Raw genomic sequence first — 484640 nt, 5'->3', positions numbered from 1 at the left:
AGGCCTTTGCTTCATGATAAACAAGACTGCATCAGAGAATACAGACTAATCAAAACATTTGGGGGCTCCATTCCAAAAGAGGCAGCTAGAGCCAACCTAGAAGGGAAGCAGATTCCCATTATCTTAGTGTCCAATATTTATATATGAAAGTGCTTTGAAAATGTTGTACACCAGTTATTTCTATTAGAGTGTTTTACAAAGCTTTACCAAACTCAAATAATCAGGCTGACCCAAATAATCAGGTTGACCCTACTTCACATGTGCAGGGTTTGAGACAAGTGCACAGAGGTCCACATACTATATCTCTAAATCTTGAAAATTAAAAAATTAACTTTAGAATGTTCTATCCTTCTACCTTGACAATACATCATCATGAAGGAGACAGGCTCAATAAAGAATTCTCAGGCTTTCTGGAATTCTGTACTGGAATGTGGCAGTATAGAGAAAGCCCTCAGCCCACAACCTTTCTGTTCTCATCTGAGTCTCCATCCTGCACCACGAGGGACTTTGTATATGAGTTTAGACACCCAACCCAAAAGTCCAAGCTCTAGCTACCCACTGTCCTGTTAATAGTCACCTCTTGACAGACCCAAGGAGAGGATAGGCCCATGGAAGATTCCCAGTCAGATGTGGGAACAGGCTTGGGCTTGTATGGCAGGTAATTCAGAGTTCTGGGCACCAGGGCATGGTTAGCTGGGGTACTAAAACACCCGAGCCCCATGGACTCCACACACCTTGTATAGAGTGCAGCTAAGGTGCACAGTCCAGAGCAGGGACTGTAACTGTAAACAACGTGTTGAATTTGCTTAATGTATTAAAATGATCCCTGATTCCCAGCATTTCTGGATACTGCTTTAAGTCTCTACATGCCCTTTAAAGCTGCTTGATGCAGCCAGAGCTATGAAGGGCAGAATATGGTATTGAATATACTTGTGAAGAAACTACTATTCCCAATTACAGCTCTGATAATCACCCAGGCATTGTAAAACACACATAACGACATAGGTACACAAAATCTGGTTGCTTAAGAAGAAAAGTTGGCCCTTGCTACTTTATTGTAGTTGTAACATAACATTTTAAGAAGATAATCCAGACTGTGGTGATGATTGTATGACTATATGAATTTACTAAAAAAAAAGTGAACCATAGTTCCATCCCCCTATCCCATATAATCGACAGCCCCTTCCAACATGAAAAAACTAGAATGGGCATAGCCCAAATACCCCTAAAGAGTGGGAGAAAGATCAAAGGTGATGGTAGAGTTATACAGAGAAAGTAGGGTTTAACAAATGAGTATGACTGCTGAATCCTTATATTGATAGTTCTTTTAGTGTCCAGTGTTTTGAAGCAGCTAGAAGTAAAAACCTAAAATTGGGGCAGGCCATGGTGGCTCAGCAGGCAGAGTTCTCACCTGCCATGCTCGAGACCTGAGTTTGATTCCCAGTGCCTGCCCATGCAAAAAAACCCCTAAAACTGTGTAACTAAACCCATACCAAACTCCGAAATCTGTTCTACAACTAATTGCTATGATGTGCTTTGAAATTTATTGCTTTTTTTATATGGTATTTTTCACAAAAAAGAAAAAAGTCAATTGTAATGATAAATGCACAGCTATTTGATGATACTGTGAACCACTGACCGACCGTACACTTTGGATAATTACATGGTATGTGAATATATAATATATATAAATAAGAAAAACAAAACCAAAAAAAAACCCAATGAACCGTACTCTTAAAACATGTGAGTTTTATGATTATAAATTATACTCCACTAAATCTGTTTTTTTAAGAGAAGAGAATCCAGCTTTATGCTCAGAGTAATGGTCTGGGGTCCCTGTTACAACAATTTAGCCCTGATGCACAGTGATACTGAGTCTAGGTCTTTAGAAACCACCTGTAGGAATTATGGCCCTGTCACTAAACAAGGCCATGAGTTGCTAAGTGAATGTGAAAGGCATTATGAAGTTTTGGCATTTCTGACTAGAGTGGATTTTCCTTAAGAAAAAAATATCATAAGGAGAAGACTCCTCAACATTTCTGCTACAGAACCAGAGCACCTCTGCTCACTGGCTCTATTTGAATGCTGTTGCTTTTTCCCCTCTTGTTCACTAGGTTCCTAACAAAAAGAATACTTTAAAAACTAAATTTTATTCTACTTCTTTGCCAGTGAGCTATATGTGCTCATGGAGAGAAAATGCCTAATTGATTGTTCTAAATAGATGCATGAATGGTCCTGGGCCTCTTGCCTTCCTCACTACAGTCTTTGCAAAAGCATGCCCGCTTACATACGTTCTCAATAAATTTTCTGCAAAAAAAAATCTGGGATTAAGCATTTGAAAATATACTCCTTAAGGAAATTTGTTTTTCAATTATTTTTGAATAACTTATTTTTCCTTATTACAAAAGTACTACATATATACTATGAAAATTTTAGAAGATGCTGAGGATTAAAATGAAAAATGTAAATTACCTATACATTCACAACTAGGAGACAACACTGTTCTAATTTGCTAGCTGTCAGAATGCAATATACCAGAAACAAAATGGCTTTTAAAAGGAAGAATTTATTAAGTTGCAAATTTATAGTTCTAAGGCCATGAAAATATCTCAATTAAAGCAAGTCTATATAAATGTCCAAATTAAGGCACCAGCAAGAGGTTACCTTCACTCAAGAAAGATGGATGACGCTCGGGGGCTTCTCTCTCAACTGGAAAGGCACATGGCAAGCATGGCGACATCTGCTGACTTTCTCTCCAGGCTTTTTGTTTCATGAAGTTCCCCAGGGGCATTTTCCTTCTTCATCTTCAAAGGTCTCTGGCTGCGTGGGCTCTTGTGGCTCTCAAGCTTTTTTCCAAAAATGCTTCCTCTTTTTAAAGGATTCCAGTAAACTAATCAAGATCCTTGGAAGGGGTGGAGTCACATCTCCCTCTAATAAAAGGTTAATACCCACAATTGGGCGTATACCCACAATTGGGCATGCCACATCTCTGTGGAGATAATCTAATCAAGTTTCCGGCCTACAGTACTGAACAGGGATTAAAAGAAATCTTCTTACATAAATGGATCAGGATTAAAACATGACTTTTCTAGGGTATATAATCCTTTCAAATCAACAGAAACTCCAATGAACATTTTGGTGTTTTATAAAGCGATTTAACAAATATTGACGGATAATATAGTCATAGCTGAACTACCACTATGTTGGCAGATGTAGCTGATAAGAAATCTCTATATATGGGTACTCATCGTTGAAGCTAAATGAAGAGTAATGGGGTACCTGATATCATTCTTTCTATTTTTTAATAGAAATTTTCCATGATAAAAACTTTGAAAGCCTATATGTTTGAAAGTTCTCTAAGTCTTTTTTATCACCAAATTTTCAACTTACAGGCATTAAAGACATGACTGTCAATATTTATTTTAATATAAAAGGTAATTAGCATCTATACCAGTAAAAGGAACTAGCTTTGTCTATGTGAGGATACTGAGAAAAATTATTTTCAACCTCTGACTGCTAAAATGCAGTTATTTATTTGCTGGGAAGATAACTTAGAAAGCAGAAAGCAATATAAACATAATAAAATGTAAACAGGAAAAACATTAGGCATTCCAATCTGGTGAGCACAGAAAGGAGGAACATTCTGAGTCAGCCAGCCACTGCAGGGCAGGATCTAGGTACAGCCAAAGACACTCCATGCCCCAACCCGCCATGTCCGGCCCCGCTGCAGCTGCTTTAGCAAGGCCTGGAAGTGATAGGGGGTTAGGCTCTTTGGAGTCAGAGATCTTGATTTGAATCCTGCCTTGGTCGCTTCCTACATGTTGACCTCGAGCAGGTTACCTAAACTCTCTGAGTTTCAGTTTTCTCCTTTGTAAACAGAGGTAATAAAACCCACCTCAATGAGTTGCTGTAAGACTTACTGATATACTTTTTTATGTGTGCAAGTCAGTATAACTTAGTAGTTAAGCCTGCAGGCTCTGGAGATAAATTGCCTGAGTTCAGTTCTTGACGCCACCACTTACTTCAGCTGTGTGACCTAGGTAAGTCCCTTAACCTCTCTGTGCCTCCATTTCTCACCCGTAAAGCAAAAGTGATAACAATAGTACTCGCCTCCTAGGTACATTGGTCATGAAAACAAATGTTATACAAGAGAGCAGTTAAAATAAGGCTAGGTTCCTGGTGCCTGTCCATGCAAAAAAAAAAAAAAAATGGCTAGGCACATTGTCTAGTGCTATTATATGTGTTGCAGTTTTCATATTATTTTTTATTGAGGTTTTTGAGAAGTTGAGATAATATACATACCATAAAATTCATCATTTTAAATTGTACATTTCAATGGTTTTTAGTATATTTGCAAGATTGTGCAATTATCACCACTATCTGATTTGAGAACATTTTTATCCCCCCAAAAAGACAGAAACCCTGAACCTATTAGCAGTCATTCCCCATTCCCCCCTCCTCCCAGCCCCTAGGAACCACTAATCTGCATTCTGTCCCTATGGATTTGCATATTTTGGACATTTCATAGGAATGGGATTGTACAATAAGTGGCTTTTTGTGTCTGGATGCTTTCACGTAGCATGTTTTTTAAGATTTGTTCACATTGTAACATGTCAGAACTTCATCCCTTTTTATGGCTGAATAATATTCCATTGTGTGGATATACCATATTGTGTTTGTCTTCATATTATTTCAAGTGCTTAGTGCATAGTAAATGCTTAGGGCACGGAAGTCTTGTAAGCATCTTGCTCCAGTTCATTGGGATTAGCCGAAGCCATGAAAGGCCACCCAGATTTAGCCTGTGTCTCTCCTGACCTGATATGTGCAGTCCTGCTTTTACTTTCCATACACTAATCTCAAGAGATTTCAGGTTACATGTTCTCTCTCTCCAGCCAACACAACCTGGTAACCTATAGTAATTCCCATTCACTCTTAATCTGTAATCAATTCCTTTTGGCCCCCTCTGGACCTATCCAGTATTCTATAGTCCACATTACTTTGCTTTCTGGACCTCAGTTATATTATATTAGTTATCTATTGCCACATAACAAAATTACCCCCAAACTTACTGGCTTATATGTGCACACAAAAACTTGTACATGAATGTTCACAGCAATATTATTCATAAATCCAAAAAGGTGGAAACAATCCAAGGCCATCTACTAAGTCCATTAGTAAAAGAATGGATAAACAAAATGTGATATATCCATACAATGCAGTATTATTTAGCTATAAAAAGGAATGAAGTCCTGATATATGCTACTCCGTGGATGCACCTTTAAAAACACCGTGCTAAGTGAGATCATACATATTGTATGATTCCATCTGTATGAAATGTCCAGAATAGGCAAATCTATAGAGACATACAGTAGATAACTGATTGCAGTTGCTGAGGTAGAGGACATCGAGGACTGAGGGAAGGGGGTGACAGCTAAAGGATAGAAGATTTCTCTTTGGGGTGATGAAAATGTTCTGAAATTTGATAGTGGTTGATAGTTGCAAAGCTATGAATATAATAAAAACCATTGAATTGTACACTTTAAGTGGGTGAATTGCCTGTTATGTGAATTGTATCTCAAAAAAGTGATAATAACCCACAATTTCTGGCTTAAAGAACTCAACATTATCATCTTCCACAATTTCTGTGGAGTGGCTTAGCTGCATGGTTCTACTCTCCGGTGGTTGCAGTTAAACTGTTGGTTGGGGCTGCAGTGATTCAGAAGGCTTGGCTAGGGGCTGGAGGATCCACTTCCAACATGGCTCACCCACATGCCTGGCAAATTAGCACTGGCTGTTGGCAAGAGGTCTTAGTTACTTGCCACGTGGACTTCTCCATAGGGCTGCTTGAGTGTTCCTCCCAGCATAACAGTAGGCTTCCTCAGAGTGAACAATGTAAGAGTAGACAAAGAGGAAGCTGCCATTGCTTTATGACCTAGCTTTGTAAGCCACACACATTTCTGTAATATCCTATTGATTACACAGGTCTGATCTATTTATTGTGAGAAGGGACAACACAGGATGTAAATATCAGGAGGCAAGACTCACTGGAGGCCATAAGGCTACCATATCAGCTATCTTCACCAAACTGATCCCTCCTCTGTTTTACTCCATGTCCATTGCCTCTGCTCTCAGACCAGTGTTATTGGAAGGTTTGTGGTCTGAAGTTCATTTGAGCACCATCAAAGCAATGTCTATAAATTTATCCACGAAGAAGGATATGCCCCTTCTCTACACTAAAGATTACTCCTTCACCTACACCTGCAAGTCCATCCTTTACCAATTCAGTTCCTCCTAGGGAAACTTGCTTGTTGTATAGATTCCATTTAGGGAAAACTCCTGTAACCACTCCCTAACCTCTGCCTTCCTTTTACTGTTTGACCATTTGACTAATGCCACTTTTGATTCCCATAGCTCCTGTGGAATACACATAGTTGCTATGGACTTTATGCATTCCATCTGACTCACCTTCTGATGTTTATACAGTTTTAATTACTAGACTTAGCACAGGTGACCTAACTGCCTTGTGTAGGCTTTGCTTTCCTCTCTGATAGGTGGTGCCAAATCATATAGCCTGATAGCATACTAACGTACCCTTTCGCTTCAGGTTTGCATGCTCCCCTGATTTATTTCTTTAAAACCTTCACATATGGCAGGATCTTCCAGTGAAACAACAAAAATCAACAAGGAACAAACAATCAAAATTCTCTGTCTAGTACCTAGATAATTTTTTCCTTTTTTTCCTTACCCTTTCCTTTCTCCCCCCTCCCTTTTCTTTTCTGTCAATGTTCTAAAATTAGTGATTGTCTTAGTTTCCTAGGGCTAGCATAACAAAGTATTACAAACGTGGTGACTTAAAACTACGGAAATTTATTCTCTTACAGTTCTGAAGGCTAGAGGTCCAAAGGCAAGTCTGTGTCACGCTCTCTCCAATGGTTCTATGGAAGAATCCTTCTTTGCCTCTTTGTAGCTTCATGTGGTGCCCAGAAATCCTTTATGTTCCATGGCTTGTAGCTGTATAACTTAAGTTTCTACCTTGTCTTCGTCCTGTCTGTCTCTGTTTCTTCTCCTCTTATAAGTACACCATCAAAATGGATTAGAGGCCTACCTTATTCCAATATGAACTCATCTTAACATAACTAATCACATTTGCAATAACTGTATTTCCAAATAAGGACACATTTTGAGATACCTGGGGTTAGGACTTCAACATATATGTATATATATTTTGGATGCTGTATGGTGTGGGTCATATTTCATTCTTTTTCCATATGACTATCCATTATTGCAGCACCATTTGTTGAATTATTTGTTTATTTAGGGAAGTTGCATGAGCCGGGAGCTGAACCCGGATCTCCTGCATGGCAGGCAAGAATTCTACCACTGAACTACCCTTGCATCCATAGAAAGGATCATTTTATTTCTTTACTATGGATTCTGAATTCCAACCTTATCATTCTAAGAAAACTGCTGGTTTATCAAGTGAGCTGGAATCTAAGACTGAGAAAGGAGACTTTATTGACTTAGGGACGCTCCCTCATGATACAAGATTTAACATTCTGACAAGGATGAAGGGATGGTGCAAATCTTGGAAAAGTGATGGTTCATAAGGAGTGAAGTTGGAATGCCGTAGTTGCCATGGCAGACAGTAGAGGAAAGGATTAAAAGACTCAGAAAAGTGGACATGATGGAATATCATGTTAGGCCAGAAGACCCAACAGAGGATTGATACTGATAGCGTCAATCCTGAAGCATCTTCATGGCTCCCCTGTTAAAGTGGGGCAAGTGAAGTCTTGACCAAGGTCCAGTGGGATCCACCAGACATATCCACTTACTTCATCTCTCCAGAAGCTACTGGATAAATTGTTGGAGTGGCTTGTGTCTTAGCTTGCTAAGTTGCTGGAATGCAATATACCAGAAATGGAATGGCTTTTAAGAAGTGAATTTAGCAAGTCACCAGTTTACAGTTCTAATGCTGAAAAATGTCCAAACTAAAGCATCCAGAGAAAAATACCTTGCTTAATAGGAAGGATGATCTGGGAAGGCATGTAGGTGGCATCTGCGGGTCCTTGTTCCCGGTTCTGTTACTTCCAGCTTCTGATGCCAGTGATGTCCTCTCTAAACATCTATAGGCCTTCACATAGCTGCTCCGGGACAAAACTCTAAGGGTTTCAGCACTTAGCTTAACGTCTTCTGGGGTTGGAGATTTCATCTCTTCAGGTTCTAGCTATTTTGGTGAGTCCTTGCTTAGCACGTGGGCCATTTTTGTCTCAATCTCCAAATGTCTACATTTGCTCAGCTCTGAGGTATCTTCAAAATGTTGCCCCTTTTAAAGGACTCCAGTAAACTAATTAAGACCAACCTTGAATGGGCGGAGTTATATCTCCATCTAATCAAAATGTCACACCCACAGTTGGGACCATCACAGCTCCATGGAGATAATCTAATCAAAAGTTTCCACCCTACAGTATTGAATTAAGATTAAAAGAAACGGCTGTCCCCACAAGATTGGATCAGGATTAAAACATGGCTTTTCTGGGGTACATAATAGCTTCAAATAGCATGGCCTGTTAAAGATGAAGCTGAAGCGCGAGCTGGAGGCAATATACTGCAATGATGACATGTTCTCCAGGCTTTGGTATATGCATTAAATCAGAGAACTTAATATGGTGCTGCAGCCCCAGTGGGTTTGGAAACAGAGTAGAAGCAAGAGTAGCTCCACTTTCCATCATTCCCAGTGACACAGTGGGTTTCCTGATGCCTACAATCTGGGCTCTGCAGGTTTAGAGGTTCTGGTCCCCAAAAGGGACATACTCTTGCCTGGGGACAGAGCAAACGTCCCATTCGCCTACAAGCTCTGGCTGCCATCAGGCACTTTGGACTCTGATGTTAGAGACTAGCAGGTAAGAAAAGGAATGGCCATCTTATTACCAACAAATGCATAATTTTCTGCCTGATATACACAAATGACAATTCCTGAGACAATGGGTTTCAAAGGGAGAAAAAGTTTATTGCCAAGAGTGAAACAAGAACAGATGGCTTATGGGCTTAAAATCTGTCTCCCCAAACTGTAGTAACTGAGAATTCTATAATATCAAAAGATGGGCAGGTTTTAGGATATTGAGTATAATGCCTTGAGAAGATGAAGTTAGAGATGATCTAATTATTGAGCATGCACAGGTTGATTAAATGCCTAGTTACAGAACATATGTAATAAATTGGCGGCTTTAACAGGATGATGATGGGCGTGATTTTTAGTATTATAATGAGGTATAGGTCACTTACAGGTTAAGGTTCAGGCTACTACATGTCAGGAAGGCCAATTTTGGTTAGATCTAGCTTTGTCTAGTAAGACAGCTTAGGAATTGGGGTGGGTCAGTTATGGGCTGACTCATGTTCCTTCATTAATAAACATTAAGGTGCTGTCTAGGGATCACAAGACGTTAAAAGTTGTAAAACAGGATTAGGGGATACAAACTGGGCCAGTCATGCGTTTGCACAGGATTTTTGCAATCATAAGGTAAAGATATAATCATTATTATCTGGGTTATAGTTCAGTGAGTTTCAGAAAGTTCAGGTATTTACTTTCGGTTATTCTACAATACACTAGAAAGGAAAAGGGCATCTATATAATGCTTCAGTAATCATAATCATTTGTTAACTCTTAATTGCTTGGTGACAATTTTATCAGAGGTAATTGACCCTCATCAGGAGTTGGAAGTGGGGCTGCTCTTACTCAATGGGGCAGGTGTTTCCTGGTACTCTTTTGCCCAACTGTGACTGTCAATGGACAAGAGCACCAGTCCTGGCCGGTGAAGGGAATAAGTACCGAGAATAAGCACCAGGTGCGCAGACCCCGCAGGAATGAGGATTTGATGGACCCAACCAGTTAAGCCACTGAGACCAGGTGAGGTGGTAGCCAAGGGTGAGGATTAGAATGGCTAGCGGAGGAGAGATAGAATGAGAACCTACTATGGCCTTGAGGCCAACAGCGGTGACAGGGGTTACAGTTCATTCATCTTCTAAGTTTCCTTTTATGAAGAGAGGCCCATCCGAGTTCCCTGAACATGGATGGAGAAATAGTTCCACATGCTACAAAAAGTGGACTATACAGACAAGATGTGTCACTCAGTTCTCCCTAGAAGACAGGATTTGCTGTCCAGTTGTGAGGAACGTATTTAACATTTAACTGAAAGCCTCCAGCTTTAACTCTTTCAGGATCTGCCCCAAAAATCAAGCTAAAGTCACATACTTTTTCTGGTGGCCCCTGCCAATGCCTGGTACAAAGGCCTAGCCAATTCTGTTCCAGAGCTTCCCCTCGCTCTGGCAGAGACTTTGTCAGGTCTGCAAAGCAGTCTGACAGCTCCCACGGACCAATCCTGCTCCTTCTCTTGTCTTTCACTGGACAGAATATCTTTTGCACTCCTACCTCTGGGTCAGTATCTGCTTTCTAGAGAATCCAATTGTGACAGCATTTGTTTTTAAACTTCCCCAAATATCTTTTTTTCCCTTTTCATACCCTTAAAGCATTTATGTCTCCAAACTGAGGGGAATGTTATCTCTCTATTCCCAACCACTCTAACCAAACTGGACTTATCATTTTCTAATCTCCTCAATAACCACTGCAACATTTAATCAATGCTTTTCTTATATTTTTAATGTTCTTTTCAAGCCTTCCCACACATAAGCTCCTTAAGTGAAGGGACTATTTCTTAAAGTTACACATTTTCAGAATGACTAACTAATGTAAGGGCCACATAAAAGATACTCAATAAATATGTTAAATTTAATTGATTTGGCAATGAAAGCCCAGTACCTGAGAACCTGTCAAACCACAATTATGGCCAAGTGGATGAAAGACAAGTGTGGAAGCAGTAGCCAGAAGGCACAGGAAATCAGATGGCACAGACCTGCAGTTCTGTGTGAATCCCACCATTGTTTTTTTTTTTTATCCCATTAGCGATTTCGAAGAATTTCTAATTTGGTAACCACATTCTATTTTTTTTTTTTAAAGATTTATTTCCTATCTGATAAATGCCCAATTTATTCTACCTGAAGGGGAAGGTCTTGTCGAAATATCTAAAAGGGGGACACAGATTTGAAATCTTGGGATGTGTACCTGTGATTTCTTGTGAAGAAGAAGCAATGTCTGGGGCATCTCTGTTAGTGATTATAGGCAGAAAAGAAGGGGTCTAAAAGAGTTTCTTCAAAAAGTTTGTGGGAAAACAAAAACGGAGAGTCATAATCGCTGTTCTTTAAGGGGTCATCGTGATGGAAGAAAAGTGCGCGTTGGTCCTGGATTCCGCGGACCTCGATCTGGTACACGGCGGCCAGATTTTGGGAACCTCGGGGGGCACCCGCATTCCAGCTTGGTAGTGGTGCACCTCTGCTCAAGTTACTTTCTCAATTACTGAGTGATGATGATAATATCGACTCCGTGGAGCCTTGTAAATTCCACGAAACTTAGAAAACTAAAATACACCAGGAGAGCGCCCAGCTCGGAGGAAGTACTCTAGGGTCGGTTCTTTCCAAGGATGGGTGAGGTAGGAGATTTCGAGAGGACTCCTCAAGAGGGCTCTCAAGACTCGCGTCACTTGCCACTTAGTCTGACTTATAAAAACGCTCCCAGAGCCCAGAGATAATTTTTAGTTTCTCTTCTTTCCGAAAAAGCCCCGCGGCGATTATCTGGGAAACCCCATCTTCGCCTAGTTTAGAACCAAGAGTTCTCCGCGCTTGTTCACTTTCCAGGTTTTCCCATCGGCGTTAGAGTTCAAATCTGACACAAGGACTAGAGGGTGATATCTGGCTTCTCCGTCTAAGAGCCGAGTTGGAAACCGAAACCGATGGGTTTAGCTAACGGAGGAAGAGAGCGCGCGCTCGCCCTGGGCGCGTCCAGCGGAGCACCGCCCGCTCCCGTCCCCGCCCCGCGGACACTTGTAAGTTTCGATTCTACGCAAGCTGAGTTCGTCGCACTCGGCTAGGCCAGGCAGCGCGCCATGGCGGACCCCGAGGTGTGCTGTTTCATCACCAAAATCCTGTGCGCTCATGGGGGTCGCATGGCCCTGGACAAGCTGCTTGAGGAAATCGCGCTGTCCGAGGCGCAACTCTGCGAGGTGCTGGAGGTGGCCGGGCCCGACCGCTTCGTGGTGTTGGAGACTGGCGGCAAGGCCGAGGTCAGCCGGTCGGTGGTGGCCACCACTCGAGCCCGGGTCTGCCGTCGTAAGTTCTGCAACAGACCCTGCGAAAACCTGCACCTCTGCAAGCTCAACCTGCTAGGCCGGTGCAGCTATTCTTATGTGGATCGGTGAGTGCACAGAAAAAGGGGAGGCACCCCCTCGGCTGTGGTGGGGAAAGATGGTCGGGGCTGCTGCTTCGGGAGGGGCGCCCCTCACCGGGTTCCCTCACCCGACAGCATCTTTCTCCAGCCTCTTATTTCTTTGCTCCCTTTGGAGAGCCCCTGCTTCTAACCCTGGCGGTCCCCATCCCCCTGGTGCCTCAAGATCTTTCCTCGAATATGGCTAACGCCACACTGCCCAAGCGGAGACTGCGTTTACCCATCCCCATAAGAATAAAGTGCTTTTTGGGCAAGCCGATCCTGGTGATGTTGAAGGCAGGTTTGGGAATGAAGAAAAATGCCTTTGTTCTCTGGATTCTTCAGTCCTTCTCTTTCCGCTACCTTCGATCCTAGAATTGTTGGCGGGGTTCCCGGCACCAAAGCCGCACTCGGGGTTCTCCATCGGACTCCATCGCAGCGAGCGGCTGGTCTCTGCTTGACCCTCCAATCTTGGTTGTCTCCGTACCTCCCAGTATCACTTCTCTACAGTCTGGCTCCAGTCCACACCATCTGACCCTCCTTTAGGTTACCTGTAATAAAGTCCCTGAGCACTTTCCCGCTTGTGTCTTTGCAGTGGCCCGCCCGGGACCACTGACTTAAAATGGTCGTTTAAAATGGTACAGCTTACTGCTTAGGAGCTACTTCTGTGTCTCCACTTGCTCTTTTCTGCTCTCTCAATATAGGTGCGCCCCAAGGTTTGGGTTGAGCCTTTTGATTAGATTATCTCGCAAGTTTCCCACTAAAAGAGCTCACTCGTTGGCTCAGCTACCTGAGCTACAAAGATGGCTTCCCAGCATACACCCCCTGCTCAGGCTTGCCTACTGAGTTCATATCTTCATATCTCAGTGTCTCGGGAACAGCAGTCTCCGAGTACACTTGGTTAAACTCATGGTCTTTCCCCCAGACAGGGTTTTTGACACTCCCTTCCACCTTTTCTTCATATTTTTCCCTCTTCGCAATTCATTCGCTCTTTCTGTGAAGTCTCACATACCTATCTCCTGTCCAGTTCCTCTTTTCCATCGCACTTCCCAGTGCATTCATTATTGAATTAAATTGACGGTCTCAGTAGCCACAGTGGTTTCCCCCATCTGTTCTGCCTCTGTTTACTTCTGTACATGGCATGTACCTGATATGGCATGTCTTACAGTATTGCCCTCCTTAAAGACCTTAAGTGGTGACTTGTCTAAAATGGTGGCCATCTAACTGATCCCATACTTCTTATTAGCAAAAAACTTTAGATCACTCACCTTCTGATATATGTGTAATATAAATGTAGAGAAGACACATGCTTTAAATGGATGAGACGGATAATATTTTTTAAAAAGGTATTTGTTTATAGCAAAAAACCTTTTTGCCCATTCTAAAATTTAAAAAAGGTGTTTGAATAAGAGTGCTTATTTTAAAAATATTTGTTTAGTACCTTGTGAGGTAACTATTTGAACGCCTCTTTCTGAGATCCTGAAGATACGTGTGACTTACAGAGGAAGTCATCTGAGTCGGGGGTGGAAGAAACCACTGAGGAAAGAAGGAAAGACTGGAGAATAGAAAAGGAAACACTATATATTCTAGCACTGTATTGAATAGCAGTGGGATTAGAAGATTATCTTTTTTCTGTTAAAGTGAATGATGAGAAATTCCTTACCAGCTAATGGTGGCTTTTACTTTTAAATACATATGCTTTTATCTTTTGACTATTTAGTATAGATATTTTCAATGTACACAAAAGTAGAGAAGAGAGTATGATGAACCCCCCAGCCATCCTTTGATTTCAAAAGTTTTCAAAATATGGCCGATCTTGTTTCATTTATTCTCTCTTCTCATCCCTGCTCTTCACTCCAATGAATTATTTTAAAGCAAATCCCAGGCATCATTGCATTCATAAATAATGAATACCTCTAAAAGTTACACGCTTTTATTAAAATAACTACTATCCAATTTTCATTTATAAGGTTACAATAATTCCTTAATGTCATCTAATATCCAGTTGGCATTAAAATTTCCCTGATTATTTTATAAATCAGACTTGCATTTTCAGGGAAAAAAACATAAGCAGGTACAGTCCTTAATTGTTGCAATATTACACACAATAATATATTTGGACAACTTAGTTTGGTTTTATGAATTTTATTATGGTGTTGTTTTTTGCCTGGTTTGAAACCTCAAAACCATTTTTAGCTCACAAATTGAGTTGTTAACCTGAAATTATAATTTTAAGATATATAATATAGGGACTGTTTGTGCAAATTTGAGTGCATACTCTAGAGATTCATTAAACTTTTTTTTTTGGTAGTGTGGTAAATAACTGGTCATATTTTTCATTTCATATTACATCAATTTTGAATTTAGATATTGCACCTTTTTTTTTTTTATCCATTACTGTATATGGTATTCTCATAATGAGAACTTCTGGGAAAATTTACTTGTTTGGTCCTCAAACCCTAGAAAATATGGTTTTTTCCCAAATATGTTTTAAAATATTTCCCCTTCTCAGCAATTTATGAAACTTCATCTCATAAAACTTGGCTTGTGGGGTGAGCCACAGTGGCTCAGCAGGTAAGAATGCTTGCCTGCCATGCCAGAGGACCCAGGTTTGATTCCCGGTGCCTGCCCATGTAAAAAAAAAAAGAAAGAAAGAAACAACACTTGGCATGTGTAACAAAAGGACTTTGTGGATTATTGGTTAATGTAATCTGTTGACCTGTTGATAATCAAGTTGAAATTGCCTTTTAGTTCAAGAAAACCTTCTCTGTGTACCTGGTGACAGTTTGCATCTTTTTTTGGACTTATAAAATTTCCTCTGTAGGGCTGTTATTTATAGGTGGGGTTTCTATTATCTGTCCTGCTTTTAGCTATACATTTTAATTGAGAATAGGACTTGATTCTGTGTTGGGTAATTATTTGTTTTGGTGGATAAATTCTGATATTTCTATTTGCTTTGCTGAAATGTATGCCCCCACACAGAATTCTAAGCCCAGTTCTGACATAAACAGTAACTCCCATTTATTGAACAAATAACTATGTACCAAGCACTATGATAAGCACTTCACAGACGGTATACAAGTAAGTCTTTACCCTAGCATCTGAGGTAGGTATCGTAAACTCCATTTTGAGGTAAAGAAATGCAGGCCCAGTGATGTTTAGAAATTTATCAAAGGTCACATACTTAGTTGCTGGCAGGATCAGAGTTTGAACCTAGATCTGGATAACTTCTTAACCAGTATTTGCCTTGTCAAGTAGCTGTATGAAGTGTGATATTTCATTAATTTAAGTTATTTTTTGCAAACGTGATTTCTTTTTAAGTTTTGAAAGCAGGCTTTCTGAGTGTTTTCATCTCGCTTTGTGGTTTCTGCCAATGTGGGTGTTCCCTCTGGGCTCTTTCCTGTTTGTATGCTTTTCCGTTTTGGTTAATTGAAACTTTGGGTGGGGGTGGGTAGGTGGGAAGCATTAACTTTTTCATAAATTGAAAGAAAAACCCACACCAAAAAGCCCAAAGAATAATATAACAGGCATCAGAGAACTCATCTCCCAGAATGAAAACGTATTTATAATGTTCATTTTTGTTTCTTGTCTTTTAAAATAAAACTAAAAAATCATAGCAAGCTTAAAGTGTGGTGTTTTCTTTTTCCTCTTTCCCAGACCCATTTCCTTCCTACTCGAGGAGCAGCTTCAGTCGTGCTTTTGTTGTGTATTCTGCCTATCCATGTTTTTATATCTTCCTTACATTTACATTTGTACCTATATAGAAAATGTAGTACTTTTTATGTGTTTCAGAATTTTTACTCAACATTGTGTTTTTGAGAACTATTCATGTGGATACTTAACCTTCTTAGTTCATTCATTTTAAGAGCTGTATAGTATTCTATCATAGGAGTTATGTAAAAACTTATTTATCTTTTCCCCCAATATTGTACATTTGGGTTATTTTCGTTTTTGCTACCATAAAACATGCTGCCTAGAATCAACATATCAGTGCTTAATGCTCCTGGCAAGAGCCTCTCTGGATAGATAATTAGAAGTGAAATTGCTGGTTTGGGTGATTGCACTGCTTCGACATTACCAGATTCTGACAAATTAGTCTTAATGGTGGCTATATTAATTTACACTTTTATATTTGAGTGTAAATTTCATTGATGCCCCACCCACACCTAGTGTTAGACTTGTGTATGCATAAACCAGCTGAAGAAATATAATGTTTCTCAGTTAAATCTTGAATTCACTTCCTCCATCATCACTCCCTTCCTAGAGACGGTAACTGGAGATAGTGTTCTGTATTTGGTGTTTACTTTTCCCATATATTTGTTTAGTATTTTACTACTTAAGTGTGTATTTTTAAACAATCTTTAGGATTGTTTTGCATGTTTGCAAACCTGCAGCTCTATCAGTGACCTTGATACTGAATATGTTCCACAGCTTGCTTTATTTGTTCACCAGGATGTTTCTGAGCTTCACCCCTAATATACAGACCTCTATTTCTATACCACCTTGAGATCTGGGAACGCGGGGATTTCTGCCCTGGGTCTCATGCTTTACAGGGCCTACTTCTGGTCCTCCTCCAGTTTTATCTGCATTCACTGACTGTAGAGTCTGTGGGGCCAAGGAAATGTGGCCATCTGGGGGTTCCATCCCACTTCTAGATCGTTTCTGGAATCCTGGGACCCTGGAACTCTTAAGCCCATTTTCAGGGCCCGTGCAAGTTTCTTTTCTGGGTCTTCCTAGGTGTGGAAGGAATTTGAATGTGCAGGTTGGCCCGGGCACTGCCTCTGTAGGAGGCCACTAGTAGCATAGGGCAGAGCCGGGGGTGGAAATAGAAGTGGTGGGCAAGGGTTGGGAGCCAGGGCTGCCTTTCTCCTGTGCCGTATTCTCTCATAGAATTCTGAGAAGTCCGAGAATTCTAAATTCAAACTTGGCCGTCCAGATGATTATGAAAGTTTATTTGCCAAGATAGGAGGGTAGAAATATTTTATTTAACTGTTTGTTGGCTTGATTTATGACTTTTAAGTATTTAGGCATATGGTGTTGCATTTTATAGTATTTGCCTGGGTTCTATGATTTCTTTTGTACGAATGCAGATGATTTATGTATCACTTTTCCTATTATTAAAAATTTATATTGTTCTTCATTTGTTGCTATTACAAACCATGATGTGCTAATGTTTTTGTATATGTCTCCTTTCGTACATTTCAGATGTTTCCCTGGGGTATCTAGTAGTGGAATTCCCATACTTAAGTTTTACAAGATAATACCAAATTGTTTTCCAAAGCGAGTATACCAAATTTTGCTCCTACGAGAAGAATATGAGTATTCTTTTGCTTCATATCTTTGCCAATTGGCATCATCAGACTTTTAAAATTCATGCCAATTCAAGGGATGTTAAAATCATTGTGATTTTAATTCTTTCTATATTTTGGGTCTCTCTCCCCTTTGTCATATTGCTTGTTGTTTCGATGGCCTTACTTGATGTCTAATTTTTATATATTTGTAATAGCTTTATAAAAAAACATTTCAATAATTTTGAAATATACAGCTCAGTGGCATTAAAGTACATTTACAATATTGTGCAACCATTGCCACTATCTAGTTTCAGAACATTTTCATCACCCCGAAAAGAAACCCACATGGATCAGCAGTCATTCTTCACTTGCCTCTTCCCCCAGCCCCTGGCAAGCAATAATCTGCTCTCTGTCTCCATGGATTTGCCTGTTGTCAACATTGCTTAGAAATGTAATCATACAATACGAAGCGTCTTGTGTCCTGCTTCTTTCACTTAGCATGATTACAAGGTTTGCATTTTACTTTTGCATGATACATTTTGTTTGTGTGGGTGTATTGTGTGGGTGAACTTCCTGGAAGTTCATTCTGTTACTAATTGTGTACTGTCCATTGCATCATGTCATCAGGCTGAAGGCCTTAGAAATGTTATTTTCTGTGACATCATAGCACAAAAGGGTGTGCCCTGTAAAAAACTGTTTGGGAGTTTTTCTTTCCTTTTCAAATTTGCTTCCTTTTAATTTCAACTTGAGCAGATTTGACTTTCAATTTCTATAGTGTTCTGCAGAAATTAGTAAAGCTAAAAACTTGATGTCATTATAAGTGATACTGTGAACCAGGATAAAATCTTAAATAGTGACAAATAGGCATCTGATAACAAAATATTTTCTACTTTTTACATTACCTAGAAACATGAAAATTAAATAGTCAAATAAATATAGATTTGTTTTCCTTCTATAAAATAGTTCTCATTTGCTTGCTGCGCCTTCTGCATGTATTTCCCAACAGGTGTCTGTGATCTTCACCTATAGGGTATATTAGAATACACTAGGTCCCAAGGTGCTGGAGGGAAGGAAGTAAAATAATTCAGAAGGACTTCACACATCAGGCCCAGTGAGAAATCAATTTACTGAAGTTGGAGCAGCAGAGCTATACTCAAGTTAGGAGTTGAGAATAGAAATCTGCCTCAAGATTTTTTAGATCTTTCTCCCACAGAGAACAGATTTTAATACATCTCATACCAATTCAAGGCATCAGATTGAGAGGTTGTCTAGGGTGGTGGTTTCCCTTGATTCCTCACACCTGTCAGGAGAAAACTTTTTTTTTTTTTTTTTTGCTTTTTAAAAGGGGAATTTAATTAGTTGCTAGTTTACAGTTCTAAGGCCGAGAAAATGTTCCAGTTACAAGTCTATAGAAATATCCAATCAAAGGCATCTGGGGAAGGATACCTTGGTTCAAGAAGGCCGATGAAGTTCAGGGTTTCTCTCTCAAGTGAGAAGGCACATGGCGAACATAGTCAGGGCTTCTCTCTCAGCTGGAAAAGCACATGGTGAACACAGTCAGGGTTCTTTTCTCGGCTGGAAGGGCACATGGCGAACATGGCATCATCGCTAGCTTCTTCTCCTGGCTTCTGGTTTCATGAAGCTCCCCAGGAGACATTTTCCTTCTTCATCTCCAAAGATTGCTGGCTGGTGGACTCTGCTTCTTGTGGTTATGTCGTTCTGCTCTGCTCTCTCTGAATCGCTCTCTTTCTCCAAAATGTTTCGTCTTTTATAGGACTTCAGAAACTAATCAAGACCCACCCGAATGAATGGAGACATGTCGTCACCTAATCCAGCTTAACAGTAGAAAACATTTTGAGCATATACTCCTAATATACATACTTATGTTTTATAGAGTACAACTCTAAATTTTATATTAAATATTGATATGGCCTTATATTTACTTGTTAGATTAAAACATAAATATAAAGAGAAATTCTAATATTTTTCCACAACCTAAGGGACCATCTTGGGCAGCCTCTGAGGTACAGGTACCCGAATTTGGAGCAATAGTTTTCAAACTTTGATGCACATTTGAATTAGGAGAGCTTATTAAAATACAGATTCCCAAGTCATACATCAGAAATTCTGGTTCTGAAGGTGTGGGTTAGGGTCTGGGAATTTACATTTTAAGGATTCATTTACAGGGATTCAGGAACCACACTTTCAGAAATAGTTGTTGAGGGTATGCCAAAGCAAGGTTTAAATGGCTTCAATTTGAGGAAGTTAAAGAAAAATGGAATCTTCAGTGCAGAGTGAACAAAAATATTTTTAAAAATAGTATTGGGCGGGCCGCGGTGGCTCAGCGGGCAAAGTGCTTGCCTGCCATGCCGGAGGACCTCGGTTCGATTCCCGGCCCCAGCCCATGTAAAAAACAAACAAACAAACAAAATACAATAAAAACAAGAAAATGTTTAAAGATGTTTCCCTTCCTTCCTTCCATCCTTCCTTCCTTCTCTCTGTCTTTCCTTCCCTTCCTCCCAAAAAAAAAAAAAAAAAAAATAGTATTGCTTCCCATATATCAGGGTGACATGCTGACAGACATTTATTGATCAAGTACTTGATGCAAACAGTAGACTATTTTAGAGGCTTCTACCCCTTCCTCTCTCCTAAAGCTTCCCTCAAATACTGTTTACCAGTTAATTCATCTTCATCTCTGATTCATGTCAATATTCTTCTTAACTTCTAAAGAGATTCCAGTTGGGAAGTATGACTGGGAGAGAAAGGTCATGTGAGAGGAGAGGAGGTTTGTGTGGCCTGCTTTGTCAGCAGCAGCGTGATTTTGGTGATACCTTCACTACCTCCTACCCTTTACTCTCTTTACTTCCTAGACTTTTCCTCAGCTCTGATATGGAGTTAAGACCCTGTTTTCCCAAATTTTGCTGCACATTGAAATCACTTGGGGAATTTCTTTACCGATGCCTGGCTCCTACCCCCAGACCTTCTGATTTCATTGATGTGGGGTGTGACTTGGGCATCGGGATATTTTTTTAAGTCACTAGGGGAGTCTAATGTGTAGCAAAGTTTGGGGAGCCCTACTAACCCCTACAAGGGGCTGGACTAGAGAAATAGGTCCAGAGTGGGGAGATGGTCTACAATAACAAAGAGATGATTTTCGGTGCTGATCACCCCACCCGTGGTACAACAGTAATATAAGTACAGAGCCTTGGCCTCCCCCTTCCCCATCCTCAACTGGCTGGGCTCATAATCTTGCCCTCTGCTGCCCAGAGTCTTGGAGCCTATTGGGGTATATTCCTCTCCCCAGGCTGAGGCCTGCAGACATCTGCAGCTGGGTCTCATCCATGTGTGGCAGTCAGCTGGGGTTCTCTGCTTTTTGCCTAGGGAGTTGTGGGTAAAGCAAGCCTGTTTTTTTTCAGCTCCACCCTTGCTCTTTCCTGGCATTGTCACTAACCTGCCCGTACGCTTTTACTGGTCTGTTCTTTCTCCCTCCTCATATTAGCGGTTCCACATTCACTGAGGCCCCCCCCACCCATTTCCACTCCCTAGAAACATAACTATTTAATCTTCAACATCAGAAGTACAACAGAGGATATGAGTCTTGTGGCTTAAAAAATAGTACGTTAATAAAGTTGTTTTTAATTGATGATGTTTTATTCCTTTTATCAGCATTCTCTAGATTTTATCTTTCACACATCTAGGTTTCTTTCTTACCTGACTTACAGCTTCTTGAGCTCATTCCTGTTTTCTATACAAGTCAATTTTTTCATTCGTTATTATCAACCCCATAAGGTGTTGGCTCACAGAGGATTGAGGGAAAGGATGGGGAAGGGTGTTTCTGTACAAATCACTGTCAAAAAACAAGATTTAGGACCTTCACAATCTCTTTCTTGCTGGTCTGACTGTTGAGCCAATGGCTGGCCTGAGTTTTCTGAGCAAAGACTTCAGGGGTGAGCATCTACCTCAGGAATCTAACCTTTAATGTAATCTGACCAGCACAATCACCATTTCTCAGCCCTGGCTGCACATTTGAATCACCTGAAGTCCCACCCCATCAAATTAAATCAGCTTGAGGGCGGGGCCTGGACGTAGGTCTTTATAAACACTCCCCAGTTGATTATTCTGTGTAGCCAGGCATGAGAACCACTGTGCAGGCAGCTCTTTAGATTTCACTAGTCATGGGGAAGAGAATTTGTTGCCAGCTTTGAAATAATATTTTATTTCAGAAAAGTGAAAAGGTCATTTGTTTTTAGGCTTTTGGTCTGGGATTCCCTAAAGAAAGTCAATTCTGCATCTTTCTGGAAGAGGTAGGCTTGAGGCTCACTTCTCCTAATGTATTTCTTGAACCAGCATCAAACCAGAACAGTGAATTATTTTCCTTTTGGCTTGGAAAAGTTTCAGATCTACCTGTTTTTGTTTGTTTTTCCACATTGGGTTTTTTTTTCTTTCTAGTTTTGGATTTAATTTTTGAATCTTCCTATTATCTGAGTCACCTTTCACTACTCACTTTATTGAGGCTCAGTTTCCGTAAGTGAAAAATAAACTGCTGTACAGTCGGGTAAATGAAATAACAGTGTGATTCCTGCCACTTAGTAAATACATAATAAATGTTCATCTTTGTACTTCCAGTCATACTTAGTCCCAAGCAGAAGGTGAGCAGAAACTACCCTTGTGGTTGATCAATATGCTGAAGAGAAAGATAAAGCCTTTAAGTAGTTGGTGAGAAGTCTAGGGAATGTGGGAAAACAGAGCTGAGCCCCCCAGAGACATAGAAGCTGCAGAATGAAGCTGGGTTCAAGGTGAGTATCATAGAATCCAGAGAAATATAGGTTGGGCAGAGCTCCCGGGTCATGCTTCTTGGGCTTAGGGAGTTTGACTGATGGCTGCTGAGAAGTTCGCCCGAGTATGGAGATGGGAAATTAGAAGTAAACCTGGATTCTCAGGCCGGCAGCGTCAAGGATCACAGCCAGCTCAGCGAATGCTGGTGGACTCTTCCCCAGGCATTCGTGCCTTGGATGGGCTTGGACACTCCCAGACAGAAGGAAGTTAGTCGTTCGAAGGAAGTGTTCACTCCAGGGGCCTTGGAAATGTCACATTCTTCCTTGACTAGGACATTCCTTGACTAGGACAGGTCAGCCATAACTAGTCTGCATCTTGCTGTAACTAGGAGAAGAGCTGCCTCCTCCTCTGCAGCCCTTATTTGGCCAGGGAAGAGGTGCCTCAGGGTTGAGTCTGGGTTTAGCATGGCTGGACTAGGGCTAAAGGTAAAGCAGAGATTATTCATTTCTTCCAGAAGCAGTCGTCTCATGTTACAGAACCAGAGGGCATAATCTCACCAACTGTGGGTTGTTTCAGTGAGGTCATTTTTTCAGCTTGATATCAAGAAAAACAGTAATAGCAATCACTGTCCACAATAATGGAAGAGGAGACCTTATGAGGTGGCAAGGCACACACATGGTAAAGTTATGTGGAGGGTATTTTTGCTTTGGGCTGTTGGCTGGAGATTACCTTTAGAAGGCCCTTCTGGCTGTAGGAGTCTATTCAGCACCCCTTCCTGTGAGGGTGAGGGGGTGATAAGGTGGTGTCCTAGGGGTTTGGGTGGTGGGAGCTGGTGGAGAGCAGTTATCTGAAACTGCAGTGCAGAACTCAAAGGCGGGCAAGAGAGCTGAGGTCAGCCTTATTAGTGAAGACTAGACACAGATACTAAAGGTCAGGGACACCCAGTGGACAAAGCAGGAGAGGGTCTGCCTGGGAAAGTAGCTCGGTTTAGGGCTATCACCAGGACCTAATCATTTGCCATTGACTTCTTGTTGAAGCACGGAATGTGGCAGGGCTGGCTAAGTTTCAAGGATTTGGGCATAGCTGACAGAGTCGTTGATTCTGTGATTTTTTTTTTTTAATTGAGGCACCACAACTAGATCTGCAGGCAATTCCAGAGAGTTTCAGAAATATTTCACACGCTGGCAGCAATGTTTAAATAAGTAGACTTTTTAAAGATTAATTCTTAGAGAATAATTTTTACCTGGGTGCTTATATTTTCTTAAAATTATTATCAGTTTCAATAAGATAATTTTGCAAGGGCATTTGCATTTCTTTTTACCAATGATGTACAACTTAAAAATAATAGTGATGATAGATAATATTTAAAATTTGGAAAATTAAAGAGAATTATTAAAATAAAGAAATTTAAATCTTAAAAGAAAAAATAGAACAAGACCTGAATAAATAGCTATTTCCTGTTCCAGAATCAGAAGATTGAATGTAGTTAAGAAGACATACTTAGTATCTAATCTAACTTATGGCATTAACATGAATTAAATTCCCAATATGATATTTTATGGAAATGGACAAGATACTAATAAAAATTCTATAGAGAATATAATAGTTCAGTACACTAAAAGGTCTTTTGAAAAGGAACAACCTTATAATATGGTAAATTACTCTGTTAATATTTAAAATCTGCGAAAATGACATTTAGATTATATGGTATTGGATTCAAATTAGAACGGTAGATTGATAAAACACAATAGGGATTCCAGTAGTTCTAAACTTGTTAAATGGCAAATATCCAACAGTCCAGGATAGCAAAATAATGAGAAAGGAATCATATTTAATAGTTGTTATTGAGAAGCGTTGACATAAAACACTTCAAACATTACATATCATAATAAGCTTCAGATATTTAAAAGAATTAAAGTAGAAAATATATCTGTTAAAAGTGAAACAAATTAGTATATTATAGTTATCTAGCTGTGGGGGAGGAATTAATTTTGCAAGCATTAAAACAATTGGCTAAATTAAGAATGGCTAATAAGAAGGATCTGCTCTTATTAAAAATTCAGCAACAACAGCCTAATTCAATCCTTCATAAAAATGGGAAAAAAAAAGTTAAAACAGTTGAAGTAAGCAAGACTAGTAAAAATTCATATTAAAAAATATAAAGAACAACTATAAATCTGTAGGTTACTTTTCACTGTCCATTAGATAAAAAGGTAAAGATATGAACAAACAGTATTAATGAAAGGAAACACAAGTATCACTCAACACTTGGGACTGTTTCAGTCTTGCTAATAATTATAGTGCAAAATGATAAAAGTCTATTTCATAGGCACTGAAAGGCACAAAAGTGATACAACTCAGTGTCAATGTGTTTGTGGGAAAACAGACACAGATTCCTGGTATGTTTTCTGGAGAACAGTAGATCAAAATGAAACCCAGGCTACCAAGAAAATTATTGTACCCTTTGAGGCAATACTTCCAAAAGTATAAACTTCAGGAATACAATATAAAAGAAGAAAGCTTATTTGGACAAAGTTCAAATGGAATGGTTGTAGCCATACCATTTGTAGAGAAAATCTGGCTATAACCTAAATGCCTGACAACTTGATACAATGGTTGTACAGACTATTGTGAAAACGTTATGTCCTATCCTATTAATAACTATTAAAACCATGAAGTTGAGGGGACTTTGACAACCTCCCCAGGGAGTGCTGTGCTACTGGTTCTCCCACCACACTTAGAATTAACAGAGATCTAAATCCGTTTTCCAATATGATGGCCGCTATTCATGCCTGTCTGTTTTTTTTTTTTTTCATAAGCTATTTTAGGAGATCCATAAACAAATTAAGATGCACATTGAGCATGCCTGTCTGTTTAAATTCAAACTAACTAAAATAAAACAACAAAATTCAGTTCCTAAGTCTCACTAGCTATAGTTAAAATGTTCAGTAGTTGTAGGTGGCTAGTGCCTTAACATATCAGAAAACAAAGATTACAGAACATTCCCATTCTCATAGAAAATTCTGTGGACAGCGTTGATCTAAATTATTAATGTGTTAAAGTGAAGGAGATTTTCATCTCTTTTTCTGTAGACAAACATAATACAATTAAAAGCTTATTATATTCTTTTGTAGTCCCTAATAATATAGGTGTACAGTAGTAGATAAACCATAGAGGAGATACAACAGTGAAATTTTCCACATAATTGAAATGTTTGATAAAGAGAATTATCTTTTCCCATTGACGTTTGTTGTCAGTTCACAGATGCGTTGTCCTAATTATCTTTTTTCTTAGTAGGTAGTTGTGCCAGTTTGAAGCTGTTATGTACCCCAGAAAACCATGTCATTTTACCTGATCCACTCTTGTGGGGGGCAGCCATGTTTCTTTTAATTCTGATTCAATATTGTGGGGGTGGAACTTTGATTGGATTGTTTCCATGGAGCTATGGCACATCCAGTTGGGGGTGGGACCCTTTGACCAGATTGTTTCCATGGAGACATGACATACTCAATTGTGGGTGTGGCCTCTTTTAAAAATTTATTTATTTTTTATTTATAATACATAACACATACAAACACAAACATTCTTATCATATGATCATTCCGTTCTGTTATATAATCAATAACTTACACTGTCATCACATAGTTGTGTATTCATCATCATGATCATTTCTTAGAACATCTGCATCAATTCAGAAAAAGCAATAAAAAGAAAACAAAAAAATTCATGCATACCATACCCCTTACCCCTCCCGTTCACCGATCATCAGCATTTCAATCTACTAATTTTTTTTTAACATTTGTTCCCCCTGTTATTTATTTATTTTTAATCCATATGTTTTACTTGTTGGTCGATAAGGTAGACAAAAAGAGCATCAGACACAAGGCTCTCACAACCACACAGTCACACTGCAACAGCCATATCATCATACAGTTATCTTCAAGAAACATGGCCACTGGAGCACAGCTCCACATTTTCAGGAAGTTTCCTCCAGCCTCTCCATTACACACTAACCAAACAGGTGATACCTATTTAATGCATAAGAATAACCTCCAGGATAACCTCTCGACTCTGTTTGGAATCTCTCAGTCATTGATACTTTATTTTGTCTCATTTCGCTCTTCCCACTTTGGGTTGAGATTTTCTCAATCCCTTGAAACTGAGTTCCAGCTCATTCTAGGATTTCTGTCCGACGTTTCCAGGAAGGTCCACACCCCTGGGAGCCATGTCCCACGTAGAGAAGGGGAGGGCAGTGAGTTTGCTTGCTGTGTCAGCCGAGAGAGAGGGGAGTGTGGCCTCTTGATTAGATGATGTGACTCTGCCTATTCAAGGCGGGTCTTGATTAGTTTACTGGAGTCCTTTAAAAGAAGAACCATTTTGGAGAAACCTCAGAAGTGACAGAACCAACAAGAGACCCAGAAGTTTGGAGATGCAAGAAGTATGTCCCCGGGGAAGCACTTTGAAAACAAAAGCCAAAGACCCCAGCAGACACTACCCATGTGCCTTCCCAGCCGAAGACGGAGGTATTCTGGACCCACTGACCTTTCTTAAATAAAGGTATCTTTCTCTGGACGCCTTAGTTTGGACATTTTTATGGCCTTAAAACTATAAACTGGTAACTTAATAAGTTCACTTTTTAAAAGCCATTCCAAAAAGAAAAAAAAAAAAAAAGAAAGAGTAGGCAGAGTATAACAGAGAAGATAAGATTTAACAAATGAGTACGACTGTTGAATCATTAAATTGGGATTTCTTTTCGTCTCCAGTGTCTCGGAGCAACTAGAAGAAAAAACAAAAAATTGTGGAACTGTAACCCGTAACAAACTTCAAAATCTGTTCTATAACAGATTAATGTTAAAATGGACTTGGAAATTTATTGCTTTTTTGTATACATGTTATATTTCACCATAAAACAAGCAGTAGCAGGAAAAAAAAAAGCCATTCCATCTCTGGTATATTGCATTCCAGCAGCATTCACAAACCAATACATTAGTCATTTCTAATAAATATGCCATTTTTTTCCTCTTCTCATTTTTCTGAGCTATACACAAAGTATAGCTTATATATACCAGGGGTGTACTGTTTGTAGAAGTACCCCAATAATTATTTAATAGGCAAATATGTCTGTGTGGCTATGTGTTTAATTTGTGAAGAAAATATTCATCCCCACCCCACCCCCCAGCTAGCTGTTCTGTAAGTTTAACTTTATATAGTGTATTTTTTCAGCAGGATCTGTCTGTGTCAGTCACCAAGGAGCTTGGCCATTGATCCTCTCTGACAAAGTTCCACAGGTGATTTCTTTTTCTATACTTCTGTGAAATGAAAACACTGACAGTTGTCATGTTTTCTTCCAGGCATTTATGCAAATATTCTCATGACTTTCTCTCAGAAGAGAACTTCAAAATCTTGAAAAATCACGAGCTCTCTGGACTTAATCGAGAGGAATTAGGTGTGCTTCTTGTCCAAAGTGACCCGTTTTTTATGCCTGAGGTAAGTTACGTTTCCCTGGTTAAAAAGGAAGGAGAATATTATTTCTGGTGTTGTCATGGATATGTTGGAAAAAAATGCAGGTTTTACCCATTCTCTGCAGGCAGCAGTCAAGGCTGTTTCTGAGTGACCTGAGAGATTCTAGCAATTTCTTTCCTATTTGAGATTTATAAGAATTTGAGTCTGGAATGCCTCTTCTGCTGGGCTGCTAGGGAACCCTGTGTGAGGAAGTATGATCTGAAGATGTAATAGCAGTAGGATTAACTGAGCTTTACACTGGGGGTGGGCTTCTGGAAGAGGGGGGCTTTGAGGCAAGGTTTGGAAGATGACAGGTTATATTGATGAGGGTACAAGCTAAGTTGTGGTAACAGAGAGACCCCGAAATAGAGTGATTCAAATAAAATTTAATTTTATGTCTCTCTCACTTGATAGTCTAGACCAGAGGTCGGTAAACTACAGCCCACAGGCCCAATCTGGCCTGCCACGTGTTTTTACAAATAAAGTTTTATTGTAACACAGCCACACCCATTTATTTACATATTGGCCTTGCTGCTTTCACACTACAGTGGTGAGTTGAGTAATTGCGACAGAGACCCAGTGGCCTGCAACACCTAAAATATTTACTCTCTGGCCCTTCACAAAAAAAGTTTGCTGACTCTTGGTCTAGCTGTAGGCAGGCAGGTGGCCTGGGTGGTCAGGCAGCTGGACACCATGATGTCATCCAGGAACTCAGGTCAGTAGGTCAGCTCTGTTATCTTCAACATGTGGTTTCCATTTTTAAGTACGTCGAGGCTATTCTCACTGTCACCATTTTCTAGCTAGCAGGAATGTAAAAAGGAAGTCTGTAGAAGGCAAGCAGGTTTTTTTCCCAAAAGATGTGACCTGTACATTGTATGCAACACACCTGCGCATATCCCATTGTCCAGAACTTATTACATGGTCACACACAGCTGGAAAGGAGGCTGGGAAACCTAGTTTCTGGCTGGGTAGCCATGTGTCCAGCTAAAATTTGGGAGCTTCTGTTTCTAAAAGAAAGATAGGGACAGTAGTGGATAATTAACAGTTTCATCCACACAGGATAAACACATGCTGTTTAAAGCGTGGTGACCGACCTGAGAAAAATCCTTGAGAAGGTAGCTTCACACTAAATGGAAACATAATGGAAGAGCCAGGTAGGTGGGTGGAAGGGATGGAGATAATGTAAAGTAGGTTGAAATTCAGGTGCACGTTTGTATATGAGAGTATAGCTGTTAGGGACCTCTGGAGGATTAAACTGTCCTTGACTCTGAGTTCAGTGTGAGAATTTAAGAGCTTATGTTCTGAAGGGTGATTTTGAGTTAGTCACTGAGCTTGCAGACTCTATAAGAACTTGGTAGGGGGAGAAAAATATATCCCATTTCCTACCCACACCCCCACCCTACCCCGTATTTTCTTCCATCGGTGTACTTGGATTTGTCTCTCTCTCTCTTGCTTGCTGTTTTCCAGGTTTAGAGTGTTTGTCTTTGGATTTCTGTGGCCCTTCACCTATGTCCCGGTCCAGTCCCAGGTGGCTGGCTACATGCATGGCAGAAACACCAACCTCATTAAAGTCCTATTGACAAACAGAGGCTTCTTAAGGGGTTAAACAGCATTCCATCTTTTTCCTTTGGTGTAAGGGAATGATTAGATCAAGACTTGTAATGAAACTTGAGAAGAGTGTTGACCCATTGTCCCTTGCTAGTCCAGTGTTAAACTCTGAGGCTTAGAAAGGGCACTCATTAGAGCTGTATTTCTGCTTTAGTTCTTCAGAATTACCAAGGACTTTTTATATGGTGACGGACATGAGTCATTTCTTTGTTGATTCCCCGGAGAAGTAGTGTATTTGTGCCTCTTTCCTTCTCTAGGGAGTATGTTGGCAATTATGACCCTAGGAGAAGGTGCTGTTGTGACGGGATCCCGGAAGAGCCCATTGGCAAAAGAGGGGCAGCGTCATCTGAGGTTCCCTCTCCCTTTTAAGAATTCGGTACCCATAAATTTACCACTTGTTAGGGTTCAGATCACAGACTGGGAGACTGAACTGTTTCCTGAACTAGTCATCTGAAGAGGTGGCTTGTAGTTTTGCAGTAGGAAAAATCAACCAGATCACCTTAACCCTTAGCATACATTTTTTATTCAAAATGCTCTGCTAGAGAAGTCTCTAAAGGAGTGCTCTAACCTGGGGGAGGAGAGCGTAATGTTTTCTTAGGGCTTTAGCTGGAGGAGGTCAGCCGGAATTCAACTAAGTTTCTGAAGAGTTGGTTAAGGATGGTTCTCTAAAGTGGGAGGAATTGTCCTTGCAGATTAGCAGCCATTGTGTGTGGTTTGGGATTTTATCAGTAGAGATGGGGAGGGAGCGTTCTAGGCTAAATCAAGTGCAAGAGAGAGTGGGGAGGAATGGCTGGGGGAGGGGAGGCCACAAGTATCTGGGAGGGTCACAGTAGAGTGTTCTCAGATCTTCCTGTCTCTCCCAGCCCAGACTCTGTAACTAACCATCTGTGTGACCTTGTACCAGGTATTTAACTCCTCTGGGTCTTACTCATTCATTTATTATTTTTTTTTCATTCATTCAATTAATATTTAAGAATGCCTACTAAGTGTTAGGTACTTTGTTAAATAATGGAGGCACCAGTAGACAAGATAACATTTCCTGTCCTCAAAACATGAAAATTTTTACACTTTTTCACAAGTTGCCTTGAACTGTGGGGACATAATCACATTGAGTAAACCTGATTTCTGGCTATATAAACTGATAACATTGAAATGTGCTCATTAAAGGAAGAAATGCTTTCATTTGTATATGTGCAGCCAAAGCAAGCGCTGCTTACATAAGTTCTGGCCCGATTAAAGCAGGGACATTTTTATTTAAACATCAGGATAGTAAAAAGAATGTTCATTTCTTTCTAAAGTACTAATTGCTTTTTTTTTTTTTTTACTAGAATCTCTAAAACAGTGGTTCTCAAACTTTAGGGTACAGCAGAATCACCCAGAGGGTTTATTCAAACACAGATTGTGGTACCCCACCTCTGGAGGTTCTGATACTGTAAATATGTTGTGGAGTCCGCGGATTTGCATTTCTGACAAGTTCCCGGGGACCACGCCTTGAAAACTGCTGGATAATCCACTCCATAGCAAGTGTATCAGTTTGAATCAGATTTTACAAATTCTGTAAATGGCTAAATCTTGTTAATGGGATTGCAATCCATTCTTTGCTGTTAGATAAATCCCTGTAAACCATGTTGACCTGGTTTGTTCAGTCTATTGGAGGGAGCACCTTATAAATGTTTTAATTTTTAAGATGTCTGAAATTCAGGTTTCTCACTAATTATATTGGCTCCCTTTAATGGTGTAAACATTTGCATTACACTTTATATTTTATACAACGCTTCCACATATTTCATTGTTTGATCTGCTCAAAAACTTGTGTTAGGTAGACAGAGCAAACATTTTCCTCCTGTTATAGCAAAGGAAACAGAGCCTGAGAGTGTGTAAGTGATGCACTGAGATCACACAGCTGGTTCCAGGGTCTCTGACTTTAAAACCAGCATCTTCCCTGTACCGCATCATACTGTCTGGACTTCAAGGACAGCAGTCCTTCTACTTTGTTTTCAGTAGGAGCTATGTCTCTGTAGAACTAGATGTTTATATGGAAATAGAAAAATTGTCTTCTTTAGTTGATCTCTTAAGAATCTTCCCCAAGTTCTGTCTAGCAGAGACTGGATTCTCGATTCCCAAACAGTTGCAGATAAGACCCACTTGTCCTTTTAACTGCAGAATGTGACCATCTCCAAAGGTGGGCCTTCCTCTTTTGGATTCCTTTGTAATGTAGACTCATTTTAGGTGCCACTTGTAGCTGGCCTTCTTACATGGGTTCTTCCTTTGAGTTAGCAAATTCATTTGCATCTTCTAGGTAGACTACATGCCTCCTCTGCCCAATATAAATCATCAGTTGAATGAAACCAGGCAAAGATTGTGGAATATGCATTAAAAAGAAATCTCTGATGTTTATCTGCATGAATCAGAAATTTTTGTATATTTAAACCTTCCTTAATGGATGTGTGGCAGATACAGCAAGGGATATTGTCTTTGGCTACTGTCACTCACCACCTGATTCTCCCTTCTATAGATATGCAAAAGTTATAAGGGAGAAGGTCGAAGACAGATTTGTAACCAGCAGCCATCCTGCGAAAGGCTCCACATCTGCGAACACTTTACCCGCGGGAATTGTAGTTACTCCAATTGTCTCAGGTCCCATAACCTGATGGACAGAAAGGTGCTGGCGATCATGAGGAAACATGGGTTGAGCACGGAAGTGGTTCAAAACATCCAAGACATCTGCAACAGCAAGCATGCCCGAGGGAGAAAGTACCCTCCTGGCTGGAGAGGTAAATGCTTTTTCATTTTTAAGTGTATAAACTTTCAAATAAACGGAAATCGCAAGGAAAGAAAAATTTTAATACACTCTCTACCTCATCACATAAAACTATTTTCATTTCAAACTACCTAGACCTTGTCTGTATGCATTACACACTTTTTACCTAATTATAATAGGGATTTTGCAATTTGATTTTCATGCAATATTTTTTCCCAGATTAAAGAAAAAATGTTTTTCATTTTTCTAAAAGCTAATGGATAAAGTCTTTTGGAGAAGAAAGAGGGAAGAAACCCGGTGTTTTGTTCTTTAAGATTCACCAGTGGTTAACATTTTGTCACAATTGGCTTTATCTCTTTCTCTCTCTTTGTGTACAGATACACATATAAATACACATAGGACATTTTTGTGGTTAATCCATCTGATAAATGCAGACATCATGACACTTCACATCTAAGTACTTCAACACCTATCTCTTAAGAGTGTGGCCTTTCTTTTATGTAACCACAATACAATTCACACACAGGAAAATTAATATTAATACAAAACTACATGCAGTTTAATTTACAGCCATCAGTACTGTTTCTTAAACAATTTTGCATTGTTTAGTGGTTTTGATACTTGCAGTTTTATGAAGTGGATGTAGATGAGGTGAATTGTATGACGTAGATAGGAATCATGATTCTAAGATTCTATGAAAGGTCGTAAACAATCCCCCCCTCCTTGTATTTGGGAAACGCATATATTTGGGCAAAATCTAAGTGATTTTTCACAAACCTTTCCTGCTTTGCTCTGCTCCTTCCTTTTTTTCTAACCTAGGAAATAGTGAACAGCCTCTCCTAAGAGTTTTCGGTTAGGGACTAGATCTGAGTCCTAGCAGAGAAACCACATTCCATCTCATCCTACAGGGTGGTATGATGTTCTCTGCTGTGCTATCAGAATGTCAGGATTCCCCAAACTCTGAAATCTGTTCTACAACCAATTGTTGTGCTGTGCTTTGAAATTTATTGTTTTTTGGAATATATGTTATTTTTCACAAGAAAGGAAAAGGCGATGATAAAAAATATATTTCTCTCTATATATACCTTCTAGCCTCCAACGTTCTGGAGCAGCTAGAAGGAAACATCTGAGATGATGGTATGGTAGCCCATGGCAAACTCTGGGATCTGTCCTGTTACTCCTTGTTGAAGTGTGCTTTGAAAACTATTGCTTTTTTTATTTCTTTACTTTGTATGTATGCTATATTATATAATAAAAAAAGAAGAAAAATGGGGGAAAATGTCAGGATTCCTTCATCTTCACAATCACCCTTCCTCAAGAATTTTTATACACTAGATTAAAAATGCAATTTTGATAGAAGTTGCATAGCAAATATGGAGAAACTGAGGGGAGGAGTGCTGGTAAGAACTCAGGCATGCTAACTTCGTTCTTCTGTTCTGTCTTGTTTTGTTTTCTTAGCTCCTTCCTCAAATCGTGGAGGTGTGGCAAATAGAGGTAGAAGCAAAAGTAGAGACAGATTATTTCAGGACAATCAAGAATTTCTTCCTTCAGCTTCAGCTTCTACTCCGAGGTCCTGCACCTCCAGTCCAGATAGCGTTGGCAGCGGGTCTCCCCTGGGTGACGTGAAGGAGCTCACTCACAAATTCCTCCACTTAGGGAGTCAGGATAGCTGTCAGCCTTCCTCTGTCTCATCCAAGGCTACCAATCTTGTAGGAACAGGTCAGGTGGGAGCAAGCAACGCGCGTTCAGAGAATGACAGCCAAAGGGGTCTCTTTTTTGGGAACCCTTATTCTCCTTCTGATTCAACATCAGTTTCCAACCGGAAGGGCGCCACCTCCTGGCCTAACGATCAAAGCGGTGGTGGAGACAGTTTGTTTTCTGCCAGTCAAGCTGCCTCCTTCTCAAGTTCTGTATCTGTACAAATACCTAAAACCATAACTTCCGCAAAGAGCACTTGCAGGCCTTCCTCAGACATGTCTTCCAAAATCGAGGGCAAAAGCGGGAGTCAAGATATCCAGCATTTCCCTTTTTTAAATAATATTGTAGATGGAACGGCCACAGGTACAACTTCTGTGAGCGCTTTAAATTATAAAACAACAGCCAAAAGAGAGAGAGAAAAATCATTATCTAGGAATCAGGACACCAGAACCACTCATGGCAATCTCCACATCATAGTTGCAGAAGACAGCCCAGGAGTGGCATCTGTTAATGATAAGTCTGGAGAGAAGACATATTGTGCTAGTAAATATGTCCAAAATGCACCACAAGACCTGAATGGAGTTACAAATAAATCTACAGGTGCAGATAAAACTGGTGCCACTGGTTTCAGAAGGCCTAAAGAAGTGTTACACTCTGGAAGTCAGAATCTGGGAATCCATGTTGGGAAAGCCACTGCATCTGCACACATCAGCAGTCTACCTAGGGTGTCACCTGCTGCTCCTTCCTCAAGCAAAAGATCTACTTCCGTTTGGACCCACAATGACAACCGTGGCATTTTTACCCCTGCCATGGTGCTTCCAAAAGAGAGGATCCAAGGCCCAGGTTTGAGTAAGTCTCTGAGAACAAAGTGGGGTGGCCTGTCATGTCTTGTTCCTGCAGTAAGGTGATTGTGGCTGCTTCTCCTTGGCCGGTCACCAGTGGTTATAAAGAATTTAGTTAGAGGGGTTTGTTTAAGGTGTATTGGTGAGGAAATTGACATAGGAAGAGGGGAGCATATGGAATAAGCTGCTACATTTTTTGAAAATAGGAATAGTTCAGCTACAATTTAAGAAGTAAGCATACCTCTCACATCCCCCTCATGTTCATATTTCCTTTTTTGGAGGGGATATTGAGACTCTTATGGGCAACACACAAATCTTGGGAATTTTCTTGAATGGGGCCACAGTTTCAGGTGTTCTTTCCTATTATGAGGACAGACGTATTGGGTTTTGGTGTAAACCATTAAACATTAGGATCAGCATACAAGTATCCTCTTTTGTTTTATAGATTCCGTACCTGACACCATCAATTACACATCTTCCGGGATAGATGACCATGGCTCAGAAGAAATTTGTCTTGACCATCTGTATAAGGGTTGTCAACTTAGTAGTGAGTAACTTTAGGACTTTTCTGTAAGCAGAAACTTTGACGATAATAATATGGCCAACTTTTACTGAGCATTTACTATATGCCAGGCACAGTGCTAAGAAAATTTCATGCATATTTTTTACCTCACATCAATGCTAGTGGTTTGTATGGTTGTTACTCTGTTTCACAGATGTGGAAACTGGGGTACAGAAAGATTAAGGCCTCACCTACCTCACCTGCAGTTTAGGTTTTGACCCTAAACTGCCAGCCAGCCTGTGTTCTTTACCACTGCATAATATTAGACTTTCTCCGTTGCCATTCAGTCTTAGGTGAAACATTTTACTTTTAATCAGGGACCCAACTTTTCATATGCTAAGAACAAAACAGACAAACAAATCCACCAAACAAACCCAGAATATTCTAGTGGACATCTTTTAAAGGTTCATTTCCTGTCATTATTTAGGCATAGTCTCTCTTCTGGCCCAGTGGGCTCTTTGAAGATGCTCTTCACACCTGTCCTGAAGAAACCTGTGTTCCACGGGTCTGGGTGTCATTTCGGTCAGGTTGCCACACCTGTTCACTATCCCCTCGCGCCAGGCCTCCTGGAGAAGTGTTTCCCATGGGACTGTGCATTGGATACATCGCTGTCCTCTCATTCTTATACCGCTTTTTGCTGTTGCTCTCTGTCCTGGGCGTAGACATTATCTCTGGTTTCATTTGTTTGTCTCTAGATTGCTCTCTTGGTGGTCTGTGACTCATTTGCCTTGTGTCTGACAGCAGGATTCTACCCCATGTTCTCTAAATCAGTTGAAAGTCTTCAACTTTTTCAGACAACATTTATATACATTATTAGTGTGGCTCATTTTTAATATTGAAAATTTAGGAATTCTATATATTACCAAACAAGATAACTTGAAAGTCACATAGAGATGATTTGCTAACAGTTTGGTGTATTTCCTTTCATTCTTTTTTCTCTGTATTTTTTTTTTGTGTGGGCAGGCATCAGAAATCGAACCTGGGTTTCCAGCCTGGCAGGCAAGAACTCTGCCTGCTGAGCCACGATGGCCCGCGCTTTCTCTATTTTTTTTTAATTGGAAACTTGAATATAAGTATGTACAGTTTTTACAGCCTGATATATTATTGTTATCCTGAGTATTTCTCTATGTTATTTAACATTCTTTGAAAACATTTTAATGGTCTACAAACTGTCATATGGATATGCCATTATTTATTTCCCTATTGCTCAGTTGTTATTGTGGCAGGATGGGACTGGCAGGGCTTCATGAAGAAAGTCAGCAGTGAACTTGACTGAATTAGTTAGAACTCCTTCCCAAGCGCAGGCCCTCAGACCTTCTCTCTGTCTTTGTAGGCACATGCAAGAAAATGCATTTCCATCTGCCCTATCGGTGGCAGATCTTAACTGCCGGCACCTGGATGGACCTTAAGCTCATGGAGATGGTTGAGGAAGCCTACTGTAACCCAAACAACTGCATGTAAGTTGGTGGCTGTACTTTGGCTTGCAAGATCCACCTAATGAAAGGAAAGCCCAGTGCTAGGCTTCTGGGAAAAATAAAACAATTTCCTTCAGAAACCCATTCAAGTTTGAGATGACTCTTGAGATCAGAATGTCACAAGTGCTGCTGAGTTACGTGCTGATTTGCAGAAGTACAGAGCCTGGCTTATCCCTGGGATTCTGGGAGTATTTGCTAACCCAATGGAAACAAACAGTAACATGATTGTTTAGTCAATATTTGTCAGTGTGTCTTTCAGAGACATGCAGAGCTGAAGCTGTTTGTATTCCTATCAGTTCATCAAAGAACTAAAAGTACCCAATGATTTAGGACTAAATAACCTTTGGCTTAATTCCATAATGTTAAAACATGGTTTGAATAATTTCTTGTAGTTCTTGGGCAGAATTCTGTGTGGAATACATTAGCATTTTCTGTCTTCCTCTATTTATTTATTTAAAAAAAATTTTTAAGAGAAATTCTGAGTTTATTTTTGCTAGTTTCTTTGTCCTGGACGTATCTTAAGAGGATACCTTACTCTGTCAGAGTTGATACTACTAATGACCATATTTAGCAGTGATGTGCAAGGGTATAAGATGTATCCCAGTTTTACAAGGAAATTCTTTGAGATTAAAAAACAAATGTTGTATATGAATTCAGTGAATTTTGGGTGGGGATTCTGCATTGCCGCATTCTGCCGCGAGGGGGTGACATCGGTTATTGTCTTGTTTCTAGGTCCCACTCTCCCCTCTCACCCCTCAGGTGAACTTAGAGCAGGGTTTCTGGACACTGTGGACATTTGGGGCCAGAAGTTCTTTGTTGTAGGGGTTTGTTCGGCAGCATCCCTGCTGTCTACCCATTAGATGCCAGGAAGCACCATCCCTCAGTTATGATAACCAAAAATGTCTTCAGTTTTGCCATATGTTTTCTGGGGAGCAAAACTGTTCCTCATTGAGAACCACTGTTCTAAGAAGTGTTTTTTAGAGCAGCAATTCTCAAACATTTTAATTTCAGGATCTCTCTACACTCTTTACGTGTGCTGAGAACTTCAAAGAGCTTTTGTCTGTGTGGATTATAGCTATCAATATTTGCTATCTTAAATTTAAAACTGAGAAAAAATAAGTATTTATTGATTCATTTAAAAAGCCCTATTACATGTTAACATAATGTATTTTTATGAAAAATGGGTGTATTTTTCCAAAATAAAATGAATTCGTTGAGAAGAGTGACATTATTTTGTATGTTTATAAATCTCTTTAGTATGTGGTATAATAAAAGACACTTGGATTCTCTTATCTGCTCTTGAATTCAATCAGTAGTGGAATCACACATCTAGCCTCTGGAAAATTACAGTGCCCTTGTGAGAGAATGAAAGTTTGAAGAAGGCAAATAATGTTCTTCATGTTGTTATGAAAATAATTTTGACTTTGTAAGTCTTGGACCACACTTTGATGCAAACGTCTTAGAGTTAACTCAATGCTTAAATAATTAAAAAATACTGACCTACTGTGAGTTATAGAGATGCAGCAAACACATTGTAACTTTCTAACATTGAGCCAATCCATTGTTTCATATTTTTGGCACCCAGCCCTCTCTCTACAAAGAAATATGTGGGCAGTTTTATTTTGGATACTTTTTGAGAGAATAATATTATTTTATGACACCATCAAATATGTGGCATAGACAAGTTACTTTACCTTTCTGTTTTTTTGTTTTTTCGTTTGTATGTGAGATCTAGAGTTTTAGAATAAAATCTTAAAATCCCTTTCAGTTCTAACATTTTAATTCTCTGCTTTCTTCGGAGAAGGCCAGATTGTAGAAAACAGAGGTCAATATAGCATTTTGCTAATTTTAGACTTTTCTCTCTCAGCTTGTCTATAAGAAATCATAACATCAATTTCCAGAAAATGACTTGTGATGCTAATCCCCTGCGACGTATCTCCACTCGTTCATCTGTGATAAAGCCGACCAATGCCATGTTTTCCACAGAATGGATATGGTATTGGAGGGATGAATCTAACAATTGGAACCAATATGGTGAAGATGTGAGTACCATTTTTGCTCATGGAAGGCTCTTGTTTAAACTTACCAACTTAGAAAGACAACTATTTTTAAAATGTCCGAGGCCTACCTGGCTACTCATGGAGAGAGGATGCATTCATTTTGGTGCCCTCACCCTTTCATCCAGCAGACGCTTTTGTTGGGGGAGAAGAAAAGAAGGTGAGTGTACCTAAAAGAATGTCCTTTAAAGGATTGTGAGCCACACCCCACCATTGGCTGCCAGCAAGGCTTTGCTGTCACTAGCTCCTCATTCTAGATCACCATTAAATGTTGGGAACCCCCACTATTAGGGGTCATCCAGTCTGCCCTGCTCGGCCACCCTTCCTAAGGGTGGGGACAGTGGAACTGTGGCCAAGCCTGTCTCTGAATAGAATCAACACTTCCCTTTTACCCACCCATTCTGATATTTGAACTTTCTCATATGCCCTGAGATGAGACATTATATATTGACTTTTTTTTGGTATTCCTTTCATCATAGCTCTGATCAGTGGCAAATTCAGGTGGTTTCTCAGTGTTGTTGACTGACAGGAGGCTTGGGCGATTTTATTTACTTACTCTGGTTCACAAGAAAGGAAAAAATAAGGTTATATATTTATATTTTATAAATATATATATATATGTGAATAGCAATATACCTGTTGGAGCTTAGATGAGAAACAGATGGTCCACTTTTGCTTGCTTTTGCTACTAAACTGTGTTTCTCCTCATGCAACTGGATAAAGGAACCCACGAGGATATACTTCATGCAGGAGTGAAGTGTTGTATTCTGTTACAGATGCATTTTTACTGGAGAAGGCATTCAAGTTGCTTTGTACACTTGACTTATATATATGGGAGGTGTAAACAGACGATTGCAAAAACCTTTCATTTTTAGGCAGCCATTGTACATATAGTCTGTTTCTTCAGCGTAGTCAGTGCCCTCCTAGACACTGTGATGGAAAGGACTGCAAAAGGCTGTGACGTGACTCTGACCTGGAAGCACTTCCGATCTGGTTTGGCTGGAAAGATGCACTCCTCCTGTTCAAATACTACGACTAAAATAAATTTTTTTTTTTAATTTCGGGAATTTATTTTATTATAATATTACTATAACTGCCTATAGTTTTTTTTAACCTTTTTTGTTGTTGTAAAATATAGCATAAATATATGTACAAAGAAAAGAAAGAAAAAAGCAATAATTTCAAGGCATACTGCAGCAAGCAGCAACATAAAATAAGTTTTGTAAGATAAGAGGTTTCTTCAAAGCCTGCCCTGAAGTCTTTACCTTTTTTTTTTAATTAGAAAAGTTCGAACATCAGCTCTTCATACCTGGAGTCTTGGTTTCTGTCCTGTCCAAGGGGAATTATATCATTTCACGTGGGTTCACAGAAGTACGAACTGAGTTTCCAAGGTAAGTTTTTGTGTTTGACAATGGTGAGTGTCTTTCAAGTCTGGCATGTGGTGTAGATATATGGGAGTCAGAGCCGAATGGCTGTGTGTGCTGTGCCAGAGTCAAGGCAGGCTGTTCGCCTTCTCCATGGTGATTTTTAGCAGTGAGCGGTCTAGTGGAAGCCAGGGGCTAGGACCCACACTTGCTGTGCTACCTTGGCCTCTTTAGACCTCACCTTCCAGTTTCCTCATCTATAGAGGCAAATAGACTAAGTGGTCTGCAGGGGTACTTCCACCTGTACCATCCAAGTCTCTGATTCTGAGTGGGCTGCTTCCAAGGTGAGAAAGAATTTTCAGATGCTGATGACCGCAGTAGAGGCCTTGGGCCTTTGGGTGTTGTGTCAGTTTGAAACTGCTGTGTACCCAGGAAAAGCCCGGTTCTTTAATCCTCATTCAGTTCTATTGGGTGGGATCTTTTGACTAAGTTGTTTCCATGGAGATGTGACTCACCCAATTGTGGGTTGCTTACCAGAATCCTTTTGATTAGGACCTTTTGATTAGGTGTGTCCACCCATTCAATGTGGGTCACTTACTAGAGTACCTTTAAGAGGAAACTATTTTGGAAAGCGCTTCAGAGCCCACACAGTCAGAGACCTTTGAAGATGCAGAAGGAAAATGCCCTAGGGAAGCCCTTTGAAGAAGCCAGGACAGAAGGCTAGTAGATGTTGCTATATGTCTTCCCTGCTGACAGAGGAACTCTGAATGTCATTGGCCCTTTCTTGAGTCAAGGTATCTATCCCTGGATGCCTTAGTTTGTACATTTTTTGTGGCCTTAAAATTGTGAACTTTCAACTTAATAAATTCCCTATAAAAGATGTTCCATTTCTGTTATATTGCATTCTGGCAGCTTTAACAAACCAAAACAGGTGCCTTCAGAGTTTTAAAATCTTGCTGTTTCTTTTAAGCTTCATCATCTGAGTTTAGTTTTAGGCTTCATCATCTGAGTTTAGTTATCACATTGACTAAAGCACTTTGCCTCCTATCATATTTATTTGAGCAGCCTTGGAAAGATCCCAAAGGCTCAGGTTAGCTTCTAACATTCTGTCTGCTATCTTCAGCCAAAAAGCAGAGCAGAACTGCTCACCCTCTGAATGTATTGTCTTATCAATCTAACCCTTGGAACATTCCCTGTATATAGTCAGATACATTCCCTTTTAGGACCAGCCCTGCTGCAAGTACTTTGATAAGAGATGGAAAAGGACCTTCTCAGGTCTTACCAGTCCCAGGTTGTATGTAAGATTTGAGTCCCATATTAATAAGTGGGTCTTAAGTAACATGGCTTTCAAAAACCGTTATATCAACTATTTTCATTTTGGAAAGTAGCCTGGCAATACATATCAAGGGTTTTAAAAATATGCCTGCTTTCTCATTCTCTCAGAAATTTTTCTAAGGAAATAATTCGCCAGAAGAAAAAAAACCTCATAGGCATGAAGATATTTACTGAAGGCTTATCTATAGTATTAAAAAATAGGAACAACTTGTGTACCAGTAGGTAGTGACCAAATATATTAGAGAATTGAAATTTCATTGGAAAATTGGGCAGTTGTTAAAACTATAATTATGAAAACTATTAGCAAATGCATAATATGCTATTGTTAAATGAAAAAGGTAGAACCTCAAACATTTTTTGTTTGTATGTTATATTTAAAATTAAAAGGGTTTAAGAAGCTTTTTTAATGTGCACTGTAATTTCAGTAATGCATGCATGTGGACCAAGCCTAGAAAGCAGTAAAGAAAAATAAAAATATTATATTGGGTGGTAGAATTAAAAATTTTACATTAAAGATTTTTCTCTTTGGTGGTATTAAATTACTTTTATAATTTAGAAGAAAGATGAGAAGTGATGCATCTTGTTCCTGAATTGAGAGCAGTTTGACAGTTCACTTGGTTCACAGAAACCAGTTCAGGGCATTTTGCAGGGTTCCAGAAAAATTTTTCTCTTTCTGATCTAGATGATAAATGTATCTTCTCATTCATTAAACTAATATCTGAGTGCCAGCTGTGTGCCAGGCACTAATCTAGAGGCTGGTGATAACAGTGGTGAACTTGTTCTCCAGATTCAGGAGGGTGGTAATAGACAATAAGCAAGTATGCAAATAAGGCAATTTCAGAAAGTGATAAGAGCTATGGAGGAAATAAAGCAATGTGATGAAGCAATGGGCGAAGGGAGGAATTGGCAGAGGAAGAACCCTTGAATTGAAGGGAGCCAGCTATGGACATGGGATGGAGACCACTCTAAGGAATAGCTAAACTTAAGGCTGTAAAATACAGACACACGAGGTCTCAAAGAAGAGTAAGAAGGTCTGTGGAGATGAGGGCAGAGACAGAAACGTGTAATTTATTAGATGGAAGTCATAGGAAGGTTTTTAGCAGAGTTGTGGCACACTTTGATTAATTCTTTGTTTTTTTTTGGGGGGGGGGGGGCAGTGCATGGTCTTGGAATCGAGCCCGAGTCTCTGTATGTAAGGCAAGCATTCTGCCACTGAACCACCTGTTGTTTTGTTTTAAATCAACTTTATTGAGGCATAATTTACTACAGTAAAATGCATCCATTCTAATTGAATGGATTGATGAGTGTTGGCAAATGCATGTAACCACTACCCTAATCAAGATATAAAACTTTCCCATCAATTCAAAAAGTTTCCTCATGCTCCTTTGCAATCAGTCTGTCCCTTTCCCGCCCACACCCACATCCTTCCTTAGCATTGCAGGCAATCACTGATTTACTTGCTGTTACTATAGATTAGTTTTACCTATTCTTGAATTACCTGTTGAATTATAAATAGACTTGCGCAGTATGTACTTTGCATGTGGCTGACTTCTTTCACTCAGAATAATATTTTTTTGAGTCATCTGTGTTGTTATATGTATAGTATTTCTTTTCTTTTTGTTGCTGAGTAATATTCCACATAAGAATATACCATAATTTGTTTATACACATTTACTTGTTGATGGACATGTGGGTTGTTTCCACTTTGGGGCCATTACAATAAAGCTGCTATGAACATTCATATACAGATCTTTGTGTGGGCATAAGGTTTCATTTGTCTTGAATAAATACATGGGGGTGGGATTGCTGGACTACAGAGTAAGTATATTTACCTTTATGAGAAACTGCCAAACTGTTTTCCATTTGGTTATACCATTTTATACTCTCACCAGCAATGTATGATGATTTACTTTTTAAACAGTTCGTTTTGATTGCAGTTTAAACTTGGGTCTACAACATGCACAAAATGAAATGACTTTTCACACTTGCCACTGGACAGAGTCAGGATATAGCTACCACATTCCAACCCATAATCACTGATTCTTGAATTTCAGGGGAGCTTAAATGGATGATCTCTTGCTATGTCCCTGTCCTAGCTCTCTCTTTTACCACCTGACTTTGATTTGAAGGTTAGATTAATTCCTGAATACTCATCTACCTCTTTGCCTTTTGAGTCTTATAACTAAGGCCACTGAAGGACACAATGGAAAATCACCATATAAAATTATTTTCTCTCTTCATACATATACAGTTCAGTCATGAATATTTGTGGCATTAGTAGCCCCTGAAAAATAACAAGAAGTCATTTTCTAGGAATAATTTTTGTTTATTTTATTTTTTCTGTCTCAAGGGATGATTCAGACAAACATAGGTTCCAAGACTCAAAAGGATGTCATCAGAAGGCCAAAATTTGTATCTGCTGAGGATGTGGAACAGATTAAAAAAAGGCCAGAGTAAGTGTTCTGATGCACCACTTGCTGGCAGATGTTGAGATGTTCAAGCACTGGTCTCATCAAATCACTTGTGAATCTGGACTCTGTTTTCTTGAAAAGTTTCTGCTTGTATTACATGACAATTTTCTTTTGTGTTATCTATGAAATTAGGAGTTTATTAAAGCAGCATGGTGAATTGAAAGCATACTAGACCAGGAAAACTGTCTTTCCCTCTAATTCAGCGGGGCTTGGGCTAATCTCTTAAAAATTCTGGCTCCTGCCTTCATCAGTTGTAAATGGCTGGATTAATTAATGGGGTATGCCTAAGAAAGAATAGAATGCATGGTTACTAGGTTTTTGTTTTGCTGTGGATACTTTTATATATCTTTAGTTTTTTTATTAGAGGAGTAAGTTTATACAAAAATCATGCAAAAAATACAGAGCTTCCATATTACGCCCCCCCATTATTAACATTTTGCATTAATGGGGTACCTTTGTTACAATTGATAAAAGAATGTTATAATTGTATTTCACTAGTCTATAGTTTACATTAGGACTTACTGTTTGTGCTGTACACTCCTATGGTTTTTAAAAATTTTTAATTTTGGTAACATATGCAACCTAAAATTTCGCCTTTTAACAACATTCAAATATATAATTCAGCGGTGTGTTAATTATATTCACAATGTTGTGCTACCTTCACTACCAATCATTATAAAACTTTTCCATCATCCCAAAAAGAAATTTTGTACCAATTAAGCAATAATTCTGCATTCTGTAGGTAGCCTGTATTCTAGTTTATGACCCTATGAATTTATTTATTCTAGTTATTTCGTATTAGTGAGATGATGTATCCTTTTGTGTCTGGCTTATTTTACTTAACATGATGTCTTCAAGGTTCATCCATGTTGTCACATGTAACAAAACTTCATTCCTTTTTATAGCTTGTGTCTTTAGTTTTGCTGAGTGGATTTATAGAGGAGGTGGAACAGGTGGTGACTGAAAAGGAGATATTGGAGAGAGAAGGTATGAGGTAGTTGTCTGAGCAAGGGCTTTGAGGAAGGATAAAGTTATGAAAGGGGAATTTTTAATAAGTTTTGCTGTGGGGGGTTCAATGTAATTCTCCTCTGTCTGCTCATGAAAACCTCAGTAAAACCTACATTGTTCACCAACATTTTTTGAGTTGGATTTTTTTTCCCTGGGTGATGTGTAGTTATATAAAACAGACCTCAAGGCAGATGTAAATTCAAGGTGTTCTCATTAGGCTCTTGGGGTTACAAGAATTCAAGGTATTTGATGAAAAGGGAAGTTACTAAATGGGTAATAAATACGGGGTAATAAGGAAAACAAGAATCCAAGTCTTGTCTCCCTCTCCCAATAATCCAAGAATGGGAACTGAAGTACATCAGGCCCTCCAGAATGGGAACTGATTCCAATTCTCCTTTAGAATGTGAGCAGCCTGGGTCACAGGCTCTTGTCTGTGACCAGATAAACAGACCAGGCTCTGGATCTAGATTGCCTGGGTTCACATTCTGCTGTGCTACTCATTGCTGGGTGGATTTGTCAGATGAATCACTCTGCAGCTCCTCGTCTATAGAATGGGCTTAACAATTCCACCTTCCTCAAGGCGATTGCACTTCATATTTGCAAAGCACCCAGAATAGTGGCTAGTACATCAGGATATTTGCTACTGCTGTTGTTATTTTAACTCCCCTCCTATTAGCAGACTTGGAAATCCTCTCTCTCTATGTAGGTGGTACTCTAACCACCTCCATCCATTGGGCATCGTGGATAATGTCCAAAATAAACACTCCATATCTCAGTAACATCACTTAGCTGTACAATCATCATCACAACTCTCAATTTCAGACCATTGTCACTGCTCCAACGATAAAAATAACAGATAAACACAACCTCACCAAAGAGAAAATCCCAAACTCCCCTTAACTCTTGTCCCTCCCCCACCCTTGTTTTCTTTACCCCTAGATTGGCTGTGGTCCTGGTGATGTCTTCCTGTTAACTATAGACCATTGTATGCAACAGTAGTCTCCCCCCTGAACCCCTCTATTATTGACTCTTTGTACAAGAGTCAAACTTTTGAGGTAGTTCATGAAAGAACTTATATTTGTACTGTTAATCGGTGAGATACATGGCTCTAACCCCTTTCAATCATATTCACCTTCAATATGACAATATTACTCATAAGCCTATTAATGAACTACCATCACTTGTATCCATTCCCTTACATTTCAGTTCAATCTCAGTAGGTAACTATTCACCCATCTCTAGCTTCTGTGTGTCTCTAGGTCCCCTGTATTCTACATTGTAAGACTTTCAGTTTACCTTATTAGCGAAAATCAGGGTCATATTAGCAAAATCCTACAGTATCTATCCTTTTGTGTTTGGCTTATGTCATTCAGCATTATGTCCTCAAGTTTCATCCATGTTGTCATGTGCTTCACGACCTCATTTTGTACCACATTTTGTTCATCCACTCATCTGTTGATGGGCACTTCCATTGTTTCCATTTTCTGCCAATTGTGAATAATGCCGCTATGAATATTGGTGTGTAAATGTCTGTTTGTGTCACTGTTTTCAGCTCTTCTGGCTAGATACCAGGTATTGATATTGCCAGGTCATGGAGCAACTCAATATTTAGTTTTCTGAGGAACTGCCAAACTGTCTTCCACATGGCTGTGCCATTATACATTCCGACCAACAGTGAATAAGTGTCGAAATTTTTCCACATCCTCTCCAACATTGATAGTTTCCTGTTTGTTTAATAGCAGCTATTCTTATAGGGTGAAATGATATCTCATTGTAGTTTTGATTTGCATTTCCCTTACAGCTAATGAAGATGAACATCTCTTCATGTGTTTTTTAGCCATTGGTATTTACACTTCAGAAAAATGTCTATTCATATCTTTTGCCCATTTTATAATTGGGTTGTTCTTTTGTTGTTGAGTTGTATGATTTCTTTATATATACTGGATATCAAGCTCTTATCTGATAATGTGGTTTCCAAATATTTTCTCCCCTTGAGTTAGCTTTCTCTTTACCTTTTTGACAGTCTTTTGAGACACAGAAGCATTTGATTTTTTTTTTTTGCATTTTCTGCAACTATTTTTTATTATGGAAAATTCCAAACATATAAAAGTAGAAAGATTAGTATGATGAACTCCAGATCTATCATCTTTTAGTTATATCTTTTTTATTTTTTAGTAATTGCCTTGCTGTAGCAAATACCTTCAGAAGCATTTGATTTTGGGGAATTCCTATTTATTTTTTTTCTTAAATTGTTTGTACTTTGGGTATACAGTTTAGGAATCTACCTCCTACTACTAAGTCTTGAAGATGTTTCCCTATATTTTCCCTATATTAGGAGTTTTATAGTACTGGCTCTTAATATTTAGGTCTTTGATCACTTAGAGTTAATTTTTGTATAGCGTGTAAGGTAGGGGTCCTCTTTCATTCTTTTGACTATTGATATCCAGTTCTTCCATGCCCATTTATTGAAAAGACTATTCTGTCCCCGTTCAGTGGATTTGGTGGCCATGTTGAAGATCAATTGACCATAGATTTGGTGGTCTATCTTCACACTCTCAATTCAGTTCCATCGATCAGTAAGTCTAACTTTATGGCAGTACCATGCTGTTTTGACCACTGTGGCTTTATAAAAAACTTTAAAATCAGGAAGTCTAAGTCCTCCTCCTTTGTTCTTCTGTTTTAGGATATTTTGGGCTATTTGAGGTCTATTTCCCTTCCAAAAAATTTGGTAACTAGCTGTTCCAAGTCTTTAAAGTATTTTGTTGGAATTTTTATTGGTATTACATTGAATCTGTAGATCAATTTGGGTATAATTGACATCTTAACAACATTTAACCTTCCTATTGATGAGCACGGAATGTCTTTTCACCTCCTTACTCTGCAAGTAAAATCATTACCCACCCCCCATGTGGGACATGATGTCCAGGTATGTGAGTCTCCCTGGCAATGTGGGGCATGACTCCCAGGGATGATGAGCCTGGTCCTGGCACTGTGTGAACGACAACAGCATCCTGATGAAAATGGAGAAAAGAAATGTAACAAAATAAGGTATCACCTGGACCATGCACCAAAATAAATAAAATAAGATATCAGTGGCTAAGAGAGTTGAAATAAAGTTGAGAGGCTATTCTCGAGGCTACTCTTAGGCAAGCAATTGCCATGGTTTGCCAAACTCCAACAAACAATTCCTGTTAACCTTAAAGAACACCTAGGGCTCTATCTTAGATCTGACAAAAGTTGTACAAACTCAGATTACTTTTCAGAAACCTACAACATCCACATGGTTCCAAGCCTGTTAAGTCCTGAAACACACAGGGGCCAACCCGTCTAAGAACATCAGCTAATTCCATTTCCCTATCCCATATTGTTGACATGCCTTTTCAACATGAAAAATTTAGAATGGGCATAGCCCAGATACTCCTAGGGGTTGGCAGAAGGATCAAAGGCAAAGGAGGAGCTATAACAGAGAAGATAGGATTTAGGACATGAGTATACTACTGAATCATTATATACATATTTCTTTTAGTCTGCAGTGTCTTGGAATAGCTAGAAGGAAGTACCTGAAATTGTGAAACTGTAACCCATACCAAACTCTGAAAACTGTTCTGTAACTACTTGTTAAAATGTGCTTTGAAATGTATTGCTTTTTTATGTATACATTTCACAGTAAAAATAAAATAAAAGAGAAAAGGAAGCTGAATTTTGTTTAATGCTTTTTCAGCATCAATCAAAATGATCATGTGATTTTTCCTTTTCAATTAATTAATGAATTAATGCGTTGAATTACACTGATTGATTTTTTTGTGTGTTGAACCACCAACCAGGTATAAGCCCCAGTTGGTCGTGGTGTATAATTCTTTTAATGTATTGTTGGACTCGATTTCCAAGTATTTTCTTGAGAATTTTTGCATCTGTATTCATTAGGGAGATTGGCTTGTAGTTTTCCTTTCTTGTAGCATCTTTATCCAGTTTTGGTATTAGAGTAATGTTAGTTTCATAAAACGAGTTTGAGAGTGTTCCTGTTTTCTCATATTTTTAGAAGAGTTTGAGCAGGATTGGTGGTGTTCTTTTTGGAATGTTTGGTAAAATTCCCCTGTGAAGCCATCTGGCCCAGTGATTTTTTTTCACTATAGGAAGATTTATGTTGACTGATTGAGTATCTTTACTTGTGATTGGTTTGTTGGGATCTTCTATTTTTTCTCAAGTGAGTTTAGGTTGTTCACATGTTTCTAGGAATTTGCCCATTTCATCTAAATTGTCTAGTTTGTTGGCATATGTTTGTTCATAGTATCCTCATGATTTTTTTTTTTATTCTTCAAGATCCATGGTAACAACCCCCCTCTCATTTCTGATTTTGTTTATTTGTATCCTCTCTCTTTTTTAATTTGTCAGCCTAGTTAGGGGTGCATTGATTTTCTCAAAGATCCAGCTTTTGGTTTTATTGATTCTATTTTTTTGTTCTCCAATTCGTTTATTTTTGCTTTAATCTTTGTTATTTTTTTCTTCTATTTGCTTTAGGAGTAGTATGCTGTTTTTTCTCTCCTTCCTCCAGCTGAGCAGTTAAATCTTGATTTTTGCTTTTTCTTATTTTTAATACAAGCATTTAAGGCAATAAATTTCCCTCTCAGCACTGCCTTTGCCACTTCCCATAAGTTCTGATAGATTATATTCTTATTTTCATTCATCTCCAGATATTACCAATTTCTTTTGCAATTTCCTCTTTGACCTACTGATTTGTGTAAGAATGTATTATTTAATCTCCATATATTTGTGAAAAATCTGGTTCTTTGGTTGTGTTGATTTCCAGTTTCATTCCACTGTGGTCAGAGAAAGTGCTTTGAATAATTCCAGTCTTTTAAAATTTATTAAGACTTGTTTTATGTCCCAGCATATGCTCTATCTTGGAGAACATTCCATGAGCACTATAGAAGATTGTATATCCTTGTGTTTTAGGGTATATCGATTTATAATGTCTGTTAGGTCTACGTTGTTCTATCTGTAGAGGAGAGCAGTTTATTGAAGTCTCCTACTATTATTGTTGAAATGTCTGTTGCTCCTTACATTTTTGCCTATGTTTGCCTCATGTACTTTGGAGCTCCTTGATTGGGAGCACACACATTTATGATTGTTATTTCCTGGTTTTTTTTTTTGCATGGGCAGGCACCGGGAATCAAACCTGGGTCTCCAGCATGGCAGTGAGAACTCTGCCTGCTGAGTCACCATGGCCCACCCTATTAGTTCCTCTTGATGAATTGTTCCTTTTATTAATGTGTAGTACCCTTCTTTGTCTCTTGTGATGTCTTTACATTCAAAGTCTATTTTATCTGGTATTACTATAGCTATTCCTGCTTTCTTTTGGTTAGAGCTTGGATAAAACATCTTTTTTCCATCCTTTCACATTCAGTCTATTAGTATCCTTGGCTCTAAGATAAGTCTCTTGTATGCAGTGTATAAATGGATATTTTTAAATCCATTTTGCCAATCTGCATCTTTTAATTCTTGAGTTTAGTCCATTAAACATTCTAAGTTATTACTGTAAGGGCAGTTCTTGAATCTACCATCTTATCCTTTGGTTTTTATTTGTCAGATCTATATATTCTATTCCCTTTCTCTCTTTATATCCTTTAAGTTACCCTCACTGATACTCTTCAATTCTGTGCCCTCCTCCAGACCATTCTCTCCTTTTTTTTTTCAGTCGACAGAACTCCCTTTAATATTTCTTGTAGAGTAGGTCTCTTGTTAACAGATTCTCTCAGCATTTACTTGTCTGTGAAAATCTTCTCTCTCCCTCATTTTTTGAAGGACAACTTTGCTGGATAAAGAATTCTTGGGTGGAAGTCTTTCTCTTTCATTATCTTAAATTTGTCATACCACTGCCTTCTGGCCTTCATTGTGCTTGTTGGGTAGTCTGAACTTAGTCTTATGTGGCTTCCTTTGTATGTGGTGAATTGCTTTTCTCTTGCTGCTTTCAGAACTTTCTGTTTCTTTTCAGCATTTGACAGTCTGATTAGTATGTGTCTTGAGTGGGTCTGTCTGGAGTTATTCTATTTGGGGGTCGTTGGGCTTCTTTGATTTGCATATTTATGTTTTTTATAAGGTTTGGGAAATTTCCCCCCATTATCTCTTCAATCAATCTTCCTAGCCCTTTACTCTTCTCTTCTCCTTCTGGGACACTGATGATTCTTATATTTTTGTGCCTTGTGTTGTCCATCATTTACCTGTGATCCAATTCCAAGTTTTCCACCTTTTTTACAATTCATTCTTTTGTGCTTTTGAATTCAGTTGTCCTGTCTTCCAATGTGCTTATTCTACCTCTTCAAACCTGCTGTTGTGTGTCTCTAGTATATTTTCAGTTTGTCTGCAATATCTTTCATCTCTGTGATACCTGCTATCATTCTATATATTCTTTCAAATGCTTCTTTATGCTCTTCTAGTGTTTTCTTGGTATTCATTATGTTATTAGAAAACCCATTGAATTTATTTAGATTTGTTTTAATGTCTTTGATAAGTTGTTCCAAATTCTGTGTCTCCTCTGGTGTTTTAATTTGGCCATTTGGCTGGGACATCTCTGCCTACATCTTCACGTGCTTTGTAATTTTCTGTTGACCTTGAGGTATTTGCTTATCTTGATAAAATTACTTTGAAAGTTGATTTCCCTCACTCATCTAAGGCTTTGTATTTGCTTGGGTTTGGCTGAAGGTCTCCCTTTGCTCTTGGTTTGTCAATTCCCCACCAAACCAAGGCCTGGACCTCCTGCAGGAGTTGTAATTCTACTTACCGATCTGTTGAAAGCTAGGCAGATGGGCGGTTTACTAGACTGCACTTTCTGTGTCCCAGCAGATGACGCTGTTCGGATGCCTCTTCCCTCAGGCCCATTTCTTCCAGACTGTGGCAGCCAGCTGAGCAGGATTGAGGCCTGGTGCAATTCCAGCCAAGGCCACTGGTCTTGGTGCATGCTGAAAGCTGCCAACCCTGGGGATGGGGGATAAGCAGTGTACCTGTTGGTGAGAATCTGTTTGTGGACCTGATAAGTCTAGTGGTCTACAGACTCCTGCTTAGAATCACCTTGCGCTGTAGGACTGAGCATTTCATCTGCCCCTGCCCTTAGCCAACCTGGAAGTCCCTGGCAATGCTGTGTAGCTTGGCTCACTTTCTTGGCTGTGCCTCTCCACCCATGCATGCCTAAGGGCTCCAGACCTCCATGGGAAAAGGGAAGTGGTAGCAGGACCCCACTAGTCTCTTTCACTGGCCAGTTGTCAGACCGGCTCCACTCTACATCGCCCCCCTCCTCCCAAAAAGAGGGCCCCCAATCTTTGCCAAAAAACAGGTGCCTACAGCGGCCTGCTTTAGGGGTCAGGGGCAGGCACTTTGCACTGGCTGGAAGGTCTCTGTGTGCAGACAAACCAAGTCTGCTGACTTCTTCCCATCGGAGCACCTGGCTGTGGAGCTGGAAGGGAAGATCTCCCAAGCCAGCTAAGGGGGCAGGCAGGAGTGTAGGAGCACCCTGTACCTTCGGGACCTGCCCTTCCCTGTGGACCACCTGCTTGCCCCAGGTGGAGTCATGACCCAGCACACTCACCCCATTTTTTGCATCTCAATTTCTCTGCTTTTTCATCCAAGAACTCTCTATATAATGTAGAAGGCCCTCCCTGGTCACTTATAGAACTGCTATCCCAGTCATTTTTCTGTCACCTCTCTAGGCATAGGCAGAGAGTGAACTCAGCCTATCCTATTCCCCATCTTCCCCGAAAGTCCTTAAAAAAGCATCACTTTTTAAGTGACTTCAGTGTTTTCAGGGACATACCACACTACAACAGTATGGTTTGGATTTTTTATTCCAGGTTCCCAGCTATGAGCCTTAGAAGACTTCCTTCAGCTTCTTCTTGTACACACTATCAGCAGTTTATCTGGTTGCCTTTGTGTCTTCTATGAACCTCGCTTTCCTCATCTCGAGGGCAGAGGGCACGCCCTCCTTGGCCACCAGCGTAGCCATGGTTCCTTCAGGCCTTTTTCCCGTCCCAGTGTGCCTCACTGTTGTCATTTTGCTAGGGCTGCCAGGTCTGGCAGGAACTGGCCTTGACTTTTTACTTCAGAACTTCCATTTTCAGCTTCACCTTCTGCTACTCACTAATTGCTAAATTTTGCCATTTTTTATTTCAAATTTCCAAGAACCAGTGTTAGAATCTGAAGACTTAGAATCTGATTGGCCTAGTTATCTAAGGTCCTTTCCAATCTTTTAATGTTCAGATTAATAAAGTAGAAAATATTGTAAGGTTTTGAGGAGGGAAGAATAAAGTTCATTCCCTCAGGGAGCTTAATTCTGGTGGATGAGAGACAATACAAGAGGCTGTTTCAGTTAGTAACAAGGGGGAGGAAAAAGTGGGGTAAGGATGGAGGGTGCTATTTGCATTCAAACTAGTAATATTGTCATAGCTGTCTTTTATTCAATAAAATTCTCTCTCTTATTCAATAAAATTCTGGCAGCATGTCTTGACAAAATTTTGTTTAAACTCTACTTCCTTAAAACAACAAAACTGAATTTTAAATATATGACCTGTAATTCTGACTTTTTAATTGAGATATTTTTTAGGTAGTTTCAACTAGAAAGACTACTTTGTTGCTTTTCCAGACAGCAGAACCATCAAGAATGCCTTCTTTGACTCCAAACAGGATGTTTTTTTTCTGTGCACATATATTTCCAAGAGAAGAAATTGGTTTGTGGCATTTACAAATATCTCATGTAGTCAGTACCTTTTCTGCCTCAATAATTTACTTATGTCACAGTTGCCTCATGCTTTTGCATTTGCTCTTCTCGTCTCTGGGGACACTCTTTCCCATCTCTCACATGGCTCCAGACATCTTTCATGACTCAGCTGGAATGCCATTTTTCCTATAATAACCTACTTGTGACTCCTCCTTTGCCCTCCATTAACACCTTGTACTTTCCTTATAGTACATATGGCATTTTATCTCATAATATAGTTATTTGTATTAATGTCTCTCCTAGCACCATTCCCCCACCCCCAGTTATCAGCCTCTTAAAGCTTTTGAAATATTATGCATAATGCATTGTACATAGTTGTGCTAAAAAGACTTAGGTCATGGTGGGTGACATAAAGAACCAGTTTTAATACTGTTGTCACTAGCCTAGAGGAGATACACTTGCTTTCTGGTAGAATAAGGACTGTGAATGCTATTTTGAATAGTCAGAGGAGAAATCATCTATAGCACGTCACTCTTCATGGGCATCTTCAAACACAGTAATTGAGCCTGCTCAACACTATGCAAATCCAATACCTTATATAGAAATGTGAGCTCAGAATACAGATAAATTGGGGGCAATCTTTCTCATTATAAAAAATATTTATTTTATAAAAGGGTCTTTAAAGAGTATTTTCCTTAAAACACTTTTAAATTTGATTTTTTAATAGAAAATTTCATCCATAAAAAAAGTAGGGGGCGGGCAACAGTGGCTTAGTGGCAGAATTCTCACCTGCCATGCCAGAGACCCGGGTTCATTTCCCGGAACCTGCTCATGTGAAAAAAAGAAAAAGTAGGGAGAATTGTATAATATACCTCTGTGTTCCCACCAGCCCATCACCTGACTTTGATTGTCCGTATTTTCCCATTCTTTCTTCATCTATCTTCACTATCACCTCTCAGTTTTTTTCCTTTTGCCAGAGCATTTTAAAGTAAATACCAGACATCATATCATTCCAATGTAAATACTTCAGGTGTGTTTCTAAAACTTAAAGAGTTTTAAAAAACATTATACAATACCATTAACCCACTCACCTAAATGAACAACAATTCCTTTATATCATCTGATACCCAGTTCATGTTCTTTTCTTACCGTTGCCTCAAAAATGACTTTTTATAGTTGGTGTGTTCCAGTCAGTGTTCAAACAGTAATTGCACATTGCATTTAGTTGATGTGTCTTGTTTGCCTCTTTTGATCTATTACGACTTACTTTCCTCTATTTTTTTCATGCCTTTTTCTTTTTAAGAAAGTAGGTGATTTGAGCTGCAGAATTTCCTCATTTCAAAATGTAGCTGATTGTATTCTTATGAGGTCTTTTGATGTGTAATTTCTGTAAATTGGTTGATTTAGATGATTGATTAGATTCAAATTTAGTTTTCTTTTAGTCATAAATACTATACAAGTGGCGCTTTGTACTTCCTATCACATCTTATTAGGAGGTACATAAGAACTAGCTGTCCTACTTCTAGTAATGCTAAGATTGAAGACTGGATTCAAATCATTTCAGCTTGATCCCTCCATTATAATACTCCTCATCTGATCCTTCACATAATGATTTTAACAGCCTTTGACAACTACTATTTAGATCCATTATTTCTTTGGGGACAAGGAGAGCTATTATTTCATTACTTCTCTCAATTTTTCTGCATTGATTAGCTGTCATTTGTTTATAAAGTAGAATTTTTTTCTCTTGTATGGTTATCCTGAAATACAATTAATACAGAAAAGGCAAGGCAAGATAAATGCTTGATTCTTTCTGTTGTATCCCTAATATGCTTAAATGTTTATTACTTAACAAAGAAATTGGAAGACTTACTTGTTTAATGATAACACATTGGGACCTTTGAATATTCAGTAGAAATATAAAAAGAACCAATGCTTTTATGTTTTGAATCAATGGGGAAAGTACAGTTAATTTACTAAATTTATGAATAGATATTGCGTATTTCAAAGCATTGTTACTGATACATCCATACCTGGAATTGCAGGGATGTGGTCCAAAGAAAAATACAGAGATAAACGTGTCCTGCATTTCTCCAGGAAACCTTGACTTAGTGGCTAGAAGTTAAGGGTAGAAAGTCATTAGGGCACATGGCACAGAGAACCAAGCAAGTTCTTACTCTTTCTTATTTGTAGCAGTCAGCCGGTGCAGATCCTGCCGGATCCTTTACCCTCGAAACTTCCTCCTCAGTGGGACTGCCCGCCCATAAATGAATATGAGGTACTTGGTTTTTACTTGTTTGTGGGAAAAAATACATTTTACAAAAGTGTGTATTTGAATGAATTAATTGCTTCTGCAAAACTCTTGGATCAAGATTCAAAGGCAGAAATCTAAATTGTGATCCCATGGCTACTCTCCTTTACCGGAGAACAGTTAACCTGTACGTGGTAACTCGTTTACCGAGTCCACACATGATCTCATCTGGGCAGATCCTGGCAACATCATTGCGAGACAGCTATTATTATCTCTATTTTAAGGACAAGAAAATGGGAGAGAGTAAAAGTAACTTTTCTATTAGTTGGAGTTATAAAGCAGGTTTCCATGGGAGTGAAACAAATTGGTCCTCACCTAGCATGATTGGAGCAAGAATATTCCTCGAACATAAAGTATCTCATGAGAAAAAAAAAGCAAAAACGAATATTCCTAACTGTTTAGGAATATCATGCTCAAGTCGTGAATGCAGGCAGTTCTGCTTGGGCTCCATGGCACCTTCAATTCCTTTGCCCCTACTCTGGTTTTGGAGTATTAAGTAAGGAATTTGCTACACACTGGAGATGGGGTGGGAGGCTCCCTTTGCCTTCTTTATGTATAATGCTTTGTTATCCTTAAACCAACCTGGATCCATCTAGTTGAATCCAGTGCCTATCTAGTTCATGATAGGAATGCCAGATGTGAAAACCCTAAACCAGCTTATCCCATCTAGGATCAGAGGCCTGGCAATAATACTCCATGGCAGAGGGGCCACACATGTGAACATTCCATACTTAACAAGTTTCCCATTTCACAGTAAATTTTAATTTTAATTTTATAGTTGTCAGAGATCAGTGAAAAAACACCAGAATATGCTGACATAAGTGAACATTTTAAAGCTTCCATGAAAAACTTCAAGATTGAAAAGATAAAGAAGATCCAGAATCCAAAGCTCTTGAATACTTTTGAGAGGTCGGTGGCCACATTATCTGGTTTCCTTACATCAAGTTAGAAAAAATTAGTTAAGATCTGTTCCTTCAGATTTATATTCACTGGTTTGTTTGAATGTTGATCAGTTTCTTCAATCTCTAGTGTTTTTTTTTTTCCCATTGTGTACACTTGGGCTTCCCTTTCAGCTTTACAGTTTTAAAACCCAGCAATTTCTTATGTCCACCATTTAACGTTTTTTATAAATTTGTTATAGCTGCTGCCTTAATGTTAGTAGCTGTATTCTGAAATCTGATAAAATAAAATTTTATGATTGGATTTTAGTATGATTAGTGGCTTTATTTATAACTTTTTTATTGTGTAGTATAACATAAACAAAGCAAAGAAATAAAAAGCAATGGTTTTCAGAACGCTCTTCAACATGAAGTGACAGGACAGATCCCAGAGTTTGTCATGGGCTACTGTACGTGTGATTAGTGTTATTAACAGAGTGGGAGAGATGTTCTCAGTGTTAAGTTTCACATTTCCTATATTAGGAAAAGATTGAAGATGAAGATGAGCAATGAGAAACTTCTGTTTTATGCAACACACCGCCACCACCTGAAGTATATCTGTGAAAATAATTTTGACTGGACTTATCATGGACCTTTTGAAACCAAATATGGAAGAGGTTTGTTCTAGAATAAATAAGCCTAATCGGTAGAGTCGTCAGATTCTATATTTGCTTCTATTATGAGGTATATGTAATTACTTTTTGTTAACCAGCATGTCCAGGCTTTTGCAGTCATAGGGAGAAAATAAACTCTCATTAAGTTTAAAAGCACACATGAGAGTGGTCCAGTTGACTCTTGACTTAATTGCTGGGCCTTAACTCTGCTCCTGTCTTGTGTTTTCTTTCCTGAGTATGTCCAAATCGTCTCACACGTATTCATAAACTTCTCCATCTGTTGACTATAATGTCTACGTTCACCTCCAGTTCTGGCTATAGCTCTTCCCGACCTATGTCCATGCCTGGTATGGCATGTGAAACCACTAGAAGTAGCCTCCTGTTGCTACAAAGGATTCTAATCAAAGACAGGGAAAACAGACCTCTTCCCATCTCATTCCTGCTGTGTCCTGTGGCCCGAGGTCTGCCCACACATAAAATCTTCAGCTTTTCCTCTTTGCTCCTAAACTCCTACATACACCACTTAAAACAGACAAAAGGCAGTAAACAAAGAACTCTTCCTCTTTAGGGAACAAAGTAATACTTCATCACAGTTTTAAAATGAACTTAATTCTTACATCCCCAAAAAGCAAGAAGTCTAATAGTCAACCGAACCTAGCACCAAACCGGAACATTTTGTATCTAAAGTCAAGTTGTTAGGGTCTTCAAGATTTTCCCCCAAGAACTCTGGATACTTTACATTTGTATAAGTAAAGAATCCATCCTAGTAATTTTTTCCTTATACAAAAAATTATTTACCCAATTGGTGACTTGAAAGCTCTCCCTGTAAAAGCAAAAGCCACTTGCTGGTAAACATCTCCCCCATCACTTCTGTTACATTCATTCATTAAATTTTTATCGAACCTTTACTTTATGCCAGACATTATTCTAGGTTCTGGGGATGCAAATTTTTCTGTATCCTGGTCTCATGGAATTGATATAATAAAGCTGTGGCCTCAATACAGTGTCCACTAGCCACATGAAGCTATTTAAGTGTAAATTAACTAAAATTCAATAAAATTAAAACTTTACTTCCTCAGTTGCACTACCCACATTTCAAGTGCTCAATAGCCACATGTGGTTAGTGGTTATGGTATTGGACAGTGCAGTTATAAAACATTTATTCAATCACAGAAGTTTTTATTAGACAACACTACTATAGAGGGTTATTTTAAGTGTTTCACAATTTTTAGGGTTGATGTTTTCTCCACAAGATCAATGACAAAGAGAAAAAAAGGAAGGACAGTTATTAAAAGGAACGTAAGACATAGAATAACCAAATGCAATGTGTGGGCCTTGTTTGGATCCTGACTGGAACAAACCAACTGTAAGAAGACATTTCTGAGACAATCAGGAAAATTTGAATATGGATGGCTTACTAGTAATATTAAGGAAAGAGTATTAATTCCATTTTGTATAATAATGACATGGAGATTATGTTAAAAAAGTCCTTATTGGTTAGAGATGCATGCTTATGTAGATAAAGATAAAATGACATGATATCTGAGAAATGCCTTTTAATACTCCAAGTTCCCCTTCCCCAAATTGGTGTGGTGAGAGAATAGAATATAAAAGATTAAAGCTGAGCAGTTCAAAAAAACGCAAGGTCTGGTCTCAACCAAAGCACCCCAAAACACAAAGAGTTAAGTCAGTCGACTCATATTTTTGTGTGCCTTCTTTGTGTTCAGTGTTCGGGACACAGTAATGAACAAGTTAGACATGGCCCCAAATAAATTATTTCACATAATTAATTAAATGATTGCAAATGTGCTGCTACTGTGGAGAAGTACAGGACCTGTGGCCACCTAACCTGGCTGAAGATGTGTTTCTGAGGAAAGATGTATAAGAAGATTTACCTGCATAGTAGTCATGTGTAGAGCATAAGAGACTAGTGGTGCAAGATATGGCTGTATAATATAGAATTTAAAATTTACCCTAAGAACATTAGAAGCTACTGAAGGATTTTAAGCTGGGAAATAGCTTGATGAGGCTTCCATAAGTTTATTAAGTTTAGATATATCACTAAAACTTACCTAGCAATGTTTGGAGAAAACAGGGTAAACATCTTGAGTGAAATAAAATGTATGAAATTTGAACCTGTCAGTTTCTCATGGGTCTATCTTATGTCAGAAACCAAATAATTATTTATTCTAAAAAATGAAATATGGTATATTTGCATTTCCAGTTTTTGTCCATAGCTGGTGTTGAGTGATGTATGTTGTTTAATCTGTTTCTCCCCTTTTAAAAACAGAAGTGTCCAGAAATCTTCTTAAATATGTTTTGATGGCTTGACAGTTTACTCACTTGCTATCATTTTTCATTTAGCTAGGTCACATGGGAGAGTTATTGATAGCCAGGAAAACACCTTTTTGCTGCAAGGAGGAAAGAGGCAAGGATGTGGCTTGCATTTCTTAGGACAGGCAAGGTATAGCTCATGGATATTTGCCCTTTTTTTTCCCCCACAGTACCCCTCCTTGTGAAGGCCAGAGAGTATGTATTTTACTTGACCGTCTCCTGTTATGTAGAACTAGGAGGTGTTTTGTTTTGTTTATATTTATTTTTAGTGTCAGCTTTCCATTCCTGTATCCTTGATGCTATTGATACCGTCTAGATAGACTAGTATGAACACCGTGCCCATAATCTTAAATATCATAGGGAATTATCCTAAAAGACGTCAAGTAGTAAATCTCAAAGATATCACTACTCTTTGGGGTGGGAAAAAGTTGTGCTGCCACCCCCACTCACACCCCCTTGAATGTATGAAACTACTATGTAAGCTGTTAACTTTAGTTTGTGACTCTGTTTAAGGGGTATCAGGAGGATAAGCAATGGTTCAAAGATAGTAAGTTCTGGCCTACACCATGTAAAACAGAGGTGGAACTCAGGCATCTAATGGGAGATGGAGGGCAAGGGTGGCAGACTGGTTAGTAAGAAACTGGTTAGTAAGAAGACTGATCAGAACTGCCTATCAATGTAGACCTAGGATAAGAATTGTAGCAATTAGGTAAAAGCAACAGCCAGAGGAGATCATAAAAGTTCAATTCACATTTGGATAAAAAGTAGAAGCACGGTGAAACGAGAGAGAGAAACACAGGTTTTGGGTAGAAGTAGCTGAGGGAAGTAGGGCCTGTCCTGGTACAAAGTGGATTCAAGGGGCTAGACAGAGGCATATGGAACCCGGGAATATTTAAGACCTAGGCATCACAATATCAATAAATTTTCCCAAGATTCTACAAGCCAGTTATCTCAAATGCTAAACAATTGACAAGGAGGAAACAAAATTATTATTTCGGGATATGGTATGAGTGTCTGTGTAGAAATCGTCTAAAAAATCTGTAAAGAATTAAAATGTTGATGCTCTACACAGGAAGTGGGACATGTACTTTCTCCTGCTATTGGCTTCCACCTGTTATCTCTGACTTTATGGCCACTTCATACCCCCTGGGCCACGGCCCAGGATGGTGGGGCCCAAGGTCCATGAATGACTGAGCCAGCCCTCTCCAGATCCCCATCCTTCCTCCCTGTGGTTTTACTCAGTCTCAAACGCAATGGGTTTCAAGATCCTATTTTGGTAATCAAAAACTGACAGTGATGGAGTGGCTAAAGGGAAGTACCTAAGCTGTTGAACTGTGTTGCAGTAGCCTAGATCCTTTTTTTTTTAAATTTTTATTAATAAAATCAATCAATGCACAATATGAACATTCTTTTTTTTCCATCACATAGTTGTATATTCATCATCATGATCATTTCTTAATATTTGCATCAATTCAAAAAAAGAAATAAAAGAAAACAAAAAAAATTCATCATACCTCTGACCCCTCTCTTTCATTTATCACTAGCATTTCAATCTACTAAATTTATTTTAACATTTGTTTCCCCTATTATTCATTTTTTATTAATTTAAAAAAATATATAACAAACGTAAACATTCTTAACTTATGATCATTCCGTTCTACATATATAATCAGTAATTCACAATATCATCATAGTTGCATATTCATCATCATGATCATTTCTTAGAACATTTGCATCAATTCAGAAAAAGAAAAAAAAAGACAACAGAAGAAAAGTCATACATACCATACACCTTACCCCTTACTTTCATTGATGACTAGCATTTCAATCTAAATTTATTCTAACATCTGTTCCCCCTATTATTTATTTTTATTCCATATGTTTTACTCATCTGGTGATAAGGTAGATAAAAGGAGCATCAGACATAAGGTTTTTACAGTCACACAGTCACATTGTGAAAGCTATATCATTATATAATCATCTTCAAGAAACATGGCTACTGGCACATAGCTCTACATTTTCAGGCAGTTCCCTCCAGCCTCTCCATTATATCTTGACTAACAAGATGATACCTATTTAATGCATAAGAATAACCTCCAGGATAACCTCCCGACTCTGTTTGGAATCTCTCAGCCATTGACACTTTATTTTGTCTCATTTTGCTCCTTCCCCTTTTGGTTGAGAAGGTTTTCTCAATCCCTTGATACTGAGTCTCAGCTCATTCTAGGATCTCTGTCTTATGTTGCCAGGAAGGTCCACACCCCTGGGAGTCATGTCCCATGTAGACAGGGGGAGGGTGGTGAGTTTGTTGTGTTGGCTGAAGAGAGGCCACATCTGAGCAACAAAAGAGGTTCTCTTGGTGGTGACTCTTAGGCCTAATTTTAAGTAGGCCTGACCTATCTTTTGTGGGGTTAAGTTTCATATGAACAAACCCCAAGATTGGGGGCTCAGCCTATTACTTTGTTTGTCCCACTGCTTGTGAGAATATCAAGAATTCAACTTGAAGAAGTTGAATTTCTCCCCTTTCTCACCATTCCCCAAAGGGGACTTTGCAAATACTTTTTTATTCACTGTTCAAATCACTCTGGGATTTATCGGGGCATCACTTTGGACAAACCAACAAAATCTCATGCCCTACTCAAGGTTCCATGTACTTATGATGTTCAATTAAGCTGTAGTAAACTAGATTCTTGAAGACAATTGTAGAAAGATAAAATGTTTATAATACGACTGTTTGATTATGAAAACCTTGTGTCTGATGCTCCTTTTATCCAGAGTATGGACAGATGAGTTACAATTAAAAAAAAAAAGGATAAAAAATAAATAATAGAGGAGATGATTTGGTTAGATTGAAAAACTGTAAGTCAGTGAGAGGGAGGGGCATGGGGTGTGGGATGTATGAGTTCTTTTTTTTTTTTTACATGAGCAGGCACTGGGAACCGAACCTGGGTCTCCACTATGGCAGGCGAGAACTCTGCCACTGAGTCACTGTGGCCCACCCTTTTTTCTTCTTTTTCTTTCTTTTTTTTTAGAGTGAGGCAAATGTTCTAAAAATATCATGGTGAAGAATACACAACTATGTGATATTGTGAGCTATTGATTGTATAATATGGTTGAACTGTATGTTTGTGGATATTTCTCGATAAAAATTTTTTTTGATAAAAATATTTTTTCAAAAAGTTGACAGTGATTCTTTTTTTCTCTTTATATTCCTTTCAGTGATTCTGTTTCTCCCTGAGGCAAAGAATGTCTGGCTAAGTAGAAGGATTTTGAAGAATTGTCAACAAAAGTACAATGTTTTTGACAATTTTATCCCACTGTAGCAGTTATATTTAATGAATTTTAAAAATGAATCTAAGTAGGTTGCAGAAAAGCAGTATATTGTGAAGTTTAAGTGAGACCTTTAGGACAAACAAACAAAAAAAAAGTTGGGAGAAGAATGTTTTATGAAAACAAGAGATTCACAAAGGCCTGGAGAGGCTTATGACTCTTAGACCTAATTGTAAGTAGGTTTAGCTTTGCCGTTGTAGAAATAAGTTTCATAAAGGCAAGCCTCAAGATTGAGGGGTTGGCTTATTTAATTGGAGTCCCTAATGCATGAGAAAATATCCCCAGGTGGGGAAGTATACTAGTTTCACATTTCTCTTAAGGGGACTTTGCAAATACTTCTTTATTTTCTGCCCAAAACACTCTAGCATGTATCTGGGTATTTCATAACCTGTACAGAATAGCAAGATCTCATTCCTTATTCTAGGTTCCATATAATTAGGATGTTTAAATAAACTGACCAGACCAGATAGTGTGCTACAGAAAATTTAAATTTTGGACAAAATAAACATCTCTTCCTTTGGTCTCACACTGAAGTTGAAGTTTTAAAATGAAGACAATATCATTCTTTATCCTGTATTCTGATTTACTTTATTCCTAATCAGATCAGTTTCATTCATGTCTCTAATTGAAGTCTAATCTTGTTTACAGCTTCTTTAACAGTTGCTGTGTGGAGTAATCCTGACTTTCAGAATTGCAGAACTCTAACTCTGAGTGTCAGGTGTCACACCTGAAGTTTCAAGGAACTACTAGGTTATATACAAAGAGCACAGCTACTCAGAATTTATAAATAACAGTTAAAACTCAGGAATAAATGTGACTGCTATAAATTTACAATCTAGGAACCTTTACGGGGAGTCTTATTGAATATTCTGTACTCCTTAATCATTGATTGCCCAATCTCTGACCCCTTTCTACCCCCTGATAACCTATGCTCATGAATTCAACTCTCAGGGTTTGCTCATTATAGTTAGTTTATATCAATGAAACCATACATTTGTCCTTTTGTTTCTGGCTTATTTCATTCAACATAATATCCTCAAGATTCATTCACCCAGTTGCATGCCTCATGATTTTATTCCTTTCTGTAGCCACTCAATTTTTCATCATGTGTATACAGCACAGTTTGCCCTTCACTTCATCATTTAATGTACCAAAGGGTACACCTCCATCCATTGGCAATCGTGAATAATGCCGCCATAAACTCCAGTGTGCAAATACCTATTAGTGTCCCTGCTTTCAGTTCTCCCAAGTCTATACTTAATAATGGGGTTGCAGGATATGGCGACCCTATAATTAGCCTCCTATGGAACCTCCACACTGTCCCCCGTAGAGGCTACACCATTCTACTTTCCTACCAACAGTGAATAGGTATGTCTCTCTCTCTGCATCTTCTCCAGCATATGTATCTTTCTGTTTAGTTTTTAAACAGTTATATTACATACCATGCAATATACTCTAAGTATTCAATCAATGGCTTCTGGTATAATCATATAGTTATGCATTCACCAGCACAGTTTGTATGAGAACATTTCCATTTCTTCTACAAAGAAAGAAGAAAAAGAAAAAAGAAAAAGGAGAGTCACCAGTCACAAAAACCCCATATCCTTCCTTTTTTACCCCATCTTATTGGCATTTAGCTTTGGTATATTGCCTTTACTATAATTATTTATAAATTTATTGCAATTAATGAAAAAATATTACAGTGTTACTGTTAGCCATAGACCCTACTTTGCATTAATTGCATTTTTTTCATATACCTTCCAAATTTTAATACCTTACAATGGTAACATCCCTCATGTAAAAACTTTCTTATATTTGTACATTTAATCCCCAGCATTGTTCACTCTAGGTTTCACTAAGTTACACAGTCCCAGTTTTTATCCTCTATCTTTTCTTCTTGTGTCAGATATCTGGAGATGCTTCCTCTTTCATGTAAAAATGTTCTTATATTTGTACATTTAATCCCCAGCATTGTTCACTCTAGGTTTCACTAAGTTACACAGTCCCAGTTTTTATCCTCTATCTTTTCTTCTGTGTCAGATATCTGGAGATGCTTGGAGTGCCTTCCTCTTTCAACCATACTCATACATCGCTTTGCTCATTATACTTATAACATTCAACTACCATCACACAATATTGTGCTATCCATTTCTGAATCTTTACAATCAATCTTGTTAAACATTTTGTACTCTTTTAGCTTCAAATGCCCAATCTGTACCTACTTTCTAGCCCTTGATAACCTGTATTCTTAACTTAAAAGTTTGCTCATTATAGTTACTTCATATTAGTGAGACTGTATAGTATTTGTTCTTTTGCTTTTGGCTTATTTCATTCAACATAATATCCTGCATGCATCATGACTTTATTCTGTCTTACAGCTGTATAATATTCTATTGACTGTTACATTAATTTGTTAATGCTACCAGAAATGCAAAATACCAGAGATGAGTTGGCTTTTTTTATAAAGGGAATTTATTAAGTTATAGGTTTACAGTTCTAAGGGCATGAAAATTCCAAACTAAGGCATCCATAGAAAAATACATTGATTCAAGAAAAGCTAATGTCTGTCACATGGGAAGGCACATGGCTGGTGTCTACTGGTCCTAGTTACTAGTTCCATTACTTCCAGCTTCTGATGCCAGTGGTTTCCTCTCTAAGCATCTATGGGCCTTCACTTAGCTCCTCTGGGACACAATTCTGAGCTCTGGCTTGCTTAGTATCTCATGGGAAAGCACATGGTGACATCTGCTCCTTCTATCAGCACTCCAAGCATCTCCAGATATCTGCATCTCTGTCGGCTCTGAAACAACTCCAAAATCTTTCCCTTTTTAAAGAACTCCAGTAAACCAATCAAGACCCACCTTTAATGGGCAGAGTCACATCTCCATCTAATCAAAAGGCCACATCTACAATTGGGTGTGCCACATCTCCATGAAAGTAATCTAATCAAAAGGTCACACCCACAATAGAGTGGGTCAGTCTCCATGGAAACAATCTAATCAAAGGTTTCCACCCTAAGCAATAGGTCTGCCCCCCAAAGACTGGATTAGGAAAAGGACATGGCTTTTCTGGGATACATAACAATTTCAAATTAGCACGTATATATATATATGTACCACATTTTGTTTAGCCACTCATCCGTTGATAGACATTTGGGCTGTTTCCATCTATTGGCAATAAACTAATCATGTTGCTTCAAGCATCATTGTGAAAATTTCTGTTCATTTCCCTGTTTTCAAGTCTTCTGAATATATATCTAATAGTGGGATTGTGGATCATACAGCAATTCCATATTTAGCCTCCTGAAGAACTACCAAACTGCCTTCTAGAGCGGTTGCACTGTTCTACATCACTACCAATAGTGAATAAGTGTTCCTATTTCTCCATATCCTCTTTAGTATTTGTAGTGCTTTTGTTTTTATAATGTTTGTTTTATAATGTTTTATAATGTCCATTCTAGTAAGTATGAGATGATATCTCATTGTGGTTTTGTTTTGCATTTCCCTAATAGCTAGTGAAGTTGAGCATGTTTTCATATGCTTTTGAGCCATTTGTATTTTCTCTTTGGAAAGTGCTATCCATGTCTTTTGCCCACTTTTTACTTTTTAGTTGGGCTATCTGCTTTTTCGTTATTGAGTTGTAGGATCTCTTTATATATTCTGTATATTAAATGTTTATTGTCTCCCATTGAGTAGGCTGCCTTTTTTTTTTTTTTACATGGGCAGGCACCAGGAATCGAACCCGGGTCCTCGGGCATGGCAGGCAAGCATTCTTACCTGCTGAGCCACCGTGGCCCGCCCAAGTAGGCTGCCTTTTGACTTAGCTGACAAAGTCCTTTGGCATGCAAAAGTATTCAATTTTGAGGAGATCCCATTTATCTATTTCTTTTTTTCATTGCTTATACTTTGGGTATAAGGTCTAGGAAACCACCTCCTATCACAAGATCTTTAAGATATTTCCCTACATTTTCTTCTAAATTTTTATATTTAGAAGTTTTATATTCTTTTTATATTTTTAGCTTTCTATTCTGTAGGTCTTTGAACCATTTTGGGTTAATTTTTATATAAGGTATGAGATAGGGTTCCTCCTTAATTCTTTTTTGTTTTTAAGTATGATATATATATATATATATATATTTTTTTTTTTTTTTTTACATGGGCAGGCACCAGTAATAGAACCCGGGTCCTCTGGCATGGCAGGCAAGCATTCTTGCCTGCTGAACCACCATGGCCTGCCCCCTCCTTAATTCTTATGGATATGGATATCCAGTTCTACAAGCACCATTTGTCAAAGAGACTGCTTTGTCTCAGTTGAGTGGACTTGGCCACCTTATCAAAAATCAATTGTCTGTAGATGAGAATGTCTATTTCTGCACATTCAATTATATTCCATTGGTCATTATATCTATCTTTATGCCATTACCATGCTGTTTTGACCATTGGAGCTTTGTAATATGCTTTAAAGTCAGGTAATGTCAGGTAGTGTGGGACCTCCTGTTTCATTTTTCCTTCTCAAGATATTTTTAGCTATTCAGGGCACCTGGCCCTTCCAAATAAATTTGATTATTGGTTTTTCTATTTTTGCAAAGTAAGTTATTGGGATTTTAATTGGTATTGCATTGAATTTATAAATCAATTTGGATACAGTCAACATTTTAACTGTATTTAGCCTTCCAATCAATGAACATGGTATATCCTTCCATTTATTTAGGTCTTCCTTGATTTCTTTTAACAATGTTTTGTAGTTTTCTGTATATCAGTCTTTTATGGCCTTGGTTAAATTTATTCTTAAATATTTGATACTTTTGGTTGCTATTGTAAATAGAATTTTCTTCTTCATTTCCTCCTCAGATTGTTCATAATAGTATATAGAAACACTGTTGATTTTTGTGTGTTGATCTTGTATCCTGTCACATTGCTATACTCATTTATTAGCTTTAGTGGCTTTGCTGTACATATTTCAGGATTTTCTACATGTTGGATCATCCTACTGTCTTTTGAATATAAGATTGTCTTGATTAAGTTACGTGTGAGTAAGAAAATGGCAAAGAATATGATAGAAGAAAGGATATGAACAAGCAGTTCAGAAATAAAGCATATCTGGTATGCCATTAAGCATATGAAAAGATGTTTGATGTCACTAGTTGTTCTAGTTTGCTAGCTACCAGAATGCAGTATACCTGGAAAAGAATGGCTTTTTAAAAAACGGAAATTTAATAAGTTGTAAGTTTACAGGTCTAAGGCCGCAAAAATGCCCCAATTAAAGCAAGGCTATAAAAACGTCCAATCTAAGGCATCAGGAAAAGATACTGTGTTTCAAGAAGGCTTATGAAAGTCAGGGTTTCTCTCAACTGGAAAGGCACATGGCGAATGTGGTGACAACTGCTAGCTTTCTCTCGTGGCTTCTTATTTCATGAAGCTCTCCTGGGGGGCATTTTCCTTCTGCATCTCCAAAGATCTCTGGCTGGTGGACTCTGTCTTGTGGATCTGCCATGGCTCTGGTAGTTCTTGTGGCTATCTTGTTGTTCTCCAGCTGTCTCTAAAATGCATCCTCTTTTAAAGGATTCCAGTAAAGTAATCAAGACGCACCTGGAATGGGTGGAATCACATCTCCCTCTATTCAAAAGTTAATAATACCCACAATTGGGTGAGTCACATCTCCATGGAGATAACCTAATCAAGCTTCCAATTTATAGTACTGAATAGGGATTAGAAGAAACAGTTGCTTCCACAAGATTGATTATAGATTAAAACATGGCTTTTCTAGGATACATAAATCCTTTCCAACTGGCACACTAGTATTTAGGGAAATACATAATAAAATCAGTTTGTTTTTTTTGCCCACTAGATTGACAAAAAGTAAAAGGATAGATAATATCCAGTATTGGTAAGAATGTGGGGAAACAGAAGTTTCTTCATTGTTGGTGATAAAATTGTTGGACCACTTTTAGAAGACAATTTGGCAATATCTTAAAATATAGTATTCTTGTATCTTTTGACCAATTACATTTTTGCAATCTGTTTTACAGAAATTCTTATTCAGGTACTCAAAGATGTATTTACGAGGCTGTTTTAGAAGCATTGATTTAAAAATGTTTGTAATAGCAAGAAAAAGTGAAACCTACCTACATTTTCATCAATATGGGATAGTTAAATTATGATACATCCATACAGTGGAATCTTATGCCATCATTAAAAAGAATGATGTGGGGAGAGATGAACTGACATGGCAGGATTTCTAGGACTAAGGTGGGGGGAAAAGTATGATCCTGTAATCCCATCACTGTGTTTTGGGAAGGAGAGTGGGATTGGAAGGAGTAAGTTTGTAGATATACTTTCGTTCTGTTTACTGTAAATACAATAGGCTATCATTTATGCAGATTATTCAGAATATGACCAACTTAGGATAAGCAATATTTCTGGATTCAAACCTCTTCACTATTAAAAAATTAATAAAGACAAACATAATAAATGGAAAATATATTAAATATTTGCCATCATTAGTACAATAAATTCATTTTACCTAATAATTTTTGCAGGGAAAATCAGAATTTGCAATATACACTCATTTCCTTTAAAATGGCTGATGATGGCAATGATAAAGATAGGAAATTTTAATTTACTCAGAAATCCTTTTTGATCTGCTGGTATGGAAATATTGGTGATTACTAGGTGTTGTTAAATGAGGACAATGCGTCAACTGCTTTGAAAAGTTCTGTCCAGAACAGTTGCTTGCTTATAACCTCACTGCTCCCTTCCACATTTTTTAGGACCTTCCCAATCAGTAGTAAATGTCCTTTGTTTCTTAAAATGTATATTTTCACCATATGAAGTGATCTCAGATGGAGTATTTTGTTTTAGAAGCTATAATTTAACTCTTCTGTGTGTATAGTGTGGATCAGGCCACTATGATATCACCATTTGAACATTGCACCCAGTGGCTCATACCTTCACTGGAAGCCCCACATTGTAGCAAATATTTCTCAAGTTATTTTAATGGTGTTACATACTGTATTCAAGTTTACTTGTGTAATAAACATTTTTTAAGTATAAAGGAAAGTTTACGGTTATCAGTAAGGTATTATTGATGCTCATCATCTGATTGTGTGTAAATATTCTTATAAACTGTATACTCTCTTTTATAATAGATTCTTAATCTTTCTCTTTTTCTGATTATTTCTAGGAAATTACTTCACAACAGATGCCATCTCGTCCCACAGAAATTGTGGGTATGAAACAAAAAACATAGCTATGTTTGTAGCCCGGGTCCTGGTTGGAGATTTTATTGAGGGAAATGTGAGGTACATAAGACCTCCTCTCAGACTTAATCAACAGCTAACACAGTATGACAGCTGTGTGGATAGCATGTGGAATCCTTCGGTTTTTGTCATCTTCCAGAAAGATCAGATTTACCCAGCATATGTGATTGAATATACTGAAAGAGAGAAATCCTGCGTGATTAGTTAGAAATGTTAATACAACATCAATAATAGATGATGTAACTATTCTGTTCATTTGTAGACCAAATTGCCCTGGATAATACCTGAATTTTTACATTTCCTTAAATCTGATGTCTTAGATCAAGCGCTTCCCAAACTTGATTGCACATTTGAGTCATCTGCAAAACTTAAACAAAAATTTTGATGCCCAAGCTGCACCCTATATCAATTACATCACTATTTCTGTGGGAAAGAGCCAGGCAACAGTATTTTTTTAAAGATCCCCTGATGATTCCAATGGATAGCAAAGTTGGGGAGCCATTATTTTAGAATAAACTGGTAAAGACTGATTTCTAAATTTTCTGTAATAGCAGCAACGTTTCTCTCACAACTACTCTTTCAGTTTATTATATTCATGGTTTTGTTTTTGTTAAATTGAATGAAAATTAATTTGAGAAAAATCTAGACATGCCTCCTGAAATAAGGACTCAAGAATTAACAGCCTTGGATGGAAGATTGTGAAAGGCTGAGAAAAAATGGTTAGGGGCATGCTGAAGAAAAACTGAATGTAATTTAAATCCTATTACAGATGTAATTGCATCTTTATATGATATCTTTGTGATGAAATTGGTTTAGGGCACAGGTATTCATCTCTGTGTTTATTTAGGGGATAGACTCCTATCAGAGTAACTCTGTAATGTAATAACAAGAACCACCAGGGTGCACGGGTGGTTCAGTGGTAGAATGCTTGCCTTCCATACGGGAGACCTGGGTTCGATTCCCAGACCATACACCACTACCCACCCCCCCGCAAAAAAGAACCACCAAATATGGCTCAGAGAAAAGCATTCAGTTAATTGCCCATTTAGACTCTTTGTACAATTATAGTAAAGTTGACATTTATCTTCAAATTAATATGAGTACAAAGAAGAAGGCTTTTTCAGGTTAGGCTTTCATGAAGTGTCTGTATTTTTGGGGGGTTGCCACATTCTCAGGTGTATAGCAAAATGATGAGCATTAAGGTCAGCAGGTTCGGCAGAAGACTGAGTTGCAGTAATCAGATTCACACAAGCATGACTGATAAATCCAAGTGCTATTTTAGTCATTCTCTGCTGTGGCAGATGAAGCTCACTTTTGAATTAGGACCAGGGCCACCCCTACTGAAGGATGGTCCTCTGGGTGGGGCCTTAAAAGTTTCTTGGTGAGCATGGAATCAGAACAAAGGGAAGAGTGCTTCAAGCAAGCTTTGTGCCTGCTAGGGACTTCTTTTTCTAAATATAACTGATTGTATGGAATTGTGGAACAATCAGTTTTTAGACTAGTTGAGGTACCTGGATCAATATTTCCTCCCTTACTCTCTCTAGTTTCTCCTTTCAGTTTTCCTTTTTCAACTTTCCATATTAGTTGCCAAAATTTCCTATTATAGTCCTTCCCAGCAGATTTTGCAAATAATTAATTAGAATTAGAGTTGATTTTATATTATGCAAATTTTAGATCAGCATTAAAATTCCCACAACTCTTTGATTTAGATGGACCTACCAGTAACAAATGTAAAGAGATGTTTTTAGGGTAGTGTTATTTTCTGGGAGGAAAACCACAGATGGTTATTCTTGTTTTTTTTTTTCATGGTAGGTTCTGTTTTGGAGTTTTCATTTCTTGAACTTGATTCTCATAGAGGTACAATTTATCCAAGTCTATCCAAGCTGCCATGTAGATATCTGTAGTTAGATATTTCAGACATCTTTAATTCAACATGTCCAAAATAGAACTCTCGGTCTTCCTCCCTCATACTAATTAGTTTCTCCTCGAGTGTTCTGTATATGAGTAAATGGTATCACCATCTTTATGTCTACTCTAGCAGAAATCCAGGATTCATCCTTGACCCCTTCTTCTCCCTCCCTCTATACATCTAAGCCATTCCCAAGTCCTGTTTTAGCTCTTAAATTTCTCTTTGTCCCTTTATAAGTTGTTCTCTATTTAGCAGCAAGCATGATCATATTTTTAAAAATGTGTTTATCAACGGTCTTTTAAAAACACAAATCTGACGATGTTTGTGATAAAGTTCAAAATCACTAAAATGGTCCTCCATAATCTTTCCCTCCCCTCCCCTCAATCATTTATTTTCTTCCATACAAGTCACTCTGGCTTTCTTTCAGTTCCTTGGTGTCCGTTTCTTCCCGTTTCATCAGTTTTCAACTAACCCTTCTTCCATTTATTTTTTTATGATAAATACTTTGTAATACCCCCCTTTAAGATCCTGAAATGCAATGTATAGGTAATATACTCTACCTATATTTAATTTCAGATATTACAAATTAAATAGTATTAATATAAAAGGGAAATAAGAGAAATGTAACTTCAGCATGACTATATTAGATGACAATGAAATACTCAAATGCTTACACTTCGGTAAATAAATTTGAACTTAAATGAAGATAGAGGATTAGAGGCTATTTTATACAAAGAAGTATGAGGAATCATGAAAAAGTAGGGATATTAGTGGACCTTAGAATAAAAACTAGTGATACAATAACCTACTTACATAATACTCATATGTATATTATGAGAGAGAACGACATAACCTTTTGAAATAAGGATAATAAGCAAGAGAATTTAAGATTGTCGATACGGAGACAATTCTTGCTGACGAGCTAGAATGTACAGTGAGACATTCAAAATTCGTAGAGGGTGCAGAGAAGTTCTTTACTGTGTGGAACTGTCCAGTGTGTTGCAAAGCATCCAGCATACTTGGCTCTCACACACTAAATGCCAGTAGCACCCCCCGCCCGCAGTCGTGGTGGTACCACAAACCCTATCAGACCTATTCACCCTGTTTAGAATAGGTATTTTATAACCTCCCCTTTGCCGTAGATATAATTCACAGATAAAATCTACTTGCACAGATGGCTTTTTAAAAATTCAACTTAATGCCCTCACTTCATTATAATGGAGAAATAGAAATTTGGAATGAAAACAATGTGACTTTTAATGTGTAAATGCTCAGGCATGACTACGCTATAAGACATCATGAAACAGACAGATGTTTACACCTACTTATAATGAATAGGTTGGGATTTAAAAGTCGAGCAGAGGCTACCATGTAAAGAAGTACGGAAAAGGGAAAGATTAGAGGTGTGTACGACAATGAAAACCAATATTAGGGTAAGTCAAAACAGTCCATATACCTTATCTGTATATGGTATGGGAAAGAGAAATGACCGTAACTGAAATAAGAATAATAGGGCAAGACAAATTATAATTGTCGAAGAGGAAAAAAATTGAATTATATTCTTTCAGACGAGCTGTAAGTCCCTACATAAATGTCCAGCAGGACACTAGTTAGAAAGTCGTAGAGGATACAGAACATTCTTTGTGTGAGACTAGCCCACACACTTCAAGGGCATCTGTTATCCCTGGCTACATCCATTCAACACCAGTAACAGACCCAAACAACAACCCCCTCAGTTTCCAAATGCCACAGGGGAGAACCACTGACTTACTTAATGTCTAGCATCCTTAGATTAGTTCAGCTCTTACTTCTTTAAAGACTCTTTCTATACAATAGATCAAGTCCTTGCCTCCCAAACCTCCAGTTTTTAAATACGGTTTGTTCAGTTTTAGCATTCTAAACGCAAAAATTAGCATTCTAAATACTAAGTTAGGCAATTCTAACTTGAAATTGTCTGCTTTCTGCTTTAGAATGTAAGCTTCATGAGGGCAGAGTCTAAATCTTTCTTGTTTATGGTTCCATGCCTAATGCCTAACCTGTATTGATGTATGATACACTGTTAAGCGCTGGATAGATTTTGCTGATTAAATTAAGCTCAACTGTTTCTCTGATTCTTCAAGCTTAATTTGAAACTATCTAATAAAAATAAATAAATATTGATTCTGCTAAGCTGCCTCTATTTGCTCTTTCTGGGTATTTCCAAAAAGATAATCCACTGTGGACACCAGTTTATTCAATGTGAAATAGAGGTGTGTTTTCCCCTTCCAGGCTTACCACTCCAGGGCTTGACCAAGGAGCAGCAGCCTTTAGTACACTGCCAGGGTTAGGCAGGGTGGGTGATGGAGAAACTGAGAGTTTGTGGGCATATCTTTTGTCTGTGTACTTAAAAGGGTGTATTAGCTAGGGTTCTGTAGAGAAATAGAATCAACAGGAGGTATCTGTAAATATAAAATTTATAAAAGTGTCTCATGTAGCCATGGGGATATAGAGTTCAAGGTCTGTAGGGCAGGCCGCAAGCTGGCAGCTCCAAAGAGGGTCCTCAACAAACTCTCAGGAGAGACTGGCTGGCTGAAGCAGGAAGAGTGACTGTTTCTTCTGAATCCTCCTTAAAAGCCTCCCAGTGATTAGATTAAGCATCACTTCATTGCAGAAGAAACTCCCCTTAGCTGATTAAAAATGCAGTCAGCTGTGAATGCAGCCAATGTGATCATGATTTAAGTCTATGAAATGTCCTCATAGCAACAGACAGGCCAGCACTTGTCCAACCAGACAACTGGGCACCACCACCTGGCCAAGTTAAACACATGAACATGACTATGACAAGGGGGAAGGGGCTGAAAGCTGCTAACACATCTTTCTCTGGTCACAGGGGTGGAAACAGGGCCAGAATAACAAGGTTATATCTACTTAATGCATAAGAATAACCTCCGGGATAACCTCTCGACTCTGTTTGGAATCTCTCAGCCATTGACACTTTGTCTCATTTCACTCTTCCCCCTTTTGGTCGAGAAGGTTTTCTCAATCCCTTGATGTTGGATCTCAGCTCATTCTAGAGTTTTTCTCAATCCCTTGATGCGGAATCTCAGCTCATTCTGGGATTTCTGTCCCACGCTGCCAGGAAGATCCACACCCCTGGTAGTCATGTCCCACATAGACAGGGGGAGGGTGGTGAGTCTGCTTGCTGTGTTGGCTGGAGAGAGAGGCCACATCTGAGCAACAAAAGAGGTTCTCTTGGGGGTGACTCTTAGGCTTAATTTTAAGTAGGCTTGACCTATCCCCTGTGGGGTTAAGTTTCATATGAACAAACCCCAAGACTGGGGGCTCAGCCTATAACTTTGGTCGTCCACAAAGTTAACGAGAATACCTTGGCTTGTGAGAATACCAAGAATTCAACTTGGGGAAGTTGAATTTTCCCCCGTTTTCACTATTCCCTGAAGGGGACTTTGCAAATACTTTTTTATTCACTGATCAAATCACTCTGGATTTATCAGGGCACCACTCTGTACAAACCAACAAAATCTCATGTCCTACTCAAGGTGCTATGTACTTATGGTGTTCAATTAAGCTGTCTACATAAATTATATTAGGAAATGCACTAGTCAAAATACAAATTTTGTACCAAATAAACATTTTTTGCTTTAGTCTCACACATAAGTTGAAATTTTAAAATATTAATTACCATCTATTTTCAGCACCGCAGTAATGACATTCCTTTGTTCTTCATAAGCTGATATTTGAACTGTTTTATAAATTATTTTTTCTATTTGTTTATTTACCTTGTCATAGCAGGCAACAATTTTTTTCAGAAATGTTTACTTGAGAAAATGCTATTTAAAGTCTTAATTTTTATCCCACAATTGGAAAATCTGCCTTTATAACTTCTCAGTACAGCATTTTGTAGAAGCAAAGTTAGATAACAACCGTTCATAGTCATACCTTAGCTGCAGTAAAGCTAACTACCATAAGAGGCAATGAATGCTGAGTGCCAAATTTGTGATTAAGGTCACTGGCCTATGTGCAAGGATATGATTTTGAAAGAGTGCAGGGGATAATAGACAGACTGCATTTAGAAAGGTAAAGACAGAGTGACTGAATTTATAATAATTTTTATTAGTGTGTATCCCTAGAATAACTTGTTAAAGAGCTTGTGCTAGAGAAATGTCCTTGGAGTGGCCATCAATTTGAGAACTGGCTTCAAAATCAGAGTTGAAGGGTATCTCAAAACTTAACCTCAGTCTACTGTATTTCTCTTTTCTACTCCCTTGGGAACCTACTAGTCATCTTCACCCAGTCCCCAATGCCCCTTTTCTCCACCAAATTCTTATGCCCCAATAGTCTCTTCTTTTTTCCCCTCTTTCCACTTCCCCATGAATGACCTCATTTGTTTTTTATACCTCGGTTCTCACACACTTCTGACTCCGGAATCTATACCTTTCCTGAGGGGTCAAATAACTTGTCCAAGGTTGGATGACTACTGTATTAGTTAGGGTTCTCCAGAGAAACAGAATCAACAGGAAATATTCGTAAGTATGAAATTTATAAAGGTGTTTCACATAACCGTGGGAACACAGAGTCCAAAATTTGTAAGGGAGGCTGTGAAGCTGACTATTCTGATGGAGGGTCTGGATGAACTCCACAGGAGAGGCCCACTGGCTGAATTAGGAAGAGAGCCTGTCTTTTCTGAATCCTTCTTAAAAGGCTTCCAGTGATTCGATTAAGTATCACTCATTGCAGAAGACACTCCCTTTGGCTGATTACAAATGGAATCAGTTGTGGATGCAGCCGAAGTGATCATGATTTAATTCTATGAAATGTCCTCATCACAACAGACAGGCCAGCACTTCCCCAACCAGACAAACAGGTACCACCACTTGGCCAAGTTGCCACATGAACCTGACCATGACAACTACTGAGTCACAGAACAAGGATTATGAACCCAGAGATTTAGCTCCAGGGTCTACAGGTTAAGTACTTATTATCCCACCTCACTTCAGGAATGGTTTCTACCTCTTCCCTCTCACTTCACCACTTTCCCCTGTTAACTCCTCTTTATACTCTTGGCCTTTCCTCCATACTCATCCATGACTTTTTTCTGGCTTACAGTGTTCTCTCTATTCTAAGTGCACTATCTTTCTTCAACATTCATTGTGAACAAACCCACCCAACACCCCTACCCTTATCACTTGAGCCTCTTTGATTCCATTACCTTCACTCTTTTCCAGGTACCCACATCCATTGTCTCATCTTAGATACTGTCATTATTCATAAGTTCTCTAGAACTACTCTTTCTGAAATCTTAAACATATATTCTACCTTGAACATAATCCATCCTTTTAGCTTGCTCATTTTTACATTCCCTGCACCTACTTTCTCCACACACCTTCAGTCCCTTCCTGTCTTCACACCCTTCCTTATTTAGCTTAGACCTCATCATTCAGCACCTGAAGCACTATTTCATTAATACTTTCAATTACCAGAACTTTTGACCTAATGTCCCATTCACTTGGCAAAACTTAACATGACTGCCCAAAGAAATTTACAGATTCAATGCAACCCCAATCAATGCAACTCCAATCAAAATTCTAACAACTTTCATTGTAGAAATGAAAAAGCCAGTTATCAAATTTATATGGAAGGGTAAGGGTCCTAAATAGCTAAAAAAATCCTGGAAAAGAAGAATGAAGTTGGAGGACTTACATTTCCTGATCTTAAAAGTTATTATAAAGCCAGAGGAAACAAAACAGCATTGGACTGGCACAAGGACAGACATAGATTAATGAAATAGTATCGAGAGCTCAGAAATCAACCCTCACGTTTATGGCCAATTGTTTTTACAAGGAGGCAATGACCACTCAATTGGGAAAGAATAGTCTCTTAAAAAAATGGTGCTGGGGAAACTGGATCTACAGTTGCTAAAAAAAAAAAAAAAAAAAAAAAAAAAAGTGGTCCCCTACTTCACAACATATTAAAAAATCAACTCAAAACAGATCAAAGACCTAAATATAAAAATTAGAACTATCAAACTCCCAGAAAATACAGGGAAGCCTCTTCAGGACCTTGTGCTAAGCAATAGTTTCTTAGACTTTACACTCAAAGCAAAAGCAATGAAAGAAAAAAAATAGATAAACAGGGCCTCATCAAAACATAAAACTTTGTTCTTCAAAGGACTTAATCATGAAAGTAAAAAGACAACCTGCACAATGGGAGAAAATGCTTGGAATCCATATATCTGATAGGGGATTAATTTCCAGAACATATAAAGAAATCCTTCAACTTAACAAAAAGAAACAACCAAATTAAAAAATGGGCAAAAAAATTGAATAGACATCTCTCTAAAGAAGATATACAAATAAGTAGAAAGCACGTGAAAATATGCTTAACATCATCAGCCACCAGGAAAATGCAAATCAAAACCACAATGAGCCACTATTTCACACCAATTAGAATGGCTGCTATTAAAAACAAAACAAAACAAAACAAAACAGGAAATAACAAGCTTTGAAGAGAACGTGGAGAAACAGGAACACATTTATTGCTGGTGGCAATGTAAAATGGTGCAGCCTCTGTGGAAGACAGTTTGGTGGTTCCTCACAAAACTAAGTATAGTACTACTATTCGACCTGACAATCCTATTACTAGGTATATACCCCAAAGAATCAAAAACAGAGACTCAAACAGATATTTGCCTCGTGGCATTATTTACAATCGTCAAAAGATGGAAGCAACCCAAGTGTCCACCAACTGATGAACGGCTAAATAAAATGTGGCATATAGGGTGGGCCATGGTGGCTCAGCAGGCAAGAATGCTTGCCTGCCATGCCAGAGGACCCGGGTTTGATTCCTGGTGCCTGCCCATGTAAAAAATAAATAAAATAAAATGTGGCATATACATATGTGCTGGTTTGAAAGGATTCATGTACCCCCAGGATTTAATCCTATCAAGCTTGTGGGAGCGCCCATTTTTTCTAATCCCTATTCAATGCTATAGGTTGAAAACTTGATTGGGTTATCTCCACTAAGATGAGACTCACCCAGTTATGGATGTTAACTTCTGAAAAGAAGGAGGTGTGACTCCACCCATTCCAGGTGGGTCTTGATTACTTTACCGGAATCCACTGGAGGGGGGCATTTTGGAGAAAGCTTGAGAATGATGAAAGCAGCAGAGACACAAGAACTACAGAGTCCACCAGCCAGCGACCTTTGATGATGAAGAAGAATGCCCCTGTGGGAGCGTCATGAAAAGAAGCCTGGAGAGACAGCTAGTAGATTACCCCATGTTCGCCATGCGTCTTCCAGTTGAGAGAGAAACCCTGAACTTCATCAGCCTTTCTTGAGTGAAGGTAAGTTCTTGATGGTGCCTTAATTTGGACATTTTTTATCGACTCGCTTTAATTTGGAGATTTTCATGGCCTTAGAACTGTAAAATTGCAACTTATTAAAGTCCCTTTTTAAAAGCCATTCCATTTCTGGTATATTGCATTCCGGCAGCTAGCAAACTAGAACAACACACAGTGGAATATTATTCAGCTGTAAAAACTAATGAAGTCATGATACATGTGGCAACATGGATGAACTTTGAAGATATTATGTTGAGTGAAATAAGCCAGACATAAAAGGACAAATATTGTATGAAACAATTAGAATAAGCAAACTCATAGAGGCAGAATATAAGAGAATAGAGGTTATCAGGGGATGGGGTGCGAATAGGGAATGGGAAGTTAAGGCTTAAAATGTAAGAGTTTCTATTTGGAATGATGGAAACATTTTGGTAATGGAGTACAACATTGTGAATGTAATTAACAGTGCTTAAATATACATCTGAATATGATTAAAAGGGGAAATGTTATATTGTATATCTGATAACAGAATAAAAATTTAAACAAAAAAAATCCACGAAACTACACTATACAGTGAACCCTGTGTTAAACCTTGGACTTGAATTAATAGAACAATTTAAAAAATACGCTATCATCAATTATAACAAATGTTCCACACCAGTGCAAGGTTGTTTATGGTGGGTGGTATTTTGGTTTGCTAAAGTTACTGGAATACAGTATACGAGAAATGGATTGGCTTTTACAATGGGGATTTATTAACTCACAATTTACAGTTCTTAAGGCCCAGTTAAGGCATCAAAAGGATGATACCTGGACTCTGAAGAGTTTGCTGGCATCAGGACTCCTCTGTCACATAGGAAGGCACATGGCCTGCATCTGCTGGTCCCTCACTCCTGACTTTCACTGCTTTCAGCTTCTGGTTCCAGGGGCATCCTCTGTGGGTCCTCACTTATTTCCCTGAGGCTTTTTCTCTCTAAGCTCTCTTGGCTTTTTCTGTCCTTTATCCTCTCATAAAGGACTCCAGTAAAAGGATTAAGACCTACCTTGAATGGAGTGGGTCAAATCTCAAATTGATCTCAAAAGGTCACACCCATGGGAGAGGGCCAAGATGGCAGCTTATCAGGGTATGGGATTTAGTTTGTCCTCCAGAGCAGCTAGTAAATAGTAAAGAACAGTACAGAACAACTACTGGGGCCACATCAGTGACCCGACACACAGCGTACCCCAGTCTGGACCAGCTGGTCCGACTGCGAGCCCACCCAGAACCATGAGTAAAACATATGGATTAAAAATAAATAATAGGGGGAACAAATGTTAAAATAAATTTAGTAGAATGAAAAAAAATCCAGAAAACACCAATGAAGAAGAAAATGTGGACATACTGAACAAAGACTTAAAAAAAAAAATGATCGAGGAGATGAAGCAAAATGCAGGGATAGAACAAACTATATCAGGGAAACAATGAGTGAGCAATATGAGAATCTTAGTAAAAAGATAGAAATTATAAAAAGGAACCAAACAGAAGGCTGCAATAACTGAAATGAAGAATGCCCAAGATGGTTTCAAGAGCAGACTGAAACTGGCAGAAGTGAACTTGAAGACAACACTTGAAATAAGTGAGGCTGAGGAGCAGAAAGAAAAAAGAAATATTAAAAGTGAAGATAGCCTAAGAGAGCTACAGGACACCACATCATGCACACCAATACACACATTATGGGAATTCCAGAAGGAGAATAAAGAGAGAAAGGGGCAGAAGGAATATTCAAAGAAATAATGACAGAGAATTTTCCAAACTTAACAAAAGGCATGAATATGCCAACCAAGAATCCAAGAGAACGCTAAACAGGATAAACATGAAGAAAAATACCCCCCATCATATATTACTCACACTATCAAATGCAAAGGACAAGGGGAGAGTTCTGAAAGCTACAAGAGGAAAGTAACATGTTGCAAAGGAGTCCTGATTAGACTGAATGTCAATTTCTCATCAGAAACTACAGATGGAAGAAGGCAGTGGGTTGAAGTACTTAAAGTGCTGAAGGAAAACAAATGCCATACAAGAAGTTTATATCCAGTTTAGACTTTCTTGCAAAAATGAGGAAGAGATTAAGACATTCTCAGATAAACAAAAGCTGAGGGAGTTCATTACCACTAGACCTACCTGGGCAATGCTAAAGGAAGTTCTTCAGCTGGAAAGGAAAAGACACTACACTGTGGTTCAGCAGCTTGGAAGACAGTTTAGCAGTTCCTCAAAAGCTCAGTATAGAACATATGACCCAGCGATACCACTGCCCAAAAGAATTGAAAGCAGGGAGTCAAATAGATATTTGCACACCAACATTCACAGCAGCACTATTCACAATTGCTGTAAGATCTAAGCAACTCAAGTGTCCATTAACTGATGAATGGATAAACAAAATTTGGTATATACAGACAATGGAATATTATTCAGCCATAAAGAGGAATGAAATCCTAATACATTGAATGAAACTTGAGGACATTATGCTGAGTGAAGTAGCCAGACACAAAAGGACAAAATTGTATGATCTCACTGATTTGAAAGTATTAGAATAAGCAAACTCATAGAGTCAGAATCTTGAATACAGGTTACCAGGGGAATAGGGAAGGATAGGGAATGGGAAGTTAGGGCTTAAAATGTACAGGGTTCCCACTTAGAATGATGGAAATGTTTATATAATGGATGGTGGTGATGGTACACAACATTGTGAATGCAATTAACAGCACTGAAATATATATCTGAACATGATTAAATGGGGAATTGTCAGGTTGCATATATGGTAACAGAATAAACAATTTTTTAAATCCATGGATCTATTAAAAAAAAAAAGGTCACACCCATGATAGGTCTGCGCCCACAAGAATGAATTAAAGAACACAGCCTAAACAACTTAAACACATGGAACCTAGATTTGGGAATGAGGTCTTGCAATTCTGTATGTCTAAATGTAATATCTGGATATGTTCCAGAATATGGTGGGCAGATAATTTAAAAGTATTGGAAAAGTACTTTGAAGGACTGGAGAAAAAAATTGGAACTATTAAACTTTCCCACTTTGGAAATTCCAGATAATCTGTCAAATATTAGGGACTCCCAAATCAATAGGTCAAGCCCTTGATCTTGAGGCTTGCTCTTATGAAACTTACATCTGTAACAGAGAAGCTAAGCCTACCTATAATAATGCCTAAGAGTTACTTCCAGAGGACCCTCTTCTGTTGCTCAGATGTGGCCTCTCTCTCTCTAAGCCCAACTCTAAAAGGAAAATCATTACCTTCCCCTCTATACGGGACATGATGTCCAGGGATGTAAGTCTCCCTGGCAACATGGGAATGATACAAGGGGTGAACCTGGCCTTCGCACCATAGGATCAACAATGCCTTCTTGACCAAAAGGGGAAAAGGAAATGTAACAAAATAAGGTGTCAGTGGCTAAGAGATTTCAAATAAAGTCGAGAGGTTATTCTGGAGGTTACTCTTAAGCAAGCTTCAACTAGATATTGCTAATTGCATGGTATTCCAAGCACCAACCAACCAGTATTCTTGTAAACCCTAAAAAATATCCAGGGCCTTACCTGAGACTCTATAATAAAGTTTCACTCACTAAATCTATTTTTCAGAAACCTATAACCTCCACATGTTTCCTAGGCCAGATAAGCCCTGAAACCCAGAGTTACCAGTCTATCCAAGCACATTAACCAGTTGCAACACCTGCCCTGTAACGTTGAAACCCCTTTTCAACATGAAAAAGTTAGAATGGCCATTGCTCCAAAGAGTCCCTAAAGAGTGGGAGAAGGATCAAAGGAGAAGGAATTGTATTAGAAAAGATAGGATTTAACAAATGAGTATGGCTATTGAATCATTATATTGATATTTAATTTTAGTCTCCAGTGTCTTGGAGCAGCTAGAAGGAAACACCTGAAATGGTGGAACTGGAACCCATACCATACTTTGAAATTTGTTCTAAAACCACTTGTTAAAATGTACTTCGAAATATACTGCTTTTTTGTAAATATGTTTACATTTCACAATAAAAAATGTTTTTTTTAAAAAAGGACATGGCTGTTTCTGAGATATAATAGCTTCAAACTAGCACAGGTGGTTTATAGGGAGCATGTGCTTCATGCATGATTGATCTGTAAATCCACAACTTCTCTAATAAAGAAATTAATTTAAAATGTAACCATGGATTAATTTCTGTTTCTATGCATTGAGTGTTTTTAGAGATAATTATGAGGTGTTAGGATTAGTGTCACTACATATTCTCGGTTTTCAGCCTTGGCAGAGTCCTCTACACTGCCCATCTATACTGACGGCATTCTGTCATCCCCACATGACAGCTTTTGCAAACTTAGTATTCTTGTCAAGTGACTTTACCAACTCGGTTTTCACTTTTAAGAAGAAACACAGAAACTTTGAAAAATCAGCAAGAATTGGCAGAAACATCTTTCTCGGGGTTCCAGAAATCAGCTAAAGGACTGCAGTAACAGGGCAAGTGTTGAATCAACATAAAGGCTTCTTAAAAGTGGTAGAATCTCATGGGCCATGGCTGGCCCCATCTAAACCCCAAACTCGCTAGGTGAGGAGGTGGCCTATATTCCCAGTGCTGATCACTGGTCCTGGTTTCAGAGGGAGCAGAGTGGTCTTGTACAGGCTGGGAGTATGCCTGTTTGGTCCAATTTGTCTGGTAGTAGCCTGAGGGACTTGCTATTACACTAGAACTTGCCATGCATGTATGAGGGCTACCTGCAGAGCCCTTATACAGAATGATGTAAGAAAGGAGTCATGCTGCCTGGGGCGAGAGATCACTGGCTATGAGACAGACAATACAGGGCCTGCAACCAGTAGGAAACTATTTCCTAGGGAACATGGGACATTTGTAACCATGAAAATGGGGAACGTCTTAGGGCCACATGTGCATACCCCAGACAAAATGATGTGTAGAGGGTCCTATGCTTTGGTCTGGAGTTATTCTCATACAACCTACTGAATGGATAAACCCTGAGGGAGAGCAGTTGTACAAATTAAACTGCACAGATTAGGATTTTTTTCCTACATTCTTTTCTTCTTCTTCCTCTTTTGTTAGTTTCCAGAATTCAAGGAAAACTTGGTCATAACACTAGCTGTATACAATCTTAAAGAGCAAATGCAGCATTGTCTAAATTTTGAGGATTGCACCTTAAAATACCAAAATGTCTAGGTTTCAACAAAAAGTTATAAAACATTCAAAGAAACAGGAAGCAATGGTCCAGGCAAAGGAGGAGACTAAAGTAAAGAAACTATCAACAAGGAGGAACAGACCTTTGTTTTTTAAAAGTCTTCTTAAAAAATGTACCTAAATTTGGAAAGAACTAAATGGACAGAGAACTAAAGGATATCAGGAAAACAATAGTTGAACACAAGCAGAATATCAATAGAGAGATGGAAATTACAAAAAAGAACCATACAGATTTGAAGACCACCAAAACAGAAATTTAAAATTTCCTAGAGGGGTTCAACAGCAGATTGGAGCTGGAAGAAGAAAATATCAATGAACTTGAAGATAAGGCCATTGAAATGATTCAGTCTGAGGATCAGAAAGAAGAAAGAATGAAGGAAAATGAACAGAGTCTGAGGAACCTGTGAGTCACCATCAAGAGTATCAATATACACACTGTGGAAGTCCAAGAAGGGAGAGAAAGAGAGAAAGAGGCAGAGAGAACATTCAAAGAAACAATGGCTGAAAACTTCCCAAATTTCACGAAAGACATGAATATATGCATACAAGATGCTAAATGAATTCCAAACAGGATAAACCCAAATAGATCCATGCTGTGGCATATTATAATCAGACTATTTAATGTCAAAGATAAAGAGAGAACTGTAAAAGCCACCAAGAGAGAAGCAATATGCCATGTACAAGGGATCCTCGATAATATAAAGTGTTGATTTCTCATTGAGATAACAAAACTGTCTTTCAGACATGAGGGTGGGGTTAAGACATTCCCAAATAAAAACTGAGAGAGTTTGCCACCACTAGGTTGACCTTACAATAGATGTTAAAGAGAGTTCTAGAGATTGAAAGGAAAGGACAGTATACAGTAAAGTGAGGCCACATGAATAAATAAAGACATTTGGTGATACAATAACATAGGTAAATATAAATGCCAGTGCTATTGTGTTTTTGGTTTGTAACTCTATTTTTTACTTCCTTCAGAATCTAAAGGCAAATGCATAAAATGTAATGATAAAATCAGTGGTTTTAGATTTATAATGTGTAAACATGTAATTTGTGACAACTATATAAAGGCAGGGGGCAGATGGGATATAGGAAACTAGTTTGTGTATACTATTGACATTAGCTGGTGTCAAAGCAAATGAGAGTGTTATACATTTAGGATGTTAAATTTAGTTCCATAATAACTTCAAAGAAAGCATAGGAGAATACGCAAGCTCATAGAAACAGAAATTAAGAGTATAGGTTGCCAGAGATGAGGGACGGGAAGATGGGAATTAATGTATAATGGGTGAAGGGTTTTTGTTTGGTGAGATGGGAAGCTTTAGTAATGGAAGGTGGTGAGGGTACCGCAATGCTGTGAGTGTGATATTCCCATTAAATTGTATGCTTGGGAGTAGTTGAGATTGGAAAGTTTACATTGTATGTGTGTTTTCACAACTGAAAAAAAAAAACAACTGAAGAGACAATGACAATTAAATGCAACACATGATCCTGGATGGGATCTAGCAAAGGAGAAGAAAAGGCTCAAAGGGACATTATTGGGACATGTGAAAAAAATGGAACAGACTGTAATCTTTATACCAATGTTAAATTGTTTGAACTTGATAACTGCACTTAAGAGAATATCCTTGTTCTTAGGAAATGTACATGGCAGCATTAAGTTCAAGGAGCATGATGTAAAAACCTACACTCATGTGTTCAGAAAATGGATTGACAGATGGATAGAGAGAGAGATTGATTGATAGAATGATATGGCAAATGTGGCAAAAAATTAAAATTGGTGAACCTGGGTGTTGGGGAGTGGGTGGGTAGAGGTATGTTGGAGTTTATTTTATTATTGTAACTGCCCTGTAAGTTTTAACATATTTCAAAATAAAAAGTCAAAAAGAGCAAAACCAGCTGTTGGGAAGAATCATTTCTACTTCTTGAAATTAAGCCTATAAACTTGTCTTTAAATACACTTATCCTTACCTCCTTTCCTCTTGTCCTCCTAAGGCTAAGTCTTCCACCATTTTGCCTTCTCTCTCATGCCACATGGACCTCACCCACTGATTATCATTATTTTTAGCTAAATGTCCAACTTACCCTTGTTATTGGCTCTTTTTACTTAGCATATAACTATACTTATCTCGCTTATAATAAAATACATCCCTCAAACTTATGTCTTCCTCTAATTAATACTTTATCATAACCTTTTCAGATATCTTATTTTAAAAAAGTAGTCTATAATTTATGAGCTTATCTATTCTGTTTTTGTTTTATTTTTTAAACCCACAGAAATCTACTTTTTCTCTGAAATGTTCTTGCCTGTTATAAGGGCCCTCCTTGTAGGAAAACTTCTCTTTGTAGTATTTCGCACTGTTGACTATTTCCTCCTTGAAACTCTCTCCTTTGTGTGACCATCCACTATGCTCTCATTTTTCTCTCACCTCTCTTTCTCAGTTTATATCTTGGACTCAGTTCCTTTGGAAGCTAACAGACAAGGATTTTAATACTAAAGCAGCTCATTTGGGAGGTGATCCCAAGAAACAATGTGTTTTAGTTTCTTGGCTGCCAAAGCAAAGACCATGCAATGTGCTGACATAAAAAGTAGATTATAGACTACTTTTTAAAATAAGATATCTGAAAAGGTTATGATAAAATAGTAATTAGAGGAAGACATAACTTTGAGGGAGGTATTTTATTATAAGCAAGATAAGAATAGTTATATGCTAAGTAAAACGGGAATTTATTGGCTGATGGTTTTGAGGCTATAAGAAGTCCAAAATCAAGGGGGCATCAACATGATAGCAATAATCCTTGGTCCTCTGCTTTTCTGTACCATGGCAATGACAATGGTGGCTTCTCTTCCAAGTTGACTTCCAACTTCTGGCTGTTCCCTCCGGCTTTCTCTCTCAGTGGCCTTCCCAATAAGGCCTTCAGTAATAGAATTATTACTCACCCTGATTTTGATGGGCCATACCTTAACTGAAATAACCTCATCAAAAGGTCCTATTTACAATGGGTTCATACCCACATGAATGGATTAAGTTTAAGAACACATTTTTCTCGGTTACATAGCTCCAAGTCACAACACACCGGTAGGGAAGTAGGAGAGGTGAGACAGGAAAAGAAGGAAGACAGTGCAAGGTGTGTGAATGAGCAGGTTATGGCTGTGGGCAACTAGGGCACAATTCTACTAAGGAACTTTTGGGAGACAAGTTGTTCCACCTGAGGGATGAACTGGGCTATTTATTCACCAATTCGCTAAAATCACTGGTTGGAGGTTGTTCACTAGAGGTGTTAACTCCTTGGTAATTTCAGCTTGCTTCTACTACAAATTGAGCTTGCTCTTTCTACCAGGAAAAAAAACCTTAGGTAGGGAGTCCAAGTGCAAACACTGAGTGCCAAAAGGACAAAGACAAACCATTAAGATCTACTGCCAGTTTCCTTCTTGGTTTTTCTCTTTCTTCATCTGCTTCTGTAATAGTGTTCCCCAAGGTTCTGTTCTCCCACTTCTGCTTTTCACATTCTTCATTTTTGCCGGGTGACGTTATCTCACAGCTTCAATTACGTAAACTCTGAAGCTTACCAAATATATATCCCTCCCCTATTCCTCTATATAAGCTCTCAATCTGTATATATAAATTTACTACTTTATTTTGGATTGTCCACTGCAAACTCAACTTAATAAAAATTGGGATTGTATTTCCTCAAATCTTGTTTCTCTTCCATCATTCTCCATCTTGTCTTGTTTTTCTGAAAATCCATTCTTCTTATTGCTGCCATGGATCTTTCTAAAATACCAATCCTACAATATGGCTAGGTACTATTTTAGGTGTTGGACATACAGCAATGAACAAGATAAAATTCCATACGAGGCTGAGGAGCAACTTTAGATTGGAAGGTCAGAAATGACCTGCCTCACCGCAGAGAATTCATTTTAGTTCACAGATGAAAGACAAAAAGAAGCCATGCATGCAAAGATTAGTGGGGAAAGTTTTCAAGGCAGGGGAATCATGTCACTCCCCAGCTGAAAATCCTTCAATGGCTTCACAAAGTCTTCAGGATATACATACAAATTCCTTAGCATGGCAGAGAAGGTCTGGCATCTGACCATTGCCTTGCTCTCTATCTTCTTTTTGATTTGCAGGTATCCTTTTATCTTATATGCTTCTTGTCAAGAACACAATTTTTCTCCATGGCTAACTACTAGTTATTCAAGGAACAGTTCAAACGTCTCTTCCAGTAAGCTTTCCATGTTATCTCCTACTTCAGGTGCTCATACTCCATTTCATAACTTATTACACTGTATTTTAATTATGTATTCACCTTTCTCCCACAAATGCTAACAAATAATATTCTAATTATCTGTATTCCTAGTTTTGTGCTCAAAACTTTACAGGCATTACATTAACTCATTTAATTCTCATAACTACCTTGTAAGAGAGCAACTAGCCTGGTTGAGATCTTCCATTATGTCTTACCCATCTTTGTATAATAAATGTTTTATTATATGTTTATAATATCTATTATATCTTTGTCATAATAAATGTTTCAATAAGTGACCATGGTGTTGGGCAAAAAGGATAAGTGCTTGATAAATATACAGGTGTAGATCAGGGTTTCCAATAGAAATATAAAGCAGAGAGACATGTATTTTTACATTAGAAAAGCAAAAAGAAACATAACATTTTAATACCACAGTTTATTTAACTGAATATATTAAAAATATCAGTTTAACATGTAATTAATATAAAAATTATTTTATCCTCTTTTTTTCCCCCTTCTAAATCCAGCGTGTGTTTCACATTTGGTTCACATCTCAGTTAGGGCTAGCCACACTTCAACTTCTGAACTGCCACATTTAGCTTTCAGAGACTTTCTGCTACCAACTACCTAAAGCAGCCCAGCAATTCACTTTCTAGCACATTACCTAGTTTATCTTCTCTATGGCCCTTACTAGTTACCTCAAATTATCTTATTTGCCTGCCTGTTTTCTGTGACTCCCCCACAATAAAACTACCTGAAGACCAAGGCTCACCCTGAACAGTGAGTACACAGTAGGCGCTCCCTAAATACTATCCTTGCTTGAATCTGTGTCCGGGGGAGAATCCACCAACCCCCTCACCCCCTTTACACCTACACCAAGCGCCCGGGGTTACCGCCCCTCTACCTCCCCTCACCAAGACCATCCCCGGGATATTAGTTTTAAATCGTGGACGTGATTGGGAGGAGTCTGCCTTGCCTTGGATTTCCGTGCTCCGCAGCAACAGGACCCCGGCCAGGACTATGGCGGACCCTACGGTGTGCTCCTTCCTCACCAAGGTGCTGTGCGCCAACGGCGGTCGCATGTTCCTGCAAGACCTGCGCGGCAACGTGGAGCTCTCGGAGGCGAAGCTCCAGGACGTGCTGCTGAAGGCCGGGCCCGACCGCTTCCTGATGCAGGAGGTGGAGATGAAGGAGGGACTCTGGGACGAGGAGGCCGAGGCCGCGGCCGGCGCCAGCGGCAGCGGTGGCAGCGTTGGAACCACCGCCTGGAGGGTGGTGGCCGTGTCCTCCGCGCGCCTCTGCCTCCGCTACCAGCGCGGCGAGTGCCAGGCCTGCGACCAGCTGCACTTCTGCCGCCGGCACATGCTGGGCAAGTGCCCGAACCGAGACTGCTGGTGAGGCGGAGGCGGCGGCGGCGGCGGCCTGCGCGGGCAGCCGGGGCGGGAGGGAGCGGCAGCGCGGGTCGGCGGCGCCTTCACCCCCGCGAAGGGGCTTGCGGGCCGCGGGCTGGCCCCTCCAGTTGGAAGTGGGACCGAAGAGAAAAGGAAAAAAGGGAAAAAAGGGATCCTTAGTCCAGGGCGAGAGGCAGGGCGACCCCTTTCGAAAGGGCAGAAAAGAACCCTCGAGCCCAGGCCCTGCGGGGCCCTCTCGGGGAAGCCTCCTCTCCGTTCAAGCTTTGTGCCGAATGAGAAGGAATGGCCTCTCAGTTTGGATTTCTTACCCCCACCACCCCCACAAAAAAAGTCACCGGAATCCTCCACAACGTGGCCGGGTTATTCCGGAGTGGGGCTTCTGAGTTCATTTACTCCTCCAGTGGGCCTTTGAGGGCATTTGAGGATCCAGTGAGATCCACGAACCCTTTATCCAGAGATTAGCCATTGCCGTACACCAGCACAGTTTTACAAACGCCTGTCTATGCTCTCTAGTTTTAAAAACCCTGATCTAGTCTCACCCCAAGAAAACTGAGTCGTGGGAGGAGGCGGGATGGGTAATTTCAGCGAGGTATATGGCTAGTGACTGCCAGAGGTGCGATTTGATGCTGTCTCCGGACGGCAGTGCTGGGCTCCTCATCCCAGAAACTTCTTTAGTTTATTCTAGCTCCCCACAACAGGAGTGAGAGGGACCCATTCCGTTTTCCTTTGGGGAATGGTGGGGATGATGGGGTTGGGGGTAGCTTTGGGGGTGAAGGTCAGATGCGGCCATAGTACAGACCGGAATGCACAGTCAAGGTAGGTGACTTGGGTGGGGGCATACTCTTGGCATTAAAGCATCTTCATTTAAAATGAAAATGACTGGGAGGGGAGTTGCTTCAACCCACCTTCCTTATCATCAGTGTTTATTACCACGGATGTTTATTAGTCTATGGAGTCAAGGAACATTATAGTTAACTTCCTATCTAAATTCAGAATGACCAGAGGCGGGTGCACGGATGGTTCAGTGGTACAATGCTCGCCTTCCATGCAGGAGACCCGGGTTCGATTCCCGGACCATGGCACAAAAAATAAATGACCAGTGGCAAGGAATTTGACAAACGGGCCCCTTCTTCATCTGAACATCTCCTGATCAAGAGCTTTGTGTTCTCCTAGGTCCACCTGTACTCTTTCCCATGATATCCACACACCTGTCAACATCCAAGTCCTGAAAAACCATGGACTTTTTGGGCTCAATGAGGCCCAGCTTCGGATCCTGCTTTTACAGAATGACCCTTGCCTTTTACCAGAGGTGAGTTGCCAAAAAGAGTCACCCTCACATAGTCTGCACCATAAAAGAGGTGAGGGAGAGAACACTAAGCCTATTTTCGGAGGACAGCCTGGGATGTATGGAAGGGGGATATGATGCAGGTCTTTTAGAGTCTATGCTTTTTATTGGACCTTGATACACAGGAAGTGATAGACCTATATGGTATGGAAATAATAATGGCTGCTGTTTTGTTTTGTTTTTTAGTGCTTACTGCATACTAAACAGTATATACACTTTAGCTCATTAATAACCTGTGAATTTGATATTCTTGCCCCATTTTACAGGTGAGGAAACTGAGGCTCAGAGAATAAATAGCTTGCCCAAGGTCACATAGTAAGTGGCAGATTGGAATTTTTTTTAGCTTTTTTTCAATTAGTAATTGTTTTTTGTTAGAGAAGTTGTGTTTGCAGCAATATCATGCATAATATATATAAAATACAGAGTTACCATACACCACCCTATTGTCAACACCTTGAATTATTGTGGTACATTTGTTTTAATTCCTGAAAGAACATTTTTTTATAATTGTACTGTTAACTACAGTTCATTGTTTATTATAGGGTTCAGTGTAGTACAATCCTATGTTTTTTCTTCTAATTTTTATTCTGGTAATATTTATATGACCCAACATTTCTCCTTTCAAACACATTCACATATGTAATTCAATGCTGTGAATTACATTTATAATGTTGGGCTACCATTACTACCAGCCATTCACATTTTACAATCAGTCTGAATAGAAGTTCTGTACAGTTGAAGCATTAATCCCTCCCATTCCCTAGGCAAATTGGAGTTTATGCCTGACTCTGAATTCTGTGCTGTTATAACTGTACATTAAAGAGGACAGAACTGGGGCACCGTAGTCTTTGGGCTGGTTCTTCTATCAGTTCTGACAGTCTTCGGGTAAATACATTTCTGGGCCTCAGTCTCTGAGTGCTCTTAGTGAGTTGGTGGGGGTACCTGGGCCAAGCTGTGGTGTCCACAGCCACCTCTTTTTTGGCCTGAGAGTACTGAAACCCAGGCATTCACACTTTGTATAACTAATTTGACTAGTTATTTTTCAGTAGGTGTGTGATTCCCGGGAAAACCCTAGTGGGTTTGACTATTTAGAGGGATTTAACTTAGTTGTTTATTATCCTTTCACCAAGAGGGGTTCCAGAGACTACAGGCCAGATTTTACCTTTTGAAATGATTGGATATATTATTTCTCACTCAGCGTTCTGATTAATGTTATTTTTTTGTGAGTTCCAAAAGTAGCACATATTCATTGTAGAAAATTTCCTCTGTGATGAATATAGAGGAAAAAATAAGAATAATTCAATGTCTCAGCACCCCTAGAGAGAAATGCTGTTAATATTTTGGCATATGTCCTTTACATATTTTTCATTTACATGTGCGTGTATGCCAGTATATGGGTGTGGATGTAATTTGTTTCCATTTTTTATTAAAATTCCTTAAAAATGCCATTTTATGAGACAAAGTTTCAGTGGCTGGGAGATTTCAAATAGAGTCGAGAGGCTATCCTGGAGGTTATTCTTAAGCGTTATATAGATATCCCTTTTTATTTTATGGTGTATCGGAGTGGCTGGAGGGAAGTACCTGTAACTGTTGAGCTGTGTTCCAGTAGCTCTGATTCTTGAAGACGAGTGTATAAAAATATAACTTTTACAATGTGACTGTGGGACTGTGAAAACCTTTTGTCTGATCCTCCTTTTATCCAGGCTATTAATGGATGAGTTTAAAAATGTGGATAAAAATTAAATAAATAGTAGGGGGGACAAAGGGTAAAATAAATTGGGCAGATGGAAATACTAGCGGTCAATGAGAGGGAGGGATAAGGGGTATGGTATGTATGAGTTTTTCTTTTCTCTTTTTTCTTTTTATTTCATCTTCTGGAGTAATACAAATGTTCTAAAAAATGATAATGGTGCTGAATACACAACTATGTGATCATATTGTGAGCCATTGATTATATACATGTATGAAATGTGTATGTATAGATTTATCAATAAAAATATTTTTAAATGCCATTTTAATAGCATTTTACTGTAATTTGCTCAAGTATCTTTAAGTGCTGGATGTTTAGTTTGTTTCTAGTTTTCTATTATGTAAATAGTGCTGTAGCAAGCAGCCATGAAGGTCGTTGTGCATGTTATTTCCTTAATAAGTGGAATTGTTGGTTGGAAGGGTATGCAGAATCCCAAGCCTTTTGACATATTTTGCCAAAAAGACATTCAGAAAAAAGTGAACCAGTTAGAATCCCTTGAAACTTCCCTCAAAAGATCTCCAATAATAGACATTATCATAAGAACATTTTCAGCTAATATATTAGGTGAAAAATGGTGCTGAATTTCATTTGATTTGCTTTAGTTTTAAATTTTATCAGCCATTTATATTTTATGAGTTACCTGTTTATGCCTCTGCCTATTTTTCTAACAAGGCATTTGTCTTTTTCTGCTAATTTTTTCTAGATTTTTTAATTACATAGATCCTTTTGATCCTATTTTTTAACAGATATTTTCCCTATTTACTTTTTGGGCTTTAGATATTAGCTTTCATCACTTTAAACAACATGATTTAGGTCCAAATGTTTAGCAGGTACCCATCATAATTGCTATAATGATCAAAGTAGCATGTTTGTATTTAGCTATATACAAAAAAATGTTTTAAAACAAAGTAGTGGGAATCCCAAAAGAAAATATTACGAGAGGAGACCACTAAAGGTAGCATCTTCTAATCTAGCACCATGATTCTCTTATAGATACTTTCAAGTTGCTGAAAGAGAGGTGAGAAAAATATTGGTGAAATTGAGGGTAGTTCTTTTTTTAAAAAATATTTTTATTGAGATATCTTCACGTACATACAGTCCATCCAAAGTATACAATCAGTGGCTTACAATATCATCACATAGTGTGTATTCTTCACCATGATCATTTTTAGAACAGTTGCATCACTCCAGAAAAAGAAACAACAACAAAAAATACATCCCATACTCCTTACCTCTTCCTCTCATTGACCACTAGTATTGCAATCTACCCAACTTTTTTTTTTACCACTTATCCCCCCCTCACCATTATTTATTTATTTTTTGTCCTTATTTTTTTACTCATCTGTCAATATGCTGGATAAAGGGAGTGTCAGCCACAAGGTTTTCACAATCATACAGTTACAGCTCTACAGTTCTATACTTGTCTTCAAGGATCAATGCCACTGGAATACAGTTCAACATTTTCAGGTACTACCCTCTAGCCACTCCAATACACCACAAACTAAAAAGGGATGTCCATATAGTGCATAAGAATAACCTCCAGGGTAACCTCTCGACTCTGAAATCTCTCAGCCACTGAAACTTCATTTTGTCTCATTTCTCTCTTCCTCCTTTTGGTTAAGAAGGCTTTCTCAGTCCCTTGATGCTGAGTCAATAGAGGGCAAAAGGGAAGAAAGTCACAGGGCTGGGCATAGGAGCAGGAGCCTTTGGTTGAGATGCAGAGTATGCCCTCAAGGCAGCAGAATCAGTGTACCTAGAAAGCAGGACTGTAGTTAGTCTTAGGAGCCAAGATGTTTCTTCTTGGCACACAGCTCCTTTATTTTATTTCTTCAAGCTTTTAAGCCAGGTCTAGTATGTCGTAGTTGTGAGCCAGATACATTTCATCCATGTTGCTAAAAGTAAATCCCAGTAGCAGCTGGCACAGGTGATGGCAGGGAGGGCAAGAAGGGTGGTAGCAGCTATGAGGTTATGAGGCCAGGTCCATCAGCCACCTCTCAGAAAGTACTGTGGAACTGTTACCCGTTATTATTATGGTATTTTTTAATTTATAGAGGTTTAACATCTTTTATGATGTTGAACCTATTAATCTTTTTCTCTATGGCCTCTACCTGGGTATCTTGGGCCCATCCTTGTCTTGTCACATCAGACTACTTCATGTTCAGTGAGCAGCCCATGGGGGTTGGCTGCATTTAAGACAGGAGGACATCACTGGCTCTGTCAGCTGGGACTGAGGGAGTATGTCCTGTGCCACAAAACATGGCCACCTAGATAGCAAGGACCATGGACGAGAACGTTGATTGAGGCAAGAATGGTGCCTTGTATTACTCTTGTACAAAAATGCCTGATGAACCCTTTTCACCATTCTCCTAAACATAAATAACATCTTACTTATCTAAATAGTGCTTTAAAATATTTTGAAGGCATTGATGCTATTTCTAGATGGGTTTCAATAGGGCGGGCAGTCTCTAAAAGATGATGAAACAAACAAACATATACAATAAACAGTAAACATAAAGCAAGTCTCAAATTATTTCTCAATATATATATTTGGAACTGCTCTGGCTTCTGGTAGCTATCTCCTTTACCAGATAAGCTAGTGTCCTCTCTGGTTACTACCCTACAAACACTGTCTTCTATGACTTCTTTCTCTTTCTGAATTCAGTTTTCAAATTATTTCCTAAGCCCAATATGCTAGGGCAATGTTATCAAAGGGTGTTCTGTGGACAGTTAATTCCAAGGATTATTAATAGCTATTACTTGAAAAAAAAGGGTTTCATGGTCAAATTTGGGGTAACACTCATGTGTTTTTCTCATGCTTCCTTTTTTTTTTTTTTAATCAGAGAGATTATTACCCAACAAGCATGCATAAAATACAGGATTCCCAATATACCACACTATTATTAACACTTTGCATTTGGTGTGGTCCATTTGTTGCAGTTGAGGAAAACACATTTTTATTATTGTACTATTAACTCTAGTCCATGGTTTAATTTAGAGATTGTGTAGTACAAGTCCATGGTTTTTTTTTTGCTTTTTAACTTTAGTCTATTAGCATATATATAACCTAATAGTTACCCTTTTAACCACATACAGATATATATTTCAGTGCTATTAATTGTGTTCACAAGGTAGTGCTACCATCACCACCATCCATTACCAAAACATTTCCATCATTCCGAATAGGTACTCTGTACATCTTAAGCCTCAACCTCCCATTTCCTACTCCCACCCTGTCCCCTAGTAACCTGTATTCTGATTCTGATTGTAAATTTGCTTATTCAAATTATTTCATATCAGTGAGATCATACAATATTTGTCCTTTTGTATGTGGCTTATGTCACTCAGTGGAATGTCTTCGAGGTTCATCTGTGTTGTCACATATATCAGAACTTCATTCCTTTTTATAACTGAATAATATCCCATTATATGGTTATACCACATTTTGTTTATGCATTCATTGGTTGATGGACACTTGGGTTGCTTCCATCTTTCGGCAGTTTTGAATGATACCACTATGAACATTGGCGTGCAACTATCTGTTTGAGTCCATGCTTTCATTTCTTTTGGGTATATACCTAGATGTGGGATTGCTAGGTTGTATGGTAATTCCATGCTTACCTTTCTGAGGAACCAGCAAACTGTCTTCTACTGTGACTGCGCTATTTTACATTAAATTGAATAAGTGTTCCCTATTTCTTTGCATCGTCTTCAACACTTGTAATTTTTCTGTTATTCTGATAGTAGCTGTTCTAGCGGATGTGAAATGATATGTCTTTGTGGTTTTGATTTGCATTTCCCTGATGACTAATGATGGTAACGCTGATTTAAACAGAATTCAAATGTTTTTTACCTCAGGACTTTTCATGTCTTTAATATGTTAAAGTTTTTGTGATTCTCCAAGAAGAGAGAGTATATTGGATTTCCCAAATTTATTTGAGAACTTGTTTTTCAAGAAATGTATCTTAGAGCTGGTGTTCCATGAAGCATACTTTGGTAAAAATTATTGTAGAACAGGGTTTTCTAGATTGCCTGTATCCAGCTCTTTTGTAGATACTTAAAAAAATTATCTGCAATTCTATCTGGAATTTTAAAGATGCAGTTCTGAGAAAGTCAGGAGTGAATGGAAGCCATTTATAGAATGTGGGAAGTAAAGTTTATCTTGGACTTCATGGTAAGCAGTCATGGTAAGCACAAGTTACTGTCTGTTAAGGAAATGATACCTAACATGAGCTGAAAAATGCAAAAGCAGATGGAAAGGATATTAATATTGGACAAGTAGACTTAAAGTTGATTATCAGAGGTAAAGAGGGTTATGTGTAATGACAAAAAGATTTAATTCACCTGGAAGGTGTTTAAAGTTGTATATATTTAATAAAATAGCTTTTAAGATATACAAAGCAAAGATTGATAGAATCACAGAGAAAATGACAAATTCACTGTTTATGTGTTAGATTTCAATATACTCTTTCAATTATCGATCGCTCAAACAGACAAAACATTTTAAAGATAGAAGATTTGAACACAGTTAATACGTTTGACCTATTGGATTTGTACAGAGCTCAAACAATTCTCCTCAAGCACAAGTGGAACATTTATGTTAGAGCATAAAGCAGATATCAACAAATTTCATTTCTGTTACAGTATTTTTTATTTCCAGCATATCCTTTTGATTCTTTCTGGGAATTTCCATATCTCTGCTTAAGTTGCCATCTGTTCTTATGTGTTGTCCAATTTTTCCATTAGCGTTCTTAGCATATTAATTGTAATTCCTGGGGTCTGATAATTCCAAAACTCTGCTAATGTATGAGTCTGGTTCTGATGCTTGTTCTGTCTCTTTAGACTGTGTTATTAGCCTTTTAGTATGCTTATTATTGTTGTTAAAAGCCAGTGATGTTGTACCAGGTAAAAGGAACTTAGGCAAATAGACCCTTAGTGTGATGTTTTATTTTCTTCTAACTAGGAGTTAGGCAGAGTTTACTCTTCCTGCAGTCATTGTGTCAGAGGCTAAAATTTCTTCTGGTATCCTTGTTTATGTGTTCTCCACTGTTTTGAGGTTTCCTTCAAGTCTTCTTCTTAAATATGGTCTGAGCCTTGCAATTCTTCCCATTATAATCTCTTTTACTGGTTCCAGTGGAAAGCATCTTCTCCTGGGCTTCTGTTCCAAGTAAGCTGTGATTCAGTTTCCACCTCTCTCTCCAGTTTTCATGGGAGTGGCTTGCCCCTGTGACTTTAGTTCTCCAGTGGATTTAAGAAGAATTTGTTTTTCAGTTTGTTCAGCTTTTTCTTCTTGTTAGGAAACAAGCTCTTTACATGTTGGTGCAAAACCCCACAAATTTATAAATAATTTTTGAGTCCACTTTCTTTGACCACGATGCACTTAAGTTAGTAGTCAAACAAAATGAAATAAAAATTATATCTTCATATTTCAGGAATTAAAATACATATTAAACAACATATGAGCCAAAGAGGAACTCATAAAGGTATTAAAATTGAATTGAACAATGAAAAGCTGCATAATCAAAATTGAAGGATTAAGTAAAACAAACTTAGAAGAAGTAGAGCTTTACATGTGCCTATTAAAAAAAGGATACTGATAATTCAAATTAAGAAGTTAAAAAAAGACCCCAGCAGAATAGATCCAGAAGAAGTTTAATAAAGGAATTAATAGAGATAATGGTAGAAATTTATGATATAGAAAATAAAAATGCAGTAGGGAGAATTAAAATCGCTGAAAAATTAGTTATTTGAAAGGTCTAATAAAATATGTAAATCTGTTAAGACTGGTCATGGGAAAAAAAGCTTGAAGGGTATGGTATAAAAAATAGGAAAATGGGATAACTATAAATAGAATACGTAATAAAGATAACAAGGGACAAGTGTGTAAAATTTTGTGCTGAAAAGAATAGACTAAGCCTACTTAAAATTAGGCCTAAGAGTCACCCCCAGAGAACCTCTTTTGTTGCTCAAATGTAGCCTCTCTCTCTCTCTCTCTCTCTCTCTCTCTCTCTGCCAACATGACAAGCAAACTTCCTGCCCTCCCCCCCTCCCCCCTCTCTACGTGGGACATGACTACCAGGGGCGTAAACCTTCCCTTGCAACGTGGGACAGAAATCCTAGAATGAGCTGGGACTTAACATCAAGGGATTGAGAAAATCTTCTCGACCAAAAGGAGGAAGAGAGAAATGAGACAAAATAAGTGTCAATAGCTGAGAGATTTCAAACAGAGTCGAGAGGTTATCCTGGAGATTATTCCCACGCATTATATAGATATCACCTTTTTTATTTAAGGTATATTGGAGAGATTGGAGGAAAGTGCCTGAAAATGTAGGGTTGTGTTCCAGTAGCCATGTTTCTTGAAGATGATTGTGTAATGATACAGCTTTCGCAATGTGATTGTGTGATTGTGAAAACCTTGTGTCTGATGCTCCTTTATCTATGGTATGGACAGATGAGCAAAACATGTGGATTAAAAATAAATACATAATAGGGGGAATAAATGTTAAAATAAATTTAGTAGATTGAAATGCTAGTGATCAGTGAAAGGGAGTGGTAAGGGGTATAGAAAAAATAGGGGAAACAAAGGCTAAAATATATTGGGTAGATGGAAATACTAGCAGTCAGTGAGAGGAAGGGGTATGGGATATGGTATGTTTTTTTCATTTCTTTTTCTAAACTGATGCAAATCTTCTAAGAAATGATCATGGTGATGAATATACAACTATGTGATGATATTGTGAGTTATTGATTATATACCAAGAATGGAATGATCATATGGTAAGAATGTTTGTGTTTGTATGTTGTTATGTTTAAACAAAATTTTTTTAAATTTTATGATGATACACTTCAAAAACTTAAATGAAATGGACAAATTCCTAGAAAAATACAGCTCATCAAAACTGATTCAGAAAGAACTGCAAAGCCAGAATAGTTCTATCAATATTTTCAAAAACCAAAGCATTAGTTACAAGGCTTCTATAAAGAAAACATGAGCCTCATATAGTTTTGTGAGTTTTTTTTTTTGCATGGGCAGGCACTGGGAATCGAACCTGGGTCTTTGGCATGGCAGGTGAGAACTCTGATTGCTGAGCTGCCGTGGCCTGCCCTCATTGAGCTATACCGCATCATCAAGGAACAGATTATTCTAATTTTTGGACTAGGTCTTGGATCTGTTTTCCTTGATCTCTATATGTTTTTGTACCATTATTACATTGTTTAATTAAAATAGTTTATAATATATTTTATTATTTTTTAAAAAATATTTTTATTGATAAAACAACATACAAACACAAACATTCTTAACATACAAACATTCCATACATTGTATACAATCAGTGGCTCACAATATCATCACATAGTTGTATATTCATCTCTGTGATCATTTTTTTTTTTTTTTAAAGGTTTTATTTTTTACATGGGCAGGCACTGGGAACCGAACCGAGGTCCTCTGGCATGACAGGCAAGCATTCTTGCCTGCTGAGCCACCGTGGCCTGCCTACCATGATCATTTTTTATAACATTTCCATCACTCCAGAAAAAGAAAAAAGAAAAAGCTCATACATTCCATATCCCTTACCGCTCCCTCTCATTGATCACTATGAGCATTATATTTTAATATCCAGTAAAACAAATCTGCTTACCCATTATACTTTGTTTCATTTTGTTTGTTTGTTTAATCAATTCTCACTAGTTTCCTTTTTCAGACAAACACCAGAATCACTTACATTTCTGAAAATATTTTATAGAATTTGGGGTGGAGTTGTAAATTGCATTAAAATTATGACTTCATTTTTAAAAATTGGCATCGTACTTACAGATAGAATGCCGTCTTGTTTAAACTAGTTACATATATCCTGTATTCTACATTATGAATTTAACTAATTGCATTCCTGGAATATCATTTAATGTGTTTCTTTATCCCTTGAATTTACTGTAAATTGATAGTTAGATCTGGAGGTTTGATCGAATTTTGGTTTTATTTTGTAGTAAGAATTTTTGTGGTATACGTTGGGATGACTCTCCCAGGCTGCCTGGGACTGAGGGGTTTCCTGAAGTGTGGGACTAAAACTGGGACAGGGTATTTCCTGTTGCATCACAAGATGAAACATGTAATGTCTGGGTATCCATTTTTTTGTTTGATGTTAATACTAGTAAGTGGTTTCATAGTGAACAGCCCGATCCATAATTATTAATTTCCCTAAGAGTAGAGTTTTGGTTTGTCTGGGACAGTCTCAGTTTACTTTAGTTGTCCCGGTGTAAATATAATAGTACTTCTGTTCACCCTCAAAAAAAAATGCCCTTGTTTGGATGATAAATTATATGCTCACGCTACGTGTTGTCTGTTGATGTCCCTGGAAGCAGAGCCTGAGGTAAGGATTCACTGCATGTGATTTATCGAGGGCGGGCTCCTCAAGAAAACCCTGTAAGGGAGAGAGGGAAGGAAAAGCAACAAGCAAGGTTAAGTCTGACCTTGACTTTATTCATGGAAGACTCTGGGGCAGTAATTGCACTGCAGAGTTGTTTTAGGCTTGAGAATGTGAGGGTGGGCATACTTCTTTACCTCCTTACCAGTCAGGCACTGGCTTCAGCTTTGGGGGAGGAGAGCCGGTCAGTAGAGGGTAAGGAAGGGAGAGCTGTGAGTCATTAGCAGCCAGTTTTCACAATACTTAACAGCCGGTATGCCCCGCTGCTGTGAGTGGGAGTGGGGTAAAGAGAATCTGGGTGGGGCACTATTAGCACTATTATACTATCCATTATCTTTTCATCCAGTGATTTTTAATAGCCTTTGATGATTAGAAGATGTGATTTACTCTCCAGGTTAGCTAGAGAGGCTTTGCTTATTGGCTACAATAATGAAAATTAATATTTTGCACCTTGCCTCATTTCTGTACAAGGTCTGTTTGCTCTACAACAAAGGTGAAGCACTCTATGGTTACTGCAACCTCAAGGATAAATGCAGCAAGTTTCATGTATGCAAATCCTTCGTCAAGGGAGAGTGCAAGCTTCAGAACTGCAGACGTTCACATCAACTCATTCATGCTACAGCCCTAAAGTTGCTACAAGACCAAGGACTGAGTATTCCAAGTGTTGTTAATTTTCAGATAATCTCTGCATACAAGCATATGAAGCTACACAAGATGCTCGAAAATAAAGGTAAGAATATCAAAGGTAGACAAAGCATTATTGATATCGTTTTGAGGTTTCTTTACCATAGAGAAATAAACAATGACTGAAAGTGAATCTTGGGAGAAAACACTTCATATTGTTAATTGCTGCTTTGTCCTTTGGAAAATTTAGGATAGTCAACATTTTATGATATAGAATTGTGATTCTCACCCAAAGGAAGGAAGAGATGGGGTTTATTTTAAGCACTGCCAACTAATAGATCTGCCCAGGTGTTTAAACTGTGTAGCTCCTTGGTAAGTTGGGAGTCAAAAAGTTAGAAAGTCTTAACAGCTTGATTAAGAGAAAAAGAAGTGGGAGGTTGGCCAGTGACTAGAAAGCTAAGGATAATGCAGGAATATCTTTTTTTTATTAAGTAAAATTAAAGTTTTTCTTTTTAAATTTTCAAGTAATTTTAACCGCATGACAGAAAAATTTGGAAAATAGAAACTAGAAATAAAAATTGCATGTGATTCCACTCACCCCAACCCACAATCATTGTTATCATTTTTTTTGTAGCATCCAGATGTGGTCAAAGTATGCATTAGTTTAGTATCTTAAATTTCCACTTTATACAACATCCTAAGTATCTTCCCATGTTGCTGTATAGTCTTTCTGTCTTTTTTAAAACCTTTAAAGGTTTTCTTACATTGGGATGTTAGTGGCAGGCTTTGAGTGGGTGGTTTGAAGATAGAGCTGTAATATGTACCAGGCTTTCTCGGAAAACCTGAATGGAGGCAGATAGGGACCTTCTGCTCTACACTTTGATTTTATCTTTATCTGGTCTCTTTGAAGTATGAGATTGTGACCTCCTGTTTGCTGTTGATACTTTTTTTTTTTTCACCTAGTAGGCATAAACTCTCTAAATCCAAGGTGTTGGAAGTCTTGTCCGAAGACTGGTTATCTGGGCTCATGCTCCCAACATAAAATGAAACATAGAGTGATAAAAAGAATGTCTTGGGGAAGCTCATCCCTTTCTTCTTCTTTTTAGGTAATTCAGCTTCTTCTTCTGAGTGTCCACAGGGCCCTGAGAAACAAGGAGTACATGTAGCTGGGGCTGCAGAAGCCAATCCTCCAGCTTCTGTCCCAACTCAGTCTGCCAAGAATCCATGCCCAGGCAAACCTGAAAGGGTACCCATGAAATAAGAAGAAGCTTGTATAACTTGGTCTATAAACAAGGCTTCTCTTGAGCTTTAATTTGTAACCATTCATCGAATCATTTATTGATAATGGTCATAATAATACCTACCTCACAGGTTGTTGTGAGAATTAAGAATGATGGAAAAGGAGAAAATTTTTGATTGGGAGGATTAAACTGGGATGAGTGGTTGGAAATGAGATTGAACATTGATCAGGCAGAGAGAGCATGAAGCCTGAGTATAGATAGGGCCTTTCCAAAAGAAATCCACGAACATCCTGCTGCGTCTGCTTGCAGTCCCCCAGTACTTTTCCCTGCTCTTAAAGGAGCAGATTTCTGTTGGCATTTGTTCTGTGATCTAGTCATTGTCTTTCTCTATGCCCATGTACACACTTTACATTGTGATAAACATAGTATGTGCACACTTTTATACTGTTTTTTTAACTTAATGTTCCATAAGCATCTTTCTATTTTTGCTCACATTTATCATACATGATCCTTTTTATGCACAGATACATTTCATCAAGTTAATATATCATATCATAGTTTAACTGTCTCCCTCACTCTGGACTATTTAGATTCTTTTGAGGAAATTTTTAATGTAACTGTTTTCTTAAAATCATTACCATATTGAATTTTCAAGTTTCCCTTTACTTTTACTTAGTTTGTAGGTCCTGAATGATACCGTCTTTTAATTTGCATTTCTTTAAATGTGTGTGAGTGAATCTTTTTCTGTGTTTCTGTATGCCTTTATTTTGTGCATTTTTTAATGTGTCCTTTTATTATTGGGGACCTTTTCTGTACTGATATGGGATGGCCCTTAATTAGGCCCCATAATTTTCAAAAAGGATGTCATCAACCATGCTGTGCTCATATGATAGCCAATTTTTGTAGATCTGTCCTTAGCCAAACTGTAGACTGTATGACCTTTGGGTTGTCACCAGAGATCACTACCTCAATTTATCTATTTTCTGTCTCTCAATGATCTTTTACCAAAAACTCAGTTACAGTAGTTTGAAGGACAGTATGGTTCATCCATTATTCTAAGTTGTCTCCATTCTTGCACGGATCAGGATGGACTATCAGAAACCTATATACCTCGCTCACCTGTGTCTTTTACATTCATTAAGAAGTACCACAAAGAAGCAGCTTTATGAAATCCTTTCCTGTGTTTGTTGGAGTACTGTTCCCAAATGTCAGTATGTAGAGTGGTGTTTTAAAAATTGTAACTGTCCTGCAATGACATAATAGTTGAGAAATAGGGGCAATGTAGTAAATTTTTAATAAGGCTAAATGTCTGTAATTTAGAGAAATGCTTATTATGAAATGCTATCTTTTTACTTGGGGGAAGGGGTGCAAAAATGTCCTTTTCTAAAAGAAATTGCAGAGTTTTCTCCTAATGGACAATAATAGTCATGTAACTTAAGTTAATTTTTTCATATTGGTTGTCAACAACGGTATTTCTACGTTTATTTGTTTTTTTTAGTTCTCATTTCTCCCTGGTGCTAATTAAAAAACTTTTGTTTTTTTTACATTTTGTTATTTATATTTTATCATTTATATTTTTGTTGTAAATCATCTTAATCCTTCATGGAAGTAGTGTAGTATATAAATACATATATTTTGATATTGGGAAACTTGGTAGACTTTTATATTATTGTGTTTCTTTTAATATATAATTATGCTTTTATATATGAATTTATTGGCCCTCTGTAATCTGTTTTTCAATATTTTGTTCAATTTTATAATATCCCATTTTAATCTTAGTTCTGTTGTTATTCATTCTGTAAAAATATAACCATACCTTTCTTTCTCATATTTTCTTTTGATCATTCACCTGTTAGAGAGTTATCATCACTCTAGAGTTGGGGAGTTTTCTTTGATCCCCTGGTGTTCATTGGGGTTTATGAGGTAAAGCTGCATATTTATAGGCTCTACAAATTCAGCATATGCTAAATCAAATTATTAACTTTCCTTCAGAAGTATTCCTCCTTTCATTTCCTTATTTTTGAGAGTCACCACCATCCAGCTAAAAATACTGAAAAATTTTATACTTTTCGTTCACCATGTCCCCTGTATCCAGTTGTTATCCAGTGTTGGACATTTTTTTTCTCCTCAAAAATCTCTCAAATTTTTAACCTTACCTGCTTCTTCCTTTCCAGCCCTCCATCCACACTGCCTTGTTTCAAACCCTCATCATCTCTTGCATTTATTCCACAGAGGCATAATTTAGTCATTTTCAGGTTAAGTTCTTTGCAGGTTTTAGGTGCCAAGTGAGCCCCCTATCCCCACTTCAATGATGGCATCCCCATTTAGATTTTTTATATAATAGGCTTTTGTGGATTTACTTGATCTGCCTGACACCAGGCTCCTCCCTGTGCCTTCCGTCTCCTGCTGCCAAGCTGATCTTTTGACATGCAAACCTAACCATATTCCTTCTCTCTGCTTAAAACCTTCGTTGCCTCCCCATCATGTAGAATAGAAGCTATAAACTCAAATGCCTACAGGGACCAGAAGGTAAGTTGAATGAATGAAGTGGGCTGGATGTAAGAGAAATTAAAGAAGGGAGAAAAGTCCTGTGGAAAATTGTAGAGAACAAATCCAATCTAAAGGGAACAGCTGGCAAGCCACAGTGGCTGAGCAGGCACACTTCTCGCCTGCCATGCCCGAGACTCAGGTTCAGTTCCCATGCAAGAAAAAAAAAAGCCGTTCCATTTCTCTCATTTCTGGCATATTGCATTCTGGCAGCTTGCAAACTAAAACAGACACCTTTATGTGCAAAAAAAATAAAAAATAAAAAAAATTGGAGAAGTAGGGATGTAGAACCTGGGTTCGATTCCCGGTGCCTGCCTATGCAAATAAATAAATAAATAAATTCTAAAAAATGGAGAAAAAGGGAGCAGCTGCCTCATTTCCATCTGGGAATTTGGGTCCAGATTTTTATGAGAAATTGTCTGATTTTTAAATATTGATTTTTAATTGGCTTTTAAAAAAATGGTAAACCTACTTGCAATTTCTGGAATGTGACATTTTATCTCATGACTCTCTATATTTGTAAATGGTATTCCATCTTTAATAAGTGCTCTTCCTTCTTCCTTCTCTTGCCTCAAAACCTATAGGTTTAGCTGGGAAGCCAAAGAAATGTCATTCTTCTTACAGTTCTAGCGTAGCACTTACCACATTACATTGCATCGGTTTGTGTTTTTATTTCCTTGACTTTGAGCAGAAACATTATATATTCTTTTGGGTAGCTCCTAACTACTTGATAGTGTTTAATAAGTATTCTTTACCATGTAATAAATTGAACTCTGTGTTTCTTTGAGCCAGAATTATATTGGCCTCCATTATTCTTTTTTTAATATTCAAAAAATCTTTTTTTCTAAACGTGTTTTATAATGTAAACTTTTTTGGTGCTTTGATTTGAATTGTGCTTGGCCTATAAGTTAACTCTTTAAGACTTGCCTTGTTTATGATACTAATTCTTTTCACCGGGGAATTAAGTTTCTCCATTATTGATGTGTGTGTCTCTTGATTTCTTTTATTATAATTTGTTCTTGTTTTTGTCTGTCTTGTGTATCACTTATTACATTAGTTCATTCTTTTATGTATTTTAGATATGCATTGCTACTCAGTATGGTAATTGTTACTATTAGAATGCTATTCATTTAAAAAATATTTATCTTTTGGTGACTTGTCATTGTTTTAACAATTATAGATGGCCTATTTGTTTCTTCTAAATATAAAATCATAGCTGCAAAAATATTTCTTGTGTCTTTCTTATTTTGTTTTTGTATTAAATAAAATTATGAAAAGCTATTTTTAAATTTTTTGTTCATTGAATTTTAATTATTGATTTAAAAAATATTGTTAAAGGACAAATACTGTATGGTCCCACTGATGTGAACCGACATTCGAGAATGAACTTGGAATATGTCATTGGTAACAGAGACCAGCAGGAGTTAGAAACAGGGTAAGATAATGGGTAATTGGAGCTGAAGGGATACAGACTGTGCAACAGGACTAGATACAAAAACTCAAAAATGGACAGCACAATAATACCTAATTGTAAAGTAATCATGTTAAAACACTGAATGAAGCTGCATCTGAGCTATAGGTTTTTTTTTTGTTTGTCTGTTTGTTTGTTTGTTTGTCTTTTTTTTTCTTTTTCCTTTCCTTTTTTTTACTATTATTATTTTTATTTTTTCTCTGTATTAACATTCTATATCTTTTCCTGTTGTTTTGCTAGTTCTTTTCCTAAATCGATGCAAATGTACTAAGAAATGATGATCATGCATCTATGTGATGATGTTAAGAATTACTGATTGCATATGTAGAATGGAATGATTTCTAAATGTTGTGTTAATTTCTTTTTTTCTTTAATTAATAAAAAAAAAAGTTACAGAGATATGGCAGGATCCAACTATAATAGGCTGTCCACAAGAAACTCCACACAAAAAGACACAAATAGGTTGTAAGTTAAAAGGTTGAAAAATATATATATAAAAAAAATATATTGTTTATTATAATAAGGAAGCTAGCATCTTCTATTCTTGTTCATTGAGGGATTTTAGTACAAGTTCTTATCTTTTGATATAATCATATAATTTTTATTTAAACCCTCTAATATTACTCTTCATATTGATGGTTTTCATGATATTAAAACATCTTTAAATTCCTAAGATAAACCCTACTTGATTATGACATGTATTCTTCTAGTGTATTTTTTTCCTATTTGCTAACTTTTATTTTAGATTTAATGTATCTATATAGTCATAAATAAAATTCATTTGTATTTTATGTGTATATGAAATAATTTCCCTTTTTTATTGCTATCTGTGAAAAGTTTTGTTCTAACTACTGTTTTAGAGTTTTTGTAAATTGATTTGTAATGTTTTTATTTTTAAAATAATTTATTATTGTATTTTGGAACTATTCTCCATTTTGTTATTTAGAAATATTTTTTCCAAAATAATATTTTTGGAAGCTATAATAATAATGTTATTGTAGAAAATTTGGAGAACACAGGAACATTTTAAGAAGGAAGTATTAATCACCCATACCACTGTGGAGAGATAATCAGTTAATATTTTTAAGATTTTTTTCCCCAGTTTTTTTCATATACGTATTCTTAAATATTGAGGACATACTATAATTACAATTTCATACTATCCTGGTTGGGATTGATACTGTTTTGTAAGCATTTTTATACATAATTGAGAACATTAAAAGCTGTTATAGTTGATAGCTACATTATTTTTATATATTATTTATTTAATCGTAATCCTATTATTGGATATTTATTGTTTGAAACATTTTAGTCCATAAATATTTTTCTGTATTTCTGATTATTTTCTTGGAATAAATTTTCAAAGCGAATATTCTGTGCCAAAAGACACAAATATTTTAAAGACTCAAAGTGTACTCCAAAATTGTCTCCAAGAGTGACTGTACTAGTTTGCATTCATCGTCAGCATGGGAGTTGTCTATCTTGGTACTCCTTCAATGGTATGTGTTATAGAGCATATTCTGATGAAAGGATACTTTTGTTTCCAAGGGGTTCATCTGGGTAGATATTTAGAAAACTATATTTGTATTAATTTCTTGTGCTGGTTTGAAAGGGTATATGCCCCCTAAGAAAAGCCATGTTTTAATATGGATCCCATTTCTTAAAGGTAGAATAGTCTCTATTCAATGCTGTGTATTTGGGACTGTGATGGGATCATCTCCCTGGTTGATGAGATTTAGTTAAGAACGGTTGTTAAACTGGATTAGGGGATGACATGTCTCCACCCATCTGAGTGGGTCTTGATTAGTTTCTGAAGTCCTATAAAAGAGGAAACATTTTGGAGAATGAGAGACTCAGAGAGAGCAGAGAATGCTGCAGCACCACGAAGCAGAGAGTCCACCAGCCAGCGACCTTTGGAGATGAAGAAGGGAAATGCCTCCCGGGGAGCTTCATGAAACCAGAAGCCAGGAGAGTAAGCTAGCAGATGACGCCGTGTCTGCCATGTGCCCTTCCAGCCGAGAGAGAAGCCCTGACTGCGTTCGCCATGTGCCTTTCCAGATGAGAGAGAAACCCTGAACTTCATCGGCCTTCTTGAACCAAGGTATCTTTCCCCGGATGCTTTTGATTGGACATTTCTATAGACTTGTTTTAATTGGGACATTTTCTCAGCCTTAGATCTGTAAACTAGCAACTCATTAAATTCCCCTTGTTAAAAGCCATTCCGTTTCTGGTATATTGCATTCCGGCAGCTAGCAAACTAGAACAGATTTTGGTACCGGAGAGTGGGGTGCTGCTGCTGCAGTTTGCAAATACCAAACATGTTGGAACGGCTTTTTAATTGGATAAGGGGAAGATTCTGGAGGAGTTGTGAGAAGCTTGATAGAGAAGGCCTAGAATGCTTTGGAGAGACTGTTGGGAGAAATGTGGACTCTAAAGATATCTCTGATGAGGCCCTAGACAGAAATGAAGCACGTGTTATTGTAGACTGGAAGGAAAGTGAGCCTTGTTTTAAAATGGCAGATAATCTGGCAAAATTGACTCGTGGCTTTGGCTGGAAGGCAGATTGTAAAAGCCATGAACTTGTATATTTAGCAGAAGAGATCTCCAAATTAAGTGTTGAAAGTGCAGCCTGGTTTCTCCTCACAGCTTATAGTGAAATGCGAAAGGAAAGAGATAAGCTAAGAACTGAACTCTTGAGTAAAAAGAAACTAGAAATTGAGGTCCTGGAAAATTCTGGGCCTACAGAAAGGGAGACTCCAGAGTATAGTGCCCTGAGTGTGGATTTAACCAAATGTGGAACCAGCCAGCCATTTCAGAGAAAGTCAGGATCGGACATGGAGTTATCCAGAAAGGATTTGTGGAAACTCCTTATGTCTGATGGGCATGATCCAAGGTTACTGCATAGAAAGCCAACGAGAGTGCTGTGGGACCTGTATAAACAGAGCCGCTGCCAGTCTGGACTGGGGGGTTCAGAGAAGGGACACATTGGAGGAAAAATAAGTTCAGAGGCAAAACCATGGAGGCTGAAGTCTGAAGTCAAGAAGCCTCGGGCCAGGAGAGTGGACCCACCCAAGCCCATGGAGAGGGTGAGTTGCCCCAAAGGCAGAGAATGGGCCTTCCACCTCGTTGCAGTGGGAGAGTCATGCCGCCTCAGGTCTTGGAGAGAGTGAAGCACGTTCCTTGTGGTTTGGGGAGAGCCTGGCTGCCACCACATGGAGGGGTTGAGCGTGTGCCCCGGAGATGGCAGAGAGCCCAGGTGCGGCCCCAATGCTTGGAGAGGGTGGAGCCGAGAGAAAGGTGGTCTCCCCAATATCCCCCAAGGTTGCATTCAGAGAGAGGCAGGCGTAGGCATTTGGAAAGGGTGGGACTGCCACTTTCTAAAGCCCTGAGGATAAATGAGTCTCAGACTTTGAAATCTAATGGACTTTGCCCTGCGGGTTTTTGAAACTGTGTGGGTCCAGTGACCCCTGTGTTCCTTCCTCCCTATGGAAATGTGTCTGTGTATCCTGTGAATGTTCCTTCTTTGTATGTTGGCAGCAAATAACTTGTTATGAGTTTTCAAAGGTCTAGAGCAAATGGAGAGAATTTTGCCTTAGGATTGACCACGCCTGTAACTGATTTGATGAGATTTTATACTGTCTCTAATTTGATACTTTGTTTGTATTGCTACTGAAAGGTTTAAGGATATCTGATATTGTTATGAAATTAATGTATTTTGTATATGGGAAAAACATGTCTTTTTTAGGGGCCAGAGGGTGGAATGTGCTGGTTTGAAAGGGTATATGCCCCCTAAGAAAAGCCATGTTTTAATATGGATCCCATTTCTTAAAGGTAGAATAGTCTCTATTCAATGCTGTGTATTTGGGACTGTGATGGGATCATCTCCCTGGTTGATGAGATTTAGTTAAGAACGGTTGTTAAACTGGATTAGGGGATGACATGTCTCCACCCATCTGAGTGGGTCTTGATTAGTTTCTGAAGTCCTATAAAAGAGGAAACATTTTGGAGAATGAGAGACTCAGAGAGAGCAGAGAATGCTGCAGCACCACGAAGCAGAGAGTCCACCAGCCAGCGACCTTTGGAGATGAAGAAGGGAAATGCCTCCCGGGGAGCTTCATGAAACCAGAAGCCAGGAGAGTAAGCTAGCAGATGACGCCGTGTCTGCCATGTGCCCTTCCAGCCGAGAGAGAAGCCCTGACTGCGTTCGCCATGTGCCTTTCCAGATGAGAGAGAAACCCTGAACTTCATCGGCCTTCTTGAACCAAGGTATCTTTCCCCGGATGCTTTTGATTGGACATTTCTATAGACTTGTTTTAATTGGGACATTTTCTCAGCCTTAGATCTGTAAACTAGCAACTCATTAAATTCCCCTTGTTAAAAGCCATTCCGTTTCTGGTATATTGCATTCCGGCAGCTAGCAAACTAGAACATTTCTCCTTATTCTTAATTTCTGCACATCAAAGACTTTATTGTAATCTATTTCTTATGCAATAACATTGAATTATATGCAATTTCTGATGTTTTATCTTTTTTTGAGATTTCCTTTTTGCTTTACATTTATATGCTTAGGTTTTGGTGAACTACTCATGCATTCATCTTATAGAGACACTGTTTTAACCTCATGGTGCCTCCTAGGAGTTCATTCCCGGATATTTATCTTGGTTCCAGGTAATTTTTCATTTAACATGAAAGAGATACTGCTTCCCTTCAGCACATATAACAAGCTCTCAGTTTAATGAAGAAGCATTTGCTAACCTGAGTGTACTGAACCTGCTTTCAAGATTTGGAGTAGCTGCTCTGGCCAAAAAAATTTGGACATGTCTTAGATAAAACTTTCCTTTGGCACACATTTTTCTACTGAAATCAACCCTGTAACTAGGGGTAGATGCTCTCAGAAAGCAGTTGATCCTGGCTTTTACTTATTTGATCTCTTGGCTCCACATGTTATGTATCCACCTCTGGTCTCCGGGGTTGGGTATCATGACATCTGAATCTTTGTTGAATGGTGTCTGGCTTGGCTTCCTTTAGTCCTCACATCTCTAGTCTTAAGCCCGAAAGCCCACTCAGTCCCATTTCTTACATCTAACTATAGCCCTACCCTATCAGGTAAGATATGTATAACAGAGAAATCAAATATTTTGCCAATTGCTTGTATTCCTAGGCTCTCCATCAGTGACCTGATTACTGAGAGATTTCCTGCACCTGAGAACAAGGCACACTGATGGGAGAGTGCTGGGCTTCATGGGAAAATAGCTCTGTTGCTGTCTGGCTGGTGGGGCTAGAGCAGAGACTTCTCTGGCAGAGTAGCCCACCATCCTTTCCTTCCCCTCCCGTTAAGATTCTGAAGTGAGCCCAACAAGCATCCAGACCTTTCCAAGTTAGAGGTACGGGAGCCACCAGGGCTGATAGCATATTATAGAGATGTATCATCAAGACAGGTTAGGTTATGCTGCAGTAACAAACAACCCCTGAATCTCATGGCTTACTACAACAAAGATTAATTTCATACTTGTGTTACAAGTCCATTATGGTTAATTTCAGCTCTGTTCCATGTAATTTTCACTTTGAGGCCAAGGTGTATACATAGCAACCCCCATTTGGACCATTATTGGTATCATGGTAGTTTAATCACAAAAGTTTAAAAACTTTTGAGTTTAAACCACTCACATCATCAAAAGTCCTGTTTACAAGTGGGTTTGTATCCACAGGACCAGGAGTTGGAACCTGAACACGGCTTTTGTGGGGAATATGGTTCAATCCCCAACAGCATCCTTTCCTTAGCTGCAGAACTCGATCTCTGAGTTTACTACAAAAATAAATAAATAAAAAGAATAAAAAGTAAAAAAGAATCACCAAATTATCCCATCTCCCCCATTGTTTGTTTATTTTTTTTTCTTACTCATCTGTTCATCAACAGTTTCAGGTATTTCCCTCTAGCAACTCCAATACACCAAAATTTGAAAAGAGATATCTATATACTGCATAAGAATAACCTCCAGAATGACTTCACTTTATTTGAAATCTCTCAGCCACTGGAACTTTATTTTGTTTCATTTCTCTCCCTCTTTTGGTCAAGAAGTCTTTCTCAATCCCACATTGCCAGGGCCAGGCTCATTCCCCAGGAGTCATGTCCCACATTGCCAGGGAGATTTAACATCTCTGGAGTCATGTGCCATGTAGGGGGGAGGGCAGTGAGTTCACCTGCCAAGTTGGCTGAGAGAGGCCACATCTGAGCAACAAAAAGGTTGTCTGGGGTGACTCTTAGGCGTAATCATAAGTAGGCTTGGCTTTGCCTTTGCAGGAATGATTTTCATAAGGACAAGCCCCAAGATCGTGAGCCAGGCCTATCAAATAGGCAGTCCCCAATGCTTGTGAAAATAGCAGGAATTCCCCAGATGGGGAAGTTTGGTATTCCCACCTTTTCCCCCCAGTCCTTCAAGGAGACTTTGCAAATAGTTTTTTTTTCAAATGGTTTTTAATCTTCTGCCCTGGTTATTCTGGGATGTACTGGGACATCACACCAACCTATACAAACCAACAAGGTATCGCTCCCTATCATGGTTCCAGGTAATTATGGTATTTGAATAGGCTGACCATACAAATTAAATTGGGTAGTGTACTATCAGATATATAAATTCTGCACCAAAAAAACATCTCTTCCTTTGGTCTCACATGGAATTTAAAGTTTGGAAATACTCAATATCATCCTTTATTCTTTAGTCTGATTTACCTTAGTTCTATCCAGGTCAGTTTCATTCATATCTCTAATTGAAGCCTGATTACCTTTTCAGTGTTTTTTTTATTTTATGTTTCCTAAGGCTAATTTATTGATATGCTTGTTAAGCAAACCACCTGTAATATGGATGTAAATGGAGTAAGGTGACACTTCTGCTTAGTAAATTCTACAAGTTCCTGGGCAGGTTCTACCAATCTCTCTTATCTGTGATAATGTTTGCTGAAATGTGATTTTGCAAAAGTAATCCCATAGACAGATGCTCAGGGAAACTTTACCACCAGTGAAACTCTTAGGCCAAAAAATACTTAGCTACACATAACACATTTATACACCGTGAATTAAAATGGAGCCAGTATTAGGGCTTCTGAAAGGACCAGAGCAGGAAAGATTATTCAAACAGAAGATCCTCATCTTTCTCTTCAGCCAAAAGATTAGCAGGCTCCATTAAGCCCCAACTGCTCTCTGCTTCTCAAAGTCCTTCTCGGATTTTTCTTTGATAATCTTTTTCTTCTCCAATATTTTCTTTAACCTATAGAACTCTTCTTGCTCTCTCTCATCCAGCTCTGTGATGATAAATGCAAGGGTACATTCAATCTGAGGCCCCAAATGCCCACTCTCGACCCTCTTTCTATCTCCTGATAACCTGTGTTCTTAACTTCGGCTCTCAAAGTTCACTCATTAATATTAGTTCATGTTAGTGAGACTATACAGTATTTGTCCTTTTGTGTCTGGCTGATTTCACTCAGCATAATATCCTCAAGATTCATCCTCATTGTTACGTGCTTCATGACTTTATTCTGTCTTACAGCTGTGTAATATTCCATTATGTATATACCACAGTTTGTTCAGCTACTCATCTGTTGATGGACATTTGGGCTGTTTCCATCTCTTGCAATCATGAATAATGCTGCTGTAAACATTGGTGTGAAAATGTCTGTTTGTGTCCTTGCCTTCAGTTCCTCTGAATATATATCTAGTAGTGGGATTGTGGATCATATGGCAAATTCTACATTTAGCTTCCTGAAACAGGCACACTGTCTTCCAGAGCAGTTGCACCATTTTACCTTCCCACCAATAGTAGGTAAGTGTGCTTCTTTCTCCACATCTCTAGCACTTGTAGTTTTCTGTTCTTTAATAATGGCATTCTAGTAGCTGTGAGATGATATTTCACTGTGGGTTTTTTTTTTTTTTTTTTTTGGCATGGGCAGGCTCCAGGAATTGAACCCAGGTCTTTGGCATGGCAGGTGAGAATTCTGCCACTCAGCCACCGTTGCACTGCCCCTCACTGTGGTTTTGATTTGCATTTCCCTAATGGCCAGTAAGGTTGAACATCTTTTCATATGTTTTTGAACCATTTGTATTTCCTCTTCTGAAAAGTGTCTATCCATGTCTTTTACCCATTTTTTAACTGGGTTGTTTGTCTTTTTGTTAAAATAGTAAAATCTCTGTATATATTCTGGATATTAAACCCTTATCTGATATGTGGTTTCCAAATATTGTCTCCCACTGAGTAGACTGCCTTTTTACTTTCCTGACAAAGTCCTTTGATGCACAGAAGTGTTTAATTTTGAGGATATCCCATTTATCTATTTCTTTTTTCTTTGCTCACGGTTTGGGTGTAAAATCTAGGAAACCACTTCCTATCACAAGATCTATAAGATATTTCCCTACATTTTCTTCAAAAAGTTTTATGGTCCTAGTTCGAATGTTTAGGTCTTTGATTCATTTTGAGTTAAATTTATTTTATAAGGTATGAGTTAGGGGTCCTTTTTCATTCTTTTGGTTATGGATATCCAGTTCTCCAAACACTGTTTGTTGAAGAGGCTACTCTGTCCCAGTTGAATTGGCTTGACTGCTTTATCAAAGATAATTGTCCCCAGAGACTCAGAGTTAGAGCTCTGAAGCTATGAAAGTCAGCATTACCTCAATCAGCAACTGTTAAGCTGAAAAAGTGATAAGACTTCATCTAGAGATATTAATGAAGCTGATCTGGATAGGACTAAGGTGAATCAGAATACTGAGTAAAGGATGATGTACTGGTTTGAAAGGAATTTGTACCCTAGAAAAGCCATGTTTTAATCCTAATCCATTTTGTAGATCTTTTAATCCCTATTCAGTACTGTAGATTGGAAACTTGATTGGGTTATCTCCACAGAGATATGATTCACCCAATTGTGGGTGTTAACCTCTGATTAGAGGGAGATATGACTCCACCCATTTCAGGTGGGTCTTGATTACTTTACTGGAATCCTTTAAAAGAGAAAACGGTTTGGGGAGAGCCATACGACAGAGCCACAAGAACCATGAGAGCCCACCCAGCCAGAGACCTTTGGAGATGAAGAGGGAAAACATCCCCAGGGAGCTTCATGAAACAAGAAGCATGGAGAGAAAGCTAGCAGATGTTACCATGTTCACTATGTGCCTTTCCAGTTGAGAGAGAAACCCTGAACTTCACTGGCCTTTCTTGAGTGAAGGTAATCTCTTGTTGGTGTCATAATTTGGACATTTTTATAGACTTGCACAGCCTTAAAACTGAAAACTTGCAACTTAATAAATTCCCCTTTTTAAAAGCCACTCCATTTCTGGTATTTTGCATTCTGGCAGCTAGTAAACTAGAACAGATAATATGGCCCATATTTTCAAACTTCAACCAAAGGGAGAGATGTTTATTTGGTACAAAATTTATGTTTTGAGTAGCATATTATCTAATTTAACTTGTATGGTCAGTTTACTTGAACAGCATAATTACATGGAATCTTGAATAGGACTTGAGATTTTGTTGATTTGTATAGTAGGTTAATGTGATGCCCCGATATATCCCAGAGTAATTTGAGCAGAGAATAGAAAAGTATTTGCAGAGTCCCCTTGGGGGGCTGTGGAGAAAGAAGGAAATGTTCAGCTTCTTCGTCTGGAGAATTCCTGATATTCTCACAAGCAGAGGGGACAACTAATTCAATAGGCTGAGCCCTCAGTCTTGGGACCCATCCCTATGAAGTTTATTCCTGCAAAGGAGGAATAAGTAGGAAAGTGGGCCTAAGAGTCACCCCCAGAGAACCTGTTTTGTTGCTCAGATGTGGCCTCTCTCTCTAAGCCAACTTGGTAGGTGAACTCACTGCCCTCCCTCCTACATGAGACATAACCCTAGAGGTGTGAATTCCCCTGGCAGTGTGGGACCTGACCCCTAGGGATGAGTTGGGACCCAGCATCATGGGAATGAGAAAGCCTTCGTGACCAAAAGGGGGAAGAGAGAAATGAGACAAAATAAAGTCCCAGTGGCTGAGAGTATTCAAACAGAGTTGAGAGGTTATCCCAAAGGTTATTCTTATGCGTTATATAGATATCTCTTTTTAAGTTTATGGTGTATTGGAGTGGCTGCAGGGAAGTACCTGATGCTGTTGAGCTGTGTTCCAGTAGCCTTGATTCTTGAAGAAGACTGTATAACTATATAGCTTTTACAATGTGACTATGTGATTGTGTAAACCTTGTGTCTGATGTTCCTTTTATCCACAGTATGGCCAGATGAGTTAAAAAAAAAAAGATAAAAAAAAATAATAGGGGGAGATAAGGGGTAAAATATGGGTAAATTGAAATACTGTGGGTCAATGAGAGGGAAGGGTAAGGGGTATGCTCTTTCTTTTTCTGGAGTGATGCAAATGTTCTAAAAATGATCATGGTGAAGAATACACAACTATGCAGTGCTGTTATGAGCCATTGATTTTAATACATGGTTGGACTGTACATGTGTGGATATTTCTCAAAAATATTTTTTTTAAAGATCAATTGTCTGTAGATGAAAGGGTCTATAGGGTCTATTTATGCACACTTGGTTTGATTCCATTGGTCAGTGTATCAATCTTTATGCTGTTTTGACCACTGTAGCTTTGTAATATGCTGTAAAATCTGGTAGTGAGAACTCTCACCTGATTCCTCTTTCTCAAGATATTTTTAGCTATTCAGGGCACCCTACCCCTACAAATAAATTTGTTTTTCTATTTCTGCAAAATAAGATGTTGGAATTTTAATTGATATTGCGTTGAATTTATAAATTAATTTGGGTAGAATTGACATCTTAACCATATTTCTTCCAATCCCTGAATATGTTATTGCCTTCCATTTATTTAGGTCTTCTTTGATTCTTTTTGCAATTTCTTGTAGTTATCTGTATGTAGGTCTTTTGTGGCCATGGTTAAATTTATTCCTAAATATTTTATTCTTTTCATTGCTATTCATAAATGGAATTCTTTTCTTGATTTCCTCCTCAGAATGTTCATTACTAGCATATAGAAATGATATTGATTTGGGGATGTTTATCTTGCACCACTTTGCTGTGCTCTTTTATCAGCTCTAGTAGCTTTGCTGTAGATTTTTCAGGATTTTCAACATACAGTATCATGTCATCTGCAAACAGTGACAGTTTTACTTCTTCTTTCCAATTTGGATGCCTTTTTTTTTTTTCTTTTTCATCTATTTTCTCTGGCTAGAATTTCCAGCACAATTGAATAAGAATGGTGACAGTGGGCATACTTGTTTTGTTCCTGGTCTTAGAGGGAAAGCTTTCAGTATTTCCCCATTAAAGATTATGTTAGCAATGAGTTTTTCATATATTCCCTTATCATGTTGAGGAAATTCCCTTCTATTCGTATCCTTTGTACTGTTTTCATCAAGAAAGGATGTTAAATTTTGTTAAATGCCTTTTCTGCATCAATCAAGATGATCATTGTTTTTCTGCTTTGATTTATTGAAGTGGTGTATGACATTAATTGATTTTCTTGTGTTGAACCGGGCTTGCATACCTGGAATAAATCCCAATTAGTCTTAGTGTAAAATTCTTTAAATGTGGTGCTGGATTTGATTTGTGAATATTTTGTTGCAGATTTTTGCATCTAAATTCATACAAGAGATTGGTCTGTAATTTTCTTTTCTTCTAGTATCTTTGCCTGGCCTTGGGGTGATGTTGGCTTCATAGAATGAGTTAGATAGCTTTCCTTCCTCTTCAATGTTTTTTGAAGGAGTTAAGCAGGATTGGTACTAATTATTTCTTGAATGCTTGGTAAAATTCACATGTGAAGACATCTGGTCCCGGACTTTTCTTTTTGGGGAACTTCTTTTTTTTTTTTTTTTTTTTTAATTAATTAAAAAAAGAATTAACAAAACAATTAGAAATCATTCCAATCTACATGTACAATCAGTAATTCTTAATAACATCACATAGTTGCATATTCATCATTTCTTAGTACATTTGCATCGATTTAGAAAAAGAAATAAAAAGACAACAGAATAAGAATTAAAACAATAATACAAAGAAAAAAAACAAAAAAAACAAAAACAAAAAACCTATACCTCACATGCAGCTTCATTCAGTGTTTTAACATAATTGCATTACAATTGGGTAGTATTGTGCTGTCCATTTCTGAGTTTTTATATCCAGTCCCGTTGTACAGTCTGTATCCCTTCATCTCCAATTATCCCTTCTCTTTTTTTTTTTTTTTAATTAACGGAAAAAAAGAAATTAACCCAACATTTAGAGATCATACCATTCTACACATACAATCATTAATTCTTAACATCATCACATAGATGCATGATCATCATTTCTTAGTACATTTGCATTGGTTTAGAAGAACTAGCAACATAACCGAAAAAGATATAGAATGTTAATATAGAGAAAAAAATAAAAGTAATAATAGTAAAATCAAAACAAAACAACACAAAACAAAACAAAAACCTATAGCTCAGATGCAGCTTCATTCAGTGTTTTAACATGATTACTTTACAATTAGGTATTATTGTGCTGTCCATTTTTGAGTTTTTGTATCTAGTCCTGTTGCACAGTCTGTATCCCTTCAGCTTCAATTACCCATTGTCTTACCCTGTTTCTAACTCCTGCTGAACTCTGTTACCAATGACATATTTCAAGTTTATTCTCGAATGTCCGTTCACATCAGTGGGACCATACAGTATTTGTCCTTTAGTTTTTGGCTGGATTCACTCAGCATAATATTCTCTAGGTCCATCCATGTTATTACATGGTTCATAAGTTTATCTTGTCTTAAAGCTGCATAATATTCCATCGTATGTATATACCACAGTTTGTTTAGCCACTCTTCTGTTGATGGAGATTTTGGCTGTTTCCATCTCTTTGCAATTGTAAATAATGCTGCTATAAACATTGGTGTGCAAATGTCCGTTTGTGTCTTTGCCCTTAAGTCCTTTGAGTAGATACCTAGCAATGGTATTGCTGGGTCGTATGGCAGTTCTATATTCAGCTTTTTGAGGAACCGCCAAACTGCCTTCCACAGTGGTTGCACCCTTTGACATTCCCACCAACAGTGGATAAGTGTGCCTCTTTCTCCGCATCCTCTCCAGCACTTGTCATTTTCTGTTTTGTTGATAATGGCCATTCTGGTGGGTGTGAGATGATATCTCATTGTGGTTTTGATTTGCATTTCTCTAATGGCCAGGGACATTGAGCATCTCTTCATGTGCCTCTTGGCCATCCGTATTTCCTCTTCTGAGAGGTGTCTGTTCAAGTCTTTTTCCCATTTTGTAATTGGGTTGGCTGTCTTTTTGTTGTTGAGATGAACAATCTCTTTATAAATTCTGGATACTAGACCTTTATCTGATATATCATTTCCAAATATTGTCTCCCATTGTGAAGGCTGTCTTTCTACTTTCTTGATGAAGTTCTTTGATGCACAAAAGTGTTTAATTTTGAGGAGTTCCCATTTATTTATTTCCTTCTTCAGTGCTCTTGCTTTAGGTTTAAGGTCCATAAAACCGCCTCCAGTTGTAAGATCCATAAGATATCTCCCAACATTTTCCTCTAACTGTTTTATGGTCTTAGACCTAATGTTTAGATCTTTGATCCATTTTGAGTTAACTTTTGTATAGGGTGTGAGATACGGGTCTTCTTTCATTCTTTTGCATATGGATATCCAGTTCTCTAGGCACCATTTATTGAAGAGACTGCTCTGTCCCAGGTGAGTTGGCTTGACTGCCTTATCAAAGATCAAATGTCCATAGATGAGAGGGTCTATATCTGAGCACTCTATTCGATTCCATTGGTCGATATATCTATCTTTATGCCAATACCATGCTGTTTTGAGCACTGTGGCTTCATAATATGCCTTAAAGTCAGGCAGCGCGAGACCTCCAGCTTCGTTTTTTTTCCTCAAGATGTTTTTAGCAATTCGGGGCACCCTGCCCTTCCAGATAAATTTGCTTATTGGTTTTTCTATTTCTGAAAAATAAGTTGTTGGGATTTTGATTGGTATTGCATTGAATCTGTAAATCAATTTAGGTAGGATTGACATCTTAACTATATTTAGTCTTCCAATCCATGAACACGGTATGCCCTTCCATCTATTTAGGTCTTCTGTGATTTCTTTTAGCAGTTTTTTGTAGTTTTCTTTATATAGGTTTTTTGTCTCTTTAGTTAAATTTATTCCTAGGTATTTTATTCTTTTAGTTGCAATTGTAAATGGGATTCGTTTCTTGATTTCCCCCTCAGCTTGTTCATTACTAGTGTATAGAAATGCTACAGATTTTTGAATGTTGATCTTGTAACCTGCTACTTTGCTGTACTCATTTATTAGCTCTAGTAGTTTTGTTGTGGATTTTTCCGGGTTTTCGACGTATAGTATCATATCGTCTGCAAACAGTGATAGTTTTACTTCTTCCTTTCCAATTTTGATGCCTTGTATTTCTTTTTCTTGTCTAATTGCTCTGGCTAGAACCTCCAACACAATGTTGAATAATAGTGGTGATAGTGGACATCCTTGTCTTGTTCCTGATCTTAGGGGGAAAGTTTTCAATTTTTCCCCATTGAGGATGATATTAGCTGTGGGTTTTTCATATATTCCCTCTATCATTTTAAGGAAGTTCCCTTGTATTCCTATCTTTTGAAGTGTTTTCAACAGGAAAGGATGTTGAATCTTGTCGAATGCCTTCTCTGCATCAATTGAGATGATCATGTGATTTTTCTGCTTTGATTTGTTGATATGGTGTATTACATTAATTGATTTTCTTATGTTGAACCATCCTTGCATACCTGGGATGAATCCTACTTGGTCATGATGTATAATTCTTTTAATGTGTTGTTGGATTCGATTTGCTAGAATTTTATTGAGGATTTTTGCATCTATATTCATTAGAGAGATTGGCCTGTAGTTTTCTTTTTTTGTAATATCTTTGCCTGGTTTTGGTATGAGGGTGATGTTGGCTTCATAGAATGAATTGGGTAGTTTTCCCTCCACTTCGATTTTTTTGAAGAGTTTGAAGAGAATTGGTACTAATTCTTTCTGGAACGTTTGGTAGAATTCACATGTGAAGCCATCTGGTCCTGGACTTTTCTTTTTAGGAAGCTTTTGAATGACTAATTCAATTTCTTTACTTGTGATTGGTTTGTTGAGGTCATCTATGTCTTCTTGAGTCAAAGTTGGTTGTTCATGTCTTTCCAGGAACCCGTCCATTTCCTCTAAATTGTTGTATTTATTAGCGTAAAGTTGTTCATAGTATCCTGTTATTACCTCCTTTATTTCTGTGAGGTCAGTAGTTATGTCTCCTCTTCCATTTCTGATCTTATTTATTTGCATCCTCTCTCTTCTTCTTTTTGTCAATCTTGCTAAGGGCCCATCAATCTTATTGATTTTCTCATAGAACCAACTTCTGGCCTTATTGATTTTCTCTATTGTTTTCATGTTTTCAATTTCATTTATTTGTGCTCTAATCTTTGTTATTTCTTTCCTTTTGCTTGCTTTGGGGTTAGCTTGCTGTTCTTTCTCCAGTTCTTCCAAATGGATAGTTAATTCCTGAATTTTTGCCTTTTCTTCTTTTCTGATATAGGCATTTAGAGCAATAAATTTCCCTCTTAGCACTGCCTTTGCTGCGTCCCATAAGTTTTGATATGTTGTGTTTTCATTTTCATTCGCCTCGAGGTATTTGCTAATTTCCCTTGCAATTTCTTCTTTGACCCAGTCGTTGTTTAGGAGTGTGTTGTTGAGCCTCCACGTAATTGTGAATTTTCTGGCACTCTGCCTATTATTGATTTCCAACATCATTCCTTTATGGTCCGAGAAAGTGTTGTGTAAGATTTCAATCTTTTTAAATTTGTTAAGACTTGCTTTGTGACCCAGCATATGGTCTATCTTTGAGAATGATCCATGAGCACTTGAGAAAAAGGTGTATCCTGCTGTTGTGGGATGTAATGTCCTATAAATGTCTATTAAGTCTAGTTCATTTATAGTTATATTCAGATTCTCTATTTCTTTGTTGATCCTCTGTCTAGATGTTCTGTCCCTTGATGAGAGTGGTGAGTTGAAGTCTCCAACTATTATGATATATATGTCTATTTCCCTTTTCAATGTTTGCAGTATATTCCTCACGTATTTTGGGGCATTCTGATTCGGTGCGTAAATATTTATGATTGTTATGTCTTCTTGTTTAACTGTTCCTTTTATTAGTATATAGTGTCCTTCTTTGTCTCTTTTAACTGTTTTACATTTGAAGTTCAATTTGTTGGATATTAGTATAGCCACTCCTGCTCTTTTCTGGTTGTGATTTGCATGAAATATCTTTTCCCAACCTTTCACTTTCAACCTATGTTTATCTTTGGGTCTAAGATGTGTTTCCTGTAGACAGCATATAGAAGGATCCTGTTTTTTAATCCATTCTGCCAATCTATGTCTTTTGATTGGGGAATTCAGTCCATTGACATTTAGTGTTATTACTGTTTGGATAATATTTTCCTCTAACATTTTGCCTTTTGTATTATATATATCATATCTGATTTTCCTTCTTTCTACACTCTTTTCCATATCTCTCTCTTCTGTCTTTTTGTATCTGACTCTAGTGCTCCCTTTAGTATTTCTTGCAGAGCTGGTCTCTTGGTCACAAATTCTTTCAGTGACTTTTTGTCTGAGAATGTTTTAATTTCTCCCTCATTTTTGAAGGATAATTTTGCTGGATATAGGAGTCTTGGTTGGCAGTTTTTCTCTTTTAGTATTTTAAATATATCATCCCACTGTCTTCTAGCTTCCATGGTTTCTGCTGAGAAATCTACACAAAATCTTATTGGGTTTCCCTTGTATGTAATGGATTGTTTTTCTCTTGCTGCTTTCAAGATCTTCTCTTTCTCTTTGACCTCTGACATTCTAACTAGTAAGTGTCTTGGAGAACGCCTATTTGGGTCTAATCTCTTTGGGGTGCGCTGCACTTCTTGGATCTGTAATTTTAGGTCTTTCATAAGAGTTGGGAAATTTTCAGTGATAATTTCTTCCATTAGTTTTTCTCCTCCTTTTCCCTTCTCTTCTCCTTCTGGGACACCCACAACACGTATATTTGTGCGGTTCATATTGTCCTTGAGTTCCCTGATACCCTGTTCAAATTTTTCCATTCTTTTCCCTATAGTTTCTGTTTCTTTTTGGAATTCAGATGTTCCATCCTCCAAATCACTAATTCTATCTTCTGTCTCTTTAAATCTATCATTGTAGCTATCCATTATTTTTTCTATGTTTGCTACTTTATCCTTCACTTCCATAAGTTCTGCGATTTGTGTTTTCAGTTTTTCTATTTCTTCTTTATGTTCAGCCCATGTCCTCTTCATGTCCTCCCTCAATTTATCGATTTCATTTTTGAAGAGGTTTTCCATTTCTGTTCGTATATTCAGCATTAGTTGTCTCAGCTCTTGTGTCTCATTTGAGCTATTGGTTTGTTCCTTTGACTGAGCCATATTCTCAATCTTTTGAGCGTGGACAGTTATCTTCTGCTGCTGGCGTCTGGGCATTTATTCAGATTTCTCTTGGTGTTGGACCCAGCAAGGTTGTAATATTTTTCTGTGAAATCTCTGGGTTCTGTTTTTCTTATCCTGCCCAGTAGGTGGCGCTCGTGGCACCCGTTTGCCTGCGGGTCCCACCAGTAAAAGGTGCTGTGGGACCTTAAACTTTGGAAAACTCTCGCCGTCCTGGGGGTTCGCTAGCCGAAACGGCTTGAGCCGGCCCGGGGTCCGAACGCAGGGAGGGTTGCTGGTCGCCTCAGCCAGGGAAAGAGCCCGTCCGAATTTCCTAGTCGGCCCTGGGCAACAAGCGTGGCGGGAGGGCGCCAGCGGCAGCGGCCCGCCCAAGAGAGTGCACGTTCCCCGGGAGTCACGGGTTTGGAAGGGGCCTCCCCCACCCGTCACCGTTCTCCGCGGCCTGGGGGTTTCCGATCCAATTCTCTCAGTTGGTCCGGGGGCTGTGCGTGGTGTGGGCGCCAGCCGTCTTTGTTTCAGGGGACCGCCTCTCCAATTCTCCCAGCCGGCCCGGGAAGGGGGAAGGGAGTAACTCCGGCCGCTTGCCACCCCGCCCGGTAAGGCCCGCGCGCCTCGGCGATCTCACCCGAGCTGCTTCTCTCAGCCAGCCAGCCGTTCCAGGATGGGGTACGCTGTCTTTTTTATCTCTGTTGTGGCTTTGGGCGCTTTCTGTATCGTTTCTACTCCCCTAGTAGGTGTCCTGGAGAAGAAACTAAGATCCGCGCGTCTTACTAAGCCGCCATCTTCCAGGAAGTCCCTTTGGGGAACTTCTTGATGACAGATTCAGTCTCTTTACTTGTGATGGGTTTGTTGAGGTCATCTATTTCTTTTCACATCAGTGTTGATTGTTCATGCTTTTCTAATAAGTCGTCCATTTCACCTACATTGTTGAATTTATTAGCATATAGTTGCTCATAGTATGCTCTCATTATCTACTTTATTTCTGAAGGGTCAGGAGTTATGTCCCCTCTCCCATTTCTGATTTAATTGTATTCTCTCTCTCTATCATTCTAGCTAAGGGTCCATCAGTTTTTTTTATTTTCTCAAAGAATCAACTTCTGGCTTTGTTGGTTCTCTTTATTGTTTTCATATTGTCTGTTTCATTTATTTCTGCTCTAATCTTCATTCTTTCCTTTTGTTTGCTGTAGAATGATTTTGCTCTTCTTTCTCTAGTACATCCAGGTGTAGCATTAATTCCTTGACTTTCTTTTTTTTAATATAGGCATTTAGGGCAATACATTTCTGTATTAGTTAGGGTTCTCTTAGAGAAACCGAATCAACAGGGAACACTTGCAAATATAAAATTTATTAAAGTGTCTCACGTGACCATGGGAACGCAGTCCAAAACCTGCAGGGCAGGCTGTGAAGCCAACAATTCCGATGCAGGGTCTGGACGAACTCCACAGGAGAGACTCATTGGCCAAAGCAGGAAGAGAGCCTGTCTCTTCTGAATCCTCCTTAAAGTCTTCCAGTGATTAGATTAAGCATCACTCATTGCAGAAGACACTCCCTTTGGCTGATTACAAATGGAATCAGTTGTGGATGCAGCTGACGTGATCATGATTTAATTCTATGAAATGTCCTCATCACAACAGACAGGCTGGCACTTGCCCAACCAGACAAACAGGTGCCACCACTTGGCCAAGATGACACATGAACCTAACCATGACAGTCCACCCCTTGTCAACTTGGCAGCTATACATATCACCTTAAACCAAACCTAATTTCTAAATAAAAAACAATAAAACACACCTAACAATGCTCAACTATTCTGCATATAGCTGGAAACACATTAAGTCTCTCCAGAATATGGTGCAAGTTCTTGGGTAATATTCATTCTTAAACTTGTCATTTTACAACTTAAATAGTATAACATGAACAAAACAGCATTACAGTCCTAGTTTCTGTAACTGATCATGTGGTTGTATTTCATATTTATCACTACCTGCTTCCACTACCCATTGCATGTTCCCTTTACCCTCAGCAGGCACTTCAGCTGGCCGTGGTTCTTTGCCTGGTGGGGTGACCCAAACCTTCATTCCTGAAGTTTCAGAGCCATTGGTTGTTCTGCCTGGATTGGGTTGTTGCAATTTTCCATTGATTTTAATCACTGGGCATGGTAGTACTAAAAGATGCCCTAGGGGATCTCTTATATTCCAAGAAAACTCTTCTTTACCCCCATTGTGTAGTTGCAGTCCTGTTTCCCCCTATAGGGTCAATCACCCCAGCCAGTAATGTAATCCCCTTCTTGGCTTGTTGATCCAGGGGCATGAGTAGCCCAGAGTGACCAGGTGGCAGTCTTAGATTCTAGTTCAATGGAATCATTGCTGTTTCTCGTGGAGGAAGCACTTCCCCTTTTGGAACTAAAACCTGTAGACCAGCAGAGCTCAGGGTCTCAGGGACAGGAAGCAAAAATTTTCCTAGTGGATCACTAGGGGTAATAGTAAGTAGTACCACTCCCATTTCCACCCCTTCGTTCCTGCACCCATGGATCCTGTCTATGGGAAAAACAGCACCATACAGTGGATGCTGATTCAGAACATATACAGCTTCCTGGAGAATATTATCCCAGCCTTTCAAGGCATTGCCACCTAGTTGGCACCATAATTGAGTTTTCAAAAGGGCATTCCACCTTTCTATCAATCCAGCTGCTTCTGGATGATGGGGAACATGGTAAGACCAGAGAATTCCATGAGCATGTGCCCATTCCCGCACTTCATTTGCTGTGAAGTGTGTTCCTTGATCAGAAGCAATGCTATGTGAAATATCATGACGAAGGATAAGGCATTCTATAAGCCCACAGATGGTAGTTTTGGCAAAAGCACTGCATTCAGGGAAAGCAAACCCATATCCAGAGTATGTGTCTATTCTAATTAGAACAAATCGCTGCCCCTTCCATGAAGGGAGTGGTCCAATGTAATCAATCTGCCACCATGTTGCTGGCTGGTCACCTCAGGGAATGGTGCCATATTGGGGGCTGAGTGTGGGTCTCTACTGATGGCAGATTGGGCACTCAGCAGTGGCTGTAGCCAGGTCAGCCTAGGTGAGTGGAAGTCCATGTTGCTGAGCCTGTACATAACCTCCATCCCTACCACCATGGCCACTTTATTCATGAGCCCATTGGGCAATGACAGGAGTTGCTGGGGACCCTTTCCTGACTGGTATCCACAGAACGGGTCATCTTATCCATTTGATTATTAAAACCTTCCTCTGTTGAAGTCACCCTCTAGTGTTTATTCACATGGGACGTAGGAGTGTTCATGTTTTTAGCCCACTCAGAAAGGTCTACCCACATACTTCTTCCCCATACCTCTCTGTCACCAATATTCCAATTATGGTCTTTCCAATTCCCTGACCATCCAGCCAAACCATTAGCAACGGCCCATGAGTCAGTATACAAATGCACCTCTGGCCAGTTTTCCTTCCAAGCAAAATGAACAACCAGGTGCACTGCTCAAAATTTTGCCCACTGGGAAGATTTCCCGTCACCACTGTCCTTCAAGGATACCCCAGAAAAGCAGTTGTATTGCTGCAGCTGTCCACTTTTGGGTGGTATCTGCATATCTTGCTGAATCATCTGTAAACCAGCCCTGAATTTTCTCTTCCTCAGTCAATTCACTGTAAGGAACTCCCCAAGAGACCTTAGTTCTGGTGTGGGAAAGAGAAGGTAATGTGGTAGGAGTGGAGACCATGGGCATTTGAGCCACTTCTTCATGTAACTTACTGTGCCTTCAGAACCTGCTCTGGCCCTATCTCATATATACCATTTCCATTTTACAATAGAGTGCTGCTGCGCATGCCCAACTTTATGGCGTGGTGGGTCAGACAACACCCAGCTCATGATAGGCAACTCAGGTATCGTGGTAACTTGGTGGCCCATGGTTAAGTGTTCAGTGTCTGCTAAGGCCCAGTAGCAGGCCAATAGCTGCTCTCAAAAGGAGAGTAGTTATCTGCAGCAGATGGTAAGGCTTTGCTCCAAAATCCTAAGGGTCTGCATTGTGATTCTCCTATAGGGGCTTGCCAAAGACTCCAAATAGCATCTCTATTTGTCACCGACACTTCCAGCACCATTGGATCTGCTGGATCATAGGGCCCAAGTGGCAAAGCAGCTTGTACAGTAGCCTGGACCTGTCGTAGAGCCTCCTCTTGTTCAGGTCCCCACTCAAAATTAGCAGCTTTTCTGGCCACTCAATAAATATGCTGGAGTGGCACACCCAAATAAGGAATATGTTGTTGCCAAAATCCAAAGAGAGCAGCTAGGCACTGTGCCTGTTTTTTGGTCATAGGAGGCATAGGAGGCTAGATGCAGCAACTTATCCTTCACCTTAGAGGGGATATCTCGACATGCCCCACACTACTGGACACCTAGAAATTTCACTGAGGTGGAAGGTTCCTGAAATTTTGTTGAATTTATCTCCCATCCTCTGACACACAAATGCCTTACCAGTAAATCTAGAGTATTTGCTACTTCTTGCTCATTAGGTCCAATCAACATGACATCATCAATATAATGGACAAGTGTGATGTCTTGTGGGAGGGAGAAATGATCAAGGTCCCTGCAGACAAGATTATGACATAGGGCTGAAGAGTTGATATACCCCTGAGGTAGGATAGTGAAAGTATATTGCTGACCTTGCCAGTTGAAAGCAAACTGTTTATGCTGGTCCTTACTAATAGCTATTGAGAAAAAAGCATTTGCCAGATCAATAGCTGCATACCAGGTACCAGCAGATGTATTGATTTGCTCAAGAAATGACACCACATCCTGAACAGCAGCTGCAATTGGAGTTACCACCTGGTTGAGCTTATGATAATCCATTGTCATCCTCCAAGACCCATCTGTTTTCTGCACAGGCCAAATAGGAGAGTTGAATGGGGGTGTGGTGGGAATCACCACCCCTGCATCCTTCAAGTCCTTAAGAGTGGCACTAACCTCTGCAATCCCTCCAGGAATCCGGTATTGCTTCTGATTTACTATTTTGCTAGGTAAGGGCAGTTCTAGTGGCTTCCATTTGTCCTTTCCCTCCATAATAGCCCTCAATGCATGAGTTAGAGAGCCAGTGTGGGGATTCTGCCAGTTGTTTAGTTTGTCTATTCCAATTATACATTCTGGAACTGGAGAAATAACTACAGAATGGGTCTGGGGGCACACTGGGCCCACTGTGAGATGGACCTGAGCTAAAACTCCACTGATCACCTGGCCTCCATAAGCTCCCAATCTACTGGTGGGCCAGAGTGACGTTTTGGGTCCCCTGGAATTAATGTCACTTCTGAACCAGTGTCTAATAATCCCCAAAATATCCGATCATTTCCTTTTCCCCAGTGTGAAAAGGGGAAAAGGCCTGGAGAAAGGCCTTCAGTCTCCTAGGGGAAAGCTTGGAGGAAGATTAACAGTATAAATCGGTGGCAGTGTAACAGGGTTCTCCCCCAAAGGGACCTGGCCTCCCCTTCATTCAAGGGGCTCTGGGTCTGTAAACTGTCTCAAGTCTAGAAATTGATTAAGGGGCTGTGACTCTGTGTTTTTGTAATTCAGGTTAGACTTCTGTTCACTTGACCTAGGACTATTTTGTTTATACAGCTTGAACAAGAATTTAGTAGACTGCCCATTTATTGTATTTCTAGGTACCCCATGATTTACTAGCTAATGCTACAAATCTCTGTGAGTCATATAATTTTTGACTTCTGCTTTGAGTTTGCTGTCTATTATAATAGCCACATCTACCCTGTTTTTTGCTGATTAAGTGCTGCCACCTGGCTTTTGCCAACTTGGGATATGGTCATCCCCATTGTGTTTAAGGATGCCAGCTCAGTGACAGCAGTTCCTACAGTAATATCTGACCTACAGAGAAGTGCAACTACAGAGCTCTTCAGGGATGATGGTACTAGTCTTACAAATTTATTTCTCTCTGTTCTGGTAAAAGGTGTATCCTCCGGACATTACTGGGGTGTAAGAACAGGCTTTGCATAATAAATCTACTCTAATATTCCAATCTCTCCAAGCCTCTGGATCCCCTCATCTGCATTATACCAGGGTAGTTCTGGCATTGCAACCTTAGTTGGTAATGTCGGCCACCTTTTGATCCATGTTTCAACCAACCATCCAAACAAACTGTTAAAACCTTTTCTAACCCCTTGAGCTATAACATTGAATACAGAATCTCTGCTTAGTGGGCCCATATCAATAAATTCAGCCTGATCCAGCCTTATATTCCTCCCACCATTGTCCCACAGTCTTAAAATCCATTGCCACACATATTCCTCTGATTTCTGTCTATATAAATTGAAAAATTCACACAGTTCTTTTGGAGTAACATACCTCCTCATGTGTGATATGTTGTACCTCACCTTTAGGGGCCTATTGGGACTTTAGTGTAGTTATGGGTCTGGAAGAAATGAAGGTGTTGGGAGTGGGTCATGAAAATAATTAGAAATATTTTCCAAGCCATTTGCTTCAGGGCCTTCATTTGCAGTTTCATCTGGTGAAACAAGATTAATCACTCTAGGGCTAATCCCTTCAGGAGGAGGTTGGGTGTCAAACTCCTCAAGGTAATGTCCTCAGGGCAGACTATTACAGTGTTATCTAAAGAAGACTCAGCATAACCTAGGGTTTCACCCTCACCCCTGACATCATTATCAATCCACAGGTCACCATCCCATTTTTCAGGGTCGCACTCCTTTCCAGTCAATGCCCTCACTTTAACGGCAGACACAATACAACATTGAGATTTCAGTTTACATTGTAAAGTTGTTATTTTAACAATAAGATTCTGAGTCTGATTTTCAGAGATCTCAAATCTACGGCTACAGGAAATAAGATTTTCCTTCAGGATACTCATAGAAACTTCTACATCTGTCAGATGGCACTTAATGTTCTTATTTGAAGCCTTAAGCCCATCCCTTTCACTCCTTAATGTATCCAGTGTATCTAACAACAACCAGCCAACATCTCTATACCTCTTATTTCCACAAAACTCCATAAAGGTGTCAAAAACATGTGAAGCAATAGGAGAATCGAATGGTGATATTTTGACTATCTCTTTTGCCAACTCACTCCATGGATTGGAAGTGTCATTCTGCTTATGGGAATCAGAGTCCTTAGTGCTTTTGAGTCCAGCCAGAGTAGAAAACCATTCATAAAAACCCATTTTTAAGATTCTGTATCTTAACAACCACTCCTGGCACCAAGTTGTATTAGTTAGGGTTCTCCAGAGAAACAGAATCAACAGGAAACACTCGCAAATATAAAATTTATAAAAGTGTCTCACATAACCATGGGAATGCAGAGCCCAAAATCTGCAGGGCAGGTGTGAAGCTGATGATTCCAATGGAAAGTCTGGATGAACTCCACAGAAGAGGCTGGTCGGTCGAAGTAGGAAGAGAGCCTGTCTCTTCTGAATCCTCCTTAGAGGGCTTCCTGTGATTAGATTAAGCATCACTCATTGCAGAAGACACTCCCCTTGGCTGATTACAAATGGAATCAGTTGTGGATGCAGCCGACATGATCATGATTTAATTCTATGGAATGTCCTCATCGCAACAGACAGGCCAGCACTTGTCCAAACAGACAAAGAGGTACCACCACTTGATCAAGTTGACACATGAACCTGACTGTGACAACTTCCCTCTCAACCCAGGCTTTGCTGCATCCCATAAGTTTTTATATGTTGTGTTGTCATTTGCATTTGCCTAAAGATATATACTGATTTCTCTTGTAATTCTTCCTTGACCCACTGGTTGTTTAAGGGTATGTTGTTTAGCCTCCATATATTTGTGAATTTTCTGGCCTTCTGCCTGTTATTGATTTTCAAGTTCATTCTATTATGATCTGAGACTGTGTATGTATAATTTTAATCTTTTAAAATTTACTATGACTTGGTTCGTGAGCCACCATGTAGTCTATCCTGGAGAGTGATCTGTGAGTACTTGAGAAAATTGTGTATCCTGCTCTTGTAGAGTGTAATGTCCTGTAAAAGTCTGCAAGTCTAGTTCACTTATCATTTTATTCAAAATCTGTTTCCTTATGGATCCTCCATCTAGATGTTCTATCCTTTGATAAGAGTGTTGTATTAGAGTCTCTAGTTTTTATTGTAGAGGTGTCTACTTTTCCCTTCAGTGTTGAAAGTATGTGCCTCATGTATTTTGGGGCACTCTGGTTTGGTGTGTAAATATTTAGGACTGTTTTGTCTTCTTGATGAATTGTTCATTTTATTAATGCATAGTGTCCTTCTTGTCTTTTTTAATTGTTTTATATTTGAAGTCTAATTTGTCAGATATTGGTATAGCTACCCCCCCTCTTTTCTGGTTGTGGTTTGTGTGGAAATAACTTTTCCCAGCCTTTCACTTTCAGTTTATTTTTGTCTTTGGTTTTAAATGAGTCTCTTGTAGACTGCATGTAGATGGCTCCTGCTTTTTAATCCATTCTGCCAGCCTATATCTTATGATTGGGAGTTTAACGCATTAACAGGTAATGCTATTACTATAAAGGCAGTACTTTCTTCTACCATTTTGTCTTTTGTATGTCATATCTTTTTTTTCTCATTTTATTCTTTCTGATAGTCTTTGTTTTTACACTCTTCTCCAGACATCTCTCTGTTTTTTTTTCCCTGTCTTCCTGCAGTGTGCCCTTAAGCATTTCTTGTAGAGTTGGTCTCTTATTCACAAACTCTGTTAGTGATTGTTTGCCTGAAAATATTTTAAACTCTCCCTTATTTTTCAAGTTCAGTTTTGCTGGATATAGAATTCTTGGTTGGCAACTTTCTATTTCAATATCTTAAATATATCATATTACTACCTTCTCGCCTCCATGGTTTCTGCTGAGAAATGCACACATAGTCTTACTGAGCTTCTCTTGTATGTGATGGATTGCTTTTCTCTTGCTGCTTTTAGAATTCTTTCTTTGTCTTTGACATTTGACAATCTGATTAGTAAGTGTCTTGGAGTAGCTGTATTCTGTTTGGGTGCACTGCTCTTCTTGGATCTGTAATTTTACATCTTTCATAAGAGATGGGAAATTTTCGGTGATAATTTCCTGCAGTATTCTTTCTACCCCATTCCCTATCTCTTCTCCTCCTGGGACATCCATAACACTTTTGTTTGTGTGCTTCATGTTGTCACTCAGTTCCCTGAGACCCTGCTCATATTTTTCCATTCTTTTCCCTATATGTCCTTTTGTGTATAGGATTTCGATGCCTTGTCCTCTAGTTCACTAATCCTTTCTTCTGCATTTTAAAATATGCTGTAATTCTCCATTTTGTTTTTTATCTCTTCTATTGTGCCTTTCATTCACGTAAGTTTTGCCATTTGTTTCTTATGCTTTTGAGTTCTTGTTTATGTTAGTCCAGTGTCTCCTTTATGTCCTTCATCTCTTTTGCCATATTTAGTCTCAACTTGTTGATTTGATTTTTTACTTGACTTAACGTGTTTGATTGAACATTAATTAGTTATTTCAATTCATGTATCTCTTTGAAGTGTTAGTTTATTCCTTTGACTGGACCTTGTCTTTGTTTTTCCTAGTATGACTTCTAATTTTTGTTGGTATTTTGGCATCTGATTTCTTTGATTAGTTTGTCCTGGAGATCATTTTCATTGTTTACCTAGGGTTTTCTTGTTGTTTGGCTTTTTTCTTTGTTTTTGTTTCTTTGTTTGTTTGTTTTGGTATTCAGTTCAACTTATTCTAGACCTCTAGCATAGTTTCTATTTACCTTATCAAAAATTTTCAGCTCCTGTTTTTCTGGTTTCTTGCCCTGCCTGTATGAACCGTTTTTGAGGAGGGTCTTCCCAGATATGATGACCCCAATCAGATTTTCCCAGATAAGGCAGGCCCAGGGCTCAGGAGGAGGGTGTAATTAGTAGTATCTCATTTCCCTGAGAAAGAGACCCAGCAGCTTTCCTGACTTTTCTGTGGAGCCTGTAGACCCTGGGCTTTTCCTATCCTGACCATCAGGTGGCACTTGTCAGCTGCAGCTCCCTGTCTGTGTAAAGTGGTGCAGTTTATTTAATTTTCAGCCTGCCAGGGGTGTGGTTCACAGAAGCAAATGTGGGAGACAAGCTTAAGCTGTTTCAGATTCCTAGCTCCTAGGGTCTGATGCCTTTGAAGGAGGGCAGCTACTTGAGCTGGGCCACAACCCCTTTTTCTTGGGGAAGATATGCCCGTAAGGGAATTATCTCTTTCTCTCGAGTTTTTACTTTTAACTCTGCCCTTTCCTGAGTCAGCACTGATAATTGAAAATGCCTAAGGCATTCTATAATGAGCTACTTAAAATACTTTTAAAAAAAGAAAAGAGAGAGATAAGAAAATCTTTTTCTAAGTCAGTCCCCAGCCCCTAAGGTTCACAAATTATGAGCCAGAGTTGGTACCCAGCTCTCTAGAGAGTCACAGTCCTTTGCCATTATCCTGAGCTTATCTGACTCCAGAAGCCTGCATTATTTGTTTTTTGTTTTCTTCATCAGCCCCTTCTCCACTCTGTTGGGGGAGAAAGAGAGAGAGAGAGAGAGAGATTTCTTAATTAAAACCATAACTGAAGCTTGGTTGAGCTATACCGATTTGGATGCATTTTATTTCTTTTTCTCGCCTAGTTGGTCTGGCAAGAACTTTCTCTGTAATGTTGAGTAACAGTGGTGCTAGTGGGTCCAAGTGTTAGGGCTAAGAGGGCTGCTCACAGTTCAGCCCATTGGGCACCTATTCCAGGGTCAGAGGTGGTAAATATTATGCTTGATGCAAGGGAAACAGTGGTTGCTGCCCAATGTATACCAATGGCTTTAGCTTGGCTAATCCATTAGTGAGTCAGCACTGAGTATCTGGTGGGGCATCCTTGAGTTGAGGTCCCCAGGACACCATTGCAGGGAGGGAAGGGCTGTCACCTAGCATTATGTCAAGAATCATTTTTATAGTCTGTGCCATGCTTCTGGGGGCCCATGCAGGTGTGATGTTGAATGTACCATTTCCATTGGGTGATAGTTTCTTGTTGGGCACTGCCTGGATGAGTGTTCTGGTTACTCAGGTCCTGGGAGATGGATATTTCTGACCTGAGGAGGATCTGAGAGCTCTCAGAAATCCTTTCTGTTTCTGCCAAGGCCTAATAATGTACAGGGAGTTGCCTCTTAATGAAGGGGTAGCACTTGTCTCAGCATCTAGGAACTTATTGGTTCAAAAACCGCAGGGTTTGTGAAATCCTGTTGCTCCCTTCTTTTGCCAGAGGCCCCAGTAGGCATGGGTCTGGGTGGCAGAAGCTTGAATGGTGATTTAGGTTCTAAAGGTCCTAGAGAAGGGCAGTTGAAATAGTCATTTTTACCTCTTACAGTGCTGCTTCTCCTCCATTCCCTAGTAGAAAGTACTTGCTTTCCATGTCAACCAATATAGAGGTGCCAGGAGGATACTGAGATGAGGAATATACTGCTGCCAATATGCAAATATCCCAATCAGTCATTGGACCTCTCTTTTTGGAGATGAGTGGGGATAGTAATTTGTCCTGTACTAGGTCAGGGATCTGGCACTGGGTTCTGACCCATATGCTGCCTAAGAAGTTGACCTGCTAGACTAGGCCTTGTGTCTTGTTGGGATTTATAGAACAGCCGAACTGTCGAAGCCCGATCAATAAATATGTGCAATTCCTGGGTGATTTGCTCCTCTTTCTGGGACACAAAAATGATGCTATCGGTGTGATAGGACACTTGGAGTCCTTTGGGCAGGAGCAGTTTACTCAAATCCTGTCCCACTCATTGGTGGCAGATGGTAGGGGAATTTAAATACCCCTACAGCCGTATAGTGAAAGAATACTGTAGGCCTGGCCACTGGAAAGCAAATTCATCCTGATCCTCCTTCTGGACTGGGATGGCAAAATAGTGTTCACCAGATCAACCACTGTGTACCAAATGCTGGTGAAGGCCATAATGGCTTCCATGAGAGCTACGATACCTGGGACCACAGGCACCACAGGGGGCATTTCTGTATTCAAGTACTGATAGTCTAAAGTTAGCCACTACATTCCACTGGCCTTTTTCACTGGTCACACTGGGCTGCTATAGGCAGAGAAAATGAAGCAGAGGACACCTGAAGATAGAAGGTCTTTTATGAGTCTTATAATGACCCTTTCCCCACCAGGGAGGCATGAAGAGTAGTTATTGGGTAATGCATGAAGAGATGGGGGCACTGGAGGTACATGGTCTGTCACTTGCCCAGTTGTGATGGGCAGAATTAGTTAGGATTGGGGGGTACATCTTTGCAGTCACCACTGGGATGTGCATTTGTAAGTGCCATAAAAATTAAGATAATTATCTTATGATTAAGGAAGTGTAAAACCATATAATCAACTCTACAGTGTAGCCAATTGGTAATGCCAAAGATTAATTGAAAAATCAAATTCAAGATACAGAAGGAGTGAGTAAGAGGATTATAATATTAGCAGCAAAATTATTGAACTAGGCAATAGAACTCAGAAATACACTGGAGAGTAAGGGGAATTTCTGTGGAAGCAATGGACTAGTAGCTTAATCAGGGTTGTAATGGAGGAGCATTTCCAAAAATTGGAAATGAAAAAACAGCTGAGCCTGAAATTTAAAAATGTACCCAGAGTCCTATCAAATATTGTTATCTAAAGCAAGAAACTTAAATAAATATTTTAATTGTTGAACTTCATTAACAAGGAATATTTTACACAACTAAGAGGGAATAGATAACATTTAATGAAATACCAACTAGAATTATTTTGGACCTCGGAACCCATAAATAAAAAGTCAGAGGGACTAAAATCAATATCTTCAAGATAATTAAAGCAAATACGTCTCATCAATGATGAGAAATAGTGATGGTTATAATAGCCTCCATTTACTGCCCCTTTACTGTTTAATAGGTACTGTGCTAAGTCCTCATTTAGTTACCAAATTATGATATATGACCTCATTTAATTACCAAAACAGAAATCAGTACTGACTTTGGGCCTGGGCAAGAATGCCTCCTGTCCTGGGCCTTACCTTTCAGGCCCAGTAAAATGCTTCTCCACATCTCTTAACCTATGTCCTCAAAGCAAAAGGTGACTGCTTCTGAATGTGGTGAATTTCTGTGGGTTGTACCACTCCCAACATTGAAAACATGCATGATTTTGGACTTGGGGGAGCATATCAGTACTAGAGGCATATAGGTATGCAAAAATAAATTAACTTCACTGTGATGACACCAGGATTGACATAGCAGTAAGAAGCCCCTCAGGTCACACCTAGTTGAATAAATACCAGGAATATAAAATGCAAGTGTGGATAAAGATTTACCTTTGATGTTTTTCTCTACAACATAGGTCTCCAGAGGTATGCAAGGTCTTTTTGGGCTATCTATTTTTCCATCTGTGGTAATAGTTGTTGGTGTTGAACACAATTCTACCTAATGATAGGCTGTTTTTTAAGAAGAGAAGTGATAAACTGTGTGCCAAAATTCATTATCAAATCATTTTAATAACTAAAGATTTTTACTTTAAAATGTATACTCTGATGTTTGTTGTGGTGTCTCACAGCATATTCCTAATTTATGCCCATCTAAACCATGAACTGTGAACTTTAATTGACTCTTACAATAGCTTCTCTATTAAATTACATTTTCCAGGTAACTGAAGATTCCAAAACACTACTTGGGGCAGGCATGTATATTCCCCAACTCTCAGATTTCTAGTTTCTACACTTTTGTTAGGTCTCTGCTCCTGTCTTCATCTTCTCTTGGCCATACCATCATTTCTCTAAAAAAGGAATCCTATTCCTAGGATTGCAAGATCTGTGCAATTCTCCTACATGAGAATTCATTTGATGACTGTTATTTATCATGATATCCACTTTATAAGGAAAATGTGAAGACCAGGTGATTGTGTAGATAGAGCAAACAAATGAGATTAGTGGAAAGCAAATACATATGAAGAAGTAGCATAGATAACTTTTAAACTTATGGCTTTGATATCCCTGGGTTTTAATAAATGGTAATCCATGATCACTACTAAAATAACTATTATATGTAAATATGTTACAGTATAATTTTAAAATTATCTGAGAATAGAGAGAAAACTTTGAAAAGTGTGCAAATTTATCTGTTCATTTAATTTTTTATTTATTAATTAAAAAAATTAACAAACAAATGAAAACTTTAACACATCACTCCGTTCTACATATATAATCAGTAATTCTTAATACCATCACATAGTTGCATATTCATCATCTCTTAGAACATTTGCATCGATTTAGAAAAAAATAAAAAGACAACAGAAAAAGAAATAAAACGATAACAGAAGAAAAAAAAAGATTATACATACCATACCCCTTACCCCTCGCTTTCATTTATCACTAGCATTTCAAACTCAATTTATTTTAACATTTGTTCCCCCTATTATTTATTTTATTCCATATTTCTACTCATCTGTTGATATGGTAGATAAAAAGAGTATCAGACACAAGGTTTTCAGAGTCACATTGTAAAAGCTATATCATTGTTCACTCATCCTCAAGAAACATGGCTACTGGAACACAGCTCTACATTTTCAGGCAGTTCCCTCCAGCTTCTCCACTACATCTTGAACAACAAGGTGATATCTATTTAATGCATAAGAATAACCTCCAGGATAACCTCTCGACTCTGTTTGGAATCTCTCAGCCATTGATACTTAGTCTCATTTCATTCTTCCCCGTTTTGGTCAAGAAATTTCTCTCAATCCCTTGATTTTAAGTCTCAGTTCATTCTAGGGTTTTTCTCAATCCCTTGATGCTGAGTCTCAGCTCATTCCAGGATCTCTGTCCCACATTGCCAGGAAGGTCCACACCCCTGGGAGTCATGTCCCACGCAAAGAGGGGGAGGGCGGTGAGACTGCTCGTCATGTTGGTTGGAGAGGCCACATCTGAGAAACAAAAGAAGCTGTCTTGGGGGTGACTCTTAGGGCTAAATTTTAAGTAGACTTGACCTATCCTTTGTGGGATTAAGTTTCATATGAACAAACCCCAAGACTGGGGACTCAGCCTATTGCTTTGGTTGTCCACACTGCTTGTGAGAATATCAAGAATTCAACTTGGAGGGTGGGCCATGGTGGCTCAGTGGCAGAGTTCTCACCTGCCATGCCAGAGACCCAGGTTCGGTTCCCAGTGCCTGCCCATGGCAAAAAAAAATATTATATATTTGGGCTGGCCACGGTGGCTCCGCAGGCAAGAATGTTTGCCTGTGATGCCAGAGGACCCGGGTTTGATTCCTGGTGCCTGCCCATGTAAAAAAAAAAAAAAAAAGAATTCAACTTGGGGAAGTTGAATTTCTCCCCGTTTTCACCATTCCCTGAAGGGGGCTTTGCAAATACTTTTCCACTCACTGATCAAATCACTCTGGGATTCATCAGGGCATCACTCTGGACAAACCAACAAAATCTCATTGTTCATTTAATTTTTAACCTTCTCTGTGCTAATCCTTTACTGTGTAACAGGTACTATGCTGAGTCCTTTAGATGTACAACCAAATCATGAGAATCTTAAAAAAAGACATTTATTTCACTACTTTGAATAAAAGAGAATCTTAAAAAAAAAGTCTTCTTTTAAATGCATGGATGCAATAGATTCATACATAAAGAAATATCTTTTCCCAGTAGTTTCTGGTTTCCATTTTCCCTTTTCTCTTTGTAATCTAATCAGTAGTACTGGAGGTACTTAGAAAATAGTATAACATTCACTGCAAGTGGACATGACATTTGAGGAAAATCTTGCAATATTAAACAATTCATATTACTGTTCAATATTTATATAGGTAGTTACAGATGTAACGAGACATGATATCGTACTTTTTATTAGCAATTACTTGCACATCGAACATGGAATTGAATTTAGTTGTTTTTTTTCGTGTGTGTATTTTATGATGGGGTCACATTTCCTTCTTTTTTCATGTATCCCACTATTCCAGCACCATTTGTTGAATTTTTGTTTGTTTGTTTGCTTGTTTGTTTGTTTTTTGGGGGGGAGATGCATGGGTCGGGAATTGAACCCGGGTCTCCCACATGGCAGGCGAGAATTCTACCATTGAACTATCCTTGCACCCCTGAATTTAGTTTTATGTTTCATTTTTATAAAAAATTCTTTAGCTTAATTAAATTTTCAAAAACTACATGGTGAGTTGCACTTCTTTTTAGGATATAGAAAATCACGAGAAAAAGCCAGATAATCTACAAAATCATACTTTTTTTAGCATAACTTTAATAGAGCTGAGCTTATAAAGCAACCAAGTTAACGGAAATCCAAAGAGTGAACAGACTTGCAAGGAACGTCGTGGCACAAAAATTGCTTCACCTTTGGCAGAGCACTGCAGAAGAGGTGGCCTCGATGTAAATGAGTGAGATGAAATTAGTCAAAATGTTAATGAATTCTTAAAACTCAAGAAGTTTGGGTAGCCTGAAAATTTCTAATAGCTAGTAGTAGACAGAGGAAAACGCTGGGAAAGGTAGGCAAGAACAACCCAAACAAATAGTTTGCAGTGATTAACAGGTAATTCCCCCTCCACCATACTTTCAAAGATGAGATAAACTCCCTATTGTAGAAATATTTATGAATATTGAAAAAATTATAATTCCCAGTTGGACAAAGGGTACCTGAAGACAGCTGCTCTCATACAACTGCTGGAGAAAGGGTACACTGGAAGACAATTTACAGTTTACATTATAAAAGATTTTAAAATATGCATGCTCTTTGATCAAGTAATTCCAGTTTCAGGAATTTATCATATGAAATAATCAGGAATTTTTATAAAATTTTCTTACAGAGATGTTTGTTAGGGTCTGGGCAAGAACATTTACACTGCATAAATGAGAATTTAGTGAAGGCACTGTAAAAGGCATGGGCAGGGTTATGGAAGGCAAGAAGGGTGGTGGAATGCTCCGGGGCTAGCAACGATGGGGACCTTTAACTACACTAAATAGTTAGGCACAAGACGAGGAAACATTACAAGAATTCAGGATGAGTAACTATAGGAAAGAACTTCCCAGCAAGTGCAATGACCTTTGGTTCAAGGACACAGTCAAGTATAAAGGGAGCTGGGGGGAATAAATCCCTAATCCCTCTTTTTCCACCATCAGATTTCTTGTTGTTACTTTCCATTGGCCAAATGGATGCAGTCTTCCAAAGGTGTCAGCCTCCTGAAGCAAAAAGTATGGTGGAGAAAGGTAGAGGATGAACTGAGGATTAACAAAAACATCCAGCATATCACTTGATGCAACCTTGCTTAAAATGGTAAAATATTAGAAATCACTTATATGCCCAGCACTAGGGAATATGCTGCATAATTTCTGATAGATTCATATCTTGGAATAAAATACTACCATTAAAAACAATGTTTTGGAAGTATTATTTATTCAGGTGAAAAGATGGTTATGATACATTGTTGAATGAAACAAAATTATATATACAGCCTCATCCCGATTTTCTATTGTTTTTAAATGTGCATTTAAAGCATCTGGAAGAGCATATAACCTAATGAGGTTCTTTTTGGGTTGGTGAGACTATGGATAATTTTAACATTTATAACTTCGCTTTTTTGTATATTCTGATTTTTCTACAATGTGTAGTAAAAAGATAAAAGTTCTTTTAGAAAAATGAAAAAGATGGCATGATCCCAAATTAATTCTCTGATTAAAATAGTAGCTATTCTTAACACTGATAAGGAAAATTCCTTTAGTATTCCATTAGAAACCAATTTCATTTATGAACGTAGTTATAAATTTCTTAAAATTCCAGCAAAGTATTGAGCAATAATTATCATTGTGTATTTAACTAGATGCTAATTACAATATGTGTGACATCTGATCATCTAACTTATTCTCCTATAACCCTAGAAATAGATGTTAACATTTCCATTTTTAGGTAAGGTAAGGAAGGCTTAGAAAAGTTGTGGCCAAAGTTACATGGTTATTAAATGCTAAAGCTGTCATTCAGAGTCAGGTATGTGTTTATCTAAACCTGTGACCTCAACCACAATGCTGTATGCTACAAAACTAAGTAGAACTTATCTCTGAAAAAAGATCAAAAAGAAAACTATGAATGTGTTGTATCACATCAATAGAATGAGAAGTGAACCTCATGAGATTAATTTATAGATACTGCAAGGGCACTGTATAATATTTTCAGAATTAGAATCAAGATGATACTTTGTTAATTTGATTTTTATATCTTTAAAAGCAAAAATCAACATCACATTAGCTATAAATTAATTGGTTACTATCATTATTATTTAGTATACTTTTAGAGATTCTTATAATTGCTTTAAGATGGCAAAAACTGGGTATAAAGAAAAAGATCAAAAGATAAAAATTTAATAATTAATTCCAATAAAAATTTAATAATTAATTCAGTAAGTATTTACTGTGAACCTACTATGTGCCAGGCATTGTATTGCCATTGGACATATAGTGGCAAAAAGCAATAATAGCTAACACTTATGCAGTGCTTGCTATGTGCTAGGCTCTGTTTTAAGTACTTTATGTATTGCAACTCATTTAATCTTCATATAATCCCTGTGAGGCAGTTGTTATTTGATATGGATTGAATCATATCCCCTACAAAGACAAGTTCAAGTCCTAACCCCCAGTCCTGTGGCTGTGAACTGATTTGTAGAAGGAATCTTTGAAGATCTTATTAAGATAAGGCCAAATGAATCACGATGGGCCTTAATCCAATACACTGGAGTCCTTGTAAGCCAAACAAATTTGGACATAGTAGTATGAGACAGGTGGAGAGAAAGACAGCCATGTGATGGAGGCAGAGACTGAGTTATGGATTGTTGTCAAGCCACTACCAGAATGCTACAGACTTCAAGAAAGCATGATCCTGCCATCATGTTGATTTTGGGCTTCTAACCTCTAGACCATGAGACAATAAATTTCTGTGGTTCAAGCCCACCATTCTGTGGTATTTGCTGTAGCAACCTGGACAAACTAAGACACTATTATTATTGTTGTTGTTATTAATATTATTCCATTTAATAGATGAGGAAACTGAGGCATAGAGGGGTTAATTTGTCACAGCTAATAAGTGGCGGAGCTATGAGACAAATGCAGATAGTTTTGGCAGTTAAGCATCTTGTAAATACCCCTTTCTAAACAAAAAGTGATAGTGTCTGTCCTCACGGAGATTATAATTTAGTGGAGAAGAGAAATGTTAGACCAAACACAAAATTAAACATATAGTTTAAAATTTTAGTAAGTGTTAAGGAAAAAGAGACAGACACGAATGATCTAGTTAGATGGAGGAGGGCAATTAGGGAAGACATGGGTGAGAAGCAGCTCATCAGGTGAAGGGCAAAGGGCAGGTGGGAGAGCACATGGAGAGGCTCAGGGCAGTGCCTGGCTCATTCGAGGGATGGAAGGATGGCTCCAGTGGCTAGATGTGCATACAGAAGTCTGCAAACTTTGCAGGGCACGTTAAGTTATGAATTTTATTTGAAAGTTGATGAAGGGCATCTGAAGTTTTCTTTTTGAATTTATGAAGTGTTTGTCATTACTACAGATATCTTTTATTTTCTGTTATCTGGGCAGCTAGTTTGTACCATGCACAGAAATTCCTCAGACACCTTGGGTCACAGTCCACAGAGCTAAGACAGAGTCTGGTCCACGTCTTAGGCAGAGACAGCACCTAAACCTCGAATTTCAGGTTGATTCTTGGAAGGCTAAGGGGACATGACTGTGGCCAAACCAAAGGTGGTGTAGTTATTATTATTATTGCTATTTTACAGATGAGGAAACTCAGGTACAGAGAGCTTTATTGGCCATAGACATCAGTGGCTATCATGAACCAAGTCCAGGATTTATGACTGGATCTGAAGAGCGTGTTATAAGTTGGCAATTTCTATACTTAATTTACAACATGGCAGCTATGGTATTTGTTTTCTTCATGATCAAGAGCTGTGTTGTCTAATTACAAAAGATGTAGTTATTTATATTTACATTAATTAAAATTCAATAAATATTCAGTTCCTCAGTGGCATTAACCACATTTCAAGTGCTCGATAGCCATTTGACAACATAGATTTATAGAACATTTTCCATCATTGCAAGAAGTTCTATTGGAAGAAGTAGAAATTTCTTACTTTTACTTTTCTTACTTTTTTCCTTTAAAATGGCAGATGAATTCCACACAGAGTTGTTTGTGGGCAGATGATTTTATCATACAACTTCTCAAAATTTTATCCAGAGCCTATATACTTTGATATTGTTTTTTGTTTGGAGACTCATTTTTTAAAGGGCAAGGATTGTGTTCTTTCTCCATTTCCATGAAGTGCCTATTCCACTCAGTTTAATAAACATTTTCTGGTGTCAATTCCTGTATCTTAATGAACTCTGTACAAGGCCCAGTTAATGTGATATCTGAAGTGGCCTTTGTACTTTTCAAGCAGTCTCTGGTTGGTGTTTCCTAGTGTGTAGCAGAGGGATTAAGCAATCTTTGACATATTTTAAAGTTTGAGAAGTTACCCTCTTAGGGTAGACATGGATAAGTATTTGCCACAGTACATCCCTTCTGGTCCTGCCAAAGAACTGTGGACAAGCTCAACTCCCCTTAGGTTAATTCACTATCTCTGGGTAGTGGGGAGAGGATGAGGTGAGGAAGGAGACCTGGCTGGTTTCCATACTTCCATTTATTCATTCAATAAGCACTAACTGAGCCCCACGACCTGTCAAGCACCACAGGAGATGCACACCAGGCACTAGACAACTACAAAGTTTCTGAGCTTGAGTTGCTTAGAATCTCATGGGTGAGCAGATTCATGAAGATTGAACTTGCTGTGGTCAATGCACTGACAGAGGTGCCATAGGGGCTTGTGGGATTGCGGAGCAAGGGCGCCCAATCCAGGTAGAGCAGAGAAGGCTGCAGAAGTGATGGCTGCAGCTTTAGGAGGCTCAAGAGCAGACCTCTCTGTCCTAGAAAGGGAGACCAATCAAGGGATTTGAGGGAGAAAGGGGTTTTCTAGGGAAGCCGGGATATTAAGAGAGATATATTGTTAGTATGGGTTTGACATTATTTTATTTACAAGGCTCATATAGTTGATTGTGATCCATGACAAGATGGAAGAACAAGGAACCAAACTAGACAGTTATCATTACTCTCATTCTGAATTTGAGCCAGAGTCATCATATGTGGGTTGGAGTTAGTATAATGCCAGAAAGCGGGGGTAATTCTAAAAATAGCTTCCACCAACTGTTTCTGGTGATTCTAATGTGGACTGTCAGCATGTCTCAGATGGAGCTGTGTGGGCTTGGGACTATCGTAGGAGGGGACCCCTGGGAGAGTGTGTCCAGAGGATGGAGCCAGGGGATCTGCGGTACCTTGTTTGGAGGTGATGGGGGAAGGAAGGGAAGGGAAACTGCAACAGACAGGTGCTAGGCCTGGAACCTGCCACAGGAACATTCTTACTTGCCATTATTGGTACCAAACCTGCCAGAGAGACCGAATGTCCTCAGGCCATTCCACTCAAGACAGAGATCCTGGTTTTAAACATCCCAACTCCCTGCTGGTCATGGGAACTCTGCCAATGTCTCTCCCTCCCGTGTCCCTTTCTAGCAGCAGTAGTTGTGCCTCAGCTGGAGTCCTCCCTGGGCTTGAGGTAAACTAAGGGAATTACTTAGTTTAGCCATGGCAAGTCTAAACTATTTGCTTTCTATAATCTAACCTTATCCTACCTAATTTGCTCTTTTGTCTCAACGTTCCTCTCAATAGATTTTCCTCTGGATAAGCAAGTGGCACCGTCCTGTGTCACATTCCATTTATTTCTACCTTCTTGCCTTTGCTTTTGCCTGCAATACCCTCCATCCTTCCCTTCCTTTAAAGAATGTAACCCATTGTTCAAGACCTAGCTTAACCTCACATAGTCTGTGAAAGCTTCCCTATCTGATAACATGTGGTTCATGCTGACCTTTCCTTTTGGGGATTTTAATATTTATAGCGTAAATTCTGCAGACTAACAGTGAGCTTAAAAGTATTGAAAGGGGCAAGTAACTTTAGAGACCACCTCAGGCCTACATCTTGGCCCATCATCATCTATCCTTTCTCTGTTTTCTTGAAGGAAGATACTGCCTCCTTCTAAACATTTTTAATTGAAAAGACAACGTAACAATATTAAAACAAAGAATTCCCCTACTCCCATTATCTTAATTCATCAATCTTAAGTTTTGTGCAATACACTACTCCCTATGCTAGGAAGGTATTGCACAAAACTTAAGATTGTTGAATTAAGATAATGGGAGTAGGGGAATACCTACAGTAGGAAAGTATTGTACAAAATACCTGGCTAAGTACATACACCATTTTATATGTTGTTTTTTTTCTACTTAACATTATAATCCAAACACTTCCTATGTTTCTTCACAGTTATTTTCACAGAAACATACCATTCCATCTTGTTACTATACTGTAATTTTATCAAACCACTTTCCTGATATTGAACATCTGGCTTGCGGGCTCTGCTTTTTCAAAAGTCTTCTGCATGATTCTTGATTCCATCTCCTTTTAGCTCCAAGAATTTACAACATCAATTATTCCTCCCTTGCAGTTCATTCTCACAATCTTGAGATACCTTCTTTTCTCTCTAAAAGGATGTTCAGTCTTATCATTCTAAAAACCCAAATCATCTTACATGTGGCCTCCCCCTGCTTCCCAGCCAGCTGACTCATTTTTTTTTCTTTGTTTTTTTTTTTTTTAAATATATGACTGCTGTAATAGCTTACAATCTAGGACCCTTTACAATAGGCCCCAACCTGATAACCCATGCTCTCGACTTCACTTCTCTGAGTTTGTATATTATAGTTAGTCCATATGAGTGAGGCATGATAATATTTGCTTGTTTCTCACATTTCATTCAGCATACTGTCCTTAAAGTTCATTCACCTAGTTGCATGCCTCACAACTTCATTTCTTCTTGCAGCCACTCAGTAGTCCATTGAATGTAAACAGCACAGTTCCCCCTTCCATTCCTCAGTCATTGTGTCCTTAGACCACCTCCATCCATTGTGAACACTGCCCCAGTAAACACCCATGTGCAAATGTCCATTCATGTCCCCACTCTCAGTTCCTCCAGGTACACATTGAGCAACTGGGTTGCAGGATCATATGGCAACCCCACCCCTAGCCTCCTGCCAGCTCACTCTTTTACCCCTTGTTACTTGCTTCCTCCCATCCCCACTCTCAGTTTCCCTTTAATGACACATCATTAAGTCCAATGAGGTTTTCTCATTCTTATCCTCCCTGATATTGGCCATTACCTTCCTTTTGAAACTTCCCACTCAAGCCTTCAGTGGCATCACATTTCCCATCTTCTCCTCAGCTTTCCCTCAAAGCCTCCCTGCGCTTTTCACTCATTCCTCTTCAGCTTTTCCCAAAAGCAGGTCTATTTTTTTGTGTATGTGTGGGCAGGCACCAGGAATTGAACCCGGGTCTCCGGCATGGTAGGCAAGAACTCTGCCACTGAGCCACCATCACACTGCCCAGTCTATTTTTTTTAAGCAGTTGTAGGTTTACAGAAAAATCATGCAGAAAGTATAGAGTTCCCATATACACACCCTGATGGTTTCCCTTTTTAACATTTTGCATTAGTGTGATATCTTTGTTATGACTGGGGAAACAATATTATTATAATTATACTATTAACTATAGTTCATAGTTTATATTAGGGTTCATTGTGCTGTACAGTTCTATGTTCTATGGGTTTTAAAAAATTTTTATTCTGATAACATATACACAACCTAAAATTTCCCATTTTATCCACTTTCAGATATACATTTCAATGGTGTTAATTACATTCACAATGTTGTGCCACTATTACCACCACCCATTACTGAAATTTTTCTGTAACCCGAACCAAAAACTCTGTTCCAATAAGCATCAACTACCCATTCTTTACCCACACCTGTCTCATATAACCTGTATTCTAATTTCTGACTTTGAATTTTCATATTCTAATCATTCATATAAATGAGTTCATATAGTATTTGTCCTTTTGTGTCTGGCTTTATATCACTCAGCCTCATATCTTATAGGATCATCTGTGTTGTAGCATGCATCAGAGGTTCATTCCTTTTTATGGCCAAATAATATTCAATAGTATGTATACACCACATTTTGTTTATCCATTCACTGTTTGATGGACACTTGACCTGGGTTGCTTTCATCTTTTGGCAACTGTGAATAATGCCATGAAGGATGTTCTGTGCAAATACCTATTCGAGTCCTTGCTTTCTATTATTTTGGGTATATACCTAGCAGTGAGATTGGGATTGCTGGGTCATATGCTAATTCTATACTTAACTATGAAGGTCTTTCTTGAGGCCCTAATCTCAACCCTCTTTTCTTTCCTTCTCTTCTCTCTTTCTAGGTACAGTCATTAACTCTCAAGTTCCTAGCTAATAACTCAGTATAAATTATTTTCATAATCTTCAGCTTACCTACCTTATCTCACAAGCCCCAGGCTTACCTTATAACTGCTTGTGTTAGCATCACTCCGTGGGTGATCTCCCAGTACCTCACAGCCAACACATTCAATACTTGACACTTCATATTTTCTCCTAATTCAGACTCTCCAACTGATTTCCTTTTACTATCCTTCTCAAGGCTCTGAATCATCTTTTACTCTCTCTTCTTCTAATATCTCACAAGTTCCTAAATCTTGATTTAAAGTCCAGAGTGTATCTCATCTGTTTCCTAATTTCCATTCAAATCCCTGAAGTTTTTATTTAAAAGGTTTTAAACACAAAAATAATACATGCTCATGTTAAAAATTCAAATAATATCGATGGATTGACATAGAGAGTGAAACGTGAACATTCCTCTTCATATATTTGCTTCCTAACCCCTCTCCAAAATCTTATTTCTTTTCCCCATGGTAATTATTTACACTTAGACTTTTTTTTAAAAAATGTATTTATAATTATTCCTTTTTTCACAAATAGGAGTATACTGTATACTATCTTACTTTTTCTTCTTCATGTAATACATGGAGTCTTTATGGAACAGAGTTGAAAGTACAGAAATAGCCCTACACATATATGGCCAATTGATTTTTGGAAAGTACCAAGTCAATCCAATGAAGAAAGAATAATCATTTCAAGGAGTAGTGCTAGAACATTGGACAGCAAATTGCAAAAAATATAAACTTCAGCCCTTACCTCATACATTATGCAAAAATTAACTCATTACCAGAGCTAAAACTATAAAATTCCTGGAGGAAAACATAGGAGAAAATAGTTCTGACCTTGGATTAGGCAAGGATTTCTTAGATAGGATACAAAAAGCATGAATCAAAAAAAAAATTAAAAATTAGACTTCATCAAAATTTAAAATTTGTACTCTTTGGGATGTGCTGCTAAATGAAAAAAAAAGTTAAGCTATGAACTAGGAGAAAACATTTGCAAGACACATCTGACAAAGTACTTGTATTTAAAATATATAAAGACCTCTCCAAACTCAACTATAAAAACACAAAGGTTGATAGGAAAATGGGCAAAGACATGAACAAAAATTTTTCCAAAAAGGATATTCAGGTGGCACATGAAAAGCTGTTTGACACCATTAACCATTAGGGAAATTAAAGACAATGCTATCTTTATACATCTATCAGAATGATCAAAATAAAATACAGTGATAACAGTAAATGCTGGTGAGGATGCGGAGAAATGGATCACTCTTATATTGCTGGTGGGAATGTAAAATGGTACAGCCACTCGTAAAGTTTCTCATAAAGTTAAACATACATTTAGGTATTTACCCAAGAGAAAGGTAGCATATGCCTATAAAAAGACCCATACACAAAGGTTTATAGCCATTATGGTCATAATAGCCCCAAACTGGAAACTACTCAAACGTCCAATAATTAGTGAATTGATTAACAAATTGTGGTACATCCGTACAAAGAAATACTATTCAGCAATAGAAAAGCATGGACCACTGATAAACACAATAATCTGGATGCATCTCAAAGGCATTATGTTAAATGAAGGAAACTTGACACAAAAGGCTACCTAGTGTATGATTTCATTTATATTAAATCTGGGAAAAGGCAAAACTATAGGAGCAGAAAGGGCAGTGGTTGCCAGGGACTGAGGATGGGGGCAGTGGATAGACTGTAAGTAGTACACAGGGAACTTTTCAGGGAAATAGACATGTTCTATATCTTGAATGCATTGGGGTTACAGACTTCGTACATTGTCAAAACTTATTGAACTATACAATTTTAAAAGGGTGAATTTTACCTAACTGAATTACTTGCACTAAGACCTCTGTCTAATTGGTCCTCCCCACTTTCAGTCTTTTCTCTCTCCAAGTCATCTTATATATTGTTAATAGAGTAATCCATCTTGTGCTCAGTTCTAATAATATCCCCCCAAATTTTTAATGATATCCCATTGCCTACAAACTTGAGTCCAGGCTTTATAGTTAGATATTTAAGCCCTTTATGTTCTGTCCCAGCCTCCCTTTTCTATCTTTGCTTACTATATCTTTCTAAGTATCTGTCTTATTTCCTTTATAGATGATTGACTCCTAAAGTTCTAACTCAATTATTCTTATTTTCAGCTGCACATCACAATTTGGGTAGTTTCTTTTTAAAAAACATGGTTGTCCAAGCCTCATCTGCAGAGAATTGGATTTAACTATTCTTTGATATAGCCTGGATATTTATGGAATTTGTTTGTTTGTTTTTTGCATCCATGCTATTCTCTTATCAGCCAGGGTTGAGAACCACTGCTCTCGCTGCTCTGCACACTAGCTAGATAAACCTCATGCTTTACTGCCTTGATATCTTGGTTCACACTGTTCCTTCACCTGGAACACCTGCCCTGTTCTCTTAGCTGTCCAAATCCTACTTGTCCTTGTCTTTAAAGACTCCCACAGCCCAGCTCACATGCTATCGCCACAAGAAGGCTTTCTTTAATCCCTCCTAGCAAATACAATTTCTTCCGTATTTGAACATTTGGTATCTTCTTTCTGATACAGAAATTCTATTGTAGTATAGTTATTGTTTTTTCCTATAAGACTGTTAAGATCTTTGAGAAAAGTATAGTAATCTTACTTAATATCACTTAGCACAATATTCTACACTGAATAGTATTCCAGTAAATATTTTTTTGAATGTTTACTGTATTCTAGCTTCTTCATTTTACACTCTTGCTCACTCTGCCTGGAACCCTCTTTCCCAAATATCCCATGTTCAATGTCACCTTATTACAGTGATCACTCCTGACCACTCAATTTAACATGGTACCACTGTACCTGCCCACATTCCTTTCTAATATTAGTATAGCTCCTTCTGCTTTCTTTTGGTTACAACTTGTGTGGAAAATCTTTTTCTATCCTTTCACTTTCAATCTATTTGTATCCTTGTGTCTAAGATGAGTCTCTTGTAATGTCTAAGCAGCATATAGCTGGATTATGTTTCTTAATCCATTCTGCCAATCTGTATCTTTTAATTGGTAAGTTTAGTCCATTTACATTCAGAGTTATTACTGAAAATGTGTTTCTTGATTTTGTCATGTTATCTTTTTCATTTTATTTGTCAGCTCTATCTATTCTTTTCCCTTTTTCTCTTTGTACTCTTTAAATTACCCTTAATGGTACTCTTCAATTCTGTGCTCTCCTCCAGACGTCCCTCTCCTGTCTTTTTTTTTTTTTTCAGTTGGCAGAACTCCTTTTAGTATTTCTTGTAGGACTGGTCTCTTGTTGACAGATTCTTTCAGGACTTCTTTGTCTGTGAAAACTTTAATCTCTCCCTCAGTTTTGAAGGACAATTTGTTTGGGTACAGAATTTTTGGCTGGAAGTCCTTCTCTTTTAGGATCTTGAATTTATCATACCACTGACTTCTTACCTCCAGGGTGCTAGTTGAGTAGTCAGAACTCAGTCTTATTTGGTTTCCCTTGTATGTAGTAGATTGTTTTTCTCTTGCTGCTTTCAGGATTTTCTGCTTCTCTTCGACGTTTGACAGACTGATTAGTATGTGTCTTGGGGAAGGCCTGTATTTGGATTTATTCTGTTTGGAGTTCTTTGGGCTTCTGTGACTTGTATATTTATGTCCTTTATGAGGGTTGGGAAGTTTTCCCCCATTATATCCTCAACTACTCTTCCTAGCCCTTTACTCCTCTCTTCTCCTTCTGGGACACCAATGAGTCTTATATCTATGGGCTTTGTTTTGTCTATCATTTCCCTGAGATCCAATTCAATTTTTTCCATTTATTTTTGCAATTTGCTGTTTTGAGTCTTTGAAGTCAATTATCTCATCCTCTATATCACTTATTCTTTCTTCTGCTCTTCAAATCTGGTGTTGTGTGCCTCTAGTGTGTTCTTTATTTGGTCAACAGAGTCTTTAATCTGCAATTTTTGCTATTTTTCTATTTATTCTTTCAAATTCCTCTTTATGCTCTTCTACTGTCTTCTTGATCTCCTATATATCTTTTGCTATCCCATTTATTTTATTAAGTAGAGTTGTATGAACATCTTTGATTTGTTGTTCCAACATCTGTGTCTCCTCTGGTGTTTTAGTTTTGTCATTAGGCAGGGCTATATCTGTCTGCATTGTGATATGCTTAGTGATCTTCTGCTGTCTTTGTTGCATGTAAATATCTTGATTGATTTACTTTGGGAGTTGATTTTCTTTCAGTAGTCTAAGGCCTTGTGTTTGTGGAAAGGTTGTACAGCAGGGAGCAGAGTACGGGGTGGGGCACTCAGCACGGTGATTTGTTTCAGGGCAGGTATAGGTGCAGGTTGGGGATGTTATGCTGATGCTTGTGAATGTGGGCACCCAGCAGCCAGCGAGGATGTAGCTGTCCGAGTGTACCGGTCTGGGGGGCATAACCCTGGTGTGCACTGGTCTAATGCATGGGCCCCTTTGTGCGCATGCGTAGAGCTGTGGCAGCAGGTCAGCATTATACCTTTGTGGACTGGGGACAGATGTGACCTGGCTGTGCAGGTCAGAACTTTCTCAGAGCTGGGAAGTGTGGATGAGGGCCATGTGCATGTGTGGTTCTAGAACTGTTGTAAAGTGCGGTTCCCAGAGTTGAATGACGTGATTGGGGGCCTGTGCACATGATTGGGTCTAGGAGTGCCGTAAACTGATGTTCAGAGCTCAGGGGGAGCAGGGTGAGGCTGTGTGACCCAATGGGCACAGGGTAGCCTGTGCATGGAGGTTAGTGCCTGCAGCCTTTATGCGCTGGCAACAGCCTGCAGGGAACAGGGAGGGGAAGGTAGTGCTTGGGATGGGTGCAGGAGAGGTGGGTTGGGCTGCACTTAGGGTGGGGGTGGGAGGTAGGTACCTACACTGGGGGCTGGTGGGAAGGGGCACCTGGAGCATGGGGAATGGGAGCGGGTGACCAAGTTTGGTTGTGTAGGGTGTGGGGTGAGTCGCCGGTCATGGGGCTGTGCTGGTGAGGGTAGTGTGCCCAAGGAATGAGGCCTGGCTTACTTCCTAGTCCCCGGCTCCCATCTGTGTACTCTTGCAGGCTTCACGCCTCTGTGCCAGGCTCCAACTTTCTGCCTCTCAGTTCCTCAGCCTCTGCAACCAGGGTGCCCTATGAGGTTCAGAAGGCTCTCATTCCCGAATTGCTGCCTCAGTTGCCCTCCTGTCCCTTCTCTAACTTTTCTGTGGAGCAGGGCTAAGCTTGAGCTACTCTATTCGGCCATCTTCCCAGAAGTCCCATTGATCTTTTAGATGCATATTACAATGGCCAAGGAATGTTCATCTGGCATTTCCAAGCCATGAGGTTTCACTTCTAGCCGTTTGAGGCGTATCTTGTCAGGTTGTTGCTACTAAGAATCAATTAAGAATGATTCCAGTCGCTTAAACCTGAACTGTTTTCCTTTTCTCTGCTTCTTTTCCAAACGTCGCTGCTTTGCCTGGGTGGCTTTGAGGGCCTGATAAGCCTTGCTCTTTTTCAGGAGATTTTCTGGAACCAAAGGGATCTTTTTTCTTGAGTCGTTCTCCACCATCTTTCTGATGCTGCAGTTACTCCTTTTGCAGGCTCCTTGATAATGTCTTGATTTGGACACTTTCCTGGATTCAAAACCTGAGCAAATAAATTCCCATTATTTAAGCCAACCCATTTCCTGATATTTGCAGGAGCAACATAGGAAACTAAAACAGATTCTGGTGCCAGGTAGAAGGAGTGTGCTGCTACTGCATATACCAAAAATGTGGAAATGGCTTTGAAATTGAATAATGGGTAGAGGCAGGAAGAATTGTGAGGTGCTTGATAGAAAAAGCCGAGACTGCCTTGAAAAGACTGTAGAAATATGGATGTTAAAGGTCCTTCTGATGGGGCCTTAGAGGAAAATGGAAAACATATTATTGGAGGCTAGAGGAAAGGAGGTCATTGTTTAAAAGGGGCAGAGAAGTTGGTGAAATTGAGTTCTTATGTCAGATGGAAAACAGAACTTAAAGGTGAGGAACTTGAATAGTTTGCTGAGGAGGTTTTCAAGCTAAATGTGGAAAGTGCAGCCTGTTTTCCATTTGAAGCTTATAGTAAAATGCAAGAGGAAAGGGTTAAGCTGAATACTGAACACCTGGGCATAAAGAAACCATAAACTGATGGTTTGGAAAATTCTGAGCTTCCAGAAAGGGAGTCCTTAGAGAATAGTGCTCCATGTGAGAATTTAATTGAACATGGAGCCAGTCAGCCATTTCAGTGAATGTCCGGATTAGAGGTGCAGTTATCCAGGAAGGATCTATGAAATGTCCTACTGTGGTTTGGAAAACTGTGTACTATATGGAAACCCAACAGTTTTTTGTGAGATCTGTATGAACCAAAACATTGTCAACCTGGACCAAAAGGGACAGAACAGGGACAGACCAAGGGAAAAATGCTCAACATCTTTAGCCATTAGGTAAATGCAAATCAAAACCACAATTAGATACCATTTCACAGTCATTAAAAGGCTACCGTCTAAAAAAATGGAAAATTAGAAGTGTTGGAGAGGATGTGGAGAAATAGGAATAGTTATTCACTGCTGTTGGGAATATAAAATGGTGCAAGTGCTATTGTAAGAAAGATTGGCAGCTCCTCAGAAAGTTAAGGATAGAATTACCACATGACCTGTCAATCTCACCTCTACATATAGACCTAAAAGATATGAAAGCAGGGACTAGAACAGCTATCTGAACACCGATGCTCATGGTGGCATTATTCACAATCACCAAAAGATGGGCACACCCTAATGATCCAGAAACCAATGAATGGATAAACAAACACGGTATGCACACATAATAGAATATCTGGAAACCATATATCTGATTAAGGGTTTAATATCCATATACATATGCAAACGCATGAACCTAATAACTGCACTTAGAGTAGTTACATAAGTGAGTATTCTTGTTATTAAAATAGACAGGGAAATATTAAATGTTTGGGGAGAATGATGTATAAAAACCTTCTCTGAATGTTGAGAGGTAGGTAGGTAGGTAGGTAGGTAGGTAGATAGATAGATAGATAGATAGAATGATGCAATAAATGTGGAAAATCTTAACAGTTGGTGGATCTGCTTATTTGGGTGGATACTAAGTTGTTGCATGTGTGGTTTGAATCTGTTATGCTCCCCAGAAAAGCCTATGTTCTTTTAATGCAATCTTGTTGGGGTAGACCTGTTGTTGAGTGGGACCTTTTGATTAAGTTGTTTCCATGGAGTTGTAACCCCGCTCATTCAAGGTGAGTCTTAATCAGCTTGCTGAAGTCCTTTAAGAGAACTGAGAGAAGCTAAGAAAGAAAATGCCTCAGGAGAAACCAGAAGGACCCATAGGAGCTGAGAGAGCTCTTTTCAAACCAACCCAGGAGAGAAGAACCAGTAGCCATCGCCATGTGCCTTCCCACGACAGAGGAACCCTGGATACCAGCTGTCATCCTCCAAGAAGGTATCTTGTTGGTGCCTTAATTTAGACATTTTCATGGCCTTAGAATTCTAACTTGTAACTTAATAAATCTTCTTAGTAAGATCATATATATCCCCCTTCCTTGATAAATATACCTTCATAATCACCTGACAGACCAGGTTCCAGGGCAGAATTCCCAGAGTCCTTCATGCTCTGAGCAAAGCATTGGAGCCAGGCCCAGGCTCTGTCCTGCAGCTTGTGTTTCCTTCCCTTGTCCACCCTTCTCTTCCCACATCTGGTTCTGGGCTTCACTTCTATAGGTTTCAAGGGCATATCTGTAGACACCCACCTGCATATCCAAGTTCCATGACCCCTCTGCATACAACTACCCTTTGGCCAGCCCTTGGAACTAGGGTTGTACATACCAGCTGTGCATCCCCCGTGGGAGGACAAATTTTGGGAAAAGGCAACAAAAGCCCCTAGAAGTGAGCCTGGGGCTGACCAGCCAAGGTATTCTGTGGTCCTGGGTATCTGAGGGTACCAGTTTGAAAGGATTATGTGCCCTAGAAAAGCCATGTTTTAATCTTGATCCATCTTGTGGAGGCAACCATTTCTTTTAATCCCTATCCAGCACTATAGGCTGGAAACTTGATTAGATTATCTCCATGGACCTGTGACTCACCCAATTGTGGGGATTAACTATTTTTTCTTTTTTTCATGCATGGTCTGGGAATCTAGGTCTCCTGCATGGAAGGTGGGCATTCTACCACTGAGGTGTTAACTTTTGATTAGAGGGAGATGTGACTCCACCCATTACAGGTGGGTCTTGAAAAGTTTACTGGGATCCTTTATAAGAGGAAGCATTTTAGCAGAGCCATAGAGCCTCAGAGCCATGAGTACTACAGAGCCCACACAGCCAGAGTCCTTTGGAGATGAAGAAGGAAAATGCCCCTAGGGTAGCTTCATGAAACAAGAAGCCTGGAGAGAAAGCTAGCAGATGTTGCCATGTTCACCATTTACCTTTCCAGTTGAAAGAGAAACCCTGAACTTCATCAGCCTTTCTTGAGTGAACAAAACCTCCTGTTGGTGCCTTAATTTGGACATTTTCACTATTTTAGAACTGTAAACTTGCAACTTAATAAATTCTCCTTTTTAAAAGCTGTTCGATTTCTGGTATATCTCATTTCAGTAGCTTGCAAACTAGAACACTGAGCATGGGGGATGTGCTGGTTTGAAAGGAAGTGCTGGTTTGAAAGGAAGTATGCCCCCTAGAAAATCCATGTTTTAAACAAAATCCCATTTCATAAAGATAGAATAATCCCTATTCAATACTGTATGTTTGAAACTGTAATCAGATCATCTCCCTGGATGATTTGATTTAGTCAAGAGTGGTTGTTAAATTGGATTAGGTGACAACATATCTCCACCCATTTGGGTGGGTCTTGATTGGTTTATTGGAATTCCTTAAAAGAGGAATCATTTTGGAGAACGGGTGATTCAGAGAGAGCAGAGCAGAACGACATAGCCACAAGAACCGGAGTCTACCAGCCAGTGACCTTTGAGATGAAGAAGGAAAATGCCTCCCGGGGAGCTTCATGAAACAGGAAGCCAGGAGAAGAAGAGAGCAGATGATGCTGTGTTCCCCATATGCCTTTCCAGATGAGAGAGAAACTCTGACTGTGTTTACCATGTGCCCTTCCACCTGAGAGAGAAACCGTGAACTTCATCAGCCTTCTTGAACCCAGCTAGGAAACTAGAACAGGGGAAGTAGGTCACTTCCTCGCTGGTTATTCCCCATGGCCTCACAAACTCTTCCCTGTGGGAGGAGGTGAGGTTAGAGGTGACCCAGATTGGGGCCCTCTAAAGCTGGGACCCATTTTCCTGGGTCTACAGAGGAGTGATTCCACCCGTCCACCATAAGCCTTTTAAGGACTCAGACTAATGGCCACCTATCCCACTAGAGGTTGTGTGGATTTGAATGGAAAACAGGAGATGAGTATTCCAGATGGTGCTGAGCCCTAGGGAAATGAACTAACCTCTCTGGCTTGTTTCTTTATCTATAAAATGATTCTTTTATATCCTCCTACAGCATTAACAGGTCTGTAGTAGGCACTCTGTAGTAGAAATGTCTGCTAGATTTATTTGTTGCATAATTTGGTAGGAATGCCCTAAGGCCTTTTTTTTTTTCAAAGCATTTTTTTAAAAAACTGTGAAATGTAACATATATACAGAAAAGTGACAAATTCCAAAGTTCAGTTTAACAAGTAGTTATAGAACAAATTACAAAGTATATTGTGGGTTACATTTTCACATTTTCAGGAATTTCCTGGCTGTTCTAATGCACTAGAAACTAAAAATAAATATCTATATAATGTTTCAGTGGTGATGATCATTTGTTAAATCCTATCTTCTCTGTTACCACTCCTCCCACTCATTTGATTATTCTTTCAATCTTCAGGGATATCTGGGCAATGACCATTTTAACTTCTTCATGTTGAAAAGATAGGGGAATGGAGCTTGGCATACCTTGTGGCTCTGCTAAAATGCTTCTTCTTTTAAAAAATCCCAGTAAACTTTTCAAGACCCACCTGGAATGGGTGGAGTCACATCTCCCTCTAATCAAAAGTTAACACCTCAGTGGTAGAATGCTTCCCTACCATGTGGGAGACCCCGGTTTGATTCCCCAACTACATACAAAAAAAAGTTAATCTCCACAATTGGGTGAGTCACATGTCTGTGGAGATCATGTAATCAAGTTTCCAACCTACAATACTGAATAGGGATTAAAAGAAATGGCTGTCTCCACTAGATGCATCAAGATTAAAACATGGCTTTTCTAGGGCATATTACCTTGGCAATTTGTGCAATCTGGCCGAAGCCTCATAAGAATAACCTCCAAAATCTACTCTTTTTAAAATCTCTCAGCCATTGAAACCTTATTTTGTTACATTTTCCCCCTTTTGGCCAAGAAGGCATTAAGATCTTGTTTTAATCCCTTAAAGTGTGTATGTTTATCCATGTGAAGGCATGTATACACAGATGTACACACATACACATACCTACCTCAAATTGCTTTGGACTTCAGAATCCTTCCGGACTTTTAGAGTCATACAACCTACCTGGGAGATATGTTCCTAGACACTGAGGCAGAATGCTTTAAATATAAGAGTAATGTTTAGTTTTAAGCCTTTAGAGCTCAGAGACCATGGACCCTAGGGATCATACTTTTCTTAGAAAGTTGGTGGCATGAGTCATTTCTATGTCTCAAAGGTATGATTTTTATTTCCAACTGCTGTCAAACCCTTCTTTTTTTTATTAATTAATGGAAAAAAAGAAATTAACCCAACATTTAGAAATCATACCATTCTATATATGCAATCAGTAATTCTTAACATCATCACATAGATGCATGATCATCGTTTCTTAGTACATTTGCATCGGTTTAGAAGAACTAGCAACACAACAGAAAAAGATATAGAATGTTAATATAGAGAAAAAAATAAAAGTAATAATAATAGTAAAAAAAAAAGACAAACAACCAACCAGACAGACAAAAACAAAACAAACAAACAAAAACCAAAAACCAAAAAACAAAAACCTATAGCTCAGATGCAGCTTCGTTCAGTGTTTTAACATGATTACTTTACAATTAGGTATTATTGTGCTGTCCATTTCTGAGTTTTTGTATCTAGTCCTGTTGCACAGTCTGTATCCCTTCAGCTCCAATTACCCATTGTCTTACCCTGTTTCTAACTCCTGCTGGTCTCTGTTACCAATGACATATTCCAAGTTTATTCTCAAATGTCGGTTCACATCAGTGGGATCATACAGTATTTGTCCTTTAGTTTTTGGCTAGACTCACTCAGCATAACGTTCTCTAGGTCCATCCATGTTATTACATGCTTCATAAGTTTATTCTGTCTTAAAGCTGCATAATATTCCATCGTATGTATATACCACAGTTTGTTTAGCCACTCGTCTGTTGATGGATGTCAAACCCTTCTTACTGTCTGGCAAACATTCCATTTTCCCTGAGGTTGCTGAGAATGGAATGGAAGCCCTGTTTGATTGACATTCTGTGTTCTAGAATAAGTGGGAGCTCACTGGAGGCTGGAGCTAAATCTGAAAGGTTAAATCTGTTCACTTTAGGGAGTGGATGCTCTTTTTCAAATCAACAAATGTATAATGAGGGCTTACTGGTGCTATGGGAAATACTAAGCAGAAGGATACCATTTTTGAACTTCATGATAATTTGTTTGGGGAGGCAAAGTATACATTCTTAAAAGATAAAATAACAACAGGACAATTAAAGAATCACCCAAGGCAGCAGTGTATGTTGAAATGAGTTGTTTACACAACGAGTTCAAAAGGAATAAGAGGCCCCAGATACAAGGCCATGACATTTAGGGACCAGAAATGCCCTGGCAGGAGGTGTCTCCACTTAGGGACTCACCAGGAGTCTAAGAGGTGGAGGCAAGGTATGCAAAACCCTCTGTTTATCCAAAAGAAATCAATTACAGGGACTGTTTATGATGCAGGTAGGGGTGGGCTGGGATAATAAAATACAAAACAAATGAAGACACAAAAACTAGAACTATCAATAAAGTTCAAATGTTATTCTCAATTATTTTTCCTTGAAACAAAGAGGTACTTACAGGAGGGGTGCCCAGCCTTAATTCTGAGGAAGAACTATTACTGATTCTCCAATAATCTTATCTTGGGCAGCGGCTTGTTTAGCTCGCCTAGCAGGAAAACAGGACTGATCAGCAACCAGTGTTAGTGCAAATGAATCATATTTTCCATTGTCAGCCACAGACTTCTGGACAAGAAGATAGTGACCGCCCCACCCCCCTCCCTGGCCACACACACACCGTTAGGGCCCTGCCTGGCGGTGCAAGCACGGCAACAAGATGCAGTGCTCCAAAATAGCTAATTCCACATCCCAAGACCTTTAAACCATGGCTTTCTTTAGAAAACTAAAAACACACAAAGCAACTAGTCAGATGACCGGCACGTAGCAGGTATGAACAAATGCTAACTCTCTTCTCCACTTTCCTAATTTCTACAGGGTTCTCTAACCCTGCCTCCCCACCCCACCCCAATCCCATCACAAATCACCCCAACCCCAACACAAATCATTTGGCATTTCTCTCCACCATCAAAGGTTCTTACTTTCTCTCAAAAGGGCCTGGACTGCGGGGTTCTCTTCGCCTGGCTTCAATTTGGTTCAGCCAACGCGTTCTCAAGCCTACTACGTGCCAGGTCTTGCCGACTTCCCAGGCCCAGAGCGCAGGACCTGGAAAGGAGAGAGAGCCTCCGGAAGGGAGAAAAGATGGATAGAATTGTGTGTGCGCTTTTTTCAACCCCTTCACTGGACTGAGGGTTCTTGGGAACCGAGCCCGACTTTTACTTTTTGTACCATCTGCAGCTCCGAAGCCTGTCTATAACCGTTGGGCACTCCACACACATCTGCTGCCCCGGACAGAACCGAACAGAGCAAAGCCAGGCGGGAGGCAAGGAGCGAGAGGCCCATTCCTCTCCCGACTTCCAGGTTTTCCGGCTCAGCCCCCTGCTCGCGGTCCTCCCTCCTACCTAGTCCGCCAGATTCCGGGCGCCCCCCGGGGGCGGAACGCTCGGGGACCACCAGCGCGGCGGAACCGGTTGGAAGGTGCGGGGTCTGGGCGGCGCTGGACCCCGCTCGGGCTAGCCCAGGCCTCCTGCATTCATTCACTCGCGCCCCCTCCCGGGAGGCGAGTCCTGGAGCGGCTGGGGAGAGGCCCGGAACCGGCACCGCCGCCGCCGCCGCCCGACGCGGGCTGAGCCAAACTCGCGCCCCGCAACCCCGGGGCGCGCCCAGCCAGGGTTGCCCCGGAGGCAGGCGCCCGGACGGCCGGGAGGTGGTGCTAGTCTCTCCGCCCCGGGGCCCGCGCGTTGCCCGGCAGCGACTCGGAGTCTCCGAAGGGGGCGGAGCGGAGAGGCCGGCGTGCGGCTGGCGGCCCCTGTCCGCGGTTCCGGCCCCCGACCCGCCCCCGCCTTGCCGGCCTCCCTCCGCGCTGGTGCTCGGTGTCCCATCCCAGCTCCGGCTGCAGAAGCCGCCCCTCCCCAGACTGAGAGCGCGGAGCCGCGAGGCCGGGCAGGGGCGCCGGCCGCGAACGCCGGGGCGCGGCGCCGACGCCGAGGCGCGGCCATGGAGGGGAAGACCCGCGCCGGGGTCGCGCTGGTCCCGGGGCCGTGCGGCCGCGGGCCTTCCTCCCGCCTCGCCCGCCGCCGCCCGGGGCTGCTGCTTCCCGGCCTGTGGCTGCTGCTGCTGGCTCGGCTGGCCTCGTGCGCCCCAGGTAAGTCCCGAGGATACCCCCGGGATGCGGCCGCGACCCTGCCTTCCTTTATTGCTGTTATTTTCAAAATCTTGGGTTTCCCCGCCCATCCTCTTTTATTCTCCGCGGCTCCCTCGCCCTCCTTTCCTGAGATGCTTTTCCCTTTTTCTCGGGCCCAGCAAATAAAGGCACGGAGAAAATAAATAAATAAAATGAAAAAGAGAGCGGATTCTGGCCAATCTTGCCAAAGGTCTGCAAAGCCATCCTCCTGCTATCCGTGGAGCCGGAGGCAGGTCTGGTGGCTTCTCCTCATAATGTGCCTTATTTTACCTGCCAAATGTAGACACTAGAATTGTATTCGTGCATGACAATGTGAATGTGACATATCAAATGCGTTGGAATACTTTATTGTTCGAGGTGAAGGGGCGCGTTCAGTGTGTGCTTTAAAACAGAATGTCATTGCCCAGAGTAGCACTACGTCCCCTAGATTTAAGTAGACTGGCGGGTCCCCCAGTGTACCAGGACACAAAGAACATTCAAAGAAAATCTCTTGGAAAGCGCCCTGGCCATGGATCTGTCCAGGGAAATAGCTATTTGTATTATTTCTGCAAAGGCATTATTAGTACAATGGAGCTTGAAAATATTGTGATTCTTAAGTGTCAGGGCATGAAAGGAGTGAGAGTTGCTTTTATAATAGAGGCAATTTAGTGACTGTTCATCAGCATGGAATTAAGAGGCATGATTTATAAAGAAGCATGTGGGTGGGTTTTGTTGTTGGGGAAATGATTTACTTCATATCGGTCCTCTAAAATGCTCATTTGTCCACCCTGAGCATATAAACAGGTTGTCCATTGGTCTGGAAACCATTTCTGAGCTGACATACTGCAAACCAGTGATTGTCCCAGCACGTGCACTTGACCACTTAGGGGGCAGAAAAGGAAAAGTGGAATGGCCAGCTGTTGGGTGGAGAGCTGTTGCACACAGAACAAAAAACCGGAATGCAATGGCCATTTGAAAAATCTTCCCTTCTCAGGGAGCAGGGCCAAAGGACTGCCAAGTGGCCTTGGAAGGAAATGGTACACATTTGATGGTGTCCCTTGGGTCACGTTTTCAGAATTATAACCAATACCACATAGAGGATGGAACAATAGAATCATAAAAGAGACTGCAGAGATCATAGAATGCAAGTACTCCTTACGGAAGAGGAAACTGATGTAGAGATGTGACTTGCTCAAGGTCACAGGCTAGTTGATGCATAGTCATCACTTTACTGCTCCCCCATTGCTCTTGACTCATAGATATATGCACTTCTGAGACTTCCACAGTGATTTCCCATAGCTCAGTAGAATCCTGCCCCAGGGAGCTGGACCTGAGCTGCAGTTAACAAAAGGGGTCTCCTTTAGGCAGTATTCAGATAGTGGCAAACAACTTTGCCTAACCTAGCACCTTAGGTCTCAGTCCTGCTCTCTGTGTGTTCCGGCTCTGTGTATCCACATGAGATGAAATCCTGGGCTTTCTGTGAGACGAGATAATCATGAAGGGACCTCTTGGCTTTAGCCTACAAGGAAAGCCCATCAGGGCCTAATGAAGTCATCTGCTGTGAGACACCGCAAACCAGTATTTTCCATTTATTGAGTGCTTAATGTGTGCCAGGTGCTGCATTTTATATCCACGATCCGATTACTCTATGTATTAGTTGGTATTCCCATTTTGCAGATAGAGAAACTAAGGCTTTAGAAGTTTAATTTCTGCTAGGTTGAACTCTGTGCACTTAACTTTTATACTGCTTTCCCATAGGAATCTGGATATACTGCAGATATTGTAAAGAATATGAGTAATTATTTTGATAAATTTAGAATGAATAGTGGAGCTGTTTGTTCTATCCTTCCATAACTTTCTCTTCTTAGTAAGTCCTTTCTCTTTTCCCCTGTACTGCTCACTACAAATATTCAATCTGGAGACACAAAGTCAATTTATTTCTATTCTAGAGCTGCCATAATGGAAGCAGAGACTCCAAACTTTCACTAGTGTGTGTATTGTGCTTCTCTGGATTGCACAGCTGATTTCAGGCTGGGTAATAGAGCAGCAACTAATAAAGTAGAAGACATGGCCCCCTGTCGGCAAGGATCCAGCAGTGTAATTGGGAGACAGAGGAAATAGCCAGGTGGAAACACAAAGTATAAGCCAGGGCAGAACCTTGAAAGGCAGCTAGGCAGGGCTTCTCAGACAAAACCTCGTAAAGGCGCCTTCTGATCCACTTCTTGAAAGCTGTGAGGAACAGTAATGGTGGAAAACAGCTTCTTAACTGTAGCTAGACCGCTTATAGGATACCTGGGGAGGGTAAATGGGAAGAAGTTGAATTTCAATTCTTTGGCCCCAGTAGCTCCTATCCATGCCATTGGCCCCTCTTGCTCCCAGTCCTGAGTATTCTTTTTTCACCAATAGAGCTGGGGCCTTGGGTTTGGCAGATGCCCTTTGTTGAACCTTGCTAGGTGATTCTGTTTCTAAAGAGTAAGCAGTATTGGCCAGAAAATGGTACTTCTTAAATCTCTTTTGGATTTCCTATGTTAGGCAGCAGCTCCTTCTGTTACTGCCTGAAAACTGTCTTCTTCAGCAGGTTTCTCTTTTCTCTTTAATGTTTGTTAAAATGAAATCCACCTTCCAGTTTGCCTCCTTATTTTGGTCTTTAGGTAAATTTCTACGTTTCATTGATTTCTTGTCTATTTCTACTCCATTCAGCATTTTGAACATGCCCTCCCTCCTTTTTATATTTACAAGTTTGGTCTTGACTGTTCACTGCTGTGGAAACAACTTGTAATACTTTGGAGCTGCTTCTGAATGTGGTGCATTTAGGAGATCTGATATCCGCAGTAACAAAAGAAAGAATTGTGCCTCATCGCTTTACCTTATTCAGGGATAAGTCTCTGTTAAAATAATAGTTATTATAAAAGTGATAATTTGTAGAGAATAGGGTATTTGTATATTTACTGAAAGGTATATAAAAGAAAAAGTCACCCATAACCTCATAGTCCTGTAATCTATGAATAGTTTTGTGGTTTTTTGTTCTTAGCATTTAATAAAATTAAAATGAGGATCAAATTAGATGCTTTTTCACTTCATATTTAACGTAAGCATTTCCCTATTCATTAAATATTCTTTGAAAACTATTTCCATCCTAATTATTTATTCTATTATGATGTCCAGGTTTTTTTCTGTTATGTTTAATATTGTGATGTTTATCTATGTAGATAACATAAGACTTTGCCTGTATTTCTGTGTGTATGTGTGTCTATGCGTATGTGTTGGTTAATATTCTAGAAGGGAAATTAGAATGTAATAAAAACGTAAGGCACGCCAAACTGGTTCTTTGCCTGTTTTGTTCAGAGTGCTAGGCACCCTGTAGAAGCTGAGAAGGTGGTTGTTGAATGAATCAACTTTTTGAAAGCTGTAATGCAGAGAGATAAACCCTAACAGTTTATAAGATTGCCCATTTCACTGCACCTTCACTAGCATTAAATATTATTTAAAAAAATCCTTGTTAAACAAATTTATGGTATCTAGTTTTAATTTGTAATTTTGCTTACTTTTGAATTGAATTTGTCATCTTTATTTTCTATGAATTTTCTCTTTTTTTCCTCTTTTATCTGGTGACATTTATATTCTTAAATATAACTTTATATAGTAAGGATAGCAACCATTTTTTTATCTTCTATTTGTTGTGTTTTCCCCCTTCCATTATCGTGTTATTGTATATTCTTTTAAATTTTGTATACTTTAAAAATTTTTTTTTATTAATTAAAAAAAATTAACAGACAAAACATTAAGATATCATTCCATTCTACATATACAATCAGTAATTCTTAATATCATCACAGAGTTGCATATTCATCATTTCTAAACATTTGCATCGATTTAGAAAAAAATAAAAAAGACAACAGGAAAAAGAAATAAAACGATAACAGAAAAAAAAAGATTATACATGCCATACCCCTTACCCCTCACTTTCATTTACCACTAGCACTTTAAACTAAATTTATTTTTAACATTTGTTCCCCCTATTATTTATTTATTTATTTATTTATTTTTAATTAATTAAAAAAATTAACACAACATTTAGAAATCATTCCATTCTACATATGCAATCAGTAATTCTTAATATCATCACATAAATGTATGATCATCATTTCTTAGTACATTTGCATCGATTTAGGAAAAGAACTAGCAAAACAACAGAAAAAGATATAGAATAATAATATAGAGAAAAAAATAAAAATAGTAATAATAAAAATATATATATATAAAAAACACACAAACAAACAAACAAACACACAAAAAACCTATAGCTCAGATGCAGCTTCATTCAGTGTTTTAGCAAAATTACATTACAATTAGGTAGTATTGTGCTGTCCATTTTTGAGTTTTTGTATCTAGTCCTGTTGCCAGTCTGTATCCCTTCAGCTCCAATTACCCATTATCTTACCCTGTTTCTAACTCCTACTGGTCTCTGTTACCAATGATATATTCCAAGTTTATTCTCGAATGTCGGTTCACATCAGTGGGACCATACAGTATTTGTCCTTTAGTTTTTGGCTAGACTCACTCAGCATAATGTTCTCTAGGTCCATCCATGTTATTACATGCTTCATAAGTTTATTCTGCCTTAAAGCTGCATAATATTCCATCGTATGTATATACCACAGTTTGTTTAGCCACTCGTCTGTTGATGGACATTTTGGCTGTTTCCATCTCTTTGCAATTGTAAATAACGCTGCTATAAACATTGGTGTGCAAATGTCCGTTTGTGTCTTTGCCCTTAAGTCCTTTGAGTAGATACCTAGCAATGGTATTGCTGGGTCGTATGGCAATTCTATATTCAGTTTTTTGAGGAACCGCCAAACTGCCTTCAAGAGTGGTTGCACCATTTGACATTCCCACCAACAGTGAATAAGTGTGCCTCTTTCTCCGCATCCTCTCCAGCACTTGTCATTTTCTGTTTTGTTGATAATGGCCATTCTGGTGGGTGTGAGATGATATCTCATTGTGGTTTTGATTTGCATTTCTCTAATGGCCAGGGACATTGAGCATCTCTTCATGTGCCTTTTGACCATTTGTATTTCCTCTTCTGAGAGGTGTCTGTTCAAGTCTTTTTCCCATTTTGTAATTGGGTTGGCTGTCTTTTTGTTGTTGAGATGAACAATCTCTTTATAAATTCTGGATACTAGACCTTTATCTGATATGTCGTTTCCAAATATTGTCTCCCATTGTGTAGGCTGTCTTTCTACTTTTTTGATGAAATTCTTTGATGCACAAAAGTATTTAATTTTGAGGCGCTCCCATTTATTTATTTCTTTCTTCAGTGCTGTTGCTTTAGGTTTAAGGTCCATAAAACCGCCTCCAATTGTAAGTTTCATAGGATATCTCCCTACATTTTCCTCTAACTGTTTTATGGTCTTAGACCTAATGTTTAGATCTTTGATCCATTTTGAGTTAACTTTTGTATAGGGTGTGAGATACGGGTCCTCTTTCATTCTTTTGCATATGGATATCCAGTTCTCTAGGCACCATTTATTGAAGAGACTGTTCTGTCCCAGGTGAGTTGGCTTGACTGCCTTATCAAAGATCAAATGTCCATAGATGAGAGGGTCTATATCTGAGCACTCTATTCGATTCCATTGGTTGATATATCTATCTTTATGCCAATCCCGTGCTGTTTTGACCACTGTGGCTTCATAATATGCCTTAAAGTCAGGCAGCGCGAGACCTCCAGCTTTGTTTTTTTTCCTCAAGATACTTTTAGCAATTCGGGGCACCCTGCCCTTCCAGATAAATTTGCTTATTGGTTTTTCTATTTCTGAAAAATAAGTTGTTGGGATTTTGATTGGTATTGCATTGAATCTGTAAATCAATTTAGGTAGGATTGACATCTTAACTATATTTAGACTTCCAATCCATGAACACGGTATGCCCTTCCATCTATTTAGGTCTTCTGTGATTTCTTTTAACAGTTTTTTTGTAGTTTTCTTTGTATAGGTTTTTTGTCTCTTTAGTTAAATTTATTCCTAGGTATTTTATTCTTTTAGTTGCAATTGTAAATGGAATTCGTTTCTTGATTTCCCCCTCAGCTTGTTCATTACTAGTGTATAGAAATGCTACAGATTTTTGAATGTTGATCTTGTAACCTGCTACTTTGCTGTACTCATTTATTAGCTCTAGTAGTTTTGTTGTGGATTTTTCCGGGTTTTCGATGTATAGTATCATATCGTCTGCAAACAGTGATAGTTTTACTTCTTCCTTTCCAATTTTGATGCCTTGTATTTCTTTTTCTTGTCTAATTGCTCTGGCTAGAACCTCCAACACGATGTTGAATAATAGTGGTGATAGTGGGCATCCTTGTCTTGTTCCTGATCTTAGGGGGAAAGTTTTCAATTTTTCCCCATTGAGGATGATATTAGCTGTGGGTTTTTCATATATTCCCTCTATCATTTTAAGGAAGTTCCCTTGTATTCCTATCTTTTGAAGTGTTTTCAACAGGAAAGGATGTTGAATCTTGTCGAATGCCTTCTCTGCATCAATTGAGATGATCATGTGATTTTTCTGCTTTGATTTGTTGATATGGTGTATTACATTAATTGATTTTCTTATGTTGAACCATCCTTGCATACCTGGGATGAATCCTACTTGGTCATGATGTATAATTCTTTTAATGTGTTGTTGGATTCGATTTGCTAGAATTTTATTGAGGATTTTTGCATCTATATTCATTAGAGAGATTGGCCTGTAGTTTTCTTTTTTTGTAATATCTTTGCCTGGTTTTGGTATGAGGGTGATGTTGGCTTCATAGAATGAATTGGGTAGTTTTCCCTCCGCTTCGATTTTTTTGAAGAGTTTGAGGAGAGTTGGTACTAATTCTTTCTGGAATGTTTGGTAGAATTCACATGTGAAACCGTCTGGTCCTGGATTTTTCTTTTTAGGAAGCTTTTGAACGACTGATTCAATTTCTTTACTTGTGATTGGTTTGTTGAGGTCATCTATGTCTTCTTGAGTCAAAGTTGGTTGTTCATGCCTTTCCAGGAACCCGTCCATTTAATCTAAATTGTTGTATTTATTAGCGTAAAGTTGTTCATAGTATCCTGTTATTACCTCCTTTATTTCTGTGAGGTCAGTGGTTATGTCTCCTCTTCCATTTCTGATCTTATTTATTTGCGTCCTCTCTCTTCTTTTTGTCAATCTTGCTAAGGGCCCATCAATCTTATTGATTTTCTCATAGAACCACCTTCTGGTCTTATTGATTTTCTCTATTGTTTTCATGTTTTCAATTTCATTTATTTCTGCTCTAATCTTTGTTATTTCTTTCCTTTTGCTTGCTTTTGGGTTAGTTTACTGTTCTTTCTCCAATTCTTCCAAGTGGACAGTTAATTCCTGCATTTTTGCCTTTTCTTCTTTTCTGATATAGGCATTTAGGGCAATACATTTCCCTCTTAGCACTGCCTTTTCTGCGTCCCTTAGGTTTTGATATGTTGTGTTTTCGTTTTCATTCGCCTCGAGATATTTACTAATTTCTCTTGCACTTTCTTCCTTGACCCACTCGTTATTTAAGAGTGTGTTGTTGAGCCTCCACGTATTTGTGAATTTTCTGGCACTCTACCTATTATTGATTTCCAACTTCATTCCTTTATGATCCAAGAAAGTGTTGTGTATGATTTCAATCTTTTTAAATTTGTTAAGACTTGCTTTGTGACCCAGCATATGGTCTATCTTTGAGAATGATCCATGAGCACTTGAGAAAAAGGTGTATCCTGCTGTTGTGGGATGTAATGTCCTATAAATGTCTGTTAAGTCTAGCTCATTATTGTAATATTCAAATTCTCTATTTCTTTATTGATCCTCTGTCTAGATGTTCTGTCCATTGATGAGAGTGGTGAATTGAAGTCTCCAACTATTATGATATATATGTCTATTTCCCTTTTCAGTGTTTGCAGTGTATTCCTCACGTATTTTGGGGCATTCTGGTTTGGTGCATAAATATTTATGATTGTTATGTCTTCTTGTTTAATTGTTCCTTTTATTAGTAGATAGTGTCCTTCTTTGTCTCTTTTAACTGTTTTACATTTGAAGTCTAATTTGTTGAATATTAGTATAGCCACTCCTGCTCTTTTCTGGTTGTTATTTGCATGAAATATCTTTTCCCAACCTTTCACTTTCAACCTATGTGTATCTTTGAGTCTAAGATGTGTTTCCTGTAGACAGCATATAGAAGGATCCTGTTTTTTAATCCATTCTGCGAGTCTATGTCTTTTGATTGGGGAATTCAGTCCATTAACCTTTAGTGTTATTACTGTTGGGATAATATTTTCCTCTACCGTTTTGCCTTTTGTATTATGTATATCATATCTGATTTTCCTTCTTTCTACACTCTTCTCCATACCTCTCTCTTCTGTCTTTTCGTATCTGACTCTAGTGCTCCCTTTAGTATTTCTTGCAGAGCTGGTCTCTTGGTCACAAATTCTCTCAGTGACTTTTTGTCTGAAAATGTTTTAATTTCTCCCTCATTTTTGAAGGACAATTTTGCTGGATATAGAAGTCTTGGTTGGCAGTTTTTCTCTTTTAGTAATTTAAATATATCATCCCACTGTCTTCTAGCTTCCATGGTTTCTGCTGAGAAATCTACACATAGTCTTATTGGGTTTCCCTTGTATGTGATGGATTGTTTTTCTCTTGCTGCTTTCAAGATCCTCTCTTTCTCTTTGACCTCTGACATTCTAACTATTAAGTGTCTTGGAGAACACCTATTTGGGTCTATTCTCTTTGGGGTGCGCTGTGCTTCTTGGATCTGTAAATTTAGGTTTTTCATAAGAGTTGGGAAATTTTCAGTGATAATTTCTTCCATTAGTTTTTCTCCTCCTTTTCCCTTCTCTTCTTCTGGGACACCCACAACATGTATATTTGTGCGCTTCATATTATCATTCAGTTCCCTGATCCCCTGCTAAAATTTTTCCACTTTTTTCCCTATAGTTTCTGTTTCTTTTTGGAATTCAGATGTTCCATCCTCCAGTTCACTAATTCTATCTTCTGTCTCTTTAAATATACCATTGTAGGTATCCATTGTTTTTTCCATCTTTTCTACTTTGTCCTTCAATCCCATAAGTTCTGTGATTTGTTTTTTCAGACTTTCTATTTCTTCTTTTTGTTCAGCCCATGTCTTCTTCATGTCCTCCCTCAATTTATTGATTTGGTTTTTGAAGAGGTTTTCCATTTCTGTTCATATATATTCAGCATTAGTTGTCTCAGCTCCTGTATCTCATTTGAACTATTGTTTTGTTCCTTTGACTGGGCCACATCTTCAATTTTCTGAGCGTGATCCGTAATTTTCTGCTGGCGTCTGGGCATTTAATCAGATTTCCCTAGGTGTGGGACCCAGCAGGTTGAAAGATTTTCCTGTGAAATCTCTGGGCTCTGTTTTTCTTTTCCTGCCCAGTAGGTGGTGCTCGTGGCACTCGTCTGTCTGCGGGTCCCACCAGTAAAAGATGCTGTGGCTCCTTTAACTTTGGAAAACTCTCGCTGTGGGGGAGGGTCGCCAGCCGAAGCGGCTTGGGGGAGTGCCAGTCCAAATCTCCCAACCGGCCCGGGAGTCCGCGCATGATGGGGGGACACCGGCCTCCGCAGCTTGGGGGAGTGCCAGTCCAAATCTCCCAGCTGGCCCGGGAAGCCAAGCGTGGCGTGGGGCGCCGGCCGCCGCGGCTTGGGGTAGTGCCGATCCAACGTTCCCAGCCAGACCGGGAAGCCACCTGTGTGGAAGGGACCCTGGTCGCCGGCCTCCACAGCCGGGGGGACCTCCTATCCAATTCTCCCAGCCGGCCCAGGTGGCCGCGTGTGGGGGGGGTCGCCGGCCGCCCCGGCTTGAGGGGACTGCCTGTCCAATTCTCCCAGCCGGCCCGGGAAGGAGGGAGGGAGGGACTCCGGCTGCCAGCCGCCCTGGCCCGGGGAAGCGCGTGCCCCTCGGGTATCTCACCGCAGTGGATTCTCCCTGCCGGTTCAGCCTTTCCAGAATGGGGTACGCTGTCTTCTTGGTCTCTGTTGTGGCTCCGGGAGCTGTTCTGTACCGTTTCTATTTCTTTAGTAGCTGTTCTGGAGGAGGAACTAAGACCCGTGCATCTTACTAAGCCGCCATCTTCTCTGGAAGTCAATTTTGTATACTTTTGAGATTAAAGAGTTTTGTTTATTTTGATGAAATAAAATAATTAAAATATATAAATTTATGCATTTTTGTTTGTGGCATGTTCAGTTTTTATCTTAATGTGCCAGTTTGAGGTAATTGTTATACTTCGTGGGTGATTTAATATCCTATAAATAAAGACTTAGATATATATTTTGAAAGTGTGGACCTAAACCTCCTGCGTCAAAATCTAAAAATTTAGATTTGGGGGCTTATCCTTGACTTCCTAAATTACAGTCTTTGGTGGTAGGGCTTGGGAATCTTCATTTTTAAGTTCACAATGTTTTTTAGGCACTTTAAACTTTGGAACCACTGATCCAAATACTGTAAAAAATCGGGAGCTGATAATAATATTTTGGGGATATACCATTTACTATTCTTCAATGACCTTTTCACTGTTAAATTGTGGCATTGAAACAGTTTTCTTTGTAATATTTTGTTTGCTTCATTTTCTTTGGGTTGGGAGTAAAAAGAGCTAAAGGATTTTATTTTAAATTCTTCCTCCTGGCCTCTTGGGAGCAGCTGCTGCAGTCCGTGTCAGGAAATGTCTCACTTAATCCTGCAAACAAAACCCAACCAGGGAGTTGTTAAAAAGTCACCCGGGACTTCCGAAGCACAGGTTTTCTATCAGTGCCTTGGGTGATAGAGGCAACTAATTGCTGTAATAATAATTACACTAGGCTGATTGGCCCAGGTAGGAAGATGCTGTTCTAACTGATCTAATTTGTTTTCAAGTTGTGGCCACCCACCTTTCATCTGGAGCTCACAATGACATTATTTCTTTTTCATGTACTTAGGCAACATGATTGATTGGAAAGTACATGGAACCGTGAGTTAGAAAGCCTGGGTGTGTTCATTTCGGCTGATACTTTATTTGTTGATTGTGGACATACTACCTAGTCTTTGGTTTCCTCATCAGTTAAGAAGGGGATTAGATTAGATGATCCCTAAATTCCTTTTAGTGTTTATATTTCACATCCTCATCTTGGATACCTTGTAATATACTTCTTAGAGACAGCCTTTGGGACTGAGTTTATAGTATGCAAGAACCGTATTCCCTCTGGCTGGGCAATTTCAGAATCGTTCTCTAGATCTGTCCTAATATATAACACATTCATTATTACCGACTTTTTGGCTGGTTGTTGAAATTCTGAAATTTCTACCATACAAGTTGGTATATAGCTGCTGCACTAAGCAGCCCCCTCACCTGTCTGAATGCCTTGAGCTGCCCTGTCCTTCCTCACATCTCTTCCTTCAGGACCTTCTCCTCACCTCCTCAAGAACCAGCCACTGAAGGGTCAGTGCTTAGCATAGGAGCCTCAGGGGCCCTGTTTTAGGATGTATCCCTTCTGATTGGTCTGTGCATATGCCCTACCTGCTTTTAACTGTTTTGACCATCACTCATATTTTTATTCACTCATCAAGCCATCCTAGATTTAGTATATTAAAAAAAAAAACGCTTGTTAAATGGATGCATTTGATGGTAGTTAAAGTTATAGACCTGGAAGACACTGCTGAGGAAGAGCATGTAGGTGGGAGGAGAAGAGGGCCAAGGACAGGGGCCTATGAAACTAACAGTAAAGGAAAGGGAAGACAAAGAAGAGCCCACACAAAGAAAACTATCATGATACAATGGTGTTCATGAAAACCAGGGGAAGGGGAGAGAGTTTATATATAGAAAGAGTTATCTATCATATCAAATGCTTTTCTAAACTGTTTCTCATAAGTGTAATGTGAGGGCCACTTGAACAGAATCACCAAGGGTACTTGTTGAAAACCCACACTTGTGTCCGGTCCTAATCGGTATGGTGGAGTGAGATGCATTAGGCTCTGTTCCCCCACAGAAACTTTGAACAACCAGCAATACTGGCAGAAACATTTTTCTCAAAGCTCCAGAAAACAGTTCAAGGACCACAGTAACAGGGCAAATGCCAAATCAAGAAAAAAAACCTATTCAAGTAGTGGTGGGACCTCATAGTGCCCTGGATGACTGCTCTCCATCCCCTCACTGGCTCAGCATGGAGCTGTTCCATGCTCCTAGTGTGGATACTTTGGTTCTGGAGGGAGCAGAGTAACCCTCATGGACATACTGGAAGCATGACTGGCTCAGTCTGTCTGCTGTTGGTCTGAGGGACTCACCATCCTAGAACTTGCCCTCTGTGTAAAAGGTAGCTTGCAGAGCTCTCCTATAAAACACTGTGGGCAACTAGTCAAGTGCCTGCCTTGGGCAAGGGAATACAGGCTGCAGGACCTACAGTGCTGTGCCCTGATGGTGAGGAAACTATTTCTAGGGAAGAGGGGACATTTGTTATAATTGGGAGAATTCCCAGGGCCACTTGCCCATGCCCTAGACAAGACATGTACACAGAAAGAATCAAGGAGGCCTGTAAATTTGGCTTGGAGCTATTCTCTAAACTCATTATATGGCTATGCCCTGAAGGAGAGCACTCCTACAGTTCAATCTAAATAGCCTGGGAAAGATAGTTTCTTTTTTTGTTAGCTCCTGGCATTCAAGGGAAGCTTTTTCATAACATTAGCTTGATATGCTTAAGGAACAGAAGCCTCAGAGTCCCAGTTCCAGTGCCAGCTTATTAAAGTATCAAAATGTCCTGATTTCATCAAAAGATTACCAAATATACAAAGAAACAGGAAGCAATGACCCAGGCAAAGGAGAAAGTTAAAGCATTGGAAAACTTCAATGAAGAGGCTCAGACCTGGGACCTTCTAGACCCAAAGGTTTTTTTAAAAATGTTCCTAAGTATACTCAAAAAGCTAAAGGAAAACATGGACAAAGGACTAAAAAAAAATCAGAAAAATGATAGTTGAACACAAAGAGAATATCAATAGAGAGATGGAAATTATGAGAAGGAAACAAATAGAACTTGAGACCACAGTAACAGAAATTAAAAATTCCTTAGAGAGTGCTTTGAAAACTATTGCTTTTTTCTTTGTTTGCTTTGTATATATGTTATATTAGATGATAACAAGTAAAATAAATTAATTAGCTGAAAGAAAAAAAATTTCCTAGAGGCATTCAATAGCATATTGGAGCAGACAGAAGAATTGGTGAACTTGAAGATAAGCCAGTTGAAATCACTGTGACTGGCACAGACTGGAGGAGCAGAAGGGAAAAAAAATGAAGAAATGTGTACAGAGCCTGAGGAACCTGTGGGAAACCTACAAGCATATCAATATTATATCATGGGAATTCTAGAAGGAAAAGAGAAAGAGGTAGAGAGAATATTCAAAGAAATAATCACTGAAAACTTCCAAAATTTCACGAAAGACATGAATATACACATCTGAGATGTTCAGTGAACTTCAGATAGGATAAACCCAAATAGGTCCATGCTGCTGCATGTTATAGTCAAACTGTCAAATGCCAGAGATAAAGAGAGAATTCTGAATTTTGTTTCGCAAAAGTGAAACAACTTGTCGTGTACAAGGGAATCTTCATAAGAGGGAATATTTCTCATTGGAAACTATGGGGGGAAGAAGACAGTGGAAAGACATATATAAATTGCTAAAAGCAAAAAATTGCCAACCAAGAATTCTATGTCTGGAATGACTGCTTTTCAAAAATGAGGAAGAGATTAAGACATTTGCAGATAAATGAAAGCTGAGGGAGTTGTTCACCATTAGACTGGCCCTACTAGTGATACTAAAGAGAATTCAAAAGGCTAAAAGGAAAGGATAATAGACTGAAGCTGCATGAAGAAATATAGATCTCCAGTGAGGATAATGACGTGGACAAATGTAAAAGCCAGTACTGTTATAGTCATGTTTTGTAACTCCACTTTTGCTACAAGATCTTAAGGGAAAATGTATAAAATGTAATGATAAATCAGTAGTTTTGGACTCATAATGTATAAATGTAATTTGTGAGAATAACTGCATAATGGTGGGGAGACCGAGGAGTATGATGACATAGTTTGTGTACTATTGACGTTAAGTAGGTATCAGAGGAAATGAGATTGTGATAAATTTAGGATGTTAAATTTAAGCCCCATGGTAACTACAAAGAGAACATCAGAGATGAGGTGAACTCAAAGAAACAGAAATTAGAGTGCAAGTTGCTAGGGGTGGGGCACAGGAAGAATGGGTAATTAATGCAAAATGTAAAATGGGTGTGGAGTTTCTATTTTGGGAGATAGGAACGTTTTAGTAATGGAAAGTGGTGAGGATACTCCAACATAGTGAATTTAATTAATTCCACTGAATGGTATGCTTGGGAGTGGTTGAGATGGAAAAGTTTATGTGTATTAATGTTCCCACAAAAAGAAAAAAAAAGAGCAACCAAAGAGACAATGACAATTAAATGCAATATGTGGATGGGATCTAGCAAGGAAGGAGAGAAGGCTCAAAAGGACATATTGGGACATAGAAAAAAATTGGACTATAGACTGTAATCTTTACATCATTGTTAAATTTCTTGAACTGGATGAACTGTACTTGATGGATCTATGAGTGAATATCCTTGTTCTTAGGAGATGTACATGGCAGTATTAAGTGTTCAAGGAACATGATGTATACAACCTACATTCAGGTGCTCAAAAAATGCACTGATAGATGAATTGATAGATAAAATAATTAGCAAATGTGGCAGAATGTTAAATTTGGTGGATCAGGGTATCTGGGGAAGAGGTATGGGGGTCCATTGGAATACTCAGTATGGGGTTTGTATTATTTTTGTAATTTTCTTGTAAGTTTGAAAGTGTTTAAAAATAAAAAGCTTAAAATAAAAAAAATTAAAAGAACTAAATAATGAACAATGCTACCCTCCACCCCAAACAAAACCTAATGAACAATGCTACCCTCTACCCCAAACAAAACCTAATGAACAATGCTACCCTCCACCCCAAACAAAACCAAATAAACAAAAAATCCACACTTGTGGTCAAGCTAGATCTACTGGAACAGATTCACAAGGATCTGTAGTTTTTAAATGTTCAACCAGTCCTCAGGAATTTTTGTGCACAATGAGGTTTGAGTTACTCCCAGTATCTTAATGGTAAAATGGGGTAAATTAGAGTTTTTTAAAAATATAGACTTGATTATGTTTATAGATTTCAAGGAAGAACCAATAAAAATACGATGGTTGAAAATTTAAGAAATAGTATAATTAGATGAAAAAAAGTGAAGAAGTTCATTCAGGCAGGCAACAGAATCATTGTTAAGAGGGAGAAATAATTTTGGGAGAAGGAATCATAAAGGACTGGTGGAAGGTCTGAAGTGAAGTCTAAGGTAAAGGGAGAAATTTGTAGTGGTCCCAGCCATATGCTTATGTGAGTTTGTCCTGTGGCATTTGATAGTCTGACCGTGGTAGGGAGAGGTAGGCGATTGGTTTGAGTCAAGGTTGGGGAATCATAGGTAGGTGTGGTGAAGAGCCAAGGGGATTGAGGGTGCTGACGAGAGAGTGGTCCAGATGATGTACTGTGGGGTCTAGGCTGGGCGATGAAGGGAGTGAAGGACTAGGGGAAAGCCAGGCTGGATGAAATCCCAGAGCAGCCTGATTTGGAGGGGATAGAGCTTGAGGGATTGATGTGTGGTGTTTACAGTCTCAAAGTGGATCATCTCTGATTTTGATCTTAGGTAATGAGCAAAGGAGGGTGAAGTGTAGCTCTAGGAGCAGTTGTTGAAATGGAATGTGGATGAAGGCTCTTAGGTGAATAATCTGTGTGGATGTTGAATTTGCCAGTGATGAAAGCAGAAGTGAGGTAGAGAGGAGGACAATGATCCTGATACCAAATCCTCGGAAGATGGAGGAAGTGACCAGGACTACTATGGATGGTAGGGGAAATCAGTGGCTTGGAAATGGTTGTGAAGATTTAAAACAAGACCTCCTTAGACTCTACATCGTTTGCTTTCTGGGGGGTGGGAGAATGAACAGTCCTTGTTCAAGACAGGAGCTTCTAACTCAGTTACTTAGATGAGAGCTACATTTTGAAAAGTCAGGGAGGTGGAGGGAGAATTAAGAGGCTGAGAATGTAGGAACGTTGTTGAGAACATGGTGGGGAAAGTTGGGTTAAGAATTGCACAGTGAAACGAAGAGTAAGGGAGGAAGCACAGAATGTAAAAGGGAGGAGAGATTGTGCTAGCAGAAGTCTGGAGAGGCTTTTGTGTTGGGTCGTGCAGGAGGGTTGAGAGTTGTCAACTAGGCTCAAAGTTCTGGGCAAATGTGGGAACCTGAGGTGGACAGAAGTTTGACCTGTGTGTCGGTGTAGGGACCCCCGTCAGCAGTGGCCTTCTGCTTAGGGTTATAAATGTGACTTGGTAAGGAATTGTGTTTGACACCCCTAGAGAGGTGTCCATTTGGGAGATGTGCCATGTAGGGCAATTAGACTAGCTTTTCCTGAGCCTCCACCCTGTTTTGCACTGAGAGACATAAAATATAGGAAAATTGTTTTTTGCCTTCAAGTAGCTTTCAGTCCAGTGGAGAAAAAGAAGAACAAATAGATGTGAAATTGTTAGCAAGCAACTGAAGACATTGTGGCCATATGTAATTACATGCTAAATTGCATGATAGAAGGGATTCTGAAGGAAAGGAGATTTCTGAGGGCTGGGGAGTCTGAGGCTTAAGGAGAGTTCCAGGTTTTAGAGTATGGCCACAAATTGGTTGCTTGGAAGAGGAGAGGGCATTCAAAACATGAAGGATCTATCTGCACAGAAGCAGGAAGGAACTTGCATTGGCAGGACAATGAGGAGACCAGTCTAAATAGAACTGGGGAGAGACTGCAGGATTAGTATGGTAGTGTATGAGGCTGGATAGAGGGGAAGGGAAGACACAAGTTCTGTGGGCCCGAAGACTGTAGCAGATGTTCAGAGAGCTTCAGGGGAAATGGAGAAGAAATGATTAGTGCAGAAGGTGTTTTGAAGCTTGAGTTGAATGCACATAGTGACCATATATGGCATATGAAAGCAAGGGAGAGGGTAAAGAAGTCTTCAGAATTTCAAATCAGAGTAACAGGAAGCTGTTGGTGCCTTTGTCCGAAATAAACAAGTTGGGGGAGGGCGGGGGGCAAGATGAAGATTAATTTTGGACATGTTGAGCCTGTGCTGACATCAGAATATTGGAGCTCCCCAGAGCCCCATCCTAGGCCCTCTCTCCTTTGCCCTGAGCTCACTCTCCTGGGATATGGGCTTAATTCCAAGGTCTGCCTCTGCAGAAATGACTCTCAAATTTCTTCCAGCCCAGACCTCTCCAGATAACCATCTCTTCATCTGCTGACTTGACCTTTCTACATGGATGTGACATTGGCACCTCATACTCAACGTGTCCCAAGCTGTACCCATTATCTTTTGCTCCTTTTGTATCCTTTCCCAGGATTTCTACCACAGTGAAATGCATCGGTGGTTGTCCATTGTGCAAGCCAGAGAGCCATCCTTGATATTTCCCCTGCCCTTATCTTCAGTATCCAGTCAGTCACCAAATTCTGTCATTGTTACCTTCCAAAAATCTCTTGAATCTACCACATTTTCCACCACTACTCTGGCTACTGTACTCCTTCAACCTTCCATCATTTTTTCTCTGGATTACTGACATGGCCTCCACGTCTACTCTGCTTTATCCTCCCCCTTTGCTGAAAAATCTGCAGAGGCTCTTCATGGTTGTCAGGTCTGAATCCAAAGCCTGTATTCTCAGATACCAAGTTTATGATGTCTCCAGGGTAGAGGTAGGGAGTTAGGATGTAGGGACTCACGAAAAAATGGACACAGAAGTACAAAATGCTAGCATTGAAAGGGGTCAGTAATATTCCACCAAGAGAGGTAGAGTGACTTGAAGACTGAGTTTTGCCTTTCCAAGTTTGAAGTCTAGTAGCAGAGAGGCTGCTTTTCAATCCCAGGGGATGTGTGGCTTGCTCTGACAGTCAAGCAGCTAACAGGGTAGGACCGAGTCCCTCAGAGGGTCTTTTGCTGCTGCTGTGGGGAGTGTGTGTGCTGTGTTCAAGGAGAGAAATTAGGTAGTAAGTTAGGGTATGGTACCGGGAGTGGTAAGGTAGGGAGACCTGGACAGGTAAAGAAATAGAGAGGAAAAAGCCCATATGGGATAGAAGACAGATATTGCTGGAAAGGGAGGCAGTGAGGACAGGAGCAGAGTCTCTCCAGGGCTTGGAAGAGATAGGATCCAGGGCAAGAGTGGAGGACTTAATTTTGGAGAGGAGAAAACAGAAGGAGAAGTAGGAGGCCAGTTCTGGGGACAGAGATGTATTGCAGAGACGAGAAAATCTGTTGAGAGGAGGCCAAACCTGGAGTGGAATTTGGAACTTTAAAAAGTACACCTGGTTTCCAGAGAAAATAGAGAAGAGGCCAATAATAGAATTGCCAGGCAGTGGCAAGGGCCCAGTAGAAGTTGGAAGGCTGGATTTGGTAGCAGCCCAGCAGGCTGCCCTCTCCTAGTCTCTCCAGCAGCTATGGATGGCCTAGAGACGTGGTAGGAAATGAGCAGATGACAGCAGTTTCGGGTTGTCCATTGGCACGCCTTGGTGGAGGGGCAGGGCAGCTCGGGCTGGGCTCTCGTTCCTGGTGATTGACAGGTTGTCAGTCCATAGTCCTCTGGATTCCTTTTGAAACTCTCTTGGCTTCTTTTCTTTGTTCCCCTTTCTCTTGTTTTGGCCTCTGAAAGATACCCTTCATCACTTAGTGTTTTGGGTGCTAGGATTAATTTTGGAGCTAGGCAGCCTGAAAGACTGACAGCTTTGAAACAATGGGTAAATACTGCTGGGAGTTTTCAAAGGAGAAGCTTGAAACATACAAAGCAAGTGATTTTATGATGCCAGCTTCATGGGCAACTTGGACAAAGCGCAGGGGAAGGGTGTGAACTGATGTGAAGCCTGCTACTCCAAGGGTAGTGCATGGAGCGGCAGCAGTGGCCTCACTTGCTAGCTTGTTAGAAATGTAGGATCTCAGGTTCCACCCCAGACCTGCTGAATCTACCTTTTAAAAGGATCACCAGGTGATTTATATGCATGCCCAGGTTAGAGATGCTCTGGCTAAAGCAGTTCCTTATCGAAGGTGGTTGCATTTTAATGATTTTTGGTTGCCCAGATTTTAGGTTGATTGAGGGGAAACTAGGGGTAGGAGGGGTAGCAGGTTCAGAATTGAGCTAGCGACTGGTTGGCTGGATGTGCTTGGAGAACTTCCCCTGCTCTGTTTCCCTGCAGGTGCTGAGCATGTTTGGAAGCCTTTTGTTCAATTATTGATTAGCCTGAACTGATCTCAGCAAGAGTCAGGGCAAGTGACTCTGGAGATAATGCTTTCTAGATAAACAGTTGTTAAAACTTAAACAGAGTGGGAACTAGCTGGTAGGGTGGCAGGAGTGAACATTTGCCAGAGGTGGGAGCCACAAATGTTCTGAGTGCAGGAGAGGAATGTTGCCAGTGCTCTCCAGGGCAGATGACAGGTTGGGATGGAGTGTCTGTGCAGATCAGTGCAGGCCATATCTGGAGGGGACAGGCCTGTAGGTTACAGCTAGGACAGCGGTCATCATCTCTGCCATTGACTCAGTGGCACCAGCAAGGATCTCCAGACCTCTCCGCCTCAGGACTGTTTTACCTTACCTTATTTCTCCTAACCTTCCCTAACCTAACCTTTTGTAACCTTCCCTAACCTTACCTTACATCCTGGTTTTACTGAGTGTTTTGTTCTCCTGGACAGCTCTGTTGATGGAGGGATGGGTGAGGGACTGAGCTGGGGAAAGGAGTTGGGTAGGAAGGGTTTGGAGTTGTCAGTCCAAATGAGTAGAGACTGAATAGGGTCTTTGGTTTTTATAAAATCAGGTTTTCAACCTCTTGTTATTGGGCTTTTAATATTTGTATACATATTCCTAATTTTAAAAATGAAACATGTTTACTGCAATAATTTGTACTTGCTGTTCCTTCCTGCTGGAACATTCCTGCCTCTGATATTATCTTCATGTTTCACTACTCCCATTCTTCATGTGTCTGCTCAGATCTCACCTTATTAGAGAGACCTCCCCTAACTGTGTTAAAGAGAAAATAACACCCTCCTCCATAATTCCTGTGCTCCTGACTCTGCTTTCGTTTTCTCCATAGCACTTACCACTTTTGTGTGTTTGTGTCTTCGTTCTTGGTCCCCCTCCAATAGATGGTATGTTCCACCAGGGCAGACTATTTGTTCTGTTCATTGTTGTTTGTTCATTCATTCGGCAAATCTTTCTTGAGTGTCTACTCTGTACAGACATTGTGCTGGGCCCTCAGGATCATCCTGCACAAAGTCAATTATATGTTGCGTTACTAAGTGTAAGTGCCATGAATAGATGGAGTTGGTGAAGGGCGTGGGAGTGAGGCATTGCTGTTTTAATTTGGGTGGTTAGGGAACTTTATTGAGAAGATGACACTTAAGCTAAGATTTGAAGAGATGAGGGGGTGAGCCAAGCAGGTATATGGGGGCACAGTGTTCCTAGCAGGTGAAGCAGCCAGTCTAAAGGCCTTAAGGCAGGAATGTGCCTGTTGTTAGGGATATATGCCTGAAGAGAGAACAGCAGGAGCTGAGGGTGAGAGAAGTGGGTAATGGGGTGAGGAAATCATAGGCCATAGTTAAGGACTTTGGTATTTACTCTGTGTAAGGTAGGTGACCATTGAGAGGGTTTTAAACAGAAGAATCACGTAATGAACCTTAAAATGTAAAATATGTCGCATAGTGAGTAAATTCAGATGGTACAAAAAGGTATAAGTTAGATAATAAAAATCATCTCAAATTCCACCACTCAGTAATAAACATGTGTGTGATACTTTATGTCTTGTGTCAGTTTGGCTAGGTTATGATATCTAGTGGTTTGGTCAAGCACTGGCCTGTTACTGTGATTGTGTTTCATAGTGGGTTTTGATTCTATAGTTAGCTGATTGCATCTACAATCAGTTGATTGCATCTATACTCAACAAAGGAGAATGCCCTTAGCAATGTGGGGAGTTGCTTTATCCAGTCAACACAAGGTCTTAAAAGACAGAACTCAGGAATTCTGAGGCTCAATTTCATCATTGGCTCGTGTTAGAACTGCCCTGGGAAATTTGAATTAGGAACTTCAATATCACCTTTATTGGAGTTTCTGGTTCACAGGCCTGCGCTAGAGTTTGGACTTGCCAGCACCCATGGTCATATGAACCAACTCCTTATAATAAATCATTTTATATATGTGTGTATGTGGAGGAGGCAGAGAAAGAGTGAGAAATAGAAATAGATATAGTGTTGTTTTATTTCTCTGGAGAAATTACTATAACATTTTGGTGTCTCCTCTTTCAGTTTCTTTTACACACAAGTAAGCACATACACATACATGCAAAGTAGTAGTATCAAACTCTGCATGTTGTTTGGTGACTTGCTTTTTGCCCTTCACGCTTTGTAATGCAATCTTTATGTTTCAGGAAATATAGAGCCACGTTCTCATGTTATTTCATGCCTGTGAATGTTCTTTGGTTTGTTTAACCAGTTCTCTGTGAATGGATAATTAGATTTTTTCAATTTTTGGCTCTTAAATGTGAAACTTCCATGAGCATCATTGTAGATATACCTTTGCATACTTTTAAAATTATGTCTCTAGGATAAATTCCCAGAAATGGAGTTGCTGGACTAGGGAGTATGCACATATTAAATTTTGATATATATTGCCAAATGGCTCTCTCAAATGACTGAAGCAATCTATAGTCTCTCTAGCAATGAATCAGCGTGCCAGTTTTGCTCCTACCCTCCAAACTCATAGATGAAAACTACTTTCTTTACAGTTACATTTCTTTGGTTGTTAAGAGGCATTTGCACCTTTGATTAAGGCCCCCCTTCTATTCCTTCTCTGGTCCTGTCCAGCAAAAATTCTTGGGGCTTACCTGGGAATAATAACAGCACCCAGCAATTACAGAGTGTTAGCCACATGCCAAATGTTGTGCTAGGTACAGGTAATCATTTTAGTCTTTACAGCTGTAGAAGGTAGGTGCCATTATTATGCCCATTTTACAGATGGACACATAAAGCTTAGTGAGGTTCAGTAACATGTCCGAGATCACACAGCTAGTAAAAGTCCTCCTAAGTGTTGACGTGTATGTTTTCCTCTGCTTTGGGTTCGTGTTATGGAATGATTCCGTGGTCTGTCCCGTTAAAGTGCCTGCTTGTTGGGGTAAGCTCTGTGGACAGAGAGCTGCAGACTGAGTCATCCGTGGACCCTTTCTGTGGCAGAAGCCCTGACGGTGGGGGCATGCCAAAGCCCTCACATATGCAGTGGGAGCTCACTACACATTGCTTAAGAGAAATGAATGAAGCAGGCTTCTGTGAAAGCTATAGTATTCTGTGGAGGCATCATTTCGTTTCATTTTGTATTCAGCAGGTTAAAAATTAAAAATTTTAAGGAGTTATGAAACAAATTAGCCACACTCCATTTCCTCCAGCCTAGATGATTATATTTTTCTTAATGTGGAGTGACGTTTTCTTAGTATGTTTTCTGTTTTTATCGTCTCCTGGATTGTATCGTTGAGATTTTGATAATATTTCCACTTTCTTTCAACTCTTCTGTTTTTCTGTGGGAACTCAGTCTTGTAGGAGAGGCAGTCCCATACATGAATAACTATCAGACACTGTGCTCAGTGTGCAACAGAGGACTGCAGTGGTGGTACCAGAAAGCAGTAACTTGTAGTAGATACAGAATTGAAGTGCTGTGTGGGATATTTTTTTTTAATTGGCATGTCAAAAGGACCATTTTTTTTTTCAAATGCTGAGGGGGAGCATTGTTTCAGTTATCTATTGCTGTATAAAAAATCACCCCAAAATGTAATGGCTTGAAACAACAGTGATTTATTATTTCTTATGAGTCTGTGGGTCAGAAATTTCAGCAGGACTTGTATGGAGGATTCTTCTACCCCATGGAGTGTTGCTGGAGCCACTCACTTGGCTGCATTTGGCAGGCAGTGGGACAAGGCTAGAAGTTCCAAGAGGGCATCACTTACATGTCTTGTATCTTGTTGTCCTTCTACATGTCCTCTTCCTCTCTCTCCACTTGACTAGCTTGGGCTTCTCCATAGCAAGTGGCCGCAGGATGGTAGGACTTCTTACATGGCAGCTGGCTTCCAAAAGAGATGAAGCAAATTCTGCCAGTTCTCTTAAGATCCTGTGTGTGAAAGTTCCAGAATATTGCTTTGGTGGCACTGTATTGATCAGAGCAAGTCACAAGGCTAATCCAGATTCACGGGTCAGGGGGGTATAGTGTTATCCATATCCTGCAGTTACAGAAAGGAAAGGGCTTGATGGTAGTTGTCTTGGGATACTGGTTGAAAATAATTCAGAGAAGGGTGTAATTGCTGAAGCAATTTCTCAGAGAAGACAGGGAAAAAATTATAACAATAGGAATAATGATAGCTAATTAACATTTAATGTGCATGTACTACATTTTAGACACTCTTTTGGGCACTTTAGATATATTAATTCATTATTCATCCTGACGATAGCCTTCCCAGTCAGGTATGCTTTAACCTCATTTTACAGAAAAGGAAACCAATATACAAGGAGACCAAGTAACTCACCTTAGATCACACAACTAGTAACTGAGAGAGAAGGGATTCAAACTCCAGAGCACCTTTAGACAGGAGGAATGGTGCCTTTTCCACTGAGACAGGGGGGGTAATGGGTAAAAGGGTGGGTGTGGGTAGGAGCAGGGAAGGGGGTTGGAGGGTAATGTGGCTGATGAAGTTAATGTCTGAGCGTCTTTTTTCTTTATGATGGTGGCAAGATCATCACTAAATGGAGCAGGAGCAGTTTGGGGGTCTCTGAAAAAAAGATTATAATTGTAGTGTCTGTGGACTGTGGAAGGAGTGGACCACGAGGCTATGAAAGGACTGTTGAGTGGTTGAAACTCTGGTGGAGGTGAGGCCCATTTGTGTGCAGCACCACCCTGCAGCTGCCTGTAGGGGTACAGAAGGTACATCACAGGGAGGATATTCCCCTGGCTTTTCATCCTTGGCAGTAACAATTTGACGACTGTGTGTCTGGGAATGTTTCTCTTCAGGTTTGTCGTGTTTGAGGTTCATTGAGCTTCTTGAATGTTCATGTTCATGTCTTTCGGTAAATTTGGGAAGTTTTCTGCTATTATTTTTTTGAATATTCCTTCTACCACTTTCTGTCTTTCTACTCCTTCTGGGACACCCATGATGCATCTGTTGGTATGCTTGATGGTGTCCCATGGGTCTCTTAGGCTCTATTTGCTTTTTTTTTTTTTTTTTTTTTTTTTTTTTTTTTTTTTTTAAAGGAAAGACAGAGAGAAGGAAGGAAGGATAGAAGGAAGGAAGAGAGGAAGAAAGGGAAACATCTTTTAAACATTTTCTTGTTTTATTGTATTTTGTTTCTCCGTTTTCGTTACATGGGCTGGGGCCGGGAATCGAACCGAGGTCCTCCGGCATAGCAGGCAAGCACTTTGCCCGCTGAGCCACCGCGGCCCGCCCTCTATTTGCTTTTAAAACATTATTTTTCTTTTTCCTTAGCCTGAATCATTCCAAGTTTCTTGTCTTCAGGTTTACTGATTGTTTCTTCTGCCAACCCCAATCTGCTGTCGAACCGAAGTTTTCATTTCAGTTATTGTGGTCCTCAACCTCCAGCAGTTCAGTAGGATTCCTTTTAAAAATTCCTGTCTCTTTATGAGATTTTCATATTGCTCAGTCATTGTTTTCCTAGTATATTTTAGTGTGTTTTTTTTTCTTCATGTTTTCTTTTATCTCCTTGAGGATCATTTAAAAAAAGTCTCTGTCCAGTATGTCCAAAATCTGGTCTTTTTTTGTTAGCAGTTTCTTGGTTTTTCTCTTGTTCCTTTGGATGGGCCTGTTTTCTTTGTCTCATAACCTTTTGTTACACACTGTTCATTTTAATATTTAAAGGGTTAGCTCTGGAATTGAGTTCCTGAACTGTCTATTCCTTAAGATTATATCCAGCTGGTGATATGATAGAGATCTTCTTGAGTACCAGGAACTAATAGAAACAAACAAACCAAAGCAAAATCCATCATTCAGTGCAGAGTTGACTCTGCATTGCCTGGTGCTCTTCTGAGTTTAACCCTCCTATCAGAAGGTCAGCTTGAGGCGGATGGTAAGTCCTGGATTAGTGCTCCCTCATAGCCTTTCAGAATTGCTCTGTTTACAGGAATTAGAATGCCCGCTCCACTCCCTATAAAACAGAAGTACTCTGTTCTCCTGAGTGCTCAGTTGGATCATTTAAAGCAGGCTTCTTTGAGTTAATTGCTTCTTGTAGAGTTTTAACTATCCCCTGGCTGCCTCTGCCTGTAGGGCAGGTTCTGGGAGGGAAAGCCTAAGAAGAGTTGCATGGTTCAGCCTTTCAGCATGCCTCCCGTTAGATTGGCCCCAACATGCTGGCCCCCCAGTATACACATAGGGCTTACTTTGCTTCCTCTGGAACAGGGCCGGGAACTCAAAGTGGAAGTGCAGGCTAATTCTATACAGTACCATGGGTGTGGCGGAGGGGCAAGCCAGAGTACCACAAGCTTTTCCTACCATTTTTAAAGCTGAGGTTTCTTGATTCCTATAATCACCCAGTAACTGCAACGTTTTAACTGGTTTTTGTTTTTTTTTTAATGGAGTTTTGAGGAAGATGGCTCATCCAGTGTTTGCTAAGTTGTTCAAAGATTCTTTGGGGGTATAGCATCCTGGAATGTCTTAAGTTGCCATCTTGGTTGACCAGAACCAAACTTCAAGTCTTGAGTCTGTTACTAGAAAACGTAGAATGGAGTTTCAATACCCGTGGTGCCCTCCTGAAGAGACCCCACTGGTTTTGGTGGGCAAATAGATGTAGATGTTTTCATCCAGATCATACTGAGGGACAGATGGCTCCTCTTCCTCCTGCCATGCTGTCGGAGGGACTGGAAGGGGCCCATTTGTTCACAGAATTGCACAGCGAAGAGTTTATGAGGAAATTGAGAGAAAGGTTACGTTTTGTGTTCCATCTGTCCACTTTAATTGGTCATGTCACATGGGATCTGCAGTTTTCCAGCACATTATCATTTATGTTCTTGGAAACTTTGCCCAGTTCATAGGAGTATCTCTTCATTTGATCTCTGGAAATCCAGAAGATACCGTCACATGTCTTTCTAGCTTTACAGTGCCTTAGAAAGTGTTTCTCAAGAAAATTACTTTCAGTATGGAAAGAATGACTTTACCTGGATCCACGGTTCCTCCACAGACCCCAGATAAACTCCCATAGGGGTCTGTCATTCCAGCCTGGGTTCCAGCCCTGGGTGTCTGGAGATTCAGCACTTTGCTGAAGTTGGAACGTATATTTTTGACACATTGTTTGCATCTTCTCCTGTTCCAGAGAATTCCAGGGGGCTAATCCTGTTTCTCCTGGACCCCAGTGACCCAATCCGCTTTTGACCAGTTGAAGTTGGGACAGCATTCTAATTCCTGCTTTGATTCACCCTATTTTGGAGTAACTTTTGTGGTGGAAGCTGAGGACTCTGACCAGACTAGGTCTTACCCAGTTCCGTGAGCAGTCTTCCGTCTTTTACCCTTTAGTCCTGAGAACTGATCTGAATAAACACAGCCATGGGATTTGGAATTGAAAATCATTAATCCTTGAGAGTACTGTTTATAGAAGGGTAGTGTCTGATTCAGAAAGACACAGTTCCCTGCATGGTTGCTTTCTGATTATCACAGATGAGGTTTTGTTCATGCCTTTTGACTTAGCTATTCAATTCTTAGAAAATAAAATTTACCTACAGTTATGAAGAGATTTATTAGTGGATTCCCTAATCAAGAAAAAAAACCTTTCTAATTTAAAGTAAAATTAAATAAATTTTATTCTATAGCCAAACTTCCATGATATTGCTCAAATAATTGATAAACAATATTAAGGTTAAGAATTATCAGAACAAGTATTACAATTCTCCATTTGTGAAAGTCTGGGTTCTGTTAATTTTACACTTTTTATGGATTAGAACAATATTACAGTTTCTCTAGGTTCTGTTAATTTTACACTTTTATGGAATAAATATAATGACCCTTTTCCTTATGCATTTGAGTCTTCCTGCCTGTATCAGTTGAACCATACCACCCAAAAAGACATGCTCAAATCCTAATCCCCAGTACCTCAGAATGTGACCGTACTTGGAAATAGGGTCATTAAAGATGGAATTAGACAAGTTTAAATGAGGTTGTACTGGAATAGGATGGGCCTTTAATCCAGTGTGACTAGTGTCCTGATAAGAAGGGGAGAACCAGGCACAGGAGTAGAGACGACTCAAATAGAGATGGAAGTCCAAAAATGGCTGGTAAGCCACCAGAAGCTAGGAAGAGGCAAAGAAGGATTCTCCCCTACAGATTTCAGACTTCTGGCTTCCAGAACTGTGACAATAAATTTCTGTTGTTTTAATCCACCCAGTTTGTGATACTTTATTATGACAGCAACCTAAGACACCACCATAACCCCCACTCTTCTTTTTCTAATGGCAGGAACCCTGTGAGAAGTCATCTTTTTATTCTACAGTGTCCCACACAGTGTCTTTTTTTTTTTTTATCTTCTTTTCTTGTTTACTTTGTTTTTGTTTTGAATTTTTTTAATTAGAGAAGTTATAGGTTTACCGAAAAATAATGTAAAAAAAATGCAGCATTCCCATATTCACCCTTATTGTAAGCACTTTGCTTTAGTGTGGTTCATTTGTTAAAATTGATGAAAGAATATTAAAATTTTACAATTAAGGCCATAGCTCACACTAGGTGTATTTTCTGCATATGCTCCTGTTATTAACACCTTGCATTAGTGTGGCACTAATGTTATAATTCATGAAAGAACAGTTTTATACTTGTACTGTTAACTGTCGTCCATCATTTACAATAGTGTTTTAAGAGGTTCTTGTTTTGAATATTCTTTATCTTCGGTAGTCTATACAGATGTGACCATTGTCTGCAGGGAGAGCAGGAGGAGGAGCTTTTGTCACCATGTCTGCAGGGAGAGCAGGAGGAGGAGCTCTTGTCAAGCCAGGAACATCCATCTATACCCCAAAGATAGATCCTCTGATTTAAACCATATCCTTTTAGTTCTCAGGGTGCTTCCGACACCTCTCCTCCTTGAAGGATTTCATCCTAAAGTCATGAGCTCTTAGTTACAGTCCAGCTTGGTCCGTTAGTTAGCTATTGAATCATCTCACTGATTTATTTTTTTCCTCCCTTTCTTCTGAATTTTTTTTTAAAGACTATTAAGATTTTATTAAATTTCCTTTCAGAAAGCATGTTATACATATCCCAGCATACATGTAATACAAATGTTACTTATTTGGACTTGCACAAATAATCATGCTACACATCCTGGTCTGCAGCCAACACTTTCTACTTATTGTAACTTGGAGACCTTTCCAAAGCAGCACCTACACGTTTTTCTCTCTCCCTCTTTCCTTCCCTCCATCCATTTCTGCCTCTCTCCTTCACTTTCTATCCGTCCTATTCATATTTTATAGAGAGTGAAGGGGAGACGTTTTTTAATCAGAGGAAATTCTACTATGACCATACCTGACTATTCCTTTCAATGTCATTTAATTTTTTTCTGATTATATAAATAATACCCTCACATTGCAACAAAATATAGCAATGTGTGAACGTTTAATTAACAAAGACTTATACAGTGTTTGCTGTATGCCAGTTTCTGTTTTCAGCACTTGACATATTGACGCAAATTCTCATAGCAACTCTGTGAGTTAGGTATTATATCCCCATTTTGCCAATGGGGAAACTGAGGCACAAGGAGATTAAGTGAAATTAATTCAAATCCAGCCAGTACAGCTCCAGAGCCAGTTCTTGCAGCCACCATGTTCTGTGGTCCTTTCCCTAGATTGGAATGACTTCAGGGTCATTTAGAAACCCCACATCCTGCAGCAGCCACCATTGACGTCCTTCCGTGAGCTCTCTGCTGCTCTGCATTTAGCATGCCTATTTTTTTTTTTTTCCAGTGACATATTCCAAGTTTATTCTCGAATGTCAGTTCACATCAGTGGGACCATACAGTATTTGTCCTTAAGTTTTTGGCTAGACTCGCTCAGCATAATGTTCTCTAGGTCCATCCATGTTATTACATGCTTCATAAGTTTATTCTGCCTTAAAGCTGCATAATATTCCATCGTATGTATATACCACAGTTTGTTTAGCCACTCATCTGTTGATGGACATTTTGGCTGTTTCCATCTCTTTGCAATTGTAAATAACGCTGCTATAAACATTGGTGTGCAAATGTCCGTTTGTGTCTTTGCCCTTAAGTCCTTTGAGTAGATACCCAGCAATGGTATTGCTGGGTCGTATGGCAATTCTATATTCAGCTTTTTGAGGAACCGCCAAACTGCCTTCCACAGTGGTTGCACCATTTGACATTCTCACCAACAGTGGATAAGTGTGCCTCTTTCTCCGCATCCTCTCCAGCACTTGTCGTTTTCTGATTTGTTGATAATGGCCATTCTGGTGCGTGTGAGATGATATCTCATTGTGGTTTTGATTTGCATTTCTCTAATGGCCAGGGACATTGAGCATCTCTTCATGTGCCTTTTGGCCATTTGTATTTCCTCTTCTGAGAGGTGTCTGTTCAAGTCTTTTTCCCATTTTGTAATTGGGTTGGCTGTCTTCTGGTTGTTGAGTTGCACAATCTCTTTATAAATTCTGGATACTAGACCTTTATCTGATATGTCATTTCCAAATATTGTCTCCCATTGTGTAGGCTGTCTTTCTACTTTCTTGATAAAGTTCTTTGATGCACAAAAGTGTTTAATTTTGAGGAGCTCCCATTTATTTATTTCTTTCTTCAGTGCTCTTGCTTTAGGTTTAAGGTCCATAAAACCGCCTCCAATTGTAAGTTTCATAAGATATCTCCCTACATTTTCCTCTAACTGTTTTATGGTCTTAGACCTAATGTTTAGATCTTTGATCCATTTTGAGTTAACTTTTGTATAGGGTGTGAGATACGGGTCTTCTTTCATTCTTTTGCATATGGATATCCAGTTCTCTAGGCACCATTTATTGAAGAGACTGTTCTGTCCCAGGTGAGTTGGGTTGACTGCCTTATCAAAGATCAAATGTCCATAGATGAGAGGGTCTATATCTGAGCACTCTATTCGATTCCATTGGTCGATATATCTATCTTTATGCCAATCCCATGCTGTTTTGACCACTGTGGCTTCATAATATGCCTTAAAGTCAGGCATCGCGAGACTTCCAGCTTCGTTTTTTTTCCTCAAGATACTTTTAGCAATTCGGGGCACCCTGCCCTTCCAGATAAATTTGCTTATTGGTTTTTCTATTTCTGAAAAATAAGTTGAATTTTGTGGTGCTAAATTAATCATTGAAAATACAAAAGTCTCAGCATCAGTAATGTGTTGAAATGTTTAAAACTCATTTGAGGATTTGGGATTTCCCAAGAGGATACCTAATGAATTTATGAAACCTCTGAGAAAAATGATACAGATGATTTCAGTCTGTGAAAGATTTACTTTTCTTTTTTTCTTTTTTTACATGGGCAGACACTGGGAATCAAACCCAGGTCTCCAGCATGGCAGGCAAGAACTCTGCCACTGTGGCCCACCCTGAAAGATTTACTTTTAAAAAAACAAAAAGTTTTAAAATTTTGAGTTTCCACAGGGTCTTTTGTTAGATGAATGAATGAATGAATGAGTGAGTGAATGAATGGTACTTTACTCGTAGTTTCTGGTCATGATTTCTGATGGTCTTTTAGTTTTGATATTTGATTAATTACTGTGAGGAAAGAATTAATATATTCCAGTTTTCGATAATGAAATTAAGGTAGTTTGGTTAAAAAATTATGCATTAGAACTTTTGGTCATAGTGCAAAACACATCCATACTTCTCTAATAGGGTAATTTGTAGACCTTCCTAGATAGGGACAGTTTTTGAGCCACCGCTTTGTGGTATTGGATTGTTGCTGAATGACCCTGAAGAAATGCCTGCCATTTGCTTTTAGGGCTTGCTAGGAAGATGCTGGTCCTCTCTGGAAGTTGTTTCATAAAGCTGGGCTTCCTTTTATCTTTCACTGCCTTTACCTCTTTCTTCTGCTTGAATTCTAATTCAGAACTCCTTTTCATACCCTCTCGTCTCTCTTGAAGCTCATTGTCACTCTCTTAGCTTCCGGAATCACCTATATCTGATTAACTCAATACTACTTTTTCATCCTGGACTTATTTCTTGAACTCAGTGGATGATTACCTGTCATTTAAAATCAATATTGTCAGTGTCTGAGCTCCCTGCATGTAGACCCCTTTTTGCTTGGAAAAAAAGAAAGTTTGTCTCTTATTTATAGATACCTTTTTGTAAATAGTTTGGAAAATATGGAAATATACTTAGAAGAAAATAAACATGTTTATTTCTACCATCTAACAACAACTATTTCATAAACAGTTTGATATACACCTTTCCAGTCTTATTTTTAAAAATTCACATGCATGTGTGTATAATAGACTTCTTTTTTCATAAAATGGGATCTTCTATCTATGATTTTGTATCTTGCAATTTTCTTTGTACTGTAAGCATTTTCCATTTCATTTAATAAACAAAGGCATTTATAGTGGATGCATAATATTCCTTTGTATGGAAGGATTTTTCAAACCATTCTTTAATTTCTTGGTATCTATATGGTTAGTCATTCTTGCTAGTATGTACAATGCTGTGATGAACCTCTTTGCACATAGATCTTTTGAGTTCCTGGTATTTCTTTTAGAACAGACATAGAAAGAGTCTGGGTCAAAAGGATGGACTTAAAAAAAAAGTGTATGTGTGTAAACACACTTGCACAGATTTCCAGATTAAGAGTTCTAAAATATGCCCTCTGTTTTGGGATTTTGGGAAGATTATAGTTTTTTACAGTTCAAACAATATCTGGATAGAGTGTACCTGGATGCAACTGTTGTTTTTCCCAGCCCTGTTGTCTGGCTATGTTTTGTCTCATTTCTCTTATATGTGAGCATATGTTGACCCGTAAAAGGGTCACCTTTAAAGATCCAGAGTCCATCAATCAGAGGGTGGGTGGCGTTGGGAGTCCTAGCCACATTGGGGTTTGTGAACAGATCAGCACAGTTGTTTTCTAGGGCATTGATGATATGATCTGGGTGCAAAAATGATGAGAGCTGGAGAGGAGCACAGGGCTCTCTTATGGAGTGTTTTGTCCGCTCATCCTTCAAAGCCCAGCCGGAGTTGTCTTTTCTTTATTAAGTGCCTCTTCCTTATCCTCCTTTTTGCTACAGCTGTAATCATTGTCTCTTTTCTGTCTGTCCCCACATTGTATTCTAGTGATTTATGTATAGTTCTGTTTTTGTTTGTTTGTTTGTTTGTTTTTGCTACTAGACTATGAGCAAACTCAGGGCCAGGTAGAGTCTTTGATTCATCTCTGTGCACTGGAAATCCACTTCTGCCTCTTGCACATAGTAGGTGGTCAGTCAGTATTTGGATGAACAAATGGTGTGGGCACCCAGGGCACTTCAGAGAGGGGCCATCCGTGTGTGGACTTAATCTGAGTCCTTGCTGTACTGTTGGGGTTCTTTCCTGTCGCTCTTGTGGCACTGTCATTCTCTTGGGCATTTGTGACTTTGATGTCTCCCTGTCCTTCTTGCCCTCAGTCTCTGGCTCTTCCTTCCAACTGCTCCTCACATCCCCTGCTCTTCTTTTCCCTACCACGACCTCAGCCTCATCACCCAGTCCCAAGACTGCTCAGTCTGTCCTAAGCACATAAATCTTCCTGCAGTTGTTGCATAATGCCCCTCTTCTCACGAAACTTCAGCAGCCCCACACGGTCCAAATACTCTTCCAGGAGAGGCAGAAGCTTCAGTGAGCAAGGGAGGGTGGTCTTAGACAACAACCAGTGGGGAATCTGAAGTGGAAAACTAACCATGACTTCAGTTCGGGGATAGGATGGGGATGGTGCGGCACAGAGCAGAACCAAGGAAGGATTACCTGGGACAGATATTTTTGGCCAGAGGGCAGGAGCCTGGGGAAATTCCCCTCTCTTTTGTAAAGAGCCTGTGCTTTGGCGGCAACTGCAGTAAGATGCTAAGGTTGGGAAGGAAACCTCTTCAATAAAATCCATACTGCTTAGGTTGGCAATTCCGGTCCTCTCTGTCTAAATCTCTTAGCACCTCTCCAGCCCAATCTCCCATTACACACCTACGTGAACACCTGAACTCCTCACTCTACCCAGTGCAATTATATCCCAGACAGGACCTCTGCATTCTTCAACTGTTTTCCCAAAAGGAATGTCTCTCTTCAGTTATGTGAATTCCGATGAGTTCTCTGAGCAAAGTTCAGCTCTTATTTTTACTGATAGAATTAAATTACACAGAGCCCTTCTGTTTTGAAATCTCTTAGCAGTTTCTGTCTACTACATTTATTTGCCCATATTAGAAGTTAATTATTATTATTAACCTTTTTATGTGTATGTCCTGCCTCTTTAACTATATTATTAGCCCCATACTTGTACATAGTAATATTTACTGCCAATTATTAATATAATATTTCATTGACTCTAAGATGCCATTGATAATGTGATGCGTCATTTGTTTTATGTTCTTCTGAGAAAGAAAAATCATCAAAGAAAAGCCACTGCTAATTAAACCATGACCACCATGCATTGTAAATTTAGTCTGTTTTCAGAGATCTTAAAATGTGGAAAAAAAAATGTGTCATAATGGATCAAACACAGAAATTGTTAAATAAGTGTTGTTTAGTTTTATTTATTACATATAATTTTATTGTGGGGAGGATAGATGGGAAAGTTTATTGTAATTGTAGGAAGAGGTCTTTATCTCTCAAAAATTCCTAATGAAATTTCTGTTGATTCTGTTCTTGAAAATGCGCATTATATAACCTTTTAAATTTAGTTCATTTCCTAAAGTATACCTTCTTTCCTTTAATTGGCTTTATTAATCTTAGTTCACTCATCTTTTCTCCCATACTATTGTTTTTTGCTATACACTTTTCAGTTTGTTGTGCTGTTTTTTTGACAGTATTTCATGCAGGAGGGGTGACCTTTATTTTATTTATTTATTTTTTCATGGACAGGCACCAGGAATTGAACCTGGGTCTCCAGCATGGCAGGTGAGAACTCTGCCTGCTGAGCCACTGTGGCCTGCCCGATCTTTGTTTTAAATACCTCATATAGACCCACCTTTCTAGAATACTTCTGTATCTGCAAATCTCAAAATTACAAAATATAACAGAAGTGATATGAGTAAGAGTATTTCTAATGCCAACTGCAAAATTCAATGTGCGAAAAATACATTTCTAGACTAGAGTGTCAATATCCTGCTAAATAGGGCGGGCCATGGTGGCTCAGCAGGCAGATTTCTCGTCTGCCATGCCGGAGACCTGGGTTCGATTCCCTGTGCCTGCCCATGCCAAAAAAAAAAAAAAAAAAAGATTATATAAAAAAAAAAATCCTGCTAAATAGGCCCATTAGGTGGCTATTTTATCAGCAGTTGGTTGAAACTTCAGGCCCCTGGAATTCACAAAAACATTTTACACTTCCCACTGCTTAACTATGAGTGACCTTCATGAATATCACTTGACATGTAGAATCCTCAGTTTATTCCTGGAAACGCTATTTTTCGTGATTTTACTAACTGCAAAGAGCAGGAACAAAAAAGTACCTTGCTTTTATATGCCTCCAAATTTGTATTTCTCCTTATTGTTCCTGATTAAAAAGTATTCACTTGCATTAGCCAGTTCCTTTTTTGTGTCTAATCTCGTTTAGACATTGAACCCTGAATTCTTACTTTTCTAGGCCATATTATTAATAATTATACTAACAACTGGCATATTTTCAAAGCTTAGACCAGTGGCTCTTGACCTTGCGCACATAAGAATCACCTGGATCCAGACACATGTCAGATTCCCAGGAGTCAGGAAAGCAGCCCAGGTGATTCTAATGTGCAAACCATGGTCAACCCTTTCCATGCATTATCTCATTTAATTCTTATAATGACCTTGTGAGGTGTGTATCCTTATCCTCATTTTATGAATGACACTGAGGACACATCAGTGTCAGAGTCGGGATTCAAGCCGAGTTTTACTGATTCTAGAAGCCATTCTTTCAATACATATTAATTGTGTATTGATGCCAGACTGATTAAAACAAAGTTGCATTCTCTAATATTTATAAAGGCATCTCTTTAAAATCAATTCAGGAAGTACTTTTAAACTCTTGGCTGTTGTGCAGCCGTCTAGATTATGTTTTTTTATTCATGTAGTTTGTTCATCAGGATGTAGAGAATTTTCATTCTTTCAGGAACATTTGCTTAATTAGTATTTTATTAACTCATGCTGTCCCTGATTGGTCCTAGAGGGATGACTTGTTAAGTTTTTGGTGCTTATTTTAATTAATTGTTTTGTGAAAAAAGTAGGTGGTATAATCTAACCAGTTACAGTAGTTTATAGTTTAAGCCAGGCACAGTTGTTCATCTGGGAGCAGCTCGCTGAATTGCAAAGGTGGACATGAATGGTCTCTGAGGGAGACCTTGAATGTGCAAACCTATCAAAGAAGAATGGAAGGTCAACTGTGCATTCAAGGAAATGCACAAGAAACAGAGGAGGAAGAGAGGAATAGCAGCTGAGGCAACAGCAGAGTTAAGGGAAAGAAGACATCTGAAGCTTGAAAGCAAAAAGGAAGATCCCAAAGGAGGGGGAAGAAGCCTTCTCAGGAAGGCTGCATTCGGTGATTCCAGGTTTGGGATTCAGGTTACTCAGAAGGGCAGCTGGGACCAGTGAGGGGGTGGGGAGAAGGGAAGAGGTGTCCCTTACCTTTCTGGGATGAAGGTATGATAGAGTGGTTGCTCTGGTGATAGAGATGGGTTGAGGGCAAAGGTGGCCGGAGACCTCATGTCAGATGGTACTGATAATTTCAGTAAAGTAGGAGAGGTTATCTGATGAGTGTGAGGTTTCAGTTCCAGGGGAGAGCAGGATGGAGTAGCTGCAGTAAGGAAGGAACCCAGCGAGCAGTGAGATAAACACACGATTGGGTCAGAGCTGCACCATCGGGTTGAAATGCCTTGGAGCCCCTATGGGAAATGAGTCCCTTTTTAAGCAAACTGGACTCCTGTGGATTACGATGAATGTGAAACCTACATGGGAAGTGATTATTCTTGTACTAAGTGGTCTTTAAGTGACAAGTGCCCCCTAAGGCATTTACAGTATTCATATTCCTGGTGTGATTTCCATACGGCTTTTCAGGAATTCTTCTAATCACAAATTAAGGCTTACAAAGCATATTCTCCCTTCTTGAGTATGGCTAGACAGAAGATTATAGGCACAATTTCCTTTTTTGATCAGCTCATTTGAGTGGTGTCCAAACTATCATTGGTGGATCTTTTAGAAACGTTTTAGGGATTTTGCAAGTTTGATAGAAATTTAGTTTTTGAAATTGTATCTATCTATGTTTATTTCTAACTTTTAAAATTAAACTATTTATACATAAATATATACATACATATGACATAAATATACAGCTTGATGAATTCCCACAAACTGAATAAGCATCTAACAACACTGAGATCAAGAAACAGAGCATTACCTGTGATTTAGAAGCACTGCTCGTGTCCACTTCCAGCCAGTGTCACCACCCCAAGGGTAATGGCTATCTGGATTTCTGACACCTGAATGTGCAGTCATGTCACACACAGATTTCTGTACCATGGAAGCCACCAAAGTAAAATTATGTTGCTGAGGTAACTTATTTTTGTGTAGACCTTGAAATAAGATGGCCTCAGCCATTCTCTTGAAATGTGGCATTAATTGAGAAGATTGTGGCTTGGCACTTAGTCTTTGTATTCAGATCTGTTCACTGCTCTCATGAACATGTACAAGCCACACCCAGTTCCCTGCCGGGGGTTGGCTCTGATGTATTTGTTTGGTATGTGTGACCCAATCTGGGATCTTTGTGAAACTGGTAGTTGCGGAATCTGTCACAGGTCCTCAGTGCTTGGAAATGCAAGCGATTGTTATACATTGTTAGTTACTCTGTAACCTTGTTGCAAACATTTCCTAGTATTCTTTGTTCTTGCTGGAGCCTGAAGAAGTGGTTTCAGTTGGCCTATAGATTTATTGGTTTATTTTAAATGTTGAAAAAGTTGCCAACAGTTAAAAATCCAGAGAATTCTCCTAGTTTGGATTTCTGTCATGTCTTAAAATAATTAAGTCCATGACCACATCCATCCCACTTTACTGACTTGCGGCTGTGTACTGGGGACTAGTGGCCTCTGCTGCCTTTAGAATAGAATGTGCCCTTCGTTTCGCAGAATTCACACTGCTGGGTCTCTTCTCTCCCTGACTTCCGTAGGCACTTGTGTTTTAGGGTGTCCTGAGATTGCAAGGTGAAAACATTAAGAAACATTGCATCTTTTTATATCTTTGGTTTGGGGTAATCTGATTGCTGAGCAGATCTGTTTTCCAGGAAACATATTATCTAAATCATGGATCACAAGCTTCCAGCTAGAATCGGCAGGCACGGTATTATATTTTGTTATTATTTATTAATTTAGTTTTAATTGCACAGTGAAAACTTCAACATGGTGCAAAATTTAGAAAGCACAAAATTGTAGATAGTAAAGTCTCACTTCCATCCCGTGACCCCCATCACTTAAATCCCTCCTTGAAGGATGTCAATATCTTGTATCTCCTGCCAGAGATACTTAATGAAAATACAAGCAAAATGTGTGTTTGCATGTATCCCTTTTACACAAACAGCATACTATGCCCATTTGTTTTCATTTAATAACATATCTTAGAGATTGCTCCGTATGGGTACATAAGGAACTTTCCCATATTCTCTTGTATATGTTGGTAGTTTTTGAAAAATTAAAAAAAATAGTTTGAATTTGGATGCTTTCAGGTCAAGTGTACATTCTTTAGTTGACCTAAAGCCCCACCACTCCCTAGAGCAGTCTCCTTAGCTGCTTTTGTTAATGTGTGGTGCCTGCCTGGGCCCCAAAGGCATATGTGCTTCTGTTCTCTAAGCCTGAGCTGTCCTTCTCCACTGACCTGCCTTCTCTATGAAGATCTTCCCCAACTGTTTCTCACTTTATTTTTTGAAATCCTTTTGCCCTTGCAATAGCACTTAATTGTCTCATCTCCCCAAGAATTTAGAAATTCCTTGTGGTTATCATTTTGTGTTTCTGTGGCATGTAGGGGTTTGCTTGGTCCAGTTGAAATAAATATTGATTTGATAAGCCTGGATTAATTGACCTTTCTTAACACAGAGTTGGTTGGTCTCTTGAATGGTGGTTAAAATGTTAGATGACTCCTACAGGGTTGTGTTAGAATCCTGTGTCTTTACTCAGGTAGCAGTATAGGCTTGTGGTTTCCAGAGTGGGATGTGGGAAGAACATATTAAAACTTCTATTTATTTCTAAAAAATATCTGTTGTGCATGTAAAATTAAAAATTAAGTTTCCTAATACCTGACCCTGGTAACCTCAGCTGATCTCCGTGATAGAGGATTTTGTGTCACATATGGAGGGGAAAGTATCCTGCATGACAAACAGGATTCCTGCAGCATGGAGGGGGTGGCAGTGAATCTGTTTGTCCTCAATGGTTTGAAATGTGTAAGTGCTCAGTTAAGTGGATTTTTGAATTACATAATCTAGTTGCATATCAACAAATTCCCCCTTAGTAGGCTAGTGGCTTGAAATGATTTTCAGAGGAGGACAGAGGTTTGTAGATTGAAGGTAATTTTAGCAATGAAATCAGAAGCTAAACTGCTCTTACTCCTAGTATGAGCTCTTAGCCTCATTGCATGGTAAAAACAGTGATATTGTCTAATCAGATGAAATAGGAAACTGGCCTCTAAATATTGACATTCATCAAGATGATTGGAAAATATAGTTTATATCTACAGTTTTTATCAGTGAACCACAGAGTAAGTTTTGTTTTTGCCTTCAGATGTTAGCAGGTGTTATGAGGTTGTTATTCATTGGTTATTTACTTCATTCTTTTTAAAATTTGATTTTATATATGATTTATACAGCTCATAATATTAAAACAGTAGGATTGGGTTTAATTTTTTGTTTGTTTGTTTGTTTTTGTGTCTGTGAGCAGGCACCACAAGTTTAGTTTTTAAATAAATAAAATTATATATGTGGAGGTGTGCTTAGAATTTTTGCTTAATGGAGTGTGTGAGCCTGTGGGTTTGCAGACCACCTTCTGGGCTGTGTGATCAGTGGGGTCAGCTGAACAGCATTGGAGGCATTCAAACATGGCTCTACCTCTTACTGAGTATTGGCTTTGCTGGTTACTTAGTCTCTCTAGCTTCAATTTTCATTTGTAAAGTGGACTGTTGGAGAATTCAAGTGCTGTATGGTCTGAAAGATGCTTAGCGCAGAACTTGGCATATAGCAGGGAGATAATAAATAATAGCAGTCATGAATATTAATGGATGGATTTTTGTTACAGTGGTTTTTCACGGTAGCTTATTTTATTTAATATTTCGTCTGGGGAAAATTGGTCAACACAGGGGCCACAAATTACGTAAGAAATTCAACTGCGCTTCAAAAAGATTCTGTACTAATGGGCTTAAAAACAGTGAGATGGGTGTGGAAGGAAGGGAAAGATTTTACCTGTCTTTCTTCCCACTTGTGTAAACATGTTAACAGTAGACTCTGAGTGAATGTGCTACTGTGACTTTCCTACACCAGCCAGCAGGGTGGTTCCAAGGGTACTTAGGGGTTACCTACCTTAGGGGTGAACTACCTGTCCCTGTCAGCCTGTCCCCAAGCCACTCTAATAAAGATGCAGGGCACATCTGTGGTTCTCAGTGAGGCAGTATCACCTGCAGGGTGGCATTACAGACATTTCCTGAGATTCGAAATAACTGGGTACCTCTAGGTGCCTCTATGTAGGTCTGCTAAAAACTTTTTTTTATATTTGTTAAAATTATTTTTAGTTAAAGTTCTTATTTTAGAGTATCTTTGAATCTGTGAGAGACTTTTCTTCTTGTCCCTATAGCCAAGCAAAATAAAGAGTAATTGTGTCAAGGCAGTAAAATGGTTTAAAATCCTTGCTGAAGATGCCTTGTGTTCCTTATTTAAATAGCATCAGTAATCAAGAGCCCTTTTTCTTAGAGGTCACTGATTCCTAAAGGGAAAAAATCAACTAAGGATCACATACAAGTAGAAAATAATTTTTAAAGAACAAATTATAACCAGTGTTTAAAAGGAGAGGATTAAAAAAAAAAAAAAAGAAAACTCAGTAAATGCAACAATGAATAAAATATATGGCACAGTTTCATATTATTATGATATGTTAAGCCAGTTAGGGAGGAAATGGAGATGATGAGAGGCAGATAAGACTTAGGGACGAAGGAGAGACAGACAAAGGATGGATGGGGAGGAGGGGAAAGAAGAGTGGGTGAGTGGGAGAAGAACAGTGAGCTCAGAGATGAGAGCACCAGTTTAAACTTGTTCTTTGCCAAGTTTTCTGTTGATGTAGGCTGTGGTTATATTTAAAATTGCCACATCACATTAAAAAAAGCCTTTATAATCTTATTGAAAAATGAGTTTGTTTAATTTATGGGTTGATTTAATATGTCTAGAAGAAAACATGTTAGCAATGGAGGTGGTCAGGAATCAATCACAGCCTTTGGGCAAGGTGGTATGAGTGAATTCATGCTTTATACTCAAAAAATTAATAGAAGAAATACAAACATAGAAAACTAAAATGTTATATCCAGTTTCAAAAACAAGATAATCACCTCTGGGGACCAGAAGTGGTTCAGAACTGTGGGGCTGGTCAGCTTCTGCCAGCTTCTGAGGATACTCTGCTTGAGGGTAGGAGATGGGGCTGGAGTGAGACTTTAGGCTAAGGCTGAGGGGAATGAGGCTGGAGAAAAAAGAGCAGAAGAAACAAAAAGTTGGCTATTTTGCAAGCTGGATGTCTAGGAAGACAGGACAGAAACAGAGCCAAGTGTCCTGTGGCTTTCTGATTGTCCTTGTATTGTTTCAGCATCCACTTAGGAACTTGAGTCCCAAATATCATGTAAGTCAGCCTCTAGATTGGGTCCTGGGAATCTAGGATCTAGGTAGTAGCTTCTTTAAAACCTCGGAATGTAGGAGGGGAGGAGGAGGAGGAGAAGGAGGAAGAGGAAGAAGAAGACGAAGGAGGAATAAATTGCCTACTTTAAGTTCTGAAATACATGAAATGATTGAACGCTAGGAAAAATAGCCAGTGAAATTACTGAGCAGAACATGACAATATACAGATGAAGTTAATTTTAAGAAACAGTCTGATAGAGATTTAAAAATGGGTATGTTTAGAATTAAAGAGGTAAAAAAATGTGTTTCCAAATGAGCAAGAAATTATGAAATTAAAGGAGATATGAAGGAAGCAGTAGTAAATATGAAAAAGAATCAATTAGAAAATTAAAAAATGAAAAACATTGTTGTATTAAAAATCTTAATAGATGGGATAGATTCTAGTGATGGTGATTGGGAATATTATTTAGTGGGTGGGGAAAGTGTGTTAAAGTATATTGTCTTTAGAATGGAAGGAAATACTGAAACGCTTTATAAGCTTTTTATTTTATAAAAAAATTTTCTAAAAACATTTATAGTTAACTGTTGTGCTGGTTTGAAAGTGTTGTGTGTCTATGCTGGTTTGATGCTGTTAGGTACCCCAGAAAAGCCACGTCCTTTGTCCTGATTCAGTCTTGTGAGGGAAGCCATGTTTCTTTTAATCCTGACTTAGTATTGTGGGGTGGAAACTTTGGATTGTTTCCATGGAGATGTGATACACCCGATTGTGGTTGTAACCTTTTGATTAGAGAGAGATGTGACTCTGCCCGTTAAGGTGGGTCTTGGTTAGTTGACTGGAGTCCTTTAAAAGGGGAGACATTTTGGAATAGCTTCAGAGCCGACACAGGTGCAGCTATTTTGGAGATGCTTGGAATGCCCACAGAGAGAGCAGATGCCTATACACAGAGATGCAGAACCCAGCTGACATTACCATGTCTGCCCATGAGATGCTAAGCAAGCCATAACCCAGAGTTATGTCCCAGCTAAGTGAAGGCCCACAGACACTCAAGAGAGGAAACCACTGGCATCAGAAGCTGGAAGCAGTGGAACTGGGAACAAGGACCAGCAGATGCCAGCTACATGCCTTCCCATGTAACAGGAGTTGGCCTTTCTTGAGTCAAGGTATCTTTATCTGGATGCCTTAGTTTGGACATTTTTATGGCCTTAGAACTATACACTTGTAACTTCATAAATTTCCTTTTTAAAAGCCATCCCATTTTTGTTATATTACATTCCGGCAATATTAGCAAACTAAAACATATTTGTTAAAAATTAAGGGGGGCAATGATCATGGTGATGAATACACAACTGTGTGATGATATTGTGAGCCACTGACTGTGCACCATGTATAAAATGTTTATATGTTGAGAATGTTTGCATGTTAAGTTTGATCAATAAAAATATTTTTTAAAAAGATTAAGCATGGCAAATCATAGCCCTTGAACTTGAGGCTAGCTCTTGTGAAGCTTATGTATGTGGTGGAGAAGCTTAGCCTACCTATGGGTATGCCTAAGAGTTACTTCTGGACAACCTCTTTTGCTGCTCAGATGTGGCCTCGTTCTCTCTAAGTCCAGCTCTGCAAGTGAAATCATTGCGCTCCCGGCTGTGTGGGACATGATGTCTAGGGGTGAAAGTCTCCCTGGTGACGTGGGCGATGACTCCCAGAGATGAGTCTGACCCTGGCACCGTGGGATCAACAATTCCATCCTGACCACAAGGGAGAAAAGAAGTGTAACAAATAAGGTATCAGCGGCTGAGAGAGTTCAAATGGAGAGGCTACTCTGGAGGTCACTCAAGCTTCATTTAGACGTTGCTACCTATCACAGCTTGCCAAACCCCAACCAAAACTATTCTAGCCAATCCTAAAGAACATCTAGGGCAATATGTAAGATTTTACAAATGTTCCATGCCCTAGGCTCACTTTCCAGAAACCTCCAGATGGATCCCCCAGACCAGATAAGTTCTGAACCTAGAGGGGCCAGCCTCTCCAGAACATCAGCTAATTCCATCTTTCTACCCCATATTACTGAACAGCCCCTTCCAACATGAAAATGTTAGAATAGGCATAGACCCAATACCCCTAAAGAGTGTGAGAAAGATCACTGGAATTATACAGAAAGTAGGGCTTAACAAATGAGTCTGATTGCTGAATCATTATATTGATATTTCTTTTAGGCTCCAGTGTCTCAGAGCAGCTGGAAGTAAAAACCTAGAATTGTGAAATTGTAACCCATACCAAGCTCTGATATCTGTTCTACAACTAATTGTTGTACTGTGCTTTGAAATTTATTGCTTTTTTGTGTATATGTTATTTTTCACAAAAAAGAACAAAAATCAGTTGTGATGATAAAAAATATTTAGGCCTTCTAGCCTGCAATGTTCTAGAGCAGCTAGAAGGAAAAATCTGAGATGGTGGTATGGTAGCCCATGGCATACTCTGGGATCTATCCTGTAACTACTTGTTGAAGAGTGCTTTGAAAAGTATTGCTTTTTTCTTTTTTTGCTTTGTATATATATGTTATATTATACAATAAAAAAGTTAAAAAAATAAAATTGAGTGGAAGGCATTGCAAGGGAAACTCCTACCTTTAGATATGAATGGATAGCAATATAGAGAGATGGAAGGATCTGCTGTGGCTGCAGGGAGAGAGAATATCTTGCTCTAGGAGAAGTGAGCACCTTGGAACCATATCAGGACAAAGACAGCACAGAGGGATGTGTTAAAGAACAAATGAGCAAGACATGGAGAAGGAGCCTTGCCCTCTGTATCTCCACGAGAATATTCCCCCAATGGGGAACTTACAAACTGGTTCTTAAGGACAGATTTTTATTTTTAATAAGTGAAATGTTTTCTTAATGTTTCCCAGCTCAGTCACCTAATGCTAAGTCCACACCTAAAAAAGAAAGACTCACCTACTTACTCCATCACCTCAAAGTACAGACACGTACAATGTAAAAAATATCTACCAGGAGATTTTCCAGGCATGAAGAATATTTGTCCCCTGAACCCCAACTTTACATTCTCTAGCTTGCCTTGAATTTGATTGGTTAAACATTCACTACTAACTTCAGTTTTGTCTTACCTTTAAAGATTGGTTTTACCTAACTACTTTCATACTTGCTATGATATAGAAGCTGAAGAAGGAAGACAATGCCAAACAAAACAAGAAGCCAGAAATAGGAAAAAAAAAACAGACAAAATGATTAGCATTACTTTCAGTATCACTAGAGAATTTTGTTTGAAGAGTATTTATTCTGTGGATGCTATGAATATATAGATATCTGAATCACTGACTACCAGAATCCTAAGGTTTTCTATGGTATTTTCATAAATTTATGGAGTAAATAGTTTATATGAGTACCTCTGCTTTTCCAAAAACTGCTTTTAGAGCCAGTGATATGAATATTGAGCTGGGTGAATCAATGACCTTATACAGAAGTAATGTTTCTTTTTCTTTTCACAGTGTCTGTTCAAATGTAGCCAAAGACCCCTTTCCAAAAGGTAGCAAATAACCACCTTAGAAAACAAGTTTGCATTATATTTTAAGTTAAACATGTGCATAGCCAATGAGGTAATATATACTTACTGTAAACAGCAGTTCTCAACCTTGGGGAGCTTAAAAAAATCCCTCTTCCTAAGCTTCACTTGAGGCCCCTAGAATTGACTCTAGGCAGCAGTAATTTAAGTTTTTCAGGTGATTTTCAGGTGCAGATAAGGATTGAGAACCACTGCCTCTAAAAAAAGGGTAGCACTTGTGTTTGAGAAAGCTTGTACAAAAATTTCATAACATTGTTTTCTGAGATAGAAAAATTAAAAAAATATTTAAATAGCTATCAACAGGTACATGGATAAATAAATAAATTGGAATATAATTTATAAAATGAGATACTGGGTGGCAGCTAAAATGAATGAACGAGAGCTACATGTTGCAATATGGGTAAATCTCTAAAATAATTTTGAGGAGAAAAAGCCAGTTAACAGAATGATATATTCAGTATGATAATATTTATATAAAGTTTGAAACATGCAAAACCATGCTATATATTATTTATGGATCTCTACATATATAGTAATAGAATAAAATAGGCATGGCAATGATAAACATCAAATTCAGAATAGTGATTACATCTTGAGAAAGGAGTGGGATTGAGGAGAGAGTATTTAGAGGGTTTCACTTGTGTCTTTAAGTCTTATTTCTAAAAAGAAACTGAAGGAAATAGACAAAAGTGTTAAAATTTCATAAAGCTTGGGGATGGGTATATGATATTCTTTTTATTATCCCATAAGCTTTCTGGATGTTTGAAATGTTTTATAATAAATACAAATTATAAAAACAAAATGTGAATTGAGTTGCATTTGCAAGGATGTTATATGCTTTGACCTGAAAAATGTAGCTGAGAGCTATAAATATAGCAGATGCAAACAACCTTTGTCAGCATGTAGGGGTTGGGGCTTTATTTGTTTGTGTATTTATTTATTTAGAAATATCCACACATGTACAGTCCGACCATAGTATACAATCAGTGGCTCACAGTCTCATCACGTAGTTGTGTAATCATCACCATGATCATTTTAGAACATTTGCATCACTCCAGGAAAAGAAATAAAAAAGAAAAAAGAAAGAACTCAAGCCTCTTTAGAACATCAGATGGTTCCATCTCCCTACTCCGTATTAGTGACAGACCTTTCCAATATGAAAAATTTAGAATAGCCATAGCCCTAAAGAGAGGGATGGAAAGATCAAAGGTGATGGTGGAGTTATACAGAGAAGATAGGATTTAACAAATGAATATGAATGCTGAATCATATTTCTTTTAGTCCTCAGTATCTTAGAGCAGCTAGAAGTAAAAACCTAAAATTGTGAAACTGTAACCACATTGGAATTTTAACCCATGTCAAACTCTGAAATATGTTCTACAGCTGATTGTGGTGCCATGCTTTGAAATTTATAGCTTATTTGTGTATATGTTATTTTTCACAAAAAAGTCAATTGTGATGATAAAAAAATATTTAAGCCTCTAGCCTCTTATATTTTGGAGCAGCTAGAAGGATGAGAGGATCGTATGGTAGCCAGTGACAAACTCTGGGATCTGTCCTGTAACTGCTTGTTGAAGAGTGCTCTGAAAACTATTGCTTTTTTTTTCTTTGCTTTGTATGTATGTTATGCTATACAATAAAAAAAGTTAAAAAAAATAAAAACTCATCTCATACTCCTTACCCTTCCCACTCCCTCTCATTGACCCACAGTATTTCAATTTACCCAATTATCTCCCCCTATTATTTATTTATTGCCTTTTTTTAAAAAACTCATCTGTCCATACCCTGGATAAAAGGAGCATCAGACACAAGGTTTTCACACAGTCACATTGTAAAAGCTATATAGTTATACAATCGTCTTTAAGAATCAAGGCTACTGGAATAGAGTTCCAACAGTTTCTGGCCACTCCAATACACCATAGCCACTCCAATACACCATAAACTAAAAAGGGATATCTGTATAATGCATAAGAGTAACCTCCAGTATAACCTCTTGACTCTGAACTCTCTCAGCCACTGAGACTCTACTTTGTCTCATTTCTCTCTTCCCCCTTTTGGTCAAGAAGGTTTTCTCAATCTCTTGATGCTGGGTCCCAGCTCATCTCCAGGAGTCAGGTACCACATTGCCAGGGAGCTTTACACCCCTGGGAGTCATGTCCTACTTAGAGCGGAAGGCTGTAAGTTCACCTGCCAAGTTGGCTTACAGAGGCCACATCTGAGCAACAGAAGAGGTTCTCTGGGGGTGACTCTTAGCAATAATTATCAGTAGGCTTAGCTTCTCCTTTGCATGGATAAGTTTCATAGGAGTGAGCCCCAAGTTTGAGGGCTCAGCCTATTGAATTGATTGTCCCCATTCCCTGTGAGAATATCAGGAATTCTGGGATTGGAGCGTTATTAAGGAGGTGATTAACATCTTCCTTCTGAGAAGCTCTGGGGAACTAGCTAGAAGATTCAAGAGTGATAATTTAGTACTTTCCCTTGCAAACTTTTAGGTGCAGTGCAAACCGCGTGTCTCCCGAGCAAGACAGTGTGGTGGTGTGGAGAGAACAAGGGATTTTGGTGCCAAATGCATCTGAGTTAAATCCTGGCTCCACCACTTACTAACTGTTGGATCTTGAATGAATTGCTTAGTCTGTCAGAACCTCAATTTCTTTACCAGTAAAGTGGGGATAACGATGATAGTTGTCTGGAAGGTTGTTAGGTGGAACGGATTATGCAAAATACTGGTTTGGGATACAGAGTGGTAATGGAGGTTATTATTATTATTATTATTATTATTTTTACATGGGCAGGCACCGGAAATCGAACCCGGGTCCTCGGGCATGGCAGGCAAGCATTCTTACCTGCTGAGCCACTGTGGCCCGCCCTGGAGGTTATTATTGACATACGCCTATAAACCTCTGAGTTGATCAGTGCAACATTTTTGTTTCCTTAATTATTTTCTTTGAGAAATTCAGGTTACCCCTTCTCCACTACTAGCACCAGTCTGTTAAAGGAGAGCTGATTGCTTGCTCTCAGGGCTGGAGGTCTCCTAATCCAGAGGAAATTCAGGTGGCCTTTGAGGCTTGGCTATTAATAGAGGCTTTCTCTGGGTCATTAAATGATTATGCCTGAGGCATTAATTAGTCTCAGTTTTTCGAGGTGGTGGAGGGAATTCTTGGTTTCTTCACACAGGTATTATACTATTCATTAACACTTCTCTGAGTGTGGGATGGAAAATAAAAGGATTCAGATTCTTTTTTGCTGTTTTCTAGACTAGTTAAGGTGCTTGGGAAGAAATGGAAATTAAAATTATTTAACCATTATGTTTTAAGGTTATTTTAGTACTTCATTAATCTGTCCTTTGGAAAAAAACTAAAATAAACGTACTGCTTTGGAAATATTCTGACATTTCAGTTTCCTCCTCTCCTTGTTCTTCATAATTGTCATAATTTCCAAAATCTGCTTTATTTTTTCCTTATTACCTTTTTGGAACTTTGAGCTTCAGATAGACAGCAATAATTCACAGAGCCATTAATTTATCTGTGATCTTTCTAAAGAACAATACAGAAAGCAGCACCTTTGTATTAAATTCCTAATTATATGACTTATGGTACGGTCTAAAACACACACAAGTATGTTATTATTTCAGATACCAAGTAATTATTATTCTTTCTATAATTATATCTCTGAGTTTTGGAATATCTTGGATTAACACAGGCTCTAAAAATCCCAGCCTCTCTAATGAAATAATGGGTATACGCAAATGATCACCAGAGATTGCTTAATCATTAGATGAAAAGTTGTTGTGGAGCCTTATAATGGGTGGACCAGGCTGTCACCACTTAAACCCCCTAATCAATTTTAGTATCACTACAGGTGGTACTAAATTGGGCATTAGGCCCATCCTGATGTAATGTAAAAGGAAGTACAGAGCACCACTTAATTATTCTTGGCAAATATATTGATCCTGAATCTGATCGAACCTCTTAAACTGACTACCAGTTTGTAAAAAAATTTGGGTGTTAGAGAAACAAGTTAAATGACACCCTGAGAATGCAGTTAGCCACTTATAGAATGTAGGCTACCCATCTTCTTCAAATAAATGATGAAAACTAAAAAGAAAAGAACAGGAAAGGATGGGGTGGGGATGGGGAAGGGGCTGCTAAAAGTAGAATAGATTTAGGAGAAGCATCAGCCAAAGCAATGTGTGTACGTTACCTGGGTCCTGATTTGAAAAACTCAATTACAAAAATATTTTAAAACAATCAAAACTGGTTATGGGCTAGACAATTAGATGATATTAAGGAATTATTATGTACATTGCTGGGCATGATAATGATATTACGATTATGATTTTTTAAAGTCCTTATCAGAGATACTGAAGTTTTGGTGAATGATGTCTGGGATTTACGTTATTTTCATTTTAAAAAGTTGTACAGAATACATGAAACAAGAATGGCAGAAAGCTGTAGGGTGTTGAAACCAGGTAATGGGTTCTAGCCTCTTTACTTTAGGGTATGCCTGAAAAGTCGATAATAAAAAGTTTTAAATTGTAAAGTTGGTTTATTGGCAGCATTTAAATATTTGATTTATTTTTTACATATTCATTCTTTTATTGGTAGACCTTTTTATTTTTTACATATTTTTTATTTAAAAACAAACAATATACTTAGAACCACCAACGATGGATATCTTGGTTAGCTTAATCATAGGCATATTTAAATAAAGTATCCATATAATCATTGTAAAGCCTGTGTTTGCGCAGTAAGTTTCATAAACCAATTTAAAATTAAGGTAACAAAAAAAATCTACATATTTGGATAGCAAAGTTCTTTAATTCTAAGTCTTAAAAACTAGCTTAGATACCATTTGATCAGCTGTCAAGACTGTGAATGTTCTCAAAATATCAAGTAGAAAGTTCCTACAAATATCTGTATTGCTAAATTAATGACCTATGTTACTAAATATTTTCCTTATTTCAGGAAAATATGAAGATATAAATATTTTTACAATTAACATATGAAAATCTTAACCACCTAAAATGGATATTTTAATTAGCTTATCATAGGCATATTAAAAAATATATCTAAGTAATCATCAGGAAGACTTTACGTTTCATAAACCTATTTAAAATTAAAGCAAGGAAGGAAAAAAAATCTATAAATACAGTTACCAGAGTTACTTGAATTCTAAATATTAAACAATATCTTAAATACCATTTGATTAACTATCAAAACAGTGTGCTAAACATTTGATTTTTTTATTTTAATTTATTAATTAAAAATATTTAACAACAAACTAAAATATTAACATGCGATCATTCCGTTCTACTTATATAATCAGTAATTCACAATATCACTTAGTTGCATATTCATCATTTCTTAGAACATTTGCATCAATTCAGAAAAAAAAATAAAAAGACAGCAGAAAAAGAAATAAAACGATAACAGAAAAAAAGATTATACATACCATACCCCTTACCCCTCGCTTTCATTGATCACTAGCATTTCAAACTAAATTTACTTTAACATTTGTTCCCCCTATTATTTATTTTTATTCCATATGTTCTACTCCTCTATTGACAAGGTAGATAAAAGGAGCATCAGACACAAGGTTTTCACAATCACACAGTCACATTGTGAAAGCTATATCATTATTCACTCATCCTCAAGAAACATGGCTACTGGAACACAGCTCTACATTTTCAGGCAGTTCCGTCCAGCCTCTCCATTATGTCTTGAATAACAGGGTGATATCTACTTAATGCGTAAGAATAACCTCCAGTATAACCTCTCGACTCTGTTTGGAATCTCTCAGCCATTGACACTTTGTCTCATTTCACTCTTCCCCCTTTTGGTTGAGAAGGTTTTCTCAATCCCTTGATGCTGAGTTGCAGCTCATTCTAAGGTTTCTTCTCAATCCCTTGATGCTGAATCTCAGCTCATTCTAGGATTTCTGTCCCATGTTGCCAGGAAGGTCCACACCCCTGGTAGTCATGTTCCGTGTAGACAGGGGGAGGGTAGTGAGTTTGCTTGTTGTGTTGGCTGGAGAGAGAGGCCACATCTGAGCAACAAAAGAGGCTCTCTTGGTGGTGACTCTTAGGCCTAAATTTTAAGTAGACTTGACCTATCCTTTGTGGAGTTAAGTTTCATATGAACAAACGCCAAGACTAGGGGCCCAGCCTGTAGCTTTGGTTGTCCACACTGCTTGTGAGAATATCAAGAATTCAACTTGGGGAAGTTGAATTTCTCCCCGTTCTCACCATTCTCCGAAGGGGACTTTGCAAATACTTTTCCACTCACTGATCAAATCACTCTGGGATTCATCGGGGCATCCCTCAGGACAAACCAACAAAATCTTATGTCCTACCCAAGATTTTGCTAATGGTGTTCAATCAAACTATCTACATAAGTTATATTAGGAAATGCACTAGTCAAAATATGAATTTTGTACCAAATAAACATTTTTTTGTTTTAATCTCACACATAAGGTGACATTTTAAAATATTAATTACCATCTATTTTCAGCACCCTGCAGTAATGACATTCTTTGTTCTTCCTCATGCACAAATGTTTTTAAAATTTGTACATTTAGTCACTACTATTGTACACTCTAGGCATTCCTAGCTTATACCATCTCAATCTTTAATGTCTGTCTTTCTTTCTGATTTCATTTATGCCCCCAGCCCTCCTCCCTCTATCATTCTCACATGCAGCTTCATTCAGTGTTTTAACATAATTGTATTACAGTTAGATAGTATTGTGCTGTCCATTTCTGTCCATTTTATATTCGGTCCTGTTGCACAATCTGTATCCCTTCAGCTCCAGTTACCCAATATCTTACCCTGTTTCTGTCTCCTGATGGTCTCTAGTACCAATGAAATTTATTCACTAATGTCAGTTCATATCAGTGAGACCATACAGTATTTGTCCTTTTGTTTTTGACTAATCTCACTCAGCATAATGTCCTCAAGGTCCATTCATGTTGTTACATACTTCATAACTTTATTCTGTCTTAAAGCTGCATAATATTCCATCTTATATATATGCCACAGTTTGTTTAGCCAACTGTCTGTTGATGGACATTTGGGCTGTTTCCATCTCTTTGCAATTTAAACATTTGATTTTAATAACAACAATATAAAGCTTCTTATATTGATAGAACTTCAATCTTGAAAACTTGCTTTTGGCTTATTTTTGTATTTGATCTGGTTAATTTGCTGGAGAATCAGTATTTATATTAAATTCTTGTAATTCTTCCCGGCATCACAAGGAGCCCTCAGATAAACCAAAAGAAGTCATAATTATGGATACTTAGAGAGTTATCACTAGGGGTAATTGCTAATCATAGGCTTTTCATACCAAAAGCCCACAGAAGAAGGGGCTTGGGGAAGATTGTCGGTGAATGGAAGTAAATAAGCAAAGATGAGAATAAATTGTGTGTTTGGCTGAATTGGATGGCAGAAATGTATGCAAATACCAGTCAATTTGGTATTATTACTAAAGGTGGCCTTGTCTTACTGCTACAGAACACTGGGTCCTCCATCCATCCCTTAAATGAAAGCAGTACTAAAGGTTTGGAAGTGAAACCTTTTCTTCTCTCACTTCCTCAATGGCATCAATTAACTTCAATTATCATTTTTCTGCAGATTATCACCAAACCTGTATTCTTGGCCTAAATTGCTCTCTTGAGCACTGCAATCACTTTCCCACCTACCTAGAATTGGCTCCCTGCCTTCCATGCCAGCCTTAGCCCATGCCAGGCTCCCCTTGCTGACTCTGCACCATTTGTGCCAGCTCTTTTCACATCTGTTATCTTCCCCACTTTAGGCCTTTGCACACGCCAAGCCCACTTCCTGGAGTATCCTTCCACTCTCTTTTTCTTCTGTCTTCTCATCCTTCATGTCTCAGCTCAAACATTACCTCCTCAGCGTCTCCTTCCTAACCTTCCTGTCTATCATTCTCAGTCTTAGCACCTTACGTATTTCCTTGCTAGAAATCTTGACAATTTATAATTGTTATCTGTCTCTCAGATTTTAAGATCCATCAGGGGACATTTCTTTCTAATACTACTTTTAGCTTATATGATTTATAGCTATTTATTGCGTTTATGAATGGCTGATTGAATGAATGAACATGCTAGGTTTGGGGCTAGACGTGGAGACTGACTGATCCAGCCTTTCCCTTCAAGTAATCCATAGTCTACTGGGGGTTTAAGTTTTATGAGAAAAGCATGCACTGGATTCTTGGGAGGATAGAAAAGGAAGTCTAGGGGTATGATAGTAGGTAGGGAAAGAAGGAGAAGCAGGTATTCCGACTAGAGGGAACAGTCTTTGAAAAGCATGGGACATGAGAACTCTTGTATATAAGCCAAGGAGTTTGGATTTCTGAAGGCAGGTAAGAGCCATGGAAGGATTTTATAAATGGGGTGACATGGTAGGATTAATTTTTTTTTTTTACTTCCTTTGGATGAACCTCAGATATCTTGAAATGGATCAATCATAAATCTGCACGTTAGAAACTTCCAGATGAGTATTTGCAGGGTCCCTTTAGGGGAATGGGGAGAAAGGGGAAAAGATTCAGCTTCCCAATTTGGAGAGTTTCTGATACTCTCGCAAGCAGTGGGACAACCAAGTCAGTATGCCAAGCCCTCAGTCTTGGAGTTTGTTCATATGAAACTTATCCCCGCAAAGGATAGATTAAGTCTACTTAAAATTAGGCCTAAGAGTCACCCCCCAAAGAACCTCTTTTATTGCTCATATGTGGCCTCTCTCTCTAAGCCGACACTTAGAGAGACTTAGGGCACGGGAACCCACTGCCCTCCCCTCCTATCTGGGACATGACTCCCAGGGGTGTGAATCTCTCTGGCAATGTGGGACAGAAATCCCAGAATGAGCTGGGACCTGGCATAAGGGATGGAGAGAAACTTCTTGACCAAAAAGGGGAAGAGAGAAATGAGACAAAGTGTCAGTGGCTGAGAGATTTCAGACAGAGTCAGGAGGTTATCCTGGAGGTTATTCTTACACATTATATAGATATCCATTTTCAGTTTATGGTATATTTGAGTGGCTAAAGGGAAGTACCTGAAACTAAGAGCTGTGCTCCAGTAGTCTTGTTTCTTGAAGATGATTGTATGAAGACATAACATTTACAAAGTGACTGTGTGATTGTAAAAAAACTTTGTGTCTGCTATTCTCTTTATCTAAGGTATGGACAGATGAGTAAAAAATATGAATAAAAATAGACAAATAATGGGGGGGACAAAGGTTAAAATAAACTAGGTATATGGAAATACTAGTGATCAATGATAGGGAGAGGTAAGGGGTATGGTATGTATGAATCTTTTCTTTTTTCTTTTTATTTCTTTTTCTGGAGTGATGCAAATATTCTAAAAAATAATCATGGTGATGAATGTACGACTATGTGATGATATTGTGAGCCATTGATTGTAAACCATGTATAGAATGTTTGTATATTAAGAATGTTTGTGCTTGTATGTTGTTTTGTCAATAAAAAAATTTTTTTTAAAGAAACTTCCAAATGGGTTGTAGGGGCTAGAGGAGGCTGCAGGATTTAAGGTGGATTGTGGCCTGTGGGGAGAGACCATAGCCATGGCTGATTTCCATGGCCAAGAGTACACCTCTGACCAGAATGGGCATGTACAGCCTTCTTCAGCACAACTTCTCTGGCCTAGAGCCCTGAGGGGTGGGAGTGAGTATATGTAAGGTGAGGGGAGAGAGGGCGTCACACACCTCCAGTGACACCATCTGCACAAGGTAGGAAGTGGTCGTGTTGGAGGTGCTTAGCCCTTCCTTGCTGGGTCACCACCCTTTGGGCTTGGGAATTACAGCACCCTTCAAAAAGCACTTATAGAAGCAATCTAGGGTTTGCCATTTGAAGGGATGTTTATAGACACTTTGGACTCTCCTGGTTCTTGAACTGAACCTAGAGTGAACAGAAGGAGGGTCAGTGCCCTTTGTTTCAGAACGTCTCTGCTGCTTGCATTCCCAGTACCCTGGAAAGCCAGTCTCCTCATGGGGGTTTTCAAGGCTCTTAAGTAGTGGAGTTGGGGATGTGAGGATTTGAGAGTTAATGGCACTTGAAGAGCCTGGCTGTCAGAATGGTCTATGGGGAGGATCCCGTGTTTTTAGAAGTTGTCAACTGGGCAGTTGAACCTGTGACCGTAAGTTATCTTTGACTTTGCCTTCTCTTTTGCCCCATATCAGCTGCTACATTTTATAATGCAGTTTACCTTTGTGCTACCTCTCTTATTTGCAACCTCTTTTCCATTCCCATTACTGCCCTGATCATAATAATCCCCTTTACTCTTTGCCCTATTTATGTGTGAATAGATGATCACCATTTTATGCTTCTCTCGAGTCTGTCAATTTAATTGTTCAGCAACATAACGTTGATTGAAAAGGCTGTTCTCCTCAAACTACTCAATGGCTGCCCATTGTCTACTGACATTCTCACACTCAGCCAAGTTTTCTAATATTCTCTCCAGCCAAATTGAGCTACTCCTGTTTGTTAAATAAACATATCCCACATGGTCCAGACTCGGTACCGTTGCCCATGCTGCCTCTTTAAGCTGGAATGCCCTTTCTTTCTCGTTACGCTCTTATTTCCTTGATGTAAAGTAAAAACTCACTTCAGAGCTGAATTAAGAAATTGAGCCCTTAGCATAAGATATTTACTATTTGTTGGAATTAACTCACCCAGGGAGGCAGGGATATCTCATGGGCACTTTGTTATAGACTTTGGCGTTTGTATGGGAATTAATTGCTGCTGGCTGCTGTGTTTGGGAAGGAAAGTGCTGCCTCATGCTTAGTCATGGGATGTCGTGTGCCAGTCCAGCTCTGAGTGTAATCAGAGACAGAAGATTATCTTGAAGCTGATGGTGTCCTTTTCCCTGTTGTTATGGGACGTGTTTTGAATTAAATTATTTTGAAACAGATGGCTGACTGAGAATTTTTTCGCCTTTGTTCTCAGTGAATTGAGTATTTAGTTTAGTTTGTTTTGGTTACTTAAAGTGCTGACGTTCTTGCTTTCCAGGTTGATAAAAGAGAATTGCATTTTATTTGGGGAAAGAAGAAAACAAAGCAAAGCCAAACAGAACATCTTCCAATAAATACTCTGTACCATGCTTTGAATTACACCAACATTTTAGTATCCTTTTCTTCTTATGTGAGAAAATCATGCCAAGAAATAGATAGTCCTTAAATCCCAAAATGAAACCTATACTGACATTTTAACTATATTAATTTTAAATTTTAAAAAAGATTTGCAGTACAGTTACCTCATATCGTTTTGTTGCAGTAGTTGCTTTCTGAAGTTACTCATTAATTCTCTTCGTGTTTCAGTAAAATCAATAATTGTTATCTGTGTCCCCCCATCTAGACAAGGAAATGGGAGGTGTGACTAATTATATGGGATTTCTCCAAGAGAATGTTCTGGGGGTCTTTGGCCCCCTTGGCCCCCTCTCTCGTGGTGCTTAAGAGTTGTGCGTTTCATTAGCTGAGATTTTTCCAGCTAAAACCGAAGTCCCCCACTCGTACTGTAGTGGCCATTGGTCATTTGGGGGCTGGGGCAGGGAGCACCTTTCTGTTTCTGGGGAATCCCTTTGTGCAAGTGTCAGGAGGTCACAAGCTTGATGGGGCAGCATAGCATGTGGCCCAGGCTTGGCAGTTGGATACTCCCTCCTGGATTTTCAATCTCGAGTCAGTGATACCTTAGGTCAGAGGCTAGTGGAGGAGTTGAGAAGTCCCTGGGCAGCTCGGCCTGTGGCTGTGCCAGCTGTGGCAGCCTTGGCCAACCCTTCCTGTAGCAAAACCCCACCGGGGCTCTCAGCTGTCAGGCCTCACTTGGCTCTTGACTCTTTCTGAGCTTGAGCTTTCTTGTCCATTCTCTGGACTTCGCATCCTTCCATTGAATCCCTCTCCTGCTATGTTAGCCAGAGCTGTTCCCTCACAAGTAAGAGAGGACCTGACTGAGAAAGCCTCACAGCGTGGGGCTGGGGTCACAGTACGGTTCTCTGTGTGGAAAGTCAACCCTTGCACACCCATTTTTCAGGTAGGAATTTTTAGGAACCCTTTAGCTTACCTAGCAAATAAGGGAACTGAGAACCAGGAACGTGACAGAGCTATCCAAGACCTGCAGTTAATTAGCTTGTGGCGGACCAGGAAGAGACCCGAGGCCTGCAGGCTCTCATTTCCAGGAATCTCTACTCCATGCCTGTTGTTTACCTTGAGGATAAAAGATGTGAAATGTGGCAATTCAGACATTTTAATGTTGTCTGTGATGTAATAAAAGTTGAGAAGCAAAGTATATCAAAGGCAGCTTTCTAAAAGAAGTTTTTAAATTGTTAACCGTATTCTTAGGAATACTTTTCATTTGCTCTCAGCTGGATTTTTTTCTGTGCAGAAGAGCCTGTTCCTGATTGTTCTTTGGGTAACTCCCCAAATGCAGTAGAAGCCTAAAACACTGATTTGGGAGCAGCATTTTTTCCTCACATGGGAAATATGAAACCTAGACATGGTTTCACCCTGCAGCTCCTGTGATGGAGCCTGGCCTGGCGGTCTCATTTCATTTCTCCAGGCGTCTCTGTCTCTTCTGCTCCTCCAGGCCTACTTCATAGTTCTCTGCTGTCATGATTTGCTCTCACCCCCAACCCTAATCTCAGTGGGTGTCCTAAACCCATTTTTTTTACAGGGAAAAATATACAGACACACTCACCCTCTGACCAGAATTCCCCTAAGTTCTCACCAGTAAATTTATAGAATTTACCTCTCTCTGCACTCATCCTCTGGGTCTCTTCAGTGAAGGATTAAGTTCCCCTCTGGATCCCATTTCCTTCTTCCTCCTTCTCAGCCACCTGGGCTCATCACTTGTCCCTTATATCTTCCTTCTCTTCCTTTCTTCTGGAATGTTCCATCAGCAGTACTCTACTCCAGCACTTTTCAGAAAAGCTTGGTGCACTTGTGTCAGAATCCCCCATGATTCAAAACAACAAATACCCACCCACATTCACAGACTCCAGAGCCCTATCCAAACCTACCATATGAATGCTGTTATTTTAGTTTTATTTTGAAAATATCTTATACAAAAAGAAAAGTTGCAAAAATTTCTGACTTTTCTGTATACCTTTAGTTTCAGAGTTCCCATATACTAAGCTTCTCCTGATAGTAACATCTTACATAGTTGCTGTACAATTATCAAAACTAAGAAATTAACATTGTACAATACTATTAACTGAGCTACAGACTTTCTGTGGATTTTGCCAGTTTTTCTATTTTTTCTACTCTAGTATCTAATCTAGGATCCCACATTGCATTTAGTTGTTTTGTCTCCTTAGCCCCTTCCAGTCTGTGACAGTTCCTCTGTCTTTCCTTGTCTTTCACTACCTTGACATTTTTTTTTTTTTAAATTTTTTTATTAATCAAAAAAAAGAAAAGAAATTAATACAACATTTAGAAATCACTCCATTCTACAAATGCACTCAGTAATTCTTAGTATCATCACATAGATGTATGATCATCATTTCTTAGTACATTTGCATCGATTTAGGAAAAGAACTAGCAAAACAGCAGAAAAAAATATAGAATGTTAATATAGAGAAGAGAATTAAAATAATAATACTAATAATATATATATATATATATATATATATATATATATATATATATATATAAAGGAAAAAGAAAAAAAACAAAAACAAAAGATACAAACACACAAACAAAAAACCATATTTCAGGTGCAGCTTCATTCAGTGTTCCAACATAGTTACATTACACTTAGGTATTATTGTGCTGTCCATTTTTGAGTTTTTGTATCTAGTCCTGTTGCACAGTCTGTATCCCTTCAGCTCCAATTACCCATTATCTTACCCTGTTTCTAACTCCTGCTGGTCTCTGTTACCAATGATATATTCCAAGCTGATTCTCAAATGTCGGTTCACATCAGTGGGACCTTACAGTATTTGTCCTTTAGTTTTGGGCTAGACTCACTCAGCATAATGTTCTCTAGGTCCATCACCTTGACATTTTTGAAGAGTCAGATATTTTCTAGAATGTCTCTGGGTTTGTCTGATGTTTTTGCCATAAATACTAAGTTTTTGTATTTTTAGAGACCTGCATCTTTAGCTCCTCGGTGATGCTTATTTGTCTTCTGAGAACCCAGTAATCTTCCCCGAACCCCTTTAGTTGCCGATATATCCCTCCCCTGCCCTACACAGCTACACATCTCAGGAAAGTTATCTGTGTGCATGCACCATTTCCTTGCCACTGATTCATCCTTCCTGTGGCATTCTGGCTTCTGCCACCACAAGACCAAAGAAACCTATTGTCACATCTGGGAGGTGCTTTTCATTCTTCATTTTCTTGATCATCTTTTGGGGTCATTCCACATAGGTAATGCCTTCCTGATTCCTAAACACTTCTTCTGTTTCCTTGTCATTCGCTTTCCTCGTTTCCCCTGCCTTCCTGACCTCTCTTCCCTTTGCAGGTTTATTTCCAGGCACATCTATCCATTTGTGTACTTGATATCTCCAAAATAAATCTCAGGGTAGTGCTTCTCAAACTTTAATGGGCACACAATCACCTGGGAATCTTTTGATAAAACCCATTTCCAATTCAGGAGGTCTAGAGTGGGCCCGAAATACAGCATTTTTAAAACACTGCCAGGTGATGCTCATCGCGCGGGCGCTACATGCTGGCCACTCTACTCTAAGCCACTGCCAGCTTCACGATTGTGACAGCGTAACTGATCTTTCTACATCTCTTCTCACTCCCTGGGAATCTGTTCTTCACATTGTGGCAGGAGGGATTTCTGAAACTTAATTCTGATTGTGTCATTCTTATGCCTTTAAATGCCTTCCACGTCTTCCCATTGCATTTATGGTACTTTTCAGTGTCTTCAAAATTGTGGTTTTCAAGTCTGCATGATCTGATCCCTTGCCTCCCTTCTAGTTTAGTCATGGAACTCTTTATCTTTCCTCCCCTTTCTTTCCAGACATACTGACCTTCTCAGTGTTCTTCAGTTGGCTGCATTACCAGAACTGCTCCTGCCTCCCCTCTGGGTCTCATACACATCCCATATCTTCTGCCCAGGCAGTGCTATGCCAAGTACTGACCTCCAAACCTGTGTTTTCCATTTTAGTCAAAGATGAGATAAGGAACTTGCACCAGAGTGTGAATCAGGCCCCTACTGAGTGTGCTGTCTAGTTCACCTGACATATTTTTATAGCACAACCTGCTCTCTGAAGGAAGCAGTACATTGATATACATGCTAGGTTTAGCATCTTATCTCTCTGCGTACCAGTAACAAAAACCTGTGGACTGGGCAGTGCAATGGTGGCTCAGTGGTAGAATTCTTACCTGCCATACTGGAGACCTGGGTTCGATTTCCAGTGCCTGCCCAGGCAAAATAACAAATGAACAAACTAAAAACCTGTGGACCACAATTTGAGGAACACTGGTCTTTAACACTGTTGTCCATTATTCACACCTTTCCAACACACGTGTGTGCTCATGCACAAACACACACACCCTTACACTTTCAGGCATATTTGGCTTTAGATGTGAAAGACAAAACCTTAATACTTTAGGGGACAATACAGAAAAAAATATAAGTATGACTTTTAGAGTCTGAAAGGATTTCCTAAACTTTCCTTTAAGGCATGCACACATGAACGATCGCAAATAATCACAGGAAATATTATTTGATTATATTAAAATTGAGAACTGTTCATCAAAAGACACCATACCATAAAGAGGATCAAAGAACAGGCCATAAACTGAGAGAAGTTATAACTAGCGTAAGATTAGTATTCAAAATATATCAAGAATGCCTTTAAATCAGTTAGAAAAAGGCGACTCCATTTGTAAAATGGGCAATATAGTTGAAAAGATACTAGAGAAGGCACTATGAATGACCAAGAGAAATGGAAAAGATGCTCAGTCTGTTGTAATCAGGGAAATCCAAATAAAAACCCTAAAGTCTTACACCAGTCAGATTGGTAAAGATATGAAAGTCTGGGGATATCAAATATTAGAATTTATTATGATCATACTCGTGTATTGCTGGTGAGAGTGCAAACTGGTTCTATGACTTTAAAATATTATTTAGCATTATTTAGTAAAATTTCACATGAGCAAATATTCTTTTTAAATTTGTTAAGACTTGCTTTGTGACCCAGCATATGGTCTATCTTTGAGAATGATCCATGAGCACTTGAGAAAAAGGTGTATCCTGCTGTTGTGGGATGTAATGTCCTATAAATGTCTGTTAAGTCTAGCTCATTTATAGTAATATTCAGATTCTCTATTTCTTTATTGATCCTCTGTCTAGATGTTCTGTCCATTGATGAGAGTGGTGAATTGAAGTCTCCAACTATTATGGTATATGAGTCTATTTCCCTTTTCAGTGTTTGCAGTGTATTCCTCACGTATTTTGGGGCATTCTGGTTCGGTGCGTAAATATTTATGATTGTTATGTCTTCTTGTTTAATTGTTCCTTTTATTAGTATATAGTGTCCTTCTTTGTCTCTTTTAACTGCTTTACATTTGAAGTCTAATTTGTTGGATATTAGTGTAGCCACTCCTGCTCTTTTCTGGTTGTTATTTGCATGAAATATCTTTTCCCAACCTTTCACTTTCAACCTATGTTTATCTTTGGGTTTAAGATGTGTTTCCTGTAGACAGCATATAGAAGGATCCTGTTTTTTAATCCATTCTGCCAATCTATGTCTTTTGATTGGGGAATTCAGTCCATTGACATTTAGTGTTATTACTGTTTGGATAATATTTTCCTCTAACATTTTGCCTTTTGTATTATATATATCATATCTGATTTTCCTTCTTTCTACACTCTTCTCCATACCTCTCTCTTCTGTCTTTTTGTATCTGACTCTAGTGCTCCCTTTAGTATTTCTTGCAGAGCTGGTCTCTTGGTCACAAAATCACTCAGTGACTTTTTGTCTGAAAATGTTTTAATTTCTCCCTCATTTTTGAAGGATAATTTTGCTGGATATAGGAGTCTTGGTTGGCAGTTTTTCTCTTTTAGTAATTTAAATATATCATCCCACTGTCTTCTAGCTTCCATGGTTTCTGCTGAGAAATCTACACATAGTCTTATTGGGTTTCCCTTGTATGTGATGGATTGTTTTTCTCTTGCTGCTTTCAAGATCCTCTCTTTCTCTTTGACCTCTGACATTCTAACTATTAAGTGTCTTGGAGAACGCCTATTTGGGTCTAATCTCTTTGGGGTGCACTGCACTTCTTGGATCTGTAATTTTAGGTCTTTCATAAGAGTTGGGAAATTTTCAGTGATAATTTCTTCCATTAGTTTTTCTCCTCCTTTTCCCTTCTCTTCTCCTTCTGGGACAGCCACAGCATGTATATTTGTGCGGTTCATATTGTCCTTGAGTTCCCTGATACCCTGTTCAAATTTTTCCATTCTTTTCCTGATAGTTTCTGTTTCTTTTTGGAATTCAGATGTTCCATCTTCCAAATCACTAATTCTATCTTCTGTCTCTTTAAATCTATCATTGTAGGTATCCATTGTTTTTTCCATCTTTTCTACTTTATCCTTCACTTCCATAAGTTCTGTGATTTGTTTTTTCAGTTTTTCTATTTCTTCTTTATGTTCAGCCCATGTCCTCTTCATGTCCTCCCTCAATTTATCGATTTCATTTTTGAAGAGGTTTTCCATTTCTGTTCGTATATTCAGCATTAGTTGTCTCAGCTCTTGTATCTCATTTGAACTATTGGTTTGTTCCTTTGACTGGGCCATATTCTCAATCTTCTGAGCGTGGACAGTTATCTTCTGCTGCTGGTGTCTGGACATTTAGTTAGATTTCCCTGGGTGTCGGACCCAACAAGGTTGTAAGAGTTTTCTGTGAAATCTCTGGGTTCTGTTTTTCTTATCCTGCCCAGTAGGTGGCGCTCGTGGCACACGTTTGTCTGCGGGTCCCACCAGTAAAAGGTGCTGTGGGTCCTTTAACTTTGGAAAACTCTCGCCGTCCGGGAGGTTCGCTAGCCGAAGCGGCTTGGAAGAGTGCCAGCCGGCCCGGGGTCCGAACGCGGGGAGGGTCGCTGGCCACCGCAGCCTGGGAAAGCGCCCGTCCGAATTTCCTAGTCGGCCCGGGACGCCAAGTGTGGCAGGAGGGCGCCAGCCGCAGCGGCCCGCCTGGGAGAGTGCACGTTCCCGGGGAGTCACGGGTTTGGAAGGGGCCCCCCCCGTCACCGTTCTCCGCGGCCTGGGGATTTCCGATCCAATTCTCTCAGTTGGTCTGGGGGGCCGTGCGTGGTGTGGGCGCCAGCCACCGTGGTTTGAGGGGACCGCCTGTCCAATTCTCCCAGCCGGCCCGGGAAGGGGGAAGGGAGTGACTCCGGCCGCTTGCTGCCCCGCCCGGTGAAGCCCGCGCCCCTCGGCGATCTCACCAGAGCGGGTTCTCTCAGCCAGCCAGCCGTTCCAGGATGGGGTACGCTGTCTTTTTTATCTCTGTCGTGGCTTTGGGAGCTGTTCTGTACCGTTTCTACTCCCCTAGTAGCTGTCCTGGAGGAGAAACTAAGATCCGCGCGTCTTACTAAGCCGCCATCTTCTCCGGAAGTCCTAAACTGTTTTCTGCCATGCTAGAGACCTGGATTTGATTCCCGGTGCCTGCCCATGCAGAGCTATGACCACCGTCCCCATCTTCAGTCCATCACGGCTGCCTCACGAACTGCCCGATGCTCCTCTTTCTGCATTCTCGAATTATCGGCGTTGACTGACGCTGAGCAAATATTCTTATCTGGCAATTCTTTTCCTACACAAAGACAGAAATATACATGAATTATTATAGACATGCACACACACACAGACACGTGTACCAGAAGATGGGTAAGAAAGTTAACTTCAGAGATGTTTGTAATAACAAAAATTGGGAATATCTTTCCATCAACAGTAGGCTGGATAAATAAAGTTTGGTTTATTCATAGGATGGAATTGTATTGCCATGGAGAAGATTGCGTTCTAGCTACATGCAAAACAACGACGACAGTACAACCATGGATGAATCCATAAAACAATGTGGAGTGGCAGAAACAGGTTGTGGTAGAATACATACAGTGCAATTCCATTTTGATAAAATTTGAAAATAAATGATGCTGAGGAATATACTCATTAGGAATACATGCATGTGGTTAAGACTAGAAAGAAAAACAAGCCTATGAGAAATGTGTAATTCAAGGCAGTGGTCACCTCAGTGGGAAGGGCCTTCAGGGGATTTCAAAGGTAAAAGTCAGATTTCTTTTTCTTTAACTGAGAGGTGGGTATTCAGGTGTATTATCTATATACCTGATGTGTCTTTTTGTAAATAGTGATTCTTATCAACTTGATATTTGATAATAAAACAGTACCAGCTGGAGGAGAGTGTAACCTGGTAGAGGAGTCGAAAAAGAAAGGGTAGAAAGAGGCTTTTCTAAGCCGGGAGAACTGTGATAAGGGGAGAGGAATAATGACTTTCGTAAGGCCATTAAAGTCTTCTTAGCACAACTTGAGAACTAGATGAAGATCAAAAGGCGCTAAAGATTTACTGAATCGGGGTAGTATTTTAATTGCTTGTTTGTTGTTGTTTTTAACTCTTAAAAATTCTGAAGGTCTAGTTTTATAGTATTTTATCCACAGGGATTTGGGATGACTCATGTTTTGAAAGCTCCACAGTTCAGCAAAGGAGAAGAAATAATGATTCAGTTTGTATTTTGACCTGATTTTCCTGTGGGGTTCCCAGGTTGGCCTTCAGAGGATATTTCCTTCTTTCAGCACCCATGCCTACAGCCGTGAAGTCACCAGGCAATCAGTGTGCGCCAAAAAGCATGTCTTTGCACAGGTTAAACAGTTTAGCATGTTTTTCAACTCAGTTATAAGAGAATATCATTTAGTATGTTTTTCGACTTAATTTCTTCACCAACAGTTTTCCTTAAGTGGACTGATTTGGCTAAACATGGTAAGGTGTGAAAGAGCGTCCAACTGCTGAGAAGGTATGAATCTGCCTTTCTAGGCTGGCTCTGTCCCTGTGTGCTATTTGGAGCAAGTCAGCTTAAACTCTTTGATCTTTATTTGCAACATGAGAGGATTGGCATAGGTCTTCAGGGATCCATCAAGCTTGGAGATTCTGTGATTCCATGCTTGGCTACTGTATTTAGGAACGATTTCCAGTTATAAAAAAATGTGGCTTCAGTTAAAAAAAAATGAAAATACTTATGTGAGTGTAAGACAGGCAAATTTCCAGATATAGTTAGACATCTTCCTCACTAATCTTTAATCACTAGGTTGTGGAAAGGACAGGGGGACAATTCCTGCTTTTATTTGTAGTGTGGCCAGAGCATAGCATAGGTCAAGAGACATTGCAGGCACCCAGTAAATATGTGTTAAGTCTAAGTGAGATCCAGTATCTCGGCACTTAATATGCTTGGAAACGTTCAGCCTTGTTGTCGCCCACAGCAGTGCCTTAGCTCAGTGCCCATCCTGATCTGCTAAGGCTGTTGCATCTTAACAAGAGCCCCAAACTTTGAGGAGCACCTGTCACTACAGCCCTGTTACTTTCTCTTTTATCAAAGAGAGAACTTTTCACGCTTTTATGAACTAGTGCTTTAGAGCTTGAAAACTGATCTCCAGGGCTTGAAATTAGAGTCCCTGAAGCCTTTTTATGCTTTGAGAAAGACTCTCCAGGTTTTCTAACCTCTTCCTGAATTAAGTATAAAGGTAATTCCCTGTGGCATTTCAGTTGCTGTCTCTTCAGAGCTTTCTTCTTTCCCCCAGGGTTTGGCCAAAAGAAGAAGAAAAAAATCAGCTTGGCACAGCCTCAATTTCTTAATATAACATTTTTTTCTTAATGCAACATTTTTTGTACTGTACTTTTTTAGTCAGAAGACTTTTTCTTCCTTTTGACCACTTTGCCCTCCCATTTCCCTGCCCTTTGAAGGTAGAATTGATTTAATTGTAATTTGCATCAGATACCTGGGATCATAAATTAGCCACTAAATGCTAATTTGTTTGGTGTTTTATCTCTTGCAGTCTGCCAGTTCACTTACAAATCTGTTTCTAATTCATTTTAAAAGGAATCTTGATCCTTTTTCAAACCTTGTATTTCAGAATAAATTATATCGAGTTTTTAAACAGAGACAATTATTTCACTTTGGAAAAACTTTCAAGTCTATGTGCTGTATTATTTGACAGATTTGTGATTAATTCTTAGATTTATAACCTCTTAACCTTTAATTATAGAAAAGAACAGCTGCTACTTTACCGCAGTTGTCATAAGTATCATGTTTACTTTTACCCATGCTTGGAATGTGACAGGTAAATAATAAAAGCACTTAGACAAGAAATCTGAGAATGAGGTCATATGGAAGATCATAAATGCCTAATAGTATTGCTGTGAAATAGCTTAAAATCTCTATTTCAGAAATGGCTTCCTTCTTTTATTGGTTATACCTTTTTACAAGTCATATTACATAGAAAGGAGTATAACCCTTTAAAGCAAGCAGTTTATATCTGGTGTAATTTTGTGACTTTCAGATACTAAGGAAACCAGCTAAAATATTTTCTCTATAAGACTAAATGCTATTTATAAATTTTAGTAAACACACACATGGTACATTTACAGAATTTTGTCTTCACTCTTAATTTCTCTCATCTCTGCTAGTGAGTCACAGTAATTCTGAATGTGTCTCTTTTGGCTTCTATGCAGTTGTAATCAACTGTTTTAATCCTGTGCTGTTTTTTGTAACCTCACAAAAGACATTGGTATTTTACTTTTTCGTTTATACTATCAAAATATGCTTAGATTTAACAATAGTTTTATTTACTATATTCCTTTTCAAGTCTTCTTTCTGAGATTTCTCTTCTTTTTGAAGCATGTCCTAAAGCATAAAACATGCTTTACTAAGAGTCTTCTGTCAGCGTAACTAGTTTTTGTTTATCAGGAAATGTTTCTTTTACAGGTGTTCTTGATAGAAGATTTTGCTAGCTGTTAAAATCTAAGGTGTCATATTTTCTCTCAGCGTGTTGAAGAGTTTATAACATTGTCCTCTGGTTTCTATTGTTGGTGTAAAATAGTTATTGGTTTAGTTGCCATTCTTTTCTCTTTGTCTGCTTTTACTATTTTTCTTTGTCTTTGGTGTTTTATAGTATCATTATAATGTGTGTAGGTGTGGTTTTTTTAATTTACCCTGCTTGGAATTGTTGGTCTTCCAGAACTGAAGGATTCGTGTCGCTTACTAATTTTGGAAAATTTTCAACACTATCTCTTTCAATATTGTCTTTACCCTGTGCCATTACTTCTTTCCAAAATTTTGATCAAACACATATTGAGCTATGTCATTCTATCTGCCATGTTTCTTAATGTCCCTTTATTATTATTCTCATCCCTTTGTCTCTTTCTGTCCCATTCTGAGTAACTTCTTCAGATTGATCTCCCAGTTCACTAAATTTTGTTTCAACTGTGTCTACGTTGCTATTTTCCTTGTCTATTGAATTTGTAATTTTAATCATCATATTTTTTTCATTTTTAAATGTTCTTTTAAAAATCTTTCTGACCATTTTTATAGTGCCTTGTTCCTTACCCATTTTCAGTTCCCTCTTTATTGTTTTAAATGAATTAAACATACTTTAAAAATGTATCCCATAGTTTCAATATCTGAAGTTTTTATAGATCTGATACTGTTTTTTGTTGTTGTTGTTCAGGGTATCTTGTTTGTAATTTTAAATTCTGTGCTTATATTTGTTGGAATTCTGTGGTAATTCTTTAATGCCTGGTTTGAAAGTGTGCTTTTCTGGGAATGATTTCTGTTAGTTTTTGAAAGACATTGGAGACCTGATCCACTTTAAATTACAGTTCTTAGCCCACAGTTTTTCGAACCATATGAATAGTGTAGACTCCAATTCATGAGAGTCTTTTTTTTTAATGTCTGTACAAAGTAAAAATTGATTCAAATACTCTATGTTGCTATACTCCTCTGAGAGGTGGGTAGCTTTCTTCCTCATTTACTCTCTCCCTGAGGATATGGCACTGCCTGTTCTCACCTTCTAGAGGTGGTCATTAATTGGGTTCTCTACCTCCAGGCCCCACCTTTCTGTCTTAGTGTGGCTTGAGCACTAGGCCATTGGTCCAGCATCCCCTTGGCAGTGTGGTGGCTCCAGTGCCTCATCACCTCCCTGGTCCAGCCCCTGCTTTGCGTCTGCTCTCAGCACATTTTCCTTCTTGTCTCAAGGCTTATCTGGTCACTTAAAAGGATACTTTCAAATACTGAGTAAGCACTCGTAGATGCTATAGAATGGAAGGGTTTTAAGATATCTACTCTGCCACACTGTTGGAAATAGAATAAAAATTATTTACTGCTTAAAAGTAAAGTAGAGTGATTTGAGATTGCCCTGTACTATTTCACATACCTGTGTTCTGATAGATTGTTGGGATGGCAGGCCTGTGTGCTTATGCGTCGTGATCATGATCACTGCTCAGGCCCCAGCGCGGGTTGCAGTGTAGCCGCGCCCTGTGCCCAGGGCCTTCATTGGGGTCTGGGTCCTCACATGTCCTTCTGTTCTCTCAGCAACATGTCCTAGTTTCGGGTGGAGACTCCTACATTTACTAAATGACAGTGACAACCGCACAAGGAAAAAGAAGATGAACGTTTGAGAGGATGATAGAAAGGATGATTTTAGTACATGCCAGAACCTGGTAACCTCAGACACCATACATTCATTCATTCCATAAATGTTTATTGAGTTCCTGGTACGCATCATTTACTATGCTAGGCTAGGCCCTGGAGAAACAATCAAACAAGAAACAGCCCTTGCCCTTGAAGGACAGCCTAATGAGCAGACATTTAATTTCAGAGGGGTGTGGCAAGGGATGTGATGGACAGTGGCCTGGGCAGCAGCACTAACTCAACTCTAGAGAGCCAGGAAAGGAGATAGTATATATGCTGCATTTGAAGCAAGAGTAGGAATAATCCAGGGGACAGCTGGAAAAGAGCATTGCAGGCAGAGGGAAAGGAATACATAAAGTCACTGAGACCAGAGAGAACTGGGGGAGCTTATTTGCCTAGAGTACGGTCTGGAGGCTTGAGAGGGGGCAGGGAATGATGAAAGCTCTGCCTGGAGGTAGTCTGGAGCACAAATACTCATAAGCTGTGTCTGAGGATACAACTGGGAAACTGTTGAATTCTTGAGTAGTGAGTGATACTGTTAGAGTTGCCATGTTCCTTTCTCTTAAGAGGCCACCCATGTCATTAATGAGGAAGAGCATAGGCTTTGAAATCAAGGCATGCATATTTCAGACTCCAGCTCCACTGTTGACTCGCTTGATGATCCTGTAACTGGTGTATTTTCTCTGAACCTCTTTCATCATGTCATAAATGAGAGACAGTGGGCTAGACAAGGGTTTGTTGAATGAGTAAAATTTTATGTCTGAAACAAAGTGTTAGCTTGTGTACTGTTTACTGCATTATAACTAACCCCGCTTTTCTTTTCTCAATAGATGAGCCCTCGCTGGAACAGCACAATCTTTCTTTATACTCCACGGAGCTCATGCTGATGAAAAGCACCGTGCACAGCACTGCACATGTGGCCTTAACAGAGACTGCCCCACAGTCCCAGGAAAGCAGTTTTCTTCATATCATGTCATCTCCATCTGCCACTACTTTTGATACAACCTTTTTTAACCAAGAGAAAATAACTCGAAATACTGCAGATCACAGCATCTTTGTGGCAAATTACATTTCAGTGATGGGTAACAAGGTGGTCATAGATGATGATGAAACAGATAACTTTTTGCCAGATACTCACTGGACCACTTCACAGATGCGTTCTCCAGTACAGTATATCACAGTCAGCCCACTGGGGCTGCCAGAACAAGCGTTAGAAGCTGTGTTAACTCCATCCTTACCCATTATTTCTTTACAAGATAAAGAAGAGGCATCAGTCTGGCAAAACTCTGTGCAACAACAAACAACATATGCTGAATCCCCCAATCATTTCAACACTTTTGGGTCGACTTTTCTCACTTCCATGGTCATGATTCCAACTCTGCATAGGAATTTGGTGCTTTATCCTACTGACACTTATGGACATTTATCAAGCAGGGCTATGCCAGAGATTGTGGCTTCAGTAACAGAGGCTGTAGAACCCCTTCTTTTTAGTCCCCAGTCTTCAGTGCCTCAGAAGTTAGGTGATGACAATACTCTACAGCCATTTTTGCCCTTGGGGGAGGCTACACAGCTTCCAGAGGATGTTTTGGCAACAAATACAGACCGATTCCCTGATGTGACCCCTGCTTTGAGTCAAAGTTTAAAAGAAAGCATTTCTCCAAGAACAGACCCTACCATAAATATGTCGAATATAGCCCTTGCTTTCAGGAGCAGTACAAATTCTGCTTTGTTTTCAACTCCTCTTGCATTTGTATCCTTTTCTACCCAAACAACTGATGTTTCATTTAACCCCTTTCTTCCCAGCAACTCCAGTGAAACATCAGAATTGCCCGACAGTCCAGTGGTCCCAAGTCATGTGGATGACACTCATGTCATGAGCCTGCTGTCTTCAGTCAGACCATTCACATGGTGTGTATCCTGCAGTATTGCTTCACCACAGCAAGTTCTGTCAACGAACCTTCTAGAGAGAGATGTAGGATCAGGAGATGGTGCTGAGACCTTGTCCTTTACCAGATTGGAAGCGAGCAGCCCCACTGTACTAAGCAGCACAGTAGAGGACTTCTCTGAACTTGACGAAAATCCTCAAGAATTTAATACACTTTTTCCCTCAAGACCTATAGTTCCACTTTCTTCTAGAACTGTAGAAATCCCAGAAATGGGCATTGGTATTTCATCCGAGATGGAGATGAGTAGTGTTATGAGCACACAAGTTTATGCTTCCCATGGTCAGCCCTCTGTAGCAGGGTCCCTTGATGCTGCTTCTTACAGCTTCTCCTCTGCTACTGAAACGCAAGTAATGCCATCCCGTGTAACAGCTGCATTTTCCTCGGTCATCACCAGTGTTTTCCGTGACTCATCCTTCTCCATCAGAGCAATGAAAAGCACACCATCGCTGACTATCAGGGGCCCAAGTCTTCTTAAGTCTTATAGTTTGGCCCCTTCAGGAGAGTCTTTACTCTTCTCTGATCAAGAATCTGCTAGTTTTTCTGAACACGAAACTGGGAGTACTTTGAATTTTGCATCCAGCTCTTTCTCAACTCCATCACTAGAATTCAACAGCTTGGTATCCTTATCTTCTGAAGTGCTTGCTTATGTGTCTGTGATGTCGAATGATTTGCTAACACTCACTTCTTGGGCTTTTTCAACCTTGGTTGACACATTCACATTGTCTGACTCTATCAGTTTGCAGTCACCTCGGTTTTCTCCTAATTCCACAAACCATGAATTTTCTCAGCTCTGGCCAAGTTCAGACCCTCTTTTATATACATTCACTCTTCTACCTAGTTACTCTGAAATGTCATCACCATCAAATTTCCCCTCTGACTCTCTCAAGTTCTCTGATGCATCAACAGTTTCACTGACAGATTCTAAAGCTCATTTTACCTCAGATTTCACTGAAACTACCTCCTATTTTGAGTTTTCACTCATTTTCCATGAGCCTGCAGTTACCACACTGGTGCCCTCTAGCTCTGAGCCTATCCTTGATGTTTTCATTGATGAAGCTCACTTAACATCACAGTTGACTGCTTTTCATGCAACCCCCATTTTACCTCGGACTTCTCTGTTCTCAACTCCTCTGCCCTCTGATGATGAGATCAGAACTACAAATTATCACACGTCTATTTTATCCGCTTTCTCTGAAATCATTCCTGCCACTCCAGTACTGATAACTGATGTGTACCCATCGTCAGCATCCTCATTTGTTTCTGAGGTGATCCCCTCACCTCTACCTACAGAGCCAATATTTGTGGGCCCATCATTCATACCCACAGATTTGCCAACGAACACCTCCACCGAACTTGGCACATCTAATACCAGCACTCCTACTGTTCATACTGTTGGCACCAACCTGAGCAGCAGAACTGAGAGTCAGAATCCCCAGGAGAGCAGCACTGCCCCGCCCCTGCCCTCACTTCATCTGGGAACCACCTCCACTCCCGAAGCAATGGTTGATACTCCAGCATTGACCACCACCAAGCAGCCATCTCTGTGTGATATTACAGTTCCTGATACCTATTTGATCACGGCTGGTAAGGTCCTGTGTAAAGCCACCTCTCGAGGTTGGATGATCTTTCTAAAGTGTTTGTATGAAATGCTTATGAGACATACAGCATCATGATTAAGAGTGAAGTCATTGAAGACAAATCATCCCTGGGTAATAATCCTTACTCCTTGCCTACCCCCGTGAATTCTATGGGCAGTTATTTAGCCATCCTCAGTTCCCTTACCTGTTAACAAGGATGATAGTGGTACCTACTTATTATAAAGATTAAACTGTATTAATTCATATAAAACACTTATCCCAGCGCATGGCACATAAGAAGCACTCCCCCAAATATGATATATTAGTTAGTGGTAGCAATAAGAACAAATACAAGGTTTAAATGTGCCTTAAAAGTTTTAGTAGGATCTTTCTCTCTGTTTCTCATAGCCCAGTGAATACATAGATGGCTTGGTTAAAACCCATAAAGCTTACCTCCATGTTTAGTTTGAATGATGAGTTGGGCAAATATCTAGTGGCAACCATTGCAATTTCTTATTATTTTACTATGCTTACTTTTCTTTGAAAGGAGGGAGTACTTTGTGCTTTATATTCCTATAAATGTCACTTGGATCCCAAGGAAAGAAAATTGAAGGGACTGAATATCCTCTGAATTCTGTCCCAAACTCTGATCTTCTCCTGAATCTGCAACCTGAGTGACTAGCCAACCAAACAGGTGCTTCTCTTGTAGTAGCATAGCTGCTTTGCCATTTTAAGCCAGCTCATAGTTGATGGAATTTATATATAAGGTAGACTTATTTCAAGGATAACTTCTAGTGACTGTGGCCTACTTGATCAGGATCACCCAACTTTTTCTTTATGAGAAATGACTTATGTTGTAAGTGAGGTCTCATGACCTGTTTATATTTGCCTAAGTAGAACCTAATGTTGATGAGTAGCCTGGCTCTGTGTATTGATTTTGAAGGAGGTGGGCCGTGGGGGATAGAAATGAAGGAGGGAAAAGGGAACATCAGGAGAAATGGAGGAGTAGTGAAGTGGACTAGGAAGGAGAGGAAGGGGATCAGAGGAGGCGAGGAAAGGAAGAACACGCTTTGCCCTTTTCCTTCCTCCTGAGTATGGTGGACCATTGGTCATTGGCTCACTGTGGTGGAGCTACCATCCTCTGAAGGTATTAGCAGCTGAAGCCTTTGCCCTCCTTGTTGCCACCACCTCCCCCAGAGGGAACAATTGTTAGTTCATGTGACAAATAATTGCTGAATACTTCGTCTGGGTGAAGTGTTTGTAGAAGCTTTAAGGGCTATACGTGGTTCCGTTTTTTAAGATGCTCAGAGTCTAGCAGGGTGGATGATGGGGCATGTTTTCTTGGTGGCTGTAATAAGAAAGCTTAAAGCGGAGTTCTGTAAGAGTGGGTACTTGTGGTGATTAAGGAAGAGTTTCGAAGGATGTGAAATTGAAGAATCACATTAAAGGATGAGTAGAATTTTGTCATCTGGAGATGGAGGGGAAGTTTGCTCTGGGTGGAGGAGTGTAAACAAAGTTATAGAGGTTAGACAACCCAAGGGCATTCAGCTGGACTGGTAATTAGAATAGGTAATGGGAAGAGTAGGAGCTGGGAACTTTTATCTGCAGGATTAGAGTAGGCCAGGGAAGACAGAAAAGAATTCCTCATCAACATTGTATTAGTCAGGGTTCTCTAGAGAAACCAATAGGAGATATCTGGAAATGTGAGATTTATAAAGGTGTCTCATGCAACCGTAGAAAAGGAAGAGTCCAAAATCCGTAGGGCAGGTTGTGAAGCTGGCAGCTTTGATGAAGAATCTGGGCAGACTCCACAGGAGAGGCTTGCTGGCTGAAGAAGCAGTGAAAAAATCTCTTCTTCCTTAAAAGCCTTCAACTGTTTGGATTATTTTGTTGCTAGGAGGCAGCCGCCTTAGGTGATTACAGATGTAGTCAGCCGCAGATGGAATCAACTGACTGGTGACTTAATTCACCAGCCTTCAGGTTTATTGACCAGCTGTCAACTATCCCTGCAGCAATGGTCAGGCCTGTGTTTGCCTGACCAGACAACTGGACATCATCAAGTTGACCCCAGAACCTAACCATCACAGATGTGATACCTTTTCTCCTTCCCACAAAAGTATTACAAAGTAGCTATAGATAGATTATTGACAAGGAGCTTATTAATAGAATGACTGAAAGCTTCCTTGTTACTGTGATTCTATGATATTTATAGTTCAAATATTGTATCTTTTAGAATGTTTCTATAAATAATTAGAAATTATTTTAGAAGTATCTAAAAAGAAATCAGGTTCCATATGACATGGATATAATGTCCCTCTATGGCATACATTTAATGATACTTGATGTCCTTTATTAGACATCCATATATTTTTAACAACTTTTGGAGTAATGTTCATCCATTCTAAGTGCACTCTTCAACAATTTTAGTAAATTTACGGCGTTGTGCATAGATATCCAGTATTTTTATTGTACTGTATTTTTAAATGGGGGAAAAATGCCATTTTTTGCCCTCAATGGCACCTTTGATCCAGAGAAAGTGTCATTTCCTTTTCATTTCCCGTTTAACTTTGACCTAAGTTTCTTTTAGTAATTAGCTTGATGCAAGAGTCCAGAGAGGACTTATCCTCTGAAAGGATTTTTTAATGGGGCTGTGTAAAACCTCTCTGATGGATTCTAAAGAAGGCACTTTGCCATGTGCCACCAGTAAGTGGTGAGCCTGCACTTCTCACCAAGGACTTTCCCTACACGCTACCACTCAGGATGGCTCTCCCATCTCTCTTCTCGACTCGTAGATGTTGCCATTTGAAAACTGTAAGATATATGTTTGCTGATGATCCTTTTTTCCCAAAGATTTATGTGGTCATAGCCCAATCTTGCCATTTTATATGGATTAGTTAGAGGAGGTGGGCGTTATGGTGGTGGGCTGTGAGGGGGATTTTGAGTACGTGTGGGTCTGGTTCCACCGAGTGAAACTAGCTGGGTGCAGTACTTAGGATTCGTACTTCCTGGTTGTAATATCATGGCCATTGATCCATAGAAAAGCCTATCAAATGTATCTTCACCATTTGTTCTTTAAAGAATGAAGAATGCAGAGTGATTCTCCAGTTTTAAAAATTAAAAATAGGAGATAATAAACTAAATAATAAATAGTATCAAATTATTGTATTTCTGCATTCTGAGAAGTTAGTGGAAGAGGAAGGAAAAAAAATAAGGAAAAGAAGGGGAGCAGAGAAGTACTTACTAAACACTGAGAAACATGCTTACTTATTAATACAGATTTTTTTTTTTCATGGGTAGGCACTGGGAATCAAACCCAGGTCTCCGGCATGGCAGGCGAGAATTCTGCCTGCTGAGACACCATCACACTGCCCAATACAGATTTTTAAATAGTATTTTTTAGATGTGGAAAAAGTTAAACATAGCTAGAATTTTTCAAGAGAAATATTTTATTTGCTATATAATTAAAAAAAACCTTTTTATTGTGAATATAGCATATATACAAAAAAGCAATAAATTCAAAATACGTTGTAACACATAGTCATAGAACAGATTTCAAAGTTTGGTATGGTTTACTGTTCATAATTTTAGGTTTTTCTTTCTAGTTGCTCCAAGGCACTGGAGACTAAAAATAATATAATGATTCAGCAGTCATAATCATTTGTTAAATTCTATCTTCTCTGTTATAATTCCTCCCTCTCCTTTGATCCTTCTCCCAATGTTTAGGAATTTTTGGACTCTGCTCTTTCTGACTTTTTCATGTTCAAAAGGGCTGTCGATAATATGGGACAGGGGGATGGAACTAGTTGATGTTTTTGGAGAGACTGGCACCTCTGGGTTTTATGACTTACTTGGCCTAGGAACACCTCTGGAGGTTGTTCTGAAAAGTAATCTTAGTATGTGAAACTTTTGTAGAATCTTGGTTAGAGCTCTAGGTGTTCTTTAGGGTTAACAGGAATGGTTTTGGTTGGACTCTAGGGAACCATGGTAATTAGCAATATCTAGCTAAAGCTTGCCTAAGAGTAGCCTCCAGAATAGCTTCTTGACTGCCTTTGAAGTCTCTTAGCCACTGATACCTTATTTTGTTACATTTCTTTTCCCCCTTTTGGTCGAGAAGGCGTTGTTGATCCCACAGTGTCAGAGCCAGGCTTGTCCCTGGAAGTCAAGTCTCTCATTGCCAGGGAGATTTGAACCCTTGGATGTCATGTCCTACGTAGTGGGGAGGGTAATGATTTTCCATGCACAGTTGGGCTTAGAGAGAGAGAGAGGTCACATCTGAGCAATAAAAGAGGTTCTCTGGAAGTAACTCTTAAGTATAACTACAGGTAGGCTTAGCTTTTCTGCTACATAAATAATCTTCACAAAAGCAAGCTTCAAAATCAAGGAATTGTCCTCGTGACTTGGGAGTCCCTAATATTTGAGACAGTATCAGGGGTTTCCCAGGGGGTAAAGCTTAATAGTTCCATATATTTTCCCCCATCTGCTTTGCCAGTACTTTTTAATTAACTATCTGACATACTCTGGGATGTACAATATTGTAAGTCCTCATTCCCATTCTGGGTGTTTGGGTTGTTTAAATGTATTTGCTTCCTAAAATTTTAATACATGGGAACGATGAGAAACTTTTCTTTCTCATTATTAATGGTAAAAGCCCTTCACTTGCTGTTTTGAACATTGGGTGCTGGGGACTTCATTTGGTGGAGAAATGTGCCACCTAATTTTGTTGAGTAACATCTTAAAGCCTTTTAAAATATTACTGCCGACAGTACTTAAAGCTTGTGTTTTGCTGCTAGGAGCATAGTCAAGAGTAAATCTGGTTTTGCTCAGATGAAAATGACAACTAGATACTCTTTGTCCTTGGCTGGTTCACAGCTATCAGTTTTTAAATCTCACCTACCAAGGGCAAAGAAAGTCAAGTGTCTTCTTAGCTAATGCTATGGGCAATTTACCTTATAATTTCAAGAACTCCATTTGATGATCTGTCTTCTTCTGTAACAGACAGCAGCAGTTAGATTTTTAAAAATCCTGTTCTTTCCTAATCTGGGCCTTATTTAAAACAAAACTACTTTTGGAGCTGTTAGCATACTTTGCTGCAGCATAGGTTCTGCCCTGGGGTTCAGAAGTGTCATGACGAGGTTATTTATCATGAAATTAAAGTGCATTTGGTGGCTGGCTTTAATTTGCAGTGCTAGCCAGAAGAGCTGTGCAGGCATACATCATTACATCCATCAAAGAAGTATTGAGGATTCACTTCAGCCGTGCAGTGGAACTAAAGGTGAGTTCCTGTGGCGTGGAGCTGTAATGTGTAAGGGGACCCGAGCAATGTGAGAGCCCCTGGTTGAAAGCAGATTAAAATGGCAGTTGAATCATTCTCTTCTCTCCCTTCTCCTGCTTAATACCTACTCATTCTTTGGATCTCTGCTCAAATGTCACTCCATCAGGGAAGTCTTTCCTGATCCCCACTGAGGTCATCTTTGGCCCACCAGAGAGGATGTGTTGGCAGAGTTGGAACACTAAAGGGGCTCTAAGACCAGAGGTGGCAAGTTTGGGGAGGGGGTGGCGGCGGTGATCTCAATGATTTTGCATTCTGGAATTTACATTAAGGGACTTAGGTTAGACTGAGATTTTAGAGTGAGCTTTCTATACATTCAGTGAGATAAGAGATAGATTTCCAAATCTTTTATTCTGGACCTCAAGCTAGTGCCTCCTCTACTCTGATGAGCTCAGGAAAACCATAATCTAGCCCTGTGCTGTCTGTCCTGCATGAGAGCCATGAGCCACGTGGCTCAGTCCATGAAATGTGGCTTGTCTGAATTGAGATGTGTAAGTGTGTAAAATAAATACTGATTTCGAAGACTTGGTATGAAAAAAGGAATGTAAATTATATCATTAATGATTTTTCTGTTGATTACATATTCAAATGATATTTTAAATATATTAGGTTGAGTAAAATACATCTAAAATTAATTTCATCTGTTTCCCTCTACATTTTTTAATGTGGCTACTGGAAATTTTAAATTGCATATGTGTTTACTTCATATATCTCTTGGACAATGCTGCTGTATAGAATAAGTACCTTTTTCTATTTAGCTAAAATATCATACATACCTTGAATTCATTATTTAACTCAAATATTTGCTCTTTTTTCTCACTATGCTGATTATATAATTTTGTGCTGTTATCAGAAACTTGGCGTATCTATGAAAGCGGTAACTAAATACAATTTTAATGTTCTTTGAAGCACTGTCTCTTCATTTAAAACTACCTGTTTTTTTTCTTTCAACTCAACACAACTTCCTAAAAGTTTGATTTATGGCAGTTTCAAATGTGATGTCAATTATTTTCTTCTGTATTTTTTATTTTCATAGGTTTATGAAATATTCCCTGACTTTACTTTTCTGGTTACATCTGGTCCTTTCATTTACACGGCAATATCAGTCATAAATGTACTAATAAATAGTAAACTTGTACGTGACCAAACACCTTTAATCCTCTCTGTGAAACCTTCCTTCTTTGTGCCAGATTCCAGGTTCCAAGTTCAAACAGGTGAGGCAACTGATTTGTAAAAATAATTGTTTTATTTTTAAAAAATAAAATTGTTTTCTAAATTTATTCAACTTTTTAAAACTTTTTAATTATGAAAAATTTCAAACAAATACAAAAGTACACAGAATGTTGTAGTGAACCCCCATGCACCCACCATCTGAATTCAGTAATTTTCACCTCCTTGCCAATCTTCTTTCATCTACACCTCCATCCACATCCCCCTCATTCCAAACTATTTTGAAGTAGATCTCAGGCATCATATCTCATCCATAAATATTTCAACCTACAACTCTAAAAGATAAGGACTATTAAATATATACATATACATCCTCACATACATACATAGCTATCCGCAGTATCATTAATACACTCCCAACGTTAACAATAATATCTTAATATTATATTTAACTTTTTATTATGGACATTTTCCAGCAAATGCAGAAGTAGAAGAATAACGTATTAAGCCCACAAATATGTCTATCACTAAGCTTAAATTTTACCAATTTTGTTTCCCTTATCCCCAAAAAACTTTTTTGAGGAGATTAGAGTGTTTTAAAGCAACATCAGACATTATGTCATTTAACCCATAAGTACCTGTAATTCATCTCTGACTGATATGAGCTCATTTTTAATAATAATCTATAAAACAAAAACTCAGTTCTTTGATGAGTGATGCACTACATTAATTTATTTTCTTGTGTTAAACCACCTTGCATACCTGGTGATAATTCTTGTAATATGGTCTTAGACTCTATTTGCAAGTATTTTGTTGAGGATTTTTGCATCTGTATTCATTAGAGAAACTGGTCTGTAATTTTCTTTTCTTGTATATGTTTATCTGGCTGTTGGTGTTAGGGTGATGTTGGCCTCATGGAATGAGTTAGGCAGTGTTCCCTTGTCTTCAGTTCTTTGGGAGCGTTTGAGCAGGATTGGTATTCATTCTTGTTGGAGTGATTGGTAGAATTCATCTGTGAAGCCGTCTGTTCCTGAGCTTTTCTCTGTTGGTAGGTTTTGACAACTGACTCAATCTCTTTACTTGTAATTGGTCTGTTGAGGTCTTCTGTTTCTTTCAGTTAGTGTAGGGTGTTTGTGTGTATCAGGGAATTTGTCCATTTTATTGAAGTTGTCTTATTTGTTGGCATACACTTGTTCATAATATCCTCCTATAATCCTTTTTATTTCTGCGGGGTCAGTAGTCATGTCTCTCTCTTATATCTGATATTATTTATTTTCATCTTCTTTTTTCTTTGTCTAGCTAAGGGTTCGTCAATTTTATTGATCTTTTCAAAGAACTGAGTTTTTGTTTTATAGATTATTTTTTTATTCTCAGTTTCATTTGTTTCTACTCTTATTACTTCCTTCTGCTTGCTTTGGGATTAGTTTTCTGTTCTTTTTCTAGATCTTCAGGTGTGACCTTTTTCTAGGTCTTTGATTTTAGCTCTTTCTTCTTTTTTTAATATGTACCTGTAGTGCTATAGAATTCCCTCTCAGCACTGCCTTTGTTATATCCCATAACTTTTGATATGCTGTGTTTTCATTTTCATTCATCTTGAATATTTACTGATTTCTCTTGCAATTTCTTCTTTGACCCACTGATGAAGAGTCTGTTGTTTAACCTCCATGTATTTGTGAATTTTCTAGTTTTCCACCTGTTATTGATTTCCATTTTCATTCCATTATGGTCTGATAAAGTGCTTTGTATAATTTCAGTTTTTTACAATTTATTGAAACTTGCTTTGTGACTCAATATGTGCTCTATCCTGGAGAATAATCCATGAGCATTTGGGACAAATGTATATCCTGCTGTTTGGCAGTGCATTTGTTCTGTGTATGACTGGTAGGTCCAGTTAATTTATCATATTATTCAAGTTCTCTGTTTCCTTATTGATCCTCTGACTAGATGTTCTGTCTATTATTGACAGTAGGATATTGATTTCTCCAACTATTATTATAACGATGTCTATTTTTCTCTTCAGTTTGCCTGTATTTGCCTCATGAATTTTGGGGCACCCTGCCTAGGTACATAAATACTCATGATTGTTATTTTTTCTTAGTGGATTGTCCCTTTTGTTAATTTATAGTGTTCTTTGTTTCTTACAACAGTTTTGCATTTAAAGTATATTTTGCCCAATATTAGTATAACTACTTCAGCTCTTTTTTGGTACTGTTTGCCTGGAATACGTTTTTCCAACCTTTCACTTTCAACTTGTGTCCTGGGCTTTAAGGTAAGTCCAGACTGGCAGTTTTTCTCTTTCAGTACTTAAATATATCATGCCACTGCCTTCTCACCTCCACTGTTTCTGATGAGAATTTGGAATTAATCTTATTGGTGTTCCCTTGTATGTAACGAATCACTTTTCTCTTTCTGTTTTCAGGATTCTCTCTTTGTCTTTGGCATTTGACATTCTGATTAAAATGTGTCATCTGTTAGAATTTGATCTGTTAGAATATGTTGTGCTGCTTGAACATGCATGTTTTTTTTCTCATAAGAATTGGGAAATTTTCAGCCATTATTTCCTCAAATATTCTTTCTGTTCCTTTTCCCTTCTCTTCTCCTTCTGGGATACCCATGACACATATGTTTGTGTACTTTATGCTGTCAGTCAATTCCCTGAGACTCTCTGAAATTTTTCCACTTTTTTCTTTATCTGTTTTTCTGTTTGTAAGATTTTGAATATCCTATATTCCAGTTTGCTGATTCTTTCTTGTGCTTGTTCAGATCTGCTGTTGAATGCTTCTAGTGTATTTTTAATCTCTTGTGTTGTACCTTTTATTCTCATAGGTTCTGTTGTATTTCTTTTCATACTTTCAGATTCTTCTTTATGCTCACCCAGTATCTTTTTAATATCATTTATCTTCTTTAGCCATATTTTCTTTCATCTCCTTGAATTGATTTGGGAGATTTGTTTGCGTATCTTTGATTAGTAATTTTAAATTATGTGTTTCCTCTGATTTTTTAGTTTATTCCTTTGAGCCATAGCTTCTTGTTTCTGAATATGGCTTGTAATTTTTTGCTGATGTCTAGGCATCTAAGTAGATGAGTTGTTGATTGGCTTTGTGAAGGCTCTCCTTGAATATTTGGTTCAACTTATTCTTGACCCTTAGAATTGCTTGTGTTTAGCTGATCATAATTTTTAAACTCTTCTACATCTGATTCTTGCCCTGGATATTTGGTACAATTTTAAAAATTGCTCTGTGTTCTAGTTTGCTAGCTCCTGGAATGCAGTATACCAGAAATGGAATGGCTTTTTAAAAAGGGGATTTAATAAGTTACAAATTTACAGTTCTAAGACCATGAAAATGTCCCAATTAAAGCATATCTATAGACACGTCTAATTTAAGACATTATCTTAAGAGAAAGATACCTTGATTCAGGAAGGCCAATGAAGTTCAGGGTTTCTCTCTCAAGTGGAAAGACACATGGCGAACATGGCATCTTTTGCTAGCTTCCTCTCTAGGACTCTTGCTTCATGAAGCTCCTCCAGGAGCATTTTCCTTCATCACCGGAGGTCACTGGCTGTGGACACTGCTTCATGGCTCTCGTCATCCTTCTCTGCTCTCTCAGAATCTGTAAAGGTTGCTGGCTGGTGGATTCTATGGTTCTTTCAGCCTTGTGGCTCGGCTTGGTTCTGCTGTGGCTTTCTTGTTGTTCTCAAAAGGCATTTTCTCCAAAAATGTCTTCTCTTTTATAGAATCCCTGTAAACTAACCAAAACTCACATAGACGTGTGTTCATCTAATCAAGCTTAATACCCACAATTGATTGAGTCACATCTCCGTGGAGATGACCTAATCAAGTTTCCAACCTCTGGTGCTGAATAGGGATTAGAAGAAAACATTGCTTTCACAAGGGTGATTAGGATTAAAACATGGCTTTTCTAGGGTACATAAATCCTTTCAAACCAGCACACTCTGCATTTGTTTCATCCTCAGGAGAGAGCTTCCTTTCTTCTGTTCCTTCTTCTGGAATCTTGATCTGTTCTGTTTGTTTTGCCTCTATACTTTTATTTATTTATTTTTACTTTCCTTTCATTGTCTTAGGTTACTTTTGCCTGGAGGGCAAATTCCGGAAGGAGGGTCACTCAGAAGAAAACTTTCCCAAGATAGTATTTCCCAGCCTACATGGGGCCAGGGACCCATGAAAGGAGCACAGACTAGTTTTGAATAGTCCTGAGGAGAGGGTCAAGAAAGATGCCGAAAAGCCTTCTTGTCAGGTCCCCAGAGCTGTAGTGTTCTGGCCCAGCAGATGACGCTCTTCGGCAAACTCTTAACCACAGCCCTAAGTAGGCAGTGTGTCTTTAAACCTCTTTCAGCTCTGTCCCTGTCAGTGGCAGGGTTGAAACAATGGCCAGGGCAGTTCCTCTCCAGAGTGGGCTAAAACTGTGTCTCAGGACTGGGGCCCAGCATTCTAAATTTGCTGATCAAAAGCCATGGTTGGGGGTGCACGGGTAGTTCAGTGGTTTGAGTGCTTGCCTTTCATGTGGGAAACCAGGGTTTGATTCCCAGACCATGCACCTAAAAAAAAAAAAAAAAAACAAAGCCATGGTCAGTACTTGGCTGTGTCCACCTCCACCCCCCCCCCCCCCCGCATACGCACACTGTTCTTGGGAAGGAGGGCTTCCACTTCCCTCTCCCTCTGCAGCAGCCAGTCAGGGATTGAACATGAGGTGGCTGGCTTCGAGGAAGGGGGTGGGCACCCACCGCCACTGTGGTGTGAGTTATAGATTCTTACTGCAGTTTCTCAGTCTCTTTGTCCCGCTCTTGCCTCAGTGCTGTATAGTGTTTACCTGGTCTCTGGTGCCCGGAACAGTTGTTTCAGACAGTTTCTGCCTGTCCACTACTTATTTTGGGAGGAGGAGTGAGTACTTTATCTCTTTACTCCATCATCTTCCCCAGAAGTCTGCCTGAACTCATTTTTTTTTAACACAGCCTCCATGCTATTGGGAATGAACAATGATTCTTTTATGTCATCTGATTTCCATCATTACCCTGTTTAAATTTCCTTAATTGGGGGAAATATTTTTAAGTTGGTTTACACACATTGTTTTTCATTGTTATATCATTAAGTCTTACATTCTTTAATAGTCTCTTCCCTCATTCGTAGTCTTGCTGGGAGCTTTTCTCATGCATTTGATTTTTAGGAGAAAATAAGTCATTTGTTCTGTAAAATCTCTTACAGTCCGGAATTGGATGATTGCTTCCTTGTGGCGCCATTTCACTTGTTCCTTTCTGCCCTGTTAGTCCCATACACTGATAGATCTTGAGCTGCACTGGCCAACAGGGTAGCTGCTAGCCACGTGTGGGTCTTCAAATTTTAATTAGTTAAAATTAGAGAACCTTTAAAATTTTAATTAGTTTCACTAGCCACATTTCAAGTGGTTAATAGCCCCCTGTGACCAGTGGTTATACCATATTGGACAGTACAGATATAGGGCATATACACCATCATAGAAAGTCCTTTTGAACTGCTATGATCTACAGGTTTGATTAGCAATTATTACTGTTGTTGAAAGAATTCCTCCTGGGTAGTGCTGTATACTACCTGTTATATCACCTGAAGAGGCACTCAGTGTCTGGTTGTTTCACTGTTAAAGATGCTAATGGTTCAGATGCTAAATGGCGTCAGCCTGATCCATCCTTCATGAAGTTTCCTGCCAACCTTTCATCCATGGTCTTAACACTGATGATTGTTGGGGGAAGTGGGGCTTTTCTATCATTACTTCTGCATTTATCGACTGGAATTTATCCATAAAAGAAGAATCTCCCTTCATTAACTATTTGATTACATCAAAAAATGATTTATACAGGAAGGGCAGAATAAATGCTTGATTCTTTTATTTATAATTTTCAGAGTAGTAAATTAATGTCCTAGCAACCTCCAGTGGTGATCAGTGAATTCTCAATGTCATTATGAACTAATGAATTTACATGTATTTAAAATGTTTCAATCATTGTACCTTTTGATACTCAAGTTGTTATCTTGGGTATTTCTCCATTGAAAAAAATGCACATATCCTTTACATTGCATACATTCATTTGGTGCAAAGTTGCCTTTCTACATTGACACGATATGATACATATAAATAATGCATCAAAGTACTTTACTTTATAGTATGTATGGATAAATTAGTTGACTCTGATACCATTTTTTCTTGTCTCTACTTTCTGTAATATTAAGGAAACACCTAGTTCACAGGACTTTGATTGTACTTCTTTTCAGTACTTCAGTTTGTGCCTCAGAGTGTGGATACTGGCTTCTGCAACTTTACCCAGCGCATTGAGAAAGGCCTGATGATAGCTCTCTCCGAAGTGAGAAAACACCACCAGGGGACACTTAATCTCACAGTGCAGGTGGGAACAGCACTGAATGCAGAAAAAAATGCTTTATTCTTTTAAAGAGGAAATCATTTCATAATGTTTCACTTAAGATACGTTTAACTCTAACTTATTCCCTCCAGTATAGGAAATTCAGTTCACATGAATCAGGGTTGCTTTTTTCTCATGTTGACTCTATGCCATGAATGGGCACAACATATTTGAAAACTGCAGAGTAGCTGAATAACCAGGGGAGCTCAGACATGGTGAACTGAAGACAGATAAGCACATGTAGCAAGTTCAGGAATGCTCTAAAAAGGAACAGTAGCAACCCAAATTCAGTATGAGAATGCCTAAATCTACCATGATGTTTTCATACATTGGAATTCTGTAGACTACATTACCTCATTCTAGAAACAGAGGTTATACCTGCTAATCAAAGATCAGTCTTGTATGGAAACTGCTTTTGTATTTAAACTTCTTTGAGAGTTTTCTCTTTATTTCCTATTGTCTCTCTTTCTGGAATACCTGTTAAATAGATTTTGATGCTCCTGGATTCATCTTCTATATTTCTTATTTTTTTTCTCAGTGTTTATGTCTTTTTAAATTTTCTATTTTTATGGATTTTCTAAACTTTGTCCTCCAACTCATTAATTTAATCTTTAGCTGTGTCCATTATGTTATTACATTTCTGTATTGAATTTTTTAAGCCATCATTTTTTGTGGTTCTTTCTCCTTTTTCATTGCATCCTTTTCTTATTTTGTAAATGCAATATCATCTTGAAAGTCACTGTGGACATTAATTAGAATTTTTTAAGTTGTCTTCCATTTGCTAAGTTATCTCTGCTTTCTCTGCAGTTACTGTTTTTTGTGTTACTCTTGTTCTCTTTTGTGCTGTTAGTTTTCCATAAATGTCTGGAGACCATTAGCTGGTTATTTATAGTTATCAATGAAGAATTGGATTGTTGATTTTGGAAGCTTGTGTGGCTCTCCCTTTCAGTTGTGGGGCCTGTTTCTACAACAGCCCTTTCTGATAATGGGGGAATTGATAGATGCACTGAATGTGGGGGCAGGATATGTCAGTGGTAGATTCTCTCTCCATGTGGCACTTCTCTCCCTAAATCAGAGACAGATAGACTGGAATCTCCCCAGTGCAAAGATAAAGAGGTTTTTACTCCAGAGATGGAATACTTTAGTTTATTTTTCTAGGCAGAGCTGCTCTTTCTTTCTTTTTCTTTTCTTTTTTGTCTCTACGTACCCTGGAATTCTCGGACTCTGCCCAGCTTCTTAGTTAGGGGTTGTATTAGTCAGGGTTCTCTAGAACCAAATATTATGAAATTTTTTAATAAAAATTGTTTCATGCAGCTGTGGGAATAAGCAAGTCCACATTCCATAGAGCAGGCCATAAGCAGGGATCTCCAATGAAGGTTTTCGATGAATTCCTCAAGGAGAAGCTGGCTAGCTGAGGTAGAAATGGAACTCTTCCTTCTGACTGCTGAAATCATCACTTCTTTTAAAGCCTTCAACTAAATGGCTGACACTTCTTTCATTGTGGAAGGCAGTGTTCTCAGTTGATTGTAGTTGTAATCAACCATAGATGCAATTAACTTACCGGTGTCTTAAGTCCATGAAATATCCTTACAGTAATAATTAAGCTGGTGCTACCTTGACCAAACAGCTGAGCAGCATCATGAGGCCAAATTGACACATGAACTTAACCATCCCATGGGTCAAACCTACAACAGGTCTTTTAGCCCTCTCTGACAGGGAGTTCATTTTCCTTAGGGACAGATTCTTTGGGTTATCCTCGGTGAAGATGTGTCTGCTGGCCCCTCTGCATTGGTCTGGGTGTGGCTGGATGGAAACAGGGAGGGAGATAATTGATTCATGTCTTAGGCAGCCAGTCCTTTAATCAATTATACCGATTACTACTCTCAGTTCCTGCTGATTGCTACCTTAGAGGCTCACAGAGCCCCTAGGGAAGAAGGGCTCTCAGCGCTGCTGTAGTCTGTGCTTGCATTATGTTTTGGGTTGCTGCTCACTCAGTTCTGGTTCATATCAAAATGAACCAACCCCCCAAAAAAGAGGTCCCATCCTCTTTCCATTTTCCAGAAATTTGCCTTCCATTCTTAGTGCTGTTCTAGATTTATTCCCTTTTGTCTGGCTTATTGTTATTTCAGATTTAGGGTGGGAGGGACAAAGGAGAAACTCTAAATCCATTTGCTCAGTTCATCCCTTAAAATAGAATTTATTTTCAATAAACTTAGAATTTAAAATATTGCAACATGGGACCAGGTTGTAAAGCCAGTCATTCTTCCTTTTGAAGTCTTAACCATCTTCAAAAAAATAGGTTAGAGAAATAATAGTCAAGCTTCTAGCTGGGCATTTAAATTTATTTTAGAAACTTATTCTGAGTATGTCGTTTCAGATCTTGAACATCACCGTGGGTTCCTCCAGGATGGCTCCTCGGCGGGGCCCGGTGACTATCGTCTTTACTGTTAGAAGCCCGCAGGGATTTCTGAATGGGTCGGAAGTGAGTGAGCTGCTCCGGAACCTGAGCGCTGTGGAGTTCAGCTTCTACCTGGGATACCCTGTGCTGCAGGTTGCGGAGCGTGAGTACCACACTCCTTTAAAGCACCAGGAGAGAGACTGCGGATATTTTCCATCAGTTGACCTCTTTTTGGGAAGGAAATATTAGGCTGAACCCCAGAATATGCATCAGATAAGATCGGAGCCTCTCGTATTCGGCCAGGGCAGGTCTTCAGGGCCCTCCTCACCAGCTGCACCTCGCTTTACTGTCCTGCTTGGAGAGTGAAGGGTGCTGTTTAAAAAGGACACTTCTGGGAAGGACAGAGCTGTAGGGATGGAGAACAGACAATCTGTTGTTACCAGGAATTAAGGGTGGGAGGAAGCTTTGGTATGAAGGGGTGGCAGGAAGGAGCCTCAGGGGAGTGATGACACTGTTCTGTGTCTTGAATCTGATGCTGATTACACAACTCTACTTGGTTGTCATGTACATAAAAATATACACTAAAAAGACTGAATTTCACTGTGTGTGAATCTAAAAATGAAATGAATGAAAACAAACAAACATTACTTCCTGGCCGAAGCAGTTAGATTCACGATGTAAATGAAGGGGGTGGGAACTTTTACTTCAGAAAATAGTAGACTGCAGAGTAGATGGAAGTACTGTGGGTCAGTGAGTGGGAGGGTAAGAGGTATGGAAAGTATGAGTTCTTTTTTTCTTTCTTTGTTTTTCTGGAGTAATACAAATGTTCTAAAAATGATCATGTTAAAGAACACACACAACTATGTGATGATATTGTGAGCCACTGATTGTATAATATGATTGGACTGTACATGTGTGGGTGTTTCGCCATAAAAATATATTTTTTTAAAAAGTAGTAGATTCCAGCGGGGTATATGGAGACTCTGGTACTTTCTTCATGGTTTCTGTAAACCTCTGATTTCTCTAATTACAAAAGAAAGTAGTAGATTCTAGAGTTGAAAGCAGGCCAAAAAATCTCCACTTCTTTTTCAAAATGGAACAGCCAAATGACCTAATGATTCTTAATGGGTTTTAATACATTTGTTAATTAAATTTAGAAGAATAACTTCTAAAAATATCAGAGTAGACAAGGGATGAAGTTATTTACAAAGAGCAACTTTTGGTTATACACAATGTGTGTGTGAATAAAATAATAAGAATAATAACGATAACAGTTATTCTGGGACCACAAGTCACTTCACCCTGAGTCATCGCTGGGGAACTTGGTATGAAATTTCATTACTCTGAAACAATGATATTTTTTAAAAAGACATTTAAAGGAGAGCTTGTGGGTGACCTCTATGAAGCAGAGTATCCATGGTGTAGCAGGAGCTGGTCCTTTTTACTTTTTTTCCCTTTCTTTGTCCTTGAGACTAATGTGCTCAGAATCTGCCTTGCTGTTTGTGTTTTCACATCAGTCTGGCATTTTGTTCTTCCATATTTGGAGGTAAATAGCGTGGGAAGGATAGAGTGTTGTGATTTAATACCTCCTAGAGCACTTACTTTTCTGACTGCTGCAAGCGTGTTTTTTTGCGAATTTTTTTTCCTTCCCCAACTCCTTCTTTTCTTTTTTTTTATAGCCTTTCAGTACCCACAGCTCAACTTATCTCAGCTGTTGAAGTCTTCTTGGGTAAGAACAGGTATGTTTAACTTAAGTAATGTTCTGGGAACCGTGAGAATAAGACGTCTGTACGAATGTGTTGAGAATGATACCACCTTTCCTGTTTCCAAGACGTAAATTCAGAGCACAATGTACCTTAAATTCTTGGCAAAGAATGAATGGGAAAGGGATTAAAATTTGGCTGTGAGAATGTGTCCCACTGAGTTATGGCACATTAGATTGGCTTTCCTTTAAAATTTGTGTATCAAATCCACAGGATTGTCTAACAGGAACTGACAGTCTTCTGACTTAGAACAGTATGTGGTTCAGAAGCAAAAATCTTTTTTTCCTTAGGGCCTTATTTTTGGGGTTTTATAAGGACAAGTAAGGTAGCTCAGCAAGCAGATAAGCTTTGTTTTGTCCTGGGGACCTGGGTCAGGTATTTAGAGGTATGACATTTCAGATAAAGGCCTTCTAACCTGATGCATCGAGTACAAGCAATGGTTATTTCATCACCAGGTGCCTAGCATGTAAGTAACTGGAGAAAGTAGTAGTCGCAGTCACCATTTATTGGGTATTTCCAGTATCCCTGCACCTTGCAACTCCTCCTTACTTAAATCATATGAACTTCCCACCTCTTTGCAAGGTGTTTTGGCCTCATTTTCCAGATAATTTTCATAGTGTTTAAATTACTTGCCTGTGGTCGTATCTCAAAGGAGATTTGAACCACTTGCAGCAGCAAATCACAGATTTTTCTCCCTATCCCATGATAATAAGCCATTTCTTTGTTTAGATAATCCTATTTAAAAGCAAACAGAAGATAAGCATGCTTATCTCCAGTTAGCTTGTGGGTCCAAGTATGAACTCAAACTATTTCCAGGAGTTTTGAAATAAGTGCAGACAAAATGTTTGATTTTACATAGGAGCTCTTAGCTCTAAAGCTCTGCAGCACTGAGTTCCTAGAACTCCCAGCCACCAGTCTTTATAACATTCAGAGCTTAGAATTGTCAATAAGACCCATACGCTGTACTTACTGGACTCTTCTTCACCCTATTCATGTTGCTTTTCCTCTTTGATTATCTCTTTGAGTTAATATAGTAATTCCATATTAATTTTTCTCCCATGCATGTGTGCTTCCATGTTTGTGCCTACCCCCCCCCCCATGTCACCACAACTAACTCGTTTTGGGGACTGTATATGTTTTATTTTCAATGCAGTCCTCCTGGGTGTCTTTGAGAAGCAGCTTCAGAATGAAGTGTTTCAAGCCGAAATGGAGCGTAAACTGGCCCAGCTCCTCAGTGAGGTTCTGTCCCGAACACGGATGTGGAAAAGGGCCACCATTGCAGCTGGGAACAGAGTGGTGCAGGTACTCAGAAGACCAGAGGAGGAGGGGAAGAGGAGAGAGAAATATTTGAAAACGGGCTGTATTTTCACACAAATGCGAAATGGCATGAGAAAATCTTGATTTAGACTGACTTCTGTATTAGCTAGCAACTAAAGGTTTTCAGTTCAACTAGAGACTTGGCAAATATTTACTGTTTCTTTAGTAAATGGTTGGTATAGCAGCAGACCTTGTGGAGGAGCATAGCAAAGTAATTATATTACTGAGTTGCCATACTATCAGATGACCTTATTTTTCACAGAATATACCAAAATTCTGTCACAGAAAATACCCAAAATGTGTCCCCCTTTGTGGAATGGTAAGTATTATTGATAGCATCGTAGAGATAAATAATTCAATTAGAAGAGATCTTAAAAGATTAGAAATAGGAGATTTTCTGCCTTCTATTCCTAGCACTTCATCTCCCCTGCCTCCTTCCAAACCATAATCATCTCATTTTGCCCCGTATCTTCTTCAGTTTGATAAACTAGCAGAAAGTTCACAAATTAGAGATTCATTTGAATTGGAAAGTGACCCATTTTAAAGTGTAGTTTCTCAGAGAGTTGGGATTGATGCTATTACTTATTTCCATCTCAGTATAAATTATATTATTTTGGATTTTTTTTTTCTTTACCAACTGCTGACTTGTAGAGCTATAGAAATAAATATCTAGAGCTATGGCATTGCAGAGACGGGAAACTAGAATGAACCCTTAAGTGCAGGGAGTGGAGCCGGATGAACGCTATGGAATCTAGAGAGGCAGAGGAGAGAAAAAAACAGGAGTGTGGCAATTTTGCCTAGACATCCCCCCATCATCCCCCTGCTTTTGTTTACCTAGTCTTTCCCTCTAAGCATCCCTTTTTGGTCCCCCTCCCAGAAATGTGGTTGTTAGGTTCTTCGCCAGATGCAGCAGAATATAGAAAAATTCTTTAAACGTGAATAATAAAAATTGGGAATGATACCAAACAAATAAGTATAAAACAAAGAATAAAATATAAGATGATTAATAAAGGCTTTGCCATATTCTATGCCCCTCTGGCTTCAAAAAGCTCAAGGTCTGGGTAGAAGTTAATGTATGGACATAAAGCAGTTATGGAGTAACTTAAACTATATAATACAGTGCTAAATTAGTTATGCAAGCTCCTGAAGGAAAGAATATTAGATTTGTGAAAGGTCACCAAGCTACCCCAGGCCAACACTGCCACCTGATGGATGAACTTAGAAACCATGCCCTGCTTTTCTCCTGCCTTAAAATGATTAGATAAGAAGATGAAGGTAAGGATTTATCTACAAAGATCCAGGGCTTTTGTCAAAGCCTAATTTATAGAAGTGAAAACTGTCAAAACCCTCCAGATGCATTGGGAAATGGATAAATAGATCATAGTGAATCTTTAGATGTTGGACTATTATGCAGCCATTAAAAAATCATGTTTTGGGGTTGCATGGGCAGTTCAGTGGTAGAATGCTCACCTGCCATGTGTGAGACCTGGATTTGATTCCCTTCCCATGCCCCCCCCCCACAATCATGTATTTGAATGCTTACTAAGTGATGTGGAAATATGCTCATCCTGTGATACTAAGTGGAGAGAGTGAGCCAAGGGTGGGGGGTGCGTATGCAATATAATCCAAATTTTAATATAAAATTCATGAAAAAAAGAGTGGAAGGAAATCTGCCAAAATACACTGATTTTCTTTGCTTGATTGAAGTTGAGGGGATTTTAATTTTATTCTTTGTATTTTGTTTTGCATATTTCAAAATTTCCCCAATAAACATTTAATTTCTATAGCAAATTAAATAGCAAATGTAATTTTAATCAGAAAATAATCTTTAAAAAGAAATTACAAGTAATTTCATTGGCCCAAAGTAATGATTTCATGATGCCATGGGTATTTTGATTCAGATATAAATCTGATAAAATGTTGTATTAGTCAGAGTTCTCCAGGGAAACAGAACCCACAGGAGGAGTGGATATATATATATATGTATGTATGTAGGTAGGTAGGTATATGTAAATATTAGTGGATATATATATATATATGTATGTATATATGTAGGTATATGTAAATATTAGGAGGTTTATTATAGGATTTGGCTCACTCAACTGTAGGGATGGGAAAGTCCCAGTTTACATAGGGACAGTTGAGAACTCCAGTGAAGATCTTTGATGAATTCCCCAGGAGAAGCTGACTGTATGAGGTAGCAATGGAAATTCTCCCTTCCGGCTTCTGAAATCATCATTTCTCCTTTTAAGGCCTTCAGCTGATTGGATGAGACTAATCTCATTGTTGAAGGCAATCTTCTTAGTTGATTGTAGGTAGCCATAGATGCATCAACTTACTGATGATTTAAGTCCACAAAATATCCTCACAATAACAGTCAGACCGGTGCTTGCTTCACCAAACAACTGGACACAGAATCTGGCCAAGTTGATACATGAACTTGACACATGAATCATCACAGATGTCATCTAGAAGAGATTGGGTTTAGATTTTAGTAACTGTTGCTTTAAACTGGGCAAGCTTGCAGATTCTTTAGTTAAGGATGGTGTCACTGGATATTGGACAGACGTGTCCTGAGCGGGAAAGGTCTTATGATTTCTATAAGGAGATACCATACTTTTGAAATATAACAGAACTTTTCAATAGCATCAATAGGCACATAAATAAAACAAGTGGATATAATCACCTTGATTTCACTAGCCCTTTGATAGTGTTACATTCCAGAGGTTAATAAAGAAATTAATCCCTACAGCATGGTTGATTAGGGAATGAAAGTGGTTGGTGAACTGGCCTAGAAATAGAAAAAAAAAAAAAAAAGGGTCAGAAAAAATGAGTACTTCTCATGATGGAGAAGTATAAAGAACAGATTCTCAAGCATGGGAGTTTTGGGCCTGTGTTTTAAGCATCTTTGTGTGTGTCTGGAAGAAGGAGTTCACAGTGACATCATGAAATTGTTGATTTGCCAAAATTTCCTAATGGTGAGGAAAGAGTCAAGCAGCTGTCCAGAGTGTAGGGAAGTATTATAATCTGTACACGTGAATAGAAAACTAACAGATACATTTTGCCAATAGAATGTGTAGTACTTAAAAGTCAAATTGCATGTATAAAATAAAGAACTCGGAGTTATTGTTGATAATTTTCTCAGTATATCAGTCTAGAGTCTAACTAAAGGTGCAATAAAAGTGTTGCATGTAGTGCAAGGGTAGGTCAGTGGTACAATTCCAGTCTGACATGCAGAAGACCCGAGTTCGATTCCTGGAACTTGATTCCTGCTCATGCTAGGAAAAAATGTATCTCACATAACTGTGGGGATGCATGATTCTAATTCCATAGGGCGGGCTGCAGGCTGGCAGCTCCCATGAGGCTCCTCAATGAATTCCCCAGGAGAGGCTGGCTGGCTGAAGCAGAGAAACATTCTCTCTTCTGACTTCTCCTTAAAACCTTCCACTGATCAGACTAAACATCACCAATTATGGTAGACATTGTCCTTGGCCAACTGCACATGTCATCAGCCATGGATGCAGTCAGTGTGCTGATGATTTAATAAACCAGCCTTCTGATTTATTAACCAGCCACGAAATGTCCTTGCAGTGACAGGCCAGTGCTTGCTTGACCAGAGAACTGGGCACTATCATGTGGCCAAGTTGACACATGAATCTAACCAAAACATATATTTGAGAAATAGCAACAAAAGAGAAAGCTGTATTTATACAAACCTATAGTATATCAAGTGTACCAGATTCTGAAATAATTATAGGAAAAGTACATTAGCACTACATAAATATAAGTTTGGGACAAATTAATTTTGACCTAGCAGGATAAGAATTTATGGGGTTTATTGTCCCTAGAGCAGTAGTTCTCACCTTGGGTGATTTGGGCACCCACAGCATATTTGTTATAGTCTGGAGACATTTTTGACTGTCACAATGGGCAGTTTGGGGAGTGTGGTTGCTACTAGTACATAATGGGTGGAGCTGTGGTTGCTGTTAAACATCCTACACTGCACAGGACAGCCCTCCACCTAATGAAGTGAGCTCACCCATAATGTTAGAGTGTCAAGGTTAAGACGCCTTGCCTAGAAAAACAGGGAGAAAATGCTAATAGACTCAAAAAGCGCCTGGGTAGAACCAATAATAGCATCAGAGAATCAGGTGTATTCGTCTCCTAGGGCTGCCAAAAACTGGGTGCCAAAAAATAACGGAAACCTATTCTGTCACAGTTCTGAAATCTAGATGTCCAAAATCAAGGCGTTGTCAGGGCTCTGTCCTTACTGAAGCTGCTAGAGAAGGATCCTTCCTTGTCTCTTCCCAGCTTCTGATAGTAGTCAGCAATCCAGCCATTCCTTGACTCCAGTCCCTGCTTCCACCTTTGTATAACTGTCTTCCCTCTGTGTGTGTGTGTGTGAGGGGTGCAAATTCCCCAGTGACTAGGACCCCAGTCATTGAATTAGGGCCCACCCAGTATGACCTCGTCTTAACTTGTTTACATCTGTCTGCCAAGACCTTACTTCCAAATAAAGTCACATTCACAGGTTCTGGGTAGACATGAATTTGGGTGGGGGGATACAATTCAACCCAGTGCACCAGAGATATTCCTAACCCTGAAATTTGATACCGGGTGGCCTCCTTATGACATGTTCAAGCTTGTTGGTAACAACTTTAGACTGCCTAGACTTGCCAGCCCTGAGTGTCCTACTTGCCCTTTTGTCTCTGAGGAGACTTTGAACAAGATGAAGCATCTTTGTTATTCTGTACAGAGGAAATTTCCTTTTAACTGTCCCTCATCCCATCAAAGATCACTACTGTGATTCCCAGATTCGGAATGGTATAAGGAGCTTATTATGAGGATTAGAATAAATCCTGAACAACACAGTCAGGACTCAGTAACCCAAGAAAGGGCATCTGGAAACATGAACTTCAAAAATCCTAATGGTTTCCCGTTGTCTTTCAGGTGGTGAATGTGTCAAGGCTGGAGGGAGATGACAATCCTGTGCAGCTCATCTACTTTGTGGAGGACCAAGATGGAGAAAGACTCAGTGCGGTCAGGTCTTCAGATCTGATTAACAAGATGGATATCCAGAGAGCAGCCATTATCTTGGGTTACCGAATTCAAGGCACCATCGCCCAACGTAAGTCCATGAGGCTTGGCCCCTGCACAGTCTTCTGTGCTACAATGGAGTCAAGGCCAGTCTTTTTCCAACACTGAGCTCTGAATGTAAAGCGTTTTCACATGTATAGTAGATGTATGTCTTAAACTCTTATTATTAAGTGGCACTCATATAAGGTGTCAGTGTTAAAATTCATTTGCCAGGATCTTTATTGTGTTTTCATTTGCTTGGAGTTGTAGCTTTCTCTGCTGTTTTTCCTACCTAGCATTTGTGTCCATAGTGTTATAATTATAGGATCTTAAATTACCTTTAATAATCTTTTCCTCTACTCCTGTACTATGTCTCTTTTTAAAAAATTGTTTTAGGTAAAATAATGTGTTTGCTCTGTATTTGTTCCAAAATCTTGCATGTCATATTCCGAAGGTTGGTGAGGACAGTGAGTCATGCAGGAAGCTGGGAGGTGCACTCTGGATTTATTGGCTTCCTGCAGGTTTTTAGGCATAAAGAAGTCCTTGATCGTTACCCTCTTCCATCCTGTTTCTCTCTTATACTACCTTTCCACCACTCCACCATTTAGAAAGAGATATTGTGATATTTCTTTATTATCGTTGGAATTTACTTGACTCCTGCCCTACTTGCAGAGATTGCCCTCAGTGCCTTCTTGTCCAACTCACAGATTGGGGATATTTAAAGCTAAGAAAAAGAGAAGCTTAGAAGAGTTTGCTTCTTTAAATATACCTTTACAAGTGAGGTTGCTATTTCAGTGTGAATCTTTCTTCTTTGTGATCCAGAGAGCAGTCCTTGTAAGAGCACAGTGACGCTTGCCCTCAACAATAAAGAGATAAGTAAATGTTTTGAAGGAATTCAGCATCAGAGAATATTGGAAAACTCTACAGAGAACATGTCGGGGACAAAGGCAGTTTTTGAAAATGACAGCTTTGAAATGATCCTCAATAGTAGCAGGCTCTTTGTGAGATCTGTACTTGTCCCTGGAAACTAACCAGGATAAGGACTGACCGGGATACTTTTCTCCATTTTTATTGAAGATATTGGTGGCTTGTGTTCGTATATTTGATATAATAATTGCATATTAAAGTATTATTTTCCAAAGCAATGGGAAAAACATAGCAGAAGCATTTATTTATGTTTCTTCATATATGACATTCTGAATATAGGAGAGGAGCCTCCATTCCAGCTAACCACTTTATTTTTTAAAGAAGAGTGATGGAAAAAAAATTTTTAATTGAAAAGAAAAGAAAGTGATGGTGTTCCTTCAAGCCAGCATCCATCTGTTCTTGCACCTCTCTTGCTCAGAGTTGTGCAGAAAATCACAGCTGCAACCGTCCTGGGATTTTGGGGTTGAAGTTGAAGGAAGCCTCAGCCAATACCTGTGCCAGTCCAGAGGCAGCCTCAAGGACACACGGTATCAGGACTCATTTTGATCATTCTGTGCCTGTCACTGGTTTACCAGGGTAGAACTACGAAAAGTATCCAGTTTCTCTGATGCTCAGTTTGATTCTGTTGCAACTTCTATGATTTGTCAGTTGCTTTTTGCAAAACAAGCTACACATATATATTTGTCCCTTTGACCATTTCCCATGCTGTCTCTGCTCTGTAATTTGTGCTTCTTTCATATTGTATTTGCTTTACAGAGCTTATACTCCTTATTTGTCACTGTCTTAGATGCCTAAACCCAAACTTAAAGCAGCACCAAGAATTCTTTTTTTGTTGTTACATCTTTAAACAGATTCCTTTTGATCTCAGAGCATGAATAGGCAATGAAAAGAGCATATGACTTACTCTGACCATGAAGACTAAGATGTATTTGAAAAGACAAGGCTTAGAGTCATGACACTATTAATGAACAAAGAAGTATGGCGTATTAAGGTGATAACTTTATTGTTAAAAGAATTGTAAGGTACCACTTACAAGGTGAAAGAAATTAGCCAAGGGAGAAACCAGTGTTGTCATGAAGAGGTTTTCATGAATTGGCCTTCAAGAATGAGAAGGATGGAAAGAGAGGGTAGTAAGTTTTGTTTTCAAGAACTTTGTGACTAAAACTTGCCTGAGGAAAGTAGTTGAGCCTTAAGACGTGTTGACCTGTGAGTAGATGATTCAGCTGGTACAAGCACTTAAGAAGTACAGTATTTGAAGCATAATTGTCTAGAGCCGTTAAGACTGAGGGGGCTGATGCCAGGTGGTAGAGGGGACATATTTGAAATGAATAAGATTTGATGTTGTGGAATTTGAAAATGGATACCTGAGACCTTAAAATAAAGCAATTTTGATTAAAAGCCACGTTTCAAGGGTTTAAGGAGGAACACAGTTGAGAAAATGAGGCAATGTTCAGAGCCTACTAATTTCCAAGTTTCAAATGAATACAGTAAAGCTTCTTTTAGAAATATTTCAGGATCATCTTTGTCATTATTTTTATTGCTGAAATGAAATAACTATGTGCTTTCTTATTACTCTACTTTGTTTTCTATCTGGCATTTAGTGTGACATAAAATTATTTATTGATTGACATAAAATCATTTATTGATTGATTTACTTGATAATTATCCCTTCTCCCCACAGGAACATAAGCTCCTTGAGGGACTTTGTTCATTGTTGTGTCCCAACTTTGGAACTGTCTCTGGTATGCTCAGTTGAGTGAGTGGAGAAAAGAAAGAGAAACAAAGAGAGAGGGAGAGAAGGAGAGAGTGCCAGAGACGAAGCGGTTAAGAGAGGAAGGGAGGGATAGAGAAGGAGAGAGGGAAAGAGAAAGAGAGCAAGGAGGGAAGGGAGGAAAGACTTCCCCAAAACCCCTAGTTCAGACTGTGTGCTCTCATGAGATTTGGAAGTGTGTGCATTCCTGTTATATTTATAACTCAGTGACTAAATTCTGGAGAAGTACTTGCTTTTCTCTTCAGTTTTGAAGAAAGAAACTTCTTTGCAAAGTTGTAGAAAACCATTTTTGGTACGGAACTGCAAACTTTCCTTGCAGTGAAAGTTTGAGGGTGAGCTAGGAGAACAAACCGGAAGTCAGAAGACCTAGAATTTAGCCTAGCTTTGCCATAAAATTGGCCATGGGTCTTCAGGCACAGCATATGTTATTATGATCCCTCATGTATTTCTAGACACAATTTTGTTGCTTTGATTGGTCACGTTTTCAACCATCAGGAAATTGTAACATCTATGATAGAGACTCTAAGTTTCTAATAGAAGAAGGTACTCTCATTCCACAGAAAGGCAGTCCAGTAAATGGGTTAAAAAGGAATAATTGAAAGGCTTTTCTTCTTTGTCCTCCCCTGTCCTTATGTGTAGCTGTGGACAGAGTGAAGAGGCCATCTCCAGAGTCCCAGAGCAGCAATCTCTGGGTCATTGTTGGTGTGGTCGTTCCGGTGCTGGTGGTGGTGGTGATTGTTGTCATCCTCTACTGGAAGCTCTGCCGCACAGACAAACTGGACTTTCAGCCCGACACCGTGGCCAACATCCAGCAGCGTCAGAAGGTAGGAGGCAGAAAGCCCCCTGTGTTCACATAAGCAGTCACGCAGGGTAGGGAGACTATGAGTTGAGGCTCTTGATTCTGAAAGACGGGGAGGGGGCTTTTAAGGGAATCTGTGGCTTTAGTGGTGATATCCCTTTGCTTTCGTGTTTGTTTACTGAAGCCCCATGCCTTTTGAAGTACTAAATATATTCAAAGACCATCAAGCTGTATAAACGTTTAGCAGTGATATGAGTGCTGGGTATAACTGATTTTTCTTTGGGAGGTCAGTTGGGAGATCACATCCATTCTCTGTGTGAACTCTCATCTGTTTTCTCATATATTTTCAGTGAGCAGGAACTCAGGGAGGTTTTCTGTATTCTGTGTATCTATTTCTTTCATATGCAGTCCCACTAGATGGTTCCTATATTTTCTATCCGTATCAAAAGTCCAGCTATCTACCTTGATCAAGACTACTTAATCAAAAAGTCTTAACAGGTGGGAAATCATTGAACATTTTATTTCAACTTAAAATAAATAAATATATGAAGGAGTATTTGTTTGCCAATATTTCAGTGCACCTCAAGGCATTTTTTTTCTTTGAGTGTCGGTAAACTGAGAGTAATCCTTTGTGATCTTTCTTGTAATAAACAACAGCCATAATATATTAGCTACAGTTCCGAGTTTGGGTTTCTTTAGAGAAGAGCAAAGCAACTTCATTGCAAAAATTCTCTATATTTTTTCAGTCTCTTTTCCAGAGATTTTCAAAGTTAATTTGCCTACACCTAATTCGACAGCAGTTTTTTTCAGTAGTTCATTTGTCATGAGCCTTTCTAAAACATTCAAGTCAGTTTTTATAGAAACAGCAATACTTACGTTTCAACAGGTTCTATAATTTTTGTCACATACATATTTCAGAGCAAAAAAATGGCCTCTTGGTCAGCCTTTAGCTCACCCAGTGTGAGCGAGACATGCATGAGTAATTGAGAAGAGCTTGCTAGCTGCAAATATTTAGCACAGCATGTGTGGCAGTTGCTGTATTTACCCAGGAAAGTGGTAAGCCATTTATGTAATATTTAGAAACAAACACTCCAAGGATCCTACAGATTTAGAGGGCTCCCTTTACTCTAAAAGTTTGATAAGAGAAAGCAAACAATAGGCAAAAGAACAAGTGATAAAGGATTATACCCTATTAACCTTTTGATTTTATTAACTCTATTGTCTTAGTATTAAAAGTTCTGCAAACTACAAAAATAAACCTGCCAGATAAAAAATGTTATTTTTAAATTTATTTCAATAGGAAGGGTATTATTATTTCCTGTGAATTAGCCAAAACATGCAAAATCTTGATTAAATTGCAAGTTTATGTTTAGGAAGTATATTACAAGCCCTACTTTGAACATTTGTGTGATATTTATTACCTGTCTTCAGTTATTATTTACATAGTCTGCCAAGGATGTGTAGTTATTGTTATTATACTAATGAATGGCCTGGGAAAAAAGTATTTGATATTCCGAATGATTCATAGTATGAATTTCATTGAAATAAGATCAACAATAGATGTGGAACTTTTTGTTCTGTGAAAGAATACTGTTACAGAGAGGTTTACTCAATATACAAGGTTATGTATCTTGATCTTTTCTTTCTGTATTTCCCAACGTAAGCATTCCTTGTGGAAGCCCATCCATTATCTGTTACTTCAGTCATCTGTCAGAGGATAGCATCTCTTGGGTTCGAAACAGAATATTCCTTAAGCTTCCTCCTTCTTCCACTTTTACTTCCGAAATATTTTTTGTGTCTCAGATATTCATATAAATCAAATGTGCAACGTTTTAAATAGAACTTCCAGCCCTCGGAGTTGCTCTTTTTCTTCAAGTGCTACAAGAATTTATGCATGAATTTCTACAGCATGTTCCTAGGAGGGTTCTTCTGCATGGAGGATTTCCCCTAGAAAATAACTTGTCTTCTGACACTATTAGGAAGGCAAAATACCCATATTTCAGAAGACTTGTTTTGCTGGCATAGTAACCTACAGTATTGATCGTGTTACAATAGGACAACGATGCTCTTTACTTAACTTAAAAGCAAATCTCTACTTCATAAGTGTTTCCTCAAGGTTATATGACTATAATGGAGTTCTTCTAGCCTATTATTCCTCAAGGTAATTTGAAAAAAAAAAAACAAAACGCTATCTTCCACCATGCCTGCAGGAGTTCTTTTCCCTGATGCCTTGGCTTTCTGTTTTCTTTCTCTCTCTTCTGCTTGCCCCACCCCTGATGCTGCCTCACCACCACTCTCTGAAATCCTTTAGCAAATCCCAGAGCTGCAAACATCTGGAAACCATAAATCCGATGACTGAAAATCCACCCTCCCTTCCCCTTCTAAGGAAAAAGAAACCTTAAGATTGTCTGGGAAGAGATTAGTTTTGAAATAGGATACAAAGAAGTGGTCATTCTGTCATGTTTTTGAGGCAGGGTCTTTTCTTATGTCCAGTAATAAAGGAAAAAAAAATAAACAAAAAGTGTACTCTTTCTCATTCTCTTCAATCTGTACTCCTCAGTTGTCACTTGTTACTATGCTGAAAGAACTCCATCATGGCCCTTTCTCATCTATTCAGAGACGCATAGGCTGGCTGCTCCTGGCCCCTTAGAGACTTGTTCCTTCTGACAGGGACATCCTGTTACTGTTATGAACTTTAGCCAGGCTGGGTGGCATCTCTGTTTCTCCTGGGCCAGCAATACGCCTGCCAGAGGAGCTGCCTCGGCCAGTGGCGTTCACCAGACACTGAACATTTCCTCCGAGCCAGGCAGGACCCGGGTAGGTACAAGCAAAATTAACAAATAATCCCAGCCTTCAAGGGCTTTCGTAAGAGAGAGAGACATGCAATCTAAAAGTTAAAATACCGGAATATAATGTCTAGGATACCATGGGAGCATGGGAGAGAGACAGTCAACTCACTCTAGCACTAGGGATACAGAAAGCCTTCTGAGAGGAGGTATTTCTTGTGCTGAAGCTTAAAGGTTGAGGCGATGAAGCCAGATGAAGTGGACCCAGGTAGAGGGAATGGCAAGAAGGGATGGAGCAAAGGTTTATGTAAGGACACCCCCAAAATTGAGGTGGCAGAGGGAGGCAAGAGCAGAGCCTGAAGGGTTTGTATGACAGGAAGGGATTTGAACTTAGGCGGTAGGTCGTGGGGAACCATTGGAGGATTTTCAGCAGGGAGAGCAGTGTGAGCATATTTATGATTGCAACAATCACTCTGAGAGACAGTGTGGACAGTAGATTGGAGAAACTCGAAATGGGCTTTTCTTCCGCCTCAGCCAAATTTTGCTCAGTCCCCGCTGTAGCTTTTTGATTCTCTGCAGGATGTAACAGTAGTGTAGGTACTTCAGTTGTACTGTTCTGTTTTGCCCGTGGTCAGCTGACTATGAGCTCTATATTGTGGGTGGGAGAATCTTGGAGAGAGTGTTCTCCCAAACTCCCAGACTAGAGTCCTCTGCTGAGTCTCACCAAGGACAAACAGATGACAATAACTTTGTCTTGTCATCACTTTCTAAATGGGAACAGAATGGTGATTAGTGGTGATTTTTTCACAAGTCACATCAGTCATGTAATAAATGCCTACAATGGCAGTCTCTTAATGATTGCAAAGTTTTATTCAGATATTTTGGGATTTGCTCTGTGGTTTCTATTGTCATCTGAACTGCTCCTTCTCAGGGGGCCAGACAGCACCAGTAGTGGGGACTTTACTCTGCCCTGTTCCATCTGGGTTGTATTATATTTATGGCTCACATGTTTTAAAATTCATCAGACTTCTGTCTTGTTACTTGGCTGACCTGCTCCACCTGGCCTCCCCAACTTGTCAGCAACTTACTTCCATTGGGGTGCAGACAATGTGATCTGTTCCCTCTGTGATATATTTAAGAAAGAAGGAACAAAAGAGCCATCCTTCTTCAGGAATAACTGAATCCTAATATGAATGTTGAAGGCCTTAATTAATCTTACTCTTCATTCATAAAACATTGATTGAAACTAGCTCTATATGTGGAAGCTGGAGACATAATACTGGCCAGACTTAACTCTAGAGACTTCTTTTTTAAAGAAATGAAAAAAATGAGAAAAAGTAGTCCAGAAAGTAAGGATGAAACAAAAGGAGATACTTCCATAAGTGAAGGTCAATATTTCATCTAATTTTTTCCTTCTGTGTGTAGATGGTTTTTATTTTGTGCATGCACTGATGAGTTGCCAAATTTCTATTGTTATAAAAGTTGATAACTCACCAAGCAGTGCAAGGATCTAATTGATATAAAGATGTTAGTTGAAATAAGCCAACAAGACTTCAAGACTGTCATTTATGACATATACTGACTCCTTGGTTCCCTACAAAACCCAGTAAGTTAGGTGCTTCAACTGACCATTTTGAAATTTAATCAACAACTACATATTGAGGGTCTACCATGTATTACTTCCTGTTGATGACTTGTATAACATTGTATGTGTCCTTATATCTATAGCCGTATCGCACAAGAACTGTTAGCTGTTAATTTATAACTGTTTGATGTTTTGTCAACCAACGGCAATAATAATGCTGTCAGTTTCATTTATTTAGTACTGTTACATTGTGAAGAATTTTCACGTATCTACGTTCAAGTCCTCGTGTTTATTTCTTACAGGATCTCTGAGAGTTTGTTAGGGAAATCATTTGATACCTAAACTTAGATTATACAGACTGCACCATAGAGGCAGTACGATTTATGTTATCATCACATTTACTTTGGAAACCTTTACTTATTGTAGGCAATTTTCCTAAATTCAGAAAGTTACAAAACGAATCGAGTGTTTTTAGCAAACTGTTACTGGAATGGGGGAAAAATTAGAGTCACAGCAAAGCTAAACCATCTGTGATTTGGCTGTTGAATATTTATCAAAGGATGAGTTATTTTGTATGGTGGGGAGAGCCAGTGATTGGTTTACATGTGAACACCAGTGATTAAGGGTGTGTAATAAGGAAATAATGTTAGTTGGTTTAGAAGATAAAAAGACTACAGCATGAAAGAAAAAACAAACAAAAAAAGACGACAGCATGCAGTTTTAGAAGCTATTGTTCATCCCATGAGCAGATCCTGGATATAGAAACATCTCCAACATGGGTGAGATGGTGAATTGTAGAGAGACTTAGGACTGAGGATGACTTTATTTTACCCTCACACTTGATTGATAGTCTGGCTGGGAATAGAATTCTGGGTTGGAAATCACTCCCTCAGATGTTTGAAGGCATGGTTCTCTTATCTTTGAGCTTCCATTGTGGTTGTTCATTGTCATTAAAAAAATAAGCATTTCTAATGAAATTTTTCAAACATACAGCAGGATTGAAATAATTTTACCATGAACACCTTTATATCCACCACCTAGATTGTATCATTAAAACTTTTATGATTGTTTTGTCACATATTTGTCCATCTATCCATCCATCAGTCTATCTTTGATGGAATTCAAAATCAATTGTAGACATTAATACCTTTCCCTCTAAATATTTCACACTGCCTGTCATAGTTAAGACTTCAGGATATGTTTACAGTTCTTTTGATGTAAAATTTGCATGTTATATATGTTATTCACAAATCTTACTTGTATTCTGAGTTCACTGAGTTTTGATAAATGCGTACATGTGTAATCCAGTCCTCAATAGTAATTTTTTCTTTCATTTCTACTTTTTTATTTTTTATTTTTAAGGAAGGAAGGAGAGAAGAAAAAGAGCTAGAGAAAGAGGGAAAGAAAACGAGAGGAAAGGAGAAGGGAGAAAGGGAGAGAAAAAGGGGAAAGAAGGAAGGTAATGTGGGCAGGAATATTTATATAGAGTAAAATACTCTATAGTATTTTTACTGTTGAGTTCTTGGTATGTGTCTTGCTTCTTCTAACTAAGAAAAATAAGATCTCTGGTCCTGAAATTTTGTGATGCTATAGCTTATATTGGGTCTTTTTTTTTTAGAAATTCATATCCTTCATTTCTGGAAGGTTTTCTTCTGTTATTTCTTACATAACATTGCTAACTTAATCGTTTGAATATTAGAGATGAATCCTTTGATTTTCTTTTACAGTATTTTGTCTCCTATTTGTTATATCTGTGCCTTTTTCATTCAACTTTCTGGAAGATTTCCACAGATAGAAAAGGCTTATCTTTTTTCTATTGAATTTTTTATTTATTTGGTCACATTTAATTTTCAAGAGCCCTTTCTTGTTCTCTGAATTTATTTATGATCTCCTGTAGTTGCCTCATGGATGCAGTACCTTCTCTCAGATTTCCGAGGCTGTCTCAGATACCTGGTGATTCTTGACTAACTGAATCATTTTAAAAAGTGAGGGTCCTAAGGGAATTATTGTCTAATGGGTAAAGAATTTCTCGTTTGGGTGATGAAAAAGTTTTAATAATAGAAGGTGGTGATGGTAGTATATACAGCAAAAGTAATTAATGCCACTGAATTGGACATTTGAAAATAGTTGAGGTGGCAAATGGTTGAGGTTAACATTATATACGTTAACATAAATTTTTTAAAGATGTGAAAGACTCAAAGGAGTGGAATCTCTGTGGCTTGCCCAGAGCAATTTTTCCTGGTGGGCTTCATTGTAGGATGATATGGTGGGTCTAGCTATTTTTGCTCCGCCCCTTCCCTCAATCTCAGTATCTTTAAGTTTTTTTCTCTTGGAGTGGTTAATATCCCTAGAGAAAAACTTCTGGTCTCCTGACTGGAGAGTTTAATAAACCAGGCTATAATAAACCTGCCTGCCAAGTGGGGGCATGTTGGGGGGCATCCTTGCAATTATGCAAGCTTTGATTTAAATCTCTGTTGCCCGCAGCTGAACGTGGTGTCTTTTATTCCATATCCTTTCTGGTTTGTCCTCTCTAGAAAGTAAAACTCTCATTGTCTGCCAGAGTAGGGGAGATGATCTGATGTCATGACCAAGATGAATTCTAGGATAAATTCCATGAACTAGAGAGTTGTCTGGACAAAGAGTTTGCCCAATGTAAGGGATTGCTAAATTGCTGCTAGCTAGCAAACATGAGAACAGTTGACTAAGTGTGAAATGTGTGAAACTGATTAATGAGATAGCAGTGCAAGGGATAACAACCCAAGCTTCCGAGTCAGCAAAGCTGGGGGTCACCACCTGCCTTACTTGCTCACTAATTGCATGACCTTGAGCCCTAATTTCTTCACCTATAAAATCGGTAATTATTTTGCCTGCCTTTTTATTTGGTGAGGCTATGATGATGTAATTTATTTACAGGACTTAAACCTAGAAACTAACTCAGTAGGATTCCATAAACCAGTATGGGCATTAGTAATTTCATTTAATGATGAAAATAAGATTTACAGTTTTTCTTTGGTAAAGTAGCACAACATATTGATTTCTGAGAGAGAGGAATTCATCCTTCTATAAAGTTTTAAGTTTTGGTGTGTTCTAGTTTGGTATTTGCTGGAATGCAATATACAAGAAATGGAATGGCTCTTAAAAACAGGGAATTTATTAAGTTGCAGGTTTATAGTTCTAAAGCCATGGAAATTTTCCAATTAAAGCAAGTCTCTAAAAGTGTCCAAATTAAGGCACCAATAAGAGATTATCTTCACTCAGGAAAGGCTGATGAAGTTTAGTGTTCTCTCTCAGCTGGAAAGGCACAACGTGGTGAACATGGCAAATATCTGCTAGCTTCCTGTCCTGGCTTCTTGTTTCATGAGGCTCCCTGGTGTACATTTTTCTTTTTCATCTCCAAAAGTCTCTGGCTGTGTGGGCGCTCTGCTTCATGGCTCTCTGCAAAATATTTCCTCTTTTAAAAGAGTCCAGTAAACTAATCAAGACCCACCTGGAATGGGAGAGTCACACTCCCTCTAATCTAAGGTTAATACCCACAATTAGGTGAGTCACATCTCTAAGGAGATAATCTAATTGAATTTCCAACCCATAGTACTGAACAGCGATTAAAAGAAATGATTGAATCAGGATTAAAACATGTCTTTTCTAGGATACATAAATCCTTTCAAACCGGTACAAGGTGTTACCTTCTAGTTTGCATATTTTTTTCCTCTACTCATAAATGGATGCTTTTCTTTTAAGGATGCAGTTTAATCTTTGTGGAAACTTACAACTCAAAGGAGAAAAAGTATTAGGCAAGTAGTGTGGGGCTAACAAAACGGAAATTGATGACTGATATTTGCGAAGGAATCTAAATATAATAAGTACATGAGGGCCAGTGAGCAAGAGACTTAACATTCAAATAAATTGAATTTAGACGTACAGAATCCAGTAATCTTTTGAATAAATTAATGAAAAAATATCCTTCAAGTCTGAATAAACGCTCCAGAAAGAATAAAGCACTAACTGTGCTCCAATATTTGTTCCTTTTATTTGAAGTTGTAATACTGATCTTTCAAAAGTAAACATGGCAGGGGCGAGACACAGTGGCTCAGCAAGCAGAGTTCTTGCCTGCCATGCAGGAGACCCGAGTTCAATTCCCGGTGCCTGCCCATGCAAAAAAAAAGTAAACATGGCAGTCTTCACTCCCTCATCCTTGCAGTGCAAAATATGGCATTTAGACCCAGCCCTGCTGAATGAGTGTGCTTGTCAAGCTGCTCTCTTTCCTGAGAAGGGAGAGCATGCAGAGACGTGTGCTCTATAGCATATTGGTGTTTCCCAGCATACTTTTTACAGATCAAGCATATTCTAAAGCAGAGCGCTCCCAATCTGCCCATGTGGTGTCGGTCCTGCTCTTGCAACATGTTCTCATTAATATACAAAATATAGGCTGGCAGTCTTTTCCTTTCATTTTTAAGTAACATCTTTGCACCTTATGTTTACAATAAGTTTTATCCCCCTCTGCTGGCTTAAATCACTTTTGCAAACTTATTCCCTTTTACCCATTTATCCCAGATTTTTTGTGCTAAGACCTTAACCATCACAAATCAAAACACTGGTGTCCTCACTCATTTGCATAAAGTTAACACAAACATGACAAAACCTTTGCTTCTACGCATAGCAATATGTCTAAAATCACTCCTTAGATCTGTTTGGCCTTTGTCTTTTGACTGATAGGACCATAGGTGTGGCATACAGCAGCCCACTAAGGGAGCTTGGCTTGCACATGGAATTCCTACTAAGACCCTTTGGGACAACTGTATGTGCATTTATGTCCATGGACCCTGGAAGTGCAAATTAAGGGAACTGTTAATACACCCCTGGCATTTTCAGTGCATCATTTAAAATTATTCCCACATTTGTTGCCCATGTTTCTGTATTCCTTAGGGCACCTCTGCTGTCTAACTGCAGGCCTAGAAGCTGAGGCCTGGACCCTGTGGCTGCAGGCTCATGGGGTCTTGGTTGTAGGTTTGGTGTTGGTGCTGTGCACCCTCTGATAGGATCCCTACATCCATCAGCATGAGTGCAGCACTTCTCAAATTTCTCACTGGTCAGCTTTGCCACTAGTGTGTGCTGTTTCCTCCAGACGCTAATGTGCTCCTCCTGCTCTGCCTGACAGCTTGCCCCCTCCTCAAGTTCCTGTCCTCTCTTGGACTCCCTAGGAGCCTGATGCTCCGCCTCTCCCCGAATTCTCTCCCTAACCAGTCCAGCCTCCCACACCCCTTCTCCCTCTTTTTCCTGCTGTCCCACCTGCAGCTTTCCTCATCACAAGAGCCCACAGTCCTGCTTTCTGCTGTCCAGGACTCAGTGGGTAAGGAAGAGGGGCTAGTCTGGCATTACTGTAGCCAGTATCTGATTCCCTGCAGAATCCTGCCTTCAGATCTTTATACTGTCTTCCTTCATTCATTTGTTCATTTATTCAAGTGTTTACTGTGGATCAACTGTGTGATAAGCCCTGTGCTTTGCATTGGGAATACAGAATAAATTGAAATGTGGCTTCCACCCTGAAGGGGCTTGCTGTCTTTGAAGGAAGAGACAGGTAAAACACAGCACAGTGTGGTAAGTGCACAGTGCTGCAGGAGCAGAGAAGAGAGAAGTGGGGAGGGCTGTCAAGGAACACCTCTCAGAGGAGATGGTGACTGAGCTCAGTTTTAAGGTATCCAGACTAACAAGGTGAGGGAGGAGCAAGGAAGATAGGCATTCCAGGCAGAAAGAACCATGTTTCTGATGGCATGCATCAAACTGCTGCTCTGGGGTTGGTTCCATCTGTGGTGAGCCAAGCGGGAACTTCCTGGGGATGGTGGGACATGGGACCCAAGGAGGGGTTACAGTTGTAGGGCCTTATGCTAAGCCATGGAGACTGGTGATATCCTCAAAGCTATGGGAAACCAGTGAAGAATTAGAAACAAGGGAGAGAAGTCACTGATTTGTATTTTAGGAGTCTCACCCTGAAAACCGCAAAGAGGATCAGACTCAGCACATAGGCCAAATCTAGCTGCCACCTGTGTTTATATTTATATGAATTTTACAGTTTTAAATGGTTGGAAAAAATGAAAAGACTATTTTGTGCACCTGAAAGTTATTTGAAATTCAAATGTCAATATCCATAACATTCCATTGGAACACAACTGCGACTACTTATTTACGTTTTATCTATATATGCTTACATGCTAAGACAACAGACTTGAATACTTGCATCAGAGACCCCATGGCCTGCAAAGTCTGTGATATTTACTATCTGGGCCTCTATGGAAAAACTTTGCCAACCGCTAATCTAACATGAAAATGCTGAATTTTCAGTTCTTTTATACCAGCACTCTAGGACATCCCTGTCCCAGAACACTATCCTATCATGGAGCTCTTAATGCTCTCCCTTAAAGGTAAATGGTAGAGCATTTCTTCTACCTCTCCAGGGCCTGTTCTCCCACCAGATGCTTTCACTCACTCCAGTAATTTGATCCTTTCTGGGTCACCTGTTTCTGCCACTTCAAATACCCTCATCCTACTAACTTTTGTTCATCTGGCTCAGTTTTTCCCCCCCTCTTTCTTGCAGGATTGAGTGACCATTTATTTATTTATTTATTCTTCAATGATTTTTGCATTAAGATATAATTATCTAAAGTGTACAATCAGTGTTTCACAGTATCATCATAAAGCTGTGCATGCATCATTATAATTGATTTTTGAACATTTTCATTACTCCAAAAACAATAAAAATAAAAAAAGGAAAAAAGAACACTCAGAACATACCATAAAACCCTATTGTGTTTTTATCTTACTCATCATCCATACACTGGATAAAAGGAGTATCAGTCACAAGGTTTTCATGCTCAAAAAATTCACACTTTAAAACTCTATAATTAGTCATCTTCAAGAATCAAGGCTATTACAGTTCAGCAGTCTCAGGTATTTCCCTCTGGCTACTCCAAAACACTAAAAACTGAAAAAGGATATTCTATACACTGCCTAAGAATAACCTCCAGAAAGACCTCTCAACTGTATTTGAATCTCTCAGCCACTGAAACTTTATTTTGTTTCATTTATGTTCCTCCTTTTGACCAAGAAGTCTTTTTCAGTCCTACAATGCCAGGGCCAGGCTTATCCCCAGGAGTCATGTCTCACATAGCCGGGCAGAACAGTGAGTTCACCTGCCCAGTTGGCTTAGAGAGAGAGGCCACATCTGAGCAACAAAAGAGTCTCTCTGGGAGTAACTCTTAGGCATAATCATAAGTAGGCTTAGCTTCTCCTTTGCAGGAATAAGTTTCATAAGGGCAAGCCCCAAGGTGGAGGTGCCTGGCCCATCAAATTGGCAGTACCTAGTGCTTGCAAGTACATCAGAAATTCCCCAGGTGGGGAAGTTAAATATTTCCACCTTTTCCCCCGTTCCTCAAGGGAACTTTACAAATAGTTTTTAATCTTCTGCCTAGCTTACTCTGGGATATATCAGGGCATCACATCAACCTGTAAAAACTAACAAGATCTCACTTCCTATTCATGCTTCCATGTAATCATGGTGTTGGAATAAGGTAACCATACAAGTTAAATTAGGTAGTTTACTACCGAAAATATAAATTTTGCACCAAATACACATCCCTTCCTTTGGTCTCACACAGAAATTGAAGTTTTAAAATACAGTCAGTATCATCCTTTACCCTTCAGCCTGATTTACCTTAGTCCTACCCAGATCGGCTTCATTCATATCTCTCATTGGAGTCTTATAATTTTTTCATTATTTTTAACAGTTGCTGTATGGGGTAATGCTGACTTTCATTGCTACAGAACTCTAGTTCTATTTATCAGGTATCAGACAAATACCCAAAGTTCCATGGAATGGGGCGAGCCATGGTGGCTCAGCAGGCAGAGTTCTCGCCTGCCATGCTGGAGACCTGGGTTGAATCCCTGGTGCCTGCCCATGCAAAAAAAAAGATAAAAAAAAGTTCCATGGAATGACCAGGTTATACACAAAGAGCTCAGCATCTCTGATTTTAGAAATAATAGTTACAATTCTGGAATAGATGTAATTGCTGCAAGAGCTGACAATCTAGGAACCTTTATAATAGGCCTTAACCTGATAACCTGTGTTCTTGAATTCAGTTCTCAGAGTTTGCACATTATAGTTCATCCAAATTAGTAAGGAATTATAATATTCATCTTTTGATTTCTGGTTTATTTCATTCAAGTTACTGTCCTCAAGTTACATTTACCTAGTTGTATGCCTCACAACTTCATTCCTTCTTGCAGTCGCTCAGTAGGCCATTGTATGTATGTATCACAGTTCACCCTTCCAGTCTTCAGCCGTGTACCTTTAGGTCACCTCCGTCCACTGCAGTTAGCAAACACTGACTCAGTTCTTGACTCTGGATATTTCCCACCATCTTTTGCTGTACTGTTGGAGAGAGTCAAGAATCTGGTCACCTGGGCTTGGCTTGCTTCACACAACTACTCTCTTCCTTCAGGTGGACGCTGGTGCTGCTGAATATAGGTCATTGCTTGCACATTCTCCACACCGACCTTGCCCACTCGGCTGTTGCCAGATCCCTACCTCTTCCTGCTTTTCCCAGGTCCCTAACTCTGTCCTTCCTCTCTATTGAAAGAATTGGAGACAGCACACACAAAATACCTCATTTGTTATTCCTTCTGCTTCTATATAACTGGACACAGATTTGCTCCTCCTCTCTTGTTGCAGTGAAAGTGGCCCCTCTCTTTTTCCAAAACTAATCCTATCTGTGTTCCTTCTCACCTTCCACAACTTTTCTGGAACTTTGTTCCTTCAATTTATGACCTCGGTTTAGGCACTTTTAATTTTTCTCTTGGTTCCTCCTCTTCATTTCATCATCATCATATCTTCCCCAATCTTGAAAAATTCTTTTTTTCAAACATATTGACTCCTCCCTCTACTGTTCTGTTTCCCTCCTTTGTCAGCAAATATTTTCCACATGCTATTAAAATTGCATTCTCAAGGAACATCAGAGATGTTATTACCTTCAGTTCTAATTACTATTTGACAACCCCTTTCTCCTTCAGATCTGGTCCCCCTTAAGTCTCTTGACCACTCCTTTTTTGAAATTCTTTATTCTCTTGGGTTCTGTTATATCACACTTTCCCCTTTTGTGTTTTTTCTGAAAATACCTTCTATTTTCTTCGTTCTTCCTTCTCTCTCTCTCTCTTTTTTTTTTTTTTACATGGGCAGGCACCGGGAATTGAACCCGGATTCTCTGACATGGCAGGCAAGCATTCTTGCCTGCTGAGACACCATGGCCCACCCTCTCCTTCTCTTATTGTCAAATGATTAAGATATTTCCCAAAGTTTTATCCATAGACTGTTTTCATCTTGAAAAATCTCAACACCCCTACATGTCTACTCTTAAACAGATGACTCTCGTGTCACATCTCTAGCCTGAGAATACCCCCAAACTATTGTTCCCCATCTTCAACTATGCCGGGATACTTTCCTTTGGGGCTTTTTCTGTCATCTCAAGCTAAGCATGTTTAAAGTAAAACTTGTCATTTTTATCTAAAATCATCTTTCCTTCATGACTCACCTCTCTCCCTTTATGTTGCTTCCACTGTTCAGGATACTCGGCCTAAAACTTTAAGGTCATCACTGCCTTCTTTCTCTCCTTTGCCTTTCATGTCTGTTTGGCTTCTGAGTCTTTATGCCTTGCCTCTAGAAGCTGTTTGTTCCTTTCCATTTTCATTGCTAAATCTTTGGGCTCAGGCCCTCAGGGTTTCATTGTTTCATGCTCGTGGTATTACTAGCCCATCTTGCTGATCTGTATATGTCCTTTCTCTTTGGATGATGCCATTTGGCTGTTCAGGCATGTTTAGTGGTTTTCTTATTGCCCGTAGAACAAGCTCTAGGAGCTGGTATGTGGAGTTGGAGGCAGATTTCCTCCTTACATTCTGACCTTTTTAGTGTAGCTACTGTGATCTCCTTCCAGACCTCAAGTGTTTTCTAGTCCTTGACATGATCTGAACATCTTCTGAGTGGCCTCCTGTTTTTATGTCCAAGTCCCGCGTTGGCCTCCTAGGCTTAGCTTAAGCCCTGATTTCCCTACAAAGCATATCCTGCAGTGCCATGCTCTCTGAACTTGTACAGCACAGGGTTATGCTATTGTTGTAGTTGGTCAAGTAATATCTTGTGATGTCTTTTGTATTATGGCCTAGCTATTTAATTTTTGTATGCTTGTTTAATCTTTCACAAGTTTCTACCTTTTCCTTGAATCCTAGGTATAAACAGTACCTTGTACACAGTAGAGTTTTAGACAGGCTTGTTGAATTGGACTGGTCGACGTGCAAGTATGATTTTGGGTCAGAAGTTGTTGTTCCTCTTGTCAGTACTCCCTGTCTCTTTTTACAGTCCTCAGATTTCAGAGTAACTATCTTGTTTGTGCGTGTGTGTGTTTTAGTTGCAGATCCCTAGTGTGAAGGGCTTCGATTTTGCTAAGCAGCATCTGGGTCAGCACAATAAAGATGACATACTGATTATTCATGAGCCAGCACCACTGCCAGGACCCGTGAAGGATCATACCACCCCCTCTGAAAATGGAGATGTGCCAAGCCCCAAGTCAAAGATCCCTTCCAAGAACATCCGTCACAGAGGAAGGTTATTACTGGGCATTCTGTATTGTTCTCTCTATTGCAGAGCATGTATCTGTACATTTCTCAATTTCTGATAGTAAAGGGTCAGATGGTGAGTATTGTCCTGAGTCTGTAGCTTAGGGGATTGATGATAATTTGCCCCAAATTAACATGAACCCTGGAATGTTTGTGGTCCACTTTAATGGACTACCAGAGATGGTTATGTGATTTCTTTCCCAAAAGTGATTTAAGGTAATAAGTCACTATCTGTGATGATTTGGCAGTCCCTCTAGGACTTGATTAGAGAGTGACCAGCTCTGGAGTACCTATTTTGAGGAGAACATGTTAGATCCTCTGGAAATAATATCAGATGTATTGTACAAAAATGTGCATGGCACATGTGATACACATTCAGCCAGCATTAGCTTCTTTGCCCTTGCCCATTGTGACAGCGGGTAGCTGTGACTTCACTGCTCAGCCTGCAGATAAGCTTCATGTCCTCCTGATTTTGTCTCATTTTTCTCCAGCTGCTCTTGTTAGAATGTTGCACAGGATTCTTCACCGCCTTCTCCTTGCCCAGCTCCACATTCCCAGACTTCATTTCTATCTCTCCTATGAAAGTAAAGTTAATGGGGAATTGCTTTTAACAAACCTCCAGAAGTCTCTGTCACCCTTTGATCCTGAGAGAAGTTTCAGCTACGTTCAGAATTAGATTGTATTAAGTTGACTTTGGGTCACAGCACCATCAGACTTTGGCTATTGAAGCCACACATTATCAGCCTTCCTTTGAGTTTTTGAACTCCAAATCTTGGTTATTTTCTGCTAAGAGGGGGGCAGTGTGTGATCATACCAACATTTAAAACCATGTCATAGTTTCTGAATTACCAGAAAACCTACCCTATGGGTTATGGCCTAGTTTTAAGAATGTAATAGATGCAAAAGTATGATCTTTACAAAAGAAAATGAATTATGTAGAGAGGTATTACTTGCTTAATTATTTGTCAGGCTAAGGATAAATTAAATCATTAAAGATTATTTAATCAGTTAGTAAAATTTGGCACAGTATTTTCCTCCCCTGGTAGTCATCGCAAACATTTAGCCACAAAATCTCACTGGTCTGCATAATTAATATAATATTTTAGCTATTCTCAGGGCCACCAGAATGTCTTAGCATTCCACATTGCAGTTTAACTGAGAGAGCCCAAAGAGGAGGGATGCTGACTGATTAAGGATTTTCATCAGCCTGGTGCAACCTAGATTCTGCAATACCCTTTTTATATGTGGAATCAAATCTTGGTAGTAGTCAGCGCCTTAGTGTTGTGAGTGCAAAGACCCGTGGAGTTATTTGGGGATGACTTGGGTGGAAGCTCTTGGGGTGACTACAATTAACCTGATCCACTAGGGATTGGGAAGATCCAGTTAATTGTGAACCAGGTCTAAATCCCAGATCCTCTCTGTTCAGACCATACTAGATATTTCCAGAAATGACCAGGTCTGGGAGCTGGGACTTAAGCCCTAGTAGCTTTCAACCATTTGTTGAAGTGCCACCTACTGAGCCATTTAGTGAGCCATATAAAGCCATCCTCAAGAGTTGACTTTGTGGCATCAGTGTGATCCTTGAAGATGTCGTGCAGTAAAATAATTATTCAGACTGTTGCATTTCTACCTATTGTGCCTAGAAACCCCACTTCCTGTGCTTTTTATTTTCTTTCTTTCTTTTAATGTTTGTAATTTGCTTTGTTTCTGCAGAGTTTCTCCCTCAGATGCTGACTCTACAGTAAGTGAAGAGTCCAGTGAGAGAGAGACAGGAGATAAGACATCAGGAGCTGTCAGTGATGGCAAACTCCACAAAGCCCCACAGAGCGGTCTGTGACTCTTCTCATTCTCCAAATTAAAAGTAGTAATTATGAGATTCAGATAGATTAGGATCTTACATTTATTTTTTAAAAAAAAACATTTTTTATAAATCTGTATGATGATTTATTCACCATTTGTATGGTGAATTTCTCAGCATCGATTGTCACATTCAAACATTGTATTGGATGTTTGCTTTGGGGTGGGGGGCTGTGCTAGATGTTGGAGATCTACCGAGGTATGTTTTGAGGTTAATAGCCATGTTTCTTTGTAGTTTAGAGTCATAACAGCTTTTCTTCCCTGAAGAACAAGGAGGAATCTAATTGAAACCATAATCTCAAAGAATGCCTCCAGGCTTTATTGGCATTCTTAGGAGCCAATGCAAGTATTTCACAGCTGTCACTGTCAGAAGATTCTTCATTCATCATAGAGCCAAACTCATATTGTCTGCTCCTTTTCCTAGCTCGATCTTCTAGCCGATAGTTGAGTGTGATCAGATGGTTTAACATACTTGCATTTGAAGGCAGCAGTTGCATCTTCATAGGTTAGGTATAAATAAAAGACCTTCACTCCCTTTCTAAAAGGTATTACTTGGAAACTTATACCCTGTAATAAAATTGAGCCCACAGGTCATACTGGTCTGGGGGCATTTTTTAGAATGATGATGAGGTAGCTATGTTATAGTTTAATAGATTCTGTTAATTAAATATGCTAGCACTACTGTTACATTTTCTGGTGCCATGGTTATATTTCAGGATTGTGTTTCAGTAATGCAAAGATATTAGGATGCCATAGGATTTGATTTGCCATAGTAATTTTTAATACTTTGAGCACAAATTTCTCTAAATGAAAATGCAGTACAGAATAAACCATACTCTAAATGAACAAATCTGGATGGAAGCTGGAGGAGCCATTCTTTTACTGATGCGCTTATGGCCTTGTGCATTGCTTCACCTTTGAGGCCCCATGGGTCTAAACCAGCTGATCTTTGAGACCCCTTCCAGTACTAATTGTTCTTTCTCTTGTGATGCCAAGGAAATGCCCTTAAACAAAAAGGGAAATGTTTTCTCTTGGGATCCAGTTCCATAGAATCCATGGTAACAGGTGTACCATTTCAGACAGACAAGATTCAAATTTTGAATCCTCAGAAAGAAATATTTTGGGGGAAAAAGTCAGCTCCACATTTTCTCAATTTCTGTTCATTGTTTATCTGAGAAATCCTGCTTTTAGTGCTTGTATTTCACTCCTAGCTGACAGTAATGCAACCAGTAATAATCTACATGCCTACCAAGAATCAAATGTCATTCTCAACATATATTCAGGATCCAAGAAGTAAACTTTTTATTTTCTTCCACCTTGGGAACTAAAAGTTGACTGTTAAAGGAGAAAAGTGGGCTAGAATGTTTTATGAATTACAGATCCTCAGATGCTCGCTGCTACAGTTTACAGAGACACCAGAATCTTTACATTGTTTTCATGTTTAGAAAGATAGTTTTCTTACTGTAAATATCAATTCATTTAAAACGTTTACTTTTAAAAAGGGCCATAATACAGCTTTCATACTGCCATAAAGATGCTTGCATAGAACTTAAATACCTTATTAAAAAGTCTTGAGTTTTTAATCATAGCTTTTTAAAAATTATTTTGTAAGTCACATAAAAATCCTTTTTGTTTCTTAATGAAATAAAAATTAATGGAGGCAGGGCGGGCAACAGTGGCTCAGTGGCAGAGTTCTCACCTGCCATGCCAGAGACTAGGGTTCGATTCCCGGTCCCTGCCCATGCCAAAAAAAAAATTAACGGAGGCAGGGGGTTCCTTGAGAACCATTCTCGACCCTCTTCCATGTTTCCCCAGGAAGACTTCCCTCTCACTGCAGCAGGGGGTGCTGCCGTTGGGTCTATCTTGTCTCCTGGACAAAGCTTCCAAGGGCTGTGCCATGTCTCATCGGACACTTTAAGAGCCTCCCTTCACCCCCCTGTGAAGTCTGAGAAAAGACCAGTGTTTCAGTTTTAGGAAATTCTAGGTTGTATTTTATTCCCTTCCCAGCTGACCATTTTTTGAAGGCGACTGGACTGTGCAACATACCCTTGTGATCATCCATGGACCATTACAAGATTATTTACTCAGATGTTACTGTATCCACAGTGATTACATAAGGAGTCATTAGCAGTGGTTAATATAATGTAGGAGAGAGATGGGATAGAGAGTTACATACCTCCCTGTGTGAAGGTAGCTACATTCAGGGTATTATTGTGCAATTATTACTGTAACTGCGTGTATTTGTGGTTTTGCCCTCTCCTCTTTTTCATCAGAAATAGACCAAGTAGGTAAGGATTGCAAAATGCTGAGTACCTACTTTATTCTCTCCTTGGAGTGCGTGTGTACAAGTGTGTGATTTTTAAGTAGTGCGAATAAACTGCATTAGTATGAATTCTTCAAGTTCTAAATTGTAGAATTTAACTTGAGAACTAAGCTCTGGCATTTACTCTTGCATGTGCTAAAGAGTTTGCATAGCAAATTGATAGTTTTATCAAAGCAGGGTGACTGTTTTTACTACATAAAATTTGTGGTGCACGCATTTATAAAATGGTGGAGATCACAAATTGTACTTCTCATCTTTTCATTAAGGCAGATGCCCAGAGGCTTCATCAAAATAAAATTTTATAAACTTCGTTTACATGACTAGAGTCATTTAGTCATCTGACTGGCAAGTGTCAAATGCTTATGATGTGTTAGGTGCTGGGAATATGATGATGAAAAAAGAGATAAATATGATCTGTTTCTCACAGGACATTTAATGTGCATCATCAGCTTTTGTAATCATTCAGTTTGACTGTATTTGCATATAGATGATGCAATAATATTTCTTTTAAAATATTCTGTTAGTTTGGCATTTCAGTGATTCAGACAGCCCTTTCTTCTGTCGCTGCACTTTGGCAACACTATCCTATACTATAATTTCAATCATTATGTTTTTAAAAAATAATATTTGAAGAAAAAGAGTTTTAATCTAAAATTCTTACTTGTTTGAGGCAGGATCCACACAGCATTAAACTGTATGCATCTGGTGGACTTTCTATTGGTCATTATTATCCAGGTATTTTTTTTTAATAAATTGTCAGGTAAAAATATATAACCTAACAGTCATTTTATCCATTTTAAGTGACCAATTCTTTGATATTAAGTACCTTGACAATACTATGTAACTTTCACCACTACTATTTCCAGACTATTTCCATCATTCCAAACTAATACTCGTTTACCAACAACTATACCTCCCCCTTCTCCCCTCAACTGTGGCAACCACTATTCTATTTTCTGTCTGTATGAATTTGCTTATTTTAAGTATTTCATATAAGAGAAATCATATATTTGTCCTTTTGTCTGGTTTATTTCATACAATTTGATTGTTTTTGAGGTTTATCCATATTATAGCATGTTCCCATACTTCACTTCTTTTTATAGCTGAATGCTATTCCATTGTATGGATATATCACATTTTGTTTATCCATTCATCTGTTGGTGGACACTAGGGTTGCTTCAACTTTTTGTCTAGTGTGAATAATGCTGCTATGAACATTGACATACAAGTATCTTTTGGAGTCCCTGGTTTTGGTTCTTTTTGGGTAAAAACCTAGTAGAGGAATTGCTGGGTTATCTGGTAAATTCTGTGCTTGATTTTCTGGGGAACTGACAGACTTCTCCGCAGCAGGGCACCAACAGTATCCGAGGGTTCCCATTTCTTTGGAGTCTCACCAACACTTATTATTTTCAGTTTTTAAAATAATAACCATTCTAGAGAGTTTGAAGTGGAATCTCATAGTTTTAATTTGCATTTCTCTAATGGCTCATGATGTTGAACTTCTTTTCATATGTTAATGACCATTTGAATATCTTCTTTGGAGAAAAGTCTGATCAAGTCCTTGGCCCATTTTTTAATTGGGTTCTTTGTCTTTTTATTGTTGAGTTGTAGGGTTTCTTTATATATTCTGAATATTAAACCCTCATCAGAAATATGGTTTCCATTACTTCTCGGCCTTTTGGCTAAGATCAAGTGTGAAAATATGGTTTCCAAATATTTTCTCCTACTCTGTGTAGTAGGTTATCTTTTCACTTCTTTGATAAAGCCCTTTAATGCACAAAAGTTTTTAAACATGATGACGTCCATTTATCTATTTTTTATTATATTGCTTTTGCTGTTGGTGTAAAATCTAAAAATCCATTGCCTATTTCATATCCAGGTAATATTAAAAATTTTGTACAATGCATTGCAAAAAATGAAAATAACCCAGTTTTTCCTTTGCTTTTTTAAAATTTCCTTTTCCTTTTTAAAATTTCAAACACATAAATTAAAACAAAAACAAAAACAAAACTCTTTTCAGTCATTTCAAAGGGCTTGGTTCCAGGCAGTTTGAAAGCTTGAGGATTTTATGTACTTCTCACTTGCCTGTCTCCATTTAGCCCCTCAGCTCTGTAGAGAGATGCCTTAAGCCTGTTCCTCCCCTGCTTCTCAGGTTACAGTTGGTGGATTATAGAGGGAGGATTTGTGACTGCTGTGAGGAAGGGATGGGATGGAAGTTTGAGTAGGAGTGCATGTCAGGCCTGCAGCTCCCGAACCAAGCAGGAATTGACAGCACAATGGGGAGGGGACTTTCTTTCTCCACCACCAATACTCAGAGCTCCCTGGTCTTTTTACTATTCTGAAGAAAAGTGACCTCACCTTTAGGAATCAGTGGCTTACATTACTCTTGTGACATTGCTGTTACTTTATAAGTAAGCGTTGGGAAGACTAGCCTATCTGTCAAAGCTAATTACCTCCTTTTAGGCTTTATGCCTGCAACTTGAGTAGCTGCCATGAGATCAGTGGTGATGCCTGGCTGTGCTTGCATTGCACAAATAGTCTCGCTTCCACCAGGACTGGGTCAGGGAAAGGAAGCCCAAGATAACCTGAGACCACAAAACCATGCTTTCTTGTGTACAGAGACCTCCTTCATTCAAATAGTTATATAAATAATTTCTAATCTCTTGGGATAACAAATAAGTATAGTTCAAGGTGAGAGAAATAAAAAGACTTTCATACCAGTGATGTGTTGCTTATATAAAATATCAACTACTGTTTCTTACTGCTTGGCTCACCTCTTGACCGTGTTTTACACCGAGGAGAAGCCTTTATATTTTCTACTGACGCTTGAATTTCAAACCTTTTGTTTAAAAGCCCTTCAGGCTTTTGTTTGAAAACCTTTTCTGCACACTCTCACTCCTCCTGTGAGCCCTGCTGGCCATTTACTTTAAAGCTGTACCAGAGCTTTTTGGGGATGGATGTGGCTTGTCAAAGGGAGGGCATTAGTTGATCTTCTTAGGTATCTAACTAGCTCTAGAAAGCTCTTTGTATCTATTCAGCTCCTCATCATCTCTTTTTAAAGTGGGAACTAATTCCCTGCAGGCAGCAGCTTTTTCTTTCCATGCCTCTTCAATTTTGTTTTCTTTCTACATCAGAACTGAAAAGCCAGAATGTTCACTGTTAACCAATATGAGCCTACACATCCACAATCCCCTCATCTTTTTTTCCCCTGTCAACAGTATAGCATTTCCTTGGCAACTAATTTTCTATGACTCTAGCAAGCTCCCTCCCAAAAGAATACAAAGACTCAAAGCTGCTAGAAACATTTATTTTTTACATTCTATAAATTGATTATTGACTAACTGAACAACTTAAGACTTCTCCTGGTCTTTACCTTTTCTTACTGAAGACTTTGAAATGCATGTAGACGAAAGAGAACAATTTTGACATAAAGTGTCATAATGACACCCTGACATCTTTTCTAAAATTATCTGTATTTTCAGTGAGGAGGCTGAAGAGACAATTTAACCCAGAAAATTTATACTCACATAGGGAAAACTGAAGTGTTCTACCACTGGAGTGGCAATGCATTTTTAGTGAGGGGCCCTTCCGAGGAGTCTTTAAGGAATACTATCAAACTTTGATTTTTCTATTTCTTTAGGGTAACTAGTTTTTTGCTTTTCCCTCTGTTTCAGTGCCCCCACCACCCACTTCGGGGAATGAGCAGCACTCATCGGCCTCCATCTTTGAGCATGTGGACAGGATTTCCCGCTCCTCAGAGGCCAGTCGGCGGGTCCCCAGTAAGATTCAGTTGATTGCCATGCAGCCTATCCCAGCACCTCCAGTTCAGCATCCGATACTGGCCGACCGAGTGACAGAAACCAACAAAATGAACAAAGAGGTATTTGACCTTATTTAAAAGTGTGTTAATAAAAAACTTACATTCTGATTTGGTCAGGGCTTAAAAATGAGTGGAAGTTCCAGTGACAAAAGGTTACTAAAGGTGTGAGTCGCCTATAAGTATTCTTAACTTTAGATATTAAACCTGGTTATTTTAGAGCGATGCTGTTCAAGAATATTGTTAGCCTCAGCAGATGTGCAGAAAAGAGTTAACATTACAGGCCTGTGACTGCAATCCTTAGAAAAGCCTGCTTCCAGCATTTGCCCTTGCTTGGCTGGGAACTTGGATTTCAGGAGTGTTCCCACCACTCCTAGGACTGATAAGGTGACTCACTGTGCCTAGACTGCTTGTGAAAACAGTATGATTGATGCTAAACATCTGCTTTCAGTCTTGGAGCCTGGAATTGCCTTCTGGGAGCCAGGCAGGAGATACCCACATAACCGGCCCCCAATAAAAGCCCTGGGCACTGAGTCTAATGTGCTTCCCTGGCAGATAATTTTCACATGTATTGTCACAGTTCATTGCTGGAGAAATTTAAGTGTGTCCTGTATAAATCCATTGACCGAGGACTCTTAGAAACTTGTACCCAATTTCCTCTGGACTTTATCCCATGTGCCTTTTCCCCCTTGCTGATTTTGCTTTGTATCTTTTAGCTGTGATAAATCTTGGCCATGAGTACTGCATGCTGAGTCCTGTGAGAGTCCTAGTGAACCACTGAACCTGGGGTTGGTCTGGGGGAACCCTGGCACAGCATACTTTGTGATCCCTGATAGGCCCTGTCACCACTTCTCAGGTGCCTAGCCTGTGTGGCCCAGGCCTAGCCTAGACCTGTCTCCCTCAGTCTCATGGTACTTATGTGAGACCGTCCATGTGTCAGTACCCTGATGGGTTCTCCATCTGGTGGAAAGAAAGAGGAGAACTCAGTCACTAGGCCTGTGCCCTCAAATAGGCTCCTGACAGAAGAACATACATCTACATTCTTTTTTTTATTTTTTTTTATTTTACTTTCCTTTCTTTTAGTACCTTTTTTAGTGTGATACGTGTGTACAGATACAGGTAACATGTTGATCGTAAGGCATAATGATAAAGTGAAAATCCATGAGCCTACTACTCAACTTAATAAATAGAACATTCAATACTGTTGCACCTACCTATGTGCTTCACAAATCTAAATTTGAAAGAAGGTCTTTAATTTCTTAGTAGGAGGTTCTAGTAGAAATTTCAGGCATGTCTTTTCCCTCTGAATCTTTTTTTAGGGGGGGCTAATGGTCCAGGAATCGAACATGGGTCTTCCATATGAAAGGCAAGCATTCTACCAGTGAACCACCCGTGCACCTATCTGTATCTTAAAGAGCAATTAGGTCCTGATGGTGTAAGCGGGACTTTCTTAGTTCTGCTGCTGGTGCGTCACCAAGACCCTCATCCAGCTGGCTGTCCTCCTCAGACAGCCTCAGAGTACATGGCTTTGGTCCACTGAGGCTTTGCCACATCTTGTCTTCAGCTGTGGGTCCTGCCATTTTCTTCCCAATGAGATTCCCAGCTTGGTGTCCCCTCTCCCTCTCTGTCTCAGCTTTGCTTGATATTAAGACTTCTGAAGCAGCACTCATGGCTTACAAAACAACAGACCATGCCTTAATAAAAGCTAGCACTTTCCATTGCCCAAGAGGTGGTTTCCATTCTGTTTTCCATGGTACCACACACCTTAGACAGAACTTCTATTCCATTAGATAGTCATCTTATTGTCCTCTCAATATTGTATTTGCGGGCCCATTTCTGGCCCATGTGCCTTAAATGTTCTTCCTGCATTCTTTCCTTGTCTTCAGATCCTATCCATTCTTCAAGACCTAGTTCAGGTCCCATGTAGCCAGCATTGTTACGCTTCCAGATATGTGGATGCCTCCACTTCAGGGTGGGGAGTTGGGCTCATGTCAGAGAACTCGTTTTGGTGATACTAGGTAATTGTCAGTAAATGGGCAGGTCTGTTGTATAATGCATGTCCGACTTCATTTAGAAATCTCTAAAGTAGTGACATTATTGGGTGTGGCAAATATTTTTTCTTTTCTCAAGGTGTATTATATCTAGTTGCCAAATTAATGTATCTTCAAAGCTGTTACTGGCCAATTTTAGAGGTTTGAGTTATTTTTCCCTGCTTTGGAGGAAGATGGCATACTTACCCTCGAAAGTGTTTGGGAATAAAGCTAGGTGGCTGTAAGCAGGCTCTCCGTGCCTGCATGTTTGCACTGCCTCCCCCACGATACTGCTGCCTTTGGTGGGTCAGCCAGACCTGGCACACAACGCAACAGGGGAGGAAGGCTTTCCTGAGTGCGCATCACAGAAACCTCTGAGAACACTCATTTTCTCCCTTTCTCTGGTCTCATTCCTTTCTTCATGAATGATTTTTCTTGTGGTAACATATAAACATAAAATTGGCCATTTTAGCCATTTTTAAGTGTACAATTCAGTGCTGTTAATTAGTTACAATGTTGTGCTACCATCACCACCATACCTTACCAATACTTTTTCATCCCCCTTAAAAGAAACTCCATGCCCACTAAGCAGTCATCACATTATTCTTCCTCAGATTCAAACGGCGCTGCGGCATAAGTCAGAGATCGAGCATCACCGAAACAAGATCCGGCTCCGCGCCAAGCGCCGCGGCCACTACGAGTTCCCAGTGGTGGACGACCTGTCCTCGGTCGACACGAAAGAGCGCCACCGCGTGTACCGCCGGGCGCAGATGCAGATCGACGAGATCCTGGACCCTACGGCCAGCGCGCCCTCCGTGTTCATAGAGCCCAGGAAGAGGTGGGCTGCGGAGCCGGGGCGCGGGTGCCGGGCTCCCTGTGCATCTGCAGCAGCCAGCGTGTGGCCAGTTCGCAGAAGCAGAATAATCTGCCCTCTGCTTTCGGATTGGGTTAAAAGGGCCTCGTGAATTTCTGAGTGAAAAATCTCTGTAAATCAGTTAAAGAGGCTCATGCACTGGAATACCAAGGAGGACTTTTTTCTAGTTTGAGCATTGAGGTGACCGCTTCTCTCCTCCCATATCTCCTAGAGCCTCGAATTTAATGTGCCCCCTCAAATTCAAAGTGTCTGAAATTGTTTATCCTTTCCTTTGTACAGCAGCTTCTCCGGTAGCATCCTTGGCTCTCACACTTCTCTCATCCCTTTCTTTCATCTCCTGTGTTTAGTAGCCCTGGTCTAGTGCCTGGTTTGTCTCTTCATTTCCCCCAGTCCCCCCCCCCCACCCCCACCCAGCCAACCCGACAGTCTTGGGTCTCACCTTTCCCACTGGCCCTCAGACTCCCGCTTCCTACCACAGACCTGCGGTATTTAAACACTGCTCTCACATATGCCTTTCTCTGCTCAGACCTGCGCTGGCTTTTGTTTCTTGCCACAAGGAATCTGCAGTCCTGTGACAGCTGGGGCCCTGCCTCTGCATTCCATCTCCATTTTCCTGGGTGCCACGCCACAGAGAACTTTCACTCCATTGTATGGTCACCTCACTGTCCCCCATCGTGTCCGCATGTCTGCAACCTTGGCGTGGTTGTGCCTCTTCCCACATCTTCGAGACCTAGTTCAGGTCATTTAACCAGTGATAATATTAATAGCTCACAATGATCTTTCTCTGTTCTGAATGTCTGTATAGCTAAAATAGGCTGTGCTTGTATGTCTTGTATTATTCTCTTTTGTTCCATGTGTGTTGTCGTCTGCCCAGGTAGACTGAAAGCTTCCTTAGAACCGAGACCATGCCTTTACACTTTGCTTATTCCCTATGGGGTGTTTGCTCCATGACCGGAGCATTGTAAGTACTAAGGAAATACTTAGTGTTTAGTTGATAAGCCAGAAGCAAGAAGGTTTCTTTCCTATGGACAGAACTTCTCTTCTCTTTTTTTTCCTGGCAGTTCACGGTTAAAACGTTCTCCCAAGTCGCGCCGGAAACACCAGGTCAATGGCTGCCCCGCCGATGCTGAGAAGGACAGACTCATTACCACAGACAGCGACGGCACCTACAAAAGGCCTCCCGGTGTCCACAACTCCGCCTATATCGGATGCCCAGTGCGTAGTGCTGTCGCCTGCTTCCGTAATCAGAGTTGGGGGCGCTTAGGAAAATGCACTGATGGGTGAGGAGGACGAGTGGTGGCTGCTGCCTTGCGTGGTTGGTGCCTGGGGGCTTTACCGCGCACACTTCCGGCCAGCTGGGTCGTGGTGGGTAGGTGGGGGCGTGAGGGGACCAGCTTCCCTTAGGGAGACTCAAGTCACTTAAAGCAGGAGCTGTGGGGTGATAGCTCGGGAAGCGTGCTCCACGTTTTACTTTTCTGTATCAATGTCTGCCTCATACACTTCAGAATGAGCACCTCTTGGTGTTCACTGAAAAAGTGAGAGAGAGAGGACAGTGCAATGGTGGCTCAGTGGCAGAGTTCTCGCCTGCTGTGCTGGAGACCTGGGTTTGATTCCTGGAGCCTGCCCATGCCAAAAAAAGAGAGAGAGAAGCATCCAGAAAGTTCTCTTGCCCAAACCCCCTCTTGCCCCCAACGCAGAGGGCTGTTTGGGTTTCTTAGTGGCAAGATGAGTGTTTAGGGTTTTTTCCCCCACTTCCCACCCATGCTGCAAAATATTGTGTTGGCAAATGTTTTTTTAAAGACAGAGAGAAGGAAGGAAGGATAGAAGGAAGGAAGGAAGGAAGAAAGGGAAACATCTTTAACCATTTTCTTGTTTTATTGTATTTTGTTTTTTTGTTTTTGTTACATGGGCTGGGGCCGGGAATCGAACCGAGGTCCTCCGGCATAGCAGGCAAGCACTTTGCCCGCTGAGCCACCGCGGCCCGCCCGGCAAATGTATTTTTTATATTTATGGGGGACGGGCCTTTATGGAGATTAAGAAATACAGAATTAGACTTTCCCCACAAAAAGGGACACAAAGTTGCTTGACATACTGAGGCAGATGTTGATAGCATTAAGATGCACATACACAGACTCCATCCAATAGGGAATTAGAGCCAGCCTTACCGTGGGCCATGAGAAATACAAACACAGAGGCCATCCTTACCATGGGCCGTGAGAAATACAAACACAGAGGCAAGCACCCCCAACCCCATCAGAAAGGGAGAGCCAGATACAACTAACTCTGGCAGTGCTGGGGAAGCAGAGTGCTCTTCTACAGCCCCTGTGCCGGGCTGCAGCCCTGTGGTGTCATATGGCATGCATTCTTCCTGGAGGCAAATTCACAGAAGCCATCCTTGTTTAGAGAGGAAAGTGTTAGCAACATACACATCCTTGAAAAATGTGTTTGTGTTGTACATGTTAACTTTCAGATAGAACTTCTGTAGTCAGCTGTTTCTTATTTGAGGTTTGTGGTTTTCTCCTAAATTATACAAGTAAATAACACTGAAAGACAAGAAATATAAATGCCATACTGACATCAAGCCTGAATATGGTAAAACTATGATCCTGTTTTTTTCCAAGAGTGGCCAACTTACTGTATTTCTAGTATCCTAAAGATAGATTATAACCTTCATGTTTGGTGCAGTTCCAGAGAGTGGGAAGACCTACCAACTAGACAACTTTCCTCCTCAGAATTAACTGAGTAGTTTCTCTTCCTGAGCTGTAGGACGTATCACCAGCTGTTCCTACAGTAGATGGTGCTCTTGTGCTGCCATCGAGTTTGCAGATAGGCATGTTGTCCCTGGCATCTCTGGTGTTTGGCTTGTTCTGGGGACAGCTGAACCTTTGGTCTTTGTCTCATGCAGGGCCTTGCAGACCCTGTTGTATGAAACTACTGGATAGGAGAAAGGGGAGCATTCCTTCTTCCCTCTTCAGACTGGCTCATTCTCTCAAGTTATCCATAGGGGAGTCTTTTTATTCTCACACCCCTTCTTTTAAAAATATCCCTGCGTTCGGTCATCATTGCCTTTGGGTTTTGTGTCATTGACTTCCTTTGCTCTCTTCATTTGCCTTTATCCATCAGGCTTCTTTTGTGGTGGCCTAGACCATCCTTATTTTCTTAGCAGACATGTAGCAGGTAGAAAGAAACCCTTCCTGGAGACAGCTGCATCTATCTGCTGCTTGTTTCCAATGTCCCCTATTTCAGAGAGCCCCTAAAATGAAAATCTTCCTCAGATAAGCTTATATTTCACTTTCTTTCCTAAAAAATTATGAAGCACATAGTTTCAAAAATAATGCCTCACTTGGAACGCTTCCTTTTTAAGGTAGTATTTGATCTTCAAGATCAAGACATGTAATAAATGATTTCTTTACAAAATTATCTTGAATTTTCCACTCTCTCCTCTCTTTGAGGGCTACGTTCTCCTAAGATAAAGGAAATACTCCTGAGTTCCTTATAATTAGGGTTGCCATTATAATTACTGTTTGTTTTAACTACAGCCATCAGGCCAGATCCAACCTGTTGCTTGTTTTTGTAAATAAAGCTTTATTGAAACAGCCATGCCAATTTGTTTGCACATTGCCTATGACTGCTTTCATGCTGCAACAGCAGTGCTGAGTAGGTGGCAGAGATTTTACTGCCTGGACTATTACAGGAAAAGTTTGCCAATCCCTAAAATATTTATTATGTAAACTAGAACACTTGTGAGAGTGAAAGGGGCACATTAATTATTATATTGGGACAGCAGGCATAAATTGGGATTGCCCTGGAGAAACTACAATCTATGATTATTTTGTATCTATAAAGCGCTGTAAAATAGAACCAAAATACATTCTTTCTCATGACTAAAGGCAAAAATGTTCATACTAATTTTTGAACAGTGGTGGGTTAATGTATTTCTCTACAAAGGAAGCAGCATTGAATAACAACAGTTGTCAGACTGGAGTTCAGGAGAATAGAATTCAAATTCCAGCTCAGAGAGCCTGGGTAAATCTCAACTTCTGTAGACCTCGGTTATCATTTGTGTACTATCCACATGTGAAACATGATGCTGGAGGTTGGGATATATAAAAATGATTAGGACCTCCTCCTGTTCTGCATGTTGTTGTTAGTCTAGCCTGCAAAATGAGGAGGCAAGGGCAGTGTAATGATGGCTTAGTGACAGAATTCTTGCCTGCCATGCCAGAGACCCAGGTTCCATTCCCGGAGCCTGCCCATGCCAAAAAAAAAAAAAAACAACTGAGGAGGCAAAAGAAGATGAAAGAACAGGAAGCTCTAATGTCATGGTTCTATAGCTTTGTGCCTTCTTTCAGGATTCATGGAACCAAAGAGCATTCAAGGGAACCTTCCTTCTCTAAAATTGTGACCTCTAAGGGTGAGATTGGCAATGACCAGAGCTCTTAGGGATTCTCCTCAAGTATGTATAAGATCCTTTTCCCACAGTAGAATCTGTTTGAGCTTGTGATGTTAGAAGTGACCATACCATTGTCTTTTTATAATGTAACTGTAGTTAGCTATGGAACCTCTGCTGGGGACATTTTTCGTCTTTGGAGATACACTCTTACCTACCAGTATGATGTTTTCCCAGACACAGTTTTTCTTCTCTCTCCCAATAGATTGTTAAACTACCAACCACAGCCTTCCTTATCTGATCCTGAAGAAAACCAAGGATTGAAGAAGGGCATGTGTGTTCACAAGGAAGGGTATTAACTCACAAATCATAGACCATCTGTGGGTCCCCAAATCCTTTTTAAAAATTCCTAGATGATAAATGTCACTTAGCAGAACCTTTCGTGGGCTGCATCTGTGTGGGAGAAACAGATTTACTGGGCCCAGATGTAATGTACATAGGAACGAGATTGTTGGGGGGTGTAGGGGGTGCAACAGTCGTAAATAGGAAAGCCTGAAAGAGGAGCCAAGATGGTGGCTTAGTGAGGTATGGGATTTAGTTCATCCTCTAGGGCGGCTAGTAAATAGCCAGGAACAGTACAGAACAACTGCTGGGGCCACATCAGTGACTGGACATACAGTATCCACCAGTCTGGACAAGCTGGGCTGGCTGCAAGCCCACCAGTACCCTGAGTCCCCCAGGCCATGGCAGCCGGTTCTCCTCCCCCACAGGCTGTTTCCCAGAGGGGGTAGGAAAGAGACTTTACTAGCAGCAAGTGGCTGAGCTCTACCAAGCTCCAATTTGTGGAATTAATTAACAAACTGTGACTATTAAATATAGTACAATGGTGCTTGTCCAAGCACCTGACCCTCTCACCAGGGCTTCCTGGCTTCCGTTATAGCTCAGGGCCCCTGTGCACTGAGAGAAAAGCCCTCTCTCCTTGGGCTGGACCACAAAAGAAAAAATATATATATAGTGCCTCAGTTTAGCTGAACCTTGAGTAGAAGCTGAGGTTGCTGTTTTTTGCCTCAGCACAGAGGGGTCGGGGCTAACAGAAAAAGAACGTAAAAAACAAAACAGTTTTTTTGGATTGGACAGCACAAGATACTTGAAAGGGTCTGGGCCCTGAGGGAAAGGTGGGGGCACATAGGACCTGGAGATAACCAGACAATATACCAACTTAAGCTCTTGATTGGCAAACCCAAGGAACTGGTGTCCTACTCTGAAAAGTAATTTCTTTTTTCTTCTCTTTTTTGTGGCTGTGTTTCTACAGCTTGACTGTTCTTTGGATAAAACTGCAAGCCTTCTCAGGCAGAATTAAGTTTGTTTGAGGGCTTGTCTGGAGGCTGTGCCTTCCCCAGGAGAGGGGTGGGGTCCAGCTCAAGTGGAATCCCTCCCTCAAGGAATTCAGACTCCAAGGTCTGGAAAACTGAAGCCATTACAGCCAGCCTACAACCTCTCCTCTTTCTCAACCACACTCCCAGCAGGGAGAGTCTCCTGAAGTTAAAGGTACCACATCACCTTATGCTGGTGGGACCGCACAGAGACAAGCACCACATACTGGGGAGGATAGGAAAGACACAGAGTCTAGAGGCTTCATAGGAAAGTCTTTCAACCTGCTGGGTCTCACCCTCAGGAAAAGCTGATATAGGTGACTCTTTCCTCCTGAGAGGAGGCCAGTTGGTCTGGGAAAATCTGGGTCTATAACACCTAAGTAGACCCTCCTAAGGAAAAAAAGAAAGGCACCATATAGGCAGGGCAAGAAACAAAAAACAAGAACTGAAGAATTCTGATCTGCTAAACAAAACTTAAGCTAGAGGTCTAGAATAGGCTGAACTGAATGCCAAAGAACAAATAGACAACAAAGTCATCCAGCAAGAAAATCCTAGGTAAAAAAAAGTGAAAACAATTCCAGAATAAACTAATTAAGGAAATTAAATGCCTAGACATCAGCAAAAAATAATGAATCATACTAGGAAAACTGAAGATGTGGCCCTGTCAGAGGAACAAACTAACAACTTAAATGAGAAACAAGAGTTGAAACAATTCAGAATGTTCGAACAGACGTGAAAAATCTTATCAAAAATCAAATCAGTGAATTGAGGGATGACATAAAGAAGGCAAACAAAAGAAGAAATCAAAAGTCTAAAAAAACATATCACAGAACTTATGGAAATGAAAGACACAGTAGAAGAGATGGAAATAAAAACCAATAGAAACCTACAATGTTAGATTTCAAGAGGCAGGAGATAGGATTAGTGAACTGGAGGACAGTACATCTGAAATCAGACAAGCAAAAGTATAGGAAAAAGAATGGAAAAATGTGGACAAAAGGATGGAAAATTATGAGCAGGAACTCAGAGAATTTAATGACAACATGAAGCACACAAATATACATGTTATGGATGTCCCAGAAGGAGAAGAGAAGGGGAAATGAGGAGAAAAACTAATGGAGGAAATTATCACTGAAAATTTTCCAACTCTTATGAAAGACTTAAAATTGCAGATCCAAGAAGTGCAGTGTACCCCAAACAGAATAGATCCAAATAGACATACTCCAAAACACTTACTAATCAGAATGTCATATGTCAAAGAGAAAGAGAGAGTTTTGAAAGCAGCAAGAGAAAAACAATCTGTCACATGCATGGGAAGCCCAATAAGACTATGCATAGATTTCTCAGCAGAAACTATGCAGGTGAGAAGACAGTGGTGTGGTGTATTTAAGATACTAAAAGAGAAAAACTGCCGACCAAGAATTCTGTATCCAGCAAAATTGTCCTTCAGAAATGAGGGGGAAATTAAAGCATTTTCAGACAAAAAATCACTGAGAGAATTTGTGACCAAGAGACTGGCTCTGCAAGAAATACTAGAGACAGATAGGAAAAGATAGCAGAGAGAGGTGCAGAAGAGAGTACAGAAAATGAAGGCTACCAGTAATGGTAAAAAGAAGGAAAATTAGCTATGACATATAAAATCCGATAGATAAAATGGTGGAAGAAAGAAAGTACTACCTTTACAGTGATAACACTAAATGTTAATGGATTAAACTCCCCAATCAAAAGACATAGACCGGCAGAATGGATTAAAAAACAGGACCCATCCATATGCTGTCTACAGGAAACACATCTTAGACTAAGGATAAACATAGGTTGAAAGTGAAAGGTTGGGAAAAGATATTTCATGCAAATAACAATCAGAAAAGAGCAGGAGTAGCTATACTAATATCCAATAATTAGACTTCAAATGTAAAACAGTTAAAAGAGACAGAGAAGGACACTATGTGTTAATAAAAGGAACAATTCAACAAGAAGACATAACAATCATAAATATTTCTGCACCGAGCCAGAGTCCTCCAAAATACATGAGGCAAACACTGAAAACACTAAAAAGAGAAATAGATACATCTACCATTACAGTTGGAGACTTCAATTCCCCACTCTCATGAATGGACAGAACATCTAGACAGAGGATCAATAAAGAAACAGAGAATTTGAATAATACAATAAATGAGCTAAAATTAACAGACATTTATAGAACGTTACACCCCACAACAGCAGGATACACCATTTTCTCAAGTACATATGGATCATTCTCAAGGGTAGACCATATGCTGGGTCACAAAGCAAGTCTCAATAACTTTAAAAAGATTAAAATCATAACCACTTTCTCAGATCATAAAGGAGTGTAGTTGGAAATCAATAATAGGCAGAGGGCCAGAAAATTCACAAATATATGGGGGCTCAACAACACACTCTTAAACTACCAGTGGGTCAAGGAAGAAGTTACAAGAGAAATCAGTAAATATCTTGAGGCAAATTAAAATGAAAACAGAACATATCAAATTTATGGGATGCAGCAAAGGCAGTGCTAAGAGGCAAATTTATTGCCTTTCATGCCTATATCAAAAAAGAAGAAAGAGCAAAAATCAATGAATTAACTGTCCACTTGGAAGAACTAGAGAAAGAACAGCAAGCTAACCCCAAAGCAAGCAAAAGGAAAGAAATAGCAAAGATTAGAGCAGAAATAAATAAAATTGAGAACAAAACAATCAAGAAAATCAGCAAACCCAGTAGTTGCTTCTATGAGAAAATCAGTCAGATTGATGGACCCTTAGTGAGTTTGACAAAAAGAAGACAGCGGATGCAAATAAATAAAATCGGAAATGGAAGAGGAGACATAACTACTGACCCTGCAGAAATAAAGGAGGTAATGAGAGGATACTATAAACAACTTTATGCTAATAAACTAGACAAAGTATATGAAATAGACAGCTTCCTAGAAAGGCGTGAACAACCAACATTGACTCAAGAAGAAATAGATTACCTCAACAAACCAATCACAAGTAAAGAAATTGAATTAGTCATTAAGAAACTCCCCCAAAAGAAAAGTCCAACACCAGATGGTTTCACATGTGAATTCTACCAAACATTCAAGAAAGGATTAGTACCAATCCTGCTCAAACTCTTCAAAAAAAATTGAAGAGGAGGGAAGGCTACCTATATTCTATGAAGCCAATATCACCCTCATACCAAAGCCAGACAAAAATACTACAAGAAAGGAAAATTAAAAAAAAAAAAAAGGAAAATTACAGACCAATCTCTCTAATGAATATAGATGCAAAAATCCTCAACAAAATTCTTGCAGAGCCAATCCAGCAGCACGTTAAAAGAATTATACACCATGACCAAGTAGGATTCATCCCAGATATGCAAGGATGGTTCAACTTAGAAAATCAATTAATGTAATACACCATATCAACATTAACAAATCAAAGCAGAAAAAACACATGATCATCTTGATTGATGCAGAAAAGGCATTTAACAAAATTCAACATCCTTTCTTCTTGAAAACACTTCAAAAGATAGGAATAGAAGGGAACTTCCTCAACATGAGAAAGGGAATGTATGAAAAACCCACAGCTAACATCATCCTCAACGGGGAAAACTGAAAACTTTCCCCCTAAGATCAGGAACAAGACAAGGATGTCCACTATCACCATTGTTGTTCAACATTGTGTTGAAAGTTCTAGCCAGAGCAATTAGACAAGAAAAAGAAATACAAGGCATTGGAAATTGGAAAGGGAAAAGTAAAACTCTCACTGTTTGCAGTTGATATGATACTCTATATTGAAAATGCTGAAAAATCCACAGCAAAACTACTAGAGCTAATGAAGGAGTACAACAAAGTGGCAGGTTACAAGATCAATGCTCAGAAATCTGTAGTGTTTCTGTATACTAGTAATGAACAATCTGAGGGGGAAGTCAAGAAAAAAATTCCATTTACAATTGCAACCAAAAGAATAAAATATTTAGGAATAAATTTAAGTAAAGAGAGAAAAGACCTATACAAAGAAAACTATAAGAAATTGCTAACAGAAATCACCAAAGACCTAAATAAATGGAAGGGCATACTGTGTTCATGGATTGGAAGGCTAAATATAGTTAAGATGTCCATTCTACCTAAATTGATTAGTAGATTCAATGCAATACCAATTAACATCCCAAAAACTTACTTTTCAGAAATAGAAAAACCAATAACCAAATTTACCTGGAAGGGTGGGGTGCCCCAAATAGCTAAAAATATCCTGAGAAAGAAAAATGAAGTTGGAGGTCTCATACTACCTGACTTTAGAGCATATTACAAAGCTACAGTGGTCAAAACAGCATGATACTGGCATAAAGATAGATATATCGACCAATGGAATCGAATAGAGTGCTCAGATATAGACCCTCTCATCTATGGACCATTGATCTTTGATAAGGCAGTCAAACCAACTCACCTGGGACAGAGCAGTCTCTTCAATAAATGGTGCCAAGAGAACTGGATAGCCATATGCAAAAGAATGAAAGAGGATCCATATCTCACACCTTATACGGAAATCAATTCAAAATCGATCAAAGACCTAAACATTAGGTCTAAGGCCATAAAACTTTTAGAAGAAAATGTAGGGAAATATCTTATAAATCTTATAATAGGAGGTGGTTTCCTAGATCTTACACCCAAAGCCTGAGCATTCAAGAAAGAAATAGATAAATGGGAACACCTCAAAATTAAACACTTTTCTGCATCAAAGAACTTTGTCAAGAAGGTAAAAAGACAGCGTACACAATGGGAGACAATATTTGGAAACAATATATCAGATAAGGGTCTGAATATATCCAGTATCCAGAATATATAATGAGATTGTTCAACTCCATAACAAAAAGACAACCCAATTACAAAATGGGCCAGAGACATGAAAAAACACTTCTCAGAAGAGGAAGTACAAATGGCCAGAAGGCACATGAAAAGATGCTCAACTTCCCTGGCTATTAGGGAAATGCAAATCAAAACCACAATGGGTTAGCATCTCACACCCACCAGAATGGCCATTATTGATAAAACAGAAAACGACAAGTGCAGGAGAGGATGTGGAGAAAGAGGCACACTTTTCCATTGCTGGTGGGAGTGTAAAATGGTACAATCGCTGAGGAAGGCAGTTTGGTGGTTCTTCAGGAAGCTAAGTATAGAATTGCCGTATGATCCGGCTATACCATTGCTAGGTATCTGTTTGGAGGACATGAGGGCAAGGACACAAGCAGGCATTTGCACATCAGTGTTTATAGCAGCATTATTTACAATTGCCAAGAGATGGAAACAGTCCACGTGTCCATCAACAGATGAGTGGCTGAACAAGCTGTAGTCTATACATATGATGAAATATTATGCAGCTGTAAGACAGAATAAAATTATGAAGGTATATAGCAACATGGATGGACCTTGAGGACATTATGCTCAGTGAGAGTAGCCAGAAACAAAAGGACAAATACTGTATTTTGTGTCACTGATATGAACTAACATTAATGAATGAACTTGGAGAATTTTGGTTAAGAACAGAGACCATCAGGAGATAGAAATAGGGTAGATTTTGGGTAATTGGAGCTGAAGGGATACAGATTGTGCAAAAGGACTGATTGTAAAAGTTCAGAAATGGATAGCACCATACTTCCTAACTGTAATACAATTATGTTAGAACACTGAATGAATGAAGCTGAATGTAAGAATGATAGAGCGAGGAGGGCTGGGGGCACAAATGAAATCAGAAGGAAAGATGGATGATAAGGCTGAGATGGTATAATCTAGGAATGCCTGGAGTGTACAAGGATATTGACTAAATGTACAAATTGAAAATGTTTTTTGTATGAGGGAGAACAAAGGAATATCAGTATTGTAGGATGCTGAAAATAGATGGTAATCCATATTTTAAAACTTTAACTTATGTGTGACACTAAAGCAAAAAGTGTTTATTTGGTATGAAATTTATATTTTGAATAGTGCATCTCCTAATATAACTTATATGGACAGTTTAATTGAACACCATAAGTACATGGAACACCATAAGTACCCTTGAATAGGGCATGAGATTTTGTAGGTTTGTCCAGAGTGATGCCGAGATGAATTCCAGAGTGATTTGAACAGTGAATAAATAACTATTTGCAAAGTCCCCTTGGGGTAATGATGAGATAGGGGGAAAATTCAACTTCCCCATGTGGAGAAGCCCTGATATTCTCACAAGCAGTGAGAACAACAAAATCAGTAGACCAAACTCTCAATCTTGGGGTTTGTTTATATGAAACATATCCCCACAAAAGATAGCCTAAGTTTACTTAAAATTAGACCTAAGAGTCACCCCCAGAGAACCTGTTTTGTTGCTCAGATGTGGCCTATCTCTCTCTCAGCCAACACGGCAAGCAAACTCACCGCCTTCCCCCCTCTGTACGTGGGACATGACTCCCAGGTGTGTAAACTTCCCTGGCAGCGTGGGACAGAAATTCTAGAATGAACTGGGACTCAGCATAAAGGGGCCGAGAAAACCTTTTTGACTGAAAGGGGGAAGAGAGAAATGAGACAAAATAACGTGTCAGTGGTTGAGAGATTTCAGAATCAAGAGTTTATCCTGGAGGTTATTCTTATACACATAACCCCTTTTTAGTTTAAGGTGTATTAGGGAGGTTAGAGGGAAGTGCCTAAAACTGTAGAGCTGTATTTCAGTAGCCGTGTTTCTTGAAGATGATTGTATAATGATACAGCTTTCGCAAGTGACTGCAATTGTGAAAACGTTGTTCTGATGCTCCTTTTATCTACGGTATGGACAGATGAGTAAAAAATATGGATTAAAAATAAATAAATAAGAGGGCGAACAAATGTTAAAATAAACTGGGTAGAGAGAAGTACAAGTGGTCAATGAGAGGAGAGGTGAGGGGTATGTGAGAGTTTGTTCTTTTTTCTTTTTATTTCTTTTTCTGAAGTGATGTAAATGTTCTGAGAAATGATCATGGTGTTGAGTGTACAACTATGTGATGATATTGTTAGCCATTGATTGCACACCAAATATGGAATGTTAATACATTAAGAATGTTTGCATTGTATGTTGATTGATTTTATTAATGAAAATGAAAAAAAAAATAGGAAAATCCTTGTCATCTCAAGAGGGCAGCAGAATTGACTGTTTCTGTGTAGGTGTGAGGGCCTAATGTTGCCAGAGTTTCTGATTCTGTGAAGAGAAGCCAGAAATCTGAGTTTTAATATGAAATTTCCAGTTTTAAAAAATATTGTTCTCTATTTTTAAAAACACTGTGCAGGCCAAACAAATCTGGTCTGTGGGCTGTTTGCAGATTTTCTAGTTCATAATAAGGTTTTCCTTCTGTTTGGAGTTAAGTAACTGGTGCCCTTAGTGTTTGGTGCTGGCATGAGTTATAACTAACTGGTCATCCATAATTAGACCATAATCATTAAGAAGCATTTTCCAGACAAGTGGCCAATATTAAGTATGTGTCTATGGAATTGAGTTTTTCTTTGTAATAGATTTACTGATCTACAGATCTGGGCATGTCTTTCCTGGCCCCTGGAGTAGAGTGATCAGCCAGCTGAGACAAACCATGGGCCAGCCGGGCCAGCAAAGCATTCTGGACAAATGGAGTTCATCCTTTCTCACAGAGGAAATGTGGTCACCAGCCTGTCCTGTAGAACTACTTCTCTTCTAGTTTCCAATTGTAGTTGCAGGGATAGTTGGGCTTATGGAGGCACTGAGACCAGAAAGTACTCTTCTTCCATTCTCTTTTTTTTGGCCTCTTAGGATTTACCCAGTACACATTGTGGCAACATTTTCTCATAAAGGAGTATCAGCAAATAAGTTTTAAAAAACCTTAATCCAATTTTACTTATATTCCCACCTCTTAAATAGTTGGTATAAGACATAATTTAAACCTGTCTTCCTGACTCATGTCATTCGGAGATACCTCAGTTTTAAAGATGCAAGGTTTCTGAGTAAGCAATCGCTGCTCTATACTATAGTTAATAGTTGTTGAGTTGTTTATACACACATACACATATAATTCTAACATCTTTATGAGTTTCAAATCTCCTGGGAGGGTATAGGGCTTTTTTCCTGTTAATACTCAGTAGACTGCGTTTTGTTTCTATAACTAAGGAAAGTGACTAGGTTTATTAGTGTATGGATTTTGAGACATTTCTGTTGACTTCTTAGAGGCTTTTAAAAGTATGTATGTATGTTAACAGGTACTTGACTGCATTTCAGATGGCTGAGTTTTTCTGAGAAAATGACTGTTCAGTGTTTTTACCTTTTCCTTTTTTCCCTTCTGTTCAGCTTTTTGTTCCCATTTAATGTAACATGTATTCCTCAGCTGTCATTTTAAAATTTTTATGGAAAACCTTTTCCTCAATGTCAGTGCAGATTAATTAAATACCATTTAAATGCCATTTTGGTCCTTTTGTTTTATTTTAGGGTTACCACAGAATGTCTTGTCTGATTCTTTCCTTTGGTATTTCCTCCCCTGTAGTCTGATCCTGACCTCCCAGCAGATGTGCAGACACCATCCTCAGCTGAGCTCGGAAGGTATCCAGTCTTGCCCTTCCCAGCATCCCAGTACATTCCACCCCAGCCGTCCATCGAGGAGGCTCGCCAGACCATGCACTCCCTCCTGGATGACGCCTTTGCCCTCGTGGCTCCCAGCAGCCAGCCAACCAGCGCCGTGGGTGCAGGCCCTGGGGTCCCAGCCGGCCTGCCTGTGAACAGCACCCCGTTTCGGGAAGAAAGACGAGCCACACAGTGGGGGTCCTTCTACAGCCCGGCTCAAACGGCCAGCAATCCATGCAGTGTAAGTGCTGGACTTCTGGAGTTCTCTCGTTGGCAAGATTTTGGAGTTTCATTGCCTAACTGCTTCACTTTCAGAATCCCTAAATTTTATTTGTTGAAGAATGTGGCAGGGAGAAGGGGGGATTTTGTAGAAGCATCTTCCTGGGTTCTTATGATTTTGTAACTGCCAAAACATACCCATTGATGTCTCCATGAAGGATACAGCTTAGAATGTGCTGAAATCATTTAACTTCTTGTACAACCACCTAAGTACTGGAAGGCCTTGAGGCTTTGGGAATGGATCAGCCAGTCCATAACCAGGCAGAGACAACCATTTACATATATTAGACTCTACCTTAGGAGTTGATATTTAAACATTCCATCTGCCTTTTTTAATCCTTTATTTTTGTTATACTCAGTTCATTCCTTTCAAATATACCTTCTCAAAACATGGAGAAGAAGTAAACTCAAGGAAGTAACACTATTTTCTGCTAATTTTAGATGAAATGTTTGAACCAGAAAATATGATTCTGGAGAGAAATTAATAGGTATTGATAGATATTAGAGTTCTCTAGAGAGACTGAACCATCAAACCATCTGGTTGTATGTTTGTGTGTGGGGAGCAAGTTGCTACATGGTACATCGTGGGAACACAGACTCAGGCACAACAGAAATTTTCAGCAAGTAACATCTTTATTATTTATATAACACAAAAGGCCCAAAAGTGCAAGGGAAGAGATCCCATCAAGGCTGACCTCCCACAGAGGCTAACTGCTGAGCTGAAGGCTGATGTATGGCAGCCCTGCATGCCCCACTTTGCATTGAAGAGGAGAGATTCTGTGTTGCTTGAACGTTGGGTATTTACATAACCCAACCAAGGGAGAAGGAGTCCTGCCATTGAGAATTCCCTTCCTGATACTCATCTGGGGCTGCTTATACCCGGTCTCTTGGTTTAAGGTCTGGTCAGGCCTTTTCCATTACATCTAACATCTCCTCCAGGCTGTGGAATGGAAACAGATGGAAACATCTGCGCACAGTAGGAAAAGAGGCAGAGGGTAGACGAGGCCTGGGATATGGCCACTGAGTGTGTGTCTGTGACTTCCCAGCAGTGAGTATGTATTTATCTGTTTGTTATTTTGAAGAATTGGCTCTCAGAATTGTAGAGGCTGGCAAGTCTGAATTTCATATGGCAGGTTGGAGGCTGAAAATTCCAAGAGGAGGGATGTGGAAGTCTTTCTCTGACTCTATAGGGGGCACCAGGGAGGGTTGGAGAGCTTAAAGCCAGAATTCCTTGTGATTCTTGACACCTTCAGTTCTCTGTTTCAAGACCTGCAGCTGATTGCATGAGGTCTACCCATATTGCTGAAGGTAGTCTCCTTTACTTAAAGTTAACCAATTGTAGATGCTATTCCTGTCTGTAAAATACCTCCACAATGACAGCTAGGCCAGTGTTTGACCAAACAATTGGACACTATAACTTAGCCAAGTCAACACATAAAATTAACCATCACAGTCACAATTTAATTTGTTCTTCAGAGAATGTTTATACTGGATTCCTTATTTTTTTATTACAAATGTTAAGGTGAGATTGGGTGCAGTACACATAAGTTAAGAGTTTTTAATCTCTGTAATTGGCTTGAATTTTCAGTGTGCCTTTAGTAATGGACTGTTTCCATTAGGGGGAGCAACCCTTGGAGCTCATGTAGGCCAACTGTTAAGTTCCTTTCCTACCATCCTGAGTGGAAAAACCTCATAGTTCAGAAAGCATCAGTTAGGGTTTTGCCTTAGTAACCAGACAAAATTTTCCCCAGGTTAAAAGCCACTGCCTAAAAAGTATAAAAACAAGACCTGAATTCAAACAAAGCTCAAGGATATTTATAGTAAAGCAAACAAAATTATATATCATCCAACAGGGTAAAATTAACAATGCCTGGCATCTAATCAAAACTAACCAGGCAAACGAAGAAACTGGAAAATACACCCATAAAAAAGATTAAGATAAATTAATTGTAACTGACCCAAAAATGCACATGATAAAACTAGTAATCTAAGATATTAAAAGTATTATTATAATAGAGTTCCAGATATTCAAGATGCTAGAGGAAAGATTGGACATGTTAATATCTTTAAGAAACATTGATGATATTAAAAGAATACAGATCGAACTTCTAAAGATAAAAATTACAATGTTTGAGATGAAAAATATACTGGATGGGATTAATGGCAGGTGATATTGCAGAAAAAAGATTAGTAAACTTGGAGACATAGTAATAGGAACTATCCAACATGAAACACAAAGAAGAAGTAGACTGGAAAAAAAAATGAACAGAACATTAGTGAGTTGTGGGACTTCAGGTAAACTAATATACATGTGAATGAATACTAATATACAAAGGAGGGGAGAGAGCCATAGCATAAATAATAGTTTAAAAAAATACTGGATTTGATGGAAACTACAAATCCACAGATCCACAAAGCTCAAAAAAACCCTTGTATACAAGAAAGGTGAAGAAAACTATACCAAGGAACATAATAATCAAATTGTTTAAAGCAAATAAAGTGATGAAGATATTTAAAACAGTCATAGAAAAAGAGCACATTGAAAGAGTTGAACAAAGTTAAGTATGACAGGAGAATTCTCATTGTCTAAAAGACAGTAGAGCAATATCTCTAAAGTACTGAAAGAAAAAAGCTGTCAACCTAGCATTCTATACCCAGTAAAATTATCTTTTTAAATTAAAGAAAAATAAAAATGCTTTCAGACATTAGTAAAAAAAGCTTACCAAATGCATTATGAGCAAGCCTGCATTACAGAAAAAGTAAAGGATTATTTTAAGCCAGAATGGAAATGATACTAGATGGAGGTCTGGATTTACATAAGTGAAAGAAAAGCACCAGAAATGTTAAATATTTGGGTAATTACAAAAAACTTTTCTCCTCATTATTTAAGTCTCTTTAAAAGATAATTATCTGTTTATAGCAAAATAACAATGTATTTTGAAGTTTATAGCATATGTAGAGCAAAATGTATGAAAACAATCGTGAAAGGCCAAGAAAAAGAAATGGAAGTACAGTGTTTAACTGTTCTTACACCATATGCAAAGTAGGATAATATCTCAAGGTTGAATGTGTTGGTGAAAAATATATAAACTCTAAAGCAACTACTAGAAAAACCATAACACTTTTAGTTAACAAGCTAACAGAGGAACCAAAATGAAATCGTGAAAAATGCTCAGTGCAAAAGAAGGCAGAAAAAGAGGAAAGAAGAAACAACACATGGGATAAATAGAAAGCAGATACGAAGGTGGTAGATTTAAATCCAGCCCTACCAATAATTATATTAAGTGTAAATGGCCTAAATATCCCTATTAAAAGGCAGAGATTGTCAGATTAGATCAGGAGCAAGACCCAGCTATATACTGTCTACAAAACCTCCTATAAATATAAGGGCACAAGCAGGTCAAAAGTAGAAATTAGAGAAGGATAAACAATGTTAATACTATTCAGAAAAAGCTGGAGTGTCTATATTAATATCAGCTAAAATAGATAATTATCATAAAAAAAATTACCAAGGATAAAGAGGATCATTCATAATAATAAAGGGGTCAGTTCCTCCAGAAGATATAACAATCCTAAAAGTTTATGTGTGTCATAACAGAGCTTCAAAATACATGAAGCAAAACTTAGTACTTCAAGGAGAAATCAACAAATCCACAATTATAGTCCGAGATTTCAGTACCTCCCTCTCAATAATTGATAGAACAGGTAGACAGAAAATCAGTAAGATAGAAAAGATTTGAGTGACATTATTAACTTGACTTAATTGACATTTGGAGAACACATCACCCAATACCAGCAAATACACATTCTTTCAAGTGTACATGGAACATTTACCAATATAGACTGTATTCTGGGACATAAAACCAGTCACAATAAATTTTAAGAGGTATAATTTCTATAAAGAAGTCTGGTTCAAAATGGGCAAAGTATTTAAAGAGACACTTCACCAAAGATATGAAGATAGCAAATAAGCATATGAAGAGGTGCCACTAATTACCTCTAGAATGTTTAAAATTAAAAACACCTGTTTCAAGTATTGGTGATGTTTGTATGTATGTATACAATTGGAACTCTCATAAACTGGTGAGAATGTAAAATGGCACAATCACTTCTGAAAACAGTTTGATGGTTTCTTTAAAGATAAAACATACCCCTACCATATGACCAGCAATTCTATTCCCGGGTATTTACCCAAGAGAAATAAAAGCTTATTTCCATGCAAAGACTTGTACATGAATATTTATAGCAGGTTTATTTGTAATAGTCCTGAATTGGAAACAAATTAAATACCCATCAAGAGGTAAGTGAGTCAATAAATTGTGGTGTATCCATACTATGAAATACTACTCAGTAAAAAAAGAAATGAACTACTGGTCCACACAACAACAAGAAAAAATCTCAAAATAATTATGCTAAGTGAAAGAATCCAGACAAAAAAAGAGTACATTCTGTGTGATTCCATTTATATGAAATTATAGAAGATGCAAACAAATCAGTAGTAACAGAAAACAGATCAGTGGTTGCCTGGGGATGAGATGGAGATAGGAAGAAATGTGGAAGGGAAGAATTATTAAAGGGGTACCAGGAAACTTTGGGGAGTTGGATATCTTCAGTGTTTTTATTGTGGTGATGGTTTGGGTGTAGCCATATATCAAAATGTGTCAAATTGTATACTCTGGGCAGTTTATTATATATCAGTTATAATTCCATAAAGGTGTTAAAAGTGTGCATGGTATGTTCTTAACAATGAAATGATATCTGGCTAACTAGGCCAGAGCAGTAAGAGCTGAGCCAGGAAAGGGAAAGCAAGAAGCTGATATGGAGACTAGACCTCATCCTGAATGTAATGACCTGACACTGAAGAGTTTTGAGCAGGATAGAGACATCAGTAGGTGTGCTTTTTTGAAAGTTTACTCACATTTTAGAATGAGAATGATAGGTCAGAATACAAGATCAGAGACAGGGAAACAATTAGGAAACTATTGCTATAATCTTGGTGAGAGATGATGATGGCCCCAATTTGTGTAATGCAGTGTGGATTTAAAAGATACCATCAGCAAGACTTAAACATGTTTAATTGCTAATGTCACTGAGCCACTAAAGAGAGAGAGTTTGATAATACAGAAGCAAAAAGGGATGCTATGAGGGGGGCCACAGTGGCTCAGCAGGCTGAGTTGTTGCATGCAAAGTTCCTGCCTGCCATGCAGAGACCTGGGTTCATTTTCTGGTGCCTGCCCATGTGAAAAAAAAAAAAGGGATGCTATGGATCAAGAGTACAGATCAGGGAGTTGTCTTTAGAAATTATGGGATATAATTCTTCCAATTTAACAGGAGGGAGGAAGAACAGGTTGGCTGCAGGTGCAATAAAGATTATAGTTGGGCGGCTAGAAGTTGAGACAAGCCATTTCGTGACTCTGTTCTCATAATGGAGAAGGTGAGTCATTTTTTGAGAATGAGGCAAGAAGTGTGGCAGAGTAGGAGCTTTGAGTGAGTGTAGAGACTTGAAATAGCTATTGTAAGAATGAGAGAAAGCAGATTAGGAACACAGGAGTAAGTACTTAGCAACATTGAGGCACTGGTTGAGATTGGCTATCGTGCATTTGTAGTAGCACAAATTAAATTCTGTAGCTTTATCAGCTTTCAGATACTCAAATATAGACAAGAAGAAAGCAAGTGATTAGATTGATCCAGGGCTAGAGCTTTATCAGGCAAATTTGTTAAAAGGCCCACTGGCAAGAGAATGGAATTGAAACATGATAGATAACACCCTGAAAAGAGAAAGTATAGGGATTTGGGGTTCATGAGAGTAATTCTTGGATTTAGAATATCAGGGGGTAGCAATTTTGATAACCAGGCCAAGGAGCTGAGAAGCTAACATGTTAGATCCCTCTTTGGGATGTCAGGAGTACTTGGAGTGAAGAAGAAGACATACCCAGAGCCTCTTAGTCTTCAGTTTTCCAAAGGGAAAGTTCTCATCTCACTTTCAGACCTGAACTTGTTCACTGCTGGGCTCTGCTTGTTAGTCCTTTCCACTCCCTATGCTCCTTGAATTTTTCTTTGGAGAAGCCTGTGGCTGGCTTAGTTCTATCATCAATCCACCCCCTTGAACATTATGTACTTTATTTGCCAGGGTGCCTAAGTCTCTGTTTATTTTTGAACTTCACGTTCTCAGCCAAGATGTATCTTGAGATCGGTCATTCTGAATCAATTTTCCCCTGAATAATCAGTGTCCCCTTCAGATTCAGCTTATTCATGCACTTCCAGGGAACTTTATTTTTTTTTTTGAAATGCTTTTCTTACTACATTATACTTATTGGAGCCTAAGGTCTGTGTTATCTGTGTCGGCTCATCTTTGTTTTCTGTATCTATTACTTTATCTTCTATTGCTTCAACTACCTTGTCTTTGTTCTCTGCCTTCATTATGATTACCTTGGGCTTTTCCTCTGTGAAACTAATTTGATTTGAAAACATATCTTTTCCTTTATCTGCTAGTTTGTTTCTTAGAGCTATATGGTATTGTTTGGTCCTCAAATTATTTCCACAGTTCCGCAGTCTCCCTTTTGTTTCATCCTGTCTTTTTGTCATTTTATCTTTGAATTTTAGAAAAGTAATGGCTATTTTTAATTTTGTCTTTTGCTCAGAACACCTGTAGAGATTCTGATACTTGTATTTTCTTCCAGACTGGGTTCTTTTCTCTTTCTTTTACATATGTTTCCTTTTCAGTTTATCTGTTCATTTGTTTATTGGCTGCGTGTGTTTGCAGAGTTGCATACTGTCTTCTTTTTGTCTTGTTCATGGTTCAGACTGGTCACTCTATCCTAACCCTTTTTTGATCTGTTAGAATGTAGATAAATTCACCTCTGCCTTCTTCTTACCTATTTGGGACCTGTTTCATACTTGAGGATTACTTTCAATCCATTTTTCTGTAGCCCAAAGACATGGAGGAGAAGGAGGAAGGATAGTGCTTGCTGGTGCCAGTCCAGTCCTCCCTTGGAGCTTGCGCTCTGCTGTTGAGCAGTCTGGTTGCATGCCCTTCCCCCGCATCTGTCCCACAGCCAGGATGCCATGCACTCCTGGAAGTCTGGGCTCCTCTTCATATACAGCACAAGGACTTGACAGCCAGCGCAAGACTTGGTGGTCCTTTCCCCTTCTCGTGAGGGCCTGTGTTACTATTTTGTCTGTTTCCTCCCTAGCCCTAGACTTGCCTGTTAATCCCTCAGTCAGCAAATGCAAGGAGTAGAGCTGGGAGCCACCCTGTACTGCCAAAATCTTTTGCTTTTTTTCTCTTCGGTTGCCATATTTCTCAGTTTATGGCTCGATGCTGACCTATCACTTGTTAGGTTTCTGCAGATGGATTTTTAGCAGTAATTTTGGACAGATTTGTGTTTTTATTTTTATTATCTGCTGTTTGTCCTTAGATCTTGGGCATTAGAGATTTCATGATAATGCCTTAATCTACCATCTTAAACTAGAATTCAGATTCTTACCAAGAATTGTATGAAATAGTTATTCAGTGATTTTCTTATTATTGCCTTTTGAAATTACCTTTATGTATTTTTATGAGATTGGTAGTAATTTAGTCTAGTGAAAAACCAGAATATTGGCTATATTTGTGCATGTCTATTTTAATTTCAACATGTTTATAAGTTGATTACAAGGTTACTGTTTGTTACCAGCAGGAACATGATCAACCTTTATTTGCTTCTTCTGACTACAGTAATGACCACAGGAATGTGGATTTCAAGGTGCCTTCAGTTACCACAAGAACTTTTATTTACCATCTGATGACAGTCATGCTCCTTTTTTTTTTTTTTAAACCAACTTAAGGGTATTAGTTATGCATCAGTGAGTTGGGGCACTTGAATGGGTTATGTTTTTGCTTCCCTGAATAAAGTTAAATCATCTCTGGGTAGTCTACTAAATAGCAGGCATGGATATCTGAGTTAAGAAATTTCACAAGCAGACCTTATGTCTAGTTGCTTTACCTCAGTCACAGGCCTAGACTCCACCATCTTTTTTTTTATTGAGAACTCTATACACACATACAGTCCAACCATATTATATAATCAGTGGCTCACAATATTATCACATAGTTATATATTCTCCACTATAATCATTTTTAGAACATTTGCATCACTCCAGGAAAAGAAATAAAAAGAAAAAAAAAGAACTCTATATCCCATTCCCCTTACCCCTCCCTCCCATTGACCAACAGTATTTGAGTCTACCCGATTTTTACCCTTTATCTACCCTTATCATTATTTATTCATTTCCTTTTTTTTCTCATCTGTCATAAATTTTTTATTCATTTATCCCTGGATAAAAGGATCGTCTGATACTAGATTTTCACAATCACACAGTCACATTGTAAAAGCTGTATGGTTGTACAGTCCTCTTCAAGAGTCAAGTCTGCTAGAACACACTTCAGCAGTTTCAGGTACTTCCCTCTAGCCATTTCAATACACCATAATTGAAAAAGGATATCTGTATATTGCATAATGACAACCTCCAGGATAACCCCTCAACTCTGCTTGAAATTTCTCAGCAACTGAGACTTTAACTTGTTTCATGTCTCTCCTCCTTCTTTTGGTCTAAAAAGTTTTCTCACTCCCATGATGCTTGGTCGTGGTTCATCCTTGGGAGTCAGGTCCCATGTTGCCAGGGAGATTCACACCCCTGGGAGTCATGTCCCACATTGGTCCACCATCCATTTGACTCACCTTTCTTTCCTTGTTCACTTGTTTTATATTGAATAGAGAGAAAGGGTGCATTAAAATTGTAATTTTTATTGATATAGGTGATTCAAACCTTAAAATCCTATTTTTCCCCCTAAACTTTTGTATGGATATGACCCACATAAAGTCAGTGCCTGCCATTCTGTCTGATTTTTTGTTTTTTAGACTTTTTGTTGGGGCATGCAATCTCTAGAACAATAACATCCTTTTACTGACTGCAATAGAGTTGAAACGCCTAATACTACAGTAGTACAACTAAGAGGACATCTGTTTTTCACCATTTTTCTTTTAGTTTATCACTTAACTTTTTTTTTCTTTTTGTGTGCTGTTTGGCAGGAGTCATGTTTCATTCCTTTTCCATGTGAGTGTCCCGTTTTTGCAGCACCATTTGTTGAATTATTTATTTTGTTTGCTTGTTTGTTTGTTTGTTGGGGAAGTGCATGGGTCGGGAATTGAGCCCGTGTCTCCTGCATGGCAGACAAGAATTCAGCCACTGAACTACCCTTGCACCCCAAGTTTATCACTTAACTTTCAGTTTATCACTGAGATGTCTTAGTTTCCTAGGACTGCTATAGCAAAGTGACACAAAGTAGGTGGCTTAAAACAGTAGAAATTTGTTGTCTCCCAGTTCTGGAGGCTAGAAGTCCTAATCAAGGTGTTGGCAAAGCCGCACTCCCTCTGAGGGCTTTAGGGTAGAAATTGTCCCATGCCTCTCTCCTGGCTTTTGGTGGTGGCCAGAAACACTTGGCAATCCTTGGCTGTGACAACATAACTCCCATCTCTGCTTCGTCCACACATGGGCATCTTCTCTCCTGCATCTGCCTGTGTCTCCTTTCCCCTTCTTACAAGCACTATATTGGATTAAGGGCTCTCCCTATTCCAGTATGACCCCATTTTAACTTAACTGATTCATTTGCACTGATCCTGTTTCAAATAAGGTCACATTCACAGATTTCATGCTGAGGACTTAAATATATCTTTTGGGGTGATGCAGTTCAACCCATTGCATTAGATCTCCTAAAATCCTGCTAGTAAACTGTTAAGCCTTGATTTTTTTGTTTTGTTTTGCAGATGAATAATTTTTTAAAATCCAAACTGTGCTGAAAACGCAAAGGCTACCGTGAATAATCTTTATCCCATCTCAGATTACTCTTTAATTATTTGGGAAGAGAATCATACTGCTTTTCCTTCTATACCTCTCTTCTTCCATAATCCCCTTTAGCTTTCTGAGGAGCTCCATAAGGTTCTAATGTCTCTCCCTCTGCCAATGGTATGGAAGCAGAGAGGGTGAGAAGGTAAAGTAATTTGACCACAGTTTCATATCTAATAATCCCTTCAGTACTCATTAGAAATCATAATATCCTTCTTGGCATAAGGAAATAAACCAGGGAAGTTATGAAGCTTAGCCAGTCTGTCTGACTCCAAAGCCTCTACTGTTTCTCCTCACAAAGTAGAAACTTGTTCACAGAGGAAAGTCTAGCATTGAGAATCTTGGACTACGCAGTGTAGTGGTTAAAGAATGGTTTGGAGTCAGACTTATTAAGAGGAAATTATTTAACTTCTTTGTGAGTTGTTTTTATCTAAAAATGTAGTAATACTTACTTTTTAGTGTATTGTGTATAGTGTTGGTCTGAGTTAATGCTCATACAGTTCTTATCATAAAATAGATGCAACTAATTGCAGCTTAAAAAGAAGAAAGATCTAATATTAGAACAGATCTAGAAGCACAGTTGATTTAACACTTAATCTGGAGCTTATGATCCTGGGCAGACAATTGGATTCAACTGACTAGAGTTGGATGATCTGTATCTAGACTTTTTGTTCTTCCAAATATCTGATCCCAAGATAAAGGTTCAGAGTTGTTGAAAGGAAATGCTGAAATAAGAGTCCTCATGCATGTTAAGGTTAGAATTAATGATTTAATGAGAAATGCAACAGTTTTCATAGATGTGTACTTTTCTTAAATCTTATGCCATGTTGCTGTAGTCAGAGAACACTGATTGCAATGGGCAGAAACCTCAGATTCTCTCAAGTAAAAAGAGTTGCTTGAAGGATAATGGGGATAGTTACGGAGCTGAAGGGTAGAAGTGTAACTGGACCTCCTTGGAACCAGAACTGTCAGAGACTGAAAGTTCTCAATTCACCTCAAGAGTCTCTCCAATTTCTAGTTTTCTTTGTACTCTTTCCCTTTCTGCAATATTCTGCAACGTGGTATGGATTTGCATAGCTTAGTTTCTGAATTGATTGGAATTACTACTGGGCACCAACTAGATCTGGTAAGTGTTGAGATCCATGTTAGTGAGTCACTTGCACTAAATGTGGCTACCTAGCCTGCCTTTTTAGCAGGAGAGGTGGGTTTATAGAGAATGAGGCTGAGTAGAAGAACAGGCACATAAGAGCTGTGTATTATTCATAGTTTTAATTCTGTTACATGAAAGAAGGAAAGAGCTAGAAGTTAGCTGTATTTTTTCTAAAGTCTGGTAGCCCAGTTTCCCAAACTGAAATTTCTGGCATTACTTGATGGCAACATGTTAATAGCATGCTAACTTTTTATGAGAAAATAATTCTCTTGAAAGTTGATCCTGCAAACCTGAATTTATGAATTTGCTGTTGTCACGTTATAATAAGTATTGAGTATTAATCTTCCTCTTCCTTTGGATTTCTTTCAGAGATATGAGGAGTATGGAATGACTCCCCCATCAGGCCCGTTGCCAAGGTAAGATTTTCAAAAGGAAATTTATTATGACTTTCTCATGCAGGTAGATTTTTAAATTTGTAAACTCATTTCTTTTAGCTAACATGAATGGGTTCAAAACTCAGAGTTAGGTGTTCTCTCAACATAACCAGGACTGTAGGAAAAATGGTTGGTGTGTAAGTATTGATTCCAGTAATGATAGACTAGGTGGTTTGGACTTAACTCTCCTGCTGAGGAAAACTGGGAAAAAAAAAATCAGAAAACTAATAGAGCAGCGAAGCATTATGAGGCTGAGACTGCTTTTCTCCCAGGGGCATTTGCTGATCTTAGGAAGGGCAGCTGAGAAGCTAAAAAGCTGAACAGAACTTTTGACTGTATAACAGGTCTAATGAGGACAAGAAGGGGTTACTGTGGTAAACACCCCTAGGCGTTGCATTAGGTTATACTCTGGAAGAAAAGGTGAACTGTAAGTGGATAGTTCCCTGCAGAAACTAACACTCAACTTCCTGTCATTTCAACCCATGATCGGATTATAGTGAGCAGGGATTGATGGGCCATCTAGCTGCTGGGCAGAAACATGTTAATTTCTTTATAGGAAGATAAATCAATCTAGGTTTCTCGTTATCTCTACGGTTTGTCGTACACATGTCTGATAGTGAGAGACATACACATGTATACCCATAACCCAGGCATATGAGAAGTAAAGAAAATACGATTTTTTAAAAATTAAGAAAAATAATAGCAGAAATGGAACCATTGGGAATATAAATAGTGGAGTTGTAGAAGCAGATTTTAAAATAATTATGCCTAATATGTTTAAGGAAACAAAAGGTAAAATTGAGATTTTGGCTTAGATCTGGAAATTCTGAAAGAGAACAAAATGAAAAGTCTGAGACTGAAAAATACAGTCATCAAACTTAAGACCTGTCTGGATGATTTTAGCAACAGGTTCGAATCTAATGAATAGACAAAACTCAAGAGAGAAATAGTACAGTAGAAAATAGTTAAGATCTAGCATACTTGTAAATAGAATCATAAAGGGAGAATAGAGAAAGAATGGGGAAGAAACAATATTTGACGTGGTAAAAGGTTGAATGTTTTCCAAAACTGTCGAAAGATGTCAAATCACAAGTTTGAGAAACCTGTAAACTCCAAGCATGATAGAAACAAAAGTCATATAGCTAGATATGTCATAGAAACACTCAGAAAACCAGAGTCAAAGATAAAAGTCTTAGGAAAAGGTTTCCTCTAAAGAAGCAACAATAAAACTGACAACAATAAAACTGACAAATATCAATAGAGATAATCCAAACCAGAAAATAACAAATGATATTTTTAAAGAGCCCTTACTCAAAAGGGTAAAAAAATCCTTTTGCCTTCCGCCAGAGACTTTAACTTTTGGTTGGTTAACTATCCAGTTTTGTTCCCCTGGTAAATTGATAAAATAAGAATGTCAACTGTATTATTAGGCAGTTTTGGTAGTGATAACAATGAAGTCTAATTGGTTAACCACAGTTGTATTGATAATTCCATATATGAACTATTAGTACCGGTAAAAAAGGTGTAATTTGGGGTTTATTGAGTACAGTGACTTTGGGCAGGGCATTTCTTCTGCAGTAACTCTAAAAGTTATGCCTGCAGAGTTGTCACAAGAGATACTGGCTCCCATGGGACATTAGACTTTTTTTTCTGATTGAATTTTTAAAATTTTTTAAATTTAATTAAATTTATTCCTTTAACATTTTTTAAATTGTGAAATATAACATATACAAAAAAGCCATAAATTTCAAAGTACATAGTAACAAGTAGTTATAGAACAGATTTCAGGGTTTAGAATGGATTACAGTTCCACAATTTTAGATTTTTACTTCTAGCTGCTCCATGGCACTAGAGACTAAAAGAAATATCAATAAAATGATTCGACAGTCATAGTAATTTGTAAAACCCTTACTTCTCTGTTATAACTCCTCCTTCTCCTTTGATACTTCCCCCAGTCTTTAGGGCTTGTCATGGTCAGGTTCATGTGTCAGCTTGGCCAAGTGGTGGTACCTGTTTGGTTGGGCAAGTGCTGGCCTGTCTGTTGCAATGAGGACATTTCATAGAATTAGATCATGATCATGTCAGCTGCATCCACAGCTGATTCCATTTGTAATCAGCCAAGGGGAGTGTCTTCTGCAAAGAGTGATACTCAGTCTAATCACTGGAAGCCTTTTAAGGAGGATTCAGAAGAGACAGGCTCTCTTCCTACTTTGGCTGGCGAGCCTCTCCTGTGGAGTTCGTCTAGACCCTCCATCGGAATCGTCAGCTTCACAGCCTGCCCTGCGGATTTTGGACTCTGCGTTCCCACAGTCATGTGAGACTTTTATAAATTTTATATTTGCTAGTGTTCCCTGTTGATTCTGTTTCTCCAGAGAACCCTAACTAATACAGTGGTATTTGGGCTATGCCCATTCTAACTTTTTCATGTTGGAAGGGGCTGTCAATAATATGGGATAGGGGGCTGAAACTAGCTGATATTCTGGAGAGGCTGGCGCCTCTGGGTTTCAGGACTTAACTGACCTGGGAACACATATGGAGGTTGTAGGTTTTTAGAAAGTAATCGTAGTGCATGGAACTTTTGTAGACTCTCAGGTAGAGCCCTAGCTGTTCTGTAGAGTGACCAGAATGGTTTTGGTTGGGGTTTGGCAAACCTTGTAAATATCAATATATAGCTGAAGTTTACATAAGAGTAGCCTCCTGAATAGCCTCTCTAATCTATTTAAACTTTCTTATCCACTCATAACCTTATTTTGTTACATTTCTTTTCCTCCTTTTGGTCAGGAAGGCATTGTCAATCCCACGGTGCCAGAGGCAGGCTTAAACATGGGTTTCATTCATATCCCATGTTGCCAGGTAGACTTTCACTCCTGGATGTCATGTCCCATGTAGGGGAGAGGACAATAAATTTCCTTGCAGAGTTGGGCTTAGAGAGAGAGGGGTACATCTGAGTAACAGAAGAAGTCCTATCGAAGTAACTCTTAGGCATAATTATAGGTAGGCTAAGCTTCTTCAGTATATAAATAAGCTTAACAAGAGCAAGCCTCAAGATCTAGGGCTTGGCCTATTGACTTGGGAGTCTGTAATGTTTGAGACAGTGTTAGAAGTTTCCCCAATGGTAAAGCTTAATAGTTCCATATATTTTCTCCCATCTCTCAAGGGACTTTGCCAATACTGTTTAGTTATCTGATTAATATACTCTGGGATGTATTACCTTATATGTATACATTGGGTATTACTTTAAGCTATGTGTAATTACAAGCCCTCATTCCAATCATGGGCTCTATGTGTTTGGGTTGTTTAAATGAGCTATCCAGACAGGTTGGTTAGATTATGTGTTACAGAAAATTTACATTTAGGGCAAAATAAAGCTCTCTTCCTTTGGTCTCATAGAGTTGGTAAAGTTCTAAAATACAGACAATGTCCCCTTTACCTCTATGTTCTGATGCACCTTCATTCCAGCCCGATCAACTTTGTTCTCATCTTTAATTGAGGCGTGATCTCTTTTTCACTTTCATTAACAGTTGTATTTGGCAATGCTGACTTTCAGACCTGTAGAACTCCCACTCTGAGTCATAGATATCACACAGGTACCCAGAGTTCCAGGGAAGTACCAGGTTATACATACATAGCACAACATCTCAAAATCTATAAATAATAGTTACAGCTCCGGACTAAATATGACTGTTATAGGAGTTTACAATCTAAGCCCTAAATTTCTTTAAAATATTTTCTAGAAGACACCATGCAATATTTATTCTTTTGTTTCTGGCTTATTTGCATCACGTAATGCCCCCAGGTTCATTCACCTCCTTCCATACCTCACGAATTCATTCCTTTCTGTAGCCGCACAATATTTGATCATATGTATATACCACAGTTTCACCATTCTTCTTCTCAGTCAATGTATCCTTCAGCCACCTCCATCCACTGGGCGCCATGGATAACATCCAAAGTCAACATTCCATGTCTCACATTACCCTCACTTCATTGTACAATCATCAGCACTCTCAATTTTAGACAATTTTCATTGTTCCCAAGAGAAAAATAACCGTAACCACACCCTTTACCAATAGGAAATCCAAACTTCCCCTTAACTCTTGTCCTTCCCACCCCCCACCCCCAGTTATTTACCCCTGGTTTAGCTGTGCTACTGTTAATGTCTTCCTGTTAAACATAAGCCATAGCATACAACAGTAGTTTTCTCCCTATACCCCTCAATTATTTACTCTTTGTGCGAGATTCATACCTTTGAAGTAGTTCATATAAGAACTTACTAATATTTGTAGTGCTAATCGGTGGAATAAAGGGCTCTATACACCTTTCAATCATGTTCACCTTCAATATGACGATATTACTTATAGACCCACTAGTGAACTGCCTTCACTTCTGTTCATTTTTGTACATTTTAAGTTCAACCTCATTAATTAACCGTTCATCCATCTTAGCTTCTGTGTTTTTCTAGGGCCCCTATATTCTATATTATAACCTTTTGAGTTTACCTTTACCAAGGTCCTGAAAGCAAAATCATACAATCCCTATGTGAGACATGACATCCAGGGGTGAAAATCTCCCTGGCAGCATGGGAGATGACTCCCATGGATGAACCTGGCCCTGGAACTGTGGATCAACAGTGCCATCCTGACCAAGAAGGGGGAAAAGAAGTGTAACAAGTAAGATATCAGTGGCTAAGAGAGTTCAAATAGAATCAAGAGACTACTCTGGAGGTCACTCTTATGCAAGCTTCAGTTAGACGTTGCTACCTGTCATAGCTTGCCAAACCCCAACCACAATCATTCCTGCCAATCCTAAAGAACACCTAGGGTGTCATATAGGATTCTACAAAGGTTCCATGCACTAGGATAACTTTCCAGAAGTCTACAACCTCCAGATGGGTCCCTGGACCAGAAAAGTCCTGAAATGTAGAGGGTCAACCTCTCCAGAACATCAACTAGTTCTATCCCCCTAACCCCCTTCCAACATGGAAAAATTAGAATGGCCATAGCCTGAATATCCCTGAAGAGTGGGAGAAAGATCAAAGGTGATAGTGGAGTTCTATAGAGAAGGCAGGGAATATGATTGCTGAATCATTATATTGATATTTCTTTTATTCTCCAGTATCTTAGAGCAACTAGAAGTAAAATCCTAAAATTGTAGAATTGTAACCCATACCAAACTCTGAAATCTGTTCTACAACCAATTGTGGTGATGTGCTTTGAAATTTATAGTTTATCTGTATATATGTTGTTTTTCATACACACACAAAACTGATTTTGATGATAAATGCACAGCTATCTGATGATATTGTGAGCCATTAATTGTACATATTGGATGATTACATGGTATATAAATATGTAATATATATCAATTAAAAATTTAAAAATTAAGAAAAGAAAAATCATACAGTATCTATCCTTTTGTATCTGGTTTATTTCACCGAGCATTGGGACATTAGACTTTTAAAGCAGGAAAGTTCCTGTGCCTAACTTAATTGGAGTGTATCTCCTTTCAGCCGAACTGCTTCAAATATTCATACAGAAGGGACCACTTGCCCAGTGGCAAGCTGTGGTTCTTGTTCTAAATCCTTTCAAATAGTCTAATACCACATGTTGAGTTGAGTTTAAGATAACCTCCTAGTGGAATTTAGTAGGGCAGAATGGAAAGAATTGCAATCTGTAAGTCTACAGCTAGTGGAATATTCTTTAAGAATGAAATTAAAATAAAGGCATTTCCACAGAACAGAGAAATTTGCAACTAGGAGATCCACACTAAAAAAAAAATTAGAATACTAAGTGGTATTCCTAAAACAGTAGAAAAGTGATCCCAGGTAGAAGATTAGAGATGCACAAAAGAATGAAGAATAACAGAGGCATAAAAATGAGAGCAAATGTAAATGAATTTTGATAGTGTAAAGCAATAATACCCTGTAAATATTAAATAAATACATAATAATAATGGCATATAACCCAAGAGAAAAGATAAATGGAATTAAAGTGTTCTCTGGTCCTTGGATTGTCTGAGAAGATATAAAAGTACTCATTGGGGGTTTGTTCATATGAAACTTAACCCCACAAAGGATAGGTCAAGTCTACTTAAAATTTAGGCCTAAGAGTCACCCCCAAGAGAGCCTCTTTTGTTGCTCAGATGTGGCCTCTCTCTCCAGCCAACATGATGAGCAGTCTCACCACCCTCCCCCTCTCTGTGTGGGACATGACTCCCAGGGGTGTGGACCTTCCTGGCAATGTGGGACAGAGATCCTGGAATGAGCTGAGACTCAGCATCAAGGGACTGAGAAAAACCCTAGAATGAGCTGAGAATTAACATCAAGGGATTGAGAGAACCTTCTCGACCAAAGGGGGAAGAGTGAAATGAGACTAAATGTCAATGGCTGAAAGATTCCAAACAGTGTTGAGAGGTTATCCTGGAGGTTATTCTTATGCATTAAGTAGATATCACCTTGTTGTTCAAGATGTAGTGGAGATGCTGGAGGGAACTGCCTGAAAATGTAGAGCTGTGTTCCAGTAGCCATGTTTCTTGATGATGATTGAACAATGATATAGCTTTCACAATGAGACTCTGAATGTGAAAACCTTGTGTCTGATGCTCCTTTTAGCTACTTTATCAACAGAAGAGTAGAACATATGGAATAAAAATAAATAATAGGGGGAACAAATGTTAAAATAAATTTAGTTTGAAATGCTAGTGGTAAATGAAACCGAGGGGTAAGGGGTATGGTATGTATAATCTTTTTTTTCTCTGTTATTGTTTTATTTCTTTTCCTGTTGTCTTTTTATTTCTTTTTCTAAATCGATGCAAATGTTCTAAGAAAGGATGAATATGCAACTATGTGATGATATTAAGAATTACTGATTGTGTATGTAGAATGGAATGATATCTTAATGTTTTGTTTGTTAATTTTTTTTTAATTAATAAAAAAAGTTTTTAAAAAGTACTCATTTATGTTAGACTGTAGCAACTCAAGGATTCTAATGTAATTTTTAGGACAACCCACTAAAAGAATGCTATATGCATATTCAAATATCAAAATAATAGAGGGGGAAATAATATAATTAGAAAGTAATCCACAAAAAGTCAGGAATTGAGAGAAAAGGGAACATAGAATTGACCAGGACATTCCGATAAGTAAATATAACTTGGTAGAGATTTAAATTCACATAAAACATGTATATGTAATTACATTAAATGTAAATGACTGAATGCTCCAATTAAAAGACAAAAGTTATCAGATTGGATTAAAAGAGAAAAACTATATGTTGTTTGCAAGAGACATGGATAATATAAAGATACAGAAAGGATATGAAAGATGTGAACAATATGATTAATAAACTTGACCCAGTTGACATATTTGGAACCCTGGGCTCAGTAATTATAAAATATGCATTACTTTAAAATACAGAAATTTTAAAAATCTACCAAATGCTTGTCTGTAACAAATTTCAATAATTCAAATCACTCAGAATGTATTCTCTTATCATAGTCAAATAAGTTAGAAAGTATAATAAGAGATAACTAGAAAATCATTATATGTGTGCAGATTAATGATTATCCTTCTAAATAACCCATGGTATACAGAAGAAATCATAATGGAAATTAGAACATGTTCTGAAATGAGTAATAATGAAAAAGCAACGTTGAAAGTTCGGAGATGTAGCTAATGTCACGTTTAGGGGAAATTTCTTGCCTTAAATGCATATATTTGAAAAGAAAAACGGTGATCTAAGCTACCACCTCAAGGTGTTGGAATAAAAAGATCCAATTGGGTGTAAAAGAGAAAAAAAGAAATAATAAAATAATATAAACTAATGAAATAGAAACAAATACCACAATAAGAAAGGATCAACAAAGCCAAAAGTTAGTTCTTTGTAAAAGCTAATAAAAATTGATAAACCCGTGGCAAGGTCAGCCAAAAACTCTGTGTGACAAGTTACAATAGCAGAAATGAAAAAGGACGTATTAATCCACATCTCACAGATATTAAGATAATAAGATATTATGGGTTCATTTTTGCTATTTAACTTAAAATGGAAAAATTTCAAATTCAATTGATAAAATGTTAAAAATGTTCCTTCTTATAAGAGATCTGCTCTCAAATGGTACGGAAATAGTAAATTAGATATGGAGAGAATGATGAAGGCAGATATGGCAAGCTTTTAAAAATTGGTTGATCTGGGTAAAGGGTAATGGGAGTTCTCTGCTATTATTACTTTTCTGTAAGTTCAAAATTACTTCAAAATTAAAAGTAGAAAAAAAGCAAAAACCATGTGGCAGCTTTATATTGACGTGGAACAAGCTAATATACAAGGTCTATGATGTCTTTAGCTTGGACTTTTAATTTTTTTTTTAACCATAATCTAACAGAAGAATTATTTTATGTCACAATCTGCTTCATTCATTTTCTTTCAACAAGTATTTGTTAACAACCATGTGTCAGACACTTAATCATGTACTCAAGATACAACCGTGAATAAAGCAGGAAAAAAATTCCTGCCATTACAGAACTTAAAGTATAAATATTTTTAAAAAAACTGCTTACACCTGCAACAAGCAAAATTCTAGTGACCAAGAGCAGACCAAAGGTTTCTGGAAACTGGAGGCAGGAGGAGGGGTCATGGTATATCTTGATTGTGATGGTAGTTGTATGACTGTATACATTTGCTGAAACTCATTACACTGTGCAATTAAAAAGAGTAAATTTTATTGTATGCAAATTGTACCCCAATAAATTTTGTCAAAAAGAGAAGAAAAGCTTTCCATCTGAAAGCAGGAGCAAGACAAAGATGCCTGTTCACATTACCTTTAGTTAGCTTTGTCGTGGAAGTCCTACCCAGTATAATAAAGCAAGAAGAAGAAACAAAATGATTAAGGAATTCAGAGAAAGTAGTATCCTAGCAGATTTAACAGTTTCATAGTTGAAAATCCTGAAGTGTCAACACATAGGTTGTTAGAATTAAGGGAATTTAGCAAGATAGCTAAATTGCAAGGTAATAGAATACAAGATCAGAATACAAAAAGCTGTTTTATTTCTGTATAGAAGCAATAAAAAGAAAATTAAAAAATTTTTCAAAGATACCATTTAAATTAGCATTCATAATTAAAAATACCTCAGGGTAAACTGAACCAAAGCTATATAGGCCTTCAAAAGAAGCTGTTCATAGATATTGGACAACTCAGTGTTGTTAAAATGTCAGTTCTCCCCAAATGGTCTGTAGATTCAGTGCAGTCACTTTCAAAATCCTAATAGTTTTTTTTTTTTTTTGATATGTGAAAACAGACAAGCTGATTCTAAAATTTATGTGGAAATGCAAAGAGTCAAGAATTGCCAAAACACTTTTGAGAAAGAAGAACAAGGTGTTAGGACTATTTAAAATGTTACAAATTTTAATTTCTATCAAGTAATTAAGGCAATGTGGTATTGGTATAAGGCTAAACAAATAGACCAACTGAACAGAACGGAGATTCCATAAACCGACCTGTGCATGTATGAACTTGATTTATTTCAAAGATGGAGTTGCAGAAAAACAGAGTTACTCTCAAAAGTCAAACTCAGCTACCCCTTCAAGGACCAGAAACCACAAGGAAGTAAGACTGCTACCTGCTTCCTCTTTACTTTTTAGTTATTTTTCTTTATTCTCCCTCATTTTCAGAGGGGTTTGTTTTATTTTTCCTCAACTCTCTTGCCCCACCAGTTACTGCTTGGTGGTCTAAAAGTAATGAAGGTAAATGGCAAGTGAGATAGGTGATCCAGGGTAGCAGTTAAAGACACATTGACCATACAATCTGGTTTGCCCAGTTCAGTCCCAGTTTATGTCTTTTTACCAGCATGATTATTATTAACTTTTACTCTCAAATTTTTTCTGGTTTGAGTGATGTTCTAGTTTGCTATCTGCCAGAATGCAATATACCGGGAACAGAATGGCTTTTAAAAGCGGGAATTTAATACGTTGCTAGTTTACAGTTCTAAGGCTGAGATAATGTCCCAACTAAAACAAGTCTACAGAAATGTCCAATCAAAGGCATCCAGGGAAAGATACCTTGGTTCAGGAAGCCTGATGATGTTCACAGTATCTCTCTCATTTGAGAAGGCACATGCTAAACATGGCCACAGTTTCTCCCTCAGCTGGAAGGGCACATGGCAGGCACATGGTGGGCATATGGCGAGCACAGCGTCATATGCTAGCTTTCTCTCCTGGCTTCCTGTTTCATGAAGCTCCCTGGGAGGCATTTTTCTTCTTCATTTCCAAAGCATTGGCTAGTAGACTCTCTGCTTTGTGGTACTGGAGCATTCTCTGCTCTCTCAGAATCTCTTTCATTCTCCAAAATGTTTCCTCTTTTATAGGACTCCAGAAACTTATCAAGACCCACCCAAATGGGTGGAGACACTTTAAGAGTGGCTCTTAATCCAGTTTAAGAGCCACTCTTGATTAAATCACATCTCCGGGAGATGATCTGATTACAGTTACAAACATACAGTATTGAATAGGGATTATTCTAACTTTATGAAATGGGATTTTGATTAAAACATGGCTTTTCTAGGGAGCATATATCCTTTCAAACCAGCACAGATGATAAATTTTATGGTCATCCAAGTTAAAGGATTTTAGAATGTGTGAATTGCACTGAACCATTTAAGCATACAGTTTAGGATAAAAGGGAAGCAGAGGGAGAGGGCTAAATGGGTGAAGAAAAAAGAATGAAATAAAAGGTAAAAGTTATTTCAGTAGGTAGATGGTCCAGAGATGTTATTTCCCATTTTTCATTGTGTTGACATTTGTACTGAGGTACAAAAGCAATGGTTGGGAAAAAGCTTTGGTGCCTTAACATGAATCAAGGCAGTGGCACCAACTGTATTAGTAATTTTAATTCTTTACTGCTATGGAATTGCAGTTTTTTTAAAAAAGTCAGTTTTATTTTAGTATGTCCTGCCCGAAGTAGTAAAAAATAGTTAATTTTGTTGAATCTAGAACCTTGAGTCCTTAATAGTCTTGTGTTAACATAAGAAATAAGTGTAAAGCACTTCGGCTCAATTCTGAAATAGGAAGGAAAAATATTGTTAAGAGTGTGTGAGTTGGGCAGGCCATGGTGGCTCAGCAGGTTGAGTTTTCACCTGCCATGCTGGAGACCTGGGTTCGATTCCTGGTGCCTGCCCATGCAAAAAAAAGAGTGTTGAGTTGAGAACTGAACTGAATTAACTGCTTTTCCGTGCTTTTTACTTCAAACAACTGACAGACATCATTATTCAAACTTGAGTGTTTGACAGACAGTATCCAAAAATGAAGAAAGTGTGTTTGTCACGTCAAGAAAAAGAACTGACAGAATTTGTTGCCGGTGATAAAATTGAGCTTTCAAGTGAAAATTAGAATTTTGGAGACTTGTCTGCCACTGTGAGCTTGACAGCTTCCCATTACTTAAAGACTTTTCTGATGAGATTGATGGTAATATTAATGAATGGGTTTTTAAAATTGATATTGTAAATTGAAATGTGTCAATATTTAGGTGATCTGCATAACTTATTGAACCAAATGACCAATGCCATAAAATCCATTCAAAATACAAGAAAGCAGTGTATTTTAATGTGATAGTTTGCGAAGTTCATTGATAATGTTGCAGATTCCACATTGCAACTAATTTTTAAAGCTACCACTTGTTGAGTTTTGATGTATTGTCAAAGCAGAGTATCCACAATTATCTGAAAAGGCTATTAAATCACTCCACCTTTTCTAACCACATATCTATGCCAGATTTTCTTCATATACTTCAACCAAATAACATATGGCAACTGATTGAGTGTAGAATATGAGAATCCAGCTGTCTTCTGTCTTTGTTTTCTATTAAAGACAAAAAAAAACACTTTTTTTTATTTTAAAAATTTCTCAATTTTAATTTCTAGTATGGTATATATCAATAAACATAATCCATATAAACAAAAGCTTTTGGGAGTCCTCCATAATTTTTAAGAGTGTAATGAAGTCCTGAGACCAAAAAGTTTGGGAAGCACTACCTTAGATCACTGGTCTTCAGACTTCATGAACACTGGAGTCATCTGTGGAGCTTTAACAAGTACTAATGTTGGAGTCCCCCCTCTAGAGATTCTGTTTTAATTTGTCAGGGGTAAAGCTGGGCATCGGGGTTTTTAGATGCTACCTGGTGTCTTAGTTTGCCAGGGCTGCTGCAACAAAGTCCTGTTCCGCAAACTGGTTGACTGAAACACCAAGAATTTGTTGCTTCAGCAGTTCCAGAGGCTAGAAATATCCAAAATCAATGTGTCAGCAAGCTCAGGCTTTCTCCAAAGTCTGTATAGCATTATGGCAGCAGTTTGCCAGCAATCCAAAACTCAGTTTCTCTGCCTCTGTTGCATGACTGGCTTTCCCTCTTTCTCCTACTCTGTCCTGTCCTCCTGGGTTAAGGCCCACTCTGACTCCATTTGGCCTCACCTTAACTCATAACCTCTTCAAAGTCCCTGTTTACAAATGAGTTCACATCCGCAGGGCTGGTCGCTAGGACTTGCACATGGCTTTGTGGGGCCCTTGATTCAGTTCCCAATACCAGGTGATGCTAATGTGCAGCCAAGGTTGGGAGCCACTACTTTAGTCAGAGGCTGGAGAGCCTTAGGTCCCAAACCTTGACTGTGTTTTCTTTTGGTCCGTAAATTAAAATATTTCTTTTTTTTTAGTGAAAAAGTATATTTCGTCATCCCACAAAGATTTGTCAGGCATCTGCTCTAAGCCAAGCACTGTTATTAGTGCTGGAGATACTGTGGTGATCAAAGTAGAAAAAGTCCCTGCCCTCAGGGAGCTTGTGTCCTAGTAGAGGAGATGGACAATAGGCAAGTGGGCAAATAAGTCTTCTCACTTCTCTGTAGTGCTGAGGATGGACTTAATAACATACCCTGCTAAAATGTAGGCCTGATGCATGAATGTGCTTTGTCTTCAGACCAAGTTTTGGCCCCAGTTTGCTGCAGTCTTCGGATCTGGTGCCAGCCCAGCCCCAGCAACCACAGGCATCGGCCGAAGCTCCATTTTCCGCCAGAGGGATCTATTCTGAGGAGATGCCATCGGTGGCCCGGCCTCGACCTGTCGGGGGCACCACAGGTACCTGTGGCTATTGACCTCGCATTTCCAAACGGATGGACCCTTGTTTGTGGCTACATTCCAAGAGTACATGGGACTTCCCAAAGCTTCAGTGTCCCAGTGTCCCAGTCTTCCCACTACTGCTTAGAGCTGTTTTTTCTCAGATCCTGGTAGAGAAGTAAGGCAGGGGACAAGGGAAGGGAGGTCTGACTGATCCCCAAGACTGATCGCCACTGATCAGCATCTCAAAAGCAGTCCCTGCAAATGGAAGTCACTGCACATCTGTTCCAGGAGAAATGCTTCCAGATTCTTACGGTAATCTGTAAGAACTATTTCTGAGCATTTACTAAGACATTAAAACAAGGGTTTGTTGTTTTAAGGAAGGCAGTTTTCCAGCTTGTAATAAGCAGCTTGTAAAGTAGCTAGATGGTGATTGGAGAGTTATTTTTGTTTCATTTAGTCACATCTGGGAGGGTACAACAACTGTTTCATCCTCAAACCTCACCACCCTCACTTTTCCTCTTCCTTCCCTTTTAATCTCTCACTTTCGTGTCCTCCCCCTTTCCTGTCATTTTCTCATGGCCCTGTGCCCAAGTCCTGCGTTCTCTCCCAGTTGTCACAGACAGAAGGAGCAGGCGAGAGCAGAATCAGTGGCAGAGGTGATTGGTTGTCCCTGTGTAACTGTTCTAGTTCCTTCCCACCCCTCCTTCAAGCCCTCATTAAAAAATTGACTTTAGTCTCATTCATGGGTGACCAGTGCAGCTCTTCATTTGAGAATTTAACAATGGAAGATCACGTTTTTTGAAGTGGTGTTCTAGTTCATGATTAGATGTAACTTACAGCACAAAGACTTTCTTTACTTTTTGGTGTTTAAAGATTATTTCCTTTAATTATCTGTTGGAATTAAAATTAAAATCTATACTAGAAATTCCACACAAACAATAAAAGCTCTCAGTTTATGTTCTTACATGAACATAGCTTAAAGTGTCCAATTTCTGGAAATTGCAAAAGTATAGAATTTTAATTTTCATTTGAAAGAATTTTTTAAATATATTTAATTTGTTAAGAAACATTATGCATGATTTGGTTTACTTATGAAAGTATAATATTTAATATATTTGATTTAAAGATACAGGTTTTTTTCCAAACCACAATTAAAAGTTAGTAAATTTATTTTCATGCATCCAGTTTTGTTTTTTAGAAATAGAGCTATAAACTCTTATGTTTTAACAATCTAACAGCTCTTAATTTTTATTTGTTTTTAAGATGAATCTAAATGTTTAAGAAAAGGACGGGTCCTCACTCTTCTGTCTATCATAGTCAGTCAGAAATGCAAATAACCTACCCTAATATCCTACAGGAGTTTCCATATTTCACAACTGTTATGATTTGCAGTGAGTGTCATTTCTCAGCTTAATTGTTGTATATTTGAGCCTTGCTGCACATCATGTACCAAAATAAATTCAGACATACTAATTGTTAGATAAAAAATCTAGAAGACTACAGAAACTGTATTTGTCAAACATTTGAAGTAAAAATTATTTCAAATAATTTCTAATAAAATACTAAATTGTGTAGTTTTAAAGTAATAGAAAAATGTTAAGCTATCTAGAAAAACTGAAATTTTAACTATTAAAAAATCATGTATCTAAAAATTATTGAAAATAAAAGGTGAATAGCACCTAGGGAAAATTTACAGCAGATGTGACTAAGAGTATTTTTATTACAGAGGATGTGTAATATAAATTGGTTAAAAAAAAAAAAAAAAAACACCTTAAATATAAATGGACAAAAGACAGGAAAAAGAATTCACAAAAGGTGTGTGTATGTCTGTGTTCTAAAATAAACCCACAAAAATGCCCAGCTTAGATAATGATTAGAAGAATGCAAATTAAAGCCACAATAAGATAGTATCAGTCATGAAATGTTTTCATGATAATGTGGTATGATAAAACTAATAATCTACTTCTTTCATCTGTGCAATGGAGATAATGTTAGTATTCACCTCCTATGGTTGCTCTGAGGGTCAAAGAAGATACTTGCAAATGTAAAATGCTCAAAATAGTGCCTGGCATATCATATACTCTCGATGAATATTAGCTGTCATTATTATTATTATTATTACTAATGTATCATTCCTGATGGTGGTGTAAGTCATTAAACTTTTGGAAAGCACTGTGGCAATATGACTTACAAGCCTTTGATTTGGTAATTCTACTTTTGGAAATCACACCCTTCCTTCCCTTTACTCCCCAGCTCCCACACCCAAATAAATCCAAAATATTGGAGAAAAAAACTCTGAAAATGTTTATCACACCATTATTCACAATAGCAAATAATTATTAGCCTCCTAAATAGCTAGTAATAAGGGCACCAGTGACTAAATTGTGCAGTTATTTAAAATGAAGAGTTCCTGAAGAGCCAGAAAAAGGGAATTTAAGATTAACCAGATGCCTCCTATATGCTCGGCATTTGACCTATTTTATTTTTTAAAATCCTTGAAATAACTGTGTGAAGTATCTTTTTGATCCCCAATTGAGAACTGAGGAATTGAGGCTCAGTGGGACGGCAGCAGTTTTCCAGGGTCTTGTGGTTTGTCAGAGGCTGAGCTGGAATGCAAACCCAGCCTCTCTGGCTGTAGGTTCCCATGTTAAATCATGGAGAAAGGCTATGCTGTATTGTTAAGTGTCTGAATTATGATTTTAACTACTATTGCGATTTTAACACAAATGATTTGCTTTTCTCCTTACGTGGCAGTCTGAACCTCTGTCAGTAGAGGGGAGCACTATACTACATTTGTAGTTCTTTGCAAAGGTTTGCTTAAACCGTGATGGTTGGGCACCTGTGCTGATAGTCCTACTAATGTTATAATACTTACTAATTTGCAGTCACTAAGTGTTCCTGCAGAGTTCATTGCTCAGGCAAGAGCCTAGACGGTTTTTCCTGACCTTTAGTTATACGAAATAAAATCGTAGAGGATTTTTTTTAAGTGTGCTTGTTTAGTTGAGGTTGTTAATTACACACGTAGACAAGGAGACTGGTAGGGGCACCTCCTTTTTATCTCTGTGAAATTTCTGGATGTTTGTAGTTCCAGTCTAAACATTGTAGATTTATTTGATGATCCTAGAAACACTTGGAAACAGGCATTTTCCTCCCTTAATTTGCAGACTAGGGATATTTCCATATGCTAGCAGTTGATGAAGGAGAAAAAAACTGTTAAAGGCTGGCTTTCATATCCACACAAGGCCATAGCATGCGTAAGTGTAGAATTAATTCTAAATTAACTCTACAGCCTTCTAGCTTTCCCATCAGTGCCTCATTGATGAAATTGGATAAGTGGTTTTAAAAGTTTAAGTGATAGAGCCAAGTGATGGAAATTTGGTAGGTATTTGGTAACTGTAATGAAAACTTGCATTAATATTGTGAATTCAAATAAATGTATACCCTGCCTTTTAAGGAAAAAAAAAAAAAAAGGCATATTGTGTTTTCGACTTCCTTGTAAGGCCACAGTCAGAAAGGAGCCAGATTTCATTCAACTTCTTTATGGCTCCAAACCCTTCTACTCCTTTCTTCTGAATAAATAAGATCACCCTTATTTGTAACATCTTCAGAAATGACTAGAAGTGTCCTCTCGTATACCCTTTATTCTCAGTCCTTTGGCGTCTACTCAAGAAAATAAGAACCTCAGTGTCAATCTCCGTATTGAAAGAAAGTGAAAGCCCAGGGGCAGAGAAGCACACTGCCTGTTTCTCCTAAGAAAATGTCATTCTCTGGAGATAGAATTGGTACCGTATTTGGACAGTGCCCGTTATCCTTTATCCTTAAGGAGGGACAGTGGTCAGAGCTGAAGGGGTCCTGCCTGGCAGGGCAGCCTCGCGTCCTGTCGGTGTTGACGAGGCCTCTCCCCACGTCTCCTCCCAGGCTCCCAGATCCAGCACCTTACACAGGTGGGAATTGCAAGCAGAATCGGAGCTCAGCCAGCGGAGATCCCACCCGGCAGAGGCGGCCAGTACGGAGGACCCGGGTGGCCTTCGTACAGGGAGGATGAAGCAGGGCGAAGAGAGGCCGTGAGTAGTTTGTGTCTGGGTCATCATCTGGAATTCAGACATACGGACTGAATATAGCTGCTTCTGCTTTGAGGATCCCTTTTTTTAAATCTCCATTTAAAAGTTGTAATCTCCCCCCACTCCCACCCCGATTGTGATCTTTCTTACAGTTCTTAGATAATAAATTCCTACCCACTCAGAGTGGGAGAGAACTGACGTTGAACTTCTGAAAAGTAGGTAATTTTTCTCGAGGTACGTTTCAGATGTAGTAATCTGAACCTGTAGGTGACTAAAATCTGGGCTTTATCTTTGGTATGATTGCTGTAGAAGTATTCGTGATCTTTTGTGCCTATTCACTCGCTGTTTATGCTTCACCTTGAGTTTATTAACATTTCCATTATGACCACCGGGAGGAGATGATTTTGCAATAAGCACACAGTTGAGGCCTTTCAAGGCACGGATTTTCTTTTTGAAACTTCTAATCACTCTCCTTTATTTATGAGAGTGGAATCTTCACTAGGAGAAAAAGTAATAAAAAGTACTTAACATATGGGCACTGGTGATTTCTATAAATGCTTTCATTTGTTTTTTTCAAAAATTTTTATATCTGGGCAGGATAAATTAGCAAACTTTGAAAATACAAACCAAAATAATGTTTTTTTATCCTTATCATTATGACATAACTTTCATTGACTTTATGAACCTTTCCCAGCAAACACATTAAATTCCTTTCATTATGATTTTATTCAATGACAGGAAATTAACTTTAGGATATGATTTTTCCCTAAAGGATACAATATTATAATCTCAGGTATCTGCTTTAAGTTGGCCGACATTTTTATTTTCTGTCTTCATTGTACCTAACTTAGCTTCATGAGGTATTTTGGGAATTTCCCTGTCAAATCTATTGTCTTCTTTGGAAGAGTCTCTTGATCGCAAATTTGGAGAAGTGAAACATAAAAATTTAGGACTTGAAAGCTTGGGAAACAGTGAAGTCTAGTGCTCATGAGGCTGATTTCCAGAGTCTGGTTGCCTGGGTTCAACTTTGCCTGTACCACTTATTAACTGCATCAGCCTTGGATAGTTATTTCTCCTTCCTGGGCCAGGGTTTTCTCATCCACAATGTGAGAATAATAAGTGTCTACTTGACAGGGTAGTTCTGAATCAGCATGTTTCATGTTTAAAATGGGAGTGGCTACCCTGTCACCCCCACATCCTTCTGGCCTCTGCCTCATCCATGCACTAGCATTTCCCCCAGTGATTCTCAGGCTTCTGCTCAGGACATAGGGGTACTTTCTGCATGCAGGTACCTTCTAATAGGTGGTAACCTGGGAGTAGCCACCCGTACATGTGTAAAAGCACAAGGCAAGCGAGTAAATTAAGACTGCCTGTCAGGATGCCAAGCCCTGGTCTAGAGCAGGAGTTGGCGAACTTGTTCTGTCGAGGGCCAAAGAGTAAATATTTAGGCCTTGTGGCCCTACGGGCTCTGTCGTAACCATTCACCTCTCTATCATAGCTGGAAAGCAACCATAGGCAGCATGTAGATGAATAGGTAGAGCTGCATTCTGATAAAATTGTATTTACAGAACAGATAGTGGACTGAATTTGGCTGGTCAGCCACAGGCCGTACTTTGCCAACCTCTGTTCTAGAATTTGAACACTTCTTATATTGTCTTCCTTTTAAGACCACTGTTTTCTAGCGCAAACTGTAAGTTCACCAAGGACAGGGATACATCTTCTCCTGCTCTGTCCCAGCCTTGCACAGTGCTCAGTACAGATTGAGCACTAAGAAATTCTTATTGAATTAATTGAATGACAGTTCTGTTGTTTTCTTAAATATCACACATGTTTCTTTCATTAGACTATGTTTACCAGGCTAATAACTTATTCTTAGCTTAAGTAAAACCACAGATTTCATGTCCTTGCATTTATATGCAAAAAGAGGTTTTTTTTTCCCCATTGTAAAAAAAAACAGAAAAAAAATTGCTGAAAAATGTAATAATTTTTATCAAACTAATGCCCAGTACATTATATTATGCAAATACCAGCAAGATTGTTGTATGTTTTACTGCAAATAACTTTTGTAAATATATTTTTTAACTTTTTTATTGTATAATATAACATATATACAAAGCAAAGAAAGAAAAAGGCAATAGTTTTCAAAGCACTGTTCAACAGGTAGTTAGAGCAGGTCCCAGAGTTTGTCATGGGCTGCCCTATCATCTCAGATTTTTCCTTCTAGTGCTCCAGAACATAGGATAGAAGGAATAAATATTTTTTATCATTACAGTTGACTTTTTTTATGAAAGTAACATATATACAAAAAAGCAATAAATTTCAAAGCACAGCACACAATTAGTTGTGAAACAGATTTCAGAGCTTGGTATGGGTTACAGTTCCACAATTTTAGGTTTTTACTTCTAGCTTCTCTAAGATGCTGGAAACTATAAGAAATATCAATTTAATAATTCAGCAATCATATTCATTTGTTAAACCCTACCTTCTCTGTATAACTCCACCATCACCTTTGATCTTTCTGTCCCACTCTTTAGGTATATTTGGGCTATGGCCATTCTAACTTTTTCATGTTGGAAGGGGCTGTCGATAACATGTGGTAGGGAGATGAAACTAGTTGATGTTCTGGAGAGGCTAGGCCCTCTAGGTTTCAGGACTTATGTGGTCCAGGGACCCATCTGGAGGTTGTAGGTTTTGGGAAAGTTACCCTAGTATGTTTTACTGCAGATGACTTTTTTAAAAAAAGGTTCTACTGTGCTAGATGATTGATAGATAGATAGGAAAATGATTTCATGACCGTGTTCTGTCTCATGGATGTGTTCGCACATACACCCTCCCTGGGCTCCAGACCTTCAGCAAAGGCAGTTGTCTTCCTTATCATTTTCTCTGGCTCTCTCTGCTCACATCTTTCAACTCACAGGTTACCTTGTCCTACCTGTGTCCTCCATGGGGTATTCCAACTTCTGTTCCACCCCAGGTCCCTTCTCCTTCTCCCAGTGAGCCAGGTGCCCCAGACCACTCCTCACTCACCTCCACACACAGTAGCCTCCTGGACCAAGAGCCAAGCTATTCATTTATTCAGCCACTCATCCAGCCTTTCTGTCTGTCTTTAACCCAACATTCATTAAGCACTTGCTATATTCAAGACTTTCCTTATATCCTTTCTCTTGAAGAAATTTCACCATGATAGAGCCTATCCATTCCAATCTTGGCGGGGGGGTCTTTTGCAGGGCTGAGTTGTCAGGTAGGATATGAGCAGAGGAAGTCATGGGAGCATAACAAATGCTTGTTGAATTTTATTTTTCCTCCTGTTCTTCTGTGGGAAATACAGTAATATCTGCCATGTTTTTCAGACACACGTGCTTGGACATCAAGAGTATTCTTCTTCACCGCTATTTCAGGTGCCAAGGACTTCAGGCAGGGAGCCGTCGGCTCCCCCTGGGAACCTCCCCCATAGAGGTCTGCAGGGCCCTAGTCTGGGTTACGCCACCAGCTCCACCGAAGACCTGCAGCCCGGCCACTCCTCAGCGTCTCTCATCAAAGCGATCCGAGAGGAGCTCCTCCGGCTCTCCCAGAAACAGACCACCGTGCAGAACTTCCACAGCTGATTGTCCTCTTCTTGCACCTTTTCCAAGTATCTGCTTCCTGTGGAAGCAAGACTGAAAGGAAATCAACTGAGTGGTGGTTTGTAAGTGGAATAAACATCTCCCATACAAGGCGTTGATGTAAGGAAGAAGTTGCAATTTCTGAAGATGCCATAACTCATATAACAGCTCATGATACTTTTAATATGTTGGCAAATCTTTGACCATTTGGGTCCAATCAGAATTCATGTACTTTTGGCCAAAAGCCAACAGCACATCTTGAAGGACAAAACACAAACCTAAGCTAGCAAAATTAAGAAGTTAGTCTCCTTTTGAAAGGCAAAAGATTAACATTTGTAGATGGTGTTGGGATTAAAGGATTCAAGCATTTTCATGGGGAGATGTAATCCAGACTGATTTGTATGATAAACCTGCTGCTTTGTTTTCTGAAAAAAGAGATTTGAAGTCATTTTGTTAACAGCTTGTTTCCCCCTCTTCCTCCATAGGAACTTATTTTAATAGTGGTATTAACAAGAATAATAAGACTGTTTGGGAATTTTACAAAAAGCTACTAGTGAGAAACCAAAATAATAGGTTGTCAGAGCCTGATGATTCTAAACGAAGCCATCGTCCACCTTCTTCCTTCTGTTTCTTCTGGTGCTACACCGTCAAGGGCCCCTTCACCTCTAAGTCTGTGAAATGAAACTTCGGCTATTCCAGTGGAAGAATATGTTGAAGGTTTCATTTTGTTCTAGAAGGAAAAAAAAAATCTCCCAATTGGGTGGGGACGGGGTTTGGGGAAGCTTAGTATTTATTTGGTTATTCAAAATACATATCAAAGTTCAGATTTACATTCTTAATTGTATTTGCTGTTTATTAATTGGCCACGTACAATTACAGGTAGCATCCATTTCAGCACATATCATCATTATAGGCCAGTCCTAGAGAACGAGGCTTCCTGGAGGCTCTAACCAATCTCCGCACTTTGTGACAAGTTGGCCACAGATTGTTTGAGTGAGAAATCTTACGTAAGCAAAAATTATGTATAAAAATTCTTGAGAGCCTCGAATTGTTCTTCATGAATGCATCACTAGTAATCACATTCCTATGTTCAAGACCTGGAAATGAAATGTAATGAATCAAGAAATGTAAGAAGATCTCTGAGACTCCAAGGGAAAGAAAAGGTCCTAATTTTTGCTCCTAATTTCTGAATTATTCTTTTGAGTGACTGTTAAAATTATCGTATGTACTTTGGGCTAAGAGAGGAGGATCGTTTCACCTGAAATTTACTCCCAAAGTATACATTTCCCCACTTCCCACTATATAATAGGGTATATAATGTCAAGGACCATTCTGTTTTCGAGTACCTGGCTGAAACTTGGAATAACCATCTTAGGTAACGGATCTCCACTATGAATCTTTCATTATTACTTTTAATTAAACAAAAAATAAACTGACAAGATTTGGGGCTGTGACTATTGAAAACCTGTTTATCTGTGTCAAGTTTTATGAGTCCTGAAACAACCTAAACAGGTTTCCAGAGTGTGATCATTGGGTTCAAGAATCATGTTTCAGCACTTTCTTAGTGGAAACTATTTTACAGACTTATAGTCTAGCAATACAGGGAAAGCTAGTTCTGGGAAATTGAAATGTAGCAGTTTTAAAAATCTGTATACCCCCAAAAGAGAAAGGGGTACAAGAGAATACCTCTCTCAAAAAATGTTTAATAAAGGAATGGAAGCTCTTTTTCAGTTAATTCTCAGTGGCTCCAAAGAGAATGGAAAAAAGGTCCCCTTCTAGAGTTGATTTCTTGCCTCTCAGCCTGATTCCATGTCAAACCTTCCCCCAAGTCAAGGATTCTCTTTGCACGTCTCTCGGAATATACCAGCTTTCCTGTCAGTTATTAAGACTTTCAAATATCCGAGAAGGATTTCATTATGAATATCCTGCGGTACATTCAAATTGTGTGACAGCAGATGGAATAAATGCAGGCTCCCTCTTCTCCCCGTTCTGCCTAGTTGCGTAACTTTCTGCACGTATACTGCACCAAACACGGTTACCTCCTGTGTACACTGCAGAGATGGGCCTCTGTTTTAAAGAGGGTTGAATGCGACAGCAATTTTGATGCCTTTCAAATAACATAAAGGGATTCTGCCTGTATTTTTATTCTGAGGACTGATACACATTTGAAAAAGAAGTCCAAAGAAAACATAAAATAAACAACCAGTGGCTTATGGAATGGTGGGAGCAGGCCAGCTGGACCTCCCCACTGCTCTTGTGCTGATTGTAAAGCACACTCAGCTTGCATAAGTTTTCTTTAAACATCTTGCTCCAACAGTTTCACAACTCACCAAACTCAGAACAAAATGGCTGGAGTGGATAATACCACATCAAAGCATGTCTTCAGCAACAAAATTAATGTGATCTGCTTAAAAAGAAGGTTCTCCTGTGGACCATTGTAGCTTTGGAACTCCATTTATCTAATCACTCTAAAATTAAAAGTAAAATTTTATGTTTATTCTTCTTTTCCTGTTTCAAAATTTCCAGTGGTAATGTGGGCTCTAAACCTGAATCCGAATTTTAGAGAAGATTAGAGAAATGATTTTTTTCAGAGTCCACTTGGCCACTAACTTGCTGTGTCCAGTCACTTCTCTGATTGACCTGACACATTCTCCCCATCAGCTGTATGAGAAGGTACCTCCCCTGCCCCCCTCACAGGATCACTGCTTGCAGGAATCAGATGTGCTCATGTGTGTGAAATCCCTTGTGGAGCTTCAAGCAGTATGGAAACTTAAAAGTGGCATCTGCCCTGATGCCCTGGGATGGATAACCTGATGGGCTCTGATCTAATGGTGAATGAGTTTATATGCAGGATACCAGAGCAAAACTAAAAGCCCAGTGTGTCTCCTCTTCATCAGTCCTGTCTTGCTTTAAAGTCACTTCCTTCTCCATTTACTTTCAAGCATCGTAATGCTTTCTGGGACCAAACAAGTCAGCAGATGTGGGCCCTGCCTTCCAAGATCTTAGGATCTGTCAGATAAGACAGGTCTAAAAGATGGAAGATACCGATAATAACATGAAGTATCAGTAAAATTCCTTGAAAATACTCAAGTACATTAGGTATTAAGTGAGAAAAAGTCAGGGGAGTTACCCATTCAGAAATGATGCAGAAGATAGGGGAGTGCCCAAGCAGTAGTGGGAAGGTATGGGGAGGGCTGAGAGTGGCCCTGAAAAAGGATTGAGAAATTGGATGACACTGCATTGGAAAAAAACATTGTTCTGAACTGGCACAAAATGGGAACAAAATCCTTTAACTGCAAAATCAGGGAATGGAGGAAGTGAAGTCAGGAGGCTACATTTGTAGTCATACAGCGAGAAAATGACCAGTTCTGTGAAGAAGACAGATCAAATCTGGAGGGGGAAAGAGAGAGAGTACCAAAACCTGTCGAAGGGCCAAATGCAGAGTTTGAAAATAGTGATGAGAATTACCCCAAGGGTTGTTAATTAGAGCAGATCTCAATGGTCAGCTGTTCGGTCACATTACATACTTTGTGGAACATAACAGGTTACAGATAAATATATTGAGCTTCTTTACAGCTACCTATACACTTTACTCCAAATTGTATTTAATTTCAGAGTGTGTTTTAATTTTGGTGGCACATGACTTGCACACCAGGCTAGGCACGTCCTTGCCAACCATATTTTTCAGGGTGTGCTTTTTGCATCACCTGATGCAGAAAGCACAGGTGAAGATATGTCTGGAAGGCCTTGGGCTGCAAGAAATAATTCTGAGCTCGGTGAGCCTCCCATTTCCCAGGTCAGTGCTTGCTGCAGTTGCATAACCTTTCTATAATTGTTCCAGTGGTCAGGTTAGTCACTGAGACACTGATTTGCATTTACAGTAATTACAAGTTAATCATTAAATATATTTCTCCGATTATCCCTTTCTTTCTGGTATTCTCAGACATGAGTGAAATGGTTGGAAGAAAAACTGATTAACATTCTGGGCAGGCGCAAAGGAATAGCTCCAGTCCTAAATACTGCCCTAGCTTTAGCTCCCGTAGAGTTTTAGCCCTTTCATTTCTACCTCCAGAGCAAGTTTCCAAAGCCTGCTCATTCACATTTGTACCAAGCAGGAGCCCGATAAAGACTCTATAAAGGTAAATAAATAATTTGAATGAAAAACACATTTTTATGGGGTAGTACACTAAACCTTTGTTTTTAAAATTTAATCCCACACATTTAGCTGTTCTTGTAACAAGAGAGAGGGGTTTCTGTGAGAAACTGCTGGAACATGCTCATAAAATTTAATAGGCTTACAGTTAAAACCTAATGAACAAGAAATGTGCACATTTCAAATTTCTTTTGATGTTCCTGAAGGTGATTTTCAGTGTTGAAACTAGGATTCCTTTCTCCATTATTAAATATTTGGAACCTAAACCTCACTGTACAATCCTAATCCCATGCTGTGTGTAACAGTACACTTGACGATTTATCTTAACACACAGCAGCTTTGAAATTTAGGAAAAGAATAATGCCTTTGGAAACAAGAAACAAAGTTAGGAACCAGTGAGAAAGTGAGCGAAGGAATGAATGTCTTAATCTGATGCACTGTAGTCCAAATTAGTTTCCCACAGGCTGGATAATTATTTTCCTTCTTCCTCTTCCTCCAGGTTTGTTTGTTCTGGGGTATTCACATTTAAAGAAAGAGTGAAGAGGTAGAAGGAACAGAGATAAATTTTAAATTATTTGAGGGCGGGCCTGCCATACCGGAGACCCGGGTTCAATTCCTGGTGCCTGCCCAGGCAAAAAAAAAATTTTTTTTAATTTACATTATTTGAGTCTCACCATCCCTCATGACACGGAACCTTTCTGGACAACCTGGAACATCATCAATAGTCTTTTCTCATGCCCACCAGATTTCAAGTATTCATAATTTCTTAAGTGTGCAAGTTAGAACAGTACAGAGTCAAGTTAAAGTCAGACACCCTGTGCTGTTCTGCAGATGTGGGGGCAGAAAAGGGAGGCATGAGAGGAACTGAGGTTCTACTTATTAATGCTGCAAGCCCAACAGAATTTATGTCAGGAAAGAGAAGTGAAAACCTTCTCAGCTTTGCCCTCCTGCAGAGCATCATCTGAGGAGCCTGGAGATTGGACTAGGGTTTCCCTTACAGAAAGGGTTGCCTAGCAGAGCTACTCTGGAGTGCCATCATGTCTCTTAATTTGTCAAAGTCCATGCTCTTCAAATCCTCCTGCCCGCATTCCTAGATTGAGCGTTAATGTACGAAAATGTGCAGAATAAGTTGAGGCCACAGTGGCATCAGTACTGCAACTTGAACTTGACAATCATGGTTTTCTGGTCTCAAATGGGCACTTAATTTTCAGCTATGGGTATATGGTTTAGTAATTGAGCCCTCCCTTCTATTTGTCAATTATGTTTCTACCCCTTGGTTAGCTGCACTGTTTCTAATGTGCTGTAGAATTTTTGGAATAATTTATTCAAGTGTTTGGTTTCCATGTTTACAATTTATACAGCTTTCCTAGCATTTTAAATGTAAATGTCAATAAATGCTATGAATTGGTGTCAAAATCATATTTTCTTTTTTTCCCCTTTGCAACATGATAGCTTCCTTATTTGTAAAATGTAAAAAGTTGAACGAGACAATCTCTTAGTTCTTTAATTCTGCGTCCCTGGTGAAAACACCTAGTACATTTTCCAAGAAAGTGAATTGAAAGCATGCTGTTCTGTGTGTGGAATTTGTGGAATTGTTTTTACTCACGTTTACTAATAACATTCCTTTCTACTCAGTATGTTTTGTTTTACTGCTACCCACTCTATCAATTTGATGCATCCACTAAGAGCAGATTCATTTTGGAATTAAAGGATTAAGACTCTACAATCTAGAGCAATGAATGAGAAGACCAAAGCCCAACATTGGAAGGTAATTAGTAGAGTAACCTGGAGTTGTTTATGAACCCCCCAAAAATAAGAACCCACTGAAACTTAGAAAAGCAAAAAGAACTACAAGATATAGCAGAAACTAACTGATCGAATTCATTAACCTAAGAAGTTTTACATGCCCTGAATGTAAATAGTTTCAAAATGATAGATGAAGAAGGAGCTCTCAGAAGAAGCCAAAGCTTTTAGAAAAAGTCAACCTTATCCATGGTGTGAGCCTGAACACTGAATTGAAATGAATATGGACTTGAAAATATAATTGACCTTTCTAAATTCCTCTTTCCCCTCTTCTACTTTAAACCTGCCAGGCACAGCTTAAGGTAAAAGGAAAACAAGAAACAATAGCAAATAAGACGAGTGATCCTTTGGTCAGGTGCCTGAGTTAGATAATTAGATTATTGAAATGTTTTTGTTGTTGTTGAACCATGTTCTGTTTATCTAGTAATTTCTTCCTCTAAAGAGCTTTCCTCACCACGCCTTTCTGCCCGTTCTGGAGTGAGTGATGGGGGTGGTGAATGCTTGATTTCCATTGCGTTAAACGTGTGAAAAATTGCAGCCAAAATTCAGATTAGGTAAATCTCATTTGTGTAGTTAAACCATTGTTTGTTGTGCTTGTGCTAAAGTATAACATTACAGAAGCATAAAACACAGAGCGTCTTTTGAAAACTGAGTGTAAAGTTGTTTGATACTGGTTAAGTCATGGATGATTTGCATTAGTATCTTGAAAATTCGTAATAGTGGGAGTACTTAGATTTTGCTTCTGTGATATGGTAATATACTTCAAAGCAGTGGTTTTTTTCAGCATTTAGAAATTCTGAGATTGTTCTAAAGAAAATGTTAAAGAGGTTTTCTGTTTCTTTTTTTTTTTTTTTTAAAGAATGGGTAAAAGCTAAAATGGCTAGCTGCATTTCAGTACAATGAGTCATGGTCCTTTTTTCCAATAGTAGTTCTGCATTGTGGCTGCTTTTGAAGAAGCAATGTTCTATTTTTAGAAAAATCCAGAAGTAGCTATTCCCCTGAGATCTTCCCGAAGCTGTCAGTGAAAAAAAGACAAGCGTGTTCACTGCCTGGGTTTGAAGTCCTCGGACCAGTGTGTGTTTAGATCTGTTTTACATTTCCTTAGTACAGTTCTTCCTGGATTCCTTATTTAATGCACAAACTAGGAGGAAATAAAGTTTAAAAGAGAAAGGCATAGTTAATAAAATTTTAACCAGGACATCACGTAGCAGCTCATTAACCTTTTTGTTCTACCTTTCCTGGACAAAATGTAGATTAGCTAAAAAGAAAAACAGAAGAAGGAAATAACCACTACAACACTACCACCAAAGATACTGTCATCAAAATTCTAGTGAATTTTGGTGGGGTTTTTGTTTGTTTGTTTGTTTAAATTTTTGTTGATTTAATCTTTGGTGGTTGGGACTGCAGGCAAGATGATTTGCTTTCTAATTGCCCTGACAATAAGTTGTTGATTTGGATTCCAGAGCACTCAAGGGGCAGGGGCAGGGTTGGGAGGAGGGACAAGGATTAAAATTTGCGCTAGGTGTAGTCTGGAAAGCAGGATGAGGAAATATGCTTGGGGCACTCCAACAGTTTTTCTTATTGCTAGAAGAAAATGGCATCTGGCAGTTACACCATCAGCTTGAGATATATACATTGTGCTTAATTTTGTGCTCCGACGGAGGCATGCCCCATTGACCTGATTCATTTTTGGGGACTTTGCAGGTGCTTCCCAGTGTTTTCTGCTGAGATAGAGTACGCACATGGAGGACTTTGAGGCTGGGCGGGTGTGGTCCAGAAAGCCACTCAGTCTTACAGCCCCTAGTTTAGTGCTAGGTAACCATGGGGCCTTAGCGTAAAAACTGTCCTTGAGGGACACACTGAAAAATATCTGCCTTGATTTCTTTTCCTTGACCATAGGATTCTCCTTAACTGGCTAATTAGGCATGCACATGAACTCTCCTTAACACATTTCCTACCCAGAAGAGCTTCTTTCTTCTCCCCAGCCCATTGACCAGACCTAGGGTTAACCAAAAATAGCAACTCAGCTGTTTCTGCAGGACCAAAGTATGCTTTGGCCTATGACAAATTCCTGCATGCCTTGACCCCTTTCAGATAATTAAGGTTTCACTTTCTGAGGTTACCTGGCCCTAATCTCAGAAGTTGGGGTAAATGTTTGTATCCTCTTCACATCAATGGGTTCATATTTACTTACTGAATTTTCAGATGCTTCAAATTGTAGAAGGATAGTATTGTAATGGATGGCAAAACCAGGATTCAAAATGATATTGACAGTTTAAAACACAGGGCCAAACATCAAGAAAATTTAATTATTCTTACTAAATAGAACATCCTACTTCTAGGTTCATGGCCATCTATACTGTGAATATAGGATAAAGTATGTATGGGATAACAGGACTTTACAAGAAAGATTTTGGGGTATTAGTGGACATGTTTGAGAATATTCAGAGCATTTGGGGATATTTAAAAGGTCAAGCAGTGTTAGCCTCTATTGATAGACATGTTATCCCAATGAGTGGATGTGAGAATTTCTGTCTCTGCTGTATGCTTGGAGAATTTAGATGTCCATGAATTGGAGGAAGAGACTGAGAGAAAGGGAGCCAGAATGGCAGGTGGTCTGGAAACCATGTCATTTGAGGAAGAAGTCAAGAAAGCTGGTATTTGCCTGGAGAAGTGATGGCTTGCAGTAGACAAAGCTGTCTTCAAATATTTGAAGGGTTGTCATTAGAAAGAGGGTTGACTCACTTATGGTATTCCAGAGACAGATAAATCTTCATAGAAAGCCGATCTTGATCTGTTAGAGGAAGGAACTTAACAATGATCTCATTAGGTCAGCAAAGAAAAGGCTGTCTCTGGAAGCCTTTCCCATCTCACCAAGACCTCCCTCTCACTGCTCTAAGTTTATCACTTGTGTGTCCTCCAGCAAAAGGGCTGTGTGTACACCAAGTCCTCTCAGCCTCATCAGTGCTTTCCAAAGACTGTCATGAGCACATGAGGTAAAAGGTGAGGACCTGGATACCTGGAAAGGAAATGATGCTATGGATGGGATGTTTTCTGGTCTGCTCTTGGGTGGGACTGAGCAAAACCAGCTTAGGATCTTCCCAAAGTAGGTACAATGGGAAAATACTCCATCCCCTTGCATTGTGTTATGCTGAATTATGCCATAAAATGAAGGGAAGGTGGGCAAGCAGGAGGTATTGTTTAGTACATTTTGGGGAATTGGGTATAAATAAAGTTAATGGTCTTTTAAATGCTTAGAATATGTCATGTTACTTTTATATAAGTGCAAAAAAAATCTCAATTCCAATGTTGAGAATAATGGAACAGCAAGTAAATTTACATTAACACTGAGAACTGACTAGATCATATAATACTATTGATGCATGAATGCACTCATTCAACAGCTATTTATTGAGTGCCAGCTGTGTTAGATTCTGTAGTATGCATCAGGGATTTGGAATAAACTGAGATGTGAGACAGACAAAATCCCCATCCTGTTTGAGGGCTGTAAACTAAACAATATGGTGGTCATCAATGACTTTGCAAAAGCAGCTTCAGTGAAGTGCTAGAGGAAGAAGCTAGCTTGGAGGGGGATGAAGAAGAACTAGGGTATATGGATGGTTCAATGAGAGAATATGTTCATCTGCCATGTGGGAGCCCGGGTTCGATGCCTGGCACATGTACTCCCCCAACTCCCTCCAAAAAAAAAAAAAAAAAGCACTAGGAGGTGCTTCGTAAAACTGGGAAAAGTTTTAGGAAGTTCTACTGAGAAGGGGATGCAGAGAAATGGGGTATTAACTGGGAGGCTGGGATGTAGGTAAATGATATAGGGTTAGTAGATAAAATACAGGGTATCCAATTAAATTTGAATTTTAGATAAATAGTGAATACTTTTTTAGTTAGGCATACCCTAAATATTACAGGGGTGGGCATATCCTAAAATATTTTTTGTTGTTTATCAAATTCTAATTTATCTAGGCAACTTGTATTTTAATATGCTAAATCTGCCAACCCTAAAATGACAGCTATCAGCTGTGTTTGTATACTGCTGGGGATGACCCATAAAGAAGAGGAAGTTACAGGTAATACAGAAGGGAAAGAAGATGAGAGGGGCTGGGAAAAGATATGGGTCAAAAAAAAGATATTTTGCACATATCTGTAGATACGCAAAAATTTTCCTGTTCTAAAAAAAGAAAGGATAATTCCAAGTAAATATGTTCCATTTCCTTACATTTATAAGTTCAGGGATATTTTGTTTAATATATGTGGCAAAAACATTCTTGATTTCATAGTAAATTGTCTAATTTTGTGCCTTTTTAAAAAAAGATAAGCTCTGTTTCATTTACCATAGTAAGATGTACTGAGATTAATGGTACCTGTTTTTTTGTTGTAAGATAAAGGCTGAGGGGCGGGATTGTATTTAATTCACAATTATATACACTTTCTCCCATGGTTATTGCCCAAAGCTAATGTTCTAGTTTACTAGCTGCCAGAATGCAATATACCAGAAACAGAATGACTTTTGAAAAGGGGAATTTAATAAGTTGCTAGTTTTCAGTTCTAAGACCAAGAAAATGTCCTAATATTGCAAGTGTATAGAAATGTCCAATCTAAGGCATCCAGGGAAAGATACCTTGGTTCAAGAAGGCCAATGAAGTTCAGGGTTTCTCTCTCAAGTGGAAGGGCACATGGCGAACACAGTCAGTTTCTCTCTCAACTGGAAAGGCGCATGGTGAACTCAGTGTTTCTCTCTCATCTGGAAGGGGCACATGGCAAACATGGCATCATCTGCTAGCTTCCTCTCCTGGCTTCCTGTTTTATGACACTCCCCAGGAGACGTTTTCCTTCTTCATTTCCAAAGGTCGCTGGCTATGTCATTCTGCTCTCTCAGAATCTCTCTCATTGTCCAAAATGTTTCATCTTTTATAGGACTTCAGAAACTAATCAAGACCCACCCAGATGGGTGGAGACATGTCATCCCCTAATCCAGTTTAACAACCATTCTTAACTAAATCACATCAACCAGGGAGATGATCTGATTACAGTTTCAAACATACAGTACTGAATAAGGGATTAGAAGAAACAGTTGCCTTTACAAAATGAGATTAGGATTAAAATATGGCTTTTCTAGGGCACATAACATCATTTCAAACCAGCACAGATGCTATAGCTCACTCAAACCAATGGGTCATATAGCCTAAATCCAAGGTCCCTGAGAACTTTTTTTCTTCCCAGCATCAAAGCTCAAGATTTGATTCAAAGCAAAAGAAAATAAAACAAAAGCTTTCTGAAAAATAAAATTGAGTGGGATTTTTATTAGAATGCTCTTAAAATAATTGTTAGAATGTTTAGGATAAAGTACATCTCAATAATAGTAATAATAATAATAAAATATAGAATGGTAGAATTTGTTCTACTATTTACTTCTATAAAATAAAAAGGCATTTACTTTGTAGTCCCAAATCCTGAGCTTGGTCAACCAATGCGTCTTACTGTTTATATGACCTTGGTTATATAAAAGAAATTAGTTAACCACTTTCAACCTCTGTTGCTGTAACTGGTTGGTTGTTGGGAGTAGTCTTGAGGACCTATCTGAACAAGGACAGTATTTCTGGAGGAGATGATTTTCCTTTTAATATCTCAGAATGTCCCAGAAGGTCACTTTTTTTTCTGCTGCTTTTTTTAAAATACAATTTTATTATGAAAAATAAAAATGATTTTTATGATTTTTATGATTTAAAAAATCATAAAAATGATTTTAATAGAAATTTTGGAAATTACATTCAAGCAAAGGAAGAAATATAACCCTAAATTGACCATATGAGACAGTCATCAACAATTTGGCAAAATTCTTTCCAGGTTTTTCCTATGCATTTTATATTACCTCATTGAGGGCATACATACTGTACAATTTTTTACCCTGCTTTCATTCTTCAGCATTGTCGTAAACATTTTCTCATGTCATTAAAGACACATTTCTATCCATCATTTTATGCCTACATAAAAATGTATACAGATATGTATGTAGATATAGATTCTTCTGTGTTAATATTCCTCTCTATGGATTTATCATAATTTAAATAACCATTCCTCTAATGTTAGCTGTTATTGGTTTCTAATTTTGCTATTATAAATAGTGATGTGCTAAATATTGTTACGATGAATTATTGCCTACTTTTCATATTATTTCCTTAGCATAGATTGAGGCAAATGGTCAGGGATACTAGGCAGCTCACTCCAACCAAATCTACTTAGATAAAGGATAGTCTTTAGAGGGTCTTATCCCATATTGTCAATTATTTTTCAGAAATCCTTTGCTAATTTATACTCCAAGTGCCCATACTCCCAATGACTACATCTCATTGTACCCTCACCAGCAATGAGTAATAGGACTGCATTTATATATTTTTTGAACTTTATATTTTATGTGATAAAAATTTCCTCATTTATCATAGTTGTCATTTTACAGCCACATAATATCCCATAGCAATGAAATTTTACCACCTCTTCATTGTTTGATATTTAGGTTTCTTTTCCCAATATGTTGCATTAGCTAAAATAGCAAATTAGTGGGAAAAACTATTTTTTTCCAAACTATATTCTAGCACTTTCTTTTCCTTTGAATTATTTTGCTCTAAACAAATTTATCAGAAATAGGTCATAAGATGTGAACATTTTCAGTACATAAGAATTGTAATGGGCTCTTCCTGATGTGGTAGCTATCATTTTTACTAGAAATTACCAAGAGTCCGGTCATCCTTGTTGAGATGTAGTTGAATGGATGTCTAGTGTGTGTAGAGATGTGAGAGGGTGGGAGAAGAAGACGAAACCATTGACCTCCAAGGTCCTTTCCGACTTGGATTCTGGGACTCATTACATTGCCCCCATTTTCAAGGAGGTCTCGCTGAGGAGGATTTTAAGCAGAGAATTCTAGGTTGGGGAAGGATCAGATAGTTTTTAATCCATGCTGAGCTACTTAGACTAATGTGATTTAGGCCAACTCACATTATCTCCTAGGTTTCATTCAAACCCACAAATGCAAGTGAAAATAATTTATGTAAATGGAATTAAATGTTGAACCAAACATTTGCGGCTATAAAATAAAAAATATCACCCTTAGACCATCGCTGCCTCCTGATTTGTTTTAATGTAAGTTCCTCCTGTCACACAGATCTCACCTAAGCATCTCCTCCCCAAGCACCACCCCCACCCCAGGGTTTTTCAGAATAAATTGCCCTTGGACGTGGAGTTGCTGAGAGGTTTGTTTGCTTTTAGAGATCCGGTGTCTTCCCTGTGGTCTTTATCCAGACATGATTGGAAAGTTGCCATCTCTGAATGCAAATTGGAGATGCTGGGAAATATGGAAGGTTCCTTTTTTGTCTCTGGCAAAATTTAGCTCTTGCAAGTGTATTATCAAATCTGAAAATGATTTTAAAATATTAAAAATAATTTTTTAAATCGTTTTTTAAAAGCCCTGCCTATCTGGAATCAACATTCCAGTGTTTTATAAAATAAGAAAAGCCTGTGATCTCCTCAGTAAAAGCTAGGTAGGTCTCAGTGTCGGAGCTTTCTTGCATCTTGGTGTGCAACATGGCTGTTACCCAGCCTCATTACCTGGTCCAATTGTTTGTTCTCACTGTGAGGACAGACTTTCAAAATTGAACAAAAACATTTAAATTTTGGTTCATTCCTGAGAAAAAATACACACCACAGTCTCAGTTCTAAAAATTCCAATGACAGAGGTGTCCTTCTGAACACAACATTTTCTCCGCATGTCTGCAAACCTGGCATGATTATGGTCTATCTAAATGTCAGGAGACTGCCCAAGAGCTAGGAATGTAGTGACAGGAGAGAAAATTGCATTTTTTGTATTCAGCTAAAATGCATGCTGCCTTGAATTTTTATAGCCAACCTTTAAAAAAAAATCACCTTAAAAGAAAAATGGTAATTCTGATAGAAAAACCATAGCAATACTGTCTTCAGTTCAAAATAAAATTGAATTCAATAAATTGCATTCAGTATTTAACAGTGGGAATGTTGCACGTATTATTCTTGGGTGAGGTGTGGACAGGATTAATGTCAACCCTGGAACGGGGAACTAGAAAGAAACAATGAAAAATCAATTTCAATTTCTGGGACAACTGAATGAAATATATTTATGTCAGTTCATGAAACAAGTGTGATGGTTAAGTTCAGGTGTCAACTTAGCCAGGCGACAGTGGACAGCTGTTTGGTCAAGCAGGCATTGGCCAGGTTGTTACTGTGAGGACATTTTGTAGATTTAACTCATCAGTAAGTGGATAACATCTGTGGCTGATTACATCTACCATCCAATGAGGAGATTGCCTTCAGCGATGAGAGATACCTCATCTTATTAGTTAAAACCTTTAGAAGGACAAGTGATGATTTCAGCAGTCAGAAGGGAGAATTTCAATCTCTGCTTCAGCCAGCCAGCTACTCTTGGGGAATTCATCAAAAACCTTCATTGGAGTTCCCAGCTTGTGCCTGCCTTATGGAATTTGGATTTATCCATCTCCATGGTCACATGAGCAAATTCCTATTAAAAAATCTCATGATATTTACAAGAAATTATATATGTTAAATATATATATATGTACTGCTAGTTCTGTTCCCTAGAGAATTCTAAGATAACAGATTATCCAGTAAAACCCTAGTGTTTAAGAACGCATTTATCCTGTTATCCAGCATTACTTCATCTGACAGTATTTCCCAGGGAAAGGCTTTTGCAGGCCTTTGTGTGAGGATTTTCACTGCAGCGTGATACGGAAGTGGGACCTGGGGACAACCTCCGTGTCCATCCTCGCAAATAGGTGAACTGTGGTGAGAGCACATGATGGAATTCTGTTCAGCAGTTAGAAGCTCTGGGCTCTGTGGACCTAGCAGCATAAATAGGTCTTTAAGACACTACTACTGCATGAAAAGGATAAGAAGCAGCGTGGCAATCTAATTTATATAAACTACAAGGACCTGAATTTTTAATTATACGTTTACATTTTACAGGAGCAGGTACAGGGATTCATAGAGTTGCCTTGGGGGCAGGCACAGGAAGATGTGAGAGGAGGAGGGGGATAAAAGAATGAAGTGAGAGGGACCTTGCATGGACCAGTGATCTGAGAGGTACAATTTAATTGTACTCTGCATAGAAGTCCAGAAAATGAGAGAAAGTATAGGCTATGAATAAATAAAACTTCCCCATGAAAAAGACTAGGCCTTTCATAAATTTTTCAATATACATGGGTACAATTTTCTTAAGAGTAAACAAGTCACTTGCAGTTTTAATCTACTCAGTGATGTGATAAAATAATTTAGATGTTAAAATTTGGCTCTAGTACGTAAGACACAGAAGTTATTCCTTTATTAATAATGTTTTTGTTAATTATTAAACTCAAGAGTAGCCATGCCGGAGACCCGGGTTCGATTCCCAGTGCCTGCCCATGTCAAAAAAGAAACAAACAAACTCAAGAGTATCTAACTTAAGTTATAAAAATCCTTCCTAGGAGTACAAAGACTCTCCATATGCCTGTAAATCAGTTTTCAAAGAGATATTTGAATAAAAAATCTCCAAATGTAAAATTGAGTTATTCTGTGTACTTTGTGTATTGCTTATTAACAATACAAAATTTGGTAGCACCTGCTAAACCAAGAAAAACAGATATAGTTGCTTATCTTTATAGAACCATTTTAGCTTTTATTCCTCCTTGACGAAAGAAGCATGCCATAAAAGATATATATATATAGTCATTGTGCTTCTGTCCTGTCTGCCTTAGTGGAAAAGAGAAACGGGATGCTTCTTAGCCCACTGAGATGGTCCCATATGCGTTTGCACTCTGGCGACCTATGTTCACACAGTGGCTCCTTTCAGGAATGGCTCTTTAATTATCGGCCACAGCTGATTATTGTTTGCTATCAAGATTTGGTCTTTTTTGTCAGCACAGTTGCAAATATGCTGTGTAGCAACTATGTTATATACCAGTCAAGCCTGTAAATGAAGCCAAGTGTTGTATCATATATGTAGTTTCTTCAGTCTTAGGTTTTAGGACCTTAGGACACCTCTATGCAAAATTTTAAAGGAGCCCATTCGTCAAGTAAGACTGTTGGAGTAAAGAGGTTGTGAACAATCTGAGCTTTCATGGGAGCTTTCTCAATCCTGAGGGCGGCAGCCTTGGCTCCCACGCGCTCCCAAGCTGCCTGGCTCATATGCACCCTGGAGCTTGGGACACCTGGTGTTGGCTTCGCAGCACACCCCAGGTCCCTGTCCCCACTGCGGGTGAAATTTGACCTCTGAGTGGCAGTATTGGCTGTAAGGAGCAGGAGAGGAGGAAAGGGAGCTCAGGGAATGCAGAGCGTGGCTGGAACTCCCATAAGTATGGGCATGGCCACATGTGCAGTATGGGTTTTAGAGGGGTTTACTTAAGGGGACTTCCCTGTTGCCCAAGGCCATGGATAGGAGGCCTGAACCACTGCATTTCCCCACCATACCCCCCCCCCACCCCCACCCCAGCTCTCATGCTTTAGATGCATCTGGATGGAAATGGCCATGGCATGGGTGTGTATGGCCCTGGAGCACGCATCCTGCCTCTCTGTTCACATCTCCCCGGGCAGGGTCTCCACCGCTTGATCTCTTCCCTGGTAGGTGGTATGTGGTGCTGGAGAGGAGAGAGGTGATGGACCTCAGCTCCTTCCACAGTAGCTGGTAAGGTGTGGGGAGGCTGCCTGGGCCTCCTTATGTCCTTGAGTATGAATAGCTCTGCACTTCTGTGGCTCAAGCTCCATGAGGTATCACAACCTGCCCATTTGTCTAGATGCTTCCATGTTTGTGGTCCTTCCATTGCAAGGTCTTGAGCCCAGGGCCACCCTAGGTTTCGAGTAGAAACTGCTCTTTAGAAAAGAAAAGCTCAAAACTGCCTCTCAGCAGTTTCCCTGATTTTGACTTGGTAACAGGAATCTCCCAGGTAGAAAGATCTCCATCAAGGTGCAAAGAACAGGAAAAATGTTTCAGTATTATTAAATAGAATAATAGTCATAGAACTAACTTGTTGGGTAACCCTGCCAGTTATTTTATTTCCATAAATCATGAAAATCTGTATAATCATAAGCTTATGGAGACAATAATTTAACATTTTTCCAAACCTTCTGAAACCTGAAGTTTTCTCAAGAGCCTCCTTTTTGTCTTCACTGAACTGCTGCTTTACCCAGGTTCTTTGCACAGGATCATGTTTCTGGCTCTCTTCTGATTAATCACTTCACCATTTCGTCAAGCATTTACTGAGTTTTTGCTATATGCCAGGCACTGGTGAGTAGGTGGAGGGAGTTTGAGATTAAAGACACAATTTCTGCCTTTAGGGAAACCAGTGAGAAGGACAAGTAGGCAGGTATTTCATGCAGAGTGCTGAGTGCCGCTGCCATGGCAAGCACTAGCCGTGGAGGAGGGGCTCGAGTGCGTGTATCTGAGTGTGTCCGTCCAGAAAGTACTACTGGGAGGAGGTGGTAGCATGACTTGGAAAACCAATCCCCATAAACCAAATGAATTAAACTGGGAGTGGTAGAGTAGGTAGTTGGGGAAGAGCAGGGGCAGGTCCAGGTTTGGGGGGCTTAAAATTTATATGATATATGGGGCCCTCTTTAAAAAAAATGTCCAAAATTAGATAAGGGACTTTGGAAGGGCCCTCGCAAATGAAGGTCTCTGAAGTATAAGCTTCACTTGGTTCCCAGAAATCTGTCTCTTAGAGAGGATACATTCCAGGGATATGAATGGCAAAAACAAGAGAGGCTTGGAGGCTAGAAAGGGCTTGGTCCATTGAGGGAACCAAAAGTAATTCAGCACTGGGTTTCCATGAAGGATATACAAGGGAAGGATGTAGGGATCTGATTACAGATGTCCATTATGGACCATCCAAAGAGTATGGATTTTTCTTTGTCAGCTGTGGGAGGCCTCGGAAGGGTTTTAGGCAAGGGAGTGACTTGATCAGTTATTTATGATCATTAGAAAGATCACTCTGGGAGGACAGACTGGAGGCAGGTGAGGCAGCAAGTAGATGGCAGGTAGATGCCAGGTAGACTGTCTGCAAGGCCCTCCTACCAGAGTTCAGAGAGAGAGCAGTTCGTCATCAAAAATATTTTTAGATTCTTATTTCTATAAGTTTAAAAAGACACATCTATTTTTGTAGAAATGAGGCCCAGGCTATCCTTAGATTGTCTTAGATTAATCTTGCATGTTATAACGTTATTTTTTTTCTTAATACCAAAAAACACCAAACAAATGCAAACATTCTTATTTTGATCATTCTGTTCTACATATATAATCAGTAATTCACAATATCATCACATAGTTGCATATTCATCATCATGATAATTTCTTGGAATATTTGTATCTATTCAGAAAAAGAAATATAACAAAAACAGAAAAAAATTTATACATACCTTATCCCTTACCCCTCCCTTTCATTGATCACTAACATTTCAAACTAAATTTGTTTTAACATTTGTTCCCTCTACTATTTATTTTTATTCCATGTGTTCTACTCGTCAGTTGACAAGGTAGATAAAAGGAGCATCAGACACAAGGTTTTCGCAATCACACAGTCACATTGTGAAAACTGTATCATTATACAATCATCTTCAAGAAACATGGCTACTGAAACACTGCTCCACATTTTCAGGAAGTTCCCACCAGCCTCTCCATTGCATCTTGAATAACAAGGTAATATCTACTTAATGTGTAAGAATAACCTCCAGGACAACCTCCTGATTCCATTTGGAATCTCTCAGCCATTGACACTTTGTCTCATTTCACTCTTCCCCTCCTTGGTTGAGAAGGCTCTCTCAATTCCTTGATGCTGAGTCTCAGCTCATTCTAGGATTTCTGTCCCACGCTGCCAGGAAGATCCACACCCCTGGGAGTCATGTCCCACGTAGACAGGGGGAGGGTGCTGACTTTGCCTGTTGTGTTGCTGGAGAGAGAGGCCACATCTGAGCAACAAAAGAGGTTCTCTTGGGGGTGACTCTTAGACCTAATTTTAAGTACGCTTGACCTATCCTTTGTGAGGTTAAGTTTCATATGAACAAACTCTAAGACTGGGAGCTCAACCTATAGCTTTGGTTGTCCACACTGCTTGTGAGGATATCAAGAATTCAACTTGGGGAAGTTGAATTTTCCCCCTTTTTCATCATTCCCTGAAGGGGACTTTGCAAATACTTTTCTAGTCACTGTTCAGATCACTCTGGAATTTATCAGGGCATCACTCTGGACAAACCAACAAAATCTCATGTCCTACCCAAGGTTACATGTACTTATGATGTTCAATTAAGCTGTCTACATAATACAATGTTAATTTTTAAATATGAAATTATATATTTGGTTTATTTTTCCTTGGGTATCATGCATCTAAAAAAGAATAGATTTTTTAAAAGATGATTTTAAAACTGACAAACTTGTGCCACAGAGCTTAATGTTTAATATTTTATTTCTACATGTGACATCTGGATAGAGAAAAGCCCTGGAAAGAATTAACTTTGTGTTCACCCTGTAGCTGTGCTGAGGACAGCATCAATTACTAAAGGCAAAATTTTTTATACTGAAAGTATCTCTACCATTAGGCAGGCCCTGTTTGCTTTCTTTGTACCAGGAAGCTCTTAGATCTTTGGAAGTTGATGATTGTTTTTCCCCTTCAGGTTTTCCTTTTTAATTTATTGACAGCTCTTCCCTCTGCTATGATAAAGAGATTCCAGGCTGAGAATAAATCTGAGATATAGCATCTGGTAAATATAACCATTGAATTTATATAACCATCTTTCCTTCCTTCTGCTAGTCTTAAAAGAATGAAGTAGCTATTTAGATTTGGTCTTTCGTTCCTCTTGGTGCAGATGAAAAAAAGCAATTCACAAAGTGCCTGAAATCTGAATATGATGGCAGAAAAAAAACTAGGCATAATTCACTTTGGAGTAGTTTAAGAATCTACAGACTCATAGAGCAGGAGTGTACCTTGGACACCATCCGAAGTGCCCTCTGCTTTTTAAAGCAGCAAATGAAAGCTTACTATGGAGGTCCAATATACAAAAGAAATAAGAACCAAGCTGCTCTGGTTGAAGGGACAGACTTCTTGCCCATCATCCTTCCATTTAGTCCTTCAAATAGCTCTAAGAGCTTTTGCAACTGAGTTTGAAACCACCGATTTGGACCAGTTCATACAATTTCCACTGAGAAAATTGATGTCAAGTGAAGCAAAGTGGCTTACTTCTGCTCACATTGGCCAGAAATAAATCTTGATAATCACCCCTTCCCCCTTTTTTTGGCAAGTTCTCTTTCCACTGTCACAATTTTATCTTAAAAATATTTGCAGGTATTAAATCAAAATATGTTACTTTTGAACCTTTTCCTTCCTCTCTAGGGAATCAAACCATCACATATTGTGAAAACTAACTGAATTTCTTTAAAAAAAAAGACAGTGAAACACATGTTCATGTATTTGTCAACAGTATGCACTGGGCATTATGCAGACATTGTTATGTATGTGATCATTTAATACTTGTGGACAATAAATCCATCCCATTTTACTGACTAAGCAACTAAAATTCAGAAATTAGTTTTTCACAAGACAGCAGGATGAACAAGGCCATCCCTTTAGTTTCTGTTGTCAGGGAAAATTACTTAGATTTCCTGAAAGAGGAATTGAGCAGCTTTAAGTCATCTGCCACCTCTAGATAATGCTTTCTCCTATTTTAGACGCCTTTCATTTTTCTTTTTTGTCTCAGGACAATTGATCCAGTCTAAATACATATTTCCTCACAAAGGGCAGAAATTGTTTCATAAGTCATTTTATCCATTCTTCCTTCTGATGAACCCACCCTTCTCTCTTCACAGTAAGTGTGTCATCCTCTGTGCTAAGGGATGGTGACTGTCATTTGCTGAGAGAGCAGTGACCAAACAGTTGGCTTCTTCAGAGATTAGCTATCTGGGAGAAAAATGGAAATTTCATATATGGAGTGATGATCACAAGATCTCCTAGGGCAAGGACTCATTCATTCATTAGACAAGATTTATGAAGTGCCTACTGTGTCCCAGGAGCTATAGTAGATAGATTATAAAGAAGTGTGTTCACAACAGCTGTATGTCAGGGTAGAGCAGAAGTGCCCTAAGAGAGCCCATGTGTGCTCAGGTGGTGCCTGAGATGCTTCTGCCCGGAGTGATCAGAGAAGACAATATGCAGATCAAACATTTAAGCTGGGCGTTGGGAATGGCATTCTTCCCAGCAAAGGAAATGGCAGCAGAAAAACTGAAGACACCAGGATGAGTTATGGACCAGTGTGGTCCCTCAGAGCTTTTATCTCCAGGACATGCAGGAAGATGTACTAGAAAGATGGTTGGACACATACAAAAGGTTGAATGCCAGGCTGAGAAGTTTTACTTTAATCAATAGCATCTACTCTGGCAGCTGCCCATAGGGAGAAGTCAGCTGGGGAGGAAGATCCTGAAGGCAGTGAGAATTAATTGAAATATTCCTGAAATAATCTAGGTACGATGTAGTGAAGGCCAAACTAGGGTGTCAGGAGTGAGAATGGGTGGGATCGGACAATTGTGGAAGAGGCAAGGGCAGAAAAGGAACTGGATTTGGGGATGAAGCCGGAAGCATGTCAAAGGTGATTTTCTCATGGGGATGTATGCACAACTATGTGATGATACTGTGAGCCAGTGATTGTACTTAGGATAGATTCTATGGTGTGAATATATCTCAATGAAATTGTATCAAAATAAAAAAAAAGGTGATTCTCATGTTCTGAAGTAACAGTGATGCTGTTGACTCAAACAAGGAAGCTGTTTTTTGGGGGAAGAATTATAAGTGTAGTTTCAAATGTGTTGCCTAAAAGAATAAGTTTTAAATTTCTTGTGTACCTTTGTTGGAGTTCACAACAGAGCTTTGGTTAGGGTAGAAACAGTTCTCAAAAGAGACTGCTTTATCTTGAGAAAGGAGAGTATCAGGGCTCTGAAGGCTCGAGTGCCTTTTGGAACTAGGTATGATGGCAGTACTATTTTTTTCTTATTTTGATCCCCCTTTCCTACTTCCTTTCCTTTTGAAAGTAACTGAAGCTTGAAGTTGAAAAAGACTTTAAAATGAGCGAGATCACCTTAGCGCTATTCCCTCCTATTCTCTACAGATTGGTGGCACATGACATTCTTGGGACAACGTTTCTAAGCGTCATGCTTGTAAGTCCTTGGGTTCATCTGGAGTCAGCTTCATCAGTTTGTCCACACAGAGCAGGATGAGGGTGAGAAACCAGAGACTCCAGCCAACAGCAGCAGCGATCCAACCATATTCGTCCACTCCAGTGTGGCAACAGCGGGCAGCTTGAGGACAGAAGTCAACATCTGGTGGAGGAGGGAAGGCCAGAGCAACAGGACGTATGACACCAGCCCTGCCCAGCTCCTGCTCTGCTATTAGCAATGTCAGTAATGGCAAGGTAGCTAACACTGCTCACACTTACTAAGCACTTATTACATGCCATGCCCTATGCTAAGTGCTTTACACGTTACCTTATTTATTCCTCACAAAATGGTAGGGGCAATTAGTTTCCCCGTTTTAAATGAAGAAACCAAGGCAGTAACACGCCCAAGGTCACAGACAAGATCTCAAATCCTGGTCTGTATGACCCCAAAGCCATATTTCTAACCTCTGTGTATTATTTGCCCATTACCCACTTTTGTAAGTATCCAGAGTGAACACACTTGGTCATTCATGAGGCAAAGATAAAGAGAGCCAGAATTAGAATAAAGCAAAACTTTATATTCGTTAGGCATGAATAACAGTGGTTGCTTATGAAGCACTGGGCTCTTTGCCACTAGAAGTATTCAAGTAAAGGGTGAACAAGAATATGCAAAGGGTACCGAAATGAAGCCCCTTACTGGGCAGATTGGGCAAGCTGATTTCTATGGCCCTTCCGCTTCCAAACTTCTACAAGCTGCTAACCTGGGAATGGTCATTTAAGCCACCTGTTCCAGAAGTGTGGCCCTGGATAAGAGCAAGGCCAGGACAACCTTTTAGATGTGCTCTGCCAATAATTCCCAGGGCCCATGAACAAACCACACCAGTGCACCAGAAAGCCGGCAGCCCTCAGCCAGCTGATCCGATCAACAGAGAGCAAGGAGGCTTACGTTTATCCCCATCCCCCACCCCCAGATCCAGGACAGCTGTGGGGTTGGGGCAGTTAGTAGGATAGGCTTACTGGGGCACAGCTCCAAGGTCCCTGGGTCTGGGAGGTGGGTGGCCAACGTTGATGAGTTGCTGCTGCTTGCCTCTGGAAGAAAAGATAGGAAACACTCAGGCAGTAGGAAAAGCCATTGCCAGGCACAGAGTTTGAAAACTTTTTTTGTAAATGAGTAGTGCATGTTATGAATGTATTATAAGAAGTGTTATTGGGCAGGCCACAGTGGCTCAGCAGGCAGAGTTCTCGCCTGTCATGCCAGAGACTAGGTTTGATATCCAGTGCCTGCCCATGTGAAAAAAAAAAAGAAATATTATAAGTGTTATTATAGGTGTAGCGAGGTGTTATATGGTAAGACAAACTCTCCTTTCCTATCGCTCTCTCATCTCATTCAGAGACATTTTATCTTCATTTTTCATTACCCTTCAGTAACCAAGGGCCAGCTATGTATAATTTTCTAAACGTTTATACATATTAATTTTCACAACTTTTTGGAGCTTTCTATGCAGACAGATACATCTATAAATGTTTCTTAGAGCATCTCTGATTCCCTCCAAAACAAAAAACAAAAAACAAAAAAAAACAAATAAAACTGAAATCTGACCCTGATTCTATAATAATCAGAAGTAAGGAATATGATGATGTCACTCAGGTAGATTGTTATCAAAAACTTAACCAAAAGAAAACATAGATAAATTGGACTTCTTCAAAATTAAAAATTTTTTTTATATCAAAGGCCATTGTCAAGAAAGTAAAAAGAAAACCTACAGAATGTGAGAAAATATTTGGAAACCAACATTTAATAAGGGTTTAGTATCCAGAATATATAAAGTACTACAATTCAACATCAAAAAGATGATTGGCCCAATTGAATAACAGGCAAAGGACTTGAATAGACATTTCTCCAAAAAAATGTAGATAGAAATAACTAATAACACAAGAAAAGGTGCTCAACACTATTAGCCATTAGGTAAATGCAAATCAAAACCACAATGAGATACAACTTCACACCTACTAGAGTGGTTATTGTGGTGGTTTGGAGCTGTATGTATGTAGCCCACAAAAAATATGTTCTCTCATCTGTTCCTGTGGGTGTAAACTTATTATAAGTAGGACCTTTTGGTACATTACTTCTGTTAATGTGTGTCCCACCTCTATTAGGATGGGTCTTAATCCTTTATAAAAGAATGATATTCAGACAGAGAGAGAAAAACCATGGAAAGAAGAAACTGAAATCAACAAAACCCAGAAGATAAAGGAGAGATCAGTAGATGCCACCGCATGCTTTGCCATGTGACAGAGGAGCCAAGGATAGCTGGCACCCAATCTTTGGAAAGAAAGCATTGCCTTGATTATGCCTTGATTTGGACATTTTCCCAGTCTCAAAACAATGAGCAAATAAATTCCCATTGTTTAAGCCAGCACATTTCATAGCAGCCTAGGAAACTAAAACAGTTATTGTTAAAAAAAAAAAAAAGAAATTAGCAAGTGTTGGAGAGGATGAAAAGAAATTGGAACCCTCATACATTGTTTGTGGGAATTGTGGAAAAGAAAAGCCATTGTGGAAAACAGTTTGGAATTACCATATGATTTGGCAGTTTCCTTCTAGAAATATATCCAAAAGAATTGAAAGCAGCGTCTCAAACAGATATGTACACACCAGTCTTAAAAGGGGCATTATTCACAGTAGCCAAAAGGTGGAAGCAACCCAGGTGTCCTACAGATGAATTCAATAAACAAAATGTGGTATATACATGCAATGGAGTGTTCCTCAGCTGGAAAAAGGAATGAAATTCTGATGCATACAACAACATGAATGAACCTTGAAGACATCATGTTGAGTGAAATAAGCCAGACACAAAAGGACAAATATTATATGATCTCACTTACACAAAATAATTAGAACATGCAAATTCATAGAGTCAGAAACTAGAATACAGATTTTCAGGGACAGGGGTGGAGGTGGGGAATGGGGAGTTAATGCCTAATGGAAAATTTTATGTTATATAAAAGTTACCAAAATAAAAATAAAAGTACAAGCAAACATTGGACCGTATAACACAAAAAGTGAACCCTAATGTGAATTATGGACTTAGTTAATAATATAAATATATTGGTTCATCAGTTGTAAAAAAATATAACACACTAAAGCAGAATGTTAATAATGGGGAAACTTTGTATGAAGGGGTGGTTTATGGGAAATCTGTACTTTCTGCATGATCTATCTGCTCTAAAAAATAAATTTAAAAAATTAAGTACCATACAAGAAAATCTAGATATGCTGGACTATCCAGTGCCTATAATTGTCTTTGATTAACAATCAAAAAACATGAAAATGAAAGAAATTTAGCAGGAATTAACTTTTGTTAGAGTTTGAAGAAGAAAAGCCAGTTGCCATGTTCCTGCCTGTGATCGAGAATAAGTAAATTATCTAGGTCCATCTGTCCAATATGACAGCCACTGTCCACATTAAAAATTCAGTTCCTCCTTTTCATGAAGATGGCACCAGAAGTGAAGAAGGAAGCCTCTGTCCCTCCCAAAACTGAAGCCAAAGCCAAAGCTTTGAAAGCCAAGAAAGCAGCATTGAAAGGCATCCATAGTCACAATAAAAGAGAAGAGCTCTATGTCACACATCTTCCGGTGGCCCAAGATGCTATGTCTCCAAAGGCAGTTCCAAACCTCGGAAGGAGCTCCCCCAGGACAAGCAAGCATGATCGTACGCCATCATCAGACTCCCCCTAACAACTCGGTCAGCCGTGAAGAAGACTGAAGACAACAACACACTGGTGTTCATTGTGGATGTCAAGGTCAACAAGCACCAGGTCAAACAGGCTGTGAAGAGGGTCTATGACACTGACATGGCCAAAGCCAACAAACACCCTGACTATTTGACTGGCTTCTGACTCTGATGCTTCAATGTTGCCAACAAAATTGGGATCATCTTGTTAGTCCACCTGGCTAATTCTAAATATAAGTTCTTAAATCTTAAAAAAAAAAATCAATTCCTTAGTTGCATTAGCCACATTTTAAATGCCCAGTTGCCACATGTGGCTAGTAGCTACCATTATTATGCAGTGCTGATATGGAAATTTCCATTGCTCTAGAAAGTTCTATTAGACAATGCTAATCTTTGGAGTCTAAAACCAGAGATCAACCTTGAAAAATATTTCTGGTAGCTATATTGCTGTTCATTTTGCTTCTTTCAGAATGCAAACAAAACAAAAACAAAAATAAAAAAAGCCTGTAAAATGGTTTGAAATCTCTCAAGACCACTCTAAGTCAGCATGTCCTTCAAAGGTAATGGTTGTCACCCAGAGGGACCAGTTAGAAAGAAACTTCTTGTTTTGTTTGCTAAAGCCATGAAATTGCTATTCAGACTAATTTTATGCCGCTCTACTCCCTAGCCACCCCAAAGGCTTACCTAAAGTATAGTGATTACCTTGATGTAATTTGATTGTTGCTGTAAATTATTTACAGCTAAATGGCTTAGAGCTTGGTATTTATTTGTTTTGGAGAAATTGATTCTTCAGCATTTTAATTTTCCTTATAACCCATATAACTTCCTTCATCTCCCCTCTCCCCGTAGAGAATGGAAGTGTTTTCTACTGAGAACAAATGAATGAGAAAAATCCTAGTTAATTAGAAACTAGTATTAAAATATATGAAATTTCATAAATATATGAAATATATGAAACTACTTAAAATATATGAAATTGCCATTTTTATAGGTCCAAAATCATCCTCAGTATCAGCAAGTTTATATGTTTGAAACTGAATAGCCCAGGTACAAATTCCCAAGAATTTTAATGTCACCTTCCTGCCTCATAAGCAGAGACAGCCAGGAAATACTTTACTTGGGTCAATTCCAAAATAATGGCTGCTGGGAAGACCCAGTAACTCAGTGCAATTAAATTTGTCAAAATTTTCAAACCTCTAGCAAACAAAGCACTGTAAGAGCCAACAGAAAGAAATAAAACATTGTTTGGAGGAGGGGTGATGTTGGAAAATAAAATGAACACTCTAGTCCTAGTAGCTAACATTTATTGTGTGTTTACCATGTGCTATTTTAAGTTCATTACAGGTAGTAATTTCATTTCACTTTTGCAACCCTATAAATGAGCACTATGATCATCTACACTTTTTATATGAGGAAACTGAGGAACAGAGAGATTAAGCAATTTTCTCAAGGTCACACAGCTAGTAAATTGTGGAAGTTGGAGTTGAGACTCAGTGGCTCAAGAGCCCACGCGCTGATCATCCATAGTGAGTCAGCAGGTAATGGCCACAGGATAAACTATGAGGATGAGACACATACAGTCTTGGTGAGTGGATTGAGAACAGGGGAGTCTATTTAAGAGTGGGGCAGAAAGTGTTCTGATGGAGGGTTAGGAAAAAGATCAAAACTGGAGGGAAAAATATCCTGCAACCCCAATATTAGGTATATGTTTGGAGAAACTGAAAGGAGGGTCAAGAATGGACATTTATACCCTGGTATCTATGGCCACAGTATTCGCAATTTGTAATGGATGGAGATAACCCAAGGGTGTATCAACTGTTGGAGAGAAGGGCGAACTGTGGTATGCATACACTGGAATATTGAGTGGCTGCAAGAAGGAATGAAGTTGTGAGGCATGCAACTAAGTGAATGAAGTTTTCGGACAGTATGTTGAATGAAATAAACCAGAAATGCAAAGACAAATATTGTAAGGCCTCACTAATATGAACTAACTATAATGTGCAAACTCTGAGAATTTGAGAGCATAGGGTATCAGGCAACAGAGCATGGGCAGAGTCTGGTCAATTGATGATTAAGGAATAAAAAATGTTCAATAAGGCTCATTGTAAAGATTCCCAGGTTGTAAGCTCTCACAGCAGTCCATCTGTTTCTGAGTTTAACCATTATTTCTAAATAGCAGTTGTTCTCTGGAAAACTGGTTATCTGTGAGATACCTGAGACTCAGAGTTAAAGTTGTGCAGCTCTGAAAGTTGGCATTATCCCATACAGCAACTGTTAAAGAAGCTGAAAAAGAAATCCAGACTTCAATTAGAGATATGAATGAAGCTGATTTGATTAGGATTAAGGTAAATCAGAATACAAGGTAAAGGATGATATTGACTGTATTTTAAAACTTCAGCTTCTGTGTGAGACCAAAGGAAGAGATGTTTATATGGTAGAAAATTTATAATTTCTGTAGCACACTAGCTAATTTAACCTGTATGGTCAGTTTATTCAAACAACATAGTTTTACGTGGAACCTTGACTAGAAAATGAGATCTTGTTATTTTGTACAGGTTGCTGTAATACCCTAATACATCCCAGAGTATTTTGGGCAGAGAATAAAAATTTTCAAGGTCCCCTTGAGGGACTGAGGAAGAATGTGGAAATATTAAACTTCCCCATCTGGGGAATTCCTAATATTCTCACAAGCATTAGGGTCTACCAATTGAATAAGTCAAGCCCTCAATCTTAGGGCTTGCCCTTATGAAACTTATTTCTGCAAAGGAGAAGGTAAGCCTACTTATAATTATGCATGAGTCACCCCTAGAGAACCTCTCTTGTTGCTCAGATGGGCCTCTTTCTCTAAGCCAACTCTGCAAATATACTCACTACCCTCCCTACCCCTACGTGGGATGTAACATCCAGGGATGTAATTCTCCCTGGCAATGTGGGACATGACTCCTGGAAATGAGCCTAGCCCTGACTTTGTGGGATTGAGGAAACTTCTTGACCAAAAGTAGGAAGGAAATGAAACCAAATAAAGTTTCAATAGCTAAAAGATTTCAAATAGAGTCAAGAGATCATTCTTCGAGGCTATTCTAATGCATTAGATATTCCTTTTTTGTTTCTAGCATATCTGAATAGAAGGAAATGTGTCAAACTGTTGAATAGCAATCCAGTAACCTTGATTCTTCATGATGAGTGTATAACTATAGAGCTTTCAAGGTGTGAACATGTGAGTGTGAAAACCTTGCGACTGACACTTCCTTTATCCAGTGTATGGACAGATGAGTAAGAAAAAAGACACAAAAATAAATAAATAATAGGGGGGGATATTGGGTATGGGATGTTTTGGGTGTTCTTTTTCATTTGTATTTATTTATTTTTTTGGAGTAATGAAAAGTTCTAATATTGATTATGGTGATGAATGCACAACTATATGATGATACTGTAAGCCATCAATTGTATACTTTGGATGATATATGGTGTGTGCATATACCTCAATAAAATTACATTAAAAAAAAAAAAAGCTGGAGGGAAAAGCCAGAAACATGAAAGTGTGATCCACGTCCTGTACACAGAGCCCTGCCTGAGAGAGCAAGGCAGGGAAACGATGATAACCTAACATTTTCTGTGCAGAGGTGCGGGCTGAAAGGGGGAGAGCATGGGCAGGGAATGTGTAGACCTTGTACGGCAGCTTTCAGGGCATTATGGTTATGGTTTTGTGAAGAGAACAGAGGACGTAAAGGGCCAAGTGAGGGACAGAAGACTTGTTAAGTAAGGGGAGGGAGGTATAGTTAGACAAATGGTGCAAAGAGGGATTGCAAAATCACAGCACCCCAGGGAAACCGAGGGGACATTGAGAAACAGTAGAGCAAAAGATGTCTTTTTAGGCTCTTGTGGTCCCCTGATAGGAAAGACTGGTAAATTGCTTTGCCCTCTTTCTCTGTGGCAAGCCTAACACAACTGAGGAGTTAGCCTATCCTAGCTGAGGAGTTGAGCATTTTTCTCTTAGTCTTAGGTAAGCTTAAAACACCCTTACCCCACCCAAGCACCCCCTGCCTAATCCTTCAGATGAGAAAGTACTGTTTCCTCTTTCCTTTGTGAAGGACCAACCCTGACCAAGGTATCCCCCACCCCCTCCACTTCTCCCCTCCCTCTTCTCCTCCCTCCCCCTTCACAACATAGCTGAGAATAAAGCTCATAATTCTACCTGCCAAGCAAGCCGAGAGGAAGGAGCCGAAGATCAGGCTGAGAATCAGGGTGGCCCCAGTCACAGAGGTGAGACGCTTCATGCTGGAGGGAGACACATCGGCCTGCATGGTCCCCAGAGCTGGGAGCTGACCACCCTGTGCCCTGTGTCCTGCCTGTGTCCTGGGCTGTTGAGCTGACTCCTGCCCTGCGGGAGCTTGAAAACAACTCCGCCAGAGGTAATTTCTGCTCTTGTTTGGTGGGGAAGAGGGGTAGGGGTGGAGCACAGGAAACTTTGGCTGTCACACCCAGCTCTCACCTGTCTTGAAGAGAAGCCAAACTGTTGGCTCAGGAAAGGAGGAGGGGGTGGAGTGATTTATGCAGTTCTTCCTTGAGATCAAATTTTGACCCTGTTGAGCCAAAAAAAAAAGGAAGATAGGAGAAGGAGGTGCTGGTTCTTTAGAGATGAGTTTGCTGCTTCTCCATCTATAGATGTAGAAATGGATTCCCTAATCTGTCTAATCCAATATTTACTGAGTGCTTAGTATGTACACTATACTATGTAACGTCTGGGGAATACCTGCTCTCAAGGTGCTTTAATTACTAGCACAAATAATTAAAACACAGAGCAGCCTTTCAGCATTTTAGAAATGACTCTCAAGGGACAAAATGCTTTAGGTCTGGGGAGCAAGTGGCCACATCTGCTGGAAGGATGCTTCATGTAAGAAGGTGGCATTCCAGTTTGTCCTTGATAGAGGAATAGGATTTGACAGGCAGAAAGAAGAAGAGGGCATTGCAAGGGAAAAGAACAGGTAACAAAGTCCCAGAGGTAAGAGAGTGCTGAGAAGCCCATTGTGACTGCTGCATAGAGAAGGTGTAGGTCACCTGAGGAGGGTGGGCCGGGAAGGCAAATGGAGGTCCTGAGGCTGAAGATTTGGTGTGCTGGCCTGGGGAGTTTGAAACAATGTTAAGTGGCAAATGTGAAGATGCTGAGCTGAGTAGTAACTTGATTAGATTACCACCTTTGGTCTAAAACACTTATTTAATACCCACTATGCATATGAAAGGCATCATTCTAGGCATTTGAGACTCAAAAATGAATAAAATATGGTCGTTGCTCTTGAGGAAAGCACAATCCAGCAAGGAGACTAAGCAGTGAAGAGTTTTGATGCAACATTGCAAACTCAAATATGGATTTGTTCCACAAGTTGTAAGAATATAAAAGGAAGGGGGTGATTAAATCCACCTGAGGGGTGCAGAGGAAGTCTTCACAGAAAAAGGAACATTTAGGGGTATTAAATTTTGTATGCCAGATGAGAGCTGATGGGCTTTTCAAATAAGAGGAACAGCTCATACGAAGGCAAGACAATTGATGACATTATGGAGACAGAACCAATTCTGAGCAGCTCACAGTCTGTGTGCATGCATGACTGCCGTGTTTATTACAAGCATGGTATGCCTCACAAAGAGGGGCCTGGTGAAGAGAGTGAGTATGGGATGATACAGCTTATGCCAAGCTACGTGGAAGGACATGCAAACCATGTGTAAGCCTAGAGTAAAGAAATATTAATGGAATTCATCAGCCTAGAGGAGATGTTTTGTTCAAGGATACAAATTAGCAATGACCTTATGTTCATGGGTTTGGGGATTGGGGTAAGGCAAAAGTGCTTCAGGAAGGCTAATCTTCAGGCAGTGGACAAAAGTCCAACGTAAGCTCATCACTGAATTGAATGAACATTCAACAACTGGTAGCTAGTGTGTGTCAGGCCCTCAGAGTGGCTCCAAGGTGAGTAGGATGACATAGTCCCTGTGCTGAAGCAGTTCACAAGTCCAGTGAGGGAGATGGACAAATAAATGATGACAGCACATTGTAATAAATGGGTTGGGGAGGTCTCTTCAAACAAACGAACAAAAACCCTGAAAATCATGGAAGCAGACCAAGGGCAAGGGGATTTAGAGAACATTTCACAAAGGAGATGGCGTTTTGACCCAAGGTGCAGGAGAAGAGAACAGTCATCTCCAGTCCTGTGAGGCATGAACATGTGCCCCTTGTCTGGGGAGTGATGAGTAATTCATTGTCCTGAGGAGCACGGGGCAGAGTCACGGTTTGTATAATTAGGTGAAGAACAGATTGTAAATGGTCTAGACGGCCGGACAACAGAATTCAGATACTTCTTCTTGCATGAGACACTGACAGATATCGACACAGTTGTATTTTAGCAACACGGGGGATAGCTCCGAAGAGGACAGGCCTGAATCCAATGAGATCACCTACATAGCTATTGGAATAATCCTAGCCAGCGATCACAAGGGTTCTGAAATAAGGAAGTTGGACTGAGGATGGAGATGAGGGTGTAATCAGTGCCCTGCTGGCAATTTTGCCAGCTGAGCCCTGATCCGGGTTCAATAGTTTGAGAAAACAAAGAATTTAGAGACACGAAGGCCAGTAGGCATAAGTAGTAAAGTTTATAAAGAGAGAGAGTACATGCTAGGGAGGTTAACAGGTGCGTGCCCAAGGGAGTGACACACACTGAATGGAGTGGGCCAGCTTATTTCATAAGAAAGTTTTACCAGTGGCAGGTTTCCATGGTAACCTTTGAATACTAGGTATCTTCTTTGTTCTAGGAGGAGATAGCTAGCAGAATTCATGGTTTGTTGTCACATACCTAAAATTTGTCTTTAGGCAAATGGTTAACAATCTTTATGACCCTATGCTTCCTACTATTAGCTAAGAGTTTGCTTTGGGCCCAGAATTTTACATGCTTTCATGATTTGGGGAGGTTTCAATAGTTTGGGGACTTTAGAGAAATTTTTGTCCCAGGAAGTTTGCAGCTCTATATTAGTTCCTTCAGAGCTAGATAAGAAACAAGGGAATTTCAGTTGTCTGTTAACTCTTTCAGAGCTAAATAGGAAATGATGGGCTTAAAGTTGTCCTATTTTATCCTGCTATAAGGATGACAGAATCAGTAGTGTTAGGAGGCCAAGTCTCCAGAAGGGTCACCAAAGAGAAGGCATTCAGGATGATGGCAAGATGTCTAGCTGGGGTGAGTAGGTGGTCATGGGGCCAGCTTGGGATTGAATTCCTGCCCTGCTCTTATTGTCTGGGTGACCCTGAGTTATTTAATGCATCAAGCCTCGGGTTCCTTATTTGAAAAGGAGTAGGACAATGGCACCTATGCAGGAGTTGTGAGGACTAAAGGAAGTAATCCCTGTAAAGCACTTAGCACAGCCCTAGGAAGTACCACTGGACTGTTATACTACTATTTTTTGTAGAAAGGTAATTGTAAGTAGGAAATACAGGAGAAGGGCAGATTTAGGGAAAAGAAATTCAACCATATATTGATTTATATATATACTACTTTGATTTGCAAAAGATTAAGGAAGCTTACTTACACTTAATTGAGCAAGATAAAGTAAATGTAAAATAAGTGAGGAAGAATGAGCCAACAGGAAGATCAGGGTAGGAAACATAAGATGGATCCATGAGTGATTTTAAATCACAAAATTCCATGCATTTTTCCTCTAAGCTTTCTGGTAGCCAGTGTGAAGGGGGAAGCATGATTGTACTCATGGTTCATGGGTTCATAGGAAGAAAGCAAGCACAACTGCTCTTGATACCAAAACCAGAGAGAAATTTTTCACTTTGGTCCTCACAGAGAAGGCATCACTAAACATAATGACCATTGTTCTAAACATTTTTCTCAGATTTAACTTCACTGGAACTGATTTATTCATTAGGTATCAGAAATAACAGCAGAGCTTGGGGCCTCCAAGACTGTCAAGGGTCGCAAAAATGTGTGAGACCTGAAAAAGTGTTAACAGACCAAAACGTGACCAACAACAAACTATGAAATAAAAATATATCGTTATTTCAGAAGCAAAGTTATGAAATTCATTTCATTCATTTAAGCAAAGACAATTTAATGTAGGATGTTGGGTGCATTTTAGTATGTTTGATGTGAGCAGAATATGTCCCTCAAATTATGAGAGCCTGGAACATAAAACAATTTAATAGCACCCTGCCTAGGGTCATGGTGGTTGTGGTTTTAATGGCACCCAGTTATAAGCTGGCAACATCGTATTAAATCACATCTGTGAAAGTAATTCTGGGAAGTGATAGATGTGGAGAGGAAGGATATTGTTCTCTCCATCCCTCTTTCTATTTAGCACATCGTATTGGTTGAGACTGTTTTAGATTCTGTGTTTGCAGAACAATTAAAAGACAAGCATTCTCATATTAACAGATGAAATGACTATTATTGCAAAATGGGATGTTCTTGATTGGCCACTGATAACTCATACCCAAAGGAAGGGCTGTGTGGCAACTATTTTACAAGTGTCACCATTATCAGCTGTCTGTTATATGTTTCTGGCTGATAGCTCCAGGCAGCCAGTGACCTCACTCAATAACCTTCCCCTACATTTTGTATCAGGTTTACTTTGGAGGATGTACCAGGAACTTGCATTGCTCAAAGTTAGACATCCTGCACAAACTTAATGGAGACATTTTTTTTAATGGTTGAGATAGGCGTTTGGTTACACATACTTTAAAAACCACCCAGGCTACAATGTCTGTTGTCTGGCCCTAAGGTGGTGGTTGGAGGTGGATGTAGTCAGGGTAATGGAGCTGCCTTCAATTTTATTTGTTTTCACGGATAAGATTTCATTGACAATGAAAAGGAGGGGAGAGAGTGGTTTCCTATGCCATTGTGTGGACTGGAATGGGTTTCAGCCTATGAAAGAGATATTCTAGGTTGAAAATCTTCCCATAAATAATCCCATGGGATTCTGATAGGCCCCACTAGAACCCATAAGTGACCACTGGTCTTGAACTTGGGGCTTCATCTCCAGCTAATCCAAGATCCTTTCTGAAGAGAATTGTGGCCCTAAGCATGAGTGAGCCTACATGGGACTTTGTCAGGACCTGTTTTCACAGAATAATGTCAGTCCAGGGGACATTATTCTGTGAGGTGTTTCATGAACTTTAATGTCAGTTCCATAAAACATCTAGATCTGGACTTGAACAGCAGTATATTTTTGGAGGAGCTTAACCTCACTCTCTACCATTCAGTTATAGGTGTACAAAATGGAGAGAATGAGGAGTGGCCTTTTTACAAAAAAAAGCAGGGAACTACACAGGGTCCAATGTTGAGATAATGTCCATAGAGTTAAATAACTAGCAAAGCTTGGAGCGCACCACTTGGAACCGTTTTTAAACCGTTCCCAAGGTGACTCATTCAGCTTTATCTTCATCCCCAATTGCAGTGGAAGCTGTGGGAGCAGGGTCCAGAACTAGTTGGGGGGCTTTCCTCTTGCTACAGTTCACCTCCCACCTGGGCCTGTGTTTCATTCACTCCAGTCATCTCAGAAGTGTGTTCCTTAATTTCCAAATGTATGGAAGTTTACTAGTTATCTTCGTCTTACTGATTTCTAGCTTATTTACATTGCAATCTGTGAACATACTTGATATTTCTATCTTTTTTTAATCTATTAAGAAAATCATTTGGCTGTTTTGTTTTGGTTTGTGTGTGTGTGTGTGTAAATGTTTGGCAGTGCTTGGAAAAATTGTGCTCTGCTCTTGTGGGGTTCAGTGTTCCAGGTCCATTAGCTCGGGAGTGCTAATTATGTGGTTGAGATCTTCTACATTTTTTTCTGTTAGCTTTTTTATTTGGTCTGCTTATTCTAAGGTGTCCTGAGAGAAATCCTGATTATGGATTTCTCTCTTCTCCCTGTAGTTGTGTCGATTTTTGCATTACATATTCGATGCTGTTATTAAGTGCACTCAGATATAGAATTGTAACGCCTTTCTGGTGAACTGAACCTTCTTTAAAACAATCATTTTGGAATGTCTCACTTTATCTTTAGTAATGCTTTTTGCCTTAAAGTTTATTTTGTCTGGTATTTTTATAGCTATACCAGCTTTCTTTTAGTTAGTTTTACATGCTGTATTTTTTTCATTCTTTTACTTTCAATTTTCCTAAATCTTTATGTTTTAGATGATTATCTTACTTTAAAAATATAATATTGGATTTTAAAAATGCAGCATGACAGTCTTTGTCTTTAATCTTGCTATTTAAAAAAAATTATTCTGTTTTAGAGATTGCAGCATGCATTTTTCACTTACCAAAGCCTAATATTAATTGGTACTTTTGCTGTATTCATAGATGATGCAAAGACCTTGGATTTGACTCTACCATCCACTCCTGTTTTATCTTAACTATATATTATATAAGATATATGTCTTAACTTGCTAATTCATTATCATTACTGTTTTACACAATGATATTTAAATTTATCTACATATTTATCAGTTTATTGTTCTTGATTTCTTTCTGCATGTCTGAATTCCATCTGGGATCATTTTCCTTCTCTTTAAGCAGTGAACTACACAGTTCTCTTTAAAGAACACCTTTTAGTATTTCCTCATTACAGTGATTAATGTTCTCATTAATGAGACTTTTGTTTGTCTGGATGTGTTTTTATTTTGCCTTCATTCTTGAAAAATGTTTTCATTGGGTATAGAATTCTAAGTTGGCTGGTATTTTCTTTTGGTTCTTTAATAAAGATATATATATATATATATATATATATATATATTTTGGCTTCCATTGTTTCTGTGGAAAACTATCAGTCTTATTAGTGAAACTTTTGAAGATAATTTGTCTCCTTTTTTCTCTGGTTATTTTTAAGATTTTTACTTCGTTTTTGGTTTTCAGCAGTTTTACTCAGATACGGATTTCTTTTTATTTGTTCTGCTCAGGGTTTGTAGATTACTGAATTTAAAATTTGATGTTTTTCATTAGTTTTAGAAAGTTCTCAGCCATCAAATGCTACTTCTGTCCCATTCTCTTCTCTCCTTTTGGTACTGTAATTGCACATAGGTTAGAACTTTTCACTGTTTCCTTTACTTTTCTTACGCTCTTTTCTTTATTCTCCATTATTTTGGTTTTCTGTGCTTTATTCTGTCCTTTTCTATTTTATTAAGCCTCTTTCCATCTGTGACTAGAATTATAACTAACCATTAATTCTTAATTTCAGTTCTTGTATTTTCAGCTCTAAAATTTCAATTTTATCCTTTTTTATAGTTATTTACACTCTGCCAAAATTCTCAGTCCTCTTTTTCATCTTCATGATCAGAGTAAATAGTTATTTTTAAATCTAAATCATAGCTTCAAGGTCTGGATATTCTCTATGCCATGAGTCTGTTTCTATTTCTGTTGTTGCTGGTTTTCATTCATGTTACTGTGTTTCTTTATTGTGGTAGATTGAATTATGTACCCCAGCAAAGCCATGCTCATGATCTGCATTCCTGTGGATATGAACTCATGTATGAATAAGAGCCTTTGAAGATGTTGTTTTTGGTTGAGCTGTGGCCAGCTGAATCAGGGTCAGTCTTATTCCATATTATTGGAATCCCTTAAAAGCAGAAGAAATTTGAACACAAGGAGGAGCCAGAAGCTAGAAGTCTGTGGAAACTAGAAGAGGAGAAAGGAGAGGACGTTGCTTGATGGGAGGCAGAGATTACAAACCAAGGAACCCCAAGGATTACTGGCAGTCAACACCAGAACACTACAGCCTCTGGGACAAAGCAAGCTTTGCCAGTATTTTGCTTTTCAACTTCTAGTCTCAAAACCAATGAATTGCTATTGTTAAGCCAAAACCAGTTTGTAGTGTATGTGCTAGCAGCTCTGGAAAACTAGAACCCTAGTGTACCTGGCTATATTTTATTGTATGAAAAATTGTAATTATACACTACTGTTTTTTGAAATACCTTGAGACTAAGGAAGATGGTATCTTCCTGTAAAGATGTTTCCCTTTCTTCCTCCCTTCCTTCCTTCCATCCTTCCTTCCTTCTCTGTCTGTCTTTCTTTCTTTCCTTCCCTTCCTCCCTCTCTCTTTCTTTTCTTCACAAGGTGCTTACAGGCAACAATCTGGCATCATGCAAGTCTGTCTCAGTAATTGTAGTGACTCAGAGCTGAGTTGTAGACTTTGTAAGGGTCAGTTTATTTGGTCACTTTTCCTTTTATGGTGCAGCTCTTTAGAACCCCAACCTAAAGCAAGAGCAGTTCACAAGGCAGCTCTTACAATGGGCACTGGGCTCCTGTACATATTCCTCTGTCCCTGAAAGACTGACAAAAGAAAATTTTTAGCCTTTCACTTGTCTCTTCCTGAACCAGTAAACAACTCCAGGGACAAAGCAATTCCTACCACTAGGCTCAACCAACCTGGGTTTCTACCCTCTACCCAGATCCTGGCCTGGAATTTCTTTACTTTCTTGTCAGCCTTCTGATACTTTCACACAGATGGTTTTCATATTCTTCTCAGTTTTCCTAGTTTTTAGATAGAAGGTTGGTCCAAATTACCTGCTGTTACAGGAAACATAATTCTCCCAGCATCTCTTTTCTTTTCTCTAACATTTCTGACTTCCTGGTCCTTCCCATCAGTATTTAGCTGTGCTCATGCCTCTCCAATCTTTAAAAAAAAAAGCAAAAACAAAAAATGTCCCTTAACCCACACTTGTCTCTAGGTTGCAGCCCTATCTTTATTCTTTTCATGGACAGACTTGTCTACAAACTGTCTCCATTTCATCCTCTACTTCTATACCCCTTCAATCTCTTTTCATGCCCCACCTTTTCAACATAGCAATCTCTAAGACCACCATGAACCTTCTCTTTGCTCAATTCAGTGGGCATTTCTCAGTCCACTTTTTATTTGATCTCTTAGCAACATTCAACAATATTCACTAATCCTCTCTTAAGAAACACTCTCCTCCGGGCCGGGCTGCTGTGGCCGCAGGGCCGGAGGTCTGCCTCCTGGCCCGCCTGACTGGGCGGTGAGGGGCGCTGAGTGATGGATCAGGGCCGCCAGCTGGACACCAGGCCCGAAGCAGCGCGAGATGAGGAAGAGCCCAGGGTGAAGAAACGATGACTCGTGTGTGTGGAGTTTGCCTCGGTGGCAAGGAGCAACCCTGCCGTGGCTCAGTGCTACCTGGCAGAGAATGACTGGGAGATGGAATGTTGACCTAAGCAATGAAGATACAACTGATTCCTCCTGTAAAATCAGCTCATCTGAAAATATTCACCCAGAAGATGACAGTATGTTCTCTTTAATTTACCTGGAATATTGATGGATTACATCTAAACAACCAACAAGAGAGGGCTCCAGGAGAGTGTTTGTATTTAACTTTGTACAGCCCAGATGTGATATTTCTACAGGAGGTTATTCCTCCATACCACAGCTACCTAAAGAAGAGAGCAAGAAGTTATGAGATTATTACAGGTCATGAAGAAGGATATTTCACAGTTATAATGTTGAAAAAAGTCAAGAGTGAAACTAAAAAGCCAAGAAATTATTCCTTTTCCAAGTATCAAAATGATGAGAAACCTTTTGTGTGTGCATGTAAGTGTGTCGGGAAATGAACTTTACCTTATGACTTCCCATTTGGAGAGCACCAGAGGGCATGCTAAGGAACGAATCAATCAGTTAAAAGTAGTTTTAAAGAAAATGCAAGAGGCTCCTGAATCAGCTACAGGCAGGAGATACGAATTTATGGGATCAAGAAGTTACCAAATGTGGTGATTTACCCAACAATATTTTGGATGTCTGGGAGCTTTTGGGCAAGCCTGAGCATTGCCAGTATACATGGGATACACAAATGAACTCTAATCTTGGAATACCTGCTACTTGTAAACTTCGTTTTGATCGAATATTTTTCAGAGCAGCAACAGAAGGGGCCACATTATTCCTCAAAGTCTGGACCTACTTGGGTTGGGAAAACTGGACTGTGGCAAATTTCCTAGTAATCATTGGGGTCTTCTTGCAGCTTAGATATAATATTGTGACCTGCTTTTCAAAAATGAGTTTTAAATGTACTGTAGTTTTGTTCTGGATTTTAGCAAATATAATTTTTAATATGGAGGAATTAATATACTGGATCACTGTAAAAGAAGAAAATCCTACTGTAACTTTTATTTCATGGATTGTGTCCTCAGATTTCAGAACTAACTATTAATGGTCACTTAAACTAAAGCGTGCCATGTTCAGAATATGACGCCTCTTAATGAAAGGAACAAAGCCTGTCAGAGCTTTCAAAAGTGGTCCTAATGCCAGCTGGGTTCCAAGCAGGGGGCCAGTATCATCTTGGGGTAGACTTAATACTTGATTTGTTTTTCAGTCAGGTACTAGAATTGTTAATATTTTAAATAAGTCCACAAACGAAAAATGCTTTTTTAATGTTTTAAGAGGTTACTGAGTCCTTGGATCTTTCAATTATATTTTGCAAATTCATATAATCTTAAATGAAAAAGTTAAGTGAAAGACAGCTATCTTACATCAGACTTCTTTTGTCAGCTAACTGTGTAAAGAAACTTTATAACTTAAAATTCCTTGCCTCTTTCATTCATGGTTATAGTTATCTCACCAAAAGAGACAGAGTTAGCCTTGATACAGTTTATAGCAGCATTGGACTGTTTTTCTAAGAAAACAGTAAATGTATAAAGAGATATAGGTTTTTATTTTTGCTACTTGTAAAACCAGATTATTTTGCAAGAGGTGAATAAAGGGCACTTTAATTGTGCTTTAAAAAAAACATTTTTTTTTTCACCAGAGAAATGTACTTTAAATAAAGAATTTTTTTAAAAAAAATTAAAAAGCACCCTCTTGACTTCCGGAGAAGATGGCGGCTTAGTAAGATGCGCGGGTCTTAGTTCCTCCTCCAGAACAGCAACTAAAGAAACAGAAACAATACGAAACAGCTCCCGGAGCCACGACAGAGACCAAAAAGACAGTGTACCCCATTCTGGAACGGCTGAACGGGCAGGGAGAATCCGCTGCGGTGAGATACCCGAGGGACGCGCGCTTTCCCGGGCCGGGGTGGCTGGCGACCGGGGTCCTTTCCACACACGTGGCTTCCCGGTCCGACTGGGAACGTTGGATAGTGGGGCTCTCCCACCACACTTGGCATCTCGGGCCAGCTGGATAATTTGGACTGGCACTCCCCCAAGCCGCGGTGGCCGGCGACCCCCCCTCCACGCGTGGTTTCCCGGGCCGACTGCGAGATTCGGATTGGCAAGTTAAAGGAGCCACAGCATCTTTTACTGGTGGGACCTGCAGACAGACAAGCGCCACGAGCGCCACCTACTGGGCAGAAAAAGAAAAAACAGAGCCCAGAGATTACACAGAAAAACCTTTCAACCAGCCGGGTCCCACACCCAGGGAAATCTGATCAAATGCCCAGACACCAGCAGAAAATAACGGATCACGCTTGGAAAATTGAAAATATGGCCCAGTCAAAGGAACAAACCAATAGTTCAAATGAGATACAGGAGCTGAGACAACTAATGCTGAATATACGAACAGAAATGGAAAAACTCTTCAAAAACCAAATCAATAAATTGAGGGAGGACATGAAGAAGACATGGGCTGAACAAAAAGAAGAAATAGAAAATCTGAAAAAACAAATCACAGAACTTATGGGAGTGAAGGACAAAGTAGAAAAGATGGGAAAAACAATGGATACCTACAATCGTAGATTTAAAGAGACAGAAGCTACAATTAGTGAAGTGGAGGACGGAACATCTGAATTCCAAAAAGAAACAGATACCATCGGGAAAAGAATGGAAAAACTTGAGCAGGGGAGCAGGGAACTGAATGACAATATGAAGCGCACAAATATACGTGTTGTAGGTGTCCCAGAAGGAGAAGAGAAGGGAAAAGGAGGAGAAAAACTAATGGAAGAAATTATCACTGAAAATTTCCCAACTCTTATGAAAGACCTAAAATTACAGATCCAAGAAGTGCAGCGCACCCCAAAGAAAATAGACCCAAATAGGCGTTCTCCAAGACACTTACTAGTTAGAATGTCAGAGGTCAAAGAGAAAGAGAAGATCTTGAAAGCAGCAAGAGAAAAACAATCTGTCACATACAAGGGAAACCCAATAAGACTATGTGTAGATTTCTCAGCAGAAACCATGGAAGCTAGAAGACAGTAGGATGATATATTTAAATTACTAAAAGAGAAAAACTGCCAACCAAGACTTCTATATCCAGCAAAATTGTCCTTCAAAAATGAAGGAGAAATTAAAACATTTATAGACAAAAAGTCACTGAGAGAATTTGAGACCAAGAGACCAGCTCTGCAAGAAATACTAAAGGGAGCACTAGAGTCAGATACGAAAAGACAGAAGAGAGAGGTATGGAGTAAAGTGTAGAAAGAAGGAAAATCAGATATGATATATATAATACAAAAGCCAAAATGGTAGAGGAAAATATTATCCAAACAGTAATAACACTAAAAGGTAATGGACTGAATTCCCCAACCAAAAGACATAGACTGGCAGAATGGATTACGACCCAGCAATACCACTGCTAGGTATCTACTCAAAGGACTTAAGGGCAAAGACACAGACGGACATTTGCACACCAGTGTTTATAGCAGCATTATTTACAGTTGCAAAGAGATGGAAACAGCCAAAATGTCCATCAACAGATGAGTGGCTAAACAAACTGTGGTGTATAACTACGATGGAATATTATGCAGCTTTAAGACAGACTAAACTTACGAAGCATGTAATAACATGGATGGACCTAGAGAACATTATGTTGAGTGAGTCTAGCCAAAAACTAAAGGACAAATACTGTATGGTCCCACTGATGTGAACCGACATTTGAGAATCAACTTGGAATATATCATTGGTAACAGAGACCAGCAGGAGTTAGAAACAGGGTAAGATAATGGGTAATTGGAGCTGAAGGGATACAGACTGTGCAACAGGACCAGATACAAAAACTCAAAAATGGACAGCACAATAATACCTAATTGTAATGTAACTATGTTAAAACACTGAATGAAGCTGCACCTGAACTATAGTTTTTTGTTTGTTTATATCTTTTGTTTTTGTTTTTTCTTTTTCCTTTATATATATATATATATTTATTATTATTATTATTATTTTAATTTTCTTCTCTATATTAACATTCTATATCTTTTTCTGCTGTTTTGCTAGTTCTTTTCCTAAATCGATGCAAATGTACTAAGAAATGATGATCATACACCTATGTGATGATACTAAGAATTACTGAGTGCATATGTAGAATGGAATGATTTCTAAATGTTGTGTTAATTTCTTTTCTTTTTTTTAATTAATAAAAAAAGTTAATAAAAAAATAAAAAATCATAGAAAAAAAAAACAAAAAACACCCTCTTCTCTTGACTGTTAGGCCCTCAGAGTCTCCAAGTTTCTTTACTTACTTTCTAGTACTTCTTTTAAGTTTCTTTTATGAGCTCATCTTCCTCAACCTGACTTTAAAGTAATTGGAGTTCCTTAAGGATTGGCCCTAGATGCTCTTATCTTCTACTCCATACTATCTTCTTTGCAATTTCACCCATACTTTCAATCATTATTTTTTTTTAATTTATTTTTTATAAAACCAAAACAACATACAAACATGAACATTCTTAACATACATTCATTCCATGCATGGTGTACAATCAATGGGTTACAATATTATCACATACTAGTGTATTTATCACCATGGTCATTTTTTAGAACATTTGCATCACTCCAGAAAAAGAGATAAAAGAAAAAAGAAAAAACTCATACATTCCATACCCCTCCCTCTCATTGACCAACTAGTATTTCCATCTACTTAGTGTATTTTAACTTTGTTCCCCATATTTTTTCTATAATCCTTTACCACTCCCTTTCATTATTCCCTAGTATTTCAGTCTACTCAATTTATTTTAACATTTGTTCCCCCTATTATTTATTTATTTTAATCCATATTTTTTTTACTTATCTGTCAATATCGTAGATAAAAGGAGCATCAGACACAAGGTTTTCACACTCACATAGTCACATTGTGGAAAGCTGTATCATTATACATTCATCTTCAAGAAACATGGCTACTGGAACACAGCTCTTCTGTTTCAGGCACTTCCCTCTAACCTCTCTGATACACCTTAAATTAAAAAGGGGATATCTTTAAAATGCGTAAACATAACCTCTAGGATAACCTCTCTGCTCTGTTTGAAATCTCTCAGCCACTGACACTTTATTTTGTCTCATTTCTCTCTTCCCCCTTTCGGTCAAGAAGGTTTTCTCAATTCCTTGCTGCTGAGTCCCAGCTCATTCTAGGATTTCTGTCCCATGTTGCCAGGGAGGTTTACACCCTTGGGAGTCACGTCCCATGTAGAGAGGGGGAGGCTGGTGAGTTTGCTTGATGTGCTGGCTGAGAGAGAGGCCACATTTGAGCAACAAAAGAGGTTCTCTGGTGGTGACTCTTTGGCCTAATTTTAAGTAGGCTTAGTCTATCCTTTGTGGTCAATCATTATCTTTCATTGGTGACTCTAGAAACTGTAAGTCCAATATAGACCTATTCTTTGAGCTCTTGAACCTTTAGTGGATGCCTAAGGAGTGTTCTGTTTGATCTAGTCCTAGCCTACCTCTTCTTTCAAATTATACTATACTTTCCTGTCACACGCCTCTTCACACAAATCTTTGAGTCTCCTTTTTCTATATCATATTCCTAAACCCCAGAAATTAACTTCATTACCATACCTGGTAGCCAGAGCCTTGTCCTCTCATGTATATTTATTGTATCTGTTATAAGCAATAAGGCAATAATAATTAGCCTTAAATTTGACAACGATGTGTGATATATTGAATTTTGTACCCAATTTAGACATAAATTGATCTGCATTCCTGTGGGTATGAACTCATTATAAATAGCATCTCCTATAAATGTTATTTTAGGTAAGGTATGGCTCAGCTGAATGAGGTTGAGTCTTAAACCAGATTACTGGAATCCTTTATAAGAAGAAATTCAGACAGAGAGAAAGTTACAGAGAGGACCCAGAAGCCTGAAGGCAGCATAACCTAGAAGAGAAAGGGGAGTACATCACCATGTGATGCAAGGGAGGGCAGGAGGCCAAGGAACCCCAAGGAATGCCAGCAGCCAGTACCAGAATGTTACAGGCATTGAAAGGATGTATGGCCTTACTGATGCCTCAATTTTGGACCTCTCCTAACCACAAAACCATGAGCCAGTAAATTCCCATTGTTTAAGCCAATGCACTGTGTGGCATTTGTTGGTGCAGCCTGGAAAACTAATACAGGTGGCCTGTTCTGATTTTCATTTCACAGGGCAACTCACCCATTGAATTTTGGGGAGCTTCCTGGCACTTTTATTAAGACTAAGAAAATGGTTATTTCCTGTTTCCTTTGACACAGGGCTGATAGATTTGGTTTGGATTTATAAATAATCCTTTGGCAGGAGTTGGGAGAGGAACTTCTTCCACAAAACCCTAAAGAAGAAGAGTCTGTAAATCCTGGAACAGGTCCATAACAGAAGTGGATCAGATTTGCAGATGGGATTCTGCACAGCTGTGCTAAAAGTAAATAAGAAAGAAATGATTACTATCTACCTGGGGAAGAATCTTACTTCTGAGAGTGGTAGGAATCAAGGACAAGTGAACTAAGACATATCATCTGTGTTTTAGTTTCCTAGGCTGCTCAAGTAAATGCCATGAAATGGTTTGGCTTAAACAATGGAAATTTATTCACTCACCATCTTTTTCCACCTTTTATTTTTGTAAAAAACTTTCCATTGTGGTAATATATATACAGCATAAAATTTCCCATTTTAGTCACTTTCATGTGTACAATTCTATGATATTAATTCTGTTCACAATGTTATGCCATCACTACTATTCATTACCAAACAGAAACTCTATACCCAATAAGCAATAACTCTTCATTCCTCAACCCAGGTTGCAATCCACTTTCTGTCTCTGTGAATCTGGGTGTTCGAGGTATTTTATATAAGTGCAATCATACAATATTTGTCCTTTCTCTTTGGCTTATATTGTTTAGCATAACGTTTTCAAGGTTCATCCTTGCTGTAGCATGTATTAAAATTCACTCTTTTTAAAGGCTGTGTAGTATTTATGGATATATCACATTTTGTTTATCCGCTCATCTGTTGATGGACTCTTGGGTTGTTTCTACATTCTGGTTACTGTGAATAATGCTGCTGTGAACATTCATGTACAAGTTCTTGTTTGAATATATGTTTCAATTCTTTGGGGTATGTATCTGGGAATAAAATTGTTGGGTCATATGGTAATTCTAAATATAACCTTTTGAGGGCATGCTGGTCTGTTTACCAAGGCAGCTGCACGATTTCACATTTCCACTAACAATGTATGAGGGTTCCCAGGTGGTTTTGATTTGCATTTCCTTAATGACTAAAGATATTGAGCATCATTTCATGTGCTTATTGGTCATTAGTATATCTTCTTTGGAGAAATGTCTATTCAAGTCTTTTGTCTATTTTTCATTTGGGTTGTCATTTGTTGTTGATGGGAGGCGTTTTGACATATTTGTGTTCACAAAGCATCATCAAAACACTACTTTCTCCGCAAAGACCATGGCATTCTAGGGCTGACTGCTGATGATCCTTTTCTCCTCTGTACATGGCAAGGTACATGGTGGCATTGCTTGGTCTCTCCCTCCTCTTCCAGGTTCCACTGATTTCAGTTTCTGGCTACTCTTTCTGTGGCTCTCTTTCATTCTCTTATAAAGGACTCCAGTGATAGGATTAAGACTCCTCCTGATTGAGGTGTGTCAAATTTAAACTGAAGTAGCCTCATCAAAAGGTCCTACTTAAATGGGTTCATATCCACAGGAATGGATTAATTTTAAGAACATGTTTTTCTGAGGTACATACAGCTTCAAACCACCAACCTCCACCCACTCGACCACAAAAAGACATTCTTTCCACGTGTAGATACATTCATTCCATCACAACATCCCCAAAGCCTTAGGTTATTTCATTAACAATGCTAAGTACAAAGTCTCATTAAAATTGGTTATAGGTGTGGTCTGTCCTAGGGCACAGTACTCCTCCAACTGTGGACCTGTAAATCCTAGAGAACAAGTTATCTGCTTCCAATAGACAAAGGTGGGACAGGCCTAAGATAAACATTTCCATTCCAGAAGGGAGAAATTGGAAAGGAAAACAGAGGTCACAGGTCCCTAACATTACCAGTACGTTTCAGGGCATACTCCATTACCACATCAGAAAACATTTTTCAAGATATATCCATATGCTACCACTTAGTACCACCAGATTCTATCAAATAAAGTTTGTTGATAAATTTTTCATTTAGATTATTAGTCTCTTAAAGCAATGACCCTTGGCAGCAACAAGTTAATATTTTACTTGAAAAACAGTTCTCAGAAATATACATACACATATACACACTGCAACAGTAATTTCAGCAGAGAAAAATAAACTGGCAACTCACAAAGAAATAAAAAGCCACAAAAATTTTTATAAAAAATGACCAAATTCACTTGCAATTCAATAAATTAAAAAGAAAGAATACTACTCACCCATTGATTTGGCTTTTTTTTTTTTTTAAGAGTAAGTAGATGAGAAATTTAAGTACACATGCAGAGAAAAGGAGCATGTGCGCTCTCACAAGTAAAGAAAAATGGAGGTTGAGAAGCCCCAATTTGGCAAGATTTTTAAGAAAACGGTGATACTAAGTGTTGATGAGGGAGTGGCAAAGCAGGGACTTTTGACATAGTAATTCCACATCTGACATTTTTCACAGGGAAATAGAGATAAACAAAAACAGTGTATAAGCAAGTTTCTCCATCTCAACATTATGATTATTTGTAATAATGAAAGCTTAGATGCAACTTATAATGGAATAATAGATACTGTTAAAATGCTATTTTAGAAAAATATTTGGTTATTTGGGAAGGCACTTGCTGTATAATACAAGGCAGAAAAAGTAGGATATAAGATTGTCAACCAATATAATATCGTATATGTACAAAGAGATTAGCTTGGAAGTCACTCCATTAAGATGTTACAGTAGTCATGTGTAGGATGTTCAAATTTATGTGATTTCTGTTTTCTTCTTCACAGTTTTTATGTTTCTCCATAATGAACTTGTGTGACCTGTAATCAGGAAATAAAATTAAGTTATAAAGTTTTAAAAAGAGTTTTTCACCAGAAAGCAATACAGCTATAATGACTCAGACAAAACAGATTTTACAATATCTAATTGCCTGAGATAATGTTTCAATGTCAGGGAATCTCGCTTTAATATTTTTAAATCTCAATGAAGTTTCAAGTTAAATATGGTATGGAAGACTGTGTATTGCAGCCTCTGTTCTTGCAGTGCTCAAGGACTAGAAGAGAATATACAGACACACCTGGAAATATGAAGGATGTAAAGAAAACTAGAATCAAGACCCTGGAAAAACGGAATCTTAATCAGTGTTGGAAAAGGACCTCAGAGGTCATCTGGCCCAATCCTTAACCCAGCAAAGATGCCCTCCTACAAAGACAGTACTATGCTCCAGACTTTGAGGTAGCTGGATCTGACCTCTCCTGCCTCTCAAGGTTGTTACTTGGACTTCTGCTTAAATATCTTGAGTGACCTGTTTTTTCTAATTTCTACGCAAATTCCACTGTGGGATAGCTGTAGCTGTTAGAGAAGTTAGTGAGTTACTAGCATCAAACCAGTAAGGTCATTTTAAGGTGAAGTTAATAAACAATTGGAGGGAAGGTCCTTTCAGCTGTGACTCCATAACTGGCAATATCTGGCTCCCTAGAAGTCCTAGTCAAACCATTTGTGCAATATATTTCTGTTGGCACAACAGTTAATGTGGTGAGTTTCATTTGTGTTTAATAAACAGAAGTATGTGCTCTCAAAGAGTAATTTTAAGGTAGGGTTTTTTTGGAAAATAAGCTGCATGTTATGGAAAAACATTAGGCTAAATATCTTTTCAGTTTTGTCCACGCTAAACTGAGAAGGACCAGATAGCTGAGTTAGGGATTGTTTGCTCTCTTGCCAACATGCAACTTCTCTCCCTTGCATCGTTCCTGACACTTCTCTTTCTTCACTCTCCTTCCTTTCCCTCATCTTCTCTTGTCCAAGCTGCCCATAGCCTTTAAGGACTAACACAACCAACCCAGACTCAAGAGCCCTGAATTCCAGTTTTCACATTATCACTTCTGTACGTCCTTGAGGAAGTCATGTAATTTTTTTTTTGTATTAGCAGTACAATTAATTTGCTCATCAATAGAAATCACAAATAGTTTCATGATTCAATTATCATAGCTGACTTTAAATTTTATGCATGCTCATTTCTGACTTCAAAATTACATTATTGTTAGATCTCATGCTAGATCTTGCTATTTAATGTTAATAGAGAAGCACATGCAATGTTACATTTAAAATATTTTAAATATTTTTTATACTTTTCAGTACATGTGGTTTACTTTGTAAATATATGCATTTTACTTTACATATTTAGATACAATGAGATACAATTATATACACCAAAATAGCTAGAAATAGGGCGGTGCAATGGTGGCTCAGTGGCAAGAAGTCTTGCCTGCCGAGCCAGAAACCCACGTTCAATTCCCAGAGCCTGCCCATCTTCCCCATGCCCCCTTCCCCCCAAAAAAGAAAAAGAATAGCTTAAAATAAAGACTGACAGCAAACATGAAAAGCATGTGGAGTAACTGAATCACTCATACAGTTGTACAACCAAATGATTGTACTATGAGATGGTACAATCATTTGGTAAAAGGTCAAGTAGTTTCTTATACAATTAAACATCACCTATCCTATGCCCAATATTCCCTTCCTAGAGAAATGAAAATGTATGTACACAGAAAGTCTTACCCAAGAATGTTCATAATCCTTGTGTCTGATGCTTCTTTTATCTACCTTGTCAACAGACGACTAGAACATATGGAGTAAAAATAAATAATAGGGGGAACAAATGTTAAAATTAATTTAGTTTGAAATGCTAGTGGTCAATGAAAGGGAGGGGTAAGGGGTATGGTATGTATAAATTTTTTTTCTGTTTTCATTTTATTTCTTTTTCTGAATAGATGCAAATGTTCCAAGACATGATTATGATGATGAATATGCAACTGTGTGATGATATTGTGAACTACTAATTATATATGTAGAATGGAATGATCAAAATAGGAATGTTTGCATTGCTTTGTGTTTTTTGGTATTTAAAAAAATAAAATAAAAAGATAAAAAATGTTCGTAATATTAAAAAGTTGGAAACACTCCAAGTGTCTACCCATAGAAACAGATAAACAGTGTGTGGATTAGCCATACCTTATGCTAAGTGAAAGAAGCCTTACTCCAAAAGTACATATTGCATGTACCATTTATTCTAGAAAGGCAAAATTAATCTATAATGGGGAGGAAATCAGAACAGTGGTTGCCTCTGGTGGTGTGGAGGTGGGGAGTGGCTGGGAAACAATGTGGCAAGGCTTCTCTCCCTGAGCAGCTTCTGAGATTCATCCTTGTTGGTGCATATATCAATAGTTGTATCCTTGTTATTGTGCAGTTGTATTCCATTGTGTGGGTATGCTCTTGCTGACTTATCAAGTCTCATGCCCATGGACTTCTGGGCTTTTAGGAGTTGGGCTCTTAGGAACCTTCATGTACAAGTCTTTCTGTGGACCTAGAGACCTCACCTTTTGAAGCTGACTAGAGGACTTCCTTCTAGGTTGGACTATCTGCCTTAGCATCCTCACAAGCCTTAGCAGCACAGCCCCCTTTTGGGTTCTCAGCCTTGGCACCCCTACCTTGTAGCTTCAGCAGTGGAGGAAAATGGGTTCCCCATAAAACTTTTTAAGGACGTTAATAGGACATTAAAAACAGCCCATCCTCAGCCTCCACAACTTCTGACTCCAGCTGTCTGAACAAGGGGCCAGTTCATACTGGTCTCTCTAAAATCCTTTTTACACATACCCTATTTAAACATGCAAGTCGTGTAATCTTGATGATGATCCTACCCAAAAAATATGGTGGGGACTCTCTTGGAACGGAACTAAAAGGAAAAAATTCACATGAAGGGTGACTTCAATACTTTGTGGGGAGACCTCTGTCTGAGTCCTCCAAACTCTAGGCAGGGATCCATTTCCCGAGAAGGGGTTTTGCTATTTATAGTGACTGACATAAAGGGAAGTCCTGTGAGAAATAGGCTGGAGAGCTATAGTGATAAAGTAAAAAGACCTCAGGGAGTCAGGATCCCTGCTTCTGCTTCTGGCTCTGCAGGAATTAGCAGTATGATTTTAAGCAAATCACTTCACTTCCCTGGGTTTCTGTTTCCTCATTTGTAAATGAAGGGAATTGGATTAGTTGATGTCAAAGTTTTCGCCCAGCAGTTCGATTCTAGGATTCTGCACACAGTATAAGATATTAAATGGGAAAAGGAGGGAAATAGGCTAGTACATTTTTTTTTTTGTAGAAAATACAGGTAGGAATTATGCTGGAAGAAAACCTCATTGGTGGAATTTAGAGCACATATTTTTACAGAGAAGACAGATAGCTGGAGAAGTATTCCTAGGTGAAAAACTTGCAGATGTGATAGGTAAAATTCATCAATAACAGCCTCTGGGACATTCTCCTGTATTCATGATGAAATTTTATTTTCTTAAAGCTCATTTCCAGTGAGTCTGTGACTTGGCAAGTGAAAACAGAAAACAACACAGAGCCATAAAACAGTCCTTCTCTACAAAGAAGAGAAGTAAAGAAGACCAACGTGTGTTGAGGTAGAGAAGAGAGAAACAGCAGGGCTTTATGATGGAGAGTCTTCTCCTAAAGAATGAGGTGTTTGTGTGGTGAGTGGAGGAGATGGGGTGAGAGAAAGGGTGGAGGAAAATGGAGCTGTCTACCGCAGGCACTGAGAGGGCTCTGTCTCTGAGCTAGAGGATAGAAGGCTGTAGAACAGCAGTAAGGGCCCGATGGGCAAATGAAAGCACGAACGTACACAGAGATGCATCTCTGGAGAAAGTCCATGGTCAGGAGAGAGTGAAAAGGACATGACAGGGGATGATACTGGTTCTAGCCTCAATATGCTTGTACTGAATGGCCCAGAGTGGGGCCCGGCCCGGGATCCGAGGGACGCTTTAGGCAGCTGGGCGCGGTTCATCATCAGCTGAACTGAGGCGCCACGGTACCATGAGGCGCCGGTATTTAAGAGATTATGGCATCTGAAACCCACAATGTTAAAAAACGGAACTTTTGTAATAATATTGAGGATCATTCCATTGATCTTCCTAGAAAAAGGATCTCTAATTTCACTAATAAGAACATGAAGGAGGTTAAGAAATCTCCAAAACAGTTGGCTGCTTACATAAATAGAACGGTTGGACAAGCTGTGAAAAGCCCAGATAAACTACATAGGGTGATCTATCGCAGAAAGAAAATTCATCATCCTTTCCCAAGTCCTTGTTACAGAAAAAAACAGTCCCCTAGAAGTGGGGGCTGTGACATGGCAAATAAAGAAAATGAAGTGGCTTGTACCAGCCACATGCCTGAAAAATTACGCCTTGATAGTCGAACATATTTGGTTAACTCCAGTGATTCTGGTTCTTCACAGACAGAAAGCCCATCATCAAAATATAGTGCGTTTTTTACTGAGGTTTCTCAGGACCATGAAACAATGGCACAAGTTTTGTTCAGCCGGAATTTGAGATTGAACGTAGCTTTAACTTTCTGGAGAAAGAGAAGTATAAGTGAACTTGTGGCCTATTTGGTGAGGATAGAAGATCTTGGAGTTGTTGTGGATTGCCTTCCTGTGCTCACCAATAGTTTACAGGAAGAGAAACAATACATCTCACTTGGCTGCTGTGTAGATTTGTTGCCTCTAGTAAAGTCACTACTTAAAAGCAGATTTGAAGAATATGTAATAGTTGGTTTAAACTGGCTTCAAGCAGTCATTAAAAGGTGGTGGTCAGAACTATCATCCAAAACAGAAATTATAAACGATGGAAATATTCAGATTTTAAAACAACAATTAAGTGGATTATGGAAACAGGAAAACCATCTTACTTTGGTTCCAGGATATACTGGCAGTATTGCTAAGGATGTAGATGCTTATTTATTACAATTGCATTGAGAGGTTTCATCTACTAAAGACTGCTTGGTTATTCAAAATATCCCTGGACTATCTGATTTCCAAAAAAAAGTCTCATCTGAGAACTGTGAACTGTAAAGAAATCAAGTCAAAACATTTTTTTTCTTTTAAAAAGCCACATAATGAAACCACTAATGAACCTCTTAACAATCTACTTCACATTGAAGTGGAAAATATCCAAAAGGAGCAGCTTCAATTTCAATGAGGTGAAAGTGCACTAAGAAGATTGTTCACCTTTGCTGCATTTGGGATTTATATGGTTATTTGGTGACATTAAGAACTACTGGGTTTTAATGCAATCCTGCATATTACATAAGAATATAATTTATTCTGTGTGAAAAATAAGACAGGACTTCGCTAGGAACCACAAAGACCAATCATCATTAATTTTGTAAGATTGTATTTTATAAGAAAACACTTAATGTGTACAGCTATTTTCTTATGTTGAGAACACTGAAATAGTAAAACATAGCAAATAATCAATGTTAAACATTTTTTGTTCACACTGAGATATACTATGTTTGCAAAATGCCTTAATTATTAATAAGCCAATATGTTGTGATACCAATATCTGTTAAAAATTTTAAAGCCAACCATGTTTCTGGCATGGTAAAATCATAGAATTAAATCAGGGGCTTATTTTCATGTAGAATGTTGATGTTTGAAACCTATTCCACACCATTTTAAAACTTAAGAATATTTTAGTATCTCTGATTTTTTTTTTTTGCCAGAATCATATGGCATGTATGTATGTATGTGTTATGCCTATATAAAATTTTAAAAGGTGAATACATATTTGTACGAATGCTTAACTGGAAATATCCATGAAGTTGGCTAATTTATGTTCATTTTTTATGTTATATAGATTTCTAATATTTTCAGTTCTGTATCATTTAAGCTTCCATCATTTGAGTAAAATTACTAAATATTTAAAAAAAAATATGCTTGTACATGAATTCTTGGAAGTTATATCAATAAATTGTATTTAAATGTGTGTGTTGGGGAAAGTGGACTGTAATTCCCCTCTTTTTAGCATCCTCAAACCGTTCTTCCTCTCTCTCTAGCACCTTCTCTATTAGCGCAGATTAGGAAGGTTTTTGTGGATGTGATCTAGGTCAGTGCCTGATTAGTGGTGGAGAAGTAAAAGGCTTAAGTGGATGGTAAAAGCAATTATTTGAATGAAGCCGATCTGGCTAAAATTCAGTTCAGAAAAATTAGAAACTGTTCAGATTGTTGCTTTTCCAGTTAGATTATTATTTTTAGATTAAATTCCTTGCAAGCATTTTAGTTTGCTTGTACTTATCCTTTTCATTTTTAAAATTATAATGATCTCTTATAAATTGAGCTTGCATGGCTGAACATGTGGTTTTGCACAATATCTTTCTAATCCCAGATACAAGGATATGAGAACAAAGGTGGTCCTTGTTTACAGGAATGCCTACTTTGAAAGGGTTTAAGTGGAGTGCACATCTCTTCAACTCCTTAACAGCCATTTTATAGAAAAGCCTCAGGGCATGAAAGTACCTCACTTGAGACCTGTGCAGAACAAGTGTGAAGTGGTTACAACTGGCAATATGCCACCAGATTTCTATAAAGAATGGAAACCGGATATTAAATACTAAATGGCAAACTAATAGGAAATATAGAAGCCTTATTCTGCTCCAAGAAAGTTGTTTCTCTCAAGACCTAATGAAAAATTTAACTTATTTTTCTTCAAAGTATGGATCAAATTGGAGATTTTTAAAACATAAAGACATAAAGACTGCAGAAACTTCTGACACAACAATGCAGGGTATTGAAAATAGATGGTAATTAATATTTTGGAACTTTAACTTATGTGTGAGACTAAAGCAAAAAATGTTTATTTGGTACAAAATTTATATTTTGACTAGTGCATTTCCTAATATAACTTATGTGGACAGCATAATTGAACACCACAAGTACATGGAACCTTGAGTAGGGCATGAGATTTTGTAGGTTTGTCCAGAGTGATGCCTCAATAAATCCCAAAAGGATTTGAACAGTAAATAAAAAAGTATTTACAAAGTTCTCTTGGGGGAATAGTGAGAAAGGGGGAAAATTCAACTTCCCCAAGTGGAGAATTCTTGATATTCTCACAAGCAGTGCGGACAATCAAAGCAATAGGTTCGAGCCCCCAATCTTGGGGTTTGTTCATATGAACTTAACCCCACAAAGGGTAGGCTAAGCCTACTTAAAATTAGGCCTAAGCATTACCCCCAAGTGACCCTCTTTTGTTGCTCAGATGTGGCCTCTCTCTCTCAGCCAACATGGCATACAAATTCACTGCCCTCTTCCTCTCTACGTGGGACATGACTCCCAGGGGTGTGGACCTTCCTGGCAATGTGGGACAGAAATCCTAGAATGAGCTGGTACTCAGCATCAAGGGATTGAGAAAACCTTATCAGCCGAAAGGGGGAAGAGAGAAATGAGACAAAATAAAGTGTAAATGGCTAAGAGATTCCAAACAGAGTCGAGAGTTTATCCTGGAGGTTATTCTTACGCATTTTAAAGATATCCCCTTTTTAATTTAAGGTGTATTAGAGAGGCTAGAGGGAAGTGCCTGAAACAGTAGAGCTGTGTTCCAGCAACCATGTTTCGTGAAGATGATTGTATAATGATATAGCTTTTGCAGTGTGACTGTGTGATTGTGAAAACCTTGTGTCTGATGCTTCCTTTATCTACGTTGTGGACAGATAAGTAAAACATATGGATTAAAAATAAATAAATAATAGGGGGAACAAATGTTAAAATAAGTTTAGCAGATTGAAATACTAGTGATCAATGAAAGGGATGGGTAAGGGGTATAGTATGTATGAATTTTTTTTGTTTTCTTTTTTTGAATTGATCCAAATATTCTAAGAAATGATCATGATAAGAATATACAACTATGTGATTAAAAAACAGAATGTTCATATTGTGTGTTGGTTGGTTTTATTAATAAAAATTTAAAAAAAACAAAAACTTCTTGTCAATAGCAAGCTTTCATGTCCTCTCCACATGGAGTCAGAATGTGTCACCCTCCTGATTCAGGGATGTACCTTACTAGAGTTTCCAAGGTCCTCCAGGGTTTATAAATGGGTTTCATTACATTGGAATGATTGATGGATTCAGTGCCCATGTGGTTGAATTAAATCTCCAGGTCCCTTTCCATTCCAGGACCTTATGGAGGTTGGAGGACATTGGGGGACATTGGGAAGATCCTGCTCTGGGGATCTAGGTGATGTGATATGGCTCAAATCCGCAACCCCCTAATCATATGGTTGGAATTTTGGGTGTGGTCAGCAGCCCCACTGTAGGACTATGGATGAGGCTGGCCCTACCCAGAGTTATCTCCTTATGTTATTAGGGTATGATATTGTTACCAAGAATAACAAAAGACACTCCTATCACTGGAAATTCCAAAGATTTAGAGGTTACTCCACAAGACAATGGCCAGACCTCTTTTTTGGAAACCATATTCATTGCTACACATTACACACACGCAGGCACACACATGTGCACATGCGCACATATATGCAGTATATATATATTTAATGATTAGGATCACTTGCTTTAAAAAATTCAGTGATGCAAATAATTAAAGAAATAAGAGTATACTATCTGGCTTTGGCTAAGTGATTTTACTCCCCTGTGACTCACTTTTCTGCAAATGAGTGAGTTGGATTAAATCTCTGTCTCTTTTCCACCCATGGCTGAATCCCCTCTATGGGAACTGAGTCGTGTTTGACTCTTCTCTCCCCCTTGTCCTTTTTCTCTCACTCTTGAGATCCATAGTAGAGAATTAGGACCTTTACCAGTGGGCAGTATGATTTGGTTTTGGACAAACAACTGTGGTGGCTAATCCCTTACCTGTTTCAAATTTCCATGCATCAGCAGTGGTATGAAATGTTGCATATGAAAAATTGAGCTCGGTCAGGAAATCTCCAGGGAGGTCTTGGCTTAGCAACTGAAAATGATAAATGAAACGCTCCCATCCTGCTTCATTTCTCTTCAGCTGTTAGGGTCACAGTAACCTGATGTTTTTCATTTCTCCTCTTACATGTCCACTCCATGATTCTTGCTAACTTTCTTCTCTTCAATTCTTTCTTCTGCTGATTATCTTCCCCTCCATTTGTTTCTTGTCTCTCTCCTCTGTCAAGCCTTTAAACCTTTAAATTCACCCATTTTCAGTCCTGGACATTCATTGATTCTCAAATATTTTGGTCTTAGGACCCCTTTATACTCTTAAAAATTATTTGGGACTCCAAAGAGCTTGGGATTCTGTGGATTATATGTATCAATTTTATATACCTTATTAGAAATTGAAACTAAAACTTTAAAAATATGTGTTGTTCGTTCATTTAAAAAATAATATTAAATCCATTATATGTTAATATAATTTTGTGACAATAGCTATGTTCTCTAAAATGAACAATAATTTAGTGGTAAGAGTGACAGGGTTATATTTTTGCATAAATCTCTTTAATTCTGGCCTAAGAGAAGAGAGATGCTGTCTTATTTCTATTTTTGCATTCAATCTGTTGTGATATGCTGTTTTGTTGAAGTTATATGAAGAAAATCTGGCCTCGTACAGATATGTAGTTTTAAAAGAGAGGTGTTTTATTAACCTTTTCAAATAGTCATTTTTATTTTTCTTTGATACTATACCAACATTTAAGAAGTAGTAGTTGTTTTTTTTCTTCCTTTTATTAGAGAAGTTGTGAGTTTACAAAGCAACCGTGCATAAAATACAGGATTCCCATATACCATTCTATTATTAACATCCCACATCAGTGTGTGACATTTGTTACAATTGATGATAGCACATTTTAAAAGTTGTTCTGTTAATTGAAGTCCATGGCTTGACTTAGGGTTCCCTGTTTGTGTAGTGTAGTTCCATGGATTTAAAAAAAAATTTATTCTGTTACCATATATACAATCTGACATTTACCTCTCTGGTCATATTCAGGCATCCATTTCAGTGCGGTTAATCACATTTACAACGCTGTGCCACCATCACCACTATCCATCACCAAAACACTTCCATTGCTCTGAAGAGGAACCCTGTTCAGTTCAAGCCACAACTTTCTATTCCCTATACATTCCTACTTGCTAAAGAATAAGTTTGGATCCTTGCCACACACCATAGACAAAAATTAACTCGAAATGGATCAACAACCTAAAAATCAGAGTTAAAGCCATAAAACTACTTAGAAGAAAACACAGAGGGACATCTTCATGAACTCGGAGTTGGCAATGGATTCTTAGATATGACATCAAAGCAGGAGCAACAAAAGAAAAAATAGATAAATGGGACATGATCAAAATTAAAAGCTTTTGTGCATCAAAGGACATCAAGAAAGTAAAAAGAAAATGCACATAATGGAAAAAAATAGTTGCAAATCATATATCTGATAAGGGTTATAGATTTTATAAACAAATCCTACAATGCAAAACAAAAAGCAAACAACCCAATTCAAAAATGGACAAAGAACTTTGTCTTAGTTTCCCAGTTGCTATCACAGATGCCACACAACAGGTTGGCTTAAACAATGGGAATTTATTCGCTCATGGTTTTGAGGATAGGGAAAATCCAAAATTGAGGTGTCAGCAAGGTGACACTTTTTCTCTGAAGACAGTGGTGTTCTGGTGCTGGCTGCCAGTGAGGCTGGGTTCCTTGGTTTTCCCATCACCTGGGGATGTCCTCTTCTTTGTTTTTCTGGATTCCCTTGACTTCTAGCTTCTCCATGGGGATTTCTCTTCATAAAGACTCCAGTAATAGGATTAATAGCCAACCTCATTTGGTTGGGCCACATCTTAACTAAAAATAACATCTTTAGGAGGTCTTGTTTACAGTGGGTTCACACCCACAGTATCCATTCAGATTAAGAACATGTTTGTGTGTGTGTGTGTGTGTGTGTGTGTGTGTTTCTTGGGATACATAATTCAACCTGCCACAGACTTGAATAGACATTTCTCCAAAGAATATATGCAAAGGGACAACAAGCACATGAAAAGGTGCTCTACTTCATTTTAGGGAAATTAGGGAATCTCAATTCTTAGAAAATGCAATTCAAAGCCACAATGAGACATTACTTCATGCCAACTAGGATGGCTACTGATACTGGACAAAAGCAGTGGGGTCTCTGCCTAATGCTCATAATTAATGAGCTAATCCATGACTCCACCCTTTCAAAGAGAGAAAGAGTTCATTGCTAGGTATGAAGCAGGCCTAAAAGTCTGTCTCTTGGAGTCTAAGGAGTTCAAGGTTCTTATGGATTCAAGCAAGGGCAGATGGAGTTGTTACCATTTCAATAAAAAATAGTAAATAAGCAGAAATAGTTTACAAATGTATAGGAGTAGAGCTCTGCTAGGACTAAGTTGACTGTTATAAGAGCAAGTCAAAGGTTAGTTCTGAACTGACTCAGTTTCCTTCATTAGCATTAGGGAGTTGCCTTTGTGATTGTAAGACTCTGAAATTAAAACAAAAGCAAAAACCAACATATAAAGAGGGTACAAGTGACAAGGGTTTTTACAATCACAAGGGCACTAGATAAATGCTATATACTTATACAATCATTATCAGATCAAGGCAACTGGATTACAGTTCAACAATTTCAGGCATTTCTTTCTGGCTATTCTAATACACTAGAATTCTTGTTGAATTTCCTATCATCTCTACTTGTGCCCATTTCTCTTACTCACCCCAGATTGTTTTGAAGTAAATTTCATACTTCCTATTATTTCTTTCAAAACATTTCAGTGTATATCGAAAAACTTAGGACATGTTTAAAAATATGAATATAAAAAGAAATCTGTATCCAATAATCATAATCAGTTCTTAGATCCTCATTTCTCAGTTACACTATTTTAAAAAAAGGCAATTGACAAGTGTTGGAAAAAAATATGGAGATGTTGGAAACCACCTGAATTGCAAGTGGGAATGTAAAATAGTGCAGCCACTGTGGAAAACAGCTTGGCAGTTCCTCAAAAAGTAAAATATAGAATTACTGTATGACTTGGACAATCTCACTTCTAGGTATGTACCCCAAGGAATTGAAAGCAGGACTCAGATATTTCCACACTGATGTTCATAGTGGCATTAGAAACATCCCTGTTGCCAAAAGGTGGAAGCAACCCAATTGTCCATCAACCTAAGCACACCCTTCCTAAAGGGCCTAGCTGTAGACCCACTGCTTCCTCAGAGGTCCTAGCCACCAATGTCCCTGGTTCGAAATTGTCCTATTTTCCCATCTGGTCTTTCCAAAGTGCCTATACTTGGCATATATATATATGTAAACATGGTTTTTTTTCACCCTGTGCTTTCAAAAGCAATGGTTCTAAGTGATCATGCCCAAGAATCACTGTGGATTTGTTAAACACACAAATCTCAGATAACCTGAGAAATTTGAACACTGACTGGATATTTTATATTAAGGAATTATTGTTGAATTTTTTTAGGTGTGGCCTTGGGATTCATATTTTTAAAATATGTCCTTAGTTTTTAGATATAAACTGAAATGTTTTGAAAGAAATAATATGAAGTATGAAGTGTACTTCAAAATAATCTGGGGTGGGTAGGGGAAATAGGCGCAGGTAGAGATGATAGAAAATTCAGCAATTGTTGAAGCCAGGAGGGGTGCACCTGGGGGGGGGGGGGTTCTTACATTATTCTCTGTACTTTTGCATATATTTAATTTTTCCATAATAAAAAGTAACCCCCCTCCCGAAACATTCCTGCCCCCCCCCACACACACACACTTGGAGAAATGTACTTGGTGAAGCAGGGAGCAGCCTTAGAGCAAACCAAGAGCCAAGAGAAAACACATATTTAATTGGTTCACTCTTTTGTCATCCTCTTCGGCCAAATAAATGGGAAAAATAATTATCTTCAGTAAGAGACGGGTGACTATTCTATTTGGCCCTATCTCTTTTTGCCTGGGCCACATGAGAATCTGATTTTAGCCTTTGGATGTTTGTATGGATTTGTCTGTATCGTCTTTGAAAGTAGAGTGTTTTTGAAAATAGTTGTTGCCAAGATGGTGTGTTTTTTTCTTTTCTAAAACTGTTTTTTTTAATATCATTTCATTTTCATAATGAAAAGTAATGCTTAGTAGATACATTGGAAATGTTGTCTACAGAGCCCTTTAAAGATCTCTTCAAGAAACTCTTTTGTAAACCTTCAGCTCCCTGGAGGGGTGGAGGGAGTGAGTAAATTATTATTACTATTAGAAAATATTAATAATATTCTTCCTGGTGGGGACTCAAGGTCATGGCTGATGGCACAGGTGTGTGGGGGGGGGGGGTTTGAGTAGAGCTGGCCCCAGGCAGGTTTGGCCTCACCCACAATAGGGTTGTGTTGATACAACACAGCCAGCTCCCTGCTGGTGACACCTGGAGTAGAGAAGGAGCCAGAGCGACTGTTGCCACCAGGAGGCCACCTGTGAAATCCACCAGCCCAGCCGGTCCTTCCAGGATCCTGGGCCTCTCGCAAACCAGGGAAGCGCTTCCTGCCCAGTGGATTGCCTGGAGGAAGTCCCTGGAGAGGTGCAGCGCCTCTGCCAGCTCCCGAACCAGACCCAGGACCTTGCATGAAGACTGGGTAAGAAGGTCTTTATGTTGTGCTCTCTGGTCTGTGCTAAACTAATGCCTCATGTTTCATTTCTATGGAAATATTGGCTACTTTATCAAAAAAGGGACAGTATGAAAAGTTTTGATTCATTTCTGTGTCAAAAAGCAAGGACTATAGGACCAGATTATGCATTTCTTGAGAAAGGGATCATGCTTTTTACATCTAGTTAGTAAAATGGCAAGTACTGGGGGGAGAAACCTACTTTGTGACTGGTGACAGGGTGAAAAATAGGACCTTATTTATTTTACTGCCTAGTGGGGAATACAGACATTAGTTAAATATGTACTCGCAAGTGACTGATATTCTGGGAATATATAGGAGGGGCTTAGTTCACGGGAGGGTTGGGACAGTATTTCTGAGAAAGAGAAACCTGTCAGTGAGATTGGGAGAATGACGGGTTGAGTGGGGGTGGGGGTGGAGGAATAGGGAGGGTAGAGAGGGAGAGGCAGAAATTCCAAACCCAGGAGAAAGCATGGGAAAAGGCCCAATGCTGGGAAGGAACTGGAGGGAATTCCAGCTGAGAGCGTATGAGAAGAGATGAAAACTGGAGGGAAGACAGGCCAGATCAAGCAGCTCTTTGTTAATCTGCCAGGTCAAGGGTTTTAGACTTTGTCCTGAAGGGAATGTAGGCGACCGAAGGGTATAAACAGGGGAGTGACAGACCTCGAGGGACCAGCAAATGGTGGATGCGTTATATGTTACCAAACGAAACGAGCTAAAAACCCACTCTGGAGGTGTAATCATCCTTCCAGAAAGTTGGACTTAAGGAAAAACAATTTAGTTTGACAGCCACCTAAGAGGATCTTTGAAGGGGAAGGATTCTGGGGCTGGCGCTCCTCTCCACCCCTTTTGCTTTTCTACGTTCTTCAATTTAGCCCTGAAAAATCTTCTTGCTTCCAACCACTGGGAAGTTTCCTTTCTTGTCATTTTTTTAAACAGTTATTAAAGGCTGATTTGCGGTAGGACTGATGATCCATTTGGTGATGGGGAAATATTCAGCAGTCTTAAACTGCCACACCCCACGTTTCAGAATGCATTTTATCTGTATTGCCGGGAGGCTTCTGATCTTACCTTGGTTTCATTCCCTAGCCCTTATTTGTGGATGGCAGGTGCTTTGTGATCCATGGAGTTAGTTACTCCTCTCCCTATTTCCCAGGTAAACCTGCTTAAACATGGTTGTTTGAGTATATTTGACTGTTTGTATCTGAGATCATCTCCCAGGGGGAGTGGGAGTCTTCATCATTTTTTCAATGTGTCCACTACATATGAATGCATATTGGAAATGTATTTTACAGGTATACTTTGGCTAAACAAACTTGGAGAGTTTTTTAATCGTCCCTAAATGAATATCTTCCCTTCATATGCAAGACATATAGATTTATATCATTCTTGCTGCCTCAGTAGGGTCCTGTTATATCACAGTTTATTTAGGAGAAGGGATGACATCCCTATTGATGAATATCTAGGTTAGACTTTTATTGTGTTATTGTACAATGTGGTAAAAAAAAAAAAAAAAAGAACACGCCTGTGCATCTCTTTTTCTGTACATATCCAGGATATCTGGATACACTGGTGATGGAAATCTTGGGTCAAACTATGAGTAACATAAAATTTAATAGATATTGACAAATTTCTCCCTGAAAAAGCTGTACAAATGTGCACGTCAACTACTGGTGTGTGCAAGTGCTTGCCTGCTTTCTCATACTCTCCACCAAGTGTCTTTCATTGTATTTTTAAAGATCTTTTGCCAATCTGATAAGTGGTAAAAAAAAATAGTACTGTTTTTGTTTATATTTTTAAAATCAGGAGTGATTCCTGTTGGATTTTAACTTAACTCAACTAAAAAAACAAACAAACATAAAACAGCCCAGAATGTAATCCTAAGGTTTTCACGCACTTATTACCTTAAATATCTTTCTCTCTTTTCTCCTTCAGATCAAGGCTGTCAAGATGGCATCTGTGTTTCGAAGTGAGGAGATGTGTTTGACACAACTCTTTCTCCAGGCAGAGGCTGCATATTGCTGCATAGCTGAGCTGGGAGAGCTGGGATTGGTTCAGTTCAAAGATGTAGGTACTGCATTCTTTGGAAAAAAGAGTAAGGTGGGGATGGGGACAGACAACTCTTTCACAATAACGCTTTGCAGTGAACAAAATGCATTCTACAGGAGGAAGAGCCCTGAGTGGGAATAAATGGAATTCAATTCTGTCAGTTTTGTCCATCTGGCTAATATTTGTGATGACATCAGGCAAGTCATTTTACAAACATGTTCTCCCTCCTTCTATATCCGTCCTCTATGGGGATGTTTTGTAGCTCTACTACAATACTGTTAGATGTTATGCATTTTTTTTTTTCACATGGGCAGGCACCGGGAATCAAACCTGGGTCCTCAGGCAAGGCAGACAAGCACTCTTACCTGCTGAGCCACCGTGGCCTGCCTGGATGTTATGTATTTTATTTCCTATGCAGCATCTTCAAAGCATGGGATATATCCAGTGGGTGTGTGCATTATGAAATCTTTGTTCTGAGGACTGAAACTTAATTTTACTGACTGGTCAGGCTAAGGACAGACTTCATAGTTGGTTGGAGCACTCAGACCTGAGTTCTTGAGTGACATTATAGGGATAGGCTGTCTTGAGTGTGATGTCAAAGAATCTTTTAGGTGATTCTGGCAGCAGTCCTCACCAAGCTCTTATTGAGTTGAACTAGAAACTAATCCTTCTTTCCCTCCTCACCAAGGTCAAAACTAAGATCATGCAAAGAGGGTTCATGTGTTTATTTTGCATCCCCAGGTCCTAGCACACAACCTGACATAAGGCAGGTCCTCAGTACTGTTTGTTGGGCTGGATTTTGTGCCATCACACAAGGGTATTGCATTCTCATTGATGACTGTAATTCATTATGTGGAGGTGTGCAGTTTTCAAAGTCCAGTCATACTCATCTAGGATTTTATAGGCTCATTTGGATAGCCAATGCAGCTAAGAATAAGAACACCTTGGATGTAAGCTGACTTTGTTTCTCTTAGAAATAGGAAGACCAGAACCAAGGCATTTTGGGGACAGAGTGTGAGAACACTGAGGTGTGGGTTTGCCTGTAACTCCAACTGTCTTTGTGTATGTAAATATCTGTTCCGAAGACAATTCTGGCAATATTCTCCAGAATGAAAAAAATAAGAAAATAACCAAAGGGAATATGTTGACAGCTGTTGACACTCAGTGTGCTTGTGTACATTTTCTCTCCCTAGTTAAATATGAATGTCAACAACTTCCAAAGGAAATTTGTGAATGAAGTGAGAAGATGTGAATCACTGGAGAGAATCCTCCGTAAGCTTGTTTTCTGTTTACTGTCTAAATGTGAACGGGTGGGAGGTAAACAGTTTGCAAGACTTTAACAAACGTGTCCCTGTTTGTAATGTTTTTTTGAGATGATCCAGGAAGCAAAGGTTGGGAGAGGTTAGGGATGGGATCCAGGTGTTTGTGATAAGTCTCAAGGTAATTCAAGTAGCTGAGCTGGCTGGGAGGCACCTGTCATGCTTGATGTCATTTCTCAGGCATGAGAGAATCACCTTGGGCTCTCTGGTGGGGTTTCAACTCTCAGGTTTTCTGGAAGATGAGATGCAAAATGAGATTGAGATTCAATTGCCTGAGAAGTATCCACTGACCCCTCTCCCACGAGAAATGATCACCCTGGAGGTAAGTTCACTTTGCCTGCCACCACAGCCACACATGGACATCTTACCCAGTTGCTAGAGAGAGTAAGACAGATTTATGTGGTTGTCCACTTTTCAGTGTTACTACCACAGAAAAATCCCCGTGAGCAATCTTGGAATCATTCCTGATCCAAAGGACAGCTCTTTTCCTATCACAAGTCTAGGGAAGCTGACTCTACTTTGAGGAATTATTCTGTGTGGGCACATAAGATTCTTACAGATAATGAAATCTTATCTATATGATACTGCTGAAAAGGCCCTTGTCCTAGCACAGATGGATGTTTTCTAATTGTCTGTCTGATGAGAAACGCTCACAACTGAGGCCATTCTTCGGACTGGCTTCTGTAGATCAACAGTGAGAAGACCCATATTCTTTAGCCATGGACATGATGGTGGGTGGGTCCTCTCCCTTTACTTCCTGTCTTCTCTCTCAGTATGTCTTCCTATTCTCTCTGTTATAAAACACTGAGATGTGCAAAGTAGCTTAGAGAGAAATAAACCATGGTCTATGCCCTCAAGATTCTTACAGAGCAGAGTGGCTGATGGGGAGAGGAGTAAGGGTGGAGTGATGGGGCCCTCCCGGATATTGATAAGGAATTGGATATTTCCCTCCGAGGAGGAAAGTCCTTGGAGGAAGGGCCTTCTAGCCCTGTAGGGAAGAGCTCACTGAGCTGAGCCTTATCTCTGAGTGGTATTTTTTTCCTGAAGTATTGTAATACAATACTTAAAATTCTTGAAATTTTTGAAGCCATCATCCCTTGATACTCTAGTAGAGAGAGGAAACTGCCAACTCCTCTGGATAATATTTTGGGATCTTATCATATTAAAACCTAGATTTTTTTGAGAAACTTTTATCCAATTTGTATAGAACCTCCTCCAGATCATCTCCAATTTCAATCTTGTCACGGGTCATCTAATACCATGTTTTAATTCTTGAGTTCCTCTCTCACCATCATCCTCTTTACCTATCTTTTGTTTTTCTTTCTTTTCCTCTTTACCTATCTTAATACCTAAACCTGTTCTTAGGGACTGTGAACTATCATTCTACTTTACGCTTTTATGCTAATCTTGTTTCTGAATTTTGGTAGAGTTTTCCAGTTTTTCTGTTTTTCTTTTTAGCCATTCCAATCTATTCCGCCTACTACCATCATACAGATTTCTATGGGTATTGTTTAATATTGCCACTTCCATCTTAAGAATGATCCATAGCTCACCTCAAGAATGGTCCATAGTTCCCTCTTATCTCTGACAGGGCCGCCTCCCTGACCATCAAAGCCTGCTCTTACCTATCCCTGCCCTACCTCTTAAGCCCACCACTTTGATTGGTCTGCTTCCTTGATTGTTGTCTGCTTGCCTCATGTTCTCTTCCCAACTCCATACCTTCGCTTGTGCTATACCTCATACCTAGAGTACCTTACCTATGTCCCACCACTTCTCTAAATCCCCTTCATGCCTGAATTCCCTTCTATTATATAAAGACTCTTCTGACTATGCCAAGGCACACAGAATCTAAGGTTCTGTGAACGTCTGTTGGGTTTATAATTTAATATTACATTTTCATAATTTATCCTCTAATTCAGTGGTTTTCAAGCTTTTTGTTCTTAGACTCATTTATGTTCTTTTTTTTAAGATGGATCATATTTTTTAATCCATTCTGACAATCCCTTTATACTCAATGTTTTTTAAAAATGTTTTATGGTGTTATGAAATATACTATAGAAAGAAAGAGAAAAACAATAATTTTCAAAGTACACTTCAATAAGTAGTTACAGATTTCAGAGTTTGTTGTGGGTTACCATTCCACTGTTTCAGATTTTTTTCGTTCTAGCTGCTCCAAAACACTGGAGGCTAGAAGAAATATCAGTAAAGTGACTCAGCAGTCATACTCATTTGTTAAATCCTATTTTCTCTGTTATAACTCCTCTTTCTCCTTTAATCCTTCTCCAAATCTATAGGGATCTTTAGGCAATGCTCATTCTGACTTTTTTCATTTTGAGAAGGGATGTCAACACTAAAGAATAGGAGAATGTAATTAGTCGATAATCTTGGAGAGGCTGGTCCCTCTGGGTTTCAAGATTTATCTGATCCTCTGGAAATTATAGGTTCCAGGAATGCAAACTTAGTGCATGAAACCATTATAGAGTCTCAGTTTGAACCCTAGGTGTTCTTAAGAGTTGACAGTAGTGATGTTGGTTGGGTTTTAGCAAACCATGGCAATTAGCACTATCTAACTGAAGCTTGTATAAACGTAGCCTCCAGAATAGCCTCTTGACTCTACAGGATCTCAGCCTCTGATGCCTTATTTTATTATGCTTCTTTTCCCACTTTTGGTCAGGTAGGTATTGCTGATCCCATGTGCCAGGGCCAGACTCATTCCCAGAAGTCAGGCCCCACTTTGTCAGGGAGACTTTCACCCCTGAATGTCATGGCCCATATAGTGGGGAGGGTACTGATTTTCTTTGCAGAGTTAGTCTTATAGAGAGAAAGTCCACATCTAAGCAACAAAAGAGGTTTCCTGGAAACAACCCTTAGGCCTCGTTATTGATAGTCTTAGCTTCTCCACTTCAGAAACAATTTTCCTAAGGGCAAGGCCCCATATCAAGGTCTTGGCCTATTTTCTGGGAGTCCTCAATGGTTGAGAGGTTATCCAGGATTTCCCAGATGGAAAAGTTTAATTGTTCCTTTTTTTTTTCCCTTCGGACTCTCAAGGGACTTCAACAGTACTGTTCTAGTTTGCTAGCTACCGAAATGCAATATACCAGAAACAGAATGGCTTTTAAAAAGGGGAATTTAATAAGTTGCTAGTTTACAGTTCCAAGGCCAAGAAAATGTCCCAATTAAAACAAGTCTATAGAAATGTCCAATCTAAGGCATCCAGGGAAATATACCTTGGTGGATGAAGTTCAGGGTTTCTTTCTCAAGTGAGATGGCATGTGGCAAACGCGGTTAGGGTTTCTTGCTCATCTGGAAAGGCATGAGGCAAACATGGGTTCATCTGCTAGCTTTCTCTCCTGGCTTCCTTTCATGAAGCTCCCTGGGAGGCATTTTCCTTCTTCATCTCCAAAGGTCACTGGCTGGTGGACTCTGCTTCTCATGGCTACATCATTCTGCTCTTTCAGAATCTCCAGTTTCTCCAAAATGTTTCCTCTTTTATAAGATTCCAGTAAGATAATCAAGACCCACCTGAATGGGTGGAGACACATCTCTACCTAACCCAATTTAACAACCACTCTTTTTTTTAATTAATTTTTTAATTTTATTTTTGAATACCAAAAAACATCAAACAAATGCAAACATTCATAACTTTTGATCACTCCGTTCTACATATATAAATCAATAATTCACAATATCATCACATAGTTGCATATTCATCATCATGATCGTTTCTTGGAACATTTGCACCTATTCAGAAACAGAAATAAAAAGAAAACAAAAAAATTCATACATACCATTACCCCCACCCCTCCCTCACCGATCACCAGCATTTCACTCTAAATTTATTTTAACATTTGTTCCCCCTATTATTCATCTTTATTCCATATGTTTTACTCATCTGTTGACAAGGTAGATAAAAAGAGCATCAGACACAAGGTTTTCACAATCACACAGTCACATTGTGAAAGCTATATCATTATATTGTAAGAATTTGAGAGTTTTGCCGCGCAAAGGAGGACTCCAAGAGACGTTCTCTCATGCAGCACGCAAGGGGTTTATTTACCACACATGCGTGGGGCTCACTGAACACGCAGGAACAGAGAGCCCCGAACCTGGGTTTTGGGAAGCCTTTTGAGGGCCAGGATAAGGGTGTGGGGTTTGAGGGTTGAACATGAGTTACAGGTTCTGCTTTATGCAGGAAGTAGATAACGAACATTTTGCAAGAAGTAGATAACAAACATTTTGCAAGAAGCAGATAACAAACATTTTTCGCGCATGAGTCATGGAGCTGCTTCTTGCAAGAAGCAGCTGTCTCGTGCAAAACTCCCTTACTCAACCTTCTCAGTTGCATTCTTAGATAAACTTCCTCCGGCAGTTACAACCTTGCATAACCAAGGCAGCAGAAAACCTTGCATAACAAAGGCAGCAGATAACCGCCCCTGGGAAGTCCCGGGTTGTTTTTTTTTTAGCCTGATGGGGCCCATAACTCTTTTCTTTATAAAATCCTTCTTTACATAAGAAAAGTTAGCTACTGTTAAGTTTTATAAAATCATTCTTTACAATATAATCATCTTCAAGAAACATGGCTACTGGAACACAGCTCCACATTTTCAGGCAGTTCCCTCTAGCCTCTCCACTACATCTTGAATAAAAAGGTGATAGCTGTTTAATGCATAAGAATAACCTCCAGGATAACCTTTCAACTCTGTATGGAATCTCTCAGCCATTGACAATTTATTTGTCTCATTTCACTCTTCCCCTTTTCGGTCGGGAAGCTTTTCTCAATCCCTTAGTCTCAGTGCATTCCAGGATTTCTGTCCCACATCACCAGGAAGGTCCACACCCCTGGGTGTCATGTCCCATGTAGACAGGGGGAGGGCGGTGAGTTTGCTTGTTGTGTTGGCTGGAGAGAGAGGCCACATTTGTGCAACAGAAGAGGTTCTCTTGGGGGTGACTCTTAGGCCTAATTTTAAGTAGGCTTGACCTATCCTTTGTGGGGTTAAGTTTCATATGAACAAACCCCAAGACTGGGGGCTCAGCCTATAGCTTTGATTGTCCCCACTGCTTGTGAGAATACCAAGAATTCAACTTGGGGAAGCTGAATTTTCCCCTGTTCTCATCATTCCCCGAAGGGGACTTTGCAAATACTTTTTTATTTACTGTTCAAATCACTCTGGGATTTATCGGGGCATCACTCTGGACAAAATTACAAAATCTCATGTCAAGGTTCCATGTACTTATGGTGTTCAATTAAGCTGTCTACATAAGTTATGTTAGGAAGTGCACTAGTCAAAATATAAATTTTGTACCAAATAAATATTTTTTGCTTTAGTCTCATACATAAGGTAAAATTTTAAAATATTAATTACCATCTATTTTCAGCACCCTGCAGTAATGACATTCCTTTGTTCTTCCTCATGTAAAAACATTTTTTTAATTTAACAACCAGTCTTGATTGAGTCACATCTCCAGGGAGATGATCTGATTAAAGTTTCAAACATACAGTACTGAGTGGGGAATAGAAGAAACAGTTGCCTTTTCAAAATGGAATTAGGACCAAAACATGGCTTTTCTAGGGCACATTCATCCTTTCAAACTGGTACAAATACTTTTAAATTATCATCCCACTGATGATTGAACAATGATATAGCTTTCACAGTGAGACTCTGTGAATGTGAAAACCTTGTGTCTGATGCTTCTTTTAGCTACTATATCAACAGAAGAGTAGAACATATGGAATAAAAATAAATAATAGGGGGAACAAATGTTAAAATAAATTTAGTTTGAAATGCTAGTGGTAAATGAAAGTGGTAAGGGGTGTATGGTAGGTATAATCTTTTTTTTTCTCTGTTATCATTTTATTTCTTTTTCTGTCATCTTTTTATTTCTTTATCTAAATCGATGCAAATGTTCTAAGAAATGATGAACATGCAACTATGTGATGATATTAAGAATTACTGATTGTATATGTAGAATGGGATGATCTCTTAATGTTTTGTTTAATTTTTTTTAATTAATAAAAAAAAGTTTAAAAAAATTATCATCCCACCATAGTCAGAGATGTATCTGGGTATTACATTAAGCTGTACAGAATTACAAGGCCTCATTCCCATTCTGGACTCCAGAATGTTATTAATGTTATTATATTATTTAAATGAGCTATCCAGACATGTTGATTTAGATTGTGTTACAGAAAATTTAGGTTCTAGACATAATAAACCTCTCTGCCTTTGGTCTCATACAGTAGATGAAGGTCTAGAGTATATACACTATCATCTTTTACTTTGTATTCTGATTTACTTTAGTCCCAACCAGTTTGGTTTCATTTTTATCTCTAACTGAGGCCTGATCTCTTTTTCGGTTACTTTAATTGTCATTTTATATAGCTATGCTAACCTTCAGGGCTGCAACACTCAATTTCTCAGTCTAGATGTCACAGAGTTACTCAAACTTCCAGGGTAATACCTGCTGATACACATATAGCTCAGTATCTCAGAATCTAGAAATACCCTTACAACTTCAGACTAAGTGTGGCTGTAAAAAGGCTTAGAATCTAGGCTCCAATTTTCTTGTAAGTATTTTCTGAATGAGACTTTAGCATATTTGTTCTTTTGTTTCTGGCTTATTTTGCACAACACATTGTCCCCAAGATTTATTCAGTTTGTTGTGTGCCTCTTGATGTCTTTGCTTTTTTAGCTGCACCATATTCCATTATGTAAATGTATCACAGTTTGCCATTCTGCTTCTCAGTTATTGTACCCTTTGGCTCCCTCTGTTTATTGAGCATCATGGATAATATCCAAAATAAACAAACCATGTTTTACAGTATGTTTTTGAGGATATCAAAGAGCTTTGTTTATATCAGCTATATTTACTGATATTTACCCTTTAGAAATTAAAAGATAACCATTTATTTATTCATCTACAAATAACAATTCTAAGTATGCTACATGTTAACATAACATTTTTTAATTAAAAAATAACCATTTTCTAAGAAACTTTAGTAAGAAGAATGGCATTGTTTGCAAATTTCTTAAATGCTGGGTTTGGAAGATAGCTGGGTTCTCACATTTACTTCTGCATTGAATGTGTTGGAATATGTTGAAATAATGAGAGATAATTCAATCTCACACAAATATGTAGCTTAAAATGGGAGGAATATTTTAATAGCTTTTTCGAATAGTTGCGGAGATTCTTTCATATTACACCAAAACTTGACAAGCATGTAGTCTGCCTGGATTTTGTTAAATAGGCAACAAGTATTTTGTTTCCAAATCAAGTTGATCATATGTTCCAGGTGTTACCTTAAAAATCAATTAATCCAACCAAGTTTGGTACTCCCATGCTTTTGTAGTAATAACCAATTAGATATGAGGGGCAATCAGATATGTACTAATAGTTTTTCCTATGGTTACTAAGGAATATGTTTGAAAATTATTTACTGTAAAGGTGAAATTTAAACAGCATGAGACTACGAGCAAAATATTTGTCTTGTCACCAATCACTGGGTTATACTGAATGGCCAATTCAAATGGCCTGGTAGTTACCTGAGGGCCCCTTCCAAATTCCCAGAAAGGAGGATCTTTCTTCTTCAAAGAGTATGCCAATGACTTTGGGCCCTTGCCTTGTAGAATTTCTGAAAAGGCTTTCAAAACAATCCAAGAGGAAATATTAATTCAGGAAAAAAAAACTATCCATAAACCCACCATTCTTATAAAAACTGCCCTAGCTTTCCCTTCTTTTCAGGCTTTGTTCTTATGAAGCACTATGTTTAATATATCTATAGTTCCATAATATATATTATAATTTTCTACCTTTTACATTTATTATCAAATTGTAAACATTTCTAGATATTATAGTCTTCTCAAATATTTCTACTGGCAGTGTATTTCTTAATAGAGAAGCTGTAGATTTACATAAAAGTGATGCATTAAAATACAGTGTTCCCTTATACCACCCTACTACTGACAGCTTGCTTTAGTGTGTTATATTTGCTTCAATTAATGAAAGAACATTTTATAATTGTACGATGAACTATAGTCCATCATTTGCAGTAGGGTTCACTATGATGTGCAGTTCCATGGGTTTTTCTTTTAATATTTATTCTAGTAATATATATATATACATAAAACCTAAAATTCCCCCCTTTTTGACCACATTCAAATATATAATTCAGTGCTGTTAATTATATTCACAATATTGTGCAACCATTACCACATCCATTACCAAATCTTTTCCATCAACCCAAACAGAAACTCTACATTTTAAACCTTAACTTTCTTTTTTTTAATTTTTATTTTTGTGTGCTATATGGTGGGGGTTACATTTCATCCCTTTTCCATGTGACTAACTCATTATTGCAGTAACATTTGTTGATTTTTGGGGGGGGTGGAGGGGTTAGGGGGATGCTACACATGGGCAGGAATCAAACGTGGGTCTCCCACATGGCAGGCGAGAATTCTACCACTGAACTACCCTTGCATCCCCTACCCCTTGACTTTCTATTCCCTCTTCCCACCCATTCCCAGGAAACCTGTATTCTAAATTCTAACTTTGATGAGCTTACTTGTTCTAATTACTTCATATCAGTGAGATCATATAATATTTGTCGCTAAATTTATGAGGTCCTCAATGTTCATTCATATTGCTGCATGTATCAGAACTTCATTCCATTTTAAGGCTGAATAATATTCCATTGTATATGTGTACCATATTTAATTTATCCATTCATCATTTGATGGAGACTTGGACTGCTTGCAACTGTCTTTTGGCTATTGTGAATAATGCCGGTATGAATATCAACTGCAAATATCTGTTCTTGAGTCCCTGCTTTCAATTATTTGGTTGTATACCTAGAAATGGGATTGCTGGGTCCCACTGGATGTTAATTCTATACTTAAATTTCTGAAGAATTGTCAAATTATTTTCACAGAAGCTACACCATTTTGCATTCCTACTAACAGAGAATGAGTGCTATTTCTCTACATCTCTAGCACTTGTAGTTTTCCATTTTTAAAAACAGTAGCCATTCTAGCAGGTGTGAAATGATATCTCATTGTGGGTTTGATTTACATTTCCCTAATGGTTATGATGTTGAGTATCTTTTCATTGCTTTTTGGGCATTTGTATATTTTTTTGAGAAATGTATATTCAAGCTTTTGCCCATTTTTAAATTGGGTTGTTTTTGTCTTTTTATTGTTGGGTTGTAAGATTTCTTTATATTGAATATTAAACCCTTAATGGATATGTGGTTTCCAAATATTTTTTTCCCAAGAGTATGTTGTCTTTTGCATTCATGACAAGGTCCTTTGCTGCACAAAAGTTTTTAATTTGGTGATATCCTGTCTACCTATTTTTTCTATTGTTGCTTGTGCTTTTGGTATAAAGTCTAATCAAGCATTGTCTAACAGAAGACATGATGCTACCCTGTGTTTTTTCTTGGAGATTTGCAGTTCTGGTTTTATATTTAGGTCTTTTATCCATTTTGAGTTGGTTTTTTGTATGTGGTATGAGATAAGGGTCCATCTTCATTGCTTTGGAGAATGAAAAGATTCATGTGGAGATCCAGTTTTCCCAGCCAATTTGTTGAAAAGACAGTTCTTTCTCCATTGAGTGTTCTTGGCACACTTGTGGAAAACCAATTGGCTGGGGTGCTCAGGTAGTTCAGTGGTAGAATTCTTACTTGCCATGTGAGACACCCAGGTTTGATTTCCAGACCATGTGCCCCCACCACACCCACACCCTCAAAAAAAAAAAAAAAAAAAAAAAAAAAACCACTGAGAACAAAATTCCCTGTGATATACCTATCACATATCTCCCTCTATATAGTTATAGATATACATATATGTAGGGAGACACACATACACACACACACACAAAACCAAACAGTTGGCCATAAGTGTGAAGGTTGATTTCTGAACTCTCAATTCCATTCCATTGGGCTAGATGTCTATCTTTATACACAAGCTGTTTGGATTACTGGGAATTTGTAATAAGTTTTAAGATTGGGAAGTGTGAGTTCTCCAACTTTGTTCTTTTTCAATATGGCTTTGACTATTCAGGGTCCCTTACCTTTCAATACATTTGATGATTAGATTTTCCATTCCTGCAAGAAGGGTGATTTTGATTGGGATTGCATTGAATCTGTAAATCACTTTGGGTAGAATTAACTTCTTCATACTGTTTAGTCTTCCAATCCCTGAACATGGAATGTCCTTCCATTATCTTCTTTGATTTCTTTTGGCAATACCTTGTAGTTTTCTGTGTACAAGTCTTTTTAATCCTTGGTTAGATTTATTCCTAGATATTTGATTCTTTTATTTGCTATTGTAAATGGAATTTTTTTCTTGATTTCTTCAATGATTGTTCATTACTGGTGTATAGAAACTACAGATTTTTGGGTGTTGATCTTGTACCCCACCACTCTGATAAATTTGTTTATTAGTTCTAGTAGCTTAGTTGTGGAATTTTCAGGATTTTCTGCATGTGGGACATTGTCATCTGCAAATAGGGAAACTTTTACTTCTTCCTTTCCAATTTGAATGCTTTCTACTTTCTCTTGCCTAATTTTTCTAGCTATAACTCCAAGTACAATGCTGAAGAACTGTGGTGACAGTGGACATCCTTATCTTGTTCCTGATTTTAGAGAAATAGTTTTCAGTCTTTACCACTGAGTATGGTGTTAGCTGTGGAGTTTTCATACATGCCCTTTGTCATATTGAGGAAGTTTCCTTCTATTCATAGTTTTCTAAGTGTTTTTATCAAAAGGCAATACTGGATTTTGCCTTTTCTGCATCAATTGAGATATGTGACTTTTTCTTTTCATTCTGTTACAGTAATGATGTATTACATTAATTGATTTTTTAATGTTAAATCACTCTTGCATACCTGGGATAAATCCCACTTCATCATGATGTATAATTCTTTTGATGTGCTGTTGGATTTGGTTTGCTTGGATTTTTGCATCTATATTCATAAGGGATATTGGACTATATTTTCTTTTCTTGTGATATCTTTATCTGATTTTGGTCTGAGAGTGATATTGGCCTCATAGAATTAGTTATGGACTGTTCTTTCTTCAATTTCTCAGAAGAATTTGGGCAGGATAGGTGTTAATTCCTCTTGGAATATTTGGTAAAATTCCCCGGTGAAGCCATCTCTTCCTGGGCTCTCCTGTGTTGGGAGAATTTTCATTATTGATTCAATCTCTTTACTAGCTTTTAGTTTGTTCAGATTTTCTCTTTCTTCTTGAGTCAATGTAGGTAGTTTATGTATTTCTAGGAATTTGCCCATTTCATCTAGGTTATCTCGTTTGTTACTGGACAGTTGTTCACTGAATCCTCTTATAGTCCTTTGTATTTGAATACGGTCAGTAATAATGTCCCCCTTTTCATTTCTGATTTTAGTTGTTTGTATTCTCTCTTTTTCTTTGTCCATCTAGCTAAAGGTTTGTGAATTTTATTATTGTTTTCAACGAACCAACTTTTAAAACACATTTTTTTAAATATAACAGCAAACACATTCTTAACATGTGATCATTCCATTCTACATATATAACCAGTAATTTACTGTATCATCACATAGTTGCATATTCATCATCGTGATCATTTCTTAGAACATTTGAATCAATTCAGAAAAGGAAATAAAAAGACAACAGAAAAAAATTCATACGTACCATACCCCTTACTCCTCCCTTTCATTGATCACTTGCATTTCAATCTACTAAATTTATTTTAACATTTGTTCCCCCATTATTTATTTTTATGCCGTATGTTTAACTCATCTGTTGATAAGGTAGGTAAAAGGAGCATCAGACACAAGGTTTTCACAATCACACAGTCACATTGTGAAAGCTCTATCATTATACAATCATCTTCAAGAAACATGGCTACTGGAACAAAGCTCTACATTTTCAGGCAGTTTCCTCCAGCCTCTCCATTACATCTTGACTAACAAGGTAGTATCTATTTAATGCATAAGAATAACCTCCAGGATAAACTCTCGACTCTGTTTGGAATCTCTCAGCCATTTGACACTTTATTTTGTCTCATTTTGCTCTTCCCCCTTTTGGTCAAGAAGGTTTTCTCAATCCCTTGATACTGAGTCCCAGCTCATTCTAGGATTTCTGTCCCATGTTGCCAGGAAGGTCCACACCCCTGGGAGTCATATCCCACATAGTCAGGGGGAGGGTGGTGAGTTCACCTGTTGTATTGTCTGGAGAGAGAGGCCACATCTGAGCAACTAAAGAGTTTCTCTTGGGGGTGACTCTTAGACCTAATTTTAAGTAAGCTTGACCTATCCTTTGTGGGGTTAAGTTTCATATGAACAAACCCCAAGATTGGAGACTCAGCCTATTGCTTTGGTTATCCCCACTGCTTGTGAGAATATCAAGAATTCTCCACTTGGGGAAGTTGAATTTTCCCCCGTCTCACCATTCCCCTAAGGGGACTTTGCAAATACTTTTTTACTCACTGTTCAGATCACTCTGGGATTTATTGGGGCATCACTCTGGACAAAATTCTGGACATCACTCTGGACAAAAAAATGCAGAAGTATCATTGTGTTCATTAAAGGGTATATGCTCAAAATGGCTCAGAAAGAAATGACCAGAGCCATCTAGAGCAATTAGTTTGAACGGATTTGGTATTGGTAAGAAGAGACTAGCAAAGCTTTCTGGTCTGGTAAGACGCACTCTACTTTTACAATTCTGTGAACTATTTGTGGAAAATTAAAGCTTCGTTAAAAACAAAATTTTGAGGCGGGATGGGGGTACTTTTAAACATTGTCTAAATATATTTAAAATGAAAGTGGTTGTGCTTTGACTTTCAGACTGAAACCAGTTTATCTGATGATTTCTTTATTGAAGACACTTCTGGTCTCTTAGATTTAAGAACTTCACCTGCAGCAAAACAAAATCTTTTGCCCTAATCAAGATTCCATGTACTTATGGTGTTCAGTTAAGCTGTCCACATAAGTTATATTGGAAACTGCACTAGTCAAATTATAAATTTTGTACCAAATAAACATTTTTTGCTTTAGTCTCACACACAAGTTAAAATATTAAAATATTAATTACCATCTATTTTCAACACCCTGCAGTAATGACATTCCTTTGTTCTTCCTCATGCAAAAACATTTTTAAATTTTTACATTTAGTCACTATCATTATACACTCTAGGCATTCCTAGATTATACCATCTCAATCTTCATCATCTAATTTTCTTTCTGAGTTCATTTGTGCCCCCAGCCCTCCTCCCTCTATCATTCTCACATTCAGCTTCATTCAGTGTCAAAAAACCAACTTTTGGTTTTGTTGATGCTCTACTGTTTTTTATTCTCTTTTATTTCATTGATTTATGCTCTAATCTTTGCTATTATATTGTTTATGATTGACTAGGTCACTCAGCTTTAAGCTAATTATAATGCATTAAGTACCTTGATTTTTAGTTATTTGTTGTAGTTAAGATGTAGTAGGCACTATACATTATACTACACATTTGCATTATAAGGGTACTTTCTGCCTTTTTTTTTTTTTTTTACCTCTTTTTGCCCTCCTGCATAGACTGTTCTGGAAAAACTGGAAGGGGAGTTACAAGAAGCCAACCAGAACCAGCAGGCTTTGAAGAAAAGTTTCCTAGAACTGACAGAGCTCAAACATCTGCTAAAGAAAACCCAGGACTTCTTTGAGGTCATTATTTGGGGACTGTTTATAAATAAGCCCTTTTCCTCAGTCTTGGTTTTCCATTTTGAAAACTGCCCGGTTTGGGATATGAAAAAAAATTGCTCGGTCTCTGTCCCGTGGCAAAGTCAATCATTGCTGAGGGGGAGAGTATTCCATGGGGAGAACATGTGCTGCTGGCAGTCCCTTCTCATGGGATTGCATGCAGAAGTATCATTGTGTTCATTAAAGAGTATATGCTCAAAATGGCTCAGAAAGAAATGACCAGAGCCATCTAGAGCAATTAGTTTGAACAGATTTGGTATTGGTAAGAAGAGACTAGCAAAGCTTTCCGGTCTGGTAAGAAGCACTCTACTTTTTCAGTTCTGTGAACTATTTGTGGAAAATTAAAGCTTCGTTAAAAACAAAATCTTGGAGGCGGGATGGGGGTACTTTTAAACATTGTCTAAATATATTTAAAATGAAAGTGGTTGTGCTTTGACTTTCAGACTGAAACCAGTTTATCTGATGATTTCTTTATTGAAGACACTTCTGGTCTCTTAGAATTAAGAACTTCACCTGCAGCAATGACTGGAAAGCTGGGGTTAGTAACTTGGTGCTCTCAAAACTACATGTAGGGTGGGCCACAGTGGCTCAGCAGGCAGAGTTCTCGCCTGCCATGCTGGAGACCCCGGTTCGATTCCTGGTGCCTGCCCATGCAAGAAAAAAAAAATTACATGTAGATGTGTCCCTGGTACTTAGCACAATGTCTGGCATAGGATAGATTTCCCTGAATGTTTGAGTAAATGATTGGATAAACACATAGTCCCTAAATTAGGGGCTATTTCATGTGAACATAATGCCTTTATGCAGTAATAAACCCAAGTATAACCTAATAGGCTATAGTGGAGATACAGTAGAGTTTTTCTTGTTAATGAGTTTACTAACACTTGTGAGCCTGAGGTAAGTGATATTTCATTGTTCCTATATGGGAAAGATGTGGGGATAATTGTTTAGGTGGGTTTTCTCAAGTTCTTCCTAACTTTGGCACAAGGCTTTATGGGATATATGTTTTTCCTTTATCTTTAAAATAGTGCTTTGATAATACAGTGCATTTGGCGTTTGAATTTTTAAGTGTAATTAATATTGGTGTTAAAAATGCAATTAAGTAATCTACAGTTAGCAATGATGCAACATGGTTATACCTTCAAAATATGTGTTGATTCAAAATAGTGGGATTTCATTCAATGTCCAAGTAAAATTGGTGAATTTAGAAGCATTTCTGAAGGTTGAGAGTTTGGGAATTCTTACTATTTCATTCCATAAATAAGTGTGAACCTGTTATGCTAGGCACTGGACATTGAATTTGAAATGGAAGGAAAAATCTTTGATCAGGTGTTAATATAGGATGAGTGTACATTTAAAATTATAGTACAATGAAAGTAACAATTTTAAGGCTAATATAAGAGGTTTGGATCAGAAGTTATCTAGGTAAGTGATGATGGCAAAAATTGAGGCATAGGGAAATGGAAGCCTGTGTTTCATTCTTAGTATACTATTTGTAAAAATGATTAGAAACCATTGCTGAACATTATGAACATTTGCTTCCTTTAGCCACAATACTATTGATCTATTCATTGCAAATAAGTGTGTAATACTATATTGGGGTGGGTACACTATCAAAAAGAAACATAAAGGTCAAAAGGGATGGTGTGGGGGAAATTTGGGGCCAAGATATAAGGTAGCCTTGTGGTGAACTGTCGGGAATCCTCTGTCCAAGTAGAGCGATGAGTGCTGTCAAATTCCTTGCTGTAAACCGAGTGAAGTGCTCCTTCATTTTCTGGTTACTCTTCTGCAAGTCCTATAGGGTTTTCTCTCTGTACCCCACTCCCTATCCCACAGTAATGTCTCCTCTTATGCCTGCCCAGGTTCACAGCTGGTGTGATAAACAGGGAGAGAATGGCCTCCTTTGAGAGGTTACTATGGCGAGTTTGCCGAGGAAACATCTACTTGAAGTTTAGTGAGATTGGCGTGGCCCTGGAGGATCCCGTCACGGTGGGTATCTCAAATTGCGGAAGACTTGCTCTTAAATATCTATAGCCCTCACCAGTGTGATTTTTGTCCTCCTCTCAAATGTTTAAATATTAAGTCACTCATTTTATGAAACTAATATCTATTCCTTTCTTTTTCCTTTTCCTTTTTTTTTTTTCTCAACATTTGTAAGGTCATTTCAAGGACTTATTCTTGCTAATACCTCATAATTTGTTCATTCTTCCAAATTCATTACTAGGTGGCAGCAGAGTCTTACTAACGGAACAAAAATAAGTGGTTTAGGTCAGTGCTTCTCAGGCTTTAATATGTGTGAGTCATCTTGGGAATCACATTAAAATGGAGATTCTGATTCAGTAGGCCTGAGATTCTGGGGTGGGACTTAAGGCTCTGCAGTTCTAACCAACTCCCAGATGCTGCTGATGCTACTAGTCAATGGACCACACACTTCTGAATTACAAGGACTTCACTGGAGTACCACGAATGTATTGTCCTAATTTCCTAGGGTTGTACTTCTGCGCCTTTCTCAGTTGTGTTTAAATCCAGTTACTCTTGTTTATGGTTGTGATTTTATAATTTTACTTGATAAACAGCTGTTTTCATCCACATTGACTGTCTGTAGGTTTCTTTTTTTAACTGTTTTTTATTGATATATGTTATTTATTCACATACCATGTAATCATCCTAAGTGTCCAATTAATGTTTCACAATGCTGTCATATAGCTGTACATTTATCATCACAACTGACATTTTTGAAATGTTTTTTCTTGTTAAATATAACATATATACAAAGAAAGAAAAGAAAAAGCAGTCATTTTCAAAGTACCCTTCAACCAGCAGTCACAGAACAGAATGTGATTACTATCAGAATTAGTCATGGCTTACCATTCTCAAATCTGTCACGGAACAGATTTCAGGTTCTTCCTCCCAGCTGGTCCAAAACTCTGGAGGCTAGAAGAAATTTTTTTTTCTCTTTTGTGAAAAATAACACATATACAAAAAAGCGATAAATTTCAAAGCACATTGCAGCAATTAGTTGTAGAACAGATTTCAGAGTTTGGTATGGGTTACATTTCCACAATTTTAGGTTTTTACTTCTAGCTGCTCTAAGATACTGGAGATTGAAAGAAATATCAATTTAATGGTTCAGAAATCATACTTGTTGGTTAGACCCTACTTTCTCTGTATAACTCCAACATCATCTTTGATCTTTCCCCCACTCTTTAGGGGTATTTGAGCTAATACCCATTATAACTTTTTCATGTTGGAAGGGGCTGTCAATAATATGGGATGGGGGATAAAACTAGTTGATGTTCTGGAGAGGCTGGCCCTTCTGCATTTCAGGATAAATCTGGTCTAGGGACCCATCTGGAGGTTGTAGTTTCTGGAAAATTACCCTAGTGCATGGAAACTTTGCAGCATCTAATATAATGCCATAGGTGTTCTTTAGGATTGGCAGGAATGGTTTTGCTTGGGGTTTCACAAGTTATGGTAGGTAGCAATGTCTAACTGAGGCTTGCATAAGAGTGACCTCCAGAGTAGTTACACTTCTTTTCCCTGTTTTGGTCAGTATGGAATTGTTGATCGCACAGTGCCAGGGCTGGGACTCATTCATGGGAGTCATCTCCGACGCTGCCAGGAAGACTTTCACCCCGATGTCATGTCCCACATAGTGGGGAGGGCGATTGTTTCGCTCGCAGAGTTGGGCTTAGAGAGAATCTAAGCCACATCTCAGCCACAAAAGAGGTCCTCTGGAAATAACTCTTAGGCATACCTTTCAGAAGGCTAAGCTTCTCTGCTACATACATAAGCTTCACAAGAGCAAGCCTCAAGATCAAGGGCTTCGCCTATTGATTTGGGTGTTTTACACAGTATCCAGGGTTTCCCTGCTGGTAAAGTTTAATAGTTCCGTATTGTTTCTCCCATTCTTCAAGGGGCTTTGCCAATACTTTTTGATTATGTGCTTTATACTCTGGGATGTATCCAGGCATTACATTAAACTGTACTGGATTAAAGGTTTTTGTTCTTATTCTGGGCTCCCTGTGTTTGCATTGTTTAAATGATCTATCCAGACAGGCTGAGTTAGATAATGTGCTACAGACAATTTAGGTTCTGGACAATATAAATCTTTCTTCCTTTGTTCTCAAACAGCAGATGAGGTTCTAAAATACAGACAGTGTCTTTCTTACTCCTGTATTCTGGATTACCTTAATCCCAATCTGATCATCTTTGTTCTTATGTCTAAATACCAGGTTTTATATATATATATGTTACATGTTATATATGTTACATATATATATAAACAGCCTCTCAAAATCCAGAGATAGCAGTTACCACTCCAGACTAAATGTGACTACTATCAGAGTTTATAATCTAGGCCCCTGTTTTCTTATACGCATTTTCTAAATGAGACCATAAAATATTTGCTTTTTTGTTTCTGGCTTATTTTGCCTCACCAGTTCCCAAAGGTTCATTCACAATGTTACATGCCTCATAACGTTATTCCTTTTCGTAGCAGCACACTATTTGATCGTATGTGTACACCATCATTTGGCAATCTACTTCTCAGTCATTGCATCCTTCAGCCACCTCCATTCATTAGGCATCATGTAGAATATCCAAAGTCAACATCCCATCAACACTCTCAATTTTAGATAATTTCACTATTTCCAAGAGAAAGATAGCCAATAAACATACCCTCACCAAATAAAAAATCTGAACCTCTCCTTAACCCTTGTCCTTCCCCCCATTGTTTATCCCTGGTGTTGCTGTGATACTGTTGATGTTTTCCTGTTAAACATAGCCCATAGCATGCAAAAGCGGTTTTCCCCCTATTCCTCAAATTTATACACTCTTTCTGCAAGTCATACCTTTGTAGTACTTCGTGCAAGACCTTATTTACATTTGTAGTGTTAATCAGTGGGACATATGGGTCTATACAACCCCTATCAATCATGTTCACCTTCAATATGATAATATTACTTATAGACTCATTAGTGAACTGCCTTTACTTCTATTTATTCCCTTACGTTTAAGTTCAATCTCATTAGCTAATTGTTCACCCATCTCTAGCTTCTGTGTATCTCTAGGTCCCCTGTATTCTGTATTATAAACCTCTGATTTTACCTTTACCATTGCATAAAAGTGGAATCATACAGTATCTATCCTTTTGTGTTTGGCTTATTTCACTCAGCATTATATCCCTGAGGCTCATCCTTCTCGTCATGAATCATTACTTTTTAAAAAATATTTCATTAATTATTTTAAATGTTGATATTGTATAATATAATATATATGCAAACTAAAGAAAAAAAAGAATAGTTTTCAAAGCACTCTTCAACTAGTAGTTACAGGACAGGTCCCAGAGTTTTTCATGGGCTACCATATCATCATCTCAGATTTTTCCTTCTAACTGCTGCAGGACATAGGCAGCTAGAAGGAAAAAATATTTTTTTTATCATCATAATCAATTTTTTCTTTCTTTTTTGTGAAAAATAACATATATGCAAAAAAGCGATAAATTTCAAAGCACATCACCACAATTAGTTGTAGAACAGATTTCAGAGTTTGGTATGGGTTACATTTTCACAATTTAGGTGTTTACTTCTTAGCTGCTCTAAGATACTGGAGACTGAAAGAAATATCAATATAATGATTCAGCAATCATATTCATTTGTTAAACCCTACCTTCTCTGTATAACTCCAATATCACCTTTGATCTTTCTTTTCCACTCTTTAGGGGTATTTGGGTTATGCCCATTCTAACTTATTCATGTTGGAAGGGGCTATCAGTACTATGAGAGTAGGGAGATGGAGCTAGTTGATGTTCTGGAGAGGCTGGGCCCTCTAGGTTTCAGGACTTACCTGGTCCAGGGGCACTTCTGGAGTTTGTAGGTTTCTGGAAAGTTACTCTAGTGCACGTATCCCTTGTGGAATCTTATATACTGCCCAAGATTTTCTTTAGGATTGGCTAGAATGGTCCTGGTTGGGGTTGACAGGTTATGATAGGTAGCAAGGTTTAACTGAAGCTTGCGTAAGAGCAACCCCCAGAGTAGCCTCTTGATTCTATTTGAACTCTCTCTGCCACTGATACTTTATTAGTTACACTTCTTTTCCCCCCTTTGGTCAGGATGGAATTGCTGATCCCGTGGTGCCAGGGGTGGACTCATCCCTGGGAGTCATCTCCCATGCAGCCAGGAAGACTATGAATCATCACTTTAAAAAAATATATTTTTATTGAGCAATATCCACACACATACAGTACAACCATATTATATAATCATGACTCATCACTTCTAGTAATCGTGCTTTGACATTTAGTAGCCATGGCAATAAAGAGAGAATATTTATAAAGTAGGCACCTGGAGAAAGATAACTTTAGCCTGGTGAGATTGAAGGTCTTTGAGCAGATGGATCCCTTCATTCTGAAGTCAGAATGGATCCCTGGTTTTGTTGGACTAGGGGATAAGATGGTCTAAGTGATTCACATAAGGATCAGAGGTGGACTCCATTGATGAGGGAAACTTTGGACTGCTGTAAAACAATCACCTCCAAAAATATAATCCTAAAACATCCCTACTTTACCCCCAATAAGCAGCTACTAAAGATATGATTCATTTTGATGTTATTTTCAATGGGAGGCTAATATTTCCATTGAACTGATGTGACATTATTTTTTACATGCTTTGTTTCCAACATTTCTTTAGAGTATGTACGGTACAAGGAACATCTTCATGAACATAGAGTTTTCTTTTCTTTTGAATTATTTCCATACTATGAATTCAGTGAAATAGGTCCCTGATGTATGGGTGTTTTCATGATATTTGATGTGTCCTCACAAATGACTTTTCAGTGAAGTTGTACCTGATTCCATTGTCCTGAGTGGTAAGGAAGTGCATTGGATTTCTTGCAACTGTTCCATCAATGAATTTTGTAATTTTACCCTTCCTCTCCAAGTTCAGTAGAAGTAAAATAGCACATCGCTTTCATCCACATTCTTTTACTTACAGTAAGAGTTGAATATTTTCATATATGTGTGAAATATATACTCCCCCTTTCTTAGGAATTGTCAAACTTGGACTTAAAAAACGATATTTAAAACACATTGTTATGGGCATACGGTGAGCAACTGTATGAAGGTAAGAGCGCATAAGGCCTTACCTTTGTTGAATATCAAATACCCAGTTGCCTCTGAAATGTAGATGGGTTAATTCCAGCGAGCTTTATCAACTTTTTAAAAGCATAGTTAAATTGCCTTTGATAATTGATTAATTTTGGTAACATCTACAAGATAATATTTCCCATTTTAACCACTCTCAACTATATGATTTAGAGATATTAATTGCATTCACAATATTGTCCTACCATAACCCACCTGTTAAAAGAATATGTTAGTTATTTTTACTTGAAGTTTCACAGTATCCTATTACTCCTTTTTGAATGTATTCTTGTCTTGTTTTTTTCGCACATCTCTTAAGTTAGGGCTTAGAGCTGAACACAAGGCCCTGCTGTATTCTAACTAGTGTGGCAAATAATAAGAAATATGGTGGACCACGGTGGCGCAGCAGGCAGAGTTCTCTCCTGCCATGCCGGAGACCCAGGTTCAATTACCAGTGCCTGCCCACACAAAAAAAAAAGAAAAGAAAAAAAGAAATAGTAAGACTGCCACTCTAAGGTTGCATTGATGTACTGAGGTCCCCAAAAGGCCCACCTCATTGGCAGTATCATCAGCTATCATTTTTTGAACTTAAAAGCAGGACTTAATATTTTCCCCTAGTCTAACAACAACAACAACAAATTTAAAATAATTTGTTCTGATTTTCCAGAAAGAAGAAATTAAAAAGAATATATTCATCATATTTTATCAAGGAGAGCAGCTCAGGCAGAAAGTCAAGAAGATCTGTGATGGGTAAGAGAGACTTTCATTGGAGATTTGGGTCAAAATTAGGAAGAGGTATGCAATGCAGAATATGCATTATTGGGGTTAATTTGATGTCAGTTAGAGTTTTAGAATATTAGAATAAGAAAATAAGAATTTTAGAATAACTCTCCCACAATTTGGCAATATAGTGCTGAGAGTGCAAACTGACTTTTAACAGCCATGGCAACAGAGAGAAGGGGGAATAAACACAATTTAAAGGTCACGAAAGTAGATATTTTAATCATTTTAGTTTATTTCCTCTCACGTCCTTTAACTGCTAAAGAGTAGGTGAACAGAATGGCTGAATTATTTTTGATATACAGAATCATCTTATATACCTTATATATGCCTTGTGGGCAGAGATTACCAAAGGACATTAATACATTAACAAAATCTGGGGGGAAGAAGAGACAAAATTTTATGGTTTGAACGAAGGTCATTCATACAGAACCGCAGTCTTCATTCAATAGCCCACCAGCGATGCACTGGAACTCTTAGGACTGGGGCTCATTTTCCGATTGCCTGGGAGGCAGTTATTGTTCTAGGGAAAGGAGGCCATCCAGCCAGTCAGCATAGGGTGACTGAGCAGAAAAGGGCTGGTACAGAACACTTGCAGTGATAACCACATGTGTCCGTTTGAATGTATCAAACACAGTTTCCGAGCCACCATCTACCCCTGCCCAGAGCCTGTGGCGGAGCGCAGAGAGATGTTGACCAGCATCAACGTGCGGCTGGAAGATTTAATCACCGTAAGTGAAGCCCTCTATCGGCCAGGGCTCGGGGCTCATCTGAGTTGGGCTCTGCCATTTCCATATAAATCCCTATGCGCAGGGCCCTTGCTAGAAGGCTGGCTGGAATTTTACTGCTCTTTCTTTGAGCTGTTGCTCCAGAAGGCTTAATAATTAGAAAACAGTGTTCAATAACCGTTGGTGACGATTCTGCATGTCAGTGCTGACCTGCTGGGCTTGGAATTTACCTCGGCATGAGGCAGCCTTTAGGAGCCCACCCTAATCTGATAAAAGAAAGCCTTGATTGCCCATTCCTGCCTAGGCTGCATCTATGAAGAAAAAAACCAACTAGCTAATTCAGTTGAATCCCCGTTTGAGTGATTCTTTTTCTACTGAATTGCCCAGTTTTTTTTTTTGAGCCAGCCAATTAATTCTGTAAAAACAGTAAGTCTAGTTCTTCCGTTTGCACGCACCCCAGATTTATATCTTTTTGTAAAGTCTGTAGCCATCCAGGGTGGTGCTTGACCCTTTTTATAATTAAAACTCTTTGATACCCAGCAGCTTTGAAAGTTATCACTGAAAGCAGCTGGGCCTAACTCAGATTGTTTGTTCTGGATCAGAGCTGTCCCAAGGAACTTTCTCTGGTGGTGGGAATGTTAATGACACTTGCGCTGTCCAATACAGTAATCCTGAGCCACGTGTGGCTATTGCGCACTTGAAACATGGCTAGTGCAACTGAAGAATTTTTAATTTTACTTAATTAACATTTAAGTAGTAACATGTGGTAGTGGCCAGCACAGTCCTAGATTCTCAGCTGTTGTTTGGAAAGTCAGAGTGAACGTGTCTGTGTTTCAAGATTCTCAGGCTGGCAGGCACTTTCATCTTCCCAGAAAATGTGTGTTTAATTTCTTAACTTAATCCTCTCTAGTCCCTTCTTGTCACTTGTCAAGAAAACTGTGTTTCCCTAGAGGACTCACCCTTGAAGACCTTTCCCCCAAATACCCCAGACTTGGTTTTATGAAAACTTCATGAGGAAATGGAAAAGGAATTATGTGTGCTTACGTTTAATATGACATGGATGGCCACAAGGACAGGTTACTCTATTGTACCTCCAGAACCATGAAAACTAATTCCATTAAGTAGATTGTCTGTAGGCCAAATCATCCATTCATTCCTTCATTAATTCATTTAGCATTTATTGGAGGGATTATGCCTTTAAACATTTTGGTCAGATATGAGGAATTGAGGAGTAAAGGAAAATAAAATCTTTGCCCAAGGGTTTTAATCTCTAGTTGAGGAGATAAACTAGCTTCTGAGAGTGAAATGCCAGGTGAGAGCTGCAGGCCAGAGGAGGGGCCCAGAGCAGGGTTAGCCACTGTGGCTGATGGACCTTCATTTTTTTAGCTGCATCGCCATACATCTCCACGAATGTTCCTTGTTTTCCTGAATGCTGCTTTTACCCCATCTCTGTAGGTGATAACGCAGACGGAGTCTCACCGCCAGTGCCTGTTGCAGGACGCGGCTGCCAACTGGCACACGTGGGCTGTCAAAGTGCAGAAGATGAAAGCCATTTACCACATCCTGAACATGTGCAACATTGATGTCACCCAGCAGTGCGTCATCGCCGAGATCTGGTTCCCGGTGGCAGACACAGGACGCATCAGGAGGGCATTAGAGCAAGGCGTGGTGAGTGGCAGGCAGAGCAAGGGAGGGGGAGCCCTGTCCAAGCCTCATCACCTTCTCTGTGGGACCTCCTGATTCCAGCTTAGGACGTCACAAGCCCTATTTCTTGATTGTCTCCACCTTTGCGTCTTCTGTTCTTAATCCAGTGCAGGAATGCATTGCAGGAACTCCTTTTTTTTTTTTTCAGTGTTTGACAAATATTCAGCGTTTCTTTAATCTTCAGTGAGTGTATCTAGAACACTTGTGCCAGCACCTCTGCTGGTCATGACTGTAGATGTCACGGTAAAAGGCACCATCCCTTTCTTCATGGGAGTTATAGTCTAGCCAAGAAGACAAATAACCAAGCACCTGTAGTAATGGTAAAATATATGGATTGCTCACTCTGTGCCAGCAAGTGTTCTCTGCACATTATGTGCCTTATTTTATTTGCTGTTCCCAACTCTCGTCATTCATCTCTTAGACATTTACTGTGTTCCAGGAACTGACCTGGAACTACCTGAAAGCCAAGGCCCTGCCGGATAGACTTTATGGACAGGAAGCATGTTCATAACTAATGTGATTTCAGGCAGTGGTGAGTAATGGGAAGGAAATAGAGTAGGGAATGGTAAGAGATGGTGTTTTAGTTTGTTAAGGCTGCTAGAATGCAATATACCAGAAAGGGAATGGCTTTTATAAAAGGGGTTTATTAAGTTACAGGTTTACAGTTTTCAGGCCTTAAAAATGTCCAAACTAAGGCAATCATAGAAAGATACCTAAGAAAAGTCAATGTCTGTCACATGGGAAGGCACATGGCTGGCATCTGTTGGTCCTTGTTTCTGATTCCGTTTCTTCCAGCTTCTAATTCCAGTGGCTTCCTCTCTAAGTATCTGTGTGTCCTGACTTAGCTGCTCCAGCTCAAAACTCTGGGTTTCATCTCTTAGCTTAGCATCTCATGGAAAGGCACATGGTAAGGTCTGCTGGGTTCTGGTTCCTGTCTAGCTTCTGTTGGCTCTCTCAGCTCCTGGCATCTCCTGGGGCTTCTGCATTTTCAAACATCTGCATATAAGCTTTCTTCTAAATGTTTCCCTGTGTTGGCTTTTTTAAGGACTCCAGTAAACTAATCAAGACCCACCTTGAATGGGCGGAGTCACATCTCCATCTAATCTCCATGGAAGCAATCTAATTAAGAGGTTACACCCACAATTGGGTGTGTCACATCTTCATGGAAACAACCTAATCAAAAGGACTCACCCTACAATATTGAACCAGGATTAGAAGAACAAGGCTTTTCTGGGGTACATAATGGTTTCAAACCAACACAGATGGGGTGGGGAGAAGAGGGAGCTATTACTGAAGCAGGCTGCTCTGAGAAGACTCCCTGGATTCCACAAGGGAGGTCCATGGGGAGATGTGGGGAGGAGCTTTCAGGCTGAGGGATCAGAAGGTAAGGGCCTTGAGGTGGGAATGGACTAGGAGGTAGGAGCTCACTTTACCCTCTTTGTATAGATGAGGAAACTGGGGCACAGTGAATAGAAACCCTATAATCATGCCCCAGAGCCAGGAGGCAGGATCTGAATTCACAACTGTTCACCTTAACTCTCAAGTCTACAGTGTCCCCACATCACAGTCTAATAAGTGCCCAAATGGGCCACTTGAAAGGAGCATTTGACCCAAACTTGGAAGGGCAGAGGTGCTTCCTGGAAGAAGGTACCTGTGAGTTAAACCCTGGAAGAAGTAAGCAGGTGAAGGGAGGTGGGGAAGTACCATGCAAGTCCACGACTGAAGGCCAGGGGTTGGAGAGAGAGCATGCAAATCCGAAGAAACCCCAAGAAGGAGAGAGGCTGTGGGGAAGACTATGAAGGACTTTATAGCAGTATAAGAAATCTGATTTTATTCCCATACATTAGAGTGACATGATCCAGTTTACATTTTAGGAACATTTCACTGCAGTGTGGAGAAAACTGTCGGGCCTGTAGGGAGGTGCTCTTAATGCAGGGGGTTGAACTGAATTGAATTGAATGCCATCCTATTAATTCTAAAAGGGCTGAACTTTCTGCAAGGTTACTTCAAGGATCACCAGGATCTTAGGACAATTTTTACAGTTTCATTAGTTCTCTGAAGTAAAAAGGAACAGAAGTGCCTATGGAGGTAGGAGATGAGGAGGAGGGTGGAGGGCTGCTGACTGTGGGAAGGAGAGATTAGTGGGATTGGTATGATCATTATCATCATCAACAATAGGCAGAAGATAATATCTAGTTTATGTCAGATATTATGTCAGCTGCTGGGGACATGAAAAAAAAAAAGGAAACCACAATCTTTGCCCCTAAGTTTGTCATATTCGCACACATGAAACATATATAACAATATAATACAAAACTCCTCCATTTGCTAGCTTTGTAAATTTGGGATTATTTGACCTTTCTGTGCCTTGGTTTTCTGTAAAATAGGGGTTGTGGTGATATCTACCTCATGGGGTCGTTGGGAGAATTGAAGCCTGTAAAAGGCTGAGAGCTGTGAGCACTCATTCAGTTGGTGTTAAGTCTCACTGAGAGTGCCGATGGTAAGTGCCCTTGGAGATTGGAGTGGCCAGAGGCTCCTGGGGGACAAGAAATTAAAATTTGGGTAAATGAAAAACAGAAGTGGTTAGCATTCCTCTTTTGGAGAAAGGTTTAAAAACAAAGGTGAAGGAGCAGGGATGTTTAAAATGTGTTTAAGTCTGTCTGGCAGGTTTCTGTAGGGAAGTAGTCGGGGTGATGAGGGCATGAATGGAGGATTACGTCCCCATTGTGAAGAAGTCTTGATTACAAAACCGGGGAGTTTCAATTTTCATCCTTTAGGCAATAGGAAGCTTTTGAAGATTTTTGAGCAGGAGAGTAACATGAATAATGTTTTTTTGGTTTGTTTTCTTTTGTTAAAAGAAGGATTAAATTGTCTGCACTGTAAGACAAATGGAAGGAAAAGAGACTGGAGGCACATGGTAAGGTTTGGGTTTGGGCCCAGGATAGGGGCTATGGGAATGGAGAAAAGAGGAATTCAGAAGGGAGAACAAACAAGATTTGGTGATTGATTGATTAATTGGTAGATTGATTGAATCTGTCACAGGAGAAGGGACAAATCAGATGATTACAAAGTTTCAGGAAATCTGGAAGTATGGAGGCTGTGCTTAAAGAAACAGGGAAGTGGGGTTGCGAGAGTAGTTCAGTGGTAGAATTCTTGCCTGCCGTGTGAAGACCTGGGTTCGATTCCCAGCCTGTGTTCTTCCAAAAAAAAAAAAAATTAAATAAGTGGTGCTGCAGTAACAGGATAGTCACATGGAAAAATAATGAAATGCGACCCCCACCATATAACATACAAAAAAAGAAACAGGGAGGCGGGCCATGGTGTCTCAGCAGGCAGATTTCTCGCCTGCCATGCCAGAGACCTGTGTTCAATTCCCGTTACCTGCCCATGCGTAAAAAAGAAACAGGGAAGTCAAAAGAGGACCTGGCTTTGGGGAAATCACATGTTTACTTTCAGGCCCCTGGATTTTGTGAGGTTGCTGAAACATTGGAGTTTGAAAACCTAAGAAGGCAGTTAGAAAAAAATGGAAGTTTGGGGGAGGGTTAGGGCCATTTGGAAATAGGGATGAAATCAAGAAAGTGGAAGGAAAAAGTAGAAAGAGAAAAATAGAGAGTGTAGGATTGAGATATAACAAATGCATTTGATGGAGTGGAGAGTGGAAATTGCCAGAGAATCTGGAGGAACACTGTATGCTTGACAGACCTCCCGTAAGATAAGTTAAGTAAATAGTAGGCAGGTATTAACTTTTACAGATAAGATCATGAATATCAGAGAGGTCAAGAGATTGTTTCACGTTCACTCAGCAGGGGACAGCGGGAGCTGGGGCTGAGACGTGTGTGCTGATCCCCAGCCCAAGGCTCGCTTCCTTACGTTTCTGTTACATGTTCATTTTACAGGAACGAAGTGGCTCCTCCATGGTCCCCATCATGAACAAAGTGCAGTCTAAAACGGCTCCTCCCACATTTAACAGAACCAATAAATTCACAGCTGGCTTCCAGAATATTGTAGATGCTTATGGTGTAGGCAGTTACCGGGAAATAAACCCAGGTAAAAGGAGATAAATCCAGGTAAAAGGATCCAATATGTTGCACGACTGGGCAGCTCAAAAAGTGAAACTTGGTTAAGATTTATCCCATGAGGTGACCTAAGAGGTGAATTAGTGAAAACTGTGTTAGTCCTAAATCTTATTTGTTTTCCTAATACCCTATATATTGTCTTCTGTAAATATTGATTGGTGAAAGACTTGTCAATATTTCAGCTCTTCTCCCTTAAAATGTAGTCTCATCAGGCAGCTGACTTTAGCTCTTGTTTCCTTTGTCAGTCTATTGGGAGCCATCTCCACACATCTTTACAGTCCTATAGTTAATGTGTGAGAGAGATGGAGCACCCAGAACTTTGGGTTTTTAGTGGCTTTTAATCATGAGACCTCAGAAGCCTGATTTATGAAAGAAGGGGTTGACCAGATGCCCATTAGCCAAAGTATGCCATGTGTGCCCTTCTCTGGTTTCAGCCCTATTCTAAGTTGTGACCTAAAATACGGTTATTCCCTAGGTTGAAAATGTCCATGAAAACTGTTATGCAGTGAATGGTAGAGAAACTGCTAAAAGATTGTGATGGAAAAAGTGTAGGTAGTACTTAGCAATACCTGGTTTTGCATCCCTCATAGTTTGTGATCTTGGGCATGCCATGTAATCTCTCCAAGACTAGGTTATCTCATCTGTAAAGTGGGGGATAATACCTACTCATTAATGAGCTAATGTATGTGGAATCTAGACAAGTTGGTGGGGATAGTGAAGCTAGATAAAATCAGAAAGACAGAAGAGAACCAGTCTGGAGATTGTGGAGCAGTGATAGAAAAATCTTGGGTTGGGGCCACAAAGGGCATTAGGAAAACACAATGTTGTGGACCTTACCTCCACAGCTCCCTACACCATTATTACTTTCCCTTTCCTGTTTGCTGTGATGTTTGGAGACTGTGGTCATGGAACGGTGATGCTACTGGCTGCCCTTTGGATGGTCCTTAATGAGAGACGTTTGCTTTCCCAGAAGTCAAACAATGAGGTGGGCGTCCATCAACTGTCTTGTCTCATTTCGTTGAAGTTATGAATAGAATATTTAAAATGCAGATCTTGAAAAGATTTTTAAAATATGGATTTTGTTTTCATCAAGAAAACACCTTTTTAATGAAAAATAACAGAAAGATAGAAAATTTAAATTGAGGCAAAATTAAACATAAAATTCCTGGCCCAGGTTAATCCCTTTGGATGTTTTGGTGCAGTTCCTTTTAGCGTTTTTTTTTTTTATATGACAATGCTCTTTTCCTTTTTTCCAGCACTGATTTTTTTTTTATAAAAGCAATACATATTCATTGCAAAATTAGGAAAATGTAACAATGTAACCACTGAGAAAAAAATCATTAACATATTGTGAACTTTTCCAAAGTTTTTTTTCTGTGCCCATATACAAATATGTAATTTTAAAAACTTGGGCATATTAGTTTGTAGTTCACTTTTTTTCTCACTTAAAATAGTATAAATATTTCTCTGTTTCAGAGGACTTCTCCCTTGGACTGTGTTCTTGTAAAAACTTGAGAAATCCTGAATATTGTGTCCTTACTTTTGCACATTTAAGTTTCTCTGCCTTCCCAGATCTCCTTCACAGAGTGTTGTCAAGGTTGAGACTACTCAAGAGACTGCATTGTTTCAAAGTTAATCAGTAAAAAGTCACTTTATGCTCTGTGTAATACATTTTACAAAATGGAAACATGCCTTTAGCTATATTCTGAATTTTAAGAGCATCTGCAATCTTATATTACAGATTGAATTAGAGCAAGTTCAGTGATGTCATAGTGAGTTAATAACCAAGTTTAGTGAGCAAAGTCAATCTCTGACCAACATAGTTTTCCGAAATGAGCATTTCAACAGGTATAGTTTCCTATAAAACACTGAAAGCCTCAGAAGGTGTTGTTGGCAGTCCTTGGAATGATTGATGCACATCACTGAGGATTGCAGGAGAGGGCCTTGCTCATCTTAGGAAACTTACTTAGAGACTTGACTTTATACCATAAGACCTAAAATGAGTATAGATTTGACTTGCCATAAAATTTAACAGCTGTATGAGGTCAGCTCAGTGCTTGTCTTCTGGGAGTTCCAGAATCAATACCTGTCCATTTTCAGATCCCATCTTTAGCTGTTGAGGCCTTAGCTTCTGTTTCAGTTACATTTTCTAACCAATATTGAATTAAAGTATATGAGGCTTATACATTTTTGTTTCCACGATAACAAGTACCACTTAGGACGTTTCTGATCCACTTATATAAGTGCGAGAAAATCATGATGCATATGTCCCTTTTATTTGGATTGCTTTGATGTCTGCCTCACTCGCATGGCCCCTGTGTGGGGAACCTATGTGCCTTCTTGTGTCTATGTGAGTGCTGCTGGAGACATCTCTATAGCAGAGATGCCTCTGGAGTCTGGCTCAGGGCCCACTGATAATCATCCTCTGTCTCTCTGAGGCCAGATTTGGAACACCTTCTTCCATGGTCGTTATCTGATCCTACTTATGGGCATCTTCTCCATCTACACGGGCTTGATCTACAACGACTGCTTCTCCAAGTCCCTCAACATCTTTGGCTCTTCTTGGAGTGTTCGACCCATGTTCAGAAATGGCACATGGAGGTAAGTTTTGAACACATGGGTCACTCCCTGGCCTTCCAAATAGCCTCAGTGACTGCTTTCAGGGTTGGAGGAGTCTATGGTACCTGGCTCTGCTGAGAGGCATGTTCACAAATTCTACAAATAATTCAGTTTTATCTACTGAGTACAGGACCTTGTGAAACTTCTTAGTAACTATGCCAATAACTAGAAGACACAGAAATTTTAAAATTTCAGATCAACTAAATATATACTGTGGAATGCATACCATATACCAGATTCTATTGGGAAAACAAGTGGCAGAGCAGGTATAAACTGGATGTCATAGCAGGAATCCCAGAATCAAGGCTTCATGGAAAAAAAGGTGGCATTTGAAACATACCATGCTTGCACAGGGAAATGGAAGTAGGATGAAATTGTACAATCCAGGCACTTAGGTCAGAAAGCTTTGCTTAAGAAAGGCTGATGCAGAAATTTTACTGTATAGATTCTTGATTTCCATTTTTTCAGTCCATAGACTCCACATAAGGCATTTTCTTTGGCTGCTCAGAGCATCTTGATTTCAGATTTTAAAGTAAAGGGAAAGGACACGGTTCATTGCAGCAGACTGGCTCCCTGTATTTGTCTTGTGGGAGGTTGAATGAGAAAGGCAGGGCAGTAGGGTAGGGACAACGGGAGAGGAGACGTAGCTGCAGAAAAAGACAGACTTGGAAGCCCTTCAGATCCCCACAAACCCACACGTGCCTTATGTAGTCCACAATTTGAGAATCTTCTGCATTAAAAAGCCATTTTTTAAAATGAGAAAGCATCCTAATGGGGTGCTAGTTGGACTCAATCAGACCCTAGTAAGAATTATTTTATTCACTTAATCAGACTAGTAGTTGCCAAGAATGGGGACTTTTGTGGGGAGGGAGAAAGACTTGAATATGAGAGATAGATCAGTTGGATCTGTTAGGAGAGAACAGAAGGGCACTGGAGAATTGGGGAATGTGAGGTGAACGATTTATAAATTTTGACAACCTTGTAATCTTCAGGGATCTTAGGCTATGTGTATCACACACCTGAGATTACCACAATAGCTTTAGGGCCAAGTTGCAAAGCCTACAAATTATAGGTGACAATTCTTCTCTGGTCTGCCCCATTTCTTCTGGTCTTAAGGTTTCTCTGTCTCATTCTGACCCTTCCAGCTGAAAGTATGAGAAAAAGGACAGAAAGAAAGAGAGGACAGAGATGTGTAAACCTATTGGCAACCTCCCTTCCCATCTCACTGCTCCCAGCCTGGTTGAATTCTAAATTCTCTATTTAAGGTACTTCATTTAACCTGCTCACCCAAATCTGAAATAAAAAAACATAAATGAGAGAGGATGAACAAATAACCAATCACATCAAAGCGTTCTTCGGTTAGGAGAGATTCAGGCCAATTTTCCTTTATCCTTTCCCAAGTACATTGTTAGGATTTGATGCCGAATATGTGTTTGAAGGCTCAGGAAGGCTCTGTGGGACTGTGGAGATTTTTAGTGTAAGTGGTAGATTGTGGGGGTCTTATGCTTTTAATGCTTTCCCTTTTAGTTTCTCTGCTAGGCTCAAATTCCCTGAAATAAGGTACGGGGATGATAAGGATTAAGACATATTTTCAGAATTGCACGTGGTTGCATCTGCTAGGTTTCAGTTTTAGTTTTGTTTTTGCTTTACAATTGGTATTCCAAAGAGAGGCCTAGAAGAACAAACGGTCATAATTTGAAAGGCAACTTACTTAGTTCAGCTTTTCAGATTTAAACTCATAGACATAGAAATAAGCTTTGGAACATGCAGAAAATCAGCATAACTTCACCAAACTACCCACATGAAATTTCATGTACTCTGGAGTGTGATTTCAAAAGATTCAAGTGAACTGACTGGTTGTCACTCTGCAAACACAGGTAGGAAAGCTCTTCTCCTGCGCATGCGCGTTACCTCTTCCTCACGTCGAGGTTCTTCAGTGACACTAGAGTCTGGACCTGAGAGACATTCAGGCATGTCTTCATGCATAGATAGTATAAAGCAGAACTTCATCATTAGTGATGTAAAAGAAAGCTGCAGACATAGATTGGAGCTGCAAGGACGCTGTAAATTGATCTTACCAGTCACATCTTCGGTCTTGGGCCTGCTTTCCTTGTCAACATCCTTCAGCCAAAGACTAACAGAAACATGACTTTTGACACCCAAAGTTGGGTTTATTGACTCAGTGAAAGAGATCACATGTTATTGGGAACTATGAGACATCGCCACAAGGACTTGGAGAACAGGGGCTGTGTTAGTGATTTGGGGGAAGGTTTAAGACAGTCTAGGAAGTAGGGTTAATTCTATGACTGGTCAACTTAATGTTTATCTAGGAAAGAAGACCTGAGTAAGGCTGACATTAGGATCAGCTGAAAAAAAAAAATCAGTCAAATAGAGAGACATTGGTTCCCTTTTATGGTTTAGACAGTATTCTTATTTTTGCCAGTATTCAGATGTGATTATGGAATGGCCTTGTTTTTATCTTAAATCATCACAGTTGCAGGTTGGCCTTATCATATGTTGATGTTCTGTGAAATTGTTTATATTCAACAGGAGACGCCATGACTAAACCATGGATGCCAGGCCAGTTCCTGGCTACTGAGGCTTGCTTTTCTTTTTGTTAACACATAAACACACCCCTGCTAATTAAATCCACCCATATGTACTGAGGCATGCCATTTAGATAGGAGTCTGTGTCTGGGGTGTTTATAGGGCCTGGACAGCATTACCAGGCTTCCTAATTCTCCCAGCTGCTACATAATACCCTCTAGTTCCTCACTGCAGAAGGGAGGGAGTGTATTTCTGGGCAACCTGCTGAACTTGTCAGCTCTTGTTCATCATTTCAAATAACGCTTCTGATTTGTGGGCCTTTCCACAGATGTGTGTTCTTTTAGAACAACAACAACAAAAAAACACTAATGTTCTCTATAGGGCTTGCAGAGACAGAAAATAAATTCTTTCCCATTGAAAATCATGCTTCTAGGGGAGAATGGGACACATTTAAAAACTTCAATGGGCCTAAATGTTTTAGAGCTAAGTTTCACAGAGGTCAGGATCTATTTATCTTCTCAGGATCAAATCTAAGTGCTTTTGTCCTATATGTGCCCTTCATCCCTGCCATCTACCTCTTTTCAAATGTATTATCATTGTTGATTGTCTTTATTATACTTCATCAGACTGAAAGCTCTTTGGACACTCAGATTGTGAACTCCCTGGGGAGTCAGATGGTAATTTCTGTAGCCTCAATTCCTAGCACAATACTTGGTAGATACTCAGCATCTGTTCATGCAATAATTGAATATGCCAAATCAAAGAGTTACAGAGTTTCAACATTTAAGCTTACAAGTTCATGATTATTGTGTATGAACTGTAGTATTTCTTCTGGCCTCTGACTGATCATGGTTTTGTGGGTTTTTTTCTCCTTTTTTCCCTCTGCAGTACACATGTAATGGAAAGAAGTCCATATTTACAGCTGGACCCAGCTATTCCAGGAGTATACTCTGGAAATCCATATCCATTTGGGATTGACCCGGTAATAATGTCTTTTGGGTTAAAAATTTATTATGTAAAATGTCTCGTTAAAGAGCTCTCTGGGTAGGAAAAAAGAAAGTGCTAGAACCTATCAAATCAACAAACTTAGGTTGAAGTATAATAACATATATGACAGTTTTGGGACATACAGAGCTGGATTTCGAATAAAGGTCTCATCTGCTGCCTCTACCCATATCCTGGATCATTTTCCATGCAGTTTCCCAAACAACTGCCTCATTCTCTCTCAGTTATACCCCTGGTGGTTAATAATTGCTTCTTTAAAAAGATTACATGCTTCCTTTTATTTGTTTGTTTTTTGTGTTTGTAGGATTCTATCTATGCCATTTCCCTTGGGAATTTTTGTTAGTTTCTACTCATTAAGGAGTTTCATCTTTAATGTATCTATCTCGAGGGCGCATGGGTAATTTAGTAGTAGAATTCTCCCCTGCCATGCAGGAGACCCAGGCTTGATTCCCAACCCATGCACTACCAAAAAAAAAAATTATATGTCTATCTCAGTCAACTAGATTTCAGCCAGGGAAAACAAAGGTGAATTCTTGCATAGCCTTTAGATGCAAAAGAGTTTAGAGCAGACACACATACACCATTCATGTAAACTATGCATACACTTGGCCAGCGCACATTGCCACCAGGTGGCAGTCTTGTGCTCCAAATGCGTGGTCTAGCCCTCAAATGGACAAATGCTGTCCATAAATATTTTTTCTAAGCTCTCTTTGTGGGAGAGAACCTGATACTTCAATTTTTAGTTGCTTTCAGCTGAAAGTAAACAGTTCTGGCTCTAAAATTTTCCAGCCTCTCCCATCTTGTGGGTCTTCTCTCCTTCAGTTTTCCAGGGTCCTCCCACGTCTTGCCTGCCTCCTCTCCCTTCTGTTGCCCAGGAATTGTTTATACTGCCACCCAGGGGGCATTTGCGGGCTAAGCTTTATCAAAAGATGCAATGTCCTTGAAAGCTGGATTGCAAGCTGCAAAGTGTAAAAACAAATGGCTTATTTTTATAGAACGGAGGGCTATATCCTTGGTCAAAGGAATTTCATGATTAGTAAGCAAGTATGGGGGTGTGTAGAGGAGGTTTAGGGTCTAGGTGACCTTCCCTTGCTTTGCATCTCAGGTTGTTACCATCCTGTCGCTTTCTCTTACACCCACGTCTAATTTACAGCAAATCTTGTCTGCCCACTTCTGCTCTGCAGAGATGTTTTCTGTGCATATATTAGCATTAATATTACCTATGAATCAAATGCTTTCTTTTTTTTTTACATCATCTAAATTTCAAAAGTTTTATTTATTTACTTAAATTCAGCATCACAATTATGCCAATTAAAAAAATATTCAGCTTTCATCATAGTTGGGACATTGAAAGGTGTCTTAAAATGTGATAAAACATTTTATAATAGTTTTAGCCTAACAAAGAGACCTAAGAGCCCAGGTTCTTGTGTTGGACTGCCTGGTTGAGGCAGTTTTATGTGTGTGTGAAATATAATATATATACAAAAAGCAATAAATTTCCAAGTACATTGTAACAAGTAGTTATAGAACGGATTTCGGAGTTTGGTATGGGTTACAGTTCCACAATTTCAGGTTTTTCCTTCTAGCTGGTCAGACACTAGAGACTAAAAAGAAGTATCAATATAATTCAGCAGTTACACTTATTCGGTAAATCCTATCTTCTTTATTATAACTCCTCCTTCTCCTTTGATCTTTCTCCCAATCTTCAGGGGTATTTGGACCATGCCCATTCCAACATTTTCATGTTGGGAAAGGCTGTTGATAATAAGGGATAGGGGGATGGAACTAGTTGATGTTCTTAATGAGGCTGGCCCCTGTGGGTTTCAGCACTTATCTGGCCTAGGAACCCTCTGGAGGTTGCAGGTTTCTGGAAAGTAATCCTAGTGGGTGAAACTTTTGTAGAAACTTTTGTAGAGTTCCGCTGTTCTTTAGGGTTGGCAGGAATGGCTTTGATGGAGGTTTGACAAACCATAGTAAATAGCAATAACTAACTGAAGCTTGGGTAAGAGTAGCCTCCAGAATAGCTTCTGGACTCTATTTGAACTCTCTCAGCCACTGATATTTTATTTTGCTACAATTCTTTCCCCCCGTTTGGTTAGGCAGGCATCGTCAGTCTCACAGTGCCAATACTTTTGATCGAAGTACTTACTGTCTTTTTGTGTCTCAGTCCACTTTCACCATCTCTGTTGCTTCTGCTCTTTCTGCCTTCCTCAAAGCCATCATCATCTTCTAACCGGTTGCCCTGCCCAGTCTATTAACACAACACAGGGTGATTCTTCTGAAATGTATGCCAGATCATAATCTTCCTTTCCTCAGAACCCTCCACTGGCTTCCAGTCATACTGAGAACCAAATCCAGAGTCCATAGCATGACCTTGACCTTCTCTCCTGCCTTATCTCCTGCTGCTCTTCCCAGCTCACTCCCCACTGGCCTCCTTACTGTCCCTCAAATGTGCCATGCGCCCTTCTGCTTCACAGGCTTTATACTTTTACTATTCCTCTTCCTAGAAAGCGCTCAACCCAGATTTCCTCATGGCTCACTTACTTATTCGAGTTCCTTTATAAAATGTTGCCAACCTGTACTGGCACCTAGTTTTTTAAAAAATTTACTCTCAAGCTTTTTTCTGTGTGTATTAAAAATGTTGTTTTAATTTTTTATTTGAAAACAATTATAGACTCACAGAAAGTTTGCACAAATGTATCCATCAGATGGTCAGTTTCCATCAGCCAGCTTCCCCCAGTGGGCGACTTCTTTTTTTGTTTGTTTTAATTTTTATTATGGTAACTTATGTACTACATGAAATTTCCCAACTGAATCACTTCAAGTACACAGTTCGGTGGTATTTATAACATTCATGATGTCATGTCACTGTCACCACCATCTAGTAGCAAAATCCTTTTATCACTCTGAACAGAAATTCTTTGCCCCTAAAGTAATAACTTCCCATTCTTCCCCTTTTCCCTCCCTGTCCCTGAAAACCTCTAATCTACTTTCTGCCTCTAATGTTACATATTATAATTATCATCATATCAGTAAGATTATGAAATATTGTCTTTTTTGTTCAGCTTATCTCACTTAACACAATGTCTTCAAGGTTCATGCATGTTGTAGCATGTATCAGTGCTTCATTCCTTTTTATAGCTCAGTAATATTCCATGGTATGTATATACCACATTTTATGTTTATCCACTTACCTGTTGATGGACACTCAGGTTGCTTCCACCTTTTGGCTATTGTGAATAATGCTGCTGTGAACATTGGTGTTCAAGGATCTGTCTGAGTTCCTGCTTTCAGTTCTTTGGGGTATATATGTAGGAGTGGGATTGCTGGGTCATACATTCTGTACTTAACTTTCTGAGGACTCTCCCTGGCACATAAACACATCCCTGCTAATCAAATCCATCAAGTCTCTCTCCCCTTCCCCTGCTTTGTGTTTGTTCATTGAACATACCACTGCCTGAAATAATACAATTTTTATTTGTTTGTCTGTTGCCTGTGTCTCTTTGGAATGTTACAGGAGGGTGGGGACTTGGTTTTTCTTTTCTATCTCTGGTGCCTCGACCACTGCAGGAGTATTCAGCAAATGTTTATAGACAGAAGAATGGGGCCCTGTAATTTGGTCATTATGTAGGGCTGATGATCTGCCCCAGGTGGCCCCTCAGTTTCCCTGGGCAGGGCCGGAGCCCAAGGACCAGCCCGACTCTCCCTGGGGCCTTTTCCCAGAGTTCTCTGGAGAATACGAATTTCTTCTCAATGCTGGTGTCCCACTGACTTGGGTTGTTAGCAGCTTCCCAGTTTCTCACCCTTTCTTATGCTCATATTTCTACTCATTTTACCTGCTTGAAGATTCCTGAATTCTCAGTCGAGACCTTCTCTGTTTTCTCATAAGATGGTGGCCGGGAGGAAATTTCACATTTTAGAACTAAGTGGCCTAGAGTTTCTGCTCTGTATGAAATTTTGTCATCTGCCCACAAGCTAGGAAAAGAAAAAAAATAGTGAGGGTGAAAGAGAAGGTGGGATGTTAAAAGTGATTAAATTTTCCCTATTAACATTTATATTTTGGAAAATTTTAAATTTATAAAAATAATATATATGTATAGTAAAAAATCCATATAATACAAGATAAGATAAGAAAAAAAGAACAGAATACAAATACCGCAAAACACAGCATCTATTTGTGAATCAAATCAAAATATTTGGCCTTTATCATTGCTGAGAGACTTAAGGTAGTTCCAAATATATATATATTTTTTTAATACATGGGCAGGCACCGGGAATCGAACCCAGGTCCTCTGGCACGGCAGGCAAGCGTTCTTGCCTGCTGAGCCACCGTGGCCCACCCTATTTCCAAATATTTTTAAATAAATTAGCACAGAATGGTTAAGAGGCTACTTCGGAAGTCAGACCACCTATGTTTGAATCTTGGCTTTTCTATTTACTAGCTCTGTGATTTTGAACAAGTTAACTTCTCTGTGTCTCTTCTTCCTCATCTAGAGAATAGGTATAATAATGGTCCTAATTCTCGGGTTGCTCAGAAGATAAAATGATGCTTACATGCAAAACATCCAGAACACAAACATGGTAAATGCTTAATGAATGTTAGTTGCTATTAGATTATTTCTTCCTGAGTGTGTAACAATCTCTCTGGGATTAAGATAAAATCCCTTATGTGTAAAGGGACTAGTTATATCTAGCTCATAAGATTTTTGTTAGAATTAAATGGATAAATACCTTTAAATAGCTTAGTATGCGCCTGGTACTTAATCATAAACATTTTTAGGTTGTCAGATTTGGCTGAGTGTCAAGTTCACAGGCAACCTTTCCTTGGCCATATGGAGTGTCCCACAACCAGGTGGGCAAAAGGCGATTCTGGTGCAGTGGAGATGCCAGTGTAAGAATTTGAGAATTTTGCCACGCAAAGGAGGACTCCAAGAGATGTTCTCTCATGCAACACGCAAGGGGTTTATTTTCCACACATGTGTGGGGCTCGCTGAACACGCAGGAACAGAGAGCCCCGAACCTGGGTTTTGGGAAGCCTTTTGAGGGCCAGGATAAGGGTGTGGGGTTTGAGGGTTGAACATTAGTTACAGGTTCTGCTTTATGCAGGAAGTAGATAACGAACATTTTGCAAGAAGCAGATAACAAACATTTTTCGCGCATGAGTCATGGGAGCTGCTTCTTGCAAGAAGCAGCTGTCTCGTGCAAAACTCCCTTACTCAACCTTCTCAGTTGCATTCTTAGATAAACTTTCTCCGGCAGTTACAACCTTGCATAACCAAGGCAGCAGAAAACCTTGCATAACAAAGGCAGCAGATAACCGCCCCTGGGAAGTCCCGGGTTGTTTTAGCCTGATGGGGCCCATAACTCTTTTCTTTATAAAATCCTTCTTTACATAAGAAAAGTTAGCTACAGTTAAGTTTTATAAAATCCTTCTTTACATTCCCCACTCCTTTTTGTACATATCTCTAATCTTAGAGATTTTCTGGGTTATTTAATACTGAGTACTGTTGTCTGATGAGCATTAATTTGACATTTCCAATCTGCCTTTGTAAAAACTGTATAATTCTATTTAGAATATATGGTCCTATAGTTATTATTAAAAGTAACACAATTAAAGGCCCAGCGAGAGCAGATAATAGCGTTGTCAACCAGGGGGACTTAGTAAACCAAGATTCAAACCACCCCTGTTGCGCCTCTCGTTCTTTTTGTCTTTCACGAAGGCGCTCTCTGAGTTTTGTCATGGACTCTTTAACAACACCCGAGTGATCCGCATAGAAACAGCACTGTTCTTTTAAAGCTGCACATAGTCCCCCCTCTTTAAGGAAAAGTAAGTCAAGTCCTCGCCTATTTTGCAGAACTACTTCTGAAAGGGAGGTTAGAGAGTTCTGAAGGGCTGAGACAGATCTTTCTATTTCATTTAAGTCTTGATCTATCGCGGCCTGTAATTGACTGGTTTGTTGATTGCTACGTACAATGGCAGCAGGCCCTGTGCCTATACCGGCAGCGACAGTTACCCCCAGAGTGGTAAGATTACAAGGGGTCACTAGAAAAGAAGGCTCCCCTGCTCCCTCCCAAGTTTTTATAGTCTTCCCATCATCCCATCTGGTTATTGTCCATTTCCAAGGCTTATGCGGGTTGGAATTGGGTTCCCCTAGGGGAAGGAGGAGAAGGAGTAGTAACCCTACGAACCCGCAGCTTGAGAGGATTGTCAGTCCTTTCCAGTTTCCACTGGGACTCAGAGGGCAAAGGCGCAGGTTTGAGATGAGATGCATGGATCCAGGATGCGATGCCATCGACCTTGACTGAGGTGGGGGTGGTCAAGAGTACCTCATACGGTCCTTTCCAGTGAGGTTCAAGAGTCTGGACCTGGTGGCAGCGGACATAGACGAAGTCTCCCACCTGATATTGATGCGGAGTTCTGTTGTCTCCTGGCTGGTAGGAGGTGGAGAGCTGCCGCCACAGGAACCACTGGGCTTTTTCCAAGGCTCGCAGCCTGTCAAGCAAGGGGGTATGAAGGGAACTATTAATCTCTAGAATGGAAGACATGTCCTTGACTGGAGTTGGCGCTCCGTATAAGATTTTATAAGGGGTTAGATTACACAAGAGAGCAGAGGGGGTATTTCTGGCTCTGAACAGGGCATAAGGCAGGAGCATGGTCCAATCTTTCAAGCCAGTCTCTAAAGCTAATTTGGTTAGGGTCTCTTTAATTGTCCTGTTCATTTTTTTTTACCTGTCCTGAACTTTGGGGTCTGTATGCGCAATGCAATTTCCAATCAATCCCCAATATCCTGGCCACACCCTGACTTACCTGGGCTACAAATGCGGGTCCGTTATCTGACCCTATTACCTTTGGTAGACCGAACCGGGGAAAATTTTCTTCCATAATCTTCTTGACTACAACCTGGGCTGTTTTTCTCTTAGTTGGGTAGGCTTCAACCCATCCTGAAAAGGTGTCTATAAAAACTAGTAAGTATTTAAGTCCATATTTTGCAGGTTTAATTTCAGTAAAGTCGACTTCCCAGAACTGCCTAGGTCGAGTTCCCCTTAGTCTTTTTCCATTAGGAGCTTTGGTGGGGTAGGCGTTCACAATTTGACACGCCTGACATTTTCTAGCTACGCGATCTGCCAGCTTTTTTCTTTTTGAGGCTGTCAGAGGGTACAATTCCCTCTGGTCTTGCAGGAGCTGCTGTAGTTTCCCTGTCCCCAGGTGAGTGAGCTGGTGGACCTGCTGCTGTATGTAAGCTAGGGCTTCCGATTCTCCTAGGGGTGCAACTTCAGATAGTGTTTCAGGGGGTTGCTGGTTTTCTTTGGTTACTAAGACCAAGTTTATAAGGTCCCTTAATGCTGCCGCTTTTGCTTCTTCATCTGCTTGCTTATTACCCAGGGTTATTGGGTCAGAGCCTCTTTGTGTTTGATTTTTTTTACCAGCTGAGGTTAATAGCCCTCTTTGTTGGTAAATTGCCCCATGTACGTGGGCAGTAGCAAAGGCAGAACGGCTATCTGTATAGATAGTTGCTCGCTTTTCTTTTGCTAATTTTAGAGCTTTTGTGAGGGCAATTAGTTCAGCCTTTTGGGCAGATGTTCCCTCCGGGAGGCTAGATGATCAAATAACTTTTGTCCCACTGACTACCACCGCTCACGCTCGTCTCTTACCGTGTTGGAGAAAGCTGCTTCCATCCGAAAACCAGGTTACCTCCGAGTTAGGTAATGGTTGGTCTTTTAAGTCTCTGCGGATTCCGGTCTCTTCAGCTAATATCTCTTGGCAAGTGTGCAGCACAGGTCCCGCGGTCTCGTCCGGGAGCAGGGTAGCCGGGTTTAAAGCTGATGGGGCCCCAAAAGTCACCCTGTCTTTGTCTAGGAGGATGCTCTGATAGTGGGTAATTCTGGCATTTGTCATCCATCTATCTGGAGGCTGGCGGATTATGCTCTCCAGGGCATGAGGGGCTATTATGGTCAGCTTCTGTCCTAGAGTGAGTTTGTCTGCGTCTTTTGCCAGGAGGGCAGCTGCCGCGATGGCCTTGAGACAGCGTGGCCATCCGCTGGCAACTGAGTCTAATCGCTTGGACAGATAGGCCACCGGTCTCCTCCAGGGGCCTAAAGCCTGTGTTAGGACCCCTCTAGCCACGCCTCTCCTTTCTTCTATGTAGAGCGTGAAAGGTTTATTCACGTCTGGGAGGGTTAAAGCTGGAGCTGACAGGAGCGCTTTCTTAATGCTGTCGAAGGCTTCCTGCTGTTCTATTCCCCACTGGAAATCAGCGCTCCCTTTGAGCAAGGGGAATAATGGGGCAGCAAGGGCTGCAAACCCTGGGATTCACAACCGGCAGAATCCCGCTGTCCCTAAGAACTCTCGTAGCTGCTTTCGGGTCGTGGGCGGGGGTATCTGTGTTACAGTTTTCTTTCTAGCCTCAGTGAGCCATCGCTTTCCATTCTTAAGAGTATATCCCAGGAAGATTACTTCCCTTTTACAGATTTGGGCCTTTTTGGCCGAGGCTCGGTACCCCAGTGTGGCTAGCTCACTTAACAGTTTTCGGGTTCCATACTCACAGTCCTCCTTAGTGTCTGCTGCCAACAGTAAGTCGTCCACATATTGTAGCAAGGTGACTCTGGGATGCTGAATTCTGAAGGAGCTTAAGTCTTTATGAAGAGCTTCGTCAAAAATGGTGGGGGAGTTTTTGAACCCCTGGGGCAAGCGTGTCCAAGTCAGTTGGTTCGAGGATCCCGTCTCTGGATCGATCCACTCGAAAGCGAACAAGGGTTGACTGTCCTTATGCAAGGGCAGGCAGAAGAAAGCATCTTTTAGATCAAGCACAGTATACCAAGTCTTTTCAGGATGGAGAGTGCTGAGCAGGTTATAGGGATTTGGCACCGTAGGATGTATATCCTGCACTCTGCTATTTACTTCCCGTAAGTCTTGCACCGGTCTATAGTCTCTAGTCCCTGGCTTTTTGACCGGCAATAAGGGAGTGTTCCAGGCTGATTGACAGGGCTTAAGTACTCCCAAGCCAAGGAATTTCTCTATATGGGGCTTGATTCCTTCCCGGGCTTCCTTGCTTAAGTAGTATTGTTTTACCCGAATTGGAGAGGCGGTGGGCTTTAGGGTCACTACTACTGGGGGCTGATTGACTGCCAACCCTAACCCGGCAACTTCTGCCCAGGAATTAGGGAATTCTTCAAGCCAGGCCTGAGGAATTGAACTGTGGAGCTGTTCTGGTTTTATGTACAGCTGATATTCTTCTTCGACTGGCAAGGTGAGGGCAGTTATTACAGGTTGGCTTACTAGCGGGTTTAAAAATTCCACCTTTGGCCCCTTAGGATTGAAGGTGATTCTCGCCCTTAGTTTAGTTAACAAGTCTCTTCCCATAAGCGGGGCAGGGCACTCAGGGATAACTAGGAAGGAGTGTTGAACCTTCCCCTTCCCCAGGTCCATGGTTCTTTTGGTAGTCCAGGTGCAGTAGCGACTGCCATTTGCTCCCCGCACCAAGGACCTTTTTGTAGAGAGCGGGCCTATAGGTTCTTGGAGGGCCGATATTACTGCTCCCATGTCGACTCCAAAATTAATTGGTACCCCCTCCACATTAAATTTTACCCTGAGCTCGGGGAGGGGTGCCAAGCCCTGACTCCCCTAGTCTTCACTTTCTAGAGCCAACATGGCCGGCTGTTGCCAATTTGGGGGCCTAGTACCCCTCCGTTTTTTTTTTTTGGACAGTTTTTGGCCCAGTGCCCAGTTTCTTTGCAGTAGGCGCATTGGTCTGGATTAAGAGGGGTATGATAACACCGGCCCGAGGGATTTTCTTTAGCTTGTCCTCTACCTTCAGTGTTTCTTTCAACTACTGTGGCCAGGATCTTTGTTAATTCTTTCGTTCTCCTTTTCTCTCTTACCAACTCTTTTTCCTCTCTCTCTTATAAAACATTTTTTCAGCTTCTTTGACTAAATCTCGCAAGGCTAGGTCCTGCAACCCCTCTAAGCGCTGCAGCTTGCGTCTAATATCTGGAGCTGATTGGCCGATAAAGGCCATGGCCACTGAGGCTCTTTGATCCTCCGATTGAGGATCAAAGGGAGTATACCTACGGTATGCTTCCATTAGTTTTTCTAAAAAGACTGAGGGCGATTCGTCCGCTCCCTGAATAACCTCTCTTACCTTGGCCAAATTGGTGGGCCGGCGTGCGGCTGCTCGGAGACCCGCTACTAGAGTCTGGCGATAGATGGACAGATGCTCCCTACCTTCAGAGGTGTTCGGGTCCCAATTAGGGCGGCGCAGCGGGAACCGATCGTCGATGACATGCTGGAGTTGGGTGGGTCTCCCGTCTTGTCCAGGAACTTGCTTCCTGGCTTCCAGTAAGATCCGATCTCGCTCCTCCGTGGTGAAGAGAGTCCCCAGGAGTTGTTGACAATCATCCCAAGTGGGCTGGTGAGAGAACATAAGGGACTCCACCAATCCAGTCAGCCTAGTGGGAGCCTCGGAAAAAGGAGGGTTATTATTTTTCCAATTATATAAGTCAGAGGAGGAAAAGGGCCAGTATTGTAGAGTGGGCATTTCTCCCCCGTGTCCGTCATCCACTGGAGGCCCGTACGGTCTGAGGGGGAGAGTGACCGCCACATCAGATGGGCTTAGTGCTCGTCTGCTTCGTGTACTATGTGCCGGTCCCGGTTCATCTGGGATCATCTCTTGGTGAACCTGCGGGGAGAGAGAACTAGAGGAGGGAGAAGGTGAGCTGAGAGAAGGGGGGTCCTGTACTGGAGCTGAAGGGTAGGGAGGAGGGAAAGAAGGACCTGCTTCGAAGAGGAGTAGATCCGATTGGGATTCTGGTAGGACTGCAGGAGGCAAAGAAGGATAGAGTTTCAGAGCTTGAGAAGGACCCGGCTCCTTGATTGGAAGTACAGAGGGAGAGTCATGTTGACCAAGAGGAGTAAGAAACGGCTTTATCCACGGAGGTGGGTTTTCACACAGGTCCTGCCACACCATGATGTAGGGCTGCTGGTCCGGGTGGCCATACGGGTCAGGGCGGAAGATGACTGACTTGACGGCCTGGATCAAGGGTAGATGAAAAGCTCCTTCACAAGGCCATTCCACGTTAAAAGAGGGCCACCCGGCCGAGCAGAACGTCTGCTATTTGCCTTTTTTTTTTTTTTTTTTATAATAAGAGATAGATTCTGACCTCTTTTCCTGACCTCAGACCAGTGTCTTAAGGTCAGAGAAAGTGGAGTCGACATTCCCTGACCCATCTTCGGTAAAACAAAAACAATTCCCAACACACAAATACAGACAGACACACACAGAGCCGGCACACCACGTTTACACAGTTTCAGAGACACAGCTCAGACTGGCCTGATGACTTTGATCGAGTTTCCCCCGTCAGAAGGGAAACAGAATCAGAGTCGGCCCTGTAGGAAGCCTCCAGGCGTCCCCGGAGGTCCCCCAATCCCGAGGCGTCCCTCGGAAGAGTGACCTGCAACCCCGGACACGTCTGTCGGTTGCGGTCGGGGAGTGCTCACGCGACTCTCCGACAGTCACTGCCAGTCTGACAGACTAAGCGATCGCACCTCAGACAAAAAGGCCTCACTTACCCCGAGAGAAAGAGCTGTTGGAGCCTCCCCTTATGAAGAGCCGATCTCGGTGGGACCTCCAAATGTAAGAATTTGAGAATTTTGCCACGCAAAGGAGGACTCCAAGAGATGTTCTCTCATGCAACACGCAAGGGGTTTATTTTCCACACATGTGTGGGGCTCGCTGAACACGCAGGAACAGAGAGCCCCGAACCTGGGTTTTGGGAAGCCTTTTGAGGGCCAGGATAAGGGTGTGGGGTTTGAGGGTTGAACATTAGTTACAGGTTCTGCTTTATGCAGGAAGTAGATAACGAACATTTTGCAAGAAGCAGATAACAAACATTTTTCGCGCATGAGTCATGGGAGCTGCTTCTTGCAAGAAGCAGCTGTCTCGTGCAAAACTCCCTTACTCAACCTTCTCAGTTGCATTCTTAGATAAACTTTCTCCGGCAGTTACAACCTTGCATAACCAAGGCAGCAGAAAACCTTGCATAACAAAGGCAGCAGATAACCGCCCCTGGGAAGTCCCGGGTTGTTTTAGCCTGATGGGGCCCATAACTCTTTTCTTTATAAAATCCTTCTTTACATAAGAAAAGTTAGCTACAGTTAAGTTTTATAAAATCCTTCTTTACACCAGGACGGGTTGGGGGGGGGGCAGGGGAGCCCCTCTGGTGTGTGGATATGTTACTGGGCTCCCCTACCCTCCACCTTCCCAAGAATCTCCTTAGTGACAGCCCCGTGGGCTCAGGCCATTGTAAAGAATCAGTGAGATGTCATTCCTGACAACTTGGAGGAGAGGGCTGCAAGGTTCCTGTGCATTTGTTACCAGAGAAAGACCATGGATTCTTCCGCCCAGTGTGCTCAATAACTAATTCTTGAGGCACCGGGGTTTCAAAGACAAAAAGTTTATTACTACACATGTAGCAGGAGAACAGACAGCCTAATGGCTGAAAATTTCTCTCTCCAAGTTTAAGGGGTTCAAGGGTTTTTAAGGGTTTTAGCAAGGGGAGATGAGGTCATTTCAGATAGTAAGTTCAAAGCAGAAAAAGAGACAAGTGTTATTATTATCATTTCAATAGGAGAAATAAGTTGAAAGGAGGGGAGGCAGTTATCAGTTCAGTACTGGAAGTGTAAACCAAAGGGAAGAAGTAGTTAATGGCTGACTTCCTTAGCCTTAGGGCCTTTGCTCTGTAAGAGAATAACCAGCTCTGACAATCACAAAGGTCCAGGATAAGGGCTTTTTACACTCGTTGGAGATATCAGGGCAGCTGGACTACAATTCAGAGATCTCAGATATTTCCCTGTCCACTCCAACATTCCAGAAAGCAAAAAGGAATTTTTATATAACGATTCACTAATCAAAATCATCCCTTAAATCCTGATTTCTTGGTTACACATTGAGGCTGTGCCCAGGGGATGTTAGCCCCTTTACGGAAGCAAAGATGTTTCAGGAAGGAAGTAATTTCAGGAGGAAAGATGAGAAGACATTAAGACTATTGTGGTGTGTTAACCTTTGAGAGGCAGGATCAAACAAACCCTGGAGTTTTCTTCCTGCACCCTTGTATTTCACTCTGATAAGACTTTTTCTTTCACTGTACTTTTTGGTGAAAATTCATAAAATGCTAAATGGCATTGATGGTTCTGACCCTTTTGTCATTAAACTTGCATTTATAGAGGGCTCAGTCCTTTTACTTTTCTGAGTCTGAAATGCATTTTGAATGCATCTAACATTTGAATATACGCTTAACCACAGTGACATCGTGAGGGGAAATCATGTTATAGCCTGATACCAATAGAATTTCTAAACTGTGCCTCATGTGTTGTTGTCATGTGTCCCATCCAGATTTGGAACTTGGCTTCAAACAAGCTAACATTTTTGAACTCCTATAAAATGAAGATGTCGGTTATCCTGGGAATTGTCCAGATGGTGTTCGGGGTTATCCTTAGCCTTTTCAATCACATGTAAGTTTGACGATTAGTTTTCTGCTTGTTCATCTGATCAAACTGTAGCAGCAGGCCCCTGTCAGCAAGCAGGCCCCCTGTTTACTAAGGTCACTTACTCTTTGGAAAGTCTCCCAGCCCCAAGGATGGTTGAAAGTGCACATAGGCAAGATAAGAGGCCTCTGTAGGAGCCTCCTCCCCCACGAATTCTCATCCACTTCTGTAAACTCAGCTTTGCAATCCTTCTGGGTCTGATCATCGGCACACAGCCAATTGTCTTCCTTGAGAATCGCTAGTTGCCATATTAGGAAAACTCTGTCCTAAATGAGCCATTCTCGTCTATAAAGGTGTCAGCCCATTAGGGGCTCAGACTTTCAGAGGCTACTTGGCTGAGCCCCATGGCCATAGACTAATAAAACCTACTTCCTGAAACTTTGGAGCCTCGATCCCGGTTCGTTCTGTTTCTGTGTAACATTCCTGGAGGCTCTTGCAGAGCCTCGTTCCTGGTTTTACACTACAAAACCAGTGATGAGTCAATACAAAGCTTAGACCTGTGTCTCTCTGTGCAAAGTTCCTTCCCAGGGTGAGAGCTTCCCTGCATTTCTTGGTTAGAGCTGGAGTAAGGTGGCTTGCTGGAAATAGCAAAAATATTCCAATCTGAATCTTCCAAAGATGAGTTCATCTCTCACCTCAGAAATAATCTCAAGGTTCAGAAAGAGACTGGCAAACCCTGAGCACCTTGTGTCCTCCCAACCTGAAAGGTCTAGGTGGTGGTGCAATTGATTCTTGTCATTCGCAGTGGTTATATTCTATAGTCCTTGTGAATACTGATTTTTTTTTTCTCCTAGGGGAAAAGCAGGTTATGTTCCTATGAGCCTCTGGTCACAAGATTTTCATCAACCAATCAATGCATAACCTTGTTTTACATGTGTTTCTGTTTAAAGACTGTATTAACTAGGGTTCTCTAGAGAAGCAGAATCAGCAGGAGATATCTATAGATATAAAATTTATAAAAGTGTCTTACATAATCATGGGAATGTAGAGTCCAAAGTCTGTAGGGCAGGCCACAAACTGGCAACTCCAATGAACTTCCTCAACAAACTCTCAGGAGAAGCTAACTGGAGAATAATGGGAATGAAAGAGTCCAAGATCTGTAGGGCAGGCTGTGAAACTGGCAGCTCCAACGAAGGGTCTGGATGAACTCCACAGGAGAGGCTCACTAGCTGAAGCAGGAAGAGTAACTGTCTCTTTTGAATCCTCCTTAAAAGATTAGCATTACTTAGATTAGCATTACTTAGATTAGCATTACTCATTGCAGAAGACACTCCCCTTAGCTAATTACAAATGCAATTGGCTGTGAATGCAGCCAACATGATCATGATTTAAGTTCATGAAATGACCTCGTAGTAACAGATAGGCCAGCGCTTGCCCAACCAGACAACCAGGCACCACCACCTGGCCAAGTTGACACATAAACATGAACCTGACCATGACAAAGACATCTTTATATATATATGATGTTATGTAGTAACAAACAACCTCCAAATCTCAGTGCAGTGGCTTAAGACCATGAGGGTTTATTTCTTCTTCTGATACATGTCTGTTGTGGCCTACTGGGGACTCTGCTCCTGCAGTCCTAGACTCAAAAGCCCAGGCTGATGGGCAGTCACCAACTGGAACCGCAGCTAGCCGTCATGTCAGAAATGGCACATGCCACTTCCAATCCCATTTCATTGACCAGAGCTAGTCACATGCCCATAACTCCCACCCTCCATCCCAAATTAAAAGAGCAGAGAAATACAATCCTATTGAAAAAGCAAGAAATACTGAGTGAGCAAACTCATGGCAAGCACTCTGGTACTACTACATACCTAAGTGCTATGAGAATTAAATAAGAGATTGTATGGGAAAGTGCTTTGTAGACTAGACAATAATTGGCATCATTAAATGTCAGACCAGCCTCTACTATCTCTAGGAATCCTGTTTTCATAGGATTCCCCATTTCCCTCAACTAACTCTTGCAGTTCACAAGGGATATGGGGGCCCTTTCTGACATTTTAACTTGGAAGCCCCCAATTTAACCTTTGGCACTCTCAGTATCTCAAAGCAGGAGTTGCAACCTTCTTCTAATGAAGGACCAGATAGTAAATATTTAGGCTTAGCAGGACATCCTGTCTCTGTTGCATTCCCTCAACTGCTGGTGTAGCATGAAAGTAACCATAGATGATGTGTAAACAAATGAGCATGGCTGTGTTCCAATAAAATTTTATTTATGGACACTGAAATTTGAATTTCATATGATTTTATGTCATAAAATGTTCTTTTGATGTTTTTCAACCTTTTAAAAACAAAAATCATTTGTAGCTTGCAGGCTGTACAAAGACAGGCAATGGGCTTGATTTGGCTATCTTAGACCATCCCTAGGAGAAGAGCTTCCAAGTCTCCATTATATACCCATTGAGTTAGTTCGTTATCACATCACCCACTCTCTATGTAGATATGACCTTTACTTTAGATTTTACCTTCTAGGTTTTGATTCTTTCTGAATCTTTTCTGCAAAAGTACTTTCTCTTCTTTTCCATCCATGCTTGATTGTTGTTTGCCAGGAAAATGGACACAGTATTTTTAAAAAGGAACATTTTGTGCTTTAGGGAAAAGAATTAGTTGCTAATGTTCGCTTAATGATGTAACATATGCCTGTGTATCTTCCACTCCAGATACTTCCGAAAGACTCTCAACATTACTCTGCAATTTATCCCTGAAATGATTTTTATCCTGTGCCTGTTTGGATACCTGGTTTTCATGATTATTTTTAAATGGTGCCGGTTCGATGTCCATGTGTCCCAGCATGCTCCCAGCATCCTCATCCACTTCATCAACATGTTTCTGTTTAATTATAGTGACCCTTCTAATGGGCCCCTGTACAAACATCAGGTATTTGTTTTTCTTCTTTCTTTTATCCCCCTGATTATATCAAATCTCAGTCATACTCTCAAATATTGCAGAGTGGACGTGCAAGGCAGAGCCATCTTAGCACCCAGTCAAGAGCTTAAGTTCCTAACATTTTAAGGGGTCTTTTAAATGAAGGCACCAGTGCAATTGGCAGACCACGGCCCAAAATTCATGTCCAGATAGTACAAGAACTGGCTTGTACAGTTGGCTGAGAAGAAAGTAAGAAAAAAAAAAGCTTCAAATTGATTGGCTTGAAAGTAAATTCATTAAATAGCACCTTAAAATATAATAATCTTTTATTATAAAAGTATACTCTAGTTATTGTTCACAGGAAAGAAAAATGAAAATAGAATCAAGAAAAGGAATTATCCTTTGGTGATTGGTTCTGGAAAACTATCAAGCAATCTCATGCTTTCCTATGCGCTTCCATGGCTAAATAGAGAAACTTTGTTTTTTCATTTTTTGCTCTTTCATGGACAGTAAATCCCAATATTTGGACTGTGTTGACATTCTGACTTTTTCCATATATTTCAGTCTCCTAATCAACTTAATGTGACTTTCAAAAAGCATAGTTCTTTCCCTCTGGCATCTCCCTAAGATCAATCTGGTAATAGGAGGATAGATTTTTCACTAAAGGAATGCCCACTTATATAGGTTCTAATTCCCTGGATCAAGCTCTAGGGCTAGTTCAGTGCCAGGTGACCTTCGAGCACAAATGTTATCTGCTGATGATCACTCATCCTAGATGTCCTGGTTAAACTCACTCTGTGGCTGTGCACAGGAATCGTAAGTTTGATTCCTAGTTGCATTCTCCTTCCCTAAAAAAAGTATCGAATAATAAGAAATTAAAAATTGCCTTGTGACAGGTTTTCATAGGGAGTGATTTTTTTTCCAAACTTTTTATTGTGGTATGACTTAGTGATGTTAACTACAGTCACAGTCTTGTGTTCCCAACACCAACATCCATAACATTTCCATCACCTCAAACAGAAATTCTACACCAATTAAGCATTAACTCCTTATTCCTCCCCCTGAACTCCTGGTCCGTGGTAACCTGTGATCTGTTCTCTGTCTCTGAATTTACTTATTCTAGGTATTTCATATAAGTGAGATTGTAAAATATTTTTCCTTTTGTGTCCTTATTTCACTCACTATGATGTCTTTAAGGTTCATCCATGTTGTAGTATATACCAGAACTCCATTCCTTGTTACAGCTAAATAATATTCCTTTGTATGTATATTACCACATTTTGTTTATCTGTTCATTTGTTGTAGCACACTTGGGTTGGTCCTGCCTTTTGCCTGTTGTGAATAATGCTGCTGTGAGCATTGGTGTGTCTATTCAAGTCCCTACTTTCAATTCACAAATGATTTTAGATGGTCCTCAGAGAAGAACTTTACCTGTGAAAGGTCTTCAGTGGTATTCCACCTTACTTTTGTAGCCCCTTTTAAGTTATACATAAAACTGTTGGCATTAGATGAATATATTTGGAATGTTCATTCATTGATACTTGAGTCTAAAGTTTATTTGGATTTCCCAAACAAGTCTTTACTTTAGAGAAAGTACGCAAATTTGCCAAATAATTTTTTGTGATAACTGCTTTCACAAAGACTGAAGTTCTTACTTAATCGGGATGTGGAAGGATGAGTATTGCATGTTGAATGACTTTTCTGAATTTCTTCCATTCAAAAACCCTGGTGAGAGTTGTCCGGTTTCCCCACTCCCTATATGAAGATTAATTAAACCTGATACAGTTTGAAGTTTCCATAACTTCATTTCATCGTCATGTAGCTGAAAGTAACAATGTAATTTAATAAATGAAGCCCCCTTCCTGATACTGCTTTGGCAGAAGGAGAGTAACAAATAACCATCAACCTCTGATTGTTTTGTACATCATGCAGGGATGAAAAAGGATAGTTACAAAATGAACAAAAGGTGTTGAGATACGTGCAAGGGGCCTGAAATTGGGAGATTCAGTGCATAATCACATGGTTTCCCCTTCCTTTAAATGTCCCCTTTTGAACATTTAAAAGTGAAGCAAGAGTAGAAGATTGGGCGGCTGAGGTATTCCGACTGTAAGAATAAATCTTACTGCAATTGGGATAATAAATTGTCCCCTGGCACTCACTGAGAACTTGGTCAGAACAATTGAAGAAAGATGAAGGCTCATAAAATTTTCCCTTTTACCTCTTGCACCTAGTTTCTGCTCCTTTTCCATAAATCTGACCGAGCTTTAGAGCCTTCCTTGTTCTTTTGACAATAGGAGCTATAAGTAAGTCCTCAAAACTGGTGACTAGCAAGTGGACTAAAAATAGAAGTGGGTTCAATGGTAGAATATTCACCTTCCATGTAGGAGATCTGGTTTCAATTCCCGGACCATGTACTTACCCCCACCCCCCCCCACCCCAAAATAGAAGTGAGGGCACGAGGAGATAAAATGGGACTCCTTATAAACGTCATCAGAGGCACCAATGCCACTGATGTCTTGTTCCAAAGTGAATTGTGAGAGAGACCATGAGAGTTGAAAATGGGTTTCCCAGAACTTGTTAGAGGGCTCACCACGTAGAAGGTATGAAAGTCAAGCTGGAGAGTACAAGGGACTTTTTTTTTTTTTGAGAGAGAGAGAGAAGAGAGAGAGCATGCAAGACAGAGAAAGCAAAAGAGCTCTGATTATTGTCTAGTACTAGATATAGAAAATTACTGATTGAAACAGTACTTGCTACTTGAAAGTGACCTAAGAACTTTTGATTACTATAGAAGTCCTGTGAAGTTGTGTAGCCTGACACAGTTTTCATCCAGGACCAGGGGAATACCATCCTATGAAACAGATTTAGAGGAACATGGGAAAGATAAAGTTAATTTACGATCTATCTCATTAGTATGTCTTGTTAAAAGGACCTACTATATATGGCCTGCTCACATAATAGGGACTAGTTTAGAGAACAGAGAATAAAGAGAATGAGCTTCCAGTGTCTACCTTGAACTGGACACAGGTTATCATTGGAATGAAAATTCTCTACCTGCAATAAGGAATATTCCAAGATATGAAGATGAGTGATTCACTGAAATACTTCAGCACGCTTAAAAAGTGCTACTGAAATGATCCAAATTTAATATTCTTACATTAAAATGATAGGATCTCATTGTTTTGGTCTTACAGCAAGAAATCCAAAGTTTCCTTGTTATTATGGCTTTGATTTCTGTGCCATGGATGCTTCTGATTAAGCCATTTATTCTTCGAGCCAGTCATCAGAAATCCCAGGTAAGGAGCATTGGTTTCAGTTCATTCACTGTGGGTTGGAATTTGGGTTCTTTGGAAATAGATGTCTGGGATATGGAGAGAAAGCTGGACTTACCTGGACCTGAAGAACAGTGGTAAGTTGTTGAGACACTAATCTAACTCAAATGTGCTTTGTCCTGTAGAGTTAGACTTTTCCACTAGGCCTTCTTATTTTTAGCCTAATTCTCTATTAAAGGCAAGACATTTAAATGTCATGTCTTGCAAAGTTTGCTCAAGGGTGTTTTGTGTGTGCGTATGAATTCTTGTGATAGCTAATGATTTATAAGGGTTGGAAAGTCACTCTTATATTAGTTGATGAGAAGAGTACCTTTCTATTTTAGCTGTTTAATGAATATTGAAAGTTGTTTTTCATTGGCGTTCTAAAATTGTGAGATTTTGCTACATGAGTTCATAGATTTTGTGAGACAACTAAAATAGTAAATGTTCAAATGTAGTCAAGTATTATTTGTGATTTTTTTTCCTTTTGTCAAACATCAGTTTTGACTTGCTTCCTCCTTTTGTTTAAACTACTCCTGAGGCTTGGATTTATTTACCCAAGGGGTAAAGAAGGGCTTTAGTATCAGCCTAAATCAAATAGGATTTGGTGTTTCCATGGGACATCAAAGAGTAAAATGACATGCACAAGTTGTTTGGGATTGTCAGTCTCTGCTTTCCTCCCTTAGTGTGAAAGAGTAAGTGGAATGTGTTGAGATGGAGTATGTTTAGTTGGTTGTGGATATTTTCAGATTAAATTCTATTTTTCTGAATCTTTGTTAGATATTGACCTGGGGGATGATATGGACAGGAACCCTCGATTTCTTGAGGTTTGTCCCTGTGAGGGGGCACTTTTTTTTTATATCACATGCCTCTCCTCCCACTGCCTCTTTATTTCCTGCAGATTTGACTAGTTCCAAAACCTATCTGATAACTAAATTACGTTGGCTGTAAATAAAGAGGAAGTTGAAGCAAAGTATACTTATCTATTGTTTGGTTAATTGGTGAGGATGAATGTGGTAAAGGGCAGTTGGATGGAAGGCTGCCCAAACAGGTGATCAGTTGTTTCCAAGGCTGATGCAAACACAAAGGAAGGTTTGTAGAAATAGATTCAATTCTCTTTTCTAGACATTCAACCTGTTGATAAATTGAAGACCAGATTACTACTGGCTAATTTGAGTCCCAGGACTCTCAAATAACTTGTTTTGTTCTTTGCACTACAAGAGCTGTTTAAACAGTTGATTTCAAAGTAATAGATCTTCCCCTTTTTACCCACTGAATGAAGTATATTCTAGGGAAGAAAGTATAGAGTTTTTCTTAGTCTACCATCTTAGATGATACTACTTAAAACTGATAGCCCTTTTATCCTCTGGATAGCAGGAGCTCCTAAGACTGCTTAGAGCCTGTCTCCTTGGCCCTTGGGATGCTCCACTGATGGTTGGTTCCCTAGGGTCTGATTAGGGTTCTGGTTGTTCTTCTCAGATTATAAAAGTTTTCTACTGCCTCCACCTAAGACCTGATTTTGTGTTTACGCCATGCGCCACTTTCTGCATGAACTCATAAAGAGGCCCAATACACTGAGATTATAATAAATTTGTTCTGATGGACCTCAGGGGATATGAGCAGAGATACCATCCACTCAACTGTTAACCCCTAGGGCCCCAGGCCCCTGTAATGTGGTTTGAAACCCCCTTCACTAGAAGACCACCTGTGCTATGGCCCTTGTGGCATATGCTTCATAGGCAGCCAGTGAACACACATCTACCCCAGAGGACTGTGGGTGGCCAGAACCCTGGACCACCGGGCTTCCCTTCCTATGCCATGTGCACAGTCATGCTCCCCCTGCCCTTCTGACTTGTTGTCATGGACTGAGTCTCCTCATTCTCACATCTCAAGAACATGTTATTTTGGAAGATATAATCCAATCCATGACAGTACCCCTAGATACCTGGATGTCCGAGGGGTAAATGTTGGTGAGGAATGTGGATGAAGTAAATATGCATTTTTATTTCGAATCTTTATGTTCAGATATGTTGTTTTCTATTATAAACTTTTTAAAGTAAGACATACAGAAAAGTGTACAAATGATCAGGACACAGATTAGTGAACTATCACAAAGTGAATACATTGGTATAACCAGCACTCAGATGAAGACACAGAGTATCTTCGAACCCTACAAGTCCCTCATGCCTCCTGCCCACCATTCTTTCCCCAGGGGCAGCCATTATCCTAGCTTCTAACACCATGGTTTTCCCTGTTCTTGAACTTTGTGCAAATGGAAAATCATATAGTATGTACTCTTCTCTATCTGGCTTCCTTCATCCAGTGTTTTATTTGAGAGATCCTTGTGTGTGTGTGATTGCTCTATAGTATTCTGTTGTATGAATATATCACTTCATTCATTTGTTGATAGTTATGTGGGTTGTGTTCAGTTGTAATAATTACAGAAGCACTGCTGTAAACATTCTTGTACATGTGTTCTTGCACATGTGTTTTCAGAATATTGCTAGTAACTAATTTAAAATTGATTGCTATACATGATACCCAGCTTAAGCACTGTAAGATGCATAGTAAGGGGACAAAAGAGTATATTTCAGCCAGGGAGAAGATAGTCACCAGGACCCAAAGTCCAATATCACACTTCTAGGAAATTGTTCAATTTCCTTTTAACCAATTCAAGGATAATGAGCAGGAAAGTCTTGAGTTTAGAAATGGAAGGAACTATCTTCCATTTCTTCTCTGATATTTTCTTCCTTGAGTTTAAGGAGAAAGTAGGATTTCAGATCCACAAACTAGTGTTCAACTTGAACCACAATTCTCACCATGGGGCAAAAAAGTCCAGGGGGCAAGTCGAAAGGCTTTCCCAGACCTGGAACTCTGAAATTCCTGACCCGGTGGACCTGACCACACTTCTGAACTCTGAAGAGGCCTTTTCCCTCAGTCTCTGAGGAAACAATGCACCATTGGCACAGATACTTGTCTTACTTTGCTAAGACTGTTATAGCAAACTGTCACAGACTGGGTGGCTCAGAACAAGAAATTGTCTCACAGTTCTGGAGGCTAGAAGTCAGAAATCTATAGGTGTTGTCAGGGCCATGCTTCCTCTGAATCCTATCTGGTTCTGGTGGTGGGTTGTCAGCACTCCATGGTGTCCTTTTAGCTTGTGGCACAACTCAATTTCTGCTTCTGCCACATGACTGTCTTCTCTCTGTCTATCCAAATTTCTCATTGCAAGGAGTTTGGCCTCATTTTAACTAACAGCGTCGGCAGAGATCCTATTTCCACATAGGGTCACATTCACAGAACTGGGGCTAAGACTTGAATACGTTATTTTGGAAGACATAATTCAATCCATGACAGTACCCCTAGATACCGGGATGCCTGAGGGGTAAATGTTGGTGAGGAAAGTGGATGAAATTTGGATATTGTGGCCTGGGTTGTCCACGTGTGTGTACACAAGGACTGTCATGGCGGTGTTAAAAAAAAACAGAGGTGAGAAGAAACAGGTTGGTGTCCAGGGCCAGCTCTCCCATGCTGCCATGTCCTGGTGCAGAATGCTGAATTTAAACCCAACCTTCCAAATTATTGTAAGGATTTATTTAACAAGGAAGGAGAATAGAACATACTCTGTTTAACATTTTGTTGGCCTAATTGATACTTTTAAATGGCATGTGGGTTTCCATTTTTTACCCTTCCCTGCAAACATTGGGGGTGGACCTGCTAAAGAGAGAAAGGTGAAGCTATTTTATTGCCCAATTTACAACTCTACTACCATGAAATCATTCTAGGAAAAATTTTGGATTTGGGATAAAGTTCACAGTGGCTTGAAAGAAATATTCTATTCAAATTTAGGGTTAAAACCTATGTTAGATTGAGCGGTAATTATATCTAGATTTTTTTCCCTTGAATTTTCTTAGCTATTTTAATGAAATAATACTTTAAAAAAAAATTTCATTGTATTAGTCTCCTAGCTACTAAAACAAATACCATACAATGGTTTGGCTTAACAAGAGCAATTTATCACCTTGTGGTTTCCAAGACTGGAAGGCTCACTTCCTCCCAGTTTTGGTAACTTCTGGCTGGGGGGTAATCTTTGGGGTTCCTTGGCTTTTCCATTTCATGGTGTTGCACGTGGTGGAATATTCTCCTTTCTCTTCTGGGCTCCATTGACTTCAAAACTTTTGACTGCTCCCTGTGTCTAATTGCATATATTAGGTCTTTAGCCATATTATACTAAGGCCCACTGTCATTCAGTTTGGGCACAACCTATCTTCAAAGGTCCTATTTACAAGTGGGTTCACATCCGTAGGACTAGGGTGTGAACTGCTTTTTTATGGGGGACATGATTCAATTCCCAGCACTCAGTAATCTCTCTTAATTTCAACTAAAGAAATCTGACTGTTCAGACTACAAAGCTGTGTCAAAGATGCAATTAATCATTTGATGATAGTGAGTTTGTCTTTTAATTATAGAAAGACATTTTGTACATGCCTAGGCTTATTGTAAAGACTGCACAATTCGGCATATTCTTTAGTGTCATGGGGAAAGCACTTGCCTTCAGATTAGACTGCCTGGGTTTGAATCCTGGCTCTGTCCCTTACTAGCCTTACTGTGAGATTGTAGGCAAATTTCTTAACCTTTCTGTGTTGTAGTTTACTTTTCTGTAAAGTGGGGTGATAATTGTGCTTGTGTAAAAGGATCAATATGAAGGCTAAAGCAAGTTATACATACAGAATTTGACTAAGTACCTGATACATAACTGATATTTAATGAGAACTTGTATTTTAGATCCTACAGAATTGTTGCAATTTTATTTCCATGAGTAAATTTCGTGCTGTCTTCATTTCCTTGGCTTGTTGACAGCTGCAGTCATCCATGGTCCAAAAAGACTCCACAGAGGATGTTGATGGTGGCAACTTAAACAGTTCCATTGGCTCTGGCAAGAGGGATCCTGCAGGTGCCCATGGGGCTCAGGAAGACCATGAGGAAGAGGTATCTGGGACTAGATGCTTGAAAAAGACTTCCCAGTTTGTATAGATTCTAGAAATGGAATCTAGTCAGTAGTGATATTCAAAACATGCAACCATCTCATCAGAATGGACACGGGCAGTGGGGCGGGACCATCCAGAGGCCCCCACAGTGGGCAATGGTCTTGTGATTGCTGAGTCATGGGAGGTTGGGGTCGTCCCAGGGAAGGGTAGACATCTAAGAGGACCAGATCAGCAACAGCTATTAACCAATCAGTCTTGGAAATAGTTTAGCCCAGGTGCTGCCATGTCAGTGAGTGTGAGTGATTATCTGTCTTGGGTCTAGTGGCATAGACAGTCCTAAGCATTACTGAGGCCTCCTTAGTCCAGAACCATACCCTTGGAAGTTGGCTACATTTATTAGGATCTTTCCCATTAATCCCTCTCAAACAATGAGAACACAGCCCAGCTCTAGCCCTCTGTATTCAACCAACAGGTGAATTATTTATTCTCAGACTTCCTTCCCTGCATAGGCAGGCTTTAACCTCTTCTTTGTTCTCCTTCCTCAGCCCTGGCTCTGTCTTGATTTTGTTCACTTATCTCATCTTTGTTGTGTTATCTGTCTTTTGTATGAATGCATGAATTGTTTGGTTCCTTCAGCTCTTCTCTACCCTTTTCTGTCCAAGGGCAGTCACTCTCTTCTCAGGAATGTGTACCACATTTTCCCAGATGAAGACAACTGGGTATTTTTTTTTTTTTACATGGGCAGGCACCGGAAATCGAACCCGGGTCCTCGGGCATGGCAGGCAAGCATTCTTACCTGCTGAGCCACCGTGGCCCACCCACAACTGGGTATTTTTATAAGATGATTGAAGTGACCCATGATTCTGAACCCAGCGGGTTTAACTGAAACTATACAGATTCTGGACTGGGGACTGTGTTCCTAGGAGGGCTAGAGAGATGCTAAAGTTAGCTCCATTTGTGATGTCAATTGATAAAATAATAATGATTCATTTGAACTAATGGATGGTCCATTAGAATCAATGAAAAATTTGAATCATGGAACATTTTTCCAACAAGATTTCAGATACAGAGAGTATCCCATGCTACTTGCTGTTGATATTATCACTTCCGTCAGACCTGCTGGAATGTTTTAGAATCTGATCCTTCTCTTCCCCATATTGTCTGGCTTAGTGACTTCCAGCATGTCCATTGCAACCTTCCTCGTATATGCTCATGCTCTCATATGTTTTAGTTTGCAAGCTGCCAAAATGTGATATACCAGAACTGGAATGGCACTTGAAAAGGGGAATTTAATAAGTTACATGTTTACAGTTCTAAGCCTATGAAAAGTTCAAACTAAGGCATCCAGGAAAAGATATTTTAATTCAAGGAAGGTCAGTGGATCAGGAACACCTCTGTCAGCTGGGTGGTCACCTGGCTGACGTCTGCTGGTCCCTTGTTCCTGAGCTCTGTTGCTGTTCCTTTGGGGGGCTCCTCACTTTGCTTCTCTGGGACTGGCCTTCATCTCTTGGCTTCCCTTGGCTCTCTCTAGGTTCTGGTTTGCTTAACATCTCATGGCAACATCTGCTGGGCTCTAAACATCTCCAAACATCTGTGTCTCTGTTCTCCAAGTGTCGGTATCTGTGTCAGCTCTGCTCTGAAGTTTCTGTTTGCTCTTTCATTTCTGATTCTCTCCAAAATGTTTCCTCTTTTAAAGTATTCCAATAAACTAATCAAAACTCAACTGGAATGGGTGGAGTCACATCTCCATCTAATCAAAATGCTAAACCTACATTGGGCATGCCACATCTCCCAGAAGGGATCTAATCAGGAGTTTCCAACCTCCGGTTTTGATCAGGATTAAAAGAAGCGGCTGCCTCCACAAGATTGAATCAGGATTAAAACATGCCTTTTCTGGGGTACATAGTATTTCCAAACCAGCACACAATATATATCCAGTTTATTCCCGCCAGCATCCTTCCACTTCCACCTTCTTCCAGAACTGGCCTCCCTTGTTTGGACACCTTCGGCCTCTATTTGTAGGCTTCTTTCCACCAGCTACTATCATGCATGGCTCTCCCATCTTGAGAGAAATACAGGCTTTGACCTGCCTCCCCTCAAGTTCCTCTCCCATTTCTTTCTGTTTTTACCTTGACTCTCACTGCCTGTTCATTCCATCTTTGTTCATCCTTATCCCTTCAATTCTTTGTAGCTGTTTTCCTTGCTGAATCTGGAGGCATTGATTTTTGTCTTTGATGACATAACCACCACTGCAGCCACATCACTCTCCTAGTTCTTTGAACTTTTCTGTTTCTTTATTTCCCCCTTATTGCTGTATGAAGTTGTTTCCCAAGGCTGGGAGCTCCTTCCACTCCTCTCTGCTTCCTATGATCTTTTTCTTGATGATCTTCTCAGTCCTCTTATTCCCGTTGTCCTTCCTACAGGTGGAGCCAGAGTGTCCCTTTCCAGCCCAGACTTTTCTTCTGAGACCGAGTCCCTCCTCTGCCATGTACTGAAGGATTCTTCTCATATGTCCCGCTGCTTATATGTCCCACTGTTTTTATGTCCACTATTTTCTGAAGCTGAAAAACAACTCCTCCCTTCCTTTCCAATCTATCCATTTCTGTTGACACCATTGTCCTAGGTACTTAGGCTCAAACACCTCAAAGCCCTGGCCTCTGATGCATAAAGGGGTGCATCTCTGTGCTCTCACAATGCTGCATGTCTTGATTATTAAACTTCCTATACAGTTGTGTTAACTATTTGCATATTTTCACTTCTAGGCTGTGAGCTCCTTGAGGGCAAGGACAGTGCAGTTAGAGTTGTTTACCTAGCCTCATCAGAATTCCTGAAAGAAAGAATGAACTGCCCTTGCTTTGGTGCCCCTTCTTTTCACCTCATATCTGGATTATTGGGATGATTATTAAATTGGCTTTTTTGCTTATAAGCTGTCTCTTCACTGATGCATTTTGTTCCCAGATCAGTCTTCCCAAAACTATTTCCTTGTTTCTCCTGGCCCCTTTTCTATTCGGAGACTGAATAGAATCAGATGCCTCACTGATGCTAGGACAGATACTCAGCTCTATCTATAGTTTGCCATTCCAGAAAATTTGATACCTAAATACTTTTTCCTATTCCTTACCTACACAAATTCCCAGTTCCAGCCAAATTGTTTATCTCCCAAAGTTAATGTTGTTTCCATTCCCAACCCCACCTAACTTTTCCTGAGCAGGAGTCATTTTCCTCATGAGGAATGATCTTGCTTCCTTTGTACTTCTTCTGGATCCCGCATGACTAGAAAATCTCACATTTCTTGTGAAATGTCCCTTTACTCACCAAGACCTTGTGATTGCTCTGCTTTGAAACTTCAAGAACCTCTTGCTGGGGACTATCACTGAACTCATACCATATCCTACTTTGTACTAATAATTATCTTTCTATGACTTTATTAATTTTTTTTTTTGCCCCAGTTAGTCTGTAGACATCTTAACAGCAGAGCCCATGTCTTGTTCGTTTGTAATGCCCTTCATAGAGAAAATTAATAAAAGTATTTTTGAAAAGTATTCTTTCTTTCAGTTCAACTTTGCAGACATCTTTGTCCATCAAGCCATCCACACCATTGAGTACTGCCTGGGCTGCATTTCAAACACAGCCTCTTACCTCCGGCTCTGGGCCCTCAGCCTGGCTCATGCACGTGAGTGAGGGGTCCATCAGGATCACAGTCACGTCTCCATTGGGAAACTGATGCACTGTTTGTAGGTAATGCTGCTTTCTCTGGCTTATTTCTGGTATGCTTACCAGAAGCATGGGTCTCCATTCTTGGGAAGAGGTAATTTTTTCAATAGCTCTGATAGTATATTGGAATTAATTTTATATTGTTACTGTAATGAATTATCATGAATTCTGTGGCTTAAAACAGTGCTATTTATTATCTTATAGTTCTAGAGGTCAGAAGTCCTAAAATCAAGGTGTTGGTAGGGCTGCATTCTTTCTGGGGGCCCTAGGGGATCATCTGTTACCTTGGCTTTTCTGGTTTCAAGAGGTTGTATTCATTTCTTGTCTTGTGGACCCTTCTGTGCATCACTCCAACCTCTGTTTTTGTTTATTTGTTTTTAAATACTTACAAATTTATGGGAAGTAATGAGACTGCAAGACATCCAGGAACATTAAGTGGAAACAGAACAACCCGGGATTGAAGTAGGTTTTATTAGTCTATGGCCATAGGGCTCACCTGAGTAGCCTCTGAAAGGCTGGGCCCTGAACAAAGGCTGACACAAGATTTTTATAGACAAGATGGCTAATTAGAGGTAGGGTGTTCCTAATATGGCAACTGGTGATGTCTGAAAGAGATGATTGACTGTGTGCCGGCGATCAGACGTGGAAGGATTGCAAAGCTGAGTTTACAGAAGTGGATGAACAGTTATGGGGGAGGGAGCTCCTACGAAAGCCTCTTATCTTTGCTTACGTGTGTGTTCAACTGTCCTTGGGGCTGGGAGACTTTCCAAAGAGGGAGTAGCTTGAGTAAACAAGGAGGGGTGAAGGGCCTGCTTGCTGCTAGGGGTGGAGGGGCTGCATGCTGCAGTCCCCCTTTTGATGCTTGCCCACGCTGGTGAGCAATAGCATCACCCATATTTTGTCCTCTTCTTGTTGCACGTGTTGGTATTTCCAGACAGCCTGGACCTGAGCCACTGTTTTTTTTCCTACCAGGGCTTTAATAGAGTGCCATAAACTGTCAACCAGGACTGGTGGAAAGGTACCCTAACACAGCCCTTTTCTTTAGCTACCCTTTTCCCTGTGGTTAAGGTAAAAATGGGAAACAAGTCTTGGCTGTGGTGAGTGGGAAGTTGCTGTTTGGCCAGGTTTTTGTCTGCTACCTGGGTCCCGATCTCAGCTGGGTATGGGAAACAAGGTAGCCATGGGGGCAGGAGACCCTCATCAGAGGGGGTGAGGGTCTATGCCCCTGCAAAGTTGGGGGGGAGGGTCTGTGCCCCACCTCTGTTGGCCCTATGTTTTCTCCTGATGGCCTCTTTGTGACTGTGCCTGTCTTAGGTTGTTCCTTCCCTAAGGAATCTTACTTGTCTTTGACTAATAAGCCACCCTCCGGGGCCAAGCAGGGTGATGTGAGGTGTGCAAGTGAGGGGTGGGCAGTGCCCCCCAAGAGGGTCCGATCTGTCTCGACAGCCTAGGCCCCCTGGCCTCCATACCTAGCACCTGCCTTGGGATTTCCTCACCTTCTGGAAGCCCAGGCTCTGGTCACATGTTTTGGGGAACCTAGATTTTTTTCTCCAGTGAGGGCCCAGCTCATAGTTTTAGGAAAGAGACAAACTGCATGGCAGCAGCTCCCGGGAGGCCTCTACCTCAGCACAGCCAAGAGCTCCCCCCGATCTCGTATGCATTGCACTACCAGGAGGACCACACCAGGAAAATTGTCAGATTCATGAGGGGTAAAACTGTACATGTATTGAAGGTCAGGCGGACTTGGGAACAGTTTTCCTCTCTAGAGTTTATGGTGATAGCCTTGCCACCCCAGAGTAATGAAAACAGCACTACTGAACCTGGCAATGTGGAGTTCTAGTATACAGGGGACCCTCCCTTGGGGGTGCACACATAGTATTGGGTGTCTTTAAGGTGACAAGCCTGAGGTGAACTAGAGCACGAATAATGGTTGTAGAAGACCACCGTGGTTTCTACTCTATCTCTGATATAGGTGGTTTTAATGCATGCCTTGCATGGGTCATCCCCGCTGGAGGAGCCTGCAAGGATAATGATTAGGAGCATCAGAGTAAGGAGCACAGGGCTGGCTACGGGAAGTGCCATCACCGGGGACATGCACTCTAGGCAGCAGCTGGGAAAACTAAGAGGATTAAGTACGTGACTGGCACGAAAAGGGACTGAGAGGGATACCCACAACATTAGAACACCCATAGAAACCAGGAAGGGGTTCCTTAGGCTGGTTGGTAGCTTCCTCAGGCTTTGGCCATGCGTAGATCAGTCAGCTTCTGGGGTGACCGAAGCAGGGCCACGACTGTCACTCGAGCCTTAATTGCGGATTAGTCCGTTGATCTTGGCTGTGATGGAGACGGGTGCGGCAGTCTCCAGAAGGAAGGTGAGGCGCATTGGTGCTCAGGATCAGGGGTGCACTCCCAGGGGTTGTCTGCAGTGGCCGTCTTGACCCAAGAGTGGTGAATTCATGGAATTATCTCCATGACTCTGACAGCTGTTGGGGTTACTAAAACAACATGGTAAGGACCTCTCCATTGAGGCTGGAGGGAGCCTTTTTCCCAGACTTTTACCCACTCCAAGTCCCCTGGCTCAAACTCATGTAAGGAAGGGTAGATGCTAAAGGGTTCAGGTACTGCTTCCAACACCTTCCCTTTTTAGTTCACCTAAAACTTATCCTAACTTTGACCATAATTTCCTTTTCCACAAACCTTTGGCAACTTACTGTATTTGCTCAGGCTTAGCTTTGTCTTACACTTTACTCATTCTGTAACAGCCATTTATTTTATCTTAGGATAAAGTTGCTTTTTCCTTTTAGTAAAAACACATCCTTTAATATCCTTCAAACTTAAGTCATTACTTCAAGCAATCATTTCACCATATACAATTACCATCAAAATTGAATTTGTCAAAATAATGTTAAATACTTGAAATGCTTTAGTCAATGCATATTTGAAACATCAATATACAATTTTTAATATGAATTAATGGCATATATCAAAACTTTTAAAGTCAACATATTTTTTTTTTACTTAAAAGTAAAGAAAAATTGTAAGGATAAAACTTGCAAGCAAGGAATTTCTCAATATTAAACAGCTTCCCCAACTCAAAAATATGAAACATAAAACCAGAGGGGAGCCACAAATTTGGAGAAAAAGATAATGGAGTTTGGCCTAATCCCTTTGTCTGGAAGAAAGGGATGAAATGAGGGTATGGAGGTGCCAAGGGAGCTGGACGCAGGTATTCTGCCTTGCCAGGAGTAGGGGCATTATTCACTCTACGATTATAACTTGGTTTGCATTTTTCTTCATACATTCTCTTTATGTCATTATTTGACAAAACATTAATACTTTCTCAGTTGACCCCAGCTTCCAGCAAGGCTTGGAACATGTCTGCGGAAAATCCTGTTACTAGTATTGGGGAACCATTTCCCATTGTATCTTTTGAATTTTCCTTCTCCTGTATTCCAGTTTCCCATGTCTCCCAGCTCTGCCATTTTATTTAAGACATTGCTAAGTGAATTGCCTGTTTCTCTGAATAATAAAGTCATTATCAAGTGTTTATATGCTGTCTTAATGATAGTATTTCTTTGTGAAGCATTAATCGGGAGAAGGTGGTATGTGTTGGCTTTTCCTAATACAGTTATTGACTTCATAACTTCCTTTTTTAATTGCTGCATAGCATCTTGCAAAGTGTACCAAGGTCGATTATTTCGTGGCCATATAGTGTCAATAGGGTATTGTTTATTACACCCTTGTGCAACCAATGCCAGCAAGTTAGAACTTTCTCCAGTCTGCTGACTAAACTCCTGAAAAGCAGTCCGTATAAAGGGGTTGGTGCTAATTCCTATGAGTTTCATGCAATCAGCATAGTCCAGCACCATTCCTCCAGCCCCTGCATCAGCAATTCTGACCATCCAGGTAATTAATGGCTCACCAGTTTTCTGAGTAAAACACCTAAGAATGTCAGTTATTTCTTATTCTTTTATAGTAGTTTTGAAAGCAAACTGATTGCCCTGTTTCTCTTCTTTTTGTGTTTATATTGGGGGAGCTCCTGTTTCTGGAGAATATTTACTCTTTCTGACAAGCTTTTTCATCTAAAATATTCCCATCTTGAATATGCAACTATGTGACGATATTGTGAATTACTGATTATGTATGTATGATCAAAAGTTAAGAATGTTTGTGTTTGGCGTTTTTTGGTATTTTTAAAAAAATTAAAAATTTAATTAAAAAATAAATAAAATATTCCCATCTTTTTCATCATCTGCCTCAACCTGCATATTACTATCCCACTTATCAGGGTCCCTTTCAGCAGTGATGGTGGCTATTACTGTATGTACTTTCTTTTTATTCTCTTTACTTCATTTCTTCTTCTTCTTTTCCTCAGTTTCTCCTCTTTTTTTTTCTCTAACTGCTTGCATGTAGGTTTTTTTTTATGATATCTTCACACAATAGTGTGAATTCCAATTAGCTCATGTGACCAGGCCAGTTGGGTCCCCTGGGAACTGGCTAGGGACTAAGAGGAGGTTCCTGGGACCTAGATATCCTTATCAAAGTATACTTCCTTCCGGGACGATAGCCAGTCCTCCCAGCTAGAGCGCACATTTCAACTGTTTCTTACCAAGGTCACACAACAGCAACATTAGTTGTACAGAACAGATTCTACAAATTTATCTTTTCTTTACTAGGTTATAATTTCCTTAAGGCAGGAATGATGGTTTATTAGTCTGTTTTCTTATTAGAGTTTAAGCAGTACCTTGCATGTAGCAGGTATACAGTTTTCCAAATGCATACATGAATGAAATGAAGCATATATATAATGCCTCATACTTTTTACTATATACCATTTCCATATACTATCGTACAATGAAATTAAGGAATGGCTGTGTAACAGGGTAGTCTTAATACTTCCTTGGTAGACTATGCTGTTGTTATTGTGTGCAGCAAAATCTTGTTTCAACACTGTTACAGGCCTGTTTGCTTAATGAGATAAATTTTAAAACCCCTACACTGATGTTCTCCTCTTACTCTGACATATGAAAAGACAGAATAATGATAAGCCTTAATATAAGAAAATTTCTTTTTATCCTCCGCAAAAGTGGTCCACTCTATTTCACAGTTTCCTAAGTTGGCTGGGGGTCAACTTGGCTCCCCAGTCATCAGTAAAAGCTTTCGTAAAGTTGGACATCATGCACCGCATGATGCATGTCTTACTGACTTCCCCTTCCATATTGGCAGCGCCACCATTTAGGGGGAGGGCTTACAGACTAAGAACAGAGGGTTTTAGACAAGCAATTGCTCTATTTGGTCTGGCCTGGCTGGCTCACCAGTTCTAGGGATTGCAGGGTCCAAACTCAGTCGCGGCCTGGTGCTTGGCTCCTGTGGCCTAGGACTTCCTTTCCCTCACACAAAGGCATGCATGCATCCAAACACCTGCACCGCCCTGCCCGGAACCGAACCTGAAGACTTCCATTTCCTCTGGGCCTCCAACTGGAGACCGGTACTCAAAGAGTCTCTAGGAGGTGATCAGGCTCCCCTTCCACACAGGCTCCACTAGCCTTTTACGAGTGAGCTGAAACTGATGCACCTGGGTGCTGACCAGTCAGATGGGCAGTGCTCCCAGGAACCTGGTTCCAGAAACTCTCCCAGATCCATCACTGCTTTGACAGTGGTGAGTGCCCCTCCCAAAGAGGTTAGGGTCCGAAAGACAGGGAAAGCCCTGGTGCCTGCACTGGACCTCATCAGGTCTCCAGTCTGGGTGCCACCACCATGGGCAAGAAAGGTGAGAATATCACCAGCCTCTTGATCCCAGGTGAGCCCCCAGAAATATTGTGTGAAACCAGGAACAAGGCTCTGCAAGAGCATCCAGAAATGTTATGTGGTAACAGAACAAACCGAGATTGAGGCTCTGAAGTTTCAGGAAGTAGGTTATATTAGTCTGTGGTGACAGGACTCAGCCGAGTAGCCTCTGAAAGTCTGAGCCCCAAACAGAGGCTGACACCAAATTTTTTAAAATAATTTTTTATTAATTAAGAAAGAATACAAGAAAGGAATGCAAACATCCTTAATATATGCTCATTCCGTCCTACATATATAATCAGTAATTCAGAATAGCATCACATAGTTGCATATTCATCACCATGATCATTTCTTTGAACATTTGCATCTATTCAGAAAAAGAAATAAAAGACAACAGAAAAATAAAACAAAACCAGAAAAAGAAAAAAAAATTTTACATACCATTCCCCTTACCCCTCCCTTTCATTGATCACTAACATTTCAAACTAAATTTATTTTAACATTTGTTCCCCCTATTATTTATTTTTATTCCGTATATTCTACTCATCTGTTGACAAGGTAGATAAAAGGAGCATCAGGCACAAGGTTTTCACAATCACACAGTCACATTGTGAAAGCTATATCATTATACAATCACCATCTAGAAACATGGCTACTGGAACGCAGCTCTACATTTTCAGGCAGTTCCCTCCAGCCTCTCCGTTACATCTTGAATAACAAGGTGATATCTACGTAATGCATAAGAATAACCTCCAGGATAACCTCTCCACTCTGTTTGGGATCTCTCAGCCATTGACACTTTGTCTCATTTCCCTCTTCCTTCTTTTGGTCGAGAAGGTTTTCTCAATCCCTTGATGCTGGGTCTCAGCCCATTCTAGAGTTTTTCTCAATCCCTTGATGCTGAGTATCAGCTCATTCTAGGATTTCTGGCCCATGTTGCCAGGAAGGTCCACACCACTGGGAGTCATGTCCCAGGTAGACAGGGGGAGAGTGGTGAGTTTGCTTGTTGTATTGGCTGGAGAGAGAGGCCACATCTGAGCAACAAAAGAGCTTCTCTTGGGGGTGACTCTTAGGCCTAATTTTAAGTAGGCTTGACATATCCATTGTGGGGAAAGTTTCATGTGAACAAACCCCAAGACTGGGGGCTCAGCCTATAGCTTTGGTTGCCCACACTGCTTGTGAGAATATCAAGAATTCAACTTGGGGAGGTTGAATTTTCCCCCGTTCTCACCATTCCCTGAAGGGAACTTTGCAAATACTTTTCCACTCACTGATTAAATCACTCTGGGGTTCATCAGGGTATCACTCTGGACAAACCAATAAAATCTCATGCCCTACCCAAGGTTCCATGTACTTATGTTGTTCAACCAACTATCTACATAAGTTATATTAGGAGATGCACTAGTCAAAATATAAATTTTGTACCAAATAAACATTTTTTAATTTAGTCTCACACATAAGTTGAAATTTTAAAATATTAATTACCATCTATTTTCAGGACCCTGCAGTAATGACATTCCTTTGTTTTTCCTCATGAAAAAACATTTTTAAATTTGTACATTTAGTCATTATCATTATACACTCTAGGCATTCCTAGATTATACCATCTCAATCTTTATCATCTATCTTTCTTTGTGATTTCATTTGTGCCCCCAGCCCTCCTCCATCATTCTCACATTCAGCTTCATTCAGTGTTTTAACATAATTGTATTACAGTTAGGTAGTGTTGTGCTGTCCATTTCTGAGTTTTTATCTTCAGTCCTGTTGAACAATCTGTATCCTTTCAGTTCCAGTTACCCAACATCTTACTCTATTTCTATGTCCTATGGTCTTTGTTACCAACAAAATATTCCAAGTTTATTCACTAATGTCAGTTCATATCAGTGAGACCATACAGTATTTGTCCTTTTGTTTTTGGCTAATCACACTCAGCATAATGTCCTTAAGGTCCATACATGTTGTTACATACTTCATAACTTTATTCTGTCTTACAGCTGCATAATATTCCATCATATGTATATGCCACAGTTTGTTTAGCCACCTGTCTGTTGATGGACATTTTGGCTGTTTCCATCTCTTGGTAATTGTAAATAATGCTGCTATAAACATTGGTGTGCAAATGTCTGTTTGTGTCCTTGCTCTCATGTCCTTTGAGTAGAGACAGCATGTAGATGGGTCTTGTTTTTTAATCCATTCTGCCAGTCTATGTCTTTTGATTGGGGAGTTTAATCCATTAACATTCAGTGTTATTACTGCACGGGTAGTATGTTCTTCTACTATTTTACCTTCTGGATTTTATATGTTATATCTAATTTTCCTTCTTTTTACCTTTACTCATAGTCTTCATGTCTACACTCTTCTCCACACCTCTCTCTTCTGTCTTTTCATATCTGTCTCTAGTGCTCCCTTTAGTATTTCTTGCAGAGCTGGTCTCTTGGTCACAAATTCTCTCAGTGATTTTTTTGTCTGAAAATGTTTTAATTTCGCTGTCTTTTTTTTTTTTTATTAACGGAAAGAAAGAAAAAAAGAAATTAACACAACATTTAGAAATCATGCCGTGGAATTCTTGGTTGGCAGTTTTTCTCTTTTAATAGTTTAAATATATCATCCCACTGTCTTCTCACCTCCATGGTTTCTGCTGAGAAATCTACACATAGTCTTATTGGGCTTCCCTTGTATGTGATGGATTGCTTTTCTTCTGCTGCTTTCAAGATTCTCTCTTTCTCTTTGACCTCTGACATTCTGATTAGTAAATGTCTTGGAGCACTTCTATTTGGATCTATTCTTTTTGCGGTATGATGCACTTCTTGGATCTGTAATTTTAAGTCTTTCATAAGAGTTGGGAAATTTTCAGTGATAATTTCCTCCATTAGTTTTTCTCCTCCTTTTCCCTTCTCTTCTCCTTCTGGGGCACCTACAACACATATATTCATGCGCTTCATATTGTCTTTCAGTTCCCTGGGTCCCTGCTCATATTTTTCCATTATTTTCCCTATATTTTCTTTTTCTTGCTGGATTTCAGATGTTCCATCTCCAGTTCAGAACTCCTATGTTCTGTCTCTCGAAATCTACCATTGTAGGTTTCCATTTTTTTTTTTTTTTAGCTCTTCTACCTTGCCTTTCATTCCCATAAGTTCTGTGATTTGTTTCTTCAGACTTTCAATTTCTTCTTTTTGTTCATTCCTTGCCTTCTTTATATCCTCCCTCAATTCATTGATTTTGTTTTTGATGAGGTTTTCCATGTCTGTTTGTATATTCTGAATTAAATGTTTCAGCTCCTGTATCTCATTTAAATTGTTGGTTTGTTCCTTCGATTGGGCCATATCTTCAATTTTCCTTGTGTGATTTGTTATTTTTTGCTGGTGTCTAGGCATTTAATTACCTTAATTAGTTTATTCTGGAGATTGCTTTCACTTCTTTTACCTAGGGTTTTCTTGCTGGATGAATTTGTTGTCTATCTGTTCTTTGACATTCAGTTCAGCTTTATCTGGACCTCTAGCTTAAGTTTTGTTTAACATAGGAGAATTTTTCAGTTCTTGTTTTCTTGTTTCTTGCCCTGATTGTATGGTGCATTTCCCCCTATATACACACTTAAGAGGGTCTACTTAGGTATTACAGACCCCAGCCGGGTTTCCCCAGACGAAACTGGCCTCTTAATCAGGAGGAAAGAGTCACCTGCATCAGTTTTCCCTGAGGGTGAGACCCAGCAGGTTGAAAGACTTTCCTGTGAAGTCTCTGGACTCTGTTTTTCTTATCCTGCCCAGTATGTGGTGCTTGTCTGCCTGCAGGTCCCACCAGCATAAGATGATGCGGCACTTTTAACTTTGGCTGGGGGCGTGGTGGAGACAGAGGAGAGGTTATAGGCTGGTTTTAATGGCTTCAAATTACCAAGCCCTGGTGTCTGAATTCCTTGAGAATGGGATTCCACCTGAGTTGGGCTTCACCCCTCCCCTGGGGAAGGCACAGGCTCCAGACAAGCCCTCAAATGAGTTTGTTTCTGCCTATGCGTGGGGCAGTTGCAGCCTGAGGAGCCCTGCTGCTGAATCCAGAGGCAGTCAAGCCTTTGTAGAAACACAGCCACATAAACCTCTGTTTCCTTCTTTTTCTTTCCCTTTTTCCATCAGCCCTGTCCCCTAAGCACTTGGCAAAAATGAGTGACCTCTGCTTTGACCAGGTTCACCTGAGCTGGGTGTCTATTTTTAGTAGTCAGAATTTGTTAATTAATTCCACAACTAGGGTTTGGTTGGGCTCAGCCCCTGCTGCTGGTAAAGTCTCTTTCCTTTCCCCTCTGGGATGCAGCCTGTGGGGGAGGGGCACCGGCCACTGCAGCTTGGGGAAATCACGGTTCTGGGGAGGCTTGCAGCTGGTCCAGCTAGTCCAGATTGGGGTATGCTGTGTGTCCAGTCACTGACGTGGCCCCAGGAGCTTTTCTGTTCTGTTTCTGGTTATTTAGTAGTTGTTCTTGAGGATGAACTAAAATGCGCACAATGTTAAGCCACCATCTTGACCTGGAAGTCAACACCAGATTTTTATAGACAAGATGGCTTGTTAGAGGTAGGGTGTTCCTAATATGGCAACTGGTGATGTCTGAAGGAGATGACTGGCTGTGTGCCAGTGATCAGACCCAGAAGAATTACAAAGCTGAGTTTACAGAAGCGGATGAGCAGTTATGGGGGAGGAGGCTCCTACAGAGGCCTTTTAACTTGTGCTTCCAACTGTCCTTGGGGCTGGGCGACTTTCCAAAGAGGGAGTAGTTGAGTAAACAAGGAGGGGTGAGGGGCCTGCTTGCTGCTGGGGTGGGGGATCGGCCTGCTACACCACATTTGCTATATCCATCCACCTACCCATCTGTCCATCCGTCCCTCCCTCCCACCAGCCATTTTTTTTAACACTTGAGTGTAGGTTTATATACATCACACTCCTTAAACACATATTACTGCCATGTATATATTTTAAGAACAAGAATATTCACTTCTGTTTTCACCTTAAGTATAGTTATCAAGTTCAAGAAATTTAACATTGATATAAAGTTTGTAGTTGGTATTACAATTTTTCATATGTCTCAGTAATGTCCCTTTGAGCCTTTCCTTCTCCCTTATTAGAGCCATTCAGGATCATGATCGTATTTAATTATCACTGTCTCTTTAGTTGCTTTTTCTCTCTCTCTCTCTTTTTTTAAATTGTTGGGCATAAGTACATCAACTTTACCATCTCAGCCACTCCCAATCAAGCCATTCAGTGGTATTAATTACATTCACTATGTTGTAATACCCTCTTTATCTTCCCTTACTAAAACTTTTTCATGTCCTCAAGCAGAAACCACACCTATTTTGCATTACCTCTCTATTCCCCTTGCCCCTGCTCCTAGTAAACGATACTCTAATTTCTAACTCTGAGGTTGCGTACTCTCCAATATTTAACATCCTAAATCTATAACAATCTTGTTTGCTTTGATGTCAACTTGAATTCAATAGTATACACAAACCTTGTTCCTAACACTTGGGTCCCCCCACTATTCTTGTAGTTCTTGTCACAGGTTACATGTTTATGTATGATGAGTCCAAAACCACTGACCGAGTGGTTTTAGACATTTGCCTTTTAGATCATAAAGGGAATATTTTTATTATGGAGTTACAAATAAAAAAGACGATAGTGCTGGCATTCATATTTACCCATGTCATTACCTTCACCTGAGATCTTTATTTCATCATGTTGCTTCAGTCTTTTGTCTAGTGCCCTTTCCTTTCAACCTGAAGAACACTCTTTAGTACCTGTGTACAGCCAGTCTAGTGGTGACACCCACCCTCAGCTTTTGTTTATCTGGGAGGATCTTAAACACTCCTTTTTTTTTTTTAGGTTTTTTTTGTTGTTGTTGATATTATATTATACACTCACATACAATGTCATCATCCAAAGTGTACAATGAATGGTTCACAATATCATAAGAGAACTGTGCATTTATTATCACAATCAGCTTTTTAGTGAAAAATAACATATATACAAAAAAGCAATAAATCTCAAAGCACATAGCAACAATTAGTTGTAGAACAGATTTCAGAATTTGGTATGGGTTACAATTCCACAATTTTAGGTTTTTACTTCTAGCTGCTCTAAGATACTGGAGATTAAAAGAAATATCAATATAGTAATTCAGCAATCATACTCATTTGTTACTCACTACCTTCTCTGTATTGTGGTGGGCAGCCCCTGTTTGTCCAAGCCACTTCCTGTTGCAGCAGACAGGCCTCTGTTTACTCAGGCCAATTCCCCCTTGAAAAGTCTCCCAGGCCCTGAGAATGGTTGAAACTGCACGTAGGCAGGGTGAGAGAAGTCCCTGTCAAACCCCTCCCCTGAGACCGCTCATCCGCTTCAGTAAACTCAGCTTTGCCACCCTTCCTCATCAGCACACAGCCAATCGCTTCCCTTGAGCACCACTAGTTACCATGTTAGGAAAACCCTGTCCCGAAAGGAGCCATTCTGCCTATAAAACCTGATGTCGGCCCCTATTCAGGGCTCAGACTTTCAGAGGTCACTCAGCTGAGCCCAGTGCACACAGACTAATAAAGCTTGCTTCCTGAAACTTCGGAGCCTCGATCCTGGTTCTTCAGGCGTTTCGTGTAACATTCCTGGAGGCTTGCAGCATCAATCCTGGTTTCACGCTACAGTATAACTCCACCATCACCTTTGATCTTTCTCCCACTCTTTAGGGGTATTAGGGCTATGCCCATTCTAACTTATTCATGTTGGAAGGGGCTGTCAATAATATGGGATGGGGGAATCTCCATTTTTTATTTTGATTTTTTGGTGTGCTGTATGGTGGGGTGTCACATTTCATTCTTTTTCCATGTGACTATCCTATTATTGCAGTACCATTTGTGAATTTTTTTGGGGGGTGGGTGGGGGGTCTCCCGCATGGTAGGCAAGAATTCTACCACTGAACTACCCTTGTACCCCTCTCCTTCATTTTTTAAAAGACAGTTTTGCCAGTTATAGAATTATTGGTTAGCATTTTTTTTTTGCTTTCAGCACTTTAAATGTGTCATCCCATTGCCTTCTTGCCATCATGGTTTTCAATGAGAAATCACATAATCTTAATTAGGCTGCCTTCTTTGTGCACAGTACTTGTTTCTCACACCTTTCTGAATTCACTTTTTACTTTTGTCATTTGACGGTTTGATAATATCAATAATCAAGCACAATATCAATCTGTTGGGTTAACTGTTTGGAGTTTGTTGAACTTCTTGGATGTGTATACACATGTCTTTTGCCAACTTTCGAAAGGTTTCAGCTGTTATTTCTTTGAAAATTCTCTGTCCATTTCTCTCTTCTCCTTCTGGGACTCCCGTAATGCAAATCTTGATATGCTTGATGGTGTCCCATGGGTTTCTCAGGCTCTGTTCTCTTTTCTTCAGTCTTTCCTTTTTTCTCCTCAGATTGAATAATTTCAATTGTGCTATCTTCAAATTCACTGCTTCTTTCTTATTTTGTTTGTCTTAATCTTGTTTTTGCAAATTTTATTATTTTTCATTCTTTTTTTTGATATTTTCGTTTTATTCATTTTATATCATTGCTTCAAACCCTTCTGTTGATGGCTGACTTTCAGTAGATCACAGCAAAGATCCTATTCTGCTATGTATGTAACCCTGATGCAGAAGCAGGTCATCCACAAATGGTTTAGCAATGGATTCTCCCCGAGCATGCAGTGAGTGACAGGTGAGGGAGCAGCCCCCTTTCTGGCCACACCCCATTTCCTGGGATGAGGAACTCTCTGCACTGGACCCTGGTGCTGATGCACAGTGTGGGGCACACATGAATGTTTGTGGCAGCCTGCCGGTAGAGGTGGTGGGGGACCAGCTAGCTAAACAAGGCTGAACTGTGGTGCTACCATATCATTCTGCCTGGGTGGGATTTTGATTTACAGGCATTCAGTCATAATCCCACAGATGGTATTTTCACCCCTTCGACTCTTCAGTCAAACACATACACCAGTTGTCTGAATCTGTGGAGTCTCTTGTAGTGAGCAGGATTGCCATGGCAACAATACATCGTCAGTAGAGTAAAACTAACCTGCCTCATGACAGTCTAATCTCAGCTCACATTTCCTATTCGTGAGTGAGCAAACCTGATTGTTTTGCCAGTCCAGTCTGCTGTTTAGCCCCTTTAGGCAATTTAAAATTTACACTACCATGGTTTTCAGATCCGCTTGGTTCCTTTTTATAATTTCCATCTCTCTATTGATGTTCTCTTTGGTTTCATCAGTCATTTTCCTTATTTTCTTTAGTTCTTTGTCTGTGTTTTCCTTTAGCTCTCAGCATATTTAGGACGATTTTTTAAAGTCTTTGGTATATCCCAGGTCTGGTCCTCTTAATTGATGCTTTCTTAGGTTTTAATCTTCTCCTTTGCCTTCTTGGCCTTCACTCCCTGTTCTTTGTATGTTTTGTAATCTCTTGTTGAAATCTGAACATTTTGATATTTTAAAGTGTTATCATTGGAATTTAGACTTGGAGCCATCTGTTCCTTAACTTGTATCCAGTTAGCATTATGACAGAGCTTTCCTTGAATGCCAGGAACTAACAAAAAAAAAAAAGAAAGAAAGAAAGAAAACACTCTTCTTAGTCTTTGCAGATTGACCTGTGTAAGTGTTCTCCTTCAGAGCTTATCCATAAATGAGTTTAGAGAATAGCTCCAGGCCAAAATACCTTGGCTCCCTGATCCTTTCCACACACATCCTGCCTCGGACATGCATGTATAACCCTAGGAATTTTCCCATTTACATGGATACAAATGTCCCCTCCTCCTAGGAAACAGTTTCCTCATGGGCAAGCACTGCACTGTATGTCCTCAGCCAGCAATCTCTTGCTCCTGGCAGCACAACTTGACTGCTCTCCCATAGCATTTTGTAGGAAAGTTCTGTAGGCTGCTTTCTATATGCAGGGCAGGTTCTGGGATGGTGAGTTCCTCAGGCCACCACCAGACAGATTGGGCCAGTCATGCTCCCAGTGTGCATGAGGATTCAGAACCAGGACCAGGGGTCCACACTGGAGGACTGACTCCCTGCCAAGCTGGTGAGGGGAAAGGAAGGGGCCAGCCAGGGTGCCATGAAATCCTATTGCTCTTCAGTGGCCTCTCTGGATTTGGCCCCTGCCCTGTTACTGCAGTTCCTTAACTGTTTGACTGTTTTCTGGGGCTTTGTGAAAGATGTTCTGTCAGTTTTTGCTGATTGTTCAAAGCTTCTGTGTGTGGATGAAGCACGCAGCCTTCTTGAGTGGGATTGGACTCCCAACTTTAGCTTCTGTTGTCCCCTCTCCTTGACTTACACTCCTACCTCCCTCTTTTTTATTTTTTAATAATTTTTATTGACACATCTTCACACACATACAGTCCATACATCGTATACAATCAATGGCTCCTAATATCATCACATAGTTGTGTATTCATCACCATGATCATTCTTTTAGAACATTTGCATCACTCCAGAAAAAGAAATAAAAAGAAAAAATCATACATCCCATCCCTCTCATTGACCACTAGTATTTCAATCCACCCAATTTTGTTTACCCCTTACCCGCCCCCCTTTATTTAGTTAGTTATTTATCCTTATTTTTCTGCTCATCTGTCCATACCCTGGATAAAAGGCGTATCAGACAGAAGGTTTTCACAATCACAGTGGTCACATTGTAAAAGCTATATAGTTATACAATTGTCTTCAAGAATCAAGGCTACTGGAACACAGCTCAATCATTTTAGGTACTTCCCTCTAGCCACTCCAATACACCATAAATTAAAAAGTGGTATCTATATAATGCACAAGAGTAACCTCCAGGATAACTGTTGACTCTGTTTCAAATCTCTCAGCAAGTGAAACTTTATTTTGTCTCATTTTTCTCTTCCCCCTTTTGATCAATAAGGCTTTCCCAATCCCTTGATGCTGGCTCCCAGCTCATCCCAGGATTTCTGTTCCACATTGCCAGGGAGACTTACACCCCTGGGAGTCATGTCCCGTGTAGTGGGGGGAGGGCAATGAGTTTACTTGCTGAGTTAGCTTAGAGAGAGAGGCCACATCTGAGCAGGAAAAGAGGTTCTCTGAGGAAGATCCTTAGTCCTAATTTTAAGTAGGCTTAGCCAACCTTTGTAGGAATAAGTTTCATAGAAGTGAATCCCAAGATCGAGGGCTCAGTCTATTGATTTGGTTGTCCCCACTGCTTGTGAGAATATCAGAAATTCTCCACATGAGGAATTTGAATATTTCCTTTCTCCCCAGCCCCCCAAGAGGACTTTGCAAATGCTTTTTTATTCACTGCCCAGGTTACTCTGGGATATATTGAGACATCACACTAACCTGGACAAACCAACAAAAACTCATTCCCTATTCAAGATTTCGTGTACTTATGGTGTTCAACTAAATTGACCATACATGTTAAATTAGGTAATGCATTACCCCCAAAAATAAATTTTGCACCTTGCCTTCTTGTAAGACCCTTGTGATTGAATCATGCTGACCCAAAAAATCTTAATCTCCCTATCTCTAGATCCCTTAATTTGATCTTATCTGCAAAGACCCTTTGCCACATAAGATAATATATTTCTAGGTTTTAGGATTTAGGGTATGGACATTTTGTTTTGGCATGGACAGGCTCTGGGAATCAAACCCCAGCTCCAGCTTAGCAGGTGATAATTCTTACCGTTGAGCCACCATTGTACCACCCAAGTATGGACATTTTTGGGCAGTCATTTTTAACCTACCACACCTTCCCAGTAGGACTTTTGAGAGGCCTGCCTTGGTTGTAAGCATTAGGGGTTGGTAGGTGGGGTGGTAGTTAGGGAGCTGTTAGCTGCCTACTGAGCTGACAATGGGTAGTGCTGACTACTTGGTGAATTCACAGCCACCTGGGCCTGGCCAGGACCCAATCTTGCTCAGGATGCAAGCTCTAGAGTTGATTAATGTTAGGAATCCTGGTTCAACAACCTTGCTTTGTAAGTTCCTCCCTTGATTTCTGCCTTCCTCTCCAGCCTCATCACTTGCTAATTTCCCTCAGTGTTCCCCAGGCCCCTGTACACACCCATTTCATATGCAATGACTATAAGGAACTACTTTGAAGAACTCCTGAAGATACCATGCCCTCTGGGCCCCTGTGTTTGCTCTTGCAGCAACCTTGCCTGAAAATCTCCTTTCCTTCCTTGGTTTCCTCCCACCTGCTGCTTCAGAATTCAGTCTGATGGCACCTACTGGAAATCTTTCTCCTGTCTGGATTATGTGTCCTTCTCCGGGTTCTGGGAGTACCCCTATCCTGGCACAGATGGTCAGTCTTGATTCTGTCTTGATTAGCTTTTCTCCTCATTAGACTCTGATTTCCTGGACAGCAAGGACCCTGGCTTTCATGTCTGCATTCCAAGCACTGAGCATAATGCCTGGAACAGAGAAGCCAGGCCAAGGTGTGTGCTAAACGGATAGAAACCGAAGTAATTAAAGTGTGCCTAGATTACTGATTTTCAGTAGGAATTTAGAATCTAAGTGCTCAGGCTTTGGTTTGATCTTAACTATTCAGGGTTTCCTTGCAAAAACTAACACTTAAACATCCACACTCTTTCTCACGCACACACACTTCCATATGCACACAAATGCTTAGTTGTATTTATTCAGTCCTCTGAGTTCCTGCAGCAAAGACATCCACAAGCACCTGACGTACACTCATGTGAAGAGGTAATCCAGTGACTGTCACCTTTCTCCCAGAGTAGATCCCAGGGCTTCCTGTGGATCAGCCTTCAGCTCCAACTTTAGTTTTGGTTTGGAGACTTAGGACACAATAGGCCTGAGTCTGGATAGGACAAGGGGAGGAGTTTTCCATTTTCAGCCAAGGCCAGGCTGTGACATTGTGTGTTGGGGAACTCTCTGGCCAGCCTGTGCCCACTGAGGGCTGACTCCAGAAAACCTATATGGCTCATGGTTTTCTGGCATTGTCCATTCCCTGGGTCATTCTGAAAGTTCCTACTAGGTATACTCCTGTAGCCAAATTTGCTTAAAGAGGTAGTTTCATAGAGGGGAAAAAAATAAAAATACTGGCTTAAATTCTAGTTCCTCTTCCACTACTTTTAGCTGCAGCTCAACTCGGGCAGTTAGTTTAACATGTGTGGGCTTTCGCTTTCATTTTGGTTATAGCGGTTAGCTTACTGTGCTGGTCAGGCTAGGCTAGAGTACGTTGCAGTCTATTCTACCCTCAAAACCTCAGCAGCTTAAAACAATACAAATTACTATTCTGTCATGTCTATCACACCATCATCAGTGTCACTCAGAGACCTATGCTGAGGGAGGTTCTATTTTTTGCTTATATTGGTGGACTTATAAAACAGTTTCATTTAAACCTTTTACCAAAACAATTATTTCTACCAAATAAAATAACCTAATTATTTGCATCATTAAAACAAAATAAAACTAATTTATATTATTATATCTTTTATGTGGATATTAATACCATTAGCAGAATAATTTTGATCCGCATATATTCATATATTATCTATTTTGACACATGCTTAAAAATAACAGGATGGAGAAAACAGAAGGATTACAGTGAAACCTGGAAATTAAATGCCTGCCTTCCTGATGGGATGTTGTGAGGCTCTAATGAGTTACTGTGAATAAAATGGCTTCAACTTTCAAGGCTCTGTGAAAATAAGGTGGTACTATGGTTATTCTACTGCCTGTGGAGGTGGGTGGAATAGAGGAAAATAGCATTCGAGGAAGTTCTGGGTGCTTCTGCCATATCTAAGGGCCTTGGGGTAGAAAGGCCAGGTGAGCTCCTCAGCATAGCACAGTTCAAATTGCTTTCAGTTTCTATTTAGACAATTTAGTGTATTTTTCATGCTTTTGAATTTATATAAATAGACTGATATTGCATATTACATGCATTCTTCTGTGCTTCACTTCCATCCTGTAATATTACGTTGAATTTATTCATGTTGTTGCTAATAACTATAGTTTGTTCCCTTTCATTAGTGCATAATATGCCACCGATTATTTGACCAGTTTCCTTGATGGAAATTCTACCAGGGTGAATAAAGCTGCTTTGGACATTTATCATGTCCATACCTGAGCACACACGTGTCTGAGTTCTCCACCTGCGTGTGGAATTGCTGAGTCATGGGGTATGCACTCCAGGACTAAAGTATAAGAATCTGCATTTTCAAGATAAAGCCTGTGGTTGAGAATGCATCTCACTCTTGCATCTTGCAGAACTGTCTGAAGTGCTGTGGACTATGGTGATGAACATTGGCCTTCGCCAGCAAAGCTGGGGAGGACTCATTGTAGTCTTTATCATTTTTGCCATATTTGCTACTCTGACAGTGGCCATCCTTCTTATCATGGAAGGCCTCTCTGCTTTCCTGCATGCCCTGCGACTTCACTGGTAAGGATGGTTGGACTGAGGAGCTCAGGGTGGAGTAGGCAAAGGGGATGGGCTGATGGGCCAGCTAACAGAGCTCACGTTGTAATCCAGTGTGGAATGTGTGCAACTTGCACATTTTTTTAGTGTGCAAGTTTAATCACCTGTAGAATAACATTAAATGATATATATTTAATGTATATTTATATATATATTATATATATTTTAATAATAAATAATAATATATATTTCAATATATATTAAATAATATATATTTTAATATATATTAAATAATATATATTTTAATAATATATTTTAATATTATAATATTAAAATATATTTTTAATATTAAATATTAAAATATATATTTGTAATATATATTTTAATAATAAATTGATATTGATATTAATATATTAATATTATATATACACTAACACATACTCATAGTGGTTGCCCTATATTAAGTGCTTATTCCCATTCACCCCTTCCCTCTTAAATGTTAAATTAATACTTGTTTTCAAAATTAGCTTCAGAATGAGTGACCTGGTCTGAAATAGGCTTTTGAGGGCATGCAAAGCCATTCTAAGATGTTTGGCTCTTACTGCTGAGTACAACAGTTATTCCAATAGAACAAGGTACTCAACCCTCTGGAGAGGGAGGGCACTGCAAGGAGGAAGGCATCTGCAGGAGATGTGTCCCCATACAATTGTCCATCAGCAGGTTTATGCATATGAAAGCCTTTGTTTAGGCTTCTGGTTTTCTCCCAGGTCATATTTCAGCCAAGAATTGTGCTGTGTATATCTTTAAGCCAAACAGATGTCTTCAGCTTTTCCTGATGTTTCCTCCCTCCCTCCATGAAAAAAAAAATGTTATGCTTGTGCATTGAGTTGAGAGAATCACAGTGTCCTCTGCCTCAGGTTATAACATCCTTTCCCCACCTTGTCATTAGGGAAATTAACTCTAACACAATAAAGCACATTATCATATATAGTGTCAGTTATGTAAGCTATAAGATATAAGGCAAAGTTCTGTTGGTTCCGCAATAGTATAAGCCCCACAAATTTAAAATCAGAATGGCAATGGAAGACAGCGGAATCTTACCCCAGCACACTGGGTAAAGCTGCGGAGTGAATATGTTTTTGCTTGTGTTGGAGCCTGGGGAGGTTCATTCTCTGGGGAAGAGGTTGTGCTGCTATGGGCTATGGGGTCTCAGGCAGAGGGCTGGAGAAGGGGAAGGGCAGGTGGGGGAAGGGTTTGGAAAAGCCCCAGAGGCCGAGGATTGTGGTGGCAACCATCCACCTGGGCTGCCCTCCCTGGCATGCCTCTCTCACCCTGTGTTGATTTTACAGACGTTCTTCTTCCTTCAAGCTGTGATCCTTTAACCTAAGCATTTAATCCCCCTTTTCTTGCCCTCTGATAACAGGGTGGAGTTCCAGAACAAATTCTACGCTGGGACCGGGTACAAGTTTTGCCCATTCTCCTTTAAGCGCATCCTGGATGGGACAGTGGAGGAGTAGGCTCAGATCCACGCGAAGTCCAACCTTGTCTTGATGTTGGCCTCTGAAGGGCGTTCAACAGGATGATGATTCTTGGCTAAACTGAGGCATAAAGCCATCTATTATTTGGTCCTAATCCTTGGGATTTGATAGGATTTAACCATGTCCAAGAGGAAATACTTTGGCAAGTCATTTGATCTCATGTGGGAATCTTAATTACTGAATAATAAAATGATTGAGAAATGGGGAGGGGATGGCGTTTCTTGCTTTTTCAAATATATATATATATATATATATATATATTCAAGAAAAAATATCTGGGTCACGCACTTTTTCTTTAAGGTGTCTTTATTTAAAATTTAGTATTGGCTATTACAGGCCAAAGCTGAACAATCAAGTTGCATAAACTAATCCTAGAGAAAGATTATATTTATTTTATTCCCTCATTTCCCCCTTCCTCAAACCTGCTTTTACCCTGACTGGGGCTTAGCATTACAAGATTAGAAAGGTTCTCATGAATTTTCACTCCAGATGTAGGAAGAACAGATAATGTTCTCTGTTTGGAAAGGGCAGGCCCTGTCCCCTGTGTGGCTCTCTGCATTGTTAAATCCTTTGGAATGAAGTGTGACAACATTACATCATCAGGAGCTTTGTTTACTATTTACTGACAATGCAAATTTTGCTGGAGTAACTGAAGAATGAGGTATGGGTAAATTCTGAAGAATTACATATCAGGAA

The 484640-nt window shown here is 39.3% G+C and overlaps 7 protein-coding genes and 1 pseudogene across 12 annotated transcripts; 6 read left to right on the top strand and 2 right to left on the bottom strand.

Moving 5' to 3' along the window:
* Window positions 1–11661: 11661 nt before the first annotated feature.
* ZC3HAV1 (zinc finger CCCH-type containing, antiviral 1) lies at window positions 11662–74627 on the top strand. Of its 5 annotated transcripts, none has more exons than XM_077144434.1 (13): window positions 11663–12301; window positions 27729–27864; window positions 32003–32261; window positions 33707–34795; window positions 35234–35335; window positions 36684–36807; window positions 38693–38867; window positions 40165–40273; window positions 43932–44034; window positions 55961–56042; window positions 56854–56984; window positions 57497–57630; window positions 70474–74627. In XM_077144434.1, the coding sequence occupies exons 1-13, from the start codon at window positions 11994–11996 to the stop codon at window positions 70755–70757; spliced, it is 3036 nt and encodes a 1011-aa protein (XP_077000549.1). In that variant the 5' UTR covers window positions 11663–11993; the 3' UTR covers window positions 70758–74627. The 5 variants fall into 5 exon arrangements, with proteins under 5 accessions (XP_077000695.1, XP_077000549.1, XP_077000617.1 ...); XM_077144502.1 differs by lacking the exon at window positions 70474–74627 and adding an exon at window positions 63181–64680 and having other exon boundaries at window positions 55958–56042; XM_077144392.1 differs by having other exon boundaries at window positions 11664–12301; window positions 55958–56042.
* Window positions 74628–90154: 15527 nt separating this feature from the next.
* ZC3HAV1L (ZC3HAV1 like) lies at window positions 90155–157582 on the top strand. 2 transcript variants are annotated; one of them, XM_077144310.1, is made up of 4 exons: window positions 90155–90673; window positions 91865–92000; window positions 102678–102936; window positions 157397–157582. In XM_077144310.1, the coding sequence occupies exons 1-4, from the start codon at window positions 90300–90302 to the stop codon at window positions 157411–157413; spliced, it is 786 nt and encodes a 261-aa protein (XP_077000425.1). In that variant the 5' UTR covers window positions 90155–90299; the 3' UTR covers window positions 157414–157582. The 2 variants fall into 2 exon arrangements, with proteins under 2 accessions (XP_077000425.1, XP_077000368.1); XM_077144253.1 differs by lacking the exon at window positions 157397–157582 and adding an exon at window positions 103937–107832.
* Window positions 157583–162766: 5184 nt separating this feature from the next.
* KIAA1549 (KIAA1549 ortholog) lies at window positions 162767–340964 on the top strand. The gene is made up of 22 exons (XM_077159029.1): window positions 162767–162782; window positions 162863–163102; window positions 163185–163769; window positions 233030–235729; window positions 240906–240994; window positions 242088–242265; window positions 248485–248615; window positions 251008–251191; window positions 252708–252767; window positions 253945–254093; window positions 259059–259236; window positions 262522–262706; window positions 277498–277694; window positions 279419–279534; window positions 285560–285765; window positions 288347–288570; window positions 289668–289821; window positions 302875–303192; window positions 314635–314681; window positions 327648–327805; window positions 331706–331851; window positions 335199–340964. Exons 1-22 carry the CDS (start codon window positions 162767–162769, stop codon window positions 335451–335453), a joined length of 6516 nt encoding a protein of 2171 aa, XP_077015144.1. The 3' UTR covers window positions 335454–340964.
* A 12643-nt stretch (window positions 340965–353607) lies between these two features.
* On the bottom strand, window positions 353608–365815 carry TMEM213 (transmembrane protein 213). The gene is made up of 3 exons (XM_077164422.1): window positions 365556–365815; window positions 358645–358716; window positions 353608–357790 (listed from the first exon to the last, which is right to left on the bottom strand). The coding sequence occupies exons 1-3, from the start codon at window positions 365662–365664 to the stop codon at window positions 357621–357623; spliced, it is 351 nt and encodes a 116-aa protein (XP_077020537.1). The 5' UTR covers window positions 365665–365815; the 3' UTR covers window positions 353608–357620.
* Window positions 365816–374383: 8568 nt separating this feature from the next.
* On the top strand, window positions 374384–375375 carry LOC143687421 (tyrosyl-DNA phosphodiesterase 2 pseudogene; annotated as a pseudogene).
* A 12086-nt stretch (window positions 375376–387461) lies between these two features.
* On the top strand, window positions 387462–389053 carry LOC143687416 (KATNB1-like protein 1). The gene has a single exon (XM_077164398.1). It carries the CDS (start codon window positions 387577–387579, stop codon window positions 388489–388491), a length of 915 nt encoding a protein of 304 aa, XP_077020513.1. The 5' UTR covers window positions 387462–387576; the 3' UTR covers window positions 388492–389053.
* A 7993-nt stretch (window positions 389054–397046) lies between these two features.
* On the top strand, window positions 397047–484141 carry ATP6V0A4 (ATPase H+ transporting V0 subunit a4). Its single transcript, XM_077164384.1, has 21 exons — window positions 397047–397111; window positions 399077–399208; window positions 400384–400462; window positions 400737–400831; window positions 414065–414190; window positions 414670–414764; window positions 416089–416215; window positions 422035–422117; window positions 422785–422878; window positions 424331–424543; window positions 428476–428626; window positions 429501–429640; window positions 431099–431256; window positions 434710–434803; window positions 448215–448333; window positions 451030–451246; window positions 454426–454527; window positions 459403–459531; window positions 463086–463203; window positions 482259–482430; window positions 483830–484141. The coding sequence occupies exons 2-21, from the start codon at window positions 399092–399094 to the stop codon at window positions 483921–483923; spliced, it is 2523 nt and encodes an 840-aa protein (XP_077020499.1). The 5' UTR covers window positions 397047–397111; window positions 399077–399091; the 3' UTR covers window positions 483924–484141.
* LOC143679667 (uncharacterized) lies at window positions 440792–442723 on the bottom strand. The gene is made up of 2 exons (XM_077155884.1): window positions 442480–442723; window positions 440792–441319 (listed from the first exon to the last, which is right to left on the bottom strand). The coding sequence occupies exons 1-2, from the start codon at window positions 442721–442723 to the stop codon at window positions 441144–441146; spliced, it is 420 nt and encodes a 139-aa protein (XP_077011999.1). The 3' UTR covers window positions 440792–441143.
* Window positions 484142–484640: the final 499 nt, after the last annotated feature.

Source organism: Tamandua tetradactyla, chromosome 1 (genome assembly GCF_023851605.1).
Source record: "Tamandua tetradactyla isolate mTamTet1 chromosome 1, mTamTet1.pri, whole genome shotgun sequence".
Lineage (NCBI taxonomy): Eukaryota > Metazoa > Chordata > Mammalia > Pilosa > Myrmecophagidae > Tamandua > Tamandua tetradactyla.
Note: the sequence above shows the minus strand (reverse complement) of the source record. Positions and strands in the feature narration are given on the sequence as shown.

Coding starts and splice junctions, on each gene's coding strand:
- TMEM213 (XM_077164422.1), bottom strand. CDS start 365,664: ATGCAGGCCGATGTGTCTCCCTCCAGCATGAAGCGTCTCACCTCTGTG. Junction 358,717..365,555: donor CCTCTCGGCTTGCTTGGCAG/GTAGAATTATGA, acceptor CTTTTCTTCCAG/AGGCAAGCAGCAGCAACTCA. Junction 357,791..358,644: donor GACCTTGGAGCTGTGCCCCA/GTAAGCCTATCC, acceptor CTCCTCCACCAG/ATGTTGACTTCTGTCCTCAA.
- LOC143679667 (XM_077155884.1), bottom strand. CDS start 442,723: ATGACAAATGCCAGAATTACCCACTATCAGAGCATCCTCCTAGACAAA. Junction 441,320..442,479: donor AAGCAGCTTTCTCCAACACG/GTAAGAGACGAG, acceptor CTTGCTTGACAG/GCTGCGAGCCTTGGAAAAAG.
- ATP6V0A4 (XM_077164384.1), top strand. CDS start 399,092: ATGGCATCTGTGTTTCGAAGTGAGGAGATGTGTTTGACACAACTCTTT. Junction 424,544..428,475: donor GGGCATTAGAGCAAGGCGTG/GTGAGTGGCAGG, acceptor TTCATTTTACAG/GAACGAAGTGGCTCCTCCAT. Junction 463,204..482,258: donor CCTCAGCCTGGCTCATGCAC/GTGAGTGAGGGG, acceptor TGCATCTTGCAG/AACTGTCTGAAGTGCTGTGG.
- ZC3HAV1 (XM_077144392.1), top strand. CDS start 11,994: ATGGCGGACCCCGAGGTGTGCTGTTTCATCACCAAAATCCTGTGCGCT. Junction 34,796..35,233: donor GATCCAAGGCCCAGGTTTGA/GTAAGTCTCTGA, acceptor TTTGTTTTATAG/ATTCCGTACCTGACACCATC. Junction 56,985..57,496: donor CTCTTGAATACTTTTGAGAG/GTCGGTGGCCAC, acceptor TTCCTATATTAG/GAAAAGATTGAAGATGAAGA.
- KIAA1549 (XM_077159029.1), top strand. Junction 235,730..240,905: donor TACCTATTTGATCACGGCTG/GTAAGGTCCTGT, acceptor TTTAATTTGCAG/TGCTAGCCAGAAGAGCTGTG. Junction 327,806..331,705: donor ACCTGTCGGGGGCACCACAG/GTACCTGTGGCT, acceptor GTCTCCTCCCAG/GCTCCCAGATCCAGCACCTT.
- ZC3HAV1L (XM_077144253.1), top strand. CDS start 90,300: ATGGCGGACCCTACGGTGTGCTCCTTCCTCACCAAGGTGCTGTGCGCC. Junction 90,674..91,864: donor TGCCCGAACCGAGACTGCTG/GTGAGGCGGAGG, acceptor GTGTTCTCCTAG/GTCCACCTGTACTCTTTCCC. Junction 92,001..102,677: donor ACCCTTGCCTTTTACCAGAG/GTGAGTTGCCAA, acceptor TTTCTGTACAAG/GTCTGTTTGCTCTACAACAA.
- LOC143687416 (XM_077164398.1), top strand. CDS start 387,577: ATGGCATCTGAAACCCACAATGTTAAAAAACGGAACTTTTGTAATAAT.